Source organism: Ranitomeya imitator, chromosome 1, assembly GCF_032444005.1.
Source record: "Ranitomeya imitator isolate aRanImi1 chromosome 1, aRanImi1.pri, whole genome shotgun sequence".
Classification (NCBI taxonomy): Eukaryota; Metazoa; Chordata; class Amphibia; order Anura; family Dendrobatidae; genus Ranitomeya; species Ranitomeya imitator.
In genome coordinates, this window is record NC_091282.1 from 218,228,938 (window position 1) to 218,805,653 (window position 576,716).

General features: G+C 42.5%; 2 protein-coding genes and 1 non-coding gene across 3 annotated transcripts; 2 read left to right on the forward strand and 1 right to left on the reverse strand.

The window, feature by feature from the left end:
- Positions 1-27,417: 27,417 nt before the first annotated feature.
- On the reverse strand, positions 27,418-430,743 carry FBN2 (fibrillin 2). The gene is made up of 65 exons (XM_069753996.1): positions 430,181-430,743; positions 426,475-426,557; positions 404,209-404,307; positions 403,027-403,122; positions 395,473-395,568; positions 343,806-344,003; positions 335,315-335,440; positions 297,698-297,823; positions 288,707-288,859; positions 281,331-281,522; positions 272,005-272,142; positions 271,248-271,367; positions 264,941-265,066; positions 245,751-245,873; positions 245,535-245,657; positions 240,696-240,848; positions 236,455-236,508; positions 235,037-235,162; positions 221,808-221,933; positions 219,188-219,307; positions 196,372-196,509; positions 193,998-194,048; positions 191,660-191,785; positions 191,247-191,474; positions 188,813-188,938; positions 188,583-188,711; positions 187,651-187,776; positions 186,610-186,735; positions 184,964-185,086; positions 182,997-183,122; positions 175,621-175,746; positions 172,129-172,251; positions 170,364-170,486; positions 167,323-167,448; positions 166,554-166,676; positions 160,313-160,435; positions 158,756-158,917; positions 157,903-157,971; positions 150,833-150,958; positions 150,455-150,580; positions 146,441-146,593; positions 133,339-133,407; positions 133,117-133,242; positions 131,357-131,482; positions 122,536-122,661; positions 122,110-122,226; positions 121,630-121,758; positions 117,206-117,325; positions 85,386-85,511; positions 83,032-83,184; positions 82,571-82,636; positions 81,898-82,023; positions 80,822-80,941; positions 80,431-80,553; positions 80,209-80,340; positions 55,979-56,104; positions 54,143-54,349; positions 47,761-47,886; positions 44,624-44,746; positions 40,384-40,500; positions 38,547-38,675; positions 38,259-38,378; positions 37,561-37,789; positions 33,835-34,006; positions 27,418-30,034 (listed from the first exon to the last, which is right to left on the reverse strand). Exons 1-65 carry the CDS (start codon positions 430,390-430,392, stop codon positions 29,663-29,665), a joined length of 8,649 nt encoding a protein of 2,882 aa, XP_069610097.1. The 5' UTR covers positions 430,393-430,743; the 3' UTR covers positions 27,418-29,662.
- Positions 56,403-56,506, forward strand: LOC138660477 (U6 spliceosomal RNA). Its single transcript, XR_011317871.1, has one exon. It is a non-coding gene; the product is annotated as a U6 spliceosomal RNA (small nuclear RNA).
- Positions 430,744-562,802: 132,059 nt separating the features above from the next.
- LOC138661435 (octapeptide-repeat protein T2-like) lies at positions 562,803-563,249 on the forward strand. The gene has a single exon (XM_069746155.1). It carries the CDS (start codon positions 562,803-562,805, stop codon positions 563,247-563,249), a length of 447 nt encoding a protein of 148 aa, XP_069602256.1.
- The last annotated feature ends 13,467 nt before the right edge of the window (positions 563,250-576,716 follow it).

Below are 576,716 nucleotides of genomic sequence, written 5' to 3' on the forward strand. Positions count from 1 at the left end.
TACACTGACCAGGGCACTGCTGCCCGTGTACCCCTGGAACCAATTTAAAATTGCCTACAGCCATGTGTTATTATTTTAGGCCTTCGATGCCTGTCTGTGGTCACTCCTTCCACTAGGCCTCCACTGACCACACCACTGCTGCCCGTGTACCCCTGGAACCAATTTAAAATTGCCTACAGCCATGTGTTATTATTTTAGGCCTTCGATGCCTGTCTGCGGTCACTCCTTCCACTAGGCCTCCACTGACCACACCACTGCTGCCCGTGTACCCCTGGAACCAATTTAAAATTGCCTACAGCCATGTGTTATTATTTTAGGCCTTCGATGCCTGTCTGTGGTCACTCCTTCCACTAGGCCTCCACTGACCACACCACTGCTGCCCGTGTACCCCTGGAACCAATTTAAAATTGCCTACAGCCATGTGTTATTATTTTAGGCCTTCGATGCCTGTCTGCGGTCACTCCTTCCACTAGGCCTCCACTGACCACACCACTGCTGCCCGTGTACCCCTGGAACCAATTTAAAATTGCCTACAGCCATGTGTTATTATTTTAGGCCTTCGATGCCTGTCTGCGGTCCATTCTTTCAACTACTACTACACTGACCAGGGCACTGCTGCCCGTGTACCCCTGGAACCAATTTAAAATTGCCTACAGCCATGTGTTATTATTTTAGGCCTTCGATGCCTGTCTGTGGTCACTCCTTCCACTAGGCCTCCACTGACCACACCACTGCTGCCCGTGTACCCCTGTAACCAATTTAAAATTGCCTACAGCCATGTGTTATTATTTTAGGCCTTCGATGCCTGTCTGCGGTCACTCCTTCCACTAGGCCTCCACTGACCACACCACTGCTGCCCGTGTACCCCTGGAACCAATTTAAAATTGCCTACAGCCATGTGTTATTATTTTAGGCCTTCGATGCCTGTCTGCGGTCACTCCTTCCACTAGGCCTCCACTGACCACACCACTGCTGCCCGTGTACCCCTGGAACCAATTTAAAATTGCCTACAGCCATGTGTTATTATTTTAGGCCTTCGATGCCTGTCTGCGGTCCATTCTTTCAACTACTACTACACTGACCAGGGCACTGCTGCCCGTGTACCCCTGGAACCAATTTAAAATTGCCTACAGCCATGTGTTATTATTTTAGGCCTTCGATGCCTGTCTGCGGTCACTCCTTCCACTAGGCCTCCACTGACCACACCACTGCTGCCCGTGTACCCCTGGAACCAACATCAGAAAATATAAAAAAAAGTATTTTGCTTATAAAAAAGAAAATACTGGAGAGATATCAAATGCAGACATTTTAACATTAAAAACAAACACATACAACAAAAATCTGGTACAGTACTAAAAATGGCCACCAGCTACAATAACTTTCTCCTGCAAGTAGTTAACTGAAAGGTTTTTTCAATTTTAAACACAGATATGGCATCCACCGAGTGTTGTCCTGTCGCGTCTTCTTTATATTATTGCCAAGAAGATGCAAAACAATGAAAATAATAAAATCATTATTTACCAAAAAAATAGAGTAAGTCAAAACCACATTGCAAATAAACATTCATTACAAATAAAGAAGCAGGGCGCGTCCGAGGGTGAGTATATACCTAATACCCTGCTTCTTTCCGACAGCCTTCCTTCCTAAGAATCAGCCCTTCCGTGGTGTAGAGAGAGGGTTTGTTACACTCCAAGGTGTTCCCCTGGTTGCCTTTCCTGAGCTTCGATCTTCCGGCTCTCGTTTCGTAGTTGTTGGAAACTACACTGCATTAGGCCTACAAATTGGGTATGGGGTGTAGAGAGATGGTGTGTTCCACTCCAAGGTGTTCCCCAGGTTTCCTCGCCAGTCGCCAATGCTTCGATCTTCATGCTCTCGTTTAGTAGTTGTTGGAAACTACACTGCATTAGGCCTACAAATTGGGTATGGGGTGTAGAGAGATGGTGTGTTACACTCCAAGGTGTTCTCCAGGTTGCCTTTCCTGAACTTCTATCTTCAGGCTCTCATTAAATTGTGGTTAAACGGAACAACTGCATTTGGCGTACTAGTTGGTTTGGGGCCTACTATCGGTGTCTGCCACTCCTTGCTGTTCTCCTGGTTTCCTGTCCTGAAATTCCGTTTTCAGGCGCTCGTTAAGTAGTTGTTAATGTTAGACTGCATTTGGCCTACTAGTTGGGTTGGGGCCTACTATCGGTGTCTGCCACTCCTTGCTGTTCTCCTCCACTGAACAAAGCTGTGCCGCCTGTTTACTACGGTTGCCAATTTTGAACTGCATTTCGACTACTTACTGATTTGGGCCTACTCTCAGCCTCTCATTCCAGTTGTCCTCCACTGCAATGCCCCCTGGTTATTCCTGTGTTACCAATTTTGAACTGCATTTAGCCAACTTTATTCTTTGGGCCTATATCTGTGTTTCCTCCTCATCCTGCCCATTGCCCAGCCAGTGATAGATGAGTCTGCTGGTACATTGACCTATAACGCAACATTCCCCGTGCACGCTACACAACAACATTGTGATCCTGCTGAAAGTCAGGTTGCTCTTCCCGCATACCATACCACCTTACACGGAGACAAAGAGGAAGGTGCAGATGAAAGTGCAGGTTCCTTCATCAGGTGGGGGGAGGAATACTAGTTGGCGACGTCACTGGCACAGGGCCTCTCATAGTACGCAAAAGTGTTGCTGTCGGTGGGAGGCGCCCCCGCCGTGCAAACACACCGCTGTACTTTGAGGGGCCCTGTGCCAGTGCCAATGCCAACGAGTGGGCCCCCCCTGCTTGCTCAGGTTCACAGCACTTGCAAAGTTGAAATACTTACCTCTCCCTGCTCCACTGCCGTGACGTGGTCCAGATTTCCTGGGCCCACTAATTACTTGAACCAGCCCTACCCACCACAACTTTAGCCAAATGACCCCCAATTTCAAATGCCTTCCAATTATTATAAGGTAAATTACGCTTGACAAGCTTCATTAAGAAGAATGGATGGTTTTGACATTAAAATGGGCACTCTAGGTGTTTTCCTGGCCCCCACTCACTGCCGACTATGCTCCCCCATTGACTTGCATTGGGTTTCGTGTTTCGGTCGATCCCGACTTTACGTCATAATCGGCCGATTTCACTCGACCCAACTTTTGAGATAGTCGGGTTTCGCGAAACCCGGCTCGACTCTAAAAAGGTCAAGGTCGCTCAACTCTACTTATTAGTCCAAAGAAGCCCGTCCAGCTGCGACTTGGCAGTGTACTAGCAGATGATATGTGGTCCTACCAGCAAGTGAAGCCTAAAGAACTATTTATTCATAGTGTCCAGAATGGTTAGGTAAGTTTTCACTAAACTAGATGGTGGCCCGATTCTAACGCATCGGGTATTCTAGAATATGCATGTCCACGTAGTATATTGCACAGACACGTAGTATATTGCACAGCCCACGTAGTATATTGCCCAGCCACATAGTATCTTGCCCAGCCACATAGTATATTGCCCAGTTACGTAGTATATTGCCCAGTGAGGTAGTATTTTGCCCATCCACGTAGCATATTGCCCAGTTCAGGGGCGGACACACGGCCTGTGCAGCCGGTGCAACTGCACAGGGGCCCAGAGGGGGAGAGGGGCCCAGCGTTGGAAAGTTCATTATTATGTCTTCTGTTTCAGAGACATAATTACGTTGGTCAGAAGGTGTCAGCAATACAGAACTGCAGCACAACATTCTCCTCTGTGTTAGGGCCTCTCTATAGCACTGGAGGATGTCGGAACAGAAGGAGAGAGGGAGAGAGCAGATGACAGACCGATCGTCTGCAGAGCTGGACAAGAATAGATAGCTCCGGTTATGGTCCTCTCCATTCTGTGAAGTGTCCTCCTTTATCTATGCAAATTGCCTCTTTTGAGAAAAAGAGAACTTAAACTCTATAGCGCCACCTATTGGAAGTAGCGATCCTACAAGTCACAATCAACTCTTTAACGAGTCGTGCAATATGACTTAGGATTAAAGCCAAATCAGTATCTCAATTCGCAGACACGGTGTTTCGGGCTTTTGGCCCTCGTCAGTGCGAAGCATGAGAACTGATTTGGCTAGGTGAGAGGCTCTGGACTGGGGTCTAAGGGGACCCTTTATCTATACACTTGGTTATGGCTTCTGTGCAGGACGTGTTGTGATGCCCCCACTGCTTCTAGAGACTGTGTGAGATCAGCTTGGGTTAGTATATGTATTAGTGTATATGCTGTATGTGTACATATGTGGTTTTCTTTGTGTAAATGATTGTGCAAATGCATTCCTGTGTGTGTATGATTGTGGGTTTACAGGAAGATTTTATGTTGTCGTTTTTTGTACCTGGCAGCCAGAGTTTGATAAATATTAGGTCCTGTTCACATGATGTTTTTTTATCCATTTAGTATGTATGTTTGGAAAACACCCAATGTATAAATATGTAAATAGTCTTGTATTGCCAGGATAGTGTCCTTTTGTCCTCTGTCTGACCAATATGTGTAACGCACAAAATAGTTTAGAATAGTGCAGTAGATTAATTTATATCAGACAATATCGTCCTGTAAAAGTATCTAAGTGTTTTCCTGCACTAGCCTATGGATGAGGCCGTGTCTCGCATGTGAGATACAAGGTCCGGCGCCGGCACTCCAGAGCGGAGCGTGCGTCCGCATAGGAACACATGGAGGCGCCAGAGCTTGGATTTCACATGCAAGACACGGACGTGTTTCTCGCATGTGTGATACCAGCCTAAAGGACTTAGTGGTATCTCACATCATGCAGGAGGCGGCCAGCTGGCCCTGTACAGTTGATTGGGGAGCAACCAGGGGGGAATTTGTCCCTCTTGCCCAGCCCACCCCTGCCTGCCTGCCTCTGTGTCGGGAAGCTTCAGTGATATCAGAGCCCACATACGGACAGCCACATCACTGAGGCTATGTGCACACGTTCAGGTTTTTTTTGCGCTAAAAATGCTTTAAAAACTCATTAAAAGCGCATACATTATGCATTCTATCATTTAGAATGCGTTCTGCATGTTTTGTGCACATGGATGCGTTTTTTTCCGCGAAAAAAACGCATCGCAGTAAAAAAATGAGCATGTTCATTATTTTTGCGGATTTTCTGCATTTTTCCCGCAATTCTATGCATTTGTGAAAAACTCACCAAAAACACATCAAAAACGCGTCAAAATCGCGGTAAAAACGCATGTGGATTTCTTGCAGAAATGTCCGGTTTTTGTCAGGAAAGTTTCTGCAAGAAATCCTGACGTGTGCACATACCCTGAGGGTATATGCACACGTCAGGATTTCTTGCAGAAATTTCCTGAAGAAAACCGGAAATTTTCTGCAAGAAATCCGCATTTTTTTTTTTGCGTTTTTTCCCCGTTTTTTTTGCGGTTTTCTTAGCATTTTGCAAGCGTAATTAGCTTGCAGAATGCTAAAGTTTTCCAAGCGATCTGTAGCATCGCTTGGAAAACTGACTGACAGGTTGGTCACACTTGTCAAACATAGTGTTTGACAAGTGTGACCAACTTTTTACTATAGATGCTGCCTATGCCGCATCTATAGTAAAAGATAGAATGTTTAAAAATAATTAAAAAATGGTTATACTTACCCGCAGACAGCAGATCTCCTCAGCAGCGTTTGTTCCTTTAGATGGTGTGTGTGTGCAGGACCTTCGATGATGTCACGGTCACGTGAGCGGTCACATGACCAATCACAGGACCGTGGCGTTATCACAGGTCCTTCACACAGACCATCTATAGCAGTGTTCCCCAACTCCAGTCCTCAAGAGCCACCAACAGGTCATGTTTTTAGGATTTCCTTAGTATGGCCCAGGTGAAGGAATTGATGCCTGTCTAGATTATGGAGTTCTCACCTGGGCATTACTAAGGAAATCCTGAAAACATGACCCGTTGGTGGCTCTTGAGGACCAAACTTGGGGAACACTGATCTATAGGAACAGAAGCGGCAGCATGCAGCACAGAGAGGCGGGAAGACATCGAGGGTGAGTATATGACTATTTTTTTATTTTAATTCTTTTTTTTTTAACCAATTATATGGTGCCCAGTCCGTGGAGGAGAGTCTCCTCTCCTCCACCCTGGGTACCAACCGCACATAATCTGCTTACTTCCCGCATGGTGTGCACAGCCCCATGCGGAAAGTAAGCAGATCAATGCACTCCTAGGTGTGCGGAATCCCCGCAATTCCGCATATTTAATGAACATGTTGCTTTTTTTTCCACGATGCGATTTTTTCGTGGAAAAAAAAGCAACATTTGCACAAGAAATGCGGAATACATTGTAAATAGTAGGAGGCATATGGAAGCGTTTTTTTCGCGTTTTTATCACGTTTTTATGGCGAAAAAACGCGAGAAAAATGCAAAAAATACTGTACGTGTGCACATGGCCTGAGGCTCCCCATAGTAGCCGAGAAGATAAGACACCAATGCTTTTTTTCAATATTAAACATTATGTACAGTGAATTTATTTATTTACCGTATTTTAAATCCAAATAGTTCCCTTGTTAAGGGGAACCTGTCACATGGTTCATGCTGACCAAACCACGAGCAGCAGTAATCAGAGCCCGGTTCTATGAATGCAGTAGGGTATATTTTTTTCTGAAGCACCGCAGGATTTCAGGGAAACCATAACTTTAACCCCGTAACATCCAATGATGGACAGAGTCCGTCATTGGACGCCTCCCCCTCTTTGGTGCAGGCTCGGGCGAAGAGCCCGCATCTTTTCCGACACATGACATCTGTTCTGATCAGCTGACATGTGCCCGGAACAGCCGCAGGTGGAATCACTGCAGCCCTGCTCTATGTAGCAGAGTCGATTGGACAGGTGCAGCTTCTAGTCTCCCATGGAGACTATTGAAGCAAGTAAAAAGTGAAAAAAAAAAGTTTTAAAAATATAAAAAAAAATAACAGTTAAAATTGCCCCCCTTTCGCCCCATTCAAAATAAAACAATAAAAAATCTATCAGTAAAGATAAAACGATGAACCTGATCGCTAAACGACATAATGGGAAAAACAATCGAAAAGCCAAAATTATGTCTTTTTGGTCACTGCAACATTGCAATAAGTTGCAATAATGGGCGATCAAAAGATCGTATCTACTCCAAAATGGTATCAATAAAAACGTCAGATCGGAGATCAAAAAATATAAACCCTCACCCAGCCGCAGATCACAAAAAATGGAGACGCTACGGATTTCGGAAAATGTTTTTTTTTTACAAACTTTGGAATTTTTTGTCACAACTTAGATAAAAAAGAACCTCATGTTTGGTATTTGTGAACTCGTAATGACCTGGAGAATCATAGTGGCATGTTAGCTTTAGCACTTAGGGAAGCTAGTAAAAAAGCCAAGTAAAAAACAACTGAGGGATTGCACTTTTTTTGTAATTTCACTGCACTTTTTTTTCCATTTTCTATTACATGACATGGTAAAACCAATGGTGTCGTTCAAAAGTACAACTTGCCCTGCAAAAAGCAAGCCCTCAGATGGCCATATTAACCAAAAAATAAAAAAGTTATGGCTCTGGAAATAAGAGGAGCAAAAAATGAAAATGCAAAACCAAAAATACCCCTGGCCGTTAAGGGGTTAAGGCCGGCTTCTCGCCATATTGCATAGTTGTCAGATCTCTTCCTTGTGTTTATATGGGGAGACACCTGTCAATGAACTGACTTAATTCAGAGAGAAGCAAGCCAGATGTGACGGCAGATTAGTCTAATCAATTTTATGGTCACTGGTCAGTTCTGTAAAGCACCACTCCAGCATCTTTTCTATTTCACCTCCAGGGACGTATTACTAATGCATGTTCCCTGCCCCTTGTATTATACTTGTCAGCCGCCATCTTCAGCTCTTCCCGACGTCACTCCGAGCTTGTCCTTCTTGTGACTGCGGCTCCTGACTGACCAGAAGTCAGAGGTGACAGTCACAAGCTCTCAATGTAAGTCTATTGCGAGCCTCGTTCTTCTCTTATAGACTTACGGTACATTAAGAAGTGACCTCTGGCTCTCCCAGTAAACACTGCAGCGATCTGGCAGGTCACAACCTGCAGAAGACCAGGGTCAATGGCGGTCGGATGTGCTCAGTTGTGGACTACTGCTCTGTCAACTTTATAGTAGTCACGGCCGGGTACTGCAGATCCACCCCTTTCAATTTGAATAGAGGCAGATCTGCAGCATCCAGTCGTGGACACTACAGATGAGTGAGCTGTACTGATCTGCTCTGCAACTACACACATCCGGCTGTGGGAACAGTTGCTGATTGGAAAGAGTCGCACCCGCACTAATCTGGTATTGATAACTAGTGTTGAGCATTCCGATACCGCAAGTATCGGGTATCGGTCGATATTTGCGGTATCGGAATTCCGATACCGAGTTCCGATATTTTTGTGATATCGGGAATCGGTATCGGGATTTTGATTAATGTGGAAAAAAAAGAATAAAAATAAAAAATATTGATATACTTACCCTCGGACGGGCCCTGGTTGTCACCGCTGCAATCGCCATGTTTTCCTTCCTATAAATGAGCTTGTTAAGTACCTTCGATGACGTCGCGGCTTGTGATTGGTCGCTGAGCGGTCATGTGACCGCTCACGCGACCAATCACAAGCCGCGACGTCATCGAAGGTTATTAACGCGCTCATTCCTAAGAATGAGCACGTTAAGGACCTTCGATGACGTCGCGGCTTGTGATTGGTCGCGTGAGCGGTCACATGACCGCTCAGCGACCAATCACAAGCCGCGATGTCATCGAAGGTCATTAAAGCGCTCATTCTTAGGAAGAAAAGCATGGCGATTGCAGCGGTGACAACCAGGGCCCGTCCGAGGGTAAGTATATCAATATTTTTTATTTTTATTCTTTATTTTACACATTAATATGGATCCCAGGGACTGAAGGAGAGTTTCCTCTCCTTCAGACCCTGGGAACCATTACGGATACCTTCCGATATTTGTGTCCCATTGACTTGTATTGGTATCGGATATCGGTATCGGCGATATCCGATATCTTTTGGATATCGGCCGATACCATCCGATACCGATACTTTCAAATATCGGACGGTATCGCTCAACACTATTGATAACCTAACCTAAGAATAGGGCATCAATATTAAAGTACTAGACAGTCCATTTAAATTTCCCTGCTCTAGTGACATTTCACATATTGAGGTGTATTTTGTACAGGAAATAACATATGCCACATGCAGAGTATCACCATTGAATAGGGTTACTTCACATAGAGATCCGCAGTATATCAAACTGCATGCCTGAGAATGCATCAAGTTGACAATTGCTCAATCTGTAAATGTGTATTTATGTTATGTCTTTTGTAGGTTTGGTATGAAAAGGAGGGGGCCCAAGGAAATTTTCTTGCACAGGAGCCCTCTATTGTCAGTGTCCGCCTCTGGTCCAGTTACGTAGTATATTGCACAGCGACGTAGTATACAGCACAGAGCCATGTAGTATATTGCCCAGCTACATAGTATATTGCCCAGCCACGTATGTCACAGGTTAAAAAATAAACATATACTCACCTTCCGATCCGAGGGCCCCTTGTAGTTCTGTCGCCTGTGCGCGGTGCATGCGGCAGCTTCCGGCCCCAGGGTGTGATGACATTGCGGTCACATGACCGTGATGTCATGGCAAGTCCTTGTCGCATACCATCCTTAGCACCGGAACCTGCCGCTTGCATGGAGCGGTCACCAGAGCGTCGCGAAAGGTGAGTATATAATGATTTTTTTTTTTTATCATTTTTAACATTAGATCTTTTTACAATTGATGCTGCATAGACAGCATCAATAGTAAAAACTTGGTCACACAGGGTTAATAGCGGCGGTAACAGAGTAAGTTACCCACGGCATAACGCGGTCCGTTACCGCTGGCATTAACCCTGTGTGAGCGGTAATTGCGGGTAGTATGGAGCAGGCGCCGGGCACTGACTGCAGGGGAGCAGGGAGGGACTAATCGGACTGTGGCCATCGCTGATTGGTCGCGGCAGCCATGACAGGCAGCTGGCGAGACCAATCAGCGACTTGGATTCCATGACAGACAGAGGCTGCGACCAATGAATATCTGTGACAGACAGAAGGACAGAAAGACGGAAGTGACCCTTAGACAATTATATAGTAGATAATTCAGTGTATACTAACGCAATTAAAGTCACGCCTCATAAAAAGGCTTCCATACAACTATTTAATATTTGAAAATCTCATGCAGGTTTGAATAATGACTTACAGACAGTACAGACAAAAAATTTGGACACCCCTTCTCATTTAAAGATTTTTCTATATTTTTATGACTATGAAATTTGTACATTCACACTGAAGGCATCAAAATTATGAATTAACACATGTGGAATTATATACTTAACAAAAAAGTGTGAAACAACTGAAATTATGTCTTATATTCTAGGTTTTTCAAAGTAGCCCCCTTTTGCTTTGATGACTGCTTTGCACACTCTTTGCATTCTCTTGATGAGCTTCAAGAGGTAGTCACCGGGAATGGTCTTCCAACAATCTTGAAGGATTTCCCAGAGATGCTTAGCACTTGTTGGCCCTTTTGCCTTCACTCTGCGGTCTAGCTCACCCCAAACCATCTCAATTGGGTTCAGGTCTGGTGACTGTGGTGACCAGGTCCTCTGGCATAGCACCCCATCACTCTCCTTCTTGGCAAAATAGCCCTTACACAGCCTGGAGGTGTGTTTGGGGTCATTGTCCTGTTGAAAAATAAATGATGGTCCCACTAAACGCAAACCGGATAGAATAGCATGCCGCTGCAAGATGCTATGGTAGCCATGCCGGTTCAGTATGCCTTCAATTTTGAATAAATCCCCAACAGTGTCACCAGCAAAGCACCGTCGCACCAACACACTTCCTCCTCCATGCTTCACGGTGGGAACCAGGCATGTAGAGTCCATCCGTTCACCTTTTCTGCGTTGCACAAAAACACGGTGGTTGGAACTAAAGATCTCAAATTTGGACTCATCAGACCAAAGCACAGATTTCCACTGGTTTAATGTCCATTCCTTGTGTTCTTTAGCCCAAACAAGTCTCTTCTGCTTGTTGCCTGTCCTTAGCAGTGTTTTCCTAGCAGCTATTTTACCATGAAGGCCTGCTGCACAAAGTCTCCTCTTAACAGTTGTTGTAGAGATGTGTCTGCTGCTAGAACTCTGCGTGGCATTGACCTGGTCTCTAATCTGAGCTGCTATTAACCTGCGATTTCAGTGGCTGGTGACTCGGATAAACTTATCCTCAGAAGCAGAGGTGACTCTTGGTCTTCCTTTCCTGGGGAGGTCCTCATGTGACCCAGTTTCTTTGTAGCGCTTGATGGTTTTTGCCACTGCACTTGGGGACACTTTCAAAGTTTTCCCAATTTTTCGGACCTACTGACCTTCATTTCTTAAAGTAATGATGGCCACTCGTTTGTTTGGTGTCGAGTTCCCGCCGTGGCACAGGGGGAATCTCAAACCACCTCCGCTGCAGTCTCCCAGTCTCCTCCAGCCGCAGTGGAGCCTGCTTAGCAGAGACGTCAGTCCCAGTGTCTGGCTCAGGCAGATACTGTGCGATTGGTTACTGCTGATCTTCAAGGTTCAGCCATTGTAACCAGCACTGATCAGCGGTGAGCAGGCGCTTTTCCTCTACTGAGCATGCCCAAGGGATGACATCTCATTGGAGGTCAGGGGTCACATGCTCAGGTCCTGTAGCAGCTCCTATTGGACCACTGGTAAGGTCCTGGAGAGCTTCCTCCATAAAGGGTTTGCATGGCCGCATGGCAATGCGCTAGTATAAATCAGTAATTGTGTGTGTGTGGATGTATGCCTGTTCTGGTGAAAGCTCCGAACATTCCCATCCCTAGAGTTGATGAATGTTTGCGAATGTTGGAGCTGTCTAGCGCCAGATAGTGCTATCCAGCACCAGGCACAATCTATACTGCGTCTAACAGCAGTAAACGCCAGTGCGGTGCTGTACGCACTCTGTGCTAGAAGCAAAGGATATCCTCTCTGAACTGAAAAGCATAAGGAAGGCAACCAGCACTGGGGAGAAGGAGAAGCAGGACCTGATGCAGAGCCTCGCAAAGTCTCCAGCTTCTCCTGACACTCCGTCAGTGTAGGGTGGGAAATCCCATTTGATCCCAGCATCTGACTCAGGGCATCCTCAGGCATGGGCTCAAAAGTCACCGAGGGTCAGAGCGGGATCAATTTACCAACATAGTAGTGGTGAATTGCAGGGATCCCACTAGTATCCATTTGCTGCACCCTGTGACTGCTAACAGGGCACAGCGTTACCTTTATTCCCTGCAACTCTGTGAAGCAACAGAGTTCGCTCCTATACAGACTGGGTGACGGAACCCGTGTCTATTCTGGTGTAGTACTGCCATATAGTGCCACCATTAACTAACAGCAGGTTCCACTGCACGGTGAACCCCGGGCTGTGAACACACCTTTACTATCATTATATTTACTCAGTGAGTTCCGCCAGCCCTAACATCGTTTTTATTTACTTAGCTGCTTTTTTTCTTGCCATAATAAAAATTCTAACAGTCAGTAAGACTATCAGCTGTGTATCCACCAGATTTCTGCACAACACAACTGATGGTCCAAACCCTATTTATAAGGCAAGAAATCCCACTTATTAAACCTGACAGGGCACACCTGTGAAGTGAAAACCATTTCCGGTGACTACCTCTTGAAGCGCATCAAGAGAATGCCAAGAGTGTGCAAAGCAGTCATCAAAGCAAAAGGTGGCTACTTTGAAGAACCTAGAATATAAGACATAATTTCAGTTGTTTCACACTTTTTGTTAAGTATATTATTCCACATGTGTTAATTCATAGTTTTGATGCCTTCAATGTGAATGTACAATTTTCATAGTCATGAAAATACAGAAAAATCTTTAAATGAGAAGGTGTGTCCAAACTTTTCGTCTGTACTGTATATATATATATATATATATACTAGATTGTGGCCCGATTCTAACGCATCGGGTATTCTAGAATATGCATGTCACCGTAGTATATGGACAATGATGATTCCAGAATTCGCGGCAGACTGTGCCCGTCGCTGATTGGTCGAGGCAACCTTTATGACATCATCATCGCCATGGCAACCATTACGACATCTACGTCAATACTGTGCCCGTCGCTGAATCAGAGACGCGGGATGTCTACGTCCTTTATGACATCATCGTAGCTGTGCCCGTCGCTGATTGGTCGAGGCCTGGCGGCCTCGACCAATCAGAGACGCGGGATTTCTACGTCGATGCCGTGCCCGTCGCTGATTGGTTGAGGCCAATCAGAGATGCGGGATTTCCAGGACAGACAGACAGACAGACAGACAGACAGATGGAAAAACCCTTAGGCAATTATATATATAGATATATATACTAGATTGTGGCCCGATTCAAACGCATCGGGTATTCTAGAATATGCATGTCCCCGTAGTATATGGACAATGATGATTCCAGAATTCGCGGCAGACTGTGCCCGTCGCTGATTGGTCGAGGCAACCTTTATGACATCATCGTCGCCATGGCAACCATTATGACATCTACGTCAATAATGTGCCCGTCGCTGATTGGTCGAGGCGAATTCGCGGCAGACTGTGCCCGCCGCTGATTGGTCGAGGCAACCTTTATGACATCATCGTCGCCATGCTGTGCCTGTCACTGATTGGTCGAGGCCTGGTGGCCTCGACCAATCAGAGACGCGGGATTTCCTGGACGGACAGACAGACAGACAGACAGACAGACGGAAAAACCCTTAGACAATTATATATATAGATACACTACCATTCAAAAGTTTAGGTCACTGTCCAGTTGTAGGATGAAATTGGCTCCAATCAAGTGCTGTCCACAGGGTATGGCATGGCGTAGCAAAATGAAGTGATAGCCTTCCTTATTCAAAATCCCTTTTACCTTGTACAAATCTCCCGCTTTACCAGCACCAAATCAACCCCAGACCATCTTGTTACCTCCACCATGCTTGACAGATGATGTCAGGCACTCTTCAAGCATCTTTTCAGTTCTGCGTCTCACAAATGTTCTTCTGTGTGATCCAAACACATCAAACTTGGATTCTTCTGTCCATAACGCTTTTTGCCAATCTTCCTCTGTCCAATGTCTGTGTTATTTTGCCCATATTAATCTTTTCCTTTTATTAGCCAGTCTCAGATATGGCTTTTCTTTGCCACTCTGCCCTGAAGGTCAGCATCTTGGAGTCACCTCTTCACTGTAGACGTTGACACTGGCGTTTTGCGTGTACTATTTAATGAAGCTGCCTGTTGAGGACCTGTGAGGCGTTGATTTCTCAAACTACAGACTATAATGTACTTGTATTGTTGCTCAGTCGTGCAGCGGGACCTCCCACTTCTCTTTCTACTCTGTTTAGAGACTGTTTGTGCTCTCCTCTGAAGGGAGTAGTGCACACTGTTGTAGGAAATCTTCAATTTCTTGGCAATTTCTCGCATGGAATAGCCTTCATTTCTACGAACAAGGATAGCCTGTTGAGTTTCACATGAAAGTTCTTTTTTTCTGGCCATTTTGAGAGTTTAATGGAACAAACAAATGTAATGAATCTCAACTAGCTCCAAGGTAGGTCAGGTTTATAGGTTCTCTAATCAGCCAAACTGTTTTCAGCTGTGCTAACATACTTGCACCAGGGTTTTCAAGGGTATTCTAACCATCAATTAGCCTTCTTACACAGTTAGCAAACACAAAGTACCATAAGAACACTAAAGTGATGGTTTTTGGAAATGGGCCTCTATACACCTATGAAGATATTCCATTACAAACCAGACATTTGCAGCTAGAATAGTCATTTACTACATTAACAATGTGTAGAGTGTATTTCTGAATCATTTAATGTTAGCTTTATTGGAAAAAACTGTGCTTTTCTTTCAAAAATAAGGACATTTCTGTGACCCTAAACTTTTGAACGGTAGTGTATATATGTATACAATGCTCAAAAAATAAAGGGAACACTTAAACAACAGAATATAACTCCAAGTAAATCAAACTTCTGTGAAATCAAACTGTCCACTTAGGAAGCAACACTATTTGACAATCAATTTCACATGCTGTTGTGCAAATGGAATAGACAACAGATATAAATTATTGGCAATTATCAAGACACATTCAATAAAGGAGTGGTTCTGCATGTGGGGACCACAGACCACATCTCAGTATCAATGCTTTCGGTCTGATGTTTTGGTCACTTTTAATGTTGGTTATGCTTTTACACTCGAGGTAGCATGAGACGGACTCTACAATCCACACAAGTGTCTCAGGTAGTGCAGCTCATCCAGGATGGCACATGAATGCGAGCTGTGGGAAGGTTTGCTGTGTCTGTCAGCGTAGTGTCCAGAGGCTGGAGGTGCTACCAGGAGACAGGCCTGTAAACCAGGAGATGTGGAAGGGGCCGTAGGAGGGCAACAATCCAGCAGCAGGACCGCTACTTCAGCCTTTGTGCAAGGAGGAACAGGAGGAGCACTGCCAGAGCCCTGCAAAATGACCTCCAACAGGCCACAAATGTGCATGTGTCTGAACAAATGGTTAGAAACCGACTCCATGAGAATGGTCTGAGTGCCCAACGTCCACAGATGGGGGTTGTGCTCACAGCCCAATACCGTGCAGGACGATTGGCATTTGCCAAAAAAAATTCACCACTGATGCACTGTGCTCTTCACAGATGAAAGCAGATTCACACTGAACACATGTGACAGACATGACAGAGTCTGGAGATGCCATAGAGAGCAATCTGCTGCCTGCAACATCCTTCAGCATGACCGCTTTGGCAGTGGGTCAGTAATGGTGTGGGGTGGCATTTCTTTGGAGGGCCACTCAGCCCTCCATGTGCTCACCAGAGGTAATCTGACTGCCATTAGGTACTGAGATGAGATCCTCAGACCCCTTGTGAGACCACATGCTGGTGCGGTTGGCCCTGGGTCCCTCCTAATGCTGGACAATGCCAGACCTCATGTGGCTGGAGTGTATTAGCAGTTCTTGCAAGATGAATGCATTGAAGCTATGGACTGGCCAGCCCATTCCACAGACCTGAATCCGATTGAACACATCTGGGACATCATGTCTTGCACCATCCACCAACGTCACGTTGCACCACAGACTGTCCAGGAGTTGGCGGATGCTTTAGTCCAGGTCTGGGAGGAGATCCCTCCGAAGACCATTCGCCGCCTCATCAGGAGCATGCCCAGGCATTGTAGTGAGGTCATACAGGCACGTGGAGGCCAAACACAGTACTGAGCATTATTTCCTTGTCTTGAGACATTTCCACTGAAGTCGGATAAACCTGTAACTTCATTTTCCACTTTGATTTTGAGCATCATTCCAACTCCAGACCTCCGTGGTATATTAGTTGTGATTTACGTTGATAATTTTTTGTTTTATTGTTCTCAACACATTCCACTATGTAATGAATAAATATTTACAACTGGAATACTTCATTCAGTGATATCTAGGAAGTGGGATTTTAGTGTTCCCTATATTTTTTTGAGCAGTGTATAAACGTATATACAGCTCTGGCAAAAATTAAGAGACCACTGCAAAATGTTCAGTTTGACTGATTTTTCTCTTGTAATGTAATGTAAATTGTTCTTTTATTCTATAAACTTCTGACAACATGTTTCCGAATTTCAAAGAAATACATTTTGTATTTTTTTTCTGACAAAGAAAAATGGTCAAAATGAAAAAAACCCCCAGTGCTTTCAGACCTCAAATAATGCTAAGAAAACAAGTTCATAATCATTTAGAAACACCAATACTAATGTTTTAACTCCAGAAGAGTTCAGAAATCAATATTTTGTGGAATAACCATGATTTTCAATCACAGCTTTCATGCATCTTGGCATGCTTTCCACCAGTCTTTCACACTGCTTCTGGCGCAAAAATGTAAGCAGTTGTGAGATGCTAGCAGGATCGTGGGATGCAGTGACGGACGGGAGGCAGAGCAAGGGTTAACAGGTTTATTTACAGGGGAATACTCCACACAGGACGGAAAAGAGTTAAGCAGTATGAATGGCAAAGTGAAGTACAACGGTACAAATAACACTTTGGTTGCAAGCGTATCAGAAAAGTCTTAACACTGCAGCTCCTGCTGCGAACTCAATAATGCTGGCAACGGTGGGCGCGGTGTGTTTATTAATAGGGTTCAGCAAACAACAATACCCTGTCTTCTGATGACAGTGGTCGGTCTCCGGTTCCTTCCACTGCCCCTAGTCCATATACTGTAGATGCCTCCAAGGTTACGGGCCATGGTACTCTCTAAGCCTGACGTGTCTCCTGTACTACTCTCCTGACAGTCTCGGTCAAACGGGCCCAAGGTGGCTGATGGTAATGTGGATCACGGTCTTGTATGAGCCCAGCGTGGCTCAGTAGGTGTTTAATGGCCCAGTCAGGATGAGCAGGTCTGTAGTGTCCCCGGTCACTCTTATAGGGCACATGTGTAGTACTCACGGACATGGAGACTGGACTCACAATGCACATCTTTCACTCCCTGATCCCCGCTGTTGGCTGTGGGCAACGACAGGCACTGGCTTGCATGCTGCTTTGCTCTGCTCTGCATGCGATGGGTGCTTCTTCTATATGGCCTGTCACCACACCGGTACACTCGGATGGGGGAAGCAGAGCATGCTGCTCACTGCTCTATGTGCCGCTCTGCACACCGCTCTCTGCTCCCCACACTCCTCTCTTCCGGTGCCAGACTACCCTGTTTCGCGCACTTTTTACTTTTATGCCGCTGCTGCTGTGCACTCTTTTCAGGCTCTCTCAGCCCTTCTCCATCCCTATTTAGGTCCTCCTTGGTCAGGCTTCCCCCAGACTGCCGGGGAAGGTTCGCACCACTCAGGCTTCCCCTCGGAACACAGGATGCAGCCTTTCTAGTTCTGGACCCAGCATGCAGGTACGCACAGTCTGGGCTACCTCCTTACACAGCTCTTCTTTGTTTGATGGCTTGTGACTATCCATCATCCTCTTGATTACATTCCAGAGGTTTTCAATGGGGTTTAGGTCTGGAGATTGGGCTGCTCATAACAGGGTTTTGATGTGGTGGTCCCCTAATTTTTGCCAGAGCTGTATATATATATATATACATATATATATATATATGCTATATATTATATGGGGCTTTCTGTGTGGAGTGTGTGTGGCTATGTGGAGTGGATGGGGCTATGTGGAGTGGGTGTCACTTGATACATACGCACACATACATACACTCAACTTTATATATATAGATTTGCTTAATTCGAAAAATTCACCAATGAAACATCACCAAACACTGATAAAAACTTGATCCAAAACACTGGTGAAAAACAGTCTGTGTTTTTATGCATGAAAAATGTCACTTACATCTGAATGAGACCTAAATCTCCTAGAATTATTAAAGGGGTTATCCGGGAACTTTTTGCAGGTAGTTGATACCTGGTTGTTCTGCTCTGCAATGATCTCTTCCAGCTCAGAATGGTTACTAACCGCTCCTGGTGATTATTCTCCTACTTCCTGTAGACAGAACACTTTCTTCTCTTTTGCTCTGCACTGCATTGCTAACATCACATTGGTTGACAGCCGTCTCCCCTCTGTTTTTGGCTGATCCACCTGTCAATCAACATGAATTTGACAGAGCAGAGTGGAAGAGAAGTAATTACTCTATCAAACTGTAATCACAGGAAAATCGTCCTCACAACATGAGATTGTCGTACAACAGAGCAGGCAGGTAATTGGAAGCTATCTGCTGATAAATGCCTACCCCATAAAAGATGAAGTCCTGGATAACACCATAATAATAGATATTAGATATTATTAGGTATTAGTTCCTAAACCAATGTATACCAACAGAAATGTTACCAGAAATAAAATTACTTATCGTTAAATCCACAAGTGAAAAGGAATTATTTAGTAATAGTAGGGAGGAGAGCTTTATAAACAGACATTTTACTGTATATACCAATACATTGAAACCTGCATCCCCTTTTAAAACACTATGCATGTCTTCGATAATACGTATTAATGATACATTGATTTCACTATTTTAGGGGAGTAAATTATTACATAATGTCTGTAAAACACCCTGATTACTTCCTAAAAGAAAATATTTGGCAGACCTTACAGAAAAAACAGAGCAGATCAAATTATGTCTCAGTGGATTCATTAGTAATCATGGAAGCTGGTCTGATAATTCCTTGTCACAAGTGATTACATAGCAGAAGTTTACATTATATTACACTGTATAGTAACGGAAGAAAAAACTTGTGCAACAGACTCCATTCATTTGAAAGTGTATTCATCTATAGATGACTTTATGGAAGATTATATTTACCGTATATACTCGAGTATAAGCCGAGATTTTCAGCCTAAATTTTTGGGCTGGCTGAAAGTGCCCCTCTCGACTTATACTCGAGTCACGGTCGGCGGTGGGGTCGGCGGGTGAGGGGGAGAGAGGGCTGAGGCATACTCACCTAGTCCCGGCGATCCTGGCGCTGTCCCTGCAGTCCCACGGTCTTCAGGTGCCGCAGCTGTTCCCCTGTTCAGCGGTCACGTGGGACCGCTCATTAGAGAAATGAATATGGACTCCATTCCCATAGGGGTGGAGCCGCATATTCATTTTTCTAATGAGCGGTAACGGTGACCGCTGATAGAGGAAGAGGCTGCGGCACCGAAGACCGTGTGACAGGCAGAGGGAGCGGGACGCCGGGAGCAGGTAAGTATTGCATATTCACCTGTCCCCGTTCCACACGCCGGGTGCCGCTGTCTTCCCGGCGTCTCTCCGCTCTGACTGTGCAGGTCAGAGGGCGCGATGACGCATATAGTGTGCGCGCCGCCCTCTGCCTGAACAGTCAGAGGGGAGAGACGTCGGGAGGAGACGCCGGGAGCTGCAAGCAAGAGAGGTGAGTATGGCTTTTTTTTTTTGTTGTTGCAGCATTATATATACCGGTAGCACAGCTTTATAAGGAGCATCTATGGGGCACAAATGAACAGTACAGAGCACTATATGGCAGAGTTTTATAAGGAGCATCTATGGGGCACAAATGAACGGTGCAGAGCACTATTTGGCAGAGCTTTATAAGGAGCATCTATGGGGCACAAATGAATGGTGCAGAGCACTATATGGCAGAGCTTTATAAGGAGCATCTATGGGGCACAAATGAACGGTGCAGAGCACTATATGGCAGAGCTTTATAAGGAGCATCTATGGGGCACAAATGAACGGTGCAGAGCACTATATGGCAGAGCTTTATAAGGAGCATCTATGGGGCACAAATGAACGGTGCAGAGCACTATATGGCAGAGCTTTATAAGGAGCATCTATGGGGCACAAATAAACGGTGCAGATCACTATATGGCAGAGATTTATAAGGAGCATCTATGGGGCACAAATGAACAGTGCAGAGCACTATATGGCAGAGCTTTATAAGGAGCATCTATGGGGCAATAATGAACGGTGCAGAGCACTATATGGCAGAGCTTTATAAGGAGCATCTATGGGGCAATAATGAACGGTGCAGAGCACTATATGGCACAGTTTTATATGGCACATCTATGGGGCAATGATGAACGGTGCAGAGCACTATATGGCACAGCTTTATATGGCACATCTATGGGGCAATAATGAATGGTGCAGGGCATATATGTGGCACAGCTTTATATGGAGCTTCTATGGGGCAATAATGAACGGTGCAGAGCATATATGTGGCACAGCTTTATATGGAGCTTCTATGGGGCAATAATGAACGGTGCAGAGCATATATGGGGCACAGCTTTATATGGAGCTTCTATGGGGCAATAATGAACAATATGGAGCATTATATGTGGCACAGCTTTATACAGAGCATCTATGGGGCAATAATGAACGGTATGCAGCATTATATGTGGCATAGCTTTATATGGAGCATCTTATGGGGCAATAATGAACGGTATGGAGCATCTATTTTTATTTTTGAAATTCACCGGTAGCTACTGCATTTCCTACCCTAGGCTTATACTCGAGTCAATAAGTTTTCCCAGTTTTTTGTGGCAAAAGTAGGGGGGTCGGCTTATACTCTCGTCGGCTTATACTTGAGTATATACGGTACACAGAAATTGTTTTTATCACAAAAGTCTGTGGATGACAGATACCTATGGTTATCGGGTAGTGGAACTTCAGTCAGATTGCTTGGTAATTTTAAATTTAATCAAGTTTATATGAGGTGTTTATATAAGGTGTTTGCCTGTTAGTACGTTTTTTGTGCCTCTCTTGGTGCTGTCATGGTGAAATAAAGCAATGGATCTCTCGAGAATAACGTTTTCTGACCCTTTCTGTACATGTCATGGTTAAACTCTGATTCTTGACAATTTCTCTCACTCTCTGCAGTGTGGCAAAAGGAAAGGTGGCAAGTATAAAGGTTTGTGCACACAACGTCTTTTTCAGACAGATTCTGCCTCGAAAATACTTGAGAAAGTGTTATAAAGAATGTAAGAAAATAATGTTAAAAAAACTTACAGTGCATATGTCTTTTGTTACTTCTTTTACCAGCTTCACGCTTCAAAAGCCATTACGGAGCTGAAAGAAGTGAGTAACCCATTATTCTGGTGGTTTCCACTTGGAATCCAACACTATTTTCCATGTAGAAGTTTTAAAAAAGGTGCTGCAAAAGATGTCAATTCATGTAGCCCTGGTTCTAAGTCCAGTCTAGTCTTCTTCACTTCTGTGCCCAGCATGCTTGGCTCAGCGTCCTTGCCATCTGTGGCACTTATTAAGCCCTGCAAAGCCATGCCTAGTGACTAGGCTTTACATGACATTGCATATGCTGCCCAGAAAAAGGTGGCGCAAAAGTGAAGATTGGCTGCTATTGCTGAACAGACTGAACACCAGAGCGGGCACATGACACGGCTCTGTTGTTTGGTGTCTTGGGAACAAGGGTCCCCTTCCATGTCCCTTATGCTAGGGGGCTCTAGCTTATCCTGTTCTCTGGATTATTTCTGATGGTGAAGACACTGGGACCACGTACCTTTCCTTAGCTCCTGAATCCACTCTCAGTCTGTACTCTTTGGTCACTCAGGGAAGAGGGGAGTAGTATCTCCATCCATGTCCCTAATGCTAGGGGCACCCTAGCTTGGCCTGTTCCCCAGATTAATTCTGATGGTGAATGTGCCAGGACCACATTACTTGCCTTAGCTCCTGAATCCACCTTCAGTGTGTACCCTTCCTCCACCCAAGGAAGAGGGGAGTAGTAGTGCACCATAATACACCGACCAGACTAACAAGGTAATACAAACAGGGATAAAGGAAAATACCAATCATACAAATATACACACATAAACAGCAGAGGTAAACACCGGGGATTGGAGGATGGCTTTAAACCAAAATGGGAGAAGAATGGGAATTATCACACAATCAAAACCTAGGAACAGTCACAGACAAATCTACTAAATGCTTTCTCCAATAACAACCATCAACAACCACCAGCCATGCAGTATAAGCTAGCTTTCACAATGAGTGCTTGCCAGGACCCAGTTTATATAGGAGATGGGAGTGGCTAACAGTTCACAACTGAGAGCCTTAATGCAGGAAAGCTTCCAGGAGCTCTCAGCTGAGCAGATTAACTCGATCACTGCTAAAAGAAATTTACACCATTTAATATGAGGGTGAAGTCCTTCTAATCCGTATAGGAGTATGAGAAATCAGGCACTGCGGTCTTCTGGCTCCTCTCTATTGCAGTAAACCCTTGACAGCAGAGCAAATAAAGTTGTTAATTTCTAGCAGTCAATTATAGTCAACAATGGATGTCATAAGTTTCTTATCTACCTTTTATCACCACGCTGTTTTTGAGACTAATATTCTGTTTTGATTAATTTAATAATTTAATGGTTATTATGAACTCAACTTTTTCTATGTTGCTAATATTTCTTTACTGTTGCACAACAAACAAAATAAATTATTTGGTTGTTGTTCAAAAATAAATGTATGAAAATACTAATATAATTTAAGTATAAAATCTTTAGCAGATCAGACCCACTCACAATGCTAGTTCTTCCTCTTGTTGTGTCATTCTGACACAGGCACAGAGCTTCTTCGCCCTTTCTGTGTTGTGATATGCTTGCAGGGAGCTGACTGCCTGGCTAAGTTCATTAGCTAATCCAGCCCCCTTCTATGTCCTGTATCAGACATATCTATGAATACAGTTAGTTTAGTTAATGAACTGTGCCTGACATGAAGTAACGCCCTTCAATACACCACCAATATAGAGGGGTGAAGGAGCTGTCTGGATTTGTTGGAATAACATTGGAGGTGGAACTAAAAGGTCTAAAATTGAGACGTCAAAAAGTACAATAGCGAATTGTATTAATTTACATTTGAGCAACAGTCAATCACTTATGTTGACAAACAACTATTTCAAATATAAAAGAAAAACAAATGCTTTGAAGGGGTTATCTACTACTCAGAAGTCAGAGAGCAGCAGCTCTCACTTAATTCAGATGGATGTCAGTTTAGTGTGAAGGAAAATGAGAGTGAAGTGGCCCATTAGCGGCTGCTGACTGGCTTCAGGGTTCACATGACATAATATCATGCAAGACCTTAGATATCCAGCACCGACATCACTGGAGCAGCACTAGAGGTGGGGACTGGCTATTTTTATTTTACATGGGGAATATAGTAAGAAGTTGTTATCCGAGTAGTGGACAGCCTGTTTAACATTTACCAAGCAATGGGGGGTTGCGTGTTTAAATGTTCATAGAAAGAGGTAATAAACAGAAACATTTGCCACATTATTTCAAAGATGGTGTCGATGATGTACAATAACAAATTGTATTGTGGTACCGCGTTAGCCAGAAAAATCGATGTGAATATTTTTCTGCCCAATGATGCCAGAAGTATTCTAGGAGTGATACCTTTATTGGCTAACCAGGAAATAATATGTTTGCAAGCTTTCAGAGCACAGTAGCTCCTTCTTCAGGCAGGATTCTTCCGCAGATTGCGACTCAAAGAATTCTTTCATAACCATGCAGATATCACATCATAAGACAATGTGACCGACACAGCAAAAAAGAAAAAGAGGATAAACTGGACCCCTCAACCTGGGCGCAACCAAACGCTGGATCACTACATTGACTGTTTCTGTAAAAAGTTAAATCTGACATTTTGGACAGACACCATAAAGTGCCACAAAATATCACTATGGAGGAAAGAAAAGCCATACAATTCTTAAGAAACAATAACAATATCATCATCAAACCAGCTGACAAAGGAGGAGCTGAAGTCATCATGAACACGACAGATTACATCCAGGAAGCAAACAGACAACTCTTAGATATAAAATACTACACTCCACTTCAGGGAGATCCGACCAAAAAATACACAGAGGAACTAACACATATCATCAATGGATTTGATTCCACTTCATCCTCACTGCTGGAACTAATACCAAACAATCCCCAAACAGGTACCTTCTACATGTTGCCTAAAATACATAAAGAAGTAATCCTGGGAGGCCTATCATCTCTGGTATTGGGACTTTAACTGAGAATATCTCAGGTTGGGTGGAGAACATTCTGAAACCCTTGGTGAGGCATACACCCTGCTATATCCAGGACACCACGGATATTCTTTGCAAATTGTCAGCGCTGGGCCCACTTCCAGAGAACACGCTACTAGCCACCATGGATGTAGAGTCTCTCTATTCCAACATTCCTCATGAGGATGGAATTGCAACATGTAAATATTTCCTTCAAAAGAACAATCTAGCCACACAACCAACACTGCAATTTATCAGGTTTGTGCTCCATCACAATTATTTTTCTTTTGGGAACAATTTATACCAACAGTGTGTGGGCAGCGCCATAGGAAGCAAAATGTCCCCACAATATGCTAATTTATTTATGGCGAAACTAGAGAAAGAACTTTTGTCATCTTGTTCTGTTAAACCTTTTGCATACTTCCGCTACATTGATGATCTGCTAATAATATGGACATGCTCAAAAGATGACACAGGGGAACAATTTGAAAAAAAATTTCTGTTGAGTTAGGTTTTTGAGCTGATTTATACTAAAATTGGCATGCTGATTCCAAAAATTTAGTCAGTTTTTTTTCTAGCACGTCAAGTTTTTCCTACACAACTTACCTGCCAGAGAAGCACAATTGCACTGATATCTGTAATAAGACTTGTTATCTGATTACAATTCGACCTATATAGAGCTACGTGGCAACTTGTAAGAGTAGTCACAACTTTATCATGCCTATTTCTTATATATTTCATTTTTTCTTCATATTTGTACTATTTAAAAAAAACCCACTTTTTAGGTACAGTAGTTTACATAGTTTTGAGAAGACAAAAATCCTATAGTTCAAAAACTTGACGTGATAGAGAAAAACTGAGATCATTTCTGGATTCAGCATCCAAAAATTAATTAAGAACAGTTGTCTGACCTAACTCTTAAAAAATTGTGTTCCCCAGTGATCTACTCACCTTCCACGATAACTTCAACAAGTTCCACCCAACCATCAAGCTCACCCTCAACGTTTCAAAGACCCAAATACCTTTTCTGGACATGACCATACAAATCAAGGACAATGCCATACAGACATCCATTTACCACAAGCCCACCGGACGTCCAACTTATCCTAGATGGAACATCTTTCATCCAAGACACACAAAAAAATCCATCATCTACAGTCAAGCTCTAAGATATATTCGGATCTGTTCAGACAGCAAAGACAGGGAATTACAGCTGCAATCACTGAGGAACACATTCCTACAACAAGGATATCATCCACTGGTAATAGATGAGCAGATCCACAGGGCTACAAGGATCCCAAGAAACAGCCTCCTGGATTACAAACTGCGAGAGGATAACAACAGGGTACCTCTTGTGGTCACACACAACCCCCACATGAGCATCCTAAGGAAAATTGGGGCTGATCTCCAACCCATATTCCATAGAGATCACAAATTGAAAGACATATTCCCAGAACTACCACTTCTCTCCTACAAACAGCCCCCTAACTTAAGGAATCTGCTTGTCAGAAGTGTCCTCTCATTACCATCAGTGACTGGCACATTCCCCTGTAACAATAAAAAATGCAAAACGTGTACCCACATATTACCAACAGATATATACTGTGTACCAAACACAAATCAGGACTATAAGGTCATGGGTTCCTTTTCTTGTACATCCTCCAACGTGGTGTACATGATACAATGTACGAGGTGAAAAAATACCAAAAACAGGCAAAGATGCTTACCTGTCTAAACAGGCCTCAATACAAATGCACAAGCAGGGTGCAGCGGACCCAAACAAAATAGCAAATGCACAGGTGCAATACCCAATGAAACAGCCAGCCTTCAATAAGGGTTTGGCCGTGTGGTACACCAATGCACTAAGATGAAATACTCTGTACAATGTACGAGGTGCCCTGGAAGTATCTATATTGGGGAAACTATGCAAAGACTACAAACTAGGATGAATCTACACAGACACACAATCATGAATGAAGTGGACACACCTTTGGGAAAACATTTCTCTGGACCTGGACACAGTATGACAGACTTAAAAGTCTTAATACTAAAAGATAATTTTAAGGACCACAGGGAAAGAAAAATTTGGGAATACAAACTAATGAATATGTTTAATTTGTTGACACTAGGACTCATTTTAACACCCGGATTTATGAGTCACTACATGAATACAATTCACATCTCCACCAGATGGACTCCAGATAACTAAGAACATTATTCCCACTGCCTCTCCATTTGTAAGAAAATGCCTAATTTGATTACCTTGGCTTATCTATGGACTCATCACACTTCCCACCCCCTAACAAATCTCCTCCTGTAGTATTCTTTAAATGTGCTTGTTTCTTATTAATCTATTTGTAATCTTGCCCTGAAGAAGGAGCCACTGTGCTCTGAAAGCTTGCAAACATATTTTCTGGTTAGCCAATAAAGGTATCACTCCTAGAATACTTCTGTCATCATTGGGCAGAAAAATATTCACAAAGATGGTATCAAAAGACTAAATTGCATCATGTCTGTTGGCTCAAGGCAAGGATTGGAATTGCACTCTAGAAAGATCTCAGTCTAGTTGCACTCTAGAGAGATCTCAGTCTAGTTGCACTCTAGAGAGATCTCAGTCTAGTTGCACTCTAGAGAGATCTCAGTCTAGTTGCACTCTAGAGAGATCTGTTTAGTTGCACTCTAGAGAGATCTCAGTCTAGTTGCACTCTAGAGAGATCTCAGTCTAGTTGCACTCTAGAGAGATCTCAGTTTAGTTGCACTCTAGAGAGATCTGTTTAGTTGCACTCTAGAGAGATCTCAGTCTAGTTGCACTCTAGAGAGATCTCAGTCTAGTTGCACTCCACAGAGATTGTAGTTTAGTTGAACTCTAGAGAGATCTCAGTTTTGTAACTATGATTTTGTATTGTGTTCCAACACAAACAAACTTTTAGATAAAAAAAAGCAGGACATAACCCAAAATATGTTTATTGTAAGAAAACAGTTGTCAACCAGATACACACTGAATGGACAATAAAAGGTATCAAATGCTTTACATATCCGAGCTTGTCAAACACTGATTTAGTTGTCAGTAAAATACTGCTTCGATAATTTTTTTTCTATACAGATGTAGGGTATAATGTATCTATTTGAGAAATAATTAATTTTAATTGGCAATATTATTTTGTGTTTTACCATTTCTCGGCTCAGTTGTCTAAGGAAAACAATATTTGTACACTCTTTAAAGTAAAGTTCTTTACAACGTCTGAAATGCAATGATAATTGTTTAATGACCTATTCCCATGATATATTGGAAAAATCAATCATATAGAGTTTAACTAGATTCTGACTTAATTTCTTGTCTGCTGGTAATTTTGGCCAATGTCATCTGGTTATAAACTACAATCATCATACAGCTGCAATGCCTACAGTAAATAGATAATAGAGCACCATGTTGTACAGAACATTGTGAGGCATCTGGAGAATTACAGTACATATGTGAATGAAATGTCAGAAAAAGTTATGATGAAGCTTTCATTTTACTATAGCAGATGAAGGATACACTATAAATGTAACACATGTTCAGTGCTGGCCCAAGGATGGTGGAAGCCCCATGAGAAAGAATTTTGTGGAGGCCCCTTGCATCTTGGTGCCATTTCACAATGACCTCTAATTTAAATTAACTCAAGTCGTATCCCCATAAGAGATCCTCTAAATATGGACAGCCTTAAGTATGACATTCTGCCTTCCTGGAGTCATTGATAAAATGTCAGCAGTTCATAAGATAATGTCCATGATGTTGAAACTGCTTAAAGCATCGGAGAAGTAATGTGTGTAGAAGGAGAAGACTGAGTGGTCGAGGCAACTATGTTGTATTGGCTCTTGTTCATTGCCTTTGTTGCAATGTGATCCTGCATATGTTAGAAAGCTAGTGTGGAAAAGATCCAGTGCTTGATGGTTTTCACTAGACTTCAAACATCTATTAAGTATTCAAAATGGCTGAAAACAGCCTAATTGCTGTTATGCAGCATCACAAGTAAAAATGAAGCAGAGTAGTTCATAACTGTGTGGAAAATGGCTCAACTATGACAAAGTAGATGAAAAAAACAACAAAGGCTCCAAACTTGTTTAAATTAATTTTCACTACGTATCCCATATATTACTGCAGCAAATAAATATACATTAACATTCCACTATGGACAATAGCAAAATATCCCAAAAAGTTGCAGACGATTACCAGAATATTGAACACATGCTACTGAAGTCTTTCTTTGTTTCAATAGGTTGGTTAAGACTCTGTTCACACTACAGTCCTTCATCATTCTGTTAATTTCTCATTTTTTAATATCAAAAATCACATATTCTACAATCAATGACATCTATTTAAGATTTATTGGGATCTATTAGAAAACAGATCGGTTATAGATGTCAGTCTTCTCATAAAAACAGATTATAGTGTGAAGAGAGCCTAAAATGTATCCGAAAAACCAGAGGATCCAATGCCCTGGTATTTCTTTGTATCCAGGAAGCATTTTTATCCATAATGCATATTTGTAAGATTCTTTTCCAGATCCCTGAGTTAAGTTTTACTGCATCACTCAGAGAGTTGGTTATAGTTACTAAAATTAGGATGTACCCTTTGTTTAACAAAAAATAAAAAATAAAATGTCGGCATATACTGCTTGATCCAAGTTTTAGTGCCCCCAAAATGATGCCCTGGTTTACAACGTTCAATGCAACCAATGTGTCCACTCTTTTTTTCCCACAATAATATTTGTTGAAGATAATTTAAAAATGTTGAATTGAAACCAACTTAGCTTTTAAGAAAAATACGTTTTTTGGAAAAATTTTACTTTATACATTTTTAATTAGATTTTAACCCAAATTCTAATTAATATGAAAGATATTTGTAGATCTTTGTGTTCAAGCTGTACTGATGGGTCAAAGATTTTTGAATTTGAGCCAATGTAAAATTTTGAGGCTATATTCCCATTAATATAACCGTAGGTGACATGTCTTATAATAATGAAAAGTAAAACATTGTCATTTCTATATGGATACGTCCTGAAAAAATCATTGTGCAAGTGCAGTACAAAATGTGGTCCATTAAGAATGATCACTGACTCCTTAAAGTTTTCAAAAAGAGAACATGCTCAGATAGATAAATAAAGAGGTGGACGAAATAAAACTGGCTGGAATTTGCATTGGTGTCTAAGGTTAAGAGATATCAATTTGTAGTCTCATCTTGAGAGTCTCCCCAAGTTCTCCTAAGAGGTAGTTTTCATCATGTTTTTCTTCCAGTTTGGTAAAGTCACTTTTCTTGTATAGGGGAATGCTGGTTATGTCCAGTGTGTAAATTCCTGGTAATATGTTCTTCTGGGCTGTGTGGAGGTAACTGAGTCCATCTTTCTGGTTAATGCGGAAAACTGAGTCATTGCCGTTCGAGATAACATAGCGCACATGATTATTGAGAGGCTGAATTGCTGGCACAATTTCCAGTATGTGTTTCTTCTTGTTCAGTTCTGAGATATTTAACGATATCTTAAGTAGCTCTTCCATATCTAGACTCCTCAGACTAATATCTTCATTCTGTTTAAAGCAAAACCCAAAAATAAAACTCAGGTTAGAAAGGCTCATACATGCATGAATAATCTGTATCTATTGATTTACATGATTGTATTTGCAATAATATATGATATTGTTACTACGCTAACCTTTTGTAGCCCTAATCTTTTGAAATGTGTAAAACTCTATTTGGAGCAGAATCACTATATAAATATGATAAAAGCAGAGATGTGAATAATTTGTACACCCAATGCTCATTACATGGGTAATGGGAATGTACAATATAGTCTCTAGGAGACATCTATGTATTTACTATGCAAGATACCAAGGGTTTGTGAGTCAAGCTCTGTTACAATTCCTTGTCAGAGCTAGGATTTGCTGCATGGCTAACAGTGGGAGAGGAGTTCATATGAGAAGGAGAGTTGGAGGTGTTATCTGTGATTGTTGTTTAGTTTGCATTCCCTGTCCTTCTCTATTTTGGTTTATTTCCCTACCTTCACATCCAGATGCATTCCTCTGTTATATGTGAATGAATATTTTGTATGCCTGGAGCTTTCTGTTAACCCTTGTTTGTGTTGCCTTGTTTCTTGGGTTGGTGTACAACGGTGCACAGTAGCACCCCTCTTCCCTGGGTGGGGGAAGAGAAGAGATGCAGGGCTATCTCAGAGAGATAAGGCAAGGGTGGAGGTCCCAGCATCTTCACCTTCAGAGGTATCCCAGGGAGTAGAGTGACCTAGGGCACCCCCTGGTTTTAGAGACAGGGAAACAATCCCTGGTCCCCGGTCACCCGACAGCTGTGTCATGACAACCAAATTTTGAAACTTCAAAAGTAGTTGTTCAACAAATGGAATGCATTGCCATAGTAAAATTGTATGCATCGGAAAGGAAATCAATTACCTATTCTTAAGATAGGTCATCAATATCAGATCAGCAGGGCAGGGTCAGTTTTAGACAAAGTGGGGCCCTAGGCAGAGGTTTAAAGAAGGGACCTAAATACTACCATATTGCACTATCACACTCGAACATTTAGGTAACATTTACATGCACTGAGCTCAGATAGCAAACAAGTGTGATTAACAAAAATTGAAATTATTTGGCACTTGTTTCTTGGCCTCTTTATACAGGTTGACAAACAACAAAAAACAATGTCGGGCACAGAATGATCACTAATAGATCAATCTGTCGCCCTACAGTATCATGTCATCAGCATCATATCTACAGTTTACACCAGGTGATGTACTGGTGAGAATAGCGATTTTTGTTACACTGTAATCAATCCAATCATCTGTTGAAAAAACAGCATTTTTTGCTCAGTTTATAGGCCATTGCCAACATGATTACACCTATGATCTCTTGTCTGTGCATCCAGGATTTATAAATGGAAGCTACATACTCAGTATGTGACATAAACACTGTATTATACACACATGTTTATACACATAGAGCACACACTTGTATACACTGAGCACATACACACATACATATTTATACACAAAGCACATACATATAAACACACACATGCACAGAGCACATGCATATAGACATATGTGTATACACAGAGCACATTCATACAGACACATGTATACACAGAGCACATTCATACAGACACATGCATACAAAGAGCACATACATAGACACATATATACCTACCAGTAGACCATACATTCTAATGTCTTCACTAATTTATTCCACCAGGAGCCGGTACATATTGATGTCACTAATATGTACCACTAGGAGTCCTGAAGCAGTTTCCACATCAGAAGCTATACTGATAACTATTCCATTGGGACTCAAAATTCAAGTTCCCTTTCAGTATATCTTTGGGATGTGGGAGGAAAGTGGAGTATCTAATCAAACAAAAATGTAGCAGATATTATCCGCAGGGCACACATATATTGGGCTAAAGCAAAGGAAATGGATCCGGCACACCGACAAGGAAAAAAAATATCAAAAACTTTATTCCAGCATGCCATGTTAAAAACACAGGAAACACCCTGCCGAAATAGATTTTTTGATATTTTTTATATGGGTTGGTGTGCCGGATCCATTTCCTTTGCTTCTTTCCACGCCTGTGCGCACCAGCGGGTAGAGCACCCACCTGTTTGTCTAATTGGACTCAGCCTCATTTGGTTTTCAGTCTGGACTATGTTGACAGCTCCCTAACCTCCCTCTCCTACATATATTGGGCTGCTACCTTTATCCATATTGCGCCATTCATGCACAGACCCTTTTTTATAGTAATCTGTCTGATGAAGTTCTCAGTGACGGACCGAAACGTTACGAATACTGGATTGTAATAAAAACTACATTTCTTTTCTACATTTTATGAGTACCGGATTCTATTTCCTGCAGATATTTTCCGAGGGGGTATTTAAAACCAGGACCCAAGTGGTGAAATGTAACGGTATGTTCACATGTTTTCTTTCATGTGGATTTGGAGTGGGAACACTTAAAAAAGCCCCAAAAAGTGCTCAGAAAACACTCAAATGAATCTTCCTATTAATTCCTATATGAGACTTGTTCATATTTTCAGTCTTTTTAGTATTTTACGTAACAATATTCAGGTTTCCAAAAACTCCAGGTGGTTAAACGTGGTGAGTGGGTACTTTTTCAGGATATTTTCCACTTTACAAAAGAATTAAAGGCGAAGCAAAAGAAAAAAATGCCTGAACCACACCTAAGCAGCATCTTTTGTAACATATTGTGAATATTTTCACCTAAAAAGACCTATTGCATTTTAGTCATCTCTAAATGCAACAATAAAATGCTCAAAATTATGCCCTACAAAAACCGTTATTTTGATTGACCCTTTTGTGAAACATTGACACATATGAACAATATATATCAGATAAATCTGATTCTTTCTCCTTTTGAACTGTTCAATCATTCTCAAAATTCTCAATTCACTGGTAATATACGCCTTCAGTCAATACAAACTTTTCTAATACTGAGAGGGAAGATGGCAGATAGTGCTCATAAAGTTCTATGGAGAACTGTAATATTTCATATCAGGAGAACTTGCAGCAGAAGGTCTATTTCTGCTTCCAGCTTCTCCCCTGCCCTCTCCATAGACTTTTAAAAGCAGCAAATGTCATCTCCTATCTCTACATTGGGAAAATCTATCTTCACTCAAGATTTTTTTTCAGATTTTATCTATGAATTGAAAGATCAATCCACGGGAGAAAGAAGCAGATTTATCTGACAAAATATGTTGCAAAGTTGCTTAGTTTCAAGTGTACTATTAATTTCCGAAATAAAAATTTATGCTGCAGTTACTGTTTCAGACACCCCCAGAAAAGGAGCAAAAGCATGCTCTAGGAAAGGAAAATTGCTGACATTTCGTAAAGCATTTTCCATGTGAAAGCCTTGTCGATTTCATTTGCCTGAAAACATTGCTGTGTGGACATACCCTAATAGTGCTAACCACTGAGCCACCCTTCTATATCTAAGCTCATGCCAAAGCCAACCTAAACCACCACCACAGCTGCCATTTTCACATATTGTGTGTCACAATGACACCTTATTTGAATGTAAATTTGCATAGTAAAAGAAAACTTATTTATTAAACTTTTTGTGCACAGTGTTCCTGATAAAATTAGAAAAGAAAAAACAAACATTTATATAAAAAGTATTTTTTGTTATAAAAAAAATGCTGCAAAAATGATTTAGATAGCAAAATCATTTTGTATAGTATGTAATAAAAAGTTAAGGACTGTTTAATAGGACTTTTAGGACTTAAACTCGTTTTTTGCAGAGTGAAATTGACTAATGTATAAAACGCACCATAACAAATGACATATGTGATAATAATCATTTGCTCTTACAATTACAGAATCTGTGTCATTCGAACTTCTTTTTGCCCTTCCATTTTTCTTTGGATAACCGTTTACTTTACATTCATAGCATGTTTCTGGAGACAGAGCATTTTCCTCAGTTTCCTCTCTGGCAGCAGGTAAATACTGTCCTCTGTTAAACGCCAAGCCAGATACACAGTGGCTACAACAAAACAAATCATGATTACTTTGCCATAAGTCAGAACGTGAGTCATCACCCTCTTCCATTCATATGTCCACAGAAATTCTGTATGTCAGTTTTTGAACGTTCTCTCCTATTTTGTACTGTTAATAGCAATTACGACTAATTATTGTAAGCTGGGTGTTTATGGGTAAAGTTCCGCCTATAACTTGCTATGTCATCAATCAGCGCTTACTTGAAGGCCCTTCAACATGAGCCAATGGAAACTGTTTGGCACGGATGATTGTAGATATCACTGCTCACTCCTGATACAGTCTGCATATTATGATGTGACGATTTTAGCGCCTGCATAAATAGACCCATCAGCTGAAAAACAAATGTTTTGAATCCTGACAGTGCGCAAACTGCGCTCTGTAAGGATTGTCCATTACCGTCTCCGGAAGCAGACGATCATAGAAGTATGCGATTTGCATACATGTGGTCACATGCTGACTAGACATGCAGAACCTCGCTCAATACACGTGAATTGAGTGAAGCTTGGCCCATGTAGTTGGAATGTGGCCAGAAGTATACAAATATACAAATCACATACTTGCGGTCGCACAACCTCTCGGTGCCGGAGAATCCTGCACAGTGCACATTGAGCTCGCTGTTAGGACTCATAGGTCAGCAGTCACATATCCACAAGCCTTGACAACCCCTTTAAAGGGACTCTGTCACCTGAATTTGGCGGGACTGGTTTTGGGTCATATGGGCGGAGTTTTCGGGTGTTTGATTCACCCTTTCCTTACCCGCTGGCTGCATGCTGGCTGCAATATTGGATTGAAGTTAATTCTCTGTCCTCCATAGTACACGCCTGCGCAAGGCAATCTTGCCTTGTGCAGTCGTGTACTATGGAGGACAGAGAATGAACTTCAATCCAATATTGCAGCCAGCATGCAGCCAGCGGGTAAGGAAAGGGTGAATCAAACACCCAAAAACTCCGCCCATATGACCCAAAACCAGTCCCGCCAAATTCAGGTGACAGGTTCCCTTTAAGGTTATTGGGATGGAAAATGACCATTATTCTACAATGAATATTAATAATAATAATAATAATTATAATAATTATTATTATTATAATAATTACATACATAAAAAAATCATTGTAAGGCATTTGACTTTTTCCTTCATTGGGACTACATTTTTGTAGATCATTTGATATATAGGTATAACTGCTGTATAAGAAACTAAAGCACTGAGTACAGAGCACTGGATAGAATTTTATCTTTAGTTATTATACCTGGGATTCATTGATGGGAATTACAAAATGTAAGTAGTAATGGGTAGGGTTGAGCGACTTTTCTTTTTATAGGATCGGGTCGGATTTCACGAAACCCAACTTTTTCAAAAGTCGGGTCAAGTGAAATCGGCCGATCCTATAGAAAAGTCGGGGTCGGGGTCGGCCGAAACACGAAACCCAATGCAGTGCATTGGGTTTCTAATGGTTCCCAGGGTCTGAAGGAGAGGAAACTCTCCTTCAGGCCCTGGGATCCATATTTAAGTGTAAAATAAAGAATCAAAATAAAAAATATTGATATACTTACCCTCGGACGCGCCCTGGTTCTCACCGGCAGCCTTCCTTCCTAAAAATGAGCGCCTGAAGGACCTTCGATGACGTCGCGGCTTGTGATTGGTCGCGTGAGCGGTCACATGGGCGTCACGCGACCAATCACAAGCCGCGACGTCATGTAAGGTCCTTCAAGCGCTGATTCTTAGGAAGGAAGGCTGCGGGTTAGAACCAGGGCGCGTCCGAGGGTGAGTATATACCTATTAGGAATATACTCACCCTCGGACGTGCCCTCGGATGCTTCCTTCCTAAGAATTAGCGCCTGAAGGACCTTAGATGACGTCACGGCTTGTGATTGGTCGCGTGACCACCCATGTGACCGCTCACGTGACCAATCACAAGCCGCGATGTCATCGAAGGCCCTTCAGGCGCTCAATCTTAGGAAGGAAGGCTGCCGCTGAGAACCAGGGCGCGTCCGAGGGTGAGTATATCAATATTTTTTTTTTTATTCTTTATTTTACACTTAAATATGAATTCCGATACCGATTCCCGATATCTTAAACATATCGGAACTCAGTATCGGAATTCCGATTCCAGATCAGAAGATCGCCGACCTCATGGCCGACCCCACACAGGGGTCGGGTCGGGTTTCATGAAACCCGACTTTGCCAAAAGTCGGCGACTTTTGAATCTGGCCGACCCATTTTGCTCAACCCTAGTAATGGGCGAACCCCTGGATGTTCGGGTCTGGCCGAACAGTTAAAAAATGATTGTATTGGGTACCAGAACAGTATGCCAACCCAACCCCAAACTTGGTCCCATTCAGATGTTTGTCACATGTTCATCTGCTTGATAGCGTGGCAAACAGTGCCTCTGATTGGCCTGCTGCTGTTAATAACAGCGAGAGCTTGCACGACTGATGGGAGTATTCATCAGCCGATACCTACGCTATAATTTTGATAACCAGCATGGCACAACTGACAGCTATAGACAACTTTTTTAAAATTATTTAAATAAATAATAAAAAAAAAACGGAGTGGGGTCCTCCCACTTTTGACAGCCAGCCAAGCTAAAGCAGACAGCTAGGGGATGGTATTGTCAGGCTGGTAAGCAGCCAGGAAAATTGCCCCCTGCCTAAAAATTGCAGCCTGCTGCCTCCCCAGAAAAGGCACATTTATTAGAGGGTTTGTCCAGCTCTTCCCACTTGCCCTGTGGCGGGGACAAGTGGGGATCATATTTGAGGGGTTGATGTCACCTTTGTATTTTCAGGTGACAACAAGCCCTGCAGTTAGTCATGGGGAGGCGTCTATAAGATGCCTTTCCATTACTAACCCCATAGTCATATGGTCAGTAAAAAACACCCATAATAAAGTCTTTTATTTGAAATAAAAATACACACCATTTTAGGTATTTACTTAAAAATAACAAACACAGCTATACTCACTTTACGCCAATGCCTCTATGACCGGAGTTAAACATTCTTACCCACGGTCACAGCTGCTGGCGCTCTTCCCTGCTGTAATGATTTTACCGCTGATCAGAGCTGCCAGTTTTTCCCAAGCTGTCATGCAGATGACAGTGTGGGAAACACCCAATGTTCGTGGTGCCGAATCCGAACAGTACCACAGACTTCCTGGAGAAGTCAGTGTTCGGGGTCCGTGTCTAAACAGGAGGTGCTCAGTATGGACCCCAAACTTTACTGTTCTGGTTCTCCCAACACTAAATGCAAGCAAATATTGTACACAATTCATTAATCTTTCTTTACAAGATACCAGGGAACTCTTCTAAGGTTTCTGTTAGTCCCACAGAATATGAATAGGGAAGCAGTGCATAAACTCAGTCTTCATTCTATTCAATTTCCTTCACATTGTGGTTATGGGGTGATGAAAAAACAAGGCTTGAAAAGCCCATTCTAGTGACTAGTAGGCATCCAGCAGTGGCTCCCCTAACGACCATACATCACATACCCTATTTACATTCATATCATCAATTATAAAGCATTATAAAAATTATGAGCAGCGTTTACCCTTGACCAACTCTGTAGTATCCAGGGGGACATCCACAGACATAGCCTCCATCTGTGTTGGAACAGCCATAGTTACAGGGATTGGTTGATGAACACTCATTCACATCATTGCAAGAAGTTGAAAACTGGTCAAATGAGAATCCTGGTGGACAAGCGCATTTGTAGCTGCCTAATGTATTGTAACATGAAGCGGAGCCGCATGTGTTTGGTGCGGAGCATTCATTCTCATCTAGGGGAGAAAATATATGACACATTCATTAACATTAAAAATGATATGACTAGCCAAATGTAAATTACATTTTTCTGTCCATTTTTCATTATAGTCATGATTTTACTGTTAGGGTGCTTTCACATTGTGTTTTGTCACACGCTAGTTGGGCCCGTTGAGGCTTATATCTGAATCCCCTAGCAATATGGAATTTGGGCATATGCGCCAATAGTGCCATAGACTATAATGGTGCAGCCAGAGCGAACATGCTCTCTGATGTGCATCATTTTTGGGCGTATGCGCCTACTGGAGATGGACATTCAGACGTAGCAGAAAGCTGCTTATAGGATGTCCTGAGCAGTTATTCTCTTGATTACTCAGTTTCTTTAACTGAATAGAAAAAAAAAAGGATACGAGCCTTAAAAGAGTAAAATACAATGACACCCCCCGTTTACCCTATTAAAAAGATTTGAGTTAGTAAGATTCTTACCAACACACTGGTTCCATTGGTGATGCTGAACGAAGCCTTGTGGACAGCTACATCGGTACCCACCAGCTATATTCTGACAACCATGTTGGCATCTGTGATTTCCATCACACTCATCAACATCTGCAGAAATGCAGGAAATTATAAGGTTACTGTTTGTAAGTTTCTCACTCCCTTCCTTATATCTGCTTGTATAGTACAATACATATACTGTAAATGGGATTTTTATAGATGAGATAGTAACTATAAACATATATAAGTAAAGAATATAACCATCCAAGCAATTCCTACCATCACAATTGAAACCGGTTGAATCCAAGCTAAATCCTCTTTGGCATTCACATGTGAAGCTTCCTGGGGTATTCTGGCAAACTCCTTTAGAACCACATAAGTTAGATTGTGAACCACATTCATTGTTATCTGTAAAATAAATTGTGAAATGAATGATTGCTGGAATATATGGCTGATGGGATAATGGCACTGTTGTATGTTATTGGGTAGACCAGTACAGTAGAGTGCAGTGCTCTGCCCGATAAAAATCATGTTGGGCAGATACAATGGTGGCGTGTTAAGAACCAAAAAGCATTGGGTGACATCATGGTTTAGACAACGTAAATTTTTCAGGATGTCGGAACTCTAGAAAGTTGTCAACTCTTATGCAGTCCCTGGCTAGAGGCTCATTACTGCATGCCATATATAACACCTGAGATGAGATGTTAACAGGACCATGAGGCTAGTGTGAGTAGATATTAATGAGGTAACCCGCAGTAGACTTGTCCATTCCATAAGCTTATTAATGTATACAGATGAAAAAAAAAAGTCTGGTAACGACATGGAAATTGTGGCATAGATATGTCAACTCATTGAAAGGCATGGCTAATGTGTGCATTACATGAATACCTCATTCTGTGCAATGCTTCATTTTTTCATAACAGATGTCCTCCCTCTCCTCTTTCAACTGTGTAGCCAGAGGTGAACATACGATTTGTGGGACCTGTGCGATTGCATTACTCAACTTCATGATGTCCAGAGTCTTAAACTTTCCCCATTTCTAAAAAATATTATGCAAATAGCAGTTTCAGAAGAAAGAGGACTTTATCTCTGGCACCAACTACTGGATGTAGAAATTCTAAAAGTCAATATCGACCATTTAACGAGCCTTGCTACATGACTTAGAATAAGAAGCCAAACTTAAAACTCCATTTGCAGATGTGTTTTGGGGGTTTTGCTCCTCCTCAGTGCAAAGCAGGAAATCTAATTTGGCACTGAGGAGGGGCAACACCCTGAAACACATGTCTGCAAATAGAGCTTTTGGTTTGGCTTCTTAAGTCATGTGGCAACGGTCGTTAAAGAGTCAATATTGACTTTTCAGAGGGCTACATCTAATAGGTCTCACCATAGATAAATTCCTCTTAGTTTTGAAGAGGCTATTTACATTTTTAAGATCCAGAGGAACATTGCATGGCCTTTAGTCTCCTTATGGTGGCTTGGCAGTCTCCACAAGGAGAAATATTTTCTCTTAGACCCCCCATAAAAATATTACCGATGACAGAATGAACTCAAAATTATCCATTTTCTGGCCAGTTTAACTTCACTGGCAATTTTTATTTATGACCCTCAGAATATTTTAAAATAGACTGCTGCAGAGCGGGCGATGGATCGAGATGAATCTTATGTTAAAAAGTTTTAGTATATCTGTCTTAAATAAACATTTTTGGACTAGTCTGGGAGAATCCCTTTAAAGGATTTTGTTTAAGGAAAGAAGATGAATTTATAGTGACAAGGAGTGAGAAAGCTTTTAAAATACCTTGTCCTGTATGTAGACGTTCTGACCTGACTGACTAATATGAATATTAATCAAGTAGTGACTTCACTGGTTCCAAAACAATCAATTGGCAACTTACAAGGTCAGACAAGAAAATGGAAACAGATTTTTGTATATTTTAGGGCCAAACTGATTTTACAGTGCAAAAAGAAATAAACTCATGAAATTAAACACGCCAGAGGACAATGGCGGCATATGACATAATGACAAGTTAAAATAAAGATCTCTCTTTAATGTTGATAGAGAACATGGCTGTTTTGTGTGTGCAGATGTTCAGTGTTGTACTCCTCAGTAAGTTCTCACCGATGCACGCTGTGTGATGTTGGGTAAAGCCCGGAGGACATTTACAACTGAAACTTCCAATGTTGTTGACACAAAGGAACTGGCAATTGTGCTGCTTGGTTAGACATTCGTCAAGATCTAAAATAAATTAAAAAAAAGTCTTGATTAAACAGTTTCCTTCATTAGGCAGGTGCACTTCTGTTCAAGTCCTGAAATATAGCAGATGTTTTACTTTTACACATCTGAACTTTCTTAGTATTTCCTTTAGGTTTTTTTTTACAATGTATCTAGACACGTTTGTGGAGTGCAATAATAGATTGAATAGTAGTCAAGAAATTATTGATGTTATTTCCATTCTCTATGTCTATGCTGGTAGGAAATTCAACTCCTTGATTTACCATTGACATTAACCATTGTAGAAATCCACTGGGGTCATGTACTCTCTGATATTCCCATGCACATGAGAGAAGCTTCAGTACTACGGTGTGCCACTGTATGGCACCATGTAACAGAATTATAATTCCATAGATACAATACTAACAGGTGAGAGAATCTACATAGAATGGCATATCACGGAATATGGCACAACATGACATAAGGAAAAACTTCTGTATGAAATTAAAGGCATAAGGAAAAACAGTATGTGCCTAGAGACTTCTGTTGGTAGTATGTTATATGTGGCCATGTGCTCCATTCAGAGGCATAGAGAGGGGATCAGCACAGGGGGCAAAACATCTCAGTTGTCCTCTAACAAGGTAACCCTGATTGTAACTACGGTGGCAGACCCTAATAGTGGGTATAGGGTAACCTCACAGATGCCCACACCGTCCATGAACCATGATACTAAAGTCATGAGGTGCCACCATATCAGTGAACATGGACACCAGTGCAAATCAACCAAGCTTACCCATAAATCAGGATGACTCCCTCAGGTTCCACAAGCGGCCCCCTCCCTCCCAGGGGGCCGCTTGTGGAACCTGAGGGAGTCATCCTGATTTATGGGTAAGCTTGGTTGATTTGCACTGGTGTCCATGTTCACTGATATGGTGGCACCTCATGACTTTAGTATCATTGACACTTGTACTGAGGTCTTTGAAATTATGAAATGACTCTATGAGTCGGCAATGTGATATGGTGACCTGTTTTGCTGGACCCTGGATGTAACATATTTTACTCCCTCCTATTCCCCAAGCATATCACTAGTTTCCTCCACACCTCATCTTTTGGCTATGTGCCTGCTCTGTATTTGTATATTATGATATAATGTGTTATTTATTGGTTTAAATAAAATTTGTATGATTTTATGATCATGTTTTTGGGGATTTTGTTGCTCCGTTCTCTTGTGTTGTGGTGTGTGTTTTGGAGTTTCCTGAATTGTCCTGAGGATTTGGACCTTAATACTGGGGGAGTTATACGAGTGTACTCCCGGCCACAATTATATTATCAGTTTTTTGAATTTTATGTCAAAACAAAAACCAACATGAATATTACTGCCATATGGTGGCTGTTTATTGATAGATTCGAGCCCTGTCAACGATATAAGAGATTACAGTATAGTTATAGGTTCACGGGTATGTAAGAAGTTGCAGACTGTCACACTGCATCTAGCTTAAACAATCTTAAACCTTTCGACTCTTTGACCCAGTGGCAACCTTTCTCCAGCTCTAATTTACACACCTGGACTCGGCTGTTTATAGACTCCCAGCCTGCTGCTTGGAATCGCCGGTGATACTTCCATTTCCCCCTGAGGAGGCTTAGAGCTATAGCAGTTGGATAGCTTCTTCTTTGGTGTTTGGAGGACATCTGTTTTACCTCTCTGAGTCTGCTCAAGATAAGCGTTCCCCTTGTTTGTCTATCCCAGCTGTCTTTAGTGGTAGTGGGGTTTGACTAGTATATATCCCGTCCTCTAAGCAGGACTTATTGCCAGGGTGAGGCAGGGATTAGATTCCTGCTCAGCGATAGGTGCAGAACCTATATAGGGATGTTTAGGGCAGGCAGGGTGATGTTTGATCGGCCCAGGGTTGGGTTCCCTACCTCTTGTCCTTTCATGTTGCACTTAGTCTTTCCTATACTGAGTGTGACATTATCAAATTAGAGCTGGAGAAAGGTTACCAAACACAGAGACCTTCTGCAGCTAGATGTAGTGCGACTGCCTGCAGCTTCTGACACACCCATGACATATAGATAGCGTCTTACAGCTGATGTCCTTTTTTAAGGAGTTCTTCATTTTTCCCATCTTTTTCAGTGGGCCGAGGACATCAAAGTCCCAGGACAAAAGAATTATGTCACCATGCCAGTGCTCTGATGTCCTGTGCGTGTGCCAACACTTAACCAGTATGGTCTCCGTCTAGCTCAGGAAAACCATGACTTCCTGCATTATCACACAGCTGTATATGCCAATACAGTTATAAGTGGTGGTAGCCCAATGTGGGCCCTACTGATTGAGGGGCTGGGTCAACGGCACTCTCTGCCCCCCCCCCACCGGTAGCAATGCTACTAGCTCACTTTTCCAGTCTTTTCCTTCTGGCCCAGGATGTCAGAGTCCCGGTGCAATGCAATGATATCATAGTGCCGGTACTCTGATGTTCTGTGTGTGTGCCAATGCATTGACCAGTGTGATCTACAAGTCTAGTTCAGGAAATTCATGTCTTCCTGCACTACCACACAGCTGTGTATACCAATACAGTTATATGTGGCAGTAGCTCAAGGTGGGCCCTTCTGAGTGAGGGGCCCAGGTCAATCACACTCTCTGCCCCCCAGTAGCTAAGCTACTGCCTCCATTCAATAATGAGGAGAAATGGGGGCTAGGGAGAACCTTTCCAGGGATCGTTGAGGATCAGTGATAAATGTCTTTTAAATTATAAAAACATTTATGTAGACTTATAAAATTACATAGAATTAATTTTATTAAAAAGGTAGGTCCACAATGGTTAATAAAACAAAGCATGGAAAGTCCAGAGCAGAAAACAGTAGCAGACCAAAGGATAATACCTTTATAAATCTTATTCACATTCTGCTGATTTTTTCCTCACTGAACATGTCCAGTGGTGTGAAAATAAATGTTAGTGAACAATTTTATTTTGGCTCTTTCCTGCCAGCCTGCACTTATTGGCCACAGCAATAGCTTTTACCCAGAGTTTTCAAATACATAATCATGAAAATGGCATTGTATAAATTATATAAATTTATTTGCATTTTGAAGGAGAAAGAAGTATTTGATCCCCTACCAAACATTAAGAGTTTTGTCTTCTACAGACCAGTTTGACGCTCCTTACATGTGCGCAAACCTCATCATCAACTACAAAAAAAAATCTGACTGCTGTGCTTGCCAACAAGGGTTTTGCGACCAAGTATTAAGTCTTGTTTGCCATAGGGATCAAATAGTTATATCTCACTGCAAAATGCAAATAAGTTTACATAATTTATACACCGTGATTTTCTGGATTTTATTTTTGATATTCTATCTCTTAATGTTAAAATTAAACCTACCCTTAAAATTATAGACTGTTCACGTCTTTGTCATTGGGCAAACTTACAAAATCAGCAAGGGATCAAATACTTATTTCCCCCACTGTATGTGCAAAGTGCATTAAAAAAGCAACATGATAAGCCTGATGTTTCTTTCTTAGGTACCAGTCAGGGGACCAACTCCAAGCATCCACCTGCACTAGATGGCATGTAGTTGTTTTGGGTTAGGCTTAAAGAGTAACCGTCAATTTTAAATTTAATTGCATCAATTAATAGTACACATGTAATATATCTTAACAGAGAAATCTGTTTTTTACTCCTCCAGGACTGATCAAAAATTCTCATGCTCAGATTTTTAAATTACTGAGATAGATGACCAGAGATGGGGAAGGAGGAGCTACTATGAATCTAGGGCCTCTGTCTTCCTCTTCTCTCCCCTCTAAATAGAATCTCATTAGCAGTCATTTATCTCCTATCTCAGTAATGTAAAAAAAGTCTTCACTGAACACAGATTTTACCCCTGAACTGAGAATTTTGAAAATGAATGATCAGTCCTGGTGGAGACAGAAGCAGATTTTTCTGATAAGATATATTACAAACTTTCTATTTTTCAAATGTATTATTAGTTTATGAAATAAACATTAAAATGACAGATACTCTTAAACTGTGTTAGAATGTATAGTGGCATGTCACCCAACGATTATGTCACCCTCAATGTCATCATAACTTAACAAGCCATCAGAAGCCCTATTGATTTGACAGCCCTGGTAACTGTTGTACCATGTCTACTAACCTTTACATGTTTTTCCATCTTCTTGAAGAGAATACCCTCGAGGGCAGGAACACTGATAGTTGCCTTCTGTGTTCTTACAAATAAAATTACATGGCTTAGGGGACTGTGAGCACTCGTCCAGATCTATAGAGCAGGAAGAAGGACAGGACAGTAAAGAAATACATATAACTGTATATTTTAGCATTTTGAGTACACTAAAATATGTATTATTCAGATTGACACCATATACTATTAGTTACAGGCATCTATTAGGCTATCATAGGGGTTTACTAATATTTTAAAACCCTGCTGTTCTGTTCAGTCAAAAATGACCATTTTCGAACTTTGATATTTTTCTGAAACTTGTGGTTACTTCTATTTTCCTAATTTGAGGGGTTCTTTCTAAGGGTACTTTTTTTTTGGTTTAGTTTTTGCACCACATTTTTTTTACACTTGTACTGTTCCCGGTCAAAAATGACCGAATAGCATTTTATGCTAATTTCAGCCATTTTTTGAGTAAAACAAATGAGTTATAATTTCTTTTGAGACTACTTATTACATCTACTATTGTTTATGAAGTAAACAGTTGCTTTAGGTGCAGATTTACACATGCTTTCAGTACAAACCATACGCATTGGCTTTCAGTATAGTTCTGTGCAATTTTTTTCTCTGTATGTTATTTACCCTGCTTTTCCTCTAACAATAGATAAATTCAGTTGTCAAGATTGCATATTGTAAAAGAAAATAGTTTTTTTTAATTTTCCTTGTGTTGGTTCTCTGACTGTGCAAAACAGACCTGAAAAGCTAATGAGTCCTGTCTGCCAAATGTTTGTTTTCTTCTCTGCTATCTTAGCATTCCAGGGGGTGGTGTCTGGTGTCTCTTTTCTTATTTTATCAGTAAGTAAGCAGTTCAGCCAGCCATTTCAGTCTCAGTTTCAGGTATGAAACAGATCCCAACTGGAACAGAAAGAAACTACATAAAAGAATACTGTTTCTGGAAGAATTAGGATAATCCCTAATTAGGCCTTATATTGAAGAGAGACATGGGGATCCCAGAAGTGAAGGAGCACTTGCCATTGTTCAAAGCATCAAGCAGCATGCTCAAACCACAGCCTCCACCAGCACTGCAACTAAATCAACTGAATCAACATCCTCCACCAGCACAGCTGCCAGCCTAAAAAGAAAGAGATGCTGCTTTTGCCCTCCTTCGAGGGCAAGCATGACTTGTTTTCGTTGCGAAAAATATATGTACAAGAGACATGTGTATTATTGTTGTCCTGAATGTAAACAATAGATTTATGTGAAGATTTTCTAAAAAAAATGATTTTTTTAATTATTATTATTTTTACTATTTTTTTTTAAATGTTTGCACGCAGTTAAATTTTGTACTATTTAATTTTAGTTATAGTTAGTTCTAGTTGTTCTAGTTGTAGTAGTAGTTGTTGTTTTAGTTACTTAGTTAAGCTCAAATTTGTAAGTTCTGTGCCGAATTCAATAAGCCCTTATAACCTTTATAAACACAAAATAAATTAAAAAATTGAGTTTTTTACGTATTTTTTTTTATAATGACCAACCATGTTCACATACAGTATAATAATGCAACAGATATTCAAAAAAATTTTTTAAAGGGAACCTGTCACCTGAATTTGGCGGGACCAGTTTTTGGTCATATGGGCGGAGTTTTCGGGGTTTGATTCACCCTTTCCTTATCTGCTGGCTGCATGCTGGCCGCAATATTGGATTGAAGTTCATTCTATGATTGCCTTGCGCAGGCGTGTACTACGGAGGACATAGAATGAACTTCAGTCTAATACTGCGGCCAGCATGAAGCCAGCGGGTAAGGAAGAGGTGAATCAAACACCCGAAAACTCCGCATATATGACCAAAATCTGGTCCCGCCAAATTCAGGTGACAGGTTACCTTTAAAGTAGCTAAAACAACATTTTAATAGGTCCGGTCAAAAATGGCCGGAGCAGTACAAGTGTATAGTGGAAACGAACAGAATGGCAGGGTTTTAAATCCAATAGCTAAATGACAAAAATCCAATTTTAACCAGAATAAAACATAACTTTCACTTGTTAATTTAAAAATATTAGTAACTAGTGCAAATCATATGTTAAGGTACACATTAAGGCTGCCGTCACACTAGCAGTATTTGGTCAGTATTTTACATCAGTATTTGTAAGCCAAAACCAGAAGTGGGTGATAAATGCAGAACTTGTGCATATGTTTCTGTTATACTTTTCCTCTAATTGTTCCACTCCTGGTTTTGGCTTACAAATACTGATGTAAAATACTGACCAAATACTGCTAGTGTGAAGGCAGTCTTAATTTACATTCTGCTCCTCATTGGCCCTACCTATGCTGAAATATATCCCAAGTGGTCAGATTGCCACGTTAGTAAAAACAAAAGGACTGTTGTCCATCATCTACCATCAGGGATTGTATCCTATTTTGTACTTTCTAATTATCAGAGGAACAAGACACTATTAAAATAGAGAAAGAGCCTTCCCAATATGCTTCATTAGGGTAATGAGGCAAATGCATTTTCTTTTGAATTGGTTAAAGTAGGATTTTTTGGTCTTTGGCTCTAGGATATCAAGTTGCTAGATCGCAGTACAATACAAGTGAATGGAGAAACATTATGAGCCAGAGGTGACTGTACAGGGTACAAGCAAGTCGCAAGAAGTCCAACATTTTTGTGACTTATTTGCAGTGGTCCCAGTACCCTCATACATTGATCATTTCTAATCAAAACCTCTCCTAGCACCTGCATATTTATCTAGGACTAGGGTAAATGGGATCATGATTGTCTTAGGTTCAGGTCACATCTACAGTCCTGAAGCCAGTCACTGACCTCGGCGGGTAGCCCTCCCTACATCGGCAGAGCCATTGAGTTTGGTGATAAGCTGCAGCACTATAGATATGACAATACCATTGCAGACTATATATAATCCCCGGAGCAGTGGCAGAAACACTGCTCTAGACCTGGGGAAGGTGAGTAACAGGTGATTATGTTATTTTTAACACAGCAAACATCAATTTTTATCAAAAACTTTAAAGGGTAAACCCCATATATTATATGTGCGTGGAGATGTTTTATTGCATTGTAATGATCCAATTACACTTTTTTCTGCAATTTCCCTTTATTGTCTTACCAACACATGAAGTGCCCCCGATGTCAGTTGTATAGCCAAAATTACAAAAGCATCTGAAAGAGCCAATGTTGTTGACACACTGACCATTGCGACAGAGGTTTGGCATCACTTTACACTCATCAATATCTGTTAAAATAGATTAAATTATGTTAGTGAATACATTATGTCAATAGATTACTTTTCAAGTGCTTTTTAACTTCTATGATCTAATCAATACATGGCAACACATGTAACACAAATACAAAACAGAAAATTATCATTTTAGCATTGCATTAGTAGTTATTTTTAACTAGATGGAGGCCCGATGCTATGGCATTGGGCCAGCGGTAATGTCACAATGGGGGCAGGTATGAGGCACTGTTGTTGCCTAATGGCATCCTGTGATAATCTAATGACTTTTGCATTAGGGGACTCATATGCTTGACGCCTACGCTTATATACATTATTTTTGTCCCAGCGCTGCTGTTGCTCTTCAAGAGTCTCATTTGCCCTTTGTTGTCTTCGATGTTGTGCCTTTGCTGCTTTCCTTTCATTGTCATTGACGTACTTTTTATGAGCAGCCATGTCGGCATTGATACTTGCTTTTTAAAGGGGTTTTCCCAAGAACAAAATTTAATTTTAAAAATTGCCTGTGTCTGACAGTGTACCGAATATACCACAGCTCCTGGGCAGGGGAGGAAGCAAAAGACAATACTGACATTACAGCAGAAGATTGCAGAGGATACATTTAGTGAGGTAAAATATTTTTTAAAAACAGTCAGTGAAATATTTTGCCTCACAAAATGAATCCACTGTGATCCCCTGCTGTAATGTCAGTATTGTCTTTTGCTTCCTCCCCTGCTCAGGAAATGTGGTATACTCCGTACAAGGTCAGACACAGTCAATTTTTAAAACAAACTTTTGTTTGTGGGAAAACCCCTTTAATGTGACCGGCTTCCTCTGCCTGTAGACACATCACACATCTGCCGCCGGGATAAGCCGAATGATTCACTGCACCTGCGCGTAATTTGTACAGGCACAGTAAATTAGACCACCACCATGTTTGTGCAGACATATAGCAGTGGTCACATTAAAACTGTGCTTGCGCTCCTCCTGTACAAAGATGGCGGAATCATTCGGCTGATCCTGGCGGCGGCGTGTTCGTGACAGTGTTCCGCTGGTGGTACCGTGCAAGAGGCTGTGTGAGTGTGTGTGTGATTGTGAGTGTGAGGTTCGACGGTGTTCTGCTGGAGGTACCGTGCAATAGGTTGGTACCAGCAGCAATTTCCATATTGAGGCACCCATCACTTGGGTTTATTCATACAGAAAATGCGCTGGCTCAGGTAAAGAATTGAGCCAGACAGCCAGCACTCTCACTTCTTGACACAACACAGAGGATGGCAGGAAGATCTCTGCCTATATTGGAACCTCAACAGAGGTTACCCTTCTGGGGCAATGATAAGGGGTCTGAAAGTACAACCCACAATTCCAAATAATTTGAGACTCTGTGTAAATTGTAAAGAAATTGAGAAAGCAATTATTTGGAAATCTCTTATAGCAATATTTTATTCACAATTGGACATAAAAAACAGATCAGAAGGTGAATATTAGACATTTTTCTATTAAACTTGAATAAATTACTGTAATTTGGAAATTGATGGTTACAACGAATCTCTAAAAAGTTGTGATATGGCTAACAAAACGTTGGAAAAGTAAGTCGTACAAATGTAAAATGGCTCCAGGATCAATTTTTCAATTAAGTCGCATGATTCAATATGTATAAAAAGAGCATATTGGAGAGGCAGAGTCTTTCAGAAACAAAGAAGGTCAGAGGTTCACCAATTTGTGGACAACTGTGTCTAAAAAAATTGTTGCACGATTTCAGAAAAATGTTTCTCAAGATAAAATCGGAAACAACTTTGAATATTCCACCATCTTCAAAACATCAGTATCAGAAATTATTATCATTAAAAGATTCAAAAATTGTGGAAAAATCCAGGTGCACAAGGAACAAGGCAGCTGATGGTCAATATTTTATGCTCTTCATTTACAGGCCCTCAGGAGCACAGCATTAAAAAGCATGATTCAGTCATGCAAATAGGTGCATGAGTTCAGGAAGGTTTCCAGAAATTATTGTGTGGGAACACAGTTCTCCATTCGATCCACACATGCAAGTTAAAGCTTTATCATGTAAAGAAGAAGCCATGCATCAACACAATCTAGAAACCATGTCATATTTTATGGGCCAAAACTAATTAAAAGTAGAATAAGGCAAAGTTGGTCAGATGAATAAAAATGTTAAATTCTTTATGGAAACCATAGAGGCTTTGTCTTGTGGACTCAAGAAGAGAGAGACCATCCAGGTTGTTATTAACATACAGTTTAAAAGTCGGCTTTTCTGATGTTATTAGTTCAACATGGGTATTTCACATAGGCAGCTTACACATCTTGAAGGGCACTATCCATGTTGAGTATCATACAGAAGTTTCAGGACAACATATGCTCCCACCGAGACTTTGTACATTTCAAGAAAGGCTTTGCATCTTTCAGCAAAAGAATGCTAAAACACATACTGCATCTGTCACAACAGCATGTCTTCACAGAAGGAGAGTTAGGATGGTGAACTGGCCGCCTACAGTCCAGAACTTTCACCAATAGAAAACATTTGGTACATTATAAAGCAAAAGACAAGGTAAAGAAGACTCCTGCCTGTAGAGCAGCTAGAATTATATATCAGACAGGAAAGGGATAACGTTCTTCTCCCAAAACTCCAGCAATTGGTCTCCTCACTTCCCAAACGTTTACACGCTATTCTAAAAAGAAGGATGCTACACGACGGTGGACATGATCCCTTCACAACTTTTCTGAGATGTATTGCTGCCATGACTTTCTAAATTTTTTTTTTCAAATGAAATAGAAAATGTCTGAATTTCCCTTTCTGGCCTGTATTCTATATTCTGTTCTAAAATGTGTTATATAACACATTTAGAATATATATTCTGATTAAAATATGTCTGTAAGAATTTTTCAAATCATTGCATTCTTTTTTTACTTTTCATGTTCCCCAGAGTCGCTACTTTTTTGGAATTGAGTTTTTAAGAAATACATTATTTTAATATGCTTTATTAACCTTCGTCAGGCTGCATAATTTTACAATGTTAACAGGCTGCAGAGGTACAATTGTACCTTCATATATATTTTATTGAAATTTGGCTAATATATTCTGGACCAAAACTGCAGAGATGTCACGAAATTTCAGCCCTCTACGGCTTTTCGAAAAAAAAAGTTATTGCAATTTTAAAATGGAATAGTTACAATTGTACCTACTCAGCTGGACGAGGGCTAAATAAAGAGACACAATCATCAGAAAATTAGGTTTTGATTTCATTATTTTTCTTGAAATGTGCATATTTATTAACATTTTTGGCAAAATTATGAATCTTGTAATTTTTACACTGGCCACTGGAACTGTTTTAAATTTATACTTCCTGTCCTTTGAGGAAGGGTTTTCAGCAGGCAAATTATCATTAGAGGCAGGATCACATTGACAGTTAACATCTCCATATACTGCTGATAACACAGGATCTACCATTCAAAATGGTTGGTATCACAGCCGACCATCTCTGCCTTCTTCACAATGACCTTTGCATACGATCAATACATTTTTCAGTACAAAAGATAGATTCTGAGTCTGTTCATTGTGGCTAATGTATACAATGGTGTCTAAAAAAGGCCCACTGGCCTGTGTATAAAAATACAGATGTACATGCCCTTAGAGAAAACACCCACTTTGACTTAACTAAAGTTATCTCATTAGATGCCAAATACATTGATTGCCAATATCTCTGGCAAAAGAAGCATCCAGCAAAGACCTAGTGTTTGCGGTAGGGGTGCGTAACAAAGAGGGCTTTGCAGCAATTTACAAAAACCAATGGTGCAAAGGCAGCTGGCCGGAACTATGGTAAGGCTTGGGAGGAGTGGTGTTCTTTTTTTCAGAGTAGGCCTGTTGATAAGTGCGATTGAGCAAGAGGCAAAGTGACAACGGAATTTTTTATTCTGCTCAAGGAAAGAGGGATGTCGGGTACAACGGCACAATGGCAATTATTGGGAAAAGTCTTTTTCTTTCAACTAATGGGGTGGGCAGACGTTACTAAGTTCTTTTTCATCAAACAAGCCATTAAATGCTGGGAAAGGCTTCAACCGAGTCAGGAATGTCGTCACCCCATTTCAATTAGATTACTGCATGGCATTATTTCAATATCCCCATCGGTATGCAAGTCATAAAATGAGGCGCTCCTCAAATCGGCATCCTTCGCTATCACCTTTTTTGGTGCGCTGCGCATTAGTGAATTGTTGCCGCGGTCAAAAATAGCAACAGAAGGCGGCTTATTTAAAGAGGACATAGTCATTTGCAGTGATGCTCTGCGTATTGGCGTATGAAAATCCAAGTGCAATCCCGCCAGTAGGGGCATGTGGGTCCTTGTTAACTCATCTGATGGCCCAGTCTGCTTACTAAAAATAGTCAAATGCTACGCGGCAATAAGACACACAAGCAGGTTTTTTCTCTCACGTACAGAGGTGTCCCCTCTTACAAAATATCAATTTCAGGAAATTTTCAAGCTGTGCTTAGAAAAAACCCGCGCTAATCCAAAGGAATACGGGACACATTGTATCCGAATTGGGTCAGCCACCAAAGCAGCTAGGGCAGGAGTATCGGAGGTCAAAGTTCAAAGAATAGATCATTGGAAATCCACATGCTTTGCCAGATATATAAGACCTGATTTGCTGAAATAATACATTTTGTCTCTTACAGGCGTCCATAAGCCCAAAGTTTGGGTATTGGGACATTCATATGTCTACTGGTCATCAAAACGGGCTGAGCTTAGGCCCGAATGAAAAAATCTAGGCTCCCTGGGATTAAATGTTAACTGGAGAGGTATCAGAGGACTCCAATGGCAACAAGTGTTCTCAGAGACAGTTGACATCTCCAGGAAGGCTAAACAGCTGGTAATATTGGTGAAACACGCTGGTGGCAATGATCTTGGCAAACACAAAATCACCGAACTTTACACAATAATGAAAATGGACACTGAACGTCTTACATGTTTATTCACAGATATGGTATTGGTGTGGCCAGAGACAATACCACGAGCTCTCTGGTGCGGCACAAGGGACAAAAAAGCCATAGAATGCGCAAGAAGAAAGATCAACGTGCGGATGGTGAAATTTCTGAGGGGTAAATGTGGTAATGTGGTTGGTCTCCACCAGCTGGAAGGTAATAACTTGGCTCTATTGAGACCGGATGGAGTTCACCTTACGGATATTGGCTTAAACATATTTTTATCCAGCTTGCAGGATGGAGCCAATAACGCCCTAATGCTGATGGGTGGGGGTCGGAGTCCTGTGTATGTCATACACATGATCATCTGGCAGAAGATGTGGAGGAGGGCAAAGGTTCATAACAGCTCATCGGCCCGCTCACCTGTGGATTGGACCTTCCGCGATGAGATCGTTGCGGAATGTAATTACCTTTCTCTACTTATGTAATTAAGTAACTGTGACCAACCTGTTTCAACCCATCTAGGCCTGTATGTGTTTTATCATGGGATTGCTGGGAGTGGGGAAGGCACTGTTTAAGACACTTGGGTCTCTGCAATCTGGTATGCATGGTACTAATTAAGAAACATGCCTCTGACTGCGGAGCCAATATGGGTAAAAGCTAGCAAAAATACAGTTCAGTGCCCAATTCCCCCCTTTGATCACTCCCCAGGTGATGCACAAATTTTGGATGCCCAGGTGTCCAATAGGATGAAAAGGGAAGGGTCCTACAGCCACACCTACAGGGGTTAAATCCAGGTGCCCGGGTCAGTAACTTTCTTTTCCTCCAACTGACCCCTGGAAGTTTTAGTCCCACCCTCCCACCCTTACATATTTTAACGGTGCTTAAATTGCCATACTATTTGTGCATGTATATATAAAGTATATATGTGTAAAAAATATATATATACATATATATAACCCTTGTTAATGATATTTAGTCACAGCGGAAAATGTGGAGGAGGGCAAAGCTTCGTAACAGCTCATCGGCCTGCTCGCCTGTCGATCGCGAATTGGACCATCGGCGATAAGCCTGTTGCAAAATGTAATTGCCTTTCTCTGCTTATGTAATTAATAAACTGTGACCAACCTGTTTCAACCCATCTAGGCCTGTCTGTGTTTCATTATGGGATTGGTGGGAGGTGGGAAGGCACTGTTTAAGACACACAGGTCTCCGCAGTCTGCAGACATCTTTCAGTTATAAACATTGTCTTTCTCCTTAGACTCATACAACCATTAGTTCTGGCTTAATTATTTCCCTAATTTCGTAATGGTCAGTAGAAGAAAATATAATATCAAAATGTACCTTTCCCGTCAGTTGTGTACCCAGGACCGTGTGGACAAAGCTTCTTATACTGAGTGGTGCCTGGTAGAGGGCAGAGCTCACACTGATTTCCCCAGCCTCTACCTCCATTGCAGCAGCATTCAGATTTAGTGACATGATTGCGACTGCTGGATGACATCTGACACATGGTTTGTAGAACTTCAGAAAAGCAGAAGCCCTGGCGTGTGTCTGAAAGTAATGACAAATATCATGTTAAGTTTGCAATGATCATATACTAAGAAGTGTACAAAATGTGCAAACCATAAAAAAAACATTTGTGATGACATTAAAATATAAAAATTATCTATAAAAATAATACTAATAAAGACCCAACTACTCAAGGAATTAAAACTGATTTACAGTGGGGAAAAAGTATTTAATCAGCCACTAATTAAGCAAGTTTCTCCCACCATAATTTGCAAAATAAATCTTGCCAAATCAGACAAGGTGATTTTCTGGATTTGTTTTCTCATTTTGACTCTCATAGTTGTGGTCTACCTATGATGTCAATTACAGGCCTCTCATCTTTTTAAGTGGGAGAATTTGCACAATTGGTGGCTGACTAAATACTTTTTCCCCACTGTATCACTAGATTTCACAATACAAACTGCACACATTATTACATAAAACTCTTAGACCTAATAAAGCTGAAGTACTTTCTTTGAAATCCATGTCAGAATTGCTGCAGAGTCCCTTTAGAAAGTTTAACTCAATCTTCACCCACCTAGCCTGATTGACAGCTCCTCAGTGTCCCCACAGCTGCTGGGTTCTCACAATGCTCACTAGAAGCTATAGCTCATCTTAATATCAGGATTATTCAGTCATTCTGATATGGATTTTCTATGGATATTTGATGCTGACATTTGGGATTATCACTTGCCTGTAGTGTCTGTTTACCATGGGTTGATTGAAAAAACTTATTAGTTCTGGATATATATGTGGATTGATAGTACAGATATTACTATGCCAAAATAAGAATGTTACTATGTAAAAACAAGCAACTATGCAAATCATTTTTTAAATTAAAAATCCTCTCCATTCTCAATAACCAAAGGATTTTTAATTTTGTTCATCTCAGGCTGCCCAGGTTACCAGCCATCTTTGTAGTCTGTTAGTAATGGCTGGCCTACTAGACAAGCAGAAGATTGTATCCATGAGCTTAGGAACGCTGCTCTGAAGCTTGCCGTTTGCTTCATCCGGCTAACTTCAGTGCCATCTTGATTCTCCGATGCTCTGCTTGCAGCATCAAAGAGAACACATTTTGGGCCAGCGGCACAACATTTTCTGACAGTGACTTTCAATTAATCGGGAGTATACCGCCCCCTTCCCCAGAGCAGGGCACTCCTGAAGACTGATGATCACAGCAATCCTTTTAAAAGTAGACTTGTACATGCTTCTATGGATGGAGGTAAGTCTTCTGGCAAAACCAAAATATTAAAATCGACATGTAAGAATATAGATATGGATTTTACAGTTTATACCACAGTCAGATCTTATGTTATTAACTAGTCTAAGAAATGAAACTGAAATCCCTATTATGTCATCTTATGTCTGATTTGCTTCCAAGTAACACTTTGCTGTAGATGTTAAATACTGAGATTACAGCTGCAACTGTGGAGTCCTATTTCTATTCATTCTAAAAAAAAATCTGTAATTTGCCTATTGCATAATCAGTTACACAATGGGAAAGCCAAAGTCAGGGTGCAAAATATATTTACTTTGACTATTTGTAGTTCCATAAAATTATTATTATTATTATTATTATAAGTGGAATGAGTTGCGTTCAGCATTTTTTTATTTTCTTTTATTTTTTTTTACCAAGGCATTCAGTTCCTGTAAGAGATGGCTGAAATCCTTCACTGCAGTCACATCGATAGCTTCCAATGGAGTTGACACAACGGCCATTTTCACAGATGCTTGGTTTTGTGCGACATTCGTTCTCATCTATCAGGATAGATAAAAAAAAACTATATAAATCAAGTAACATATCAAACAGTATATAGAAGAATATTGCTCTAGATTACCGATACTAAAATACTACTTTTAAATAGGTAGATCAACTTCTCATACAGTTGTTTACATTGATATATAGTCTGTCCATGTGATGACTAATCTTGATTATCAATTTGTTCCTTGTTACTATGATTTTCTATAGAATACAGTATATATATTAGTTTACAGCTGAGATTTCCTTTGATAAGAATCATCATAGCCAGCGGCCATGAATTAGTTAATTCCAGGCTAAAGCCACAGCTGCATATAACTAAAATTAGAATGATACAGAGAAGATTAGCATGACCCCTGCACGAGGTTGACATGCAAATTAGTGAAGCGTTCCATATTTCGGCAGCTAAATAGGAAAAGGTTCTTTACAGTTAGAGCATTCAGAATGTGGAATGCCCTACCACAAGAGGTAGTAATGGCTGAAACAATAGCAGCCTTTAAAAAAGGGCTGGACAATTTTCTCAACACACATAACATTGGGGGTTTTGATTAGTTTAGTGAAAAAATGTACAATTGGTGGAGAAAGTTTGAACTTGATGGACCTAGGTCTTTTTTCAACCTATGGAACTATGTAACTAGGTAAAGCCATTGAAAATTGTTTCTATTTTAGTCACAGAAAGATTGAAACTTGTCCTAATACGTAAACAAATATTTATTTTTCTAAATTGTAGAACAAGTAGTACTAGACACTCATTCTAATGAAGCTGACCACCAGAAATGGAGTAGAAAAACATTAAGTAGAATAGTTTGTTCGGCCTTAAAGAATGAGTATCAACAGAAACGGACCTATTTCAAAAATAGGTGATGTCACAGCTGACCCTGCTCCCTCTTTATTCACAATGGCCTTTGCATAGACTCATTTGACACTTTGTTACAAAAGATAGGGCTGGGATCCAACCATTGACACTATGTACATTTGTTATTTCTTGAAAAAATAGGAAGTTAACCCCTCTACCCCCAAGGGTGGTTTGCAGGTTAATGACCGGGCCAATTTTTACAATTCTGACCACTGTCCCTTTATGAGGTTATAACTCTAGAACGCTTCAACAGATCCCGGTGATTCTGACACTGTTTTCTCGTGACATATTGTACTTCATGATAGTGGTAAAATTTCTTTGATATTACCTGCGTTTATTTGTGAAAAAAATGGAAATTTGGTGAAAATTTAGAAAATTTTGCAATTTTCCAACTTTGAATTTTTATGCAATTAAATCACAGAGATATGTCACACAAAATACTTAATAAGTAACATTTCCCACATGTCTACTTTACATCAGCACAATTTTGGAACCAAATTTTTTTTTTGTTAGGGAGTTATGAGGGTTAAAAAGTTGACCAGCAATTTCTCATTTTTACAACACCATTTTTTTAGGGACCACATCTCATTTGAAGTCATTTTGAGGAGTTTATATGATAGAAAATAACCAAGTGTGACACCATTCTAAAAACTACACCCCTCAAGGTTCTCAAAACCACATTCAAGAAGTTTATTAACCCTTCAGGTGTTTCACAGGAATTTTTGGAATGTTTAAATTAAAATGAACATTTAACTTTTTTTCACAAAAAATTTACTTCAGTTCCAATTTGTTTTATTTTACCAAGGTTAACAGGAGAAAATGGACCCTAAACGTTGTTGAACAATTTGTCCTGAGTATGCAGATACCCCATATGTGGGGGTAAACCACTGTTTGGGCGCATGGCAGAGCTCGGAAGCGAAGGAGCGCCATTTGACTTTTCAATGCAAAATTGACTGGAATTGAGATTGGACGCCATTTTGCGTTTGGAGCACCCCTGATGTGCCTAAACATTGAAACCCCCCACAAGTGACACTATTTTGGAAAGTAGACCCCCTAAGGAACTTATCTAGATGTGTGATGATCACTTTGACCCATTAATTGATTCACAGAAGTTTATAATGCAGAGCCGTAAAAATAAAAAAATCTGATTTTTTCAAAAAATTATCTTTTTGCCCTCAATTTTTTATTTTCCCAAGGGTAAGAGAAGAATTTGGACCTAAATCATTGTTGTACAATTTGTCCTGAGTGCACTGATACCTCACATATGGGGGTAAATCACTGTTTGGGCGCAAGGGAGAGCTCGGAAGGGAAGGAGCGCCGTTTGGCTTTAAATGCAAAATTGACTGGAATTGAGATGGGATGCCATGTTGCGTTTCGAGAGCCACTGGTGTGCCTAAACATTGAAATCCCCCACAAGTGACACCATTTTGCAAAGTAGAGCCCCTAAGGAACTTATATAGATGTGTGGTGAGCACTTTGACCCATTAAGTAATTCAAAGAAATTTATAATGCAGAGCTGTAAAAATAAAAAATCATATTTTTTCAAAAAAATGATCTTTTCGCCCCCAATTTTTTATTTCCCCAAGGGTAAGAGAAGTAATTGGACCACAAAAGTTGTTTTACAATTTGTCCTGAGTACGCTAGTACACCATATGTTGGGGTAAACTACTGTTTGGGCACTTGGCAGAGCTCGGAAGGGAAGGAGCGCCATTTGACATTTCAATGCAAAATTGACTGGAATTGAGATGGGACCCCATGTTGCATTTGGAGAGCCTCTGATGTGCTTAAACATTGAAACCCCCCACAAGTGACACCATTTTGGAAAGTAGATCCCCTACAGAACTCATCTAGATGTGTTGTGAGAGCTTTGAACCCCCAAGTGTTTCACTACAATTTATAACGCAGAGCCATGAAAATAAAAATAAAAATTTCCTACAAAAATTATTTTTTAGCCCCCAGTTTTGTATTTTCCCAAGAGTAACAGGAGAAATTGGACCCTAAAAGTTGTTGTCCAATTTGTCCCGAGCACGCTGATACCCCATATGTGGGGGGAACCACCGTTTGGGCGCATGGAAGAGCTCAGAAGGGAAGGAGCGCCATTTGGAATGCAGACTTTGATGGAATGGTCTTCAGGCATCACATTGCATTTGCAGAGCCCCTAATGTACCTAAACAGTAGAAACCCCCCACAAGTGACCTCATATTGGAAACTAGACCCCCCAAGGAACTTATCTAGATGTGTGGTGAGAACTTTGAATGCCCAAGTGCTTCACAGAAGTTTATAATGCAGAGTCATGAAAATAAAAAAAAAATTTTTTTCCACAAAAAAGATTTTTTAGCCCCCAATTTTTTATTTTCACAAGGTTAACAAGAGAAATTGGACCCAAAAACTTGTTGTCCAATTTGTCCTGGGTATGCTGGTACCCCATGTGTGGAGGGACCACTGTTTAGGCGCACGGCAGAGCTCGGAAGGTAAGGAGCGCCGTTTTGGAATGCAGACTTTGATAGAATGGTCTGTGGGCGTTATGTTGCGTTTGCAGAGCCCCTGATGTAGCTAAACAGTAGAAACCCCCACAAGTGACCCCATTTTGGAAACTAGACCCCCAAGGAACTTATCTAGATGTGTGGTGAGAACTTTGAATGCCCAAGTGCTTCACAGAAGTTTGTAATGCAGAGTCGTGAAAATAAAAAATATATTTTTTTCCACAAAAAGATTTTTTAGCCTCCAAGTTTTTATTTTCACAAGGGTAAAAGGAGAAATTGGACCGCAATTACAATAAACAGTGGAAGCCCCCCAATTCTAACTGAAACCCTAATCCAAATACACCCCTAACCCTAATCTCAACGGTAACCCTAACCACACCCCTAACCGTGACACACCCCTAACCCTAATCCCAACCCTATTCCCAACCGTAAATGTAATCCAAACCCTAACCCTAACTTTAGCCCCAACCCTAACCCTAACTTTAGCCCCAACCCTAACTGTAGCTGTAACCCTAGCCCCAACCCTATCCCTAGCCCTAACCCTAGCCCTAACCCTAGCCCTAACACTAACCCTAGCCCATACTAATGGGAAAATGGAAATAAATACATTTTTTAAATTTTTTATTTTTTCCCTAACTAAGGGGGTGATGAAGGGGGGTTTGATTTACTTTTAAAGCGGGTTTTCTAGCGGATTTTTTTGATTGGCAGCCGTCACACACTAAAAGACGCTTTTTATTGCAAAAAAATATTTTTTGCGTTACCACATTTTGAGAGCTGTAATTTTTCCATATTTTGGTCCACAGAGTCATTTGAGGTCTTGTTTTTTGCAGGATGAGTTGACGTTTTTATTAGTAACATTTTCAGGCACATAACATTTTTTGATCGCTTATCATAACGATTTTTTGTGAGGAAGAATGACCAAATCCCAGCTATTCATGAATTATTTTGGGCGGGGGAAGGGGGGGCGTTTATACCGTTCTGTGTTTGGTAAAATGGATAAATCAGTTTTATTCTTTGGGTCAGTACGATTACAGCGATACCTCATTTATATCATTTTTTTATGTTTTGGTGCTTTTATACGATAAAAACTATTTTATAGAAAAAATAATTATTTTTGCATCGCTTTATTCTGAGGACTATAACTTTTTTATTTTTTCGCTGATGATGCTGTATCATGGCTCTTTTTTTGTGGGACAAGATGACGTTTTCAAAGGTACCATGGTTATTTATATCCGTCTTTTTGATCGCGTGTTATTCCACTTTTTGTTCGGCGGTATGATAATAAAGCGTTGTTTTTTGCCTCACTTTTTTTATTTTTTATTCTGTATTCACTGAAGGGGTTAACTAGTGGGACAGTTTTATAGGTAGGGTTGTTACGGACACGGCGATACTAAACATGTGTACTTGTATTGTTTGTTTTTTTTATTTAAATAAAGGAATGTATATTTAGGAACAATATTTTTTTTTTTAATATTATTATTATTTATTTATTTAGTATTTTTTTTTTTTTTTTTACACATGTAAAAAATTTTTTTTAACTTTTTTACTTTGCCCCGGGGGGGTAGGGGGGGGGGGGGGTTATCACAGTAAAGTGACAGATCGCTGATCTGACACTTTGCTGTGCACTGTGTCAGATCAGCGATCTGACGTGCACATCAGGGAGGCTGTGAAGCCACCTCCCTGCAGGACACGGATGCAGCCCCGTGGCGATTTTGGATCCGGGCCTGCTGCAGGGAGGAGCGAAGAGACCCTAGGAGCAACGCGATCACATCGCATTGCTCCGAGGGTCTCAGGGAGCCCCCTCCCTGCATGATGCTTCCCTATACCGCCGGAACACTGCGATCATGTTTGATCGCAGTGTGCCGGCGGTTAATATGCCGAGGGCGGTCTGCGACCGCTTCTGGCACATAGTGCTGGATGTCACCTGCGATAGTCAGCGGCTGATCGCGCTGGACGTACTATTCCGTCCTTGGGAAGTAGGGCCCACCCCACATGGACGGAATAGTACGTCCAATGGTAGAAAGGGGTTAAAGGGGAATTTAAAGGGGTATTCTCAGCTTTAATATTCTACAGTATCCCAATATGTATCAGATGTAATAATAATAATAATATTAGCAAATACCTCCAATTAGAAATGTAGAATAGTTTTTCTGATTCACTAAGTTGCCTACCCCATGGGACGGCATTGCCGTAGCATAGGTGTCCATGGTTACAACCACTCGTATAGTGACAATTTAACTAACTGTCACTACATGAATGGTTGTGTTAGGTCTCGAGTTCCCACTTCTGCACAGGGGGAATCTCGGGCCGTCTCCGCTGCGGTCTCCCATTCCTATCCAGCCGCAGTGGAGTCTGCTCAGCAGGGACGTCGGTCCCAGCGTCTTGCTCGGTCTCGCTCGGTACAGAGAGTTACTGCTGCTTCTTCAGCTCCTGCCATTAAAGTCAGTGCTGGTCAGCAGCGAGCAGACTTCTCTGGGACTAAGTCCTTATTTGCGCACACTGAGCATGCCCAGGGCAAGATCTCCCGTTGAAGATCGAGGGTCATGTGCTCAGGCTCTGCAGCGCATTCCATTGGTCATCTTGGCAGGTCTTGGAAGGGCAAAGTTTCTGTGGCCACTTCCTATCCTGCAACTATATAAACTGCGCATGACCGCACGGCCATGCGCTAGTGTACAATTATTATGTGTGTGTGTAGATGGATGTATGTCGATGGATGAAAGCTCCTAAGTATCCCTCCCTAGAGTTGTTGATTGCTCGCGGATGATGGTAGCTCTCTAGCGCCCGACTATCCATCTGTATGTTACACACATCACAGCGTCCTATAGCTGTGCCTGCCAGTACGGCGCCGTGCGCTTGCCTCGCGCTTTCCATACCCAAGCCTGGGTGGTTAGTGGCGTCCGTCAGTGCGGCATCGCACGCACTCTTGTGCTCATATATTGCAGAAAAGGTTCTTTTCACACCCAGTTGCGGTGTTGTGCCAGCAAGGGTCTAATCGGACTTCAATCCCTTTTGGGGTTAAGTTCGCTGATTACTTGCTCGCGCTCTACGTGCGGTACCGTGGTCCTGTGACTTAACAGGATCGCTTTCTTCACGTTGGGTGAGGTTTAACCCACGTGTTTATACTGTTAAGTACCGCCATATAGTCTGTCATTTACTAGCAGTGGGTTTCGCCTGCACGGTGGACCCCGGACTGCGAACGCATCTATATCATCTTACTTGGTGCGTTCCGCCAGTCCTAACATTACACTAGCGCCAGGGTCTGGCTAGTGATGACAGACAAACAGCAATCCTTCCGGTATATCCAGCAGCTGGAGGGTAGGTTGGCAGCTCTCGAGAGCGCAACCTCAGCTGTGGATGTTACCACAGTTGCTGTACAGGCTGCCAGCGTGGCTGCAGCAACTTTGTCCATTGCCACCCCTGGTGTTAGGACTGGCGGAACGCACCAAGAAAGATGTTATAGATGCGTTCGCAGTCCGGGGTCCACCGTGCAGGAGAAACCCTGCTGCTAGTAAATAGCAGACTATATGGCGGTACACTAAAGTATATAAACGTGGGTTCAACCTCACCCAGCGTGAAGGGAGCAATCCTGCTGCGTCACAGGATCGCGGCACCGCACCTAAAGCGCGAGTGAGCAGTCAGCGTTAGTGTTGAGCATTCCGATACCGCAAGTATCGGGTATCGGCGTGGCGGTCACATGGGCGGCACGCGACCAATCAGAAGCCGGGACGTCATTCCACAGGTCCTAAAGGCGCGCATTTTGAAGAAAGAAGCCGTGCCGGACGCCGGATCCTCCCGCTGATGTCCAGGGGCCGCCGGAGAGGTGAATATAACAATATTTTTTATTTTAATTCTTTATTTTACACTTTAATATGGATCCCAGGGCCTGAAGGAGAGTTTCCTCTCCTTCAGACCCTGGGATCCATGAGGATACATTCCGATACTTGATGTCCCATTGACTTGTATTGGTATCGGATATCGGTATCGGCGATATCCGATATTTTTCGGGTATCGGCCGATACTATCCGATACCGATACTTTCAAGTATCGGACGGTATCGCTCAACACTGGTCAGCGTACTTAACCCCAACTGGGATTGAAGTCCGATTAGACCCTCGCTGGCACTACACCACAACTGGGTGTGTAAGGAAACTAAGAATAAATATATAAATGCACAGGAGTGCGAGCAATGCCGCACTGACGGACGCCACCAACCACACTGGCTTGGGTATGGAATGCGCAAGGCAAGCGCACGGCGCCGTACAGGCGGACACAGCAAGAGGACGCTGCAATGTGTGTTTCGTGCTGTTGGACAAGTCGGGCGCTAGATAGCAAACATACACCTTCCGCGAACAGACATTCATTAGGGAGGGTTATTTAAAGAGCGACTTTCACTCACAACACACACACATATTTACAAGACAATGCTAGCGCATGGCCGTGCGGTCATGCGCAGTTTATATAGTTGCAGCACAGGAAGTGGCCACAGAACTTTTGCCCTTCCAAGACCTGTCAAGAGGACCAATGGAATGTGCCGCAGAGCCTGAGCACATAACCCTCGATCTCCAACGGGAGATCTTACCCTGGGCATGCTCAGTATGCGCAGACAAGGACTTAGTCCCAGAGAAGTCCGCTCGCTGCTGACCAGTACTGGCTTTAATGGCAGAGACTGGAGAAACAGCAGTAACTCTCAGAACAGAGTGAGAATGAGCAAGACGCTGGGACCGACGTCTTTGCTGAGCAGACACCACTTCGGCTGGATAAGAATGGGAGACCGCAGCGGAGACGGCCCGAGATTCCCCCTGTGCAGAAGTGGGAACTCGACCCCTAACATTACCCCCCCTCCTAGGGCCCCCCCCTCCTTGGGCCTCGCTACGTTCGAAGGCAGCAATGAGCTGCGGAGCCCGGATGTGCTCAGCAGGCTCCCAGGATCTATCCTCAGGACCGTAACCCCTCCAGTCCACCAAATAAAATTTTTTGCCACGAACCACCTTGAACCCCAAGATAGCGTTCACCTCGTAATCGTCCGTAGACGAACCCGACGTCCCAGTAGAAGACTCAGAAAACCGGGACATGTAGACGGGCTTAAGGAGGGCACATGAAAGGTGTCGGTGATACCAAGGCGTGGAGGAAGGGCCAGACGGTAAACCACAGGATTAACCTGTTCGAGGACCTTAAAAGGACCTAAGTAGCGAGGTGCAAACTTGGTAGACTCAACTCGCAGCCTGATGTTACGGGCGGAGAGCCACACCAAATCGCCAGGAGCAAAGGTTGGAGCGGGGCGCCGATGTGCGTCGGCGGAGGACCTCATTCTCTCTTGGAAGCCCGAATGGCATCCTGAGTGCGATCCCAAATGTCCCGTGCCTCCACAGCCCAGTCTGCCACCCTGGAATCGGCGGAAGACACGGGCATGGGCACAGGTACCCGCGGATGCTGACCATAGTTAAGGAGGAATGGGGTCTGTCCAGTGGAGTCAGCTACAGCATTGTTAAGAGCAAACTCCGCCCACGGTAGCAAAGATGCCCAGTCATCTTGCTTAGCAGAGACAAAATGTCGCAGATATGTGACCAAGGTCTGGTTGGCTCTCTCCACCAACCCATTCGTCTCGGGATGATATGCCGAAGAGAGATTTAACTCAATAGTGAGAAGATGACAAAGCTCTCTCCAGAACCGAGATGCAAACTGGGGACCCCGATCACTGACAATTTTGTCTGGCATACCGTGAAGACGGAAGATGTGTTTAATAAACAACGCTGCCAAGGCCCGTGCAGAAGGTAGCCGAGGAAGCGGCACCAAATGCACCATTTTAGAAAAATGGTCGGTGATTACCCAAATAATGGTACAGCCACGAGACTTGGGCAGACCCACCACAAAGTCCATCCCGACCATTTCCCAGGGCCTGTCTGCCACCGGCAGAGGGTATAACAACCCAGCTGGCCGTTGATGGAGAGACTTATTCTTGGCACAAGAGACACATGCCCGAACGTTGTCTCCGATGTCACGAACCATATGTGGCCACCAGTACATTCTCGCCAGCAACTCTGATGTCCTCTTTGCCCCAAAGTGTCCACCCACTCTGGACGAATGAGCCCAGGAGAGAACCTCCGGTCGCAAATTGATGGGAACAAAAGTCTTGCCCGGAGGCACAGACTCAAGCGAAACCGGAGCTACGGTTCTCAGACTCTCCGAAGGGACAATGAGCCGAGGCTCGTCCTCCTCCTCCTCAGTTGACACAAGGGAGCGAGAGAGAGCGTCAGCACGAATGTTCTTCTCCCCGGCGAGATAATGTAGAGTAAAGTGGAACCGGGAGAAAAACAAGGACCATCTGGCCTGACGAGAATTCAGCCGCTGGGCTGTCTGCAAATAGACCAAATTCTTGTGATCCGTGAAGACTTGGAATGGGAACCGAGCACCCTCCAAGAGATGTCTCCACTCCGAAAAGGCCAACTTCATTGCCAGCAACTCCCTATCCCCGATGGAGTAATTTCTCTCCGCTGGTGTGAAGGTCTTTGAGAAGAAGAAGCAAGGGTGTTTCCGACCTTGAGCATCCTTTTGATAGAGGACTGCTCTAGCACCAACGGATGAGGCATCCACCTCCATAAGGAATGGCTTATCTACATCGGGACGATGTAAGATGGGAGCGCTAGCAAAATGGGACTTTATAGAAGCGAAGGCCTTGGAGACCCCTTCGGACCACAATTTGGGATTCGCTCCCTTCTTGGTGAGGGATACCAAGGGAGCTACCAAAGTTGAGAAGTGGGGGATGAACTGGCGATAGTAATTTATGAACCCCATAAAGCGCTGCACCGCTTTAAGAGAATGGGGTTCCTGCCAGTCCATCACTGCCTGTAGTTTGGCAGGATCCATAGCCAATCCCTGGGCCGAGATGATATAGCCCAGGAAAGGTAAGGACTCCTGCTCAAACACACACTTCTCCAACTTTGCATATAAGGAATTCACCCGTAGGAGTTCGAAGACTCTGGCAACATCTCTCCGGTGGGAGTCAATATCTGGAGAGAAGATGAGAATATCATCCAGATAGACTACAACCGAGGTGGAAAGCATATCCCGGAAGATATCGTTGACAAAGTCCTGAAAAACGGCTGGGGCATTACAGAGCCCGAAGGGCATCACCAGGTACTCATAGTGCCCATCCCTGGTATTGAAAGCCGTTTTCCATTCGTCCCCCTCACGGATACGAATCAGATTATAGGCACCCCGCAGATCTAATTTGGTGAATATCTTAGCTCCCCTTAGCCTGTCAAAAAGCTCCGATATCAGGGGCAACGGGTATTTATTTTTAATGGTGATAGCATTGAGACCCCTGTAATCGATGCAAGGACGTAACTCCCCGTTCTTCTTCTGTACGAAGAAGAATCCCGCCCCTGCCGGAGACACCGACTTCCTTATAAACCCTCTTGCCAAATTCTCCTGAATGTATTGAGACATAGCCTCCGTCTCTGGGAGAGAGAGGGGATATACTCTTCCCCGAGGAGGTTCAGCTCCAGGCAGGAGGTCTATAGGACAGTCGTAGGGGCGATGAGGCGGTAGGGTCTCAGCAGCCTTCTTAGAGAATACGTCTGCATAGCACCAATAGCACCTAGGAAGAGATGAAAGGTCTGCGGGTACCTCAGTAGTAGAAACCTGTAGACACTCACTCACACACCTGCCCATACAAGACTTACTCCAACCCAATATTCTCCCTGAGGACCACTCAATATGTGGAGAGTGGAAACGGAGCCAGGGTATTCCCAGCAAAATCTCATCCATTCCCTCGGGAAGAACAAGAAGGGAAATAATCTCCTGGTGGGAAGGGGACATGGACAGCGTGAACGGAACTGTCTGGTGTGTGATCTGCAGTGGAAGTGTCGCTCCATTCACAACTCTAACTGTAACTGGTTTGGCGAGCATGACTAGTGGTATAGCATGGCGTAGAGCAAAAGCAGAGGACATGAAGTTTCCCTCTGCTCCTGAATCCACACAAAGCTCGACTGTTAGAGTGGAGGAGCCTAACAGGATTGTCCCTTTAACCCCTTCATGACCCAGCCGTTTTTTGCAATTCTGACCAGTGTCCCTTTATGAGGTAATAACTCAGGAACGCTTCAACGGATCCTAGCGGTTCTGAGATTGTTTTTTTGTGACATATTGGGCTTCATGTTAGTGGTAAATTTAGGGCAATAAATTCTGCGTTTATTTGTGATAAAAACGGAAATTTGGCGAAAATTTTGAAAATTTCGCAATTTTCACATTTTGAATTTTTATTCTGTTAAACCAGAGAGATATGTGACACAAAATAGTTAATAAATAACATTTCCCACATGTTTACTTTACATCAGCACAATTTTGGAAACAAAATTTTTTTTTGTTAGGAAGTTATAAGGGTTAAAATTTGACCAGTGATTTGTCATTTTTACAACGAAATTTACAAAACCATTTTTTTTAGGGACCACCTCACATTTGAAGTCAGTTTGAGGGGTCTATATGGCTGAAAATACCCAAAAGTGACACCATTCTAAAAACTGCACCCCTCAAGGTACTCAAAACCACATTCAAGAAGTTTATTAACCCTTCAGGTGCTTCACAGCAGCAGAAGCAACATGGAAGGAAAAAATGAACATTTAACTTTTTAGTCACAAAAATTATCTTTTAGCAACAATTTTTTTATTTTTCCAATGGTAAAAGGAGAAACTGAACCACGAAAGTTGTTGTGCAATTTGTCCTGAGTACGCTGATACCTCATATGTGGGGGTAAACCACTGTTTGGACGCACGGCAGGGCTTGGAAGGGAAGGAGCACCATTTGACTTTTTGAATCAAAAATTGGCTCCACTCTTTAGCGGACACCATGTCACGTTTGGAGAGCCCCCGTGTGCCTAAAAATTGGAGCTCCCCCACAAGTGACCCCACTTTGGAAACTAGACGCCCCAAGGAACTTATCTAGATGCATAGTGAGCACTTTGAACCCCCAGGTGCTTCACAAATTGATCCGTAAAAATGAAAAAGTACTTTTTTTTCACAAAAAAATTCTTTTAGCCTCAATTTTTTCATTTTCACATGGGCAACAGGATAAAATGGATCCTAAAATGTGTTGGCCAATTTCTCCTGAGTACGCTGATACCTCATATGTGGGGGTAAACCACTGTTTGGGCACATGGTAAGGCTCGGAAGGGAAGGAGCGCCATTTGACTTTTTGAATGAAAAATTATTTCCATCGTTAGCGGACACCATGTCGCGTTTGGAGAGCTCCTGTGTGCCTAAACATTGGCGCTCCCCCACAAGTGACCCCATTTTGGAAACTAGACCCCCCAAGGAACTTATTTAGATGCTTAGTGAGCACTTTAAACCCTCAGGTGCTTCACAAATTGATCTGTAAAAATGAAAAAGTACTTTTTTTTTACAAAAAAATTATTTTCACCTCAATTTTTTCATTTTCACATGGGCAGTAGGATAAAATGGATCATAAAATTTGTTGGGCAATTTCTCCCGAGTACGCTGATACCTCATATGTGGGGGTAAACCACTGTTTGGGCACACGGCAGGGCTCGGAAGGGAAGGCTCGCCATTTGACTTTTTGAATGGAAAATTAGCTCCAATTGTTAGCGGACACCATGTCGCGTTTGGAGAGCCCCTGTGTGCCTATGCATTGGAGCTCCCCCACAAGTGACCCCATTTTGGAAACTAGACCCCCCAAGGAACTTATCTAGATGCATATTGAGCACTTTAAACCCCCAGGTGCTTCACAGAAGTTTATAACGCAGAGCCATGAAAATAAAAAATAATTTTTCTTTCCTCAAAAATGATTTTTTAGCCTGGAATTTCCTATTTTGCCAAGGATAATAGGAGAAGTTGGACCCCAAATATTGTTGTCCAGTTTGTCCTGAGTACGCTGATACCCCATATGTTAGGGTAAACCACTGTTTGGGCGCACGGCAGGGCTCGGAAGGGATGGCACGCCATTTGGCTTTTTAAATGGAAAATTAGCTCCAATCATTAGCGGACACCATGTCACGTTTCGAGAGCCCCTGTGTGCCTAAACATTGGAGATCCCCCAGAAATGACCCCATTTTGGAAACTAGACCCCCAAAGGAACTAATCTAGATGTGTGGTGAGGACTTTGAACCCCCAAGTGCTTCACAGAAGTTTATAACGCAGAGCCATGAAAATAAAAAAAAAATTATTTTCTCAAAAATCTTTTAGCCTGCAATTTTTTATTTTACAAAGGGTAACAGGAGAAATTTGACCCCAAAAGTTGTTGTCCAGTTTCTCCTGAGTACGCTGATACCCCATATGTGGGGGTAAATCACTGTTTGGGCACATGCCGGGGCTCGGAAGTGAAGTAGTGACGTTTTGAAATGCAGACTTTGATGGAATGCTCTGTGGGCGTCACGTTGCGTTTGCAGAGCCCCTGATGTGGCTTAACAGTAGAAACCCCCCACAATTGACCCCATTTTGGAAACTAGACCCCCAAAGGAACTTATCTAGATGTGTGGTGAGCACTTTGAACCCCCAAGTGCTTCATAGAAGTTTATAATGCAGAGCCGTGAAAATAATAAATACGTTTTCTTTCCTCAAAAATAATTATTTAGCCCAGAATTTTTTAATTTTCCCAAGGGTAACAGGAGAAATTTGACCCCAATATTTGTTGTCCAGTTTCTCCTGAGTACGGTGATACCCCATATGTGGGGGTAAACTACTGTTTGGGCACATGCCGGGGCTTGGAATTGAAGTAGTGACGTTTTGAAATGCAGACTTTGATGGAATGCTCTGCGGGCGTCACGTTGCGTTTGCAGAGCCCCTGATGTGCCTAAACAGTAGAAACCCCCCACAAGTGACCCCATTTTGGAAACTAGACCCTGAAAGGAACTTATCTAGATGTGTGGTGAGCACTTTGAACCCCCAAGTGCTTCACAGAAGTTTATAATGCAGAGCCGTGAAAATAATAAATACGTTTTCTTTCCTCAAAAATAATTATTTAGCCCAGAATTTTTTATTTTCCCAAGGGTTACAGGAGAAATTGGACCCCAAAAGTTGTCCAGTTTCTCCTGAGTACGCTGATACCCCATGTGTGGGGGTAAACCACTGTTTGGGCACACGTCGGGGCTCAGAAGGGAAGTAGTGACTTTTGAAATGCAGACTTTGATGGAATGGTCTGCGGGCGTCACATTGCGTTTGCAGAGCCCCTGGTGTGCCTAAACAGTAGAAACCCCCCACAAGTGACCCCATTTTAGAAACTAGACCCCCCAAGGAACTTATCTAGATATGTGGTGAGCACTTTGAACCCCCCAGTGCTTCACAGACGTTTACAACGCAGAGCCGTGAAAATAAAAAATCATTTTTCTTTCCTCAAAAATTATGTTTTAGCAAGCATTTCTTTATTTTCACAAGAGTAACAGGAGAAATTGGACCCCAGTAATTGTTGCGCAGTTTGTCCTGAGTATGCTGGTACCCCATATGTGGGGGTAAACCACTGTTTGGGTGCACGTCGGGGCTCGGAAGTGAGGGAGCACCATTTGACTTTTTGAATACAAGATTGGCTGGAATTAATGGTGGCGCCATGTTGCGTTTGGAGACCCCCTGATGTGCCTAAACAGTGGAAACCCCTCAATTCTAACTCCAACACACCCCTAAACCTTATCCCAACTGTAGCCATAACCCTAATCACAACCCTAACCCCAACACACCCGTAACCACAACACACCCCTAACCCTAACCACAACCCTAATTCCAACCCAACCCTAGCCCTAAGGCTATGTGCGAACGTTGCGGATTCGTATGAGATTTTTCAGCACCATTTTTGAAAAATCCACGGGTAAAAGGCACTGCGTTTTACCTGCGGATTTACCGCGGATTTCCAGTGTTTTTTGTCCGGATTTCACCTGCGGATTCCTATTGAGGAACAGGTGTAAAACGCTGCGGAATCCGCACAAAGAATTGACATGCTGCGGAAAATACAACGCAGCGTTTCCGCGTGGTATTTTCCGCACCATGGGCACAGCGGATTTGGCTTTCCATATGTTTACATGGTACTGTAAACCTGATGGAAAACTGCTGCGGATCCGCAGCCAAATCCGCACCGTGTGCACATAGCCTAATTCTAAAGGTATGTGCACACGCTGCGGAAAACGCTGCGGATCCGCAGCAGTTTCCCATGAGTTTACAGTTCAATGTAAACCTATGGGAAACAAAAATCGCTGTACTCATTTCTTTCTGCGGATTCCGCAGCGGTTTTACAACTGCTCAAATAGAAAATCGCTGTTGTAAAACCGCATTGAAATGCGCAGAAAAAACATGGTAAATCCGCCATAAATCCGCAGCGGTTTAGCACTGCGGATTTATCAAATCCGCAGCGGAAAAATCTGCAGAGGAACAGAATACGTGTGCACATACCGAAACCCTAACCCTACCCCTAACCCTACCCCTACCCCTAACCCTACCCCTAACCCTACCCCTTTTTTTTTTTATTTTGATCACTTAGATATAATCTATCTCAGTGATCAAAATTCACTCTGGAACGAATCTGCCGGCCGGCAGATTCGGCGGGCGCACTGCACATGCGCCCGCCATTTTGGAAGATGGCGGCGCCCAGGAAAGAAGACGGACGGTCCCCGGGAGGCCAGGTAAGTATAAGGGGGGGGAGATCAGGGCACGGGGGGGGCGTCGGAGCACGGGGGGGGTGGACCGGAACACGGGGGGGTGGATTGGAGCACGGAGTGGGGGATCGCTGTGCGGGCGGGTGGATCGGAGCACGGGGGGGGGAAATCGCTGTGCGGGGGGGATCGCTGTGCGGGGGGGATCGGAGTGCGGGGGGGTTTGATTGGAGCACGGGGGGTGTGATTGGAGCACGGGGGAGCGGGCAGGAGGACGGGGGAGCGGAGCACAGGACCGAGGGGAGCAGACCGCAGATCGGGGGGCCGGGGGGTCGATCGGAGGGGTGGGGTGGGTGCACATTAGTGTGTCCAGCCATGGCCGATGATATTGCAGCATCGGCCATGGCTGGATTGTAATATTTCACCATTTTTTTAGGTGAAATATTACAAATCGCTCTGATTGGCAGTTTCACTTTCAACAGCCAATCAGAGCGATCGTAGCCACGGGGGGGTGAAGCCACCCCCCCTGGGCTAAACTACCACTCCCCCTGTCCCTGCAGATCGGGTGAAATGGGAGTTAACCCTTTCACCCGATCTGCAGGGACGCGATCTTTCCATGACGCATATGCTGCGTCATGGGTCGGAATGGCACCGACTTTCATGACGCAGCGTATGCGTCAAAGGTCGGGAAGGGGTTAAAGGACAGTTTGGAGGAAAATGCTGCTGTGTCTAGTGAACCTCCCCCAATGGTTACTAGACGCGATCGTCTTCCCGACCGCCGCGGACAATTATTGGCGTAATGTCCAAGTTGATGACAGTTTTTACAAACCACGGGTACTCGAGCGGCCTGAGACTTAGGTCCCGCTCGAGAAACCTCCATGGCCTCATGGGAATCTGACACCAAGACAGGAGATTCAAGAGGTCTGGCGAAGGTAGGAGCCAGCCGAAACCTCTGCCTACACTGGGTCCGCTCGTGAAAACGGAGGTCGATGCGGGTAGATAATGAAATAAGTTCCTCCAGTGTGGCGGGTATCTCCCTGGTGGCCAAAGCGTCCTTCACATGGTCTGCCAGTCCCCTCCAGAACACCGGAATAAGAACTTTGTCTGGCCACTCTAACTCAGAAGCTAGAGTCCGGAACTGGATGGCAAACTGGCTGACCACGGACGTGCCCTGAGTAATAGTCAACAACTGGAGCGCAGTATCGTGGGTAACACGAGGTCCTAAAAAGACCTGCTTCAGAGTGTCCAAGAAGAGAGGAGCACTCTGTACCACACGATCATCTCGCTCCCAAAGTGGCGTTGCCCACTCCAACGCCCTGCCCGACAAGAGAGATAGAATAAATCCCACTCTCGCCCGTTCCGTAGGGAAACGTGACGCCAGGAGCTCAAGATGTATGGAGCACTGGCTCACGAATCCGCGACATTGTTTACTGTCGCCAGCAAACTTGTCAGGAAGCGGGAGACGGGATAAAGTCGGAGCAGGGGTGGCAGCGGACAAATTGGCTGCGGCTACACTAGCAGCCTGAACAGCTACAGCAGTGACATCCACAGATGAGGTTGTATGCTCAAGAGCTGCCAACCTTCCCTCCAGCTGCTGGATGTACCTCTGTAAACGCTGGTCGTCCGCCATTTACTAGCCAGACCCTGGCGCTAGTATTCTGTTAGGACTGGCGGAACGCACCAAGAAAGATGTTATAGATGCGTTCGCAGTCCGGGGTCCACCGTGCAGGAGAAACCCTGCTGCTAGTAAATAGCAGACTATATGGCGGTACACTAAAGTATATACACGTGGGTTCAACCTCACCCAGCGTGAAGGGAGCAATCCTGCTGCGTCACAGGATCGCGGCACCGCACCTAAAGCGCGAGCGAGCAGTCAGCGTACTTAACCCCAACTGGGATTGAAGTCCGATTAGACCCTCGCTGGCACTACACCACAACTGGGTGTGTAAGGAAACTAAGAATAAATATATAAATGCACAGGAGTGCGAGCAATGCCGCACTGACGGACGCCACCAACCACACTAGCTTGGGTATGGAAAGCGCAAGGCAAGCGCACGGCGCCGTACAGGCGGACACAGCAAGAGGACGCTGCAATGTGTGTTTCGTGCTGTTGGACAAGTCGGGCGCTAGATAGCAAACATACACCTTCCGCGAACAGACATTCAATAGGGAGGGTTATTTAAAGAGCGACTTCCACTCACAACACACACACATATTTACAAGACAATACTAGCGCATGGCTGTGCGGTCATGCGCAGTTTATATAGTTGCAGCACAGGAAGTGGCCACAGGACTTTTGCCCTTCCAAGACCTGTCAAGAGGACCAATGGAATGTGCCGCAGAGCCTGAGCACATGACCCTCGATCTCCAACGGGAGATCTTACCCTGGGCATGCTCAGTATGCGCAGACAAGGACTTAGTCCCAGAGAAGTCCGCTCGCTGCTGACCAGTACTGGCTTTAATGGCAGAGACTGGAGAAACAGCAGTAACTCTCAGAACAGAGTGAGAATGAGCAAGACGCTGGGACCGACGTCTTTGCTGAGCAGACTCCACTGCGGCTGGATAAGAATGGGAGACCGCAGCGGAGGTGGCTTGAGATTCCCCCTGTGCAGAAGCGGGAACTCGACCCCTAACACCTGGTCCGACATTTTCTCGCCTCCCGCTGCCAGAAAAATTTTCTGGTGATAGCAAATTTTGTAGGGGATTTGTGAGTCAGTGCTCTATTCATCCTGAGCTCCTGGCTGCACGCTTCCCCACAGAGCGGGCTAAGGGGGGATTTATTGTATCTCTATTGTCGGACAGGGCGTTGGAATGGGCTACGCCGCTGTGGGAGCATGGCGATCGTGTGGTGCAGAGTGCTCCGCTGTTTTTGAGCACTCTGAAACAGGTCTTTTTAGGACCTCAAGTCACCCATGATACTGCGCTTCAACTGCTGGCATTAACTCAGGGTGAGTCCTTGGTCAGTCATTTTGCCGTCCAATTCCGCACTTTAGCATCTGAGCTGGAATGGTCGGATAAAGCTCTTATCCCCATATTTTGGAGGGGCTTGGCTGACCACATAAAGGACGCTCTGGCCACTAGGGAGATTCCTGCCACACTGGAGGAGTTAATAACAGTCTCCACTCGAATAGATCTCCGTTTTAACGAGCGGAGGTTAGAGCGAGCCCAGTGTAGGCAGAGGTTTCGGCTGGCTCCTACTTTTGCCAAACCTCTGGAATCTCCGGTCCTAGTTCCTGAGTCACATGAGGCCAGAGAAGTGTCACAAGCGGGATCTAAGTCCCGAACCGCTTGTGCACTCAGGGTCTGTCATGTTTGCCAGCAGTCAGGACATCTAGCCACCAGATGTCCTCAGCGGTCGAGGAAACATCAGCGTCTAGTGGTCGTAGGTGGAGGTACACTAGACACGGCGACGTTTGCCTCTAAATTGTCCTTTAATGGGACAATTACTATAGGCTCATTTTCTCACTCGGTAGAGCTCTGCGTGGATTCTGGGGCAGAGGGCAATTTCATGTCTTCTGCCTTCGCCCAATGTCACGCAATACCCCTGGTTATGCTAGCTCAACCTGTAACGGTACGAGTGGTGAATGGGTCGACACTGCCCTCACAGATAACACACCAGACCATCCCTTTTACTCTGTCCATGTCGCCATCTCATCAGGAGATTATTTCTCTGCTCGTCATTCCAGAAGGAATTGATGAGGTCCTGTTGGGAATACCTTGGCTACGGTACCACTCTCCTCATATCGAGTGGTCCTCAGGCAGAATTCTGGGATGGGGTGAATCTTGTGGGGGTAGGTGTCAGAGGGAGTGCGTTCAGGTTGCTACAACAGAGGTACCTGCAGATCTATCCTCTCTCCCCAAGCAGTATTGGTCTTATGCAGACATGTTCTCCAAAAAGGCGGCGGAGACCCTTCCGCCCCATCGCCCCTATGATTGTCCTATTGACCTCTTGCCTGGTGCTGAGCCTCCCCGGGGTAGAGTATATCCGCTATCTCTCCCGGAGACGGAGGCAATGTCACAGTACATACAGGAAAATCTGGCAAGAGGGTTCATCAGGAAGTCAGTGTCACCTGCTGGGGCAGGATTCTTCTTCATGCAGAAGAAGAATGGGGAATTGCGTCCATGCATAGACTACAGGGGTCTTAACGCCATCACCGTTAAGAATAAGTACCCTTTGCCTTTGATATCTGAGCTATTCGATAGGCTTCGGGGAGCAAGGGTATTTACTAAATTAGATCTGCGGGGTGCTTACAACCTGATTCGCATCCGTGAGGGGGACGAATGGAAGACGGCGTTTAACACCAGGGATGGGCACTATGAATATCTGGTGATGCCCTTCGGGCTCTGTAATGCCCCAGCCGTTTTCCAAGACTTTGTGAACGATATCTTCCGGGATATGCTTTCCACCTCGGTCGTAGTCTATCTGGATGATATTCTCATCTACTCTCCAGATATTGACTCCCACCGGAGAGATGTTTGCAAAGTCTTGGACCTCCTACGGGCAAGCTCCCTCTATGCCAAGTTGGAGAAGTGTATGTTTGAGCAGGAGTCCTTGCCTTTCCTAGGCTACATCATCTCAGTCCAGGGATTGGCTATGGATCCTGCCAAACTACAGGCTGTAATGGACTGGCAGGAACCCCATTCTCTTAAAGCGGTGCAGCGCTTTATGGGATTCATCAATTATTATCGCCAGTTCATCCCGCACTTTTCAACTTTGGTAGCTCCCTTGGTTGCCCTCACCAAGAAGGGGGCGAATCCCAAATTGTGGTCTGAGGAGGTCTCCAAGGCCTTTATCTCTATAAAGTCACACTTCGCTAGCGCTCCCATTCTACATCGCCCCGATGTTGATAAGCCATTTATCATGGAGGTGGATGCCTCTTCTGTTGGTGCTGGAGCAGTCCTCTTCCAAAAGGATGCTCAAGGTCGGAAGCATCCTTGCTTCTTTTTCTCCAAGACATTCGCACCAGCAGAGAGGAATTATTCCATCGGGGACAGGGAGTTGCTAGCCATGAAGTTGGCTTTCTCGGAGTGGAGACATCTCTTGGAGGGAGCACGTTTTCCCTTCCAAGTCTTCACAGACCATAAAAATTTGGTGTACCTGCAGACAGCTCAGCCGTTGAATTCTCGCCAGGCCAGATGGTCCTTGTTCTTCTCCCGGTTTCATTTCACCCTCCATTTTCTTTCTGGGGAGAAGAACATTCGGGCCGACGCTCTCTCTCGCTCCGTTGTGTCATCTGCGGAGGAGGAGGAGGAGCCTCGGCTTATTGTCCCCACCGAGAGCTTGAGAACTGTGGCTCCGGTTTCGCTGGAGTCTGTGCCCCCGGGCAAGACTTTTGTTCCATCCAGTTTGCGACCGGAGGTTCTATCTTGGGCGCACTCGTCCAGGGTGGGTGGACATTTTGGTACTAAAAGGACATCTGAGTTACTGGCGAGGACATACTGGTGGCCGCATATGGCCCGTGATGTCACGGAGTATGTTCGGGCGTGTGTCTCTTGCGCCAGGAACAAGACTCCTCGGCAACGGCCAGCTGGTTTGCTTTATCCTCTGCCCGTGGCGGACAGGCCCTGGGAGATGGTCGGGATGGACTTTGTGGTGGGCTTGCCCAAGTCTCGTAACTGCACCATTATCTGGGTGATCACCGACCATTTTTCCAAAATGGTGCATTTGGTGCCTCTTCCATGGCTACCATCTGCACGGGCGTTGGCTGTCTTGTTTATCAAGCATATCTTTCGCCTACACGATATGCCAGACAAAATTGTTAGTGACCGGGGTCCCCAGTTTGCGTCTCGATTCTGGAGAGAGCTTTGTCGTCTACTCAGTATTGAGTTAAATCTCTCTTCGGCATATCATCCAGAGACGAATGGGTTGGTTGAAAGGGCCAACCAGACCTTGGTCACATATCTGCAACATTTTGTTTCTGCCAGGCAGGATGACTGGGCATCCTTGCTACCGTGGGCAGAGTTTGCACTTAACAATGCTGTAGCCGACTCCACCGGTCAGACTCCATTCCTCTTAAATTACGGCCAGCATCTGCGTGTTCCTGTGCCCATGCCTGTGTCTTCCGCTGATTCCAGGGTGGCAGACTGGGCTGTGGAGGCACGGGACATTTGGGATCGCACGCAGGATGCCATTCGGGCCTCCAAGGAGAGAATGAGGTCCTCCGCCGATGTTCATCGGTGCCCTGCTCCGACCTTTGCCCCTGGCGACTTGGTGTGGCTCTCCGCCCGTAACATCAGGCTGCGAGTTGAGTCCACTAAGTTTGCTCCTCGCTACTTGGGTCCCTTCAAGGTTCTCGAACAGGTTAATCCCGTGGTCTACCGTCTGGCTCTTCCTCCACGCTTGGGTATCACCGACACCTTTCACGTGTCCCTCTTGAAACCCGTATACATGTCCTGGTTTTCCGAGTCATCTGCCGGGACATCGGGTTCGTCTACGGACGATTATGAGGTGAACGCTATTTTGGGGTGCAAGGTGGTACGCGGCAAAAAGTTCTATTTGGTGGATTGGAAGGGTTATGGCCCAGAGGACAGGTCATGGGAACCTGCTGAAAACATTCGGGCCCCGCAGCTCATTGCTGCCTTCGAGCGTAGCGAGGCCCAAGGAGGGGGGGCCCTAGGAGGGGGGGTAATGTTAGGTCTCGAGTTCCCACTTCTGCACAGGGGGAATCTCAGGCCGTCTCCGCTGCGGTCTCCCATTCCTATCCAGCCGCAGTGGAGTCTGCTCAGCAGGGACGTCGGTCCCAGCATCTTGCTCGGTCTCGCTCGGTACAGAGAGTTACTGCTGCTTCTTCAGCTCCTGCCATTAAAGTCAGTGCTGGTCAGCAGCGAGCGGACTTCTCTGGGACTAAGTCCTTATTTGCGCACACTGAGCATGCCCAGGGCAAGATCTCCCGTTGGAGATCAAGGGTCATGTGCTCAGGCTCTGCAGCGCATTCCATTGGTCATCTTGGCAGGTCTTGGAAGGGCAAAGTTTCTGTGGCCACTTCCTGTCCTGCAACTATATAAACTGCGCATGACCGCACGGCCATGCGCTAGTGTACAATTATTATGTGTGTGTGTAGATGGATGTATGTCGATGGATGAAAGCTCCTAAGTATCCCTCCCTAGAGTTGTTGATTGCTCGCGGATGATGGTAGCTCTCTAGCGCCCGACTATCCATCTGTATGTTACACACATCACAGCGTCCTATAGCTGTGCCTGCCAGTACGGCGCCGTGCGCTTGCCTCGCGCTTTCCATACCCAAGCCTGGGTGGTTAGTGGCGTCCGTCAGTGCGGAATCGCACGCACTCTTGTGCTCATATATTGCAGAAAAGGTTTTCACACCCAGTTGCAGTGTTGTGCCAGCAAGTGTCTAATCGGACTTCAATCCCTTTTGGGGTTAAGTTCGCTGACTACTTGCTCGCGCTCTACGTGCGGTACCGCGGTCCTGTGACTTAACAGGATCGCTTTCTTCACGTTGGGTGAGGTTTAACCCACGTGTTTATACTGTTAAGTACCGCCACATAGTCTATCATTTACTAGCAGCGGGTTTCGCCTGCACGGTGGACCCCGGACTGCGAACGCATCTATAACATCTTACTTGGTGCGTTCCGCCAGTCCTAACAGGTTGTAACCATGGATACCCAAGCTATTGTAATGCCCTGCACATGGGGTAAGTGACATAGTGAATCAATAGAACTATACTACATTTCTAATTGGAGATATTTGCTAATATTATTAAATATTGGGATAGGATCTAGGAGACAGGAATACCCCTTTAAGGCCGGGGTCACATTTGCGAGTGTGATGCGAGAAACTTGTGCGAGTCCCTCGCATCAATACCTGGCACTGCCGCCAGCAAGAGACTCGCACAAGTTTCTCGCATCATACTCGTAAGTGTGACCCTGGCCTAAAGTCTAAAAATCACCAGTGGCCAATGTGAAAAATGCAAGAATTCTTTTCCTATCTGTAATACAAATTATGATATGTAAAAAAAGACATTGCCAAATATGTTTAAAACATACATTTTTCACAATAACCTGATTTAAACAATATGCCATTTTTCTGATGATTTCAGTCATTCCAAAGGAGAAATGCAGTTTCCAGTGAGGTTTTTACAAGGCATGCTTCTAGGTTATGTAGTTAAGTCTTTCAAAGAACTTGTTAAAATATGATGCCAAGTATAAAGTAGTCAATCCTTACCTATGCAGCCTTCTCCATCTGGTCTTCGAGTCATCCCAGGAGGACAAATACACATAAATGTCCCAATGAGGTTCTTACACATCATGCCCCTTGACTCGCAGTCATGGAACCCTTCCAAACACTCATCGAGATCTGTAAAGTAGTACAAGACAGTTACAATAATATTTGCACATGTGCCCTCCTTCTCATTTTCTTTCAACCTCATGTGAATTTCTAACTGACCTTTACACATCTTCTGATCTTCTCTTAGAACATATCCAACAGGACACGTACATTCATAAGAACCATATGTGTTAATACATCTGAATGCACAAATCAGAGGGTTCAATGCACATTCATTGACATCTGGAATAAAGAAGAACATTCAAATACAAAATCACTCATTTATAGTCTGTCATCATAACCGGTACAGTGGACACTTATTGGAAATGCTTTTCCTAGATGTAAGCATACTTACCATATGCTATGTAATACCTACAGCTCAACATTATCAATAGATTCTCAGTGTCTGTTCCAATCCAGGAATTAAGTCATGATGAGATTAATACGTTAATATAGTTTTAGTTTTTTATTGTTTTAGGAACTACTGTCACCAGCTGAAGAAATGACTTACCTTCGCAGTTCATCATAGGTCCAGGTTCAAATCCTTCATCACAGGTGCACTCAAAACTACCAATAGCATTACTACATGTCCCATTTCCACAGGGATTGCCAATAGAACATTCATCAGTATCTAAAATGTGAGATATAATACACATTAAAATGCTAAAACTAAATAAAAAAATAATATTTTTGAGTATTTTAAGTATGACAAGAAATATCATGGCCATATAAATCCAACAAGGAAAGTCTTTATTCAATAGTAGACACATGTGGTACAATATTGTGGTTCATAAGTAAAGCATCTGATGTTCACAGGTATCCAACTTTAATTCAGTTGATGCCTAAATTGATATTACTAAAAATTCATCTTCATTGTGTGTGGTCAATATGGACACTGACCTGATTTACACAACTGCAATAAAAGCGAGATGTTAGGTCAGTACTTAGCACTGTTTTTTTGTAGCATTGGGGGTCCTAATTTTGATTTCAGCCCAGCGTAAAGCTAAATTCATACTAATCTGAAGTTGGGAAGTTCAATTTTTTTTGCTCCAATGTAGAAACAGAAAAAATGGAATTCTTGCAAGGAAATAATGATGGTCACAAACAGCTATAGATGAACCATATTGACTAAAATGGAGGTCATTTTCTTTTTGACAGGTTGGATATCATTTGAAAGGAAAAATAGTGTAACATGCTATACATTTTCTTATGGTAAAGATTACGGAATTTGCACCAGAGCCACCAAATGAAGGCTCAGACACACGTCTTAACCTAGCCTAATTGCTCCTCAGAGATTGTATGTTCTTCCTGTGTTTGGTTTCTTAGATATTTCCTACCTCTTCTTGTTTTATTTGCTACCTACTGCAAAAACTTACTGTATATACATTAGTCTAAGATATGAAAGGTAGTCTGTGAGTCCTTTGTGGATAGAGGCTGGTGTAAATGGTTATAATCTCTGTACAGTGGTGGGGACTTTGTTGGTGCAACATAGGCAAAAGTAAATAATAAATATGTGTGGTCACATACGTCATCTGATCTGTATTTTACTCAATGACAATGTTTTAGGTGTTATTAGACGACACATACCTACACAATTGATTCCTGAATAATCTAGGTTATAACCCATTGGACACTCGCATCGGAAAGATCCATCCGTATTAATACAAAGACCATTTGCACAAATTCCTGGGTTTTCTAGGCATTCATTGACATCTACAACAAATACAAAATGTATATTCAAAATTAATGGCAGACATCTCAATGTTGGTTCCAACCGGGTGTGGTAATATCAAATATTAAGCCATGGTACAGCAACGTTTCGACCAAAAATGTGGTCTTTTTCAAGCATGCTTGAAAAAGACCACATTTTTGGTCGAAACGTTGCTGTACCATGGCTTAATAAAATTTTTCACTTTGATATTACCACACCCGGTTGAAAGCGCTGTTCATCTATTTGAAGTTTGCTTGGATATCCGGGATGGGGTAGAGTGCTGTCAGTCTCTCTTTCTCATTTATCTCAATGTTGGTGTCATATAGTAAATATAACAACAAATATCTATATAGTAAATATAAAATACGTTTGTGTACACTGGCCCCTCAATGTGATACCTTAAGGGGTATATTTGCCCTTGCCATCCCCAATCTGCTTGTGTTCTTTTGCTGTCTATTGATATAATTTTCTGTTGGCTTTTATCTCAGTTTAGCTTGATCAATCGTGTTACCTTCTGTATTTTTCCAATGAGTGATGTTTATTATTTACCTTCTCTGTCCCCTTCAGGACCTGTGGTGGTGCCATGTCCAAATGGACATAATTCTCGAAAAGCCCCTGAAAATAGAAAACACATACATATTCAAAAGCTACTAAATATAAATACAGACTTGGCAGACAAAAAACAAAAATAAAACCTAATCTTGTAAACGGATAAAAAAGAGGTTTGGCAAAATAAAGGCAGAAAAACCGAAATTAACATTATCATTATCATCTTTCTTTTCATTGAGGTTTTCACAAAATTTAATGAACTGTCTGGGGAAAAGTCATGGCTGTTCTCCAATAACAAGATTGTCATCTATGGTTAGAAATCATGAGTGTTTCTAGTAGATATCTACAATTCCGGTCTTTTATAGAACAAGTTCAGGTGAAATCACGAGGTATTTGTCTATGATCTTAGGAAGGAGATAAAGGAAGAATGCTATCATTACGGTAGGATAAGTGTCACATACCATCTCCTTCTTTTGGACACAGTTCACAGGGGTCGCCCCAGCCCTCGCCTGGCATTTTGCTGCAGCAACAGATTGCTTTAGTGCTGTTATATGCTTTTGGCACCGAACATTTCCCATTTTCAAATTTGGTAAAACAAAAGCTTTGCCGAGTATCTGGAATCAACAAGTTGCATTTATTTTTATTGTCAAACAGACTTTGATATGAACTAAAAGATCCTAAAAAACAGCATCTGGACATTTTTAGCGTGCGTTTAAAATGTACAAGGCTCAATTCAAATCATTTTAAAACGGATTTAAATTTCTTTTTTTGTGCGTAATCCCTATGTATAGCAGACAACAAAGATTCTAAAAACATTTATTTGGGGATGTTTTCCTCTTTCTTGTTGTTTTAGCCTGTAATATAAATTTATCTCACTGTTAATTCTTCTCAGATCCTACTGACTATTATTGTCCTCATATATTTATGAAATGGATAAAGGATTATTCACATCATGATAAATGTAAAACTATGCAACTTTGCATTTTACTTGTAAATGAAAATCTTCATTCTTCTTATTTTTATATGTTCTGAAAGGAAACTGTTCAGCAGGATTTCACCCCCAAAACTTTTCATATACCCCTGTAGCACTTTCAAAGACACATCCAGCAATAACTTTACAATGCCAATCCATTCCTCAGAAATCAGCATTAGAATGGATATGCAAATTAAGTTGAAGTGCTTTTGGCCTGTGGAAGCTCTTCTCAAGCTTCTGCTCTTCCCAGTTTGATTTCCCAAAGAATACTGCCTCCTCCTGCTTGACTGACAATGTCTATGCTGTGTGGGGAAGAAAAATGGAGCTACAAAGGCTTGGGAAGTCCTTTCGCTTCATTTGCATATGTATTCAAATGCAGATTTCTTTGTAACAGAGGAGTGGACTGTGTAAGTAAAGTTATTGCTGGACTAGTCTTTGAAAGACATAAATGTGCATATAAATAGTTTGGGGGCTGAAATCCTGCTGATAGATTCCCTTTAAGAAAACAGAGAATTTTAATTTTAATGGTTAATGCTCATTGTATAGAGTGCTTGCCTCCTATGAAAGTAATATCATGTTTACAAGCTCTTTCCAGTGGAGCTTAAAATCGCTGTTCTGAAGATGGCTGGATTGTTAGATCTGACCAGCTCCAGTGTTCCTGCGCTCCTCCAATGTTGCACTTTTAGCATCGTAGAGTGTACAGTTTGGGCCAAAACTGCAACAATGTCACTGGTCCAAACTCTTAAGCAAACTGATCAGCCCCCCGAGGAAGCCCACGGAAAACGTACATTGGGGCTGCTCCTGTACTTGTTCCACGTGGGTGACATATGGGTAAGAGTGATAGACTTGTTTAGATGGGTCTTTGGTTGTTTAGTCGTCATCAGCCTAATGTATATTAATATAGTGATGATGCATTACTTTACTGTCAGGCTTATACTGTATAATGTTCATAGATATAAGGAGAAATCGGTGATAGTGGATACATACAGACTCCTTTACTATTGCAGCACTTGAACCTTATAATATTATTAACTCTTCCCAACCCTTACATATATGAATGGCATGTACTTTGTCTGACATCTGTATGCTGACTGTGATTTTGTCTGGACTTAAGAACAATTTATTGCATGCCAATTTGTATATATATCTGTAATAAACATTGTTATATTTTATTGATAAACTATGTACTCCTTATTTGTTTTGTACAAACTGTTAATAAAGCAGTAGAGCTCCAGAAGATTCATGCTCATCCATGATGTTTAACATCATGGCTTCGATTGATAACATAGCCCTGATCATTATGCCTATCTCCTTCTCAATCAGTTTCCAACCAATCTTGATGGATTCTTTTGAGTTATGATGTTGTCCATCAAATATCTTTAGGTGCTCTAGTACATTAGACAACAAGTATAGCATAATCTTCATGACTTTTTATGCCCTAGATAATACCAGACATAAATCCTGTTACGCAAGCAGATAATGAGCCAAAAGAGTTTATAGCACAACTAAAACAGAAGCCTGCCTACATAATGGGTTGGTCTAAACGAACTGAGGATACAGGCATGGGGCTGATGTTGTTCACACTATCAACCTCAGTGTAAGTGTCACTATTTCAGCAGGAAAGGAACCACATGAAAAAATAATGGCTGGATTTGAGAGTCTGAGGGGCAATAAGAGAAGAAGGTGGCAGGCAAATAGTTTAAATTGAGGGTGAAATATGAAAGTTAGGGAACAAATGTACACAGAGATAGGAGTATACTGCATTCTCCATTTAACAGTATATACTGTTCCACTGTAAGCTTTATGTGCTCTAGAAGGATTTCTAGTAGATAAAATACATACCAAAACATCTTCTCCCATTGTCTGATAAAACAAATCCAGGTGGGCAAATGCATTGAAAGCTTCCAGGGGAGTTTACACAGGTTCCAAAAAGGCATATATTTGGCTCTTCAATACATTCATCAATGTCTGAAAATGGAAACATAATACTCTTAAGAGAAAAATAGTACAGGCATTGTATACACTGAGATGAGGATGTTAAAGAATATACATGTAATTTATACATATCTACAGTACATCCTATTGTGAGTCACTTTACACAAAGAATATAAGCTTTTGTTAACAATGTTGTGATAAATATTTCTGTAAGCTATAACCCTGTCCCTTACACTTTATTCATTCACAAAGATAAATATCTCAGCCTCGTTTAACCTACAATATGTTTCGTTCAAGGACAATCTTGTACGCATCAAAGTTTTTCTACAAAATCAGTGCTGATTGTAGCGCCTGCCACTTTGCATCATTCATGAAAGTTCTTCCCCAATAGTTTTACATTGATCTCCACATTACCTAACCATACAGTATGCTGTTAAATAGAATCTTCATGAGCAATAAGGAGGATAGAGGCAAAGACATAATTAGTACAAAAACAGTTTTAAAAAACATTGGTGACACATTATTATATTTTATCTTAACCCTCTCAGAGAAAAGATTTCAAATCTTGCACTCGTACAACTAATATCCTGCTGACATTCTAAAAGTGCCATGCTATTGTAATATTAACATCACCAATCAATTCTATTTGTCTTGAAGGAAAATATTATTACAAATATTATACCAGTGGTCCATAAAAAAGCATAATGAAAGATGGTTAAGAGTGGTCTTAAAAAAAAGCATAATGAAAGTTGGAGATCCGTGGTCTATAAAAAAGCATAATGGAAGATGGAGATCAATGGTCTATAAAAAAGCGTAATGGAAGATGGAGATCAATGGTCTATAAAAAAGCGTAATGGAAGATGGAGATCAGTGGACTATAAAAAAGTGTAATGGAAGATGAAGATCAGTGGACTATAAAAAAGTGTAATGGATGATGGAGATTAGTGGTCTATAAAAAGCGTAATGGAAGTTGGAGATCAGTGGTCTATAAAAAAGCGTAATGGAAGTTGGAGATCAGTGGTCTATAAAAAAGAGTAATGGAAGATGGAGATCAGTGATCTATAAAAAGCGTAATGGAAGTTGGAGATCAGTGGTCTATAAAAAAGTGTAATGGAAGATTGAGATTAGTGGTCTATAAAAAGCGTAATGGAAGTTGGAGATCAGTGGACTATAAAAAAGAGTAATGGAAGATGGAGATCAGTGATCTATAAAAAAGTGTAATGGATGATGGAGATTAGTGGTCTATAAAAAAGTGTAATGGAAGTTGGAGATCAGTGGTCTATAAAAAAGCATAATAGAAGATGGAGATCAGTGGTCTATAAGAAAAGCGTACTATAAGATGGAAATCAGTGGTCTATAAAAAAAGCATAATTTAAGATGGAGATCAATGGTCTGTGAAAAAGTGTATTGGAAGTTGGAGATGGGTTTCCCATAAAAAAGTGCAATGTAAGATGCAGATCAGTTCAACGAGCAAAACAAAGGAATAACTTTTCTATGTGATTTGAATTCAAATTAGATCTCCTCCGACAGGAAGAAAGCTCGCTATCTAGTTCCACCTTTTAAAAGTAATTATCACATATGTTAATGTCAAATCCTTTAATAAGCCTTGTCATGTGACTTTGGATATTTAGCCAAACCAGAGTGCTCACAGATACGAAAAGATACCCATCTACAAACAGGTGTATCAGGTTTTTTTCACTAAACAGCATACCTTTTTTTCAGGGGCAATGTTAGCATTCATCCGGCAACTTAGTGGTTTCTGCGAGGAGAACCAGTAACCCCTAGACCTATGTTACTGGAACTCTTACATCTGTATTCAAAAGTAGGCTAGTTCCCAATAGAAATAAGGCCTCATTTAGACATTCTATTTTTTTTGCATACAAGAAAATATGGACCATTTTTTATCTGTGTGCCAGCTGCAAATTACATTTTTTGCTAATGTGTCCTCTTTTACCTTTAGTGTGGCATTTATTTTTCTGATGTGCAAGAAATAATGGGTCGCACTTGGATGACACTGGCATCCATCTTTGTGATAGTCCCATTCACTCTAATGGACAAATCAAATCCACAAGTTATATCCAGATGGACATGTCCTGCAGTGCGCAGGCACTGGGCCTCTCTGACCTTTCCTGGGACCTGCGCACTGCAGTACTTTGCTCTGCCCTCAATAGGGCAGTAAAGTACACCTGCACAGGAGCATGATTCCGCAGGGACACGTCATCCACACGAAGCAAGCAGGAGGACGGGGATCGGAAGGAGATGGGAGGCGCCAGACCAAGACCAGCAACGCCCATCGGATCGGACTGCCCCACAAGTGAGTATAATAAAAATTATTTTTCTTCTCTTACAGGACAGATCGGGAGCTTATATACAGCATTATGGAATGCTGTATATAAGCGCTGAAAGGGGGTGGCCGTAACTCGTATCGGCCAAACCTGGTGACAGGTTCACTTTAAGCATAATCTCACTATAAATAGAGGAGTTGTCTGGAACTGGAAAAACTATCAGTTTTAGTTCATAGACATTATTGAATTAGATCTACAGCACCAGCAATGAAGGTTGTTTATTAGTGATGAGCGAGTATGCTCGTTACGTGAGTTTCTCCGAGCATGCTCACGTGGTCTCCGAGCATTTCAGCGTGCTCGGAGATTTTGTTTATGTCGATGCAGCTGCATGATTTGTGGCTAGGGTTGAGCGAAACGGGTCGAACATTTTCAAAAGTCGCCGACTTTTGGCGAAGTCGAGTTTCATGAAACCCGATCCGACCCCTGTGCGTTGTCGGCCATGCGGTACGCGACTTTCGCGCCAAAGTCGCGTTTCAATGACGCGAAAAGCGCCATTTCTCAGCCAATGAAGGTGACCGCAGAGTGTGGGCAGCGTGATGACATAGGTCCTGGTCCCCACCATCTTAGAGAAGGGCATTTCAGTGATTGGCTTGCTGTCTGCGGCGTCACAGGGGCTATAAAGGGGCGTTCCCGCCGACCGCCATCTTACTGCTGCTGATCTGAGCATAGGGAGAGGTTGCTGCCGCTTCGTCAGAAGCAGGGATAGCGTTAGGCAGGGTCCATTAACCACCAAACCGCTTGTGCTGTAGCGATTTCCACTGCCCAACACCACCTTCGGTGTGCAGGGACAGTGGAAGCTACATTTTTTTTTTCCTCAGCGCTGTAGCTCATTGGGCTGCCCTAGAAGGCTCCCTGATAGCTGCATTGCTGTGTGTACGCCGCTGTGCAAACCAACTGCTTTTTTCAAAGCACAAATCCTCTTGTTCCTTCCTTTCTGCACAGCTATCTTTTTTGTTTGTCCACACTTTTTATTTAATTTGTGCATCAGTCCACTCCTTATTGCTGCCTGCCATACCTGGCTGAGATTACTGCAGGGAGATAGTAATTGTAGGACAGTCCATGTTTTTTTTTTTTTTTTTTTGTGGGAGATTAAGATTGGCATTTCTGCTAGAGTGCCATCCCTGTGTGTGCCATCTCTCACTCAGTGGGCCATAGAAAGCCTATTTATTTTTTTGCTTGATTTGGGTTATAAAATCTACCTGAAAAAATCACTACATCAATCAGTGGGAGAAAAATATTGGCCTCAGGGCTTGTGTGCCACTCCTGACTCCTGTGTGAGCCATCTCTCACTCAGTGGGCCATAGAAAGCCTATTTATTTTTTTGCTTGATTTGGGTTCTAAAATCTACCTGAAAAAATCACTACATCAATCAGAGGGAAAAAAATATTGGCCTCAGGGCTTGTGTGCCACTCCTGACTCCTGTGTGTGCCATCTCTCACTCAGTGGGCCATAGAAAGCCTATTTATTTTTTTGCTTGATTTGGGTTATAAAATCTACCTGAAAAAATCACTACATCAATCAGTGGGAGAAAAATATTGGCCTCAGGGCTTGTGTGCCACTCCTGACTCCTGTGTGTGCCATCTCTCACTCAGTGGGCCATAGAAAGCCTATTTATTTTTTTGCTTGATTTGGGTTATAAAATCTACCTAAAAAAATCACTACATCAACCAGTGGGAGAAAAATATTGGCCTCAGGGCTTGTGTGCCACTCCTGACTCCTGTGTGTGCCATCTCTCACTCAGTGGGCCATAGAAAGCCTATTTTTTTTTTTTGCTTGATTTGGGTTCTAAAATCTACCTGAAAAAATCACTACATCAATCAGTGGGAGAAAAATATTGGCCTCAGGGCTTGTGTGCCACTCCTGACTCCTGTGTGTGCCATCTCTCACTCAGTGGGCCATAGAAAGCCTATTAATTTTTTTGCTTGATTTGGGTTCTAAAATCTACCTGGAAAAATCACTACATCAATCAGTGGGAGAAAAATATTGGCCTCAGGGCTTGTGTGCCACTCCTGACTCCTGTGTGTGCCATCTCTCACTCAGTGGGCCATAGAAAGCCTATTTATTTTTTTGCTTGATTTGGGTTCTAAAATCTACCTGAAAAAATCACTACATCAATCAGTGGGAGATAAATATTGGCCTCTGGGCTTGTGTGCCACTCCTGACTCCTGTGTGTGCCATCTCTCACTCAGTGGGGCATAGAAAGCCTTTTTTTTTTTATTTGGTTTCTAAATTGTCATTGAAAAAATCATTTTATTTTATTTGGTTTCTAAATTATTCCTGAAAATTTTTTATTTTATTTTGTTTATAAAGTCTCCCTGAAAAAAAAAAATAGGTGGGAGATTAATATTGCCCTTTCTGCTTGTGTGCCAGTCTTGACTCCTGGGTGTGCCATCTCTCTCTCTCTCTCTCTCTCTCTCTCAAATTGTGGGCCATAGAAAGCCTATTAATTTTTTTGCTTGATTTGGGTTCTAAAATCTACCTGAAAAAATCACTACATCAATCAGTGGGAGAAAAATATTGGCCTCTGGGCTTGTGGGCCACTCCTGACTCCTGTGTCTGCCATCTGTCACTCAGTGGGGCATAGAAAGCCTTTTTTTTTTTATTTGGTTTCTAAATTGTCATTGAAAAAATCATTTTATTTTATTTGGTTTCTAAATTATTCCTGAAAAAATCATTTTATTTTATTTTGTTTATAAAGTCTCCCTGAAAAAAAAAAAATAGGTGGGAGATTAATATTGCCCTTTCTGCTTGTGTGCCAGTCTTGACTCCTGGGTGTGCCATCTCTCTCTCTCTCAAATTGTGGGCCATAGAAAGCCTATTAATTTTTTTGCTTGATTTGGGTTCTAAAATCTACCTGAAAAAATCACTACATCAATCAGTGGGAGAAAAATATTGGCCTCTGGGCTTGTGGGCCACTCCTGACTCCTGTGTGTGCCATCTGTCACTCAGTGGGGCATAGAAAGCCTTTTATTTTTTTTTATTTGGTTTCTAAATTGTCATTGAAAAAATCATTTTATTTTATTTGGTTTCTAAATTATTCCTGAAAAAATCATTTTATTTTATTTTGTTTATAAAGTCTCCCTGAAAAAAAAAAAATTGGTGGGAGATTAATATTGCCCTTTCTGCTTGTGTGCCAGTCTTCACTCCTGGGTGTGCCATCTCTCTCTCTCTCTCTCAAATTGTGGGCCATAGTAAGCCTATTAATTTTTTTGCTTGATTTAGGTTCTAAAATCTACCTGAAAAAATCACTACATCAATCAGTGGGAGAAAAATATTGGCCTCTGGGCTTGTGGGCCACTCCTGACTCCTGTGTGTGCCATCTGTCACTCAGTGGGGCATAGAAAGCCTTTTTTTTATTTTTTTATTTGGTTTCTAAATTGTCATTGAAAAAATCATTTTATTTTATTTGGTTTCTAAATTATTCCTGAAAAAATCATTTTATTTTATTTTGTTTATAAAGTCTCCCTGAAAAAAAAAAAATTGGTGGGAGATTAATATTGCCCTTTCTGCTTGTGTGCCAGTCTTGACTCCTGGGTGTGCCATCTCTCTCTCTCTCTCTCAAATTGTGGGCCATAGAAAACCTATTAATTTTTTTGCTTGATTTGGGTTCTAAAATCTACCTGAAAAAATCACTACATCAATCAGTGGGAGAAAAATATTGGCCTCTGGGCTTGTGGGCCACTCCTGACTCCTGTGTGTGCCATCTGTCACTCAGTGGGGCATAGAAAGCCTTTTTTAATTTTTTTTATTTGGTTTCTAAATTGTCATTGAAAAAATCATTTTATTTTATTTGGTTTCTAAATTATTCCTGAAAAAATCATTTTATTTTATTTTGTTTATAAAGTCTCCCTGAAAAAAAAAAAAAATAGGTGGGAGATTAATATTGCCCTTTCTGCTTGTGTGCCAGTCTTGACTCCTGGGTGTGCCATCTCTCTCTCTCTCTCTCAAATTGTGGGCCATAGAAAGCCTATTAATTTTTTTGCTTGATTTGGGTTCTAAAATCTACCTGAAAAAATTACTACATCAATCAGTGGGAGAAAAATATTGGCCCCTGGGCTTGTGGGCCACTCCTGACTCCTGTGTGTGCCATCTGTCACTCAGTGGGGCATAGAAAGCCTTTTTTTTATTATTTGGTTTCTAAATTGTCATTGAAAAAATCATTTTATTTTATTTGGTTTCTAAATTATTCCTGAAAAAATCATTTTATTTTATTTTGTTTATAAAGTCTCCCTGAAAAAAAAAAAAAAAAAAAAAAATGGGAGATTTATATTGACATTTGTGCTTGAGTGACAGTCCTGCGTGTGTGGCATCTCTGTGATTTGGTGCCACAGAAAACAGAGTGTGTAACATTGTGCCTGACTTTCCTTGTGGTATCACCAACCTGTAAAGGGATATTGAAATCAAGCAGAAGTTATAGCTCACCGTGTAAGTTGTTTGACAGCAACAAATAAAGTTACTTTGGTTAAGTTTATAAAACAATGAGGAAGTCTGGTGCAAGAGGTCGTGGCCGTGGGTGTTCATTGTCAGCTGGTAATGATGGTAGTGGTAGTGGAGCATCAGGTGGTCGTGGGAAAAAAAATATTCCACCTAAGTCTGGAGTTGTGGAGCCAGGTTTATCGTCTGGCTTCACAAGGCCTCGAACGCTCTCTTTTCTGGGAGTAGGAAAACCGCTTTTAAAGCCGGAGCAGCAACAGCAAGTTTTGGCTTACCTTGCAGACTCAGCCTCTAGCTCTTTTGCCTCCTCTTCTGAAACTGGTAAATGTAAAAGCAGCGCGTCGTTTGTGGATGTTCACGGTCAGGGACAAGTCGATTCCTTGTCCTCGTCAGCAAAAACAACAACAAGAGAGAAGGATGCAGCAGGCGACACAACGGGTTACTCCATGGAGCTCTTTACACATACCGTCCCTGGCTTAGAAAGTGAAACAGTTAACAGGCCATGCCCATTACAAGTAGATTCTGACATGTAGTGCACTGATGCACAGCCACAGCCAGACTACTATGCTGGTCCTTTGACTCAGACCACAACATTGCCCTCTCAGGGTACTGATCCACAATCAGACCCTGATGAGACTATGTTGCCTCATCACGAACGCTATACCACCGACCGACACGGTGACACAGACGAAGTTGCACACGAGGTAGAAGAGGAGGTAATAGATGACCCTGTTGTTGACCCCGATTGGCAGCCATTGGGGGAACAGGGTGCAGGCGGCAGTAGTTCTAAAGCGGAGGAGGAGGGGCCGCAGCAGGCATCAACATCGCAACAGGTTCCATCTGCCGGGCCCGTATCTGGCCCAAAACGCGTGGCAAAGCAAAAAACTGTTGGAGGACAGCGTGTCCATCCGGTTAAAGCTCAGTCTGCAATTCCTGAAAAGGGATCCGATGCTAGGAAGAGTGCAGTCTGGCATTTTTTTAAACAACATCCAATTGATCAGCGCAAAGTCATCTGTCAAAAATGTTCAACTAGCTTAAGCAGAGGTCAGAATCTGAAAAGTCTCAATACAAGTTGCATGCATAGACATTTAACCACCATGCATTTGCAAGCCTGGACTAACTACCAAACATCCCTTAAGGTTGTAGCACCCTCGGCCAATGAAGCTAGTCAGCAACGCAACATCCCTTCCGTCACTGTAAGGCCACCATTTTCCGCACCACCGGCAGTATCTGTGCAGGTTTCTTTGCCAGCCCAAAGCAGTCAGGGTCAGGGAATCACCAGTTTTGTAGGAGGAAATACTGCATCTAGGGCACCGGCGGAAACAATACCGTCTCCAACAGTCTCTCAGTCTGCCATGGCCACCGGCACACCCGCTAGTTCCACGATCTCCAGCTCTCCAGTCCAGCTCACCCTACATGAGACTCTAATTAGAAAAAGGAAGTACTTATCCTCGCATCCGCGTACACAGGGTTTGAACGCCCACATAGCTAGACTAATCTCGTTAGAGATGATGCCCTACCGGTTAGTTGAAAGCGAAGCTTTCAAAGCCCTGATGGAGTACGCTGAACCACGCTACGAGCTACCCAGTCGACACTTTTTTTCCAGAAAAGCCATCCCAGCCCTGCACCAGCATGTTAAACAGCGCATCGTCCATGCACTCAGGCAATCTGTGAGTACAAAGGTGCACCTGACTACAGATGCATGGACCAGTAGGCATGGCCAGGGACGTTACGTGTCCATCACGGCACACTGGGTGAATGTGGTGGATGCAGGGTCCACAGGGGACAGCAATTTCGGGATAGTTGTGCCTAGCCCACGGTCTAGGAAACAGTTGGCTGTAGGCGTTCGCACCCCCTCCTCCTCCTCCTCGTCCTCCTGCAGAAGCGAGAGCTCTTCCACAGACCGCGGTCGCCAAACCACTCCATCGTCAGCTGTCACTGTTGCAAACCAGTTGTCCCATTATGGGGCAGCTACTGGCAAGCGTCAGCAGGCTGTATTGGCTATGAAGTGTTTGGGCGACAACAGACACACCGCGGAAGTTCTGTCCGAGTTCTTGCAGGAAGAAACGCAGTCGTGGCTGGGCACAGTAGATCTTGAGGCAGGCAAGGTAGTGAGTGATAATGGAAGGAATTTCATGGCTGCCATCTCCCTTTCCCAACTGAAACACATTCCTTGCCTGGCTCACACCTTAAACCTGGTGGTGCAGTGCTTATTGAAAACTTATCCTGGTTTCTCCGACCTGCTCCTCAAAGTGCGTGGACTTTGCTCACATATCCGCCGTTCGCCTGTACACTCCAGCCGTATGCAGATCTATCAGCGGTCTTTGAACCTTCCCCAGCATCGCCTAATCATAGACGTGGCAACAAGGTGGAACTCAACACTGCACATGCTTCAGAGACTGTGCGAACAGAGGCGGGCTGTTATGTTTTTGTGGGAGGATACACATACACGGGCAGGCAGTAGGATGGCAGACATGGAGTTGTCGGGTGTGCAGTGGTCGAAGATACAAGCCGTGTCAAGTCCTTCAGTGTTTTGAGGAATGCACACGGCTGGTTAGTGCAGACAACGCCATAATAAGCATGAGCATCCCCCTAATGCGTCTGCTGATGCAAAGTTTGACGCACATAAAGGATCAGGCGTCTGCACCAGAGGAAGAGGAAAGCCTTGATGACAGTCAGCCATTGTCTGGTCAGGGCAGTGTACAGGACGAGGTAGCGGGCGAAGAGGAGGTGGAGGACGAGGAGGATGATGGGGATGAGTATATTTTTAATGAGGAAGCTTTCCCGGGGGCACTGGAAATTGGTGGCGTGGCAAGGCCGGGTTCTGGTTTTTTGAGGGATACAAGTGACGTAGATTTGCCTGCAACTGCACCTCAACCAAGCACAACCGCAGATTTGACAACTGGAACTTTGGCCCACATGGCGGATTATGCCTTGCGTATCCTCAAAAGGGACACACACATTACTAAAATGATGAACGATGACGATTACTGGTTGGCCTGCCTCACACGAGCTCCAGGGGGCAGCAGACCAGGAGTGTTAGGGGTGCACACATCAGAAGTGGCGTTGGACAGAGGGGTTTTCTGACCAGGTTGTGGAGTGATTTTGCTATGACCGCAGACAGGACAGGTACTGCTGCATCAATTGAAAGTGACAGGAGACAACATTTGTCCAGTATGTTAACAAACTATTTTTCATCCCTTATCGATGTTCTCCCTCAACCGTCATTCCCATTTGATTACTGGGCATCAAAATTAGACACCTGGCCAGAATTGGCGGAATATGCATTGCAGGAGCTTGCTTGCCCGGCGGCTAGTGTCCTATCAGAAAGAGTATTCAGTGCTGCAGGTTCAATATTTACCGAAAAAAGGACTCATCTGGCTACACAAAATGTTGATGGTCTAACATTCATTAAAATGAACCACAACTGGATTTGTAATTCTTTTGCCACACCCTGCCCGGGCGACACCTAGCTATCCTTAGAAAAGCTCTTGCCTGTGGACTACTGTGAATGACTTTTCAAATGTCTTAATTTGCAGCAGCTGATTGTCCAGCATACGACATGTTTACACCTCCCTAAATGGCCAAACTCCCCACACGGGGCCGTGGTATCGCGACTTGGCGCAAGCACCCGTGAGAGTGCTGTTTGTCTGAAGAGGTGAGTGTGCCCGCTTTTGGTCGACAGCACTGCCACTGGGTCCCTCATAGTACACTAAACTGTCTCTGGCGGTGGTGGTGCGCACCCAACGTCAGACACACTGTTGTAACATGAGGGGCCCTGGGCCTCTACCGCCGTCCACAAGAGAGTTCATCCACCCCCAGGTCAAACATTGCTCTGCCACTTCCACAATTATCTCTCACACTTCCACCAATGTTTACACTATGCGCTGACATCCTTCCATTCCTGCCACTGACAATACCATTGTGTTGACATGTATAATGGTACTTAACATAGTCAGGGGCAGTGTCCATTATTTACCAAAGTAAAAACTTTGCGCCAAATTAGTAGGTCAGAAACAACGCAGAGGATCCCACCCCTGTACCTAAAGATTGCACCCTTTAGTGTTTTTGCTGGATTTTAATGTGAGACATTCACATTTATGTATTGTTTTGGACTACTAACTGGCAGACACTCATTACAATCATCCTCCGCTGACCAGGCCACTGCTGGCCGTGTTCAACTGGAACCAATTTAAAATTGCCTACAGCCATCTGTTATTATGTTAGGCCTTCGATGCCTGTCTGCGGTCACTCCTTCCACTAGGCCTCCACTGACCACACCACTGCTGCCCGTGTACCCCTGGAACCAATTTAAAATTGCCTACAGCCATCTGTTATTATGTTAGGCCTTCGATGCCTGTTTGCGATCCGTTCTTTCTACTACTACTACACTGACCAGGCCACTGCTGCCCGTGTTCCCCTGGAACCAATTTAAAATTGCCTACAGCCATCTGTTATTATGTTAGGCCTTCGATGCCTGTCTGCGGTCACTCCTTCCACTAGGCCTCCACTGACCACACCACTGCTGCCCGTGTACCCCTGGAACCAATTTAAAATTGCCTACAGCCATCTGTTATTATGTTAGGCCTTCGATGCCTGTTTGCGGTCACTCCTTCCACTAGGTCTCCACTGACCACACCACTGCTGCCCTTGTACCCCTGGAACCAATTTAACATTGCCAACAGCCAGCCCAATTTTTTTATGTTAGGCCTTCGAAGCCTGTCTGCGGTCCGTTCTTTCTACTACTACTACACTGACCAGGCCACTGCTGCCCGTGTTCCCCTGGAACCAATTTAAAATTGCCTACAGCCATCTGTTATTATGTTAGGCCTTCGATGCCTGTCTGCGGTCACTCCTTCCACTAGGCCTCCACTGACCACACCACTGCTGCCCGTGTACCCCTGGAACCAATTTAAAATTGCCTACAGCCATCTGTTATTATGTTAGGCCTTCGATGCCTGTTTGCGGTCACTCCTTCCACTAGGCCTCCACTGACCACACCACTGCTGTCCGTGTACCCCTGGAACCAATTTAACATTGCCAACAGCCAGCCCAATTTTTTTATGTTAGGCCTTCGAAGCCTGTCTGCGGTCAGTTCTTTCTACTACTACTACACTGACCAGGCCACTGCTGCCCGTGTTCCCCTGGAACCAATTTAAAATTGCCTACAGCCATCTGTTATTATGTTAGGCCTTCGATGCCTGTCTGCGGTCACTCCTTCCACTAGTCCTCCACTGACCACACCACTGCTGCCAGTGTACCCCTGGAACCAATTTAAAATTGCCTACAGCCATCTGTTGTTATGTTAGGCCTTCGATGCCTGTTTGCGGTCACTCCTTCCACTAGGACTCCACTGACCACACCACTGCTGCCCGTGTACCCCTGGAACCAATTTAACATTGCCAACAGCCAGCCCAATTTTTTTATGTTAGGTCTTCGAAGCCTGTCTGCGATCCGTTCTTTCTACTACTACTACACTGACCAGGCCACTGCTGCCTGTGTTCCCCTGGAACCAATTTAAAATTGCCTACAGCCATCTGTTATTATGTTAGGCCTTCGATGCCTGTCTGCGGTCACTCCTTCCACTAGGCCTCCACTGAGCACACCACTGCTGCCCGTGTACCCCTGGAACCAATTTAAAATTGCCTACAGCCATCTGTTATTATGTTAGGCCTTCGATGCCTGTTTGCGGTCACTCCTTCCACTAGGACTCCACTGACCACACCACTGCTGCCCGTGTACCCCTGGAACCAATTTAACATTGCCAACAGCCAGCCCAATTTTTTTATGTTAGGCCTTCGAAGCCTGTCTGCGATCCGTTCTTTCTACTACTACTACACTGACTAGGCCACTGCTGCCCGTGTTCCCCTGGAACCAATTTAAAATTGCCTACAGCCATCTGTTATTATGTTAGGCCTTCGATGCCTGTCTGCGGTCACTCCTTCCACTAGGCCTCCACTGACCACACCACTGCTGCCCGTGTACCCCTGGAACCAATTTAAAATTGCCTACAGCCATCTGTTATTATGTTAGGCCTTCGATGCCTGTTTGCGGTCACTCCTTCCACTAGGACTCCACTGACCACACCACTGCTGCCCGTGTACCCCTGGAACCAATTTAACATTGCCAACAGCCAGCCCAATTTTTTTATGTTAGGCCTTCGAAGCCTGTCTGATATCCGTTCTTTCTACTACTACTACACTGACCAGGCCATTGCTGCCCGTGTTCCCCTGGAACCAATTTAAAATTGCCTACAGCCATCTGTTATTATGTTAGGCCTTCGATGCCTTTCTGCGGTCACTCCTTCCACTAGGCCTCCACTGACCACACCACTGCTGCCCGTGTACCCCTGGAACCAATTTAAAATTGCCTACAGCCATCTGTTATTATGTTAGGCCTTCGATGCCTGTTTGCGGTCACTCCTTCCACTAAGACTCCACTGACCACACCACTGCTGCCCGTGTACCCCTGGAACCAATTTAACATTGCCAACAGCCAGCCCAATTTTTTTATGTTAGGCCTTCGAAGCCTGTCTGCGATCCGTTCTTTCTACTACTACTACACTGACCAGGCCACTGCTGCCCGTGTTCCCCTGGAACCAATTTAAAATTGCCTACAGCAATCTGTTATTATGTTAGGCCTTCGATGCCTGTCTGCGGTCACTCCTTCCACTAGGCCTCCACTGACCACACCACTGCTGCCCGTGTACCCCTGGAACCAATTTAACATTGCCTACAGCCATCTGTTATTATGTTAGGCCTTCGATGCCTGTCTGCGGTCACTCCTTCCACTAGGCCTCCACTGACCACACCACTGCTGCCCGTGTACCCCTGGAACCAATTTAAAATTGCCTACAGCCATCTGTTATTATGTTAGGCCTTCGATGCCTGTTTGCGATCCGTTCTTTCTACTACTACTACACTGACCAGGCCACTGCTGCCCGTGTTCCCCTGGAACCAATTTAAAATTGCCTACAGCGATCTGTTATTATGTTAGGCCTTCGATGCCTGTTTGCGGTCACTCCTTCCACTAGGCCTCCACTGACCACACCACTGCTGCCCGTGTACCCCTGGAACCAATTTAACATTGCCAACAGCCAGCCCAATTTTTTTATGTTAGGCCTTCGAAGCCTGTCTGCGGTCCGTTCTTTCTACTACTACTACACTGACCAGGCCACTGCTGCCCATGTTCCCCTGGAACCAATTTAAAATTGCCTACAGCCATCTGTTATTATGTTAGGCCTTCGATGCCTGTCTGCGGTCACTCCTTCCACTAGGCCTCCACTGACCACACCACTGCTGCCCGTGTACCCCTGGAACCAATTTAAAATTGCCTACAGCCATCTGTTATTATGTTAGGCCTTCGAAGCCTGTCTGCGGTCCTTAATTCCAATAGTTCTCAACTGACCAGAACAATGCTGGCCGTGTACCCCTGGAACCCAGCTGAAAGTGCATGTAGCCTCCTTTTTTTCTTTGTTTTATATTTAGAAAGCCCAGATGAACTACGCTGTACCACGGTTCAAGCTACCCAGTCGACATTTCTTTTGCGAGAAAAGCCATCCCAGCCCTCCAGCGGCATGAAAAAGTCTGCATTGTCATAGCACTCAGGCAATCAAACAGTAGAAAGGTGCACCTGACAAGAGACGCATGGACCAGTAGGCATGTCCACAAAAAGTTACGTGTCCATTACGGCGCACTGGGTTAATGTGTTGGATGCATGGTCCACAGGGGACAGCCTACAAAGTCTGTCCCTAATTCCAATTTTCCTCCGCTGACCACACCATTGCTGCCCGTGTACCCCTGGAACCAATTTTACAGTGTCTACAGCCTAATTTTGTTATGTTAGGCCTACTACGCCTGTCTGCGGTCCCTCCTTCCAATACTCGTCCACTGACCACACCACTGCTGCCCGTGGACCTCTGGAACCTATTTTTAATTGCATAGAGCATCCTTTTTTAATAGTAGGCGTACAAAGTCTGTCTGCGATCCACTATTGAAATTGTACTCCACTGCCTAGAGCAATGCTGCCTGTGTACCCCTGTAACTTTTTTAAGCTGCAGTGAGCCACATTTTTGGTTTAAGTCCTACTACCTGTGTCTGTCTGCGCCACTCAATTCAGCTGTGTTCCTTTGAAAAAAGCTGAGCGTCAATAGTCTTGTTTTCAGCCTCTAGGAATTTTAAAACTGCATTGGGGGTACAACTTTGGTAGGGCCTACTAACGGTGTCTGCCTCCCCAAGGTGTGCCCCAGGTTTCCTCTCCATTGCTTCGATCTTCATGCTCTCGTTTAGTAGTTGTTGGAAATTACACTGCATTAGGCCTACAAATTGGGTATGGGGTGTAGAGAGATGGTGTGTTACACTCCAAGGTGTTCCCTAGGTTTCCTCTCCATTGCTTCGATCTTCATGCTCTCGCTTAGTAGTTGTTGGAAACTACACTGCATTAGGCCTACAAAATGGGTATGGGGTGTAGAGAGATGGTGTGTTCCACTCCAAGGTGTTCCCCAGGTTTCCTCTCCACTGCTTCGATCTTCCGACTCTCGTTTAGTAGTTGTTGGAAACTACACTGCATTAGGCCTACAAATTGGGTATGGGGTGTAGAGAGATGGTGTGTTCCACTCCAAGGTGTTCCCCAGGTTTCCTCTCCATTGCTTCGATCTTCATGCTCTCGTTTAGTAGTTGTTGGAAACTACACTGCATTAGGCCTACAAAATGGGTATGGGGTGTAGAGAGATGGTGTGTTCCACTCCAAGGTGTTCCCCAGGTTTCGTCCACATTGCTTCGGTCTTCCGACTCTCGTTTAGTAGTTGTAGAAAACTACACTGCATTAGGCCTACAAATTGGGTATGGGGTGTAGAGAGATGATGTGTTACACTCCAAGGTGTTCCCCAGGTTTCGTCCACATTGCTTCGGTCTTCCGACTCTCGTTTAGTAGTTGTAGAAAACTACACTGCATTAGGCCTACAAATTGGGTATGGGGTGTAGAGAGATGGTGTGTTCCACTCCAAGGTGTTCCCCAGGTTTCCTCTCCATTGCTTCGATCTTCATGCTCTCGTTTAGTAGTTATTGGAAACTACGCTGCATTAGGCCTACAAATTGGGTATGGGGTGTAGAGAGATGGTGTGTTCCACTCCAAGGTGTTCCCCAGGTTTCCTCTCCATTGCTTCGATCTTCATGCTCTCGTTTAGCAGTTGTTGGAAACTACACTGCATTAGGCCTACAAATTGGGTATGGGGTGTAGAGACGGTGTGTTCCACTCCAAGGTGTTCTCCAGGTTGCCTTTCCTGAGCTTCTATCTTCAGGCTCTCGTTTAGTAGTTGTTGGAAACTACGCTGCATTAGGCCTACAAATTGGGTATGGGGTGTAGAGAGATGGGTGTGTTCCACTCCAAGGTGTTCCCCAGGTTTCCTCTCCATTGCTTCGATCTTCATGCTCTCTTTTAGTAGTTGTTGGAAACTACACTGCATTAGGCCTACAAATTGGGTATGGGGTGTAGAGAGATGGTGTGTTCCACTCCAAGGTGTTCCCCAGGTTTCCTCTCCATTGCTTCGATCTTCCGACTCTCGTTTAGTAGTTGTTGGAAACTACACTGCATTAGGCCTACAAATTGGGTATGGGGTGTAGAGAGATGGTGTGTTCCACTCCAAGGTGTTCCCCAGGTTTCCTCTCCATTGCTTCAATCTTCATGCTCTCGTTTAGTAGTTGTTGGAAACTACACTGCATTAGGCCTACAAAATGGGTATGGGGTGTAGAGAGATGGTGTGTTCCACTCCAAGGTGTTCCCCAGGTTTCGTCCACATTGCTTCGGTTTTCCGACTCTCGTTTAGTAGTTGTAGAAAACTACACTGCATTAGGCCTACAAATTGGGTATGGGGTGTAGAGAGATGGTGTGTTACACTCCAAGGTGTTCCCCAGGTTTCGTCCACATTGCTTCGGTCTTCTGACTCTCGTTTAGTAGTTGTAGAAAACTACACTGCATTAGGCCTACAAATTGGGTATGGGGTGTAGAGAGATGGTGTGTTCCACTCCAAGGTGTTCCCCAGGTTTCCTCTCCATTGCTTCGATCTTCATGCTCTCGTTTAGTAGTTGTTGGAAACTACACTGCATTAGGCCTACAAAATGGTTATGGGGTGTAGAGAGATGGTGTGTTCCACTCCAAGGTGTTCCCCAGGTTTCTTCCACATTGCTTCGGTCTTCCGACTCTCGTTTAGTAGTTGTAGAAAACTACACTGCATTAGGCCTACAAATTGGGTATGGGGTGTAGAGAGATGGTGTGTTACACTCCAAGGTGTTCCCCAGGTTTCGTCCACATTGCTTCGGTCTTCCGACTCTCGTTTAGTAGTTGTAGAAAACTACACTGTATTAGGCCTACAAATTGGGTATGGGGTGTAGAGAGATGGTGTGTTCCACTCCAAGGTGTTCCCCAGGTTTCCTCGCCAATGCTTCGATCTTCATGCTCTCGTTTAGTAGTTGTTGGAAACTACACTGCATTAGGCCTACGAATTGGGTATGGGGTGTAGAGAGACGGTGTGTTCCACTCCAAGGTGTTCTCCAGGTTGCCTTTTCTGAGCTTCGATCTTCTGGCTCTCGTTTAGTAGTTGTTGGAAACTACACTGCATTAGGCCTACAAATTGGGTATGGGGTGTAGAGAGATGGTGTGTTCCACTCCAAGGTGTTCCCCAGGTTTCCTCTCCATTGCTTCGATCTTCATGCTCTCGTTTAGTAGTTGTTGGAAACTACACTGCATTAGGCCTACAAAATGAATATGGGGTGTGTTCCACTCCAAGGTGTTCCCCAGGTTTCCTCTCCATTGCTTCGATCTTCATGCTCTCGTTTAGTAGTTGTTGGAAACTACACTGCATTAGGCCTACAAAATGGGTATGGGGTGTAGAGAGATGGTGTGTTCCACTCCAAGGTGTTCCCCAGGTTTCCTCTCCATTGCTTCGATCTTCATGCTCTCGTTTAGTAGTTGTTGGAAACTACACTGCATTAGGCCTACAAAATGGGTATGGGGTGTAGAGAGATGGTGTGTTCCACTCCAAGGTGTTCCCCAGGTTTCCTCTCCATTGCTTCGATCTTCCGACTCTCGTTTAGTAGTTGTTGGAAACTACACTGCATTAGGCCTACAAATTGGGTATGGGGTGTAGAGAGATGGTGTGTTCCACTCCAAGGTGTTCCCCAGGTTTCCTCTCCATTGCTTCGATCTTCATGCTCTCGTTTAGTAGTTGTTGGAAACTACACTGCATTAGGCCTACAAAATGGGTATGGGGTGTAGAGAGATGGTGTGTTCCACTCCAAGGTGTTCCCCAGGTTTCATCCACATTGCTTCGGTCTTCCGACTCTCGTTTAGTAGTTGTAGAAAACTACACTGCATTAGGCCTACAAATTGGGTATGGGGTGTATAGAGATGGTGTGTTCCACTCCAAGGTGTTCCCCAGGTTTCCTCTCCATTGCTTCGATCTTCCGACTCTCGTTTAGTAGTTGTTGGAAATTACACTGCATTAGGCCTACAAATTGGGTATGGGGTGTAGAGAGATGGTGTGTTCCACTCCAAGGTGTTCCCCAGGTTTCCTCTCCATTGCTTCGATCTTCCGACTCTCGTTTAGTAGTTGTTGGAAACTACACTGCATTAGGCCTACAAATTGGGTATGGGGTGTAGAGAGATGGTGTGTTCCACTCCAAGGTGTTCCCCAGGTTTCCTCTCCATTGCTTCGATCTTCATGCTCTCGTTTAGTAGTTGTTGGAAACTACACTGCATTAGGCCTACAAAATGGGTATGGGGTGTAGAGAGATGGTGTGTTCCACTCCAAGGTGTTCCCCAGGTTTCATCCACATTGCTTCGGTCTTCCGACTCTCGTTTAGTAGTTGTAGAAAACTACACTGCATTAGGCCTACAAATTGGGTATGGGGTGTAGAGAGATGGTGTGTTCCACTCCAAGGTGTTCCCCAGGTTTCCTCGCCAATGCTTCGATCTTCATGCTCTCGTTTAGTAGTTGTTGGAAACTACACTGCATTAGGCCTACAAAATGGGTATGCGGTGTAGAGAGATGGTGTGTTCCACTCCAAGGTGTTCCCCAGGTTTCCTCTCCATTGCTTCGATCTTCATGCTCTCGTTTAGTAGTTGTTGGAAACTACACTGCATTAGGCCTACAAATTGGGTATGGGGTGTAGAGAGATGGTGTGTTCCACTCCAAGGTGTTCCCCAGGTTTCCTCTCCATTGCTTCGATCTTCATGCTCTCGTTTAGTAGTTGTTGGAAACTACGCTGCATTAGGCCTACAAATTGGGTATGGGGTGTAGAGAGATGGTGTGTTCCACTCCAAGGTGTTCCCCAGGTTTCCTCTCCATTGCTTCGATCTTCATGCTCTCGTTTAGTAGTTGTTGGAAACTACACTGCATTAGGCCTACAAAATGGGTATGGGGTGTAGAGAGATGGTGTGTTCCACTCCAAGGTGTTCCCCAGGTTTCCTCTCCATTGCTTCGATCTTCATGCTCTCGTTTAGTAGTTGTTGGAAACTACACTGCATTAAGCCTACAAATTGGGTATGGGGTGTAGAGAGATGGTGTGTTCCACTCCAAGGTGTTCCCCAGGTTTCCTCTCCATTGCATCGATCTTCATGCTCTCGTTTAGTAGTTGTTGGAAACTACACTGCATTAGGCCTACAAATTGGGTATGGGGTGTAGAGAGATGGTGTGTTCCACTCCAAGGTGTTCCCCAGGTTTCCTCTCCATTGCTTCGATCTTCATGCTCTCGTTTAGTAGTTGTTGGAAACTACGCTGCATTAGGCCTACAAATTGGGTATGGGGTGTAGAGAGATGGTGTGTTCCACTCCAAGGTGTTCCCCAGGTTTCCTCTCCATTGCTTCGATCTTCCGACTCTCGTTTAGTAGTTGTTGGAAACTACACTGCATTAGGCCTACAAATTGGGTATGGGGTGTAGAGAGATGGTGTGTTCCACTCCAAGGTGTTCCCCAGGTTTCCTCTCCATTGCTTCAATCTTCATGCTCTCGTTTAGTAGTTGTTGGAAACTACACTGCATTAGGCCTACAAAATGGGTATGGGGTGTAGAGAGATGGTGTGTTCCACTCCAAGGTGTTCCCCAGGTTTCGTCCACATTGCTTCGGTTTTCCGACTCTCGTTTAGTAGTTGTAGAAAACTACACTGCATTAGGCCTACAAATTGGGTATGGGGTGTAGAGAGATGGTGTGTTACACTCCAAGGTGTTCCCCAGGTTTCGTCCACATTGCTTCGGTCTTCTGACTCTCGTTTAGTAGTTGTAGAAAACTACACTGCATTAGGCCTACAAATTGGGTATGGGGTGTAGAGAGATGGTGTGTTCCACTCCAAGGTGTTCCCCAGGTTTCCTCTCCATTGCTTCGATCTTCATGCTCTCGTTTAGTAGTTGTTGGAAACTACACTGCATTAAGCCTACAAATTGGGTATGGGGTGTAGAGAGATGGTGTGTTCCACTCCAAGGTGTTCCCCAGGTTTCCTCTCCATTGCATCGATCTTCATGCTCTCGTTTAGTAGTTGTTGGAAACTACACTGCATTAGGCCTACAAATTGGGTATGGGGTGTAGAGAGATGGTGTGTTCCACTCCAAGGTGTTCCCCAGGTTTCCTCTCCATTGCTTCGATCTTCATGCTCTCGTTTAGTAGTTGTTGGAAACTACGCTGCATTAGGCCTACAAATTGGGTATGGGGTGTAGAGAGATGGTGTGTTCCACTCCAAGGTGTTCCCCAGGTTTCCTCTCCATTGCTTCGATCTTCCGACTCTCGTTTAGTAGTTGTTGGAAACTACACTGCATTAGGCCTACAAATTGGGTATGGGGTGTAGAGAGATGGTGTGTTCCACTCCAAGGTGTTCCCCAGGTTTCCTCTCCATTGCTTCAATCTTCATGCTCTCGTTTAGTAGTTGTTGGAAACTACACTGCATTAGGCCTACAAAATGGGTATGGGGTGTAGAGAGATGGTGTGTTCCACTCCAAGGTGTTCCCCAGGTTTCGTCCACATTGCTTCGGTTTTCCGACTCTCGTTTAGTAGTTGTAGAAAACTACACTGCATTAGGCCTACAAATTGGGTATGGGGTGTAGAGAGATGGTGTGTTACACTCCAAGGTGTTCCCCAGGTTTCGTCCACATTGCTTCGGTCTTCTGACTCTCGTTTAGTAGTTGTAGAAAACTACACTGCATTAGGCCTACAAATTGGGTATGGGGTGTAGAGAGATGGTGTGTTCCACTCCAAGGTGTTCCCCAGGTTTCCTCTCCATTGCTTCGATCTTCATGCTCTCGTTTAGTAGTTGTTGGAAACTACACTGCATTAGGCCTACAAAATGGTTATGGGGTGTAGAGAGATGGTGTGTTCCACTCCAAGGTGTTCCCCAGGTTTCTTCCACATTGCTTCGGTCTTCCGACTCTCGTTTAGTAGTTGTAGAAAACTACACTGCATTAGGCCTACAAATTGGGTATGGGGTGTAGAGAGATGGTGTGTTACACTCCAAGGTGTTCCCCAGGTTTCGTCCACATTGCTTCGGTCTTCCGACTCTCGTTTAGTAGTTGTAGAAAACTACACTGTATTAGGCCTACAAATTGGGTATGGGGTGTAGAGAGATGGTGTGTTCCACTCCAAGGTGTTCCCCAGGTTTCCTCGCCAATGCTTCGATCTTCATGCTCTCGTTTAGTAGTTGTTGGAAACTACACTGCATTAGGCCTACGAATTGGGTATGGGGTGTAGAGAGACGGTGTGTTCCACTCCAAGGTGTTCTCCAGGTTGCCTTTTCTGAGCTTCGATCTTCTGGCTCTCGTTTAGTAGTTGTTGGAAACTACACTGCATTAGGCCTACAAATTGGGTATGGGGTGTAGAGAGATGGTGTGTTCCACTCCAAGGTGTTCCCCAGGTTTCCTCTCCATTGCTTCGATCTTCATGCTCTCGTTTAGTAGTTGTTGGAAACTACACTGCATTAGGCCTACAAAATGAATATGGGGTGTGTTCCACTCCAAGGTGTTCCCCAGGTTTCCTCTCCATTGCTTCGATCTTCATGCTCTCGTTTAGTAGTTGTTGGAAACTACACTGCATTAGGCCTACAAAATGGGTATGGGGTGTAGAGAGATGGTGTGTTCCACTCCAAGGTGTTCCCCAGGTTTCCTCTCCATTGCTTCGATCTTCATGCTCTCGTTTAGTAGTTGTTGGAAACTACACTGCATTAGGCCTACAAAATGGGTATGGGGTGTAGAGAGATGGTGTGTTCCACTCCAAGGTGTTCCCCAGGTTTCCTCTCCATTGCTTCGATCTTCCGACTCTCGTTTAGTAGTTGTTGGAAACTACACTGCATTAGGCCTACAAATTGGGTATGGGGTGTAGAGAGATGGTGTGTTCCACTCCAAGGTGTTCCCCAGGTTTCCTCTCCATTGCTTCGATCTTCATGCTCTCGTTTAGTAGTTGTTGGAAACTACACTGCATTAGGCCTACAAAATGGGTATGGGGTGTAGAGAGATGGTGTGTTCCACTCCAAGGTGTTCCCCAGGTTTCATCCACATTGCTTCGGTCTTCCGACTCTCGTTTAGTAGTTGTAGAAAACTACACTGCATTAGGCCTACAAATTGGGTATGGGGTGTATAGAGATGGTGTGTTCCACTCCAAGGTGTTCCCCAGGTTTCCTCTCCATTGCTTCGATCTTCCGACTCTCGTTTAGTAGTTGTTGGAAATTACACTGCATTAGGCCTACAAATTGGGTATGGGGTGTAGAGAGATGGTGTGTTCCACTCCAAGGTGTTCCCCAGGTTTCCTCTCCATTGCTTCGATCTTCCGACTCTCGTTTAGTAGTTGTTGGAAACTACACTGCATTAGGCCTACAAATTGGGTATGGGGTGTAGAGAGATGGTGTGTTCCACTCCAAGGTGTTCCCCAGGTTTCCTCTCCATTGCTTCGATCTTCATGCTCTCGTTTAGTAGTTGTTGGAAACTACACTGCATTAGGCCTACAAAATGGGTATGGGGTGTAGAGAGATGGTGTGTTCCACTCCAAGGTGTTCCCCAGGTTTCATCCACATTGCTTCGGTCTTCCGACTCTCGTTTAGTAGTTGTAGAAAACTACACTGCATTAGGCCTACAAATTGGGTATGGGGTGTAGAGAGATGGTGTGTTCCACTCCAAGGTGTTCCCCAGGTTTCCTCGCCAATGCTTCGATCTTCATGCTCTCGTTTAGTAGTTGTTGGAAACTACACTGCATTAGGCCTACAAAATGGGTATGCGGTGTAGAGAGATGGTGTGTTCCACTCCAAGGTGTTCCCCAGGTTTCCTCTCCATTGCTTCGATCTTCATGCTCTCGTTTAGTAGTTGTTGGAAACTACACTGCATTAGGCCTACAAATTGGGTATGGGGTGTAGAGAGATGGTGTGTTCCACTCCAAGGTGTTCCCCAGGTTTCCTCTCCATTGCTTCGATCTTCATGCTCTCGTTTAGTAGTTGTTGGAAACTACGCTGCATTAGGCCTACAAATTGGGTATGGGGTGTAGAGAGATGGTGTGTTCCACTCCAAGGTGTTCCCCAGGTTTCCTCTCCATTGCTTCGATCTTCATGCTCTCGTTTAGTAGTTGTTGGAAACTACACTGCATTAGGCCTACAAAATGGGTATGGGGTGTAGAGAGATGGTGTGTTCCACTCCAAGGTGTTCCCCAGGTTTCCTCTCCATTGCTTCGATCTTCATGCTCTCGTTTAGTAGTTGTTGGAAACTACACTGCATTAAGCCTACAAATTGGGTATGGGGTGTAGAGAGATGGTGTGTTCCACTCCAAGGTGTTCCCCAGGTTTCCTCTCCATTGCATCGATCTTCATGCTCTCGTTTAGTAGTTGTTGGAAACTACACTGCATTAGGCCTACAAATTGGGTATGGGGTGTAGAGAGATGGTGTGTTCCACTCCAAGGTGTTCCCCAGGTTTCCTCTCCATTGCTTCGATCTTCATGCTCTCGTTTAGTAGTTGTTGGAAACTACGCTGCATTAGGCCTACAAATTGGGTATGGGGTGTAGAGAGATGGTGTGTTCCACTCCAAGGTGTTCCCCAGGTTTCCTCTCCATTGCTTCGATCTTCATGCTCTCGTTTAGTAGTTGTTGGAAACTACACTGCATTAGGCCTACAAAATGGGTATGGGGTGTAGAGAGATGGTGTGTTCCACTCCAAGGTGTTCCCCAGGTTTCCTCTCCATTGCTTCGATCTTCATGCTCTCGTTTAGTAGTTGTTGGAAACTACACTGCATTAAGCCTACAAATTGGGTATGGGGTGTAGAGAGATGGTGTGTTCCACTCCAAGGTGTTCCCCAGGTTTCCTCTCCATTGCATCGATCTTCATGCTCTCGTTTAGTAGTTGTTGGAAACTACAATGCATTAGGCCTACAAATTGGGTATGGGGTGTAGAGAGATGGTGTGTTCCACTCCAAGGTGTTCCCCAGGTTTCCTCTCCATTGCTTCGATCTTCATGCTCTCGTTTAGTAGTTGTTGGAAACTACACTGCATTAGGCCTACAAATTGGGTATGGGGTGTAGAGAGATGGTGTGTTCCACTCCAAGGTGTTCCCCAGGTTTCCTCTCCATTGCTTCGATCTTCATGCTCTCGTTTAGTAGTTGTTGGAAACTACACTGCATTAGGCCTACAAAATGGGTATGGGGTGTAGAGAGATGGTGTGTTCCACTCCAAGGGGTTCCCCAGGTTTCGTCCACATTGCTTCGGTCTTCCGACTCTCGTTTAGTAGTTGTAGGAAACTACACTGCATTAGGCCTACAAATTGGGTATGGGGTGTAGAGAGATGGTGTGTTCCACTCCAAGGTGTTCCCCAGGTTTCCTCGCCAATGCTTCGATCTTCATGCTCTCGTTTAGTAGTTGTTGGAAACTACACTGCATTAGGCCTACAAATTGGGTATGGGGTGTAGAGAGACGGTGTGTTCCACTCCAAGGTGTTCTCCAGGTTGCCTTTCCTGAGCTTCGATCTTCTGGCTCTCGTTTAGTAGTTGTTGGAAACTACACTGCATTAGGCCTACAAATTGGGTATGGGGTGTAGAGAGATGGTGTGTTCCACTCCAAGGTGTTCCCCAGGTTTCCTCTCCATTGCTTCGATCTTCATGCTCTCGTTTAGTAGTTGTTGGAAACTACACTGCATTAGGCCTACAAAATGGGTATGGGGTGTAGAGAGATGGTGTGTTCCACTCCAAGGTGTTCCCCAGGTTTCCTCTCCATTGCTTCGATCTTCATGCTCTCGTTTAGTAGTTGTTGGAAACTACACTGCATTAGGCCTACAAAATGGGTATGGGGTGTAGAGAGATGGTGTGTTCCACTCCAAGGTGTTCCCCAGGTTTTCTCGCCATTGCTTTGATCTTAATGCTCTCGTTTAGTAGTTGTTGGAAACTATACTGAATTAGGCCTACAAATTGGGTATGGGGTGTATAGAGATGGTGTGTTACACTCCAAGGTGTTCCCTAGGTTTCCTCTCCATTGCTTGGGTCTTCCGACTCTCGTTTAGTAGTTGTAGAAAACTACACTGCATTAGGCCTTCAAATTGGGTATGGGGTGTAGAGAGATGGTGTGTTCCACTCCAAGGTGTTCCCCAGGTTTCCTCGCCATTGCTTCGATCTTAATGCTCTCGTTTAGTAGTTGTTGGAAACTACACTGCATTAGGCCTACAAATTGGGTATGGGGTGTAGAGAGATGGTGTGTTCCACTCCAAGGTGTTCCCCAGGTTTCCTCTCCATTGCTTCGATCTTCATGCTCTCGTTTAGTAGTTGTTGGAAACTACACTGCATTAGGCCTACAAAATGGGTATGGGGTGTAGAGAGATGGTGTGTTCCACTCCAAGGTGTTCCCCAGGTTTCCTCTCCATTGCTTCGATCTTCATGCTCTCGTTTAGTAGTTGTTGGAAACTACACTGCATTAGGCCTACAAAATGGGTATGGGGTGTAGAGAGATGGTGTGTTCCACTCCAAGGTGTTCCCCAGGTTTTCTCGCCATTGCTTTGATCTTAATGCTCTCGTTTAGTAGTTGTTGGAAACTATACTGAATTAGGCCTACAAATTGGGTATGGGGTGTATAGAGATGGTGTGTTACACTCCAAGGTGTTCCCTAGGTTTCCTCTCCATTGCTTGGGTCTTCCGACTCTCGTTTAGTAGTTGTAGAAAACTACACTGCATTAGGCCTACAAATTGGGTATGGGGTGTAGAGAGATGGTGTGTTCCACTCCAAGGTGTTCCCCAGGTTTCCTCGCCATTGCTTCGATCTTAATGCTCTCGTTTAGTAGTTGTTGGAAACTACACTGCATTAGGCCTACAAATTGGGTATGGGGTGTAGAGAGATGGTGTGTTCCACTCCAAGGTGTTCCCCAGGTTTCCTCTCCATTGCTTCGATCTTCATGCTCTCGTTTAGTAGTTGTTGGAAACTACACTGCATTAGGCCTACAAAATGGGTATGGGGTGTAGAGAGATGGTGTGTTCCACTCCAAGGTGTTCCCCAGGTTTCCTCTCCATTGCTTCGATCTTCATGCTCTCGTTTAGTAGTTGTTGGAAACTACACTGCATTAGGCCTACAAAATGGGTATGGGGTGTAGACAGATGGTGTGTTCCACTCCAAGGTGTTCCCCAGGTTTTCTCGCCATTGCTTTGATCTTAATGCTCTCGTTTAGTAGTTGTTGGAAACTACACTGCATTAGGCCTACAAATTGGGTATGGGGTGTAGAGAGATGGTGTGTTACACTCCAAGGTGTTCCCTAGGTTTCCTCTCCATTGCTTGGGTCTTCCGACTCTCGTTTAGTAGTTGTAGAAAACTACACTGCATTAGGCCTACAAATTGGGTATGGGGTGTAGAGAGATGGTGTGTTCCACTCCAAGGTGTTCCCCAGGTTTCCTCGCCATTGCTTCGATCTTAATGCTCTCGTTTAGTAGTTGTTGGAAACTACACTGCATTAGGCCTTCAAATTGGGTATGGGGTGTAGAGAGATGGTTTGTTCCACTCCAAGGTGTTCTCCAGGTTGCCTTTCCTGAGCTTCTATCTTCAGGCTCTTGTTAAATAGTGGTTAAATGGAACAACTGCATTTGGCGTACTAGTTGGTTTGGGGCCTACTAACAGTGTCTGCCGCTCCTTGCTGTTCTCCTCCACTGAACAAAGCTGTGCCGCCTGTTTACTACGGTTGCCAATTTTGAACTGCATTTCGACTACTTACTGATTTGGGCCTACTCTCTGTCAGCCTCTCATTCCAGTTGTCCTCCACTGCAATGCCCCCTGGTTAGTCCTGTGTTAGCAATTTTGAACTGCATTTAGCCCACTTTATTCTTTGGGCCTATATCTGTGTTTCCTCCTCATCCTGCCCATTGCCCAGCCAGTGATAGATGAGTCTGCTGGTACATTGACCCATAACGCAAAATTCCCTGTGCACGCTACACAGCAAGATTGTGACCCTGCTGAAAGTCAGGTTCCTCTTCCCGCATACCATACCACCTTACACGGGGACAAAGAGGAAGGTGCAGATGAAAGTGCAGGTTCCTTCATCAGGTGGGGGGAGGAATACTAGTTGGCGACGTCACTGGCACAGGGCCTCTCATAGTATGCAAAAGTGTTGCTGCCGGTGGGAGGCGCCCCCGCCGTGCAAACACACCGCTGTACTTTGAGGGGCCCTGTGCCAGTGCCAATGCCAACTAGTGGGCCCCCCCTGCTTGCTCAGGATCACAGCACTTGCAAAGTTGAAATACTTACCTCTCCCTGCTCCACTGCCGTGACGTGTTCCAGATTTCCTGGGCCCACTAATTACTTGAACCAGCCCTACCCCCCACAACTTTAGCCAAATGACCCCCAATTTCAAATGCCTTCAAATTATTATAAACTAAATTACGATTGACAAGCTTCAGTAACAAGAATCGATGTTTTTGCCATTAAAATGGGCAGTGTAGATGTTTTCCTGGCCTCCACTCACTGCCGACTATGCTCCCCCATTGACTTGCATTGGGTTTCGTGTTTCGGGCGATACCCGACTTTTCGCGATAATCGGCCGATTCCACTCGACTCGACTTCTAAGATAGTCGGGTTTCGCGAAACACGGCTCGACTCCAAAAAGGTCAAGGTCGCTCAACCCTATTTGCGGCTGCTAAACAGCTTGAATACATGTGGGAATTGCATAACAAGCAGGCAATCCCCACATCTATTCAAGCTGTCTAGCAGCCGCAAATCATGCAGCTGCATCGACATAAACAAAATCTCCGAGCACGCTGAAATACTCGGAGACCACTTGAGCATACTCGGAGAAACTAGAGTAATGAGCATACTTGCTCATCACTATTGTTTATAGAATCAATCTCCCCCCCAAAAAGAAAAATGAGAAGGGGTCTTTGATGTAAACTTGGAGAATTGCGCATGTGTTTTATGTGTAATGATTCCAATGATTCATAACCAATGCATAAAATTGCTATAATCCAGTTACAGTAGTTGTATATTTGTATAAAATATAGTGTGAAGATACTTGTGGAGAAGGACTTGGGGATCCTAGTTAATGATAAACTTACCTGGAGCAGCCAGTGCCAGGCAGCAGCTGCCAAGGCAAACAGGATCATGGGGTGCATTAAAAGAGGTCTGGATACACATGATGAGAGCATTATACTGCCTCTGTACAAATCCCTAGTTAGACCGCACATGGAGTACTGTGTCCAGTTTTGGGCACCGGTGCTCAGGAAGGATATAATGGAACTAGAGAGAGTACAAAGGAGGGCAACAAAATTAATAAAGGGGATGGGAGAACTACAATACCCAGATAGATTAGCGAAATTAGGATTATTTAGTCTAGAAAAAAGACGACTGAGGGGCGATCTAATAACCATGTATAAGTATATAAGGGGACAATACAAATATCTCACTGAGGATCTGTTTATACCAAGGAAGGTGACGGGCACAAGGGGGCATTCTTTGCGTCTGGAGGAGAGAAGGTTTTTCCACCAACATAGAAGAGGATTCTTTACTGTTAGGGCAGTGAGAATCTGGAATTGCTTGCCTGAGGAGGTGGTGATGGCGAACTCAGTCGAGGGGTTCAAGAGAGGCCTGGATGTCTTCCTGGAGCAGAACAATATTGTATCATACAATTAGGTTCTGTAGAAGGACGTAGATCTGGGGATTTATTATGATGGAATATAGGCTGAACTGGATGGACAAATGTCTTTTTTCGGCCTTACTATGTTACTATGTTACTATGTTACTAAGATAAAGTAAAATCTGTGAACAGCTTCTGAATATGTACTATGCAGACAATACATGTCTTTCTTCCAAGACAAAAATCATTTAGAAAGATCTGAGAGTTTTCGCAATCCTGAATAACATGCAGACACAGCTCATAACGGTCTAACATGGTGTTTGCCAAGCATTACAGTTCTGTAGACGCTGACAATAAGTAGACTGTCTGCCTTCTGACATGTGCAGAAACAATTATCTCAGAAAAAGCTAAAGTGTCTATTTCTATTTGCAAGAGGTTTTAATTGCTGGGGCTTTTGTATTTGATGTTAGTCCCAATGTGTAATGTTATATCTTGTTTTATGTAATTTGTCAATGGACAGTTCGCAGACAGTGATGTGAAGAAAGAAATGTTTATTGTCCTCTGCACAGAATGTGAAGAATAAAACAGATACGGTCATTGCTTGCCAGCTGCTGTTCATAGCCCAAAAGGCTCTACTGCCTACTGCAACCAAAGATTGGGAATACAGCACACAATCACCCCAGAATGGAGCGCGTAAAGGCGTGTATAATAACAGGGTTATACACTAAAATGAGAACACCGCACACTGTCAGCATTCAGAAGTCTTTCAACCCTTTTAATCAGTATGCTGTTCAGTTTTTGATTAGTATTTGTAATCCAAACCCAGGATCGACTTCAGAAGACAGAATAGGTATGAATATTACTATAGTCTTTTTTTTTGGTTTCACTCCAGATTTTTAGTTACAAATACGGATGCAAATTACTATTAAATATTAACAAATGAATAAGGCCTCATAGTTTAAATCCCATTAAAAAGGGCAATACTAACACCTAATTGTCAATTTATGATTACATTTTCCAAAGAAATAACAGAGTAGCACTTGCTGATAACTAGGTGCTTGATTTCTAGGACCTCCAGTGATCCTGATACAAGGACTTTGCAGAACAGTGTTTTGATTGGAGAGTAGGTGCGCATCCTTGGTGTCCTCTCCATTCATTGTCTATGGGTCTTATAGAGAAAGCTGATAATGGCGCTTGGCTATTCCTATTTTAAACAGAAAATGAATGCAGCAGAGGTAGAGTATGCACACCTTCGCTCCAAATGAGGCTCTGCTCAGTGCTGTTTTCAGGATTGTTGGGAGTCCCAGTAGTCAGATTCACAGAAATGAATGAAGCATCCCTAGTCTACAGGAGATAAATTACTCTTTTGAGAATAACTTTAATTAGTGATTTAAAAATGTACTGAAAACATATCAGATAACAGATGTTCTTTAAAAAATCTTTTTTTTTAAATCTGAAAACTATTTTACATAATTGTCTTATTCCATTGCAAATATAATGCAAATGCCTAAATAAAGTTGTGGGAATATGATTGTTCAATTGTTCTTTGTGGTCATGTTAACTTCATTACCATGTTTGGAGACTATACTACATGACAGGACAAATACAGTGTGGGCCATTTATATGGATACACCTAAATAAAATGGGAATAGTTGGTGATATCAACTTCCTGTTTGTTGCATATTAGTATATGAGAGGGGGGAAACTTTTCAAGATGGGTGGTGACCATGGTCGCCATTTTGAAGTCATTTTGGATCCAACTTTATTTTTTCCATTGGGAAGAGGGTCATGTGACACATCAAATTTATTGAGAATTTCACAAGAAAAACAATGGTTTGCTTGACTTTAAAGTAACTTTATTCTTTCATGACTTATTTACAAGTTTATGACCACTTTTAAAATGTGTTCAAAGTGCTACCCATTGTGTTGGATTGCCAATGCAACCCTCTTCTCCCATTCTTGACACACTGATAGCATCACCATAGAAGAAATGCTAGTCTAAGGGGGTCAGATTCCTTGTAGGAATGCTCGGACCTGACACCCATAATGTAGTGGTGCACAATCTTGCTGATAAAGCTCAGGGAATGTGCCATCTTCAGTGCATAAAGAGGGCAACACATCATCATGCAGCAATTTCAGATATACAGTGGCATTGAGGTTTTTATTGATGAAGAATAGCCCCAATATCATTGTACCCCATATACCACACCATATCATCAATTATGGGTGTCAGGTCCGAGCATTCCTACATGAACAGTTTCCTGGAACATGGATTGGTCATCGTGGGCCAGTTGAATGGCCAAAAAGGTCTCCCGATCTGACCCCCTTAGACTTTTATCTTTGGGGTCATTTGAAGGCAATTGTCTATGCTGTCAAGATACGAGATGTGTAGCATCTGAAACAAGGGATACTGGAAGCCTGTGCTATCATTTCTTCTGCAGTGTTGCTATCAGTGTGTCAAGAGTGGGAGATGAGGGTTGCATTGACAATCCAACACAATGGGCAGCACATTGAACACATTTTATAAGTGGTCATACACTTGTAAATGACTCATGAAAGAATAAATGTATGTTAAAACCAAGCACACCATTCTTTTTCTTATGAAACTCTCAATAAGTTTGATGTGCCACATGACCCTCTTCCCATTGGAAAAAATAAAGTTGGATCCAAAATGGCTGACTTCAAAATGGCCACCATGGTCACAACCCATCTTGAAAAGTTTCCCCCTCCCATGTACTAATGTGCCACAAACAGGAAGTTGATATCACCAACCATTCCCATTTTATTTATTTATCCATATACATGGCCCACCCTGTTTTAAGCAGACAATATAAAGATGCTCCCAAATACACAGAAAGCAGATCCAGAAAGCACTCCCTAAAATAAGATTGTATTATACAGACTTACCTATGCAGGTATCACCTTGGACTGCATATCCTGCAGGACAAATACACCTGAATGAGCCTTCCAAGTTATGACAGGTTCCAGGAGCACATGATCCAGGATAAGCAATGCACTCATTGATGTCTATAAAACAGTGAACACATCATTGCTTATAATGTAATGTAGAATCTATTACTTGTGAATAGTATAAAAAAAGAAGCAAATATATAATCTTCCACACTATTGTAATTATGCAAAAATGACCAAATGATAAACTGTTTATTATTATTAGTTAATACATAATGTCTTAGAGAAAAATTAAAATCTATACTGACATTTGCAGGGATTACAGTATATGTCCCCCTCACACTGAGTAAATGGGGAAGAGAGAAAACTAATTATAGCTAAGGTACAGAAAACTAATTAAATCAGAGAAAGGAAGAGAGAGAGATCTTAGACATAATCTCAATTGAAGTAGTGACCTCCTTCTGTGATCGAGTAATTAAGATAGAAAGATCTACTTTGGGAACCAGATACCAAAATATGGAGTCATTTACAGTCATAAACTTCCTTTCTTCAAAAAAGCTTCCTAGACATTTTGTATCCAGTTTCCAGATATGAATATTGGGGTTTTGGATTGATATGATATCTATCGAAGATATATTTTTGGCATCGTAGCAAAGAGATGGACATAATGCATTAACTCACATCACCGTAATGCCGGCTGAACCCCTCCAGCTTAACAGACAGATAGATGACACTAAACATGTCATATCTCATCTCTATTTAAAGGAAACATGAGGACAATATCTAACACCTGGAACCTCCAGGAGAGAAGATATCTCATAAGTTGGGGATGTCATAAAATTTTGAAGGACCACGCACATTCCAGAAACAGCCCCCACATGGGATCATCAAGGGGATATATGTGGGCGTAACTTTAATCTGGTAAAAAGCAAAAGTTGGGTCTGGTCTTTTGTCAGTTGTTGGAAGGAACAGCGTTTTGTGAGTTCTGTCCATTTTCTTTAGGGGTATCTCCCTCCACTAAGCTCTGAACTATTTCCACAACATCAGGTTTAGTAATTTTCTTTCGTTAAACCTTTTTATTTTATGCAATTGCATATGATGTATTATTTGGTTCTCATTTTGCATCATGTTTGTATGTTTTAAAATCTCTGTCTAACTATGGATTAAAGATATAATATTGAATAGCTCTGTTCCTCTTGCTATATAAACTGCACCACTGAAGCCATACGCTATCTATAATGGGTGTCCAATTGACCTTTATAAAAGACCGGTGGTGGCAGCTAGTAGTGGTTCCTATTTTGTTAATGTGGAGCTGGCAGTGACTGTACTGGGGTATGTACACATATTCCATGCACTAGAATTGGAGATGTATATACCATACAGCCATGTTTCAACAGATACTGTTGGATAAATAGCGGAAAATAGAGTCTTATCCGAGATTCAGATGGTTAGACACAATAGGATTGTACTCACCAGATACTGTATAGCCAGTTTATGGCTTATGATAATATTCGCTGCAGCAGATCCACAGGTCCAATGATGACCAACCGAAGTAAAAAAGTGGGTAGACGCAGATTTACTCTGCGCTGCTGAATAAGTGAAAGTCCAGACGTATGTCATATAGGTTGTGGCTTTATTCAACGCGTTTCAGAGTTAACAGACTCCTTCATCAGGAGAGTATCACAGATATACCTTCATCAGGAATATACCACGATATACTGTACCTAGGTATATCTGTGGTATTTTCCTGATGAAGGAGTCTGTGAACTCTGAAACGCGTTGAATAAAGCCACAACCTATATGACATACGTCTGGACTTTCACTTATTCAGCAGCGCAGGGTAAATCCACATCTACCCACTTTTTATACAGCCCTATTTGTCAATCGTCACTCAATTTTATAATTGCCTGATGATTGGAGGCAGCGGAGTTGCATATTCCTTACAAACTGATGACAGCAGTGGGATCTGTGGGATCTTTCCGGTATCACCTGTGACAAAGTGGTAACAGTGGTGGGATCTGCGTGATCCCCGGCTGTTATCCATGACACATAAGATTAGGTTTGGTAATTTATATTTATAATTTAGGGCTAGCAAATTTGTGAGGATGAAAACGATATATCTCATACATCTATACAATCTTTCATTTAATTTGCATTATTTGAAAGAGTTACATGCGCAATAGTTTTGGGGGTGGAATCCTGCTTCCCTTCAACGCACACCAGTGGACATAGAATGTTGTGGTCTGCATAAACACATCTTAGTGTTTGTTCAGAGTTCATTATCATTTGCATAAGGGATTTTCTTCAGTAAATGTTTTAATCACAAAGTTGATTTTTTTGCACAAGTTTTGCTTATAACCAATGATACATACTGTAATTGCATGAATTATGCATGGTATGCTGTGAGTTATAGTAGCGGTTTGGAGTTTGCATAATATTTTTATCATATACTTGGCTCCTTGTGGTTTTTTAGAGCACATCCTCTATTTTTTATGGAAACTTATGGCATATATTAAGTTTGCACTCCTTGATTTATTACTTTGCCATTGCTATGTACTATACGGCACTGTACGTCTGCTTGTGAATCTTGGGTATCAATGTAAGCTTTAACAGATTTTCTTTTAATACCTGTTTCCGGAATTTTTACAGTTACGTGAACATGTTTGGACATAGCTTTCAACAGAGCATCAAGACAACTGAAAATATCAAAGGTAATAACTATCAGAAGGGGCAGTTTGCCTCTTCTGATAGGTGTTCTATCTGAATCTCATTTTTCCATAGACTAATTTCTTGTGGCCATCTATAAAGACGGAAACTGTGGGAAAGAAACACAAACTGAATCTATTTCTTTTTAACCAGAAATGCTAATTTTCATATATTGATAATTTTCCCATATTTTCTATTAAACTTTACACTTACAAAATTGGATAAATGAGGATTCAGGGATTACAACAATGGAATCTGAAAAAGAAACACTGGAACAAAGTACTGTGGTTCATTATAGAGTCTGACAGCATGCATCTATTTTTTTCAGATATGGAAGTCAAGATGGCGATGGGAGATTTGGCTGCCACAAAAGTGTCATTAATATGGATTTCTTAGGCCAAAGCTTTTTCAAAGCAATTCTACAGTTACCTGGAATGTAACCAACTGCATAAAATTGGATATAGGAAATCGAGTTGAAATTTCTTCTATTTTGGGGTCTGATTTTTGGATCTAACTTTACTTGAAAGGAATCCTGTCATCTGATTCTTGTTGCCCAAATCGTGTACAGCTTACATCAGAGTTTGGCTGCACAATTACATAAAGGTAATACCATGGTGTTTCAGAAAAAAAAAGTACTTTAATGATCTGACCGGGAACCATAGTCGGAGATGGGAAGTCAACGTCGCCACCTCACTGTTCTACGTGATTGACAGATCTCTCTCTATCGGACAGACCATTCAATCACCTGCAGCAGCACTGGGAGAAGCTGGCCAGGGTGGGACACTGACACTGAACTCAGAAACATAGGCTCAGTGGACGGGTGGACAAATGCTGTAAATGCTTTATGTCAGCTAACATACAGACACAGAATATCACTTGTGCAATATTATTACTATTAATTATTAATATTATTATTATTATCATCATCATTGTTATTTTCTTTCAGGTATGCAAGTTTATTACCAAGGAAATTCAAATCAAGTTAAAATGCTGTAAAATGCTTTCAACATTTTCTGAGCTGTCTTAATAACTGAATAAATAAATCAGTGTTTAATGATCTGACAAAAGATTGATTGTTCTCAGTGAGGAAAACAAAATAATAATCTTGTAGTTAGGATACATTTTAATGGCTAACAAAAATAAAATAATTGATGTTAAAAGCAAGCTTTCGGGACTTCTTAGGCCTCTTCCTCAGGCATGGTATAACAAAGTATCTGAAGGAACGTAAATAGCGTGTATACACAAGAAGAGCAAAGTGCATATTATGCATATATTTGTGTTTCTTTGTTATATCATACACTATTAATTCAAACCATCAGTATAAAGATCCATGTTAAATTTCTATTTTATTGGTCCACATATAGTTAAAAGAAGTGCCATTTGTCCAAGAAGTGCCATTAGTAATATCAACGGACACTAATGTTTAATTAACTTTGTTATACCATGGCTGAGAGACCTACGTAGTCTCGATAGCTTACTTTGCAACATCCCTTATTTTATTTTTGCTCCACTAAAATGTATAACTACAAGATTATTATTTTGTTTCTCCCAATGAGAACAATCAATCTTTTTTCAACTGGCTAACAAGGTAACCAAACTCTTTTTTTTCTTTTAATAGAGGGACAATCACTTACCGGGTAAACTGGAAGTACTACATATGTACATATCTACAGTATGTCATTTGAACAATTATTTTTACACTTTTTTAGACTTACCAATGCAGTTCTTTCCATCAACTGTGAGTTCATAACCTTCATTACACAAACAGATGAAGGAACCGATATTATTAAGGCACCCTCCATTTCTGCAAACCTGACCAGGGAAGGAGCTACATTCATCAATATCTGTGAGGAAAATGGAAGGTTATAGACAAATGAAGATGAGTACTGGTTAGGTTACAAACCTATAAATTTCTCATTGCAAGTTCTTATTGGATCACAAGGATGTTATTGTTAAACTAGAAGCAGCTTACCGATATCTCTCCATTGGATGCATGCTTGACCGAGCAGACAATATTTTTTTCTCCAAAGATCTCAGCAATGTTTGGAGTGTACAGTTAAAATAAGACACATTCTTTCATTTACAGTTTCTCCTAGAAGCATGTAAATTGCTATGGCTAACATTATCCCCCCTATAAAATCCATCAGGGCGCCAATATATCTACTCAGACTCATCAATGTAAAAAAACAACTTACCCATACAGTCATTATTATGAGTAAGCTCGAATCCAGGGTAGCAGAGACAGTTATATGATCCCACGGTGTTTTTACAAGTTCCATTTCCACATGGTTGACGCTCACATTCATCAATATCTGCCAAAGAGATACATGTGAAACAGGAGGAAACATTCTTCCTGCTTCCTGCTTTTGTTAAAGTTATTTTGTTGTCAGCTGGATTTTTTTGGATTTTTTTTCATAAATACTGGTCGGATAACATGAAAGCAGTTGTAGCCCAATAATAACTCAGTCTATGCAAAATGTCTACTGCTACTAGACTGCCGCAGGGTGCACTTAAAATGTCAATAGCCACAAATTCACTTACTTATAAGGCATGGATGAAAGTATAATTTTTTCTCCTGTATGGGCCCAGCAATATAATATAAGAAGAATATAGAAAATTACCCATGCACATTGTCCGATCCTGAGAAGCTTTGAAGCCATTTTTGCATATGCAGCGATAACTGCCAAGGGTGTCCTCACATGTGCCATGACTGCAAACATTGGGAATTTCCAGACATTCATTGCGATCTGTAAAATGAATATACATGAAAAACACATGCTAAAAAAAAATGGGAAATTGGTACAACCCTCAGGGTTACGTAAGCTAATGGAAACAAAAATTCCCTTTACAAATAAATCGAATGCTGAATTTACCTTGAATCCCTCCCACAAAGACATGAGCCGTGTGAGGAGCTAAAACCTGGCATTTATTCTATCAGCATGACAATTCTCTCATAATTGTGAATAATTGATTTACATTTATAAATCTATATTTGAGTATATATACATGATATATATACTGTATATATATTTGTGCCAATACACATGTATAGAGTGTCTTGTAAAAGTATTCACCCCCCACCTTGGAAGTTTTCGTGTTTTGCTGCCTCACAACCTGAATTTTTTTATGGTTTGCATTAGTTTATGTAAAGAACATGCATACAACTGTGAACATTTGGTTTTCTTTTTTTTGTGAAGCGAACAATAAATACCCCCTCTAAACAAAGTTCTCCGTAGAGCCTCATTTTATGAAAATGACAGCTGCAAGTCACTTTGGATAAGTCTCTGACCTTTCCACATCTTACCACTTGGATTTTTGCCCATTCATCAAGGCAAAACTGCTTCAGCTCATTCATGTAAGATGGTCTCCTCTGGTGAATAGGAATCAAGTCTGACCAAAGATTCTCAATTGGATTAAAGTATGAGCTTTGACTAGGCCACTCCAAAACACTTACATGTTTCCTCTTAAACTACTTGAGTGTTGCTTTGACAGTATGCTTTTGGGCCATTGTCATCTTGAAAGGTAAACCTTCATCGCAGTCTCAAATCACTGACAGACTGAATCAAGTTTTGTTCAAGAATATCCCTCTATTTCGCACCATCCATCTTCCCCTCGACTCGGCCCATTTTCCCTGTCCCTGCTGCCAAAAAATCCCTGCAGCATGATGCTGCCACCCCCATGTTTCACTGTGGGGGTGGTGTTTTTGGGGTGATGAGCTGTGTTGGTTTGGCGCCAGATATAGCATTTACCTTGGTGACTAAAAAGTTCAATTAAAGTGTCCTGAATGCTGAAATATATATATATATATATATATATATATTGCAAAAATAATGGAACAGCACAATACCAATAAGCAGGTGCTCAGGCTGCTGAAAGATTTAGCTAGATACTTATCTGTCATGCAATACCATAAGGGAGGTGCCTGATTGGTATCAAAATTGTTCTGCAGCCTGACAATGATCCTCAACATACAGCGAATTTCATACAGCAAAGAACTGTATGCAGCTTAAAACAGAACTGGGAGTCCTGGAAGTGATGATATGGCCCCCACAGTGCCCTCATCTCAACATCACCGAGTCTGTCTGGGATTACATGAATAGACAGAAGGATTTTCACCAGTGAACATCCACAGAAGATATGTGGTTCGTTCTCCTATATGTCTGGAATAACTTCCCTGCTGAATTCCTTCAAAAACATTGTGCAAATGTACATAGAAAAATTGATTCTGTTTTGAAATCAAAGAGTGGTCACACCAAATATTGGTTTCATTTAGATTTCTCTCTTGTTCATTCAATTTGCATTTTGTTAGTTGATTAAAAAAACTACTAATACTTTAGTTTTAATAAAACACTCTTTCTTTGCAGCATTCTTCTACACTTGACTATGCATGAAACTCATTAATTGGCTTCAGAGGCAGGGCCGCCATCAGGGCATTACTGCTCGGACTGGCGTATGGGGCCCGGCGGGCAGAATGCTGGACACACTGGGAAGCAGAATGCTGGACACATTGGGGCAGAATTCTGGAGACACTGGAGCAGAATGCTGGAGCACTGGGGCAGAATGCTGGACACACTTGGGGCAGAATGCTGGAGACACTGGGGGCAGAATGCTGGACACACTGGGGGCAGAATGCTGGAGACACTGGGGGCAGAATGCTGGAGACACTGGGGCAGAATGCTGGAGACACTGAGGCAGAATGCTGGACACACTGGCGGCAGGACTGGAGACACTGGGGGCAGAATGCTGGACACACTGGGGGCAGGACTGGAGACACTGGGGGCAGAATGCTGGACACACTGGGGGCAGAATGCTGGAGCACTAGGGACATAATGCTGGAGACACTGGAGGTAGGATGCTGGAGACACTGAGGCAGAATGCTGGACACACTGGGGGCAGGACTGGAGACACTGGGGGCAGAATGCTGGAGACACTGGGGGCAGAATGCTGGAGCACTGGGGACAGAATGCTGGAGACACTGGAGGTAGGATGATGGAGACACTGAGGCAGAATGCTGGACACACTGGGGGTAGAATGCTGAAGACACTGGGGCAGAATGCTGGAGCACAGGGGCAGAATGCTGGACACACTGAGACAGAATGCTGGAGCACTGGTGGCAGAATGCTGGAGACACTGGGGGTAGATTGCTGGAGACACTGGGGGCAGAATGCTGGACACACTGGGGGCAGAATGCTGGAGCACTGGGGCAGAATGCTGGACACACTGAGGCAGAATGCTGGACACACTGGGGGCAGAATGCTGGATATACTAAGGCAGAATGCTGGACACACTGGGGGCAGAATGCTGGACACACTGAGGCAGAATGCTGGATACACTGGGGGCAGGTCTGGAGACAATGGGGGCAGAATGCTGGACACACTGGGGGCAGGACTTGAGACAGGTGGGGCAAGAATGGAGATATGTGGCATGATTGGAGACACGGGGCAGAATGAAAGACATGGGGGCAGGATTGGATCATGGGGCAGGATGGATACGATGGAGACAGATGGGTCAGGATGGGGAGATCATTTAGGGCCGAATGGATACTCATTAGGGCAGGATGGGAGAACATATGCCTGACGCCAGGAATGAGACACACGGGGGCCAGGATGGGGAATATTACTACCATAGGGGCTAATTAAGGGATATTACTGCAGTCATGTATTTATTTTATCTTTCAAGGATACTGTTTTAAATGGGGGAGCGGTCCTGTTACTGTGTAGAGTAACACTATGTCGCCTTTTTTTCTTCATGTGGTGTAATGTAGAAGTTGGGAAAAATTAAGTAATGTGTTCTGCAAGCGGAGCTCGAGATAACTGTGTTATTTCCTGCAGAGACAAGTCCAGACTGGAAGAAGTGATGGCGGTCTGTGCTGGATGAAAGATGAAGGACTTCACCTAGAGACGTCACTGGTGAGTCAGTGTGTTACCTATACACTGAATACTATATACAGAGCTCCTGTGTATAATTTCGCCAGTGATCACTGTATTACCTATACATTATATACAGAGCTCCTGTGTATAATACCACCGGTGATCACTGTATTACCTGTACACACACACTGCATAATAAGTACAGATCTCCTGTGTATAATGGCACTTATGGTGATAGTATTGTATTTTTTTATTACTGATCAGTAATGTTTTATTCAGTCACTATGTGGTGGTAATTTGTTGCCTGGATATGGTGTTGCGGTATTTGTCTCTTGTATGTGCTATTTGGTCACTTTGTGGTGGTAATATGTGGTCTGGCCATGGTGCGGTGGTATTTGTTCCTTGTATATGACATTATTCGATCACTGTGGTGGTAATATGTGGTCTAGTCATGGTGCGGTGCTATTTGTCCCTTGTATGTGCTATTTGGTCAGTATGTGGTAATAAAATGGAGTCTGATCATTATGTAGCGGTATTTGTTCCTTGTATGTGATATTATTCGATCACTGTGGTGATAATATGTGGTCTAGTCATGGTGCAGTGGTATTTGTTCCTTGTATGTGCTATTTGGTCACTATGTGGTGGTATTATGGTGTCTGGTCATGGTGTGGTGGTATTTCTTCCTTGTATGTGATATTATTCGGTCATTGGTGGTATTATGTGGTCTGGTCATCGTGTTGTGGTATTTGTTCCTTGTATTTGATATTATTAGATCACTGTGGTGGTAATATATGGTCTGGACATGGTGTAGCGGTATTTGTTCGTTGTATGTGATATTATTGGTCATTTTAAAAATTGAAAAATAAATAAAAATATACCTAAATTGTATGGCATATTTTAACAAATATTTAGTAGGTTACAGTAGAGTAGGGCCCGGCCAAAAGTGTCTACTGTGTTATGGTGGTAGCTTAAAAAATCTTTTGGCCAAATCAAAAACTACCGACTATATGTGTGATCTGGTGATGGGAACTGTTAATGTGTGATAGGTGAGAAGTGGAGTTTTTCCAAGAGAGAGCGGTGGGGCTGTGGACAGTTCGAGGGGTGGAGGCGGGGCTGGGGTGGAGCCTGGGCGGTGTCTCAAAGGGGCCCAAAAAATTTTGCCAGTATGGGGCCCCAAAATTTCTAGTGGCAGCCTTGTTCGGTGGTGATGTGAGGTGTCAACATTATGTCACCACTGCAGCCAAAACACAGAGTCCAGAGCAAAGGTAGAGAGACAGTACTAAATCAAGGGAAGATGATCTGTTTGTTATATTATGTGTATAAAAGCATTTGGAGCCCATCCATTTAAATTATTTAGGGAATAATATGGATCCTGATATATTTTATTCTAACTAAAATCTAATTAAATGAACAGTCAATTTAAGTAGCCACATCCACCAAATACACAATGCAGAAAACCTTGAGTGGTCAGAATTACCTAAATCGTAGGTAGTCCATTTCCGTTTCATAACTAGATTACAGCTATAGAAGGAATTTATATTAGAGAAGAAATTTAGTAACTTGGTAAGATGCTTTGAACAACTCCTGCACTGTTGTCTTACCCCTTATCCTTAGCTTGCAAAAGTGTTTTCTGAAAAGGAAATATTTTGCACTCAACAGAGCACCCCAACTTTTTCAGCACAATATAAGATTTCCATGACAGACTTGTTCATTTTTTAAAATTAGAAGGATGCTGAAGTCAGAGATGCTTATATTGTGCTTTTCTAATACATCAAATAAATACATCATCAGGTCATTTTTTGGTTGGATTTCTACCCTGCCATTAGCAATTTTTAGGCAAAGATAGTTACTGTTGTCCTGGGCTGGAGAGTGTGAGGCATAGAAACATTTTTATCAGAACTACAGCTCTGGCAAAAATTAAGAGACCACCACATCAAAACCCTGTCATGGGCAGCCCAATCTCCAGACCTGAACCACATTGAAAACCTCTGGAATGTAATCAAGAGGATGATGGATAGTCACAAACAATCAAAGAACAACTGCTTACATTTTTGTGCCAGAAGCAGTGTGAAAGACTGGTGGAAAGCATGCCAAGATGCAGGAAAGCTGTGATTTAACCCCTTAATGACCGCCAATACGTCTTTTAACTGACCTGAGATATAAGAGAATAGTATCCCCATACAGATGACAATCCAGCATCTGTCGGTTGTACACTATAGCTGACAACTTGCTGCATTAGCCACGATCAGTATTTGCACCATCTAAATCTGTTTAACCCCTTAGATGCTGCTGTCAATAGTGACTACATCATTATAAATGGTTAACAGTGTGTGGGGGCTTCTTCTTTGTCACAATTGGTGCCCTCAGATCATGATTTTGTTGTCCTGATGTTTGCCATGGCAATTCATGACCAAATAGTGGCCTTAGAGTCTGACGGCTGTAGTAACCTGTTTAGAAGTTAGCAACATTTAGGTGGTAAAAATACACATTGTCATTTCTGTCATACCACTTTGCATTAATTCCTGTAAAGCACCTGAAGGGTTAATAAACTACCTGACAGCAGTTTTCAATATGTTTAGGGGTGCTGTTTTTAAAATGGTATCACGTTTGTGGGTTTCCCAATATATGGGACCCCTAAAGTCACTTCAAACATGGATAAGTCCCTAAAAAAATAAATTTTGTAAATTTCTTTGAAAAAATGAAAAATTGTTGCTACATTTTTAAACCTCCTAAAATGCTAACAAAATAAAATAACATTTTACAAATGGTGCTGATGTAAAGCCGACATGTGGGAAATGTTATTTATTAATGGTTTGCTGTTGTATGACTATCTGGATTAAAGGGATAATCATTCAAATTTAGAAAATTGCTAATTTTTTAACATTTTTCTAAAATTTTTGATATTTTTTATAAATAAACACAAAAAATGTTGAACAAAATTTACCATTATCATAAAGTATAATGTGTCACGAAAAAACAATCTCAAAATCACTGGGATTTGTTGAAGCGTTGCAGGGTTATTACCACATAAAGTGACACTGGTCAGATTTCAAAAATTTGGCTCGGTCACTAAAGGGTTAAAATCATGGTTATTCAACAAAATATTGATTTCTGAACTCTTCCTGAGTTAAAAGGTTAGTATTGTTGTTTCTAAATGATTATGAACTTGTTTTCTTTGCATTATTTCAGATCTGAAAGCACTGTTTTTTTTTGGAATTTTGACCATTTCTACTTTTCAGAGAATTTATTGCTTGGAAATTTGGAGACATGTCAGTAGTTTATAGAATAAATTAAAAATGTACATTTTACTCAAAAATATACCTATAAAGAGAAAAATCAGACAAACTGAACATTTTGGAATGGTCTCTTAATTTTTGCCAGAGCTGTATTTAAACTGTATTCACTAAGGGTTTCATTTAGGTTTCAGTTTGCCTTTCTGGTAGTTTTGATGTAAAAGGAAAATGCAGTTAGCAGGACTGGCATTACCTATCAATGCTATCTATCAGAATTTGACAAGTATATGCTTGAAATATATCCAGAAGGGCAGTATTGGATTCCATATAACCGGAAACCATTGTACTGATGTGGATATGGTTTCAAGGGGTTTCTCGATGAATGTGATCAAATGGTTCTTGTTACATAATTTAACCCCTATCTGACTTTGGACGGGATAGTACGTCCGAGGTCAGATCCCTGCTTTGATGCAGGGCTCCGCGGTGAGCCTGCATCAAAGCCGGGACATGTCAGCTGTTTTGAACAGCTGACATGTGCCCGTAATAGGCACGGGCAGAATCGCGATCTGCCCGCAATTATTAACTAGTTAAATGCCGCTGTCAAACGCAGACAGCGGCATTTAACTACCGCTTCCGGCTGGGCGGCCGGAAATGACGTCATCGCCGACCCCTGTCACATGATTGGGGGTCGGCGATGCGTCTCCATTGTAACCATAGAGGTCCTTGAGACTTCTATGGTTACTGATCGCCGGTGGCTGTGAGCGCCACCCTGTGGTCGGTGCTCACAGCACACCTGCATTTCTGCTACACAGCAGCGATCAGCAGATCGCTGCTATGTAGCAGAGGCGATCACGTTGTGCATGCTTCTAGCCTCCCATGGAGGCTATTGAAGCATGGCAAAAGTAAAAAAAAAAAGTTGAAAAAAATGTTAAAAAAATAAAAAAAATATAAAAGTTTAAATCACCCCCCTTTCGCCGCAATCAAAATAAATCAATTAAAAAAATATCAAATCTACACATATTTGGTATCGCCGCGCTCAGAATCGCCCGATCTATCAATTAAAAAAAAGCATTAACCTGATCGCTAAACAGCGTAGCGGGAAAAAAATTCGAAACACCAGAATTACGTTTTTTTGGTCGCCGTGACACTGCATTAAAATGCAATAACGGGCGATCAAAAGAACGTATCTGCACCAAAGTGCTATCATTAAAAACATCATCTCAGCATGCAAAAAATAAGCCCTCAACCGACCCCAGATCACGAAAAATGGAGACGCTACAAGTATCGGAAAATGGCGCAATTTTTTTTTTTTTTTTTAGCAAAGTTTGGAATTTTTTTTCACCACTTAGATAAAAAATAACCTAGTCATGTTAGGTGTCTGCGAACTTGTACTGACCTGGAGAATCATAATGACAGGTCAGTTTTAGCATTTAGTGAACCTAGCAAAAAATCCAAACAAAAAACAAGTGTGGGACTGCACTTTTTTGCAATTTCACCGCACTTGGAATTTTTTTCCTGTTCTCTAGTACACGACATGCTAAAACCAATGATGTCGTTCAAAAGTACAACTCGTCCCGCAAAAAATAAGCCCTTACATGGCCAAACTGATGGAAAAATAAAAATGTTATGGCTCTGGGAAGGAGGGGAGTGAAAAACGAACACGGAAAAACGAAAAATCCCATGGTCATGAAGGGGTTAAACTGCAACCTATTCTAGTCACTTGTAAGAATGGGCTGTAGTCTGAAGAATCCAAGATGTGTGTCCCCACTAACAGAAGAGTGGTAGCGTAAACACCTCATTAAGCTACCATTATAGGCCTGATGGATCATAAGAATAAATCTTTTTCTTCTTCAGCCTCAGACCTCTGTGCACACTCAATAGAAAAGGAAAATAATTATTTCTTTGAAAGTCACAGCCCTAACCCTGCTCTGTTAGCTCACCGAGATATGTATGTTTCAATACTGCTCTTCTGTCAGTTGAGAACATTTTGAACTGTGTTTCTTCAGGCTACAACCTACACTGGCCCGTGACTAGGATGGGCTGTAGTCTGAATTATCTGATGGGGCTTATTTATCACAGTCTTGGATAACCCTTTTAAAATGGGCATATTTGAGACCTGTATGAATATTTTTTTCTCTACGTACGACATTAGACAAAGTTGCATTGTAAAATAATTGGAATGTGTTCACTTTTCCCTTTCTACTTCATGTACTCTTAGTTAAAATATTCAACAAAGGATAGGAATAAAATGGTTCTGAAAATATAATATATAATGTGTCCTTGTGAAATCTGTATTTGTACATAAACTGCATACAAAGTAACCAATAAAATAGCCTTACCAATGCAAGCACCGTTGGGCAGAAGCTTAAACCCAACTGAACATTCACAGCGGTAACTCCCAGGACTGTTTAAGCAATCAGCATTTCTCTGGCAGAAATAATCACCACTGGAACATTCATCAATGTCTAAAATTTCAAATAATACCACATTTAGTACTGACACATATACAGAGATAAATGGCTCAAGCACCATTGGTAGCCTTGTTATGGCTATACATGAAAATGAAGCCTAGATGCAAATTACACGTTTGGCATTTTCAACATTTTGATTTTTTGCCGTGTCAAATATCTGTAAAAACAGAATTATCTACTCACATATTAACATTTGTCCTTCCTACACCCATGGTCAAAATTGTTGGTGCCCCTTGTTTAATGACAGAAAACCCCACAATGGTCACAGAAATAACTTGAATCTGAAAAAATTAGTAATAAATAAAAGATCTATGAAAATTAACAAATGAAAGTCAGACATTGCTCTTCAACCATGCTTCCACAGAATTTTTCAAAAAGAAAACTCATAAAATAGGCCTATAGAGAAATGATGGTACCCTGAAAATAATGTGACAAAAGGGACATGTTAAATCGCGGTGTGTTCAATAACTAGCATCACAGGTGTCTACAATCTTGGAATCAGTGCACATATTATTCAGAAATTTAAGATCTAAGGGACTGTAGCAAACCTTCCTGGACGTGGCTGCAGGAGGAAAATTGATGACAAATCAAAGAGACGGCTAATACGAATGGTAACAAAAAAGCCCAGAAAAACTTCTAAACAGATTAAAGGTGAACTTCAAGCTCAGGGAACATCAGTGTCAGATCGCATCATCCCTCGTTGTATGAGCCAAAGTGGACTTCATGGGAGACGACAAATGAGGGTACCATTGTTGATAAAAAAAAATCATAAAAAAGACAGACTGGAATCTGCCAAACTACATGCTTACAAGCCACAAAGCTTCTGGGAGAATGTCCTATGGACAGATGAAAGAAAAATTGAACTTTTCGGCAAGGCACATAAGTTCCATGTTCACAGATGGAAAAATGAAGCATATCAAGAAAAGAACACTGTCCCTACTGTGAAACATGGGGAGGCTCTGTTATATTCTGGGGCTGTTTTACTGCATCTGGCACAGGGTGCCTAGAATCTGTGCAGGATACAATGAAATCTCAAGACTATCAAGAGATTCTAGAGAGAAATGTTCTGCCCAGTGTCAGAAAGCTTGGTCTCAGTCACAGGTCATGGGTCTTGCAACAGGATGATGACCCAAAACACACAGCTAAAAACACCCAGGAATGGCTAAGAGGAAAACACTGAACTATTCTGAAGTGGCCTTCTATGAGCCCTGACCTAAATCCTATTGAGCATCTTTGGAAAGGGCTGAAACATAGAAAAGGCAACCTTCAAACACGAGACAACTGGAGCAGTTTGCTATTGAGGAGTGGGCCAAAATACCTGTCAAGAGGTGCAGAAGTCTTATTGACAGTTACAGGAATCGTTTGATTGCAGTGATTGCCTCAAAAGGTTGTACCATCATTTCTGTCCAGGCCTATTTCATGAGTTTTTTTTTAAATTCTGTGGAAGCATGGTTGAAAAGCAATGTCTGACTTTCATTTCTTCATTTTCATAGATTTTTTTTTTATTATTACTTTTGTCAGATTCAAGTTATATCTGTGACCATTGTGGGTTTTTTTGTCACTAAACGAGTGGTACCAACAATTTTGACCATGTGTGCATATAATGAAACTTCCACTACTGAACTCACCTTCGCAAACTAAAAGTAAATCATTGTAGCTAAATCCTGTTGGGCATTCACAGCGGAAGCTGCCTATCTGGTTGATGCATACTCCATTGGCACAAATTCCAGGGATCTCTTTACATTCATCGATGTCTAGAAAATAATTGGAGAAATAAATAAGAAAACAGAAACTGGATTATGATAATTTGCTTAAAACTAGTTTCTATATAATCCATTTTGATGTCTTACCTACAGCTTTACCAGTATGTATATCAAAGGTGAATCCAGGGATTGTTCCACAAAGGTTTCTAAAATTAACTAGTTACATCAAAGGAAAGAGAAAAATTAAATACATTATTATATTTTATAAGTTTTTATACAATAATTTAACTAAAAGTGTAGAAAACAACATTTTAGCAGTTTCCTTATTAGTAATTTTCTAAACTATGAATATGGCCATGATTGTGCCTTCATTTTTGTCTCTAAGCTTTCTTCAGAGATCTATGCACTTGGTACTGTTAGCAAAATGCTTATTTGGCTCACTAAATATTTTTATGCATCAACCACAAACGCATACTGTTGGCTTTCCCGGTGTGAAGAGAGAAAAAAAAGATTGGTCATGATGAAATCCAACATGATCAATTCCTCTCTCCCCAACAATAATTGTCTTAAGACAATTTTAAAATCAAGTATATGATCCACTTTAAAGAGTTTGTTCAGGATTGAAATATTGATGACCTTTCAGTCGGATAGGTTGCAATATTAGATCGGTAGGGGTCCAACCCCCAGTGCCCATACTGATCAGATAAAAACTGCTCCTTCAACAGGTAAAGCATAGAAACACCCATGTATTGCTAATTGGCTGCTGCCAGAGTTGTTTTCAGTTGATCTTGGGGGCACCGGGTATTGGACCCCACCAATATCATATTCATGATCTATCCCACAGATATACCATCAATATGTCAATCCTGGACAACACTTTTAAATTAAATGAAGTTGTCCAGGACTAACATATTTATTAAGTCACTTATAAAATGAAACATCAATTTAACAAGCATATTTTATATCCCCTTCACCCCGAAGCCTGTTTTTAACTTCCTGACCAGGCAATTTATTTCAATTCTGACCACTGTCATTTTATGAGGTCATAACTTTGAAATGCTTCAGCGGATCCTGGTGATTCTGAAACGGTTTTCTCGTGACATATTGTACTTTATGATAGTGGTAAAATTTCTTCAATATGACTTGCGTTTATTTGTGAAAAAAACGGAAATTTGGGGAAAATTTGGAAAACATCACAATTTTCAAGCGTTTAGTTTTTATGCCCTTAAATTAGAGAGTCATATCACACAAAACAGTTAATAAATAACATTTCCACATGTCTGCTTTACACCAGCACAATTTTGGAAACATATTTTTTTTGTTAGGAAGTTATAAGGGTTAAAAGTTGACCAGCGATTTCTAATTTTTACAACAAAATTTGCAAAACCATTTTTTGAGGGACCACCTCACACTTGAAGTGACTTTGAGGGGTCTACATCAGAGAAAATGCCCAAAAGTGACACCATTCTAAAAACTGCACCCCTCAAGGTACTCAAAACCACATTCAAGAAGTTTATCAACCCTTCAGGTGCTTCCCAGGAATTTTTGGAATGTTTAAAAAAAACGAACATTTAATTTTTTTTCACAAAAAATTTACTTCAAATCCAATTTGTTTTATTTTACCAAGGGTAACAGGAGAAATTGGACCCCAAAAGTTGTTTGTCCTGAGTATGCCAATATCCCATTTGATGGTATGGTCTGCGGGCGTCATGTTGCGTTTGCAGAGCTAATGATGTACCTAAACAGTGGAAACCCCCCACAAGTGATCCCATTTTGGATACTAGACCACCCAGGGAACTTATCTAGATATGTGGTGTGCACTTTGAAACCCCAATTGTTTCACTAAAGTTTATAATGTAGAGCCGAGAAAATTTTTCCACAAAAATGATTTTTAGCCCGCAATTTTTTATTTTCCCCAGGGTAACAGGAAAAATTGGACCCCAAACATTGTTGTGCAATTTGTCCTGAGTATGCCGATACCCGATATGTGAGAGTAAACCACTGTTTGGGTGCATGGCAGAGCTTGGAAGGGAAGGAGCACCGTTTTACTTTTTCAATGCAGAATTGGCTGGAATTGATATCAGATGCCATATCGTGTTTGGAGAGCCCCTGATGTGCCTAAACAGTGGCAACTTCCCACAAGACCACCCCAGGAACTTATCTAGATGTGTGGTGAGCACTTTGAACCCCCAATTGTTTAACTAAAGTTTCTAATGTAGAGCTGTGAAAATTAAAAAATCATTTTTTTTCAACAAAAAATCTTTTAACCCACATGTGGGGTGGAACCACCGATTAGGTGCATGGCAGAGCTCGGAAGGGAAGGAGCGCTGTTTTGGAATCTAGACTTTGATGGAATGATCTGCGGGCGTCACATTGCCTTTGCAGAGCTCCTGATATACATAAACAGTGGAAACCCCCCACAATTGACCCCATTTTGGAAACTAGACCATACAGGGAACTAATCTAGATGTGTTGTGAGAACTTTGAACCCCCATGTGTTTCACTAAAATTTATAACACAGAGCCGTAAAAATAAAAAAAATCATTCTTTTTCCACAAAAATGATTTTTAACCCCCAAATTTTTATTTTCACAAGGGTAACAGGAGAAATTGGACTGCAAAGTTGTTGTCCAATTAGTCCTGAGTACATTGATACCCCATATGTGGGGGTAAACCACTGTTTGGGTGCACGGCAGAGCTCGAAAGGGAAGGAGCACCGTTTTACCTTTTCAACACAGAATTGGCTGGAATTGAGATGCCATTTCGCGTTTGCAGAGCCCCTGATGTGCCAAGACAGTGGTAACTCCCCAATTCTAACTCCAACCGTAACCCCAACACACCTCTAAGCATAATTCCAACCTTAACCATAACCATACCCCTAACCTGAACACACCCCTAACCCTAATCCCAACCCTAACCACACCCCTAACACCAACACACCCCTAACCCCAAAACATCCCTATCCCAAACACACCCCAACCCCAATACACCCCTAATCCAAATCCCAACCCTAACCATAACCACACCCCTAACCCTGACACACCCCTAACCCTAATCCCAACCCTAATTCCAACCCTAACCCCAACCGTAAACATAATCCAAACCCTAACTCCAACTTTAGCCCCAACCCTAACCCTAACTTTAGCCCCAACCCTAACCCTAAATTTAGCCCCAACCCTAACCCTAGCTTTATCCCCAACCCTAACTTTAGCCCCAACCTTAACCCTAACCCTAATGGGAAATTTGGAAATAAAAACACTTTTTAAATTTTATTATTTTTTCCTAACTAAGGGGGTGATAAAGAGGGGTTTGATTTACTATTTATAGCGGGTTTTTATAGCAGATTTTTATGCTTGGCTGTTGTTACACATTAAAAGATGCTTTTTATTGCAAAAAATAGTTTTTGCATCACTACATTTTGAAAGCTATAATTTATCCATATTTTGGCTCACAGAGTCATGTGAGGTCTTGTTTTTTTCTGGACAAGTTGACGTTTTTATTTGTACCATTTTGGGGCACATGACTTTTTTGATTGCTTTTTATTCTGATTTTTGGGAGGTAGAATGAACAAAAACCACCAATTCCTGCATTTCTTTTTTTGGGTGGGGGCGTTTATACCATTCCGTGTGTGGTAAAATTGATAAGGCAGTTTTATTCTTCTGGTCAGTATGATTACAGCGATACCTCATTTATATCTTTTTTATGTTTTGCCGCTTTTACACAATAAAAACTATTTTATATAAAACATAGTTATTTTTGCATCACTTTATTCTAGGAGCTATAGCCTATAACTTTTTCATTTTTCTGCTGATGGAGCTGTATGACAGATGGTTTTTGTGGGACAAGATGACGTTTTCAGCTGTACCATTTTTATTTATATCCATCTTATTTATTGTGTTTTATTGCACTGTTTGTTCGGCGGTATGATGATAAAGCATTGTTTTTTGCCTCACTTTTTTTACAGTGTTCACTGAAGAGGTTAACTAGTGGGTCTACAGCAGGTCGTTACGGATGCGTCAATACCAAATATAACATAGTAACATAGTAACATAGTTAGTAAGGCCGAAAAAAGACATTTGTCCATCCAGTTCAGCCTATATTCCATCATAATAAATCCCCAGATTTACGTCCTTCTACAGAACCTAATAATTGTATGATACAATATTGTTCTGCTCCAGGAAGACATCCAGGCCTCTCTTGAACCCCTCGACTGAGTTCGCCATCACCACCTCCTCAGGTAAGCAATTCCATGTGTACTTTTATTGTTTTTTTCTTTACATAAAAAAATGGATTAATTCGAAAAATATATATATATTTTTTCTTTATTTGGGGATTTAAAAAAAAATACATTGTACATTTTATTTTTTTTTTTACTTTATAACATTGTCCCAGGTTGGGACATCGCTATATAAAGTCAGGTTGCTGATCTGACACTTTGCATAGCACAAGCAACCTCACTGCAGGATTCGGAAGGACCAAGCGGGCATTTTGGATCCGGGGGCTCCATGGAGACCACCGGAACAATGCGATCACATAGCGTTGTTCCGGTGGAAGAGCGCAGGGAGCTCCCTCCCTGCGCGATTGTCCTCTATGCCGCTGTCACTACTGACAGGGGCATCAGAGGGGTTAAATGCCCAAGATCAGTGCTAGAACCGATCGTGGGCATTGCTCTGGGGTGCCAGCTGTCATATACAGCTGACACCCGCACGCGATCGCTGTGGCGCTCAACGTGAGACCGCACTATCGTGCCACAAAACTAGCACTGCGGTTTGCGGTGAATGCAGTTCCCGCAGAACAGTACTAGTACGGCGCAAGTCGGGAAGGGGATATTTAGTGTTAGAACCCCTGCAGAAGCTGTATTACTAACCATTTTGATAGCCATACAATTTTCACAAAATTATGCAATAAAACATACGGTAAGTAAAATAAATCTCTTTGGTACAGTAGACGTTTGACCTCTTCTTGTATCAACAGGTGGAATTTTGTAGTTAATTTCACTGTTTCATCATGGCTATTCCCATGTTGTGTAATAGAGAGGTTCAGGCCATGCTATAGGATTCTTGTGCTTATATTAAGGGACACTTTAAAAAATGAAAAATATATTTGAAACTTGGTCTCCTTTATGAAATGAATCCTTTTTGCATCTTAAATCATCTTCGTAGACTAAAATGTGCACATGTTCAGGATTTCTTGCAGAAAATTCCTGAGAAAAACCTGAAGTTTTCTGCAAGAAATCTGCATGCGTTTTTTGCGCGTTTTTGCTGTGTTTATGATGCGTTTTTGGTGCGTTTTTGATGCGTTTTTTTCTGAACATTTCCCAATGCATTTTATAGTGGGAAATCCGCAAAAAAAAAACACGCAAAATTAATGAACATGCTGCGTTTTTTACCGTGATGCATTTTTTTGCGGAAAAAAACGCACCATGTGCACAAAACATGCAGAATTCATTCAAAATGATGGGATGCTTATTGTATGCTTTTTTTTTGCGGTTTTATAGCGCTTTTATCGCGAAAAAAGCAACAAAAAAAAACACGAAAAATCAGCAATGTGTGCACACAGCCTAATAGACAGGTCTCTTGAAGTTGTATGACAGAATGAAGTAGTGTCTGCACTACGGGGATTTTTAAGACTTCAACAGAAAAACGTTTCCATCCTGCCATTGGTTTGAACTTCTAGTAATCTGATTTTTTTTTCTTGGCAGACTTGTCATGTAGTTTGACTCTGAACATTCCAACTTCCAAAACAATCAATTTTTCCGTACTGATAATTAATTTGAAAAATCCATTACTGTATTTGCAGAATTATGTCTTAATCTGAATTGCATGAAGAATGCGCATCCTATAAAGAAGTATTTTTCCAATTTGTAAGGATGCCTGCAACAGCATCCTGCAGCTCGTAGTTTACTGCCAGCCACACAGTCATTGCTGTGGAATGTTAATAGATTCAATGTTCAGTGTACAGTATGTGTACATGCATGGAAACGATGACTATAAATGCATTCATTTGGACTACAATTAGACTAAATAAAAATTAACTGAACTGCTATTAGCAATAAAAGAATCAGATGCTTTTGAAAGCTGAAAGCAATGGAAATTATATTCTCATCTACTATATATTACATATTCCCAGCATATTTTGTTTGTCATTAAATTTCATTATTCATAACATATATGTCTAAATACAATATTGAGGCATATGGTTATCATCAAAAATCGTCTGCTGTTTGGAACCCCCTCTCTAAGTCTGAATGGACAGACACTCTAGCAGGCTTGCATAACATCAAGAGCTATTATTTTAAAATAATGAAATATATAGTAAGAATTGGATTATCCTGGCTATTTTAACTAATTATGGGTATTTTACTTACAGTGGCATGTAAAAGTTTGGGCACCCCTGGTCAAAATTACTGTTAAAGTGAACAGTTAAGCAAGTTGAAGATGAAATGATCTCTAAGAGGCCTAAAGTTAAAGATGACACATTTCTTTGTATTTTAGTCCCAAAAAAAATTGTCATTTTTTACATTTTAAAAATTCCTAAAAGGAAAATGGGCCTATGCAAAAGTTTGGGCACCCTTGGAGATTTGTTTGTTCAGATAACTTTGACCAAGGTTTCAGAATGTAATAAAGGGTTATGGCGTATTCACTATCATCATTAGGAAAGACCAGTTGAGGCAAAGTTCCCAGCTTTATAAACACCCATCCTCCTCTACCCTTGTGCCAAAAAAATATTAGCCATGGGTTCTTTTAGGCAGCTGCCTAGCACTCTGAAAATGGTGGAGGTCCACAAAGCAGGAGACAGCTATAAGAAGATAGCAAGCATTTTCAAGTTGCCCTTTCATAAGTTCGAAATGTAATTATGAAATGGCAGTTAACAGGAACAGTGGAGGTCAAGATAAGGTCTGGAATACCAAATAAAATCTAAATGAGAGCTGCTTGTAGGATTTTTAGAAAGGCAAATCAAATGCCTGATTAACTGCAAAAGACATTCAGAAAGATTTAACATACAATTTACCACAGTTGTGGTAAATTGTTCTATTGTTTAGAGACACCTCGCAAATATGGTCTCCATGGAAGAGTCATCAGAAGAAAACCTCTCTGGCATCCTCACCATAAATCTCAGTGTCAGGAGTATGTAAAAAAGCAGCTAAACAAACCTGATGCTTTTTGGAAACAAGTCCTGTAGACCAATGAGGTTAAAATAGAACTCTTTGGCCACAATGATCTAAGGTATATGTGGAGAAAAAATTTCAGGAAATTTCAGGAAAAAAACATCTTGCCGATCATTAGCTATGGGGGTGGATCAATCATGCTTTGGGTTTGTGCTGCAGTCAATGACATTGCGAACATTTCATGGGTATAGGGAAGAATGGATTCAATGAAATTTCAACAAAATTCTTGATGCAAACATAACATTATCTGTAAAAAAGCTGAAGTTAAAAAAAGGATGGCGTCTACAAATGGATAATGATCCTAAACACATGTCAAAATCCACAATGAATTACCTCAAAAGGTGAAGGTTTTACAATGGTCCTTACAGTCCCCTGATCTGAACATCATTGAAAATCTATGGCTATACCTCAAAATAGCAGTGCATTCAAGATAACCCAGGAATCTTGCAATTTTCCAAGGAAGAATGGATGAAAATCCCTTAAAACATTTTGAGACTATTGGTAAGCTACAAAAAGCGTTTTTCAAGCTGTCATACTTTCAAAAGGGACTGGTACTAGATACTAACCAAGCAGAGTTCCCACACTTTTGCATCAGCCCATTTTCCTTTTTGTAATTTTTAAAATGTAAAAGATGAAAATATTTTTTTTTGCCTAAAATACAAAGGAAGTGTGGCATCTTGAACTTTGGCTTTTTAGAGATTATTTCATATTTAACTTGCTTAACTGTTCACAATAACAGTAATTTTGATCAGAGGTGCCCTAATGTTTACATGCCATGATGTAGGTATAACAGTAGAGGGCAGAAGGTTCTACGTATCTATTTTCTACTGAGTTTATAAAGTCTTTCTAGGAATTGCATACTGTCATAATGACCTAAACATATAATGTCAAAATGTAAAACCATTAAAACAGAGATTACCATGTAATCTGTACCTGTATTTTAATAGAAAAAATGTAATTTAGCCATCTGGGTAAAACATGCTAATAAACTAAGCTTATAATCCACAGCATAATCCGCATGTATTACCTGTGGATTTTCCTGCATAATTCTCTGAGTATTTAGAAAAATCTATGACAAATGAGACAATTTATAAATTTCAAAGTCTTCCACATGTATAGAATTTGATGCATTCATAATAAACCCCATTTACTTTCATTACACTGTATTTTTCTGCAGAAGTATGGTGCAAAGTCCAGAAAAAAAACACTCCAAACAAAAACACAAACAAACCTTATTTTCCTTTAAGAATTAACATTTTCTATGAGACACCATACTACAAAAGTTAACACAAATGTCGGTCATTGATTGCAAAAAATATTTTTTTATTTTACACACAAAAAAAGTAATTTTCCTAACAAATTGATTCAAGACCATGTGGCAAAAATTAGTACAACCCAATGAAAGTCCTAGTATCAAAGCTATAGTTTAGAATACAAAAGTTTAACAAGAATTTAATCACAGATAAGATAACCACAAAAAAAATGTAAATGTCACAAAACCCAAGAAAAAAATATTTTTTTACATAAGAAAGGTGAAGGCTATAAGAAGATCAGCAATGCTTTACTTATCTATCAGAATACTGTAGCAAAAATTATACAAAAACAAGGTGGAACTACAATTATCTCACAGAGAAGTCGCGGTTTATCACAGAAATTAACACATAAACAGGAGCAACTTCTCATGAAAAGGGTTGAAGAAAATAGGCATGCAAGTGTTAGGGGTCGAGTTCCTGCCTCTGCACAGGGGGAATCTTGGGCCATCTCCGCTGCGGTCTCCCATTCTTCCCCTGCCGCAGTGGAGCCTGCTAAGCGGAGACGTCGATCCCAGCATCTCGCTCAGTCTGGCTCTGTGCTAAGAGTTACTGCTGCATTTCCTGCTTCTGCCATTGAAGTCAGTGCTGGGCAGCGGCGAGCAGACGCTTCTGGGACTAAGTCCTGCTTTTCACGTTCTGAGCATGCCCAGAGTAAGATCTCTCAATGGAGATCGAGGGTCACATGATCAGATACTGCAGCTAGGTCATTGGTCCTTCTTGGAAGGTCCTTGTAGGTGCTAGGACTAAGTCCTGCTTTGCACTCTGAGCATGCCCAGGGCAAAATCTCTCAGTGGAGATCTGGGGTCACATGCTCAGGTACTGCAGCACTCCATTGGTCCTTCTTTGAAGGTCCTAAACGTGCTGCAACTATTTAAGGCTTGCATGGCCGCACGGCCATGCGCTAGTATTGACTTGATCATGTGTGTGTGTAGATGGATGAAAGCTCCTAAATCATTCCCATTCCTAGTGTTGTTGACTGTTCACGAATGATGGAGGCTATCTAGTGCCCGTCCAAGCCATCAGCATGTTACACACATTACAGCGTCTAATTGCTGTGACCGCCAGTGTGGTGCCGTGCGCTTTCTCTGGGCTTTCCTGACCCAAGCCTGGGTGGTTAGTGGCATCCGCCAGTGCGGCACCGCACGCACTCTCGTGCTTCTTAAATATTATTATTTCTGTCTCTCTGACACCCCAGTTGCGGTGTTGAGCGCATGAGGTCTTTATGAACTCAAATCCTGAGTCTTGGGATTGAGTTCTCAGACTCCTTGCTTGCGCTCTTGGTGCAGTACCGCAGCCCTGTGATGCAACAGGGTTTGCTTCCTTCACACAGGGTGAAGTTAACCCATGTGTGTATTCACATTGTACCACCATATCGTCTATATCTACTAGCAGCAGGGTTTTCACCTGCACGGTGGACCTCGGACTGCGAACGCACCTATACTATTTCATCTTAAACTTGGTGCGTTCCGCCAGTCCTAACAGCAAGTTAACTGCAGCTTAAGAAATGGAAAGCCAAAACAGAGTTAGTGTTTACTGTGACACAATATGGCATACACTGCAGAGTAATGGTATCTGTGGGTGTTGTCCATGAAGGTGGCCTCTCCCAAAGCTCATGCACGAAAAAGTCTGCCTACCATTTTCCAGGGCCCATTCTGAAAACTATGAAGCCTATCGGGATTCTATACTTGTGAGAGATGACACCAAGATAAATGTTTTTAGAACTTCTGGCTTCAAAACTGGCATCGCAAAGGTTGGGAGAGCAAAGAAAAATGCTTCATTCCTACAGTAAATTATTGTGATGGCAATGTCCTAATGTGGGGCTGCATGAATGCTGATGGTCTCAGGGAGCTACATTTTATTGAGGGTATCAGGAATTCACAGATGTACTGCTCTATATTTGAAGAGAAGATGCAACCATCACTCTGTGCCCTTGATAGATGTGTACTTATCTAACACGACTATAAACCAAAACACACATCTAAGGCGACTTTTGCATTTCTGAAGAACAGGATGAAGGTAATTTAGAGGCCAAGGATGTCTCCTGATTTGAACCCAATCAAACACCTGTGGGAAATTCTGAAAAGACAAGTTGACCATCTCTCTCCACCCACATGCAGGCTCTAAAAGAGGTTGTTGTTGAACAATGGAAAAAGATAACGTTGCAATATGTCTCAAACTTGTTCATGCTATGCCTTAGAAGTCTTGGTGCTGATTATAAAAATCATGAAGCTCATATGAGATACTAGAAGCAATATTTTTTCGTGTGGGGCGTATTAATTTTTGCATCAACTAATTTGAGTAAAATTTAAAATTTTATAATGAACGTTTTATTATTAACCTTAGTTTCATGCTATGGGTTAAAAATGTTCTATGAAACTCAGTCTTGCCAAAATGTTGTAACTTGTTCTTGTATTCTGTGAGATATTGATCAAAATCTTACTTTTCAAAGGAGGTGGGTGTACTCATTTATGCTGAGTGTTGTAAATAAATAAAATAACAGAAGCAAACAAAAATGAAAGGATGGATCAGATCATTTTTATCCTGAAATATTTGGAAGTACCCAACATCTGTTTGACAACATTAAAAAAGTGTCATAAAAAACGACCCATTGTTTAAATCAGATTTTTATGTTAAGCATATTTTTTTTAACTTTTTTGATAAATGTATTTTTCAATTATCCATATTATAACCAATATAATTAAATAAAAAATGAAAGCTGTAATTATTGTGGCAAATCCATCAGATTCTCACGTTAACGACCTATTGTTCATGAAAATTGTCAATGTGAATGGGTTAAGCGACAGAACGATGTGTCCAAATATGTTGATTTATCATTAGTGTTGAGCATTCCGATACCGCAAGTATCGGGTATCGGCCGATACTTGCGGTATCGGAATTCCGATACCGAGATCCGATATTTTTGTGATATCGGGTATCGGTATCGGAAGTGTAAAATAAAGAATTAAAATAAAAAATATTGTTATATTCACCTCTCCGGCGGCCCCTGGACATCAGCGGGAGGATCCGGCGTCCGGCACGGCTTCTTTCTTCAAAATGCGCGCCTTCAGGACCTGTGGTATGACGTCCCGGCTTCTGATTGGTCGCGTGCCGCCCATGTGACCGCCACGCGACCAATCAGAAGCCGCGACGTCATTCCTCAGCTAAAGTCCTAGAATGAGCGCCTTTTAGGACCTGAGGAATGACGTCGCGGCTTCTGATTGGTCGCGTGGCGGTCACATGGGCGGCACGCGACCAATCAGAAGCTGGGACGTCATTCCACAGGTCCTGAAGGCGCGCATTTTGAAGAAAGAAGCCGTGCCGGACGCCGGATCCTCCCGCTGATGTCCAGGGGCCGCCGGAGAGGTGAATATAACAATATTTTTTATTTTAATTCTTTATTTTACACTTTAATATGGATCCCAGGGCCTGAAGGAGAGTTTCCTCTCCTTCAGACCCTGGGATCCATGAGGATACATTCCGATACTTGATGTCCCATTGACTTGTATTGGTATCGGATATCGGTATCGGCGATATCCGATATTTTTCGGGTATCGGCCGATACTATCCGATACCGATACTTTCAAGTATCGGATGGTATCGCTCAACACTATTTATCATATGTGAAATCATTTAGGCCAATAAAATTCTCTTTCAACTTTTAAAAATTGTGTCATATAAATGGAGATTGTCTAATCATTCAACAATGTGAAAAAAAAGTAATGGAAAGTCACGTCCTAAATAAGTATGGATTTTAGTGATTGTTTCATTTGTTGGTTGATTGTGTTCCAAGGCAATAAACAGTTCAGTAGCAGTTGGAGTATTGGAACAAGCAAATATTCATGAATGTTCAAATTGTTTTCACTTTAGAAGTGATATGCAAATGGCTCTGGAAGTGTTCTGGTCAGGATATAGGGCTTCCTGGATCGCGCCGGCCACGGCAACACTGCCACGACACATACAGCTGTGGCGCCAATCATCTGATCGGCCGGCACGCTCCAGGAAGCCGGGTTCCCTCTGCAGCTTATTCAGCAAACGCTATATCTTGCCGAATAAGAGGGAACCCAAGCAAATTCGCTCATCTCAACTTACAACTTCATTTACAGATCACTTACTAAATGGCTTGTTCTGCAACAGAGCAGCATTTTGTTTAATAAGGTTATGTATTGACTTGCGTTCTTATAACCTACACTCACATGCACACCCACAACCTACACCCACATTCGGTTTGGGGGGTTAGGATGAACTGACTTAAATTTAGAAGATGTTTTGTCAAATTACATTTTCAGAATTTTTCTCCTTAAAATGTCTTTAAACACAGCTATAATGACTATATAGGCCTGCTGAAAAGGTCAATGAGACATCTACTGTACCCCGTATGCTTTCCATTTCACAATGAGGGTTTTCTGTACAAACGTGAATTAAGCTTTCTTTGCCCTAGACACAGTCGGCAGCACTGCGCGGAGGCCATGTGGTAACTGTACCGAAGATTCAGATAGTCTCCATGCAATGGTCTTTGTCGTGTACATGAGCCCAGTGATAACTTATTTTCAACAATTCTGCATTCAACACCAACAGCGTCATAATTAATATAGATCTTGGCAGAGTGTCTCCCGTACATAAAGATAGTTTTTTATTCTACTTTCAGACCATATAACACGAATAACAGACATCTTACAGGGAGCGGAGATTTCACAAGGGTCAGAACAGCGAAGATGAAGAGTGGAAATGTTAGCGACAGGCAGAGAGCGCAATGACATCATATTCTGTACCTGTTCCAGGGGTTGGACATGCTTCACACGGCTTACTCCAGGCTTTGCCGATATTATATGTGCAGCAGCACATCTTTTTAGTGACATTAAAGGGCAGTTCATTCTCACACATGGTTCCATTGTAAGTCCTGTAACAATAACTCTTCCTCATATCTGTAATAAAAGGCAATTCACATATGTCATAGAAATAAATATTGAAGTTAAGAACAGTTCATAAACTTGTCCTGCAACAAATCAAAATAACTATATTTTAGCTACACTTTTCACTCCTGTAATTATTTTGGTATGTTTTAAGAATTTACATTCTTCTTATGGGTGCATATATGCTTTTAAGGTAGAAATACTATGTATTATGCAAATTTACACAAATATATATATATATCTCAATGATCAAGTTCAAATTGAATAAATAGAACAATTTAGTTAATGGGAATCTGTCAGCGGGTTTTGCTATGTAATCTGCAGAATAATATGGGGCAAGGGAGCCTGAATACAATGATGTGCCACTTGCTGGGCAGCTTTGTACAGTTTTGATACAATCACTGTTTTCTCTGCTGTAGATGTAGCAGTACTCAAATGCTGAACTCTGTATAACTCCACCCAGACACTGATTGGCAACTTCTTGTGTCAGCAGATGCTAATCAGTGGTGGAGCAGGAGTTTCACAGACTAGCCTTATTGCCATGCTTGTGAGACCTAGTAAAGTAGTGATAATCTCCTGCTGATAAAAAAAAGTGATTGGATTGAAACTGCAACACACAGCTCAGTAAGTGACAGTTAACTGGAATCGGGCTCACTTGCCCTATATTTTGCTGCTCTCAGATTAAATAACTGATACACTTCTGATACATTTCCTTAAAAGCCTTGGAATTATTTAAATTCTGATTACGTAGTTGAAGAAATTTATCATTAATGTCCAAGGATACATAAAGGTACAAAGTCATGCAAATATTACCAGTAATAATAATAATAATCTTTATTTTTATATAGCGCTAACATATTCCGCAGCGCTTTACAGTTTTGCACACATTATCATCACTGTCCCCAATTGGGCTCACAATCTAGAATTCCTATCAGTATGTCTTTTGAAATTACCAGTAGCATCTTGTCAAACATGGTTTATGACATGGTCTTCCTGAAGTTTATTTCACACATCCATGTTTTACAGTCTGAACAATGTTATATGGGCTGACTGCGGGTCTTCAAATCTAAACTCACCAACCTCCTATATATCTACAGTACAGACCAAAAGTTTGGACACACCTTCTCATTTAAAGATTTTTCTGTATTTTCATGACTATGAAAATTGTACATTCACACTGAAGGCATCAAAACTATGAATTAACACATGTGGAATTATATACTTAACAAAAAAGTGTGAAACAACTGAAATTATGTCTTATATTCTAGGTTCTTCAACGTAGCCACCTTTTGCTTTGATGACTGCTTTGCACACTCTTGGCATTCTCTTGATGAGCTTCAAGAGGTAGTCGCCGGGAATGGTTTTCACTTCATAGGTGTGCCCTGTCTGGTTTAATAAGTGGGATTTCTTGCCTTATAAATGGTGTTTGGACCATCAGTTGTGTTGTGCAGAAGTTTGGTGGATACACAGCTGATAGTCCTACTGAATAGACTGTTAGAATTTGTTTTATGGCAAGAAAAATGCAGCTAAGTAAAGAAAAACTGAGTGGCCATCATTACTTTAAGAAATGAAGGTCAGTCAGTCTGAAAAATTGGGAAAAGTTTGAAAGTGTCCGCAAGTGCAGTGGCAAAAACCATCAAGCACTACAAAGAAACTGGCTCACATGAGGATCGCCCCAGGAAAGGAAGACCAAGAGTCACCTCTGCTTCTGAGGATAAGTTTATCTGAGTCACCAGCCTCAGAAATCGCAGCTTAACAGTGGCTCAGATAACAGACCAGGTCAATGCCACACAGAGCTTTAGCAGCAGACACATCTCTACAACAACTGTTAAGAGGAGACTTTGTGCAGCAGGCCTTCATGGTAAAATAGCTGCTAGGAAACCACTGCTAAGGACAGGCAACAAGCAGAAGAGACTTGTTTAGGCTAAAGAACACAAGGAATGGACATTAGACCAGTGGAAATCTGTGCTTTGGTCTGATGAGTCCAAATTTCCGATCTTTGGTTCCAAACACCGTGTCTTTGTGCGACGCAGAAAAGCTGAAGAGGTTGACTCTACATGCCTGGTTCCCACCGTGAAGTATGGTGCTTTGCTGGTGGCACTGTTGGGGATTTATTCAAAATTGAAGGCATACTGAACCAGCATGGCTACCACAGCATTTTGCAGTGGCATGCTATTCCATCCGATTTGCATTAAGTTGGACAATACTTTATTTTTCAACAGGACAATGACCCCAAACACACCTCCAGGCTGTATAAGGGCTATTTGACCAAGAAAGAGAGTGATGGGGTGCTACGCCAGATGACCTGGCCTCCACAGTCACAGACCTGAACCCAATCAAGATGGTTTGGGGTGAGCTGGACCAGAGTGAAGGCAAAAGGGCCAACAAGTGCTAAGCATCTCTGGGAACTCCTTCAAGATTGTTGGAAGACCATTCCCGGTGACTACCTCTTGAAGCTCATCAAGAGAATGCCAAGAGTGTGCAAAGCAGTAATCAAAGCAAAAGGTGGCTACTTTGAAGAACCTAGAATATAAGACATATTTTCAGTTGTTTCACACTTTTTTGTTAAGTATATAATTACACATGTGTTAATTCACAGTTTTGATGCCTTCGGTGTGAATGTACAATTTTCATAGTCATGAAAATACAGAAAAATCTTTAAATGAGAAGGTGTGTCCAAACTCTTGGTCTGTACTGTATATATGTTATACCGTGATCCGTACTCAGACTGTGAAACTTGGATTTGTGAAACTGACTCTCGACCACCTCACAGCTTGGGTACAATGGTGCAAAAAACTTAACAATGATACACTGTTTAGGCTAGCGGAATGCACTGAGTATCTACATAGCTACATCTACGTATCTAGGTAGCTACAAGGTACGTTCGCATCCCTGAGTCCACCGTGCAGAGATATCTGCTGCAAAGCAACGGCGGATAAACTCTGAGCTCACACGTGGGTTAAGCTTTACCCCATGTGAACTGGAAGCAATCTCTGATGCCCCACAGAGTCGTGCTGTACACAAAACTATTACCCTAACTAGAGTTGTGCTTGCTCTGGAACTCTTCTGTGCTAACCGCACACATGAAGGAACCAGATGCTAAGCCAAGGCTTATTGCCCCCAATGACACTAGCTGCCTGCCTTAGTGTACAGTCCCAAAGCTACAGCCTCACACCACATAAGTACAGAGTTGTATGGTATCCACTGGCATTAGCCAAACACATTTGATACTAGCGCATGGCCGGGCGGCCATGCAAACCTTTTATAGTTACATCTCTTCAGGACCTCCCTGGTGGACCAATAGGAGCTGCTACAGGGCCTGAGTGTGTGACCCCCGACCTCCAATGTGAGGTCCTCCCGTGGGCATGCTCAGTGCATGAAAAGCTGGACTTAGTCCCAGAAAAGCCTGCTCGCCACTCACCAGTGCTGGCTAGAAAGGCAGAGCCTGGAAAGGCAACAGTAACCATTCCCACAGTATCAGGCTGAGGCAGACTGTGGGACTGACGTCTCCGCTGAGAAGGTTCCACTGCGGCTGGAGGAGAATGGTAGACCGCAGCAGACATGGTTCGAGATTCCCCCTGTGCAGTGGCGGGAACTCGACACCTAACATACATATTTCTCATTTGTTTGGAACATTTTACTACTCATTCTACCAATACTACCTTTTCTTTGCTCAAAAATTGTTAGATCCCCACCATTCCCCCTACTACTTTTTATTCTTTCTTCATTGTCTATCTTCAGCTGTTCTTGGAGAAAGTTTCTGGATATTACTTCTAATTAGATACAGGTAAAACACTTAGATCTCTAAACTTCAATTTCTTCTTTATTTACATTTTAGTAAATTTGGACCAAGACTGATTCTCAGCCACTTACCCATACATGTGTGACCACCATTAATCTGCATGTATTCTGGAGGGCATATGCATGTAAAGTTCCCCAAAGTATTGTAACATACTCCTGGACCACAGACTCCGGGACTGGTGACACATTCATCAATATCTAAAAGTTAATACAAGAGACATTTAATGTAAAGAAAAAATATGAGACATGAAATAAAAATGACAAGTTGTACACATTAACAAGCTTAATGGAAATAAACTATTATTGATGTGGATTTGCAAATAATTCTATGCAAAAATATATTACAAACTGGGTGTAATAAAATGAGATGTAAATGTTCCTAAAAGATGCCAAAAGGACTAAAAGAAAGATTTCCAGGTTTGACTTCATCAATCATTTCCAATAATTTACCTTCACATATTCGAGTTTCCTCACTGAGGTAATAGCCTTGTGGACATTCACACTGGAAGCTTCCAAATGTATTTATGCAATTACCACCTTGGCAGAGTCCTGGCAATTCTTGGCACTCATCAATATCTAAAGTAATAGAATATGTTTGGATACAATAGTTAAGCCCTGTTAAGATTAATGTGCATAAAAGTTATTTAAATGCTAAACAGGTTATTATAAATTTTTAGAAAATGTGTTTTTTCCCCTTTTCCAGGAAGCACCGCTCTTGTCCAACAGTTATACCTGGCATTGCAGCTGATCCTCTATTTAATTGAATGGATTTGAGCTGCAATACCAGACCGGTACCTTGGATAAAAAAGTGAAGTTTTCTTTCTCCAGAACAGAAATCCCCCTTTTTGTCATTACAAGCAATACTTTTGTAAGCCTTACAATGTTTGCCCCACAATCAAAACCTTTCAGCTATCCACCAGTGTACCATTTAAACGGGGGCACATAGGATCCTATTCATGGATTAGTGGGAGAACTTACAGATAGGTAATAGGTTTTGCTGTGTGAAAAAAAACTTTACTTTTCTATTTAATAATCTAGTACTAAGAGTCTTATTCAATAATTATCTGATTTTTGTAAAGATAGATTTTTTCTCATTTATCTACTTTTTAAAATATTTCCACATAGTCACTTATTAAATGAAAATGTTTGTAAGCGAAGCAAACTGTTTAATAAGACAATTTATTTTCTCTTGTTTTCATATTCTTGTGCTTTCCCAGTATGTAGTAGAAGATTCTAAGGAATGAGGATAGCCTTAAATTATTTTTAGTTTCCTTTTGTGTTTTTTGTAATAAAAAATTAAAGATATGCCATTTACAGATATCCTGACATTTTATGAACTCTTCTGAGCAATGATCAAACACGTGAAATATACGGCGATGGACTGAATGTTGTCAACTTGCTGCACAGATGAAAGTCCTACATCCAGTACATCAAATATGTAAGTCTATCAGCTATGGGTAATAGATATATTATTCTGCTAAAATGCAAACATGCATCTCTGAGAACATGGCTGTACTGTGCAGCTTTTTTTGGATCATCTTTTCTTTTCACACTTCTGACAATTACAATCCAGTAAGCAGGGGCGGACTGGGCCGGGTGGCAAAGATGCAAATGCCCCCCTGGCTGGCAACTGCTCAGGGCCGGCCACCTGGTGGTGGCTGAACAGCCGCACATCAAATTGTGCGCGGCCGTGTGCGCTGCACTGTGATGCGGCCGGCAGCAGTCACAGTCGGTGCACACGTTCACGCCGGGTCCGGGAGCTGTACGCGGCTGTCACCTTGATGATGGCTGCACAGCTCCTGCTCCCTCCATGATCTCTCTATGCTTCCGGGTCAGATGTCGGGCGTGCGCAATGACGTCATCGCGCACGCGCCGACATGTCCCGACCAGGATGCTAGAAGCAGAGAGGCGCTGCAGGGGAGCGAGTGGTGAGGTGATGTAAGTATAAAAAGAACTCTTTTTTCTAAATTAAATGGTGGGTAACTGCAAATGAAGAAGTGTGGAGGGGTGAAAGGAGACTGCACATGATGGAACTTGGGGGGTTAAAGGAGGCTGCACCTGATGGAATTTGGGGATTAAAGGAGGCTGCACATGATGGAATTTGGGGGGTTAAAGGAGGCTGCACATGATGGAATTTGGGGGGTAAAGGAGGCTGCACATGATGGAATTTGGGGGGTTAAAGGAGGCTGCACATGATGGAATTTGGGGGGTTAAAGGAGGCTGCACATGATGGAATTTGGGGGTTATGGAGACTGCACATGATGAAGGGGAGTGGGGCCACACATGATAGAATTTGGGGGTTAAGGAGACTGCACTTGATGAGGGGGAGTGGGGCCGCAAATGATGGAATTTGGGGGTTAAAGGAAGCTGCACATGATGAGGGGAAGACACAAAAGAGAATAGTAAAACCAAAAACACTCAGTTTGAAAAAATGTTGCAGTAATCCGCAAGTGCTAGTAAAAGATGTAAAAAACAGGGTATTTGGTTGATACGTTTTTTGCAAAAAACGTATCAACCAAATACCCTGTTTTTTACATCTTTTACTAGCACTTGCGGATTACTGCAACATTTTTTCAAACTGAGTGTTTTTGGTTTTACTATTCTCTTTTGTGTCTTCAGGTTTCTTGGTGGTGTGTGAACATGATCATACAGACTTGTTCACTGTGCAAGTAGCCCATGTGTTCCTGTTTACATGATGAGGGGAGTGGGACCGCACATGATGGAATTTGGGGGTTAAGGAGACTGCACATAATGAAGGGGAGTGGGGCCAAACATGATGGAATTTGGGGGTTAAGGAGAATGCACATGATGAAGGGGAGTGGGGCCGCACATGATGGAATTTGGGGGTTAAAGGAGGCTGCACATGATGAAGGAGGAGTGGGGCCGCACATGATGGAGTTTGGGGGTTAAGGAGGACTGAACATGAAGAAAGAGGAGTTGGGCTGCACATGATGAAGTGGAGGAGTTGGGCTGCACATGATGAAGTGGGGGTAAGGGGGACTGCACATGACGGGGGACTCGTAACCTTGCAATCTATGAGGTTGCATAATAACCAATTATATATTGATTGTGGGTGGACCTCTGTATTCAGATGTGTAGTGTAGAAAAAAGGGAAAAAGTGGGGAATGTGCTCTGGAAGTGGTGCTCTAGGTAACTGTGTTATTTTATGCAGAGGTGAGTCCTGGCTGGAAGAAGCGACGGCGGTTTGTGCTGCATGATTGAGAAAAGCAAAAATAAAGGACTTCAGCTACAGACGTCACTGGTGAGTCAGTGTTTTACTTGTACACTGACACTTTACACTGTATACTATATACAGAGCTCCTGTGTATAATGTCACTGGCAGTGGTGATCACTGTATTACCTGTACACTGGCACTTTTTACAGAGCTCCTGTGTATAATGTCACTGGTGATCCCTGTATTACCTGAACACTGACAGTAAATACAGAGTTCCTGTATACAATAGCACTTAGTATTGTGTTTTTTTTAAATTAATGATCAGTATTGTAGTATTTATTCCTTGTATGTGGTATTATTGGTCATCAGGTGGTGGTAATATGTGGTCTGGACATGGTGTGTTGGTATTTGTTTAGTGATGAGCGAGCATACTCTTTACTCGAGATTTCCCGAGCACGCTCGTGTGTCCTCCGAGTACTTTTTAGTGCTCAGAGATTTAGTTTTCAGCACCGCAGCTGAATGATTTACATCAGTAGTATACTCGCTCATCACTATATTTGTTCCTTGTAAGTGGTATTATTCAGTCACTATGTGGTGGTAATATGTGGTCTAGTCATGGTGTGGCGGTATTTGTTCCTTGTATGTGATATTATTCAGTCACTGTGGTGGTAATGTGTGGTCTGGTCATAGTGTGACGATATTTGTCCCTTGTACTGTATGTGGTATTTACGGTTGTTTAAAACAAAATGTAAATGTATGTCACTCATTCCCTTAAAAAAAAATCCATAAAAATATATTTATTTTTAATAGTTTAGAGTAGAATAGGGCCCGGCCGAAAGAGTCTACCGTGTCGTGGTGTCAACTTAAAAATTCTTTTGGCCAGAACAAAAGCTGCTGGTTATTAATGTGATCTGGTGTTTGATGGGAACTGTTTGATCGGTGAGGATGTGGTGGAGAAGTTGAGTTTTTTCAAGAATGAGCAGTGGAACAGTGGAGGTGGAGCTGGGGTGGAGCCTGGGCGGAGTCTCAAGGGAACCCGAAAATGTTGCCAGTATGGGGCACCCAAAATTCTTAGTGGAAACCCTGGTCTGTCTCATAAGCTGCAGACCGCAGCTTCTTGAGACTTCAGTGTGCTCACTCAGGCGGCGCAATGACATTATTGCCTCATGCCACTCTGCGGACTGGAAGAGAAAAATATGGGGGAGAACTGGGGCCATCCTACTATATATATGGGAAGAATTGGGGTCATCATTCTAGATATATGGGGAGAACTGGGGCCATCATATTATATATATATATATATATATATATATACATATTATATATATATATATATATATATATATACATATATATATATATATATATATACATATATATATATATATATATAGATATATGTAGACATATATAGATATATATATATGTATGCAACTTGTGCCATCGTCCTATATTTATTGTGGGAACTGGGGTCATCGCATTACTATATATATCATCATACATCATATGGGGCTGTGGGGCCACCATATTCCATATAGGGGGCTGTAGGGACATGATACTATATATAGAGGGGATACGGGATCATCATACTATATATAGGAAGCTGTGGGGTGCATAATATCGCAATTAGAGAGCTGTAGGGGACCATCATACTATATATAGTGGTTTTGGAGACATTCTATTTTCGGGGAGTTATAGTATATATAGGAAACTTTAAAGTCTCATACTATATATAGGAGGCAGTTGGGACATCATATTGTATATAAGGGGCAATGTAGCCATTTTACTATATATAGGGAGTTTTGGGGTCCTCAATGTATAATAAAGGGGTATTGGGGGCTGTAGGACCATTATTCTGTATATACAGAGCTGTGTGGGTGCTCAGAGGACATTATTTGTTATGAATGGGCACATTATTAGTTTTGATAGGGGCACTCAGGATCCTTTTTTGGGGGGACAGTGTTACTTTAAGTGAGCACTCAAGGGTATTTGTTGCTGGAAGGGGGCACTTGGGATATACATGTCGTTGCACAGTAGGGGCATTACTACTTTCTGTGGGATACTTTAATTTTGGGGGGGTGGGAGTAATCCTAGTAATTACACAATTGATTAAATATTGGGGTCAGTGGTCCACACTGCAGGTGCACACAGAGTGGGGAGTTTTTGTAGGTTGGGAATAGATGGGGACGGCGCTAGAAATGTGAGAAGTCAAATGTACCTTTGTTGTAATCTATGCAGATGAGCCCTGGCTGGAGAAGTTGTCATGTCGGTCTGGCCAAATAGAAATGTGAACGATCCGAATCAGAAAGAACGTCATGTGTAAGTTATTATATATAACTGCACTGTAATCACTTGTTCTGCAGAACTGGTATCTACCAATATACGGTTACTGTTAGGTTGTAATATTGCTCTTTTTAGGTAACTTTTTTTTAAATTTAGTAGCAGCTCAATGTAATTCAGTCATAGTAACGGGGTGCATGGTGGTATCATTGGTCTTTGTATAGAATGTAGTTTCATATAGAGGTAATGGTGATATTATAATATTATGTATTTGCTGTGTAGTGGTGAGAGTAGTAGGCACTGTGTAGCCGTATTGTATGCATGTTTGTAAGTAAGCTTTGGTATGGCACCATATCTAAGCAGTAAACTTGGTTCTAGTACTGTATCAATGTAGTAATCTAGATTATGGTACCGTATGTATGCCGTAATCTTGGTTCTGCTCCAGTTTCTATGTAGCAGGCTTGGTTCCATGTAGTGGACTTATTAAGTTCGGTTCTGTTCCCTTATCTCTGTAGTAAGCTCTTGTCTGCTCCCATATCTCTGTAGTAAGCTCCGTTCTGCTCCCATATCTCTGTAGTAAGCTCTGTTTTGCTACCATATCTCTGTAGTAAGCTCGGTCCTGCACCCATATCTCTGTAGTAAGCTCGGTTCTGCTCCCTTATCTCTGTAGTAAGCTCCGTTCTGCTCCCATATCTCTGTAGTAAGCTGCGTTCTGCTCCCACATCTCTGTAGTAAGCTCAGTTCTGCTCCCATATTTCTGTAGTAAGTTCGGTTCTGCTCCCTTATCTCTGCAGTAAGCTCCGCTCTGCTCCCATATGTCTGTAGTAAGCTTGGTTTTGCTCCCATATCTCTGTAGTAAGCTCCGTTCTGCTCCCATATTTCTGTAGTAAGCTCTGTTCTGCTCCCATATCTCTGGAGTAAGCTCAGTTATGCTACAATATCTCTGTAGCAATCTCCATTCTGCTCCCATATCTCTAGAGTAAGCTCTGTTCTGCTCCCATACCTCTGTAGTAAGCTCGGTTCTGCTCCCATATCTCTGGAGTAAGCTCGGTTCTGCTACTATATCTCTGTAGCAAGCTCCATTCTGCTCCCATATCTCCAGAGTAAGCTCAGTTCTGCTCCCATATCTCTGTAGTAAGCTCGGTTCTGCTCCCATATCTCAGTAGTAAGCTCGGTTCTGCTCCCATATCTCCTGAGTAAGCTCGGTTCTGATCCCATATCTCTGTAGTAAGCTCGGTTCTGCTCCCATATCTCAATAGGAAGCTCGGTTCTGCTCCCATATCTCCGGAGTAAGCTTGGTTCTGCTCCCATATCTCAGTGGTAAGCTCGGTTCTGCTCCCATATCTCCGGAGTAAGCTTGGTTCTGCTACCATATCTATGCAGCAAGCTCCGTTCTGTTCCCATATCTATGAACCAGCCTGTTTTTAAAGCCTGTTATCTCTGCTACTTTTATGCAGTGGCCAGAGATTATTAGGGAAAAGGAGGGCCACCGCAACTGAAGGGCCACTGCCTTTTGATTGCCCCCCAGGGTGAAAAATGCCAGCCAGCCCCTGCCAGTAAGTCTAGTTAAATTTTAGGCTATTAATCATGCTGCATAGCACTTAACTCTAGTTTACATGGTCATAAAAGGTTGACAAGGTCCTTAGTCACTGCCTGGTGCGATGTGGAGTATGGTACAGGACAATGTTTGGCAGCGCTGTCATGTATAATATGTGGAATAACATAACTATCAAATGCTGATCTATCAATAATTCTATCATCTTCTCGGCAACCATACCAGGTGCTGTGCCTTCAGCACTGTCAGACATGGCCATTACACAGTACACAGCAGGGGCACATTTATGAGATTATCTCAGCACAGGAACATTTTATTTAACATCCAATTGTGGAACTTATTTTGATTATAAGATCTATTAACTAAAATGTACTTGTAAAACCCTTTAATTTGATATTACAGTTTTATAAACATGCCCACCCGCTAGTGATAATTTCATTAGAAGTCAATCATTCATCAATTTCTTAAAAACCATTGTTTTTTTTTTAATTATTTTTTTTATATCCGTACCTTCCAACAAAATAGTGATAGGGTTTGGTCTAAAACCTTCTCCGCCAGGGCACAGTGTATTATATTCAGCTGGAAGCAAAAAAACTGAGCTTTAGTAAACAGATTAGTGTTTCAAGGTAACATAAATGTATCTTATATATTACATCAATGCTACAATGAAATCTTTACTTTTGACTATGGCAAACTTATATACTAAATTTATTACTTAATCAACAGACCTAAGAGGTTAAATAAATTCTATATACATTAGCAATCTTTCAGTGAAAAACATAGAATTGAAGATTTATAGCTACATAGTTAGATAGGTTGAGAACAGACCATCAAGTTCAACTTTTTTTCCACCAATTATATATTCTTCATCGCTAGATTATTTATAACCCACTATGCCATTTGTGTGAGAAAATCAGCCAGCCCCTTTGACCATGATTGTACTATATAAACTGGTCATTTTCATGTATGTGTTTACTGTTCAATAAGTAAAGAATCATTAAAAAGATGATGCTTACTATCTGCCATTACTACCTCATGTGGTCGGCATTCCACAGTCTGACTGCTCTAACTGTAAAGAACCCTTTCCTATTTGGTTGCTGAATTTAATTTTTTGCTCATACTAATGAATGCCCCACCGCTGTTCTGAAAACGATCTAAAAGAAAATCTGTCTTTGTTGCCCATTGGGACTAATATCAGTACAACTTTAATTTTTCAAGAATATTACAAGAAATGTGAGTTTGTTATGGGCAATAAAGAGAGTTTCATACATTTCACCCATTTCATATGATAGTAAATATAATAAGTTTAAACATATTTATAACACATAATACATTAACAAATAAGCATGAGATCAGTTCTTACAGGTGTTAACTGGTGGACATATCTCACAAGGGTTTCCCCAAGCCCTTCCAAGTGAGCAACAGCATGAAGACCTGCTCACGCCTACACCAATCTCTGTGCTACAGGAGATGGTCCCATCACCACGAGGTCCATGGTTCCGATAGCAATTACCCACTCTTGTATCTTGGAGGAAACACAAAGGATGTAAGTGTACAATGTAGCAATAATTACAGAGCTTATGGTGTATGAATGCTCCACCATGTTTATAAATGACTACATCCTTCTTGCAGCTATTATTTGGCACCTACACCTCTTCAGGATCACAAGAACATTTTATTATTTATTTAGACACTATACTGAATGAATAGATGCGATTGTCTACAAGCTCTACTTACTGTATGACTTGCTGGCTAACCATAATACTTGAAAGTACAAGTACAAATAATATTACTGTACTAGAGCATTTGTCATAGTTTGGTTTCACTCCAGGTCAACTTCTGAACAATGTTCTCATTAAATTTTAGGCCTTCAAAGGATGCCAAATGCGTCTGCTTCCATGCAGATTGAAACCAGTCAGTATAAAAATTTTGACATCTGGACTGGTCAAGAGATCAGTCATTAAGAGAAAACACTTCCAAATACAGAACTGGCAAAAGAGAGAGAGACTGAGTTTAAGAAGACAAACAAATTGGCTACAATGTGATTCCTCAAGAGTTGGAACGTTTTTGCATGTCGTGGCATTGCAGAATGCCTGGTTAAACAAAAGCAGGTGTGCATACTTTCTTTTAATAGAAGCAGCAATTTAATATCATTTTTTTCTATCAGTTTCACTAGATATATGACTAATACAAATCTTATACTGTATTATATTAGGAATTAGACTTGGAGTGACGTTTCATTCAAACTTCCATATTACGGAACGCTGAGATTACTCTTCTAATTAAAGTTGATATACGGTAACTTCTGACAATCACAACTATTCCTAAATGATCTATAATGCATTAGAAAATATTTATGATTCAGTTTGTGACTAATTTTGATGGAAACTACACAGTTTAAAAATATAACACATCAAAGCAAACAGAAGAGGACCCCTGTGCAAGAACAGATTATGGGCCCTTTGCAGTCCAAAATCTCATAATAGTGCACAATTACATATTTGGAGCTGGAAGTGGGCTCCATTTCCTATACCTCTGTATCCAAGATGAAGCCAAAAATTGCAACATTTGATTTCTTGTAATATACAAGTAAATAAGCAAGAAACAAGGCCAGAGCAAGCTTTAAGCTTACCTTTATATATCAACAGTCAAGCATTTTCATCTGCCGTGTATGAAGTGCTGTCCTTGACCTGAGTGCTAAATATGTCACCTAATGGGCCTAGAGTTTATTTCACATTATGCGTTAAAGCTTTCATGCAGAGATACTAGAGTATACTATGTCCTCATGCACACAGACTGTTCTAAGAAAAAAGGTCAATATTGTCAGTCTTTCCTATTCTCTAAAAAATGAATTAAAACCCTTCAAGTAAGCGTGCCAGCTAAACTGATAACTGTAGCTTTCTTCATGGCTTCTTCTTACCTACACAGCCCACACCAGTGGGGTTAAGCTGAAAGTCGGGTGGACAGTTACATTCATATCTCCCAGGAACGTTAACACAGAAGCCATTGACACAGTTGATTGGATCTGCACATTCATCCACATCTGTAGAAAGCAATGATAGTTAAAGGTATATTATATACATATTATATTATTATATTATATTATATTATTATATATATATATTATATTATTTAGTATTGGAAATGCACAAGATTTGTAGCTTTTGCCAAGTTTCTAGAGTTTAATCATTTGAAAGTCTGAAAACCTTTTGATCCATTTACTCTTTTTTTTGCTACGCTATCTGCCTGTAGGGAAAAGTAACTCAGAGCATAACTAAGATAATTTGTGTGTCCAACCAAGCTATGGCTTCATGATACTGGAGCTGGATCTCCGAGCTGTAAGTTCCTAAGATCCAGGAGTCTGTGTATCAGCCGTTTGTGTGCAGGTCAAGGTCTGTATTCTGTGGCTTTGTGTTCGTCAAGCTCTATATTTACATAGCTATGTGCATAATGCATCACATTCTGTTTTGTTCTGGTATTTTTTGGGGGGCGCTTCTTTGTAAAGGTAGCTCTGTTACTTGTGTTTCATGTATTTCTGTTGTATGCTGGGTAGCATGGTGGCGCAGTGGTTAGCATTGCAGCGCTGGGGTCCTGGGTTCTAATCCCACCTTGGACAACATCTGCAAAGAGTTTGTATGTTCTCTCTGTGTTTGTGTGGGTGTTCTCCGGTTTCCTCCCACATTCCAAAGACATACTGATAGGGATTCTAGATTGTGAGCCCGATCAGGGACGGTGATGATAATGTGTGCAAACTGCAAAGCGCTGGGGAATATGTTAGCACTATATAAAAATAAAGATTATTATTTATTATGCTGAATATCTTTGGTATCTGATGAAACATCCTTGACATTTAGTGTCTACTGCTGTACTATGAATAATCATATGTCAACATTCTGATCAAGAATTCCTTTTGTACACCAAACCATTAGGTTAGCTAAAACTATAAACTACATATAAAAGTACAAGACACATAAAACATTGCTGTATTCTGTAAATATGCCATAGATGTATAGTACATGTGGGTCCTATTAATGGGACCGTTATCTACCACAATAATGGGGCCCTGATCCGCACTGCTGTAAGTGGAAAGGAGGTTGGGGTATGAATTTGCATCTGAATCGTGACTGTGTCACCAGCGAGAGACGTATGTGATTAAACTCCATTGTGAAGATATACACATTGCTTGGACCTACAGTTACTATGTATTAAATGTATATACAGTGTATATATATGAATATAATATAATAATAATAATGTATAATATAATATATAATAAGTTATGCAGTGGCATGTAAAAGTTTGGTCACCCTGATCAAAATTAAATTACTGTTATTGTGAGCTGTTATGTAAGTTGAAGATGAAATGATCTCTAAATAGGCTAAAATTAAAGATGACACATTTCCTTTGTGTTTTAGGCAAAAAAACATATACAGTGAGGAAAATAAGTATTTGATACACTGCTGATGTTGCAATTTTTCTCTCCTACAAAGAATGGAGAGGTCTGTAATTTTTATGGTAGGTACTCTTCAAGTGTGAGATACAGAGTCTAAAAATAAAATCCAGAAAATCACATTGTACGATTTTTAAAATATCATATTTTACCAATTATAAGACATGCCAGTTCATTAGATGCACCACAAATTTTGGGGAGGAAATAGTCAGCAGTGGTGGAGTGGGGTCCCAGGAGGCATGGTCGCTGCTGGCAGAAGAGATGCTGCGGACTCCAGGCTGGTAGGACGGGGTGTTCACTGATGCAGGGGCTTTGTTTACATGTTGTAAAAGCCCAAAACCCCACACCTTCCATAATTTCTAATGCGGTGTACTATGGGAAAATGGCAGCCGGAGGAGGCACATACGCAATAGACATCTCGGGAGCTGAGATTTCAGGAGATGAGATCTCAGTGCCGAGATTTCAATTTGCGAATGTGCTGCCTCTGGTGGCCATTTTCCAGGAGTCCACCGCATAGAAGGGGTTTCAGGCTTTCACAAAATATTGGCGGAGCCCCCGCACCACCGAGCACTTGTTGTACTAGCGTGAGGCCCACAGCCATCACCCAACTCCTGCCTTCACCATCGCCAGAAGATTCTGGCAGCAGCGACCCTGGAACCTCGCTCCTCCGCTGCCGGTAAGCACCATCGAAGCTATAATTTGGATTATAATCCATAAAATACAGTAATCAAATTGCATTTTATTGCATGAAATAAGTATTTGATCACCTACCAACAAGAAATAATTCTCTTACACACCTGTTAGTTTTCTTTAAGAAGCCTTCCTACTCTGCACTCATTACCTGCATTAATTGCATCTGTTTGAACTTGTTACCTGTATAAAAGACACCTGTACACACAGACAATCAATCATACTCCAACCTCTTCACCATGGCCAAGAGCAAAGAGCTGTGTAAGGACACCAGGGATAAAATTGTAGACCTGCGCAAGGTTGGGATTGGCTACAGGACAATAGGCAAGCAGCTTGGTGAGAAGGCAAAAACTGCTGGCACACTTAACAGAAAATGGAAGAAACAAAATGACTGTCAATCTTCCTCTGGGACTTCATGCAAGATCTCGCCTTGTAGGATAAGGATGATTCTGAGATAGGACAGGAAATCAGTCCAGAATTACACATGAGGACCTGGTCAATGACTTGAGGAGAGCTGGGACCGCAGTCTGAAATATTACTGTTAGTAACAAATTACGCCATCATGGAGTAAAATCCTGCAGCGCACGCAAGGTCCCCCTCCTCACATCAGTACATATACAGGCCAATTTGAAGTTCACCGATGTGCATCTGGATGATCCAGAGGAGTCATAGGAGAAGGTCATGTGGTCAGATGAGACCAAAATAGAACTTTTTGGTATCAACTCCTCTCGCCGCGTTTGGAGGAAAGAAAAAGTATGAGTACAACCCAAAGAGCACCATCCTGACTGTGAAGCAGGGTGGGGGAAACATCATACTTTGGGGATGCTTTTCTGTAATGGGGAAAGGACGACTGAACCTTATTGAATGGATGATGGATGGGGTCATGTATCGCAAGATTTTGTCCAACTACCTCCATCCCTCTGTAAGAGGATTGAAGATAGGTCATGACTGGGACTCCAACATGACAATGAATCGAAACACACAGCCGGGCAACTAAGGAGTGGCTCTGTAAAAGAATTTCAAGGTCCTGGACATGCCTAACCAGTTTCCAAACCTGAACCCAATAGAATATCTTTTTTCTAGAAACCTAAAAAGATCTGTGTGGAGGAGTGGGCCAAAATCCGTACTGCAGTGAGTTCAAACCTGGTCAAGAACTACAGGAAAGGTCTGACCTTTATCATTGCAAACAAAGGGTTCTGTACCAAATATTAAGTTCCGTTTTTCACAAGTAAAGGAAAGAATAGATTCAAATAAATTTCAACTTATTCTTGATGCAAACATAACACCATCTGTAAAAAGCTGAAGTTGAAAAGATGAAAAGAAGACGCTTCTTCAAATGGATAATGCCCCTAAACACAAGTCAAAAAATCACAATAGAAAACCTCAAAAGGCACAAGCTGAAGGTTTTACAATGGCCCTCACAATCTGTTGATCTGACCATCATTCATAATCTGTGGCTACACCTCAAAATAGCAGTGCATGCAAGACAATCCTGGAATCTCACACAACTGGAAGAAGTTTTCAAGTTAGAATGGATCAAAATCCCTCAAACAAGAATTGAAAAACTATTTGATGAGTACAAAAAGCATTTACAAGCTGTGATACTTGCAAAAGGGGGTGTTACTAGAAACTAACCATGCAGGATACCCACACTTTTTCCTTTTTGTAATTTTTTAAATGTAAAAAGTGTCATTTTTTTTTTTACCTAAAATACAAAGAAAAAGTGTTGTCTTCTTTAACTTTAGGCCTTTCAAAATGCTTAACTGTACACAATTACAGTAATTTTGACCAGGCGCTCTCAGACTTTTAACTGCCACTGCACATACAGTATATATATATACATATATAAATATATATATATATATATATATATATATATATATATATATATATAGATAATATATATAATTTTCACCTTGTATGGGAAAATTATAGGTCACTATTTGCACTTTTGCACTTTGCGGTATTTATAGATACATATACATTCCGCTTTATATGCACTAAGCATTTTTTTCTATTCTCTGCCAGAACCATCTGGAGTTATTATATGCATAGCATTTTATCAATTATTTTTTCATTGTGACTTTCTCCCTTTTTTACTAAAGATTATGTTTGGAATATATGTGGTGCCCTGCCCTCCTTGGTCTTAATTGTCTGTTATATGTGTGTTGTCATGTTTTGTGTAGATTTTGATTGGTGTCCTTAATAAAAATCATGTTTATTATTAAATTGATTTTTTGTGTTATGTTGTTATGATGGTTTCTGTTGTTCAGGCAGTTTTTGGTATTAGAATGGTCACAGAGTTGTTCTGAAGCCACTCCTTTGCTATTTTAGCTGTGTGCTTAGGGTCATTGTCTTGTTGGAAGCTGAACCTTTGGCCAAGTCTGAAGTCCATAGCACTCTGGAAGAGATTTTCATCCATGATATCTCTGTACTTGGCCGCATTCATGTTTCCTTCAATGGCAACCAGTCGTCCTGTCCCTGCAGTTGAAAAACACCCCCATAGCATAATGCTGCCACCACCGTGATTCACTTTTGGGATTGTATTGGGCAGGTGATGAGCAGTGCCTGGTTTTCTCCACACATACCGCTTAGAATTATCACCAAAAATGTCTATCTTCATCTCAACAGACCAGAGAATCTTATTTCTCATAGTCTGGGAGTCCTTCATGTGTTTTTTAGAAAACTGTATGATGGCTTTCATATGTCTTGCACTGAAGAGAGGCTTCCGTCGGGCCACTCTGCCATAAAGACCTGACTGGTGGAGGGCTGCAGTGATTGTTAACTTTGTGGAACTTTCTCCCATCTCCCTACTGCATCCCTGGCGCTCAGCCACAGTGATCTTGGGGTTCTTCTTTACCTCTCCCACCAAGGCTCTTCTCCCACGATTGCTCAGTTTGGCTGGATGGCCAGATCTAGCAAGACTTCTAGTGGTCCCAAACTTCTTCCATTTAAGGATTATGGAGGCCACTGTGCTCTTAGGAACCTTGAGTACTGCAGAAATTCTGTTGTAGCCTTGGCCAGATCTGTGGCTTGCCATAGTTTTGTCTCTGAGTTCCTTGGCCAGTTCCTTTGACCTCGTGATTCTCATTTGGTCTGATATGCACTTCGAGCTGTGAGGTCTTATATAGACAGGTGTGCGCCTTTTCAAATTAAGTCCTATCAGTTTAATTAAACACAGCTGGACTCCAATGAAGGCGTAGAACCATCTTAAGGAAAATCACAAGGAAATGGACAGCATGTGACTTAAATATGAGTGTCTGAGCAAAGGGTCTGAATACTTATGACCACGTGACATTTCAGTTTTTCTTTTTTAATAAATTTGCAAACATTTCTACATTTCTGTTTTTTTCAGTCAAAATGGGGTGCAGAATGTACATTAATGAGAAAAAAATGAACTTTTTTTGAAATTACCAAATGGCTGCAATGAAATAAAGAGTAAAAACTTTAAATGGGTCTGAATACTTTCTGTATCCATTATATATATATATATATATATTTATATATATATATATATATATATATATATATATATATATATATATATATATATTGCATAGCATGTAGACATGCTGTAAATGTATGAGATGAGGATAATATATAAATTTTAAAATGAACAATGGTTGGGTATGCAGTGGTTCTACAATTCTTCTTGCCCCAACATTAGCTTTAGGAATTTTAGTGTAGACTCTCAAATGGCCATTAGACTAAAAAGGCCTGTGACTTTCTAGAGTTGTGTGTCCCTTAGCTACTACCTTACTGCCGGATAATGCTGTCTGATGCCATTTGAATTTCATGTTTTTTAATTATATAATTAAGCTAAATGGGAATACTGAAGTAGAATAATTAGGAAGTCTAATCGGCATTTAAACATATCATAGGTGTTAAAAATATAATAGCTACAAAATCAGCAACAAAACAATGAAAAACATTTGCAATGCGTTGGCCATAGTCTACACAAAACTAGCAGACTAAGCTTTTTCTTAGCTTATAAAGTTGAACCATTTCGTATGATACAAACCTGTGCAATTTCCTCCTGAACGGTCCAACTCATAACCATCATCACAAACACACTGAAACATCCCTGGAAGATTCCGACAGGTTCCAAATACACAAATATTTTCAAAATAACACTCGTTAATGTCTAAAAGAAGAAATATGAAATTATTACTTTTGTGTCACTATGTGCATACCTGTAGAATTGCTCTTGCAATTTAGCTTTTAAATCCATGTATAGACGTACTGATGTACTGTAGATATAATTTATGCTGCAAAATTTATTAAAAAACTCTGTTTAATCTCTAAGCAACAGAAATATTATTGACTAGTTTATAAAACCATGTTGTGCCTAGCCAGTAATACAAATATGTGTATGGTATTTCAATCCAATTCAGGTCACCACCAGTTCAAGAGAACAAATAAATATAATTTCTATAGGAAGATTCTACTAAGCACTCTGATCTCCCAGTTATGTAATGGAATCCAAGCTGTTTCCTAGAAGAATGGCCGTGTTGACATACAAATCTAATCTAGTGGAAACGATGTGAATACTAGGTGTATCACTTTAAAAAATTACCAAATTTGGAAAATTATGTTAGTGATCAGATGTTATTTGTTCTCCATTTGTACATATCTTAATGAATACAGTCAATCGGAAAGATCAGATATTGTATTACTCTACTGACTGCCGCCCAGGTAAATGTTCTACCATGCTTTTCATACAATTTCTATTTAACAAAGTCAATCCAAATGTTAAGTAGCTGAAATAAAACAAAACATTGTGGCCTTACCTTGGCAGGATTTACTGTCTGGAGCTGGAGAGAAGCCCATCTCACATTCACATCGGAACGAGCTGGGGATATTCAAACATTGTCCGTTCTCACACAGATTAACATTTTCCGCACACTCATCAACATCTGTACGTGACAAGAAGAAATGGTGACAAGTTACATTCCACCCTCAAACACTGTTTCATAATAAAGGACATATTTCAGTGGTCGGACACCATAACCTGAAACACAACACTTCGCACTGTTTTGCTAAATTGTACAGCTTTTCATATGTACGGTATAGTAAATCTGATCTTCAACAATAATTCTTCTTTGGAAACCTGTTTGGCTCTGGTTTTTACATAATGAAAGTTAGTGTAACAGCTTATCCTTTTATTTAAAGTTGTTGGATGTTTAATGATATCAGGTAAAGTTCTCTATTATACTATAAAATATAAGTGACATTTCTCTAGTAATTACATTGACTATGTTGTCAATTAAAGGCCTATCTTATACCTTCATTACTATGGGAATGTTTTTTACTTTAAATCTATAGTGTGGAAAAATAAATCGCTTATTGTTATCTGGTAACCATAACCAGGTAGCATGGTCAATATTGACTGACAATATTTGTGTAATTATGATGTTTTGGTAGTGTTGTATTTAGATTAAATTGAATGAATAATGATACACTGGTAGTAAAGGCTTATGATTCACAAATGACTACTAACTGTCCAAAGAGTTATTTGGGCACTATACTATGGCGCTTTTAATAAGGCACTGCATGATAAAGCTATTTATACATTACGTCTCAAGACATCTAAATTGGTAGGTGCCAACACTTTGTAAAGCATAGAGCAGTAGCCAATGTAAGAATATCAGTCTAAATATAAACCTAAATACCTTTAATTAACAAACTGCACTTATTTTTCAAGGTCAGTAATCACTATAATACATTGAAATTGCCACTGTCTTGTTAACGAGAACCTGTCACCAGGTTTGGCTGATATAAGATATATAAGATGTGGCCACCGCCTTTCAGGGCTTATCTACAGCATTCTATAATGCTATAGAAAAGCCCCTGATCTGACCTGAAGGATAAGAAAAATATGTTTTATTATACTCACCTGGGTGGCGGTCCGGTCCGATGGGTGTCGCAGGTCCAGGTCCGGTGCATCCCATCTTCTTGCGATGCCGCCCTCCTGCTTGCTTCACAGGCTCCCCGGCATCACACTCCTGTGCAAGTGTACTTATCTGCCCTGTTATTGAGGGCAGAGCTAAGCACTGCAGTGCGCAGGCTCTGGGCCTCTCTGATTTCAACAACAGGGCAGATAAGTACACCAGCATCTGCTCATTGCAGTACTTTGATTTGCCCTCAACAGGGCAGATAAGTACACCAGCGCCTGCTCATTGCAGTACTTTGATTTGCCCTCAACAGGGCAGATAAGTATGCCTGCGCAAGAGCGCGATGTCGGGGAGCCATGAAGCAAGAAGGAGGGCGGTGATCATAAGAAAATGGGATGCGCCGGGCAAAATGCTGTAGATAAGCCCTGAAAGGCAGTGGCCTTATCTTATATCAGCCAAACCTGGTGACTTTAAATTGACAGAAACTAGGTATAGAATGCTAATACAGAAAAGTATAAACATGTGCAATAATAAGCTTCACTGTTTCATCCTGGAGATAGCTTGAAAGTTTGCAAAATAGGTTATCTTCATGACATAACAGCCACTGAGCTGTCAGGAAGACAATGAGACATCAATGTGTGCAGCTTCTTCTTATCTCAGCACTTGTGGTATCTTCAGTATTAGATTGGGAAGACAGGCTGGAGAGCAGTGTGAGTAACCTATTATTACCTCAGTACCCCTGGTATATCCAGTATTAGATCAGAAAAACAGGGTAGCCGTGTGAGTGGCCTCTTCTGTGTGAGTGGCCTCTGGTATCTTCAGTATTCGTTCAGATAGACATGGTGGACAGCCGTGTGAGCAACCGCTTCTTATTTCAGCTTCCCTGTGACCTCCAGTATTGTACGAGAAAGACATAATGCACAGCAGTGTGAGGGTATGTGCACACGTCAGGATTTCTTGCAGAAATTTTCCTGACAAAAACCGGACATTTCTGCCTGAAATCCGCATGCGTTTTTACCGCGATTTTCACGCGTTTTTGATGCGTTTTTGGTGCGTTTTTTAAGCGTTTTTCCCAAATGCATAGCATAGCGAGAAATACGCAGAAAATCCGCAAAATTAATGAACATGCTGCTTTTTTTTTACCGTGATGCGTTTTTTTTGCGGAAAAAAAACGCATCATGTGCACAAAACATGTAGAATGCATTCTAAATCATAGGATGCATAATGTGTGCGTTTTTAATAGTTTTTATAGCATTTTTACCGCGAAAAAAACACGAAAAAACCTGAACGTGTGCACATAGCCTGATCAGAATCTTTTTTTACCTCAGCTTCCCTATTATCTCTAATATTAGATCATTAGATCAGATAGACATGGTGGACAGCAGTATGAGCAACCTCTTCTTACCTCAGTCAGCACCTCTGGTATCTCCAGCATTAAATCAGAATATCCACTGTTAGCATATCTTCCTTTATATGAAGGGAAGCAGTCGAACTTCCTATTGTACATGCTCACTGTCTCCTGTGCTTTTAACATCTTAGGACACGGTTTCTGTCAATCTAACAAGATGGTGGCCATTTTAATTTACTATAGCTATTACCTGCCTAGACAAGATGAATATGACTTGATAATTAAAGGTACTTAAGATTTTATTCATAGTGACAATTTATTTCTTTATTTTTTATTTAGGAAAACCCTTTTTTAACTAAATTTTGCTTTTGAATGATTGTCCATTGCTCCACAAACACTACTTAAATGAGTGGAATGGTGGTCTACTTTTGGGAGGAAAAGAAATAAAAAAACTTCTTTACCATTCTTTGTAAAATTACATATTTCAGTTTTCTACAATTTTCTTTTAGTTTCATGAATCATAATAATTATTGTGTCGTCTGTTAAGAAAAACCTACAGTATATTACAAAAAAGTTGATATAGTTTTACCTGAACATGTAAATCCATCCCCAGAATACCCTTCAATGCATGAGCATCTGTATGAGCCAGGGGTATTTAGACAATGGGCAGAGATGCTGCAGCTATGAGTTCCATTAAGGCATTCATCAAGGTCTGTACATAGAAATTATTAGTTAGACAGTTACATACTAAGATTGACATCAATATATTACTATAACATTATATCTCAATCTTTAGGCCTCCATATTACTTCTATGCATATTAGATCAATGCTTTTAATGATGTTTGATTATTATATTGATGCTCTTCAAGTTAGCTTCCAAATTTGTGACACCAGTTATGATGAATAAGGGGCATGAGTGACTTAGGAGGTCTACAATAACATCTCTCCTGATAAATCGAGATGAAGCTGCATGTCTAGTGGTAGTGGCGATACCAATGGGGTTACTTACATGGGACCCTTTTGACTCCAATATTAGAGCCCTTTTTTATTCTACTTCTAGCTAGCACTTTCAGTGGATATCACATTATTTGTCATACTTTTATATTGTAGAACTATTGCACTTGCAGTTTTCACAATTCATTATTTATGTATGATTAACTTACTTTGTAGTTTGTTCTCTACCTTCTGCTATAGAGATTTTAATAATAACTATAGAGTTTGGATTCTTAGTGTATCTTAGTTAGTCATTCTTTGAGCCTCATTTGCCGAGCAAATATATGTGGCTGGCTGGACTTTTATGTGTGGTTTTAGTTGGTTTGGAAAGTATAGGGTGCATGTCTTCTTTTAATTCATTTTGGGTTCAAACAGCCTTTTATAGATCACTTTTTCATGCCTTTGTCTCAGCATCTCTTATAGCTATGGTACTGAGTAACATTTCTACAGTATGCTTAAAGGGACTCTGTCACCTGAATTTGGCAGGCTCTGTTAATGGTCAGATGGGCGGTGTTTTCTGTTCTTTCATGCACCCCTTCCTTTCCTGCTGGCCGCAATATTGTCTTGAATTTGATTAGGTTTCCTCCATAGTACACGCGTGCGCAGTGCAATCTCGCCTTGCGCACGCGCAGTATGCTTTGCCCAACTGCGGGCAAAGCTGAAAAGCATTAATGCGCATGTGCCGGCGCACTATGTCCCAGAACACAGCGAAATACTTCCGGGACATAGTGCGCTGGCACATGTGCACTAATGCTTTTTGGCTTTGCCCGCAGTTGGGCAAAGCACCCTGCACGTGTGCAAGGCGAGATTGCACTGCGCATGCATGTACTATGGAGGAAACCTAATCAAATTCAAGACAATATTGCGGCCACCGGGAAAGGAAGGGGTGCATGAAAGAACAGAAAACACCGCCCATCTGACCATTAACAGAGCCCGCCAAATTCAGGTGACAGAGTCCCTTTAAGATTCTTTGAGTCTATATAATCTATAGATATGTATAAATCAAGATGAGGAGGAAAATTAAAAGTGTAGAGTGTAGGTATGGGTAAGGCTAAGACTCCATGTTGCTTACTTGTCATGGTACGATCCTGATATTGTCATAAAATAGAGTAATCTCAATGTTCCTTTACAAAGTTACAGTAGAATAAAAGAGTTCCCACCTTTAAAGTTCCTATTAAAAGTTAATATAAAGAAACACTGCGGATTTGCACAATCTGTGATTATACCATGACCTGTCGGCAACCAGACATCAACATGGAGCTACAGTCACCTTGGAGATAGCAATAAACATTTGAAAAACTTCTGCATTGCTTAACATAAACTTATTATCTATTTTAGAAACTTAATAATTATGCCTACCATGACACATGATGCCGCTGCCAACCCAGCCTTCCTTGCAAAAACATTTAAAGCTTCCTGGTACATTGAGACATGTAGCATGTCGATCACAATTGTGAGCACCAATCTCACACTCATCCACATCTGAACGGAATATAGAAATATGAACAAATTTGAAATTCTGAAATTAGCGTTTCACTGTATTATGGATAAATTTATGTCACAAAGACTATGGGTCAAGCACCCAAATGGATGTAACCATATATTCTTAGAGATTCTTTACATTTTTGAGATTATAAAGTCAAGCATATATGATATGGTGACTTGTGATACAATATTACCAGTACTTTTATGTTAAAGGGAAACATCATCTTGTTAGGAAGGTGGATAGAAAGTGAGTATAATGTTTCCTATTTCTCTGCAGAGTACATGTAGAGGATGACATTATTGTGTAAAAAAATTCTTGGAAAAAATGAAAAAAATGTCCATGTGTGAGCCATAAGTGGACTGGAGGATCATTTTCCGTACATTCATTTCTGATGTTTTTTCCAAATGCACTGTTTGGATCGATTTAATTTAATCACTAGACTACTCTTTGTACTAACTTGATGGTTTTTGTCAGGCAATGGCAAAATGCATTTTAGATTCAGAAAGAATAGTGGCAGGTGTGACAGCATACTCTTACTCTATAAATACAATGAAAGTCATATGGTGAATATAACATACTGCACACTGAAAGGGATTTTACTACTTTTATCTACATAACTATTATGTATTACAGAGTTAAAGTGTTACATATGTTCCATTATAGTTTAGAAATTCAGCAAAATATATGTAGCCCCTTTGACCCCTTTCCGACATCAGGCATACATTTATGCTGATGTCCGTCTCCCTCCTTTTAATGTGGGCGCCGGCAGTGACCCCACATCTTTCCCTGTTTTGAACAGCTGACATGTGACCGGAATAGCCGCAGGTGGAATCATGATCCTCCTGCAGCTATTAACCCATTAAATGCCACTGTCATTTAGCAATCACACCGGAAATCCGCATACCGGTGACCGGCGTCACATGATCTATTGATGTATTGGCATGACAACCGGAGGTCTCCTGGAGACCTCTATGGTTGTCAGTGCCAGCTTGCTGTGAGCACCACCCAGTGGTCGGGGCTCATAGCAAGTGAGTAATTCTGCAATATAGAGGCATTCTGATCATCCCCTCTAAGTAGCAGAGTTGGGTTATGGCAGCTTCTAGTCTCCCATGGAGACTATTAAAACATGGCAAAAGTAAAAAAAAGTTTTAACAATATAAAATTTTTTTAAAAATATAAAGGTTCAAATCACCCCCCTTTTGCCCTATTCAAAATAAAATAATAAAAAAATCAAACATATTCATATTTGATATTGCCGCATTCAGAATTGCCCAATCTATCAATAAAAAAAGGAGTAACTTGATCGCTAAATGGCGTAGCGAGAAAAAAAGTCAAAATGTCATAATTAAGTTTTTTTGGTCACCGCGACATTGCATTAAAACAATAACGGGCGATGAAAAGATCATATCTGAACCAAAATGGTATAATTGAAAATGTCAGCTTGGCACACAAAAAATAAGCCCTCACCCAACCCGAGATCACGAAAAATGGCAATGCTATGGGTATCGGAAAATGGTGCAATTTTTTTTTTGCAAAGTTTATAGCAGGTCAGTTTTAGCATTTAGTGAACCTAGTAAAAAAGCGAAACAAAAAACATGTGTACGATGTCACTTTTTTTGCAATTTCACCGCATTTGAATTTTTTTTTCCCATTTTCTGGTACATGACATGGAAAAACCAATGGTGTCCTTCAAAAGAACAACTCATCCCACAAAAAACAAGCCCTCCTATGGCCATATTGATGGAAAAACAAAAAAGTTATGGCTCTGAGAAGAAGGGAAGCAAAAAACAAAAACGCAAAACCGTTAAGGGGTTAAGGTTACCAATTTAATATGCTAATATCTGTAAAAGGATAGTCTAGGTTTTGGATTAGAAAAGAAAAAATAAAGCCACTATTATCCATGACAACACAGCTTATCCCCATTCAGGCTGTGCAGTCTGAGATCAGTCATACAGCTGCATCTTTCACCACACAAAAGTGACGATTGGGAGTTTCCACTCATCACCTTTATTAACCATAAGGATAAACAGGATCCAAAGACAAATTGGCTTCTACAGTTCTTCAGGTCAATTTGCCTGTAATTGTCCCCAATCCTAGCTCCAATATTTCTAAAAATGTATGAAGCACAGCAACATAGTGCAGAAAGTAATGGAAATGTATTTGCATATACACAAAAATACTGTTAACAATATGAGTTGTATAAATATTTAGATAGCTATACAGTGAAGAGCAAAAGGGTAACAACCAATGTTTTGAACGTTTGACTTTCAGGCTCCATATCTCACCATCCACTGCTGCATTGAACGTGAGACTACCATCATTTTATATACAATCATCTTGGATATCTCATGCATAAATTTGACTTGCAACTATTCAGCATATGATTAGATATGCAGATTCTTGTCATATCACTGCATTGTTACTGTTTTGCTCCTGGTGGTGGAAAAATATTTTTCTTCCTGAATACTACAAAATACAACCTGTTCTCACATTCCCTACTAGCTCAGTGTGTTATTCCAAAGCGAATGGTCACTGGTTCAGGGGACTCTTGCTGTGAAGGACAAAACACATTGTTTGGCTGAAGCCCATCATGACCCAAAAAGCTAGAAAGGGTGAAACACGGGGTTGCTCTGAAAACTAGTGTGCCACAAATATATTTTATGCAATGCTCATTTTTAACAGTCTTTGTGGCTATATACTGTACAAATGCATTTCTTCTATATCATTGAAGCTGGGGGATTGCTGCCCTATGTTATTGTGCTTTATAGACCTTTATAAATATCAGAGCTGGGATTAGGAAAGAAGAAATGCTCAGTGAACTAAAGGACTACATGTTTCAGCAAAGTATCGACAAAGAAAGACCAGCTTGGATTGGAAACCTTTTTTATCCCTACATGTTAATATACTGTATGTGGTGAGAAGAAGCCACTGATCAAAGTATCACTATTGTATGCTGACTGATGGAGGAGTATAATGTGCTAGTCATTGCAGGTGTCATAATCCCATATGTTCAGCTGTTCTGAGCATGAAGAAAGCATATGCAGCCATATGTAGCCCTAGTGTTTGTCTTTCAAGTTGCATTTGAAACTTACCTAGTGAATTTGCCCATAGCCATGCAAACCAGTAAGTAGTTAATCCCACCACCATGCACATGCAAGCCACAAATATTACTGAGCACCTTCTTCCCCTCCTTACGTGGCCATTTCATGCAACCACATGCTTGGAAGAAAAAAATGAGCAAAACACAAAAGTCATGTTAGAAAGACTTTATTAACTGAAGAAAAACAGAATATGGCAAAGAGAATGCTTGTGTCCACAGGCGTGAAGTAATTGGAGCTAGAGAAAGCTGTAGATTCATGGTGTACCTGTACATCCAGTTGTCCCCTTTTTCACTGCATACCCCACCTGACAATGACATACAAATGATCCTTTGGTGTTCTCACATTCACCAAACATGCAGATGTTCGAGTTGATGTCACATTCATTAACATCTGTAGAGAGAAGAAAAATGACATTGGCAAAGATAGTAATCATTCGAATAAATCATCATAATATAGAATGGGAATGGAAAATAGGTTTGGGTCACGGCGTGAACTAGACAGTAATAGTGCGCGCACCTCATTTACATATAGGAAGTCTCCAATCATATGTCAATAAATGTGCAATAAATCCTGATGATACAGTAATGTAAATGAGGATGACCTTACTGACAGATGCCTTTCAAATAATAACAGAAATATTAAAATGGCATTTTTCTTTGATTTGCATCTCATCTTGAGAAACACAATTAAGGATATGGCTCTGCTCAAGTCTATGTAACATCTCATCAACCTTATATTATATGAATCATTTAAAACTTTAAAATATATGGTCACATTCAGCACTTTCAGAGGTAGATTTTTGTATTTACTGAAATGCATATATTTAGGGCTAGCAATAATTTTTACAATTAGTTTTTTTCCGTAAATTGCTGTCTATAATCTGTGTTGTACTCTCTATTGCTGACTACAGAATGAATTAACTAAAACTCGGTCAATCAGATGTTAAGACAGAAATTTTATGACTGTTTTATCTGTCTTTTAGGGACTTTCTCACAGCTGCTTTATGATGGCATAAAAGTTCAGCTATCCTTTCATGTGGTTTTTAGTCATACAGTAAATCAGTGAAGGGAAAAGTTACAAATCCGGCAGCCAGCAATGATCAGGGAAACAAACAGCCTTAAAAGCCAAATGATGCAAAAATTAACCCCTTCAAGACATTTTACATAAGTTTACATCATGGTGGGGAAGTGGTTTCTGCAAAATGATGTACATTTATGTCATGGCGATCATGCAGGCAGAGAAGCAATGCACGCACAATTGCCGCCAGAAGCCTGGCTTAAGTAAAAGCCAAGCCTTGACTGTCACTGAAAGGAGTGGTGACTGCATCGCCCCAGGCCATTTAACACGGGGTGGGCCATTTAGCTGTCTAATCACTTATACCGCATGAGAAGTGGCATAAAATACAAATAAAACCAATTTTTCACGGGCTGTTGATTAGTCATTCTGCCTCCCAAAGATGCTGAGTGCTTACATTGAGGTTTCCATGTAAATTTCTAAAATACATGATTTAGACATAACTCTCAATGGAAGATTCTCATTAATGAAGCAGATGGAGGCACTGTGGATGGCATCTGGCCTATGATATGGTGGTCTCTGTCTTTTTAAGCATGCACAAAAGCGTGATCGGCCACAGTTTTGTGAACCTATGAAAAGAAGGAAACCACTGAACAGAGGCCAAATGGAGTCCAGAGTAACTCTGCTGCTTCATTATAGTGAATGGATTCCTCAGGGACTTCATCTGAATCAAGTCATTCTGAGATTTAGATGGAAACCCTGATGTAAGGGCTCGGCATAGGATATATGTGATCCAAAATGTTATGTACTGTAGAATGTTCCCAATAAAAGCTTCATCTAAATCCAGAAAAATAAGCAAGTCCCCATTCAGAGTCATCATCTATCAATGGAATTATTACTCGCTCACTCTAGATAAGCAAAATTGCTCCTCGACCTCCAAAAGAAATCTAGCGAATTCTGTACTCAAAAACCAAATGCCCCTCTCCCTTTTAAGCCTCGGTATCAAGGAATCACCTGCTATATTACAAAGCTATAGAAGAAAATAACCAGGTGCCTCTAGTAGTCACCTACAATCCAAATCTGAAGGTGCTAAGGGGAGCTGCACGGAAATTACAACCTTTACAACAAAAAGATGCCCGATTACAATTGATTTTTCCAGACTCCCCACTACTGTATTTTACACAGCCCCCAAATCTAAGAAGCATCATTGTCAAGAGCTCCCTGTCCTCTCCAACAGTTGCAGGAACCTCTCCTTGCAACCAGAAAAAATGTAAAACCTGTCCATTTAAAATGACCACGGACAAGATAAAGATCCCCAATTCACATCAGGACTACAAGTTCCTAGGTACTTTCAGCTCAGCTGCATCACATCTAATGTGGTATATTTAAATATTTGTACTAAATGTCCAAATGGGGGTCTGTATGTGGGGGAGATAGGGCAAAAGTTTGAATAAGGATGAATTCGCAGCACCACACAATAAGATAAAAAAGAATGGATTTACCTGTGGCCAAACATATTTGCATCCCTGATCACAGCACTATGGACATACAATTACTTGTATTAAAAGGTAACTTCAAATCTCAGAGAGACAGGAGAATCTGGGAGTATAAACTTATGACAACCTTTGACACTCTCAGTGCAGGAATGCATGTGCTGCATGGATTTATGTCGTTTTACATCAAATAAGGAATTTGTTCCTCAAAATTGTGGGGGCATCACAACACAGAACCAGACCCCAATCAGAGGACAAGAGAACATTCACACTCCTTATCTATTCACTGTTCCAATATTGTTGGCCACAACTGTTTATCACCCATAATGATAGTTCTGCTTCACATCACTTGTCTTATCTATTGCATTATTTTTTTCTATGCTGTGTTGTGTATAAATATGTGATTCTTCAGATTTTGTATTAGTCTATGCCTGATGAAGAGACCTGAGTAGTCATCTTTTTAGTTAGTCATTAAAAGGTATCAACCACTGAGGTCTCTCAATTCTAAATATTTTTCTATCTACTGGCTAACACGGTACAAAGATATATATCTTTCCTGTGTTGGTAATTTTATAAACACAACAAATTTCAAACTAAATTCACCAATAACATAACGTACAATGTGTCAAGAAAAAAACAATCTCAGAATCACAGGGTGTTAGGTGTTGAGTTCCCGCCGCTGCACAGAGGGAATCGCGAACCACCTCCGCTGCAGTCTCTCATTCTCCTCCAGCCATAGTGGAGCCTGCTCAGCAGAGACATTGGTCCCAGCACCTGGCTCAGACAGATACTGTGCGTTTGGTTACTGGCCTTCCAGGTTCAGCCATTATAACTATTACTGTTCAGTGGTGAGCAGGCGCTCCTTGGACTATGTCCTGCTTTTCTCCTTCTGAGCATGCCCAAGGGAAGAACTCTCATTGGAGGTCGGTGGTCACACACTCAGATCCTGTAGCAGCTCCTATTGGTCCACTAGGAAGGTCCTGGAGAGCTACAGCTATAAAAGGTTTCCAAGGCTGCACGGCCATGCACTAGTATAATCCTGTTATCGTGTGTGTGTGGTTGTATGCCTGTTCTGGTGATTGCTCCTTAATAATTCCCATTCCTATTGATGTTGATTGCTCGTGAATGTTGGAGTTAACTAGTGCCTGATAGGGCTAATCTTTACACAAGAGCACGATCTGTATTGTGTCTAACCAGCAGTGACCGCCAGTGTGGTGCGGTACGCACTCTGTGTGGCTATCTTCTATTACTCCTGACAATCAGTCAGTGTAGGGTGGGAACTCCCACTCGATCTCTGCATCTGACTCAGGTCCTCAGGCGCGGGCTCAAAAGCCACCGAGGGTCAGAGCGGGGTCAAGAACCAGCATAGTGGGGGTGAATTGCAGGGATCCTGCTAGTATCGATTTGCTGCTCCCTGTGTCAGTTAACAGGGCACAGCGTTTCCTTGATACCCTGCGAATCTGTGAAGCAACAGAGTTCACTTCTGTACAGTCCGGGTGACGGAACCCGTGTTTATTCTGGTGTAGTATCGCCATATAGTGCCGCCGTTACGTAGCAGCAGGCTCCACTCCTGCACGGTGATCCCCGGGCTGCGAACGCACCTTTACTATTGTTATATTTACTCGTGTGCGTTTCGCCAGCCCTAACACTGGGATTCATTTAAGAGTTCCATTTTATTATTATTAATATTATTATTATTATTGATAATTTATGTTACCACATAAATTGACACTCGTCAGAATTGTAAAATTTGTCCTGGTCAAGAAGGTGAAAACAGATTTGGGGTTGAAGGGGTTAATAAAACCCAATTGTAAAATTCATTTTCAGCCCAAAGTATATGCACTTCTGTAAAAAAATGCAACTGAAGAGTCCATATTCTTTAAGGAATCTATGCTAATTAAGTTGAATGTGGAGAAATATCTCCTGGTGTGCCAAGTTAGGGATCTGTCTTGCTAAATTTTGAACGGCTCTGAAAAAGTTCTCAGCAATAGTTAAAGCTGCCTGGTTATCCTGTGTACTGATTTTTTTTTAAGGGGTTAAGTACATTCAGTGCTTCTCATAAATCCATGACATCAGCAGCATCTGGATTACTGTAAGTCAAAGGAAGAACAGAATAAACACTGGGCCACTGAGGTGACAAGACTTTTTCCAATAAAATTACTCAAAGGAATAGATTCAATGTCCAGCCGCCAGGGGATTTCTATACCTGTACAATTTCCAGTACATCATGCATTTCACATGGGATAATTTATACCATCCTTTACTTAAAACAAAACTATTGCAATTAAAATCTGTCTAAGGATTTGGGTATACATCAACGAGACCACTCAAAAGGGCAGCAAGTCAACCCTCCCGTAATTAGTGGTAAACTCAAGTGACGACAGTCATAATACACTAATAGTATATGACTAATAACTCCTCAGAACAACATTCGTTTTCAATTGCAGTTCAACTTTGCTCCAGTAATATCTGCAAGTAATGTAATGTAGCATTTGGTTCTTTTTCGCAGTGACAGACTTTCATACTCTGTTTCACAAATTTTTTTTAAATTGATTTTATAATAATAGGTGTAATGGGATGTATTCTTGAAATAAATAGATGAAAGTAAAGACTTAAATTTTGTACAGTATGCACATGATGTTTCTTTATTAAAATATTCTTAGCAATATTAACTTGCATCATTATTTGCCTTCATAGCGGAATTGACGATGATGGGGGCTTTTCACCCCATCTTTGGGACCTGAATCCCTAATGTAGACTCATGTAGAAAAAGTGGTGATGCTTAAAGGAAACCTTGTCCTCTCAAATCCATAGGAGTTATAAATACAGTCAACCCAATAACTCTTATCACACGATTTGGGAATTATAAAGTATTGTATTATATTGAGCTGCTACTGATTTACTGCTGTACAATCTATTTTGCTTTCTGAGTTTGTCCTGTAGTCAAGCTCCGATGCAGGTAATACCTCCTTTTCCTTTATCTAGTTAAGTATTGAGTCAGCTATCATTGTCATTGTTATCTTCTGCACAACCCTGAAGAATAAATTACCATCTTTTTACTTCTTGCTGTTGTGTATAACCACAAGAATTTCTCCCTGAGAATACATCTCTCCTGGAATATCCATACATGCCTCTGCCGCTAAGGTGACACTGTCTGACAAAGTTCTCGGTGTGCGTACTGATTCAATACCAACATACACAGAGGGATTGTTTCAGAAGCCTCACACATACTGCATAGTTATGGAGTCATAATACATTTAGACTTTAATGAAGAGATCAAAAGTAAGCAAAATCACTTTCCCACAGTTTTGTTATTAGCTAGAGTTGCTGAATGGTCATTAGGAGATCCACATTTTCTTGAAATGTATTGGCCCTATATCAGGGCCAGCATTAGGGGCAGGCAAACTAGACATTCACTTAGCGTCCGCACTCCCCCAGGGGCCACCAGCCAGTGGCGTGCCGCTAATAGTTTCACTCCATACTGTCACTATAAGACCGTGAGTCATGGGTGCCTGGTGCCAGCATTGGCTCTGGCCCCGCCACATAGCGCATTCAACTGTTTCGGCATCATAGATGCCGATACAGTTGAAATCAATGATGAAGGAGAGTGTGACAGGTGACACTCCCTCTCAATCATTCCTTCTCTTTTTCTGATGCAGTGGGCTCAATGACTTCACTTCATAGTGTCCAATGCTGTGCCAAGCAGTGAAGCTGCTGAGAAGCCTCACTGCAGAGACCGGCACAGTGGCGGAGTGGGAAGAGATGAGTATTGTATTTATTTATTTTAAAATCAATGAGTATGTGGTGGCCATAATACTGGAGTAATATGGGGGCTACATTATTCTCTATAGTGGCTGTGTTATACTATATGGGACTGCATCATATTCCATGGGGCTGCATTATACTATATGAGGCTGCATTATACTATATGGGGCTACATGACACTACGTGGGGGATAGATTATACTATATGAGGCTGCATTATACCATATGGGACTGCATTATACTATGTGAACTATGTGGGGGCTGCATTGTACTCTATCAAGGACTATGAGGAATGATTATACTATGTGTACCATATGAGGACAGCATTATACTCTATCAAGGACTATTGGGAGTGCATTATACTATAAGGGGTCTGTGTTCTACTTTATGGAAGACTATGGGGAATGTATTATACTGTATGGATGACAATGGCATGCATTATACTATGGGGAGTGCTTTGTACTATATGGAGGACCATGAGTATGCATTATACTATAGGAAGGACTATGGGATGCATAATACTATATTGAGTATTATGGGGAGTGTATTATACTATATGGAGGACTATAGATAGTGCATTATAGCATAGGTAGGTCTATGGGGTGTGCATTATACTATGTGGAGGTCTATGGAGAGTGTATTATGATATTGTGCAGGACTATGGAGCACATTATACTATATGGAGGACTATGCATGATATTATGTGGAGGACTATGGGGTGCATTATACTATGTGCAGAACTATGGGGAACATTATACTAAATGAGCTATATGCTACCTATTCATCGAGTGTTTCAATTTGTTATGCCAGAACAGAAATCATTCTTCTCAGCAGCACATCACTGGAGAAAACTGCAGATATGCTGCTGATAACATGATACTGTATGGGGACAGATTGATCTACTAGTGATCATTCTGTGCCCAACATTCTTCCTCAGCCGGTGTAAAGAGGCCAGGAAACAAGTATTGAACAAATTAAATATTGTTGATCACACTTGTTTAACGACCTTAACTCAGCGCATGTAAATACAACAAAAATGTTTCTGTGTGATGGTTCAATATGTTAAAATTTGAGGCCCCACTTTAAACTTTTGCCGAGGGCCCAACTTTGTCTAAAACCGACCCTTCTCTAGACATGAGCAGTTTAGATAAATAACTTGAAAATGCTGGGATCCATGTGAAACTCATATAAGGGCCTCCAAAGATCACACAGTTATTCTCTGTTTTAATCTTCCTACAGATGTGGGTTAGAAAATAAGAGCATATTGATAGTACCAGAATTGTTAGACTTTTACAGAGTAATTGTTATTACTATTCCAGACTACTGCTCCATCTTAAGAGAGAAAACAGAAGAATTTTGATTCACTTACCTATGCATGTTTTCATGTCAATGCTCGCCATAAATCCATCAAAGCATAGACAGCGATATTCTCCTGGAATGTTGGTGCACTGTCCTCCATCACAGATTTCAGGGTTGTCTTCACATTCATCAATATCTGGAAACCATAGAATTATATAGTTACTGTCAATTTTTTGGACTGATAGTCTGATTTATGTACTGTCTAATTGACAATGAGAATGACGTTTATTGCAGAAAGCACTAGATTTAACAAGGTTTAACTTGGACAGGTTTATGGCAATATATTTTATCTAATGAAATAAACACTAAACTTACAATTAGATTTCTTTTCTATTATTTCATAGTTTTGGTCAAATTAGTTGGCAAGATCGCAGTTATCATTGATTAAATACTTTGGTGCAGTTGGGTTCTTCTGCATATGGCTTAATTGTACATATTGGACTTAACAATGATCAATTAACTAGTAGAGATGAGAATCAGTTTGGAAAAATCTTCGTGGACAGAATATGTATAATTTACTTCTAATATTAAATTGGAGTTTCAGCTTTACACTACTTTACAATTTACACCTTGAAGCCTCTTAACCCATTACTTGCCAAATTAGCAATTTTAATTTTTTTTTTAATGACAGATTTTTAATGATTTGGGTCCAAGTGAATCAGAAACATAATTTGCAAAATTTTTACAAGTACGGATGTTTCAGAAAAGGGCGTCCCAATATTCAATTAAAAATGACAATGACACGATTTCCTATTTTGAAAACATTCATTTTACAAACACAATACAAAAAATTGGACCTATTTACAAAAATTAAAAAATCTTAGTTGCTAGAAGTTAAAGATTAGGCGTCCCAAAAAAATGGGTTAAGTGCTGCTGTCACACTTGTTATCTGTGTTTATGTCATTATTTGTTAAACTACTCTACTTTCACTTGAAATGTCAAAGGATCAGCTCTATGTTAATTATTGAGCAGCAGATATCAGTATGTTTTTGGAATGTGGGAGGAAACCGGAGTACCCAGAGGAAACTCACAAACCCATACAAACTCTTTGCAGATGTTGTCCTTGTTGGGATTTGAACCCAGGACCCCAGCGCTGCAAGGCTGCAGTGCTATCCACTGAGCCACCGTGCTGCCCAATATGCATTCATTGACCACTTATGATAGAAATTACATTCCGGTGTTGCATCACAGCAAACCATTTTACTGTATTTTACTTGGCTTAGCACTTTGGATTAGAGGACTTCTCCCATAGACTTGCTGTAGCTCTATGTGGTGATGCGGCACCATATCTATGTTTTTCTGTACAAATAGAGTTTAGTTCAATATGTCTGAAAACATGGGATAAAATATACCGTAGGTGCATAGATATAATTGTTTATAACATAGGAAATATCTCTTATTCATGGCCCTTGGAAAAAAATGTTCTGATTAAAACAAAAGGGAAATATAGGTGGATTCATGTCAGATTAAAGGTAAATCATGAGTTATAAATCTGATCGCAATGAAAAAACATACGGACAAAAGTGTGGACAAATGTAAGTTTTTGGAATAAATATGTCAGTTAAAAGCTAGTAATTACTTTCTAGAAAGACTAACAATATGATTCATTCTATATCCTCTTAGTGTTGCAACCTTTTCCCCAGAAACATAACCTAAAATGATTGTGGTGGATTTGGCTTAGCAATTGCTATTAGGAAATGAGGATGATGAAGTCACTTCTCATATATCTCACTTAGCCTGCCTTGTGCAAGGGAAATAATCTTGCCAGAAGAAAACACAATGATTTTTTTAAACTGTATTGCTAAATATACCATTCTTATTCTGATGAGTCAGAATTCAACTCTATGACTCACATTTGTATTGACAAGTGGGGATAGCCACATATCTCAGCAATTTTTTCTTCCTGCTTTATATGCCTAATCCATGTAAGCGTATTTGTGTGCATACAGTATGTGAATCAAAGGTTATCCCAATTACCTGCACATGTTCTTGAATCCGGCAGTAAAGCATAGCCATCAAGGCAGCTACATAGATAACTTCCTTCGGAGTTTTCACAATGTGTGTCACATCCACCATTCATTATCCTACACTCATCAATATCTGAAACAGAAAATTATAAGTGTGTAACATCATCCACTATATATTCTACCAATATAAAAAAGTTATCTCCAGTACAAAATACAGTCATTGCCCATCATTGAAATACGTTCTTATAAATTTGGGTTCCTTTCGGGAACCAACACCTATCTTGAAAATGGTGACCCTTGATTTCTGTCTCATGGCTGTTGTGATAAAAATGTGTCCACACTTGCAAGGCGGCTATCTCCAGTCGCTTTTATGAGGATTCCTAAAATAGCTGAACAATTGGAAAGCAAGTGCTTTACCAGCTTCCAATTCCCAGTAGCCATGAGATGTGGTTGAGGAACCTATGATGTTTAGATAGGTGAGGGTCCCAGAGGTGAAACTAACAACTTTCAGATATTTATGGCATATCCTGTGCCTGTTCTGTCATTTTTGGGTAGGGCGAGTATAATGGGAGCGGTTTTTTTTTACCATTGTAGCAATGTTGCTGTCATACTTCTGCCATGGGTCTTTGTAGCTTGTAGTTTGTGTTTTCTCTGTGTTTTTGGATGCTGCTGTTGGAGGTAGATACTGGGGTAAAGTGTAAAGTATTACTATAGTGTGAGAAAGTGTTTTAGGAAGTAGGTGGACGTGTTTAAGAAAAAAGCTGAAATGTTTGAAGAGATAACTTCAACTCATATTGGAGAAAATCTGTGCATATAACTAGGAAGAAGTCAATACTGCCCATGATAAGCAGAATATATTGATTCTATGTCAACTGCAATCTATATATATAGTTGTCTAAGGGTTTTTCCGTCTGTCTGTCTGTCTGTCTGTCCTGGAAATCCCGCGTCTCTGATTGGTCGAGGCCGCCAGGCCTCGACCAATCAGCGACAGGCACAGCATGGCGACGATGATGTCATAAAGGTTGCCTCGACCAATCAGCGACGGGCACAGTCTGCCGCGAATTCTGGAATCATCATTGTCCATATACTATGGACATACAGTATACTATGTCATAATGGTTGCAATGGCGACAATGATGTCATAAAGGTTGCCTCGACCAATCAGCGACGGGCACAGTCTGCCGCGAATTCTGGAATCATCATTGTCCATATACTATGGGGACATGCATATTCTAGAATACCCGATGCGTTAGAATCGGGCCACAGTCTAGTAATATAATAAGCCATAATCTGTATACAGCTTGTATATGTGTGACTATATTGTATTGTAGGATACTTCTATAGGATGCCATGCTAGGGTATGATTTATTCATAGGTTACAAACTCATTCCATGACTAAGGGCTTCAGCCAGAAATGGGCACAATTTTTTTATCTGTCTGAACAACCTTTTTAATCATGTGAAATAAAGTTTTGTACATTTTTATTCACACGCAGTCAGGTGGATCTTTTTTCTTTTTCTTTTGAATTTTTCCTGTGGTCAATAGACTTGTATCCAAGCTGTATTATTTAGGAGGAATCATCTACACATTACAAGATAAGACTTGTTTCCACCTTTTGTGTTTTTTTCATCCCACGCATATGTTATTGGAACTCACCAGTGCAGCCCAGTCGGTCTGGAGTGGCTAGGTACCCCGGGTTACAGGAACATTGATATGTGCCAATTATATTCACACATTTTCCATTTCTACAGAGATTTTCACTGAGTGAGCACTCATTGACATCTAAATGAGATAGAAATGGTCAGAAAAAAATACATACATATATGAGGTGCAGAATATCTCTACACATTATTTATAGGCTTGGTATTTTTAGGACAAATTTATTAATTTTTATGACAATTATAATATTTTTGCATTTGCAGCCTGCAAAAAAATGAAGACATCAAAAGATATTATTAAAGGGAACCAACCACATAATTCCTGCTGCCCATAATACAAGCAGCATGAATCAGCGACCTGTTCCCTATTTATGTTTTATTCTAAAACACGTTGAAAACAGGTTTGGGAGCAAAGTGGCCGATCACAGAGTTATGATCTTGCAGGTTTCTTCCTTCCCCGATCAGACTGATAGACAGGACATTCCCTATACACATGTAGGTGAGAAACATGTCAATCAAGCAGAACATGGCAGGGGAAAGCCAAAGGTTATCCCGCCTCCATGACTAGTCAACTCATCCCCATCCCTGTTGGCAACTATGTTCTTTTCAGAAATGCTGCAGTGATTCCGAGATAAATATTTATTTGTAATGATGGATCCGGTCTCTCATTCATGTTGTCCATGGGCAGCATGAATTGTGACAGGTTCCCTTTAAACCACACTAATGTCAAAAAGAGAACATGTGGGGTATAAGGAATCCCAGCATTTGTGTCAAACTGTTACCTTAACATTAACTCTGAGGGCTGATTTGGGCAAAATTGTAACTAAGTTGAAAAGGTAAAACTGTAGCACTGTGATATGCTCCATGACCAGATGCTACACAATGCCTAATGACAGTGACTGAAAGGTTTAATTGTTGCAGGGCTGAATAATCTATAAATTTACATAATCTATATCAATTTATAACTTGATCTCTTCTTTTTGAATTTATCGATATAAAGTAACAAGTCAGATGGAATAGACTAAGCATTTGAACGTACCTACACAGGCATCCCCTGTTGGCGTAAGCTCAAGTCCAGGGGGGCAGTTGCACAGAAAGCTGCCCTCTGTGTTAACACATTCTCCACCTCTGCACAGCAGAGGGTTTCGTTCACACTCATCAACGTCTGAAATGAAATATACGAGAGAGATTTGACTTTAAACCAGATTACAATTATTTCCAGCTATTCTGGCATAATGAGGTGAGACAGCAAATCAAATACTTAGGAAGCAACTAATGTCAGGGCCGTGTCCGTGTTAACAAGATGTGAGTTACAACAGTGCAAGATATATGCTAATGATTCAATACGATTCCATAAAATATAAAAATAAGGATTATGGCAATTAAAGAGTTATTGTGCAAACAGATAAGGCGTTTTCACATATCTGTTTTTTTATTATACAAAAACACAATCTGCATTTTTTTAAAAAAAGTAAAAAAATCAGAGTTGTACCCATTTTTTGTTAGTTTTTATGATCCTTGTTGCATTTGTCTTCCACGTATGAAGACAAAAATATCTTAACCTCTCCTATACAATAATCAGTAAAATATGGACCGTACATGGACGACATCCTTGTGCTATCCACTTTTCTTCCCTGGGCTATTGACTTGCAATGGTAAGTGTGATCTACAATATGGATCAAAATAAGATACAGCTTCGTTTTATGCAAACAATCAGTCTGTAAAAAAGAAATTGGTCCATGATCTTTCCATAAAACGAAAAAAATGGAAGCGTGAAAAAAAGTCCTTATTTGAAGACGTAGGCCTCCAACACTTTTTCTAAAGGACCAGCTCGTAAATATTCTAGCATTCGAGGGCAAAGTAGATGTCTGCTGTAAACATTTCTGCTGTATATTGGTAAAACGATTATGTTCTTTCCAGGAAAATTATGTGAATGGAAGAAAATGTAATAAAATCTAAGCGATATCTTACCCATGCAATTCTTCATCATCATGAAGCCACTTTCAAAGCCTTCGAAGCAGTCACACTCAAAACTGCCAGGGGTGTTCACACAAGTGCCACTACCACATAGATCAGGGGAAATTCGGCATTCGTCAATATCTGAGCACAGAGATTATATGAATATAGGGATTAACCATTGATCCGTGCAGTGACATTTACACTTTTAATGTATAAACAGTGTATAAGTAATTGAATGTTACCTGTGCAGTTCCTTTCTTCCATATCCAAAGCAAAGCCATTGTTACATTTACACTTGAAGCTTCCAATTGTATTTCTACATTTTCCATTTGTACAAATCCCGGGGAAAGCCTTACATTCATTTATATCTGGTAAAAGGAAAATATGTCATGTTACTATCAACTCCAAATACAGCACAGCCATATGAAATCTCTTCCCGCACTAATCCAATGTGTCAGATATAAAAATCATCTCGGACTCTTTGCAGGATAGAGTAGACAAATAACATGTATATGGACAACAGAGAAGATATAGGTGTGTGTGTGCTTGGGGGTCTTTGTGGGTGTATGTGTGGTTGGTGGGGTGGGTAAAGTAAGATGCACCAAACTGCTTAAGAAGTGAACATATCTAAATAAATTTGGGGCATTTTTGAGCTGTCTAAGATAATGGGGGAAAAGAAGCGAAAATATGGGGTAAATGTGCCAAATTGTAAGATCGAATGACACTAGGAAACTGGCACAATGGAAATGATAAATTACGATGGAGGTCCACTATCGCTGCCTTTAAAGTATCTAAATTACATTTTATGCGAAAAAATAGCTCCAGAGCCAGCAGGCCAAAAGTAAATAATAATAATTTACTTATATATTTATTTATATAATATATAATTATTAGAGGATGAATAATGTGTGAGTTTGCATTTCATCAAAGGGAGTGGGGTCTCTCAATATTTTGGCTGAGAACATTGCCATAAATAAAGCATAGTATCTAAACATCCTCCAAGAAAAACATCTTGCAATGGTCTAAGAGCATTTTGATTGTGAACAATGCTTTTTTTTCAGAGTGATGAAGCATCGTGTCATAAGGAAAAAGTGAAAAGTGAAGGTACCTTCACACTGAACAATTTAACGATAACAATAGCGATCGGTGACGTTGCAGCGTCCTGGATAGCGATATTGTTGTGTTTGACATGCAGCAGCGATCTGGATCCCGCTGTGCCATCGCTGGTTGGAGCTAGAAGGCCAGCACCTTCACTGGTAACCAGGGTAAACATCGCGTTACTAAGCGCAGGGCCGCGCTTAGTAACACGATATTTACCCTGGTCACCGCTGTGCTTTACGGCCAGCCCTCACAGTCAGTGCGGGAAGCTGACGGCGAGTGACGCAACAGACAAGTATGTAGTGTTTTTTTTTTTAGGTAACCAGGGTTCAATTGAAAGAATGAGTTGCCATCAGGCAGGATTTTGCCCAGAAGCTGATATCCAGCATGGTATAATTGATGAAGTCTTGAAAAATAAGGCTCAAAACTGTAAAAATTGAGTCTCTGCCTAAATTTGTTATATTTCTCAATCAAAGTTATCAAAAGTTATGCAATGCTCATAACTGTACATTAGGAACGACAGAAATATCTGACTAAGGTTCCTAAAAACATTGAAGCAGCAAACTTTGTGAAAATCAGATTTACTGTCAGTCTTAAAACTTTTGGCCACAACTGTAATTCTTTATGTATTTGACAAAATGATTACATTGAACTTTGATATGATGATAGTCTAATATATAATTGCCTAGAATACTACTTCCTGCAATTTGTGCCAACTTCCGTGGCTTTGTCCGGAGCTAATGTCCGGAGCTAATGTCCGGAGCTAATGTCCGGAGCTAATGTCCGGAGATTAATTGCCTAGAATACTACTTCCTGCAATTTCTGCCAACTTCCGTGGCTTTGTCCGGAGCTAATGTCCGGAGCTAATATCCGGAGCTAATGTGCGGAGATAATGTCCGGAGCTAATGTCCGGAGCTAATGTCCGGAGCTAATGTCCGGAGATAAGTGACGTCAACAGTGTCCAGTGTCTGATTGGTTGCCGCCTGCTGCGAGCGACCAATCAGAAACGTGCCGTACTGTGACACACTCCGCCCGCCATTTTGGTGTGATTTTTGAATTTTTACCTCACAGCAAGTTTCTACTGCGTGGAGGCGGACCCAGTGACGTTGCTCTTCAAGCTCCTGCCGAATTTCGTCAAAAAAATGATAATACCATTTACCAAAACTATATATATTTAGTTGTGAAGTGGTTCAGTGACATTTTCACACCAATTTTGAACTTTTGTTTGGTGTTTTCTCCATATACTGCCTATTATTTTTGTTCTTTCTTACTATTATTTATACTATAAGTATATATGGATTCTAGACTCCCGATTCTTTAGAATCGGGCTGCCATCTAGTTTTATATATTAAAATAGAATCAACGCTTTGATAAACAATGTATGGATTAAGATTTTTGCTTTCGTAGAAGTGATTTTTCCCATGCAGAGTTTATTTTTTTTGCCAAATTAATGTTTACTGGGTGCAAGATCCTGACAGTTGTTATCTGCAGAAAAAATAACCCTACATATCATAATAATAGGAATATCAGCTATATAAATGTATGTGGAATGGTTGTCTATCGAAAACCAGATGTTACCTTTATAGAAAGGCCTCCCCGATAAAACATCTCCCCTATTTGTAAAGCCAGGACCTCTTGGACACAGGATGTCGTATTCTGCAGTACCAGATTTTGGACACTCTTCGCATTCACTGCCCCATGCTTGTCCTATAGTACAACAGCAGGCATCTAGCCGAAACCTGCCAGGAACTTGCTGAACACATTCATCTTCATCCCATTTTAGGAAACACTGTTCCATACGCAGATCTGCAAAAGAGTAAGACACTGTCAATTATACACTTTGCTACCAAAATGGAATAAAAAATTCTGGGTTGAAAAGTAAGATAAGGTATAGGATCATCAGTCAAATGACCATTAAGGTGTTGCCTATAATTTCTCCGCAAGGTTTTCCAGACTATTACTTACTCTATAATCACTAAATCAATTCTTACCTAGACAAATTCTGCCTGTTCCATCCAAAGTTAGCCCATCGTGACATTTACAGGAAAAGGATCCCATAGAATTGACACAAACACCATTGGGACACACGCCAGGAAAGACTTCACACTCATTGACATCTAAATAACAACACAACATTAATAATACTTAATGAAATATTACTTAATACTTATTAAAATATTTCGTATGAAAAAACCTTTACTGTCATTTCATAAAGATTTCAGTAGACAGACAAAATTGCTATCATTTGATTGATAAAAGCTTGCATTTAACAGGAATCTGTCACCAGGTTTTGTTACCCCATCTAAAAGCAGCATAATTCAGGTGCAGAGACTCTGATTCCAGTGATGTGCCACTTACTGGGCTGCATTTTGTATTTTTTAATAAAATCCCTGCTTTATCTGCTGCAGATCTGTCAGGTATCTCAATGCTGAGCTCTATATATCCCTATGTCCCTGTCTACACCACTGATTAGTAGATTTCTGTGTGCACTGTGCATAGGCAGAAAGCTGTCAATCAGTGGTGAGGATGAGGTCAATACAGAGCTCATGAATAAGGAGCCCTACGTGGCAGCAGGTTTACTAGTCCTCCAGCGATCATCTCCTGTTGCTAAAAAAGTGATTTTATCAAAAGTACAGCAAGCAGCTCTGAAAGTGCCACATTGTAGACACATCAGCCTTACCAATCAATGCAGGAGAGTGCAGGGACAGAGGAGGCGCCGACCAGCGATGCCCATCTGACTGGACCACACTGATTAGCAAACAGCGCTGGCAACTTATAAAAGGTTGGGGTCTTATAAAAAGGATGCAGGACTGAAGCAACAAGAGGACGTTGATAGAACAAGTTGATGGATTTAGTTTATATAGGGAAAAACCTGGTGATAGGTTCCCTTCAATATGACTCTGTTGGTTGGGAAGCCTTTCAGTCTGAGGTAACATGCGGCAGTAATTTTATGCTGGTCAAGTTCTACATTGCTTGCTGTAGTCGGGAGGTTGTTACATGGCTTCAGTACAATATTCAAGTGCTAGCTATGTGGCATTTAGCATGGTAAGATCAGCCAATAATAAAGCTTTTATCCAGGTACCGACAGTCAGTAATGCTATGACATCTCTGATCTCATTAATATTAATTAATGATGCTTCCTGAAGAAGCAGAAGGGCGAAACGCGCTTCACGCGCAGGGGGCCACCACCAAACCACGAGCACTATTATTACTCACTTGAATGTACGTAACAGCACTTATATTTGTGATGTATGTTGTTACTGTACAATAGGCTATGCCGCCTGTATAACCTGACGTATATCAGTAACAAGAGGTCACACTTAACTTGATATATAGATATACTTAGGTGTACCAGTTGGATTGTTATTGATGCATTGCGCACATATAGTATATTGGGTTTACTGGTACTTCTTCTTGAGAGTCAAATTGTATAATTATACCATACTATATATGTGACCTTTATAGGGTAGACATTGGATTTTTTGAATTTGCGCCAACATTATTTTGCAAATTGTGGTTTGTTGTTGCTCCTCTTGGGGTATGTTAAACAAAAATTTTGGACAAGTAGCCTTTTATACATTTGTTTGAATTTTTCTAATAAATACTAATTTTTAAATTTATTCAGGATCCCTTCTTATAGCTGGCAGTTTATTTACTGCCCCTATTGAGTTGAATAATTCATTAATACCCAATAGTATTTTTTTGCAACCATGAAAAAATATAGAAAGGCAGCACTCACAGTTTCCTGTGGTGAAAAGAAGTCCTTTATTTCAATTCATACGGATGTCCAAAGCGGTATAGCGGCGTGTGAGGGGAGATATGCGAGGAGATGGAAGAACGATGGCCGTTTCGCATGGTGGTGTTTCTAAGGTTCCGCGATTGGACCCATAGAAGTGCCAACTGTGTGAGAAACTGCCGTTGTCCTTCCATCTCCTCACATATCTCCCCTCACACGCTGCTATACTGCTTTGGACATCCGTATGAATTGAAATAAAGGACTTCTTTTCACCACAGGAATCGGTGAGTGCCGCTTTTCTATATTTTTTCTTGTTTGCATACTACTTGTCGGCTACTGCACCACAAGCATTAAACGTTTCCTGTACAGCTGTTATTGGTTTCTACAACGGTTCCTCCACTGGTGCCTAAATATGCCTCACCTGGTCTGACCCAATAGTATTTTTACCTGTCAAAAGAGGTAGCCATGTGCACAGTTCCTGAGGGATTTGTTTTCAATAAAAGCTACTACTGGGGCAGAGGGCTGATAAGCATCAAATTAGGTACGTTATAATGCACATAAAAACAAAAAATGACACATAGAAATGCTGCCACCTTCACATGTAACTCCCATCACTCTTGCATATCCACGTGGACAGGTTGGATCTAGAATGAAATAAAGTAAATTTAAACATTTTTATATTTTTAATAAGTAAAATTTAATTGTTAAAATACTTAAAAAATGAACAAAATCAGGACCATAAAGTTTGCTTCATGTCCATGAACACTATTTCATGATATACTAATTCTTAATGTTATCACTTTAGTCTTGCATTAGTATAGAATAACTTCGTTATACCAATACGTTATAGGATCTGGATAAGTTGGAAACTGGATCTGGATAAGTTGGAAACTTGGGCTGAAAGGTGGCAGATGAGGTTTAACAATGATAAATGTAAGGTTATACACATGGGAAGAAGGAATCAATGTCACCATTACACACTGAATGGGAAACCACTGGGTAAATCTGACAGGGAGAAGGACTTGGGGATCCTAGTTAATGATAAACTTACCTGGAGCAGCCAGTGCCAGGCAGCAGCTGCCAAGGCAAACAGGATCATGGGGTGCATTAAAAGAGGTCTGGATACACATGATGAGAGCATTATACTGCCTCTGTACAAATCCCTAGTTAGACCGCACATGGAGTACTGTGTCCAGTTTTGGGCACCGGTGCTCAGGAAGGATATAATGGAACTAGAGAGAGTACAAAGGAGGGCAACAAAATTAATAAAGGGGATGGGAGAACTACAATACCCAGATAGATTAGCGAAATTAGGATTATTTAGTCTAGAAAAAAGACGACTGAGGGGCGATCTAATAACCATGTATAAGTATATAAGGGGACAATACAAATATCTCACTGAGGATCTGTTTATACCAAGGAAGGTGACGGGCACAAGGGGGCATTCTTTGCGTCTGGAGGAGAGAAGGTTTTTCCACCAACATAGAAGAGGATTCTTTACTGTTAGGGCAGTGAGAATCTGGAATTGCTTGCCTGAGGAGGTGGTGATGGCGAACTCAGTCGAGGGGTTCAAGAGAGGCCTGGATGTCTTCCTGGAGCAGAACAATATTGTATCATACAATTAGGTTCTGTAGAAGGACGTAGATCTGGGGATTTATTATGATGGAATATAGGCTGAACTGGATGGACAAATGTCTTTTTTCGGCCTTACTAACTATGTTACTATGTTACCAAGAAACAGAAAGATGATCGGCACAGAGCTTCACTATAGCGCAATTGGAGATTCGCTTAAACGATCTGTTTCAGAAGGACAGATGAGGTCTCCCTTACTGTGAGCTGCGGGTGGTGCTATGCAATCGTCAGAGTTTTGTACAAGACCATATAATGAGAAGAAAAATGATGCAGCACTCACCCTTGCGCTTCTTCCAAGTGTGCTCTTTATTCAGCAAAACATACTATACATAGTATGAACCGGCATACGCAGTGATCTGTGAGGGAGCGGGAGTGAGGAGAGACCGGACGACGGCCGTTTCGCGCTATGGCGCTTCTACGGGTCCATGCTGCATTGACCCGTAGAAACGCCGTAGTGCGAAACGGCCGTCGTCCGGTCTCTCCTCACTCCCGCTCCCTCACAGATCACTGCGTATGCCGGTTCATACTATGTATAGTATGTTTTGCTGAATAAAGAGCACACTTGGAAGAAGCGCAAGGGTGAGTGCTGCATCATTTTTCTTCTCATTATATGGTCATTAGCATAGAATAACCCATATACCACTAGTATCTCACTTCATGAAAGTGGGATGGCTTTTCCACCCAGGTAGACCTGTAAAACTGTTAGAGCAAAGATATATTTTCAGTGGAAAATAAAATGAGTTTTATAGGATTACTACTTTTGTCCATAGCCTGTCTTGCATCTCCATTTAATGAAGATGAATTGCCAAAACAGTCCATGGTCAAGACTGAATGAATACATTTTTTACAGCATTATATAATCCTTTAACAAAAATCAAGAATGCGATATACATACAAATACCAAATTACCCAAAGGGTAAATAAGCCTTAAGTTAGGGATACATTAAAACATGATTTTTATTATTACTTTTTTTAAAAAGCGGTGAATAAATTAAAAACACACCAGTTTGCCTGTGTTATTTCTGTAACAATTGTAATCTCTAGGATCTATATGTTTTGTAGAAACATCTGATTTCTATTCAAAGCTATGCTATATCCACCATGACTGCAGTTCATGTGTTGGAATTGCCTCAAACAAAATTTGTATTTACTAAAATTTACACTGGCTTCGCTAGTGCTAACTAAAATATTCACAAAGTCATCTCAACAAGTTTCGCCTCACAGGCTTTCTCAGGGGGTTGGGGCTATATATCATTATTCATTATTTATTATTTTTCATCCCTATAGGGGTGTGTACACTCATTGGTTGAATATATCCAAATACCCACAACATACCTATTTCACATTTTTCACAAGGACTTCCCCATGCGGCTCCCAGAGTAGCACAGCATTCGGACTTAAGAGTTGCTCCATTTATGTTGACCTCACAACGATTGTCTTGAACATTGAGCCAGCACGTTCCTTTTAGACTGTCTGAAATAAATAAGATTTTCTTGTCTTAATCAGGGACGTTGTCAGACTTTGAAGAAATTTGGGACACTATGGGGCACTGGGGGTGGGGAAAGGCATAGATACAGTTGAATATGGTCACTATAGTCACAATAAAGAAGATTTAAAAACATCATTGTCATTGGGCTAAAGAAGTCAGTAATTAAATAGGGTTTTTGAAAAGGAGGTTTTTGGTTTTGCATGTAAAGTATAATCAATCAATTTGCCTCTTGATTAATGCACTGGAAGTCCAACTGATATCTTAACAGATTTTTGTAGATTACAAGTCGTAAGAACTTTAAACTAGTAAGACATGCTGGGAATTGTAGTTGCCCAAAAGTGAACGAGTTAATGCGTGAAGACATGAAAAGCTACAATTTAGCTTATATTCATGTAGACTGTGTATTACCTTGACTTTAACATCTTTAAAAAAAAATTGTCTGTTTTTTAAATGATATTACCAGAGCAAGTTCTGGAGCTGTTGGAAAGAATGGTCTTAAAAAGGGAAAATCAGCTTTGCCGATGTGATCATTGGCAACACAGGCTTGGTTAGAAAACATAAAACAGAAACGTTTGGATGTAAAAACAGACAATGTGGGAGTTAAAAGGCAGAAATTAGTAAATACTTTTGGAAGAGAAAATACAGGCAGGATCATTTACAAAGAATATACAGAACGGCTGCACAAAACCACTGATTTAGGCATCTGCCAACCATAACTCAAAATCAGAGCCAAATCTTCACTTGTGTGGTAAAATACAAGTCATTTGGTTTTCCCTAATCCTTAAAGGAGTATTCCCATGTTATGAAATTAGGATAGTAAAATGGAATCTATCAGCAGGATTTTGCTGTTTAATCTAAGAGCAGTATAATGTAGGGGCAGAAAGCCTGATTCTAGGGATGCCTCACTTAGGGTACCGTCACACAGTGGCACTTTGATCGCTAGGACGGCACGATCCGTGACGTTCCAGCGATATCCTTACGATCTCGCTGTGTCTGACACGCTACTGCGATCAGTGACCCCGCTGAGAATCGTACGTCGTAGCAGATTGTTTGAAACTTTATTTCGTCGCTGGATCTCCCGCTGACATCGCTGAGTCGGCGTGTGTGACGCCGATTCAGCGATGTCTTCACTGGTAACCAGGGTAAACATCGGGTTACTAAGCGCAGGGCCGCGCTTAGTAACCCGATATTTACCCTGGTTACCAGTGTAAATGTAAAAAAAAAAAAACACTACATACTTACATTCCCGGTGTCTGGTCATGTCCCTTGCCTTCAGCTTCCCGCACTGACTTGTGAGCGCCGGCCAGCCGTAAAGCACAGTGGTGACGTCACCGCTGTGCTGTGCTTTACGGCTGTCCGGCGCTCACTGTCAGTGCAGAGAAGCACAGCGCCGAGGGACGCGACAGGAATGTAAGTGTGTAGTGTTTTTTTTTTACGTTTACGCTGGTAACCAGGGTAAACATCGGATTACTAAGCGCGGCCCTGCGCTTAGTAACCCGATGTTTACCCTGGTTACCGGGGACTTCGGGATCGTTGGTCGCTGGAGAGCTGTCTGTGTGACAGCTCTCCAGCGACCAAACAGTGACGCTGCAGCGATCAACATCGTTGTCGTATCGCTGCAGCGTCGTTTTAGTGTGACGGTACCCTTAGATAACAGTTTTCTGTAGTTTTCACACAATCAGTGTTTTCTCAGCAGATTATCACTGCAGGACTAGGTGTCCCTTGACAAAAATTCAGGCTGATTAGTGTAACCCCATCCACACCACTGGCACTTTGGTCGCTACGACGGCACGATCCGTGACGTTCCAGTGATATCCTTATGATCTCGCTGACATGCTACTGCGATCAGGGACCCCGCTGAGAATCGTACGTCGTAGCAGATCGTTTGAAACTTTCTTTCGTCGTCAAGTGTCCCGCTGTGGCGGCATGATCGCATCGTGTAACAAAGGTGTGCACGATATTGTATACGATGTGCGCATAGTAACCAACAGCTTCTACATCGCAAACACGTCATGAAATTATCACTCCAGCATCGTGCATTGCGAAGTGTGACCGCAGTCTATGACGCTGGAGCGATAATGGTGCGATGCTCGAGCGTCACGGATCGTGCCGTCGTAGCGACCAAAGTGCCACTGTGAGACGGTACCTTAAGTGTACACAGGAAGCTGCCAATCAGTGGAGCTATACACAGCTCAGCATTCTAACCACTGCTATTACAGCAGATAGAACAGGGATTTTATCAATACTGCACAAAGCAGTCTAGTCATACATCAATGGTATCAGGTTCTCTGCGCCACAACATCATATTAACTTCAACCTGTTGATAGATTCACATTAATTAGACTGCATGAAAAAAAGCAAGTGTGAAATTGACTTGCTTTTTATATTTGCTCTCAATCTCCTGAAATCTTTCAAAGTGTACAACTGGTTTCCAAGGAGATTGACCACCAAAGCTTCCCTGAGAATACACTGTAAATACATTCTAGACTGGGGTGTTAACTGCTGAGATACGACTCATCTCTTCAGTCTATAAATAGCAATTAGTTGCTCAACTCCCTCCCCACCGCGTTAGCTCTTGAACTTTTATCAGTACTGCAAAATCACAACCTACTGGTCCCCATCATCACAAGTTTTCACTTGACCTGTGCAGTTGTTCAATGGCGCTGTTATCTCTACAGTCATGCCTAATAGTGTTGGTACTCTTTAAATTATTCCAGAAAATGAAATATTTCTTCCAAAAAATTATTGCAATTACACGTTTTGTTATACCCACATTTGTTTCCTTTGTGTGTATTGGAACAAAAGAAAAAAAACAGGGAAAAAAGGAAAACTGGACATAATTTCACACTAAACTCCAAAACTAAGCTAGATAAAAATGTTGGCAACTTTCCAAAATTGTTCTTTGTTTCAAGCTTGTGATGCTCATTCATACTCACCTGTGGCAAGAACAAGGGTTTGGGCAATATAAAAATCACACCTTATACAGATAAAAAAAACAGCAGAAATTGACTCAATCTTTGCATTGTATGACTGTGTGTACCACACAGTGCAACAGAAAGAGTAGAAGACTGAGAACTTGAGATCCAAAATTGTTGAAAAATATCAACAAGCTCAAGGTTATAAGTCCATCTCCAGAGATCTTGATGTTTCTTTATCTATGGTGAGCAACATAATCAAGAAGTTCATAACCCATGACATTGTAGCTAATCCCACTGGATGTGGACAACAGAGAAAAATTAATGAAAGATTGCAACGCAGGATATTCCAGATGGTAGATAAGCAGCCCCAATCAAGTTCCAAAGAAATTCAAGCTGTTCAGCAAGCTCAGGGTGCATCAGTATCATCATGAACTATCTGTCAACATTTGAATGAAATGATACGCTATAGCTGGAGACCCAGCAGAACCCCACTTCTGACACAGAGACAGAAAAAAGCTAGACTGCATTTTGCCAAAATATACGTGAGTAGGCTAAAGTTTTTATGGGAAAGCGTCATGTGGGACCAAGATAGAGCTTTTTAGTAAAGCATATCATTCTACTGTTTACTAAAAACAGTATGAGGCATTCAAAGAAAAGAACACAGTACCTACAGTCAAATATGGTGGAGGTTCAAAGATGTTTTGGAGGTGTTTTGCTGCCTCTGGCACTGGGTGCCTTAACTGTGTGCAAGACATCATGAAATGTGAAGATTACCAAATTATTTTGGGTCGCAATGGAGTGCCCAGTGTCAGAAAGCTGGGTTTGCGTCCCAGGTCATGGGTCTTCCAGCAGGACAATGACCCCAAACATACTTCAAGAAGCCCCCAGAAATGGATGGAAATAAAGGACTGGAGAGTTCTGAAGTAGACAGCAAAGCGTCCAGCTCTAAATCCCACTGAACACCTGTGGAGAAATCTTAAAATTGCTGTTAGGAGAAATCAATTTCAAATATGAGAGACCTGGAGCAGTGTGCAAAAGAAGAGTGGTCCAGAATTCCAGTTCAGAAATGTGCAACCAAATATTACGTTGAGGGTGCCAACAATTTTGTCTGGCCCATTTTTGGAGTTTTTTGTGAAATTATGTCCCATTTGCCTTTTTTTCTCTGCTTATTTATGTCTTGTTCCAATACACACTAAGGAAATAAACGTGCATAAAAAAACATGAGTACGGTAATTGCAATAATTTTCTGGAAGAAATACTTCATTTTCTGGAACAATTTCAAGACTGCCAACACTTTCATCCATGACTGTATATGCAACTATTAGACTTCAGAACAAGCACTGATGTTAATTGTGTCTCACGAGCTTAGGTTCAGCAGTAAGTGAAAGTACTGAACACTGCTACTGTTTCTCAAGGCCCTTTCCCACAGCAATAAGATAGTAAAGTGATGGGAAAGCTGAGTGTTGCTCAATACACAACTTGAGAATAATCCTTTAAATAATGTGTTCTGAATCTGATGCTACATTGTGTGGCTTAAAAGATTCAACTATTTCTCATAGCAGAAAACATCTACTGGTGGATGACTGATCAGGAGAAAAGAGCCAGACGTCCGGCTAGAGGTGTTTTGTTGATCTCACATTATTCAAAGGCTATCATGGTTCAGAGCAGGATGGAAATGGAGGCTGGTATAGAGGTCTTTCCCGTTGAGCATTTAGTCCTGATTTTGTATTTGATGCAGTGATAGCTGGAGATTGGTCTGGAGTCACATGGGCAACAACATAAAGTGTCTTCATAAGGGAATATGGCAGTGTCCCAGGAGCTGTTTTTCAAAATAACAATGCTACCATGACCAGCAGCATCTCTGGGACGTCATTTGTTGGCAATTGCAAAGGAAGCTCTCATCAACGGACCTTGATGATTTAGTGCATTCAGCATGGCAGAGCATGCCTCAGACAACCATCAATAATTGCATTGATAGTATGCCGAGGTGTGTAATGCACATGGTACTTGTACTTTATACCTAAAAGGTTGAGATGTTTTGAAAAATTAGCTTCTATTTTATCATCAATCGCATTTCACTAACATGTCAAGAGATCCCGTGAGTTTCAAATTTCCACAACTTTTTCTCTTTGGTTTTGCAATTTTTATGTTGATGATTATATGTATAGCATTGTGATATAAGCAATGCGGCAAGAAAACTGTTTTTCATCTTTTCTGATTTTCAGCAGCTTGTAACTTTGGGGGGAAATCATCGTTCAAAAAATACCAGAAAAAAGGCAGAGATGCTTACCTGCCCAGGACTCCAAGCAAATACACTATCAGGGTGCAGCGGACCGGATGCTCGGCATTACCTCTATGTGAGCAGCGCTGCATACAGATTATTTTTTGTGCACTAATATACTAAACAGCCACCCTCTCCATGGATTGGTAGGTTGAGAGTGGTTATTTCATTGGTATTGCTGAACTTGTGCCGCCATCTTTAATTGGGTCCGCTGCACCCTGCCTCTGCCTTTTTTCTGGTGTTTTTTAATAATTTTGGAGGATTTCTAAGACCTCTTTTTGTGGTTTTAATGGTAAATCATCATTCGATTGCACTAAAAAAATGGCATGAAAAAGTTTCAAAATTTGTTGCAAGTTGTATTCTGAGACTTTTATGGGTAAATCAAGTTCACTAGTGTGTTTATCTAACTTTGCTAGCTCTACTTTACAAGTATCTTTATCTTTCTTGTTTCGAGCCACAGAGAAAGCAGTATTAAATAAGCAATTATTATTGCCTAGAGGTGCTTTTACATTAGCCGACTTTGCAACATTAAACGAATGCCAGTTGCTAAATATTTACTGATCAGTGTTCATATAATAGCCTATTTGTGCAAGGAGACCACGCTAACGATGTGCACTGAACATATCTGTAATAGATCGTTCAGTGTGCATAGGCAGCAATTGTTCTCAGCAGAACAGGTCATGTTTACACAGGACAATGTGTTACCAAGAACATTGATCCTTGGCGCAACACAAGATTATTTCACCAGACGAACAAGAGTTTTACTTGTTCATTTAGTGATTAGCAGCCTATTTACGGTATGTACCTGTGTGCCTTGTTTTTTGCTCAGGTTTAATTGTATTTGTCTATATTTGCCCCCTTTTCACATGTAAGGCGCCATGGAATAAATGGCGCTATAAAAATGTATAATAAATAATAATAATATTTAGACTGCACAATTATAGTGAAACAAGAGTTCCTGGGACTGCTCATACAAGATAATTGTGCAGTTGTCACATCTCCTCCGGGACCTAGTCCTATCATCAATGCCTCCGCATTCATTCTGCAGGCAGCACTGGTGATGGAGAAGAAGTCAGAAGCAAACATTATTGGGGTGTGTGTTGTCCAGCTTCTAGCTGAAGTAATAAGTTCCCTGCTTTGGCCAATCGGATAGCTGAACAGCACCCAATGGGATGGCTTTTATGCCATTTTTGATCAAAAACAGTATTACTAGGACCCTGTGTTATTTAAATGCACTTTTGCTTTGTACTTATTTAGTTACGGCAGTGTTTTTGCTCATTTTGCTTCTTGTAGGCTTTGTATGCTTTATGGGCAAAGTGAACATGCGTTTATGTGCTGCATGTATACCAACTGAAACCAAGCTCAATTTTTGTATTTTTTTTCTTTGTATTTTTGCATTCTGTGCAAGCCAAGGTGTGGCCTCCCTCTCCTGAACTGTAAATTACATTTAAAGGCTTCCACAGACTCGTGTCCATAGGTCGGAAGCCGGTCATTTTGTCTGCCCTTATTCACATACTGACGTCACCTCTGACACAGGGTAAAGTTGTTAATGTTAGACAGCGTAGGACCCTCCCGGTCAGGGTCACCTTGTCAATGGTGGGATGGCTTTTATACTGTTTTTTTTATCAAAAGCAGTAATACTGAGAACCCTGTGTTAAGTAAATGCACTTTTGCTTTTTACTTATTTAGTTACAGCAGTGTTTTTGCTCATTTTGTTTCTTGTAGGTTTTGTAAACCTGGAGAGGAGTTTAGAGCTCACTGAGCTTGCGCTGGTTCGGGCCAGTGATGTGGAGGACAGAGAAGTACGAAGCTAGGTAAATGTTACAAGAAAGGGTAAGGGGAAAAGTACCAGGGAGCCAAGTCATTATTTGGCACAACCTAGTAAATATGCCTGTTTGGCTAATATTAGGAATTCAAGCTCAGGGCTGGGATCACTGCAGCAGGACATTGCTCCTAGCAGACAGGAAAACGACTGCTGTAGGAAGGAGGGAAATAGGAGTACAGCAGAGGCCAAACAGATGTTGGTGGTAGGGGACTGTATTATTATGCAGACAGACAGGGTCATCTGCCACCGAGACTGTGAATGCCAAACAGTGTGTTGCCTGCCGGGTGCATCTTATTGTGGATCGCTGGGTGGGTCTGGGGAAAACCCAGCGGTCATGGTACACATTGGTAGCAATGACAAAGTTAAAGGGAAGGTCCATAAGAATGATTACGGGGAACAAGGAAAGAAGCTTTGAAGGTCAGAACCTTCAAGGTGATGTTTTCAGAAATACTGCCAGTGCCACAAATATCACTAGATAGACAATGGGAGCACAGGGAGATAAATAAGTGGCTTAGAAATATGTGCAGGAAAGAAGGGTTTAGGTTCCTTTGGAACTCAGCCAACTTCTCTGTCGGCTACAGGCTCTACGGTAGGGACGGGCTGCACCTCAATGGAGAGGGTGAAGCTGTGCTTGGGGAAAATTTGGTAGGATGGATGAAGGAGCTTTTAAATGATTATATGGGAGGAGGGAGGTTAGTTGTGCTAATAAGGGGATAGATAGAGTCAGAGGTGTATCTAGGGTTTCTGGCACCCGGGGCAAGAATTCATTTTGGCGCCCCCCCCAAGGACATATGCCCCCATCAGCCCCATCATTGCCCTCTCCTCCACCATCCCCATCATTGCTCTCTCCCCATCAGCCCCATCATTGCCCTCTCCTCCTCCACCATCCCCATCATTGCTCTCTCCCCGTCAGCCCCATCATTGCCCTCTCCTCCTCCACCATCCCCATCATTGCTCTCTCCCCGTCAGCCCCATCATTGCCCTCTCCTCCCCCCCACACACATACACACACCATTCACTTCTCTGCACATTCCCCTGCAGCGCGATACACACACACACACCCAATACTGAGCCACACACACACACATACACACATTCACATACACACACACACATTCTCACACACACACACACACACATATTCATGGAGCGCCCCCAGACACAGGGCCACAGGTTCTCTCGGTACCGGTCCTCTCTCTCTCAGTCCTAGGATTGTCACGGTGGCTGGACCCGGTCCGTGACCCTGCTAAGGGGTGCCCAATGAAAGGGTGGTAGAAGTTGTTAGGTGTTTGTGACGCCACCTGTGGTTCTTGGTCAGAGTGACTGACGCTGCTTGGGGTCCGCTGGGGGTGATGTGATAGCAGCTAGATGTATACCTTCCTACAGGTGAAGTAGGTCACCAGGGCTTCCCAGTGGTGTAGGTGGCGATGGTGTGAGGTGCAGTTAATAACGAGGACACAGGGTTGCAGTCTCTTTACCTCTTTACTGGTGACTTCAGGATCTTCAATCCGGAGCACTGTTAACAGGGCTGGCTGAGACCAGCCGGTCCGAAGGCACATCCAGAATTCCCTTTGCAGGTGGAAATCAGTGCTTACCAACTAGCGCCTGTGTGTTGCAGTCCTTCCCTGCTGAGCATTCGGGATAGTCCTCACAACTGTCGTTTCTATTCTGATGTTCTGCTTTGTCCCTCTGTTTGTTATGGCTAGGACGCACCCGTTTGACGGGAAGGCTCGGAGCTATTCTGGGACCCTAGAGACGCCCCTCTCCACGCTTGCCCCCTATGTCTTCTTAGGTGATGTATGTTAGACAGCCAACCTGTAATCAACTGTCCTGCCTCTGTTTGAAGTAATGCTTGGAGTCAGTTACTTCCTCGGCGTTCTGGCCACCGGCTACGCGCCTCAGTAGGATGTTGCCAATCTCGGGGCACGACTCCTACTGGTTCTCCTTTGTGCTTTGATCTCGTTTCTCACTTCTCCACAATATACTTTGCTTCGTGTCCTTTCTTTAGATGCCGCTACAAGGTAGTGCAGGCGCGGCTCTGTAACGATCTGCCCTTGTCGCTAAGTCACTGCCAGGTTCCCACGCCTGACAGGGACCCCTCTGAATCTTCCCCGCAACACCCCCTGCCACGGGATGTTGCCTGGACAAAACCCAGCCAGCTTCTGACTCACTTCCTATCCAACCCCCAATTTTACCAAAGTGTGAAAAGTGGCCTAATAAATAGAACGTTTTGCTCCCCCTAGTGGCCGGAGTGTGAAGTGTAGTGTGTGACTGTGATACCTGGTCAGGTGAACTCCTTTAGTGCCATCAGACGTACCATCACTCCCCTTAGTGCCAGAGCGACATTACTGCAACGACCAGGTCTCTGGGGCGCTGCATTCACATACACACACATTCACATACACACACATTCACACACACACATACACACACATTCACACATACACACATTCACATACACACATTCACACACACACATTCACACATTCACATACACACATTCACACACACATACACACATTCACACACACACACATTCACATACACACACATTCACACACATTCACATACACACACATTCACATACACACATTCACACAACCCTCTCACCTCTCCTCGCGCTCTGCTGCAGCATCTCATCGCCTTCCTCTGACACAGCCGGCCACTGAATGATGACGTCATCCAGTGGCGCGTCTGTGTAGAAGGAATCAAGAGGAAGCAGGAAGACCGATCGCTGGGCTGCAGGGATTTCTCTCTGCCCGCCGCAGCCACTCTGCAGGGACTCCCCTCCAGGTACCTCTGCACACGTTGGGAGCCGGCGCTTTGCAGCTTCTCTGTGCTGGCTGTCAGCTTGACAGTCGGCGCAGAGAACAGCTGACTCCCAGACCGGGGGCGGCAGAATGCAGCTGCCGGGGGAGACACTGCGGACCGCCGAATCAGGCGGCCCCACTGTGCCCCCCTGCCAGCTGCGCCCAGGGCACATGCCCTGGCGGCCCCCCTAGATACGCCACTGGATAGAGTAGACAGAGAGAGGGAGGCAGAATGGATAAATGATGACTTAGGGGGCTGGGATATGCAAGGAAAGCATGGAGCTGAGTAGGAGTTACAAATGTGTTAATAATGTTAAATGTCTGCTGGCAAATTCAAGAAGTCTAGCAAACAAAATAAATGACCTGGAGACTCTTATGATGGTCACAAAATACGATTTGGTGGGCATTATGAAAACCTGGCTTGACGAGAGCCATGACTAGATAACAAATTACACTACATTTAGAAAGGACAGGTGTTACGGAACTGCAACACAGAATTAGAATAGAAGGGGGAAAACTGACCCTGCACTGAGAGTAGGCTGATACCCTACGATGGAGTGGGTGACCCATTCCGTGCGAATAGACCAACCACCTTTTCAGGAGGTGTCTGAAAGATCTAAGGATTGGGTATAAAAACAGGTTAACTGCACAATATCAAACACAGAAAGCTATCAAAAGCACCTAGCCAGAACTCTAGCGGATTAACACTGTTATCCAGCAAGGAATGGGAGGCAGGTGCTGGGTAATAAAGGGTAATACAATCACCTGACCTAAGACAACCCAGCACCAGGGGAAAAAGACTAGCAGCCAGAAAACCACAACAAGATGGCAGAAGGTCAAAAAACAAAACAGATTCTAACAGTACCTCCCTTTTACGAGGATCCTCCGGATCCTCTTGGCCGAGCCTTATTCGGAAATTTCCTGTTAAAAGCCTTAATCAGCCTTGAGGCCAAGACGTCCTCAGCTTTCACCCAGGAATTATCCTCGGGACCGAAACCCATCCAGGACACGAGATACTGCAACCTTCCTCTGTGCCACCTGGAATCTAAAATGTGTGAAATCTCAAACTCGCCATCCTCATCAACTGGAGGAATAGTCAGCAACGCCTCCTTATCTGATGTGTCAACTTTCTTCAGGAAAGATACCTGAAAAACTGAATTAATTCTCCAGGACGAGGGGATGTCTAATCTCACCATTGCCAAGTTGACAATCTGAACCCCTTTGAAGGGTCCTACAAACTTATGCCCCAGTTTTTTAGAAGGGATATTCAAACACAGATTCCTAGAGGACAACCAGACCATGTCCCCAACTGCAAACAACGCCTCCCTTCTTTTCTTGTCAAAATATTTCTTTGACCTCCTATTTGACTCTTTCAGATTATGGCGTACATTGGTCTAAACCCTGTCCAAATTTCCAGAAAAACTCTCCTCCTCAGGCACCGCTGCCCCAATCTTTAAAAATGGACCGAAAGATGGATGCCTCCCTGTAAAGCAAAAAAAAGCAGAACACCCAGCTGAGGAAGATGTATGATTATTAAGAGCAAACTCAGCTAGTGGCAGATATTCCGACCACATCTCCTGATTGTCTGCTACATAACATCTCAAAAACTGCTCGATGTCCTGGTTCTTCCTTTCGGTCTGTCCATTGGAGTGTGGATGATAACCTCACGAAAATGACAAAGGAACCTTTAATCTGTCACAAAAAGCACGGCAAAAGCGAGCCACAAACTGTGGTCCTCTATCGGAGACAATGTCCGTGGGAACCTCATGGAGCCTGACAATCTCTTTCACAATTGCCTTAGCTAGAGTCTTTGGGCAAGGTAATTTATTGAATGGGACCAGATGACACATATTACTAAACCGGTCCACAACAACCCAGATGACAGAAAAACCCTCAGAGACCGGCAGATCGATGATAAAATCCATAGCAAGATGTGACCATGGCGAACTAGGACAGGGCACAGCAACCCTGCAGTCGGGGCATGTGAGGCCTTCGACCTAGTGCACACAGTACACTGATGCACCCACTTGATGATTTCTCTTTGCCATCCTGGCTACCAGAAACTTCGACTGATCGACTTTCTAGTTTACGAATTCCCTGGATGACCAGCAAACCGAGACTCGTGACATTCAGCAAACAAAGCTCTCCACATGGCTCTAGGCACAAATAATTTACCATACGGAGTGTTAGTTGGTGCAGCATTCTGGGCCTCTAAGATGCTACTATCCAACTCAGAACCCAATGCTGCCACCACCACCCCTCTCCGCAAAATACATTCCTCCTTCTCAGTATTAACTGCTGGAGAGAAACTACGAGACTAAGCATCCGCTTTAACATTCTTTGTCCCAGGGATATAAAAAACAGTGCCCACCTAGCTTAACGGCATTCAAACGTTTAGCAGCATACAGATATATCATATTCTTATGATCAGTAAAAACCTGTATCGTATGTCTAGCCCCCTCCAAAAAATGTCGCCAATGCTCAAACACAAGTTTAATAGCCTGCAACTCTCTGTTTCCAACATCATAGTTGAGCTCAGTCTCCAAAAATGTTTTAGAAAAGAAAGCACAGGGATGCATCCCATCCTCTCCCTCTTGGGACAGAACTTCTCCCACCCCTACTGAAGAGGCATCAACCTCTACCAGAAATGGCTTGGTCTCATCTGTCTGGATCAAAACAGGAGCAGAGCTAAACCTCTCCTTGAGATGCTCAAAAGCCTTAACAGCCTCAGAGGACCATTGGACTGTATTGGAACCCTTATTGGTGAGATGAGTTATAGGTTTAGCGATCACAGAAAAATTCTTTATGAATTTTCTGTAATAATTAGCAAACCCTAAAAATCTCTGAACCGACTTCAAACATTCAGGCCTAGGCCACTCCAGCACTGCCTGAACCTTCACCAGGTCCATCTCAAACCCATCACTGTAGACAAGGTGTTAAGACTGGCGGAACGCACCAAGACAGATGATAAAGGTGCGTTCGCAGTCCGGGGTCCACCGTGCAGGTGAGAACCTGCTGCTAGCAATTAGCAGACAATATGGCGGTATACACGCGTGGGTTAAACCTCACCCAGCGTGAAGAAAGCGATCCTGTTAATTCACAGGACCGCAGTACCGCACTAGTGCGCGAGCAAGTGGTCAGCGGACTTAACCCCAGAAGGGATTGAAGCCCGATTAGACCCTTGCTGGCGTAACACCGCAACTGGGTGTGTAGAGAACCTTAAGCAATCTAAGTGCACAAGCGTGCGAGCGATGCCGCACTAACGGACGCCACTAACCACCCAGACTCGGGTATGGAAAGCGCAAGGCAGGCGCACGGCGCCGTACTGGCAGGCACAGCTACAGGACGCTGTGATGTGTGTTTAGTGCTGTAGGCTAAGTCGGGCGCTAGGTAGCAGCCATACACCTTCCGCGAACAGACATTCAATAGGGTAGGGGTTTCCAAGGACGACTTGCACTCACAACATACACACATAAGCAATTGTAAGAAAATACTAGCGCATGGCCGTGCGGTCATGCGCAGTTTATATAGCAGCAGCACAGGAAGTGGCCACAGCACTTTTGCCCTTCTAGGACCTGCCAAGAGGACCAATGGAATGTGCTGCAGAGACTGAGCACATGACCCTCGATCTCCAACGGGAGACCTTACGCTGGGCATGCTCAGTACATGCAGACAAGGACTTAGTCCCAGAGAAGTCCGCTCGCTGCTGACCAGCACTGACTTTAAAGGCAGAGACTGGAGAAGCAGCACTAACTCTCAGAACAGAGTGAGAATGAGCAAGACGCTGGGACCGACGTCCTTGCTGAGCAGGCTCCACTGCGGCTGGACAAGAATGGGAGACCGCAGCGGAAGTGGCTCGAGATTCCCCCTGTGCAGAAGCGGGAACTCGACCCCTAACATTACCCCCCCCCCTAGGGCCCCCCCCTCCTTGGGCCTCGCTACGTTCGAAGGCAGCAATGAGCTGCGGAGCCCGAATGTGCTCAACAGGCTCCCAGGACCTGTCCTCGGGGCCATAACCCTTCCAGTCCACCAAATAAAATTTTTTACCACGCACCACCTTGCACCCCAAAATAGCGTTCACCTCATAATCGTCCGTAGACGAACCCGATGTCCCAGCAGATGACTCGGAAAAGCGGGACATATACACGGGTTTCAAGAGGGACACATGAAAGGTGTCGGTGATACCCAGGCGTGGCGGAAGGGCCAAACGATAGACCACAGGATTAACCTGCTCGAGGACCTTGAATGGACCCAAGTAGCGAGGAGCAAATTTAGTGGACTCAACTCGCAGCCTGATGTTACGGGCGGAGAGCCACACCAAGTCGCCAGGAGCAAAGGTCGGGGCGGGGCGCCGATGAGCATCGGCGGAGGACCTCATTCTCTCCTTAGAGGCCCGAATGGCATCCTGAGTGCGGTCCCAAATATCCCGTGCCTCCACAGCCCAGTCTGCCACCCTGGAGTCGGCGGAAGACACGGGCATAGGCACAGGTACCCGTGGATGCTGACCATAGTTGAGGAGGAATGGGGTTTGTCCAGTGGAGTCGGCAACGGCGTTGTTCAGTGCAAACTCTGCCCATGATAGCAAGGATGCCCAGTCATCCTGCCTGGCTGAAACAAAATGTCGCAGGTATGTGACCAAGGTCTGGTTGGCCCTCTCTACCAACCCATTCGTCTCGGGATGATAAGCGGAAGAGAGATTCAACTCAATACTGAGAAGACGACAGAGCTCTCTCCAGAACCGAGACGCAAACTGGGGACCCCGGTCACTGACAATTTTGTCTGGCATACCATGTAGGCGGAAGATATGTCTGATGAACAACGCTGCCAAGGCCCGTGCAGAAGGTAACCGCGGCAGCGGCACCAAATGCACCATTTTTGAGAAATGATCGGTGATGACCCAAATGATGGTACAGCCGCGAGACTTGGGCAAACCCACAACAAAGTCCATCCCGACCATCTCCCAGGGCCTATCTGCCACCGGCAAGGGATAGAGCAAACCAGCTGGCCTTTGACGCGGAGATTTATTTTTGGCGCAGGAGACACACGCCAGAACATAATCCCTGACATCCCGGACCATATGCGGCCACCAGTACGTCCTCGCCAGTAGCTCAGATGTCCTCTTTGTCCCAAAGTGTCCACCCACCCTGGACGAATGAGCCCAAGAGAGAACCTCCGGTCGCAAATTAATGGGCACAAAAGTCTTGCCCGGAGGCACAGACTCTAGCGAAACCGGCGCCACGGTTCTCAGGCTCTCGGAAGGGACAATAAGCCGAGGCTCCTCTTCCTCCTCCTCAGTTGACATAAGGGAACGAGAGAGAGCGTCAGCATGGATATTCTTCTCCCCGGCGAGATAATGAAGGGAAAAGTGGAACCGGGAGAAGAACAGGGACCATCTGGCCTGGCGAGAATTTAGCCGCTGGGCTGTCTGCAAATAGACCAAATTTTTGTGGTCCGTGTAAACTTGGAAGGGAAACCGCGCACCTTCCAGAAGATGTCTCCACTCCGAAAAGGCCAACTTCATTGCTAGCAACTCCCTGTCCCCGATGGAGTAGTTCCTCTCCGCTGGCGTGAAGGTCTTGGAGAAGAAGAAGCATGGATGCTTCCGACCTTGAGCATCCTTTTGGTAGAGGACTGCTCCAGCACCAACGGACGAGGCATCCACCTCCAGTAGGAATGGCTTATCCACATCGGGACGATGTAAGATGGGAGCGCTAGCAAAATGGGACTTAATAGAAGTGAAGGCCTTGGAGACCTCTTCCGACCACAATTTGGGATTCGCTCCCTTCTTGGTGAGGGCTACCAAGGGAGCTACCAGAGTTGAGAAGTGGGGAATGAACTGGCGGTAATAGTTTATGAACCCCATAAAGCGCTGCACCGCTTTAAGAGAATGGGGCTCTTGCCAGTCCATCACAGCCTGTAGTTTGGCAGGATCCATAGCCAATCCCTGGGCGGAGATGATATAGCCCAGGAAAGGTAAGGACTCCTGCTCAAACACACACTTCTCCAACTTTGCGTAAAGAGAGTTTGCCCGTAGGAGGTCGAAGACTCTGCCAACATCTCTCCGGTGGGAGTCAATATCTGGAGAAAAGATGAGAATATCATCCAGATAGACTACAACCGAGGTGGAAAGCATATCCCGGAAGATGTCATTGACAAAGTCTTGAAAAACGGCAGGTGCATTACAGAGCCCGAAGGGCATCACCAGATACTCATAGTGCCCATCTCTGGTATTAAATGCCGTTTTCCACTCGTCCCCCTCACGGATGCGAATCAGGTTGTAAGCACCCCGCAGATCTAGTTTCGTAAACACTCTAGCTCCCCGAAGCCTATCGAAAAGCTCAGAAATCAACGGCAAAGGGTACTTGTTCTTAACTGTGATAGCATTAAGACCCCTGTAGTCTATGCATGGACGTAGTTCTCCATTCTTCTTCTGCACGAAGAAGAACCCTGCCCCAGCAGGTGACACTGACTTCCTAATGAACCCTCTTGCCAGATTCTCTTGTATGTACTGAGACATTGCCTCCGTTTCCGGGAGAGATAATGGATAGACTCGACCCCGGGGAGGCTCAGCACCAGGCAAGAGATCGATAGGACAGTCATAGGGGCGATGGGGCGGAAGGGTCTCCGCCGCCTTCTTGGAGAATACGTCTGCATAAGACCAATATTGCTTGGGGAGAGAGGATAGATCTGCGGGTACCTCAGTAGTAGCAACCTGAACGCACTCTCGGTGACACCTACCCCCACATGATCCACCCCATCCCAGAATTCTGCCTGAGGACCACTCGATGTGAGGAGAGTGGTACCGTAGCCAAGGTATCCCCAACAGGACCTCATCAATACCTTCAGGAATGACGAGCAGAGAAATAATCTCCTGATGGGATGGCGACAGGGACAGAGTAATAGGGATGGTCTGATGTGTTATCTGTGCGGGGAGTGTCGACCCATTCACCACTCGTACCGTTACTGGTTGGGATAGCATAACCAGGGGTATTGCGTGACGTTGGGCGAAGGCAGAAGACATAAAATTGCCCTCCGCCCCAGAATCCACGCAGAGGTCTACCGAGTGGGAGGATGAGCCAAAGGTAATTGTCCCCTTAAAGGACAATTTGGAGGCAAACGTCGCAGTGTCTAGTGCACCTCCACCTACTACCACTAGACGCTGTCGTTTCCTCGACCGCTGATGACATCTGGTGGCAAGATGTCCTGACTGTTGGCAAACCTGGCAACCCTGGAGTGCACGAGCAGTCTGGGACTTAGATCCCGCTCGTGACACCACCTTAGGTTCCTGGAACTCAGGAGCCTGAACTGGAGATTCCAAAGGTTTGGCGAAGGTGGGAGCCAGCCGAAACCTCTGCCTACACTGGGCTCGCTCTAACCTCCGCTCGTGAAAACGGAGGTCAATGCGAGTAGATACTGCTATTAACTCCTCCAGTGTGGCGGGAATCTCCCTAGTGGCCAGAGCGTCCTTAACGTGGTCAGCCAGCCCCCTCCAAAATATAGGGATAAGGGCTTTATCCGTCCACTCCAGCTCAGATGCCAGAGTGCGGAAATGGACGGCAAAAAGGCTGACCAAGGACGAGCCCTGAGTCAGTGCCAACAGTTGGAGCGCCGTGTTATGGGTGACACGAGGTCCTAGAAAGACCTGTTTCAGAGTGCTCAGGAATAACGGAGCACTCTGCACCACATGATCGCTACGCTCCCACAGCGGCGTAGCCCACTGCAACGCCCTGTCCGACAATAAGGAAATTATAAAGCCCACCTTAGCCCGCTCTGTAGGGAAACGAGAGGCCAGAAGCTCGAGATGTATTGAGCACTGACTCACGAAACCCCTACAGGACTTACTGTCACCAGAAAATTTCTCTGGTAGCGGGAGGCGAGATAGCGTCGGTACAGGAGCGGCAGTGGACAAGGTAGCTGCAGCCACACTTGCAGCCTGAACAGCGACAGCAGTAACATCCACAGCTGAGGTTGAACGCTCAAAAGCCGCCAACCTTCCCTCCAGCTGCTGGATGTACCGCTGTAAACGCTGATCGTCCGCCATTTTACTAGCCAGACCCTGGCGCTAGTATTATGTTAAGACTGGCGGAACGCACCAAGACAGATGATAAAGGTGCGTTCGCAGTCCGGGGTCCACCGTGCAGGTGAGAACCTGCTGCTAGCAATTAGCAGACAATATGGCGGTATACACGCGTGGGTTAAACCTCACCCAGCGTGAAGAAAGCGATCCTGTTAATTCACAGGACCGCAGTACCGCACTAGTGCGCGAGCAAGTGGTCAGCGGACTTAACCCCAGAAGGGATTGAAGCCCGATTAGACCCTTGCTGGCGTAACACCGCAACTGGGTGTGTAGAGAACCTTAAGCAATCTAAGTGCACAAGCGTGCGAGCGATGCCGCACTAACGGACGCCACTAACCACCCAGACTCGGGTATGGAAAGCGCAAGGCAGGCGCACGGCGCCGTACTGGCAGGCACAGCTACAGGACGCTGTGATGTGTGTTTAGTGCTGTAGGCTAAGTCGGGCGCTAGGTAGCAGCCATACACCTTCCGCGAACAGACATTCAATAGGGTAGGGGTTTCCAAGGACGACTTGCACTCACAACATACACACATAAGCAATTGTAAGAAAATACTAGCGCATGGCCGTGCGGTCATGCGCAGTTTATATAGCAGCAGCACAGGAAGTGGCCACAGCACTTTTGCCCTTCTAGGACCTGCCAAGAGGACCAATGGAATGTGCTGCAGAGACTGAGCACATGACCCTCGATCTCCAACGGGAGACCTTACGCTGGGCATGCTCAGTACATGCAGACAAGGACTTAGTCCCAGAGAAGTCCGCTCGCTGCTGACCAGCACTGACTTTAAAGGCAGAGACTGGAGAAGCAGCACTAACTCTCAGAACAGAGTGAGAATGAGCAAGACGCTGGGACCGACGTCCTTGCTGAGCAGGCTCCACTGCGGCTGGACAAGAATGGGAGACCGCAGCGGAAGTGGCTCGAGATTCCCCCTGTGCAGAAGCGGGAACTCGACCCCTAACACAAGGTACCCCAAAAAACTCATTTTCTGTACTGCAAATTTACACTTCTCCAATTTAGCAAAGAGTGTGTTTTTGCTCAAAATCTGTAGAACTTCGCGGACTCTCTGCCAATGCAACTGCAGATCAGGTGAATAGATCAAAATATCATCCAAATAAACAATAAAACTCCTACTAATCAACGACCTCAGAATGTCATTAATGAAATTTTGGAAAAAACACAGGCGCATTAGTAAGGCCAAAAGGCATCACCAGACACTCAAAATGACCTTCCGGGGTATTAAAGGCTGTCTTCCATTCATCGCCCTCCTTCACCCGCAGCAAATTATATGCCCCACGAAGGTCAATCTTAAAGAACCACTTCGCTCCAGTTAGTTGGTTAAACAAATCTGGATTCAGCGGCAATGGGTAAGGATTGCGCACAGTGATCTTATTAATCTCCCAAAAATCCAGACACGGCCTAAGGCCCCATCCTTCTTTTAGACAAAAAAGAATCCTACAGCCACACGGGACTTAAGGCCCCTTCACATTAAGCGACGCTGCAGCGATACCGACAACGATCCGGATCACTGCAGTGTCGCTGTTTGGTCGCTGGAGAGCTGTCACACAGACCGCTCTCCAGCGACCAACGATGCCGGTAACCAGGGTAAACATCGGGTAACTAAGCGCAGGGCCGCGCTTAGTAACCCGATGTTTACCCTGGTTACCATGCTAAAAGTAAAAAAAAACAAACACTAGATACTTACCTACCACTGTCTGTCCTCCAGCGCTGCGCTCTGCTTCTCTGCTCTCCTCCTGTACTGTCTGTGAGCCGGAAAGCAGAGCGGTGACCGCTCTGCTTTCCGGCTCACAGCCAGTGCAGGAGGAGAGCAGAGCACAGCGCTGGAGGACAGACGGCTGTAGGTAAGTATCTAGTGTTTGTTTTTTTTTACTTTTAGCATGGTAACCAGGGTAAACATCGGGTTACTAAGCGCGGCCCTGCGCTTAGTTACCCGATGTTTACCCTGGTTACCAATGAAGACATCGCTGGATCGGTGTCACACACGCCGATCCAGCGATGTCTCCAGGGAGTCCAGCGACGAAATAAAGTTCTGGACTTTGTTCAGCGACCAACGATCTCCCAGCAGGGGCCTGATCGTTGGTCGCTGTCACACATAACGATTTCATTAACGATATCGTTGCTACGTCACAAATAGCAACGATATCGTTAACAATATCGTTATGTGTGAAGGTACCTTTAGAGGGTCTGTTATGACCTGCAGCTAAACTAGTCTGTAGGGATTCTTTAAGGCCTCCCTCTCAGGAATGGTCAGATTAAATAAACGACTCTTAGGAAGTGTGGCACCTGGGACGAACTCAATAGCGCAGTCTCTATGGGGTGGTAGAGCTTGTGGCTCAACCTCCGAAAATACCCTCCAGAAATCCTGAATGGCTTCAGGTAGCTCCTTCTTCACAACAGCAGCAATGTGAACATTACAACAATTTCCATAACACCCCTGACCCCAGGACCTTATAGTACTAGATGACAAGTCCAGCAAAGGATTGTGCATTTTTAATCAGGGTAAACACAGGATTACTGGGCAAGGTAATTTAGCAAGGACAAACAAGTCTATACACTCCTGATGTTCCATATTCACAATTAGTGGGAATGCGGTAACCTTTTGAGAAATAAACTCATGTTCCAGAGGAGTGTTATCAATAGCCACAACAGGAATAGGAGATGACAATGGTTCAGAATCAAACTTATATTTGTCTAGGAATTGTTGATCAATCAAATTAAGTGCAGAACCACAATCCATCATTACCTAAAAATCAATCGAATGACCATGATATGTGGTATTACCAGAAAAAAACTCCTGCAGACTGTAAAAACACAATACAAACTGGAGTGTTACTCCTACTGACCCTGCACTGAGTTTTCTCATGTAGCAAAGATGTTCACAACACAGGTGCAAAATACCAAATAGACAGCCACTTTCAGCCTACCAATTAATGGAGGGTGTGACTGCTTAGTATATGTTTGCACAATAAAGGCCTGTATAGGGCTCTGTTTACATGCAGATAATAGATAGTGGCTGGATCTGGTTCTGTCAAATAGACCAGACATAATTTCAGATCTACAGGTCATGAAGCATTTGGGATGCAGAAACCATGAAATGTTGAGTTTCAATGTAATTTTCAATCAAATATTTAAAAGAGGAAATGCCAAAACCTGGAACTTTAGGAAAGCTGATTTCAACAAATTAAGGGAAGAGACTAATTGTGTAGACTGGGACCATCTCATACTACCTGGGAATACCGAACATAAATGTAGTACAAAGTTTAATAATAAGACAAAAACAAAGGGCATTCAAAATCTTGAAAGCCAAGAATACTGAAATACCGTTTCAGGAGTATAAAGATGTAAATTAGAAATGTAAAAAAGAAATCAAGCTAGCAAAGTTATCTACAGAGAAACAAATTGCTAGTGACATTAAAATAATTTCCAAACCTTTTTATAAATGCATCAATGCCAAAAAGAAACCAGCAGATGGTATCAGCCCCTCACAATAGCAAGATAATTACAGAGGACAAAGAAAAGGCTGAGAAATTAAACAGGCACTTTTCATCCATGTTCACCAATGAACTGTCATTCAACAAGGTAAAAATCAAATTCGCAACCTGATATAAGTAGTTTAACACAAAAAGAAGTACATCTATGAGCAATTTAAATATTGACAAATCCCTCTGCTCAGATGGCATTCATCCACGGATTTTGAGGGAATTGAGCTTAATAATTGACATATCACTGTATCTCATATTCTTAGAATGTCTTGTAACAAGGGTGGTGCCACAGGATTGGAGGACGGCTCATGGGCACTGGTAACAATATTTAAGAAAGGTAAGAAGGTGGATGCGGCCAGTAAGCCTGACGTCAGGACTTCAAAATTTTTGAGATCATTATAAGAGATGACCCGCAGAAATACTGTATATTGTAAATAATAATATAATAACTGACAACCAGCATGGATTCGTGAAGAATAAGTCGTGTCTGACTAACAAGTTGGGCTTCTGTTAGGAGCTTAGTGAAAATCTGGATGTAGGTAATGCGGCTGATGTGATTTATCTGGACTTTACAAAGGCATTTGCTAATGTTCCACATAACAGACTTACACTAAAGCTACAGAAGCAAGGACTGAGAGAAACTATACGCAAATGGGTAAGGAAATGGATAAATGACAGGAAACAGAGCTGTCATGAATGGTACGTTTTCTAAATGGTATATAGTCAGCAGTGGGGTACCACAGGAATCTGTGCTAGGACCGATTGTTTTTAGCCTCTTTATTAATGACCTAGTGGATGAGATTGAGAGTAAGTGTCAGACTTTGCTGATGAAACCATACTATGTAGGATATTAAAATCTGACCTTATATAGTTAAATTAGTGACAGGATGTACAGTTTGTGGAGAAGGGTTGAACTTGAGGGACCTAGGTCTTTTTTCAACCTATGTAGCTATGCAACTATGTAATTGCAGTGCCCAATCCATTGCACTTGCAACTCATAGGCAAATTATTTCAACTAACTATGGATTTCTCTCAACAAAACAGATTTTACAAGAAAGTTAAGCATTACAGTGACTTTAAATATATGCCCATGCCCGTAAAATCCTGATGACTGGTTGTTTTTAAGTACACTTATAAAATGGTTCAGAGATGTATAACCACTACTATAATTTTCATATTTATGTTGTACATTATCTTAGGAATTGTCATAGCATAGAAAATCCAAAAATATCCATGTAATATAGATACCTACCAATACATATAAGACCAGTGGAATCCAGCTTACTTCCAGGAGAACACTCACAGTGAAATGAACCAAGAATATTTCTACATGCCCCATTAACACATGGATTGTTTTCACATTCATTTATGTCTGAAAAGCACACAAAATACTTTTGGTTAGACCAAGATTATGTAAGAAACAAAAGACTAGAAAAAAGAATAAAAATAAATGTCAATACTGGTCTGCTTGGTGTTATATTTCATAAAAGTCCTACAATAGAGTAAAATAATGGTTTGTTAAGAGCTAACTCTGAAATGACGTTCACTGACATATCATAAAGTCTTTAGGCAGGAATGTATAGGTTTCCATAAACTTAACTAATTGACCAAGAGAACGTTTCCTGTTCTGACCTCACATTCAATAGAGCAATGAATTGTACATTCAAAGAGATGCCAGTTGTTTTTTCCATTGGGTCTCCAGTTGCATTGTCTTGTAAGAAAACTCTGTCCAGTGACATACATAGAACAAACAGATAAAACTGGGCCTCTCCTTTAGGATACCATTTTTCAGCATGGCCAGAAAGACTTGAGATTTGTTTCAATGTAAATTTCTACCTAGGACTATTTATGAGTTTCAATATGCAATTCTCCACGCTCTTGTTTCTTAGAAAGGCCTTATCCTAATAGACTGGATTATTGTATAGGTTCTTGTTACCCAAGAAAAAAAGAATGGGACTAAATAATAACTGGCATCATCTATCTCAAATGCCCATAGTAACCCCACTGGCCTTTTTGCACAAAATAGAAAGGCATTCTCATTTTATTGGGGGTATCTGCAAGTAACGTGAAACCCAATTTATGGTATTGTATCTGTAGCCATGCCCTCTTCCCATCAAGTCACATTCATTTCCCAATAAGTCATGTTCCTTTGATTGAATTGGAAAAACTATCAAAACCAGATAATTAATCTGGTGCAAACCATGTAAGCCTTTTTTTCTTGGCCTAATTAAACTAAAGGTACCTTCACACTGATCAACTTTCCAACGATCACGACCAGCGATACAACCTGGCCGTGATCGTTGGAAAGTCCTTTTGTGGTCGCTGGAGAGCTGTCACACAGACAGCTCTCCAGCGGCCAACCAACAATGCCGAAGTCCCGGGGTAACCAGGGTAAACATCGGGTTACTAAGCGCAGGGCCGCGCTTAGTAACCCAATGTTTACCTTGGTTACCATTGTAAATGTAAAAAAAAAAACACTACATACTCACATTCTGGTGTCTGTCACGTCCCCCGGCGTCAGCTTCCCACACTCACTGTGTCAGCGCCGGCCGGCCGTAAAGTAGAGCACAGCTGTGACGTCACCGCTGTGCTTTACGGCCGGCGCTCACAGTCAGTGCGGGAAGCTGAAGGTGGGGGACGTGACAGACACTGGAATGTGAGTATGTACTGTTTTTTTTTTTAACTTTTACAATGGTAACCAGGGTAAATATCGGGTTACTAAGCGCAGCCCTGCGCTTAGTAACCCGATATTTACCCTGGTTACCAGTGAACACATCGCTGGATCGGCGTCACACACGCCGATTCAGCGATGACAGCGGGTGATCAGCGACCAAAAAAAAAAGGTCCTGATCACTCTCAGCGACCAACGATCTCTCAGCAGGGGCCTGATCATTGGTCGCTGTCACACATAACGATTTCATTAACGATATCGTTGCTACGTCACAAAAAGCAACGATATCGTTAAAGAAATCGTTATGTGTGACAGTACCTTTAGTTACAGTTTTTGTCCACTCCTAAACTACAATTCTTCAGTCACTCAATGTGACTACAGACTTGTGAATCTTACCCATTTTGGCATGCTCTGAGTATTCTCAGATGCCTGCAGCAGGAACAGTGGTCACTTGACTGGACAACTCCTTTAATTTATTTCCACATTGTTTAAGTCATTACTGAAGTGTTCTTTTAAATTTTGACTTACGGTAGATAGATTAGTAAAACCAATCCGTGATCGCATTGCTTGTTGCATACAGTTTTCTTAAACACGCTAATGTAAGTCAGAGGTAAACAATTATTTTCTATTTCTAAGTATCAGCGTAATATAAGATTAATGAACTCCTCATCTGTTTTTCCCCAGTGTTTATGTAATGTAATATTCCCCACTGACTGTGACTTATTTGTAAACCTTTTAAATTAAAGGAATATTCCAGGAATAGAAAAAATATTTCTGAAACAGCACGATTCTGGTCCATGGACTTGCAAGTCACCCTCATCGAGACTCAAGTAAACTGGGCAAGACTGCAATACCATGCACAGTCTATGAGGCAAGGGTGGTACTGTTGCAGAAATAAAAGTAACTTATTTATTATATTCCTGGACAATGTATAAGGAATGTACTTGAAACAATGACAATAGTGAACATTAAGTACATGTGCATATTTACAATAAATGCCAGTTGGGGAAATGCATAGTAACAGCACATTTTATAAAATGTACAGGTTTAAAATTTGCTTAGGTGCATGATATGGATATAAGGAGAAGATCTGATATATAATATTTATAAATGTTATGAAAATTCTTCTGTACCTACAGATCATAAAAATAATCTACAGAGCTTACTTTTTCATTAATATGTACCCTAAACATATATTTACCTTCACAGGTATCAGTATCAGTCCTGAATAAGTATCCCTTAGGACATGAGCAGGTGAAACTTCCTGGAGTGTTTCGGCAAAGACCATTGTCACACAACAGTCTATTCACCAGGCATTCATCTATATCTGGAATGAAATTATCAAAAGTAAAGATAATTAGAAAAAGAAGAAGTACTAGACTATCCCTTGTGTTCCTTAATATCCCAGGCATTGCAAAAAAAATTGATTTTTGTTCCGCTCTATAGAGGACATCTTGGGGAGGAGATCACTTACTAAGCCATCCCTGAGCCCCAATAGATGAAGGTTGTGTCATGAGTCTGGTCCTTAATTTGCACATAGATGACAATATATATATATATTTATACATATTAGTAAATATATAATATATGATGATCATACTTGTTTATAGCCTCTGTGTTTGACAAACTACTTAATTGAAAGCTATAGAGTTATAAAAAGGAAAGTTAAAGAAAGAATACTCAAGAACATTGTCAATGTTCATGGATTCAGTGGTTTTGTATGATGCCAATGTTCATTATGGAATTAGAGTGTGTGCAAAATGATTCATGTGTCTGTAAGGAAGTGGAGGAGTTACCCACAATTCCTCTTGAACATATGTGATGTGATGTAAAACATTATGATGTTTGTTTGTTTAATCATTTGTACTGTTAGTGAAAGGGTAGCGTTCTGCCCAGCCATAGGTAGTTGACAGGAGTAGTTAGAGTTTAATAGCTGGGACTGGCACAGAGGGGAGGAATTAAGTGAGCTTCCTGTTGGAATGTCAGATAGGGATGAGCCTGCAGTAGCAGACCTCAGATCTAAGAAGTAGCAGAACCACATGCAGTGGCAATAGGGAGATGATCAAGGCAGATGATAAGCGCCTATGGGAGAAGCAACAAACGAGAAACAAGTGATTAGTGTTCGGAGTCATTCCAGAGCAAAAGGGAGAAGAGGAAGAAAAGGAAGACGTATCAGAGCTTGAGGCAGGAACAAAATGGGATGAAAGAAGAAAGATAAGAGAGATGAACAATAAATGCCCAATGAGGTGGTCCAGGGGCGTCAATAAAGCGGGCTAAGTAGCAGCAGCTTTGGCAAAGAAATCTTCCCTAAGGGGAGAAGGATGCGGAAACGCAGGTGAAACTATAGGGCTCTTGCTTGCTGGACAGTAGTGCTGTTATTGGGAATGAGGAGGCTCCAAGAATAGTGTGCTTGGCTGTGGTAAGGCAGAAAAGCTAAGCAAAGTAGAAAGCGAGAGCGTGACTCTAGAAAAGGGAAAGTGTGTGATGATGTGTCATGTCAAAACAGAAATGTCCATTAAGATAAATGCCTACTGGCTGATGTACATAGTTCCTCATAAGTTATTCTTTAGTAAAAATACATTTGTTTATTAACTATAGTCTTGTTCACTGAACTCTGTAACATTTGGTGCTGGCCGGTTGAATACATTGGCATCATGTGGTCTGCAAGGGTGTATCACCAGCACAGCTGTTCTTCCTTGTGACTCATGCCATATTCTGTAGTATTCTGTGGTAAGATTTTAGAGCAGCAACTTTCTTACAAAACACATGGACTTCAGAAGGCAACAGAGATCCGAAGGAATCATTGTTTCTGCTTATGTTGACCACAATTGTTTTATGGACAGATGTCAAAATGTGAATTCAGTGGCCGAAGAAAGGTGGAAGGCACAAATTGATCATATCAGTCTCTTAGAGGATGAGACTCAATTGATTATGCACATAAAACATAATATAATAGTCTCCTGCTATATACTATATCCTACAAATTGTACACTATACTTGTGCTAACTTTCTTTTCTCAATTAATATGTCTCTGAAGGGTACTCATTTTTATTGAGAAAATCAAGCTGATATATGAAGCCTTTTGTGGGAAAAATGTATGCCTCTCCGTTAAAAAAAGAAAAACATCTTTCCAGCTTTTTCATCTCTGGAGGCTTTGCCTAATTTTTTCCTCTGAAGTCTTGCTTGTAAGCTGGAACTCCTCAATGGAAGGCAGCGGCCAATGTGCTGTGTGCTTTTTTTGTGAACTATAGATAGATTTTACACATTTTATTAGATTTAGTTTGATCCTTTTCCTACTCATCAGCACTGACTACTATCTAAATCAGTACCCAAGTCTCAGATAAACATTATGGCTTAATAGTTTAATTTTCTCAGATGACTTTGATATCACTCTTTGTGAATCCTTTAAGACTGCAGCATATGTCTGCTACAAGGGAGTCCACACCAGAAGCCTTATCATAGCTACCAATGAGAGATGAGTGTATTGATTCACAGGACCCTGGTCTAATGACTAGGTCAATATTTAATTGAAGCTGGATGGGAGCCCTGTCTCCTACTTGTCAGCATCAGCAGCTGCTCTTTTAATTAGATGCAACGCTGTGAGTGTGTCTTGCTGGAACAATAATGATATGCCAGGCCAGCTCATCAAAAGATGAGATAGGTAGGAGGTGGTTTCCCTGGACCAAAGTTTGCGAATCAATTAAATCATCTCTAGTACTGACCCATAAACAGACACAAAGGTTCCAAATGATCAAAATGAGGAGGAGGCGAAGTTTCATCAGACACTTATGATTCATGAAAAAGCACACACATCTTAATGACTCTTGAGCATCTGACAAGTGGCGTGTGCCTACTTGCACTAAGCCAGAAATCTTACTCCAGTCACTGACTGGACTGACTTAAGTAAGATCACTGACACAGAGAATGCCACAGCTTGTCATGAATTAGACAAACTGTAATGTCATAGCCCCATCATGTGCCCCGTTCTGCCGTAGCTCTATCCATCTCGGCAGAGCTGTAAGATATTCTGAGCTGCACCAAAATCATGTGACTTTTCAAATTTACAGTCATGGTCGAAAGTGTTAACACCCTTGGAATTGTTCCAGAAAATGAAGTATTTTGTTCCTAGAAAATTATGACAATTACACATTTTGTTACACACATGTTGAGTTCGTTTTGTGTGTATTGATACAACACAAAAAAAACAAAGAAAAAAGGGCATATTGGACATAGCTTCACACAAAACCCCCAAAATGGCACTTTTCCAAAATTGTGAGTGAAAAAACTTTGTTTCAAGTGGGGAGAACGTGACTCAATCTTTGCATTTTTTTGTCTCCTTGTGCCACACTAAGCTTGGAAAACAAAAAAGGGAGAATAGAACTGTCTGAGGACTTGAGAACCAAAATTGTTGAACAACCTCAACAATCTCAAGGTTCATTTACAGAGATCTGGTCGTTTTTTGTTCATAGTGCACAACATAAATCAAGAAGTTTACAACCTATGGCACTGTAGCTAATCTCCCTGGACATGAATGACAGAGAAAAATTGATGAAAGGTTGTAATGCAGGATGATCTGAATGGTCCGAATGGTGGATAAGCAGTCCCAATCAAGTTTCAAAGAATTTAAGCTGTGCTGCAGGCTCAGGGTGCATCAGTGTCAACACCAACTGTCAGTCAACATCTGATTGGAATTAAACTCTATTGTAGGAGACCCAGGAGGACCCCACACGAAGATATAAAAAATCTAGACTACAGATTGCCAAAATGTATGTGAGTAAGCCAAAATCCTTCTGGGAATGCGTCTTGTGGACAAATGAGACCAAGATAGAGTTTTTTGTCAAAGCACAACATTCTATCGTTTACCGAAAACGGAACGAGAAAAGAACACATTACCTACAGTCAAATATGATGGAGGTTTAAAGATGTGTTGGGGTTGTTTTGCTGCCACTGGTGCTTGGTGCCTTTAGTGTGTGCAAGGTATAATGAAATATGAAGATTGCCAAAGGATTTTGTGTCTCAATGTGGTGCCCAGTGTCAGAATACTGGATTTGTGTCCTAGGTCATGGGTCTTCCAGCAGGACAATGACCCCAAACATACTTCAAAAAGCACCCAGAAATAGTTGGGAACAAAGAGCTGGAAGTTCTAAAGAGCAATGAGTCTGGATCTAAATCTCATTGAACACCTGTGGAGAGATCTTAAAATTGCTATTGGGAGAAGGCAACCTTCAAATATGAGAGACCTGAAGCAATTTGCAAAAGAAAAATGTTACATAATTCCAGTAGAGAGGTGTAAGAAGCTAGTTGTTGGCTATAGGAAATGATTGATTGCAGTTATTTATTCCACAGGGTGTACAACTAAATATTAAGTAGAGGGTGCCAACAATTTTGTCCGGACCATTTTTGGTGGCTTGTGTGAAATTAAGTACAATTAGCCTTTTTTTCTGTTTTCTATATTGTTCAATAGACACAAAAGAAATAGACATGTATAACAAAACGTGTAATTGGAATAATTTTCTGGAAAAACACTTTGTTTTTTGGAATAATTTCAAGGGTGCCAATACTTTTGGCCTTAACTGTAAGCCAGAAATCTAGCGAAATTGCTTTCATAAATTGGGCCATAGTGAATAAGAAAAGAGCTGGAGAATGAATTCTAATTCAGTTATATTTGTTTTAATGCTAAGATTGTATGAAAAAACTAGAATAATACCCAATATTGGTAATAACGGTAACAATAATAATACAGTCTTAATAATAGTACACAATTGTGTAAGACATAATTTCACTCTAGCTGTATCAGAATCATATTAACATCAAGGGCAAAATTTATTTCTGTCTTTCATTCTGTGAGCGGTATATTTAACCCCTTAGCGACCGCCGATATGCCTTTTAACGGCGGCCGCTAAGGGTACTTAAACCACAGCGCCGTTAATTAACGGCGCTGTGGAAAAAGTCCATAGCGCCCCCCAGAGGCCGATTTTCTCCGGGGTCTCGGCTGCCGAGGGTAGCCGAGACCCCAGAGAACATGATTCGGGGGGTTTTTAACCCACCCCGCATTTGCGATCGCCGGTAATTAACTGTTTACCGGCGATCGCAAAAAAAAAACGCGATCTCTTTTTAATTTCTCTGTCCTCCGATGTGATCGCACATCGGAGGACAGAGAAAAGGGGTCCCAGGTGGCCCCCCAATACTCACCTAGCTCCCCCGATGCTCCTCGTGTCTCCCGGTGGGCGCCGCCATCTTCAAAATGGCGGGCGCATGCGCAGTGTGCCCGCCGGCCGGCACCGGGAGAATCTTTGGGGTCTCGGCTGCCGGGGGTAGCCGAGACCCCAAAGAGCATGATCGGGGTCAGTATTACCGACCCCAGTTTTGCGATCGCCGGTAATTAACTGTTTACCGGCGACCGCAAAAAAAAAAAAAAGTAAAGTGTAATTCTCTGTCCTCTGATGTGATCGCACATCAGAGGACAGAGAAATAGGGGGATTCGGGGACCCTAGCATACTCACCTAGGTCCCTGGATCCTCTTGCTGCTCCTCCTGGCCGCCGGCAGAAGAACATGGCGGACGCATGCCCAGTGCGCCCGCCATCTGTCGGCCGGCAGGAGAACAGCAGTTGGGGCTAAAATTAGGGTTAGGGTTAGGGGTAGGGTTAGGGGTAGGGTTAGGGGTAGGGGTAGGGTTAGGGTTAGGGGTAGGGTTAGGGGTAGGGTTAGGGGTAGAGTTAGGGTTAGGGGTAGGGTTAGGGGTAGGGTTAGGGGTAGGGTTAGGGTTAGGGGTAGGGTTAGGGTTAGGGGTAGGGTTAGGGGTAGGGTTAGGGGTAGGGGTAGGGTTAGGGGTAGGGTTAGGGTTAGGGTTAGGGGTAGGGTTAGGGGTAGGGCTAGGGTTAGGGCTAGGGGTAGGGTTAGGGCTAGGGTTAGGGCTAGGGTTGGGGCTAAATTTAGGGTTAGGGTTGGGGCTAAATTTAGGGTTAGGGTTGGGGCTAAATTTAGGGTTAGGCTTCTTTCACATTTACGTCGGTACGGGGCCGTCGCAATGCGTCGGCCCGACATACCGACGCACGTTGTGAAAATTGTGCACAACGTGGGCAGCAGCTGTAGTTTTTCAACGCATCCGCTGCCCAATCTATGTCCTGGGGAGGAGGGGGCGGTCAGAAATGGCGGATGCGACGTACAAAAAAACGTTTCATTGAACGTTTTTTTGTGCCGACACTCCACCAAAACACAACTGATCCAGTGCACGACGGACGCGACGTGTGGCCATCCATCACGATCCGTCGGCAATACAAGTCTATGGGCAAAAAACGCATCCTGCGGGCACATTTGCAGGATCCGTTTCTTGTCCAAAACGACGGATTGCGATGGAATGCCAAACGACGCAAGTGTGAAAGTAGCCTTAGGGCTAGGGTTAGGGTTGGGGCTAAAGTTAGGGCTAGGGTTGGGGCTAAAGTTAGGGTTAGAGCTGGGATTAGGGTTAGGGTTTGGATTAGGGTTGGTATTAGGGTTAGGGTTGGCATTAGGGTTACGCTTGGGATTAGGGTTAGGTTTGGGATTAGGGTTAAGGTTAGGGTTGTGATTAGGGGTGTATTGGGATTAGGGTTAGGTTTGAGGTTAGGGTTTAGATTAGGATTAGGGGTGTGCTGGATTTAGGGTTTTGATTAGGGTTATGGTTAGGGTTGACATTAGGGTTGTTTTGGGGTAAGGGTTGTGATTATGGTTAGGGTTAGTGATTAGGATTATGGATCAGGTTGGGATTAGGGTTAGGGGTGTGTTGGGGTTAGGGTTGGAGCTAGAATTGGGGGGTTTCCACTGTTTAGGTACATCAGGGGGTCTCCAAACACGACTGCCAATTTTGCGCTCAAAAAGTCAAATGGTGCTCCCTCCCTTCTGAGCTCTGCCGTGCGCCCAAACAGTGGGTTACCCCCACATATGGGGCATCAGCGTACTCGGGATAAGTTGGACAACAACTACTGGGGTCCAATTTCTCTTGTTACCCTTGTGAAAATAAAAACTTGGGGGCTACAAAATCTTTTTTGTGAAAAAAAAAATATTTTTTATTTTCACGACTCTGCATTCTAAACTTCTATGAAGCACTTGGGCATTCAAAGTTCTCACCACACATCTAGATAAGTTCCTTGGGGGGTCTAGTTTCCAAAATGGGGTCACTTGTGGAGGGTTTCTACTGGTTAGGTACATCAGGGGCTCTGCAAACGCAACATAATACCCGCAGACCATTCTATCAAAGTCTGCATTCCAAAACGGCGCTCCTTCCTTCCGAGCTCTGCCGTGCGCCCAAACAGTGGTTTACCCCCACATATGGGGTACCAGCATACTCAGGACAAATTGGACAACAACTTTTGGGGTCCAATTTCTCTTGTTACCCTTGTGAAAATAAAAACTTGGGGGCTAAAAAATCTTTTTTGTGGAAAAAAAAATATTTTTTATTTTCACGGCTCTGCATTATAAACTTCTGTGAAGCACTTGGGCATTCAAGGTTCTCACCACACATCTAGATAAGTTCCATGGGGGGCCTAGTTTCCAAAATGGGGTCACTTGTGGGGGATTTCTACTGTTTAGGCACATCAGGGGCTCTCCAAACGCGACATGGCGTCCGATCTCAATTCCAGCCAATTCTACATTGAAAAAGTAAAACGGCACTCTTTCTCTTCCAAGCTCTGCGGTGCGCCCAAACAGTGGTTTACCCCCACATATTGGGTATCGACGTACTCAGGAGAAATTGCACAACAACTTTTGTGGTCTAATTTCTCCTGTTACCCTTGTGAAAATAAAAATTTGTGGGCAAAAAGATCATTTTTGTAGAAAAAATGCAATTTTTTTTTTCACGGCTCTACGTTATAAACTTCTGTGAAGCACATGGGGGTTCAAAGTGCTCGCCACACATCTAGATAAGTTCCTTAAGGGGTCTAGTTTCCAAATTGGTGTCACTTGTGGGGGGTTTCCACTGTTTAGGCACATCAGGGGCTCTCCAAACGCGACATGGCGTCCAATCTCAATTCCAGCCAATTCTACATTGAAAAAGTAAAACGGCACTCCTTCTCTTCCAAGCTCTGCGGTGCGCCCTAACAGTTGTTTACCCCCACATATTGGGTATCAGCGTACTCAGGAGAAATTGCACAACAACTTTTGTGGTCTAATTTCTCCTGTTACCCTTGTGAAAATAAAAATTTGTGGGCAAAAATATCATTTTTGTAGAAAAAATGCGATTTTTTTTTTCACGGCTCTACGTTATAAACTTCTGTGAAGCACATGGGGGTTCAAAGTGCTCGCCACACATCTAGATAAGTTCCTTAAGGGGTCTAGTTTCCAAAATGGTGTCACTTGTGGGGGGTTTCCACTGTTTAGGCACATCAGGGGCTCTCCAAACACGACATGGCGTCCAATCTCAATTCCAGCCAATTCAACATTGAAAAAGTAAAACGGCGCTCCTTCACTTCCAAGCTCTGCGGTGCGCCCAAACAGTGGTTTACCCTCACATATGGGGTATCGACGTATTCAGGAGAAATCGCACAACAACTTTTGTGGTCTAATTTCTCCTGTTACCCTTGTGAAAATAAGAATTTGTGGGCGAAAAGATCATTTTTGTGTAAACAAAAGCGATTTTTTTTTTCACGGCTCTACGTTATAAACTTCTGTGAAGCACTTGGGGGTTCAAAGTGCTCACCACACATCTAGATAAGTTCCTTAAGGGGTCTAGTTTCCAAAATGGGGTCACTTGTGGGGAGTTTCCACTGTTTAGGCACATTAGGGGCTCTCTAAACGTGACATGGCGTCCGATCTCAATTCCAGCCAATTCTGCATTGAAAAAGTCAAACGGCGCTCCTTCACTTCTAAGTTCTGCGGTGCGCCCTAACAGTGGTTTACCCCCACATATGGGGTATTGGCGTATTCAGGAGAAATTGCATAACAAAATTTATGGTTACATTTCTGTTTTTACACTTGTGAAAATAAAAAAAATGGTTCTGAATTAAGATGTTTGCAAAAAAAAGTTAAATGTTCATTTTTTCCTTCCACATTGTTTCAGTTCCTGTGAAGCACGTAAAGGGTTAATAAACTTCTTGAATGTGGTTTTGAGAACCTTGAGGGGTGTAGTTTTTAGAATGGTGTCACACTTCATTATTTTCTATCATATAGACCCCTCAAAATGACTTCAAATGTGATGTGGTCCCTAAAAAAAAATGGTGTTGTAAAAATGAGAAATTGCTGGTCAACTTTTAACCCTTATAACTCCCTAACAAAAAAAAATTTTGTTTCCAAAATTGTGCGATGTAAAGTAGACATGTGGGAAATGTTATTTATTAACTATTTTTCGTGACATATCTCTCTGATTTAAGGGCATAAAAATACAAAGTTTGAAAATTGCAAAATTTTAAAAATTTTCGCCATATTTCCGTTTTTTTCATAAATAATCGCAAGTAATATCGAAGAAATGTTACCACTAACATGAAGTACAATATGTCACGAAAAAACAATCTCAGAATCAGCGGGATCTGTTGAAGTGTTCCAGAGTTATAACCTCATAAAGTGACAGTGGTCAGAATTGCAAAAATTGGCCTGGTCATTAAGTACCAAATTGGCTCTGTCACTAAGGGGTTAAAACAACACATATTGGCTTGTAAATCATTATATCATTTTACAATCATGTACTGATTTTTACATTAAATAGGTTTTTTTTTTAATTCTGGAGAGTTGATTCAATGGATTTTTTTCCATAACTAGAAAATATTTTTCTATAATTATCAATTTTTAGGGATTTTTACTGCTGTTCAATGAGCCTCTAAAGCACACACTGTTTTTTGTTTAACTAAATCTATGTCTGAAATCTTTGTCTTTAAAAACAGTCATTACTAAATGTTTTACCTGAGAAAGAACAAAAGGACAGAATCATGTTAAAATGTAATATTTCTAAAGTTACAGTAGGAAGAGAGTAAGGTAAGAAATAACCACAAATTTCTCATTTTAATGCTAAAAGAATGATTAATGAACAACGCCCCGGTTTCTGCTAAGGTTAACATATTTAGTTTATGTGAAAAGTTAAGTCTGCTCATTTCATGAGAAAGTGTAACTAATGATTATTATACACAACAATTTCCTGTGGAGTCTGAGCCAAACTACCCACTTTGGATTAAATCCAGGGTAAACAGATGTTCCATACACTAGTTGTTTGATTAGAGAATAAAGCCCAACTACCCGCATATGAAACCACATTCACTTATTGACACATTTATTTTATTTGCAAGTGGTTTAGTCATAACCATGAATCACCTTTCCCCACTAGAATTCCCTATTTCACATATCCACAGATTTACTTATTTAAAATTATTTGTGTATTTTTTACATATCCCTGTACAAGTTTACAATCTGGTGGGCTGCCAGAAGATTCAGCATGGGTTATCCCACAAAAAAACATTCATTGACAGGTAATAGTTTTATCATTTGTGGGGTGGGGGGTTGACTCTTGGGACCTCCGATGATCATATATGTGTGGTCTCCCACAAAAGTCAATGGAATAATGGCCACTCATGCACTCTCTCTACTACTGTATTTTCATGGTGGTTGGAGGTACCCCATTCTGGTATTTAGTGGGGACCCAACAATTGGACCTTTACTGTGATAGGTGAGAATGTGTTTGGTTGGATAATCAATTGCACCGTTTCAAAAATATGCCACTGAACTATGTGATAGTGTGGCCAAATACTATAATAATATTTAGTGACATGAACTGTCCATCAAAAGATACCTGGATATGAAGTTTCAGAACTCTTCCTCTATTTTAAGGCAGCGTGAATCAAAGCCTAGCTGCACAATTGCATCTACTGTAGGTATATATTTCTCTAAAATGCCAGAGCATTTAAAGGTCTGGCCAGGAATATTGCCAGAGACAGTACTAGTCTAGTTCCACACATGACCGGGAGACCATAGTCAAAGACAAGACTATTTCAACTCCTCCCCAACCTGCTCTTTATAGCGACCCGTTGCACGTGATTGACAGGTCTCTTGCGAGGTGAGTGCTGGAAAGTGCCCGCTAAGAATCGTTTCAGAGAAAAATATCCATGAATTCAAGTGTGCAGCCAGTCTCTTATTCATGCTACACACGAAAAGAGCAGCATGAATCAGTTGAAAGGGGACTGTATGTTGTAGTATTTCATAGGAACCACATCTACTCTGCAAACATGTCCTGACCTTGTGCCATTTCATCTGCAATTATTATACAGTATATGATGTAGACATTTTTACAGAAAGTCTACTAAAAAGGGAACATCTAAAATGAATGGTAAGTTTAAAAAAAATAGATTTTCCTTCAAATTTTTCAATTCTTTCAACTTATTCACTTTTTCAATATTCAAAGGTGAACAAAAGAAATTAGTTTGTAGAAAAAATATTATTTTACTATAACTACTTTCAACTCCAAGTTCTAGCCCTTGTTGAGCAGTCAGGCTGTAGATGGAAATCATTAAGCTCCAAAAATACTTGCGTTCTAAATAGGTTGATTCACCTTACATAAGTATAACTATCCCTCCCGACTCACCTATACATATGCACACTTGGATTCTGGGAACATAAAAGAAAAGGACTTTGAAATTCAACAAGAGAGATGCTTCACCCTGACATTATCTGTAGTGTAAAAGATTTGAAGGTCCCATACACATTACATAGTCAGCTAATTCTGCCTTAATCCTGGTTTTAGCTGACTTTGATATGTATGTGTCTTGAGTCGCTTGACTTGCAGCTGTTTTATCGGTAAATACTGATGTGATTAGTGATCCTGATTCATATACGTAATCGGGGAGTTGAATCAACACTGGTGCAAAGAAGAAATTACACATAACAACCAATTAGATTCCACTTCTCAGTTTTTGGAGAGTTTTGATACTAATAGCAACAACCTGACTCTTCGCCATGGGCATACAGCTCCCCAAATGTCCATATGATTACACCTCCACTATACATGGGGACAGGACGCTTTGTCACAGAGTTACAAGAGCAGAAAAGCAATTAATACATAAAATACATCTAATTTTAGACACTGATAATACTGATAAGAAAAAACATCTTAAAACATTTACAAGAATGTTCATTAAAGGATCCTTTCCATTATAATATTGCTCCATACCTAAATCAATGCAAATTTTAGATAGCACTGTATTATGACAAAAATAGCCTGCAACATCTTTAGAGTTAAGCATTTATTGATTGTCTAAGGTTAGGGTGAGAAAGAATAACCTAGACTGAATTTTCTTATCCTTTTTGCTTTTATTATCCAGATTCCTCTCCTTTACAATCATATATATAAACTAGATGGTAGCCCGATTCTAACGCATCAGTTATTCTAGAATATGTATGTAGTTTATTTATGAAGATTTTTGAATAATACATTGAATACACAGGATTCCGCTGGCCGGGCGCGACCAATTAGTGAAGCGTGGTTCAAATTCCGCGCCAATTTGCGGCCCAACTGCGCCTGTCGCTGATTGTTCACAGCCGGCCACGTAGTATATAGCACAGCCACGTAGTATATAACAGCCCATGTAGTATATTGCACAGCCACGTAGTATATAGCACAGCCATGTAGTATATAGCACAGCCACGTAGTATATAGCACAGCCCAAGGAGTGTATAACATCCCACATAGCATATAACACAGCCACGTAGTATATAGCACAGCCACGTAGTATATAGCACAGCCCACGGAGTGTATCACAGCCCACATAGCATATAACACAGCCACATAGTTTATAACAGCCCACGTACCATATAACACAGCTCACATAGTATATAACAGCCCACGCATGCAGTATATAACACAGCCCACATAGTGTATAACACAGCCCACATAGTGTATAACACAGCCCACGTAGTGTTTAACACAGCCACATAGTATATAGCACAGCCATGTAGTATATAGCACAGCCACGCAGAATATTGCACAGCCGACGTAGTATATAGCACAGCCCACGTAGTATATAGCAATGTGGGCATCATATTCCTGTTAAAAAATAGAATTAAAATAAAAAATAGTTATATACTCACCTTCCGTCGGCCCCCCGGATCCAGGCGAGGCGTTTACCGATGCTCCTCGCGACGCTCCGGTGACCGCTCAATGCATTGCGGCCTAGGCAGCATCAATAGTAATCATCAAGGCAGCATCAATAGAAAAATGTTGGTCACACAGGGTTAATAGCAGCATTAACGGACTGCGTTACACCGCGGCATAACGCGGTCCACTAACGCTGCCATTAACCCTGTGTGAGCGCTGACTGGAGGGGAGTATGGAGCGGGCACTGATGGCTGGGGAGTAGGGAGGGACTAATTATTGGCCGGACTGTGCTCGTCGTGTGTTACGTAGGTTTTAATTTTGAACATGTACAAGAAGGTGAACCTGGCAAACAGATAAAAAAGAAGAATTTGCAATAACATACCAATACAATTCCTTCCTGAAGTATCAGATTCATAGCCATTATTGCAAATACAACGGAAGCCGCCTCGTAGATTTTCACAAACCCCATTGGAACAGATGTCAGGATCAAGAGCACATTCATTGATATCTATAAGTTATAAAGCAATAGTTAAAAAGTTTTTCAAGTGATGTTAAAAAGATACAAAAACTAGAAAATAGTCTTTTGTAGTAAATTATTGTATTTCGCAAACAATAACATCCCGGGGCATCTTTTCTTGTAATTCTGATCAGCCATTCCTCTGTTATTGCTCATAGAAATTTTCAATAAAATGATAACTAGGTGTTACCAGTTGAAGGTGTGTCATTGCACACTCTGACAGTGTCCAATCAGTGCTGATAATTTGAGATGAGCAGATCATCTGAAATTTCAACTTGCATAGTTCGATGAATTTTCCCCAAAAATAAATTTGTGGCAATTAGAAAGGCCTTTAATTGACCACAACATGTTTCTAAAGGTACCATTGCACTAAATGATTTACCAACAATCACGACCAGTGATATGACCTGGCCATGATCGTTGGTAAGTCATTGTGTGGTCGCTGGAGAGCTGTCAGACAGACAGCTCTCCAGCGACCAACGATGCTGAAGTCCCTGGGTAACCAGGGTAAACATCGGGTTACTAAGAGCAGTGCCGCGCTTAGTAACCCGATGTTTACCCTGCTACCATTGTAAAAGTTAAAAAAACAAACAGTACATACTCACATTCCGGTGTCTGTCACGTCCCCCGGTGTCAGCTTCCCTGCACTGTGTCAGCGCCGGCCGGCCGTAAAGCAGAGCACAGCGGTGACATCACCGCTGTGCTCTGCTTTACGGCCGGCCGGCGCTGACAGTCAGCTCTCGTTTGACTGCATTGAACATGTTTTGAAGTCTTTAATGCAAACACTACCTTATTAAAGTCCAAGCAAACTCAAGCTATTTGTTTAGCAGTAATCAGGTGGTACCAAACAGCAATGTTTGGATGGTGTGTACAGGTTTAATATTGGACTACTACACCAAAGAACTGTGCAGAAAAAAGCTAATTTTTTTTTACAACACGCACATTGTTTGAGATAGAAAGTTGTATTTACATTTCTGGATCATGGAGATTTTTCTGTTACCTTTTAAAAAATATATATTGTAAGTTGCTAATCTCACAATCCAGAAATCACCCTTTCTGTGACACACAAGTCTTGGTTACAGGAGCTTTGCTTAGTAACACAATTAGCACTGAAAGGTTTAATATTGCCCAAGTTGTTTGCGGTGTTTGAAGAATAAAAATATCTGTTATTAAGAATTAGAAATACATCTGCATTAAGATTCAGTGATAACTGATTAATTCATTGCATTAGATTTAGATTCCTAAAAACAAACTGTATTGATTTTCAGCCTCTTTCAAATTACCTCTTCCATCTATAGTAATTCCTATTCCTCCACTGCAGAGTCCTTGAAATTCAGCTGCATTTTACAAGAAAAGGAAGATTTCATGAAGTATTGAATTTGAATTAAACATATACATGTATTGCTGTTGTCTTTCACTTCTTATGTTTTAATTATTTATACAAATGTATTAGTTCATGCCATAGACCATAGAAAACCGATGAATAAAACTGATGAATAAATTATACAGGGTGGGCCATGTGTATGGATACACCTAAATAAAATGGGAATGGTTGGTGATATCAACTTCCTGTTTGTGGCACATTAACCCCTTTCTGACATCTGACGTACTATCCCGTCAAGGTGGGGTGGGCCCGTATGGCCACCAACGGGATAGTACGTCATATGCGATCGGCCACGCTCACGGGGAAGCGCGGCCGATCGCGGCTGGGTCTCGCAGCTGACATCCTGCACTATGTGCCAGGAGTGGTCACGGACCGCCCCCGGCACATTAACCCCAGCACACCGCGATCAAACATGATCGCGGTGTGCCAGCGGTAGAGGGAAGCATCGCGCAGGGAGGGGGCTCCCTGCGGGCTTCCCTGAGACCCCCGGAGCAACGCGATGTGATCGTGCTGCTCTGAGGGTCTCCTACCTCCCTCCCTGCAGCAGGCCCGGATCCAATATGGCCGCAGCATCCGGGTCCTGCAGGGAGGGAGGTGGCTTACCAAGTGCCAGCTCAGAGCAGGCGCTTGGTAAGCCTGCAGTACTGTAAGGCAGATCGCTGATCTGACAGAGTGCTGTGCAATCTGTCAGATCAACGATCTGTGATGTCCCCCCCTGGGACAAAGTAAAAAAGTTAAAAAAAAATGTCCAAATGTGTAAAAAAAAAAAAAAAAAATTCCTAAATAATAAAAAAAATATATGAATCCCATAAATACATTTCTTTATCTAAATAAAAAAAAAACAATAAAAGTACACATATTTAGTATTGCAGCGTCCGTAACGATCCGACTGGCCCACTAGTTAACCCCTTCAGTATACACCGTAAAAAAAAAAACGCTTTATTCTCATACCGCCAAACAAAAAGTGGAATAACACACGATCAAAAAGACAGATATAAATAACCATGGTACCGCTGAAAACGTCATCTTGTTCCACACAAAACGAGCCACCATACAGCATCAGCAAATTTGCCCATTCTGCAAATTCAACGCTCCGATCTGACATCAGTCAAACATCCCTTCGGCGGATATTAGCTACTCTCAAATGGCACCCTTACAAAATACAGCTGCTAGAAAAAAAACGCAGAACAACCGCAGAAGAAATCGATCAAAAAGTCAAATAAGTTATAGTATAAAACCACAATAGTTTATTAAATAAATCAGGTATAACAATGGAAAATTTATAAACAATATGTTACAAATAATTAAAAACAACAAGGACGCACCCAGGGAAAAAACTGAAAAAATTGCTGCAAAATGTGTGCATAAAAAATATGCAAAAAATATGAAAAATGAAAATATATATAATATAGCAAAAGTGCAACAGCAAAAGGAGATCTAGATCATAAAATATATTTATGTATAAGTGCATAATATATGTATAAATAATTTCATAACGTGCCCATTATGTATGTAAGAGACAATCATGTGCAAAGTGGGGCACAGTGTGCAATGTACATAGCTGCACATCAGTATAGTGATACAATAAATAATCCAAAAGACAATACAATTATAAAGTAACTTACACAAGTAGTAAGACTCCCAGGTACCTGGATGGCATCCTCCCCAACGTCCTACCCAAGTTACTTTATAATTGTATGCACTTTTATCTTTTGCATTATTTATTGTATCACTATACGGATGTGCAGCTATGTACATTGCACACTGTGCTGCACTTTGCACATAATGGTCTCTTACATAATGGGCACGTTATGTAATTATTTATACATATATTATGCACATATATACATATATTTTATTATCTAGATCTCCCTTTGCTGTTGCACTTCTTCTATATTATATATATTTTCATTTTTCATATTTTTTTGCATATTTTTTATGCACACATTTTTGCAGCAATTTTTTCAGTATTTTCCCTGGGTGCGTCCTTGTTGTTTTTAATTATTGGTCACATATTGTTTATTAATTTTCCATTGTTATACCTAATTTATTTAATAAACTATTGTGGTTTTATACTATAACTTATTGGACTTTTTGATCGGTTTCTTCTGCGGTTGTTCTGCGCTTTTTTTTCTTGCTCCTTTATTCCGATTGTCCTTTTGTCATTACTTTTGTCCGGCTTCTCAGTTGAAGGGATATTATTTTCATCCATAATTATTAATTTTACATCACATTCATCTCCCTGCTATTTTGCAGCTTTTCCTTTATCATTATTTTAAAATCCAGCTGCTACAGCATCTTAACGAGAATGACCCAGATCGGCGCGCTGAATTTACAGAATGGGCAAAACAAAAATTTTAACAGGACTCTCAGTTTAAACAGAACATTATGTTCAGTGATGAGGCAAACTTTTTTGGGTGGGCCATTTAAATAGATACACCTAATTAACATGGTGACAGTTTTCTTGCTTAGGTGTCTTGCATTGAAATCTGCTGCAATGACCAGGGTACCGCGTTCACCAGACATCAACACAATTTCTATCCTCACGTGTTAACCTCTGCGACATGTCAATGGCTGTAAGCAAAGAGAAACTTGTAAATAACTCATGAAAGAATAAAGTTTTGTGAAAACCAAGCACACCTTTGTTTTTCTTGTGAAATTCTCAATAGCTTTGATGTGTCACATGACCCTCTTCCCATTGGAAAAAATAAAGTTGGATCCAAAATGGCCAACTTCAAAATGGTCACCATGGTCACCACCCATCTTGAAAAGTTTTCCCCCTCCTATATACTAATGTGCCAAAAACAGGAAGTTGATATCACCAACCATTCCCATTTTATTTAGATGAATCCCACCCTGTATAATAAACCAATATGTCTAACGAGAAGATAAAAAGCAATAATCTAAAAATACATACAGAGCATACCGTATATACTAGAGTATAAGTCGACCCAAGTATAAGCTGAGGCACCTAATTTTGACACGAAAAACTGGGAAAAAGTATTGACTCGAGTATAAGCCGGGTATGCATAGTCCTCTAATCTCTATCCTTGTATGTATGGCTACTTGTCCCTATCCTTGTACTGTATGTATGGCTCTTCATCCCTATCCTTGTATGCATGGCTCCTCATCCCAGTCCTGGTATGAATGGCTCCTTATCCCTGTCCATGTTTGCAAGTCTCCTCATCCTTACCCTTGTCTGCATGGCTCCTTATTCTCATTCTTGTCTGCATGGCTTCTCATCCCTGTCCTGGTATGCATGACTCCTTATCCCCATCCTTGTATGCATAGCTCCTCATCCCTGTCCTGGTATGCATGGCTCCAGATCCCCTTCCTTGTCTGCATGGCTAATCATCCCTGTCATGGTATGCATGGCTCCTTATCCGCTTCCTTGTCTGCATGGCTCATCATCCCTATCCTTGTATCAATAATTCCTCATTCATATCCTTGAATGCATGGCCCCCATGAGAAAATACTTAAAAAAAACCTACTTACCTTCCCTGCGTGCCCTAGCAACATCCTGTACCGGCTTCCAGCATCTTCTGCGGCCGAGCGATCACGTGACCCCGCTAATTAAGGTAATGAATATCCACCTCTCTCCACTCACCGGGGACATGTGATCGCCCAGCCGCAGGAGTGGCTGGAAGCCAGAACAAGATGTGGCGAGGTTGCGCAGGGAAAGTAAGTAGGAGTGTTTTTCTTTTTACAGCTGCTGGAATCCGTCAGCTGTGGCTGTAACTGTGCATGCTATAAGAGAAATTAATTTTCATTGCTTATGCAGTGAATATTCATTTCTCTTTAGCAGCGGGCAGAGTTAGAGCAGCAGCTGCCGGCTCCTGCCTACTGTGACCCGCTGCTCCGCCGCTCCTCCGCCCCCACCTTAAACTGGGACTATGATTCATGCATAATATGGGGAGGGCGTTTTCAGCACAAAAAAAGTGCTGAAAAACTTGACTTATACACGAGTATATTCGGTAAATTGCTATTACTTTAAATTGCTACATTATCGTATTTGTTTCTTTTTGTTTGTAATTTAATAAGCAATTAATTAAAAAATACATGCATTAATGTCAATTGTTATCTTTAATTTATTTTCTGCAGTGAAACTTCAGCAGGGTACCAGAAATAAACTATTTTTACCTGAGCTGCGTGGCGGACAGGGCTTGCATGGTTCTCCGAACCCATAATCTGGGTTGGCACAGCAGCATTCAGACTTGGTCACAGATCTGGGAAATTGATGGACACAGACCCCCTTTTTGATGGCTCCATAGCAAGTGCTATGCATGTGGGTATCTAAAGAGACAAGTGAAAACTAAACTATCCTATAAATGGAGAGGGCAACATTTAAAACAATACTATAAGACACTGAAAGTCAATATTATTTGTATATAATGTACTCAAATTATGAATTTCCTATGAGTCTATTCTTACACCCTTAAAAAGCCATTTTCCATTTTTGTTTTTTTTGCTCCTCTTCACAGAACTATAACGTGTTTATTTTTCAGTCAATATGGCCATTTGAGGGCTAGTTTAGGTGGTACAAAGGTCTTGCCAGGAGGCACAGACTCTAGCGAAATCGGGGCCACAGTTCTCAGGCTTTATGAAGGGACAATTAACTGAGGCTCCTCCTCAGATGACACTACGAAGTGGGATAGAGCGTTGGCACAAATGTTCTTCTGCCCGGAGAGAAAATGGAGGGTGAAATGGAACCGGGAGAAGAACAGGGACCATCTAGCCTGGCGAGAATTTAGCCGCTGGGCTGTCTGTAGATACAGAAAATTCATGTGGTCGGTGAAAACCTGAAAGGGAAAACGAGCCCCCTCCCGGAGGTGTTTCCACTCCGAGAAAGCCAACTTCATAGCTAGCAATCCCAGATGGAATAATTCCTCTCCACCAGTGTGAAGGTCTTGGAGAAAAAGCAGCAAGGACGCTTCCAACCTTGAGCATCCTTTTGGAATAGGACTGCTCCAGCACCGACGGATGAGGCATCCACCTCCATTATAAAAGGTTTAACTACATAGGGGCAATGTAGAATGGGAGCGCTAGCGAAGTGGGACTTGATAAAGAGGAAGGCTTGGAGACATCCTCTGGCCTCAATTTGGGATTTACTCCCTTCTGCATGAAGGCTACCAAGGGAGCTAACAAAGTTGAGAAGTGGGGAATGAACTGGTGATAACAGTTAATGAACCCCATAAAGCGCTGCACCGCTTTGAGAGAAATGTTTTTTTTGCCAGTCCATCACAGCCTGTAGCTTGGCAGGATCCATGGCCAATCCCTGGGCGGAGATGATATAGCCCAGGAAAGGCAAGGACTCCTGCTCAAGCACACACTTCTCCAAATTGGCATAGATGGAGCTTGCCCGTAGGAGGTCGAAGACTTTGCAAACATTTCTCCTGTGGGAGTCTATATCTGGAGACTGAGTAGATGAGAATTTCATCCAGATAGACTGTGACCGAGGTGGAGAGCATATCCTGGAAGATATCATTCAGAAAGTCTTGGAAAATGGCACGAGCATTACAGAGCCCAAAGGGCATCACCAGGTATTCATAGTGCCCGTCCCTGGTATTAAATGCCATCTTCCATTCGTCCCCCTTACGGATGCAAATCAGGTTTTAAGCACCCCGCAGATCAAGCTTAGTAAATACCCTCGCTCCCCGCAATCAATCAAAGAGCTCAGATATTAGGGGCAGAGGGTACTTCTTCTTAACGGTGATGGCATTAAGACCCTTGTAATATATGCATGACATAGTTCTCTGTTCTTCTTCTGCATGAAGAATAATCCCAATCTTGCAGGTGACACTGACTTCCTAATGAATCCTTTTGTCAGATTCTCCTGGATGTATTGGGTCATCGCCTCCATCTCTGGGAGAGATAGAGCATAAACTCAACCCCGGGGAGGCTCTGCACCAGGCAAGAAGTCAATAGGACAGTCATAGGGGAAGTAAGGAGGAAGGGTCTCAACAGTCCTCTTGGAGAACATGTCCGCATAGGGCCAATAGTGCTTGGGGAGAGAGGAAAGATCTGGGGGCACCTTTGTAGTAGCAACCTGAATGCACTCCCTCAGATTTCTACCCACACAAGATCCACTCCATCCCAAAATTCTCCCTGAAGACCACTATATATGTGGGGAGTGGTGACATAACCAGGGTGTCCCTAACAGGATCTTTTCAATTCCCTCAGGATTGACAAGTAATGAGATAATTTCCTGATGGGATGGTGACATAGACAGAGTCAAAGGGATGGTTTGATGAGTTATCTGTGAGGGCAGAGTCGACCCATTTACCACTCGCACGATCACTGGCTTGACGAGCATCACCAGGGGTATTGCCATTGGGCAAAGGAAGAAGACATAAAATTGCCCTTCACCCTGGAATCTATGCATCTACGCAAATCTCGACCATATGAGTGGATGGGCCTAAGGTAATTGTCCCCTTGAAGGACAGTTTGGAGGAAAACGCCGCTGTGTCTAGTGAACCTTCTCCAATAGTTACTAGATGCAATCATTTCCCAACCACTGAGTACATTGCCTGGCATAATGTCCTGACTGCTGGCAGACAGTACAGACCAAGGGTACTCGAGCGACCCGGGACGTAGATCCCGCTCGAGAAACCTCTATGGCCTCATGTGGCTCAGACACCTGAACCAGAGATTCCAGAGGTCTGGTGAAGGTGGGAGCCAGCCGAAACCTCTGTCTACACTGGGCTCGCTCCAACCTTAGCTCTTTAAAATGAAGGTTGATGCGGGTAGAAATTTCTATGACCACCTCCAGTGTGACGGGAATCTTCATAGTGGCCAAGGCATCCTCCACATGGTCAGCTTGTCCCCTCCAGAATACAGGGATAAGGACTTTATCCGGCCACTCCAGCTCAGATGCCAAAGTCTAGAAGTGGATGGCAAAATGGCTGACCATGGACGAACCTTGTGTCAATGCCCACAGTTGGGGCGCCATATCATGGGTGACACGAGGTCCCAAAAAGACTTGTTTCAGAGTGCTCAAGAACCACAGAGCACTCTGCACCACATAATCATCGCACTCCCACAGCGGCGTAGCCCACTCCAATGCCCTATCCGACAGGAGGGATATAATAAATCCCACCTTAGCCCGCTCAGTGGGAAAATGTGTAGCCAGGAGCTCAAAATGTATAGCACACTGGCTCACAAATCCCCAACACAGCTTCCAGTCACCAGTACACTTGTCAGGCAACGGGAGATGGGATAACATCAGTGCAGGGGTGGCAGTGGACAAACTAGCTGCAGCCATGCTAGCAGCCTGAGCAGCAACAGTGGTAACATCCATGGCTGAGGTTGTGCGCTTGAGAGCCGCCAACCTGCCCTCCAGCAGCTGGATGTACCTCTGCAGTTGCTGTTCATCCACCATTACTAGCCAGACCCTGGCGCTAGTATAATGTTAGTGCTGGCAGAATGTACCAAATATTAAAGAACATATAAGGTGCTTTCGCAGCCTGGGGTCCACCGTGCAGTGATGGAGCCTGCTGCGAAGTAACGGCGGCATTCTATGTCGGCATTACCGCCTAGTACACACAGGTTAACGTCACCCAGTGTGAACAAACGCAAACTCTGTTGCTCCACAGATTCGCAGATCACAATAGGAATGCTGAACCCTGTTAGCTGTCACAGGGCACAGCAGAGTAGGAGCTAGAGGGATCACTAGCACTCACCCCCACTAAGCTGGTGGTTGAACCCACTCTGTCACTCAGTGGCGTTTGAGCCCGCGCCTGAGGACACCAGAGACAGATGCTGGGTTCAAATGGGAATTCCCACCCTACTTTGAAAAGGAACTGTGCTTAGACTGTAAATGCGAACACAACTGCGAAACTGATAACTGTAAGCTATAGCGCATGGAATGTGCACAGCGTCGTGCTTGTGTACACTGATAAAGATGCTGACCAAGTGTGTGGCGGTGGCTAACCCACTAACTGACTTGGTATCTTAGCTCCACTTACCCTAATGCGCATGCAACAACCAGAGGGAAGGGGAACATTAAGGAGCTTTCACCAGATGCAGTCATACAAGCACACACACAATTTTGGTTTATACTAGCGCATGGCTGAGCGGCCATGCAAGCCTTTTTATAGCTGTAGCTTTCCAGGACCTTCTAAGTGGTCCAATCGGAGCCGCTACAGTACCTGAACATATGACCTTGACCTCCAATGAGAGGTCGTCCCACGGGCAAGCTTAGTAGAGGAAAAGCAGGACTCATTCCTTGGAACGTCTGCTCACCGCTGATCAATGCTGGTTGCAAAAGCTGAACCTGGTACAGTAGCTGTAACCAGACGCACAGTAACAGCTTGAGCCAGACACTGAGACCGACATCTCTGCTAAGCAGACTCCACTGGGGCTGGGAAAAATGGGAAACTGCAGAGAACATGGTTTGAGATTCTCCCTGTGCAGTGGCAGGAACTCGACATCTAACAGATATGAGATTAATATAAGGTTAGTCTGCAGGTAAATAGTATCACAATGCTTCTCCACTGTCTTACAGATGTGCTGTAGAGCTTAGCGCCAATCAAAGTGCCAGGGCATGCTTACAGAACCTGCTCACAGTTTACTGAGCTGGTGGCTCCCTGGAGGAACTAAGGTAATTTTCTCCTATTTATCTGCAGATTACATTTGTACCTGCAAGTAAATAGAATTTTGTCAAGTAATAGGTTCCCTGTAAATGAAAATCAGCTGATAAGTTTGAGGGAAATTACAGGCAATTAAGTCTTTATATAGGTAACAGACCTCACATTTTTCAAATCATGTTGATTATATCTGCTGATATAAGCAGTAGTAAAATCATTAAAAATCCCCTATAATATTTTGACATAATCAAGTAGTACATTTTTTCTTTTGATAGTCCATAAATTATATGAACAACTGTTTACAAAATGTTACCACTGTGTTTTACTGTATTTACTGAAATTAGTAATAGAAACAGTGGGTAATGTGGCACAATCAGGTAGGTCAGGAACTTACCAACGCAAACACGTCCATCAACCCCAACAACTAAACCAGGTGGGCATTCACAGCGAAAAGAACCTTCTGTATTAATGCAGTGTCCGTTCATACACATGCCTGGTGTTTGACATTCGTCAACATCTAGAAAAGCAATTATTACAGTAAAATGTAAGTGTAACTGAAATAAAAATGACTGAATTAAAAATATTGAAATATGAGAATTACAGGACATACCTGTACAGTAGCGACCATTGGCAGCCAGGACAAATCCTGGTTTACAGATGCACTTGAAGCTGCCATCCTCATTTATACACATTCCATTTAAACACATATTTGTAGTGGTGCATTCATCATGATCTGGTGATATAAATGAGAACATCACTTCAGGTATTTACATATACTTAATACATAGACAGAAACTAAAGGAAGATCATCACGCTTTTGACATATAAAACCGAGATCCTGATATAGTGACAGATACCACTGGTAGAGCACAACAAACATATAAGCGATTAAAGAGAACCTGTCAGCAGGATTTTACTAAGTAAACTACAGACAGTGTCAGGTTGGCAGTGTAAAACAGATTAAAATGATAGCTGTGATGAAGAAATCTGTTTTGTGGTTATTATATAATCAGTGTTAGAAATTTTCAGTTAATGATATGCTCGTGTTCCGAGGCGAGACTGTAGACAGAGTCTTATCTTCCTGCTCTATCCTGCTCTAAGCCAGAGAAATGAAGAAAAGACCTGTCCACAGGTTGCCCCAAAGCACAAACAATCTGTCTCTATTGTTAAAAACTGGGATCCATGCAAAACAATTTAAATTGACGCGTTTCTGGCAACACAATGCCCCTAGTCATAGTATGGCTAAGGGTATTGTGTTGCTAGTGATGTGTCAGTTTTAATTGTTTTCCTCAATGACTAAGGGCATTGTGTTGGCAAAAATGCATAAGTTTTAATTTTCATGGATAAACCTCAAGATTTTTTCTACAGGATAGCAGTGCTGAATGTTTCTTAATAACTTACGTATCTTGCTGTACTTAGTATATAGAGTACATAACCCATTTGAAAATCACACTAAATATTTTATTTAATGATACTAATGATAAATAAATAGTTATTAGTGCAAACAATAGACACCTTAGTCGAAGCCAACATGCCCCATCATAAGTCATTGGGGACCAATGGGAATTGCTGGTGTCTGTCATGTGATGCATCCAACACTGTCATGCATACATTTATAAAGGAAACCATGAAATTGATGTGAACAGTTTTACTGGAAGAGTTGCCTTCAGAAAAATTCCATGTTAAGTATAAAATATACCACCTAACATCATTTCAAAATCCCCAAACTGGCTTCTGTTGACACTGAAAAGAACAAAGATGCACTGTAACTAAAATGTGGAAACGATATGAAGAAATTCCACTTTGATCTTAAGTAAGCTGGATTTTTTAGTTGAAGACATTTGTCTACATATTCTTTAGCCAAATTATTTCACTGAAATTAGCTCTAAATCTGCTATTGTGGGAGAGTTGATGTCATCTGCTTCTTTTTTCACTGACTTTGATCTGCTCTGTATGTCCAATTGAATGAGAAGTTCATCATGGATGAACATCAACAAGTATTTAGTTTAAAAAGACATTGGGAATTGAGTATGTGAGAAGAGAGGGCATTATACGTGCAGTGTCTCTTATATTTACAGTAATTTCAAGTTAGAATAATTACAACTTGAAACCACATTCCACATACAATGCCACAAAGGTTGATAATTTGAAGCTCATGTGGTTGGCTGGAGCATAAAGCCAATCAGCATGAACATTTCATTATTAAATATTCTAAATTGCAGAACGGGTTGTCTGTCTTTTATGGCATCTCTACAGTGTGGTACAGTTCTTTATCTATGCCAAGATGTGCTGCCATTGGACAAGGGAAATTCCATTTCATTGTTCTCCTACAGTGAGGCGGATTTACTAAAGCTGTCTAATTTTTAGACAGTGCAAATTTAGACTATACAGACAGTCTTAAAATGCTGTAAAATTATCACAATGACTCATGCTTTTTGAAAAATAAGGCACGTCTCCTTAGACTCTTTAGTCTGTGTTTCCACCATATAGATTTGGTTACTTTGTGGCATAAAACTTTGCACCAGTTTGTTGCATATTAACCCATTGCTTCCACAGACAATTTTTATTTTTTTGTTTTAATTTTTTCCTGCCTCTTCTTCCAAGAGTCATAACTTTTTTATTTTTCCATTGACATAGCATGAGGTGTTTTTTACAGGCCAAGTTCGTTTTGAAATAAACCATCCATATTATCAGTATACTTAAAAATGAGAAAAAAATTCCAAGTTGAATAAAATGTTGAAAAAAATGCAATTCTGCCATAGTTTGGGGTTTTGTTTTTACAACGTTCACTGTATGGTAAAATTACAAGGAAACATGATACAGATTAGTATGATCATGGCGATACCAAACTTGAATAGATTTGTTCTTCAATTCAGTGGAAAAAATAAATTCAGAAATTTGTAAATAAAAATGTTGGCTTGCATTGCAGTTTTCCAAAACTTTTAATGTTCTTATTTCTCCTTTAATGGAGCTATGCAAGGGTTGTTATTTTTTTAACATGTGCTTTTGAGCCCTTTCCACAAATTGTCACCCGAGCGCTGATGTACATGTTTGGGAATTTGTACTAAATGGTTAAGTTAAGACTCTCATTTGCACTAAACAATATACCCATACAAAACTAGGCCTTCTGTCAACGGAGGCAGAAATAGTCCAAAACAATTAATAAATGTGGTGCAAGGCAGGCAAGACAGTTATTTGGCGCAGATGATTTCAGAAATCTGTAGCGTTTAGTGGTGTAACTGCCCCCCGACCTCTGAATGTACTTTATAAAACCCTGAAAAAGCTCCTGCTCATAATGCAGAAAGTAATTTACAGATTTGAGCACCTTTTTCAGATATTTGTTTATATGGATTTGCTTTAGCTATATTAGTTATCACATATTTTTTCCAATAATCTCAATTTTTTTTCTAATTTTGATTTAACCTTTTTGGAGATCACGGAACCAACTGCTAGTTTTAGATACAATTATAGCCCCAAGTTTCAAGACATTCAACTCACAATAGCAATCTGAGAATGAATTAGCAATGTAACTTTAGGAACCATTGTACAGTATATACAGGATGCACTTAGTTAGTGAGCGTTTTCAGACAGTTAAGATGATGTATTTCATAGTAACATAGTAACATAGTAAGGCCGAAAAAAGACATTTGTCCATCCAGTTCAGCCTATATTCCATCATAATAAATCCCCAGATTTACGTCCTTCTACAGAACCTAATAATTGTATGATACAATATTGTTCTGCTCCAGGAAGACATCCAGGCCTTAACACAAAATGTCTTTTAGTTTTCAAACAATCTACAATACCATATCCAATATCCAAAATTAGGGTTGAGCGAAACGGGTCGTTCATTTTCAAAAGTCGCCGACTTTTGGCAAAGTCGGGTTTCAAGAAACCCGATCCGACCCCTGTGCGGGGTCGGCCATGCGGTACGCGACTTTCGCGCCAAAGTCGCGTTTCAATGACGCGAAAAGCGCCATTTCTCAGCCAATGAAGGTGAACGCAGAGTGTGGGCAGCGTGATGACATAGGTCCTGGTCCCCACCATCTTAGAGAAGGGGCGGCACGGTGGCGCAGTGGTTAGCACTGCAGCCTTGCAGCGCTGGAGTCCTGGGTTCAAACCCCGCAAAGGACAACATCTGCAAAGAGTTTGTATGTTCTCTCCGTGTTTGCGTGGGTTTCCTCCGGGCACTCCGGTTTCCTCCCACATTCCAAAGACATACTGATAGGGAAATTAGATTGTGAGCCCCATCGGGGACAGTGATGATAATGTGTGCAAAAATGTAAAGCGCTGTGGAATATGTTAGCGCTATATAAAAATAAAGATTATTATAAAAAAATAAAGATTATTATAAAAATAAAGATTATTATTAGAAGGGCATTGCAGTGATTGGCTTGCTGTCTGCGGCGTCACAGGGGCTATAAAGGGGCGTTCCCGCCGACCGCCATCTTACTGCTGCTGATCTGAGCTTAGGGAGAGGTTGCTGCCGCTTCGTCAGAAGCAGGGATAGCGTTAGGCAGGGTCCATTAACCACCAAACCAATTGTGCTGTAGCGATTTCCACTGCCCAACACCACCTTCGGTGTGCAGGGACAGTGGAAGCTACATTTTTTTTTTTCCCCCCCTCAGCGCTGTAGCTCATTGGGCTGCCCTAGAAGGCTCCCTGATAGCTGCATTGCTGTGTGTACGCCGCTGTGCAAACCAACTGCTTTTTTCAAAGCACAAATCCTCTTGTTCCTTCCTTTCTTAACAGCTATCTTTTTTGTTTGTACACACTTTTTATTTAATTTGTGCATCAGTCCACTCCTTATTGCTGCCTGCCATACCTGGCTGAGATTACTGCAGGGAGATAGTAATTGTTGGACACTCCCTGTTTTTTTTTTTTTTTTGTTTGTTTTTTTTTTGTTGGAGATTAAGATTGACATTTCTGCTAGAGTGCCATCCCTGTGTGTGCCATCTCTCACTCAGTGGGCCATAGAAAGCCTATTTATTTTTTTGCTTGATTTGGGTTATAAAATCTACCTGAAAATAATCACTACATCAATCAGTGGGAGAAAAATATTGGCCTCAGGGCTTGTGTGCCACTCTTGACTCCTGTGTGTGCCATCTCTCAGTCAGTGGGCCATAGAAAGCCTATTTATTTTTTTGCTTGATTTGGGTTATAAAATCTACCTGAAAAAAATCACTACATCAATCAGTGGGAGAAAAATATTGGCCTCAGGGCTTGTGTGCCACTCTTGACTCCTGTGTGTGCCATCTCTCACTCAGTGGGCCATAGAAAGCCTATTTATTTTTTTGCTTGATTTGGGTTATAAAATCTACCTGAAAAAATCACTACATCAATCAGTGGGAGAAAAATATTGGCCTCAGGGCTTGTGTGCCACTCCTGACTCCTGTGTGCATCATCACTCACTCAGTGGGCCATAGAAAGCCTATTTTTTTTTTTTTTTGCTTTATTTGGGTTCTAAATTCTACCTGAAAAAATCAATAAATCAATCAGTGGGAGATTAATATTGGCCTTTGGGCTTGTGTGCCAGTCCTAAGCGTGCCATCTCTCTCTCTCAGATAGTGGGCCATAGAAAGCCTATTTATTATTTTTTTTATTGGGTTTATAAATTTTCCCTGGAACAAAAAAAAAAAAGTGGGAGATTAATATTGGCCTCTGGGCTTGTGTGCCAGTCCTGAGCGTGCCATCTCTCTCACAAATAGTGGGCCATAGAAAGCCTATTTATTTTTATTTTTTTTGTTTTATAAATTCTCCCTGAAAAAAAAAAGGGAGATTAATATTGGCCTTTGGGCTTGTGTGCCAGTCCTAAGCGTGCCATCTCTCTCTCTCAGATAGTGGGCCATAGAAAGCCTATTTATTATTTTTTTTATTGGGTTTATAAATTTTCCCTGAAAAAAAAAAAAAAGTGGGAGATTAATATTGGCCTCTGGGCTTGTGTGCCAGTCCTGAGCGTGCCATCTCTCTCACAAATAGTGGGCCATAGAAAGCCTATTTATTTTTTTGGTTGATTTGTGTTCTAAATTCTACCTGAAAAAATCAATAAATCAATCAGTGGGAGATAAATATTGGCCTCTGAGCTTGTGTGCCACTCCTGACTCCTGTGTGCGTCATCTCTCACTCAGTGGGCCATAGAAAGCCTATTTTTTGTTTTATTTGTTTTATAAATTCTCCCTGAAAAAATCATTTTTATTTTATTTGGTTTCTAAATTCTTCCTGAAAAAATCATTTTTTTCTTTTTTTCTAAAGTCTCCCTGGAAAAAAAAAAATCAAATCAGTGGGAGATTAATATTGCCCTTTCTGCTTGTGTGCCGGTCTTGACTCCTGGGTGTGCCATCTCTCTCTCTCTCTCCAATTGTGGGCCATAGAAAGCCTATTATTTTTTTAGCTTGATTTGGGTTCCAAAATCTACCTGAAAAAATCACTACATCAATCATTGGGAGAACAATATTGGCCTCTGGGCTTGTGTGCCACTCCTGACTCCTGTGTGCGTCATCTCTCACTCCGTGGGCCATAGAAAGCCTATTTTTTCTTTTATTTGTTTTCTAAATTCTCCCTGAAAAAATCATTTTATTTTATTTGGTTTCTAAATTCTTCCTGAAAAAATCATTTTATTCTATTATTTTTTTTTCCTAAAGTCTCCCTGAAAAAAAAAAAAAAATCAAATCAGTGGGAGATTAATATTGCCCTTTCTGCTTGTGTGCCAGTCTTGACTCCTGGGTGTGCCATCTCTCTCTCTCTCTCCAATTGTGGGCCATAGAAAGCCTATTATTTTTTTAGCTTGATTTGGGTTCCAAAATTTACCTGAAAAAATCACTACATCAATCAGTGGGAGATAAATATTGGCCTCTGGGCTTGTGTGCCACTCCTGACTCCTGTGTGCGTCATCTCTCACTCAGTGGGCCATAGAAAGCCTTTTTTTGTTTTATTTGTTTTCTAAATTCTCCCTGAAAAAATCATTTTATTTTATTTGGTTTCTAAATTCTTCCTGAAAAAATCATTTTATTTTATTATTTTTTTTTCCTAAAGTCTCCCTGAAAAAAAAAAAAATCAAATCAGTGGGAGATTAATATTGCCCTTTTTGCTTGTGTGCCAGTCTTGACTCCTGGGTGTGCCATCTCTCTCTCTCTCTCCAATTGTGGGCCATAGAAAGCCTATTTATTTTTATTTTTTTTGTTTTATAAATTCTCCCTGAAAAAAAAAAGGGAGATTAATATTGGCCTTTGGGCTTGTGTGCCAGTCCTAAGCGTGCCATCTCTCTCTCTCAGATAGTGGGCCATAGAAAGCCTATTTATTATTTTTTTTATTGGGTTTATAAATTTTCCCTGAAAAAAAAAAAAAAGTGGGAGATTAATATTGGCCTCTGGGCTTGTGTGCCAGTCCTGAGCGTGCCATCTCTCTCACAAATAGTGGGCCATAGAAAGCCTATTTATTTTTTTGGTTGATTTGTGTTCTAAATTCTACCTGAAAAAATCAATAAATCAATCAGTGGGAGATAAATATTGGCCTCTGAGCTTGTGTGCCACTCCTGACTCCTGTGTGCGTCATCTCTCACTCAGTGGGCCATAGAAAGCCTATTTTTTGTTTTATTTGTTTTATAAATTCTCCCTGAAAAAATCATTTTTATTTTATTTGGTTTCTAAATTCTTCCTGAAAAAATCATTTTTTTCTTTTTTTCTAAAGTCTCCCTGGAAAAAAAAAAATCAAATCAGTGGGAGATTAATATTGCCCTTTCTGCTTGTGTGCCGGTCTTGACTCCTGGGTGTGCCATCTCTCTCTCTCTCTCCAATTGTGGGCCATAGAAAGCCTATTATTTTTTTAGCTTGATTTGGGTTCCAAAATCTACCTGAAAAAATCACTACATCAATCATTGGGAGAACAATATTGGCCTCTGGGCTTGTGTGCCACTCCTGACTCCTGTGTGCGTCATCTCTCACTCCGTGGGCCATAGAAAGCCTATTTTTTCTTTTATTTGTTTTCTAAATTCTCCCTGAAAAAATCATTTTATTTTATTTGGTTTCTAAATTCTTCCTGAAAAAATCATTTTATTCTATTATTTTTTTTTCCTAAAGTCTCCCTGAAAAAAAAAAAAAAATCAAATCAGTGGGAGATTAATATTGCCCTTTCTGCTTGTGTGCCAGTCTTGACTCCTGGGTGTGCCATCTCTCTCTCTCTCTCCAATTGTGGGCCATAGAAAGCCTATTATTTTTTTAGCTTGATTTGGGTTCCAAAATTTACCTGAAAAAATCACTACATCAATCAGTGGGAGATAAATATTGGCCTCTGGGCTTGTGTGCCACTCCTGACTCCTGTGTGCGTCATCTCTCACTCAGTGGGCCATAGAAAGCCTTTTTTTGTTTTATTTGTTTTCTAAATTCTCCCTGAAAAAATCATTTTATTTTATTTGGTTTCTAAATTCTTCCTGAAAAAATCATTTTATTTTATTATTTTTTTTTCCTAAAGTCTCCCTGAAAAAAAAAAAAATCAAATCAGTGGGAGATTAATATTGCCCTTTTTGCTTGTGTGCCAGTCTTGACTCCTGGGTGTGCCATCTCTCTCTCTCTCTCCAATTGTGGGCCATAGAAAGCCTATTAATTTTTTAGCTTGATTTGGGTTCCAAAATCTACCTGAAAAAATCACTACATCAATCAGTGGGAGATAAATATTGGCCTCTGGGCTTGTGTGCCACTCCTGACTCCTGTGTGCGTCATCTCTCACTCAGTGGGCCATAGAAAGCCTTTTTTGTTTTATTTGTTTTCTAAATTCTCCCTGAAAAAATCATTTTATTTTATTTGGTTTCTAAATTCTTCCTGAAAAAATCATTTTATTCTATTATTTTTTTTTCCTAAAGTCTCCCTGAAAAAAAAAAAAATCAAATCAGTGGGAGATTAATATTGCCCTTTCTGCTTGTGTGCCAGTCTTGACTCCTGGGTGTGCCATCTCTCTCTCTCTCTCCAATTGTGGGCCATAGAAAGCCTATTATTTTTTTAGCTTGATTTGGGTTCCAAAATCTACCTGAAAAAATCACTACATCAATCAGTGGGAGATAAATATTGGCCTCTGGGCTTGTGTGCCACTCCTGACTCCTGTGTGCGTCATCTCTCACTCAGTGGGCCATAGAAAGCCTTTTTTTGTTTTATTTGTTTTCTAAATTCTCCCTGAAAAAATCATTTTATTTTATTTGGTTTCTAAATTCTTCCTGAAAAAATCATTTTATTCTATTTTTTTTTTCCTAAAGTCTCCCTGAAAAAAAAAAAAAATCAAATCAGTGGGAGATTAATATTTACATTTGTGCTTCAGTGACAGTCCTGCGTGTGTGGCATCTCTCTCATTTGTTGCCACCAACAACAGAGTGTGTAACATTGTGCCTGATTTTCGTTGTGGTCTCACTCACCTGTAAAGGGGTAGCTAAATCATACTGAAGTTATAGCTCACCGTGTAAGTTGTGTGACAGCAACAAATACCGTTAGTTTGGTTACGTTTTTAAAACAATGAGGAAGTCTGGTGGAAGAGGTCGTGGCCGGGGGCGTTCATTGTCAGCTGGTAATGAGGGTAGTGGTAGTGGTGGAGCATCAGCTGGTCGTGGGAAAAAAAATATTGCACCTAAGTCTGGAGCTGTGGAGCCAGGTTCGTCGTCTGGCTACACAAGGCCTCGAACGCTCCCTTTTCTGGGAGTAGGAAAACCGCTTTTAAAGCCGGAGCAGCAAGAGCAAGTTTTGGCTTATCTTGCTGACTCAGCCTCTAGCTCTTTTGTCTCCTCTCGTGAAACTGGTAAATGTCAAAGCAGCGCGTCGTTAGTGGATGTTCACGGTCAGGGACAAGTCGCTTCCTTGTCCTCTTCAGCAAAAATAACAACAGAGAAGAATGCAGCAGGCGACACAACGGGTTACTCCATGGAGCTCTTTACACATACCGTCCCTGGCTTAGAAAGTGAAGCAGTTAACAGTCCATGCCCATTACAAGTTGAATCTGACATGGAGTGCACTGATGCACAGCCACAGCCAGACTACTATGCTGGTCCTTTGACTCAGACCACAACATTGCCCTCGCAGGGTAATGATCAAGAATCAGACCCTGATGAGACTATGTTGCCCCATCACGAACGCTATACCACCAACCGACACGGTGACACAGACGAAGTTGCACACGAGCTACAAGAAGAGGTAATAGATGACCCAGTTCTTGACCCCGATTGGCAGCCATTGGGGGAACAGGGTGCAGGCGGCAGCAGTTCTGAAGTGGAGGAGGAGGGGCCGCAGCAGGCATCAACATCGCAACAGGTTCCATCTGCCGGGCCCGTATCTTGCCCAAAACGCGTGGCAAAGCCAAAACCTGTTGGAGGACAGCGTGGCCATCCGGTTGAAGCTCAGTCTGCAATGCCTGAAAAGGTATCCGATGCTAGAAAGAGTGCAGTCTGGCATTTTTTTAAACAACATCCAATTGATCAGCGCAAAGTCATCTGTCAAAAATGTTCAACTACCTTAAGCAGAGGACAGAATCTGAAAAGTCTCAATACAAGTTGCATGCATAGACATTTAACCACCATGCATTTGCAAGCCTGGACTAACTACCAAACGTCCCTTAAGGTTGTAGCACCCTTGGCCAATGAAGCTAGTCAGCAACGCAACATCCCTTCCGGCAGTGTAGGGCCACCATTTTCCGCACCACCTGCAGTATCTGTGCAGGTTTCTTTGCCAGGCCAAAGCAGTCAGGGTCAGGGAATCACCAGTTTCGTAGTAGGAAACACTGCATCTAGGGCACCGGCGGCAACAATACCATCTCCCACCGTCTCTCAGTCTGCCATGTCCACCGGCACCCCCACTAGTTCCACGATCTCCAGCTCTCCAGTCCAGCTCACCCTACATGAGATTATGGTTAGAAAAAGGAAGTACTTAGCCTCGCATCCGCGTACACAGGGTTTGAACGCCCACATAGCTAGACTAATCTCGTTAGAGATGATGGCCTACCGGTTAGTTGAAAGCGAAGCTTTCAAAGCCCTGATGGACTACGCTGTACCACGCTACGAGCTACCTAGTCGACACTTTTTTTCCAGAAAAGCCATCCCAGCCCTCCACCAGCATGTTAAAGAGCGCATCGTCCATGCACTCAGGCAATCTGTGAGCACAAAGGTGCACCTGACAACAGATGCATGGACCAGTAGGCATGGCCAGGGACGTTACGTGTCCATCACGGCACACTGGGTGAATGTTGTGGATGCAGGGTCCACAGGGGACAGCAAGTTTGGGACAGTTCTGCCTAGCCCACGGTCTAGGAAACAGTTGGCTGTAGCTGTTCGCACCCCCTCCTCCTCCTCTTCGTCCTCCTGCAGAAGCGAGAGCTCGTCCACAGACCGCAGTCGCACAACCACTCCATCCGCAGCTGCCACTGTTGCACACCAGGTCTCCCATTATGGGGCAGCTACTGGCAAACGTCAGCAGGCTGTATTGGCTATGAAGTGTTTGGGCGACAACAGACACACCGCGGAAGTTCTGTCCGAGTTCTTGCAGAAAGAAACGCAGTCGTGGCTGGGCACTGTAGATCTTGAGGCAGGCAAGGTAGTGAGTGATAACGGAAGGAATTTCATGGCTGCCATCTCCCTTTCCCAACTGAAACACATTCCTTGCCTGGCTCACACCTTAAACCTGGTGGTGCAGTGCTTCCTGAAAAGTTATCCAGGGTTATCTGACCTGCTCCTCAAAGTGCGTGGACTTTGCTCACATATCCGCCGTTCGCCCGTACACTCCAGCCGTATGCAGACCTATCAGCGTTCTTTGAACCTTCCCCAGCATCGCCTAATCATAGACGTTGCAACAAGGTGGAACTCAACACTGCACATGCTTCAGAGACTGTGCGAACAGAGGCGGGCTGTTATGTTTTTGTGGGAGGATACACATACACGGGCAGGCAGTAGGATGGCACACATGGAGTTGTCAGGTGTGCAGTGGTCGAAGATTCAAGACATGTGTCAAGTCCTTCAGTGTTTTGAGGAATGCACACGGCTGGTTAGTACAGACAACGCCATAATAAGCATGAGCATCCCCCTAATGCGTCTGCTGATGCAAAGTTTGACGCACATAAAGGATCAGGCGTCTGCAGCTGAGGAAGAGGAAAGCCTTGATGACAGTCAGCCATTGTCTGGCCAGGGCAGTGTACAGGACGAGTTAGTGGGCGAAGAGGAGGAGGAGGACGAGGAGGATGATGGGGATGATTATATTTTTAATGAGGAAGCTTTTCCGGGGCCACTGGAAATTGGTGGCGCGGCAAGGCCGGGTTCTGGTTTTTGGAGGGACACAAGTGACGTGGATTTGCCTGAAACTGCCCCTCAACCAAGCACAACCGCAGATTTGAGAACTGGAACTTTGGCCCACATGGCGGATAATGCCTTACGTATCCTCAAAAGGGACACACCCATAACTAAAATGATGAACGATGACGATTACTGGTTGGCCTGCCTCCTTGATCCTCGCTATAAAGGCAAATTGCAAAATATAATGCCACATGAGAACTTGGAACTAATATTAGCAACCAAACAATCAACTCTTGTTGACCATTTGCTTCTGGCATTCCCTGCACACAGCGCCCGTGATCGTTCTCACACGAGCTGCAGGGGCCAGCAGACCAGAGGAGTTAGAGGGGCAGAAATCAGAAGTGGCGTTGGCCAGAGGGGTTTTCTGACCAGGTTGTGGAGTGATTTTGCTATGACCGCAGACAGGACAGGTACTGCAGCATCAATTCAAAGTGACAGGAGACAACATTTGTCCAGTATGGTTACAAACTATTTTTCATCCCTTATCGATGTTCTCCCTCAACCGTCATTCCCATTTGATTACTGGGCATCAAAATTAGACACCTGGCCAGAATTGGCAGAATATGCATTGCAGGAGCTTGCTTGCCCGGCAGCTAGTGTCCTATCAGAAAGAGTATTCAGTGCTGCAGGTTCAATACTAACAGAAAAAAGGACTCATCTGGCTACCCAAAATGTAGATGATCTAACCTTCATTAAAATGAACCACAACTGGATTTCGAAATCTTTTGCCCCACCTTGCCCGGCTGACACCTAGCTTTCCTATGAAAAGGTCTTGCCTGTGGACTATTCTGAATGCCTTTTCCAATCTCGTAATTTTCTGCACCTGATTGTCCAGCATACGACATGTTTACACCTCACTAAATGGCCAAACTCCCCACACGGGGCCGTGGTATCGACACTTGGCGACAGCACCCGTGAGAGTGCTGTTTGTCTGAAGAGGTGGGTGTGCCCGCTTTTGGTCGACGGCACTGCCACTGGGTCCCTCCTAGTACAATAAAGTGTCTCTGGCAGTGGTGGTGCGCACCCAACGTCAGACACACTGTTGTAATATGAGGGGCCCTGGGCCTGTACCGCCGGCCACAAGACAGTTCCCCCCCCCCAGCTCAAACAGTGCTCTACCACTTGCAAAATTATCTCACAGCTCCACCAATGTTTAGTCTATGCGCTGACATCCTTCAATGCCTGCCACTGACAATACCATTGTATTGACATTTTTGTTATGTTAGGCCTTCGAAGCCTGTCTGCGGTCACTCCTTCCACTATGCCTCCACTGACCACACCACTGCTGCCCGTGTACCCCTGGAACCAATTTAAAATTGCCTACAGCCATGTGTTATTATTTTAGGCCTTCGATGCCTGTCTGCGGTCACTCCTTCCACTAGGCCTCCACTGACCACACCACTGCTGCCCGTGTACCCCTGGAACCAATATAAAATTGCCTACAGCCAGCCCAATTTTTTTATTTTAGGCCTTCGATGCCTGTCTGCGGTCACTCCTTCCACTAGGCCTCCACTGACCACACCACTGCTGCCCGTGTACCCCTGGAACCAATTTAAAATTGCCTACAGCCATGTGTTATTATTTTAGGCCTTCGATGCCTGTCTGCGGTCACTCCTTACAATATGCCTCCACTGACCACACCACTGCTGCGCGTGTACCCCTGGAACCAATTTAAAATTGCCTACAGCCAGCCCAATTTTTTTATTTTAGGCCTTCGATGCCTGTCTGCGGTCCGTTCTTTCTACTACTACTACACTGACCAGGCCACTGCTGCCCGTGTACCCCTGGAACCAATTTAAAATTGCCTACAGCCATGTGTTATTATTTTAGGCCTTCGATGCCTGTCTGCGGTCACTCCTTCCACTAGGCCTCCACTGACCACACCACTGCTGCCCGTGTACCCCTGGAACCAATTTAAAATTGCATACAGCCAGCCCAATTTTTTTATTTTAGGCCTTCGATGCCTGTCTGCGGTCACTCCTTCCACTAGGCCTCCACTGACCACACCACTGCTGCCCGTGTACCCCTGGAACCAATTTAAAATTGCCTACAGCCATGTGTTATTATTTTAGGCCTTCGATGCCTGTCTGCGGTCACTCCTTCCACTAGGCCTCCACTGACCACACCACTGCTGCCCGTGTACCCCTGGAACCTATTTATAATTGCATAGAGCATCCTTTTTTTAATAGTAGGCGTACAAAGTCTGTCTGCGGTTCACTATTGAAATTGTCCTCCACTGCCCACACCACTGCTGCCCGTGTACCCCTGGAACCAATTTAAAATTGCCTACAGCCAGCCCAATTTTTTTATTTTAGGCCTTCGATACCTGTCTGCGGTCACTCCTTCCACTAGGCCTCCACTGACCACACCACTGCTGCCCGTGTACCCCTGGAACCAATTTAAAATTGCCTACAGCCATGTGTTATTATTTTAGGCCTTCGATGCCTGTCTGCGGTCACTCCTTACAATATGCCTCCACTGACCACACCACTGCTGCGCGTGTACCCCTGGAACCAATTTAAAATTGCCTACAGCCAGCCCAATTTTTTTATTTTAGGCCTTCGATGCCTGTCTGCGGTCCGTTCTTTCTACTACTACTACACTGACCAGGCCACTGCTGCCCGTGTACCCCTGGAACCAATTTAAAATTGCCTACAGCCATGTGTTATTATTTTAGGCCTTCGATGCCTGTCTGCGGTCACTCCTTCCACTAGGCCTCCACTGACCACACCACTGCTGCCCGTGTACCCCTGGAACCAATTTAAAATTGCCTACAGCCAGCCCAATTTTTTTATTTTAGGCCTTCGATGCCTGTCTGCGGTCACTCCTTCCACTAGGCCTCCACTGACCACACCACTGCTGCCCGTGTACCCCTGGAACCAATTTAAAATTGCCTACAGCCATGTGTTATTATTTTAGGCCTTCGATGCCTGTCTGCGGTCACTCCTTCCACTAGGCCTCCACTGACCACACCACTGCTGCCCGTGTACCCCTGGAACCTATTTATAATTGCATAGAGCATCCTTTTTTTAATAGTAGGCGTACAAAGTCTGTCTGCGGTTCACTATTGAAATTGTCCTCCACTGCCCAGAGCACTGCAGCTTGTGTACCCTTGTAACTTTTTTCTGCTGCAGTGAGCCACATTTTTGGTTTGGGTCCTACTACCTGTGTCTGTCTGCGCCACTCAATTCAGCTGTGTTCCTTTGAAAAAAGCTGAGCGTCAATAGTCTTGTTTTCAGCCTCTAGGAATTTTAAAACTGCATTGGGTGTACAACTTTGGTAGGGCCTACTAACGGTGTCTGCCTCCCCAAGGTGTTCCCCAGGTTTCCTCTCCATTGCTTCAATCTTCATGCTCTCGTTTATTAGTTGTTGGAAACTACGCTGCATTAGGCCTACAAATTGGGTATGGGGTGTAGAGAGATGGTGTGTTCCACTCCAAGGTGTTCTCCAGGTTGCCTTTCCTGAGCTTCAATCTTCATGCTCTCGTTTAGTAGTTGTTGGAAACTACGCTGCATTAGGCCTACAAATTGGGTATGGGGTGTAGAGAGATGGTGTGTTCCACTCCAAGGTGTTCCCCAGGTTTCATCGCCATTGCTTCGATCTTCATGCTCTCGTTTAGTAGTTGTTGGAAACTACGCTGCATTAGGCCTACAAATTGGGTATGGGGTGTAGAGAGATGGTGTGTTCCACTCCAAGGTGTTCCCCAGGTTTCCTCTCCATTGCTTCGATCTTCATGCTCTCGTTTAGTAGTTGTTGGAAACTACGCTGCATTAGGCCTACAAATTGGGTATGGGGTGTAGAGAGATGGTGTGTTCCACTCCAAGGTGTTCTCCAGGTTGCCTTTCCTGAGCTTCGATCTTCATGCTCTCGTTTAGTAGTTGTTGGACACTACGCTGCATTAGGCCTACAAATTGGGTATGGGGTGTAGAGAGATGGTGTGTTCCACTCCAAGGTGTTCTCCAGGTTGCCTTTCCTGAGCTTCAATCTTCATGCTCTCGTTTAGTAGTTGTTGGAAACTACGCTGCATTAGGCCTACAAATTGGGTATGGGGTGTAGAGAGATGGTGTGTTCCACTCCAAGGTGTTCCCCAGGTTTCATCGCCATTGCTTCGATCTTCATGCTCTCGTTTAGTAGTTGTTGGAAACTACGCTGCATTAGGCCTACAAATTCGGTATGGGTTGTAGAGAGATGGTGTGTTCCACTCCAAGGTGTTCCCCAGGTTTCCTCTCCATTGCTTCGATCTTCATGCTCTCGTTTAGTAGTTGTTGGAAACTACGCTGCATTAGGCCTACAAATTGGGTATGGGGTGTAGAGAGATGGTGTGTTCCACTCCAAGGTGTTCCCCAGGTTTCCTCTCCATTGCTTCGATCTTCATGCTCTCGTTTAGTAGTTGTTGGAAACTACGCTGCATTAGGCCTACAAATTGGGTATGGGGTGTAGAGAGATGGTGTGTTCCACTCCAAGGTGTTCTCCAGGTTGCCTTTCCTGAGCTTCGATCTTCATGCTCTCGTTTAGTAGTTGTTGGACACTACGCTGCATTAGGCCTACAAATTGGGTATGGGGTGTAGAGAGATGGTGTGTTCCACTCCAAGGTGTTCTCCAGGTTGCCTTTCCTGAGCTTCAATCTTCATGCTCTCGTTTAGTAGTTGTTGGAAACTACGCTGCATTAGGCCTACAAATTGGGTATGGGGTGTAGAGAGATGGTGTGTTCCACTCCAAGGTGTTCCCCAGGTTTCATCGCCATTGCTTCGATCTTCATGCTCTCGTTTAGTAGTTGTTGGAAACTACGCTGCATTAGGCCTACAAATTCGGTATGGGTTGTAGAGAGATGGTGTGTTCCACTCCAAGGTGTTCCCCAGGTTTCCTCTCCATTGCTTCGATCTTCATGCTCTCGTTTAGTAGTTGTTGGAAACTACGCTGCATTAGGCCTACAAATTGGGTATGGGGTGTAGAGAGATGGTGCGTTCCACTCCAAGGTGTTCTCCAGGTTGCCTTTCCTGAGCTTCGATCTTCATGCTCTTGTTTAGTAGTTGTTGGAAACTACGCTGCATTAGGCCTACAAATTGGGTATGGGGTGTAGAGAGATGGTGTGTTCCACTCCAAGGTGTTCCCCAGGTTTCCTCGCCATTGCTGCGATCTTAATGCTCTCGTTTAGTTGTTGGAAACTACAGTGCATTAGGCCTACAAATTGGGTATGGGGTGTAGAGAGATGGTGTGTTCCACTCCAAGGTGTTCCCCAGGTTTCCTCGCCATTGCTTCGATCTTCCTGCTCTCGTTTAGTAGTTGTTGGAAACTACACTGCATTAGGCCTACAAATTGGGTATGGGGTGTAGAGAGATGGTGTGTTACACTACAAGGTGTTCTCCAGGTTGCCTTTCCTGAGCTTCTATGTTCAGGCTCTCATTAAATTGTGGTTAAATAGAACAACTGCATTTGGCGTACTAGTTGGGTTGGGGCCTACTATCGGTGTCTGCCACTCCTTGCTGTTCTCCTGGTTTCCTGTCCTGAAATTCCATTTTCAGGCTCTCGTTAAGTAGTTGTTAATGTTAGACTGCATTTGGCCTACTAGTTGGGTTGGGGCCTACTATCGGTGTCTGCCACTCCTTGCTGTTCTCCTCCACTGAACAAAGCTGTGCCGCCTGTTTACTACGGTTGCCAATTTTGAACTGCATTTCGACTACTTACTGATTTGGGCCTACTCTCTGTGTCAGCCTCTCATTCCAGTTGTCCTCCACTGCAATGCCCCCTGGTTAGTCCTGTGTTACCAATTTTGAACTGCATTTAGCCTACTTTATTCTTTGGGCCTATATCTGTGTTTCCTCCTCATCCTGCCCATTGCCCAGCCAGTGATAGATGAGTCTGCTGGTACATTGACCCATAACGCTAAATTCCCCGTGCACGCTACACAGCAAGATTGTGACCCTGCTGAAAGTCAGGTTCCTCTTCCCGCATACCATACCACCTTACACGGGGACAAAGAGGAAGGTGCAGATGAAAGTGCAGGTTCCTTCATCAGGTGGGGGGAGGAATACTAGTTGGCGACGTCACTGGCACAGGGCCTCTCATAGTACGCAAAAGTGTTGCTGCCGGTGGGAGGCGCCCCCGCCGTGCAAACACACCGCTGTACTTTGAGGGGCCCTGTGCCAGTGCCAGTGCCAACGAGTGGGCCCCCCCTGCTTGCTCAGGATCACAGCACTTGCAAAGTTGAAATACTTTCCTCTCCCTGCTCCACTGCCGTGACGCGTTCCAGATTTCCTGGGCCAACTAATTACTTGAACCAGCCCTACCCCCCACAACTTTAGCCAAATGACCCCCAATTTCAAATGCCTTCCAATTATTATAAGCTAAATTACGATTGACAAGCTTCAGTAAAAAGAATGGATGTTTTTGCCATTAAAATGGGCAGTGTAGGTGTTTTCCTGGCCTCCACTCACTGCCGACTATGCTCCCCCATTGACTTGCATTGGGTTTCGTGTTTCGGGCGATACCCGACTTTTCGCGATAATCGGCCGATTCCACTCGACTCGACTTCTAAGATAGTCGGGTTTTGCGAAACACGGCTCGACTCTAAAAAGGTCAAGGTCGCTCAACCCTATCCAAAATCATCAACAGCAACCTAACAATGAAATTGGAAAAACTGGACAAAAGGTAAATGTAATCCCAACGGTGTGTAAACCCCTATGCCAGTTGGAGCTATGCACAATCATAGTTTCCTTTCTGTATTGCATACAGCAGTTTCTATCTTCATGGATATACCTTTTACCCTCTCATGTCATTTAGCTAAGCTTCCTATCTCGATCACCTCTACTGGTTTACTTGCACGTTAGCTTTTTAATCAATGAAATAAAAAAATCTTATGTTTAGTGTGATATAGAAAAGCAATAAAGTTTTCAATTTCGGAACAAACCCTCTAATACTGTAAAGATACTTAATGTGGTTTTATTTAAGTAAAATCATTTCTTAAATTACAGGTAGAAAACTTAAGTACACAATCATAGTTATCATAAATCACACACAATGCATTTAATCTATTAGCATATGCCGGCGACCACGTTGGTAATCCAAGGCCAATGGACAAAAGCCCTTCAAACCTTGTCCTGTCTGTCAGAATTCCTGATGTAGCGTGACACACCCATGTCATGGCATCTTACTGATCAGAAGAAGCGTTGGGGATGCTGGCAAGTAGGAACAGGAATGCAGAATTCTGGTCCAGCAGGCCAGGACTATCAACAAGGCCAAAAGACCAGGGTCTTGCAAAAAATCTTTACTAAACTGTAATATTTACCATGAGAAAATTGGTGACAACTATATTCAACCATTTAGGCACTGTTGATTGAATAGTATAGACTATTTTGTAAATGACTGTTACTAAAATATTTATGAAGGACGGTTAACCAGCAATGAATAAGAAATGCATATTTTCTTTCTATTTTATTAAGTGCTTGCATAATTATTACTGTATTTTTTTTCCACACGTGAATACTTTTTACCTGCACAGTTCTTTCCATCAGCCGTTAGCTCAAATCCAGCATTGCAAATACATTGGAAGCTTCCTTCAGTGTTTACACATCGTCCATGTTTGCAGAGGATGCCATTTTGAATGCATTCATCAATATCTGTGTGATATGAGAATATTTGTTTCACATTTTAACTAACTAGAACAAAAATAAATCCAAACAAGCATCGAGTCTCACAGTATCATGTGCAGGTGGACTATTTTCAAATTAAAATTGAGCTACAATCTCTAAAAGAAGCAAATAATAATCTAATCAAATTACTAAAGTAGTAAATTATTATTATTATATCAATTAGACTTTTAAGATTAATTGTTTTTTGAAGGTGTAGAGATATAAGTCGTAGAAATGAGGAATTAATTGGCTGGAAACATAGAAGGCTACATGAATTGTATTTGAGCAGTAAGATGTAAAAGGAAAATATATTGTGTGGTTGGTGTAACCTTTGCTTGACTTATGGGATGATTGTGGTTTGTAATTGCATTATGTTTATTCCTTTACTACAGGGACCTCATCTTTCGGATGCTATTTTTGTGAGTCATTATAGTGCTAGGGAGTCTCTGTTTTTAAACTTGCTCCATCTAAAAAAGTAAAAACTTTTACTAATAAATAAAATATTGTAGATAATTAGGAATATTAAAAAATGTTTGCACTGTAATTATAGATTAAAATATGTGAATAAAGTAATAAAATAAAAACTAAAATGGGTAAAAAAAAATCAGTGCTTTAATTCTCCATCGTACTAAATGAGCATAAATAGAAGATTATGAAGCCTAGGTGGTTTCAAAAGGCTAAACAATCTTCCTCTCCAGATGAAGCCCTTGTATACACGTAATTTTGCGTTATATTTCCAATTCCCCAAACCAGAGAAAAAAAAGAAAAGAACCTCGGGCATCTAATACAGCAGTCTGCATTTTAATTGGTCATCTTAATATTCCCTTAATGAAATAGGGGAGGGTTTGTTGATGGTCTAAGTAGTAATTGTGACCATAGCCCACAGGAAAACAAGAGTCAGTGACCTGTATAAGTAGATGAAAGGCTTCATTTCACAATGCTTGAATAATAGGAAGTTCCAAATCAACTGTCAATAGTCAGCTGTAGAGATGAGCAAATCTTTTAAAATTCGAATATGCTGGCTTGAACGAATTTTTTACAAAAATTCAATTTGCATCAAATAAATTCATCTGAATATCAACACTGGAAAGCTTGTAATTAGTCAGAAAAAAAACTCAGGTATGGGAGAGAGAAAGAGAGAAAAAGAGGAAGAAGTTCTTGCTGACCATAAGAGCTCACACTCTACAGGAGAGAGAGACTTACCCAGGGACTTTGGAGATGGATTAAGCTATGCAAGACAAATTGCTACATTTGGAAGAGCGGCTGATCTGTGATGGCCCAGGTACTAATCACAATTGAGCAAGGTATGATAATTAGTGAAGGACAAAACCGTGGATGTTCAGGTACTGCGGGTTTGACCAAACAACTAAAAAAAGTTTGGTTCGGGTACCAGAACTTACCCAAACCTGATCCTGGACCCCATTCAGAAGAATTGAGGCCCCAACATCGGTTGTTTGCCATGCTGTCAAATTCTTGACAGTGTGGCAAACACGGCTCCGATCGGCGGTAGTACTAGAGAGCTAAAGTTCCCATGCTGTCAAATGACAGTGTGAGCCAGCAACTGTGACCAATGGTAAAAAGGTTATCTCTGGTCACACGCATCGGCTGATGAGAGAGTACTACTCCCATCAGCCGAAGCCTGCTGTCACTGAAAACAGAAAGAGCAGGCACCGCTGATGGGAGTATTCAACAGCCAGTGCCTGCGCTATAAATAAAGAAATGACTTAAAACCTATTCTATTTTTGATAACTAGTGCGGGTAAAACTTACAGCTGTAGGCTGCAACCTTCAGCTGCCTGCTTTATCATGGCTAGTAATCAAGAAGAGAGGAGTCCCCTTGCCATTTAAAAAAATAAATAAATAATTTAAAAAATGTCGTGAGGTCCCACCATTTTTGACAACCAGCCAAACTAAAGTAGACAGATGAGGGCTGGTATTCTCAGGTTGGTAAGCGGCAATGGATATTGCCCTGCAGCCTAAAAATAGTAGCCCGTAGCCGGCCCTGAAAAGGTGCATCTAATATATGTGCCAATTCTGGTGCTTTGCCCGGCTCTTCCTACTTGTCCTGGTGTGATAGCAAGTGAAGTAATGGTTGTGGGGTTGATGTCAGCTGTTTTATGGCCGCTCACATCAAGCACACAGGTTAGTAATGGAGTGGCATTTATAAGATATGGAGTGGCATTTATACCCTGTGAAAAAGCAAAAATAATAAACAACCATATTCCTCACCTCTCCAATGTGAAGATAATCCATACTGTCCCTCGATGATTTAGATGATTTGGATGATTTGGAGAGCAGTCACTAATGTGACTGCGGTCCCCGCCACCCGGCACATGCTGACAGGAGCGTGATCACTCCTCCAGTGCCTAACGCTGAGCTCCCATGAGAAAGTTCACTGGTGTTCATAACTGAACCATGGTGACCTCACTTACGGCATTGCTTGATATGCTTTCTCACACAGAGAGCAGTACTGTAAGTAAGGTCACCGGGGTTCATCAGGTTTGAACTCCGATAAACTTTCTCACAGTAGATCAGCGATAGATACTGGAGGAGAGATTACACTTCTGTCAGTGTGTGCTGGAGGGGATTGTGGTTGCATCACTGATGTGACGGCTATCCAAATCATCCTGATCATCACGGGACATTATGGATTATTTTCACATCGGACAGGTGAGAATTATCGTTGTCTATTATTTTGTCTTTTTTTTTACAGGGAACAAGGCCTTTAATGGATTATGTTTAAGATGAGTATAATAGTTGCTTATTATTTTCTGTCTTTTTCAAGGGACAATGGCTTCAATGGAATAGGCGTATGGTAAGTATAAGTGTGTAAAACATGGTCTTAATTTGTATTTCAAATAAAATATTTTGTTCATGTTGCATGCTTATTTCTAAACTTATTATAGTGTTACTAATGGGGGTGTTTTATAGATGTCTCTCTATTACTATCCCCTTGGCTTGATGTCACCTGACAATACAAATACAATACAATATATAAACCCAACAAATATTACCCCACCACCACAGGGTAAGTGGAAAGAGCAAGGTTAAGAGGCAGATTTGGCAAATCTTATGATGCGCCATTTCTGGGGCGGCTGAGGGCAGATGTTCTTCGCCAGGGAGGAGTTCCAATTTCCCTGGCCTCTTCCATGGCTATTAATGTCAATCCACAGCTATTAGCTGATACTAATTGACTGGGAACCTTTAGGAATATTGTCCTCTTTCACAGAATAGTAACATCCACCCCCAGCAATCAGCTTTCCCTCTGCTGCTTATAAAAATTACGGGGGACCCCCATGCTTTAAAAAAAAAAAATTATATTTATTAATGTAATGGAGAATCGGGGTCAGTGGGTGCTCTCGTCCGCTGGCCCGGCTGTCTTTAGCAAGACTGCATGGACCACGGCTCATACCACTGAACGCCCCCGCTCTATCTCCCAGTGGGCAATACACTACACAGACAACACAGGGTTAAGGTAAAACAGTGTGGCAATACTTTATTGAACCCCAGCACACAATAGCAAACAGAACAATCCCAACATGGCTGCAATTGCTTGATTACATGGGCGCATATAAAATATCACTGCGTCTCCACGTATTTCCAGTATGACATGATGTCAGAGCTCCCAGGGTCGCTACTCCATCTGTGGATGAACGCACAGAGAAAAGGTAACAACAAGCATAGGGAGATGACCAAGAACTGTCCATAGAGTCCATACAAGGTCCAAAGCCAGTTGACACGAGAGTCACCACCTGGCTTATCTGACCATCTCCATGGAACCAGGCGACCAGCGGGTCCCAAACCTGGCTTTCTCCAAACATATCCATGGTTCAGAGATGGTCACTGGATCAGATCTGTGTCCTTCCAACCGGAGCCGAAAACCCCTAGGTTGTTTCCTATAGAATCAAAGATCAGTGTCCCTCGTGATGGTGCCATGATGAATTGGCTGCAGTCCTTTCTCTTGTCTGTTGGGTGATTTGCAGAATGTCTGGCTGGTAGCTCTGTGTACTTCAGTCTCCCCCAGGATGTGATCTCTGAGTCTTTTTATACCCAAGGCATGTAAGTTATTTTTAGAATTACCCAGTGTCCTTTAGTTCAACATCAAGATATGGCAAACAATGGTGATGAGATTACGTAGTACTACTTGACCATTCAATCTATTTGCACAGTCTTTCCTTCTCTGCTTTAGAAGTCACCAAGCTAGTTCAGGAATTCAATGCACAATTAGCATATCAGCACACATCAATAAACAAAGTCACTATTACAGACTTACACTGTATGTTAAATGGTATCAGTTTGCAAGTCTGTCTTCTTGAACCACCAGACATAAACACTTAAATGCACAAGCCAATATACAAATGAAAAGTCAGTTCTTATTGGTTTGCAAAAACGTAGCTGTCTGGGTAATTAAGATACAATCTGGTTTCTTCACAATTAACATGAACAGTAATGTCACATCATAGCAACTGTTTCTCTTGCCTTGCAAGTGCCAGTGTTGGAATGATGAACACCCACGATTCTGGCACTCAGGCATTCAACAGTCTGGCGCTGGAGCTATCGTGAAACTTGATGGCTTGAACTCAAGTAACCTTTCAGGTTACCACAGTTAACAGCAACAAGGTCTCCAGGCAACTGCGAGAACCTGAAACCACATGGAAACTTTAAGGGAAAGTTTAAGGTTACTGCAGTTTGCAGCTGCTGGAACACTTGGAGGCTGTGAACCTTGGGTGTGTATTTTACTGTACTTGTTAATAAATAAAAAACTAAATGAAAAAAATGGATTAGGTCTCCCTTATTTTCATAAATAGCAGCTGGAAAGCCGATAGTGCCGTAGCGATCGGTGCCATAAGTTAGGTCACCGCGGTTCATCAGGTTTAAACTCCAGTGATCTTTCTCAAAGCAGCTCAACACTAGGCACTGGAGGAGCAATTGTCAGTGTGTTCTGCATCACTGATGTGACCGCTTCACATTGGACAGGTGACGCATATAGTTGTTTATTATTTTTGTTTTTTTACAGGGGAAATGGGCTTTGGTAGATTAGGCATAAAGGTGAGTTTCACTTTTTTGTGTTATTTTTTGTGTTTTAAAGGTGACATGAGCTTCAATAGAATAGGCTTAAGGTGAACTGCACTAAATGTTTATTATATGTAGTGGACTTTAAATATCTACAAAACATCTATCCTATATATCTATCTATTCTATCTATATATTCTGATGGCTCAACCTATGAATTTACTGTACTTGGCCGATGAAATTTCGGGTTTTCTTTGAGACGAGTGAGTAAAAATTGGGCAGCAGACGCATCCAGATGATGCATTAGATTGATTCAAGTGTGGCTAGACAGTCTGCTTGTAAATTAATATGTTATATTATTATGTTATGTCCTGAATTTTTCCTTAGCTTTCATATTAAACATTTGAAAAGCAACAATGACACTAAATATTTTAGTACTGGTAATGCAATGCATTCACATTAGCTCATGTACTCTGAACTTCTGAGTAAAGGGGAAATTTACTGAAATGAAGCTTTGCTCAAGGTAGCATGACAGCTCTTAATAGGACTTCTTAATAGGACTTCCACTGACAGGCTTTGAACAAGCCACTCCATTCATCAATACCTCCAGTGGGGAACTCTGATCTTCACCACTTAATCCCCATATAGTGGTCTGGATTCAAGCAGGGCCCCTTGGGTTAGGTCTATGAAGTGGCTGCTGGCTGGTGAAGCGAGCAGGCAAAGAGAAGGGTCATCAAGGCGTCAAAGTCAGAAATAGAATTTTGTGCCAGTCAAATAGACAGAAAAATGAACTAATGTAAGGAACTAAATACCAGAAGATATGAATATTTAGGTTACTAGGCACAGAGAAAGTAAGAAACCAGGGTAGTAGCAAACAATAACTGGCAGATAGAAACAGCTGTGAGATTAAATAGAGTATAGTTCCACCCAAATCTCACAACAATGAGATAATTAGATGAACAAAATACAAATTAACCCACAAGCTTCATGCCTGGATAGAATAACAAGTCCCAGAAATCAACCAACAGGATAGCTATTTTATCGTCCTGTGTCATACGCAAAGAAGGTGCAGCACCACCTAGCGACAGATGCAGAGGTAATAGGGACAAGTTCAGTTATGAATGTTACAGTCACTATAGTGAAATAATTATACTTACCAATACATGCTTTATTGGTAGGAGTTCTTTGGAACCCAGAATGGCACTTACAATAATACGATCCAGGTGTATTAACACAGTCGCCATTTGTACATGGATTTGATGTGCATTCATCAACATCTGTTTGCAGTAATGAAAAGAATATACTGTGGTTCAAACTATATCATTAAGGTTATGTTATTACTTAGGCCAGAGATTTTAAGTAAAATGTCCAATAACTTTTACTAAACAGTAAATATCCAAACAGTACAATTATTCAAATAGCACAAAGTCAAATTTAAATTATTTGCTTGAATGTGTTTATTTCCATGTGGAGCATTTCCTCAGACTCTATGTTATCAGATAATTTCAACAATAATCTATTCATTTCCAAAATAAACTCTGTCCATTTACCAATTATGTATAAGTTATTGTAGTTCACTCATTTAATTTAGGTGGTTAGAAATGCTTATAATAAGCATTCCATGTATCATGCTTTAAATTGCTAGTAATGACACCCTGGGGTGCTGAGTACGCATTAGGGCAGCGTTACTTTGTATTACAAATCACTCTTTTTCTTGCATGTTTATCCTTGTCCTTCAGAAAGTAAATTTTAGAAAGTTGTAATCCAAACAAATGCATTTGGCACCATCTTCTATGAGATCTTAAAACACCCAGCTCCAAAATCATATATAGCATATATAATAGGTATGTAAAATTGAAAATATAATAATAGGTAAAAATATCAAGATCAAACTGCTATGTAAATGTTACTTACCATTGCATTCTGTCTGTGTCTCCTGCTTATATCCCATGTTGCAATCACAACGGTAACTATTAAGGTTAGGAATACACCGTCCATTTAGACAAAGATTTGGGTATAGTTTGCATATGTCTATTGTTTGATTTAGTGTTGCTGAAATAAAAAATAAATAAAAACTTATATTGCACATAATTATTTCATAACTATGCATTACATTAAAGGGTCATACTGGCTGGCATGGAGGTTACACAGTAGAATTGCTTCCACTGAGAGACCGTCTATGTATGTAAAGTCCAATGGATAATGGCATGATTTGGGTTTTGTCAGATACATGAGCAATCTGACAGACAAAACTTAAATGCACCACCATATGAAGTAGGTATCTTATTGAGGCACAGTATGGGGCTCATGCACCCTTAAGGCAGAGACATTGTGAGATCAGTACAAAATGAAGCCTCAAAGAGGTTGTCCACTACTTTTACATTGATGACTTATCCTTAGGTTAGGTCATTAATGTCTGATCATCAGGGGTCCGACACCTAAAGCTGTGTTTGTACTGTAGTAAAGAACTTGAAAGGGATAATATGAACTCCTTAGACACCTCAGTGTATCATACACATATTTCAGGGCTGAAAGCTTTGCAGTACTTTCCAACCCAATTTTTGGGAAAATTTCAGCAAAACTGTCAAATTTGAATTTTAATAGATTGGTTCATGTCTAGTTTCTATTTTTAAGATTTACATCTCATTCACCCTACATTATTAAAAAACAACCTATTAATGTACAGTATTAGAGCTCATACTCATTTGCGAGAAAAACAGACGAGTGCAATCCGATACAAAAATAGGAATGCACTCAGACCAATATTCAATAGTCCCTGCTCATCTGCCATTTTTTTCTAAACGTCGAGATTTTATCTCCGAAATTCTTGGAGCCAAGATCTCCAACTGCGCATGCTCCGCCCTCCTGCAGCCATTTTCTCAGAGTCCACCGCACAGGAAACCATGGAACTGCAAGGGGCCCTGGCCTTTCACAAAATGTCGGTAGAGCCCCCCGCATCATCGGAGACATCAGCAGCAGCACCGGACACCCCTGCAGCACCGCTGGGCACCCCTGCAACACCACTGGGCAACTCACAGTGCCAACAGGCACCCCGCAGCACCAGGCACTCACAGCAGCACCGCCGGGCACCCGTAGCACCTCCCAACACCCTGTCATCCCAGCCTGCGGCCTGCAGCAATGGTATTGGTAAGGTATATCCGCATTATAAGGTGCACCCCCATTTTCTCCAAAATTTTGGAGAAAAAGTGCGTCTTTTAATCCGAAAAATGCGGTATATATATATCACCGTATTTTGTGGACTATAAGATACACCGGACCACGGACCATAAGACGCACCCCAATTTTGGGAAGGAAAAAAGTCAAACTTTTTTTATAAAATGTTAGTACATCCTACAGTCTGATTTTATGGTAGTGTACTGAGAAAGGGGGTGGCTGCAGTGCAGCAGGGTTAAATGAGGCATGGACAGTGCTGCATGTCAAAGGAGGCATGGTCATTGAAATGTCAATATGCGCATGCATTGCTTCGGCCATTTTCCACAAGCCCACCACAGGGAAATCGATGAGACGTATGGGCACGTTACTCACTGCCAACATTTTCTGAAAGTCCAGGGCCTGCAGCCTCGCACTGCTGGGGCATCCTTTCCTCCCTGCCTGGGACCAGCACCATAGCCCAACTCCTGCTGCAGCCAGCCTCTTGCCTTGTGTGACCTTGCTCCACCAAAGCTGATAAGCTATATTTGGATTATAAGACGTACTCTTATTTTCCACCCAAATTTTGGGGAAAACAAGTGTGTCTTATAATCCTAAAAATTTGGTAGTTAGGTTCCAGAAATATTTGGACACTGACACATGTTTTGTCATTGTAACTGTTTACCTAAACATATTCAAGATACGGTTATATAATCAATATGGACTTAAAGTATAGACCCTCAGATTAAATTTGCAGGTATTCTCATAGTAATTGGAGTAAGAGTGTCACATCTCCACCAGAACCTGCCCTTGCGACTTCTGCTTCTGTCACCAGGACTCTGCCATATTCACTCTGCGGGCGGTGCTGGTGATAGAGAAGATGTCAGAACCAGAAGCTCTGGACGGCAGACTCTGTCCTGTCACTAAGGTTAGAGTGGATGGGATCTGCAATTCTGAGAAGTCTGTCAGTGTGGCTGTGTGCTGCCAAGCTAAGGTTATCAGCTCCCTGCTCCAGCCAATTGGAAAACACCACACCGTACTAAAGCTTCCGGCTTGCTGGTGGAAGCTGCCAGATATAGGTGGCTAGGTGTGTGTGTACTCTGCTCCTGTTTGGCTGTAGTGCATTCCTGCTCTGGTCCCGGCTTATGTTTCTGACTATTCTTATGGATTTTGATTTTGTCCTTTATGTGACCTCTCGACTCTGACTCTGCTTGGCGACCTTTCTTGCCTCTGGAAAGCAGTCCTGCTGTGCTAACATTCCACTGGGTCTTATTGTAAAACCAGATCTCTGTACAGTGGCTAGAGAGAGAGTATTGGTATTTCTCTGGAGTCTGCAACACGGAATGGGCTGTACCAAATCTGTTTGATGCAGCCTTTTGAGCCAGTGATCTTAAACAGACGTTACATGGGTTTATGAATTACAGCTCTTTAATATGTAGCTGCCTCCTTTTCAAGGGACCAAAAGTAATTGGACAAAAGCTCTTTAATGGTCTCCATGGGCTTTTCCCATATTAATAAATCATCAATTAAGCAGGTAAGAAGTCTGGAGCTGATTCCAAGTGAGGCATTTCTATTTGGGAGCTGTTGCTGTGAACCTACAACCTGCAGTTAGAGGAACTCTCAATGGAAGATAAACAGACCATCATTAGGCTGAAAAAAAGAACTCTATCAGAGTGATAGCTGAAATGTTAGGAGTAGCCAAATCTACAGTTTGGTACATTCAACAAAAAAAAGAGTGCTCTGGTGAGCTTGGGAACTAAAAAAAGGTTTGGACATCCACAGAAGACAACAATGGTGGATAAAGGCAGAATACTTTCCATGTTGAAGAAAAACCCCTTCACAACATCCACCCAACTGAAGAACACCCTCCAGGAAGTATGTGTTTCAGTATCTAAGTCTCCCATAAATAGAAGACTTCATGAAAACCAAACCATTTTAATCAGCCTTAAAAATAGAAAGGCCAGATTAGATTTTGTAAAAAAAAAAATACTACTAAAGCATTCTTTGGACAGATAAAATGAAGAAGAAAGTATTTAGAAAGCTTGAAATGGATCATGATCCAAAGCCCACCACATCGTCTTTAAAACATGGTGGAGGCAGTGTGATGGTATGGACAAGCATGACTTGCAATGGCACTAGTCATTAGTGTTTTTTTGATGATGTGACTGAAAACAGAAGCAGCCAGATGAATTGTGAAGAGTACAGGGCTATACTTTCTGCTCAGATTCAAACAAATGGAGCAAGATTGATTGGACAATGCTTCACAGTACTGATCGACAATGCAAAAAAACAGTGGAGAAGCATTCCGGGAGTTTTTTAGGCAAGGAATTGCAATATTCTGCAATGGCCAAGTCAATCATCAGATCTCAACCCCATCGGGCATACATTTCTCATGCTTAAAACACAACTTAAAGCAGAAAGACCCACAAACAAGCAACAACCGAAGTCAGCTGCAGTAAAGACCAGGCAAAGCATCACAAAGGAGCAAAACCAGAGTTTTATATTTGATTACGTCCATGTCTTCCAGATTTCAGGAACTCAATGTCTATAAAAAATTCTCTACAAAGTTTTAAAAATGAAGCTTTATCTAATATATAAAGCTGAATGTGTGTGTGTATGTGTGTATGTATGTGTGTATGTATGTATGTCCGGGATTGGCATCTGCACCGTCGCAGCTACAGCCACAAAATTTTGCACAGTCACACGTCTGGACACCGAGAGCATCATAGGCTATGTTGTGAGGTGAAATTTTAACCCCATGCGTTCCAATTCACTAAACAATTTTGCACCTATCTACATAATGGGGAAAAAGTGAAAGGAAAAGTGTTGGAGGCGTCGCAGCTACAGCAACAAAATTTTGCACAGTCACACGTCTGGACGCTGAGAGCGTCATAGGCTATATTGTGAGGTGAAATTTTAACCCAGCGCTTTCCAATTCACCAAACAATTTTGCCCCTATCTACATAATGGGGAAAAAGTGAAAGGAAAAGTGTTGGAGGCAAATTGACAGCTGCCACATGTGAACAAGGGGGATTTAAAGAGTGAGAGCGATGGCGCCAAAGAGTATATACCGTACAGTTGCTAAGGTGGGGCCCCGACATGGGATACTCACCACACAAGGGGATATGAACACACACACAAAAGGCGCCACAAACTACCACGTGCTTGAACACATATACCACCCTCAGCACACATTTCACCACACATACACCAACCTCGCCACATAAAAGTCAAAACACAAAAGTCGCCGCTCAAAACTAGCCACGCGCAAAACTCGCCACATGCAAAAACTAGGCTCACGCAAAACTCGCCACACGTGCAAAACTCACCTCATGGAAAACTCGCCACAAGCAAAACTTGCACACGCGTAAAAATTGCCACATGCACAAAAGTTGCAACACATGCAAAAGTTGCCTCACACAAAACTTGCACATACTCAAAATGCACCACACATAAAAGTCGCCACGCGCAAAACTCGTCATCCGCAAAACTTGATGCACACAACTTGCTACACTAACCTGTCACATGCAACTTGACACACAAAAAGTTGCTACAAGCATGTCGCCACACAAAACTCATCTCACAAAAGTCGCTACATGCATGTCGCCACATGCAAATCAACACACACAACTTGACACATGAAACTCGCCCTAAAACACACACAAGTCTGGTATTATCCTTCAAAAATAAAAATCTGATTAATAAGCAGACAAACTACAAGAGCAACAAATGTACCATATAGGAAATACGGCAGCTGTCAGTCACATGACCTGTCTATTATGTGTATGTGTGAGCTAATATATACTGCCAGGGGGGAGGGCTTCCTGTTGGCTGGGGATTTATCAGACTGCCAATTTAGCTTACAAATACTGAGGTAAAAATACTGACCAAATAATGTGTGAATGCGGTCTAATACAGGAGGAGATGACACACAGATATATACTATATACAGGAGGAGATGACACAAAGGTATATACTATATACAGGAGCAGATGACACACAGGTATATACTATATACAGGAGCAGATGACACACGTATATACTATATACAGGAGGAGATGACATACAGGTATATACTATATACAGGAGGATATGACACACAGGTATATACTATATACAGGAGGAGATGACAACCTGGTATATACTATATACAGGGGAGATGACATACAGGTACATACTATATACAGGGGAGATGACACACAGGTATATACTATATACAGTGGAGATGACATACAGGTATATACTATATACAGGAGGAGATGACATACAGGTACATACTATATACTGGAAGAGATGACACACAGGTATATACTATATACAGGAGCAGATGATACACAGGTATATACTATATACAGCAGGAGATGACTTACAGGTACATACTATATACAGGAGGAGATGACACACGTATATACTATATACAGGAGGAGATGACATACAGGTATATACTATATAAAAGAGGAGATGACATAGGTATATAGAGGAGATGACATACAGCAGGTATATAATATATACAGGGGAGATGACATACAGGTATATACTGTATACAGGAGATGACATACAGGTATATACTATATATAGGAGGAGATGACATACAGGTATATAGTATATACAGAAGAGATGACATACAGGTATATAATAGAGGAGATGACACATGGGTATATACAATATACAGGAGGAGATGACATACAGCAGGTATATACTATTTACAGTGGAGATGACATACAGGTATATACTATATACAAGAGAAGACATACAGGTGTATACTATATATAAGGGAGATGACAAACATGTATATACTGAGGTGAAAATGAAAAGGTGTGAGTGCAAAATGAGAGGAGTGAGGGAAAATAGTGGAGTGATCGGAAAATGACAGATGTGAGGTCGAAATGACAAGTGTTAGGGGGGAATGAGAGGAGTGAGGGGAAAAATAAGAGGAGTGAGGGGGAAAATGAGAGGTGTAAGGGAGAAAATGAGAGGTGTAAGGGAGAAAATGAGAGGCTTGATGGGAAAATAAGAGACATGAGGTGCTATAACTAACCACAGATATTTACTATGCCCAGGCAACGCCGGGCTCTTCAGCTAGTTTATGATAAAATTAATTTGCCCAATTATATTTCAGCCCCTGAAATGAGGAAGCTTTGTAGTAACATTGTTGCAATTCTTAAATGTTTCACAGGATATTTTTGTTCAACCCCTTTATTTAAACCTGAAAGTCTATGCTTTAGTTGCAACTCAGATGTTTCATTCTAAATCCAAAATAATGGCATACAGAGCCCAAATCATGACTGTCCAAATATTTCTGGACCTAACTGTATACATATATATATATATATATATATATATATAGTGTCTTGAAAATAAATTCATACACGTGATGTTTTTCACATTTTTTCACCTTTCACAACCACAAACATAAATGTATTTTCTTGGTATTTTATGTGCTATCCCAACACAAAGTAGCATAGCAAGTATTTGTGAAGTGTAAAGGAAATTATACATGGTTCTCTAAATACTTTAAAAATCAGAAAATTGTGATATGCATATATATATGCATATGTATGCAGCCCTCTGTAGTCTGATACCCCCTAAATAAAATCCAGAGTATCCAATTGCCTCGAGAAGTCACATAATTAGTAAATGAGTCCACATGTGTGTAATTTATTCATAGTATAGCTACAGCTGTTCTTTGTAGCCACAGTGATTTGTTTGCAAACATCAGGCATCTCACAGCATCATTAATATCAAGGAAAACACCAAACACTTCAGGGATAAATTTGCAAGAAAATAATAAAGCAGGGTTAGGTTTTAAAAAATAGCCCAACCTCTATACCTTTCATTGAGCACTGTTCAATCCATCATCCAAATATGGAAGGAGAATGGCACAACCGCAAACTTACCAAGACGTGGCCATCCACCTAAACTGAAATCACAATCAAGGAGAGCACTAATTAGAGAAGCATACACGAAGCTAATGGTCACTTTGGAGGAGCTGTAGAGATCCACATTTAATGGCTGTGAAACTGTCCTTAGGACAACTATTAGTCGTATTCCCCTCAAATCTAGCCTTTACGGAAGAGTAGGAAGAAAAAAGCCATTTTTGAAAGCAAGCCATAAGAAGTCCGATTTTTAGTTTGCAAAAAGCAATTTAACGGAATGAGATACCACAAGGAAGAAGAATCTCTGGTCAGATAAGACCAAAGTAGAACTTTTTGGTCAAATCACTATGTGTGGCAGAAAACTAGCACTTCACATCACCCTAAAAACAACATCCACACTGTCAATGGCAGCATTATGCTGTGGAGATGATTTACTTCAGCAGTGACAAGGAAGTTAATAAGAGTTGATTAAAGAAACTGCAAAAGACTTGAGACTGGGGTGTAGGCTTATCTTCAGCAGGATAACAACCTTAAACATAGTGACAGAGCTAAAGTAGAATGGCTTAAATCAAAGCATAGTCATGTGTTTGAATGGCCCAGTCACAGTCCAGACCAAAATCCCATTGAGAATCTGTGGCAAAACTTTAAAATTGCTGTTCGCAGATGCTCTTCATTAGGGTTGAGCGACTTTTACTTTTATAGGATCGGGTTGGGTTTCACAAAACCCGACTTTCTCAAAAGTCAGGTCGAGTAAAATCGGCCGATTCTATAGAAAAGTCGGGGCGTCGGGGTCGGCCGAAACCCGAAACCCAATGCAGTGCAATGGGGTACTATGGTTCCCAGGGTCTGAAGGAGAGGAAACTCTCCTTCAGGCCCTGGGATCCATATTTAAGTGTAAAATAAAGAATTAAAATAAAAAATATTGCTATACTTACCCTCTGACGCGCCCTGGTACTAACCGGCAGCCTTCCTTCCTTAGAATCAGCGCGTGAAGGACCTTAGATGACGTCACGGCTTGTGATTAGTCGCACGACCGCCCATGTGACCGCTCACGCGACCAATCACAAGCCGCGACGTCACCGAAGGTCCTTCAAGCGCTGATTCTTAGGAAGGAAGGCTGCCGGAAAGAAGCAGGGCGCGTCCGAGGGTGAGTATATTCCTATTAGGTATATACTCACCCTCGGACGCGCCCTGCTTTTTTCCGACAGCCTTCCTTCCCAAGAACCAAGAATCAGCGCTTGAAGGACCTTCGGTGACGTCGCGGCTTGTGATTGGTTGTGTGAGCGGTCACAAGGGTGGTCGCACGACCAATCACAAGCTGCGACGTCATCTAAGGTCCTTCACGTGCTGATTCTAAGGAAGGAAGGCTGCCGGTTGGTACCAGGGCGCGTCAGAGGGTAAGTATAGCAATATTTTTTATTTTAATTCTTTATTTTACACTTAAATATGGATTCCGATACTGATTTCCGATATTGCAAACATATCGGAACTCGGTATCGGAATTCCGATACCAGATTCAGAAGATCGCCGACCTCATGGCCGACCCCACACAGGGGTCGGGTCGGGTTTCATGAAACCCGACTTTGCCAAAAGTCGGCGACTTCTGAAAATGGCCGACCCGTTTCGCTCAACCCTACTCTTCATCCAATCGCACTGATCTTGTGGTAGTTTTCCAGTAAGAAAGAGCAAAAGTGTCAGCCTTTAGATGTGCTAAGCTCTCAGAAATATACCCCAACAGCAGTAATTGCAGCGAAAGGTGGCCCTACAAAGTATTGACTCAGGGAGGTTGAATACACATGCACGTCACAATTTTGAGATTTATAATTTAAACATTTTTAGAAAACCATGTGTCATTTCTCTTACACTTCCCAAATATGTGCTACTTTGTACTGGTATATCATATACAATCCCTATAAAATATATTAAAGTTTGTGGGTGTAATATAAAATAATGTGGTAAAGTTTACAGGGTTTAAATACTTTTTCAAGACACTGTATATATAAAATATGGACACATATATAATAATATACACATGGCATTACACATTTTATAGATACAACCATATAGTGCAGTGACACTGACGTTAAGTATTCTTATTTTTTTCAAGTTACTCACTGGCAACTAAATATGGCTTCAGTAATTTTCCAGGTCACAAAGAAACAAAATCTCATCTCTCTTTTTCATCTGGTTTTCACACTTATTTTTCCAACTTACCAACCCCTCCATTGGTTCCAGTGCCTGCTCCATCTAATCCTGTTCCTCCTCCAATTGGAGGAAATCCATTACCCCCAGGTATAGGAATATATCCATTTCCAGGACCAAACCCATTGGGACCAATTACTACTGGACCACCAGGTCTTGGGCCCCCAAATGGAACACCTTCAATGCAAAGCCTTCGGTAGTCATCTAGGATGAAAAGCAAAGTTAGTTTTGGAGCACAGCAGTAAATAAACATGGATAGTTACAATTACAATCAAGTAGACTGAAAAGACAGGTAAGGCTAACAGTTAAATTGTTTTAGTGCGTCATGTTTTAATTATTTTCTAGCAATTGAACATATTTATTATCAGGGCAGTCAATAAAAGAAACTAAAGAGAAATCTGGTTTATATCATATAAAGGCAAATGCATGTGATAACAAAAGCAGAGGACAATAGGAAAGTTCAAGCCAGAGTAAAAAAAAAAGAAAGAAAAGCATGAATGAAACAGAAGTCCTATTTAACAAAACTCTGGAATGTGTGGTACGCTCTGAGAATAAGGGGAGGACTTCTGGAAGTGTTAACAAATTCTTCTGGTACCACCAAAAACCTCCCCGAAAACAGAGATTTCTAAAGTTTTTTTCATTTAGGTGGGAAACTGGGTGTAGAGAAGCCAAGAACAGGGTGTAGAAAGGTAGGAATGGGGCATGAAAAATTGGGAATATGTGAAAGGGCAATGTCTTAAAATAGGCGTGGACACTGCAAAAATGTTCTAACACCTCCCATATGACGAATTCTGAAAATATGATATAAATACTATTTATCACACATAGCTGATTTTGACTACAATAAATTTCAGGACTAATGGTAAAATATTATTAATGTATTCATTAAAGCAGATTAATCCTGAACATGCCGCCCAGATGTATAATTTTCTGTAGGTATCATAAAGGTAGATCATGTGGCTGCTATAAGGCTCTCAGAAGGAGAATACCAAATTCTAGTTGTTCTATCCTTTTGCTTTTGTCTGTCTTTGTAGGACTTTCTGGTCCAGTTCAATAAAGTAATTATACACCAAGGGATCTCATATATCAATATAACTCCAAAATTCACTATAGCACATCAACCTCTATTGTGTATAACTCAATGAGGTAAGGAGAATTTCTTTCAAATATAAATATTTTTATTGTACAAACACAAATAAATTACATACGGTAAGAGTACCACAAACCAAGCAGGTTTAGATGGGAATGTAGCCAGGTAAGTTAACAATAACAATTTATTATGTAGGCAAAAAAATGTCCAAAAAGAGGGCTATCAAAACAAGTGCTATATACCTCCACACATTTTTAACCCCTTAGTGACAGAGCCAATTTGGTACTTAATGACCAGGCCAATTTTTGCAATTCTGACCACTGTCACTTTATGAGGTTATAACTCTGGAACGCTTCAATGGATCCCACTGATTCTGAGATTGTTTTTTCGTGACATATTGTACTTCATGTTAGTGGTAACATTTCTTCGATATTACTTGCGATTATTTATGAAAAAAATGGAAATATGGCGAAAATTTTTAAAATTTTGCAATTTTCAAACTTTGTATTTTTATGCCCTTAAATCAGAGAGATATGTCACGAAAAATAGTTAATAAATAACATTTCCCACATGTCTACTTTACATCAGCACAATTTTGGAAACAAAATTTTTTTTGTTAGGGAGTTATAAGGGTTAAAAGTTGACCAGCAATTTCTCATTTTTACAACACCATTTTTTTTTAGGGACCACATCACATTTGAAGTCATTTTGAGGGGTCTATATGATAGAAACTAACCAAGTGTGACACCATTCTAAAAACTACACCCCTCAAGGTTCTCAAAACCACATTCAAGAAGTTTATTAACCCTTTACGTGCTTCACAGGAACTGAAACAATGTGGAAGGAAAAAATGAACATTTAACTTTTATTTGCAAACATCTTAATTCAGAACCATTTTTTTATTTTCACAAGTGTAAAAACAGAAATGTAACCATAAATTGTGTTATGCAATTTCTCCTGAATACGCCAATACCCCATATGTGGGGGTAAACCACTTTTTGGGCGCACCGCAGAACTTAGAAGTGAAGGAGCGCCGTTTGACTTTTTCAATGCAGAATTGGCTGGAATTGAGATCGGACGCCATGTCACGTTTAGAGAGCCCCTGATGTGCCTAAACAGTGGAAACCCCTCAAGTGACACCATTTTGGAAACTAGACCCCTTAAGGAACTTATCTAGATGTGTGGTGAGCACTCTGAACCCCCAAGTGCTTCACAGAAGTTTATAACGTAGAGCCGTGAAAATAAAAAATCGCTTTTGTTTACACAAAAATAAATTTTTGCCCACAAATTCTTATTTTCACAAGGGTAACAGGAGAAATTAGACCACAAAAGTTGTTGTGTGATTTCTCCTGAATACGTCGATACCCCATATGTGAGGGTAAACCACTGTTTGGGCGCACCGCAGAGCTTGGAAGTGAAGGAGCGCCGTTTTACTTTTTCAATGTAGAATTGGCTGGAATTGAGATTGGACGCCATGTCGCGTTTGGAGAGCCTCTGATGTGCCTAAACAGTGGAAACCCCCCACAAGTGACCCCATTTTGGAAACTAGACCCCATAAGGAACATATGTAGATGTGTGGTGAGCACTTTGAACCCCCATGTGCTTCACAGAAGTTTATAATGTAGAGCCGTGAAAAAAAAATCACATTTTTTCTACAAAAATGATCTTTTTGCCCACAAATTTTTATTTTCACAAGGGTAACAGGAGAAATTAGACCACAGAAGTTGTTGTGCAATTTCTCCTGAGTACGCTGATACCCAATATGTGGGGGTAAACCACTGTTAGGGCGCACCGCAGAGCTTGGAAGAGAAGGAGTGCCGTTTTACTTTTTCAATGTAGAATTGGCTGGAATTGAGATTGGACGCCATGTCGCGTTTGGAGAGCCCCTGATGTGCCTAAACAGTGGAAACCCCCCACAAGTGACACCATTTTGGAAACTAGACCCCTTAAGGAACTTATCTAGATGTGTGGCGAGCACTTTGAACACCCATGTGCTTCACAGAAGTTTATAACGTAGAGCCGTGAAAAAAAAAATTGAATTTTTTCTACAAAAATGATCTTTTTGCCCACAAATTTTTATTTTCACAAGGGTAACAGGAGAAATTAGACCACAAAAGTTGTTGTGCAATTTCTCCTGAATACGTCGATACCCAATATGTGGGGGTAAACCACTGTTTGGGCGCACCGCAGAGCTTGGAAGAGAAAGAGTGCCGTTTTACTTTTTCAATGTAGAATTGGCTGGAATTGAGATCGGACGCCATGTCGCGTTTGGAGAGCCCCTGATGTGCCTAAAAAGTAGAAATCCCCCACAAGTGACCCCATTTTGGAAACTAGACCCCCCAAGGAACTTATCTAGATGTGTGGTGAGAACTTTGAATGCCCAAGTGCTTCACAGAAGTTTAGAATGCAGAGTCGTGAAAATAAAAAATATTTTTTTTTTCCACCAAAAAGATATTGTAGCCCCCAAGTTTTTATTTTCACAAGGGTAACAGGAGAAATTGGACTGCAGTAGTTGTTGTCCAATTTATCCCGAGTACGCTGATGCGCCATATGTGGGGGTAAACCACTGTTTGGGCGCACAGCAGAGCTCGAAAGGGAAGGAGCGCCTTTTTGGAATGCAGACTTAGATAGAATGGTCTGTGGGCGTTATGTTGCGTTTGCAGAGCCCCTGATGTACCTAAACTGTAGTAACCCCCCACAAGTGACCCCATTTTGGAAACTAGACCCCCCAAGGAACTTATCTAGATGTGTGGTGAGAACTTTGAATGCCCAAGTGCTTCACAGATGTTTAGAATGCAGAGTCGTGAAAATAAAAAATTTTTTTTTTCACAAAAAAGATATTGCAGCCCCCAAGTTTTTATTTTCACAAGGGTAACAGGAGAAATTGGACCACTAAAGTTGTTGTCCAATTTATCCTGAGTATGCTGATGCCCCATATGTGGGGGTAAACCACTGTTTGGGCGCACGGCAGAGCTCGGAAGGGAAGGAGCGCCATTTTGGAATGCAGACTTAGATAGAATGGTCTGTGGGCGTTATGTTGCGTTTGCAGAGCCCCTGATGTACCTAAACAGTAGTAACCCCCCACAAGTGACCCCGTTTTGGAAACTAGACCCCCCAAGGAACTTATATAGATGTGTGGTGAGAACTTTGAATGCCCAAGTGCTTCACAGAAGTTTATAATGCAGAGTCATAAAAAAATATATATATATATTTTTCCACAAAAAAGATTTTGTAGCCCCCAAGTTTTTATTTTCACAAGGGTAACAAGAGAAATTGGACCCCAGAAGTTGTTGTCCAATTTATCCCGAGTACGCTGATGCCCCATATGTGGGGGTAACCCACTGTTTGGGCGCACGGCAGAGCTCAGAAGGGAGGGAGCACCATTTGACTTTTTGAGCGCAAAATTGGCTGTCGTGTTTGGAGACCCCCTGATGTACCTAAACAGTGGAAACCCCCCAATTCTAGCTCCAACCCTAACCCCAACACACCCCTAACCCTAATCCCAACCTGATCCATAATCCTAATCACTAACCATAAGCATAATCACAACCCTTACCCCAAAACAACCCTAATGTCAACCCTAACCATAACCCTAATCAAAACCCTAAATCCAACACACCCCTAATCCTAATCTCAACCCTAATCCCAAACCTAACTCTAATCCCAAGCGTAACCCTAATGCCAACCCTAACCCTAATACGAACCCTAATCCAAACCCTAACCCTAATCCCAACTCTAACCCTAACTTTAGCCCCAACCCTAGCCCTAACTTTAGCCCCAACCCTAACCCTAGCCCTAAGGCTACTTTCACACTTGCGTCATTTGGCATTCCGTCGCAATCCATCGTTTTGGGCAAGAAACGGATCCTGCAAATGTGCCCGCAGGATGAGTTTTTTGCCCATAGACTTGTATTGCGACGGATCGTGATGGATGGCCACACGTCGCGTCCGTCGTGCACTGGATCAGTTGTGTTTTGGCGGACCGTCGGCACAAAAAAACGTTCAATGAAACGTTTTTTTGTACGTCGCATCCGCCATTTCTGACCGCGCATGCGTGGCCGTAACTCTGCCCCTCCTCCCCAGGACATAGATTGGGCAGCGGATGCATTGAAAACCTACAGCTGCTGCCCACGTTGTGCACAATTTTCACAACGTGCGTCGGTATGTCGGGCCGACGCATTGCGACGGCCCCGTACCGACGTAAGTGTGAAAGAAGCCTAACCCTAAATTTAGCCCCAACCCTAACCCTAAATTTAGCCCCAACCCTAACCCTAAATTTAGCCCCAACCCTAGCCCTAACCCTAGCCCTAACCCTAGCCCTAACCCTACCCCTAACCCTACCCCTACCCCTAGCCCTAACCCTACCCCTAACCCTACCCCTACCCCTACCCCTAACCCTACCCCTAACCCTAACCCTAGCCCTAACCCTACCCCTACCCCTTACCCTACACCTAGCCCTAACCCTAACCCTAACCCTAACCCTAGCCCTAACCCTACCCCTAACCCTACCCCTACCCCTAACCCTACCCCTAGCCCTAACCCTAACCCTAACCCTACCCCTAACCCTACCCCTAACCCTACCCCTAACCCTAACCCTACCCCTACCCCTAACCCTAACCCTACTTTTAGCCCCAACTGCTGTTCTCCTGCCGGCCGGCAGATGGAGACAGATGGCGGGCGCACTGCGCATGCGCCCACCATTTTCTTTTGCTGGCGGCCAGGAGGAGCAGCAAGAGGATCCAGGGACACAGGTGAGTATTGTAGGGTCCCCGAATCCCCCTATTTCTCTGTCCTCTGATGTGCGATCACATCAGAGGACAGAGAATTACACTTTACTTTTTTTTTTTTTTTGCGGTCGCCGGTAAACAGTTAATTACCGGCGATCGCAAAACAGGAGTCGGTAAAACCGACCCCGATCATGCTCTTTGGGGTCTTGGCTACCCCCGGCAGCCGAGCCCCAAAGATTCTCGCGGAGCCGGCCGGCGGGCGCACTGCGCATGCGCCCGCCATTTTGAAGATGGCAGCGCCCACCGGGAGACACGAGGAGCACCGGGGGAGCTAGGTAAGTATTTGGGGGGCCACCTGGGACCCCTTTTCTCTGTCCTCCGATGTGCGATCACATCGGAGGACAGAGAAATTAAAAAGAGAGCGCGGTTTGTTTTTTTTGCGATCGCCGGTAAACGGTTAATTAACGGCGATCGCAAATGCGGGGTGGGTTAAAAACCCCCCGAATCATGTTCTCTGGGGTCTCGGCTACCCTCGGCAGCCGAGACCCCGGAGAACATCCGACTCTGGGGGGCGCTATTCACTTTTTCCACAGCGCCGTTAATTAACGGCGCTGTGGTTTAAGTACCCTTAGCGGCCGCCGTTAGAAGCCGTATCGGCGGTCGCTAAGGGGTTAAAGATATATCTTGTGCAATGTTGCCAAATAAAAGAGGAAACGGTTTTGGCCCTTTAAGAACTGAAGAGAGTGAAGAAGGAAAACAGCGAAACACGTGTCGAGGCGGCAGGTTGGGGCTCCAGGTCTTCAGTATTTTGATGTAAGTTTACCGCTTATATTCTGGTCTATTCTGGTCTATTATACAGTTAGGCAGCTATTCTTGTGGTAGGGATACAATATATGGCACATGCCGTTGTATATATAAAGGAAAAAAGAGAAAAAAACTAGTTTCCCAGCTCTATATATATAGTGATCTAGGCTAGGTCTCACTCTCTTCAGTTCTTAAAGGGCCAAAACCGTTTCCTCTTTTATTTGGCAACATTTCACAAGATATATCTTTAAAAATGTGTGGAGGTATATGGCACTTGTTTTGATAGCCCTCTTTTTGGACATTTTTTTGCCTACATAATAAATTGTTATTGTTAACTTACCTGGCTACATTCCCATCTAAACCTGCTTGGTTTGTGGTACTCTTACTGTATGTAATTTATTTGTGTTTGTACAATAAAAATATTTATATTTGAAAGAAATTCTCCTTACTTCATTGAGTTATACACAATAGAGGTTGATGTGCTACAGTTCAATAAAGGACAGCCTTTGCAGTATGAACTTGCATCAAAACAATACAATCTGCTTAGTTTCAACTACTCTACAACTTGCTGCTTAGAGATAGGGCAGAATGTGGACGGAATGTTCGATGTGGCAAATTTATGCCCTACACTGAGAACAACAGTGAGGCACAAATACTCACAAGATCACAATATATCATATTAAGTACGGTCTTATGTATAAGTAGTGATAGTTATTTACATTTGTAATTGTAAAATCTAATGAATTAATTTAATAGTTTCCTACTTACCAGAACCTCTGACTGGACACAACTCAGGTAAGGAGCCCAGTGCCCAGCAGCGACCAGATTCACAACAACACTGCATTTTCGTAAATCTGCCTGTCAATTCCCGTGCACAATGTCCATTCACAAGGCTGGAGAAGCATATTCCAGATCTCTTATCTATGCAAAAATAATCATATACAAACGTTTTTATTTGTCTTAAAAGCCATTAAAAAGTATTTCAATAACTTAGTAAATAAAGTCAAGGTATTTTTACTAGATAGGTCTTTTCTGAGTGCATAACTCTTTTTTCACTTAGAAAGGCACCTGAACAGACAAGCCAGTGTACTTGGAACATGAAATTAGTTGAAAATATGTAACAATGGCACATTTATTAAATCATAATTTTTTGTATCATAAGGAAAAGTTTTGTATTTTAAGTTTGAGTGCAAACTGTGAAAAAGCAGATAGCACACGGACCAATGTTATTCCACTGGGCAGTTCAGATTACTAATTTTTTTTGCATCGATAGAATTCCCCTTGTAAAAAAAAAAATCACAACATACAGTAGTCTCTTCCGAATTTTGGATGAGACTTGCTAATACAAGTCTATGGGCTCATGCAGACAACCATTTTATCAGTCCTAGTGCGATCTGATAAAACATCAGATTGCACTAGGAGGACCAATGTTTTTCTATGGGGCTTTGCACATGTCCAATTTTTTCCTCTGACAGAGCCGGTCCAGTGAAAAAATGAATCACAGCATGCTACAGTTTGATCCAATATTTGGATTGCACTTGGCCATGCAAGTCAATGGGTCATGGAAATATCGGAATGCACTCGGACAATAGCTGCGCGTGGGCTGATTTCCACGGACTGACAGAATGGAGAAGATGGATACATTTTTTAACTATCTTCTCCTCGTCCAGGAGAATCGGATCATACTATGATCACAATCTGACCAGAGTTTGATCAGAGCGTGATTTGCATAATCGACCAGATTTTCTCAGATTAGAGAATATACGCATATAATGCATTCCAATATTTTCCACAACTGATTGACTTGCCTATGTGGATCAACGGTCTAGCATCCAGTTTTTGTGGATTGAGTCTTGTAAATTGTATCCATTGTTGAGGTATAAAAATGCATGCAATACAGATGACAATGCAGATGAAAAACTATCCATTTTATTTCTGGATGAAAGCAGGATGATATTTTAATTGGTTGTTGAAGTTAGCCTATGGGTAAGAACACACTACATGGCAGCTACAGTACATCCATCTGCAGTTGGCCAAAGTCTTCAAATAATGTGGTAGTTGGACAAAACATTTTGTCAAAAATACTACAGTTTTTGACGCAAAACAGCAGGTCAATAACAAGCAATTCAAAACTCCATCCACTACATGTGGGAAGTGGTCTTGTTCGTCAGCAGCTGATTGTGCTCCAATCCTAAATAAAACAAAACAGCCTATTCTGAATATGTGTAACTATTTTCCCTTTGTATTTTATCCTGTTTGTCTGTTGTTTGATTGTGCCTTGGCTTCCCCATCTGTTCAGCTGCTGTTACCTTTTTACTTCTGCCCCTTTCCTCCCAGGGGGGATAGAGTGGGAGCTGCATAGGATTTTGTAGGAGCAAAAAGAGGTATGTGACCCATGCATCTCCACCTTCAGGGGTAACCCTGGGGTTAGGCATGGACCAAGGCCTCCATAGATAAAGAGACAGTATAGGGTCCCTCCTCCCAGACTTTCCTACAGTCACAGTTTTACACTATTGCTAGCTCCATATTTTTTATCCTAACCTGGATCCAATTGCTGTTCTAGCAAAACAAATGCAGACTCTGGAGCAGTTTGGTCTTTAGTTGTACACCAGCAAACTGCGAGTCTGAGTGTCTCAACCACTATCCAGACCCACCTTGAACCCAAGGTGGCCCTCCTGGACTGGATCTCGGTGGGGGGGCAAGATAAATTTATGGTTTTCAGGGAAGCCTGTAAACTGCATTTCAGGCTATGTCCTAGTTCTTCTGGAAGTGAGGAACAATGGGGGGGGAATTGTTGTCTTCCTAAACTTAATCCTGGGTTTTTTCTCTTCTGGCTGACTCCCAGCCTCTCCGATCAATAGATTAATTTTTTGCAGCCTCGGGCCTCATCTATTATAACCCTGACCAGGTTTCCCTTCCTGAGTCTAAGGTACACAAGCTGTAGCAGGAATATCTGCCAGCAGGGGAGTTTTGACCTGAGTTCCGGAGATGGGCCACTGACACCAGGAGGAACTATCTGGCCCTCAGAAGCCAGTTTTATCAAGGCCTGTCAGAAAGGCTAAAGGATGCGTTGGTCCTGTATGAAACTCCTGAGTCTTTGCAGGCTGCTTTGTCCTTAGTCATCTGGATTGACAGATAACTCTGATATAGATTTGTGATAATCCCTCCCCTAACTGTACTCTCTAGGGGGAAGAGCTCCCTTGTGGGTCCTGATGAAGCTATGCAGTTGGAGAGTTCAGTTCTAACCTGATGCGGTCCACCGCTGAACTGTGGTTTGTTTCCGTGGATATGACACAGTTTGTCTTACCTAAAGAGGTTGTTGTTGGTAGGTAGGGTTGAGCGAAATGGGTCGGCCATTTTCAGAAGTCGCCAACTTTTGGCAAAATCGGGTTTCATGAAACCCGACCCGACCCCTGTGTGGGGTCGGCCATGAGGTCGGCGATCTTCTGAATCTGGTATCGGAATTCCGATATCGAGTTCCGATATGTTTGCAATATCGGAAATCGGTATCGGAATCCATATTTCGGAATTGGTATCGGAATCACAAGCTGCGACGTCATCTAAGGTCCTTCACGCGCTGATTCTAAGGAAGGAAGGCTGCCGGTTAGCACCAGGGCGCGTCAGAGGGTAAGTATAGCAATATTTTTTATTTTAATTCTTTATTTTACACTTAAATATGGATCCCAGGGCCTGAAGGAGAGTTTCATCTCCTTCAGACCCTGGGAACCATAGTATCCCATTGCACTGCATTGGGTTTCGTGTTTCGGCCGACCCCGACTTTTCTATAGGATCGGCCGATTTCACTCGACCCGACTTTTGAGAAAGTCGGGTTTCGTGAAACCCGACCCGATCTTATAAAAGTAAAAGTCGCTCAACCCTATTGGTAGGAAAACTGAAAGAATGTTCATTCTTTTGGATAGTGGGATGGGGCAAATATGGTGGATGCGTGGTTTACCTGGACTTATAGCTTAACTTGTAGTGTTCTGGCAATATCCTCATAGTTTCTATTTATTCTGCACCTCTAAGCCATGGGTACTTCACACAGGTGGTGCATAGTTTGGGCCTTCATATTGGGGTCCTTCACAAAGAACACATTTCTTGCTATGTGCTTGAATGCCTCCCTACTCCTATTGTACTGTGTTATGCATAACCCTGTTGCAGACTGGCAATCTAGTCAAATGGAGTGTTTTCTGTAACAGCAACTGTCTTAATACCCATCTCATTAAAGTTTCCTTCAAAACTCTACACTCTTTTCTGTCCAGTTTTGAGGATGTACTTTCCGAAGAGGGGTGCCAGGAATCATTTCCTTATGGGGATTATAACTGTCCCATTAGCTTGCTCTGTGGAGCAAAACTATCAAAATCCTGGTTATGCAATCTTTCGGGTCCCGAAAGACAGGGCATGAAGGTATATATCACGAGAAGTCTTGCCAAAGGACATATGAAACACTCTTCCTCCATTGCTGCAGGTTTCTTTTTTGTCAAGAAAAAAGATGGAGGTCTGCATCGTTGTCTGTATTTTTGGGAGTTAAATCGGATTACCATACGAGACCCTGATCCCCTTCCGCTCATTCCAGATTTGTTTAGTTAGATTGTTGGAGCAAAATGGTTATCCAAGTTAGACCTTAGGGGGGCTATAATCTGATTATAATCCGAGAAGGGGATGAGTGGAGAACCGCATTTTACACTCCTGAAGGCGCATTTCAAAAACCTTGCCATGCCATTTGGTCTGACTAATGCTCCTTTCATGTTTCAACATTTTATCAAGTATATCGTTTCTCATCTGATGGGCAAATTTGTGGTGATATACCTCAGCAACATTTTAATTTACTCATCTGATTTTGGGACACATCATGGACATGTCAGATAGGTACTACAGATATTGCGAGATAAAAAACTGAATGCTAAGCATTAGAAATGTGTATTCTCCATTCCGGAGGTGCAATTGGTGGGTTAGTTGGTGTCAGCTTCAGGTTTCTGGATGGACCCTGAAAAGGACCACGCAGTATTAGAATGAAACCTTCCAGAAAATCTTTAAGCCCTGCAAGGTTTTCTGGAGTTTGTGAATTATTATCAGAACTTTATCCAGAACTTCTCATCCATTGTCAAACCACTCATGGCCAAGACCAAAAAGGTACAGATTTCTCCGATTGGTCTCACCCTGCCCGTCAGGCATTTAATTCTCTAAAAAAAAGTTTTTCCTCAGCTCCAGTACTCAATCAGTCTTATGTTTCAGAGCAGTTCTCTTGGGAAATTGCACCCGTGCACATTCTTCTCAAAGAAACTGTCACCGTCTGAAAGAAATTATGATATCGGTAATACAGAACTTTTGGCTATTAAGTTGGCCTTTGAGGAGCAGCATCATTTTCGGGAAGGGGCACTTCACCCTGTCATGGTAATTAATGAACATAAAAATTTGTTGTGTTTAGAATCCACGAAATGTCTCACTCCGAGACAAGCTAGCTGATCTTTATTTTTTACCAGGTTTAATTTCTATGTCACTTATCGTCCTGGGCTTAAAACAATCAAGGCTGATGCCTTTCCCCAAGTTTCCATGGGGGAGGCAGTAGTAAGGACTATTTCTATTCTGCAAGAGGGAATGGTTATTTCTGCCATATGTTCAGATCTTGAAGGTGAGGTATTGAAGGCTCAGGGTGACAGTCCTGCTTCCTGTCCTTCAGGGAAAGTTTGTGCCATTATATTTACATTTAAAAATTTTAGGAGTACATCACCACTCAGTTCTTGCGTGTCACCCAAGTAACAAGGCCACTGTGACTCTTGTTTCTCATTGTTTTTGGTAGCCTAGGCTGGGTCAGAATGTTGTTGGTTTTGGGTTTACCTGCAATACTTGTGCACGCTCTAAGACCCGCATAATCATCTTTCCGGTCTCTCCTACCTTTAGTTATACCGAATAGACTATATACTCATCTAACTATGGATTTTATGACCAACATTCCACCATCCGCAGGTAAAAAGGTGATTTTAATGGTTTTGGATAGGTTTAGAAAAATAACACATTTTGTTCATTTACCAGTAGTGTTGAGCGATACCGTCCGATACTTGAAAGTATCGGTATCGGATAGTATCGGCCGATACCCGAAAAATATCGGATATCGCCGATACCGATATCCGATACCAATACAAGTCAATGGGACATCAAGTATCGGAATGTATCCTCATGGATCCCAGGGTCTGAAGGAGAGGAAACTCTCCTTCAGGCCCTGGGATCCATATTAAAGTGTAAAATAAAGAATTAAAATAAAAAATATTGTTATATTCACCTCTCCGGCGGCCCCTGGACATCAGCGGGAGGATCCGGCGTCCGGCACGGCTTCTTTCTTCAAAATGCGCGCCTTTAGGACCTGTGGAATGACGTCCCGGCTTCTGATTGGTCGCGTGCCGCCCATGTGACCGCCACGCGACCAATCAGAAGCCGCGACGTCATTCCTCAGGTCCTAAAAGGCGCTCATTCTAGGACTTTAGCTGAGGAATGACGTCGCGGCTTCTGATTGGTCGCGTGGCGGTCACATGGGCGGCACGCGACCAATCAGAAGCCGGGACGTCATACCACAGGTCCTAAAGGCGCGCATTTTGAAGAAAGAAGCCGTGCCGGACGCCGGTTCCTCGCGCAGATGTCCAGGGGCCGCCGGAGAGGTGAGTATAACAATATTTTTTATTTTAATTCTTTATTTTACACTTCCGATACCGATACCCGATATCACAAAAATATCGGATCTCGGTATCGGAATTCCGATACCACAAGTATCGGCCGATACCCGATACTTGCGGTATCGGAATGCTCAACACTATTTACCAGTTCTGCCAAATGCTAAAATGTTGGCTTAGGTGTTTATCAGTGAGATTGTGAAGCTTCATGGTGTTCCCCCTAATGTGGTCTCAGATCGAGGGACCCAGTTTGTCTTAATTTTGAGAGATTTTTGCATTTTTCTTGGTTATTTATCCTCAATGTATGAACCAAAGCCTAGAGATATACCTTAAGTGTTTTGATACTGAGAATCAAAAGGATTAGTCATCAATCATATCTACACTTGGCTGAGATTGTGCTTAACAATCGTTGCCACGAATCCACTGGCAAGTCACCATTCCTTGGTTTCACCTGCAGTTCTGTACTTTCAGTATGGAGGAGGCTTCAGGGGTCCTTGGTGAAGAACATTTCTCTTCATCGCTCTCTTCCATCTGGTAACATGAACAGAACAACTTGAATTTGATGGTATATATGCAAATGCATGGCTGATAAAAATCGTATACCAGGTCTGGACCTTTGTGTGAGTATGTGTTAGGAGTCGAGTTTCCTCTGCTGCACAGGGGGAATCTCGATCCGTGTCTGCTGCGGTCTCCCATTCGGCATCGGCCGCAGTGGGGCCTGCTCAGCGGAGGCGTCGCTCCCAGCGTCTCGCTGGGACTGATTATGTGCAAAGGGTTACTGCTGCCTTTTCTGGCTCTCCTGTTGTACCCTGCACTGATCTGCGGCGAGCGGGCTTCTCTGGGACTAAGTCCTTATTTGCACACACTGAGCATGCCCAGGGCAAGATCTCCCGTTGGAGATGGAGGGTCACATGCTCAGGTACTGCAGCACGTCCCATTGGTCCTCCAGGAAGGTCCTGAAAGGGCAAAACTTCGGTAGCAGCTTGCTGTGCTGCAACTATATAAGCTGCGCATGACCGCACGGCCATGTGCTAGTATTGTCTTGAAAATATGTGTGTGTGTAGATGTATGTATGTCGAAGGATGAAAGCTCCTAAATATCCCTCCCTAGTGTTGTTGTCTGTTTGCGGATGATGGTAGCTATCTAGCGCCCGACTAGCCATCAGCACAAAACACACATAACAGCGTCTAGCTGCTGTGACTGCCTGTACGGCGCCGTGCGCTTTCCTTACCCAAGCCTGGGTGGTTAGCGGCGTCCGTTTGTGCGGCACCGCACGCTCACTCGTGCCTCTATATATTATTATTTCTGTCTCTCTGACACCCCAGTGGTGGTGTCGAGCGCATGAGGTCTTTAAACTCAAATCCTTTGTCTTGGGATTGTGTTCTGAGACTTCTTGCTTGCGCTCTATGTGCGGTACCGCGGCCCTGTGACACAACAGGGTTCGCTTCCTTCACACAGGGTGAAGTTAACCCATGTGTGTATACTTATTGTACCGCCATATCGTCTGTCTCTACTAGCAGCAGGGTTTTCACCTGCACGGTGGACCTCGGACTGCGAACGCACCTAATACCATAACATCTGATTCTTGGTGCGTTCCGCCAGTCCTTAACAGTATGAGTGAACATTAACTCGAAAATTCTTTCCTGAAAACTTCATCCCAGGTTCATTGGTCCATATAAGATAACTGCCGTCATTAATCCGATGACTTTTCATTTTGAGTTGCCACCAGCAGTTAAAATCCATAATTGTTTTGATAGGCCGTTGCTCAAAAAATACACAGCGTCATCTGAAAAAGTACCTTACCTCCACCTCCAGTTATGGTAAATGGCAATTTAGAATTTCAGGTTGCTAAAATTGTCAACTCTCATCTTGTCCATTGCTCTCTACAGTACCTGGTGAACTGGAAAGGTTATGGTCTGGAGGAGAGAACATAGATGTCTGCGTCTGAAGTTAATGCCAGTAGATTAATTTGTGCTTTTCATATAGCACATGGAAAGACCCCTCAGAGAAGGGGTGTACTGTCATGACTGTTCAGTATTCTGCTGAGCCCTGTGGTACATTTGAGATTAGAAAATCGCATTGATTAGCGGAGCACAGGCCCTCTTTAAATCTACAAGGCCATTCATGAGGTAACATGTTTCTTGTGCCATGAAAAGGGTTTAGAGTTCATCATAGTGTATTGACTGGACTGCTTAGTGGAACCACACTCTTCCATTGTATAAACCTGTGTCCGGCTTCCCTCCATGCGAGCAATAGAGTTTTCATTCAGTTCCTTGCTTCATTGGAGAAAATGTTCTGCAGTCACTCTGGTCATCTTGATATTGTTGCATACGATTTGTTGTGAATACCTCCACCTTTATAATGTCTGGCGCACAATTTTTATGATAACTGAGCTAAAAAAATTGACAAATTTATTTGCGCACTTGTAATAAATCTCTACGTCAGCACGTGTTATCATGTCCTGGTGTTTAAGGTCTTCATTTGTTATCACCAGGGCTGAACGCTTACAGAAGTGCTTATTTTAATCTTTAGGATCTGAATCTGTGCATATTATAAATTATTTCTGGTTGGCTTCCAAACCAACCCTATTACAGAGGACAGATCTTAAAAGGTAGTGTGTAATAGCAGACTTATCCAAACAGATACAACCACAGCTGAAAACTAATGTGCCTTGTTCTTGTTTTTAGATCTTCTCTGCTTAGTTAGTTATAAAAATATCAAGGTTCTTTCACAATGTTCCTTTAAGTTGTTTATATTCAGTCAATGCATTTGTATATTGGATAAATCATAGTGACTAAAAGTGACTAATAACCTCAATTGACCTGAAAAGTGATGAAGTCCAGAGGAACAATGTGAAGTTTATCTAAGGACAAACTAGATACATCCATTTATGTATATATTAACATATATTTTATATTTTTACTGTACTGTATACGTAGTCAAGAATGCATAGACATTTTTGACAAAAAAATAGAATAGAGGTATGTGGGGCAGCACCAAAACCATTTTTCCCCTTAGTCCCTTTAAAAACATTCACAATATTTATTTTTACAACCATTCTTATGTTTCTCAAGCAAATCCATATTTTTCTTACCGATACATTGTAAGCCATCTGCAGATGTGAGATATCCACGTGGACAAATGCAATAATAACTACCAATTGTATTGGAACATTCTCCTCCATTACAAATACCGGGGATCGTGCTGCATTCATCAATGTCTGTTGGTTTAAATAAAACATATGGAAAAAGTAGATTAAAACATTTTTGTTGATCGAAGCATTTAACAAAGAAGCACCTTTTTACATCTAAAACTTTAAGGAGAAGCAATTTTAGAAAGAAAAATATATGATTAATCTTTAACTAGAAACATTTACATTTTTGTTCTTTGACAGCTTATATCTATTTTACTAAGGTTACAAAATACATTGGAGGAAAGTCTTTTTATCTTTATCTATAGTTAGTGTTCATAAAATAACGTTGCGCATTTGTTCGGTGGATTGTACAATTTTCTTGCAGCAGTGGGGAAATTCATATCTCACCATTAACAATGTCAATATGGAGTTTTCATGTTTTCCCTGTGTTTGCCTGGGTTTTATCCTTAAACTTTGGTTTACTTCCAAACCACAAAACTATTCTGGTATGTTTATTGGTTTTCCATGAATTTACCCATAGTGTCATATTTTTTACTCAATTCACTAGGCCGTATTATGCATCTGTGTTTAGTATAGACCAATAATATATTACTTAATTGTCCTGGCTCAGGTGTCAGGTTTTGCTTTCTTCCACTATGCCCAGTCATCTATGTGAAAATCAACACCAGGTTACTGTGGTTACCTGGCAAACACATCTGACATCAACTCCTAAGGACTTTTAAGGTTGACTCGGCCACCACGTACTTTCTGAGTATTGAGAAAGCATTGCCCTCAATTACCATGTGTATGTCAAGAGTTACTTCACTTTCTACATAGTACATATTCAGTGAGGCATCTTTAAATATCTCCAGCTACTGTCATTGGTTAGCTAAAACTTTTGTTCCTCTTTAAATTTCACCATAATAATGGTTGTTTCCATTGACTAACCAGTTTAGATAGCTTTAGCCAAAAGCTTCATTCACATGCCGGTTTTTCTCTACCGCAAAAGAGGAACATATTTTCTACTGAATGCTGGATCCAATTTTTATCTAGTTTGGTTAATGTGTTCATTTTTACCATCAGTTTGATTTCCATTTTTAAATAGTCCCATACTTCTTCTAGCATTGAGTGATATCCAGACTTCACAAAGATGGAACTAGAATGGCATCAGGGTGCTGTCCATTATTTTTTCGCTGAACCATTCTTTTTAGTGGGTCAGTTTGACCAAAGTAAGTTTTGTCTCAGTTTTTCCTAGAACATTAGGCCATATTCGCACGCTCAGTATTCGATCAGTATTTGTAAGCCAAAACCTGGAGTGAGTGATAAATACAGAAGTAGTGATGTTTTTCTAATATACTTTTCCTCTGACTGTCCCACTCCTGTTTTTTTCTTACAAATACTGATGTAAAATACTGACCAAACAGTGAATGTCTGAATGTGACCTTATTACTCAGCCAAAAAACCAAAACTGACGTGAATAACCTCATAGAGGATAATGTGTCAGTGCACTGTTAGTGAAAAACACTGACAGAACATGTATATCGAAAATGGATGTGCGAATAGGATATTATGTTCATGATTTTACTGTAAGTAAGACATACAGCAGCTTGAGGATAAATCATTTGTTCCATCTCAAAAACATCTCTAGAGTTGAACCTTTTTTTTACTTTTGACTCTGCAAAAACTTAGTGTTGCTCTTATTCATTCTCATCTGGACTATTACACTCTGTACTAATCTGTCTCCCTCTCACTAAACTCTCTCCTCTCCAATCTGTCCTGAAAGGATCATATTCTTGTCCAAACACTGCAACGATACCTCTACCCTGTCTAATATAAATGTATCACTCTCACCCACAAAGTACTCCACGGTTACGCACCACCCTATATCTCCTTTCTCATGTCTGTCTATAACCCTACCCGTGCCCTCCATTTTGCTAATGACCTAAGACAAACATCCTCAATAATCCGAACCTCCCACTGTCGTCTACAAGACGTCTTGTGTGCTGCGCCAATTCTTTGGAATGCACTACCCTGGACAATCTGATTAACTCCCAATGCTGACAGTTGTATGTGTGGCTTAAAAAGGCATTTCTTTAGACTGGACTATCACCTCATCTCACTTGTCTAACTATCCCTGTTTTGCCCATGCAATTGTTTTTTTTCTAAATCAGGACCCTCGTAGCATCTGTTCACACCTTCCATGCACTTAATATCCCTCTGTGTCTGTACTGTACACATACTGGCTGGTTACCAGTTCATGCAGCATTATATGAATACCCTATTTATTATATTGATTGGTGAACTATACAATACATGCACTTTGTACCATCTACCTTTCATTTTCTCACAGATTGTAAGGTTGGTATTTGAGTTATGTGATATTCTGCAATGTCCTTGTTGTCTGTACAAGTTCCCTTTATAATGTAAAGTGTGGCAGAATATGTTGGCGATATTGAAATAAAAGTTATCATTATTATTACTGGTTGATAAAGTGTCCACAGTGTCCTTAATAGCACCCTCTGGAAATGTGTCAAGAAACTAAAATGAGAGTTTGAAGTACTATTAACCCTAGAAGTATTTGTCCAAAGAATAATGGAGAAAAAAATCCTTATTCCTAATATTTTGGTACAGTAAAGGATGAATTGTGATGGATAGATATAAAAACACACAGCAAAAAAGAAAGATAAATCTGAGTTTAACATACTATAAAAATAAAACCCGGTGTTGGGCACTAGATAAGTCCCCGGTCTGACCTGCAAGTGAAGAAAAATAAGTTTTATTATACTCACCCAGGGGGGCAGTCCTGTGCAGTCTGGTCCAATGGGTGTCGCAGGTCCAGGTCCAGCACCTCCCATCTTCATGCAACGCCGCCATCCTACTTCTTCATCGCTCTCCAGCATCAGCGCTCCTGTGCAGGTGTACTTCTCTGCCCTATTGAGGGCAGAGAAAAGTAATGCAGTGCGCAGAAGTGCCAATGCCGGGGAGTGATGAAGAAGCAGGATGGCAGCGTCACATGAAGATGGGAGGTGCCGGACCTGGACCTGCGACACCCATCCGACCGGACTGCACGGGACTGCACCCTGGGTGAGTATAATTAAATTACAGGTCAGACCAGGGGCTTATCTACAGCATTATAGAATGCTGTAGATAAGCTCTGAAAGGCAGTGGCCGCATCTTATAGCGGCAAAGTCTGCTGACAGGTTCCCTTTAATTGGAGGGAACCTTTCCTTGGTTTTAATTAAACCCCTTAATGACCTTGGGTGTATCCATAAGTTCAGGATTGTCGCCTTTTACTTAATGACCTTGGATGTATGGATACATCATGGCGATAGCCTGCTCACAGGGGCTATGTGTGATCCATCGCCACCAGGTGTCAACTGATTCTGACAACTGACACCCAGCACTTAACACCAGAAGTGGTGCTGCACTGCTCCCGGCACTTGAACCCCCTAAATGCTGAGATTGAAATTGATAGCATCATTTAGAGAGCAGGCAAAGGGAGGAAGCCCCCTTTGCCCTTGGATCTGCATCCCCACAACATCATCGCGGTGGCCCCATCATTGCTATGGTGACCCGATTTCTATTCAGAATTTTTCACCCTCCTAATTTTGGCTTACAAATACAGAGGTAAAAACCTCATCAAATAACCAGCATCTGCACATGGCATAAGGCTACATTCCCATAATTAATATGAGTATTTGATGATGCTACATTTCACCATCTCCTAGGTAAATTAAGTTACTTACATTTTTTTCATGACTTTTTTTGTGTGTTTTGTTAACTGCGCTTTTACCCCATTTTTAACTGAGGGTTTTGTCTATTTTCGGTATGTCATGTTTTAAATAAAGCTGCTTTGTTTTTAATTTGTTTTTCCTGCCGACTTCAACTCAAAAATATTTCACGGATCCGTACATTCCTCAACCAAGAATCTGCAAAAACCTTTGTCCATGCCCTCATCATCTCTCGCCTTGACTACTGCAACCTCCTGCTCTGTGGCCTCCCCTCTAACACTCTCGCACCCCTCCAATCTATTCTAAACTCTGCTGCCCGACTAATCCACCTGTCCCCACTATTCCCCGGCCTCTCCCCATCTGTCAATCCCTTCACTGGCTCCCTATTGCCCAGAGACTCCACTACAAAACCCTAACCATGACGTACAAAGCCATCCACAACCTGTCTCCTTCATACATCTGTGACCTCGTCTCACGGTACTTACCTACACGCAACCTCCAATCCTCACAAGATCTCCATCTCTACTCCCCTCTTATCTCCTCTTCCCACAATCGTATACAAGATTTCTCTCGCGTATCACCCCTACTCTGGAACCCTCTACCACAACACATCAGACTCTCGCCTAACATCGAAACCTTCAAAAAGAACCTGAAGACCCACCTCTTCCGACAAGCCTACAACCTGCAGTAACCACCGATCGACCAAACCGCTGCATGACGAGCTCTACCCTCGCCTACTGTATCCTCACCCATCCCTTGTAGATTGTGAGCCTTCGCGGGCAGGGTCCTCTCTCCTCCTGTACCAGTTATGACTTGTATTGTTCAAGATTATTGTACTTGTTTTTATTATGTATACCCCTCCTCACATGTAAAGTGCCATGGAATAAATGGCGCTATAACAATAAATAATAATAATAATAAGTCCTGGTATTTGGCTTTGACAAAACATCTTTTGATATAGTCAAGTGGGATTGTTTGATTTTTTAGAGTGATTTCGCAGTAAATGCGTTTTCTATCTGTGGATTTTCTGCATCTAATTCAATTATAGGGGCAAAATCTCTACATAAAACTCCTTGGAAAAATTGATCTGATTTCTTCTGTGAGATAAAACATTTCCCAAACAGGAAAGGAAATGTTTTACCTCACAGAAAGAATCAGCTGCGATCCCATTCATGTATATCAACAATAAGTTGATATATATCAGTGTTTCCTAAACTCAATGGCTCATATTTTCAGCTTTTCCCATAAATATTACATAGGAGGTAGGTTAATGATTTTATAATGCAGTACAACCCCTTCAGGCTAGGTTCGCTTGTTTTGTATATGGTGCAGATTTAACACAGAGATCTCTAAACTAGATTCATTCCTTGATCTAAGATCTCTATATACTGTCCAGACTTATTCATACATTTTAACAAAACAGTGCTAGGCTAGCGGTTTAACCAGTGGTTTTGGGTTCCTATTGAAATGAATGCATAAAATCCTTACCCAAAAGGGGATTTTCACATATTGCCGATTTAAAAATGTAACTAAAGTCAATTTCTATGCAGATTTCATGCCCCAACCAATGCATCATGTGGATGAGGATAAAGGGCCACTGTCACCCCCCTCCAGCCGTTATAAACTAAAAGAGCCACCTTGTGCAGCAGTAGTGCTGCATTCTAGCAAGGTGGCTCTTTTAGTTTTTGTTTCTGTTATTCCCACAATAAATGTATTTATAATTCTGCTGAAATACCTATCTTTGTCCATGGAGGCGGGTCTGAAGCCTCCTCTAAGAAGCGCCCAACTGCCGTCACTCATCTCTTGTGCAGATTTTCGCCGCCCCCTCAGCGCTGTTATTGTGTGAATTCCGGCGCCTGCGCTCTGCTCTTCTGCCTTGCACAGGCACATAGAGCATTATCCGTCCGAGCGCTGGTGCCGGGTTCCTTTCTGCGCCTGTGCGGTCAGTGCGGCCAGTCTGTTACTTCCAGCGTTGTTCTGTGCGGCTGTTCCAAACGCCGGCAAGGATACCTGTATATTCCGGCAACGCTGAAAGGCGGGGGACCTGGGGAGCGTCTGAGAAGCGCAGTGCGCATGCCCAGGAATCCCAGCCCCGCACTGTGCATAATGCATAACACAGTGCGGGGCGGGGATTCAGTAACAGGGTGGCCGCACTGCCCGCACAGGCGCAGAACGGAACCCGGCACCAGCGCTAGGACGGCAAATGCTCTATGTCATTGCGCAAGGAAGAAGAGCAGAGCGCAGGCGCCGGAATTCACACAATAACAGTGCTGAGGGGGCGGCGAAAATCTACACAAGAGATGACTGACGGCAGTTGGGCGCTTCTAAGAGGAGGCTTCAGACCCGCCTCCATGGACAAAGATAGGTATTTCAGCAGAATTATAAATACATTTATTGTGGGAATAACAGAAACAAAAACTGAAAGAGCCACCTTGTTAGAATGCAGCACTACTGCTGCACAAGGTGGCTCTTTTAGTTTATAACGGCTGGAGGGGGATGACAGTGGCCCTTTAAGTTAAAACTCATCCACCTTTCTGGTACTGTAAAATGCTGCTGAATATACAAGAGGAAAATTGGTGCATAAATTCAACATCAAATACACAATGTGTGAGCCTACCCTTAACGTTTTGGTTGATGGAGTTGTTCTCATCAGCACCATATCATTTGGACATATATGTACACCCAGTTACTGCTTTTCTCATTAAAATATTATTCTTTGAATTTAAAGAACAACCTCCCTTTCCGTACTCATGAAATATATAACTCCTTGTTAATAGCCCTAATCTAATTAGGTATAAGAAGTACAGGGCTGTGATGTTCGTAACATTTGCTGACCAGTTGAGTTCCATAGGATTAACTAAAATGGCGTTTCCTTCAACAGATTATATTTCTACGCTTAATGTGGTCAGTTCATGGAAAGGTTTAGAAATTCCTGGACATTGCAAGGGTTGGGAATTTACAACTATTAACTTTATTTCAAGTGTTTAACTTTGCATCCCACAATCCAGATTGTATTTCAAAGAATGTTTTTATTTGGAAGCCTGGATAGCCTTTTACTAGAAGATTCAAAACTGTAGTTTTCAAACTACAAATAATATATCCACAATATTTTAGTACATTGAGAATTTTTGGAAAATACAAAGAAATATCATACAATTATGTTGGAGATTTTTCAAAGTTAAATGATAACCTATTAACCCTTTTATCCTCCAAAGGCTGTTTACACCTTGATGACTAGGCAAAATTTTACAATTCTGACTAGAAATCGGGTCACTATAGCAATGATGGGGCCACTGCGATGATGTCGTGGGGGTGCAGATCCAAGGGCAGAGGGGGCTTCCTCCCTTTGCCTGCTCTTTAAATGCTGCTATCGATTTCAATCTCAGCATTTAGGGGGTTCAAGTGCCAGGAGTAGTGCAGCACCACTTCTGGTGCTAAATGCAGGGTGTCAGCCAAAATTAGGAGGGTGAAAAATGCAGAAGTGGTGCACGTTTTTCAATTTTACTTTTTGTTTGATTGTTCCACTCATGGTTTTGGCTTACAAATACTGAGGAAAAAACTCACCAAAAACTCAACATGTGCACATTTGCACATAGCCTTAGGCTAGGTTCCCATAATGAACATTTAGTAAGGTTTTGATGCTCCAGATTTTCTGCACCATTTATACACCCATTAACTAAAATAGATTACCTGCATTTTTTTTAAATATGCAGCATAAAAAACTCGCTAAAACTCATCTTGGGAATGTACCCTAAGGCAATCAATGTGTACACGTTAAGTGTTTGGTGCGTTTTAACCTCAATATTTATAAGCCAAAACAAGGAAAGGGTAAAAACTTCATAAGTGATGACATGTTTCCATTATACTTTTCCTCTGATTGTTCCTTTGATTGTTCCACTTCTGGTTTTGACTTACAAATATTAATTTAAAAACTCACCAAATGTTCAATGTGTGCATTTAGCCGTGGAGTGTGGGCAAATGCTGTGGCTGGCTGGGAGATCAAAACTATGCCTACCCACAGTCGATCAAAGAAGACTTGTAAGGCGATGTGCAAACGCTGAGCATTTGGTGAGTATTTCACCACAGTATTTGTTAGCCAAATCCAGGAGTGTAACAATCAGAGGAAAAATCAAATAGAAACACATCACCACTCCTGCATTTTTCACCCACTCCTGGTTTTGGCTTACAAATACTGAGGTAGAAAACTCACCAGATACTCAACAGGCGCACGTGGCCTTAGTAGTTTTATGTGTCTTCCTGCTTTTGTTCTTTTCTAGCTTCTTCACCTCTCCATAGAGTTTTATATAGTAGGCAACAGGCATAATTAGAGCCCTCACTGTTGACAAATTTGAGCAATTTTTGAGATTGAGTGATCAGTGCAAGATGTATAATATGACTAGTAAGTGGGGAAATATTAATTTCTCTCTCAAAATTTAATACAAAATGTGTTATCTTTACTTGTCCTGTTGACTAATGATAAAATCCTTCACTATCACCTTATTCCTGAAAGCTGAACCAAATGCCCTGCTACTTATCAGACTCTCATAACAAAGTGCAATTATACAAAAATTACTAATTTCATGTCAACAATGGTTTTCTTGGAATGTGAGCAAAAACCAAAGTGCATGAGAGCAGCTGTCTGAAAAACAAGAACACCACGCAACCTCTATGCATATTGTTTCAAGGCCACAATTATTCCTATAGCCTCTAACACAGTAAAAAGCCATAAAAAAACATGAATCTCTTCCTGATTACATGGAAAAATAAAAATAGCTTGAAAAGGAAATGATTTATTTTTCCATAGCAACTTTTTTTTACCACACTGATGACTTAGTTGTCAATTAGAAGAAAAATGGGAGCACTGTGTACACCAATTAGATGAGGTTAAGCTACTTGGATGATCCTTGACAACATGTGTCATTGACATTCTCTGATAGTGATGACAAATTCTCAAAAGTCCAGAAAGACAATAACACATCTCTATTGTTCATATCCATGTTTCAAATTGTTTATTTGCGTCATGCCAAGAATGATCTGAACAGCTGAGTGTCTTTGATATTAATTGGAGGCTACAGTAGAACAGAGAAATACTCGTTTTTGGCAACTGCCGTCAGTTAGTACGTCATGTCTGGGAAGACAAGTTACAGTTGTCAATGCTTTTTCAAGCTCTGTTTATATATCTAGGAAGAAAAACAGCAACTTAATCCTATACATTCATACCATGTATTCTTATGCTTTACATTACACAGCTTTGCAAATTTTGCAAAAGCTTTATTTATAAAAAAAATACACAGACACATATGTATGTATATGTACGTTATATCTGTCCTCAACAGTGATAGTAAACTCAGATAAATTACAAAGGTCACTGATAGTTTAAGGGATTATCTCATGGCACCCACTTGTTTCATTGTATGATGTATAATTTTCTCATCTGGTAACATTACTGAATAGGACATTAGCACTTATGCATCAATAGTGTCCTTGATATTGTCTAGAATGATAAATTATTGTACTTGGGTTCAGTTTTACATTTTTAAGCTGCCCCCCTTGGACGGACCTTTATTGTGCTGATAAATTAAAGGCGTTCAGTTAAAACAAGCTATCACCTATTTACAGAATGGGTGAAAATTTAAGGATCAGTGGGTGTCTCAACTCGGGGACCCATAAAAGTCAGGGAATTTTCATACCGAACAAGGAAAGTTTATATCTGTTTCAAAATTGTTCAGCAGTTCAGACCCCCGAACAGGTAATTTCCTATGAGACTACTGGAACAAAAACAGTACAGCACTCAACTGTCACTATATGGAATACATGGAATGAATGAAACAGCAGTATGTGTATGGCTAAAAGTTCTCCATTCTGCTGAAAGGTGCAAGTTTCAATGGTTGGACCCCCCAAAATTAACGAATTATCATTCAACTAACATTATTTTTTTAAACCAGTCAACAGTAAAAATATAACATCACATGATGGCCATTTAAATGAGCAAATGACCATGTAGTATATGAATGGTTAGAGTCTACGAGCACAGAAATGCTCGCTAATTAGAAATGGAGAACTTTGCACAAGTTTCCTCAATGTACTGTATAAAAAAATTGGAGTCCAAAGACCACTATGTAAAAAAGACAATTGTTTATTGAATAAAAAATGTGGCAAAAAACATAATTAAAAAAAGAATGTAAAGACTCAAGTAATATGTGGGCAAGATAGGTACACATTTATATATAGAGAAAGTCAGTTTAAATACCTAAAAGCACATACAACAATTCTGAAAAGTAACACCCAGCAGAGATTAAAAAGTGTATCATGTAAGGTATGTGATCACAAGTGATAATCAAAAACCTGATCACAATGTAACAAAGAATATATGTGAATAAAAAAAATATCCATTTCTCCCTGTGTAGTACCTCATACCACCAGCCCCAAGTTTCCTCTGTGTATCATAGGACACAGCACCATTAAATCTAAACTATAAAATAAACACTACTGTCTTACAAATATTCTACTACAGTACACATAAAGGTCATACAGCCATGTTAAAATGTCAGATTTTTGTCATGTAAAAAAATCATACCATGATGAATCATTTCAGAACGTTTTAACTTTTTCAACCTTTTAATGTCACACATATTCTGTGCAAATTATTTGAGAAACAACCTGAATTCGTTTAAAGGAAAAAAACTAAAAAAACAAAAAAATAAATAATGTGGTTGAATAAGTGTGAATACTCTCTTATAATTGGGGATGTGGTTGTGTTAACAATTAGCCAATCACATTTAAACTCATGTTAAATAGTAGTAGCACAGAGCTGCCATAATTTACACTGATTCTGATTAACCTCTTTTAAAGTTTAGCTGTGCAAACCAGTCTTGATGAATCGGCCCCATGGTCCATAAACAACTCACAATGTAGCAAAGGTATCTCATTGTTGAAAGTTTTCAGGCAGGGGAAAGATATAAAAAAAATTCCAAGATATCAGAGATACCATGGAACCCATATTAAGATGGTTATTGATACGTGGCTTAAATTTGGCACAACAATGGCATTACATAGAACTGCACATCCCTTAAAGATTAATGAAAAGGCAACAAAAAAAATTAGTCTATGAGGCTTACAAGAAGCTTACAGCAGCATTAAAGTTTTATTGTTCTCTGATTGGGGTCTGGTTCTGTGTTGTGACAACAAAAAATCAGACAACAATTAAACTTTCACACTCCTTATCTATGAACTGTTCCAATATTTATGGCCACAACTGTTTATCCCTCTCCCATAATGATAGTTCCGCTTCACATCATTTGCCTTATCTATTGCATTATTTCTGAGATGTGTTGTGTATAAATATGTGATTCTTCAGATTTTGTATTAGTCTATGCCTGATGAAGAGGCCTGAGTAGTCTCGAAAGCTTGCAATTTGTTACCATCTTTTCATCTACTGGCTGATACAGCACAAAGATATATATTTTTCCTGTATCTTTATTATTTCATCATCATTATTGCATTCTTAGTAGCTAGCCTATTACATTACCTATTTAGGTAAATCTAAAAACGTCAACTCAGCTCCGATGCCGTAATAGTAATTACAGATGCATCACTTACTATTATAGATGCTCTCTGTGTAAGGTACACTGTTTTAGGCTTTCTTAGCTCCCCTTCTTAGCATATTGACATGCTGCAATAGATGTGCATCACACCTTACCCAGTTATTGCATTGGAAGAGGCAATCTGTCTTTTGTAGTCCCAATGATCTGGAGAGAGCCAACCAATCACACTGCCAATTTCTATTTCTGCATGGTGTCCCCAATTAGGAAAGGAGTTTCAAGAAGAGAATTGCATTTTACGATATGCAAATCACATACAGAAAAACTGCTGGTTCCAAAAGCATCAGACACATTTCCAGTTGAGTCAAGTGAGAAAGAAGGGAGTGCTTGGTGTCATGAAAATTCTCTCATGACCTAGACTTTCTGTCAGCAACCTCAACTCAACCACACCTTATAACACAAAGTGAACTGAATGATCTTTTTAGAAATTTGTATCTGCCCAAGCTCTCATCAGGTGCTCTCAGTTCCCATGATTGCTCAGCTATATAACTGAGCTGGCATTCCCAGATAGCTGTCAGCCGTAGTGTCAGCTAAGTGTGGTTAGTTTACTCTGTGTATACTCTAAAATAGATACACCAAAAAAGAGCTGATATGAAACATTAATCTGACCTTGGACCTCGTTTTGACCATCCATCTGTTTAACCTCTTTGCTCTGATCTGCTATCCTGGTAATTTGACCTTGGACCCTTACCTGACTATGACTTTGCCTCTTGCCTCTTTTTATAACGTACCCTTCTGGCTATTGACCTTGGACTCTTCGACTATTCTGACTTATGGCTTGTCCGTGAGAAGTGACTCAGTGTGGATCTGTTTTTATTTTCTACAGTATGTAGCCTGTTCACATGCTCTGCGACCAAGTGGCGAATTTGATGCTGATTATGTAGAATCTGGCTAAGGAATGTCAGAGTCTGAAATCATCACAATATCAGCTGCAGGGTCAGATAATTAGTCTAAGACTTCTGATAGCCCTCCACTGCTGGCAGTGGCTGTGATGTCTGTACCCTCTGACGTACAGTTGGTTTCTCCTTAACCTGTATTTGCCCTCCCTGATAAATTTTCAGGAGAGAAAAAACAGTTTAGGGTTTTCAGGGAAAGCTGTAGGTTATCTTTTACCCTGCATACCTGGTCATCACGGGATGAATTCCTGTGGGTGGGAAAAATCATGTCCTTACTGTGAGGGAGTCCTCAGACCTGTGCATTTTCCTTGCCCCCACAAGCCCCATAACAGTCTTCTGTGGATGCATTTTTTTGATGCTTTATAGGCCTGATCTATGACAAACCTGACAGGATCCAGGTCGCTGAGGCAAAGATCATGAACCTGGCACAGGGGAGCCACACTGCTGAGGAATACTGCACTGAGTTTCGGCAGTGGTCCACCCTTAATCTCCTGCAGAGGCCATGACCCAGGCCATTTGAATGGACTGCAATATCCATGAGAGTTGTGGTAAACAAGGGGCTGCCCAATATAATTCACCAGAGCAGGTTTATTTACTAGAGGTAAAGTAATTGGAAGTTAGAGTTACCAGTCTTTGTGTTGTAGAGAGAAAATGTAGACAAGATCTTGGACTCTATCTGTACTGTGGTCTCACTGAACATTTTGTCAAGAATTGCACAGCTCGTACTCAAGTAAGCAAACTGTCAGGAGACTGTCTGAATCTGGGTGACAGCCAATGATGTCATCAAGACTCTCAGGCATCTTTTTCTTCTTCTAATAAAGTTCAGATGCATACAATATTATCCATCAAGGACCGGGTGTTATCAGCATTGGTACTAACACCCAGACAGGCCAGATGGTTCTTGCATTTCTTTAGGTTTAATTTGTCAATCACATTCAGGCCATGTTCTAACAATATGAAGGCTGACACGTGATCATGCAGTTTTGAATCAGTTTCTCCTCCAGAACCACCATGCTCCATTCTTCCACAGGGTATCGTAGTTTCCATTGTAACCTCAGAGTTGGAAGAGAAGACTCATGAAGTCCAGTCATTGGCCCCTTCCACTACTCCAGGATACAAATTATTTGTGCATATGTACCTAAAATTGCATCTGTTACAGGAGTTTTATGATTCTGTCTTGAGAAGAGATGAGCGAATTTGATCAGGTCAGGGCTTATTCGGCAAGCTATAGTGCTTACCGAATAAGCTGTAGAGGGAACCCGGCTTCCTGGATCGCTCTGGCTGATCAGCTGTTCGGCACCGCAGCTGCATATGTCACGGCTGTGTGGCAGTCACAAACCATGCATGGAGAGCTTGTTTTTGGCATATGTAGCAGTAAAAGTAAAACTCGTTGATATTGTAGAAACAATAGCTAACTAAAAATGTTAATGATCAGATTTGAATTCAGGAAGTTAAAATCATCTAACCAGGGATTCAAGCTTCAGGAGGCTAATTTGCATATTCCAGGTGCCTTCTGGGAGAAGCGAAGTCTCCCTAAGCTAGAAGATCGTTGGGTACAGCCGGGACCAGCTGCTTCGAAAGCATCACCAAACCAGGGATTCAAGCTTCAGGAGGCTAATTTGCATATTCCAGGTGCCTTCTGGGAGAAGCGAAGTCTCCCTAAGCTAGAAGATCGTTGGGTACAGCCGGGACCAGCTGCTTCGAAAGCATCACCAAACCAGGGATTCAAGCTTCAGGAGGCTAATTTGCATATTCCAGGTGCCTTCTGGGAGAAGCGAAGTCTCCCTAAGCTAGAAGATCGTTGGGTACAGCCGGGACCAGCTGCTTCGAAAGAATCACCAATTTTTGCCTGTAGGACATTAATGCAAGAGAGCTTGGCTGAGTAGATTACACAAGAAGGAAAACACACAGCAAGTCAGCAGGATCTAGGAGCAACATGGCAGATGTGACAACCTACATGGTGAGCTGCAGCATGTGCTACATGTTCACAGATCGACCAGAAGAAGAATTAAATTTCACCTGTCAGAAGTGTAGACTAGTGGCCCTTTTAGAAGAAAAGGTGCGGGGTCTGGAAGAAAGAATAGCAACTTTGAAACTCATCAAAGAGAATGAAGACTTTCAAGACAGAACAGAAGCATCTCTACTGGTCACAGAAGGTGCAAAAAGTGTCAGAGAACCTCCAAAAGCAGATGAGTGGAAGCATGTGACCAAAAGAAGCAAGAAGACCATGGAGAAATCACCAACCACACAACTGAAGAACCGATATCAAATCTTTGTAGAGGATGAAGATGGCACACCTAAGAATGAAGCAATACCAGCAAGCAAAAAAGAAAAGGGCACACAGCAACAAGTGACAGCAAAAAGTACAGCCAAGAAGCAACGAAGAGTGGTGGTGGTGGGAGACTCACTACTGAGAGGCACCGAAGCAGCCATCTGCAGACCGGACATAACTGCAAGAGAAGTATGCTGCCTTCCAGGTGCGATGATCAAGGATGTGACCGATAGGATACCAAAGCTCTTCAGCTCCAAGGACGTCCACCCATTTCTTCTGATACATGTTGGCACCAATGACACGGCAAGGAAGGACCTACCGACAATCTGCAAGGACTTTGAAGAGTTGGGGAAGAAAGTAAAGGAACTGGATGCACAGGTAGTTTTTTCTTCTATCCTTCCAGTAGACGGGCATGGCACCAGGAGATGGAACAGGATCCTTGATGCAAACAACTGGCTAAGACGATGGTGCAGACAACAAGGATTTGGATTCCTGGACCACGGTGTGAATTACTGGTATGATGGACTCCTCGCCAGAGACGGACTACACCTCAACAAACCTGGGAAACACACATTCGCCAGAAGACTCGCTACACTCATCAGGAGGGCGTTAAACTAGAAGAAGAGGGGACGGGAAGAAAAACATTAGACTCGAACAAAGACGACCCAGGAAAACATACTCAGAAGGGAGGTAAGAACATTTCTAAAACAATCCACAGTGAGGAGATTGGAACAAAACAAAAGCCTCTAAACTGCATGCTCGCAAACGCCAGAAGCCTGACAAACAAGATGGAAGAACTAGAAGCAGAAATATCTACAGGTAACTTTGACATAGTGGGAATAACCGAGACATGGTTAGATGAAAGCTATGACTGGGCAGTTAACTTACAGGGTTACAGTCTGTTTAGAAAGGATCGTAAAAATCGGAGAGGAGGAGGGGTTTGTCTCTATGTAAAGTCTTGTCTAAAGTCCACTTTAAGGGAGGATATTAGCGAAGGGAATGAGGATGTCGAGTCCATATGGGTCGAAATTCATGGAGGGAAAAATGGTAACAAAATTCTCATTGGGGTCTGTTACAAACCCCCAAATATAACAGAAACCATGGAAAGTCTACTTCTAAAGCAGATAGATGAAGCTGCAACCCATAATGAGGTCCTGGTTATGGGGGACTTTAACTACCCGGATATTAACTGGGAAACAGAAACCTGTGAAACCCATAAAGGCAACAGGTTTCTGCTAATAACCAAGAAAAATTATCTTTCACAATTGGTGCAGAATCCAACCAGAGGAGCAGCACTTTTAGACCTAATACTATCTAATAGACCTGACAGAATAACAAATCTGCAGGTGGTTGGGCATTTAGGAAATAGCGACCACAATATTGTGCAGTTTCACCTGTCTTTCACTAGGGGGACTTGTCAGGGAGTCACAAAAACATTGAACTTTAGGAAGGCAAAGTTTGAACAGCTTAGAGATGCCCTTAATCTGGTAGACTGGGACAATATCCTCAGAAATGAGAATACAGATAATAAATGGGAAATGTTTAAGAACATCCTAAATAGGCAGTGTAAGCGGTTTATACCTTGTGGGAATAAAAGGACTAGAAATAGGAAAAACCCAATGTGGCTAAACAAAGAAGTAAGACAGGCAATTAACAGTAAAAAGAAAGCATTTGCACTACTAAAGCAGGATGGCACCATTGAAGCTCTAAAAAACTATAGGGAGAAAAATACTTTATCTAAAAAACTAATTAAAGCTGCCAAAAAGGAAACAGAGAAGCACATTGCTAAGGAGAGTAAAACTAATCCCAAACTGTTCTTCAACTATATCAATAGTAAAAGAATAAAAACTGAAAATGTAGGCCCCTTAAAAAATAGTGAGGAAAGAATGGTTGTAGATGACGAGGAAAAAGCTAACATATTAAACACCTTCTTCTCCACGGTATTCACGGTGGAAAATGAAATGCTAGGTGAAATCCCAAGAAACAATGAAAACCCTATATTAAGGGTCACCAATCTAACCCAAGAAGAGGTGCGAAACCGGCTAAATAAGATTAAAATAGATAAATCTCCGGGTCCGGATGGCATACACCCACGAGTACTAAGAGAACTAAGTAATGTAATAGATAAACCATTATTTCTTATTTTTAGTGACTCTATAGCGACAAGGTCTGTTCCGCAGGACTGGCGCATAGCAAATGTGGTGCCAATATTCAAAAAGGGCTCTAAAAGTGAACCTGGAAATTATAGGCCAGTAAGTCTAACCTCTATTGTTGGTAAAATATTTGAAGGGTTTCTGAGGGATGTTATTCTGGATTATCTCAATGAGAATAACTGTTTAACTCCATATCAGCATGGGTTTATGAGAAATCGCTCCTGTCAAACCAATCTAATCAGTTTTTATGAAGAGGTAAGCTATAGGCTGGACCACGGTGAGTCATTGGACGTGGTATATCTCGATTTTTCCAAAGCGTTTGATACCGTGCCGCACAAGAGGTTGGTACACAAAATGAGAATGCTTGGTCTGGGGGAAAATGTGTGTAAATGGGTTAGTAACTGGCTTAGTGATAGAAAGCAGAGGGTGGTTATAAATGGTATAGTCTCTAACTGGGTCGCTGTGACCAGTGGGGTACCGCAGGGGTCAGTATTGGGACCTGTTCTCTTCAACATATTCATTAATGATCTGGTAGAAGGTTTACACAGTAAAATATCGATATTTGCAGATGATACAAAACTATGTAAAGCAGTTAATACAAGAGAAGATAGTATTCTGCTACAGATGGATCTGGATAAGTTGGAAACTTGGGCTGAAAGGTGGCAGATGAGGTTTAACAATGATAAATGTAAGGTTATACACATGGGAAGAGGGAATCAATATCACCATTACACACTGAACGGGAAACCACTGGGTAAATCTGACAGGGAGAAGGACTTGGGGATCCTAGTTAATGATAAACTTACCTGGAGCAGCCAGTGCCAGGCAGCAGCTGCCAAGGCAAACAGGATCATGGGGTGCATTAAAAGAGGTCTGGATACACATGATGAGAGCATTATACTGCCTCTGTACAAATCCCTAGTTAGACCGCACATGGAGTACTGTGTCCAGTTTTGGGCACCGGTGCTCAGGAAGGATATAATGGAACTAGAGAGAGTACAAAGGAGGGCAACAAAATTAATAAAGGGGATGGGAGAACTACAATACCCAGATAGATTAGCGAAATTAGGATTATTTAGTCTAGAAAAAAGACGACTGAGGGGCGATCTAATAACCATGTATAAGTATATAAGGGGACAATACAAATATCTCGCTGAGGATCTGTTTATACCAAGGAAGGTGACGGGCACAAGGGGGCATTCTTTGCGTCTGGAGGAGAGAAGGTTTTTCCACCAACATAGAAGAGGATTCTTTACTGTTAGGGCAGTGAGAATCTGGAATTGCTTGCCTGAGGAGGTGATGATGGCGAACTCAGTCGAGGGGTTCAAGAGAGGCCTGGATGTCTTCCTGGAGCAGAACAATATTGTATCATACAATTATTAGGTTCTGTAGAAGGACGTAGATCTGGGTATTTATTATGATGGAATATAGGCTGAACTGGATGGACAAATGTCTTTTTTCGGCCTTACTAACTATGTTACTATGTTACTATGTATATTATGGAATTGCTCATTTAATAACTGAAGCTGACAACTTTTGAAAATTTGTAGAACAGTGTTATCAGTGCAAAGTTTGACACTGTTTGGATGGGTGAGAGGCCGTCAATGTAAATCTATAGGTAATGTTTTTGCTTCAGAAGAGTGTAAAGTTAGTATAGGAAGATTTATATGCAATATATGCAATACTGCCTGTGAAAAAGCTATGGAAATAGCTTCTTCCTAAAGAAAGACAACTGGCTCTCTTGTACCAATAATAGCAGGTAGCCATCCTATGTGTCAATATTGACTCTCTAATGAGCCTTGCCACATACAGTACAGACCAAAAGTTTGGACACACCTTCTCATTTAAAGATTTTTCAGAATTTTCATGACTATGAAAATTGTACATTCACGCTGAAGGCATCAAAACTATGAATTAACACATGTGGAATTATATACTTAACAAAAAAGTGTAAAACAACTGAAATTATGTCTTATATTCTAGGTTCTTCAAAGTAGCCACCTTTTGCTTTGATGACTGCTTTGCACACTCTTGGCATTCTCTTCATGAGCTTCAAGTGGTAGTCACCGGGAATGGTCTTCCAACAATCTTGAAGGAGTTCCCAGAGATGCTTAGCACTTGTTGGCTCTTTTGCCTTCGCTCGGCAGTCCAGCTCACCCCAAACCATCTTGATTGGGTTCAGTTCTGGTGACTGTGGAGGCCAGATCATCTGGCGTAGCACCACATCACTCTACTTCTTGATCAAATAGCACTTACACAGCCTGGAGGTGTGTTTGGGGTCATTGTCCTGTTGAAAAGAATAGCATGCCACTGTGTAGGGTTTGTGGGACTCCTAGGTTGAACCCGGTTGAACCCGGTGGACCACGGCAACGAATCTCCTTAACGTGAGCTAGCCTGGTAAACCCCCCCCCTATACAGGGAGCGTCAGGGACAGACCCAAAGGAGACTATCACCACGGACGCTGATACCCGGAGACAGGACGTAGGAGAAACACAAGAGGAAAGCGGGGAAAATATGTAGCGGAGGCAGGAGATACCAGGAGGGATAGAAGTGGCACAGGACGAGGAAGATGGATGATATACATGAGACACGACAAACGGAAAACAAACAAGATGAGGGCACGGATGGACGAAAGGTACAAAGGGGAAACATAGAGAGGTAACAAAGCAGGAGAGAGCTGGATAGAAAGCGCACAGAATGTATAACAGACTGGCCGAGAACAAGAGGAGCCAGGAAGCGAGGGACCTGAATCTTGTGCGGAGAACAATAGACAAACAGGCAAAGGACAGAGGGAGAGGCTACCTGATAAAGGAAGCGTCAGTAGAACTTCCGGGTCAAGAAACCAGCAGCATCATGGAAAGGAGGAGCAGAACGAATGAAGGTCAGCCAGAGGAAGTGTGCGTGCGCCGCTGGAGCCAGAGGGAGGAGTGTGCACGCGCCACCGCCGGGAACCAGAAGCCAGCGAGGAGACCGGAAGTCAGGAGGCCAGGTGGTGCGCGAACACACCGGGGACGTGCAGCGCCGGACAAGTGCATCGGGAGCCGGAAGAAGACCCAATTGGAGCGTCAGCAGCGGGAGAAGCACGCCGGGAGAGGTAAGTATGCTGCGAACCAGGTGCGGCAGGTGTCACAGTTCCCCCCTCCTTATACCCCCTCTTCTTAAGATTAGAAAGAAACCTAGTTAAAATTCTACAAGCTTGGATGTTCTCCCGGGGCTCCCTAGACATCTCCTCAGGACCAAAACCTTTCCAATCAATTAAAAAGAGAGTTTTACTACAAGATTTCTTCATAGCTAGAATGTCCTTAACTTCAAAGACATCCTGATCGGAAATGGGCAGAGGCGATTGACCAGAGGTGTTGTGAAATTGATTGAGTATGACTGGCTTAAGTAAAGAAACGTGGAATGAGTTGGGGATGCGGAGCGAGACGGGTAACTTTAACTTGTAGGCAACCTCATTAATACGAGTTAACACCTCAAATGGACCGATATACCGTGGACCAAGTTTATACGAGGGAATCTTAAGGTGGATGAACTTGGAAGATAACCATACTTTATCACCCGGTTGGAAAGATGGAGAATCCAATCATCTATTGTCGGCATGTCTCTTAATTCTGTCTCCAGCTTGTTCGAGTGCTGTTTTGGTCTCCTGCCAGACCCTGGAAAAATCCTCTGTCCGAAGATTGGCCGCCGGCACACCCGAGGCTGGGAGTACTGGCTGAGGAACACCAGGATGTTGCCCATAAACAAAGAAAGGCGACTTGGAAGAGGATTCGCTAATGTGGTTGTAAGCAAACTCGGCCCAAGGGAGTAAACTGGACCAGTCGCTTTGATGGACGTTAGAGAAATGATGAAGATTGGTGACCAGGATTTGATTCCTTTGCTCTGCCTGACCATTAGTTTAATGATGGTAGGCAGAGGAGAAATCCAGAGTTACATCCATTAATTTGCATAATGCACGCCAGAAGTGCGAGGTGAACTGAACTCATCTGTCCGAAACTATGTGTCGAGGAAAGCTGATGAAAACTCTTGCCAATTTGGGGGCAGATGGTAATCCAGAAAGAGGAACAAAATGAGCCATCTTGGAAAATCGATCCACGACTACAAAGATAACTGTATGACCGGAAGACAGAGGTAGATCGGTGATAAAGTCCATTGCAATGTGTTGCCAAGGAACCAAGGAAACCGGAGCAGATGCAGAAGACCCAAGGGCAAATGCATAGGAATCTTATTCTTGGCGCAAGATGGAAAGGAAGCAACAAAACTTCGGATGTCCCGAGGAAGAGATGGCCACCAGTAGTATTGTGACACCAAACAGAGGGTTTTCTTGAAACCAACATGACCCACCAGCTTGGAGGCATGTCCCCAACGTAGAACTTGCGTCCTGTTGCATTCTTGAACAAAAGTCTTGCCCGGGGGTACAGAGGTTACCGTGACGGGAGCAACCGAGATGGCCTTGCTTAGATCCACAATATGTGAGGGTTTCTCTTCGACTTCGGTTATCAGGAAGGATCTGGATAAAGCATCTGCTTTGAAATTCTTATCACCAGAACAAAAATGTAACTCAAAATCAAACCGGGCAAAGAATAGCGACCACCTAGCTTGCCGAGAATTAAGACTCTGTGCAGAGCGGATATATGCCAGATTCTTGTGGTCAGTGTAGATCTTAAAAAGATGTACGGCTCCCTCCAACAAATACCGCCATTCCTCCAATGCCAATTTGATAGCCAGCAATTCTCTGTCACTGATGGTATAGTTTTTCTCAGCCGCCAAGAAGGTCTTAGAGAAGAAGCTGCAAGTGACAAGTCTACCAGAGGAAGACCTCTGGGAAAGCACCGCACCAGCTCCGATGGCCAAAGCATCAACCTCCAGAACAAAGGGATTGCTAACCTCAGGACAATGGAAAACAGGAGCCGTAGCAAAGGCTTGCTTCAAGTACCGGAACGCATCTTCGGCGTCTGGAGGCCAGGAGTGAGGATTGGCTCCCTTGTGGATCAGAGCGGAGATAGCACTAGACAGGGTAGAAAAGTGTGGTATGAACTGCCGATAGTAGTTAGCGAAACCAAGGAACCGTTGGATTGCCTTGGCCCCCTGGGGACACAGCCAGCACGGCAGACAATTTCTCCGGATCCATGTCAAGGCCAGAGTCTGATATGATATACCCTAAAAACGGCAATGAAGATTGTTCGAAGGCGCACTTTTCAAGCTTGGCATAAAGATGATTTGCTCTAAGACGTAAAAGAACTTGACGGACGTCTCTTCTGTGGGTAGAGAGATCTGGAGAGAAAATAAGAATATCGTCTAAGTACACCACCACACAAGAATAGAGTAGATCCCGGAATACATCGTTCACAAACTCCTGAAACACAGCGGGAGCATTGCACAAACCAAAAGGCATAACTAGATACTCGTAATGGCCATCTCGGGTGTTGAATGCAGTCTTCCACTCATCACCAGGGCGGATTCGGATGAGGTTGTAAGCCTCACGAAGATCCAATTTAGTGAAGATTCGCACTCCTCAGAGTCGGTCAAACAGTTCTGGAATAAGGGGAAGTGGGTACTTGTTTTTAACTGTGACTTTGTTGAGACCTCGGTAGTCGATGCAAGGACGAAGGGAAGCATCTTTTTTCTTTACCAAAAAGAAACCAGCACCAGCGGGAGATTTTCAAATAAAGCCTTTGGTTAAATTTTCCTGGATATATTCGGTCATAGCTTGAGTCTCAGTAGTAGATAGGGGGTAAATCCAACCCCTGTGTGGAGTAGAACCTGGAACAAGGTCGATCGGGCAATTGTATGGGCGATGCGGAGGAAGGATCTCCGCCTCCTTTTTGTTGAAAACATCTGCAAAAGCCACATAAGCAGATGGTAAATCCGAGACATTGAGTTTGACAGAGAGAAGTCTTTAAACTGGACAGGAAGCAAGCACTTGTTCTGGCAGCACTGCCCCCAACGTAGAATGTCCCCAGACCACCAATCGAGGGTAGGCTCGTGCGTCCTCAACCAAGTAATACCGAGAAAAATAGCATGAGACAAGGAGAGTAGCACATAAAAGACAATTCTCTCCCATGCTGGACTCCGATCTGTAGTTCCAAATCTTCGATGACCAGAGTAACAGACTCCCGCAGGGGTTGACCGTTGACCAAAGCTATCTGTCGAGGTGTCTACAGGGATCTGACAGGAATCCGAAGTCTTCTAACAGCCTCGAGCTGGATGACATTCCCGGCCGCACCCGAATCAATATAAGCCAGTTCAACGGTGGAGAGGAATCCGAAACACCTATGAAGACCTCTCTTACCTGTCCTAGGCAGAGGCGTTTCCCGGCCTCAGAGGACAGGAACGCAGAAAATGAGAAGCACTGCCGCAGTAGAAGAAGAGGCCCTGAGTGAGTCTCTCTTTACGGCACTGCTCCACAGGCTTGAGTCGGTCCACCTGCATAGGTTCCGGAGCAGGAACAGCTGGGGTTGTTACAGAGCAAGAACGGGAGGAACTACTGGCAGACGGAGGAGCACGAGGAAGCCTCTCTCTGGCGGACTCACGGGAACGCTCCTGGAAGCATAAATCTATACGGGTTGCCAGGGAGATCAGGTCCTCTAGAGATGTCGGAGTATCCCATCCTGCCAACTCGTCCTTGATGCCATGAGAAGCCATGCCAAAAAGCTCCCACCAACGCATCATTGTTCCAACCTAACTCGGAAGACAGGGTGCGGAACCGAATGGTGTATTGACCCACAGAGAAAGTACCCTGGTGCAGGTTAAAGAGCGACTCTGTAACAGAAGCCAAGCAACCAGGCTTGTTGAATACCTTATGGAAGGTATCGAGAAAGGTAGAGAGTAGAGAGACTAGAGGGTCATCCCGCTCCTAGAGAGGGTTCACCCAGGCTAAAGCCTCCCCCTCTAAATGAGGCCACCTTTGCTCGATCTGTGGGGTATTGCTGTGGTAGCAGCTCAAAATGTAGTTGGCACTGATTAAGAAACCCCCTACATAATTTGGGATCTCCACTGTACCGTGGCGGTTTCACCAGGTAGGGTGACAGGTGGGGAATTGAGGCTTGGATCGAGGCGGAGGCAGCATACTGAAGAGCAAGAAGGCGGTCATCCACAGACGCCATATAGCTAAGGACGTGGGCCTGGGTATCACGCTGCTGAGCAAGCTCCTGCTGGAGACTGGCCAGCTGGGCAGCACTCCCTGGATCGGATGTTTGAAAGGCCAATAAGCGGGACTCCATGGTTTTGAGGAAAGACATGATCCTAGACTGATCTCCCGTATAAATAAAAGTTACTTTTGAGTTGGGGATGGGGAACCAGCGGGGTCCATGGCCTGTTTGTACTGTAGGGTTTGTGGGACTCCTAGGGTGAACGTGGTGGAACACAGCAACGAACCTCCTTAAGGTGAGCTGGCCTGATAAACCACCCCCTATACAGGGAGCATCAGGAGCAGACCCAAAGGAGACTATTACCACGGACTCTGATACCCATGGACAGGACGTAGGGGAAACACAAAAGGAAAGCGAGGAAAACAGGTAGGAGAGGCATGAGATACCAGGAGGGATAGAAGTGGCACAGGACGAGGAAGATGGACAAAGGATATACAGGAGACACAAAAAAAGGAAAACAAACAAGGTGAGGGCACAGATGGACGAAAGGTACAAAGGGGAAACGAAAAGAGATAACAAAGCAGGAGAGAGCTGGATAGGAAATGCACAGAATGCAGAACAGACTGGCCAAGAAAAAGAGGAGCCAGGAAGCGAGGGACCTGAATCTAGTGCGGAGAACAATAGACAAACAGGCAAAGGACAGAGGGAGAGGCTACCTGATAAAGGAAGCATCATAGAACTTCCGGGTCAGGAAACCAGCAAAGAAAGGAGGAGCAGAACGAACGAAGGTCAGCCAGAGGGAGTGCACGTGCGCTACTGGAGTCAGAGGGAGGTGTGCGCACGCGTCACCGCCGGGAACTACGAGCCAGCAAGGAGACCGGAAGTCGGGAGGCCAGGGGGCGTGCGGACACACCGGGGACGCGCAGAGCCAGACAAGTGCGCAGGGAGCCGGAAGAAGACCCAGCTGGAGTGGCAGCAGTGGGAGAAGCATGCCGGGAGAGGTAAGTATGCTGCGAACCAGGTGCGGCAGGCGTCACATGCTGCAAGAAGTTGTGGTAGCCATGGTGGTTCAGTATGCCTTCAATTTTGAATAAGTCCCAAACAGTGTCACCAGCAAGGCACCCCAACACCATCACACCTCCTCCTCCATGCTTCACGGTGTGAACCAGGCATGTAGAGTCCATCCGTTCACCTCTTCTGCATCGCACAAAGACACGATGGTTGGAATCAAAGATTTCAAATTTGAACTCATCAGACCAAAACACAGATTTCCACTGGTCTAATGTCCATTCCTTGTGTTCTTTAGCCCAAACAAGTCTCTTCTGCTTGTTGCCTGTCCTTAACAGTGGTTTCCTAGCAGCTATTTTACCATGAAGGCCTGCTGCACAAAGTCTCCTCTTAACAGTTGTTGTAGAGATGTGTCTGCTGCTAGAACTCTGTGTGGCATTGACCTGGTCTCTAATCTGAGCTGTTGATAACCTGCAATTTCTGAGGCTGGTGACTCGGATAAACTTATCCTCAGAAGCAGAGGTGACTCTTAGTCTTCCTTTCCTGGGGTGGACCTCATGTGAGCTAGTTTCTTTGCAGTGCTTGATGGTTTTTGCTACTGCACTTGGGGACACTTTCCAAGTTTTCCCAATTTTTCGGACTGACTGACCTTCATTTCTTAAAGTAATGATGGCCACTCATGTTTCTTTACTTAGCCGCTTTTTTCTTGCCATAATACAAATTCTAACAGTCTATTCAGTACGACTATCAGCTGTGTATCCACCAGACTTCTGCACAACACAATTGATGGTCCCAACCCCATTTATAAGGCAAGAAATCCCACTTATTAAACCTGACAGGGTACATCTGTGAAGTGAAAACCATTCCTGGTGACTACCTCTTGAAGCTCATCAAGAGAACGCCCAGGGTGTGCAAAGCAGTCATCAAAGCAAAATGTGGCTACTTTGAAGAACCTAGAATATAAGACATAATTTCAGTTGTTTCACACTTTTTTGTTAAGTATATAGTTCCACATGTGTTAATTCATAGTTTTGATGCCTTCAGTGTGAATGTACAATTTTCATAGTCATGAAAATATAGAAAAATCTTTAAATGAGAAGCTGTGTCCAAACTTTTGGTCTGTACTCTAGGTATTTTTTCCATTTGGAGAAAATTCTGATTTGGCTGAAAACCCTATGTCTTGTGTAGTGTATGATATATAATATAATTATAATAATGTTAACTCGCTTTGAGGTAGCTATCTCTAAAGATGTCGTTAACATTCCCTCTTTTTCCCCTTGGAAGAGATCTTCTCCTTGGAAGAGACAACCTGCATACCTTTAATGATTAAACAGATAACCAGTCTAACAGGATACCATTACTGATATTATCCTTTTACAACTCCATACAAAGAAGACCCTCAAGTTGCAATACCAAATGGTCCCAAACTACAATAAAGACACTCCCAAACTACAACACCAGATATTTCCAAACTACAATGCAAGACACTTGCAGGCTATACCACTAGATATTCCCAGTCTACAAGATTCTTCCAAGCTACAATACCAAATATTTCTAAACTACAAGACATTCCCATGCTCTAAAACTAAATGTACCCAAGCTAAAATAGAAGACACTCCAAAGCTACAAAACCAGATATTCCCAAACAACAAGACACCTCCAAGCCACAACACCAAATATTCCCAAACTACAATAAAAGACACTCCCAAGCTACAACACAACATTTTTCCAAACTACAAGATTCTCCCAAGTTTAAATACCAGATATTCCAGAACTACAAGATTCTCCCAAGCTACAATACTAGATATTACCAAACTACAAGATTCTCCCAAGCTACAATACCAGATATTCCAGATCTACAAGATTCTCCAAAGCTACAATACTAGATATTACCAAACTACAAGATTCTCCCGAGATACAATACCAGATATTTTAGAACTACAAAAAATTTTTTCCAAGCCACAACACCAAATATTCCCAAACTACAAAACAAGACACTCCCAAGCTACAACACAAGATTTTCCCAAACTACAAGATTCTCCCAAGCTACAATACCAGATATTCCAGAACTACAAGATTCTCCCAAGCTACAATACCAGATATTTTAGAACTACAAGTTTCTTCCAAGCTACAATACTAGATATTCCTAAACTACAATACAAGACACTCCCATGCTATAAAACTAAATACACCCAAACTAAAATAGAAGACATTCCCAGCCACAACACAAATATTCCCAAACTACAATACAAGACACTCCCAAGCTACAACACTAGATTTTCCCAAACTACAAGATTTTTCCAAGCTACAATATCAGATATTCCAGAACTGCAAGATTCTCCCAAGCTACAATACCAGATATTACCAAACTACAAGATTATCCCAAGCTTCAACACTAGATATTACCAAACTACAAGATTTTCTCAAGCTACTACACCAGAAATTCTTGAACTACATGACTCTCCCAAGATACAACACCAGATATTCCCAAACTACCAGATTCTTCCAAGCTACAACACCAGATATTTCCAAACTCTAAAGCTACATCTGGAACTGGATTGTTTGCAGGAGACATCATAGAAAGAGTTGAATATAGATATATTTATAGCCATAGAATAGCACATTTCTCAGCATTAAAGGTGTACCCTAACACTTGGATATCCTCTCTTTGCAGGTGTATGTGTATTATTAGCCATGTGTACCATATACTGTAGATACTGTAGATGAAACATACACTGTGAAAAGATACTGTTAGACGCCGGGATTTTCCCTCTGCACAGAATGGATCCCAAGCCTTATCTTCCTCTGTGGTCTCCCATTCAGTTCCGACCACAGTGGATGCTGCTCGGCGTCTTGCTCGGGCTCAGTCTGTGAGCATGGTTACCGCTGCCTTCCCAGGTTCTGCTTTAGTAACCAATAATAGATTACAGCCAGCGATCACTCCTGAGTCTAAGTCCTGGTTTCGCACTAATGAGAATGCTTGTGGGACGGCTTCTCGTTGGTGCTTGCCCGTCACATGCTCAGGTCCAGATCCAGCTGTGGATTGGCCAGTGAGCAAGGTCCTGTGTTATGAATAGGTAATTCAGAACCACAATGGACCTTGAAGTTCAGAGCACACAAAGTGACCTGACAATAACAAAAAAACATAGGACGAGCTCTGAGACGTGGGAACTCTGCTGACCGCAATCCTTAATCCTATCACATCACACTAGAGGTAGCCGTGGATTGCTCCTAACGCTCCCTATGCAACTCGGCACAGCCTGAGAAACTAGCTAGACCTGAAGATAGAAAAATAAGCCTACCTTGCCTCAGAGAAATTCCCCAAAGGAAAAGGCAGCCCCCCACATAAAATGACTGTGAGTTAAGATGAAAATACAAACACAGAGATGAAATAGATTTAGCAAAGTGAGGTCCGACTTACTGAATAGACCGAGGATAGGAAAGATAGCTTTGCGGTCAACACAAAAACCTACAAACAACCACGCAGAGGGGCAAAAAGACCCTCCGCACCGACTAACGGTACGGAGGTGCTCCCTCTGCGTCTCAGAGCTTCCAGCAAGCAAGAAAAACAAATATAGCAAGCTGGACAGAAAATATAGCAAACAAAAGTAACACAAGCAGAACTTAGCTTATGCTGGGAGACAGGCCACAGGAACGATCCAGGAGGAAGCAAGACCAATACTAGAACATTGACTGGAGGCCAGGATCAAAGCACTAGGTGGAGTTAAATAGAGCAGCACCTAACGACTTAACCTCATCACCTGAGGAAGGAAACTCAGAAGCCGCAGTACCACTCACATCCACCAACGGAAGCCCATAGACAGAATCAGCCGAAGTAACACTTGTGACCACAGGAAGGAGCTCGACCACAGAATTCACAACAGTACCCCCCCTTGAGGAGGGGTCACCGAACCCTCACCAGAGCCCCCAGGCCGACCAGGATGAGCCATATGAAAGGCACGAACAAGATCGGCAGCATGGACATCAGAGGCAAAGACCCAGGAATTATCTTCCTGACCCTAACCCTTCCACTTAACCAGATACTGGAGTTTCCGTCTCGAAACACGAGAATCCAAAATCTTCTCCACTATATACTCCAACTCCCCCTCCACCAAAACCGGGGCAGGAGGATCAACAGATGGAACCATAGGTGCCACGTATCTCCGCAACAATGACCTATGGAATATGTTATGGATGGAAAAAGAATCTGGAAGGGTCAAACGAAAAGACACAGGATTAAGAACCTCAGAAATCCTATACGGACCAATGAAACGAGGCTTAAACTTAGGAGAGGAAACCTTCATAGGAATATAACGAGATGACAACCAAACCAAATCCCCAACACGAAGTCGGGGACCCACACAGCGTCTGCGATTAGCGAAACGTTGAGCCTTCTCCTGGGACAAGGTCAAATTGTCCACTACATGAGTCCAAATCTGCTGCAACCTGTCCACCACAGTATCCACACCAGGACAGTCCGAAGACTCAACCTGCCCTGAAGAGAAACGAGGATGGAACCCAGAATTGCAAAAAAACGGCGAAACCAAGGTAGCCGAGCTGGCCCGATTATAAAGGGCAAACTCAGTCAACGGCAAAAAGGACACCCAATCATCCTGATCAGCAGAAACAAAACATCTCAGATATGTTTCCAAGGTCTGATTGGTTCCTTCAGTCTGGCAATTAGTCTGAGGATGGAAAGCCGAGGAAAAAGACAAATCAATGCCCATCCTAGCACAAAAGGCTCGCCAAAACCTCGAAACAAACTGGGAACCTCTGTCAGAAACGATGTTCTCTGGAATGCCATGCAAACGAACCACATGCTGGAAGAACAATGGCACCAAATCAGAGGAGGAAGGTAATTTATACAAGGGTACCAAATGGACCATCTTAGAGAAGCGATCACAAACTACCTAAATGACCGACATTTTTTGAGAGACGGGGAGATCCGAAATAAAATCCATAGAGATATGTGTCCAAGGCCTCTTCGGGACCGGCAAGGGCAAAAGCAACCCACTGGCACGAGAACAGCAGGGCTTAGCCCGAGCACAAATCCCACAGGACTGCACAAAAGAACGCACATCCCGCGACAGAGACGGCCACCAAAAGGATCTAGCCACTAAATCTCTGGTAACAAAGATTCCAGGATGACCAGCCAACACCGAACAATGAACCTCAGAGATAACTTTATTCGTCCACCTATCAGGGACAAACAGTTTCTCCGCTGGGCAACGATCAGGTTTATTAGCCTGAAATTTTTGCAGCACCCGCCGCAAATCAGGGGAGATGGCAGACACAATTACTCCCTCTTTGAGAATACCCGCCGGCTCAGGCAAACCCGGAGAGTCGGGCACAAAACTCCTAGGCAGGGCATCCGCCTTCACATTTTTAGAGCCCGGAAGGTATGAAACCACAAAGTAAAAACGGGAGAAAAACAGCAACCAACGAGCCTGTCTAGGATTCAACCGTTTGGCAGACTCGAGATAAGTCAAGTTCTTGTGATCAGTCAAGACCACCACGCGATGCTTAGCTCCTTCAAGCCAATGATGCCACTCCTCAAATGCCCACTTTATGGCCAGCAACTCTCGATTGCCAACATCATAATTTTGCTCAGCAGGCGAAAACTTCCTGGAAAAGAAGGCGCATGGCTTCATCACCGAGCAATCAGAACCTCTTTGCGACAAAACAGCCCCCGCTCCAATTTCAGAAGCATCAACCTCGACCTGGAACGGAAGCGAAACATCTGGTTGACACAACACAGGGGCAGAAGAAAAACGACGCTTTAACTCTTGAAAAGCTTCCACAGCAGCAGAAGACCAATTGACCACATCAGCACCCTTCTTGGTCAAATCGGTCAATGGTTTAGCAATACTAGAAAAATTACAGATGAAGCGACGATAAAAATTAGCAAAGCCAAGGAACTTTTGCAGACTCTTCAGAGATGTCGGCTGAGTCCAATCATAAATGGCCTGGACCTTAACAAGGTCCATCTCGATAGTAGAAGGGGAAAAAATGAACCCCAAAAATGAAACCTTCTGAACACCAAAGAGACACTTTGATCCCTTCACAAACAAAGAATTAGCACGCAGGACCTGGAACACCATTCTGACCTGCTTCACATGAGACTCCCAATCATCCGAGAAGACCAAAATATCATCCAAGTATACAATCAGGAATTTATCCAAGTACTCTCGGAAGATGTCATGCATAAAGGACTGAAATACTGATGGATCATTGGCAAGTCCGAATGGCATAACTAGGTCCTCAAAATGGCCCTCGGGCGTATTAAATGCAGTTTTCCATTCATCGCCCCGTTTAATACGCACAAGATTATATGCACCACGAAGATCTATCTTGGTGAACCAACTAGCCCCCTTAATCTGAGCAAACAAATCAGATAGCAGCGGCAAGGGGTACTGAAATTTGACCGTGATTTTATTTAGAAGGCGGTAATCAATACAAGGTCTCAGCGAACCATCCTTCTTGGCCACAAAAAAGAACCCTGCTCCCAATGGCGATGACGACGGGCGAATATGACCCTTCTCCAAGGATTCTTTTACATAACTCCGCATAGCGGCGTGCTCAGGTACAGATAAATTAAACAGTCGACCATTAGGAAACTTACTACCATCAACTCGATAGCACAATCACAATCCCTATGCGGAGGTAGGGCACTGGACTTGGGCTCATCGAATATATCCCGGTAATCAGACAAGAACTCTGGGACCTCAGAAGGGGTGGATGATGAGATAGACAGAAATGGAACATCACCATGTACCCCCTGACAACCCCAGCTGGACACAGACATTGATTTCCAATCTAATACTGGGTTATGGACTTGCAGCCATGGCAACCCCAACACGACCACGTCATGCAGATTATGCAACACCAGAAAGCGAATATCCTCCCGGTGTGCAGGAGCCATGCACATGGTCAGCTGGGTCCAATACTGAGGCTTATTCTTGGCCAAGGGCGTAGCATCAATTCCTCTCAATGGAATAAGACACTGCAAGGGCTCCAAGTCAAACCCACAGCGCCTAGCAAACTCCAAGTCCATCAAGTTCAGGGCAGCGCCTGAATCCACAAATGCCATGACAGAATAGGAAGACAAAGAGCAGATCAAAGTAACGGACAAAAGAAATTTCGACTGTACCGTACCAATGGTGGCAGACTTAGCGAACCGCTTAGTGCGCTTAGGACAATCGGAGATAGCATGAGTGGAATCACCACAGTAGAAACACAGCCCATTCTGACGTCTGTGTTCCTGCCTTTCAGCTCTGGTCAAAGTCCTATCGCACTGCATAGGCTCAGGTAGGCTCAGATAATACCGCCAAATGGTGCACAGATTTACGCTCACGCAAGCGTCGACCGATCTGAATGCCCAAAGACATAGACTCATTCAGACCAGCAGGCATAGGAAATCCCACCATGACATCCTTAAGGGCTTCAGAGAGACCCTTTCTGAAAATAGCTGCCAGCGCACATTCATTCCATTGAGTGAGCACAGACCACTTTCTAAACTTCTGACAATAAATCTCTATCTCATCCTGACCCTGACACAGAGCCAGCAAATTTTTCTCTGCCTGATCCACTGAATTAGGTTCATCGTACAGTAATCCAAGCGCCAGAAAAAACGCATCAATATTACATAATGCAGGATCTCCTGGCGCAAGGGAAAATGCCCAGTCTTGAGGGTCGCCACGTAATAAAGAAATAATGATCTTAACTTGTTGAACTGGGTCACCAGAGGAGCGAGGTTTCAACACCAGAAACAGTTTGCAATTATTTTTGAAACTCGGAAATTTAGCTCTATCTCCAGAAAACAAATCAGGAATAGGAATTCTTGGTTCTAACATAGAATTCTGAGCCACAAAGTCTTGAATATTTTGTACTCTTGCAGTGAGATGATCCACACATGAAGACAGACCTTTAATGTCCATCACTACACCTGTGTCCTGAACCACCCAAATGTCTAGGGGAAAAAAAAGGCAAAACACAGTGCAAAGAAAAAAAAATGGTCTCAGAACTTCTTTTTTCCCTCGATTGAGAAGCATAGTACTTTAGTCCTCCAGTACTGTTATGAATAGGTAATTCAGAACCACAATGGACCTTGAAGTTCAGAGCACACAAAGTGACCTGACAATAACCAAAAAACATAGGACGAGCTCTGAGACGTGGGAACTCTGCTGACCGCAATCCTTAATTCTATCACACCACACTAGAGGTAGCCGTGGTTTGCGCCTAACGCTCCCTATGCAACTCGGCACAGCCTGAGAAACTAGCTAGACCTGAAGATAGAAAAATAAGCCTACCTTGCCTCAGAGAAATTCCCCAAAGGAAAAGGCAGCCCCCCACATAAAATGACTGTGAGTTAAGATGAAAATACAAACACAGAGATGAAATAGATTTAGCAAAGTGAGGCCCGACTTACTGAATAGACCGAGGATAGGAAAGTTAGCTTTGCGGTCAACACAAAAACCTACAAACAACCACGCAGAGGGGCAAAAAGACCCTCCGCACCGACTAACGGTACGGAGGTGCTCCCTCTGCGTCTCAGAGCTTCCAGCAAGCAAGAAAAACAAATATAGCAAGCTGGACAGAAAATATAGCAAACAAAAGTAACACAAGCAGAACTTAGCTTATGCAGGATAGAGAGGCCACAGGAACGATCCAGGAGGAAGCAAGACCAATACTAGAACATTGACTGGAGGCCAGGATCAAAGCACTAAGTGGAGTTAAATAGAGCAGCACCTAACGACTTAACCTCATCACCTGATGAAGGAAACTCAGAAGCCGCAGTACCACTCACATCCACCAACGGAAGCCCATAGACAGAATCAGCCGAAGTACCACTTGTGACCACAGGAGGGAGCTCGACCACAGAATTCACAACAGTCCTGTCAGATTGACAGAAACTATAAAAGGATTTTTGGTGCGCCCGTCGGTGCGCTAAGATCTGTTATGTTTGGCGTGTGTGAGGAACCTAACTGTAGTGTGGACTCTGCTGTATGTGACTTTAGAATTCTGACTTCTCCAGAGAGGAGATTGTGTGGTTGAATTCAGGGCAGGCGCTAGTGCCTTTAGAATTCCAACCCCTCCGGAGAGGAGTTCTGTGAGTGATTGGATTCCGCTACCGGATCCCTTGCCCCAGTGGGGCTTGCATGCTCCTGTGGAGTTAAGAGGGTGCACATTTAGCACCATATTTCTCTGTAGCTGTGTGCTTATAAACACAGTGCTAAAGCAGAGTTCCTTTTCCGTTGCTGTGTGTGATTGGCACAGCCAGGTGCTTCTCCACTGAGTGACGTTAACTCAGTGCGAGTCACTTTCGCTCGCTGCTTGTATTCGCCTTTGTTTCCTAGCTGCAGTTTGCCATCTCTGCATGGTGGACTCCCGGTGGCGAACACACTTTATTTTCATATTTATTTAGTGCGTTCCGCCAACCCTAACAGATACAATTCAATTTTATTGACCCAAAAATAGAAACTGTAACAAATGAACTTCTTATAATCTCCATACCCTGAACACTTAATAGATTTCAGCTGTGTTCATGCAGAATTTCTGGCATTGGAAAAGTGACATGTTTACTGTGTACACCAGCTCTGTTTGCAGAAAACTAGCCTGGACCACACTTGCTGAATTCATACACCAGATCTGACTCCGTAATAGTCAGAATCACACTCCAGTTCATTTAAGGGAATATGAATATAAAACACACACTGTTCCACCATGAAAAAATGTTAATAATATCACTAACACGAGAAAACATGAAAAAAACAATGACAATCCGAATGGTTCATGTTAAGGAAATGGAAGAAGTTCAGGGATTTTATGTCCTTAAAGGGAATGTATCGCCAGTAGTGTTGAGCATTCCGATACCGCAAGTATCGGGTATCGGACGATACTTGTGGTATCGGAATTCCGATACCGAGATCCGATACTTTTGTGGTATCGGGTATCGGTATCGGTTCCATAGGGATGTGTAAAATAAAGAATTAAAATAAAAAATATTGATATATTCACCTCTCCGGCGGCCCCTGGACATCACGCTGGTAACCGGCAGGCTTCTTTGTTTAAAATGAGCGCCTTTAGGACCTGCGAATGACGTCACGGCTTCTGATTGGTCACGTGCTGCTCATGTGACCGCCACGCGACCAATCAGAACCCGCGACGTCATTCTCATTCACTAAACTCCTAATTCTAGGAATTAAGGACCTGCGAATGACGTTGCGGCTTCTGATTGGTCGCGTGGCGGTCACATGAGCGGCACACGACCAATCAGAAGCCGCGACCTCATTCGCAGGTCCTAAAGGCGCTCATTTTAAACAAAGAAGCCTGCCGGTTACCAGCGTGATGTCCAGGGGCCGCCGGAGAGGTGAATATATCAATATTTTTTATTTTAATTCTTTATTTTACACATCCCTATGGATCCCAGGGCCTGAAGGAGAGTTTCCTCTCCTTCAGACCCTGGGAACCATCAGAATACCTTCCGATACTTGGTGTCCCATTGACTTGTATTGGTATCGGATATCGGTATCGGCGATATCCGATATTTTTCGGGTATCGGCCGATACTATCCAATACCGATACTTTCAAGTATCGGACGGTATCGCTCAACACTAATCGCCAGAAATTAATGTAACCTTCATTTGATTGTTATTTTCATAAACAAATACATGAGAAGATAAGAAACTTTGTAATATATTTCATCAGCGAAATCTCCTTCTTTGTAATCCTGAGATGATCATTCACACTCAGTCCATAAATTCAAAGGTAAAATCTGCTTTCAGTGAAGACAGATTGTCAGCTCACAGAGCTGCTCATAAAACTCTATGGAGATGGGAGCTGGAAAAGGAAGAGGAAGGAGCTAGAAAGGGACAGACAGAAGCAGAGTTCACCTTAAACTACAGTTACAATTTTTTTTACGTTAATCTTGTTACAGACTATTGTTATGTGATGCTTTTGCTGATTTTCAAGTCTCAGCTATTTAAAAACAATTATAACATCATGTGGTTTTGTAAGAAGGACTGACTGATTCTATTTTTTTAAAGACCATATTGACCTCTATGAAGGTCACAGAATATGACAAGAAAACTCTCCTGAAAAAGTCAGTGAATCATCTCCATACCACAGGGTTACATGTCTATGTTTAGAAAATCACTGATCTGCAATCAACAGAGCAGCGGCTCAGGCAAGAATGGCTATCTCACTGTCATATACAAACATAAATTTATAATGATATAAAATTAAAACAGAATAGAAAAATGGAAAATCTTGTTTTAATTAGAAAAAAAGGATTCAAGGTTACATATTCCCTTAAATGTCATCTTTATTGTAAATAAAAGACAGCAATAAGTGATCAGTGCAAGTCAGGCTTCCCTAATGTCCGTAATCAATGTTAATGTGAAGAGAGATGCGCCATACATTTCACCACAGCAGCCACTGCCGGTTAACTACAGCGCCAGTCAGTTCAATAATAGTCGGTATCACATGCAGTATACAGCATTCACTGTCCAAGTACAGACCACATTTAAAAAAATAAAAAAATGAAAAAGTTCAAATCACCCCCCTTTCGCCCCATTCAAAATAAAACAATAAAAAAATCAAATATACACATATTTGGTATCGCTGCATTCAGAATTGCCTGAGCTATCAATATGCTAAACAGCGTAACGAGAAAAAAATTCAAAACTACTTTTTTTGGTCTCCACTACATTGCAATAAAATACAATAATGGGCGATCAAAAGAACGTATCTGTACCAAAATGGTGTCAGCTCAGCACTCAAAAAATAATCCCTCACTCAGCCCCAGATCACAAAAAATGGAGACACTACAGGTCTCAGAAAATGGCACTTTTTTTAAAACAAATTTTTGAATTTTTCTTCACCACTTAAATAAAAAAGAACCTATATATTTTTAGTGCCTTTGAACTTGTAATGACTTGGAGAATCATAATGGCAGCTCAGTTTTAGCATTTAGTGAGCATGGTAAAAAACAAACCAAAAAACAACTGTGAAATGGCGCTTTTTTGCAATTGCACTACATTTGGAATTTGTTTTCCCGTTTTCCAGAGCATGACATGTTAAAACCAATGCTGTCTTTCAAGAGTACAACTTTTCCTGCAATAATTAAGCCCTCACACGGCCATATTGACTGAAAAACAAAAAAGTTATCGCTCTGGGAAGAAGGGGAGCAAAAAACAGAAAAGAAGAAACTGAAATGCCAATGGTCGTTAAGGGGTTAAAATGAGTAGTAGAAAAAATTATCTTGCTGATTTTTGTATACAAAGCTCTAATGTAATGTGAAATGTATAATCTTCATACTTTATCAATGAAACTACAATAGGAGTTATGGAAGTTATTATTGCAATGGATAGACAATGCTCCATATCTGTAAACTATGGTCTACTTACTGGTTTTTAAAACACAAGACTTAAAGTGTGAATCCATTTGTGAACTTATTTTTCTGCATGATAATAATAAAAAAATAAATATTGTGCTATTTTCTCAGTCCCATCCTCTTTCACTTTGTATATTGGTGGCCATATACTTGTACATTATTTTATGAACACATACAGGCTGTGGTCGCTGCTAGCTATTCTGTACAGTGGACCCACTCACAATATAGCATAGGAAATGGCAACTTGACACTGTACATTGTATATGCAGGTGGTATCATAGGGACAATGCATTTGCACTAGGCTTTACAAGTGATATTAGCTGCTTTAAAAATCACATTTACAAAGAAAACAAACAATATATTTTACACTAATATTTATAAAGTCAGTAAACTGAAAGGAGATCTGTCTATGGAGGTATTTGTGGGGCTTACCTTCACATTTCTGTGTGGATTCACTCTGCTTATGACCAATAGGACACCTGCATTCATATGATCCATCTGTATTCAGGCAGTTACCTCCTTGACAGAGTCCTGGGATAGCTTGGCATTCATCAATATCTGGAAATTTTAAGAAACACTTTACAAAGAGAAGGTAATATAAAAACAAATAAAAAAAAAACACAAAAAAAATACAAATATAGCTGATCTTTGATTTTTGCTACTTGGCATGAATACTACTACTACTACTACTACTACTACTATTATTATTATTATTATTAATAAATAACAATTATTATTATGAGTAATGCAATTATTATTAATATGAAAACCAATGGTCACCCAAGGGGGTAACTACCATGAAGAGATCCAGAGTAACGTTAATTAAGGCTTTTATTGGAGAACTTTTGTAAAATGCATAAAATGCCCAAGCACCCTAACATAAGGTGGAGGCTAAGTGCAGTACATCATTAGGTTATATCAATTGCAAGGTAGTGATATCATAATAACATATTCATTTCAGTACATCTTAGCTGCCTAAGCATGCCCATAACACACAAACGGTGCCAATGTACATAATCAATTCCTATAATAATATCTACCTGCAGACAGCACAGCGTTCCACCTCACCCCAATGCATGTTTCGAACCAGGCTTCTTCCGGGTAGGTTCAGTCCTAGGGTCCCTGCTCTTCTCCATTTACACCTTTGGCCTGGGACAGCTCATAGAATCTCACGGTTTTCAGTATCATCTCTTTGCTGATGACACACAGATCTACATCTCTAGACCAGATATCACCACCCTACTAACCAGAATCCCTCAATGTCTATCCGCTATTTCATCCTTTCTCTCCGATAGATTTCTAAAACTTGACATGGACAAAACAGAATTCATTGTCTTTCCCCCATCTCACGCGACCCCCCAACGAACATATCCATTACAGTAAATGGCTGCCCACTCTCCCCAGTCCCACAAGCTCGCTGCCTCGGGGTAATCCTTGACACTGATCTCTCCTTCAAACCGCATATCCAAGCCCTTTCCATTTCCTGCTGCCTTCAACTCAAAAATATTTCACGGATCCGTACATTCCTAAACCAAGAATCTACAAAAACTCTAGTCCATGCCCTCATGCCTCACGCCTCAGGACTCGACTACTGTAACCTCCTGCTCTGTGGCCTCCCCTCGAACAGTCTCGCACCCCTCCAATCTATTCTAAATTCAGCTGCCCTACTAATCCACCTGTCCCCCCGCTATTCCCCAGCCTCTCCCCTCTGTCAATCCCTTCACTGGCTCCCCATTACCCAGAGACTCCAGTACAAAAGCCTAATCATGACATACAAGGCCATCCACAACCTGTCTCCTCCATACATCTGTGACCTCGTCTCCCGGTATTTTCCTGCACGCAACCTCCTATCCTCACAAGATCTCTTTCTCTACTCCCCTCTTATCTCCTCTTCCCACAATCGCATACAAGATTTCTTTCGCGTATCACCCCTACTCTGGAACTCTCTACCACAACATATCAGACTTTCACCTACCATCGAAACCTTCAAAAAGAACCTGAAGACCTTCCTCTTCCGGCAAACCTACAACCTGCAGTAACCACCGATCGACCAAACCACTGCATGACCAGCTCTATCCTCACCTACTCTATCCTCACCCAACCCTTGTAGATTGTGAGCCCTCGCGTGCAGGGTCCTCTCTCCTCCTGTACCAGCTGTGACTTGTATTGTTCAAGATTATTGTACTTTTTTATGTATACCCCTCCTCACATGTAAAGCGCCATGGAATAAATGGTGATAAAATGATAAATAAATAATGATAATAATATTATTACAACCTCCAGACATACAGGCCCCGTGAGACAAAAGAGGTCTCAATTTTTTTCCTCGTGAACCAGCGGTTGAGATATTGTGAGTAGCAGTCTCTCCCAACTCATCACCTGCTCAGTGCTCACAATCAATCTGTCATGGCCGATCAACCTCTCTCAGCACTCAGTGTGCTGGAGCATTTTCCTATATGTACTTAAGCATTACATTAAGATTATCCCCCAACCAGTAGGTGTCTGACTGCCACCTTACATAATATAAATGTTAAGCTGCATTCATACATTAGTATTTTGCATCACTAGTTTTACACAATTAGGAGTGAAAACAGAGAGATAAACTATAATTGAGAGACTTGTACAGTACAGGGTGGGCCATGTACATGGATACACCTAAATAAAATGGAAATGGTAAGTGATATCAACTTTCTGTTTGTGGCACATTAGTATATGGGAGGGGGAAACTTTTCAAGATGCGTAGTGACCATGGTGGCCATTTTGAAGTTGGCCATTTTGGATTCAACTTTATTTTCTCCAATGGGAAGAGGGTCATGTGACACATCAAACTTAGTTGAGAATTTCACAAGAAAAACAACGGTGTGCTTGGTTTTAACGTAGCTTTATTCTTTCCTGAGCTATTTACAAGTTTCTCTTAGTTTACAGCCATTGACATGTCGCTGAGGTTAACACATGAGGAGCGGATAGAAATTGTGTTGATGTCTGGTGAGCACAGTACCCAGGTCATTGCAGTAGATTTCAATGCATGACACCCTACGCAAGAAAACTGTAACCATTCCCATGTTATTTAGGTGTATCCATATAAATTGCCCACTCAAAAAAGTTTGCCTTATCACTGAACATAATGTTCTGTGTAAACTGAGGGTCCTCTTCCAATTTTTGTTTTGCCCATTCTGTAAATTCAGCTTGCCGATCTGGCATCAGTCGAACATCCCTTCGGCGGATATTAGCTACTCACAAATGGCACCCTTACAAAATACAGCTGCTGCAGCATCTCAATGAGGATGACCCAGATCGGCAAGCTGAAAAGTTTTCCCCCTCCCATATACTAATGTGCCACAAACAGGAAGTTGATATCACCAACCGTTCCCATTTTATTTAGATGTAACCATATAGGTGTATCCATATATATGGCCCACCCTGTACTTCTCTGTTTTGGAGCCAATCTTGGTTTTGACTGATGGACCAACAATACTGATGCGTATGCACACATGGGAGATTTCTGCTGGGGATCACAGAAGATCAATAGAGAATATCACAGTAGGTGTGATAGGTGGGAAAATCAGGTTTTTAAGAGTAATCTGACAAATTATCGCCATATTTGTGTGTATAAATACCGTTAAATCCCTTCTAGAGAAAAAAACATGTGCAAAACTTGGCTTCCCTACATGAAAGAATGCTTTTGGATTCTTTTGTGCACGTTTTCATCTAACACTAAGTGAAAACATCAACTGACTGTTACAAAATGCTGAAAAAGCAATAACTACTGTATGAAGAAATTCTTTTGGAAGAAAGCGTTACTTACATTCCCAACTTTGGACGATAAATCTTATTATTGCTCCATACAGCTATTCAAATTTTATTATGCCAGTAAGAACACCATGACATTATGACAAAATCCCATGTTATATTGAAAGATCTTACTAAACCTATATCTGTAAGACGTACACGGGATAAAGAAAAGATTGTAATTATAAAAGAGACTAAAGGCTCTTGCAGAATGTAATGTCACCGGGGAATAGATCTTTGTGTCTTATAACCTTTGACCAGTTCGCCCGCTGCTTGTTACTTTATCACTTAGCTATGCCTTTGTTCTCTGTTGTAATATACTGGTTATGTTCAAAATAAACAGGGAAAGTGCAGAAATCTCAGCAGTTCCCATTGTAGCACTGTCTAAAAGCAGAAGATTAAATAATTACTCAATCAAATTTTGCAGTTCGGCACACGGGTATTATGTTTCAAAGTTGATCATTAAAATCTATGTAACATGAAAACATTAATATAATAATGTCCGATTGTCTAAGGCAGCCCAACTCCTCCATACAAACAGAGGTGTGCACATTTATTTCAGGGGACTCAAAACATAAGATTGGGCATGTTGAAATTCAAGATCCCAATCTCTTAATACCACAACATCTGCCATAAAGAAGAGCTGAGAAATTCCGACATGTATTAAAGGGTCTGCTGCTCCATCCGAAATCAGGAGGTTTGGACAGCGAATGTGTGAGGGCAGCTTTCAACTCTTAAGATACCTCTATAAGGTTCTAACATTTTCATTTATTTTCTTAATTTTATCTATTTTATAGAACTGATATACCAGCAGATTGTCATTACTTGCTTCAATACCTTCCTTACGGTTCCCCATACTAGTTCTCAGGACAGAATTATACACAGTTTCCAGTTTCAAAAGAAATCAATGAAACTGTTAGTATATAATACTGAAGTATTTGAGGAAATTCCCTTTTTTCTGAATTATACCAGAACCCAGGGTCTACAATATACAGTTAAGTCCATATATATTTGGACAGAGACAACATTTTTCTTATTTTGGTTATAGACATTACCACAATTAATTTTAAACAAAACAATTCAGATGCAGTTGATGTTCAGACTTTCAGCTTTCATTTGAGGGTATCCACATTAAAATTGGATGAAGGGTTTAGGAGTTTCAGCTCCTTAACATGTGCCACCATGTTTTTAAAGGGACCAAAAGTAATTGGACAGATTAAATCATTTTAAATAAAATATTCATTTCTAGTACTTGGTTGAAAACCCTTTGTTGGCAATGACTGCCTGAAGTCTTGAACTTATGGACATCACCAGACGCTGTGTTTCCTCCTTTTTAATGCTCTGCCAGGTCTTTACTATGGTGGTTTTCAGTTGCTGTTTGTTTGTGGGCTTTTCTGTCTGAAGTTTAGTCTTTAACAAGTGAAATGCATGCTCAATTGGGTTGAGATCAGGTGACTGACTTGGCCATTCAAGAAAATTCCACTTATTTGCTTTAATAAACTCATGGGTTGCTTTGGCTTTATGTTTTGGGTCATTGTCCTTCTGTAGTATGAAACGGCGACCAATCAGTTTGGCTGCATTTGGCTGGATCTGAGCACACAGTATGTCTCTGAATACCTCAGAATTCATTCGGCTGCTTCTGTCCTGTGTCACATCATCCATAAACACTAGTGACCCAGTGCCACTGGCAGCCATGCATGCCCAAGCCATCACACTGCCTCCGCCGTGTTTTACAGTTGATGTGGTATGCTTTGGATCATGAGCTGTACCACACCTTCGCCATACTTTTCTCTTTCCATCATTCTGGTAGAGGTTGATCTTGGTTTCATCGGTCCAAAGAATTTTCTTCCAGAACTGTGCTGGCTTTTTTAGATGTTTTTTATCAAAGTCCAGTCTAGCCTTTTTATTCTTGATGCTTATGAGTGGCTTGCACCGTGCAGTGAACCCTCTGTATTTACTTACATGCAGTCTTCTCTTTATGGTAGATTTGGATATTGATACGCCTACCTCCTGGAGATTGTTGTTCACTTGGTTGGCTGTTGTGAAGGGGTTTCTCTTCACCATGGAGATTATTCTGCGATTATCCACCACTGTTGTCTTCCGTGGGCACCCAGGTCTTTTTGCATTGATGAGTTCACCAGAGCTTTCTTTCTTTCTCAGGATGTACCAAACTGTAGATTTTGCCACTCCTAATATTGTAGGTATTTCTCGGATGGTTTTTTTCTGTTTTTGCAGCTTAAGGATGGCTTGTTTCACCTGCATGGAGAGCTCCTTTGACCGCATGTTTACTGCACAGCAAAACCTTCCAAATGCAAGCACCACACCTCAAATCAACTCCAGACCTTTTATCTGCTTAATTGAGGATGATATAATGAAGGAATTGCCTACACCTGTCCATGAAATAGCCCTGGAGTCAATTGTCCAATTACTTTTGGTCCCTTTAAAAACAGGGTGGCACATGTTAAGGAGCTGAGACTCCTAATCCCTTCATCCAATTTTAATGTGGATACCTTCAAATGAAAGCTGAAAGTCTGAACTTCAACTGCATCTGAATTGTTTTGTTTAAAATTCATTGTGGTAATGTCTATAACCAAAATTAGAAAAATGTTGTCTCTGTCCAAATATAACATAGTAACATAGTTAGTAAGGCCGAAAAAAGACATTTGTCCATCCAGTTCAGCCTATATTCCATCATAATAAATCCCCAGATCTACGTCCTTCTACAGAACCTAATAATTGTATGATACAATATTGTTCTGCTCCAGGAAGACATCCAGGCCTCTCTTGAACCCCTCGACTGAGTTCGCCATCACCACCTCCTCAGGCAAGCAATTCCAGATTCTCACTGCCCTAACAGTAAAGAATCCTCTTCTATGTTGGTGGAAAAACCTTCTCTCCTCCAGACGCAAAGAATGCCCCCTTGTGCCCGTCACCTTCCTTGGTATAAACAGATCCTCAGCGAGATATTTGTATTGTCCCCTTATATACTTATACATGGTTATTAGATCGCCCCTCAGTCGTCTTTTTTCTAGACTAAATAATCCTAATTTCGCTAATCTATCTGGGTATTGTAGTTCTCCCATCCCCTTTATTAATTTTGTTGCCCTCCTTTGTACTCTCTCTAGTTCCATTATATACTTCCTGAGCACCGGTGCCCAAAACTGGACACAGTACTCCATGTGCGGTCTAACTAGGGATTTGTACAGAGGCAGTATAATGCTCTCATCATGTGTATCCAGACCTCTTTTAATGCACCCCATGATCCTGTTTGCCTTGGCAGCTGCTGCCTGGCACTGGCTGCTCCAGGTAAGTTTATCATTAACTAGGATCCCCAAGTCCTTCTCCCTGTCAGATTTACCCAGTGGTTTCCCGTTCAGTGTGTAATGGTGATATTGATTCCCTCTTCCCATGTGTATAACCTTACATTTATCATTGTTAAACCTCATCTGCCACCTTTCAGCCCAAGTTTCCAACTTATCCAGATCCATCTGTAGCAGAATACTATCTTCTCTTGTATTAACTGCTTTACATAGTTTTGTATCATCTGCAAATATCGATATTTTACTGTGTAAACCTTCTACCAGATCATTAATGAATATGTTGAAGAGAACAGGTCCCAATACTGACCCCTGCGGTACCCCACTGGTCACAGCGACCCAGTTAGAGACTATACCATTTATAACCACCCTCTGCTTTCTATCACTAAGCCAGTTACTAACCCATTTACACACATTTTCCCCCAGACCAAGCATTCTCATTTTGTGTACCAACCTCTTGTGCGGCACGGTATCAAACGCTTTGGAAAAATCGAGATATACCACGTCCAATGACTCACCGTGGTCCAGTCTATAGCTTACCTCTTCATAAAAACTGATTAGATTGGTTTGACAGGAGCGATTTCTCATAAACCCATGCTGATATGGAGTTAAACAGTTATTCTCATTGAGATAATCCAGAATAACATCCCTCAGAAACCCTTCAAATATTTTACCAACAATAGAGGTTAGACTTACTGGCCTATAATTTCCAGGTTCACTTTTAGAGCCCTTTTTGAATATTGGCACCACATTTGCTATATGGACTTAACTGTATAGTGCTAACTACTGAGCCCCCGTTATGCCCAGAAATTGTCCTGGTTCAGATTATTTTTGATAGTCTCAATGATTTGTCACCTGGTACCCAACAATTGTATGAATTTACGAAGAAAGCTGATGAAGAAGGCTCATGTGGCCATAATAGAGTACACTGCAAGGAGCCATTTTTCTTTAACCCATAGGTACAGTGAATCACTGATCGACATAGGGTCATATGGCTAGCCCTTCCAGTATTATAAGAGTTCTTTGGTAAGTTCTTCTGTAATGCGTCTCTTACTGGGCTCCTTACTGTAGTTTGGATTAAATACTGTTTTATGAGCAGAATATTATCACTAGAGGATTAGTAAAGCTGTTGCAATGTAGTCCCGTAATCCTACATCTTTAAGAGATTTGTACAACCCAGCCCCCACCACTGATTGGCTGCTTTCTGCCTATGCATAGTGTACACAGAAATATGTCAATCATTGGTGTGGGCGGAGTTATACAGGGATCAACATTCATAAGAACAGGTGGATACGCAGCAGATAAAACAGTAATTTTATCAAAATTTCAGCAAGTACTACATCACTGGAATAAGGGGTTCGGCCCCTACATCAGGCTGCTTTCAGATGGGGTAGCAAAAAACTTATGACAGATTGCCTTTAAGAATCACGAACCTTTATGAATTCCTAATGTGCTAATATTACACAAAAACACACATACGGGGTTTGTAGAATCTATTTTTCTATACTCAACGGATGGTTCTGGCTCTTTATGTTTTTCTAATGTGAATTTCAAACATACATTAGCTTTTCTCGCCTGATAACATATCATAACCTATTATAGATGAATAGGCCCAGTGTGTGCGCACTAGAGGTTTAAAAAAATATAGGCTTGCAGCTAATATAATATAAAAGCATGCAATTCCTCAGTGTTTTAAGGGTTGATTGGCACGGCGGTTTAAGTAGTGTAACCATTGAGTTCTCAGTTAAATATATTGATTTATGCTATGTCCAGGAAATGAATTTATTACACATATACATTAGTACGGAGCAGTTTACCTTGGCAGGCTCCACTGCGTATATTGGGAATGTAGCCACGGCGGCAGGGTTGTGGTTGAGCGGGGCACATCTCACATGGGTGTCCCCAGGCGCGTCCAATAGTTGCACAGCACAGAGTTTTTGTGCACACGATACCAGTCACCTGACCCTGACACATCTGATTGCTGACTTGCGTGAAGCAGGGCCCTGTTCTGTAGTCTGCAAGTAAAAACAGCAAAAGAAAATATTCAAATCCGGTCGGCACCATCTGATGATCTCGAAAGCTCAAATTCAGCAAAACTACCAGGAAAACAGAAATATGAGAAATTTGAAAGCCCACATGACACATTTATATTGTTAGCATACACTCACGTTTTAGCTTTCATTTTATTACATTTAGAGAACATTTGTCTAATTAGACTTGAAAAACACACAACTAACTGTAATATAAATTTGAATGACATGTAGATATGATATGAATGAACAGCTATAATATCGGCTCAATGAAACGTTAACAGATTACAATCTACTTGCAGTGGATGAGTTCGAATTTCTTAAAAAATTCTCACCCAAAGTGCCATAAAACAAAATGATGTAAACGGCATGACGATCATTTTCATTTTTTATTTTATTCGGTATGTCGTGTGGATTTTAATGGATTTAAGTGGGAACAAGACGTTCTTTAATAAAAATGAAGTTTCCACAATAATGAATATCTTTTGTTTCTACAAATAAAGACTTCCATTTTTTTTTAAAAACCAGATGTTTGACACTCCTCAAGAAAGGATTGTGGCGAGCAGAATTAACCACAGAGACATAGCTGCTAAAGATAGTATGGAAAAGATAATGTTTGTGATTAGCTAACAACGTACCAAACTTCAAAGCGATAATCGAACGTCACTCTAAAATGTAAAGTATACGTCCAGTTAGTAGATGACACTATATATGCTGAAATATAAGGAGACCACAGCTGCTTCTTATTTCTGCACTTTGCAAGTGGCACACATCACGGACATTTTAGCATTATGTTTGAGACACAGAAAGGACTGTCAAAGATTTCTCTATTAGGCTAGGGTCACACTGCGTTATGGTGGTACGTTTAACGGACTACGTTACACCGCGGCATAACGCGGTGTAACGTAGTCCGTTAACACCTGCATTGATTGTAATGGCGAACGCATTGCTAGCGCACGTCCACATTGGGCATGCACTAGCGATGTGCCGTCATTTGAGTGACAGACCGCGAACGCTGCTTGCAGCCTTCGTGGTCCGTTCCTCGCTAGCGCAGATCGGGGATCTCCGCTAGTGGGATCGGCTAACGCGATCCCTTTTGGGACATTGCGTTAGCACAGTCCGTAGTGCTGTGCGCTAAACGGACTGCCCTAACGCAATGTGACCCTAGCCTTACACATGAAGCTTGCACTCAGTACTCTTTGGCACTAAAAAAAACCCCGCTCCTTCAAGACAACCACTTTTCCTTTACACCATTCAAATACGCCCTATGGCCTAATTGTAGGGTACATTGTTAAACACGGTCACCCATTTATTTCCATTGGTTCCATTTTATAGCACTGTGTAAATATTTTAGATAGCTGTGCAAAAATAGCTGTAATGTAAGAATGCTTTCAAAAACAGGAGTGTTTAAAGATTATATTTATCCATTAACAAAATGCAAAGTGAATAAACAGAATCAGATTCAGCATTTGGTGTTACTATTCATTGCCTTCAAAATAGCCTCAAAACATAAATTCTCGTAGGTACACTTGCACACAGCTTTTGAAGGAACTAGGCAGTAGATTCTTGGAGAACCAATATGACAGATCTTCCGTGGAACTAGGCATCTGAAAGTCCCTTACCATCTCCATGTAATTCCACACAGACTCAATGTTGAGATCAGGGCTATTTGAGGGACACATTATCACTTCCAGGATGATATCTATCTATCTCAACAGAAAACAAAATATGAGCGGCACACTCCCTCATCCAACGATATTAACAAAACTGTGTACAGGGTATGCCACTAGATGCCACTCATCCATATACCGCTGACTTCAGGCTTCGGGTGCTCCTTCAGAAAAAAAGACTTCTATCCACATAATCCTTGTGAGAAAAGCAGTGAGGGCACTCACCAGTCTTCAAAAGTCACTTCTTTATTAATCACAACTCCAGATAAAATTCATGGCCGGGGGAGAGGGAGCCAAAGCTCGTGTGAGCAGGGGAGGACGACAGCCATTTCGCGCTGTGCCTGTGCTTCTACGGGACTCCCCTGCTCACACGAGCTTCGGCTCCCTCTCCCCCGGCCATGAATTTTATCTGGAGTTGTGATTAATAAAGAAGTGACTTTTGAAGACTGGTGAGTGCCCTCATTGCTTTTCTCACAAGGATTATATCTATCTATCTCTCTATCTATCTATCTAGAAAAAAAGCAGCACCAGTGAGAATAGGGTGCATAGGTACATATCAGTCCTTCAATACAGTCCAAAGTATTAAGGCAGCAAACCAAATAAAGATATAATCTAAGTGCTATTTATTAGCCCATGTGGCAACATTTCGTCCAAAAGTGTGGACCTTTCTCAAGCCTAGAAAAAGTCTACACTTTTGGACCAAAACGTCACCACACTAAGATCTAAGAACACTTAGATTATATCTTTATATGGTGTGCTGCCTCAGTTCTATCTATCTATCTATCTATCTATCTATCTATCTATCTATCTATCTAAAAATCAAAATTGGAACGGCATCCAATATTACCACAGTTGCCGTGCAACGCTTTCCAAACCAGTGATCCAATGGCTTCCAATAATAAGAATAAAAAAGGAAAACAGCACAAAGTAATGAAAAAAAAGGGCTTTAATGCCTGAACGACGTGGCAACGTTTCGGATATGGTATCCTTTTTTTGGCTTGAAAAAGGATACCATATCCGAAACGTAGCCACGCCATTCAGGCATTAAAGCCCATTTTTTTTCATTTCTTTGTGCTGTTTTCCTTTTTTATTCTTATCTATCTATCTATCTATCTATCTATCTATCTATCTATCTATCTATCTATCTATCTATCTATCTAACTATCTGCCTTGTAGATTGTAAGCTTATGAGCAGGGCTCCCATTCCTAATGTATCTGTTTAAACTGTCTTACCTTGTATTGAATTTATTGTCTGTATATGTACCCATATATTTGTAATGGGCTGCGGAATATGTTGGTGCTATATAAAATAAAATTATTATTATTATCTATCTAATATCCATCTGGGAGTCCAATAGATGATGCTACTTAGTGAGTGACAGTCTTTCCTGTATGGGTGTGCAGATAGAAATATCTGTTAAGCACTAAGGTGGTACAATAGAAATACTGCACTGTACTGTATTATTTCCACCAATACAATATAACATGATGCTTTAAAATTTAAAGAGCAGCATAGCGGTTCACTGGTTAGCATTGAGGCCTTGATTTTAAGTCCAAAAAGATGGTTTGGAGGCAGAGCCAGACTTGATTGCATACGATAATGTCGGTTAAGCGCTGTGGAATTAATGGCGCTATATAAGTGAGTAAAATAAATAAATACTTTAACAGTACATTACATGAAATGATGTTTACATAGAAATCACTCATGGTCAGCACTAGTCTTTGATACCAGCTGCAATCAAACTGCAGTCAAAGTTCTAGAGGTCTATTTACCATGTCTCTTTGGTACCGTGGTGCTCGGTAATATACAAACAAGTTCAAATCAAATTAAGAACATCGCTCAGCACTCCCTAAAACCTGATAGATATCCTTCATTTCATCTCTCGATGTAAAAAGTCAAAATATCCCAAGAAGACAAGCAGAATTTGGCCTATGGTTGTTTTGCATTCTCCGATGCATTATAAAGGCCCTCAGTTTAGTGAGCATCTCTAAGCTTGAATCCTCTAGTGTAACATGACTCTCAATACAATATCAATGTAACAATTACAAAACATTAAAGATAGTATTTACAAATATTAATATCTATATGGGCAAATCAAACACTACCAGGCAGAGTTCACCCATGATACTAATTAGATAGTTACATATTTACATATAGTTACATAGTTAGCAAGGCCGAAAAAAGACATTTGTCCATCCAGTTCAGCATATATTCCATCAGAATAAATCTCCAGATCTAAATCCTTCTAAAGAACCTTATAACTGTAAGATACAATATTGTTATGCTCCAGGAAGACATCCAGGCCTCTCATGAACCCCTGGACTGAGTTCACCATCACCACCTGCTCAGGCAAGCAATTCCAGATTCTCACTGCCCTAACAGTAAAGAATCCTCTTCTATGTTGGTGGAAAAACCTACTCTCCTCCAGACGCAGAGAATGCCCCCTTGTGCCCGTCACTTTCTTTGGTATAAACAGATCCTCGGAGAGATATTTGTATTGTCCCCTTATATACTTATATAAGGTTATTAAATATTTGGTGGGGGATTGGTGAAAGTTATTGTGACGCTGACTCACGTCTCACAGACACTACATGAGACAAGGAAATCAAGGCGTCTGAGGTCAAATACCAGGAGAGCACATCAAAGGCAAAGGGGCAATACAAACGAATGGTCAAAAGGCAGAGTCTGAGGTCATGCAACAAAGATCTGAGTAGCTGAACACAGAGCACAAGACACACACACATCATTGAGCAAAACTACAACTGGCAATTGTCTGACCATTGTCAGTCAGCTAAATAGCCAGGTAATCACACAGAACTGGACAGACACCTGGGGCAAACTCAGCGAGACCAGCAGATTTGGCAACTGGGTATTTGCTCACCATATCGACAGCACGGTAAATCCTTAACTCTGACTTGACTCCAATTTATATAATTTATACAGTTATTTTCTGTATTTTATTTTTGATATTCTATCTCTCAATGTTAAACATAACCTACACTTAAAATTATAGACTGTTCATGTCTTTGTCAATAGGCAAACTTAAAAAATCATCAAGTGTTCAAATAATTATTTCCTTCACTGTATATCAAACAAATGTTCAGATAATACTATAAATATTGTAGCACTAGATGGTGGCCCGATTCTAACACATCGGGTATTCTAGAATATGTATGTAGTTTATTTATGAAGTTTTCAGAAAAATTCAATTCATACAAAGGATTCGACCGGTCGTGACCAATAAATGAAGCGTGATTCAATTTCCGCGCCAATTCGCGGGCGGGCAGCGACTGTCACTGGTTGTTCGTGGCTGAGCGTGACCAATCAGTGAAGCCAGGGCCGGCTCCGGGTTTTTGAGGGCCCCGGGTGAAAGATTCTCAGTGGGCCCCCCTCTTTAACACATACCACGATTCATGATGCACAGATACAGCAGAGAAATATAGCACAGCCCACGTAGCGTATAACACAGCCCACATAGTGTATAACACAGCCCATGTAGTATATAACATAGCCCATGAAGTACATAACACAGCCAAAGTATTATATAACACAGCCACGTAGTATATAGCACAGCCATGTAGTATATAGCACAGACACGTAGTATTTTGCCCAGCCACGTAGAATATTGCCCAGCCACGTAGTATATTGCCCAGCCACATAGTATATAGCACAGACATGTAGTATATAGCACAAACACATAGTATATTGCCCAGCCACGTAATATATTGCACAGCCACATAGTATATTGCACAGCCACATAATATATTGCACAGCCACATAGTATATAGCACAGCCACGTAGTATATAGCACAGAGACATAGTATGTAACACTGCCCATGCAGTATATAACCCAGGCCACATAGTATAGAGCACAGCAATGTAGTATATTGCCCAGCTACGTAATATATATCACAGCCACATAGTATATACACAGCCCACATAGTATATAGCACAGAGATGTAATTTATAACACAGCCCACGCAGTATCTAACACAGCCCACATAGTATATAGCAATGTGGGCACCATATCCCTGTTAAAAAAAGAATTAAAATAAAAAATAGTTATATACTCACCTTCCGTCTTCCCCCGGATCCAGCCCAGGCATTTAACGATGCTCCTCCCGACGCTCCGGTCCCAAGAGTGCATTGCGGTCTCGTGAGATGATGACATAGCAGTCTTGCGAGACCGCTATGTTATTATCTCTCGAGAACGCAATGCATGGACCGGACCGTCGCGAGGAGCGGGAAAGGCCTGGGCTGGATCCGGGGGCCAACAGAAGGTGAGTATATAATGATTTTTTAATTTTTTTATTATTTTTAACATTAGATCTTTTTACTATTGATGCTGCGTAGGCAGCATCAATAGTAAAAAGTTGGTCACACAGGGTTAATAGCAGAGCTAATGGAGTGTGTTACACCGCGGCATAATACGGTCCGTTAACGCTGCCATTAACCCTGTGTGAGCGCTGACTGGAGGGGAGTATGGAGCGGGCACTGACGGCAGGGGAGTAGGGAGCGGCCATTTTGCGGCCGCACTGTGCCCATTGCTGATTGGCTGTGGCCATTTGACCGCGACCAATCAGCGACTTGGGATTTCCGTGACAGACAGAAAGACAGACAGAAAGACGGAAGTGACCCATAGACAATTATATAGTAGATAGCTTGTAAGGACATGGGTAAATCTCAGCTCTGCAACATCTTGATTAGATGCATCATCAGGATTTCTCTTGAAGCAGGAAGTAGCTTCATGGAGTGGCAGTCTACTGAAGGAGGTACCATGGTCTTTCTCTGAATGGAGACAGCGCTAAGCTGTGAGAGCTGCAGAGCAGCATGTGGAAGTTCTAGCCTGTTTAGTGTGAACAGTGACTGCAGTTGAACACTTCTGTTTGGCACTGGAAGCTGCTGGATCTCAGGTTGATGGAGATACCACTACAGGTGGGATCATGCCTTTTCTGTGTATGAAGTCTGCTCCTGGAGAAAGCACTGTAATCTGTTTGGGTGAGTCCAGTGCCAGAGCTGTATATATAGAAAAAAGTTAAAGATAAGCACAATTACCGATGCAGAGCCTCACAGGTACATACCAGCATATTAGTCAAAAAAAGTTGAAGCTGCTTGAGAAAGGTCCACACCTGGGACCGAAACGTCGCCATATGGGCTAATAAATAGCACCTTATAACTACATTATGGTGTGCTGCTTCAATATATTCATATATTCATAAAACAGTTAAAACATATAATATTAGGATTACGTCAAAAAAGGATCCACAATAATTCAGCAACAGGAAAAGATGAGTAGAGGTCAATGAGAAGACTCTACTTGAGCTTACTCCATTTTAATTATGTTGATCCGGATGTAAGCAAACAGGACAGGATGTAAGCCAATGTATACATACTAATCCTTAGCCTAAGCTTGAACCTTTGGAGAAATAAAATAAAGATTTTGGAAACTATTAATGATTAATAATGGACAGATTATATTATATGGAAGTAAACCTGCTTACTAGGCACAACAGAAGACAAATAGATTTTTGTCCCCAAGTTTCTTGTTACTCTGCTCAAATGTCTGCTGGAAGTTCTGCTAGGAGGCTATGGCACAAATTCTGTCACTTTGGAGGAACAAAATACTATTTGAGAAAAATGCCTGCAACTATGATGGGGATCAAACATTGGGGTCTGTCTAGTGCCGCTCTTACTCTGATATTCAGCATACATTCTATTTCTATAACACAGACGTGAACAAGGCATTGTTTACTTGATCATACATTAACATTTCCTGACATAATCTATTCTAATGATAATTTTGTATATAGACCAACTTTGTTACTAATAGCTGTTTAGCATGATATTATTATCAAGGAGATTTTATCTACTCAAGGAGATTTTAATTACAATTTTTTACAATAATGTAATAAAGTGTACAGCATCTTCCACTGATTCCAATAGAATGATTAGTTGCATAAAACCTTTGCATAAAATGTTATCTGCAATCATAATAGAAGCAGCATAAGCAGGAGAAAAGTTACACAGATTTATGATGCACTGTGCAAATAAAACATTCTATTGTGGTACCGTATTAGCCCCAAAAAATCGATGTATACCATTTATATCTAAAAAAAGACAACAGTATTCTAGGAATTATAAGAATGGTAAAGTCTTTGACAATAGAACTCAGTCTAACACCTGGATTTATTACTTATTACATGGTCACACTTCACATCACCTTCAGAATGACTCCATCTAACTAGGCCAACATTCCCACCACCTCTCCATTTGTAACATAAACCTTAATTTTATAACCTTGACTTATCTCTAGGAGGCATCACCTCATCCACCCCAATTAGAAATGTCTTGCTGTAACATCCCTTAAGTGTTGTGCTCTTGTCTCAGTAATTTATTTGTAAACCCAGCCTGATGAAGGAGCCTCTGTGCTCTGAAAGCTTGCAAATATAATTTTTCTGGTTAGCCAATAAACGTATCCCTCTTAGAATACTTTTGTCTTTTTTTGGTCATAAAGGTATTTATATTAACATAGATCAAGTAATTTCTAAGAACTTTTACTTTTTAGGCTTCAGTAAAGCATTGCTTGTTCGCATACTCTTTATTGAGTGTTCAATTGATTAAGTGGTCCAAACAAAGACCAGTAAATATATTTTCCCTCCATACAAATCAACACTCTTTTGGTTGCTGAAATCTACACTCAGGGATTAAGCATCAAACACATACTAGATGCCAGATATTCCCTTCCAATAGATATGCTTGGCATTTGTATCTATCTTTGCTTAAATCCCAAGAACTACTTTAATCTTTTAATGACTGCCGATACGCCTTTTAATAGCGGCTGTTAAGGGTACTTATTCCTCAGCGCCATTTTTTTAACGGCACTGAGAAATAAGTGTATACTGCCATCCAGTGTCAGAAATTCTCTGGGTTCTCAGCTACCGGGGGAAGCCAAGACCCCAGAGAACATGATTCGGGTCAGTTTTTACCAACTCCAGTTTTGCGATCACTGTTGTTCACGGAATAACAGCGACCACAAAAAAGTCTGATTTCCTATTTAATTTCTCTCTCCTCTGATGTGATCTAGCACAACAGAGGAAAGAGAAATAGGGTTGCCCGAGCCCCCCAGGTACCTCTGGTGTCCCTGGACCATCTTGCATCCCCCCCGGCCTTGTCCCCGGTCACCGGCATCTTCTTCCTAGAAGAAAAAGGCGGGTGCATGTGCAGTATGCCCATCAAGATCTGCTGTCCGGCACCCAGCAAGAATAGGACATTTTTCCTATTGGTTCATTTTGATCACTGTGATAGACTATGTCACAGAGATCAAAATAAAAAAATAGTAAATCAAACCCCTATTTATCACCCCCTTAGTTAGGTAAAAATAATAAAATAAAAAAATATATATTTCCATTTTTCCATTAGGGTTAGGGTTGGGGCTAGGGTTAGGGTTGGGGCTAGAGCTAGGGTTAGGGATGGGCTAGGGTTAGGGTTGGGCTAGGATTACGGTTGGGGCTAGAGCTAGGGTTAGGGATGGGCTAGGGTTGGGGCTAGAGTTAGGGTTGTGGTTATGGTTGGGATTACGGCTACGGTTGAGATTAGGATTATGGGTGTGTAAGGGTTAGGGTTGTGGTTAGGGTTGGGATTATGGTTAGGGTGGGTTGGGGTTAGGTTTGCAGTTAGGATTGAGGGGTTTCCACTGTTTTAGTAATCAGGGGGTTTCCAAATGCGACATGGTGCCCACCATTGATTCCAGACAATTTTGCATTTAAAAAGTCAAACAGTGGCTTTCCCCCACAAATGGGGTATCCGCGTACTCAGGCGAAATTGCTCAATAATTTTTATGGAAAATTCTCTTCTGATACCCTTGTGAATATAAAAAAATTTGGTTCCAATATAATTTTTTTGTGAAAAAAGTAAAATGTTCATTTTTTCCTTCTACATTGCTTTAGTTCTCGTGAATCACCTGAAGGGTTAATAAACTTTTTGAATGTGATTTTGTACACATTGTGGGGTGCAGTTTTTAGAATGGTGTCACTTTTGGGTATTTTCTGTTATATTAACCCCCAAACTCACTTCAAATGTGAGATGGTCCCTAAAAAAATGGTTTTGTAAATTTTGTTGGAAAAATCGCTGGTCAAATTTTAACCGTTATAACGTCCTAGCAAAAAAAAAAATGATGCCTCCAAAATTGTGCTGATCTAAAGTTCACATGTGGGAAATGTTATTAAATGTTATTTATTAACTATTTTGTGTGACACCACTCTCTGATTTAAGAGTACAAAAATTAAAAGTTTGAAAATTGCCAAATTTTCAACATTTTTGCAAAATTTCAGTTTTTTTCATAAATAAATGCAAGTTATATCTAAGAAATTTTTACCAATAACATGACGAACAATATGTCATGAAAAACTAATCTCAGAATCAGTGTGATCTGTTGAAGCCTTCCAGAGCTATAACTTCATATAGTGACAGTGGTCAGAATTGCAAAAATTGGCTTGGTCATTAAGTACCAAATTGGCTCAGCCACTAAGGTTAAATGAGTAACTTCTAAATTTTTCAATTTTGGCATATACAACCATCTAGTACAAAGGGTTCAAAAAACATTTTGTAGAATTTCAGATAAAAAGCACAAGATAAAACAATTTACTTGTTTTAATAAACCATCCAGCAAACTTACTCAGAGTTGTGGAATTACAATTATTATTATTTATTTTTTTAAGCACCATTGATTCCATGATGATGAACAAGTGAAAAGGAGTTTACATACAAAGTAGAAATATAGATTACAATTAATAAATTCACAATGACAAACTGGTAGATAAGAGAGAGGACATTGTCCTTGCAGTCTTAAAGTCTCCAGGGTACTGGGGAAGAAGACAGTAAGTTAGGTGGTTGCCGCCAATTCCGCTGCAGTTGAGGTGGCAGCGGGGTCATTGCAGGCTGTACGCTTTTATGAAAAAATGGGATTTCAAGTTCCATCTGAAGTAGTTGAAGGTGATGGATAATCAGACATATTGGATCAAGGAATTCCAGAGGAAGGGGGAAATTCGGAAAAAGTCTTAGAGGTGATTGGGTAAGGAATATAGGAACGAGTGTGGAGGAGAGAAATTGGTTTTGGGTACGTGGTCACATGTAAAAAATATGATATTAGCATGTGGAACATTTACATGTCTCACATGCACATAGCACATTTTTAGTATAAGACTTTTGACATGAAGTCATTGTGAGAAAAAATCCACAAGAATGCATGAACTAGTTTATGCTTAAATTTCATAAAAATGTTGCAGTCTCTAAAGACCACAGTGTTGAGTGAGGCTGTATGGGAATGGGAATTTCTAAATTCCCATTTACTCACATATAAGATTTGTGGTGAAAACTTTCAATGAAAGAAAACACAGTAAACTGTTACATCTAAAGTAGATCTAAAACTGACCGTCAAATTGTCTATTGCGCAGACATATTCATGTGCCAAGAGCTTCTAAAACTGTAGAGCTGGCATTTTACTTTATCTACGTTTAAGTATAAATTTACTATTAAAATAAATGGTAGCATATTCTATTAAGAATATGTTTTAAATTTATACTTGTTAGGTGTTGAGTTCCCACCTCTGCACAGGGGGAATCTCAAACCACCTCCGCTGTAGTCTCCCATTCTTCTCCAGCCGCAGTGGAGTCTGTTCAGCAGAGACGTCGGTCCCAGTGTCTAGCTCAGGCTGAAACTGGATGACTGGTTATTACTACCCTTCCAGGCTCTGTTGTCCTTGTAGCCAGCAATGTTCAGCAGCGAGCAGGTCTTTCTGGGACTAAGTCCAGCTTTTCCCTTTCTGAGCATGCCCACGGGACGACCTCCCATTGGAGGCCGGGGGTCACATGCTTAGATACTGCAGCAAATCACATTGGTCCTCTAGGAAGGTCCTGAAGGTGTTTGTCTTCTGTGGCAGACTCAGATTGGTCCTTCTGGGAAGGTCCTGTACTTGCTGCAGCTGCAGCTATAAAAGGTTCGCATGGCCGCACAGCCATGCGCTAGTATACATTTGAAAACGTGTGTGTGTTGATGAGTGCAAGTCGTTCTTTAAACATCCCCTCCCTTGTGTATGACTGCTCATGAAAGGTGGATGTCTACTATCTAGCTATCAGCACAAAGCCACACGTAAACAGCGTCTAACTGTTGTGACCTTACCCAAGTCTGGGTGGTTAGTGGCGTCCGCTAGTGTGGCACAGCACGCACTTCTGTGCATATTAGTTACCTCTGATAACCCAATTGTGGTGTTGATCGCAAGAGGTCTACACTAATTCTAATCCTGTGTCCTGGGACTGGGATAGAGTTCTGTGATTCCTTGCTTGCGCTCTCTGTGTGGTGCCGCGACCCTGTGACGTAACAGGGTTTGCTTTCTTCATACAGGGTGAAGTAAACCCATGTATGTATCCTCATTTTACCGCCATATAGTCCGTCATTACTTAGCAGCAGGTTCCATCTCTGCACGGTGGACCCCGGGCTGCGAACGCACCTTATTCTATCTATTTAATTATTTGGTGCGTTCCGCTAGCCCTAACAATACTTGAACTTTCATCAGTTATATTTTGTATATTGTTTTTAGAAACCCTTATAGCAAAATTATATCATAAAGCTAATATATAATATCCAACTAATTATTAGTATTTCAACTACCATTAAAATATTTTTTTTTATATTCTGAATTTATTTACAAAGCATTTCACCAAGTGGCAAAGTTAATGTTCACTAGATAAAGACATACATATTGGCTACTAGCATGAGTTACAATTACCACTAATGCGATTAATATAAGCGTGACATGTAATGAACCTCAATTACACATCATGTAAACACTGGAGAATTTCTTTCAAAAGGATCCTTAAATGAAATGATTGCAGCCTTTAGAAAAGGCAGGATTTCCATTTGCAGTGTATTTCATTCCAAATGTAAATATAATATTCTTTGCAGATGGTTTGAATCGAGAATTTTCCAAGCATAAATATTCTACAATGTGAACATCTATTTCTTTTATGTGTTCATGCCAACTTCTACCAGACAGGCCATATTAAAACAATTCTCCAATGTCTAGATTTCAATTAATGCTATACCAGTAACAGAACTTACTAGGTATAGGTATGATAAGGGTCAGAAGTAGCTGGCAATGAAAAAGGCAGTAAAATTATCAGAAAATAACAGTCGCTTTCTCCACTAATGCCAGTACATTTAAAACAGCAAAACAGTTGTGAACAAAGTATTGAAATACTCTCTGTAGATTTTTCTAGAAGTGTAGCACATGATCAAATACATTTCAGCTCTCCTTCCTCTATGGCTCTACGCAACATGAAAGCAGTAACCTGAGAAATATTCATTGATGCGCTGTTCCAGCCACCTGACTCATCATCTCGTCCTACGATATCTGGAAAGCCTAGTTGTCAATTCAGCACCTGGCGCCAATCATCATCAGCCTGCTCTGGATCCAAGGGTGTCACAGCAGTTTATTTTCAGACTATTCCCTAGTACCCTCCCTTATGTTTGCCTCTTTTGAGTTCTACACTGTTAGGCTATTTCAACTTTTTTCTCTGCAAGTTGTGGTTGTGTATCCAGTCACTACACAGATCCCTCAACCCTGAGCCAGTCATTTTAATAGTTTCTTATCCTCTACAAAAGACAACATAAACTTATCACACTCACCCATAAAGCTATACACAGTGTTACACCATCTTATATCTCCCCCATCATCTCTGTCTACTACTCTAGTAGTGTAAAGAATGTCCTAAAATATATCTCTTTAGACAGGCCTTACACATCACCTCATCAATCTAAAGGTTCTCTGTTCTCCCTCCCTAAATTTTCCTCAGAATTTGGTCATTTCTAGCTGATGTTTGCACACCCTCCATGCGCTCAATAAAACTTTGTATCTGGACATATACAGATACTGGTGGACAACTGGTTCATGCAGCTTTGTATGAATACTTTAATTTATTATAATGTTGGGCGGACCATACATGACCTGCTCTTCTTAACTTCTGTGTCTTACGTATCTCCTTATAGTTTGTAAGCAAGGTACTCACTCTTTTAACTTCTAATTGAGGAGTTATATACTAATCTGTAATGTCAGATTGTTACACATCTGTTCTAGATATAAAGGACTTTGCTTCTTTCTCCCTAGTCCGCTGCCCTCAGTTGAGCTTGAAGTCGGGTTTTGCAGGTTGCCTGGTGTGGCTCAATAACTTCATCTTCCTGATACTATTTAAGACCCATCAGGACACACCTGTGTCTTAGGATTTAGACTGCAGAGTCCTATTTCAGTGTGCTCCACCATCTGTGTTTATTGTGTTTTAACTTCCATGCATCTCTATTGGATTCCACTTGATCAGTCCTACTACTTCTGTGATTAATTTCTGTCCACATCCTCACGATTCTATGTGTCCAAGAGCAAGCTGCACCAATGCCCGGGGTCCGTGTGTCCACCAGGACCAGATGGTCAGTTGAATCACCTCACCAGGTGAGCCTTACAGAATCTAAAGCCCATGGATCCCAAAAGTGAAACTTGCTGCCAGACAATGTGAATTTGTTCAGGCTGTGCAAAACCTTTCAACCCACATGGATGCAATGCCTTAGACGGCTGTAGTTTTACCACCAGCCCCTCAACACCTGCCACAGCCTAAAATATTCTTGAAACATTCAGCTTGGGAGACATGTCCACATTTGCCCATTCCTACATGTTTTCATGGCAATCGTAAGGCTAGCCGGGTTTTTGTGAACCAATCAACCATATACTTTGAGTTGTGTCCTCAGCAGTTTTTTTATGACCTATCCAAAGTGGCATATGTTTTTTCTTTAGTGTCTGGAGTTGCCCTGATGTGGGCTGAGCCATTGTGGGAGCGTGACGTTCCTATGATGCATTCTCCGTCATGATCCCTGACTGCACTATGTCAAGTGTTTGATGAACCAGGTCGCTTTAACACTGCAGCTGATTCCATCTTGCTAAGGCAAGGGATTAACTCAGTGGAACATAATGCCATCCAGTTCAATACTTTGGATTGATTTGGCTTGAAACAATGATGCTCTCCTGGCTATTTTCTATGCCCACCTGTCCAGTCATGTCAAATATGAACTTATGGGTAGAGATATGCCTTCTTCACTTGCTGATTTAAGTTACCTTAACTACTCGTGCAGACATATGATCAAAGGAAAATACTTTGGATTCTCATGTCTCACTTTCAAGAGCATCTTTAAAATATCCCCCCAGACTGGCCACATGGAAACCTATGCAAATCAGTCAGAAGAGATTTCACTGGCTGAAACCCCCGTCGACTTTGACAAGGAGACTGTTTATATTGTAGTGAATGTGATTACTCTCACATAAATTGCTCCAAATTGAAGGTCAAACAGGGAAACTTCAGAAGCTAAGCAGGGAAGGGAGGTATTGCCATGGGTGTAACTTTATCTACCAATAAACATAAATTACTTTTGCCTATGTCTGTTTCACTTGGGTTCCACTGTGTTCACAAGACAAGCATTCATTGATTCTGGAGCAGCAGAAAATTTTATGGACTTCTCTTTGGTAAAAAGGCTGAAAATTCCTTTTGTTTCCTTGCAGATGTATCTAAAACTAATCTCTGAAAATGGCTTTGCAATTCCTGGTGCATTACATGTTAAGGACATTTTCTTTTATTTATTTTGCCTTTCTGATGCACCGGTGCTTTTGGGACTTCCCTAACTATGGCTTCATGATCTGGTCATTGACTGCTCGACTGATCAGATTAGCTAGTGAAAGTTCATTCATCTGCTTTCATAATTTTCTCTACCATAGCCTTCTCCTCTGAAAGTCTATTCTGCATCCAATGCCTTCAATTTACCTGCTGCTTATCTGGACTTCGCAGATATCTAGTCCAAGCAGAAGACTACCTCCTAATTGGCTGTTTGCTTAAAGGTATGGAACCACACAGAGGAAGAGTTTATCCTCCATATCACCCAGAGACCAAGGCAATGTCTGCCCATATTTAAGAGAACCAAGAGAAGGAATTAGTTGCAACATCTTCATCTCCAACTGGTGTAGGTTTCTTCTTTGTGAAAAAATGTTGGCTCTTTGAGACCATCCATAGACTATCGGAGATGGAATAAAATCACTCTGAAAAGACGATATCCATTGGCCCTCATCCCTGAGTAATTAGATAAGATTAAAGGTGCTACTGTTTTCACTAAGTTAGACCTGCATGGTGCCTATAATCTAACCAACATCAAAAAGGGTGATGAATGGAAAACATCGTTCAACACTCGTGATGGTCACTATGAATTATGAGTTATGCCTTTCAGATTGTGTACTACACCTGCTGTGTTCCAGCATTTTGTGAATGAGATCTTTCATGATGTCCTGTATCAACATGTCTTAGCCTACCTGAACAAAATTCTAATCTTCTCTAGAGACTTTGACTCTCACTGTCATCATGTCCGTTCCATTCTGATGAGACTGCGAGAAAAAACACCTCTTCGCCAAGTTGAAGAAATGTCTGTTTGCGCAACTAGCTATTCCTTGAATACATCATCTGTTCTGGGAGTCTAAAGGTACCTTCACACATAACGATATTGTTAACGATATCGTTGCTATTTGTGACGTAGCAACGATATCGTTTATGAAATCGTTATGTGTGACAGCGACCAACGATCAGGCCCCTGCTGGGAGATCGTTGGTCGCTGAATAAAGTCCAGAACTTTATTTGGTCGCTGGACTCCTGCTGACATCGCTGGATCGGCGTGTGTGACACCGATCCAGCGATGTCTTCACTGGTAACCAGGGTAAACATCGGGTAACTAAGCGCAGGGCCGCGCTTAGTAACCCGATGTTTACCCTGGTTACCATGCTAAAAGTAAAAAAAAACAAACACTAGATACTTACCTAACGCTGTCTGTCCTCCAGCGCTGTGCTCTGCACTCCTCCTGTACTGGCTGTGAGCCGGAAAGCAGAGCGGTGACGTCACCGCTCTGCTTTCCGGCTCACAGCCAGTACAGGAGGAGAGCAGAGAAGCAGAGCGCAGTGCTGGAGGACAGACAGCGTTAGGTAAGTATCTAGTGTTTGTTTCTTTTTACTTTTAGCATGGTAACCAGGGTAAACATCGGGTTACTAAGCGCGGCCCTGCGCTTAGTTACCCGATATTTACCCTGGTTACCGGCATCGTTGGTCGCTGGAGATCGGTCTGTGTGACAGCTCTCCAGCGACCAAACAGCGACGCTGCAGCGATCCGGATCGTTGTCGGTATCGCTGCAGCGTCGCTTAATGTGAAGGGGCCTTTAGTATGCATCTGGAGAATGTTTCTGCCATGTTGGATTGCCAATAGCCAGTTGGTCTTAAGGCTGTCTAAAGATTCCTCAGGTTTGCTAATTATTACAGCTGGTTTATCGGAAAACTACTCTCAAGTGATGGCCCTAGCTCAGAAGGATGCTAATTCCCAGAACTGGTCAGAATCTGCTGTTCAAAACTTTCACAAACTCATGTCTCATTTTCTATTGCTCAAGTCCTGCACTATCCTGATGTTGATATACCATTCTTTTTTAAAGTGGATGCTTCTGCTATTGCTGCAAGAGCAGTTCTCTCTCACAATTCTTCTAGATCAAGAAATCATCCTGTGGATTCTTCTCCATTAAATTTTCTCCAGAAGAGCAGAATTATTCCATTGATGATTGTGAACTCTTAGCAATAAAATTGAGCCATGAAGAATGGTGACATCTTCTTGAAGGAGCTAAGTTCCCTGTGACTATCTATGCTGACCACAAAAACCTGGAATACCTTCAATCTGCTCACAGGCCGAATCCCCTCCAAACATGAAGGTCAATCTTTTCCTTACAATTTCATTTCATTCTCTGCTATCACCCCTGCTGAAAAAAATTGTCCAGATCTTTTGATCCATCCGATGTTCCTGATGATCACATGTTATGGAACCTGAACATATTATTGCTGCCATCTCTTCTTCCTCCAATTCAATACCAAAGGGACTTTCTCTGGTTTCAAAGGCACTCTGCTGGAAAGCCTTATCCTGGGTTTATTCATCTATCCTCTCCAGTCATTCAGGAGTTAAATGTACTGCTGAACTTCTCTCCAGTTTCTACTGGTTGCCCAAATGGAGACAAGACACCAAAGAGTTTGTAGCATTCTTCCCTCAGTATACACAGTTCAAACCCTCTCTTCAAACACCTCTCAGTCCTATTCAGTCTTATTTCACAAGAACCTTGGGCTGAGATCTATATGGACTTTGTTAATGATCCTAAAGCACAGGGTTCACTACTATTCTCTAAAATGTGTTGTTTTGTGCAATTATCAGGTGTTACATTCACCCCACAGTTGGCTCAAGTGTTTTTAAAGAATGTTTCTGGCTCCATAGTCATAGCAGCTCATATAGTCTCTGACTGTCATGTGCAATTTGTTTCCAGATTCTGGAGGGCACTCTGCAAAAATGTAAACACTTCCCAGGACTTCTCACTCCCAAAGTAATGGGCAGACTGAAAGAATTAATCTGTCCATGGAGAAGTATTTTAGAATATTCTCTCCATCTCCCATAAACGTACCTGGCTAAACCTGCTTTCTTGGGCCAAGTGAGTTCACAACAATTGTGCTTCAGAGTTTTCTAAAAATCTCCATTTGTTGCAGTGTTTGTCCGAGAACCTCATCTCCCTCTGCTCATCCATCTAAACGCCTACTTCCTGCTGTAAACAAGGTCTATTTATGACATCTGGACTGAGGTATAAGCTAATTTATTTGCAGCAACAGCAAGAGCTAAGAAGAGTTCTGATAGACATCATCAAACTGTTCCCAATTTCAGGAATGTAAAAAGGTTAATGGAAATCTCTTCTACTTGATCGACTGGAATGGATATGGTACTGAGGAGAGATGCTAGGTGCCAAAAAAGGACATAAATGCTTCAATCCTGCTCAAAATATTTCATGCTAAGCATCCTCTTTCTGTTGTCATAGACTCATCTGGGAGAGGGCTTAAGAGGGAGGTATTGTTTAACACCTGTCTCGTTGATCCCCAGCACTACTTCCTCCACTTCAGTCCGCTGCCTGCTGTTGTGCTCCATTTTGGGTTTTGCAAGTTGTCCAGCATGGCTCAGTGTTGTCATAACGCTAATCCTATTTATTATTATTTATTATTATAGCGCCATTTATTCCATGGCGCTTTACATGTGAGGAGGGGTATACATAATAAAAACAAGTACAGTAATCTTGAACAATACAAGTACAAGTCACAACTTGTACAGGAGGAGAGAGGACCCTGCCTGTGATGGCTCACAATCTACAAAGGATGGGTGAGGATACAGTAGGTGAGGGTAGAGCTGGTCGTACAGCGGTTTGGTCGATCGGTGGTTACTGCAGGTTTTAAGCTTGTCGGAAGAGGTGGGTCTTCAGGTTCTTTTTGAAGGTTTCGATGATAGGCAAGAGTCTGATGTGTTGTGGTGGAGAGTTCCAGAGTATGGGTGATGCGCCAGAGAAATCTTGTATGCGATTGTGGGAAGAGGAGATAAGAGGGGAGTAGAGAAGGAGATCTTGTGAGGATCGGAGGTTGCGTGCAGGAAAGTACTAGGAGACGAGGTCACAGATGTATGGAGGAGACAGTTTGTGGATGACTTTGTATGTCATGGTTAGGCTTTTGTACTGGAGTCTCTGGGTAATGGGGAGCCAGTGAAGGAATTGACAGAGGGGATAGGCCGGGAATAGTGGGGGGACAGGTGGATCAGTCGGGCAGCAGAGCTTAGAATAGATTGTAGGGGTGCGAGAGTGTTAGAGGGGAGGCCACAGAGCAGGAGGTTACAGTAGTCGAGGCGGGAGATGATGAGGGCATGGACTAGGGTTTTTGCAGATTCTTGGTTTAGTAATGTGCGGATCCATGAAAAATGTTTGAGTTGAAGGCGGCAGGAAGTGGAAAGGGCTTGAATATGTGGTTTGAAGGAGAGATCAGTGTCAAGACAAGACCCCAAGACAGCAAGCTTGTGGGACTGGGGAGAGTGGGCTGCCGTTTACTGTAATGGATTGGTTCGCTGGGGGGGTCGCGTGAGATGGGGGAAAGACGATGAATTCTGTTTTGTCCATGTTAAGTTTTAGAAATCATTGAAGAAGGATGAAATAGCGGACAGACATTGAGGGATTCTGGTTAGTAGGGTGGTGATATCTGGTCCTGAGATGTAAATCTGTGTGTCGTCAGCATAGAGATGATACTGAAAGCCGTGAGATTCTATGAGCTGCCCCAGGCCAAAAGTGTAGATGGAGAAGACCAGGGGCCCTAGAACTGATCCTTGCGGGACTCTGACAGATAGGAGGCGAGGTGAGGAGGTGGTCTGGAAGTGGGAGACGCTGAATATCCGGTCAGTTAGGTATGATGAGATCCAGGATAGGGCCAAGTCTGTGATGCCAAGGGATGAGAGGGTCTGCAGCAACAGAGAATGGTCCACTGTGTCAAAGGCAGAGTTCAGGTCCAGGAGAAGGAGGATAGAGTAGTGTCGCTTGCTCTTGGCGGTTAATAGGTCATTGGTGACCTTAGTTAAGGCAGTTTCATTGGAGTGGTGTGACTGGAAGCCTGATTGTAAGCGGTCGAAGAGGGAGCAGGAAGATAGATGGGAGGACAATTCAAGATGGACGTGTTGTTCCAGTAGTTTTGAGGCATAGGGGAGAAGTGATATAGGATGATAGCTAGTTACAGAGGATGGGTAAAGAGAGGGCTTTTTGAAGATAGGTGTGATTGAGGCATGTTTAAAGCTTGAGGGGAAAACACCAGTTGTTAGTGATAGGCTGAAGAGATGGATTAGGCTTGGGATGAAGACTGTGGCGAGGTTTGGGATTAAGTGGGATGGAATTGGGTCAAGTGCACATGTGGTGAGATGCGATCTTGAGAGTAGAGTAGAGAGTCGATCTTCTGTAATGGTGGAGAAGTTGGTTTTGGAGGTGGAGGGCTGGGTAGTTGGGAGGAAGGGCTCTGGGGGTTGTCCACTAAAACTGTCTCTAATGTTCTCAGACTTCTGCTTGAAAAATGAGGCAAAGTCTTCCGCTGAGATGAGTGGGGAGGGAGCAGGTGCTGGGGATGGAGGAGAGAATTGAAGGTATTGAATAACTGTTTAGGGTTATGAGTCAGGGAGGATATGAGAGATGAGAAGTAGGCTTGTTTTGCTGTGGCAAGTGTGGTCTTGAAAGTAGCGAGGGACTGTTTGAATGTGATGAAGTGCTCGTTGGAGTGGGATCTTTTCCATCTGCGCTCAGCAGCCCTGGAAGCTTGCCTCAGTTCTTTGGTGTGCCAGGGCTGTCTGTTGATTTTGAGAGCTTTGGTATGTGTAAGAGGGGCAAGAGATTCCAAAACTACAGCTATTGTGGTGTTATATAGAACGGCAGCGTCATCCGCATTGAGTAGGGAACTTATGTCTGTGAGAGGGAGGAGGGATTCAGAGAGTGAGTGAAGATTGAGGTGTTTAAGATTTCTGGGAGGGTGTGCAAGTTTGTGGGGTGGGGATTGTAGACAAGGAGTGGAGAGGGAAGAGAATGTGAGTAGATTGTGGTCAGAAAGAGGAAGAGGTGAGTTAGAGAGGCCCATTGGGAAACATCCCTGTGTCTTAGGATTTACACTTCAGAGTCTTATGTTTGATGTGCTCCACCATAGGTACTTATTTTTGTTTAAATTCCATTCATCTCTGCTGCATTCCATTTAATTTGTCCTACTGTTTCTGTGATTGCTGACTGTCCAAGTACTCGTGGTTCCACGTGCCCTTGAGGAAGCTGCACCAACACCTGAGGTTCATGTGTCCATCGGAACCAGAGGCTTAGTGGATCCACCTCACCAGGTGAGTCTTAAACTGATATTGTTTGTACATGTCTTCTATGAAATGTAAAGTGCTGCAGAATATGTAATTAGTTATTAGCAGCCTTTTACAGCAATTTGTGTCACACTAAGTTGCACTAGTTAGAGCAATTATCAAATTTTTCCAGCTGAACCAGAAACTGCACTCTAACATTAGAATGCATATTCATGTTAATTTCTAGATGTTACCATTTAGGATATTTTGGGTGTTTGCTTTTACCACAATGCTTGGCTGTTGCTTAGATAGTTGTGTGACACCTAAATCATCCTTAAGTATACAGAAACATCCCGTTGACAGATGTCTATTGTTTATTACCCAGTCTCCTGTTTCCCGCTAGCCACTATAATGATCTGATAGTATGACACTGTCTAGTCTTATAAACCCTTAACCGCACAATCATAAAAAAGAGGAGCAACAACCGCTTCTAATACAATGTGGGCTTTGTCAGGTTCTGTAAAGATTCAATTTGTAATCCTATAACTATTTAAACTGATTACTGTGCTTGCTTCCATCCCTACCCACACAGACCTCAACGCAACGTGAAAGTATGCTAGACTGCTAATGTGACATGCATCCAATCTGAGGCTTAGAAACTGCTTTTTCAAAAATTAGTGGCTCATTGCTGTTGATACATTTAAAATGTTTTTTATATTTCTGTAAAATAACTAACATTGCTATCATTATTTAGGATAATTTTACATGCAGTTAAAGGCTGGTAATCTTGCTACAAACTACAATTGTGGCACGGTGGAATTTCAGTGGCAAAAGTATTCAATTGCTGGATTATACAGTGGTTTCAGTAGGGGCAGGAAATCCATTTCCTGCCTGTAGTGACCACGGACAAAACGTGATTAAAGTGAGAGCAAAATGCCCAGTAGCTTTGGCCAGCTACATCAATAACACATTTTATGTATGATAGTGCTACTGAGAAAGCCCCAACCATTTTTTCCTTAAAGGGGTATTCAAATCTCCAAGATCCTATCCCAATATGTAGTAGGTGTAATACTAATATTTGCCCATGCCCTCAATTAGAAATGTAGTATAGCTCTTCTGACTTGTAACCATGGTTACGACTACTCATATAGTGACAGTTAGTTAGTTGCTAGTGGTCGTAACCATGGATACCTAAACTACTGCACTGTCTTGCACATGGATTGAGCGACACAGCGAATCAAGCGCGCAGTGCTACATTTTGAATTGGAGGTATTTGCTATTATTATTATTATTACATCTACTACATATTGGGACAAGATCTTGGAGATGGAATACAGTTAGGTCCATATTTATTTGGACAGAGAGAACATTTTTCTAATTTTGGTTATAGACATTACCACAATGAATTTTAAACAAAACAATTCAGATGCAGTTGAAGATCAGACTTTCAGCTTTCATTTAAATTTATCCACATTAACATTGGATGAAGGGTTTAGGAGTTTCAGCTCCCTAACATGTGCCACCCTGTTTTTTAAAGGGACCAAAAGTAATTGGACAGATTCAATAATTTTAAATAAAATGTTCATTTTTAGTACTTGGTTGAAAACCCTTTGTTGGTAATGACTGCCTGAAGTCTTGAACTCATGGACATCACCAGACACTGTGTTTCCTCCTTTGTGAAGCTCTGCCAGGCCTTCACTGCGGTGGTTTTCAGTTGCTGTTTGTTTGTGGGCCTTTCTGTCTGAAGTTTAGTCTTTAACAAGTGAAATGCATGCTCAATTGGGTTGAGATCAGGTGACTGACTTGGCCATTCAAGAATATTCCACTTCTTTGCTTTAATAAACTCCTGGGTTGCTTTGGCTTTATGTTTTGGGTCATTGTCCATCTGTAGTATGAAAAGACGACCAATCAGTTTGGCTGCATTTAGCTGGATCTGAGCACACAGTATGGCTCTGAATACCTCAGAATTCATTCGGCTTCTTTTGTCCTGTGTCACATCATCAATAAACACTAGTGACCCAGTGCCACTGGCAGCCATGCATGCCCAAGCCATCACACTGCCTCTGCCGAGTTTTACAGATGATGTGGTATGCTTTGGATCATGAGCTGTACCACGCCTTTGCCAAACTTTTCTCTTTCCATCATTCTGGTAGAGGTTGATCTTGGTTTCATCTGTCCAAAGAATGTTCTTCCAGAACTGTGCTGGATTTTTTAGATGTTTTTTAGCAAAGTCCCGTCTAGCCTTTTTATTCTTGATGCTTATGAGTGGCTTGCACCGTGCAATGAACCCTCTGTATTTACTTTCATGCAGTCTTCTCTTTATGGTAGATTTGAATATTGATACGCCGACCTCATGGAGAGTGTTGTTCACTTGGTTGGCTGTTGTGAAGTGGTTTCTCTTCACCATGGAGATTATTCTGCGATCATCCACCACTGTTGTCTCCCGTGGGCGCCCAGGTCTTTTTGCATTGATGAGTTCACCAGTGCTTTCTTTCTTTCTCAGGATGTACCAAATTGTAGATTTTGCCACTCCTAATATTGTAGCAATTTCTCGGATGGGTTTTTTTCTGTTTTCGCAGCTTAAGGATGGCTTGTTTCACCTGCATGGAGAGCTCCTTTGACCGCATGTTTACTTCACGGCAAAACCTTCCAAATGCAAGCACCACACCTCAAATCAACTCCAGGCCTTTTATCTGCTTAATTGAGAATGACATAACGAAGGGATTGCCCACACCTGCCCATGAAATAGCCTTGGAGTCAATTGTCCAATTAATTTTGGTCCCTTTAAAAACAGGGTGACACATGTTAAGAAGCTGAAGCTCCTAAACCCTTCATCCAATTTTAATGTGGATACCCTCAAATGAAAGCTGAAAGTCTGAACTTCGACTGTATCTGAATTGTTTTGTTTAAAATTCCTTGTGGTAATGTCTATAACCAAAATTAGAAAAACGTTGTCTCTGTCCAAATATATATGGACCTAACTGTACCTCTTTAACCCTGCTGTTCTGTTGGTCAAAAATGACCGACTTTGAACTTCAATATTCTTTAAAATATTCAAGATGCGGCTCTGAAACCCGTGGCCGACCGACCCATCCTCATTTAAGTCAATCAACCACAAGTTTCAGAACCGCATCTTGAACACCCCAAAAAATACCAAAGTTCAAAATAGGTCTCCCCAGACCGAACAGAACAGCAGGGTTAATGTGTTTTGCCTTCAGCCTTCAAGTGACTGCTTTTGACCCAGTGGTTAAGTCGTTCTCTAGTGATGCAGTTATTCCATGGTGTCTCCAAAGGTCCATTTTTATTGATTTTTAGAGAAGACTACATCACAGTTCTAGAATTGGAAATAGTTAGCGGTATACATTCAAGAGATATATAATAAGGTAAAGATTGTTTTCAAATATATTTTATTTGGTTGGGTAGTTTGCGAAAAAATAAAGACTAACAGCTGTTGCATATCACCGTATGTACCAATGTGACAGAAACTACTTCTTTTGTATGCCATATGCCTTAAAAACACAACACATGTACAATATGGAAAACCTTTGCATTTTTAAGCTAGGAATGAAGCCAGTCTTTGTCATAAATATGCTTGAAAAGGATCCACGCTGGAGGGAATTTCTTGATTTCCGTTTCTTTTCAGAAAGCTCATCTCTTAAATTTCTTCTGGCATTCATGTTATTTTATCTTTGATAAAAACGCATTGTCAAGTTATGATATTGCAATCTATCAATATCTCACAATATTTACTACTGATTATTGTTAATTTGCCAGGTGAAAACCACACTCTGTTCCATAGCTTTTTCTACAAATTTAAAGAAGTTATCTGGAACTTTAGTTATTTTTCCCTATGGGGCTAACTACCTAAATGTTCTACCTGGTGAGGAACTCTGCCTGCTCAAGCAGTGACTCTTCATTTCACGTTACAGCAGCAAAGCAGTACTTTCTCTTCCAGTCTGTTCTATAGATGGGATGTTACCACCAACATCAGGCTGATTGACAGCCAGCTCCCTATAGTTAGGCACTGGGGAAATGGCTATCAATCAGCAAGACATCGGCATTGACAACCCATTGACAGAGGAGGGTGGAAGAGATGCTGCTGCTCTTAAAGCAACTACCTGTTTTAAGTTCTTACCTCCAAATAAAAAAAAAGTGCCAGATAGCTCCTTTAATGCTTTTCAATCTAGTTCATTAAAATAGTTTAAATCAGGGAGGTACAGAAAAATGTGCATAAAGCAGTCTATGCTCTGTTTTGCTGCCGAACAGAACTTCAAGTCATGCAAAAGGATACATATATATATATATATATACATACATACATTATATCAATCTTTAAACTTTTCAAATCAAGTTTCGACAGGCCCGTTCTACATTAGATGTCACTTGAAGACATGCTGGTCTTGGTGATTCTACTTTATGGCTGGCATCTGCCAACAGGTACCAATGCCATCAATATTTTTGGACCAGTCCACAGTGTTTGGCATTGGTAGCTTGTATTTGCCAAACATCCTAATAAAGGAATAGGAATATATAGTATAGGAATATCCTAAAACCATAAGTAATTGAGATGCTGAGTAAATTCTCACAGACAAGCTGTGAAGCAGGGAAGTCTAGGAGTCTGAGGTCAAATGCCAGGAGGGACAAGACAAACAGATAGTCAGAGGCAAAGTCTGGGGTCAGGTAACTAAGGTCAGAGTGCATGAAAGGCAAAAGGGGTAATAGAAACCAGTAGTCCAAAGGAAAATCTAAGGTCCAGCAACAAAGATCAGAGCATCATAACACAGAGTCCAGAGCTAACACACCACTGAGCAAGGATACAACTAGCAATGATCTATCCATCGCTAGCCAGATAAACAGCCAGGTAATCACCCTGAACAGGGGACACCTGAAGGAAACCCCACAGGCCCGACCAGAATGGACAGCTGAGCTGTCATTTACAACACTGACAGCCCAAAAAGCCCCTGCTTCAGATTGGATGACTGAGCTATCACTCAAAATATTTGACCGCACAGCATGCCCTTTATCTCATAGGGCAGATGAGCTGTCACACAACATCCTTAGGATACCATAAGTGTTAGAATCATGGCAGTAATATTCTAGAGATTCTGATATATGGATTGCTTTTATTGGCTTAAATAATCTTATTTTATTGGATGGTATCTCAAGCCTACAGATAAAATTATAATGGAAATGTCTTTAATAGACCACTTCTTTGAGAACAAAATATCATTTTTTAAGAACACTACCCCCTAACCTGACCATGTTTCTAGCCACTTTTTAAAGGGGCCACCTCCTAGAAGGCCATTTTCAATTCAAATTTGGAAGGTCTAAAGATAGTTTAAATTTATTTTGATGGTCTATCCTACAGTTATCATGCTGTATGCATGTTTTCTTGTTTTAAATATAATATGGCTCATCTCCTAAATGGAATACCCTATGATCATATCAGATACATTGCACATATCATAAAAAATAAACAATGTTTGGCATTTAGGCCGTAATCACATTGCAACAATGCCCTCCATTTAAAAGGCATTACAGTATATTGTTAAACTTGAGAAGTGGCATCCTGGAGAAAGAAAAAAAATGCATGCATACCCCATCCTGGAATTCGCTCCACACTGCAGCTCTGCTGGAACAGAAATTATGATTTCACAACCATCATTGATCTAATTGCTGAGGCCACAGATTGGGTGCAGTGTTATGTAACTGCTGGATTTCTGGACTGATGGAGACAGTCAGGACAGCAGGGAGCAGATTCCAATGGCACAATATGTCTTTTTTTCTTCCTCCAGTCTGGCTTTACCCAGTCACATTTAAAAATATAGTGGAAAACATCCTTAACATATATGACATAAAAAGCTCCCACAATACACATTAAACAGGGATTGTGATGTATTTGTCAATTGAGGACTATTATGTTGGGAATGTGGACTAACTCAATAAAGTGATCTTTTTCAAAGTCAAATTGGGTTGCATAATCAACGTCTTAGGTCATTTTGTAGTAAGATTCCACAATCATGCTAAACCAGGGGATTATTGGCTGCCATTAGCTGTGTCCAAACAAGAATGTTATTTAGTACTTTTCTTAGTAATTCACAAAACTTGCAATGTGCAATCTAAATAATTTGCTAAAAGTATGGATCCTATTGGAATCCTTTTTGCCTCCAGTGCCCCTATTTTGAAAAATTGCGGCCTTTCTGCAGTCTTCTGAAGAAAAGAACATGAGGTAGACATTTCAAGTATCAGTCAGGCAAACTGAAGCATTGAGCCAAGGAAAACCTTAAATTGCTCTGCCCGCCAAAGAAGAATGTTTCACATTACCGCATAATCCACCTGTATAGCGTTTATTTTCTTCAGAGGCTTTTTTCTCAAACTAAATATGTACATGATTACATCAGTATTTTCTTGGGCATCCCAATCTCCTCTACTCTCTCCCCATGTCAATGCCTCTTACAGCCACTATCCGTGTGCTTTTTCTGCAAGATTGTTAACACCATGAAGATGAGTGTACTTCTCAATAGACTTAAGTACTCAAAACTTAGGTAGTAGGTTGAGATGAGCAAATAAATTACCAGGGCCCTGGTCCAGCGATCAGGTCAATATTCAATGCCAGGCCAACTAATCAAATAGGAGTTGCAGATGCCGTCATTTAAGAAGCAATTTACAGGGCTTTCATCCAGCGGCCATGGAATAATTGACCTAGCCATTGGATCAGAGTACTGTAAATTGATTCATTCTTCTTTAGGGAAATGTTGCATGGGCATGTTCTACCTAATCTCCTACCATGTTCAGCATCATAATTCTATGCATTTTATGATCTTGGCTGGTTCAAAATGGTAATACCAACTCCTTGAAGTCACCTGAAGCAAAAGAGGTGATATTAGAAAAGCTCCCTTGAGTACTTTTACCTCTTCCTGACACTCTGCCAGCTGCATACACAGCATACACTAGCTTTGCTATATATATAGCAACCACCTCTATCTGCAGCAATTTCATGTTGTAAAACATGAAAATTGTATTCATTTGTTATTGAGATAATCATCAACCTGAACAACCGTGGAATTGTGTTTTGGTCACTGGTCCACCCTACAAAGATTAACTTGGACGTAACACAATGCTCCTGGGTTCATGAACCTTGGCATCGTTTACAGACTCTACATCGATTGGTCTATGTAGAATACACGGCACTCTGTAGAGGGGGAATGCAGGTGCTCAAGTAGGGTCTCCAACCCGTATCAACCAATATGTGAAAATAAACTTGGCACTCAATTTTTTCTTGAAGAAGGATAAGGCTGTTTATTTTATATCCTGACAAACAAATTAATTGCTGAATGTTTTTGGTCCAACATTGACCTTCCTCAGAGAAATTTAGTTTATCTTGAATGCATATGGTTAGCCACTTTGCCCTTCAAATAGCCTATGTTGTAGCCAACGCTTTGCTGTGGTACAACTGGATGGCTGTAGTGGTGGTAAAGGTTTATGCCGCTACAGCCATCCATGCTTGTTTGTCATTAGACCCAGACCACTTGGAGAGAGCGTAAAATGTTCCTGAAACATTCCCTTCTACAGCTTTCGACTGTGAAGAAGAATTTTCCAGCCTGCCACTTATTGACCCAGAAGAGGCACAGGATACTGAAACTCCCGAGATGCCTGCTCCATTGAACCTGGGCGTGTTCCCGCCCTCGCCCACTCAACCTGACTCCACTACTCAACTTGACTCGGCTACTCAACCTGACTTGCGCCGCACAGAAAGAATAACAGCTGGAATACCACCCAACCATTACGACCAAGACTAATTTATTTGGCAGAGAATCATCCAAGAAATGGAGGAGTGTCAACGTTAACTGCAAGAACTCTCAACCGTGGAATGGTGAGCTAAAGGAGAGAGGGCATGTAAGGAGGAGAACTGGGCTTTGGGTACCTGTTCTGTGCCGAGTCAGGAACTGTCAGGGCTGTCTCCAATGTTGTCCAGGGGAAAGAGAAAGAGACCGGACAGACCTTTGCACTCGGAAGCTGGGGGTGTGGCTAAGTGGCAGCATCCACAGCACTCGCAGAAGCAGTCAGTCTTGGCAGGAACAGGCAGCGCGCAGCACAGGGAGAGAAGTGCTCTGTCCCTGAAGCACCGAGACTGTGCCGGCCCATGTCCGTGTACTCCTACCATCACCCACGGGGATTCTAGAGAGAGAAGTGTTCCCCTGTAGCTGGCAGAGTGTGAGGTGGCATGTGCTTCGTGACCGTGAGTACAGCACACGTGCCGCATAGAGAAAACCAGGTACTGGACAGACATTTGCAGCCCACCTTGCCAGTATATACCTGTTCGCTCACATTGAAAACTGATAGTGAGGCGGCCTTGTTTGTTCTGGCCACATATACTAGGGGCTCAGCGGAAGGTGTCGGAGACCGACTGCTGCCGCCATAGGATGGACCACCGTTACTAACAGAACCTGTTTGGACCAGCACCGCACCAGTCGTTGTTGGCACTAATAAGTAGTATCTGCAGTCTGAGGAACTTCTGGCATGATAACTGTAAAAAAGAACTGCCGTTACCTTGCTCATGAACTCTGGATATCCTTAGCAATTTGATTGTAACATAGTAACATAGTTAGTAAGGCCGAAAAAAGACATTTGTCCATCCAGTTCAGCCTATATTCCATCATAATAAATCCCCAGATCTACGTCCTTCTACAGAACCTAATAATTGTATGATACAATATTGTTCTGCTCTAGGAAGACATCCAGGCCTCTCTTGAACCCCTCGACTGAGTTCGCCATCACCACCTTCTCAGGCAAGCAATTCCAGATTCTCACTGCCCTAACAGTAAAGAATCCTCTTATATGTTGGTGGAAAAACCTTCTCTCCTCCAGACGCAAAGAATGCCCCCTTGTGCCCGTCACCTTCCTTGGTATAAACAGATCCTCAGCGAGATATTTGTATTGTCCCCTTATATACTTATACATGGTTATTAGATCGCCCCTCAGTCGTCTTTTTTCTAGACTAAATAATCCTAATTTCGCTAATCTATCTGGGTATTGTAGTTCTCCCATCCCCTTTATTAATTTTGCTGCCCTCCTTTGTACTCTCTCTAGTTCCATTATATCCTTCCTGAGCACCGGTGCCCAAAACTGGACACAGTACTCCATGTGCGGTCTAACTAGGGATTTGTACAGAGGCAGTATAATGCTCTCATCATGTGTATCCAGACCTCTTTTAATGCACCCCATGATCCTGTTTGCCTTGGCAGCTGCTGCCTGGCACTGGCTGCTCCAGGTAAGTTTATCATTAACTAGGATCCCCAAGTCCTTCTCCCTGTCAGATTTACCCAGTGGTTTCCCGTTCAGTGTGTAATGGTGATATTGATTCTTTCTTCCCATGTGTATAACCTTACATTTATCATTGTCAAACCTCATCTGCCACCTTTCAGCCCAAGTTTCCAACTTATCCAGATCCATCTGTAGCAGAATACTATCTTCTCTTGTATTAACTGCTTTACATAGTTTTGTATCATCTGCAAATATCGATATTTTACTGTGTAAACCTTCTACCAGATCATTAATGAATATGTTGAAGAGAACAGGTCCCAATACTGACCCCTGTGGTACCCCACTGGTCACAGCGACCCAGTTAGAGACTATACCATTTATAACCACCCTCTGCTTTCTATCACTAAGCCAGTTACTAACCCATTTACACACATTTTCCCCCAGACCAAGCATTCTCATTTTGTGTACCAACCTCTTGTGCGGCACGGTATCAAACGCTTTGGAAAAATCGAGATATACCACGTCCAATGACTCACCGTGGTCCAGCCTATAGCTTACCTCTTCATAAAAACTGATTAGATTGGTTTGACAGGAGCGATTTCTCATAAACCCATGCTGATATGGAGTTAAACAGTTATTCTCATTGAGATAATCCAGAATAACATCCCTCAGAAACCTTTCAAATATTTTACCAACAATAGAGGTTAGACTTACTGGCCTATAATTTCCAGGTTCACTTTTAGAGCCCTTTTTGAATATTGGCACCACATTTGCTATGCGCCAGTCCTGCGGAACAGACCCTGTCGCTATAGAGTCCCTAAAAATAAGAAATAATGGTTTATCTATTACATTACTTAGTTCTCTTAGTACTCGTGGGTGTATGCCATCCGGACCCGGAGATTGTTTATCCCCTTGTTTACCCCTTCATCTCCCTGCGAGGAGTTAACCCCCTCTTCACTTAAAACAGCAACAAAAATTGTTAACCCTTGCTCTGCCTCCTGTCTGTCACTGCATCCCGACCCTGCTTACACTCGGACTGGCTGTAGGCTCTCTTGACCCAATCATGAAAGCAGTTGTCTCTATGCAGCTCTCATGCTCTCGGCGGGAGAGCCGACGGTAAGTCCGAACATTGCCTTGCGATCCTCATTCGAGTTCTACAGCCATTTAATTCTTCCCTAAGGATAGGTTATAAGTATCATAGTTAAAACTGGCTAAATAAATTGTATGAATGGATGTCTCATAAAACTCAACGAAAATAATTGTGGCCATATTGGCAACTGAATTTTTTAAGGGTTAATCTGTTTGCTAATTGTTTATATTGTCTATATTGTTTATATTTTCCTTTCTATTTAATTTTACTTTTCTTTTTCAGACAGGGCTATTTCATCAAGTCAAGATCTTTCTATACGTTCATAGGAATTCATGAACGTGGGTCAGCCACATTACTAGCTATAGATGACAGATGTCTGTTGAATGAATGTCTGTTGGCTCTTGGGTTAGTCGACCCAGTTTATCTATAAATTAGACATATGGCCAGGTAAAGCTTTTGCTGGAAAAAAGACCTGATTTATTGGGGTTTCTCATGCTATACCTATGCCGATCAGCAGATTATAGACTGCTTCTATATAAAAAAAATTCTGATATGCTATAAAAAAAAATAGTCTAATATTACTAAAAATAGTGATCAGTCCAGTTTGAAACTTTTCTGGAAAAAGATATTGCAATTGTAGATCAACTATGGGACGCTCACAGTGATTCACTTTGTTAACTCCATTCACACATACAGTACATAAAATAAACTGGAGCAGCAAATGATCATCATGTTTCATTACAGATATTTCCTTTTTTATTAGAGTTGCTTTTAGGGACTTCATCTCTTGGCAGAATAGAAATCATAAAGATACAATAAAAAATTATAGAATTACAACACAAGACACATTCATTTTGAAAGAATATAGATTTTTTTGCAATGCAGATCTCACTTTTGAAACGTGTCTCTTTTCAACCTACAAACACCAAGATAATAAAGAGACCTTTAACTGTTCCGGCAGTGCAATGACTGTCTACCGTCTACATCACAGAAATATTTCTACATGTATCTTATCGAAAATATTTCTATATGGAAAATTGACAAATGGAAAAGCGAAGCAATAACATCTAACAAAGTCACAAAAGGTCTAACATGCAATTTGGCTTTGACGTGTTTTACAATAGATGAACCATTACTAAATAGGAAAAATTAATTCAGAAAAAAAAGATTGCTGGACTGAACTACACATAATCACTCCGTCTGTTAAATGCAACCAAACCACTGAGCATTATGGCTTTCTAATGTATTCGCATTAAGTTGTCTTAAATATGACAAAGTACTAAAATATAAAAACTATTTCACATCTAGGCTAAAATAAAGGAAGCTTTATTACATTTCCATAAAAAAATATTAGTTCAATATTAGGATATTGTGATGTTCTGAATGGTAAGTTTAAGTAGAAATTAAATTTTGACCTTCGCAAGCCCCTTACGATTCGACACAAATAGTGATTACGTGGGTCATCGAAAAATATTAATATAAAGCATGCACTGTTTTCCTGCATAAAACGGTAAGTCTGGAGCTTCTGTAATGTTGCCAGTCATTAGTTACTGCTCAGCCCTCTGTCTCCAGCCCGGAAATTAGTCTGCAAGGACTTCAGATAGCTGAGAAACCAGTCAGGATTTATCATACAGCTAAGGAGAAGAGGCCTTCTGCAGGGAAATTACATATGTTCAAAATTAAGAAAAAAATCCTCTGTTAAAAAGAGAGTAGATTACAACATTTCACAATCCGGAGATAGAGATAAACAGGGCTCTGCTAAGTAGACATTGATGGCAAAAACAAAGGACATTCAATCAACAGATGATTATCAAGCATATACAATGAGCTATCACAAACAATCCAAACTAAGGTAGTCTGAGGACAGCATACACAATGTCAGTGTGAAGCACGGTCACACCAGTAATGCTGATCATTTCACTGTTAAACTGGAACGAATTCCCAATATATACACTTTATTCAACATTCAAGGTATGTGCACATGTCAGGAGTTCTTGCAGAAATTTTCCTGACAAAAACCGGACATTTCTGCCAGAAATCCCCATGCGTTTTTTTTGCGTTTTTTTCATGCGTTTTTGATGCATTTTTGACACGTTTTTGGTGCTTTTTTTGTGCGTTTTTTCCAAATGCATAGAATAGCGGGAAAAACGCAGAAAATCCGCAAACTTAATGAATATGCTGCTTTTTTTACCGCGATGCGTTTTTTTCGCGGAAAAAACGCATCGTGTGCACAAAACATGCAGAATGCATTCTAAATGATAGGATGCATAACGTATGCGTTTTTAATGAGTTTTTATAGCATTTTTATCGCAAAAAAATGCAAAAAAAACCTGAACGTGTGCACATAGTCTTACAGTCCAAGTTTGTAAAATTTTCTAAATATTATATAAAAAAGAGAAATTGAGCAACAAACAAAGTCTTAAAGATTATGGCAAAGTCGGTCAGGCATTAAGGAAATCTACTATATAATTGTCTAAGGGTCACTTTCGTCTTTCTGTCTGTCACGGAAATCCCAAGTCGCTGATTGGTCGCGGTCAAATGCCCACAACCAATCAGCGACGGGAACAGTGTGGCCGCGAAATGGCCACTCCCTACTCCCCTTCCATCAGTGCCCGCTCCATACTCCCCTCCAGTCAGTGCTCACACAGGGTTAATGCATGTAGAAAAGCCGCGGAGACACCATCACGTGTTTCTCGACGCAAGCAATAAATAGCCAGGTCTTTCACCGGGAAGGAACAACCACGGGAAGGGCAGCATCCAAAAAGGAAAACCACCTATGCCAAAACATGGTATCCACAGATAGCTGTTTCGGGGTATTTGCCCCTCATCAGTGTGGAGTAGGAAACTGTCTATTAGGAGCAGTGCCTAGTAAAAGAACTATAAACATAAGGATGAATGACCTCGGGGAGATCAAAACATCCAACACCGCGGAGACACCATCACGTGTTTCTCAACGCAGTGATCCAGAACACTGCTCCCATCCCTTATGGAAAATATGCAAATGCATGTAGAAAAGCCGCGGAGACACCATCACGTGTTTCTCAACGCAAGCAATAAATAGTCAGGTCTTTCACCGGGAAAGAACATCCACTGGAAGGGCAGCATAGGTGGTTTTCCTTTTTGGATGCTGCCCTTCCCGTGGTTGTTCCTTCCTGGTGAAAGACCTGGCTATTTATTGCTAGCAACATCATGCATTGGGGATGTTTCTCTGCAAAGGGACAAGGACTAGGGTTGAGCGACTTTTCTTTTTATAGGATCGGGTCGGGTTTCACGAAAACCGACTTTTTCAAAAGTTGGGTCGAGTGAAATCGGCCGATCCTATAGAAAAGTCGGGGTCGGCCGAAACACGAAACCCAATGCAGTGCATGGGCATGACACGCGACCAATCACAAGCCGCGACGTCATCTAAGGTCCTTCAGGCACTGATTCTTAGGAAGGAAGCGTCCGAGGGCGCGTCCGAGGGTGAGTATAGGAAGGCTGCCGGTGAGAACCAGGGCGCGTCCGAGGGTGAGTATATCAATATTTTTTTATTTTTATTCTTTATTTTACACTTAAATATGAATTCCGATACCGATTCCCGATATCTTAAACATATCGGAACTCGGTATCGGAATTCCGATTCCAGATCAGAAGATCGCCGACCTCATGGCCGACCCCACACAGGGGTCGGGTCGGGTTTCATGAAACCCGACTTTGCCAAAAGTCGGTGACTTCTGAATCTGGCCGACCCGTTTTGCTCAACCCTAACCAGGACGACTGATCCGTGTACATGAAAGATGAATGGGGCCATGTATCCTGAGATTTTGAGTGCAAACCTCCTTCCATCAGCAAGGGCATTGAAGATGAAATGTGGATGGTTCTTTCAGCATGATCACACCACCAGGGATATGAAGGATTGGATTTGCAAGAAGCATAAGAAGGTTCTGGAGTGGCCTAGCGAGTCTCCAGTTCTCAACCCCATAGAAAACGTTTGGAGGGAGTTGAAAGTCTGTGTTGCCCAGCGACAGGTCCAAAACATCAATGCTTTAGAGGAGATCTGCATGGAGGAATCTGCCAACATACCACCAGCAGTTTGTGCCAACCTTGTGAAGACTTACAGAAAACGTTTCACTTCTGTCATTGCCAACATAGGATATGTAACAAAATATTGAGATGAACTTTTGTTAATGACCAAATACTTATTTTCCGCCATAATTTGAAAAATAAATCTTGCCAAATCAGACAAGGTGATTTTCTGGATTTGTTCTCTCATTTTGACTCTCATAGTTGTGGTATACCTATGATGTCAATTACAAGCCTCATCTTTTTAAGTGGGAGAACTTGCACAATTGGTGGCTGACTAAATACTTTTTTCCCCACTATATACAGTCTGGTGTAGTTATCTACCTCGGTATCACACAACCAGGTGCACTACAGTGTTCTGAACACTATTTGATTTATTTCGTATATACTTCAGTCCTTAAAGGGAATTTGTCAGCAGGTTTTTGTTATATAATCTGAGGACAGCACAAGGTAGTTTTTTAAACCTGTACTGTAATTCCATGATGTGTCACATGTCAGGCTTTGTGCTGTTGTTTGCGTACAGTGAAGGTTTTATCACCTGGTGATTATCATTGCTATGACTAGCTAGTGCTCCTTTTCAAATCTGAGTCTGCCTTTTTATGTAAAAATCAGGTCACTTCCTATAGACTGTGTAGACATAGAGCCTGGTGTGGGCAGGGTCAACATTCTTAGATCTGCTGCATTTCTAAATCTAAAATCTCTGATTGTGTTAGGCTGGCTGCACCCAGTAAACTAAATGATGCATCGTTGGATTTATTGTCTCTTTGCCTACATCATGCTGATCTCAGAAGAGGTAGCAAAAATCTGCTGACAGATTTCCTTTAACCTTTTCTTCACCCAAGCCTGTTTCCACTTTCATGACCAGGCCAAATTTTACAATTCTGACCAGTGTCATTTTATGTTATAATGCTTCAACGGATACCACTGATTCATTGATTCTTCATGACATATTGTACTTCATGATAGTTGTAAAATTTGTCCAATAAGACCATGAGAAAAATATTGGAAATTTGGCCAAAAATTTGGAAAATTTACCAATTTTCAAACTTTTAATTTTTATGCCCTTAAACCATAGAATTATGACACATAAAATAGTTCAGAAATAACATTTTCCACATGTCTACTTTACACCAGCACAATTTTTGAAAGATGATTTTTTTCTTGTTAGGAAGTTAGAAGAGTTAACAGTTGACCAGCAATTTTTCATTTTTCCAACAAAATTTACAAAACCATCTTTTTAGGAAACACATCACATCAGAAGTTAATTTGACGAGCCTATATGACAAAAAAATGTCCAATATTTACAACATTTTAAAAAATGCACCCATCAAGGTGCACAAAGCCATGTTCAAGAATTTTATTAACCTTTCAGGTGTTTCACAGGAATTAATGGAATGTGGAAGGAAAAAAAATGAAATGTAACTTTTTTTCACAAAATGTTAACCCATTCCCGACCTATGACGCAGCATATACGTGATGAAAGTCGGTGTCAATCCATCCTGTGACGCAGCGTATGAGTCATGGTGGGATCGCATTCTTTAGTTACATAGTTATTAAGGTTGAAGGAAGATTTTAAGTCCATCTAGTTCAACCCATAGCCTAACCTAACATGCCCTAACATGTCGGGTGAAATGGTTAACTAAAATTTCACCTGACCTGCAGGAACAGGGGGACTTGTACTTGAGCCCAGGGAAGTGGTTTTGCCCCCCCTGGCTATGATCGCTCTGGTGACCACTTTGTCACCACCCCCCAGATCAGATTGGAGCTAGCATCCATGTGACGCTATCTCTCCATTCAGATATGGAGGGGCGGGGAAAACCATGGCTGTCTCGCTGTCCAGCTTGATGCCGTCCGTGGAATCTGAACAGCGAGGTGCCTGCTTGCTGCTCTGCCACATACCACAATCGCCGCCGCTATCACCGCCACGTATTTCCCACTGTTGCCCTCCGCTCTCCCCGCTATCCGATTCCATGCTCCCGACCTCTGCTCCCTCCCCCCTGCCCCGGTGATCACCCCTTGATCACACCCTCCTGTGGCTGCTGCCGGTTCCATCTCCTCCATCTGCTGCTGCATCTCCTGAGCCTCCTAAGCCTGACAGCCCCCTCCTGCCCCCGGTGATCACCCCGTCCCAGTGATCACCCCTCTATTGCCCCCTGCCCCACTGATCTCCCCCTGCCTTGCTGGCTCCCCCTGCCCCGCTGATCTCCCCTCTGCCCTGCTGATCTCCCCCTGCCCCGCTGATCTCCCCTCTGCCCCACTGATCTCCCCCAGCCCAGCGGATCTCCCCCAGCCCAGCGGATCTCCCCCTGCCCAGCGGATCTCCCTTCACCCCGCTGATCTGCCCCTTCCCCAGTTTTCCCATTAGGGTTAGAGTTGGGCAAAAGTGAGTTGGGCTAAAGCTAGGGTTAGGGTTGGGGCTAAAGTTAGGGTTGGGATTAGGGTTAAGGTTGGGATTAGGGGTAGGGCTAGGATTAGGGTTGGGATTAGGGGTAGGGTTAGGGTTAAAGTTGGGATTAGGGGATGGGTTAGGATTAGGATTAGGGTTGGGATAAGGTTTAGGGGTGTGATAGGTTTAGGGTTGAAGTTAGAATTGGGGGGTTTCCACTGTTTAGGCACATCAGGGGCTCTGCAAACAGGACATGATGCCCGCAGACCATTCCATCAAAGTCTGCAATCCAAAACGTCACTACTTCTCTTCTGAGCCCCGACGTGTGCCCAAACAGTGGTTTATCCCCAGAAATGGGGTATCAGCATGCTCATGACAAACTGGACAACAACTTTTGGGATCCAATTTCTCCTATTACCCTTGTGAAAATAAAAAATTGGGGGCTAAAAAATAATTTTTGAGGAAAAAAATGACTTTTTATTTTCACGGCTCTGCGTTATAAACTTCTTTAGTTCCTTGGGAGGTCTAGATTCCAAAATGGGATCACTTGTGTGGGAGCTCCAATGTTAGACACACAAGGGCTCTCCAAACACGTTATTGTGTCCACTAGCGATTGGAGCTAATTTTCCATTCAAAAAGTCAAATGGCGCTCCTTCCCTTCCGAGTTCTGCCGTGCTCCCAAACAGTGGTTTACTGCCACATATAAGGTATGGGTGTACTCAGGAGAAATTTCCCAGCACATTTTAGGATCCATTTTATCCTGTTGCCTATGTGAAAATGAAAAAATTGAGGCTAAAAGAAAATGTTTGTGAAAAAAAAAGTACTTTTTCATTTTTATGGATCAATTTGTGAAGCACCTAGGGGTTCAAAGTGCTCACTATGCATCTAGATAAGTTCCTTGGGGGTCTAGTTTCCAAAATTGGGTCACTTGTGGGGGAGCTCCAATGTTTAGGCACACAGGGGCTCTCCAATCGCGACATGGTGTCCGCTAATGATTGGAGTTAATTTTCCATTCAAAAAATCAAATGGCGCTCCTTCCCTTCTGAGCCCTGCCGTGCATCCAAACAGTGGTTTATGCCAACATATGAGGTTTCACCGTACTCAGGACAAATTGGACAACCACTTTTTGGGTCCAGTTTCTCCTTTTACCCTTGGGAAAATAATAAAAATTGTTGTTAAAATATCATTTTTGTGACTAAAAAGTTAAATGTTATTTTTTTCCTTCCATGTTGCTTCTGCTTCAGTGAAACACCTGAAGGGTTAATAAACTTCTTGAATGTGGTTTTGAGCACCTTCAGGGGTGCAGTTTTTAGAATGGTGTCACTTTTGGGTATTTTCAGCCATATAGACCCCTCAAACTGACTTCACATGTGAGGTGGTCAATAACACAAATGGGTTTGAAAATTTTGTTGTAAAAATGAGAAATCGCTGGTCAACTTTTAACCCTTATAACTTCCTAACAAAAGAAATTTTGTTTAAAAATGTGTGCTGATGTAAGGTAGACATGTAGGAAATGATGTTCAGGACCCGTAGAAGCGCAGTTGTGCGAAACGGCCGTCGTTCTTCTGTTCCACGTTCTCCCTTTAGTTACCTGCACATGTTCTGATTAAAGGATTGTCAACTACAGGACCGGTGAGTGCACTTCTATTTTTTCTTCGTTTGGAAATTATTATTTATTAACTAGTTTGTGTTACATAACTCTCTGGTTCAGCAGAATAAAAATTAAAATTTGAAAATTGCAAAATTTTAAAAATTTCCGCCAAATTTCCAATTTTTTCACCAATAAACGCAAAAATTATCTACCTAAATTTTTGACTACCATGAAGCCCAATATGTCATGAAAAAAAAATCCCAGAATCGTTAGGATCTGTTGAAGCCTTCCTGAGTTATTACCTCATAAAGGGACATTGGTCAGAAATGCAAAAAAATGGCCAGGTCAAAATAGGCTGGGTCATGAAGGGGTTAATTGAGACCCCAACACTTTTATTTTCACAAGGGTAACAAAAGTGGACCCCAAACTTTTTTGTGCAATTTCTCCTAAGCATGCCGATACCCTATTTGTGGGTGAAAACTACTGTTTAGGAGCATGACACGGCACGGAAGGGAAAGAGCCCCACTTGACTTTTTTTAATGCAAAATTGGCTGAAATCAAGAGCATATGCTGTGTTTCATTTGGACAGCCCCTGATGTGCTCAAACAGTAGAAACCTCCCACAAGTGACCACATTTTGGAAACTAGACCCCTCAAGGAACTTATCTAGATGCATGGTGAGCACTTTGAACCCCCAAGGGCTTAAAAAATGTATAATGTTGAGACATGAAAATAGAAAATCTAATTTTTTCCACAAGAATATTCTTTCAGCACCAAATGTTTTATGTCACAAGGGTAACAGCAGATAATGGACCTCAAAAATTGTGCAATTTCTCCTCAGTACGTCGGTACCCCATATCCGGGGTTAAACTACTGTTTTGGTACATGGCATGGCTTGGAAGGGAAGAAGCACTATTTGACTTTTTGAACACAAAATTGGCTGGAAACATTAGCGTTTGGAAAGCCCCTGATGTGCCTAAACAGTGGAAACCCCCCACAAAAGATGCCATTTTTTAAACTAGATCACTCAATGAATGTATGTAGAGGTGTGGCGAGCACCTCGAACATCGGGTGATTAACAGAAGTTTATAATGTGAAGCTGTGAAAATAAATAAAATCAAATTTTTCCCATAAAAATGTTCTATTAGCATTAAATTTTTCATTTTCACAAGAGTAACAGGAGAAATGCGCCTTATAATTTGTTGGGCAATTTCTCCTAAGTACGCTGATACCCCTTATGTGAAGGAAAACTTCTGTTTGGGTGAATGGCAGGGCTCGGAAGGAAAGAAGCACCGTTTGAATTTTTGAACACAAAATATTCTGGAATCATTAGCGAACACCATTTGGAGACACCTTGATGTGCCCAAACAGTGGAAAGTCCTCATAAGTGATATTTTGAACCCCGAAGTGCTTCACAGATTTTTTTAAATTCGTTTATTAACCATAATGTTGAAAGAACAACAACATAATACACAAATTTATACTCCTTAGTATTACATACAATATTGAGTACGTACAATGTATACATAACTGAATATCATAGTGTGTGTCCAACATATCTTTTACTCCACTGAAACCGTACATATCTGACGTGGAGTCATGAAAAATTTACAGTTATTAAATCTTAACTATAACTGTATCTTACTAACTACTTTCTGCCGCCTAACAATAAACCTACGTCCCTTTCTGCATGATACCTAGAAAGAATTGACACTTTACACTAGTAAAAATAACCATGAGTTATAAAGTGAGGTGAGAGGAGTTCCAGCCGCTCCAGATCTTCTCAAATTTACCCGGGCATCCTCTATTTTGATACAGTGTACGTTCGTATGGGATAATCGAATTTACTAACTCAATCCAGGCTCTGAGTGAGGGACACGAACCCCCCATCCACCGCATTGCCACCACCTTCCTTGCCATGAAAAGTGACTCTCGTAAGAAAATTGCAACGTGATGACCCCAAGTCTCCTCGTCCCACACCCCAAACAAACAATTTAGTGGCTCAAGAGGAACAGGGGCCAATACTATAGAGGAGAGTAATGAGGTCACCTCCTTCCAATATTGAAGAATGACCGGGCAGCTCCACATCATGTGAACAAAGTCCGCATCTGACAAGTGACAGCGCAGACATTCCGCAGAGTGAAGTCGACCCATTTTAAAAAGCCGCACGGGAGTTAGATATGATTGGTATATTATGTATAATTGTGTCATTCTGTTATTAACCGATGGGGATACCTTCATCGGGGACTCTAAAATTTCCTCCCATTCTTCTTCCTGTGTGTCAGGGATGAGTCTCTCCCATTTCTCCTTAATGAGTCTTATAACTGATTCCGCACCTACTGATAGCATGTAAGTATATAAAGAGGAAATGAGGCCCTGGGGTCCCTGGGATTTGAGGATTCCTATTAGAGGCAGAGACGAGATTGTGCGGCCCGTAACCACCCCCCTCATATATGACTGGAAAGCTGATCTTAATTGTAAAAAACGAAAAAATTGGGATCTCGGAGTATCATGTTTAGTCTGCAGCTGTTCAAAGGACACAAAGGTCCCCCGGTCATGTAGATCCCCCACCGAGGTAACACCATGCATCACCCAGAAGGCGGTGGACGGGTGATTCAACAGCGTTGGAAAATAGCTATTTTCCCAAAGGGGCATTTCAGCTATAATATCTGTATATCCAACAATTTTTTTAATTTGTCTCCAAATTAATCTTGCCAGTCGAAGCATGGGCAGCGGATGAGGGGTGATCATTCTCTCCGATTCTAGAAAACCCAATGGACACTCCACCCGAGCAGAATGAAGCAAATTATGTTCAGAGTTAGGGAGATAACCACCAGGCATCCACGTGACCAATGCCTTAGCCTGCCCCGCCAGATAATATAGAAAGAAGTCCGGTAACGCCGCTCCACCCCCCTGCTTAGGTCTCTATAAAACAGAAAGTTTAAGTTTGGGCCTAGATTTTCCCCATATAAAGGAAGTTATTAGGGAGTTTAAATTAGTAAAGAGGAACTTAGGTACTGGTACTGCGCTATGTTGCAAACAATAATTAAATTTAGGGAGCAGAATCATTTTGATTAGGTTGATACGGCCCGCAACAGACAGTGGGAGTTTGCTCCATGATGCAAATTTGGATTTGACTAGTTCTAGTAAAGGATAAATATTAAGTTGTAAATCGGAATTGCTACTTTGGGACATATAAATACCCAGATACTTAAAATTTGATACGACCGGTAGTGAGGACAGAGTTTCAAGATTTAACATGGGAGTATGAGAGAGAGGTAGTAGAGCAGATTTGTCCCAATTTATATACAGGCCAGAATATTTACTAAAGACGTCTATGATAGCAATTACTTTGGGCAGTGTTTCCTTTGCCTTATCCATGAATATTACCATATCATCGGCATATAGGCCGATGGTATCCACCAGACCCGCTATATCTATGCCTCTGATATCCGGGGAGGATCTCATACGTATTGCCAATGCCTCTATTGCGAGAGCAAAGAGAGCCGGTGAGAGGGGGCATCCCTGACGAGTTCCCCTAAACAATGAGAGGGACTTAGAGATGGAATTATTTATGACTATGCGCGCCTTAGGTTTCATATATAATGCCCTGATCCACCCTAGAAATTTATCTCCAAAGCCATATCTCTGTAGGCATGCTGATAGGAAGGGCCATTCAAGAGAATCGAAGGCCTTGGCCGCATCCAAGGATGCTATTGCCCAATTGTTATCTGACATCAAAGAACTATATTGGATTATGGATTTGCTTCACAGATTTTTAGTACGTTAAGCTGTGAAAATAAAAAAATCACATTTTATTTACAAAAATGTTTCTTTAGCCCCAATTTTTTTTATTTTCACAAGGATAATAGGAGAATTTGCACCATACAACGATCAATATCGATCTCAGCATTTACATGGTTAAACTGCCAGGATTCAGCTGCCATTTCATCTGAACACTCAACTGCGAATGTGCGCAAAAAATCACCTTGATGTACCCATATGTCCAAGGTCAGTAAGTACCTACCAACCTGGAAATTTGGTCGTTAAGAGGTTAATGATCTAAAATTGCATTATTAACATGCATTTTTTTTTTTCATTTTTGTCTCTCAGCTTTCTAGCAGCCATACTATGGCTGTGTGAGGCTTTGTTTTGTGACAAATTTTTGTTTATGATAATTGTTTTATGATAATATTTTTATTATCTTTAACAATGCTTTAGACATACAATTGTGCTCAAAAGTTTACATACCCTAATAGAATTTTTGCTTTCTTGGCCTTTTTTTCAGAGAATATTTATGATAACACCAAAACTTTTTCTCCACTCATGGTTAGTGGTTGAGTGAAGCCACTTATTATCAAACTACTGTGTTTTCTCTTTTTAAATCATAGTGCTAACCCAGAGCATCCAAATGACCCTGATGAAAAGTTCACATGCCCCATTTCTTAATACCATTTATTGCCTCCTCTAACATAAATGACAGCTTGAAGTCTTTTGTGGTAGTTGTGGATGAGTTTCTTTATTTTCTCAGATGGTAAAGCTGCCCACTCTTCTTGGCAAAAAGCATCCAGTTCCTGTAAATTCCTGGGCTGTCTAGCATGAACTACGCGCTTGAGATCTCCACAGAGTGGCTCAGCGATATTGAGGTCAGGAGATTAAGATGGGCACTCCAGAACCTTCACTTTGTTCTGCTGTATCCAATGACAGGTCAACTTGGCCTTGTGTTTTTGATCGTTGTCTTGTTGGAACGTCCAAGTACGTCCCATGCGCAGCTTCCATGCTGATGATTGCAAATTTGCCTCTAGTATTTGCTGATAACATGCTGCATTCATCTTTCCTTCAACTTTGACCAATTTTACTGTGCCTTTGTAGCTCACACATCCCCAAAACATCGGCGATCCACCTCCGTGCTTTATAGTAGGAATGGTGTTCCTTTCACCATAGGCCTTGTTGTCCTCTCTCCAAATGTAATGTTTATGGTGGTGTCCAAAAAGTTAAATTTTGGTCTCATCACTCCAAACTACCTTGTTCCAGAAGTTTTGAGGCTTGTCTCTATGCTGTTTTGCGTATTGTAGGCGAGATACTTTGTGACATTTGCACAGTAATGGCTTTCTTCTGGTGACTCAACCATGCAGCCCATTTTTCTTCAAGTGCCTCCTTATTGTGCATCGTGAAACAGCTACACCGCTAGTTTTCACAGAATCCAGTATTTCAGCTGTTGTCATTTGTGGGTTTTTCTTTGCATCCCGAACAATTTTCCTGGCAACTATGGACAAAATTTTGTTGGTCTATCTGACCGTGGTTTTGTTTTTACAGAGCCCCTGATTTTCCATTTGTTAATCCCAGTTTGAACACTGCTGACTGGCATTATAAATTCCTTGGATATCTTTTTGTATCCCATTCCTGTTGTATACAGTTAAACTACCTTTTCCCTTAGATCCATTGAAAATTATTTTGCTTTCCCCATGACTCACAATCCAGAAATGTCAGTGGCTGGATGAAAGATGCAAGAGTCTGTCTGGATCCCAGAAACTCATTCAGCTTTTATGCACACACACTTATTACAAGCAAACAGGTCACAGGTGAGGATGTTACCTTTTGTAGCCATTCAAACCCATTGTGTCAAATTTTGTGCATGTTCTCAGGCCAAAATCATCAGGGTATGTGAACTTTTGATCGGGGTCATTTGGATGTTTTGGGTTGTCATTGTGATTTAAAAAGAGAAAACACACTAGTTTGACAAAAAATGGCTTCACCCAACCACTAGCCATGAGTGGAGAAAAAGTTTTGGTGTTATCATTTATATTCTCTGAGAAAAGTCCAAGAAAGGAAAAATTGTGCCAGGGTATGTAAACTTTTGAGCACAACTGTACATTACTGTGTAAATTAACTATTTTTTGGCAATGCAAGTGAAACAAATTTTGTTTTTTTCTTATATCATTTACTATTCATGTTTCACACCAAATTAATTCTCTAAGTTTTCATGGTCAAATAAACACATAATATGCGCAGGTTTTTTTTTAGATGTATGTAATAAAAAAATTATATGAAAAGATCAGATTTTTTCATATTTTTTCAAAGTGTGGATTATTTAATTTCTATTACTTTTTTTTGTTTTTGAACTTTTTTTTAATGTATTTTTAAGTTAGTTATTCCCTAAGAGATGAAGAATTTCTGGATCACAGTTCTTTTTACTTCATTGATTATTTTTTTCCACAGTGAGCCCTAGTTACATCCACATGATCCCTAGTTACAGGGGTAATGAACCTCTGCAATGATATAAGTCAGAGCTGATCTGGGCCTGTTTGGACCCAGGAGCTCTACTATTTTGTCGTTCCAGTCTGTTGGCAATGATGATGCTTATGTACACTACATAGCACTCATTGAGCTCTGTGTAGTCAGTAGGTAATGAACTGCTTCTGTATTCTCCTTATGTGCCTGGCAGCTGGAGATCCTATCTGCTTTTGCTAGGTTGCATAAGCAGAAGCTGCAGTATAATCTTGTGCTGTAAATTTACAATGGGTTAAAGCCCAGTACCCAGTGTTATAAATTTAGGACACTTAGTCCTTATGAGGTTAATACACATCAGCTAGGGTTCAAAACAGCAGTGCAATGTATAGTACCTGGTAAGCCGGGATCACACATGCGAGAAACACGTCCGTGTCTCGCATGTGAAATCCAAGCTGTGGTGCCGGCACCCCAGAGCGGAGCGTGCGGCTCCATGTGTTGCTATGCGGCCGCACGCTCCGCTCCACAGTGCCGGCGCCAGACCTTGAATTTCACATGCAAGACACGGACGTTTTTCTCGCATGTGTGATCCCGGCCATACTGTGAGGCCCTAATAAGAAACTACAGCTGACCACAAATTTCACCTATTGTTTCACTTTTTACAATGACTTTGTTTAGGTCTTGATACTTCAATTCTCCAGATAATGTAGATGAGAGTCAGTTTCGAGATGGTATGGAAAGGAAGGTGGTTTCTGGTAGCCATCAGAGGTTTTGTAACCCCTTAAGGCCCCGTCACACATAGCGACGCTTGAGCGATTCCGACAACGATACGACCTGTCAGGGATCGCTCAAGCGTCGCTATGTGGTCGCTGGTGAGATGTCACACAGTGCGATCTCCCCAACGACGCAGCAGCGATGCGGTGAACTGTAGCGACCTGTAGCGACCTGTAGAACGATGCTATTTCATGATGATTCAATGGGACGTCCTGTGAGCGAGGTCGTTGGTAAGGTGTCAAACACAGAGATGTGTGCTACCCAGCGGGACCTCAACGATCAAAAAATGGTCCAGGCCATTCCGACACGACCAGCGATCTTACAGCAGGGGCCTGGTCGCTGCTACGTGTCACACATAACGAGATCGCTACTGAGATCGCTGTTGCGTCACAAAACTTGTGACTCAGCAGAGTCAGCAGCGATCTCGCTAGCGATCTCGCTGTGTGTGACGGGGGCTTTAGTGACGTACGGTAATCTGTTTTTGCACATATACTTATGGTAATGCTTTCTCTATCTTTATAATAGCATATATCTGATAAAACCATTAGCACAGTTCATGATACTATCTTGCTCTTCACTAGCACTTTTTATATTCAGATCTCATATATACTGCTTATTATTGACTTAAGCACTGTATTTTAAGCACTAGCCCTTTGCACATTGTCTTTTTTCTTACATATTTATACAGTTATGCATTATCCATATATGCAACATTAAGGCTATGTGCACACGTTCAGGAATTCATGCAGAAAAATCCTGTGGAAATCCGGACATTTCTGCCAGATTTCCGCATGAAATCCGCATGTGTTTTTTTGCGCGTTTTTTGCGCGTTTTTTGCGCAGTTTTGACGCGGTTTTGATGCTTTTTTTGCGCGTTTTTTGTGCGTTTTTTTCCCAGATATTTCCCAATGCATTAGACAGTGGGAAATCCGTGAAAAAAACGCAAAATTAATGAACAGGTTCATTATTTTTCCGCAATGCGTTTTTCATGTGGAAAAACGCACATCATGTGCACAGAAATTGCGGATTCCATTATAAATGATGGGATGCTTAATGTATGTAGATTATTTGCAGTTTTATAGTGTTTTTATAGCACAAAAACGCTAAAAAACCGCAAATAATCTGCAACGTGTGCACATAGCCTAACTGCTATCTGCCATTAGCTTTTTACATACCAGACTACTCTAGTACTGCCCTCTGGACATTGTTCAATAAGCTCTCCTGGGTGTGATACATTGTTTTTATACATTTTTTAATTTATATTTTATGAAATTGTTTTGTTGTCTATTTGCTGTCACCTGATTCTAATAACTATCATTATTTTTCACTAACTTTGTTGTACTGAGATCTGCAGCGTTTCTGCGTTGGCCTGCTGAGACTGAATCCACCTATCCACCCTTTTTGTATTCAATAAAATAATTCTTTTATCTTTTAACATTTTTTCAGTTACTTTGTACCATTGGTTTGGTTGAATATGTGTTACACAACACAGTACGAAACAATATTATTGTTAATTTCACATCAGGAACCAATTTTTCCCTTATTTTCATATCTTATGGTTGGTAAATAGTGTAGCTAACTATGTCGAGGTGTGGCGTTTATTACGGTGACGATCCTAGGCTCTGTAGGTACTATTGCAGTGAAATATGTATGCTATGTGTTCGTCATTTACGAGGTGATGGATGTGCATTTTGTATGTAATGTATGACTGACATACAGTATACAGCATGTAATGTGTGAGTTACACAATAATAATGGTTCCGAGCATCCAAAGCAGCTGAAACACCTTTTTAAAAATTCACTGACTGATGTGGACTGAAAATATTTTAAAAAGTAACCTTTATTAATATGCTTAAAATAATATTGTCATATCCACTGTGCTTTTTACAGTCTGTCCACTATGGCCTTTCAAACGACATCCAGGTCATTTTGTGGATGATAATAATAATAATAATCTTTATTTTTATATAGCGCTAACATATTCCGCAGCGCTGTACAGTTTGCACACATTATCATCACTGTCCCCGTTGGGGCTCACAATCTAAATTCCCTATCAGTATGTCTTTGGAATACTAATATAATAAAATCAACAACTGCTGTATGTCTCTTTCTGTTTTATTGATCGGACTATGACGTATTTATTATATTTCCATATACAGGTCTAAAAGAGTATATAGATTCCCCTTGTGACGCTTAAATCAATATTATTAGTGTGTCTGTTAACAAATACACTGGCACAGTACTATTCCTCCTAGATTTCCTCAAAATCACTTTATTAGCTGTTACTTTATCGCGACTGTTTTAATGAGGGCCCTTAGTTGTGTCCCATTTCATAAATTGATCACACAGTTCCTTGATATTACTGCTCAATGAAGCATGTGTCGCCATTTCATCATGCAGAAACTATCATGTAGGCCCTTTATCATATCAATAGATTGTCGCTTAGACATGAGTTGTTATACACACCATCCTAATTAGATATATGTAAACCCATTAATCCACTGGTTTTTAGAGATTCTCCGTTATTCCCTCTCTTGTGGCAGTAATTCCTTCAGCATCTAAGATACAACCCTATGCTATCTATAAAACACCTTAAAACGTTTTACCCATCCCTCTCCATGTGATGACACATCAGGAGGCCCTGAGTACATCCTTAGCAGTGCGATAATCATTTTTGCGCTATTCATTCATTTTTAAACACAAGTGCTCATACTCTCGGCCACTATTCGAGCCTATGAAATGAAACACCATTTTAACCCTCAATGGGCATTTCTGTAACACATCTCTATTCAACAATCCAAAATTAGTAATCTTGATGTGATGATAGGATTCCATAAGTGTAAAGGTATACTTCCAGTTTCAGGGTGGAGTTTTCAACACCTTATCCACATGTAACGAAAAATATCCCTCACCCCCCTAAACAAAAATAAATAGAACAGCCTGTGAACTTACAAACCTGCAGCATTCTCATTTGTGTGCCACTATTCATCCTTTGCAATATTTGACTTGGACCTGCTTACACCTTTGATAGAACATCGCCAGCTCCCTAAATGCTCCCGTTAGCAGCAGATATTGGCGAGTTTGGCTGACAGTTCAATGTGTAAGTGGTCCTGACTCATCTGTCGGGGACTACAAGGATCCAGCATGTGCAGTTTCAGACTATTGATCTTTTCATTCTCTAAGAGACAGGCTGCTGACAGAGATGTCTGACAGGGGCTCATCAGAACGAGTGCTCTTGTGCATGGGAATGAATGTCTGGCCGAACCAACGTGCAGCCAACAGTTATCTCGTATGTGTGCAGGCACTTCAGATGGAACATTAGCAAAAACAGAAACCTCATTTTGTGAACATCACAAAAAAGGGGGCTTAGAAAAAGCCCATTAACAAGCAAAGAAGCCCACTCCACAACATACATAGATCAAAAGGAGAACAATAGGAGCGATCAGGTCTGACAAAACCAATAAATTTATTAATACATCAAAAAATCAAGTGAAAAAATCATCAAATGTATACAAAATACTATTGCAGGAAACAAAGACACAGAAAGAATGGGACCCACCCAATTGCACCTGCCCGATTTGTGAAGTAGGTTACAGCATGTAAAGTGCGAGTGCCAAAGTATATCACATTCAGAAGGCAAGCTAAATCATTCAGAGGTAAAGTGTCATATCATTCCCAAAAGTTTAAGAACGAGCACTGCTTACCAACAGGTAGAAATTGGAGGGTCCAGAAACCGAGTGTGGATGCCCCGAATGCCCCGACGCGCGTTTCGCGTGTTTAACGTCGCTTTCTCAAGGGGAAAAAACGCTTGAGAAAGTGGCATTAAACATGCAAAACGCGCATCGGGGCATTTGGGGCATCCACACCCGGTTTCTGGACCCTCCAATTTCTATCTGTTGGTAAGCAGTGCTCGTTCTTAAACTTTTGGGAATGATGTGACACTTTACCTCTGGATGATTTAGCTTGCCTTCTGAATGTGATATACTTTGGCACTCGCACTTTACATGCTGTAACCTACTTCACATATCGGGCAGGTGCAATTGGGTGGGTCCCATTCTTTCTGTGTCTTTGCTTCCTGCAATAGTATTTTGTATACATTTGATGATTTTTTTACTTGATTTTTTGATGTATTAATAAATTTATTGGTTTTATCAGACCTGATCGCTCAGATGCAACATTGTAGACTGAAGACAAATACACAACATAGAGGTACCAAAATGAAGGAATTAAGGCAAAGTCACACTCAGCATAGTCAATCCAGGTCAAACACAAGTATATAGCAATGGCAGGTATAACAAAATAACAAGGTAACGAGAGATAGCCACAGAACTTGTAACTAAAAACTCCTTGGAAGCCATCTTATCTTGCTGTGGAAATCATGGGCGTAATATAGGAAAATGTAAGGTAATTACAATTGTATGAAATTAATTTGCAAAAACAATGGCATTAATGAAAACTTGACAATTAATACAGTTGTGCCATTATGAAAACCCTTTTAGAGAGTAGATGGGGGGTGGCCCTCCACTGGAGCACCACCATGTATTTAACAGGGACAATTATTTTATAATAAATAATTTTATCTATTCAAAATGTATAATAAATAAGCAAAATATAAATATTCACTTACCCCTTTCACACTGAGGACCTGTAAATCCATATACACAGGCGCATCGATTGGGTCCTATGCAACGGCCTCCATTCTGGCAATTATTTTCACAGACAGCTATGTAAATACATTTATATAACAATCAGCATATATCCAAATACTCATCAGACTCATTACGTGCATTGCACTTATGTTTATTTACCAGAATTGAGCAAAAAGATTTGCAGGACGTTGGTTCAGCAGTCAAGCTAGTGGCCCATGAGCCTTCAGATGACCCCAAAGATAAAAGTGTAAGGGGGTCAGATCGGGAGACCTTGGTGGCCATTCAACTGGCCCATGAAGAGCATTCCACTTTCCAGGAAACTGTTTATGTAGGAATGCTCACACCTGACACCCAAGATGGTGCACCAACACATTATGGGTGTCAGGTCCATGCATTCCTACATGAACAGTTTCCTGGAAAGTGGATTGGTCATCGTGGCCACCAAGGTCTCCCGATCTGAACCCCTAAGACTTTTATCTTTGATGTCATCTGAAGGCAATTGTCTATGCTTTGAAGATATGAGATGTGCAGCATCTGAAATAACGGATACTGGAAGCCTGTGCTAGCATTTCTTCTGCAGTGTTTCTATCAGTGTCTCAAGAGTTGGAGAAGAAGGTTGCATTGACAATCCAACACAATGGGCAGCACTTTGAACACATTTAATAAGTGGTAATAAACTTGTAAATAACTCATGAAAGAATAAAGTTATGTTAGTTATGTTGGTGAAATTGTATAGTTATAGTTAAGGTGGGTTCTTTGTAGTGGTGGGGTACTGTGTGGCTGACATATGGGGCAATATTCTATTTTCTACCATCTAAAGGGAAGCGGTCACATTTAATGTGCTGTCCAATCTGCAGGCAGCATGATGGAGAGCAGGAGAATCGATTGACAGTTTGGTGGAAAAAGATTCATTTTAAGGCCCCTTCACATTTAGCGACGCTGCAGCGATACCGACAACGATCCGGATCGCTGCAGCATCGCTGTTTGGTCGCTGGAGAGCTGTCACACAGACCGCTCTCCAGCGACCAACGATGCCGGTAACCAGGGTAAACATCGGGTAACTAAGCGCAGGGCCGCGCTTAGTAACCCGATGTTTACCCTGGTTACCATGCTAAAAGTAAAAAAAAACAAACACTAGATACTTACCTACCGCTGTCTGTCCTCCAGCGCTGCGCTCTGCTTCTCTGCTCTCCTCCTGTACTGTCTGGGAGCCGGAAAGCAGAGCGGTGACGTCACCGCTGTGCTTTCCGGCTCACAGCCAGTACAGGAGGAGTGCAGAGCACAGCGCTGGAGGACAGACAGCGTTAGGTAAGTATCTAGTGTTTGTTTTTTTTTACTTTTAGCATGGTAACCAGGGTAAACATCGGGTTACTAAGCGCGGCCCTGCGCTTAGTTACCCGATGTTTACCCTGGTTACCAGTGAAGACATCGCTGGATCGGTGTCACACACGCCGATCCAGCGATGTCTCCAGGGAGTCCAGCGACGAAATAAAGTTCTGGACTTTATTCAGCGACCAACGATCTCCCAGCAGGGGCCTGATCGTTGGTCGCTGTCACACATAACGATTTCATTAACGATATCGTTGCTACGTCACAAAAAGCAACGATATCGTTAACAATATCGTTATGTGTGAAGGTACCTTTAATCTATGTTTTATCTACTGAACCCCTTGGAGAGCCAGTGTCAGTAAGGACTGAGGGTGTGATTACAGCTACTGCTCTGTATTCTCAGAGTGGTGACTGAACCCGTGCCTGCGCCGCCGCCTTGACAGAAACCTGAATGCTGCCGGACCGAATAAGCCTGCCACGGCTTCTCACAGCAGCCAGCATCCTGATGTCTCCTTGTCTGCAATCTGAGGTGAGGGAGCAAGGCCTGCTCCTTGTTTGTAACCCTGCAGTGAAGGAGACATTATCGGTGGGCTGGCTGCCACATCCTTCCCCTCGGACTGCAGACAAGGACACATTATTAAGGGGCTGGCATGAGAGGAGCTGTTCTTCGCTGCTTACCCCTCTCGTTTGGGACATTGCAGAAGAGTACAGCTCCATGCTGTTACTGTTATCCAGTCATCTGATAATAGCTGTTTCTCTGCATAGAACAGGAGGCATGACCTTGTCCTCTGTTCTTGGGCTGGCTGTTACTCACAGCGGGGAGCTTCATACTGCTGTGTGATGTAACATCACAGACAAGAGGGGGGAGCAGTGAAAAGCAGTTCATAGTTATAGTATATGAGTGCAGGGCAATACAAGAAATTTTTATCTCCCCGTAGTACCCCTTTTGCAGCAGGGAACAGTGCTGCGCTCCAATTACTGCTGACAGAGGCAGTTGATGGTTGTGTAACATAGCCAGTGTCTGTCAACAATGACGCTAGCTCAACTCCTGAGTTTTCATCAAAGTAAGAGACCTTAAATATGATGTAATAGTGCACCATGTATCAGAAAAGGGTTAATATTCTTTTTGAAAACATAATTTCATTTTGTGCCACCATATTCTAAGAGCATTAAAGGGTTTCTTTCATGACTGTTAAAATCAACTACAGGAGCTCTGTGCATCATGGCGGACCAATCATTTATATACACCTTCTAACCTACTTGTTTCCATCTATCTCTTCCTTTCCGTGATTTTATAAAGTCAGAGCTGTTAATCAAACATGGGGGTTAATAGAGTAAAAATAAAAAAATGGGAAGTTGTATTTAAATGATTGGCCTCGCCATGATGCACCGAGCACCTGTATTTGGTTTGATCAGTCAATCGTGCTTACCCAGTCTCTTTAAGCTTCAGAATTTTCTTTCGATTGAGCTGTATGAGGCTTTTTTTTTTGCCAAACTGTATGTTTCATTGGTGCCATTTTTCTGAAAATGCGGCTGCTTGATCACTTTTTATTATGCTCTGTAAGAGGTCAAATCAACTAAAAGCAGATATTCTATGTTTTGTTTATTTATTTTTGAAACACCATTCACCGTTTGGTATATTTGTCATGTTATCTTTATTCTGCGGGTTTGCTACCTTTGGCATGGAAAAAATCGATAGCACTGTGAGGGTGAAGCTCTGCCAAATACCTCACATGCCGCTGTCACTATTGATAGCAGCATGTGAGAGTTTAAAGTACTGAGATTGGCTGTAGCTCTGGTTCCAGCACATGTAACAGGAGATCAGCTGTGTAGTTCAGCCGGAGTCGGAGGGCACTGACAACTCCTGGAACAATGCCATACCTGAAATGTAACTGTATGTCCAATTGTGGGAAAGCAATTGCAACCAGGTAGTACAGTAACATACATTTGTGGGAAATGGGCAGTTCTATTCAGTGATTTACTGCTATATTTGCATGCACACTTATACAAAGAAGAATCACTAAGTAGGACCACCCACTTGCTGAAAACCTACAATAAACAGGGATTTAAAAAGGCTTATCCTCTTATTACAATAATGTTCTTGTAGGTTTCACAATTCTCATGAAAAGCTTTCTATAGGAATATACTGGGCACTGGCAGCATGGTGGCTTAGTGGTTAGCACTGTAATCTGGGGGCATGGGTTCAAATCCCACAAGTTGAACCAAGGACAACATCTGCAGGAGTTTGTATGTTTGTGTCTGGTTACTTTTGGTTTCCTCCCACATTCCAAAGGCATACAGCTATGGAGTTTATGTTGTGAGCCCCTTTGGGAAAGGAGTGATGATGTCTCTAAAGTGCTGTGATATTAATGGTGCTATATAAGTGAGTAAAATAAATAAATTATATTTTTCCCTTTGCTGTGGACAGGGGGACTGTTTTGTTTGCACATGCTCAGTTATGCTCAGTTATAATGATGACAATATTTAGTGCACATGTTTCATGATCTTTGAGGGTGGTGCTCTGTGAATTGTGAAATTGTACAACCTTTACAATTCTTCCAGCACTTTAGCCTGCAGTGTACCTGCCATTTTCCAATGGCTATCGGGTCTCAAACAAAAAGTCCCCCTCTGTGTTTTACCTTTATGTAATTTGACAGGGGAGCAGGAGCAGAGGAACAAAGAAGCTCTACAACTTCCTGAAATCTATTTTAGGGTCTCTCCTGTTATTCTGGATTGGGCTTGACAACAGCCAGTTGAACAGAAGTCAGCCCGATAGTGTTAGTTGTGTAAGGCAACATTATTTTTGAGTAAAGAGGTTAGCAAATTGCCTTTGTAGCACAATATTTATGAAATGTGATAATGCTGACTGAATGTACAATGACCATTTAAAAATATGATAAAGCCATCTATATAATAGTACCTTATGTAAGAGCTTTAGTCACAGTAGGGACTTATCATAATTGGGAATACTTGACAGTTAGGCTGGGGATATATGGTGACTTTAGCTGTGACACACGTGCCGCTATAGCATCAGAGCATAATGTAAGTTGTCACATTAGGGATAATGTATCCCTAGAGAATTTTGTCAATCACAGGCAAAGCACGAAAAACCCAGTTAGATCAAACTTCTTACAACTTACTTGTTGCAGTCTAGTCGAGGTTGAATTGTTACCCAATTTACTTGTAGTATGGCCTGTGTTACAGTCAAAGTCTCCATGTAGCCCCAGTCCTGTTATTACATATTATTACAGTTTTTTAAGAATCAATGAACTACAAAACATGAAAGTATAAATTTTGAAGCTATTTTATTGCCTTTAAACCATGTTCATTGCCTATCTCTCAGACATCTAAGCGGATTCCCTCACTCTTACGTGTGTAGTTCATGGCCAAACGTTTGATGTCTTGTAATCCAAGTGTGGGGGTTTTATATCAAAAGTTTCAAACATACAGTTCCAGGAGAGGTCACAGCCTTTCTTATATCTTCACATTTCCATTACTGTACACTGCGTATGTGTGAGACTGGGCTCAAAACTGAGACTCTTAGTGAAGGATTTAAAGTAATCAGCATGAGCAAAGCTAAGAATGAATGTCACTAAAGACTGTAAAGCTTCAAAAAATAAATCTGACATACAATGTATATGGAGATATTGTATGTGTGAGTATTTCACAAGAACGAAACACAATCCTAGTAAGTAGTGATTGATGAATTTCTGGATGTTCCGGTCCCGAACCCAGACCCCTATCACTTGAATGGGGCGCACGAACATCCAGTGTTTGCCAAACTGTCATGTGCATGACTGAGCGACAAACATTGCCTCTGATCAGTGGTAAAATCATTATCGCTGGTCAGAGAGCTGTGGTTCCCACGATGTGAAATGACAGCGTAAGCCCGCAGCTATGAGAGGAGATAAAAAGATTACCTCTGGTTACTGGCATCCGCTGATGGGACTACTACTCCCCATCAGCCTATGCCTGCTACTGCTAATAACAGCAAGAGCAATCCTCTGGTGGGTATATGATTGATAACCAGTCAGGCAAAACTGACAGCTGCTGGCTGCAGCCCTCAGCTGTCAGCTTTAGCAAGGTTGGTTATCAAGAACAGCAGGTGCCGTTATTTTAATAATTTAAATAAAAAATGTTAGAAAACGGCATGGAGTTCCCCTCTGCTTTTGACAACCAGCCAAGCTAGAGCAGACAGCCGGGGGTATGATACAGTGAGGAAAAAAGTATTTAGTCAGCCACCAATTGTGCTAGTTTTCCCACTTAAAAATATGAGAGAGGCCTGTAATTGACATCATAGGTAGACCACAACTATGAGAATCAAAATGAGAAAACAAATCCAGAATATCACCTTGTCTGATTTGGCAAGATTTATTTTGCAAATTATAGTGGAAAAATAATGCCACTAATAACAGCCAAAGCAGGTGGTGGCTGATGAGCAGTCCCATCAGCCAACACCAGTGACCGGAGGTTGTCATCTGACAGCGTGGGAGCCGCGTTTCTCTGACCAGTGGTATTGATCTTAACGCCGATCAGAGCTACAAGTGTTTATTTGTGTCATCTGCAGAACAGTATAAGAAATACCCGGTGTTCAGGGTACTGTACCCGAACAGTAAAATGGACTTCCTGGTGAAGTCCATGCCCGAACAGTAGGTGTTTGGTATAGTACCCGAGCTTTACTGTTCGGGGTCACCCATCTCTATTAGAAAGGAGACATTATAAAACATGCAATATTATTTCATTATATTTTGATACTTAACCACTTGCAGACCTGCCATTGTAGGGCCTTATGAAAAAAGCTATTTCTTTTTTCATGTTTTCATTTTATATTAGAAGAGCAATAAAAACTATATTGTACTTTTGCATAACAAGTGCCTATTTTGTGTAGGCTTGTTGTTTGAAGAAGAGGTTATTTTTATAATGTTCCCATCAACATTTTCGGATGATATAATTTATTAATTTGTTTGGGGGGTAAAATAAAAACAACAATTCAGCATTTTGTTGTTTTCTTTCTGTTTAACCGATACGACATAAAAATAGATTAACTTTAAGTAAAAAAAGTATTTTCAATTAAAATAGATTCACTATTTAAGTACAGACAATTTCAAATTAAACTTGAAATAAACTTCAAACTTAATTTTCGCATTTTGCATCTATGGCTTCCTCAGGAGTCATCTTCCTGTATTCCGGCGGTTAGCCCACATCAAAGTCGCGACATGTCAGCTGTTTTGTACAGCTGACAAGTGCGCACAATAGCGGCGGGTGAAAAGCAAAAAAAAAAATGTTTTTAAAAATATGAAAAAAAAGATATATAAAAGTTTAAATCACCCCCCTTTCGCCCCATCCAAAATAAAACAAACAAACAAAAAATCAAACCTACATATTTGGTATTGTCGCGTTCAGAATCACCCGATCTATCAATAAAAAAAAGCATTAACCTGATCGCTAAACAGCGTAGCGAGAAAAAAATTTGAAACGCCAGAATTACGTTTTGTTGGTTTTTTTGTATTGAGGAACTGAAATAAATTAACTTTTTGATGATATTCTAATTTTGTGAGAAGCACCTATACTTTTTGTACTTACAGTTTATGTGGTTGAAAAGATTTATTTTGCGGGATACATACTTCCTGCTTAAATTTCATTTGTCACTGTATCCTGTAAATTGTATATTTAAATAATTTGCTTTGCAATTAATAAAATTGTTTTTCTTGTTAAATTAATAAAAATGATACATTTTAAATAATATTTAGTCTCGTGGATCACCTGTTTTTGAGTGATGTGCATTAGCGTTGCTAAAGTTTCATATAGTGCCAGTGTATACAAGTGAATGTCTTTAGATTTTCAAGTAGATATGTGTTGCAGGAGTTATTTTGGTGTATTATTAATTTTTCAATGTATAGTAACTATCCAGTGTATGACCATTACCCTGCTCATAGACATAAAGGGGGGGGGGGATTCAGATCATTGATATATATCGGGGAGTTGACTTGATGGAAGCAGTCATTTTGCCTGAGTTGCTGTTCTAAGCTTTGAAAAACAGTTCCAATTCTTTACAGCATGCACATGGACATAAAAACGTTAATTTGGAAAATGAGGATCAGTGGGTGAGTATATAATATTTTCTATATTTAGACAATGTTGGACTGTATTATTTTTAAACTACAAAAATTAGTGGAAACTCCTTTAAGTTGTAGTATACTTACGTTGTCCACAATGTGCTCCAACATAACCCTTTTGACAACGACATTGATCATCAACACATGTTCCTCCATTCATGCATCGAATGCTGCACTGAGAGACTGTAAAACAAAATCATAAATTACACTTTTTATACTTTACCTCATACAATATATTATCATAGTCTCATTTCATACGTTATATATGTATTAAGTATTCATTATTAATACATTCTAAACACTTGTATCTAGGTGTATTCTTTGACATGTAGAGAGCAGAGAAAATGTTTGTACTCCATCATCATTCCAGAATTTCATAATTTTTAAGGTTGAGCGTAGACTTAAGTCCATCGAGTTCAAGCTATAGCCTAAGGGTACGTGCCCATGATCAGGAGGAGCAGCGGTAGGACACAGCTTACCTGTGCTGCGTCCAGAACACTGCGTTCTACATTAGAAGTACAGTGGATGAGATTTATAGAAATCCCATGCCCACTGTGCATCTATTTAATGCTACATAAACTCACCCGTGGTGCGGGTTTACAAGCTGCAGCATATTATAGCCATTCATTTAATGCGGTAAATCCACATGGTTCAATGAACACATGTGGATTTAACTGCGTGAGCGAAAACACGCTGAGTCCAAAAAGTGATTTCCTGATCATGGGCACTTAGCCTAACATGTTCATCCAGATGAAGGCAAAAGCCCCATAGGGCAGACACTAATGGTTCCATATTAGGGGGAAAATTCCTTTGTGAGTTCACATACAGAAAACAGATTTGTTCTCTGGATTAATGTGCCATGAGAGAATCTAGTACCAATAACTTGTAATATTATATTTCTCAAGAATGGCATCCAGGCCTCCCTTGAATTTTTGTAGTAAATCAGCCATTACATCAACATGGTGCAGAGAGGTCCAACTGCTCTTACGGTAAAGAATCTGCATCTGTGAATATGATTAAACCTTCTTTCCTATAGACATAGAGAATGCCCCCTTGTCCCCTTCGCAGGTCTATGTGTAAAAAGATCATTAGAAATATCTCTATACTGTCAACTGAAGTAAATCCCAAAAGAGGTTGTATTTGGTGGATTAGATGAATTAGGCTGTCACATTTTGGTGCTTTGCTACTTCACCATGCTACCTGATCCCATGTGAAAATTTTTGAACATAGAAGCATAATGGTCACCAAAATCATGGTCATCAAACTAACCAGTTTTTGAAACACAGGCCGGAGAAACTTGTCCATTGGAGCACGTGCACATGTTTGGACGGGAGCAGAATCCTTCACCACAGCTATTTCTACAAATTGCTATAGAAAGAGAAAAAAATAGAAATATACAGTAATTTTCTCCACAGTCATTTCTTTTCATATTGCAAAAAAAAACATTTAGCATTTTACCATTTTATTGATGAATCTATACAGTATTTTCAGATGTGTTTATTTGTTGGGATAATAATCTGTTAAAAAATGGTATAAAAGTAGACTTCTTGTCCATTTAATTTAAATTTTTTTAAGCAGATTTTGAATGTAAGCCCTGCAAAAAAGTCTCTTGAGGGGACATATGTGACTGACTGCTTATCAAATTAGCTTACTATTTTTCTTATTTTTCTTTTGAAGTCCAAAATGAACATTAGTGGGAATTTGGTATGAGAAAATGCAAGTAGAAGCTTAAAGGAGTTGTACTGTCAAAAATGAAAATGCTACAGTCACTCTGTGTGAATGCAGATTCGGGAATCCTCCCAGGGCACGCACAGCAATATGCATACACCCGGTCAGATCACGTCTAGTGGGTGTGGCCTCGCTCAATACACTTGTATTGGCGAGGCCACACCAGTTAGACAAATGTGCCCACTGGACGCCCGCCCCCACAGAGCATGGCCTTGTTCCAAACACTAGATGGATTCTGTCCGGGATTATGCATATCAAATACTTAACCTCTGTTCCTGGAACAGAGAATGGCGAATCCTCGCAGCACATAGTGCAAGTTCTGGGAGGCTTTACAAGGCTGCAGTCATGCAGAGTGACTGAAGACTTTTTATTTTAGACCAGACAACATCTTTAACTGCATTAGGATGTACAATTCTGTAAGCTAAATATGTCTGCCTTGAATTTCCTTTTAGTTGGCGTGTCATACAGCAGAATATTCTATAAAAGTCAAAGAATAACAACAAAAACGAATCAGGTATAGAACGCAGTGAATTTCGCAACTCCGGCTTGTAGCTATAAAAGGTGCAAAGTGGCAATCTCACCCAAGCCCTGACATCTGAAAGGTATCAATTACCTCTCTGTTGAATAGCATTGTGCCATAATCAAAGTAGCACATGAAAGTACACAGTTTGTACTGAGTCACAAAACTTTCAAGCAATACCTCTGGTTTATCTGTATTCTTTTTCTATTTTGATTCTGTAGGTGGTACTAACTTTTCTCCACCCATGCTTTCACCACCAACTATGCCCTTGCACCCCTTGCTGATACATACTGGTGATGACCTCATCAAGGCCTCTATGTACTTTGTCTAGGTCCATTCTCCATTGTTTGAATTTCACTTTGTTTTTGCTGCTAAGGTTCTTGGGACTTGTAGTCGTATGGTAGGTATGACCTATGTTGATTTAACGCTTTTACGTTTGGTTTGTCTCTGGCTTAGTTCCTGACTTTGACTGATACTCTGGTATTATTCCTGGTTGCTCTACCACTTGATTCAATCTGACAACAACTCTAATCTGCTCAAAACTCTGCTCCCAATTGAGTTTCTACATCATTGCCATGATAGGAGCATGCTTCAGGGACCACATCCCAGAGACCCCTCTGATGCAAGGACCAAATCCGCACCCCGATTTAGTCTGCGTCAGTCTGAACAATCAGCTCATCTGGAACGTGTCAGTTGATGGCCATGTTGGAGACTAAGTGGCCACCACAGCAGCCACAAAATATATATTAAAAGGATTACAAATTGAAGGAGGATAGGCTTTGCTGTCAGTAGCACACAGCATTGCATACAGGCATTTGCATTAAGCCTCAATGGTCCTTTGGCAAAATTAAAACTATAATAAAGAAGTATGCTATTAGTCACGTCAGTCTGGAATATATCAAACCATGATGAACCTATAAATATTGTCAAAATTGACCTTGGAAAGCCATTTTTATTCCTGATGGGGAATGTTCCATTTTAACCTTAGATAAACAAAGTCTCTCTACACTACAGATTCATATCTCTGTATAGTTTTCACTATGGAGATTCATTAGTCACTGTCATTTTACAAAACCTGTGTGTAAATGATAGCTGATGTAATTGAATCACTTCACGATGCCAACTTTGGGACTTCCAGTGAGAATGGGCAAGTTACGAGGAAGTTAGATGTCGAGGGGACAGAATTTTGGAGCTATTTTAAGCAGAACAGTATAATTTTAAGTAAATGAATTGATTTTTATTTGATAAAATGATTTGCACTTTTGATAGTCATCACATTTGCAACCATAAAAGCACGTATTCTTTTTGTTCCAAAATAATCTGAATAATCTGTACATTACATCTTTGTACTTAAGATCAAGAAATTATGCTAACATGACATAAAGCACAAGCCAGCGGATATTGGTCTAAAGCCAGAGATACAAGGAAGTGACTTTTGTGCCATGTCCCATACAAGCAGGTCACAAGCAAAATGTGGATATGATTGTCTGTGTACAGTTCTGTGTGCTCATATGAATTCTGGATGGATTTGAGCTGCCTCTGTTGCATACACTACACTGCTCTGTAAAAGTTTTAGTTTTAGAAGTGATTGGAGCTAACTTCAATTCTTGACGTTCGAGATAGGTATCAGGTGTATAAAGCAGGAGGCACCAACCAGATATGGTGCCAGCTCAACTCCTGATCCTGCTCTAACATGTGCACATGGAGCTTGCTCTAACACGTGCGTACATGTATGGCAGATGTTGGGACGAGTTAATTTCAGTATTGCATCAGTCTGTTGATACAGTGGATGATCAGCTGGAATAGCCTGAATGATCAGTACAACACTTGAATGTGTTATCTAATAAGCACTTTTTATTTTTACTTTTACCTAAAATAGATTTTTTTATTTCCATAATGTTTAAGGGTGGTGAGTAGTGGTGAGCGAGTGTGCTCGTTACTCGAGTATTCCGAGCATGCTCCGGTGTTTTCTGAGTATCTTGCGTGTGCTCGTAAATTATGTTTGAGTCCCCGCAGCTGCATGATTTGCGGCTGCCTAACAGCCTGAACATATGTGGGGATTCCCTAACAAACAGCCAATCCCTGCATGTGTTCAAGTTGTTTAACAGCTGCAAATCATGCAGCTGCAGGGACACAAACATAATCTAAGAGCACGCCCAAGATACTCTGGTAACACCTGAGCATGCTCAGAAAACTCGGGTAACGAGCACACTCACTCATCAGTAGTGGTGAGTTATCTGCATATCTGTAAAGGTAATCTAACATTAAAAGGAAACATTTATTATCTAAGGTAGTAGCTGTATGAACCCCTTTTTCTTTTGATTTGGTAGATTATGGATTTAAAGTGTAGCTCCAGGGACAAACTAAGAAATTTAGCTTCATAGCGCATGGCATGTCCAATATGTGTCAATTAGATAAATTATGCTAGTATACAGATGCCCTGCAGTGCTTTATTAGGCTGAAGTCCTATGCTACACCAAAAGTCTGCAATTCTATATACAGTAGTTTAGGCCAAAAAAACATATGAGAAACCAACACTAAAAGAGATAAAGCTTTTTTTTAGAGAAAGGCTAAAAACATCGTTATTATAATATCTTAAAAATACAACATATAATCATTGGTATGTATATACAGCTCTGGCAAAAATTAAGAGACCACTGCAAAATGTTCAGTTTGTCAAATTTTTTCTTTATAGGTATATTTTTGAGTAAAATGTAAGTAGTTCATTTATTCTATAAACTTCTGACAACAACTTTGTATTTTTTTCTGAAAAGGAGAAATGGTCAAAAGTTGAAAAAAAAACAGTGCTTTCAGACCTCAACTAATGCAAAGAAAACAAGTTCATAATCATTTAGAAACAACAATAGTAAGGTTTTACCTCAGGAAGAGTTCAGAAATCAATATTTTGTGGAATACTCTTTTAGCTGAGGTGAGAAAAACTAAATCTCTGAGCACTAAAAAATACTCGGAGGTCACCCGAGCGTGCTCGAGAAATCTCGAGTAAAGAGTATATTCGCTCATCACTAGTAGGTACACTTCAACTGTGAGAGACAGAATCCAAAAATAAAAAGCAGGAAATCCCATTGTATGATTTTTATATAATTAAATTGCTTTCCATTGCATGAAATAAGTATTTGATCACCTACCAACCAGCAACAATTCTTGTGCTCACAGACCTGTAATAAATGCAGCTCTTTGAACTCGTTACCTGTATAAAAAACACCTGTCCACTCACTCAATCACACTCCAACCTCTACACCATGACCAATAGCAAAGAGCTAACTAAAGACACAAAGCAAAAAATTGTAGACCTGTATAAGACTGGGATGGGCTACAGGACAATAGGCAAGCAGCTTGGTGAGTAAGCAACAACTATTGGCACAATTATTTGAAAATGGAAGAAACACAAGATTACTGTTATGATCTGGTGGCCTAGGAGCAGCATGAGACGTATTCTGGAGAAGGTGGTACCTGTACTGACCACAAACCCTGAACTAGCAGCGCAACTAGAAGTAGCTGTGGGGGGTACCTAACTCTCCCTAGACCCCTCGACACAGCCTAAGAACTAACTACCCCTAAAGACAGAAACGGGAAAACTATCTTGCCTCAGAGAAAATCCCCAAAGGATAGATAGCCCCCCACAAATATTGACTGTGAAAGGAGAGGAAAATAACATACGCAGAAATGAAATCAGGATTTAGCATAGGAGGCCATACTAGCTAAAAAGGAAGAATAGGACAGAGTACTATGCGGTCAGTATTAAAACACTAGAAAATATCCACCACAGAAAATACAAAACACCACATCTTACTAAAGACATGGAGGGTATATCTGCATCTCCAGAGACACAGCTAGGCTGCAAAAGATCCTTCACAGACAAAGCTGGACAAAACAAAACATGAAAATTCACAGAACTATAACGTCCACAGCAGGTGGACAGAAAAAACAAGGCCAGAACTTATCTTTGAAGAAATGAACAGCAGACCAGGAAAGACCAGGAATGGATGTGAATCCTCCCAAAACAATGGACAACTGGCACTGACTAAAGGATAAAGCAGGACTTAAATAGCCCAGCCCAAATTACAAAAAATGGATACACCTGATAAATGCTGCGATCCAACTACCGCAGCACTACCACTCATAACCACCGGAGGGAGCCCAAGAGCAGAATTCACAACAGTACCCCCCCCCCTTGAGGAGGGGTCACCGAACCCTCACCAGAGCCCCCAGGCTGATCAGGACGAGCCAAATGAAAGGCACGAACCAAATCATCAGCATGAACATCGGAGGCAACAACAGAAGAATTATCCTCCTGGCCATAACCCTTCCATTTGACCAGATACTGAAGCTTCCGCCTCGAAAAACGAGATTCCAAAATCTTCTCAACCACATTCTCCAACTCCCCATCAATCAACACCGGGGCCGGAGGATCAACAGAGGGAACAACGGGCACCACATACTTCCGCAACAAAGATCTATGGAACACATTATGGATGGAAAAAGAGGCTGGAAGGGCTAAACGAAAAGACACCGGATTGATAATCTCAGAAATCCTATAAGGACCAATAAACCGAGGCTTGAACTTAGGGGAAGAAACCTTCATAGGAACATGACGGGAAGACAACCAGACCAAATCCCCAACCTGAAGCCGGGAACCAACACACCGACGATGGTTAGCAAAACACTGAGCCTCCTCCTGAGACAACACCAAATTGTCCACCACATGAGCCCAAATTCGCTGCAGCCTGTCAGCCACAGAATCCACACCAGGACAATCAGAAGGCTCAACCTGTCCTGAAGAAAAACGAGGATGAAGACCAAAATTACAAAAAAAAAGGCGAAACCAAGGTAGCAGAACTAGCCCGATTATTAAAGGCAAAATCGGCCAATGGCAAGAACGCCACCCAATCATCCTGATCAGCGGACACAAAGCATCTCAAATAAGTTTCCAAAGTCTGATTAGTTCGCTCGGTCTGGCCATTTGTCTGAGGATGAAATGCGGAAGAAAAAGACAAATCAATGCCCAGCCTAGCACAAAAGGCCCGCCAAAACCTAGAAACAAACTGGGAACCTCTATCGGACACAATATTCTCCGGGATGCCATGCAAACGAACCACATGCTGAAAAAACAACGAAACCAAATCAGAGGAGGAAGGCAATTTAGGCAAAGGTACCAAATGAACCATCTTAGAAAACCGGTCACAAACCACCCAGATAACCGACATCCTCTGGGAAACCGGGAGATCTGAAATAAAATCCATAGAAATATGCGTCCAAGGCCTCTCAGGGACCGGCAAAGGCAGAAGCAACCCACTAGCGCGGGAACAGCAAGGCTTAGCTCGCGCACAAATCCCACAGGACTGCACAAAAGAACGCACATCCCGCGACAAAGAAGGCCACCAAAAGGACCTAGCAACCAAATCTCTAGTACCAAAAATCCCAGGATGGCCAGCCAACACAGAACAATGAACCTCAGAAATCACTTTACTAGTCCATCTATCAGGAACAAACAGTTTCCCCACTGGACAACGGTCAGGTTTATCAGCCTGAAATTTCTGAAGAACCCGTCGTAAATCAGGTGAGATGGCAGAAAGAATCACCCCTTACTTCAGAATGCCGACAGGCTCAAGGACCTTAGGAGAATCAGGCAAAAAACTCCTAGAGAGGGCATCCACCTTAACATTCTTAGTACCAGGAAGGTACGAGACCACAAAATCAAAATGGGAGAAAAACAGGGACCATCGAGCCTGTCTAAGATTCAGTCGTTTGGCAGACTCGAGGTAAATCAGATTCTTATGATCGGTCAAGACCACAATACGGTGCTTGGCCCCCTCAAGCCAATGAAGCCACTCCTCAAACGCCCACTTCATAGCCAACAACTCCCGATTGCCGACATCATAATTGCGTTCCACAGGCGAAAACTTCCGAGAAAAGAAGGCACACGGTTTCATCAAGGAACCATCAGAATTCCTCTGAGACAAAACGGCCCCTGCCCCAATCTCAGACGTGTCAACCTCAACCTAAAATGGAAGAGAAACATCCGGCTGACGCAACTCAGGGGCAGAAGTAAATTGGCGTTTAAGCTCCTGAAAGGCAGAAACAGCCGCAGAGGACCAATTTGTCCCATCAGTGCCTTTCTTCGTCAAATCGGTCAGAGGTTTAACCACACTGGAGAAGTTGGCAATGAAACGACAATAAAAATTAGCAAAGCCCAAGAATTTCTGAAGGCTCTTCACAGATGTGGGCTGAATCCAATCATGAATGGCCTGAACCTTAACCGGATCCATTTCTATAGATGAGGGAGAAAAATGAAGCCCAAAAAAGAAACCTTCTGCTCTCCAAAGAGGCACTTCGACCCCTTCACAAATAAAGAATTATCACGGAGGATCTGAAATACCATCCTGACCTGTTTCACATGAGACTCCCAATCATCGGAAAAAATCAAAATATCATCCAAATATACAACCATGAATTTATCAAGATAACTCCGAAAGATATCATGCATGAAGGACTGGAACACAGATGGGGCATTAGAGAGTCCGAATGGCATCACTAGGTATTCAAAATGGCCTTCGGGCGTATTAAATGCAGTTATCCATTCGTCACCCTGTTTAATACGAATAAGATTATATGCCCCTCGAAGGTCAATCTTAGTAAACCAGCTAGCCCCTTAATCCTAGCAAACAAATCAGTAAGCAAGGGTATTGAAATTTGACCGTGATCTTATTCAAGAGGAGATAATCAATACACGGTCTCAAGGAGCCATCCTTCTTGGCAACAAAAAAAAAACCTGCTCCCAATGGTGAAGAAGATGGTTGAATAAGCCCCTTCTCCAAAGACTCCTTAATATAGCTCCGCATAGCGGCATGTTCTGGCACACACAGGTTGAAAAGTCGACCCTTAGGGAACTTACAACCTGGAATCAAGTCAATAGCACAATCATAGTCCCTATGTGGTGGAAGGGAACTAGATTTAGGCTCATCGACTACATCCTGGAAATCTGACAAAAACTCAGGAATTTCAGAAGAGGGGGAAGAGGAAATTGACATCAAAGGAACGTGATCATGAACCCCCTGACAACCCCAACTAGTCACAGACATGGATTTCCAATCTAACACCGGATTATGTAGCTGTAACCATGGAAAACCCAGCACAATATCATCATGCAAATTATGCAACACCAGAAAACGACAATCTTCCTGATGGGCTGGCCCCATGCGCATGGTCAGCTGTGTCCAAAACTGAGGTTTATTTTTAGCCAACGGTGTAGCATCAATCCCCCTTAAAGGAATAGGGTTCTGCAAAGGCTGCAAGGGGAAACCACAACGTCTGGCAAATTCTAAGTCCATTAAATTCAGAGCGGCGCCTGAATCCACAAATGCCATGACAGAAAATGACGATAATGAGCAGATCAAGGTCACAGATAACAGAAATTTTGGTTGTACAGTGCTGATGGTAACAGAACTAGCGATTCTCTTTGTACGATTAGGGCAATCAGAAATAACATGAGCAGAATCACCGCAGTAAAAACACAACCTATTCTGACGCCTAAATCCTTGTCGTTCAGCTCTAGACAAAATCCTATCACACTGCATAGGCTCAGGGCTCCTCTCGGTGGACAACGCCACAGTGTACACAACTCTGCGCTCGCGCAAGCGCCGATCAATCTGAATGGCCAGAGACATAGAATCACTCAGACCAGCAGGCGTGGGGAACCACACCATAACATCTTTAACGGATTCAGAAAGACCCTTTCTGAAAATTGCCGCCAAGGCATCCTCATTCCATTTAGTCAGTACAGACCATTTTCTAAATTTCTGGCAATACAATTCTGCCACTTCTTGACCCTGACACAGGGCCAACAAGATTTTCTCAGCTTGATCCACAGAATTAGGCTCATCATACAATAACCCCAATGCTTGAAAGAAAGAATCAACATTAAGCAAAACAGGATTGCCAGATTCCAGGTTAAATGCCCAATCCTGTGGGTCACCACGCAGCAAGGATATGATGATTTTAACCTGCTGAATGGGATCACCAGAAGAACGGGGTCTCAATGCGAAAAACAGTTTACAATTATTTTTGAAACTCAAAAATTTGGATCTGTCACCAAAAAATAAATCAGGAGTGGGAATCTTAGGTTCTAAGGCAGGAGTAACATAGTAACATAGTAACATAGTTAGTAAGGCCGAAAAAAGACATTTGTCCATCCAGTTCAGCCTATATTCCATCATAATAAATACCCAGATCTACGTCCTTCTACAGAACCTAATAATTGTATGATACAATATTGTTCTGCTCCAGGAAGACATCCAGGCCTCTCTTGAACCCCTCGACTGAGTTCGCCATCACCACCTCCTCAGGCAAGCAATTCCAGATTCTCACTGCCCTAACAGTAAAGAATCCTCTTCTATGTTGGTGGAAAAACCTTCTCTCCTCCAGACGCAAAGAATGCCCCCTTGTGCCCGTCACCTTCCTTGGTATAAACAGATCCTCAGCGAGATATTTGTATTGTCCCCTTATATACTTATACATGGTTATTAGATCGCCCCTCAGTCGTCTTTTTTCTAGACTAAATAATCCTAATTTCGCTAATCTATCTGGGTATTGTAGTTCTCCCATCCCCTTTATTAATTTTGTTGCCCTCCTTTGTACTCTCTCTAGTTCCATTATATCCTTCCTGAGCACCGGTGCCCAAAACTGGACACAGTACTCCATGTGCGGTCTAACTAGGGTTTTGTACAGAGGCAGTATAATGCTCTCATCATGTGTATCCAGACCTCTTTTAATGCACCCCATGATCCTGTTTGCCTTGGCAGCTGCTGCCTGGCACTGGCTGCTCCAGGTAAGTTTATCATTAACTAGGATCCCCAAGTCCTTCTCCCTGTCAGATTTACCCAGTGGTTTCCCGTTCAGTGTGTAATGGTGATATTGATTCCCTCTTCCCATGTGTATAACCTTACATTTATCATTGTTAAACCTCATCTGCCACCTTTCAGCCCAAGTTTCCAACTTATCCAGATCCATCTGTAGCAGAATACTATCTTCTCTTGTATTAACTGCTTTACATAGTTTTGTATCATCTGCAAATATCGATATTTTACTGTGTAAACCTTCTACCAGATCATTAATGAATATGTTGAAGAGAACAGGTCCCAATACTGACCCCTGCGGTACCCCACTGGTCACAGCGACCCAGTTAGAGACTATACCATTTATAACCACCCTCTGCTTTCTATCACTAAGCCAGTTACTAACCCATTTACACACATTTTCCCCCAGACCAAGCATTCTCATTTTGTGTACCAACCTCTTGTGCGGCACGGTATCAAACGCTTTGGAAAAATCGAGATATACCACGTCCAATGACTCACTGTGGTCCAGCCTATAGCTTACCTCTTCATAAAAACTGATTAGATTGGTTTGACAGGAGCGATTTCTCATAAACCCATGCTGATATGGAGTTAAACAGTTATTCTCATTGAGATAATCCAGAATAACATCCCTCAGAAACCCTTCAAATATTTTACCAACAATAGAGGTTAGACTTACTGGCCTATAATTTCCAGGTTCACTTTTAGAGCCCTTTTTGAATATTGGCACCACATTTGCTATGCGCCAGTCCTGCGGAACAGACCCTGTCGCTATAGAGTCACTAAAAATAAGAAATAATGGTTTATCTATTACATTACTTAGTTCTCTTAGTACTCGTGGGTGTATGCCATCCGGACCCGGAGATTTATCTATTTTAATCTTATTTAGCCGGTTTCGCACCTCTTCTTGGGTTAGATTGGTGACCCTTAATATAGGGTTTTCATTGTTTCTTGGGATTTCACCTAGCATTTCATTTTCCACCGTGAATACCGTGGAGAAGAAGGTGTTTAATATGTTAGCTTTTTCCTCGTCATCTACAACCATTCTTTCCTCACTATTTTTTAAGGGGCCTACATTTTCAGTTTTTATTCTTTTACTATTGATATAGTTGAAGAACAGTTTGGGATTAGTTTTACTCTCCTTAGCAATGTGCTTCTCTGTTTCCTTTTTGGCAGCTTTAATTAGTTTTTTAGATAAAGTATTTTTCTCCCTATAGCTTTTTAGAGCTTCAATGGTGCCATCCTGCTTTAGTAGTGCAAATGCTTTCTTTTTACTGTTAATTGCCTGTCTTACTTCTTTGTTTAGCCACATTGGGTTTTTCCTATTTCTAGTCCTTTTATTCCCACAAGGTATAAACCGCTTACACTGCCTATTTAGGATGTTCTTAAACATTTCCCATTTTTTATCTGTATTCTCATTTCTGAGGATATTGTCCCAGTCTACCAGATTAAGGGCATCTCTAAGCTGTTCAAACTTTGCCTTCCTAAAGTTCAATGTTTTTGTGACTCCCTGACAAGTCCCCCTAGTGAAAGACAGGTGAAACTGCACAATATTGTGGTCGCTATTTCCTAAATGCCCAACCACCTGCAGATTTGTTATTCTGTCAGGTCTATTAGATAGTATTAGGTCTAAAAGTGCTGCTCCTCTGGTTGGATTCTGCACCAATTGTGAAAGATAATTTTTCTTGGTTATTAGCAGAAACCTGTTGCCTTTATGGGTTTCACAGGTTTCTGTTTCCCAGTTAATATCCGGGTAGTTAAAGTCCCCCATAACCAGGACCTCATTATGGGTTGCAGCTTCATCTATCTGCTTTATAAGTAGACTTTCCATGCTTTCTGTTATATTTGGGGGTTTGTAACAGACCCCAATGAGAATTTTGTTACCATTTTTCCCTCCATGAATTTCAACCCATATGGACTCGACATCCTCATTCCCTTCGCTAATATCCTCCCTTAAAGTGGACTTTAGACAAGACTTTACATAGAGACAAACCCCTCCTCCTCTCCGATTTTTACGATCCTTTCTAAACAGACTGTAACCCTGTAAGTTAACTGCCCAGTCATAGCTTTCATCTAACCATGTCTCGGTTATTCCCACTATGTCAAAGTTACCTGTAGATATTTCTGCTTCTAGTTCTTCCATCTTGTTTGTCAGGCTTCTGGCGTTTGCGAGCATGCAGTTCAGAGGATTTTGTTTTGTTCCAATCTCCTCATTGTGGATTGTTTTAGAAATGTTCTTACCTCCCTTCTGAGTATGTTTTCCTGGGTCGTCTTTGTTCGAGTCTAATGTTTTTCTTCCCGTCCCCTCTTCTTCTAGTTTAACGCCCTCCTGATGAGTGTAGCGAGTCTTCTGGCGAATGTGTGTTTCCCAGGTTTGTTAAGGTGTAGTCCGTCTCTGGCGAGGAGTCCATCATACCAGTAATTCACACCGTGGTCCAGGAATCCAAATCCTTGTTGTCTGCACCATCGTCTTAGCCAGTTGTTTGCATCAAGGATCCTGTTCCATCTCCTGGTGCCATGCCCGTCTACTGGAAGGATAGAAGAAAAAACTACCTGTGCATCCAGTTCCTTTACTTTCTTCCCCAACTCTTCAAAGTCCTTGCAGATTGTCGGTAGGTCCTTCCTTGCCGTGTCATTGGTGCCAACATGTATCAGAAGAAATGGGTGGACGTCCTTGGAGCTGAAGAGCTTTGGTATCCTATCGGTCACATCCTTGATCATCGCACCTGGAAGGCAGCATACTTCTCTTGCAGTTATGTCCGGTCTGCAGATGGCTGCTTCTGTGCCTCTCAGTAGTGAGTCTCCCACCACCACCACTCTTCGTTGCTTCTTGGCTGTACTATTTGCTGTCACTTGTTGCTGTGTGCCCTTTTCTTTTTTGCTTGCTGGTATTGCTTCATTCTTAGGTGTGCCATCTTCATCCTCTACAAAGATTTGATATCGGTTCTTCAGTTGTGTGGTTGGTGATTTGTCCATGGTCTTCTTGCTTCTTTTGGTCACATGCTTCCACTCATCTGCTTTTGGAGGTTCTCTGACACTTTTTGCACCTTCTGTGACCAGTAGAGATGCTTCTGTTCTGTCTAGAAAGTCTTCATTCTCTTTGATGAGTTTCAAAGTTGCTATTCTTTCTTCCAGACCCCGCACCTTTTCTTCTAAAAGGGCCACTAGTCTACACTTCTGACAGGTGAAATTGGATTCTTCTTCTGGTCGATCTGTGAACATGTAGCACATGCTGCAGCTCACCATGTAGGTTGTCACATCTGCCATGTTGCTCCTAGATCCTGCTGACTTGCTGTGTGTTTTCCTTCTTGTGTAATCTACTCAGCCAAGCTCTCTTGCAATAATGTCCTACAGGCAAAAATTTGGTTTGGTTTGGTGATGCTTTCGAAGCAGCTGGTCCCGGCTGTACCCAACGATCTTCTAGCTTAGGGAGACTTCGCTTCTCCCAGAAGGCACCTGGAATATGCAAATTAGCCTCCTGAAGCTTGAATCCCTGGTTTGGTGATGCTTTCGAAGCAGCTGGTCCCGGCTGTACCCAACGATCTTCTAGCTTAGGGAGACTTCGCTTCTCCCAGAAGGCACCTGGAATATGCAAATTAGCCTCCTGAAGCTTGAATCCCTGGTTTGGTGATGCTTTCGAAGCAGCTGGTCCCGGCTGTACCCAACGATCTTCTAGCTTAGGGAGACTTCGCTTCTCCCAGAAGGCACCTGGAATATGCAAATTAGCCTCCTGAAGCTTGAATCCCTGGTTTGGTGATGCTTTCGAAGCAGCTGGTCCCGGCTGTACCCAACGATCTTCTAGCTTAGGGAGACTTCGCTTCTCCCAGAAGGCACCTGGAATATGCAAATTAGCCTCCTGAAGCTTGAATCCCTGGTTTGGTGATGCTTTCGAAGCAGCTGGTCCCGGCTGTACCCAACGATCTTCTAGCTTAGGGAGACTTCGCTTCTCCCAGAAGGCACCTGGAATATGCAAATTAGCCTCCTGAAGCTTGAATCCCTGGTTCAATCCCTGGAGTCTGAATAATAAAATCTGAAATACCCTGTACCCTAGCAGCTAGCTGATCCACCCGAGAAACTAACTCCTGAACATTCATGTTATTACTAGATTCTGTAGCCACCCAGAGATAAAGAGGGAAGAGAACACAAAATAGACTGGAGAATAAAAAATGGCTCAAGAGCTTCCTTCCCTTCTTCTGAGATGCATTTAACTCATTGTTGGCCGGCCAGTTGTACTGTTATCATCTGGTGGCCTAGGAGCAGCATGAGACGTACTCTGGAGAAGGTGGTACCTATACTGACCACAAACCCTGAACTAGCAGCGCAACTAGAAGTAGCCGCGGGGGGTACCTAACACTCCCTAGACCCCTCAACACAGCCTAAGAACTAACTACCCCTAAAGACAGAAACGGGAAAACTATCTTGCCTCAGAGAAAATCCCCAAAGGATAGATAGCCCCCCACAAATATTGACTGGGAAAGGAGAGGAAAATAACATACGCAGAAATGAAATCAGGATTTAGCATAGGAGGCCATACTAGCTAAAAAGGAAGAATAGGACAGAGTACTATGCTGTCAGTATTAAAACACTAGAAAATATCCACCACAGAAAATACAAAACACCACATCTGACTAAAGACATGGAGGGTATATCTGCATCTCCAGAGACACAGCTAGGCTGCAAAAAATCCTTCACAGACAAAGCTGGACAAAACAAAACATGAAAATTCACAGAACTATAACGTCCACAGCAGGTGGACAGAAAAAACAAGGCCAGAACTTATCTTTGAAGAAATGAACAGCAGACCAGGAGAGACCAGGAATGGATGTGAATCCTCCAAAAACAATGGACAACTGGCACTGACTAAAGGATAAAGCAGGACTTAAATAGCCCAGCCCAAATTGCAAAAAATGGATACACCTGATAAATGCTGCGATCCAACTACTGCAGCACTACCACTCATAACCACCGGAGGGAGCCCAAGAGCAGAATTCACAACAGATTACTGCCAATCTTCCTTGGTCTAGTGCTCCATGCAATATCTCACCTCGTGGGGAAAGGATGATTCTGAGAAAGATCAGGAATCAGCCCAGAACTACAGGGGAGGACCTGGTCAATGACCTGAAGAGAGCTGGGGTCACAATCTGAAACATTACCATTAGTAACACACTACGCCGTCATGGATTAAAATCCTGCAGGGCACGCAAGTTTCCCCTGCTCACACCAGCACATGTCCAGGCCCTTTTGAAGTTCATTGATGACCATCTGGATGATCCAGAGGAAATATGGAAGAAGGTCATGTGGTCAGATGAGACCAAAACAGAACTTTTTGATATTAACCCCACTTGATGTGCTTGGAGTAAGAAGAAGGATGAGTACAACCCCAAGAACACCGTCCCAATTATGAAGCATGATGGGGAAACATCATACTTTGGGGGTGATATTCTGCAAAAAGTACAGGACGACGGCACCGTATTGAAGGGAGGATGGATGGGGTCATGTAACACAAGATTTTGTCCAACAACCTCTTTACCTCAGTTGGAGCATTTAACCCCTTACCGGCATCGGACGTACTATACCGTCCGATGCCGGCTCCCCTGCTTTGATGCAGGGCTCCGCGGTGAGCCCGCACCAAAGCCGGGACATGTCAGCTGTTTTGAACAGCTGACATGTGCCCGTAATAGGCGCGGGCAGAATTGCGATCTGCCCGCACCTATTAACTAGTTAAATGCCGCTGTCAAACGCAGACAGCGGCATTTAACTACCGCTTCCGGCCGGGCGGCCGGAAATGACGTCATCGCCGACCCCCGTCACATGATCGGGGGTCGGTGATGCTTGTGAATGGTAACCATAGAGGTCCTTGAGACCTCTATGGTTACTTATTGCCCGTCGCTGTGAGCGCCACCCTGTGGTCGGCGCTCACAGCACACTTGCAATTCTGCTACATAGCAGCGATCAGCAGATCGCTGCTATGTAGCAGAGCCGATCGTGCTATGCCTGCTTCTAGCCTCTCATGGAGGCTATTGAAGCATGGCAAAAGTTTAAAAAAAAGTTTAAAAAAATGTGAAAAAAATAAAAAAAACATAAAAGTTTAAATCACCCCCCTTTCGCCCCAATCAAAATAAATCAATAAAAACAATATCAAATCTACGCATATTTAGTATCGCCGCGCTCAGAATCGCCCGATCTATCAATTAAAAAAAAGTATTAACCTGATCGCTAAACAGCGTAGCGGGAAAAAAACTCGAAACGCCAGAATTACATTTTTTTGGTCGCCGCGACATTGCATTAAAATGCAATAACGGGCGATCAAAAGAACGTATCTGCACCGGAATGCTATCATTAAAAACGTCATCTCGGCACGCAAAAAATAAGCCCTCAACCGACCCCAGATGATGAAAAATGGAGACGCTACGAGTATCGGAAAATGGCGCAATTTTTTTTTTGTTTTTTTTAGCAAAGTTTGGAAGTTTTTTTCACCACTTAGATAAAAAATAACCTAGTCATGTTTGGTGTCTATGAACTCGTAATGACCTGGAGAATCATAATGGCAGGTCATTTTTAGCATTTAGTTAACCTAGCAAAAAAGCCAAAGAAAAAACCAATGTGGGATTGCACTTTTTTTTGCAATTTCACCGCACTTGGAATTTTTTTCCCGTTTTCTAGTACACGACATGCTAAAACCAATGATGTCGTTCAAAAGTACAACACGTCCCGCAAAAAATAAGCCCTCACATGGCCAAATTGACGGAAAAATAAAAAAGTTATGGCTCTGGGAAGGAGGGGAGCGAAAAACGAACACGGAAAAACGAAAATCCCCCGGTCATGAAGGGGTTAAGATGGATCGTGGCTTGGTCTTCCAGCATAACAATGACCATAAGCACACAGACAGGACAACTAAGGAGTGCCTCTATAAGAGGCATTTCAAGGTCCTGGAGTGGCCTATCCAGTCTCCAGACCTGAACCCAATGGAAAATATTTGGAGGGAGCTGAAACTCAATATTGCCCAGCGATAAACCCAAAACCTGAAAGATCTGGAGAAGAAAGATTTGTATGGAAGAGTGAGAAAAAAAATCCCGGCTGCAGTGCGTGCAAACTTGGTCAACAACTACAGAAATGTCTGACCTCTGTAAATGCAAACCAAGGTTTATGCACCAAATATAAAGTTATGTTTTTCTACTGTATCAAATATTTATTTCATGCAATGAAATGCCAATTAATTATGTAAAAATTCATACAGTGTGATTTTCTGGATTTTTTAAGGATTCTGTCAGTTGAAGTGTATCTACGATTAAAATTACAGACCTCTCCATTCTTTGTAGGCGGAAAAACTTGCAAAATCGTCAGTGTATCAAATACTTATTTTCCCAATGTATAGATAATGTCTCTGAAATAAATTCTAAAGGAAGTTATATAATTAAGACAGGTTAATTTGGGCTTTGATATGATTCAAATATGTTATAGAACATACTTGTAGTATTTAAAGTTCCCTATAATGAGTGACAGATAGGCTGCATATCAAAGAGACTTGAGACTTCAATGCTGTAGGGCTCAGGTCGAGTTACAAAATAGTACGTTTGAAAAATGCACTTATACGGTTTCTATTGTATAAGTGATATGTCGTCACATATAATTGTCATCATCCACTGACAAAGCTTTCTTACCTGCGATAGTGTATAAGTGGACAATTACTGTGTCCAGCTGCCAAGTGCCAACAGAACCTATCTGCCATCAAGACTGTATTATCTATCTTGTTCCATAGCTGTTGGGATCTACAGCTAGTATAATCTAATAATGGCCAGGACTGTTTGCGGAGACAGTAATATTGGTATCTACAAACATGTGCTAGCCAGTTACAATGGCATAAGAATCAGTAAGGTAATTAAGTTCTTCTAAGAAAACCAGTAACACTTTACTGAATGAAAAATGACTGTGACATTTGATTTGCTGAGACGAGACAGGAAAGTAGATTCCCCAAACTACTGCCACAAAGTGTTAAGCCTAATGCTCTCTAGAGAGTATCATTCCATTCTGAACTATTAAGATCCATTCAAATAGTGAAGAACCAAAGATATTTGATTCCTTGCCATTATCCCGCTTCCACAAAACTTAACATTTGGTACTGCAGATTTGGGCAGGGAACATTTTCCTGGCATCCATTAAACCCACATTCATCCAACAGACTGCCAGATGGTAAATTATGATCCAACAGAGGTGAGCTTTATAATGCTCCAGCCAAGAGCATTGCTCAAGGAATCCTAAGACTTGTGCGTAGCTGCTCAGCCATAGAAACTAAGATCATGTCAATACTCATGACAAATTATTGTGCTAGAAGCCGTTTTTAAAACGTCACAGCCAATAATGATTTTTATAGACTTCAGCACTTGGTGGTCTCACACTATACGGTAACATTGGGGTTCATCAATATGTATTGTATGTTTTTCTTCTTTTAATGAGTCAAAGGCAGATGTTAGCAACTGTGTAGGCTTTGTTGTCAAAGATCAGCTATCTGCGCTGCAGTTTAATTTTCTTCCAGGAAACTGCTATCATTGTCTGCCATGTTACAGATAGAATGGAGCTCACTCTATCCTGAAATCAGCAGGGAGAAAGTAAAGGTACCTTCACACTCAGCGACGCTGCAGCGATACCGACAACGATGTGGATCGCTGCAGCGTCGCTGTTTGGTCGCTGGAGAGCTGTCACACAGACAGCTCTCCAGCGACCAACGATGCCGGTAACCAGGGTAAACATCGGGTTACTAAGCGCAGGGCCGCGCTTAGTAACCCAATGTTTACCCTGGTTACCATCGTAAAAGTAAAAACAACAAACACTACATACTTACATTCCGCTGTCTGTCCCCCGGCGCTCTGCTTTCCTGCACTGACTGTGAGCGAAGCGGCCGGAAAGCAGAGCTGTGACGTCACCGCTCTGCTTTCCGGCTGACCGGCGCTCACAGCCAGTGCAGGAAGCAGAGCGCCGAGGGACAGACAGCGGAATGTAAGTATGTAGTGTTTTTTTTTTTTTACTTTTACGCTGGTAACCAGGGTAAACATCGGGTTACTAAGCGCGGCCCTGCGCTTAGTAACCCGATGTTTACCTTGGTTACCAGTGAAGACATCGCAGAATCGGCGTCACACTCGCCGATTCAGCGATGTCTGCAGGAGGTCCAGCGACAAAATAAAGTTCTGGACTTTCTGCAGCGACCAACGATCTCCCAGCAGGATCCAGATCGCTGCTGTGTGTCAAACTGAACGATATCGCTAGCCAGGACACTGCAACGTCACGGATCGCTAGCGATATCGTTCAGTGTGAAGGTACCTTAAGGGGCTGCAGTAATATAAGGCTCTTCATTCTACACCCATACTGACCTGAATGCAATGTGCGGTTTGTAAGTAAATGACATTTCCAAAAAGCACATAGCACTCATTTTGTGACCTAGAATTAGAAACTTTAATTTGCACACCAATGTTCATATGCTCATTGTTAAACTGTTAAAAGAAATATTAACTACATGGTAAATATTTTAAGATTTAGATTTAAAGGGAATCTGTCAACGGATTTTGATGCAGGAAAAGAGATGCTGAATCCAATGAAGTATTTCTTAGATTACTGTGGGCAGCAGTTGTAACAAAGAGTTCTTAGATATAGCATAAAGTAGAGCTCAGAACGCTAACCCCACACAAACCAGGCTCTGTATATACACTGTCTATTAACAGCGAGCTGCTCATCAAAGGAGGGGGCGGAGTCAGACTAACAAGCGCACACTAGCTAGTCACAACAATGACAATATCCTAGTAATAAAACCTTCACTGTAAATAAACCACAGCACACAGCTTGATAAGTGACACATAGCTGAATTCTGTTATTAACCCCTACCACATGCTGTTCCCAAACTACATAGCAAAAACCTGCTGACAGATTCCTTTTAAGAATTCATCTATTGAACTGTTACTAAATAATTGATGACTAAGGCTGCTCCACCTTAAATCGTGTGATCCCTTTAAAGCCAAAGCAGAAAACAGCCGAAACAGAGAGAAGAGAGCCGAAGAGTCAGAATGGGCATAGGGTTGCCATGATGCCATGCCTCCGGATGAAGTCACGTCCACCAAAACGCGCGTCGGGGATGTGGCTCTATCGCTGGGCTCAGTCGGATCCTTCAGACGGAACCTGAAAACTTATCTCTTCAGGAAAGCCTACAGCCTGCACTGACACCGCTGCTGCCTCATCACCAACGAAGCTACCGCCTCACCAACACCGGAGCTACCGCCTCACCAACACCGGAGCTACCGCCTCACCAACACCGGAGCTCCTGCAACCCTCAACCTACTGTCTCCTTCCCCATAATCCTGTAGAATGTAAGCCCGCAAGGGCAGGGTCCTCGCCCCTCTGTATCAGTCCGTCATTGTTAGTTTGTTTACTGTATGTGATATTTGTAACTTGTATGTAACCCCTTCTCATGTACAGCACCATGGAATCAATGGTGCTATATAAATAAATAATAATAATAATAATAATAAAGGGAATCTGTCAGCGGGTTTTTCCTATGTAATGTGAGAGCAGTATGATGTAGGGGCTCTGAGATGCCTGATTCCTGTGATGTTTCACTTAATAAACTATGTGTTGTTGTTTAATAAAACAGTCTTTCATCATCAGGTGATCATCACTACAGGCCTAGGTGTCTCATGCTTCCTAGTCAACTGCTCTGTGTAATCCCACTCTGACTACTGATTAGCAGCTTTCGGTCAATGTACACAGAAAGCTGCCAATCAGTGGTGTGGGTGGGACTATACAGAGCTCAGAATTCTGAGCACTACTAGATCTGCAGCAATGAAAACTATGATTGTATCAAAATGACAGCAAGCAGATCAGTAAATGACACATCACTTGAATCAGGATCTGAAACCCTACATCATGCTGCTCTTAGATTACATAGCATTTAAATAAACCTGGTGATTGATTCCTTTTCACAATAGCCAGCATTTAGACTTTTGATTCCAGCAAAAAAAAAATAACAATGTGGGCTAAATAAATCCATGTTGTAAAAGTATTACATTATCATTAGAAGCATGTTTAGAGCATTGAGATTATCCAGCCATTTTTGGGGGAACTTGGCCAATATAATATAGCCCACTAATGATCTCAGCATATCTATCTATATAATTGTCTAAGGGGTACTTCCATCTGTTTGTCTGTCTGTCTGTCACGGAAATCCCGTGTCGCTGATTGGTCAGCAACAGGCTTAGTCCGGCCGTGAATTGGCCCCTCCTTACTCTCCTCAAGTCAGTGCCCCCTCCCTACTCCCCTCCAGTCAGTGCCAGTGTGTCGCCCCATCCCGGACCAACTTTTTACTAGTGATGCTGCCTATGCAGCATCACTAGTAAAAAGATATAATGTTAAAAATAATAAAAAAATTAAAAATTGTGCTATTCTCACCTTCCGCCATCCACCGATGCGCGCGATGCTGCCGCCAGCTTCCGTTTCCAGTGATGCATTGCAAAATTACCTAGATGACTTAGCGGTATAATTTTATTTTTTTTATTTTAACAGGGATATGGTGCTCACACTGCTATATACTATGTGGGCTGTGTTATTTACTGCATGGGCTGTGTTATATACTGCGCGGCCTGTGTTATATACTATGTGGGCTGTGTTATATACTGCCTGGCTGCGATATACTACATGGGCAGTGTTATATACTGCATGGGCTGTGTTATATACTACGTGGCCTGTTATATACTGTGTGGGCTGTGCTATATATTACGTGGCTCTGCTATATATTGCGTGGGCTGTGTTATATACTACGTGGCTATGCTATATACTACGTGGCTGTGCTATATACTACATGGCTGTCTGTGTTATATATTATGTGGCTGTGTTATATACTACGTGGCTGTGCTATATACTATGCAGCTGTGCTAAGCGTGACGTACATACATACATACATATTCTAGAATACCTGATACGTTAGAATCGGGCCACCATCAAGTAGAATATAAAATCCTTCTATACCTGACTACAAATCAGAATGAAGGCACTCTAGGTGTAATTAAGGCAGGGTCTATATAGTGACTTTGGCTGCAACAGAGGATGCGCGACTAAAGAAAGCTCTATGCAGCTGCTACAGATAGTAATGCAATTGAATGGAGTTGCATAGGGATCTGCAAGGTACTGCACTCATAACAAGCAAGTGAGAACCATTTTTTATCACTTGCTTCACCAGATTGAAGTAACTTGCTGGTCGCATTGCTACTACCTGCAATATGCTGTGATACAGCAGCTTCATTGAGCAATCTTTGGCTTCGCAACCTAAACAGCATACAAAGTTGTAGTGTAGCTCCAACCTATGAAAAAACAACAGACAGATAATCAAGTAAATACTAATATTTGCTAACAAAAATAAAAAAATAAAACACTTACGGACAATACACTGGTTTCCTCCAGGAAGTGTTTTCCATCCAGGGCAACAGTAAGAGTGAAATCTAGATCCACATACATTTGGCCTTTTAAAAATAGTAAGAAGAACATTAGTATTAGAACACACTTTGAGTCACAGGAAATATAAAAAAATAATCCCAATAACAGGAATTTGATGGTTGCTTTCTAAATGGAAATGTAAAAAAATCTGAAAATAAACCTTTGTCTTGGCAATTGAGGAATTGTAACTTTTCTATGGTTGACCCATTAAAGGGAATCTGTCACCACATTTGACTTATCTAAATGATTAATATGGGCATACAGATTATAGAATGCTTTATGATTATAGAATACATCCTTGTATGTCTCATATCAGCTGCTTAAGGACATGCAACAAAGCACGCGTCGGGGTGGAGGGGTATTGGACCTTCTCTGCACCTTGCCCTAGTCTATGTATCCAATGTAAAAGGTATTGATTATACTTACCACTTGGTTTTATTATACACGTTAAAGCACTATGCACATTAAATTGGACATAGGTTTATTTTCTATCAGATTAACTCATTATCACTGCTAGACACTATGTGCAATTGCTGTGTAAATCTTTATTGATTTAAATGAATCACCATAGAATTCTGTAATGTGTTGATATATAAATGTTGCTAGGCAGTGTGACCAGCATTACAGTCTATATATTTGGAGATCTAGTTGTGGTTATGTGTCTAGGTTGAGATAAGTTTAGAGCTTGTATATAGGGGGGCTCTATGCAGTTAGCAGAGAGTCAATTTTAATGTTCCTCACAGTGTGAGGCACCTTTTCAAGAAATGTGCTTGTATGGAGACAACTTTCAGTTCTCCTTTTCTGGGTTAGTTACATGTCTCACACTGGTAACTGCCCCTTCGTGTAAAATAAGCTCTGAGACCACAGTTATCTTCCAAACAACATCCTCCCCAGAGCCTGGAAGAGGTCATTTATTTAAAGTGATAAAAGATGATTTCTCAACAACAAAGCATCTGATATGAGGCTTAAAGGTAGGACTTTTTTTCAGCAGTCTTTCACCTGTATGCCCATGTTAATAGATTAGATAGGTCAAATGTGGAGATAGATTCCCTTTAAGTAGGCAACAATGTTATTTCAAAGGCTTTAAGGAAACCTGTACCTGTCATGTGCTAATATTAAGTAGTTTTGGAAAACATAATTTCAAATCTTTGAGATGTTCTGCCATTAAAGAAGCTAATTCAGAAGCTGCTGAAGCTACTCCCTGCTGATTGGCAGTTATCTGGCTAGAGGGACACTTTAATATTAACTTTATAGTTTCCACAGTCTTCATTATGCTAGCTATGCAGATCATGCTGAAAGGAAAAGAGAGATCACCCTATACCATACATAGGAAAATACAAGGCCAACATGGTCAACAATCTCTACAAGATCGTAAGTCCCCTAATTGCCTATATTTCCCAAGGCATTATATTCCTAATGTGTTATGGATTTATCGTACTAACAGTAAAGAGGATTGTGGAGCTCCTAATAAAAAGAAGCTTGGCTGAGACAAAGCCACACATGTTGTCCACAGCCCTAACAGAAACTATTACTGCATAAAGCCAATGCTTGGATGCAATACAGTGCATCAAGTCTACCACTGAATGATAAATTAAATTAATAGCATCATCATATTTTGGTTTTATTCCTAGACTTCCAACGGAACGTTTGAAATTATTTGGTATGGTAACAATAAAACACTTGGTATCCTATTGTACTTCACCATATACAAAGAACTTAAAAATATAATTGGGATCTACATGGACAAGCAACATTGCTCAAATAATTAACAAAACGTAATAAACCCTAAACCAACCAATTGAATTTGGTAAAATATGAATGACAACCAATCTGTGCAAAATTTGAAAGTCAAATTTGCTTCGTTATATATCAACATTAAAGCGCAGGCCACTGCTATATGTATATAATCTATTGATTTACTTATGTGCATCCATGTAGCACAGTCTTGTTGCATAGATTCTGCTGTACATGTGGCTAAACATGCCATGACCATAGAGCGGAAGTTCTCAAGATCTCGACATGGTAACCACGTTGGGTCATGGTAGGTCATAGTGTAAATTACTGTACCAGATCTTTTTGAGCTTACGTCTGTGGCCAATAACATGAAAGTCAGAATTGGAAACTCAATTTTTTAATTATTTTTTTTCAGAAGTCAAATAACAGATAAACTAAAGGTATAAAAATGTAAGTAGATAAACAGGGTTCATATGCATTAATTTCTGTGTGTCAATATGTTAAGATATTCACAGAATAGTATATTAGTTGAACAAATATATTGATTGAGGAAAAATAAATACTGGAAAAATAACATATCTAAAGCTTTTCAAGAAATAAAAGAATGAAGAAAGCAAGTAAAGTCTTTGCTACTTATTTAGATCATGCTGCCTAGATTTCTGTTTGCTTTGCCAGAAGAAATCCTGCAAGATTTCCAAAATAAGCAAAGTCCTAGTCAAGTTCATTCATAAAACACAAATAGCTCTTGCAGATTTAGGGCACTGAAAGCAGAAGGAATAACTGAAAGTTCTAACAACATAGTAATTAGAGGGCTCGAGAATCCCCTAGTATTCAGATAATGAATGTAATGAATGCTTTAGAGGTTCAAACAAACCCTTAAAAGTTTACTACCCATAACTTACAGTAATTTAGCTTCCCTTATGGAATGTATACATTATCTTCAATAGCACATACTGAAACGAACGTTATACAACACCAGTGCATTAGGGCCAATTGATGAAAGCGTAGATAGGAAAAAGCCACTTAGGCAGCATTTGAAATGGAAAGATAATATATACACAGGTCATTTACATAGGTGATGATTCCTTTTCACTACTTTGTATATCTAGATCATACTAGTGGCTGTGAGTTCAATTGACTCTTTATGTCACTAAAACCTATAAAGAAAGCAAAAGACATTTTCCAGTGATCAAACTGTAACGAGTTAAACTCTTCCCAGAGCGAGGGCCATTTCTACCAACCACAGTTGGCTTGCACACATCGTACGTGCCGGTCTGGCCTCCAGATCTCACAACGTTTTCGGATTTGCAGCTCACTGTGGCAATAAGTTAAGAATCTAAAAGTTAAAATGTGGGTACACTAATAGGGTTTGCATGCATTTACCTAATGGTGGTTCCGCAGGACAGTTTTATTTGAAATATTTGCCAGATAGATATATTAATACCCTGCAATAGTAGGTGCAAAGACGTACTGCCTAATTTTAATCCACCACTGTATCAAATTCGCTTGCAGATTACAAGCATGTGTTTCTACTATATAAACCTCAGTAGGCAAAGCGCCACACAACTTCAACTTATACTCTTGGGGATGGCAAGCACTGGACGGAAAAACAATGGGAAAAGAATATTGCCTGGCCTTGCTGGATGCCACATTACTGTTTCTGTGTTGATTGGAATATTTTAACAAAAAGGTATTCGGATCACAAAATACAACTAACTTTAGGTTAGTAGCAAAAAAATATTATATAAGGAATTTCCATTTTGGAATTTTAAGCAAAGCATTATTAGATGGTATTAAGACTTTGATTAACATATTAAGTATATAATGTTAATATTATTGATTTCATTTTACCTGGTGACTATTATGCAAATAATGGTGCCCATAACACATAGGGCTATTAATGGTCACTACCTACCCATGCAGAGAATACTGTGATCCCCTCCTTCGGGTTCTACTAAGAACAGTAGACCCGTCCTTGGTATCCTGTGTTCCAGTTCTGGACTCTGCATTGAAAGATTGTTGACCAGCAGAGCATCCTAAAAGCACGAGAAAGTAGCCCAGGAGGAACACAGCCCTCCTCCTTGACCTTGGCATAATATATTGATGCTGAGTATCAAACATTGTCATTCAGGACAGAAGGAATCCACTTCTAAGCTGAAAGATGAAAGGTTTCTTAATGTTCACATCCAGAATGCAACTATTCCTTGTGTCGGAGAAACAAAGCAGAAAATAAACTAAAGGAATGCCCCAGGTGGCATAAGTTATGGTATACTATTGAGAAGTTGGTAGGTTCATAAATAATAGGTACTCAATCCTGAGTCAATCACTGCTTCAAAAAAAGTGATTCTCGTACTGTGGTTGAAGCCAGGAAAAAAAAAAAGAGCATCAAAAGTGAAAAGCTGAAGAAGAAAGCAATCTCTGTGCTGGAGAGTTCAGACTTGTCCCCATACTCAGTCTGTGTAAGAAGCAGGATTAGGATGAGAGTGCTGAGGGCCAGGGGTTTATGAGGCGGCTGCCTGTCAGTGGGGAGGAAACCACAGAACCAGTCACACACGTGAAGGGTAAGGGGAGGAGGAGGGAGAAAATGGGATGGAGAAAAAGAAAGAGGAGAAAGAAACAGAGGAGTAGGCTTTCTTATATTAAGCTTTCAGTGATCACTAGTTTTTCTCTTTCTGTGTTGTTGCACTTTCTAATACCTATGCAAAGTGTGTATTTTCTCATTATAGATGAACATGTTCATCTTAGTAGATGGATAAACAGTAAAACCATTTTTTCCACATAGCATAAACACAACATGTTTTTTTCCACTGGGTTTTTGATTTGCGGAGACTATGTTCTCAACAGTTCAAGCAAAGTGGATTTGATTTCATGAAACCTTATGTCCACTGTGCGTTTTAGGCCGTGGTCACACTTGCGTGTGCAATGCGAGAGACTCGCTCATCAATACCCGGCACTGCCGCCGGCACTCGGGACCGAAGTGTTCATCTGCATAGAAATACATGCAGCTGCACACTCCGGTCCCGAGTGCCGGCGGCAGTGCTGAGAATTGATGCGAGAGACTCGTGCGAGTTTTTCGCATTGCACACGCAAGTGTGACCCTGGCCCATTAGTGCTACTTGAACTGACCATTTAATTGGTGCAGTTTGCCCCCAATGGACTTCTATAGAGAACCTGTTAAAATGCAATTGTGTTTATAAATGCTGAATCCCAACTTTCCTACACTAAAAATTCCTTTTAAAAAAAGCTTTTTCAAATCTGTACCAAAACCGCAATAATCAGAACAGATTGCTTTTGTTTATTTTGGTCCAGAAACCTGCAGAAAAAAGCAGCAGGAAAATAGTAGCATTTTTGTGCATGGCCTTACTTTCCATATAAGTTCACATCGGTTTCCCACCTGAGAAAATCTCCCCAAACCCCACATTGTTGCATCAAAATTTGAAAATTATTATAATCATAATTATCAAATAGTGAAAATGTGGAACAGTATAAGTATTAAATAGTGAAATCTGATGCAAAAACAAGTTTCATGATGTAAAATAGAGAGTCATTGGTGGCTCAGTGGTTAGCACTGTTGCTTTGCAGCACTAGGTTTCTGGGTAAAATGCCACCAAGAATAACGTCTGAAAGAAGTTTTCTCCCATATTCTAAAGATGTACTGATAGGGAATTTAGATTGTGAGCCCCAATGGGAACAGTGAAGATGGTGTCTGTAAAGTGCGGCAGAATATCATGGGCTATTTAAACATAATAAATAGTTGAGGTCTTCAGGGTGTTAGGGTGCTTCCTGATGTGGCCATGACCAGTCACATTCGACTGTGCATTTTTCCACAATAACTTGAATAATCATTTTCATCTTCCTCCTTTTACAGCGTAGTGTCTTGTTGCTTGCTAATCACCCTGTAGTACCTGAGCTGATAAATTTGGTTAAAAGTTTGCGTTATTCATGGTAAAATTTCATGGCAATGGTGATGCCATTAGATTACACCAGTTGCAAGACTAGACTTACCTTGGAATTGATTAGCGGAGGGATCTTCTGGAGACCAGCAGCATTTAATTGAAGCAATGGATCAGAATGCAAGTGTCAGTGGTTATCTGGAATGTGGCACAGAAACAGGTGGAGCATGAAAAAGTAGTGATACCAGAAATGGTCTTTCCAGCTCTTCCCACTAGGAGCCCTACATTTGATAACTAGGCCATGTTCAAAAATAATTTAGCCCAGATTCGATTTTGCTAGAAACAGCACTAATTAAGCTGTTAAAGCTAACAATTCCACAATGGTTCTCTTCCTTCCTCACAATGGTCAAGCATGATATTTCACTGGGAGGTCAGTGCATGCTGCAAGTGTTGTTGGCTGGTCAACAATTGATCTTTCTGAATTAGAGGCAGAATTTTTTACTATTCTGTTTTCCTTGCTAAAGTCCAAAGCTGACAACTGAGACACATATAGCATTGGCTAACTACTCCTTTGTTGTGCTTTGTTGGTTTACATCTTACCTACTGTTGGTTGCTTCGATGATAAAGTTAAGTTCTCTCACTTATTACGTGAGTGGTAGGGTAGCTACTTCTGCTTCCTTTCCAATTAATGTGCTCTCTACACGTTGAAGCCATATGGTACTTGTAGTACTACTCCCAGGCCCAGCCTATTCTTTGTATGCACTTAGCTTCTTCCTGTTTCCATAGCTGAACATATTACTGTGCTATATTCCGCATCTTTGTCCTGATTCCATGTCTGATTTTATACCTTTATTATTATGGATGCTGTAACAGATGACTATTTTGGGGATGGCTACCTGGGCATTCCCCTGCAGTCTCCCTTAGTCTTCTTTGTAGCGGGAAAGGGTAAAGAACAGACAATGCCTAATTGATTGTAGCTACAATAATTCATTATCCAAGTCGCAAGTTCAGTAACACAATTATATGAAATTAATTATAAGTAGTGATGAGCAAACATGCTCGGTGATACTCGGATATCACTCGAGCATCTGGGTGCTCAGCACTCGTAGAGCATTGGCTGGTGCTCAGACTGAATGCTGGAATCCCCACCCCACATGTATGGCACATATTACACAGCCAATTAACAAGCAGGGATTGTCTGCAAGTCACTGTAATGCCATTGTCATTTTGGTAGTGGCATTACTGTGATTGGCTAGCCTCATTACCACATCAGAGGTTATAAAAGGACTGGCGCCGTCACACTCGGCTCACTAACAAAATTGCACACTTCAGGGACAGATGTGCTTGGAGGGAGAGAGTAGTTGTCGAAGCCTGTGTGTGCACATTAATCAGACTCCTTTAGTGGTGGTACTGGTGCTGATGCTGAATCATCATACTAAAAGTCCTTCTAAGGGATAATCTTGCTCTTTTTCTGTGTGGTACATTGTGCATTTAGCCTAGGGACAAAAAGCAGGGCTTGGGCTTCGCAGTCCATGGCTTAATAATATAGCTGATGCAGGTGAGCATATTTTTTGGGGGTGCAAAAATGTACTATATTTTCATACATACAGTTTAACCTGCTTTGCATAAAATTATGGTGGTTTAAAATATGTAAAAACAGCTTGTCCTGCTACAGTTCCCAAAATGTTTTGGTAAAAAAAAATGACAATTGTAAACCATACAGTTTAACCCCTTCACGACATGCGCCGTACTAGTACTGCGCATGCCGTGTCACCCCCTTTGATGTGGGCTCCGGCGGTGAGCCCACATCAAAGTCGTGACATGTCAGCTGTTTTGTACAGCTGACATGTGCGCGCAATAGCGGCGGGTGAAATCGTTATTCACCCGCCGCTATTAACCTGTTAAATGCCGCTGTCAAACGCAGACAGCGGCATTTAACCGGCGCTTCCGGCCGGGCGGCCGGAAATGATGTCATTGCCGACCCCGTCACATGATCGGGGGTCGGCGATGCATCAGGAAGGTAACCATAGAGGTCCTTGAGACCTCTATGGTTACTGATGCCGGCCTGCTGTGAGCGCCCCCCTGTGGTCGGCGTTCACAGCACACCTGCATTTCAGCTACATAGCAGCGATCTGATGATCGCTGCTATGTAGCAGAGCGGATCAGACTATGCCAGCTTCTAGCCTCTCATGGAGGCTATTGAAGCATGGCACAAGTAAAAACAAAATGTTTTTAAAAATATGAAAAAATATAAAAGTTTAAATCACCCCCTTTCGCCCCATCCTAAATAAAACAATTTAAAAAAAAAAAACCTATACGTATTTGATATCGCCGCGTTCAGAATCACCCGATCTATCAATAAAAGAAAAGCATTAACCTGATCGCTAAACAGCGTAGCGAGAAAAAAATCCAAAACGCCAGAATTAAGTTTTTTTGGTCGCCATGACATTGCATTAAAATGCAATAAAGGGCGATCAAAAGAACGTATCTGCACCAAAATGGTATCATTAAAAACATCAGCTCAGCACACAAAAAATAAGCCCTTACCCGACCTCAGATCACGATAAATGGAGACGCTTCGGGTATCGGAAAATGGCACTTTTTTTTTTTTAAAGCAAAGTTTTGAATTTTTTTTCACCACTTGGATAAAAAATAACGTAGACATATTAGATGTCTATGAACTCATAATGACATAGAGAATCACAATGGCAGGTTAGTTTTAGCATTTAATGAACCTAGCAAAAAAGCCAAACAAAAAACAAGTGTGGGATTGCACTTTTTTTGCAATTTCACCGCACTTTTTTCCCTGTTTTCTAGTAAAAGACATGGTAAAACCAATGGTGTCGTTCAAAAGTACAACTCGTCCTGCAAAAAATAAGCCCTCACATGGCCATATTGACGGAAAAATAAAAAAGTTATGGCTCTGGGAAGGAGGGAAGTGAAAAATGAAAACGCAAAAACGAAAAAGGGCCGCGAAGTGAAGGGGTTAATGTGCTTTGTGTAAATTTACGGTTGTTTAAACTATTTAAAAACCACTTGGCCTGCTACAGTTCACAAACATTTCTTGTTCCTAAAATTGACTATTGTCATCCATACATTTTAATGTGTTTTGTTTAAATTTACGGTGGTTTGAAATTTTTTAAAACCACTTGGTCTGCTACAGGTGTTTTTTAATTACATTTTTTTAGCTTCAATTAGTCAAGGAAACTTGATTTCCAGAGATCCAGGAATTATAAAATGCCTAAGTCATGCGGTAAGGGATGGGGAAGTGGAAGATGATGGTGCATACAGAAGGCGAGGACGTGGGGCACGTACGACTGCGCATGTTGCTGGAACACAAGTGGCACACCCATCAACGACACATAGCTCCTGTCCCACTGTGCAGGGAGGCAGAGGACACTACTTCTGAAGTCAGGTGATCAGTTGGATAGCAGATAATGATTCCAGCATGCTTGCCAGCAACAATCAGTCTTTCACATGGTCCAGTCTCACCTCCCAAGAGTCTGGATCACTTAATCTTTACCCTGATTCTCCTTCCTCCCACCATGTTGAGTCGCAGAAGACCAGTGAACCCACACTAGGACACTCTGTGGAGCTCTGTGCATCATCATTTTTTGATTGTGGCCTCTCACCATGAATTTTCCAAGAGGGACATGGAGGACATGCTGTTTAGTGTTGCACAAAACTTAGAGCAGCCACGGTCACAAGAAGATGACTTTTTTCAGGGTTTCCCCTACCTCCTACACCAGTTTATGTACTCCCTCCTGCTCCACCCCTTATCTCCAATATGTTATCTCAGAACACATTGTCCACATCAGTCAGAAGCTGGAAGCTCTGCAGCACTGCCTCAGAGAAGCAACAACAGGCTCTGCTGAAAATATTTTGTCCAGGAGACAAACTGCACACCAAGGCAGAGTTATTGAAAGGTATAACAGACCAGAAAGATCTGCGGCTCTCGTACACTGAACCTGCAACCAGACATGGTCGTTTGTGATAATGGGCTTAACCTAGTGGTGGCTATGAAGCTTGGCTAGCTCACACATGTACCATGCTTGGCCCGTGTGCTTGGTAGTCCAGAGGATTCTGAAAACCTACCCAGATTTGCCAGAGCTTCTAGTCAAGGTACATCTCGCTAGTTAGTTCCCATTTCTGCAAGTCAGCTACAGCTGCCGCCGCTCTCGCAGTGCTACAGTGGCGCATGCTAGTGGCAACCTATTGACTGGTGTGCAATGTCACCACGTGTTCATATTGGGCAAAAAAAGAGTACTGTTTGGTCAACTTGCTAGACCCATGCTACAAGGAGAACCTTGCAAGTCTCATTCCTGAGAGGTCTGATTAAAAGGTGCTATACCAGAAGACCATATGGAAAATATACTGAAAAGATTCCCATCCAACAATGCTAGCAATAGGGGGGCAAGCTAACTTGCCCAACCAAGAAGGAGAGGCCGGGGAGACACACTATCAAAGGCCTGGGCCAATTTCATGACACCCTTCCATCATCCAGGCCCTGATGGCCGTGTATTTTTGACAAGGAAGGAAAAGTTTTTGAAGATAGTCAGCAATACCTGGCAGACAAAACCACCATATTCCCTAATTCTTCTGTCATCAATTATGGGGTCTCAAAGCTGGACACTTGGCAGGAGCTGTCCCTGTATGCCTTCGAGGTGTTGTGCTGCCCTGTTGCTAGCATCTTATATGAGCAGGTTTTTAGTACCACCTGGGTGGTACTGACACACACTGATAAAAATGAACAAAGCCTGGCTTAGACCTAACTTTTGCACACCAACAGATGACAGAATCACATAAAGTGTCTTTAATCTTCAGTATTTGAATGAGGCCCTCCAGTTGTTGACTTTAAGGATGCATGGATGATCCCCCTTAGAATTTTTTTCTGGCTTTACACTGTGTGCACTTTCTTAATATTTGAATGAGACACTACAGTTGGTGACTTCAAGAGTGTATGTATGGCCCTGTTTGAAATTTGTGGCAGGCTTTGCACTGTGTGTAGAGCTTTTATGAGTGTAGGAACAGCACAACTTTACTTAGTTCACAATATTTGAATGAGGCACTACATTTGGTGCCTTCAATGGTGTGTGGATGACCCTGTTTGTAATTTTTGGCAGGCTTTGCACTTAGTGCATAGCCTTTATGAGTCTAGGAGTACCACTACATGACAATTTGAATGCCCACGTCAGACTCCCTCCCTTTGATGTAGGCTCCGGAGCTAATTTGAACAGCTGACATGTGCGTCTAACAGCTGCGGGTGGATTTGCGATCCACTCACTGCTGTCAACCTGTTAAATGCCGCTGTTAATCTCTGACAGCAGCATTTAACTTGTGCTTCCTGCAAGTGGGCCAGAAATCCCGCCCATCGGGACCCCGTCTCATGACCGCAGGTCACCGATGGGACAACTGCAGCTTCTAGTCTCCCATGGAGACTATTGAATCAGGCAAAAAGTTAAAAAAATGTTTTTAAAAATATAAAAAAAAAATAAAAGAAATATAAAAGTTGAAACCACCCCCCTTTTGCCCCATACAAAATAAAACAATAAAAAAATCAACATATTTGGTATCGACACACTCAGAATCGGCCGATCGATCAAGATAAAAAAAAGAATTAATCTGATCGCCAAATGGCATAGCGAGAAAAAAGTCAAAACACCAGAATTAAGTTTTTTGTTCGCCACTGCATTGTAATAAGATGCAATACGATCAAAAGATGGTATCTACACCAAAATTGTATCAATAAAAACGTCAGCTTAGCAAGCAAAAAATAAGCCCTCACCCAGCTAAAATCATGAAAAATGGAGACACTACAGGTCTCGGAAAATTGTACCATTTTTTTTAACAAAGTTTAGATTTTATTCACCACTTAAATAAAAATTAACCTAGACATGTTTGGTGTCTATGAACTCGTAATGACTTGGAGTATCATAATGGCTGTCAGTTTTAGCATTTAGTGAACATGGTAAAAAAGCAAAAACAACTGTGGAATTGCACTTTTTTTGCAATTTCACCACACTTGGAATTTTTTCTTGTTTTACAGTACACAATATGTTAAAACCAATGGTGTTTTTTAAAAGTACAACTTGTTTAGCAAAAAAACAAGCCCTCACATGGCCATTCTGAAAAAAATGTTATGGCTCTGGGAAAAATGGGAGCAAAAAACTAAAACACAAAAATGGAAAATGGTTCGGGGGTTAAGGGCTTAAATTTTGGTTTTCTTAAATTCTAAATTATTATTTTTAAAAACCTTTTTTTTATTTTGCCTTATACACATGTCGTTATACAGGAAATAATGTTTCTTAACATTTTGTTACCCTGCAAACTCCAATTTCACTTCAATATTTGAATGTTTTGTTGTCAGTCTTTAAAGTGGAATAAAAGTGACACCATTGTTTTCAGCAGTGATATTGTAGACACAGATGCTTCCTGGGGTCTTCTCCATACTATTCTCCTTCCATTCTGCACTTTCCCCATCCATTTCAACATTTTCACTACCCTCCCAGACCTCCTTGTAGGTCTGCTGGAAATATGCTCAGATTTCCCGTTGACTCCCATTACACTCGTTACTCGAAGCAAGCATATGGGAGCATTAGGAATTGCTTTGTTTTAGTAATAAGCATTCGAGCATTTTAGTGTTCACTCATCCTTAATTTGTAACCCATAAATGAGTCTCATAGATCCGAACACAATGCAATGTTTCCATCCGACTGAAGACTGTTGTAAACAATATACCATAGATCACAAAGTATCTTCTATGTACTCAAAACCACTTATGTTAATGTAAATTTTCTGCTTCATATTCCAAGTCCAAAATATTACAGTACAGCTTCTGTAAAACACCTGCTATAAGACAATCATGTTCCTCTCCCTAGTCTATAGATTTACATTACTGCTCCAAAGATTTAGACTCTTTGCCTTTGAGCAGTTGACCTTTCTACTATAACTGTTTGGAGCTAGTGTTTTCTACAGTTTGTGTCTGGAAACCTCTTCAGTTTCCCCACTTCCTGTGTACTTACCACATGCTGTCTGATGAGCACATGCTCAGTCTGGATGATGAGCTTTGTGTGGGCTCTGCGATGAGCTTTCTAAGGGTTTTTGAGATGAGCTCAGTAGTGTAGCTACCGGGGGGGCAGAGGGGGCCATCGCCCTGGGCCCCGTGCTCTGAGGGGGCCCACCGGGAGCTACGCTACTGTAACTACATCGTCGTGCGCAGCAGCTACATTCTGCGGAAGAGCAGGGAGAATCGATCTCCCTGCTCTGCCGCTATGGGGCCCCTGAGCATTCGAGGGGGGGGCCCAGTGCCAGCAGTGGGCCCCCCGCCCTTCATCGGATGGTGAGCTGTATCAGCATCTAGCCGATACAGCTCACCGCAGTGATGAGGGAAGGAGCGCTGCGCTCCTCCCATCATCCCCCACACCGTCTGACAGCTGGCACGATGACGTCACCACCCAGTGCCCACTGTCAGATGAGTGGGAGCAAGAGCAGGAAGCACCGCTGGAACAAGGAGCTAGAGAGGTGAGTATTTATTTGCTGTGTTTTTATGGGGGCTGCCTTATTCTACAGTATCTGCCTATAGGGGAGGGATTGTTGCCTTATTCTACAGTATCTGCCTATAGGGGGGGAGTGCTGCCTTAGATACAGGATCTGCCTATAGGAGAGGGAGTGCTGCCTTATATACAGGATCTGCCTATGGGGGGAGTGCTGCCTTATATACAGAATCTGCCTATAAGGGGAGTGCTGCCTTATTCTACAGGATCTGCCTATGGGGGGAGTGCTGCCTTATTCTTCAGGATCTGCCTATAGGGGGAGTGCTGCCTTATTCTACAGGATCTGTCTATGGGGGGAGTGCTGCCTTATTCTACACGATCTGCCTATGGGGGAGTGTTGCCTTATATACAGGATCTACCTATAGGGGGAGTGCTGCCTTATTCTACAGGATCTGCCTATGGGGGGTGCTGCCTTATTCTACAGGATCTGCCTATGGGGGGTGCTGCCTTATACTACAGGGTCTGCCTATGGGGGGTGCTTTAAACTACAGGGTCTGCCTATAGGGGTGCTGCCTTGTGCTATATTGAGGACTATCTGGCACATTATACTATATGGCGGTTATCTATGGGGCCATCATACAGTGTGGGGATTACAGTGTTGGAGCCATCAAACAGTTTGAAGGCTACTAAAGGGTCAGTATACTGTGTGGGTGGTACTATACAGTTAGGGGGCATTATACTGTGTATAGGGGAGCTGTACGGGGGGAGACTCGGGACATTATGAAATTTAAAGTGGGCACATATTGTAATGGGGAACTCAGGTTACTGTGACTATCAAAGGGGCACACAGAGGGCATTATTACTTTCTAGGGGGCAAAATGTGGGCTCTTTTTTCTAGGGCACTTGCACCCGGCATTACTATATTATAGAGGGGTGCTTTAGAATTTAGAGGGTACAGAGAACCACAGAGTAGGTGCAGTAATAGGGTCACATACGGCAGCAGAGGCTCAGTAACGGGGTATCAGGTGGAGTAATAGGGACACATACGGCAACAGCGGCTCAGTATCGGGGTATCAGGTGCAGTAATAGGGACACACATGGCAGCAGCGGCTCTGTATTGGGGTATCAGGTGCAGTAATAGGGACATACAGCAGCAGTGGCTCAGTATTGGGGTATCAGGGGCAGTAATAGGGACACATACAGGAGCAGCGGCTCAGTATTGGGGTATCAGGTGTAGTAATAGGGACACATACGGCAACAGCGGCTCAGTATCGGGGTATCAGGTGCAGTAATAGGGAGTAGGGACACATATGGCAGCAGCGGCTCTGTATTGGGGTATCAGGTGCAGTAATAGGGACATACAGCAGCAGTGGCTCAGTATTGGGGTATGAGGTGAAGTAATAGGGACACATTCATCAGCAGCGGCTCAGTATTGGGGTATCAGGTGCTGTAGGTCACATTACGGCAGCAGCGGCTCAGTATTGGGGTATCAGGGGCAGTAATAGGTTCACATATGGCAGCAGCGGCTCAGTATTGGGGTATCAGGTGCACTTATAGGGACATACAGCAGCAGCGGATCAGTATCGGGGTATCAGGTGCAGTAATAGGGACACATACGGCAGCAGCGGCTAAGTATTGAGGTATCAGGTGCACTAATAGGGACATACAGCAGCAGCAGCTCAGTATCGGGGTATCAGGGGCAGTAATTGGGACACGTACAGCAGCAGCGGCTCAGTATTGGGGTATAAGGTGCAGTAATAGGGACATACAGCAGCAGCGGCTCAGTATTGGGGTATCAGGTGCAGTAATAGGGACACATACAACAGCAGCGGCTCAGTATTGGGGTATCAGGTGCAGTAGTAGGGACACATACAGCATCAGCGGCTCAGTATTGGGGTATCAGGTGCAGTAATAGGGACATACAGCAGCAGCGGCTCAGTATTGGGATATCAGGTGCAGTAATAGGGACACATATGGCAGCAGCGGCTCAGTATTGGGGTATCAGGTGCAGTAATAGGGACACATATGCCAGCAGCGGCTCAGTATTGGGATATCAGGTGCAGTAATAGGGACACATATGCCAGCAGCGGCTCAGTATTGGGGTATCAGGTGTAGTAATAGGGACACATAGGGCAGCAGCGGCTCAGTATTGGGGTATCAGGTGCAGTAATAGGGATACATACGGCAGCAGTGGCTTAGTATTGGGATATCATGTGTAATAATAGGAACACATATGGCAGGAGTAGCTCAGTATTGAGGTATCAGGGGCAGTAATAGGGACATACAGCAGCAGCGGCTCAGTATTGGGGTATCAGGTGCAGTAGTAGGGACACATACAGCAGCAGCGGCTCAGTATTGGGGTATCAGGTGCAGTAATAGAGACACATACGGCAGCCGTGGCTCAGTATTGGGGTATAAGGTGCAGTAATAGGGACACATACGGCAGCAGCGGCTCAGTATTGGGTATCAGGTGCAGTAATAGAGACACATACGGCAGCCGTGGCTCAGTATTGGGGTGTCAGGGGCAGTAATAGGGACACATACGGCAGCAGCGGCTCAGTATTGGGGTATCAGGTGCAGTAATAGGGACACATACGGCAGCAGCGGCTCAGTATTGGGATATCAGGTGCAGTAATAGGGACACATACGTCAGCAGTGGCTCAGTATTGGGATATCAGGTGTAGTAATAGGGACACATATGGCAGCAGTAGCTCAGTATTGGGGTATCAGGTGCAGTAATAGGGACACATACGCCAGCAGTGGCTCAGTATTGGGGTATCAGGTGTAGTAATAGGGACACATAGGGCAGCAGCGGCTCAGTATTGGGGAATCAGGAGCAGTAATAGGGATACATACGGCAGCAGTGGCTCAGTATTGGGATACCATGTGTAATAATAGGGACACATATGGCAGGAGTAGCTCAGTATTGGGGTATCAGGTGCAATAATAGGGACACATACAGCAGCAGCGGCTCAGTATTGGGGTATCAGGTGCAGTAATAGGGACACATACAGCAGCAGCGGCTCAGTATTGGGATATCAGGTGCAGTAATAGGGACACATACACCAGCAGCGGCTCAGTATTGGGGTATCAGGTGTAGTAATAGGGACACATAGGGCAGCAATGGCTCAGTATTGGGGTATCAGGTGTAGTAATAGGGACACATAGGGTAGCAGCGGCTCAGTATTGGGGTATAAGGTGCAGTAATAGGGACACATACGGCAGCAGTGGCTCAGTATTGGGATATCAGGTGTAGTAATAGGGACACATATGGCAGCAGTAGCTCAGTATTGGGGTATCAGGTGCAGTAATAGGGACACACATGGCAGCAGCGGCTCAGTATTGGGGTATCAGGTGCAGTAATAGGGACACATACAGCAGCAGCGGCTCAGTATTGGGGTATCAGGTGCAGTAATAGGGACACATACGGCGGCAGCAGCGGCTCAGTATTGGGTATCAGGTGCAATAATAGGGACACATACGGCAGCAGCGGCTCAGTATCGGGGTATCAGGTGCAGTAATAGGGACACATACGGCAGCAGCGGCTCAGTATTGGGGTATCAGGTGCAGTAATAGGGACACATAAGGCAGCAGTGGCTCAGTATTGGGGTATCAGGTGCAGTAATAGGGACACATACACCAGCAGCGGCTCAGTATTGGGTATCAGGTGCAATAATAGGGACACATACGGCAGCAGCGGCTCAGTATCGGGGTATCAGGTGCAGTAATAGGGACACATACGGCAGCAGCGGCTCAGTATTGGGGTATCAGGTGCAGTAATAGGGACACATAAGGCAGCAGTGGCTCAGTATCGGGGTATCAGGTGCAGTAATAGGGACACATACGGCAGCAGCGGCTCAGTATTGGGGTATCAGGTGCAGTAATAGGGACACATACGGCAGCAGCGGCTCAGTATTGGGGTATCAGGTGCAGTAATAGGGACACATACGGCGGCAGCAGCGGCTCAGTATTGGGTATCAGGTGCAATAATAGGGACACATACGGCAGCAGCGGCTCAGTATTGGGTATCAGGTGCAATAATAGGGACACATACGGCAGCAGCGGCTCATTATTGGGTATCAGGTGCAGTAATAGGGACACATACGGCAGCAGCGGCTCAGTATTGGGGTATCAGGTGCAGTAATAGGGACACATAAGGCAGCAGTGGCTCAGTATTGGGGTATCAGCAGGATGAGGGGTTTGTGCAGGTTGGGAATATATGGTGATGGCTGGAATGTGAGAAGTGAAACGTGTCTTTGTTGTTTTCTCTGCAGACAAGTTGTGGCTGGAAGAAGTTGTCATGTCGGTCTGGGCCAGATGGAAAAGACGGGAAAAGTGACGATTCCATCAGAAAGGACGTCAGCGGTAAGTCATTATCTGTAACTGTGCTGTGGTCTCTTATATGCTTTGTAGGGCTGGTATCTACCACTGACCATATGGTGGTAATATCCATGTTGGTCGTTATATAGAGATTATCTTCAGTAACAGCGCGGTCATCTGCTGAGGTTCTCCACCACTATTAGGGGGCGTCATCGAGTTGTAATCAAGGATACCTGGTTAGGGGCCCACTCAGAAGCTTCGCCCCCCCTGGACCAAAACCCTAGCTACGCCTCTGGATGAGCTATTAATGAGTTCCCTCATTTCTGAACTCTCCAAGATTTCTTCTATTTGTCTTACTGTTTTTCTTGACAAAATGACAATGAGATCTGAGTTTCACTATTGATAGAGAAAACATAGCTGCATTATTTCACCAAAGTCATATTATCCTGTTCATATCAGTACCCTCACTCTCACATTCTGACTCTTATAGATTCGACCACAAATAGCTCTGCATTGCATTACTGCAAATGGTAATGTTGCATTTGTGGAATGCCTTGTGCAACTTCTGAATTTGATGTGTTTAGCGAAGATTTTGGTTTAACCCTCTCTTAAAATATTTTTTCCCCATTTTATATGGTATTGGTAATCATTTATTTCAGACCTCTTGGAACATTCTTCTTGAGAAAATGGCCACATCGCTGATAGATGTCATACATGGATGTTTACAGAATTTGTAGATGCATTTTGGAAAGAAGTCCTGTGGACCGATGAGTATGCATGTGCACTTTAGATATAGAGATATAGATAGATGACAGATAGATAAAGTGCTAGTGCATAACCTGATGTCCTTGTATAGCAAATAGCAGTCTAATAATATCTCATAGCAATTTCCTCTTTGTTTCACTTCATCTGTATATATTAGCGCCTATAATACAATTGTGTCAGGTAATGTTTATCAAGTATCAGCATGAAAAATCATCATTAGATATAATATTAATGACCTGGATGCATGGGAGATAGTGCTAGGTGTGGAGCTGCTGCAGCATGGTGTGATCTGAACTTCCAAGCCCCGATCTGGCTGCTTTCAGGGGCTTCTTCTTGAGGTTCCCCTGTTTGCAAAATTATTTTATTTGCTAAATATTTTAATATATTTAAATAAAAACAGAATAACAGAATATTTTATATTATCATAGCTCTTTTCTTTTTCTGCGACTGTCTGATCATAGATTTATGTATTTTCATGGTTAGTAACTGGCAACCATGTGAGAATCGGTGTGTGTGGTATGAATATGTACATTTCATTAGTAGAAATTAGCAAATCGATCTGTGGAGGATTGAATTAGAGTCAAATTTTAGGAATTACCCAGTTCCACATGAATTCAAACAATTTGCAACTTCATTTGCGAGTATCTGCAAAAAAAAAAAAATGGCTGGCGCCATTTCACACATGTTCACACATGATGTACACTCAGTGAGTGTGGTAATGCCATCAGGCGCAGCAGTACAAGCTTCCCCATAATGCCCTACAGCAATTGATATAGCACAACCAATCAGCATAAAACATAGGGGCTGACCAAGCAAACACCATTATATGCATGTGTGGGACTATGAGCGCTCAGAGCACACAACATAGGGATAGAAAAAGGCCAGATGTGATCGTTGTGCGCTACCTCAGTGCTGATGTACCAGTTTGAAAATGGGAGTGATAGTCTCAGTCAGTGGATAAAAATCCAAGATGCATGTGATATACAATGAACCCTTGTTGCAGCCTCATTATCACCTCTCAGTGTACGACTTTGAATTAATACATATGAGATATACTGCAGCAACAGAACCTTAATAGGTACTTTTTACACAATGCCAGCAATTAAGAATAGCATTAAACCACTGTTTGCAGATTTTGCAACTGAATCCAAATTCTGAATTCAACGCTTGTTTCTGATTGTAAATGATCCCTGTGCTCTCAACATTTAAAAAAAAGTATAAATCTATCTTATTCGGAAACAAACACAAGTGTGGACATTGTTTAAAATAATTTTTTACGCCTGCTTCACTGCCACAGGTGATTACTATTAGAGATGAACGCACTTATTCTGAAAACGTTCCCCAATATCAAATTTGGCATGAACAAAGCTCATTAGTTAATTCTATTCTTGTTCAGATTCCAGAGCATTTTCCCTCAAAGTTGGTAAAATTCGGGCACAGTTCGGTAAATTATCGCGTTTCCGTTAATACTTTTGTTAGGACTTTGGCTAGGATAGTGATTCTTTTTGATGAGCGGGTGGGGGACGTGTTTGATGTGGGGAGGCGGTGGGGAGATGTCAGAGGAGTGGCAGCCTTTTTTAAATTAAATTAATGTATGGAGATTCCGGCCGCCAATCAGGGCACAGAAAGCATCTACAATGTCCAGACACAAAGGCTTCTGTCATTGGCTGCCAAAGTCATTGGCTGCCAAAGCAGACATGTTGTTCTGGTGCCATTTTGTCAATGTAACAGCGGAGAGAGGCTTCTCCTGCTGCTGCTGCAAGTAGTCAGGTAGTTAGATAGACCATATATTGTCAGCTAGTTTAGCTAGATAGGATCCTGTGTGAAATCGACCTTCCAGGATCTAATTCATTTTGCCTTTATTGTGATGCAGGCAGGAGGCCACATTTCCTAAACTAAATTGTCAGTGCTAATACTGCGGTGCAGGCAGGAGGACACATTTCCTAAATTAAATTGTTTTAGTTAATATTGTGGTGCAGGCAGCCACATTTCCCAATCTAAATTGTTTGTGGTAATATTGTGATGCAGGCCAGAGGCCACGGTTCCTGATGTAAATCGTTTGTGCTAATATTGTGGTGCAGACACCAGGTTACATTTCATAATCTAAATCATTTGTGCTAATACTGTGGTGCAGGCACAAGGCCACATTTAATAATCTAAATCCGTTGTGCTAATACTGTGGTACAGTCCACATTTCAAAATCTAAGTCATTTTTGCTAATACTGTGGTACAGGCACAAGGCCACGTACACGACCATTCAAAACTTTAGGGTCTCCCAGACAATTTTGTGTTTTCTATGAAAACTCATACTTTTATTAATCAAATGAGTTGCCAAATGAATTTAAATAACATGAAAAGAGAACCAATTCGAGAGCTTACATCCCCATTAGTTAAACAAGTGTGAAAATATAACAAAGTCCCGTCAATATATACATAAATAACAGGTCTTTATTAATAAGTAAATGACCAGGACATAGATATAAAATTTAAATAACACACTTAACAAAAAGAATTCAAACTTTATCAAATCAGGCGGGCAGTGACAGATCCGTGTAGCAGCAACGTGGGCAAAAAAAAGTATATATGCAAATAGTGGGTAGGGAAGCATCATATGAGGCACTAAATGTGTAAATAATCCATACTAAGAGGACTAAAAGGATGCACCCAAAATGTAAAGGTAAACAGGTGCAAATATTATCTAGCAAAACAAAGAAAGACAATTCTTATAAACCACGATGGGCATAGATCACTAGAACATATACCACCCCATATGTGCACCTTAGGGTATACTAACCCCAGCTGAGATCAAAACCAGCTAAAATCCAAATGACAAGGAAACTCCTTTCCCATATCTAGAGTGCCCATATGCCACACTGGAGCCCCGACGCGTGTTTTGCTCCTCGCTTCCTCGGGGGCACTGTATTCCATAGCGTCAGCGTTGTTTAAATACCCCTAAACCAAATAGTGCCGCCAGTCGTGGCACACTGTGCATGTAGCGCAGGGAGGCGGGACATCCGGCGCCAAAATATCACATCTGGCCTGTGCGCCATCCTACGCCAACCTCTTTCTTGGGCACTGGGAGAGGGAGTTGTTTGGGGGTGGCGCCCTGGCCATTGCCCACGTGCAGTGCTGGTATCGTTACATCGATGACCTGCTGATGATTTGGCAGGGCACTGAACGTGATCTTGATACCTTTATGAAACAACTCAATTTAAACGAGTATAATATCAAACTCACTTATGAATCTAATAAACAAAGAATGGTGTTTCTGGACATCCAGATTGCCGTGTCAGATGATAATGGAATTCAGACTGATGTATACAGGAAAGAAACATCAGTCAATCTATTACTGCACGCCTCGTCCGCTCATCCTGTATCTACCATTCAGGCTGTTCCGCTTGGTCAGTTCCTGAGAATCAGACGCTTATGTTCCACCTACGAGCGTTTTGAGAAACAGGCAGATTTGATGCACATGGATATAGCCAACTGTGTATTAAGCATGGCTACCAGCATGCTAAGACATCCGATCGTTGCCATCTACTTTCTGGTACCAGGGAGAGGTCTGAAAACACACATAATATCAGGTTTATCTCTACTCACAACAATCACTGGGGAACCATTAGAAATATCCTTAATAAACATTGGTCCGTTTTGAAGACAGATTCGGTATTGGGAAGGGTTTTACCGGATAGACCTCTTCTTACAGCTCGGAGGAGTAACAATCTCAAGGATTTACTTGTAAAGAGTCATTATGTCTCACAGCCATCTCTTCCCTTTTACATCGGGAAGCCACTTCAGGGTTGTTTTCCCTGTTGCTCTTGTATGGCTTGCCGTAATATTGAAAGGGCCTTTACATCCCAATCATCTGATGGTGGGAAGATTTTCAAGATCCGCGAATATATTTCATGTGCATATATACCTTTTTACATGTATACTTTTTTTGCCCACGTTGTTGCTACACGGATCTGTCACTGCCCGCCTGATTTTATAAAGATTGAATTCTTTTTGTTAAGTGTGTTATTTAAATTTTCTATCTATGTCCTGGTCATTTACTTATAAAAAAGAACTGTTATTTATGTATTTATTGACGGGACTTCATTATATTTTCACACTTGTTTAACTAATGGGGATGTAAGCTCTCAAATTGGTTCTGTTTTCATGTTATTGCTATTAATCTTAAGCTTAATGGTTTATAAAAATTGTTTTTTTTGCAACAGCTATTTCAGTTTCATATATCTAATAACTGTTGGACACAGTAATGTTTCTGCCTTGAAATGAGGTTTATTGTATTAACAGAAAATGTGCAATCTGCATTCAAACAAAATTTGACAGGTGCATAAGTATGGGCACCCTTATCATTTTCTTGTTTTAAATACTCCTACCTAGAGTTGAGCGACTTTTACTATTTTAGGATCGAGTCGGGTTTCGCAAAACCCGACTTTCTCAAAAGTCGGGTCGGGTGAAATCGGCCGATTATTGCGAAAAGTCGGGGGCCGACCGAAACACGAAACCCAATGCAAGTCAATGGGGAATCAAAGTTGGCAGTGAGTGGAGGACAGGAAAACACCTACAGAGCCCATTTTAATGCCAAAAACATCAATTCGTATTACTCAGGGGTGGGCAATTAATTTTGCAATGGTGCTGCTTGAGAAAGTGGGATGGTTTTAGAGGGCCGAACTAATATAATTACCGCATTTTTCGGACTATAAGATGCACCGGACCATACGGCGCACCCCAAATTTGGGGTAAAAATTGCAGAAAAAAAGATTTTTTATAGACGGGGGTCCGTCTTATTGTCCGAATTTACAGTATCTTACAGTAAGATTTTTACCTGAGGGCAGGCGGTGGCAGAGCAGGGTCACAGGAGGCATGGTGTCGGCAGAGGTTGGGTGATGCGGTGTGGCGTGCACCTGAGCAGGGTCCCTTCCTGCAAAGTTTGACCAGCTTAGAGATGCCCTTAATCTGGTAGACTGGGACAATATCCTCAGAAATAAGAATACAGATAATAAATGGAAAATGTTTAAGAACATCCTAAATAGGCACTGTAAGCGGTTTATACCTTGTGGGAATAAAAGGACTAGAAATAGGAAAAACCCAATGTGGCTAAACAAAGAAGTAAGACAGGCAATCTATATATATAATTGTCTAAGGGTTTTTCCGTCTGTCTGTCTTTCTGTCTGTCTGTCTTTCTGTCTGTCTGTCTGTCCTGGAAATCCCGCCTCTCTGATTGGTCGAGGCCGCCAGGCCTCGACCAATCAGCGACGGGCACAGTATCGACGTAGAAATCCCGCGTCTCTGATCAGCAACGGGCACAGCAACGATGATGTCATAATGGTTGCCATGGCGACGATGATGTCATAAAGGTTGCCTCGACCCATCAGCAACGGGCACAGTCTGCCGCGAATTCTGGAATCATCATTGTCCATATACTACGGGGACATGCATATTCTAGAATACCCGATGCGTTAGAATCGGGCGACAATCTAGTTAACAGTAAAAAGAAAGCATTTGCACTGCTAAAGCAGGATGGCACCATTGAAGCTCTAAAAAACTAGGGAGAAAAATACTTTATCTAAAAAACTAATTAAAGCTGCCAAAAAGGAAACAGAGAAGCACATTGCTAAGGAGAGTAAAACGAATCCCAAACTGTTCTTCAACTATATCAATAGTAAAAGAATAAAAACTGAAAATGTAGGCCCCTTAAAAAATAGTGAGGAAAGAATGGTTGTAGATGACGAGGAAAAAGCTAACATATTAAACACCTTCTTCTCCACGGTATTCACGGTGGAAAATGAAATGCTAGGTGAAATCCCAAGAAACGATGAAAACCCTATATTAAGGGTCACCAATCTAACCCAAGAAGAGGTGCGAAACCGGCTAAATAAGATTAAAATAGATAAATCTCCGGGTCCGGATGGCATACACCCACGAGTACTAAGAGAACTAAGTAATGTAATAGATAAACCATTAATTCTTATTTTTAGGGACTCTATAGTGACGGGGTCTGTTCTGCAGGACTGGCGCATAGCAAATATGGTGCCAATATTCAAAAAGGGCTCTAAAAGTGAACCTGGAAATTATAGGCCAGTAAGTCTAACCTCTATTCTTGGTAAAATATTTGAAGGGTTTCTGAGCGATGTTATTCTGGATTATCTCAATGAGAATAACTGTTTAACTCCATATCAGCATGGGTTTATGAGAAATCGCTCCTGTCAAACCAATCTAATCAGTTTTTATGAAGAGGTAAGCTATAGGCTGGACCACGGTGAGTCATTAGACGTGGTATATCTCGATTTTTCCAAAGCGTTTGATACCGTGCCTCACAAGAGGTTGGTACACAAAATGAGAATGCTTGGTCTGGGGGAAAATGTGTGTAAATGGGTTAGTAACTGGATTAATGATAGAAAGCAGAGGGTGGTTATAAATGGTATAGTCTCTAACTGGGTCGCTGTGACCAGTGGGGTACTGCAGGGGTCGGTATTGGGACCTGTTCTCTTCAACATATTCATTAATGATCTGGTAGAAGGATTACACAGTAACATATCGATATTTGCAGATGATACAAAACTATGTAAAGCAGTTAATACAAGAGAAGATAGTATTCTGCTACAGATGGATCTGGATAAGTTGGAAACTTGGGCTGAAAGGTGGCAGATGAGGTTTAACAATGATAAATGTAAGGTTATACACATGGGAAGAAGGAATCAATATCACCATTACACACTGAACGGGAAACCACTGGGTAAATCTGACAGGGAGAAGGACTTGGGGATCCTAGTTAATTATAAACTTTCCTGGAGCAGCCAGTGCCAGGCAGCAGCTGCCAAGGCAAACAGGATCATGGGGTGCATTAAAAGAGATCTGGATACACATGATGAGAGCATTATACTGCCTCTGTACAAATCCCTAGTTAGACCGCACATGGAGTACTGTGTCCAGTTTTGGGCATCGGTGCTCAGGAAGGATATAATGGAACTAGAGAGAGTACAAAGGAGGGCAACAAAATTAATAAAGGGGATGGGAGAACTACAGTACCCAGATAGATTAGCGAAATTAGGATTATTTAGTCTAGAAAAAAGACGACTGAGGGGCGATCTAATAACCATGTATAAGTATATAAGGGGACAATACAAATATCTCGCTGAGGATCTGTTTATACCAAGGAAGGTGATGGGCACAAGGGGGCATTCTTTGCGTCTGGAGGAGAGAAGGTTTTTCCACCAACATAGAAGAGGATTCTTTACTGTTAGGGCAGTGAGAATCTGGAATTGCTTGCCTGAGGAGGTGGTGAGGGCGAACTCAGTCGAGGGGTTCAAGAAAGGCCTGGATGTCTTCCTGGAGCAGAACAATATTGTATCATACAATTATTAGGTTCTGTAGAAGGACGTAGATCTGGGGATTTATTATGATGGAATATAGGCTTAACTGGATGGACAAATGTCTTTTTTCGGCCTTACTAACTATGTTACTATGTTACTATGTATTTCAACTTTGCAAGTGCTGCGATCCTGAGCAAGCTGGGGGGCCCACTCGTTGGCACTGGCACAGGGCCCCTCATAGTATGGCAGTGTGTTTGATGGCGGGTGGCGCCTTCACTGCCAGAGACACTTTGGCGTACTATGAGGTGCCCTGTGCCAGTGGCGTCGCCAATGAGTATGCCCCCCTCCTGATGAAGGAACCTGCACTTTCATCTGCACCTTCCTCTTTGTCCCCGTGTAAGGTGGTATAGTATGCGAGAAGGGGAACCTGCCTTTCAGCAGGGTCAGATTCTGGCTGTGTAGAGTGCAAGGGGAATGTAGTGGTCTGGGTCAATGTACCAGCAGAGTCATCTAGCAGTGGCTGGCCAATGGGCAGGATGAGGAGGAAACACAGATACAGTTAGGTCCATATATATTTGGACAGAGACAACATTTTTATAATTTTGGTTATAGACATTACCACAATGAATTTTAAACAAAACTATTCAGATGCAGTTGAAGTTAAGACTTTCAGCTTTCATTTAAAGGTATCCACATTAAAATTGGATGAAGGGTTTAGGAGTTTCAGCTCCTTAACATGTGCCATCCTGTTTTTAAAGGGACCAAAAGTAATTGGACAATTGACTCCAAGGCTATTTCATGGACAGATGTGGGCAATCCCTTCGATATGTCATTCTCATTTAAGCAGATAAAGGCCTGGAGTTGATTTGAGGTGTAGTGCTTGCATTTCAAAGGTTTTGCTGTGAAATAAACATGCGGTCAAAGGAGCTCTCCATGCAGGTGAAACAAGCCATCCTTAAGCTGCAAAAACATAAAAAACCCATCCGATAAATTGCTATAATATTAGTAGTGGCAAAATCTACAGTTTGGTACATACTGAGAAAGAAAGCAGTGGTGAACTCATCAATGCAAAAAGACCTGGGCGCCCACGGAAGACAACAGTGGTGGATGATCACAGAATAAGCTCCATGGTGAAGAGAAACCCCTTCACAACAGCCAACCAAGTGAACAACACTCTCCAGCAGAGAAGACCGCATGAAAGTAAATACAGAGGGTTCACTGCACGGTGCAAGCCACTCATAAGCATCAAGAATAAAAAGGCTAGACTGGACTTTGCTAAAAAAATATCTAAAAAAGCCAGCACAGTTCTGGAAGAACATTCTTTGGACAGATGAAATCAAGATCAACCTCTACCAGAATGATGGAAAGAGAAAAGTAAGGTGAAGGCGTGGTACAGCTTATGATCCAAAGTATACCACATCATCTGTAAAACATGGCGGAGGCAGTGTGATGGCTTGGGCATGCATGGCTGCCAGTGGCACTGGGTCACTAGTGTTTATTGATGATGTGACACAGGACAGAAGCAGCCAAATGAATTCTGAGGTATTCAGAGACATACTGTGTGCTCAGATCCAGCCAAAAGAAGCCAAACTGATTAGTCGTCGTTTCTTACTACAGATGGACAATGACCCAAAACATAAAGCCAAAGCAACCCAGGAGTTTATTAAAGCAAAGAAGTGGAATATTCTTGAATGGCCAAGTCAGTCACCTGATCTCAACCCAATTGAGCATGCATTTCACTTGTTAAAGACTAAACTTCAGACAGAAAGGTCCACAACCAAACAGCTACTGAAAACCACCGCAGTGAAGGCCTGGCAGAGCATCAAAAAGGAGGTAACACAGTGTCCATGTGATGTGCATGAGTTCAAGACTCCAGGCAGTCATTGCCAACAAAGGGTTTTCAACCAAGTACTAAAAATTAACATTTATTTCAAATTATTGAATCTGTCCAATTTCTTTTGGTCCCTTTAAAAACAGGATGGCACATATTAAGGAGCTGAAACTCCTAAACCCTTCATCCAATTTTAATGTGGATACCCTCAAATGAAAGCTGAAAGTCTGAACTTCAACTGCATCTGAATTGTTTTGCTTAAAATTCATTGTGGTAATGTCTATAACCAAAATTAGAAAAATGTTGTCTCTGTCCAAATATATATGGACCTAACTGTATAGGCCCAAATAAGAAAGTAGGCTAAATCCAGTTCAAAATTGGTAACAGGACTAAACAGGCGGCATTGCTTTGTTCAGGGGAGGACAACTCTAATGAGAGGCTGACACAGTTAGTAGACCCCAAAAAGTAGGCTAAATGCAGTTCAGAATTGCTAACAGGACTAAACTGGCGGCATTGCTTTGTTCAGTGGAGGACAACTGTAATGAGGGGCAGACACAGTTAGTAGGCCCAAATAAGAAAGAAGGCTAAATGCAGTTCAAAATTGGTAACAGGACTGAAGTGGCGGCATTGCTTTGTTCAGCGGAGGACAACTGTAAGGAGTGGCTGACACAGTTACTAGGTCCAAATAAGTAAGTAGGCTAAATGCAGTTCAAATTTGCTAACAGGACTAAACTGGCAGCATTGCTTTGTTCAGCGGAGGACAACTGTAAGAAGTGGCTGACACAGTTACTAGGCCTAAAATAAAAAAGTAGGCTAAATGCAGTTCAAAATTGGTAACAGGAGTACACAGGCGGCATAGCTTTTTTTCAGCGGAAGAGGACAACAGTTATGAGAGGCTCACACAGTTACTAGGCCCAAGTAAGTAATTAGGCTAAATGCAGTTCAAAATTGGTAACAGGAGTACACATGCGGCATTGCTTTTTTCAGTGGAGGACAACTGTAATGAGTGGCAGACACAGTTAGTAGGCCAAAATAATAAAGTGGGCTAAATGTCAGCCCAAAAAATGTTCATAAATAAACTGGTGGCATAGCTAGGTACAGGGGTGGGCTCCTCTGTTGAGTAGTAGACAGTGGTAGTTGGCGCAAAGTATTAACTGGTCTAAATGGAGGCCCAGGCCCCTGTATATTTTTACTATCATCTAGCATTTCAACAAATTTGTATTGGCAGTGCCATTGAAGGATTAAGCAGCACAGACTACGCAGTGATGGAGAAGGGAGAGGTAAGTTTTGCAAGTGGTAGAGCACTGTTCGAGCTCGGGGGGAATACTTTCTCGTGGGCGGCGATACTGGCACAGGGCCCCTCATAATACGATGGTGTGTCTGACGTTGGTTGTGTACCACCACCATCAGCGACACTTCATTGTACTATGAGGGACCCTGTGCCAGTGCCGTCACCCAAGAGTGGGCACACCCACCTTTCCAGGCAAATGGCACTCGCACGGGTGCTTGCGCCAAGTGGCGTCCACGGCCCTGTGGGGGGAGTCAGTCCATTTAGGGAGGTATGAAAATGGCCCATGGTGGACATTCAGCAGCTGCAAATGGAGGAATTGGAGCAGTCAGTAAGAGGAGGTCAAAAGCAAGACATTTTTAAGGCAAGCTACGTGTCAGCAGAAGAAGGTGGGGCAAAATTATTTGAAATCCATGATTGGTTCATTTTAATGAAGGTTAGATCATCAACATTTCGGGTAGCCAGACATGCACTTTTTTCGGTCAGTATTGAACCAGCACACTAGCAGCTGGGCAAGCGAGCTCCTGTAATGCATATTCTGCCAATTCAGGCCAGGTGTCTATTTTAGATGCCCAGTAATCAAAGGGGAATGACCTGTGAGGGAGAACATCAATAAGGGAGGAAAAATAGTTGGTAACCATACTGGACAAATGCTGTCTCTTGTCACTTTGAATTGATGCAGCAGTACCTGTCGTGTCTGTGGTCATTGCGAAATCACTCCACAACCTGGTCATAATACCCCTCTGTCCAACGCCACTTCGGATTTGTGCACCTCTAACACCTCTGCCATGTTGCCCCCTACAGTTCGTGTGAGAACCATCACCGCCTCTGTGTGCTGGGAGTGCCTGAACCAAACGGTCTACAAGAGTTGCTTGTTTGGTAGCCAATATTTGCTCAAGGTTCTCATGATATTTTGTAATTTTCCTTCGTATCGTGGATGCAGGAGGCAGGCCAACCAGTAATGTTCATCGGTCATCATTTTTATAATGCAGGGGTCCCTTTTTAGGATACGTAAGGCATACTCTGCCATGTGGGCCAATGTTCCAGGTGTCAATTCACTGCTTGTGCTGGGTTGAGGAGCACTTTCTTGCAAATCAACATCACTTGTGGCCCGCAAAAACCCTGTACCTAACCTTGCAACGCCACCAGTTTCTATTGCCCCCTGAGAAGCATCCTCCTCCCATAAATATTCATGCCCATCATCCTCCTCCTCCTCTTAATCTGTCACCTCATCCAGGAGACTTCTCTGACCAGACAATGGCTGACTGTCATCATGGCTTCCCTCCTCCTCGGCTGCAGAAGCCTGCTCCTTGATGTGCATCAAACTTTGCATCAGCAGACACATTAGTGGGATGCTCATGCTTATGATGGCGTTGTCTGCACTTACCAGCCGTGTGCATTCCTCAAAACACTGAAGGACTTGACAGAGGTCTTGGAGCTTCGACCACTGCACACCAGATAACTCCATGTCTGCCATCCAACTGCCTGCCTGTGTATGTGTATCCTCCCACAAATAAATGACAGCATGCATCTGTTCGCACAGCCTCTGAAGCATGTGCAGTGTGGAGTTCCACCTTGTTGCAACATCGATTATTAGGTGGTGCTGGGGAGGATTCAGCGATCGCTGATGGTTCTGCATATGGCTGGAGTGTACGGGCGACCGGCGGATGTGCGAGCAAAGTCTTCGCACCTTCAGGAACAGGGCTGGTAACTCTGGATAATTTTTCAGGAAGCACTGCACCACCAGGTTTAAGGTGTGAGCCAGGCAAGGAATGTGTTTCAGTTGTGAAAGGGCTATGGCAGCCATAAAATTCCTTCCGTTATCACTGACCACCTTGCCTGCCTCAAGATGTACACTGCCCAGCCATGACTGTGTTTCGTGCTGCAAGTACTCGGCCAGTACTTCTGCGGTGTGTCTGTTGTCACCCAAACACTTCATTTGTAGCACAGCCTGCTGACGCTTACCACTAGCTGTTCCATAATTGGACACCTCGAGTGCAACACTGGCAGCTGCGGATGGAGTGGTTGTGCGACTGCGCTCTGTGGACGATCTTTCACTTATGGAAGAGAAGGAGGAGGGGTGGCGAACGCCTACAGCAAACTGTTCCCTAGACCATGGGCTAGGCAGAACTGTCCCACTATGGCTGTCCCCTGTGGACCCTGCATCCACCACATTAACCCAGTGCTTCCCTCCTCCTCGGCTGCAGAAGCCTGCTCCTTGATGTGCATCAAACTTTGCATCAGCAGACACATTAGTGGGATGCTCATGCTTATGATGGCGTTGTCTGCACTTACCAGCCGTGTGCATTCCTCAAAACACTGAAGGACTTGACAGAGGTCTTGGAGCTTCGACCACTGCACACCAGATAACTCCATGTCTGCCATCCAACTGCCTGCCTGTGTATGTGTATCCTCCCACAAATAAATGACAGCATGCATCTGTTCGCACAGCCTCTGAAGCATGTGCAGTGTGGAGTTCCACCTTGTTGCAACATCGATTATTAGGTGGTGCTGGGGAGGATTCAGCGATCGCTGATGGTTCTGCATATGGCTGGAGTGTACGGGCGACCGGCGGATGTGCGAGCAAAGTCTTCGCACCTTCAGGAACAGGGCTGGTAACTCTGGATAATTTTTCAGGAAGCACTGCACCACCAGGTTTAAGGTGTGAGCCAGGCAAGGAATGTGTTTCAGTTGTGAAAGGGCTATGGCAGCCATAAAATTCCTTCCGTTATCACTGACCACCTTGCCTGCCTCAAGATGTACACTGCCCAGCCATGACTGTGTTTCGTGCTGCAAGTACTCGGCCAGTACTTCTGCGGTGTGTCTGTTGTCACCCAAACACTTCATTTGTAGCACAGCCTGCTGACGCTTACCACTAGCTGTTCCATAATTGGACACCTCGAGTGCAACACTGGCAGCTGCGGATGGAGTGGTTGTGCGACTGCGCTCTGTGGACGATCTTTCACTTATGGAAGAGAAGGAGGAGGGGTGGCGAACGCCTACAGCAAACTGTTCCCTAGACCATGGGCTAGGCAGAACTGTCCCACTATGGCTGTCCCCTGTGGACCCTGCATCCACCACATTAACCCAGTGCGCCGTGATGGACACATAATGTCCCTGGCCATGCCTACTGGCCCTTGCATCTGTTGTGAGGTGCACCTTTCTACTGACTGATTGCCTCAGTGCATGGACAATGCGGTCTTTGACATGTTGGTGGAGGGCTGGGATGGCTTTTCTCGCAAAGAAGTGTCAACTGGCTAGGTCAAAGCGTGGTACTGCGTAGGCCATCAGGGCTTTGTAAGCATCGCTTTCAACCAACCGGTAGGGCATCATCTCTAACGAGATTGGTCTAGCAATGTGGGCGTTCAAACCCTGTGTACGCGGATGAGAGGATGAGTACTTTCTTTTCCTAACGAGAATCTCTTGTAGGGTGAGCTGGACTAGAGAGGTGCATATGGTGGAACTAGCAGTGGTGGACATGGCGGATTGAGAGAGGGTTGGTGATGGTATTCTCGATGTTGGCCTACATACAGTGTTTCCTACCAATAACCTTGTGATTCCCTGACTGCTTTGGCCTTGCGACGATACCTCCACATTTGCTGCTGGTGGTGTCCTAACCGGTGGGCTTACAGTGAGGGAAGCAATGGCGTGTTGCTGAATACCTTCATTCTGAGCAGGTGTACCAACGGTACGGGACGTTTGGTAGTTAGTCCAGGCTTGCAAGTGCATGCTGGTTAAATGTCTAAGCATGCACATTGAATTTAAATTTCTGCTAAAGGTCTTTGAGCATTTCTTACAGATAACTTTTGACTGATCATTTTGATCTTGGTTACAAAATTGCCACACTGCACTGTTCCTACTATGGAATACCTTTTCAGGCATTGCATGCTGTGCTACTTTCACTGGATGGCCACATTGTCCTAAAACTGTTTTTGTTTTTGACAAATGTTTTTGGCCTGATACGGGCCTGCCAGATGACAGCTGTTGTGATGTAGATGGCTGCTGTGGATCATACTCCTCCGCTTCTGAGCTACTGGCAGCGGCACCCTCTTCCCCCAAGGGCTGCCAATCTGGGTCAACAACTGGGTCATCTATCACCTCCTCTTCAATGTCATGTGCACCTTCCTCTGTGTCACCATGTAAGGTGCTATAGCGTTCGGGACGGGGCACCATAGTCTCATCAGGGTCAGATTCTGGCTCAGTACACTGCTGAGTACATCCTGGAGCAAGGTAAAAAGTCAATAAAAAGTTTGTAAAGAATTGTAAAAATATTAAAAATATTTAAAAAATCACAAAGTTAAAAACAAAAGTAAAGAAAAATATGAGCCCAATAAATTCATATGTTTATGTAAAAAAAAACAACAAGGTATACATGTTTTGTATCGCCGCTTAAAGAATGACCTGACCTATAATACTGTCCCACTAGTTAACACTTTTCATGATACCACTGAACAAAAAGTATAATGAAAGCCGAGACCCTGGATAACACGATCAGGGTCGTTTTATTTTATTCAGCTAATAACAACGATCACGGAAAAAGAAAGCGTGATCTGGTTTAAGTCATTTCTCTCTCTTCTGATATAATATAACACATCAGAGGAGAAAGAATGTCCCTAGGCCCCCACGGTACCTAATACTGAAACAATGATCACCCTGCCCTTCTCCTCCATCTCCTGATGCAAAATAGTTGGCCATGCACCCAGCAACCGCTGGGATTTCATTTATTGGTTGCTGACTTTTGATCACTGTCATAGACCTTATCACAATGATCAAAAGCTCAATAATTAATAATTAGGACAACACTTCGGCTATGTCTTTTTGTGCACCCCTTTGATCATCCACCCCTGTGTCATCGCCTTAGGCTGGAGTCACACTAGCGAGGAATATGGACAAGTGCTATGCGAGAAAAAAATAGCATAGCACTCAGACCAGTATGGGGCAGCTCACATCACCAATGCAAGTCTATGGGTGCGAGAAAAACTTGCACACCACATGGACCATCAGTGTGACTTTGCGAGAAATACGCACTGGAGTCCTTTGAAAGGTCAGCAATTCATGTGTGGTGTATAGTAAAATCACACTGACAAGTTAAAATATTCTATTCTATTCTATACTGTACGTGGCAGATCATTTGCCGGCTTTTAATCTAACATATATACAGCTGTGGCAAAAATTAAGAGATCACTGCAACATTTTCAGTTTGTCTGATTTTTCTCTTTATACGTATATTTTTGAGTAAATTGTTCTTTTATTCTATAAACTACTGACAACATGTCTCCAAATTTCCAAGCAATAAATTCTCTGAAAAGGAGAAATGATCAAAATTCCAAAAAACAGTGCTTTCAGACCTCAAATAATGCAAAGAAAGCAAGTTTATAATCATTTAGAAACAACAATACTAATGTTTTAACTCGGGAAGAGTTCAGAAATCAATATTTTGTGGAATAACCATGATTTTTAATCACAGCTTTCATGTGTCTTGCCATGCTTTCCACCAGTCTTTCACACTGCTTTTGGGTGACCTTATGCCACTCCTGGTACAAAAATGTAAGCAGTTCTTCTGTGTTTGATGGCTTGTGACTATCCATCATCCTCTTGATTACATTCCAGAGGTTTTCAATGGGGTTCAGGTCTGGAGATTATGTTTTGAAGAATATTTGGTTTTAAAAGGATGTGTATTACAATGCGAGAGAACTGCTGTATGTAAAAGCTCATGCTAAAATCACATTGCATACAGATGCCATACGGATGTCACACAGTTACTTGATGCGAGGAAATCGCATCATCGCATAGCAAACAGATTACACATGGATCACTGTTCAGGCGATTCTCGTCCATCAAAATCGGACCGATTTTTTATACGTTAAGTGTGACTCCAGCCTTAGTCAGATAAAAAAAAATACATTTGCATTTGATATTTTTTATTTTTTTCATGTTATGTAAAATGTTACCAATAAAAGCTTCAACTCAATCCACAAAGAAAGTAAGTTCCCACTCAGATCCATCATCGGTCAATGGAAATATAGGGGTCTTCCACGTTAATTGTACAAAGGCTCTGGACAAACACTATAACTCTTCACCCCAGTGAAATCTGCTCTCCCAAATCCAAATGCCCCCATCCCTTATGAGTACCAGTGTGCCTAAACCACAGTTAGCATCCACGTCTGGCATTTCTGTAGCAATTAGAGCCCACTTAATGTGTAGGTGCATGTCTTCAGAATCAAGAGCTGGGCACAATGTATGGGCACTACAACGTCACTGCACTAGCAGACTTTCAATTTTCACTCAGCAACATTCACTGCTGCTTGTTTCTGGCAAACACCCATGGAGTCAAACTCTTCATTTGCACCTGTAGATACATTTCCAGAGGGGTGTAATTTCCAAAATGGTGTCACTTGAGGGTGGAATCTGCTCTTCTGGCATTTAAAGGCTCTGTATATTAAGTCCACAACTATTTAACTATAATTTGTTCTCCAAGAGTCAAATAGCGCTCCTTCCGTCCCAAGTCTTGCCGTTTTGCTAAGCCGTACTGTACAGCCATGTATGGGGTATTTCCACATTCAGAGGAGTTTGTGTAACAAATTTTGGTGTAATTTTTTCCACATTTCACCATGTGACAATGTAAAATCTGGAGCTAAAACTGAATCTTTGTGGTAAAAATATAATTATTTTTTCAGCACCGTTCAATGGTATAAGGTTCTGTGACACAACCATGATGTTAATATGATCACTGCATCCCTAGATCAATTCATTAAGAGGTGTATTTTTTAAGATTAGGTCACTTATTGTGGGAGTGGTGGTTTGGCTGTTCTGGAACCTCAGGAACTCTCCGAATGACACATGACACCCTCAAACCATTGCAGCAAAATGTGAATTTCAATATGGAAGTCACTCCCTTCTGAGCTTTGCACTGTGCCACAAAAGTAGTTTTCGACCACATGTGTGGTATTGGCCTACATTTTCTCATATTTTCCCTTTTTGAAAATTGAAAACTTGAGGCCAAAGTAATATTTTGGTGGACAAAATGTTAATTTTTCTATTGACTCAGCCTAATGTTAAACAATTTTGTGAATCACTTGAGGGTTAAAAATGCTCACTACACTGCTATATGTGTAGTTCCAAAATGCGATCACTTGTACGGGTTTCTGCTGCTGTTTCAGCCAAAATTGCCATTCAGAATTTAATTGAAGCTCGTTTCCTTCTGAGGCCTGCCATGCTCCCAAACAGTAGTTTTTTTTTCCAAATATGGGGTATCAGTGTACAAATTGTATTGTCAGTTTTCACCTGTTACCCTTGTGAAAATGAAAAATGTGGGGCTAAAGCAGCATTTTTGCAGTAAAAATTTATTTTTTCATTTTCAGAGCTCAATGTTATAAAATTCTTTACAGAACCTGTATGTTAAGGTGCTCACTATACCTCTAGATAAGTTCCGGGAAGGGTGTAGTATCCAAAATTGGTTCACTCGTGGGGGATTTCCACTGTTAGGCACATCAGGCGCTCTGCAAATGTGACATGGTATCCACTATCTATCCCAGCAAATTTTGCACTCCAAAAGTAAAATGGCACTGAATCTGTTTCAAGTCCTGCCGTGCACCTAAACAGTTTTCCACCACAAATGTAGCATCAGCATACTAAGGAGAAATTGCACAACAAATTGTATTGTCCATTTTCTCCTGTTACCCTTGTAAAAATGAAAAATTTGGGGGAAAACATGTTTATAGGAAAAATGTATTTTTTTTATTTTCCCTGCTTATTGTCATAAAATCCTGTGAAGTACCTGTGGGTTCAAAGTGCTCACTACACCTGTAGATAAGTTATTTGAGTGGTGTAGTTTCCAAAATGAGGTTAGTTGTGGGGGTTTCCACTCTTTAGGCACATCAGGCACTTTTCATCTGTTATCTATTTGAGACAATTTTGCATTCCAAAACTGAATTGCTGTTCCTTCCTTTCTGTGCACTACCATTTTCCCAAACAGTAGTTTTCCGTCACATGTAGCATACTCAAGAGAAATTCCACAACAAATTGTATGTTTACATTTTCTCCTGTTACTCTCGTAGAAATGCAAAATCTGAGGCTAAATGAACATTTTTGTTGGAAAAATAAAATGTTCATTTTTTCCTTCCAAATTCCTTTACTTCCTGCGAAGTGGTTTTGAGCACTTTGAGGAGTGCAGTTTTTAAAATGGTATCACTCTTGGGTATTTTCTTTCATATACGCCCTTCAAAATCACTTCAAACGGGACCCTAAAAAAATGGCTTGGTCAATTTTGTTCAAAAAAGGACAAATTCCTTATCAACTTTCAACTTTTCTAACTTCCTAACAAAAAAAATGTTTAAAAAATGATGCAAATGTAAAGTAGACATGTAGGAAATGTTGTTTATATATTTTTTGACTAACTAAATTTAATACTAACATAAAGTACAATGTGTAATGATAAAATAATCTCAGAATCACTGAGATTTGTTAAAGTATTCCAGAATTAGTATCACATAAACTGACACTGGTCAGAATTGAAAAAAATGGCCATTTCAGGAAGGCAAAAGCAGTCTTTGGGTTGGAGGTCTTGCATGCTTTCTAAAATTTGGAATTTATTATGGGTCTTTTTGTCCAGATTTGGCAACTATATGTGTTTTCACCATTGGGCAGAACTAGAACAGTAATTCACATTGGCAGTGTCATTGTTTTAACTTTGTTTCACTTTTTTTTTTCCTACTTTTATTTACGTGCTTATTTTTATCATTTATTTCACAACTTGTGAATTTTATTTTATTTTATTGTGAATGAAAGGGATTATTTCACATTTTGAATACATTTTTATATTGTTCATTTTCCTTGTTACTTAGTCCTGCATATGTGCTCCAGTTACAAGTAAACTGTAGCTTTGTGCTTGAATTGTTGAACTCATCTGACCTTGTTCAGTGTTTCATACAGGGCCCACTTCCACCTCCAAAGCAGCTTCTGTCATAGACTAGTGCAGTGCCCCAGGGTCCTGGTCGTTGCAATAATATCATTCTCCCCTAGGGGGGAGTGGTATTACGTTTGGAGGCAAAGAAAGACAACTGAATCAAGGTATCACAAACATGCAACACATTTCATACTCCAGGCCGCCAGGGGGAACTCTGCTCCTATTTATTAGGGGGACTCCTCACATTTAGGTAAAACTGGTTGCCTGGGGAGGAAGTTAGAGGACGGGACAGAAGGACACGGAGCTGCGCCTGCCCTGAGTGCGGCAGCCTCCCAGAAAGAGACTCGGAAAGAGAACTGTATTGTAGAGAGGGTGAAGAAGTTGTAGCAAAGGAGTGGATATCAGAGGAGTTCTGCCCTGCACAGGCTGCCTCCTTCTGAGGCGCAAGATCCCGGTAGCCGGAACACCGAGGGAGCAACAGTCCTTTATGCCTTGCTCCAGAGACCGGCAGGACAGCTAATTTCACGTTACCTGCCCGCCCTATACCCAAGAGGCAAGGTGGCACCCACGAGAGGCTGGGGCATGATAGAGTCCCTGTAAAAAGCCTCAAGCCACCGGTCATATGGGTTTGTCCTATCCTATCTGGGGGACAGAGAGAGAGAGACATTACATCTGTAACATCTTCAACAGTTGTGAGGACCTTATGAGAAGCTTAGCAGTAAGGTACTACAACACACGGCGCTAGAGGAAGGCTACTGATTTCTACCTGGATAAGCGGACTCTCGATTTGCCTCCAAACCGGCCAAACTCTGCCTGCCCTGTGGTCTGTGCTCTGGACCGTGGATGCTGAAGCCATCAGTAAAAGTTAAAGAGACTGCAACATTGCGTCCTCGTTCTTCACTGCGCCTCTCACCATCCACCATCTACACACTGGGAAGCCCTGGGGACACACTTCACCTGTGGGCAGGTATACCATCTAGCTGCCATAACATCACCCCAGCGGACCCCTTAAAGCAGTGTCGGTCATCCTGACCGAATACCACAGGTGGCGTCATGAAAATTCCCTTTAAAGATCTTCCCCTTTTGCACGGACGTCCCGAGGGCCATGGACCGGGTCAGCCACCATGACATCCCCCTTGAGAACCGAAGGACCTGGTACCGAGTACCCCTAGCCCTTGGGGGCGATCCAATATTATACTGCAAAAGGCCCATATACTCTTCTTGCACAAGGGCCCTTTTCTTTCTAGGTCCACTGCTTGCAATGTACATAGTGAGCAGGAATACAGAGGACTTCTTCTCTATGGGGAGTACAACTGTGTCGGACAGCCTACGCAAATACTTTTGCAGCTGCACTCTGCAATGATATTGTAAAACATCATTGCACTGTTTTATGTTTAAAGTATATGGGTGGACATGAAGCAATTAAAAAATAATAAAAGGCAGGTAGGAATTACCCGTAGGTAGTAAGTCACTTGAATAGATTTTTAGAATCACGAAGGAAATCTGTTTCAACAGTGAGTAAGGTATAAGAACAAAACACCTGAGATTTTTATATTCTTCCTAAGTGTTTTCCCTCATTTTCAGCATGTACATTAGGATGACAAATGTGTAGAGAAACATCTGCTCCAAGCATGCTATTGCACATTCCATTGATCCTCTGTTTTACTTTAATTTCTACTTCACAGCCAAAACGTAGAAGTACAGCTATTTTTATGTTCCCTCCTGGCTATAATGATATTATCCTGGAATTTATGCTCACATTTTATAATTATATCTTATAAATTATAGCACTACATGAAAATGCAAATACTATTCATATATTGATGTACAGTTGTGCTCAAAAGTTTACATACCCCAAGAGAATATTTGCTTTTTTGGCTTTTTTTCAGAGAATATGGATCCAAGAAGTATCATTTCTCCTTGTGGAGAGTGACATGATAAGCATGTCGAGGTGAGGAGACTTAAAGTCGCAATGCTCCTCTGGGAAATATGCAAATTGTCTCTTCAGAGAGGAAGAGGACTAGAACTCTAGTGCCACATAGGGTTGAGCGACTTTTACTTTTTTAAGGTCGAGTCGGGTTTCGCGAAACCCGAATTTCTCAAAAGTCGAGTCGAGTGAAATCGGCCGATTATCACGAAAAGTCAGGGTTGGGGATCGACCGAAACACGAAACCCAATGCAAGTCAATGGGAAATATGTAATCTGTATGGCATCCGTACTGCGAGATTTTCTCACAGGCTTGCAAAACCGACATACGGACATACAATGGATCCATGTGCTCAAAAAAATCATGAAAACATATGTACTGTCTATATATATATATATATATATATATATATATATATATGTCATTGAGACACCTATATATATATTTACTTCTGCGCGATATAGCAGAAAAGCCGGTAATTTAATTGCCGGCTTTTCATTTCTCCTTCCTAAACCCGACATGATATGAGACATGGTTTACATACAGTAAACCATATTCCCATTTTTTTTGCATATTACACACTATTAATGTTAGTAGTGTGTATGTGCAAAAATTGGGTGCTGTAGCTATTAAATTTAAGAGTTAAATCGCGGAAAAAATTGGCGTGGGCTCCCGCGCAATTTTCTCCGCCAGAGTGGTAAAGCCAGTGACTGAGGGCAGATATTAATAGCCTAGAGAGGGTCCACTATTATTGCCCCCCCCCCGGCTAAAAACATCTGCCCCCAGCCACCCCAGAAAAGACACATCTGGAAGATGCGCCTATTCTGGCACTTGGCCACTCTCTTCCCACTCCCGTGTAGCGGTGGGATATGGGGTAATGAAGGGTTAATGTCACCTTGCTATTGTAAGGTGACATTAAGCCAGATTAATAATGGAGAGGCGTCAGTTATGACACCTATCCATTATTAATCCAATAGTATGAAATGGTTAAAAAAAACACACACAATATTGCAAAGTATTTTAATGAAATAAACACACAGGTTGTTGTACTATTTTATTCCACTCTCAATCCACCTGAAGACCCTTGACCTGTAACAAGTTAAAAATAATAAACCAACAATATCCCATACCTTCTGATGATCTGTCACGTCCCACGATGTAAATCCATCTGAAGGGGTTAAATTATTTTACAGGCAGGAGCTCTGCTAATGCAGCTGTGCTCATGCCAGTAAAACCCCAGCGAATGAATGGAAAGTAGGTCACTGACCTGTAGTTTCCTTCATTCGCAGTGATGCGCCCTCTGCTGGATGTCCTCATATGACCTCGAGGCTGGGAAAATATTCAGAAAAGTTCCCACCCTCGAGGTCATATGAGGACATCCAGCAGAGGGCGCATCACCGCGACTGAAGGTAACTACAGGTCATTGACCTACATTACCTTAATTCCCCGGGGTTTTACAGGCATGAGCACAGCTGCATTATAGCAGAGCTCCTGCCTGTAAAATATTTTAATCGGGTTTAGGAAGGAGAAATGAAAAGCTGGCAATTGAATTACCGGCTTTTCTGCTATATCGCACTGAAGTAAATATAAATATATATATATACTGTATGTGTCTCAATGACATATATATATATATATATATAAATGGCGCTGAACGCGTCATACGAAACCTGACTTTGGTGTGAAGATCGCCGACCGCATGGCCGATCCCTCACTAGGATTGGGTCGGGTTTCATGAAACCCAACTTTGCCAAAAGTCGGCGACTATTGAAATTGTCCGATCCGTTTCGCTCAACCATAGTGCCACCTATTGGAAGTAGCAGTCCTAACAGTCAATGTCGACCCTTTAACGAGCCTTGTCACATGACTTAGGATAATAGCCAAACCAGAATCTCAATTTTCAGACACTGTGTTTCGGGGTACTGCCCCTCGTCAGTGCAAAGTGGAGATCTGGTTTGGCTGATTGAGAGGCGTCTGACCGGGATCCAAGAAGTATCATTTCTCCTTGTGGAGAGTGACATGATTAGCATGTCGAGGTGAGGAGACATTGTGGCTTTAAGTCTCCTCACCTTGACATGCTTATCATGTCACTCTCCACAAGGAGAAATGATACTTCTTGGATCCCGGTCAGATGCCTCTCAATCAGCCAAACCAGATCTCCACTTTGCACTGACGAGAGGCAGTACCCCGAAACCCAGTGTCTGCAAATTGAGATTCTGGTTTGGCTATTATCTCCTAAGTCATGTGACACGGCTCATTAAAGGGTCGACATTGACTGTTAGGATTGCTACTTCCAATAGTTGGCACTAGAGTTCTAGTCCTCTTCCTCTTTGAAGAGACAATTTTCAGAGAATATGAATGATAACACCAAAACTTTTTCTCCACTCTTGGTTAGTGGTTGGGTGAAGTCATTTATTGTCAAACTACTGTGTTTTCTCTTTTCAAATCATAATGACAACCCAAAATAACCAAATGACCCTGATCAAAAGTTAACATACCCCATACCTTAATACCATGTATTGCCCCCTCCAACATCAATGACAGCTTGAAGTCTTTTGTGGTAGTTGTGGATGAGGTTCTATATTTTCTCAGATAGTAAAGCTGCCCACTCTTCTTGGCAAAAAGCCTCCCGTTAATGTAAATTCCTGGGCTGTCTAGCATGAACTGCGCACTTGAGATCTCCCCAGAGTGGCTCAATGATATTGAGGTCAAGAGACTGAGATGAGACTTCAGAACCTTCACTTTGTTCTGCTGTAGCCAATGACAGGTCAACTTGGCCTTTGTGTTTTGGATCGTTGTCATGTTGGAAGGTCCAAGTACGTCCCATGCGCAGCTTCCATGCTGATGAGTGCAAATTTGCCTCCAGTATTTGCTGATAACATGCCGCATTAATCTTACCTTCAACTTTGACCAAATTTCCTGTGCCTTTGTAGCTCACACATCCCCAAAACATCAGCGATCCACCCGAGTGCTTTACAGTAGGAATGGTGTTCCTTTCATCATAGGCCTTGTTGACCTCTCTCCAAATGTAACATTTATGGTTGTGTTCAAAATGTTCAATTTTGGTCCAATCACTCCAAATTACGTTGTTCCAGAAGTTTTGAGACTTGTCTCTATACTGTTTTACATATTGTAGACAAATTACTTTGTAGCATTTGTGCAGTAATGGCTTTCTTATGGCTACTCGACCCTGCAGCCCATTTTTCTTCAAGTGCCTCCTTATTGTGCATCTTGAAACAGCCACACTGATAGTTGTCAGAGAGTCCTGTATTTCAAATGATTTCATTTGTGGGTTTTTCTTGGCATCCTGAACCATTTTCCTGGCAGTTTTGGATGACATTTTTGTTGGTCTACCTGACTGTGTTTTTGTTTTTACAGAGCTCCTGATTATCTATTTGTTAATCCCAATCCAGAAACGTCAGTGGCTGGATGAAAGATGGAAGAGTCTGTCTGGATCCCAGACTCACTCAGCTTTTCTGCACACACACTTATTACAAGCAAACAGGTCACAGATCAGGATGTTACCTTTAGTAGCCATTTAAACCCATATGTGTCAACTTCAGTGTATGTTATCAGGCCAAAATCACCAGGGTATGTAAACTTTTGATCAGGGTCATTTGAATGTTTTGGGTTGTCATTATGATTTAAAAAGAGAAAACACAGTAGTTTGACAATAAATGGCTTCACCCAACCTCTAGCCATGAGTGGAGAAAAAGTTTTGGTGTTATCCTTCATATTCTCTGAAAAAAGGCCAAGAAAGAAAAAATTCTGCCAGGGTATGTAAACTTTTGAGCTCAACTGTATATAATTCTGAGCAACTGAAATGCTACTATTGTTGGACTTAGGCCGGTGTAACACTACCATAAAATATGGGCAAGTGCTATGCGAGAAAACACTGCATAGCACTCGGCCCAGTGTTAATCTATGGGGCAGCTCACCTCACTGTTTATCTTTTTGGGCGTATTCAGCATGCATGCAAAATCACAGCATGCTACGATTGGCACCGAGACTCGGCCGAGACTCGCCTATGCAAACCTATGAGTTCGAGAACAATACTGCACGGCAATCGGACCATGCGAGTGCTGTCAGATTTTTATGCACCGCGTCCTTTGAAAAGCCGGCAATTCATGTGCCACGTACAGTAAAATCACACTGACAGGTTACAATACAATAGATAGAATAGATATACTGTATACACATAGAATACATGCTGTAGATATATAGATGTCAGTGACACACACATATATATACAGTATGTATATATATCACATAGATAGATAGATAGATAGATAGATAGATAGAAGAAAAGCTGGCAATTCATCTGCTGTGTACTGTAAAATCACTGCAGGAGCAGACAGGATTGAAGAGATGGACTACATACAGTAAATACAAATAGAATAGGTAGATATACAGATGTCTGTGACAAATACAATTAGTACACTGTGCGTGTGCAGCTTACTGTACATGTATTTAATTAATAAAAGATTATTTTTCTGAAAAAAATGGAGTGGGCTCCCACGCAATTTTTGTAACCAGCAGAGGGAAAGCCGATGGCTGGGGGCCGATGTTTATAGGCTATAGCCTGGAAAGGGATAATACCCATGGAGCTTTGCAGGCTATTAATATCAACTCTCAATTGTATACTTAGCCTTTACTGGCTATTAAAATGGGGGACCCTAAAAAAATGAAAAAATGACGTAGGGTCGCCCTATAATTAATAACCAGCAAAGGCTATTCAGACAGCTGTGGGCTGATATTAATAGCCTACAAAGCGGCCATGGATACTGGCTCTCCTCAGGCTAAAAACATCAGCTCTCAGCTGCCCCAGAAAATGTGCATCTCTAAGATGCGCCAATTCTGGCACTTAGCCTTGCTCTTCCCACTTTCCCTGTAGTGGTGACAAGTTGGGTGATAGTTTGGGGGGGTTGATGTCACTTTTGTATTGTCAGGTGACATCAAGCCCCGAGGTTAGTAATGGAGAGGCACCAATAAGATGCCCCCATTAATAACCCCATAGTCACATTGTATGAAAACACAGCCACTCAGAAAAAAGTTCTTTAATTGAAAGAATGACACAGACTCCTTCAATAATCTTAATTAAACCATACTTACGACATCGCCCATTCCACCGATGCCCTCATCATCTGCAAAAGATTTAAAAAAACAAACAACAAGATTCCTCACCTTTCCGCAGAGATACTAATCCATTTGTCCCACGACGGGTCCAGCTACATCTAGATGACAGGCTGCATGGTTGCGTAATGCAACCATACAGCCTGTCATCCAAGAGACACTGAGCACCATGTGGTAAAGTAGGGAACCAATGGCCTGGGGACACTGAAACATTTGAAAGCGTCCCTAGCAAGATAAATAGACATGCTGCGGTCTAGAGAGACGCACCGAATGTTCGTCACCGTGGGTGAGCAGCGGGCATCTCTGGACGCATAGTGGGCATGGGATTTCTTGAAATACCATCCATTATGCTGCAACATCTGGACATTGCAGATTGGACCCTACAGAAGTATGTAGCATCCAAGCCGCAGCATTTACTGATCGTGTGCACCTACCCTTAGGCTGATGTATTGCTGGCATTAACAAATTATAATTAAGCACATTAGATAAAAAATTATATAATCACCGGCCTTGGAGGATATTCATTCCGTTGTTTAATTTTGTATAAAAAAAGCAGATCACAGACATGGCACAAAACTAAAGTCATTTCAAATGGCAACTTTCTGGCTTTTGCGTTTTCGTTTTTTGCTCCCCTCCTTCCCAGAGCCATAACTTTTTTATTTTTCTGTCAATATGGCCATGTGATGGCTTATTTTTTCCGGGACGAGTTGTCCTTACACCATTGGTTTTACCATATTGTGTACTAGAAAACAGGAAAAAAATTCCAAGTGTGGTGAAATTGCAAAAAAAGTGCAATCCCACACTTTGTTTTTTGTTTGGCTTTTTTGCTAGGTTCACTAAATGCTAAAACTGACCTGCAATCGTGATTCTCCACGTCATTATGAGTTCATAGACATGAAACATGTCTAGGTTATTTTTTATCTAAGCAGTGAAAAAAAATTCCAAACTTTGCTTTAAAAAAATTGCGCAATTTTCTGATACTTGTAGCATTTCTATTTTTTGGGATCTCGGGTCGGGTGAGGGCTTATTTTTTGTGTGCCGAGCTGACATTTTTAATGATAGCACGTTTGTGCAGATATGTTTTTTTGATCACCCGTTATTGCGCTTTAATGCAATGTCACGACGACCAAAAAATACGCAATTCTGTCGTTTTGATTTTTTTTCCCGCTACACCATTTAGTGATCACGTTAATCCTTTTTTTATTGATAGATCGGGCGATACCAAATATGTGAATGTTTGATTTTTAAAACATTTATTTTTACTTTTGCCATGCTTCAATAGCCACCATGGGAGGCTAGAAGCTGGCATAGCCTGATCAGCTCAGCTACATAGAAGCGATGCTCAGATCGCTCCTTTGTAGCTGAATCCCTGCATTGCTATGAGGGCCTCTTACAGCAAACCGGCATCAACAATCATAGAGGTCTCAAGGCTGACGCATCGCTGACCCCGATCACATGATGGGGGGTTGGCGATGTGCGCATTTCCGGCCCGATGGCTGGAAGCGGTAGTTAAATGCCACTGTCAGCGTTTGACAGCGGCATTTAACTAGTTAATAGCGGTGGGTGGATCGCGATTCCACCTGCCGCTATTGCGCGCACATGTGCAAAGCAGCTGACATGTCGCGACTATGATGCGGGCTCAGCGCCGGAGCCCACATCAAAAGGGGAGGCACGACATGCGCAGTACTAGTACGGCGTATGTCGTGAAGTGGTTAAGAAACGCTAAAAGAAATCAAGAACAAAAAATGTGGTAGTCAGTAATGGTTGCTTTTTTTAACCAAGCATAGGGTAAAAATTATGCAGTCGCTCAATTATGAGGGAGAAAATTATGGAATCATGAAAAACAAACAAACAAAAAAACACTCCAACACATCACTAGTATTTTGTTGCACCACCTCTGGCTTTTATAACAGCTTGCAGTCTCTGAGGCATGGACTTATGAGTGTTAAACAGTACTCTTCATTAGTCTAGCTCCAACTTTCTCTGATTGCTGTTGCCTGATCAGCTTTGAAGGTTGGAGCCTTGTCATGGACCATTTTCTTCAACTTCCACTAAAGATTTTTAATTGGATTGAGATCCGGACTATTTGCAGGCCATGAGATTGACCTTATGTGTCTTTTTTCAAGGAATGTTTTCACAGCTTTTGCTCTATGGCAGGATGCATTATCATCTTGAAAAATTATTTCATCATCCCCAAACATCCTTTCAATTGATGGGATAAGAAAAGTGGCCAAAATATCAACATAAACTTGTGCATTTATTGAAGATGTAATGACAGCCATCTCCCCAGTGCCTTTACCTGACATGCAGCCCCATATCATCAATGACTATGGACATTTGCATGTTCTCTTCAGGCAGTCATCTTTATAAATCTCATTGGAACAGCACCAAACAAAAGTTCCAGCATCATCACTTTGCCCAATGCAGATTCGTGATTCATCACTGAATATGACTTTTATCCAGTCATCCACAGTAGTGATGAGCGGTGTTCGAGTCGAACTGTTCGCCAAATTCAAATTCAAGCTGTTTTGGGCGGTGTTCGAGTCGTTCGTCGAACTTGAACAATTTGCACAAAATTTGGCTGTTCAAGTTTCTGTTCGATAAGTGTTCGTTCACCAAAGCCTAACTTGATTTGCACATTAAAACTGTTTAACATTGTTAATAGACTGTTTCAGTGTATAGTGGGTGGGGGGGCTGTGGATAGATCTATGCTGAAATAATGCCGATCTCCATTTTTTTTCTTTCCCGCATTTACAGTGGGGCGGTGTAGTCTCTCAGCCTATCAGCAGTGCACACAAGCAAGGGCATGTGTCATTGGCTGTGTATGTCACATGTCCTTGCCCTATAAGAACCAGCCATTTTCCCCGTCGCCACCATTTCCTCACTGCTGCAGCTTAGAGTAAGACGGCACCGCTGCTGCTGTGGGCGCTATACGGTCAAAGAGTCTTTTTTTGCGAGGGAATTTTCTGAGAGATAGGTTTAGGGAGTCGGGAGTCGAGACTAGTTGTAACATCAGCCCTTTTCAGGGTAGGTTACAGCAGTTCATAGCACTTTTTGCCAGGTAGGTCGGTGCCAGTGCTGTGTAAGTGTTTTTCATAGCATTTGGTGTAATCTAGCTCAGCCAATCCTTTTGGGCTAGTAGATTGTCTGGTAGTCATCTGAGTAGCCCGCCTGTGAAGCTAGCTACATGGCATGAGTATCTACATTTTTACTGCATCTAACCCAGGAAATCGTTTTGGGCTTAGTAGCAGTGTCTGAACTTCAGCGGAGTAGCCCGCCTGTCAAGCTAGCTACACCGCCTGTGTATCTAAATTTTACTGCATCTAACCCAGTAAATTGTTTTGAGCCTAGGAGCAGTGTCTGCACGTCAGCGGAGTAGCCCGCCTGTGAAGCTAACTACACCGCCTGTGTATCTAAATTTTTACTGTATCTAACCCAGTAAAATTGTTTTGGGCCTAGGAGCAGTGTCTGCACGTCAGCAGAGTAGTCTACCTGTGAAGCTAACTACACCGCCTGTGTATCTAAATTTTCACTGCATCTAACCCAGTAAATCCTTTTGGGCCTAGTACCACAGTTTGGCCACTCAGCTCTGCTCGGTTTTCATCCATCGTTTTTTGTGCCAACAACTACAGATACAGAGTTGCCAATTAGTTAAGCACCAAAATGAATAAACATATACCATGCAGGACAACATAAGTAAAGGGGTGCCACAGAGACCAAAACCCATGTGGGTATCTCAAAGGTACACCTAAAGGACACTCCTAAACATAATATGAAGCATAAGAAAAATTGGAGTAAAAAGTCCAAAAAGTAATCAAAATATCAATTTATTGAAAGTAATTCATAATACATAAACAGACTAGGATAAGGTAATAACAAAAGGACAGTGGTATCCTGACAAAAGATATTTAATATTTGGCATGGGTAAAAGTGCTCAAGTGCAGCAGGAGAGAGACCAGAAGGTCCAAGGTAAATAGTACTGATAAAAGTATCCAAATGGCTAAACTAATCTGCGAGCTATGCCATTATATATGGCCAGGTCCCAAGCTTGAATCATTGCTTACCCATGATATTAGTATGTCAGGATCAGTGTCCACGCCACCACCGACGCGCGTTTCACCTCTTTCTCAAGGTGCAGTCAAGGTGCTGGTGGAAAGGGGAATAGGCGTGTTGAAAAGAGAAAAAAAGGTTGTGTCCGTGGGGTAGGTGATAAAGCAACAATAACATCTGCAGAAGAAAGACCATCTTCCAGCCAAAATAAGATGTCAACTTCTTTTCGTGGACAATATGATATGATCCCTTTCTTACGACCATCGCTACGAGCATCACTACAAATTCCAGATGAGGCACAAATACAGCAGGTGCTTGAACGGATATCAAGTGCTCGTTCAAGTGGGCTCTCCTCCATGTCACCTTCAACATCACAACTGCTCCAGTCCTCAGAGGTGTCACCCCAATCGCACTTGCTTCCTCACAGCTCCCAAGTCTCCAGCCGCCCGTCTGAGTATGTTGAGTCTGCAGAGCTGTTTACTCATACTATAGCCTGGGAATCATAGGTCTGCTCCAGAGCTTCTGTGAATCCAGACGATGAAATGATCTGCACTGAATGCGGAGAAGCTTTGTGAGTAAGATCCAGGCCCAGATGAAGAAGGTTCTGAGCATGATGTAGACCCTTGTTCCCAAACTGTAACTCCTGTTAGTGGAGACAATGAGGAAGATGATGATGAGACTGAGATACCTGATTGATATGAAAACTTGACTTTTCGGTCAAGGCAGGAAGAGGTTGGCTCTGAGGACGACAGGTGTGAGAACACACAGGATGATGATGACGAGGTTGGAGATCCCACTTACTGTCAACTCACAGTCCGCCAGTCCATGAGGTCAGCAGAGGAGGTGGAGGAGGATGCTAGTGACGAGTCTGATAGCGAGGTTAGGTTGCACCTTCCTGGACAGAAACAGAGTACTGGAAGCATGTCAACAACTGCATCCTCAACCCCAAATGTGCCTCTGAGCAGAAGTCATGGTGGCTCCTCAGGTCGTACGGGCTCCAAGTCTTGCATAGCCTGGTAATTTTTTTGAGATCGCAAAGGATGACCCAACTCATGTTATCTGTAAGATTTGTCACCAAAATCTCAGTAGAGGCCAAAAAATGACTAGTTTGAGTACTTCATGCATGAACCGTCACATGGATTTGAGGCATAAGTTGCAGTGGGAAGCTCACTGTGCTACAATGCTGCCTAGTGAGCCGGGTCAATCACCGTCTGCCCCATCAAGTGCATCCATGTCCTCTTTATCCTCTGTGACTGTGGAAACAGCAGTCACACATGGTTTTGGACGCAGACCTTCCACCTCTTTACGCGCAACATCCAGTGTGATTGGCAGGTCGTCAGGACATTTGCAAGTGGAAACACCTGCTGGTGTTGAGCGTTCTCTGACATCGAGACCACATTTTGATCAAGGCAACATAACATCTCTGGCTGCACCTTCCTCACAGATCAGCAGCTTGCTGGGGACACCCTACTCAACCCCGTCTAAGCACGGCAGCCAGCCCTCAGTCCCTCAGATGTGGACAAGTAAAAGACCATTTCCTCCTAGCCATGACAAATCTAAGAGGTTGAATTTCACCATCTGCAAGCTGTTGGCTACAGAAATGCTGCCTTTCCGCCTGGTGGACACAGAGGATTTTCACTACCTTATGTCCGTCGCAGTGCCCCAGTACCAGATGCCCTGTCGCCACTACTTCTCAAAGAAAGCTGTGCCTGCACTACACCAGCATGTCACACTCAACATCACCGCTTCCTTGAGAAACTCTGTGTGTGACAGGGTGCATTTCACCACAGACACTTGGACGAGTAGACATGGAAAAGGGCGTTACATGTCGGTGACTGGGCACTGGGTAACTATGGTGACATCAGGAGAAGGGGCTGCTGTCCAAGTCTTGCCGTCCCCACGAGTTGCTCGTCAATCCTCTGTATCTAGAAGTTCCTCCACTGCTTCTGCCTCCTCAACCTCCTCTCAGTCCTCCACCTGCACCCAAAGCCTGTCTGGTAATGCCACCTGCGTTCTAACTGCGCAGAAGGAATCCTGCACACCTCTTTACTATGCTGTCATCAGGGCTCAACGGCATCAGGCGGTGTTTACATTGAAATGTCTGGGAAATGTGAGTCACACAGCTGAGGAGTTGTGGTCAGCTCTGAAGACCGAGTTCCATCAATGGTTGTCTCCACTCAAACTGCAGCCAGGGAAGACCGTGTGCGACAATGCTGCAAACCTGGGTGCGGCCCTTCGCCAGGGCAATGTCACACACGTGCCTTGTATGGCTCACGTTTTGAACCTGGTTGTCCAGCAATTTTTATCCAATTATCCCGGACTAGATGGGCTTCTGCAGAGGTCACGGTTGCTGTGTGCTCACTTCCACCATTCGCATCCCGCAGCTCAACGACTTGCATCTCTACAGAAGTCGTTGGGCCTGCCAGTTCACCGGCTGAAATGCCATGTGCCCACATGGTGGAATTCAACTCTGCACCTGTTGCAGCAACTGTGGCAGCACCGACGAGCCCTGGTGCAATACGTTATGATGACATATAGACTGGGCCAACGAGATCCGGAGGTGGGGCATATTACGCTGCATGAGTGGTCTCAGATCAGTGCCTTCTGCACAGTTTTGAAATAGCGACGAAGATGTTTAGTGCTGACGATGCCTTTATCAGCATTACTATTCTGGTGATTTACATGCAGGAGCACACCTTAAACAGTATTCGGAGTCAAGTTGTGGAACAAGAGGAGGAGGAGGAAAAGGAGGAGTCATATTTATTATTATTATACATTTTTATAGCGCCATTTATTCCATGGCGCTTTACATGTGAATAAGGGGCAAATATAGACAAATACATTAAACATGAGCAGATAACAAGGCACACGAGTACATAAGGAGGGAGGACCCTGCCCGCGAGGGCTCACAGTCTGCAGGGGGTGGGTGAGGATACACTAGGAGAGGGAAGAGCTGGCTGTGCGGCTGTTCAGTAGGTTGAGGATCACTGCAGGCTGTAGGCTTGTGGAAGGGAAAATATCTCCAAGGTCCGGATGGTCGGCAGCACCAAGGCGGCTGGCATTGGTGGCTGGGGGAGAGAGATTACCGAGGGCGCATGGCAGCAGCTAAACCATTGAGGAAGGTGCAGGAGGCAAGGATGAAGTGGAGGACGAACTGGCACTGGGCATGGAAGACTCATCAGATGAGCGCCACAATGGATGGTGAAAAAATAGAGACTCACATGAAAGACTCATCAGATGAGGGAGACCTTGATCAAATTTCTATTGTGTGAGGTTGGGGGTAGAGGGCAGAGGAAGGAAACATGATTCTCACCTCACTGCCACCAAGACAACAAGGACTTGGTCCTCCTGGATGCGCAAGACACATGAGTGCCATCTTACTGCACTACCTGCAACATGACCCTCGGATTGTCAGAATTCGAAGTAATGCCGACTACTGGGTTGCCACACTCTTAGATCCCCGGTATAAAAGTAAATTTGCCAAAATAATTCCTGCCATAGAAAGGGATTCACGCATGCAGGAGTATCAGCAGAGACTGTTCCAGAATCTTACATCTGCTTTTCCACAAAACACCAGTGGTGCACGTAGTGAATCTCTGAGTTCTCACTTGCCAACCGTGGGACTATCGAGTCATCTCAAACCATAACAGTATAATTGGATCTGGTGGTAACAGCAATTTTTTCCAATCGTTTCAAGATTTTTTTAGACCATCCTTTGCAAGGCCACAGGAGACAAGAAGTCAGATGCATAGCCAACGCCTAGAGAGGATGGTATATTAGGTTCTGTAGAAGGACGTAGATCTGGGGATTTATTATGATGGAATATAGGCTGAACTGGATGGACAAATGTCTTTTTTCGGCCTTACTAACTATGTTACTATGTTACTATGTATCTCCAAGTTAACATCGATGCCATGACTGTGGAACTGGACCCTTGCTCATTTTGGGCTTCCAATCTTGAAAAATGGCCTGAGCTCGCCACTCACGCCTTGGAGATCTTGTCGTACCCTGCAGCCAGCATTCTCTCTGAATGTATGTTCACCGCTGCTGGTGGTGTGCTGACAGATAAGCGCAGTGACAATGTAGACAGACTAACGTTCATCAAGATGATCAAATCCTGGATCTGCAAAGACATTTCTACCCCCGTACTTCAGAGAAAAAAGACAGCGCCACAATGGATGGTGCTTGATAAAAGTCTGTTGACCGAAACGTCGCTACAGAAGGCAGAATAAATGTGAGTCTCTATTTTTTCACGATCCATTGTGGTGCTGTCTTTTTTCTCTGAAGTCTTGGTACGTTGTCCAGGATGGGCTCCCTGGCTCTGGACGTGTGCCCCTGTGTCCGCTGAGACCTTAAGAAAAAAAAGGGTGCGGTTTTGACTTTTTTCTGTCTTTTTTCTACCCCCGTGTCATCATGGGAAGACTAAAAGCTTGATTATTTTTTAAAATCACCTCACCGACCGTTTTAAAAAACTCTGGCGAAATTGATGTCACTTAAGTGGTGTCTGTGGCCGAATTTTTGGAAAAAATGGAGACTCTTTTTGGAGTCCCCTTGCTGTGTTTTACATGACATTGTTATCGTCAATTCCAGATGGGTGGGGTCGTCTGCAGAGTTGTTTACTCATACTATGTCCTGGGATTCAGAGGTCTGCTCCAAAGCTTCAGTGTCTGCTAGTCAGCAGAGTAGCCCACCCATGAAGCAAGCTACACCGCTTGTTTATCTAAGTACTAATTTTTAACTGCATCTAGCCCAGGAAATCCTTTTGGGCCTAGTAGCATTCTGTGCTACTCAGCAGAGCATCCCACCCATGAAGCAAGCTACACCGCCTGTTTACCTAAGTACTATTTTTTAACGGCATCTAGCCCAGGAAATCCTTTTGGGCCTAGTAGAATTTTGTGCTGCTCAGCAGAGTACCCCACCCATCAAGCAAGCAAAATCGCCTGTTTACCTAAGAACTATTTTTTAACGGCATCTAGCCCAGGAAATCCTTTTGGGCCTAGTAGAATTCCGTGCTACTCAGCAGAGTAGCCCACCCATGAAGCAAGCTACACCACCTGTTTATCTAAGTAATAATTTTTAACTGCATCTAGCCCAGGAAATCCTTTTGGGCCTAGTAACATTTTGTGCTACTTAGCAGAGAACCCCACCCATGAAGTAAGCTACACCGCCTGTTTATCTAAGTACTAATTTTTAATGCCATCTAGCCCAGGAAATCCTTTTGGGCCTAGTAGAATTCTGTGCTACTCAGCAGAGTACCCCACCCATGAAGCAAGCTACACTGCCTGTTTATCTAATGACTAATTTTTAACTGCATTTAGCCCAGGCAATACTTTGGGCCTAGTAGCAATTTCTGCTACTCAGCAGAGTACCCACCCATGAAGCAAGCTACACCGCCTTCTTCCTATCTCAATCTAACCCCTCGGCTCTGGGGTGTCCGCTCTCCCTCCAGCCCTCTCCTTCTCACAGGGGGACTACCGCATGTATTCACACTGTGGCGAATCTTTTGGGCCCAAGCATAAGAAGTCGTTGAGGTAATGGATAATATGTGCCCCCTTAGAAATGACCATGACGACCCATTCAAGGAAGCAACTTAACACCTCAAATAATGAACAGGATATGGAGCACCCCATGGGCAAACAGCGATCTATGTGGTATGCTCCTTCACAGAAGCAGCCCAATGGGATGACACTATTCGGAGGCACAGGTAGTAACCGGAACGTCCCCTCAATGTCTGTTTTGGCTATTAGGGTGCCCCTTCACAACTTCTTGACCCGCATGATTGCCTCGTCAAAGGAAGTACAGTACATAGTACTGTACTTTGTTCCGCATCGAGGGTTAACGCTTTTATCAATCCCCTTCAACATAGATTGGGGTGGACGATGCTATTCTTTCTCTGTTACATAGTGTACATTCATTTCTGGAGAGTGACGGAACCACGGTGCGAGCGATGTTCTTTGATTTCTCGAGTGCATTTAATTCCCTGCAGCCACCTTAACTACACAAAAAGATGACTGATATGAAGGTGGAGGTGGGGATGAGAAATTGGATAACTGACTACCTATCAGATCGGCCACAGTTTGTACAGATGGGAGCAGTTGTGTCAAGCAGATTACTGAGCAGTGTTGGTGCCCCCCAGGGAACGGTGCTTGCACCCTTTCTATTCACACTGTATACATCAGACTTTCAGTATAAATCTGATCTTTGCCACCTTCAAAAATTTTTCGATGACTCCGTGGTTGTGGGTTGTATTAGGGGAGATCGGGGGGATGAGGAATATAGAAGGGTGGTGTCGAATTTCATGGATTGGTGCAATGGTAACTATCTACAACTAAATGTTAAGAAAACCAAGGAGTTGGTGGCCAACTATAGCAGGATTAAGTTGGAATGCTTACCGATCACTATTGCTGGTCAGGAGGTAGAGCAGGTGGATAGAGTTGAGCGACCTTGACCTTTTAAGAGTCGAGCCGGGTTTCGCGAAACCCGACCATCTCAAAAGTCGGGTCGAGTGAAATCGGCCGATTATGACGTAAAGTCGGGATCGACCGAAACACGAAACCCAATGCAAGTCAATGGGGCAGCATAGTCGGCAGTGAGTGGGGGCCAGAAAAACACCTAGAGTGCCCATTTTAATGTCAAAACCATCCATTCTTCTTAATGAAGCTTGTCAAGCGTAATTTACCTTATAATAATTGGAAGGCATTTGAAATTGGGGGTCATTTGGCTAAAGTTGTGGTGGGTAGGGCTGGTTCAAGTAATTAGTGGGCCCAGGAAATCTGGACCACGTCACGGCAGTGGAGCAGGGAGAGGTAAGTATTTCAACTTTGCAAGTGCTGTGAACCTGAGCAAGCAGGGGGGGCCCACTCGTTGGCATTGGCACTGGCACAGGGCCCCTCAAAGTACAGCGGTGTGTTTGCACGGCGGGGGCGCCTCCCACCGGCAGCAACACTTTTGCATACCATGAGAGGCCCTGTGCCAGTGACGTCGCCAACTAGTATTCCTCCCCCCACCTGATGAAGGAACCTGCACTTTCATCTGCACCTTCCTGTTTGTCCCCGTGTAAGGTGGTATGGTATGCGGGAAGGGGGACCTGACTTTCAGCAGGGTCACAATCTTGCAGTGTAGCGTGCACGGGAAATGTTGCGTTATGGGTCAATGTACCAGCAGACTCATCTATCACTGGCTGGGCAATGGGCAGGATGAGGAGGAAACACAGATATAGGCTCAAAGAATAAAGTGGGCTAAATGCAGTTCAAAATTGGTAACACAGGACTAATCAGGGGGCATTGCAGTGGAGGACAACTGGAATGAGAGGCTGACACAGAGAGTAGGCCCAAATCAGTAAGTAGTCGAAATGCAGTTCAAAATTGGCAACAGTAGTAAACAGGCGGCACAGCTTTGTTCAGTGGAGGAGAACAGCAAGGAGTGGCAGACACCGATAGTAGGCCCCAACCCAACTAGTAGGCCAAATGCAGTCTAACATTAACAACTACTTAACGAGCGCCTGAAAACGGAATTTCAGGACAGGAAACCAGGAGAACAGCAAGGAGCGGCAGACACCGATAGTAGGCCCCAAACCAACTAGTACGCCAAATGCAGTTGTTCCGTTTAACCACAATTTAATGAGAGCCTGAAGATAGAAGTTCAGGAAAGGCAACCTGGAGAACACCTTGGAGTGGAACACACCATCTCTCTACACCCCATACCCAATTTGTAGGCCTAATGCAGCGTAGTTTCCAACAACTACTAAACGAGAGCATGATGATCGAAGCATTGGCGAGGAAACCTGGGGAACACCTTGGAGTGGAACACATCATCTCTCTACAGTGGAACACACCATCTCTCTACACCCCATACCCAATTTGTAGGCCTAATGCAGCGTAGTTTCCAACAACTACTAAACGAGAGCCGGAAGATCGAAGCAATGGAGAGGAAACCTGGGGAACACCTTGGAGTGTAACACACCATCTCTCTACACCCCATACCCAATTTGTAGGCCTAATGCAGCGTAGTTTCCAACAACTACTAAACGAGAGCCGGAAGATCGAAGCTCAGGAAAGGCAACCTGGAGAACACCTTGGAGTGGAACACACCATCTCTCTACACCCCATACCCAATTTGTAGGCCCAATGCAGCGTAGTTTCCAACAACTACTAAACGAGAGCCGGAAGATCGAAGCAATGGAGAGGAAACCTGGGGAACACCTTGGAGTGTAACACACCATCTCTCTACACCCCATACCCAATTTGTAGGCCTAATGCAGCGTAGTTTCCAACAACTACTAAACGAGAGCCGGAAGATCGAAGCAATGGAGAGGAAACCTGGGGAACACCTTGGAGTGTAACACACCATCTCTCTACACCCCATACCCAATTTGTAGGCCTAATGCAGCGTAGTTTCCAACAACTACTAAACGAGAGCCAGAAGATCGAAGCAATGGAGAGGAAACCTGGGGAACACCTTGGAGTGGAACACACCATCTCTCTACAGTGGAACACACCATCTCTCTACACCCCATACCCAATTTGTAGGCCTAATGCAGCGTAGTTTCCAACAACTACTAAACGAGAGCCGGAAGATCGAAGCTCAGGAAAGGCAACCTGGGGAACACCTTGGAGTGGAACACACCATCTCTCTACACCCCATACCCAATTTGTAGGCCCAATGCAGCGTAGTTTCCAACAACTACTAAACGAGAGCCGGAAGATCGAAGCTCAGGAAAGGCAACCTGGGGAACACCTTGGAGTGTAACAAACCCTCTCTCTACACCACGGAAGGGCTGATTCTTAGGAAGGAAGGCTGTCGGAAAGAAGCAGGGCGCGTCCGAGGGTGATTATATTCTTATTAGGTATATACTCACCCTCGGACGCGCCCTGCTTCTTTATTTGTAATGAATGTTTATTTGCAATGTGGTTTTGACTTACTCTATTTTTTTGGTAAATAATGATTTTATTATTTTCATTGTTTTGCATCTTCTTGGCAATAATATAAAGAAGACGCGACAGGACAACACTCGGTGGATGCCATATCTGTGTTTAAAATTGAAAAAATTTTTCAGTTAACTACTTGCAGGAGAAAGTTATTGTAGCTGGTGGCCATTTTTAGTACTGTACCAGATTTTTGTTGTATGTGTTTGTTTTTAATGTTAAAATGTCTGCATTTGATATCTCTCCAGTATTTTCTTTTTTATAAGCAAAATACTTATTTTTATATTTTCTGATGTTGGTTCCAGGGGTACACGGGCAGCAGTGGTGTGGTCAGTGGAGGCCTAGTGGAAGGAGTGACCGCAGACAGGCATCGAAGGCCTAAAATAATAACACATGGCTGTAGGCAATTTTAAATTGGTTACAGGGTTACACGGGCAGCAGTGGTGTGGTCAGTGGAGGCCTAGTGGAAGGAGTGACCGCAGACAGGCATCGAAGGCCTAAAATAATAACACATGGCTGTAGGCAATTTTAAATTGGTTACAGGGGTACACGGGCAGCAGTGGTGTGGTCAGTGGAGGCCTAGTGGAAGGAGTGACCGCAGACAGGCATCGAAGGCCTAAAATAATAACACATGGCTGTAGGCAATTTTAAATTGGTTACAGGGGTACACGGGCAGCAGTGGTGTGGTCAGTGGAGGCCTAGTGGAAGGAGTGACCGCAGACAGGCATCGAAGGCCTAAAATAATAACACATGGCTGTAGGCAATTTTAAATTGGTTCCAGGGGTACACGGGCAGCAGTGGTGTGGTCAGTGGAGGCCTAGTGGAAGGAGTCACCGCAGACAGGCATCGAAGGCCTAAAATAATAACACATGACAGTAGGCAATTTTAAATTGGTTACAGGGGTACACGGGCAGCAGTGGTGTGGTCAGTGGAGGCCTAGTGGAAGGAGTGACCGCAGACAGGCATCGAAGGCCTAAAATAATAACACATGGCTGTAGGCAATTTTAAATTGGTTACAGGGGTACACGGGCAGCAGTGGTGTGGTCAGTGGAGGCCTAGTGGAAGGAGTGACCGCAGACAGGCATCGAAGGCCTAAAATAATAACACATGGCTGTAGGCAATTTTAAATTGGTTCCAGGGGTACACGGGCAGCAGTGGTGTGGTCAGTGGAGGCCTAGTGGAAGGAGTGACCGCAGACAGGCATCGAAGGCCTAAAATAATAACACATGGCTGTAGGCAATTTTAAATTGGTTACAGGGGTACACGGGCAGCAGTGATGTGGTCAGTGGAGGCCTAGTGGAAGGAGTGACCGCAGACAGGCATCGAAGGCCTAAAATAATAACACATGGCTGTAGGCAATTTTAAATTGGTTACAGGGGTACACGGGCAGCAGTGGTGTGGTCAGTGGAGGCCTAGTGGAAGGAGTGACCGCAGACAGGCATCGAAGGCCTAAAATAATAACACATGGCTGTAGGCAATTTTAAATTGGTTCCAGGGGTACACGGGCAGCAGTGGTGTGGTCAGTGGAGGCCTAGTGGAAGGAGTCACCGCAGACAGGCATCGAAGGCCTAAAATAATAACACATGGCTGTAGGCAATTTTAAATTGGTTACAGGGGTACACGGGCAGCAGTGGTGTGGTCAGTGGAGGCCTAGTGGAAGGAGTGACCGCAGACAGGCATCGAAGGCCTAAAATATTAACACATGGCTGTAGGCAATTTTAAATTGGTTACAGGGGTACACGGGCAGCAGTGGTGTGGTCAGTGGAGGCCTAGTGGAAGGAGTCACCGCAGACAGGCATCGAAGGCCTAAAATAATAACACATGGCTGTAGGCAATTTTAAATTGGTTACAGGGGTACACGGGCAGCAGTGGTGTGGTCAGTGGAGGCCTAGTGGAAGGAGTGACCGCAGACAGGCATCGAAGGCCTAAAATATTAACACATGGCTGTAGGCAATTTTAAATTGGTTACAGGGGTACATGGGCAGCAGTGGTGTGGTCAGTGGAGGCCTAGTGGAAGGAGTGACCGCAGACAGGCATCGAAGGCCTAAAATAATAACACATGGCTGTAGGCAATTTTAAATTGGTTACAGGGTTACACGGGCAGCAGTGGTGTGGTCAGTGGAGGCCTAGTGGAAGGAGTGACCGCAGACAGGCATCGAAGGCCTAAAATAATAACACATGGCTGTAGGCAATTTTAAATTGGTTACAGGGGTACACGGGCAGCAGTGGTGTGGTCAGTGGAGGCCTAGTGGAAGGAGTGACCGCAGACAGGCATCGAAGGCCTAAAATAATAACACATGGCTGTAGGCAATTTTAAATTGGTTCCAGGGGTACACGGGCAGCAGTGGTGTGGTCAGTGGAGGCCTAGTGGAAGGAGTGACCGCAGACAGGCATCGAAGGCCTAAAATATTAACACATGGCTGTAGGCAATTTTAAATTGGTTCCAGGGGTACACGGGCAGCAGTGGTGTGGTCAGTGGAGGCCTAGTGGAAGGAGTCACCGCAGACAGGCATCGAAGGCCTAAAATAATAACACATGACAGTAGGCAATTTTAAATTGGTTACAGGGGTACACGGGCAGCAGTGGTGTGGTCAGTGGAGGCCTAGTGGAAGGAGTGACCGCAGACAGGCATCGAAGGCCTAAAATAATAACACATGGCTGTAGGCAATTTTAAATTGGTTACAGGGGTACACGGGCAGCAGTGGTGTGGTCAGTGGAGGCCTAGTGGAAGGAGTGACCGCAGACAGGCATCGAAGGCCTAAAATAATAACACATGGCTGTAGGCAATTTTAAATTGGTTACAGGGGTACACGGGCAGCAGTGGTGTGGTCAGTGGAGGCCTAGTGGAAGGAGTGACCGCAGACAGGCATCGAAGGCCTAAAATAATAACACATGGCTGTAGGCAATTTTAAATTGGTTACAGGGGTACACGGGCAGCAGTGGTGTGGTCAGTGGAGGCCTAGTGGAAGGAGTGACCGCAGACAGGCATCGAAGGCCTAAAATAATAACACATGGCTGTAGGCAATTTTAAATTGGTTCCAGGGGTACACGGGCAGCAGTGGTGTGGTCAGTGGAGGCCTAGTGGAAGGAGTCACCGCAGACAGGCATCGAAGGCCTAAAATATTAACACATGGCTGTAGGCAATTTTAAATTGGTTACAGGGGTACACGGGCAGCAGTGGTGTGGTCAGTGGAGGCCTAGTGGAAGGAGTGACCGCAGACAGGCATCGAAGGCCTAAAATATTAACACATGGCTGTAGGCAATTTTAAATTGGTTACAGGGGTACATGGGCAGCAGTGGTGTGGTCAGTGGAGGCCTAGTGGAAGGAGTGACCGCAGACAGGCATCGAAGGCCTAAAATAATAACACATGGCTGTAGGCAATTTTAAATTGGTTACAGGGGTACACGGGCAGCAGTGGTGTGGTCAGTGGAGGCCTAGTGGAAGGAGTGACCGCAGACAGGCATCGAAGGCCTAAAATATTAACACATGGCTGTAGGCAATTTTAAATTGGTTACAGGGGTACATGGGCAGCAGTGGTGTGGTCAGTGGAGGCCTAGTGGAAGGAGTGACCGCAGACAGGCATCGAAGGCCTAAAATAATAACACATGGCTGTAGGCAATTTTAAATTGGTTACAGGGGTACACGGGCAGCAGTGGTGTGGTCAGTGGAGGCCTAGTGGAAGGAGTGACCGCAGACAGGCATCGAAGGCCTAAAATAATAACACATGGCTGTAGGCAATTTTAAATTGGTTACAGGGGTACACGGGCAGCAGTGGTGTGGTCAGTGGAGGCCTAGTGGAAGGAGTGACCGCAGACAGGCATCGAAGGCCTAAAATAATAACACATGGCTGTAGGCAATTTTAAATTGGTTACAGGGGTACACGGGCAGCAGTGGTGTGGTCAGTGGAGGCCTAGTGGAAGGAGTGACCGCAGACAGGCATCGAAGGCCTAAAATAATAACACATGGCTGTAGGCAATTTTAAATTGGTTACAGGGGTACACGGGCAGCAGTGGTGTGGTCAGTGGAGGCCTAGTGGAAGGAGTGACCGCAGACAGGCATCGAAGGCCTAAAATAATAACACATGGCTGTAGGCAATTTTAAATTGGTTACAGGGGTACACGGGCAGCAGTGGTGTGGTCAGTGGAGGCCTAGTGGAAGGAGTGACCACAGACAGGCATCGAAGGCCTAACATAACAAAAATGTCAATACAATGGTATTGTCAGTGGCAGGCATTGAAGGATGTCAGCGCATAGACTAAACATTGGTGGAGCTGTGAGATAATTTTGCAAGTGGTAGAGCACTGTTTGAGCTGGGGTGGGGGGAAACTGTCTTGTGGCCGGCGGTACAGGCCCAGGGCCCCTCATATTACAACGGTGTGTCTGATGTTGGGTGCGCACCACCACCGCCAGAGACACTTTATTGTACTAGGAGGGACCCAGTGGCAGTGCCGTCGACCAAAAGCGGGCTCACCCACCTCTTCAGACAAACTGCACTCTCACGGGTGCTGTCGCCAAGTGTCGATACCACGGCCCCGTGTGGGGAGTTTGGCCATTTAGTGAGGTGTAAACATGTCGTATGCTGGACAATCAGGTGCAGAAAATTACGAGATTGGAAAAGGCATTCAGAATAGTCCACAGGCAAGACCTTTTCATAGGAAAGCTAGGTGTCAGCCGGGCAAGGTGGGGCAAAAGATTTCGAAATCCAGTTGTGGTTCATTTTAATGAAGGTTAGATCATCTACATTTTGGGTAGCCAGACGAGTCCTTTTTTCTGTTAGTATTGAACCTGCAGCACTGAATACTCTTTCTGATAGGACACTAGCTGCCGGGCAAGCAAGCTCCTGCAATGCATATTCTGCCAATTCTGGCCAGGTGTCTAATTTTGATGCCCAGTAATCAAATGGGAATGACGGTTGAGGGAGAACATCGATAAGGGATGAAAAATAGTTTGTAACCATACTGGACAAATGTTGTCTCCTGTCACTTTGAATTGATGCTGCAGTACCTGTCCTGTCTGCGGTCATAGCAAAATCACTCCACAACCTGGTCAGAAAACCCCTCTGGCCAACGCCACTTCTGATTTCTGCCCCTCTAACTCCTCTGGTCTGCTGGCCCCTGCAGCTCGTGTGAGAACGATCACGGGCGCTGTGTGCAGGGAATGCCAGAAGCAAACGGTCAACAAGAGTTGATTGTTTGGTTGCTAATATTAGTTCCAAGTTCTCATGTGGCATTATATTTTGCAATTTGCCTTTATAGCGAGGATCAAGGAGGCAGGCCAACCAGTAATCGTCATCGTTCATCATTTTAGTTATGCGTGTGTCCCTTTTGAGGATACGTAAGGCATAATCCGCCATGTGGGCCAAAGTTCCAGTTCTCAAATCTGCGGTTGTGCTTGGTTGAGGGGCAGTTTCAGGCAAATCCACGTCACTTGAGTCCCTCCAAAAACCAGAACCCGGCCTTGCCGCGCCACCAATTTCCAGTGGCCCCGGAAAAGCTTCCTCATTAAAAATATAATCATCCCCATCATCCTCCTCGTCCTCCTCCTCCTCTTCGCCCGCTACCTCGTCCTGTACACTGCCCTGGCCAGACAATGGCTGACTGTCATCAAGGCTTTCCTCTTCCTCAGCTGCAGACGCCTGATCCTTTATGTGCGTCAAACTTTGCATCAGCAGACGCATTAGGGGGATGCTCATGCTTATTATGGCGTTGTCTGCACTAACCAGCCGTGTGCATTCCTCAAAACACTGAAGGACTTGACACATGTCTTGAATCTTCGACCACTGCACACCTGACAACTCCATGTCTGCCATCCTACTGCCTGCCCGTGTATGTGTATCCTCCCACAAAAACATAACAGCCCGCCTCTGTTCACACAGTCTCTGAAGCATGTGCAGTGTTGAGTTCCACCTTGTTGCAACGTCTATGATTAGGCGATGCTGGGGAAGGTTCAAAGAACGCTGATAGGTCTGCATACGGCTGGAGTGTACGGGCGAACGGCGGATATGTGAGCAAAGTCCACGCACTTTGAGGAGCAGGTCGGATAACCCCGGATAACTTTTCAGGAAGCACTGCACCACCAGGTTTAAGGTGTGAGCCAGGCAAGGAATGTGTTTCAGTTGGGAAAGGGAGATGGCAGCCATGAAATTCCTTCCGTTATCACTCACTACCTTGCCTGCCTCAAGATCTACAGTGCCCAGCCACGACTGCGTTTCTTTCTGCAAGAACTCGGACAGAACTTCCTCGGTGTGTCTGTTGTCGCCCAAACACTTCATAGCCAATACAGCCTGCTGACGTTTGCCAGTAGCTGCCCCATAATGGGAGACCTGGTGTGCAACAGTGGCAGCTGCGGATGGAGTGGTTGTGCGACTGCGGTCTGTGGACGAGCTCTCGCTTCTGCAGGAGGACGAAGAGGAGGAGGAGGGGGTGCGAACGGCTACAGCCAATTGTTTCCTAGACCGTGGGCTAGGCAGAACTGTCCCAAACTTGCTGTCCCCTGTGGACCCTGCATCCACCACATTTACCCAGTGTGCCGTGATGGACACGTAACATCCCTGGCCATGCCTACTGGTCCATGCATCTGTTGTCAGGTGCACCGTTGTGCTCACAGATTGCCTGAGTGCATGGACGATGCGCTCTTTAACATGCTGGTGGAGGGCTGGGATGGCTTTTCTGGAAAAAAAGTGTCGACTGGGTAGCTCGTAGCGTGGTACAGCGTAGTCCATCAGGGCTTTGAAAGCTTCGCTTTCAACTAACCGGTAGGGCATCATCTCTAACGAGATTAGTCTAGCTATGTGTGCGTTCAAACCCTGTGTACGCGGATGCGAGGCTAAGTACTTCCTTTTTCTAACCATAGTCTCATGTAGGGTGAGCTGGACTGGAGAGCTGGAGATCGTGGAACTAGCGGGGGTGCCGGTGGACATGGCAGACTGAGAGACGGTGGGAGATGGTATTGTTGCCACCGGTGCCCTAGATGCAGTGTTTCCTACTACGAAACTGGTGATTCCCTGACCCTGACTGCTTTGGCCTGGCAAAGAAACCTGCACAGATACTGCAGGTGGTGCGGAAAATGGTGGCCCTACACTGCCGGAAGGGATGTTGCGTTGCTGACTAGCTTCATTGGCCGAGGGTGCTACAACCTTAAGGGACGTTTGGTAGTTAGTCCAGGCTTGCAAATGCATGGTGGTTAAATGTCTATGCATGCAACTTGTATTGAGACTTTTCAGATTCTGTCCTCTGCTTAAGGTAGTTGAACATTTTTGACAGATGACTTTGCGCTGATCAATTGGATGTTGTTTAAAAAAATGCCAGACTGCACTCTTTCTAGCATCGGATACCTTTTCAGGCATTGCAGACTGAGCTTTAACCGGATGGCCACGCTGTCCTCCAACAGGTTTTGGCTTTGCCACGCGTTTTGGGCAAGATACGGGCCCGGCAGATGGAACCTGTTGCGATGTTGATGCCTGCTGCGGCCCCTCCTCCTCCGCTTCAGAACTGCTGCCGCCTGCACCCTGTTCCCCCAATGGCTGCCAATCGGGGTCAAGAACTGGGTCATCTATTACCTCTTCTTGTAGCTCGTGTGCAACTTCGTCTGTGTCACCGTCTCGGTCGGTGGTATAGCGTTCGTGATGGGGCAACATAGTCTCATCAGGGTCTGATTCTTGATCAGCACCCTGCGAGGGCAATGTTGTGGTCTGAGTCAAAGGACCAGCATAGTAGTCTGGCTGTGGCTGTGCATCAGTGCACTCCATGTCAGATTCAACTTGTAATGGGCATGGACTGTTAACTGCTTCACTTTCTAAGCCAGGGACGGTATGTGTAAAGAGCTCCATGGAGTAACCCGTTGTGTCGCCTGCTGCATTCTTCTCTGTTGCTGTTTTTGCTGAAGAGGACAAGGAAGCGACTTGTCCCTGACCGTGAACATCCACTAACAACGCGCTGCTTTGACATTTACCAGTTTCACGAGAGGAGGCAAAAGAGCTAGAGGCTGAGTCAGCAAGATAAGCCAAAACTTGCTCTTGCTGCTCCGGCTTTAAAAGCGGTTTTCCTACTCCCAGAAAAGGGAGCGTTCGAGGCCTTGTGTAGTCAGACGACGAACCTGGCTCCACAGCTCCAGACTTAGGTGCAATATTTTTTTTCCCACGACCAGCTGATGCTCCACCACTACCACTACCCTCATTACCAGCTGACAATGAACGCCCCCGGCCACGACCTCTTCCACCATACTTCCTCATTGTTTTAAAAACGTAAACAAACTAACGGTATTTGTTGCTGTCACACAAATTACACGGTGAGCTATAACTTCAGTATGATTTAGCTACCCCTTTACAGGTGAGTGAGACCACAACAAAAATCAGGCACAATGTTACACACTTTGTTGTTGGTGGCAACAAATGAGAGAGATGCCACACACGCAGGACTGTCACTGAAGCACAAATGTAAATATTAATCTCCCACTGATTTGATTTTTTTTTTTTTTTAAGGGAGACTTTAGGAAAAAAAATAATAGAATAAAATGATTTTTTCAGGAAGAATTTAGAAACCAAATAAAATAAAATGATTTTTTCAGGGAGAATTTAGAAAACAAATAATACAAAAAAAGGCTTTCTATGGCCCACTGAGTGAGAGATGACGCACACAGGAGTCAGGAGTGGCACACAAGCCCAGAGGCCAATATTTATCTCCCACTGATTGATGTAGTGATTTTTTCAGGTAGATTTTGGAACCCAAATCAAGCTAAAAAAAATAATAGGCTTTCTATGGCCCACAATTGGAGAGAGAGAGAGAGATGGCACACCCAGGAGTCAAGACTGGCACACAAGCAGAAAGGGCAATATTAATCTCCCACTGATTTGATTTTTTTTTGTTTTTTTTTCAGGGAGACTTTAGGAAAAGAAAAATAGAATAAAATGATTTTTTCAGGAAGAATTTAGAAACCAAATAAAATAAAATGATTTTTTCAGGGAGAATTTAGAAAACAAATAAAACAAAAAAAGGCTTTCTATGGCCCACTGAGTGAGAGATGACGCACACAGGGGTCAGGAGTGGCACACAAGCCCAGAGGCCAATATTTATCTCCCACTGATTGATGTAGTGATTTTTTCAGGTAGATTTTGGAACCCAAATCAAGCTAAAAAAATAATAGGCTTTCTATGGCCCACAATTGGAGAGAGAGAGAGAGAGATGGCACACCCAGGAGTCAAGACTGGCACACAAGCAGAAAGGGCAATATTAATCTCCCACTGATTTGTTTTTTTTTTTTTTTTCAGGGAGACTTTAGGAAAAAAAAAATTGAATAAAATGATTTTTTCAGGAAGAATTTAGAAACCAAAGAAAATAAAATGATTTTTTCAGGGAGAATTTAGAAAACAAATAAAACAAAAAAAGGCTTTCTATGGCCCACTGAGTGAGAGATGACGCACACAGGAGTCAGGAGTGGCACACAAGCCCAGAGGCCAATATTTATCTCCCACTTCTTTTTTTTGTTCCAGGGAAAATTTATAAACCCAATAAAAAAAATAATAAATAGGCTTTCTATGGCCCACTATCTGAGAGACAGAGAGAGATGGCACGCTTAGGACTGGCACACAAGCCCAAAGGCCAATATTAATCTCCCTTTTTTTTTTAAGGGAGAATTTATAAAACCAAAAAAAAATAAATAAATAGGCTTTCTATGGCCCACTATTTGTGAGAGAGAAGCCACGCTCAGGACTGGCACACAAGCCCAGAGGCCAATATTAATCTCCCACTTTTTTTTTTTTCCAGGGAAAATTTATAAACCCAATTAAAAAAATAAAAAATAAATAGGCTTTCTATGGCCCACTATCTGAGAGAGAGAGAGATGGCACGCTTAGGACTGGCACACAAGCCCAAAGGCCAATATTAATCTCCCACTGATTGATTTATTGATTATTTCAGGTAGAATTTAGAACCCAAATAAAGCAAAAAAAAAAAAAAAATGGGCTTTCTATGGCCCACTGAGTGAGTGATGATGCACACAGGAGTCAGGAGTGGCACACAAGCCCTGAGGCCAATATTTTTCTCCCACTGATTGATGTAGTGATTTTTTCAGGTAGATTTTAGAACCAAAATCAAGCAAAAAAATAAATAGGCTTTCTATGGCCCACTGAGTGAGTGATGATGCACACAGGAGTCAAGAGTGGCACACAAGCCCTGAGGCCAATATTTTTCTCCCACTGATTGATGTAGTGATTTTTTCAGGTAGATTTTATAACCCAAATCAAGCAAAAAAATAAATAGGCTTTCTATGGCCCACTGAGTGAGAGATGACACAGACAGGGATGGCACTCTAGCAGAAATGTCAATCTTAATCTCCCACAAAAAAAAAAAAAAAAAAAAAAAACAGGGAGTGTCCTTCAATTACTATCTCCCTGCAGTAATCTCAGCCAGGTATGGCAGGCAGCAATAAGGAGTGGACTGATGCACAAATTAAATAAAAAGTGTGTACAAACCAAAAAGATAGCTGTGCAGAAAGGAAGGAACAAGAGGATTTGTGCTTTGAAAAAAGCAGTTGGTTTGCACAGCGGCGTACACACAGCAATGCAGCTATCAGGGAGCCTTCTAGGGCAGCCCAATGAGCTACAGCGCTGAGGGGGAAAAAAAAAAAAAATGTAGCTTCCACTGTCCCTGCACACCGAAGGTGGTGTTGGGCAGTGGAAATCGCTACAGCACAAGCGGTTTGGTGGTTAATGGACCCTGCCTAACGCTATCCCTGCTTCTGACGAAGCGGCAGCAACCTCTCCCTAAGCTCAGATCAGCAGCAGTAACATGGCGGTCGGCGGGAACTCCCCTTTATAGCCCCTGTGACGCCGCAAACAGCAAGCCAATCACTGCAATGCCCTTCTCTAAGATGGTGGGGACCAGGACCTATGTCATCACGCTGCCCACACTCTGCGTTTACCTTCATTGGCTGAGAAATGGCGCTTTTCGCGTCATTGAAACGCGACTTTGGCGCGAAAGTCGCGTACCGCATGGCCGACCCCGCACAGGGGTCGGATCGGGTTTCATGAAACCCGACTTTGCCAAAAGTCGGCGACTTTTGAAAATGAACGACCCGTTTCGCTCAACCCTACAGGTGGAGAGTTACAAATATTTGGGGGTCCATTTGGATAGCAAACTGGACTGGAGATGCCACTCAGAGACTGTCTACAAGAAGGGGATGAGCAGATTGTATTTCCTAAGGAAACTGAGGTCTTTTAATGTGTGTAGCAAAATGTTAGAAATGTTCTACCAGTCTGTGGTGGCAAGTGCCATCTTTTTTGCAATCATATGCTGGGGTAATAGTGTGCGGGCCTCTGATGCTAATAAGCTGAATAAGCTTATCAAAAAGGCAAGCTCTGCTGTCGGCTGCAATCTGGACTCTCTTGAGGAGGTAGTGGAGAGAAGAACTCTGAGAAAGTGTATGGCAATTATGAACAATAATGCACATCCACTATATGAGCTATTCATGAGACAGAAGAGCACCTTCAGTAACCGGCTAATACTTCTGAGGTGTAAGAAGGAAAAATTTAGGAAATCGTTTGTGCCAACTGCTATGGGGATGTACAACAATAACATTAGGGTTAAATCATAAAGGTGATTGTCTACTTTATTTCTTCTACTTTTCAGTTCGCCCGCTGTGTATGTCCTATTCTAATGTATAATGTTCTTCTGTCAACAAACTGACATGTCAATTAAGTAATTCATTTTAGGATTTTTATGATGTAAGGGTGGTTTCACACTTGCGTTTTTTTTCTTATATTTAACATTAAAACCGCATGAGTTTTTGTTTGTACGCGTTTGGTCGCGTTTTGCAACGCATGCGTTTTTTTACTGCATGCGTTCATTTTCAGAAATGCAACTTGTAGTATTTTTGAGAGGCGTTTTTTGGACCAAAAAAAAGGCATGCGTTTTCATGCATTTTTTGGGGGTCAAAAAATACATTGGAGTCAATGGGGACGCATGCGTTTTTTTGTGCATGCGTCTTTTTGCGTTAAAAACGCATGCGTTTTTATATTAAAAAACCAGAAAACACACTGATATGCCACCCCCCAACATAAAGGTGATAAAGGGATCCTAACCCTAACCCTACCCCTAACCCTAACCCTAAGGGATCCTAACCCTACCCCTAACCCTACACCTAACCCTAACCCTAACCCTACCCCTAAGGGATCCTAACCATAACCCTAACCCTAACACTACCCCTAACCCTACCCCTAACCCTAATCCTAACCCTACCCCTAAGGGATCCTAACCATAACCCTACCCCTACCCCTAACCCTACCCCTAACCCTACCCCTAACCCTAACCCTAAGGGATCCTAACCCTAACCCTACCCCTAACCCTAACCCTACCCCTAACCCTAACCCTACCCCTAACCCTAACCCTACCCCTACCCCTACCCCTTTAGGGTTAGGGTTAGGGATAGGGGTAGGGTTAGGGGTAGGATCCATTTAGGGTTAGGGTTAGCGGTAGGATTAGGGTTAGGATCCCTTTAGGGTTAGGGTTATGATCCCTACCCCTAACCCTACCCCTAACCCTAACTCTAACCCTAACTATTTCTGTTTATAGTGGGTTTTTTACTTTATTTTGATGATTGGCAGCTGTCACACATTTCTCAGCATGCATTTAAAAACGCAAACGCATGAAAAAACGCATGTAAACGCGTCAAAACGCCGCGTTTTTTTCACCACATGCAAAAACGCATGCGTCAAAAAAACGCAGCGTTTGCACGCGTTTACATGCGTTTTTTCACCATGTGTTTTTTTGCGTTTTTTACCGCAAAAACGCATAAAAAAAACGCAAATGTGAAACCAGCCTAAGTTGTGCTGCTGTGATACCATAATTTCCCACGGGATCAATAAAGTGTATCGTATCGTATCGTATCGTATCGTTTACTGACCTGCCCCTTGGATATGACAAATGGTGGATTAGTCTGAATGTATTGGGTTCCTTTTTTGGCACGACTCCCAATGGGGATACCACTGCGTCTTCTAAGGAAAGTGCCAGTGTTTTGAATGGACCCGCCGCCATTCTACCTAAAGATATTTATTTTTTAAATTTTTTTGTCACGACGTCTGGGTGTTGGTAGGGTGATTTTAGATTTTTATTCCAGCCTTTCTTGATTTTAGAAGGGCATGACATGCCTATATCTGTGTCTCCTCCTCCTTTTACTCCTCCACCTCTTGTCTTTACGCATGACTATATGTAGTTGTAACTTTTCCATGTGTTTGTTATGTCTTCTGAGCAGTTTGTCAGCTTTTGGACACCTTTTAAGTTGTTTTCTATGTGTTTTATATGTGTTTGTGTTTGCCTGCCATTGGTATCAATGGGGTTCGACGGTGTTCGTCGAACGTTCGACGAACATTTGTCGAACACGCCCCAATTCGACGAACCGAACCGAACTCGAACAATAGGGGGGTGGCTCAACACTAATCCACAGTCCAGGATTGCGTTTCCTTAGCCCATTGTAACCTTGGGTTTTTTCTGTTTAGGTGTTAATGATGGTTTTCATTTAGCTTTTCTGTATGTAAATCCCATTTCCTTTAGGCGGTTTCTTACAGTTCAGTAACTGATGTTGACTCCAGTTTCCACCCATTCGTTTCTCATTTGTTTTGTTGTGCATTTCTTGTTTTGGAGACATATTGCTTTAAGTGTCTGGTCTTGACGCTTTGATGTCTTCCTTGGTCTACCAGTATGCTTGCCTTTAACAACATTTCCCATGTTGTTTGTATTTGGTCCAGATTTTAGACACAGCTGACTGTGAACAACCAACATCTTTTGCAACATTGCGTGGTGATTTACCCTCTTTTAAGAGTTTGATAATCCTCTCCTTTGTTTCAATTGACATCTCTCGTGTTGGAGCCATGATTCATGTCAGTCCACTTGGTGCAACAGCTCTCCAAGGTGTGATCACTCCTTTTTAGATGCAGACTAATGAGCAGATCTAATTTGATGCAGGTGTTAGTTTTGGGATTGAAAATTTACAGGGTGACTCCATAATTTTTACCCTATGCTTGGTTAAAAAAGTAACCATTACTGACTACCACATTTTTTGTTCTTGATTTCTTTTAGTATTTATAAAAGCCAGATAGTTGCCATTTGAAGTGACTTTAGTTTTGTGCCATGTCTGTGATCTGCTGAATGAACATCCTCCAATGCCGGTGATTACATAATTTTTGCCAGGGGTTGTAGATGGCTTAGGAGGAATGATCCTACTGACAAATGCCCTTTAACATATAGTATCTTTATTTAAACTACATGTACTGCATTCTGTATTTGGCATATTAGGGATATTTGTAGTTGCCACCACCTCCAGAATGGCACATGCACGATAGCTATCCCCTCTATATAACATTGTGGATTGTCTGCATTATTTTTTCAGTGATATACTATACCCAAATCTATGAGCCATGAAATAATAGTGGTTATATATGGTGAATCTAATGTAATAATAAAAGTTGTCTAATATTAGGGCATCATAGATTTAAGGTGCATTTACACTGAAACAGTATCGTAAATTTTGCTGACACCTTACAACTTGCATGTTCAGGGATGTCTCAGGACCAGTTTTACTGTCCCAGCCTAGAGGTTGCAACTAGGCCCGGGACATCTCTATACACTTGTGCTGCAAGGTCGCAGAAACAATATGATGTCATAACAAGCATCATGCCCTTTTGATGCGTACTCTAGGTTGAGACCCCAGAGTTTTGGGAATATGCAGCATGAGGCGGCGGTAGGAAGATGCACTGAGAACCGTACAGGGAGAGCGAGCAGCATAGGTAGTCAAAGAGGAGAATTTTTTTTGCCGTTACTTTACAGTTTTGCAAAATTGAAGACAGGCATTTTCCTGAATTTGCTCAGATCGAATTTTAAAAAATTGGCATTCTGGATTTCTATAAAATTTTAGTAGAATTCAATTCCACTCAAATAAATTGTCACAACTCTACTTTTTGCTTTAGACCTTTATTAGTATCTAAAACTAGCATCCTCCATTTACTAATTTGACATAGCATAGTATTACTTTCCTTAAGCACACCCACGTTCAGACCAAAAAAAAAAACAAGAGTGTAACACACACATCATTTTTTTTTTGGATTAAGAAGCATTAATAAATCTGAGTAACTTCTTGCCATAATTTTGGGACAGGATGCAACATGCAATTTGAAATCATCCGCAACTCCCTTAGTAAATGTGGCCCATCTAGGTTATCTCTCTGTAACATGTAAAAGTACATTGGGTGTCTAATAGATTATACAGTATCTTGAACACTTTTTAGTAACTTAATGCATTCTTTTTTTTACTCACTAGGGGCCTCTAGCGGCTTCTACGGAGTTTCATAGGATTTCTGTACACTTGAAGAATATTATATTGATGTAATGGTGATTTGGTTGGAAAGTTAATTTTTTCCATAGTTGCTGAAATTGCCTTTGGGCCGTCCATATGCTATTTCATTTACTTTTTTCTTTAATTTGTTATTTTGGAATAACATATAGCATTTGAGTCTAAGTATGGAGACTTCAAAGTCAAAAGACGTGACTTCAGTTTTCAGCGTTTTTTTCTACTTGTTGTTCCAGTTCTTCTGAATAATATTTACTTGCTACTTTAACCCATTAAGGACAGAGCCACTTTGTAGGTTAGCTACCGGGCCTCATTCTTTAAATCTGACCATTGTCACTTTATGAGGCAATAACTCTGGAATGCTTCAACGGATCCCACTTATTCTGAGAATGTTTTTTTTTTTGTGACGTGTTGCTCTTCATGATTGTAAAATTTATACAAAATAACTTGCATTTACGATTGAAAAAGTTTGTTCAAAATTTGGAAAATTTCGCAATTTTCAAACTTTGGACTTTTATGCCCTTAAATCAGAGAGAAATGTCACACAAAATAGTTGATAAATAAATTTTTCCACTTATCTGCTTTACATCAGCACAATTTTTGAAGCATAATATTTTTTGGTGGAAAGTTATAAGGGTTAAAATTTGAACAATGATTTCTTATTTTTTTCCAATTTCCGACATCATTTTTTTAGGGACCACCTCGCATTTGAAGAGATTTTGAGAGGGTCTACATGACAGAAAATATCCAAAAATGACCCCGTTGTAAAAATTGCACCCTGCAAGGTGTTCAAAACCACATTCAAGAAGTTTATTAACCCTTGAGGTGCTTCACGGAAACTAAAGCAATGTGGAAGGAAAAAATAAACATTTTACTTTTATTTACAAAAATTTTACTTAAGATCCTATTTTTTTATTTTCACAAGGGTATTACAAGAGAATAGACCCAAGTATTTGCTGTGCAATTTCTTCTGATACACCATATGTGGAAGAAAACCACTGTTGTGGCGCACGGCAGGGCTCGGAAGGGAAGGAGCACCGTTTGACTTTTTAAGCGCAAAAATTGGCTGGAATCGAGAGCGGATGCCATGTTCGCTTTAGAGAGCACCTGATGTGCCAAAACAGTGAAAACCCCCCTCAAATGACCCCATTTTGGAAACTAGACCCCTTAAGGAACATATCTAGATGTGTGTTGAGCACCTTGAACCCCCAGATGCTTCACAGTAGTTTAAAATGAGTCAAGAAAATAAAAAATTAAAAAATCCCACAAAAATGTCCTTTTAGACCCCAATTTTTTATTTTCATAAGGATAACAGGAGCAACTGGACTCCAAAATTTGTTGTGCAATTTCTCTTGACTTTGCCAATATCCCATATGTGGTCAAAAACAACTTTTGAGGCACAGCTCAAAAGGGAAGAAGCACATATTGAAGTTCAGATTTTGTCACATTTGAAGAGCCTAAAACAGCAGCAGAAACCAGTACAAGTGATCGCATTTTGGGACTACACCTCTTGAGATATTCATCTAGCAGTGTAGTGAGCATTTTTAACCCTCAAGTGATTCACAGAATTGTATAACATTAGGCTGAGTCAGTAGAAAATGACCATTTTGTTCACTAAAATATTACTTTGGCATCAAGTTTTCAATTTTGTAAAAGGGAAAATAGGAGAAAATGGATCACAAAATATGTTACAAAATTTATCCTAAGTAAGGCAATACCTCGTATGTGGTCAAAAACTACTTCTGAGACACAGTGCAAAGCTCAGAAGGGAAGGAGCTCCATATTGGAGTTTGCATTGTGCTGGAATGGTTTGAAGGTGTCATGTCACATTGGCACAGCCCCTGAGGTGCAAAAACAGCAGAAACCCCTCATAAGTGACGTCATTGTTCACTACACCTCTCTATGAAATCTTCTGGGTGTGCAGGGAGCATGGTGACACTGCATGTGCCTCACAGATTTCTATACTATTGGTTGAAGAATAATTACATTTCTTCCATTAACCAGTTTACCCCCAAGGGTGGTTTGCACATTAATGACCAGGCCAATTTTTACTATTCTGACCACTGTCCCTTTATGAGGTTATAACTCTGGAACGCTTCAACAGATCCCGGAGACTCTGATATTTTTTTCTCGTGACATATTGTACTTCATGATAGTGGTAAAATGTCTTTGATATTACCTGCGTTTATTTGTGAAAAAAATGGAAATTTGGCAAAAATTTTGAAAATTTCCCAATTTTCCATCTTTAAATATTTATGCAATTAAATCACAGTTATATGTCACACAAAATACTTAATAAGTAACATTTCCCACATGTCTACTTTACATCAGCACAATTTTGGAACCAAATTTTTTTTTTGTTAGGGAGTTATAAGGGTTAAAAGTTGAACATTTTTACAACACCATTTTTTTTAGGGATCACATCTAATTCCAAGTCATTTTGAGGGGTCTATATGATAGCAAATAACCAAGTGTGACACCACTCTAAAAACTGCACCCCTCAGAGTGTTCAAAACCTCATTCAAGAAGTTTATTAACCCTTCAGGTGTTTTACAGGAATTTTTGGAATGTTTAAATAAAAATGAACATTTAACTTTTTTTTTTTCACAAAAAATTTACTTCAGCTCCAATTTGTTTTATTTTACCAAGGGTAACAGGAGAAAATGGACACCAAACGTTGTTGTACAATTTGTTCTGAGTACGCTGATACCCCATAGGTGGGGGTAAACCACTATTTGGGCGCATGGGACAGCTCGGAAGGGAAGGAGCGCCGTTTGACTTTTCAATGCAAAATTTACAGGAATTGAGATGGGACGCCATGTTGCGTTTGGAGAGCCACTGATGTGCCTAAACATTGAAACTCCCCACAAGTGACACCATTTTGGAAAGTAGACCCCCTAAGGAACATATCTAGATGTGTGATGAGCACTTTGACCCACCAAGTGCTTCACAGAAGTTTATAATGCAGAGCCGTAAAAATAAAAAATCATATTTTTTCACAAAAATTATCTTTTCACCCCCAATCTTTTATTTTCCCAAGGGTAAGAGAAGAAATTGGACCCCAAAAGTTGTCCTGAGTATGCTGATACCCGATATGTAGGGGGGAACCACCGTTTGGGCGCATGGGAGGGCTCAGAAGGGAAGGAGCGCCATTTGGAATGCATATGTCTAAAAATGAACCATACGGCGCTGCTTAGTTGCTCTAGGTGAATAAGCAGCAAATATATGGACGAAATCTCTCCCAATTGTCCCAGAAGTGGATAATCAAAGAAAACTATATGTGATATTTGCGCTAAGTTCACCTATATGAAGCCATAAATAGTTAAAATACTGGGAAATGTCATAAACAAGGTTCCCCATACAGGACTGTGATTAACAAGATGTGTTTGCCTTAATATCAAAGAAAAGGAAATCTGTGTCCAGTGCTGACATGCGGGAAGGTCCTTCACTCATGTGCTGTAAGGTTGATATCTGAAGCCTTCTCTGAATCTCTGTTCCGGAAATAGCCAATATGTTGCAGAGCAAATAGTAGTATAGGAGACGCTGTCCCGGCCGGTGACTAACGTACTCCCCCAGAGCTTGGTAACTGCCGTGCACAGGCAGTGGCGGCCGCGTGTATAGAGCTGAAGCCGACAAGGTGCAGGACCTTGTGTGATGTCACAGTCACGTGATGTGTACACGTGACCAGCTGCAAAGCTGCAGAGCTGCAGAGCTGCGGAGCTACTGAGCTACGAATAGCACACAGGACCAACTAATCCTATGCGTTTCAGAGTCACTGACTCCTTCATCAGGGATGGTGCTGTGTGCAACATGTGTGCCGCCTTTTTTTATTTTTATTTTTTTATTTATTTATTTGCTCATTGGATAAAAGCAAACAGTTCTATCTCAGTATTAAGACCGTGGGGTGCCAGAGTATTCAGTTAAAATATGTACCTCATTTCTTCTCTTGACATTTGGTGAATAAAGTTGCCACCTCTCCAGTCTTTTTTCACTATTTTCAGTCCAGTGACTAAGATGTCCTCAAGTGAACCCCGTGATACTTGGCAAAATGTTGAGATAAAGGGTGTTCCGAGAATTTTTTACTAATGTTGCACAAATGTTCTCTAATCCTTACATTCATAGGGCGAATAGTGCGACCTATGTATAATTTCTTGCAAGGGCACATAATACTGTAGATAACTCCTTTAGTGGAGCAGGTGATGAAATCTTTAATACTAATTACTGTTGACTGGTTGGAGATGGAGATTTGTTTTTTGTGCCTAATTTCTTACATGATAATTATGGCGCCATTTGGAATGCAGACTTAGATGGAATGGTCTGCAGGCGTCACATTGCGTTTGCAGAGCCCCTAATGTACCTAAACAGTAGAAACCCCCCACAAGTGACACCATTTTGGAAAGTAGACCCCTAAGGAACTCATCTAGATGTGTTGTGAGAGCTTTGAACCCCAAAGTGTTTCACTACAGTTTATAACGCATCGTGCAAATAAAAAAAAGTTTTTTTCCACAAAAAATATTTTTTAGCCCCCAGTTTTGTACTTTTCCATGGGTAACAGGTTGAAATTGGACCCTAAAAGTTGTTGTCCAATTTGTCCTGAGCATGCTGATACCCCATAAGTGGGGGTAAACCACTGTTTGGGCGCATGGGAGAGCTCGGAAGGGAAGGAGCGCCGTTTGACTTTTCAATGCAAAATTGACAGGAATTGAGATGGGACGCCATGTTGCGTTTGGAGAGCCACTGATGTGCCTAAACATTGAAACCCCCCACAAGTGACACCATTTAGGAACGTAGACCACCAAAGAAACTTATCTAGATGTGCGGTGAGCACTTTGACCCACCAAGGGCTTCACAGAAGTTTATAATGCAGAGCCGTAAAAATAAAAATTGTTTTTTTCCCACAAAAATTATTTTTTAGCCCCCAGTTTTGTATTTTCCCAAGGGTAACAGGAGAAATTGAACCCTAAAAGTTGTTGTCCAATTTGTCCTGAGTACGCTGATACCTGATATGTTGGGGGAACCACCGTTTGAGCGCATGGCAGAGCTCGGAAGGGAAGTAGCATCATTTGGATGCAAACTTAGATGGATTGGTCTGCAGGTGTCACATTGCGTTTGCAGAGCCCCTAATGTACCTAAACAGTAGAAACCCCCCACAAGTGACGCCATATTGGAAAATAGACCCCCAAGGAACTTATCTAGTTGTGTTGTAAGAACTTTGAACCCCCAAGTGTTTCACTACAGTTTATAACGCAGTCATGAAAATAAAATAAAAAAATTTTCCCACAAAAATTATTTTTTAGCCCCCAGTTTTGTATTTTCCCAAGGGTAACAGGAGAAATTGTACCCCAAAAGTTGTTGTCCAATTTGTCCTGAGCATGCTGATACCCCATATGTGGGGGGAACCACCGTTTGGGCGCATGGTAGGGCTCAGAGAAGGGAAGGAGCGCCATTTGGAATGCAGACTTAGATGGAATGGTCTGCAGGCGTCACATTGCATTTGCAGAGCCTCTAATGTACCTAAACAGTAGAAACCCCCCACAAGTGACCCCATATTGGAAACTAGACCCCCCAAGGAACTTATCTAGATGTGTTGTGAGAACTTTGAACCCCCAAGTGCTTCACTACAGTTTATAACGCAGAGCCGTGAAAATAAAAAAATCCTTTTTTTCCCACAAAATTATTTTTTAACCCCCAGTTTTGTATTTTCCCAAGGGTAACAGGAGAAATTGGACCCAAAAAGTTGTTGTCCAATTTGTCCTGAGTACGCTGATACCCCATATGTTGGGGTAAACCCCTGTTTGGGCACATGGGAGAGCTCTGAAGGGAAGGAGCACTGTTTTACTTTTTCAACGCAGAATTGGCTGGAATTGAGATCGGACGCCATGTCGCGTTTGGACTGCCCTTGATGTGCCTAAACAGTGGAACCCCCCCAATTATAACTGAAACCCTAATCCAAACACACCCCTAACCCTAATTCCAACAGTAACCCTAACCACACCTCTAACCCTGACACACCCCTAACCCTAATCCAAACCCTATTCCCAACCGTAAATGTAATCCAAACTCTAACCCTAACTTTAGCCCCCCAACCCTAACCCTAACTTTAGCCCCAACTCTAACTGTAGCCTTAACCCTAGCACCAACCCTAACCCTAGCCCTAACCCTAGCCCTAACCCTAACCCTAGCCCTAACCCTAGCACTAACCCTAACCCTAGCCCTAACCCTAGCCCTAACCCTAGCCCTAACCCTAGCCCTAACCCTAGCCCTAATGGGAAAATGGAAATAAATACATTTTCAAAATTTTTTATTTTTTCCCTAACTAAGCGGGTGATGAAGGGGGTTTTGATTTACTTTTATAGCGGGGTTTTTAGCGGATTTTTATGATTGGCAGCCGTCACACACTGATAGACGCTTTTTATTGCAAAAAATATTTTTAGCATTACCACATTTTGAGAGCTATTATTTTTCCATATTTGGGTCCACAGAGTCATGTGGGGTCTTGTTTTGTGTGGGACAAGTTGACGCTTTTATTGGTAACATTTTCGGGCATGTGACATTTTTTGATCGGTTTTTATTCCGATTTTTGTGAGTCAGAAGGACCAAAAACCAGCTATTCATGAAATTCTTTTGGGGGAGGCGTTTATACCGTTCCGTGTTTGGTAAAATGGATAAAGCAGTTTTATTCTTCGGGTCAGTACGATTACAGCGATATCTCATTTATATCATTTTTTATGTTTTGGCGCTTTTATACGATAAAAACTTTTTTTTTTTAACTTTATTCTGAGGACTATAACTTTTTATTTTTTTTTGCTGATGATGCTGTATGGCAGCTCGGTTTTTGCGGGACAAGATGATGTTTTCAGCGGTACCATGGTTATTTATATCAGTCTTTTTGATCGCGTGTTATTCCACTTTTTGTTTGGCGGTATGAGAATAAAGCGTTGTTTTTTGCCTCTTTTTTTTTTTACGGTGTTCACTGAAGGGGTTAACTAGTGATATAGTTTTATAGGTGGGGTCGTTACGGACGCAGCGATACTAAAATGTGTACTTTTATTGTTTTTTTTAATTTAGATAAAGAAATGTATTTATAGGAACAATATTTATTTTTTTTATTTTTTATTTTGGAATTTTTTTTAAATTTTTTTTACACTTGTGAATATTTTTTTTTTACACCATAACTTTGCCCCAGGGGTGGGCATCATGTTATAGTGTAAGATCGCTGATCTGACACTTTGCTGTGCACTGTGTCAGATCAGCGATCTGACGTGCACTTCTCCAAGCTTCCCGGCGCCTGCTCTGAGCAGGCGCAGTGAAGCCACCTCCCTGCAGGACCCGGATGCCGTGGCCATTTTGGATACGAGCCTGCTGCAGAGAGGAAGGAGGTAGGAGACCCTCGGAGCAATGCGATCACATCTCGTTGCTCCGGGGGTCTCAGGGAAGCCCGCAGGGAGCTCCCTCCCTGCAAGATGCTTCCCTATACCGCTGGAACACTGCAATCATGTTTGATCGCAGTGTGCCGGGGGTTAATGTGCCGGGGGCGGTCAGCTGACACCCGGCCGCGATCGGCCACGCTCCCCCCGTGAGCGTGGCTGATCGCGCTGGACATACTATTCCGCCCTTGGGAATTAGGGCCCACCCCACATGGATGGAATAGTACGTCCAATGACAGAAAGGGGTTAAAAGGGGTTAAAATGTTGTTTTAGCCCCAAAGTTTTTTATTTTTGCAAGGGCTAATAGGAAAAAATGGACCTTACTTTTTTCTGCAATTTCTTCTGAGTGCGCCAATACCCTGTGTGTAATCGAGAACTACTTTTGAGGTACAGTGCAAGGCTAAGAAGGGAAGGCCCGCCATATTATTGTGCAGATTTTACTGTTATGCTTTTAGGGTACCATGATCCACTGGGAAAACCCCTTAGGTGCCAAAACAGCAGAATCCCCCATAAGTGACACATTTTACAAACTACACTTCTCAATGAATTCATCTAGGGGACCAATGATCACATTGACACCACAGGTGTGTCACAGAACCTTATACCAATGGGCAGTAAAGAAAAAATATTAACATTTTTACCACAAAGAAAAATTGTTTTAGCCCCTGATATTTTATTTTCACATGGGGAAATGGATAATAAAAAACACTAGAATTTGTTCCACAATTTCAGCTGAATGTAGAAATACTGAATATTACTGAATTTATTTTGTGGGGCAAGAAACCATTTCTCTTTTCCAGAGCCTTTGGAATGGAATATATTTCCATTAACCAATGACGTACCTGAGTGGGGACTTTTTTTGTGGATTGAGTTGAAGCCTTTATTGGGAGCATTTTACATAACATTTTGGATCATATTTATCTGGCGCTTCTCGCTGAACCCTTATATCAGGGTTTCTATCTAAATCTCTGAGTAACGTGATTCAAATGATACCCCTGACAAATCTATTCACTATAATGAGGCAGCAGAGTTACTCTGGACTCTGTCTGGCCTCTGTTAAGCGGAGGCCTTCTTTTCAAAAGTGCACAAAACTGTGACAGACCACTCTTTTAAGCACACCTAAAAAACTGGACATCGCCAGATCATAGGCCATGGCGCCTCATCTGCCTCATTACTGGTACATGATCTCTGATATGTAGTAAATAGGTCATACACCATAGTAAGAGAAACATGCCCATATAATGATGCTTGCACCGCCATGCTTCACTGTCTTCAAAGTGTACTCTGGCTTGAATGCAGAGTTTGGGGGTCGTCTGACGAACCATCTGCGGCCCTTGGACCCAAAAAGAACAATTTTACTTTCATCAGTCCACAAAATGTTTCTCCACTTCTCTTTAGGCCAGTAGATGTGTTCTTTGGCAAATTGTATCCGCTTTAGTGAATGTTTTTTTTTTAACAGTGGGACTTTGTGGTGACTTCTTGCTAAGAGATTAGCATCACACAGGCCTCTTCTAACTGTCACAGTACTCCCAGGTAACCCAAGGAGACTGTCTTTGATCATCTTGGAGCTGATCATTGGCTGAGCCTTTGCCATTCTGGCTATTCTTCCGTTCATTCGAATGGTAGTCTTCTATTTTCTTCCACGTCTCTCTGGTTTGGCTTTACATTTTAAAGCATTGGAGATCATTTTAGCTGAACAGCCTATCATTGTCTGCACTTCTTTATAAGTTTTACCCTCTCCAATCAACTTTTTTAATCAAGGTTCGCTGTTCTTCTGAGCAATGTCTCAAATGACCCATATTTCTCAGGTTTTCAAAGAGAAATGTATGTACAACATGTCCTGGCTTCACCCTTACATAAGGGCCACCTGATTAACACCTGCTTCTTCACAGTATGATTGACCTCACTAATTGAACGCCACACTGCTATTATTTTAAACACTCCCCTTTTAAATTAATTATTCTGATACACAGACTCAGAAACGTGCAGATCATGAATGCGGAGTCTGTTGGATTTATAAGAATCTACTGCACCAACTGGTAAATTATTTGACATGTGGTAATATAATTTATACCAAAAATAGTGATTAATCTGGATAGTCATATTAGACTGCTATTATTTTGAGCACTACTGTATATGACATAAGTTATATACATCTGCGCAGCATGTGTGCCAGCAGACACGATAATGTCAATTCATCACACTGCTGCTGAGACTCAGTGCACAAGAGACAGGTACAGAGTGCTGAGGTCATAGGAGAGACATGAGTATTTTTCCCACATGTGTATGACATGTTTGCATGTATATATGAGGCTATGTGGGCTCATACTGTATTTAGCAGGCTATGTGGTGGCTCATACTGTATTTTTAAAGCTATATGGGGGCTCAAAATGTATATCGGATGCTATGCGGGGCTCATACTGTATATAGGTTGCTATGTGGGGCTCATACTGTGTATAGGAGGTTATGTGTGGCTCATGCTGTATAAATGGAAACTTTGTGAGTGCTCATGCTGTATATATCTCAGGAACACCTATTATAAAGGATTAATTGACCATTGGTGGGCTTGTTTGGTCAATGCTCTGTTCAGATGGTGTTCTACAGTCAACCATGTTTTGGTGCTCACCTCAAATAGGCAGATACAGATTAAAATGATGTCTGATAGAGAACACAGTGACTCCATTTTCATAATTGGAATCTATGGTCCTCTCAGTGAATATGTCCAATTCCTGGCCTCCAGGGCTCAAGGCGTAAGCTCCACAGAGCCACGGATGTAAGGATTGAGCGTAATGTGAACCTTGCCTAAAATTCCAGTCTTAATAAATTTCTGACTATGTTTCTAAATAGACTAAACTAAAGTAACTGATGATCTCTCCTGTTAAATGTGAGCTGTTTATGATGTTGTGTAAAGTCCTCTGCCTAAAGGAGAGGGAAACAAAATAAAGAACGTGATAGAGCTGTGGTGTATTATCTAACTATAATAAGTTGCAATGCGGTTATAATTTTGAAAACAAGAATGAGGCACATTGCCAGGATTGTGTGGGAAAATGTCCACATTTTAATTAGGATTCTGTTGAGCTACCAACCAGGCCAATGTACTGTGAAAAGAGGATAATTACATGTAAATGTCAAACACTAGTATAAAATTCCTCTTAATTTATCTAGTGCTTACTTGTTTTATAGTGCTTGCCTTACAATGAAAAAATCTATGCGTATATTAAAATATTTGCTATTCTCACAGGAATTAAATTTTAGAATAACTGCCATGCTTCTGGGTTCGAACCCTTGACCCTGTGTCTTTTAGTCAACCTGCCTGTCTACCGAGCCACAGCAGATAAACCTTTTCTCTGGGTGTTCAGTTTCTGTTATCCTTAGTTCAGTCTTTTTAGGGTAAGAAGTATTTTAATTTACTCATTTGTCTGCACCTATCACCTTTCAGATGCAGCATTATACACTTTCCCACTGCTGGTGTTTTCTGCTGGTGATAGTCTCATTTGCATGACCAGCCATACTGCTGTAGATTAAGCCAGTCAGTGAAAGACCAGCTAGGGTTTCTCTCTTTGCTGTTTATGTCCTTTATCCTGCACATATCTTCTGTTTCTTTTTAGGATGTGGGCTGCATATTTTCTAACAGTACATACTTAATCCTTTATTTTGTATTTTGTGGTTTGTTTTACTGACTCTGGGATCTCTTTCTATTTCAACACACTTTCCCTTCTGTAGATAATTTTTAATCTGCTATGCTCTCTGGTTGTTTAGGAGAAACATGAACCTCTCACCGGCATTTCAAGCAGCATAGATCCAAGTTGCCATTGTCTACGGTTGTGGTTAGAGCTTTCTCAGCTCACACATGAACCACTAGGCACTGTGGGGTCAGGATCTCTAGTCTGTACTGGAACTTGCAGGGTCAGTTGCAGTTTTTAGTGTGTTACCTATTTTGCCGAGTCACAACAATAACCATTTAGCACAACCCTCTACCATGTGGCTGAAAAGTAAGTATGCATTTCATACAGAGGTGTACAACTAATAGTGAATGACTACTCAGCTGCTATGAGGCCTGTGAGTCAGGAGCTGGGGGGTCTGGTACTGGCACTGGGCCCCTCCCCTACCCGTCATCATATTTTCAACTGTATTCACATCCTGATGTGCTGATGTCTCAGCACAATAGGCGCGATGACGTCACTACATTTTGCCTACTGGGCCAAGCCCTGTAGAGGATCAGACCACACGCTGCAGAGACTGGGACAGCGGGGGAATGTATTTTTTTTTATTTGTGTAACTATAGTAATAAAAATGCCTTAAAGCATTCTCTCTCTCTCATTATTCCGGCATTTGTCAAATATTAATAATTACGGTAATCCTAATTGATCTAAAATGGGAAAGGTTTATTGTGATTTCATGTCAGATATTGAGAAAAACATGCATACATGTATGAGTCTTTTTATATAGTGTATATAAACTTCTAGTTTCAACTGTTCATGTTTCCGCTTAATTGTAAAGTTCTGAAGAATATGTTGGCGTTATATAAATAAATTCTTATTATCAAATTATTATTATACTATGTGGAAGGTTATGTGGAGGCCATTATAGTATTTTCAGGGTTATGTGAGGGGCCGCTATACTATTTGGACTGCTAGTTAATGGGGCCATTATAATGTATGTGGGCAATTATACAATGTGGAGGATAGTGGAGGCCAACATAATGTATGGAGAGCTGCCTTACTGTATCTTATTGAATGGAAGGCTGTGGGGGCAATCATTGTGTGGAGGGCTGTGTCATCTGGACTATCATACTATGTGTGGGGATTATAGGCACCATCATGCTGTGTTGGGTTCACTATGGGGGGTACCATACTTTGCATTGGGATTGGTATTGTGATTGTGGAGGGTACTGTGAAGAGTTCACTGTGGGGGTATCTAAAGGTACTGTCACACTAGACGATATCGCTAGCGATCCGTGACGTTGCAGCGTCCTCGCTAGCGATATCGTCCAGTGTGACAGGCAGCAGCGATCAGGCCCCTGCTGGGAGATCGCTGGTCGGGGAAGAAAGTCCAGAACTTTATTTCGTCGCTGGACTCCCCGTAGACATCGCTGAATCGGTGTGTGTGACACCGATTCAGCGATGTCTTCACTGGTAACCAGGGTAAACATCGGGTAACTAAGCGCAGGGCCGCGCTTAGTAACCCGCTGTTTACCCTGGTTACCAGCGTAAAAAAACAAACAGTACATACTTACATTCAGCTGTCTGTCCCTTGCCGTCTGGTTCCTGCACTGACTGCTGGCCGTAAAGTGAAAGCAGAGCACAGCCACAGCGGTGAGTCACCGCTCTGTGACTCACCGCTGTGCTGTGCTTTCACTTTCACTTTACGGCCAGCAGTCAGTGCAGGAACCAGACGGCAAGGGACAGACAGCTGAATGTAAGTATGTACTGTTTGTTTCTTTACGCTGGTAACCAGGGTAAACATCGGGTTACTAAGCGCGGCCCTGCGCTTAGTTACCCGATGTTTACCCTGGTTACCGGGGACCTCGGGATCGTTGGTCGCTGGAGAGCTGTCTGTGTGACAGCTCTCCAGCGACCAAACAGCGATGCTGCAGCGATCCAGATCGTTGTCGGTATCGCTGCAGCGTCGCTAAGTGTGACGGTACCTTTACTGTGTTTGGGGGGCTGTTATGTTTGCTAATGACAGGTGTTATGAAGGCAATCCAGAAACACAGTGTGCTTAGCGATCAGAGCGCACACAGTGATCTGACAAATACCCAAAAATACAAGAACGAGCTCTGAGACGTGGAAACTCTGTAGACTGCACACCTGATCCTATCCTAAACACAACTAAAAGCGGCTGTGGATTGCGCCTAACAACTACCTAGGCAACTCGGCACAGCCTAAGAAACTAGCTAGCCTGAAGATAGAAAAATAGGCCTGACTTGCCCCCAGAGAAATTCCCCAAAGGAAAAGGCAGCCCCCACATATAATGACTGTGAGTAAGATGAAAAGACAAAACGTAGGGATGAAATAGATTCAGCAAAGTGGGGCCCGATATTCTAGGACAGAGCGAGGACAGTAAAGCGAACTTTGCAGTCTACAAAAAACCCTAAAGCAAAACCACGCAAAGGGGCAAAAAAAACCCACCGTGCCGAACTAACGGCACGGCGGTACACCCTTTGCGTCTCAGAGCTTCCAGCAAAACAAAAGACAAGCTGGACAGAAAAAAAGCAACAAAAAGCAAAAAGCACTTAGCTATACAGAGCAGCAGGTCACAGGAACAATCAGGAGAAGCTCAGATCCAACACTGAAACATTGACAAGGAGCAAGGATAGCAGCATCAGGCGGAGTTAAGTAATGAAGCAGTTAACGAGCTCACCAGAACACCTGAGGGAGGAAGCTCAGAAGCTGCAGTACCACTTGTGACCACAGGAGTGAATTCAGCCACAGAATTCACAACAGGGGGCACATTTGTTGACATTTGACTATGAAAGGATTTCATAGTGCTTAGAAGTAACACTTAAGGGCTTCAATAGAGGTAAAATTACTTTGTAAAGGCTGCAAAGTTGTGAGATATGCTGTTCTATGACCCTGCTGAATATTATTATACTTTTTCTGGAGGGAGGGAGCAATTAGGACTTTTTCTATAGGGCCCCAAGATTTCTATGTGCACCCTTGATGAGTGTAGAGCAACCCTGGATGGTCCAGATGGATGGGGTAGTGGATGGTTGGTGGATGGCCACCATGTACCAACAAGGCTGTGACGTCAGCAAGGAGGTGAAGGAGTCATGGTTTGGGCCGAAATCATGGGGAAACAGTTGGTAGGGCCCTTTAAGGTTTCTGAAGGTGTGAAAATGACCTCTGCAAAGTATATAGAGTTTTTGACTGACAATTTTATTTCATGGTATAAAAAGCAGAAACGTGCCTTCAGGAGAAAAATTATCTTTATGCATGACAATGCACCATCTCATTCTGCAAAGAATACCTCTGAGTCATTGGCTGCTATGGGCATAAAAGGAGATAAACTTATGGTATGGCCACCATCTTCCCCTGACCTCAACCCTATAGAGAACCTTTGAAGTATCATCAAGCAAAAGATCTATGAGGGTGGGAGGCAGTTCACATCAAAAGAGCAGCTCTGGGAGGCGATTCTGACTTCATGCAAAGAAATGCAATCAGAAACTCTCCAAAAACTCACAACTTCAATGGATGCAAGAATTGAGAAGGTGATATCAAAGAAGGGGTCCTATGTTAACATGTAACTTGGCCTGTTACGATGTTTTGGAGTTAAATAGTTTTTTTTGTTTAGTGAATGTGACCTCCTAATGCTGCAAATTCAACAAATGAGCATTTTCAGTTCTTTAAAACATATCGAATGTTTAGAAATTCTACTGTGCCTAATAATTTGGAACAGTGCATTTGAGTTTTTATTCATTTTGGAGATTATACTGTTATCATTGGGAGCTTTCTTCAATAAAATTCGATGTATACTCTAACGGGTGATGACTTTTATTAGACTGACTGTCATTTGCACCGACCATTTAAGAAAATCCGAGAAAAATATAATTTGCATAATAATTTGGAACATGGTTTAAAGTGATACCTTATTCCTGTGGTTCAGTACGAAGATGGCGAACCAAATTTATATAGTTTTATTTATTTTGCATTACGTTTATGCAAAAAATAAACTGTCTTCAAAAATGATGTTGATATATTTTGGGAGCCATAAGCTTCAGAATGTTCCATCAGCAAAGCTGTATGAGGGCTTAATTTTACAGGATAAGGCTGGTTTCACACTTGTGTATGGCGGAGCTGCGGGGGGCTGCGTAGTTCCTCCATTAAGCCCCGCCCACTGCCACACCTCTTCCATTCAGCTCCACCTACGTCGGCATGCGTCCTGCGTACCTATCTTTAACATTGGGTACGCAGGCCATGCAAATGTATGCGGATGCCTCCATATGCATAGTTTTGACGCTGCACCGAACGCAACATGTTGCATTTTGTTGCAGTCGGCGCAGCATCAAAACGGCGCATGCGGAGGCATCCACATACATTTGCGTGGCTTGCATACCCAATGTTAGAGATAGGGACGCAGGGAAATGGAGGATGCAGGTGGCAGTAGGCAAAGTCTGGGCGGAGCTTCACGGAGGAATCAAGGAGGAAGTAAGCTGCCATCTGCAGCTCTGCCATGCGCTAGCGTGAAACCAGCCTAAGTTGTAGCTTTCATTGCTGCCACTTCTTATTAACTTTTTGGAGGCAAAAATAACAAAAAAGCAATTCTACTTTTTTGCCATAATCTGTTTTTATCTGCTGTTCAAAATGATTGCAACAATACCAAATTTATATAGGTTTTTCATGTTTTGCTACCTTTACACAAATTCTTACTATTTTTTTAATTATTTTTTTGGGTTACCATATTCTGACACCCATAACTTTTAGATTTTTCCATAAATAAAGATGTATGAGGACTTGTGTTTTGCAGGAAAAGCTGTAGTTTTTACTGGTACCATAGTTTGTTACGCACTACTTTTGATCACTGCTTTTTTTTGCAATAGGGATTACAGCAGTTCAATTTGCATGTTATTGTTATTCTGAAGGTAAATACCAGGGACAGATATGCAGCTGGTGCTGCTGCATCGAGGCTCAGAGGTGGACAGGGGCCCCTGCAGGGTGGCTAATAGTGAGGGCAATCTGGACTGTTTCTCTGGTCTCGAGGCTCTGGGGCCCCCATGTCAGATTGCCCTGATGTGCGGCAAGCAGGGAGTGATCCCTGCAGCTCTGCTGCCTACAGGAGAAAATGGCAGCAGAGCGGAACCATCCTCTGATTCCTGCGAGGTGCTTCCTGTTTGACACATTTGTGCGGCTGGATGACGTCAGCATTCAGCTCGTGCCTGTGTCAGAGAGAAAGCTGCTTGCAATGATGATGCTGCGTGCAGGGGGCGTGCAGAGAGGTAAGTGGTGTTGTGTGTTATTTTTTTTACCAATACATTGGGGGATGTGGGGGAGAACAATGCTTGAGCGGTGGAAAGGGCAATGATGGAGGTAGTTGAGAGGGCAATTATGGTGGTGGTGGAGAGGACAATGATGGAGGTGGTGGAGAGTGCAATGCTGGAGGTGGTGAAGAGGGCAATGATGGGGGTGGTGGAGAGGGCAATGATGGATGTGGGGAGAGGGAAATGATGGGGTGGTGAAGAGAAAAAATATGGAGGTGGGGAAAAAATAATTATGGAGGTGGGGAGAAGGCAATGATGGAGGTGGTGGTGAGCGCTATGATGGAAGTGGTGGAGAGGACAATGATGGAGGTGGGGAGAAGCCAATAAGGGAGAGAAAATAATGATGGAGGTGGTGGAGAGGGCAAGGATGGGGTGGTGGAGAGACCATTGATGGAGGTGGAGAAGGCAATGATAGAGGTGAGGGAGAAGGCAATAATTGAGGTGGGGATGTGTGGGATTGATAGTGAGGGATGTGGGGGATTGGGATGGGAATAAGAGGGACTTATAATCTACTATATAATTGTCTAAGGGTCACTTTCGTCTTTTTGTCTGTCCTTCTGTCTGTCCTTCTTGCTGTCACGGATATTTATTGGTCACAGCCTCTGTCTGTCATGGAATCCAAGTCGCTGATTGGTCTCGCCAGCTATCTGTCATGGCTGCCGCGACCTATCAGCGATGGCCGCCACAGTCCGATTAGTCCCTCCCTACTCCCCTGCAGTCAATGCCCGGCGACCGTTCCATACTCCCCGCAGTCACTGCTCACACAGGGTTAATGCCAGTGGTAATGGACCATGTTATGCCGTGGGCAACTCACTCTGTTACCGTCGCTATTAACCCTGTGTGACCAAGTTTTTACTATTGATGCTGCCTATGCAGCGTCAATAGTAAAAGGATCTAATGTTAAAATAATTAAAAAATAAAAAATCATTATATACTCACCTTCCTCCGCCTCTCCCGCTCCTTTATAAAAGTAAACAAACTTTATTAGGAAAATATACAAAGCAACAAGTGAAAAAGTGGATGCAACCACAGTGCATATATACAACCAAGAAAACAGGATGAAGCTGTGGGTGAAACGCGCGTAGGGGTGTGTACTGGCATCAATGGAGAAGGGTAAGACTTTACCATGGGACTGATAGTCCCTACTGCTTTGTGATACTCTGGGTCACTGGGCCATGTGCATTATCCCTATCATATTTGGGCGGTATTGGGTCCCTGTAGCAGTCGAGATAGCTATTTGTGCATTGGCACTTTATGTTGGTACCATGAATGACTACTGGGATTCATTTTTGTTAGAACCCATGCCCTTTTCTCCTTGATGCGGCTTTTTTCTGGTGCACTTTTTTCTAATATTCAAACAACTCTGTATGATAGTATTATAATATTATTGGATCATATTTTGTTTTTGTATTGTTTAATAAATATATTTTATAGTGTCTTTGTGAGTGGCTACACTTCATTTTTTTGTGTTGGGTATTGTTAATGTGGTAAATGACTATTTTAGCTGCAAACGTCTGGTTTGTAATGCAGTTTCTTCACAGCTGTATAGAGGCCCATTCCCAATAACCATCACTCCAGTGTTCTTATGGTACTTTGTGTTTGCTAACTGTGTAAGAAGGCTAATGCATGGTTAGAATACCCTTGAAAACCCCTGTGCAAGTGCAGCGCCCCAGAGACCTGGTCGTTGCAGTATAGCGCTCTGCCACTAAGGGGAGCAGCGGTACGTCTGATGGCACTAAGGAGTTCTCCTGACCAGGTATCAATAGAACACATTACACTTCACACTCCGGCCACTAGGGGGAGAAAAAGGCTTTATTTATTGGGCCACTCCTAACACTGGTAAAACTAGGGGCTGGGGAGGAAGTTAGTCAGAAGCTGACTGGGTTGGAACCAGGCAACATCCCGTGGCAGGGGGTGTTGCAGGGAGAAGGCACAGGGGGGTCCCTGTCAGGCGTGGGAACCTGGCAGGTGCCAAGCGAACAGAACAGAACGTAACGGAGCCGCGCCTGCACACCTTGCGGCGGTATCCTAAGAGAGAGACAAGAAGGGAAGAATATTGTGGAACAGTGTAAACGAGATCAGCACAAAGGAGAGCCAGTAAGAGTCGTGCCGAGAGAGGAAGGCAACATCTTACTGAGGCGCGTAGTCGGTGGCCGGATCACCGTAGGAGTAACTGACTTCAGGCCTTACTTCAAATTCCGCTGGACAGTTAATCATAGGTTGGCTGTCTACCTTCTACACCTACGAAGACATAGGGGCAACATTGGGAGAGGGGCGTCTCTAGGGTCCTGGAAGACCTCCAAGCCTTCCCGTCAAACGGGTGGCGTCCTAGCCAAAATATACCTGGGGGACGTTAGAAACTAGCAACATCTGGAACCAAAGAACGAGAGAGAGAGAGAAAGCTGTAGAGAACGAACGAAGGAGCACAGCAGTTGTGAGGACTATTCCGAATGCTCAGCAGGGTAGGACTACAACACACAGGCGCTATTGGTAGGCAACGATTTCCATCTGCGAGGGAAACTCTGGATGTGCCCATCGGACCGGCCGGTCTCTGATAGCCCGGTTGAACGTGCTCTGGACTGAGTATATTGAAGCCTTTAGTAAAAAGGTAAAGAGACTGCAACCTTGTGTCCTCATTATTGCCTGCACCTCACACCATCACCATCCACCTTACTGGGAAGCCCTGGGGAAATACTTCACCTGTGGGAAGGTACACCATCCAGCTGCCATTCCATCACCCCAGCGGACCCCACAGCAGCATCGGTCACCCTGACCGAGCACCACAGGTGGCGTCACGAACCCCTGACAGACTGTACTACCACCTTCATTAGACGCCCCCTAGCAGGGTCACGACCGGGTCCAGCCACCGTGACAACCGCATAACTGAGCAGAAAGGACCGGTACCGAGTGACTTGTGGCCCTGTGTCTGGGGGCGCTCCAACTTGGCGTCACGAACAGGATCGTACTTAAACCTGAAGAATTGGGTCATGTGTGCCTTGGAACTGTGATTGAGACGTGTTGAAATTGTGATTTACTGCAAGGACTGTGCATTGCTATTGACGCAAGATTCCCGCCAAAACTGCCGCCATTGTCGCGCCACGAGGAGCGCAGGAAAAGACGAAGGGCGTGGAAGTGGGTGTAGAAGAACCGAAGAGCGCGAACGATAATGGCTGCCCAGTCTAAGCATTGCTGTATCTTGAGGGCGGGCCCGTCAGCCGCCGAGGTCCGCCTTCTCTTCCTCTACGGAGGGTGGGGACAGTGGGGATGGAGCCGCCCTCGAAAGAGAGCCCGAGAAGAAGATCTGGAGAAGGGGACAAAGATGGTGACTCCCAGGCCACCGCATGGAGATGACCTGGCCAGGCACAGGCCTGTATCACCCGCGGCGATCCCAGAGTCACCGCCGCTGCAGGACTTGACTGCTGTAAAACTGCCTGAGGGAAAACCTGGAGGGCGGATGACTGATGCCTGGGTGGCCGCCGCCGAGGCTCGGCGGCTGGCACGTTACCTGGAGGCCCGTGCCCGAGTGAGTTCCCGGTTGTGCCATCCGACGGAGATCCGTCTGTCCCCTGTGTCCCCTTCTCTGCCCTCTCCGGCTGCGTCAGGACTTTGCACACGGCCAGGGAGTTGTGCCCCCCAGGAGCGCGACTTAAGAATCCTGCCGGTGATGGAGCACCAGCGACGTCTAGTGGTGGCTTGGAGGAAACAGCCACGACCTGTAGAAATGATAGACCTCACCGGAGAGGAGAAGGTCCCGCCATCGCACTGGGGAGTGGTAGTCTTCTACAACCCCAGGCATGAGCGGGGGGTTATCCAGGAGATCGGAGAACCCCTGCAGGTCCGTGTCGACCGGAGTGAAGTGGAGCCCCACTATGGGACGGGGGAGGAGAACCGTGAACTGAGGCCAGGCGACGCGGTGACATATACCCGGTGGCGGAGAGAGGCCGGCTGGGTGGCCAGAGGTGTCCAGTTATGCGCAGCCCTACAGGTGGAAGCTGGAGCTCCAGAGGAAGAGGTCCCTGTGGTGGACCAACAAAATAGCCCGGCCCCGCGAGCAACTGCGGATTCCACCCGTACTCAACGGAAAGGTGTGGTCTGTGAGGTAAGACCACAACCTCCTCAGAAATAAACCTCGAAAACCCGATTTGTACATAGTTCGTTGTTTCCTGCTGCTACCTTCAACCTGTCCAGGGTTAACTCCTAGGGATCCCTTTGTTTAGCCGGGTTCCCTATTGTTTTCTATTGTTTTCTTTTCTACTGTTAACCAACGTTCCTCATTGTTTTAAAGACTGTCGGATCATGGACGGTGAATGATTCAGAACTGCCTTGTAAATAGTTTGCACCTTCTTAAAGGTGCTCCCTACTGGTTTTATAAGTCGAAGAAGACTTTGCGAAGACTTGATGCAGAAGGACTTGCTGATTGCGAACTTGCTGCTGAAAGAGAGTCTGCACCAGAGACTTGGGTCCCTCTTAAGGGGAATGTTTGAAGATTACTTTCATAGAGGTTGAAACGTTAATAATGTTGGAGAATTTAGATAGTTAATAATGTTGGCAAAGATTGAAGCCAGGAAAGCCTGGAAGTGAACCCGTAGGGGTTAGAGAGAGGGTCCTCTTGAGAAACGTAGAAAGATGGTTGGTACAATGACAGTAGGCCCTGCCAAGGAGCTAGGCGGTCCTGCATTGGGGAAGTTAGAATGGAAAGAAACGAGTTATGTAGCATTTTATAGTAGGCCTTTAGTGGGTTTAGCGAACACGCCCTTAAAGGAAGAGTTAGTTATTTGTTCCAAAAATTTGCACTTAAGTAGAATACCCGGCTGGGTACTAAAGGTTATTTATAATCTAAATGTTATTTAAAACTATTTAATCTTGTTATTGTTTGCAACGTTTAAGCGTCCTTACCTCCCATAAAGGGAAGCACCTTTTCTAATTACTTGTTCTTAGCATTCAAAATTTTTTGTATGTCTTGCACTGTATTGTATTGTTGTTCTTCTTTCCCAGTCCAGGAGTACTGTATTTAACCGGGGGGGAGTGCAGCGCCCCAGAGACCTGGTCGTTGCAGTATAGCGCTCTGTGTTGTGAATTCCGTTCTTGGGCTCCCTCCGGTGGTTGTAAATGGCACTTTTGTGAATTCTGCCCTTGGGCTCCCTCTGGTGGTTTTGAGTGGAACTGCTGCTCCTTGGGTTTAGCTTTAGCAGCTGCTTTCACTAATCGTCTCTCCTGGCTCTGCTATTTAACCTGGCTCTAGTCTTCAGCCTATGCCACTTGTCAATGTTTTCTGGCTGGTTTCACATCTCTACTTGGATTCTCCTGGTTTCCTAACCAGTTCTGCTAAGATAAGTTCTGGCTTTGCTCATTTCAGTCCACGTGTTGTGGACTTATTGTTCTGTGCATTCTATTTTTGTCCAGCTTGTCATTATGGATTTTTTCTGTTAGCTGGAAGCTCTGGGAAGCAGATTTACCCTCCACACCTTTAGTCAGGTGTGGAGATTTTGTAAACTCTGTGTGGATTGTTTTGTAGTTTTTATACTGACCGCACAGTATCCTTTCCTGTCCTATCTATCAAGCTAGACTGGCCTCCTATGCTAAAATCTGATTTCATCTCTGCGTATGTTATTTTCCCCTCCTCTCACCGTCAATATTTGTGGGGGACTATCTTTCCTTTGGGAATTTTCTCTGAGGCAAGATAGGTTTCCTGTTCCCATCTTTAGGGGAAGTTAGATCTTAGGCTGTGCCGAGGGGTCTAGGGAGCGTCAGGTACCACCCACGACTATTTCTAGTTGCACTGCTAGGTTCAGGTTCTGCGGTCAGTACAGATACCACCTCCTTCAGAGCTTGTCTCATGTTGTTCCTAAACCACCAGATCATAACAGTACAAGTGGCCCAAAAATGAATTAAATGTATCTCAAAAGAAGGAAAAGAAAGTTCTGAACCATTTTTTTTTCTGTGCTCTGGTTTGCCTCTTTTTTCCTCTTGATATCTGGGTGGTGCAGGATATATGCTCTGGCATGGATGCTCAGGGTTTGTTTTCTCGTGTGGATCAACTGGCTGCAAGAGTACAGAGTATCCAGGACTATGTTGTCCAGACTCCGGCTTTAGAGCCCAGAATTCCTACTCCGGATTTGTTCTTTGGGGACAGATCCAAGTTTTTGAACTTAAAAATAACTGCAAATTGTTTTTTGCTTTGAAACCCCGTTCTTCAGGTGATCCCATTCAGCAGGTGAAAATCATCATATCCTTGCTGCGTGGTGATCCGCAAGACTGGGCTTTTTCTCTTGAAACAGGGGATCCGGCATTATTCAATGTAGACGCATTTTTTCAAGCGCTCGGATTATTATATGACGAACCTAACTCTGTAGAGCATGCTGAGAAAACACTGTTGGCACTGTGTCAAGGTCAGGAAGCGGCAGAGTTATACTGCCAGAAATTTAGAAAATGGTCTGTGCTCACTAAACGGAATGAAGAGGCTCTGGCTGCTATTTTCAGAAAAGGTCTTTCTAAAACCCTTAAAGATGTTATGGTGGGCTTTCCTACGCCTGCCGGTTTGAACAAATCTATGTCTCTAGCCATTCAGATTGATCGGCGTCTGCACGAGCGCAAAGCTGTGCACCATATGGCAGTATCCTCTGAGCATAGTCCTGAACCTATGCAATGTGATAGGATTTTGACTAGAATAGAACGGCAGGAATTCAGACGTCAGAATAGGCTGTGTTTTTACTGTGGTGATTCGGCTCATGTTATCTCTGATTGCCCTAAGCGTACTAAGAGAGTCGCTAGGTCTGTTACCATTAGTACTATACAGCCTAAATTTCTCTTATCTGTGACCCTGATTTGCTCATTGTTGTCCTTTTCTGTCATGGCATTTGTGGATTCAGGCGTTGCCCTGAACTTAATGGACTTAGAATTCGCCAGGCGCTGTGGTTTTTCCTTGCAGCCTTTGCAGAGCCCTATTCCTTTGAGGGGCATTGATGCTACACCCTTGGCCAAGCATTAACCTCAGTACTGGACACAGATGACTATGTACATGGCTCCTGCACATCAGGAAGATTGCCGTTTTCTGGTGTTGCATAACCTGCATGATGTTGTTGTGCTGGGATTTCCATGGTTACAGGAACATAATCCGGTGCTGGATTGGAAAACTATGTCTGTGACTAGTTGGGGTTGTCAAGGGGTACATAGTGACATTCCTTTGATGTCAATTTCCTCTTCCCCCTCTTCTGAGGTCCCTGAGTTTTTGTCGGATTTCCAGGATGTATATGATGAGCCCAAGTCCAGTTCCCTTCCTCCACATAGGGACTGTGATTGTGCTATTAACTTGATTCCTGGTTGTAAGTTCCCTAAGGGCCGACTTTTCAATCTGTCTGTGCCAGAGCATGCCGCCATGCAGAGCTATGTTAAGGAATCTTTGGAGAAAGGGCATATTCGGCCCTCTTCGTCACCATTGGGAGCGTGTTTCTTTTTTGTTGCTAAGAAGGATGGCTCCTTGAGACCCTGTATTGATTATCGTCTTCTTAATAAGATCACGGTCAAATTCCAATACCCCTTGCCTTTGCTTACTGATTTGTTTGCTCAGATTAAGGGGGCTAGTTGGTTTACTAAGATTGACCTCCGAGGGGCATATAATCTTGTTCGTATTAAACAGGGTGACGAATGGAAAACTGCATTTAATATGCCCGAAGGCCATTTTGAATACCTTGTGATGCCATTTGGGCTCTCTAATGCTCCATCTGTGTTTAAGTCTTTCATGCATGATATTTTCCGCAATTATCTTGATAAATTCATGGTCGTATATTTGGATGATATTTTGATTTTTTCCAATGATTGGGAGTCTCATGTGAAGCAGGTCAGGATGGTGTTCCAGATCCTTCTTGATAATGCTTTATTTGTGAAGGGGTCTAAGTGCCTATTCGGAGTTCAGAAGGTCTCTTTTTTGGGTTTTGTTTTTTCTCCCTCGTCTATAGAAATGGATCCTGTTAAGGTCCAAGCTATTCATGACTGGATCCAACCCACATCTGTGAAGGGTCTTCAAAAATTTTTGGGCTTTGCTAATTTCTATCGCCGTTTCATTGCCAACTTTTCCAGTGTGGTTAAGCCCCTTACTGATTTGACGAAGAAAGGCGCTGATGTGACGAATTGGTCCTCTAAGGCTGTTGAGGCCTTTCAGGAGCTTAAACGCCGATTTACTTTTGCCCCTGTGTTGCGTCAACCGGATGTTTCTCTTCCTTTTCAGGTTGATGTCGACGCTTCTGAGATTGGGGCAGGGGCCGTCTTGTCTCAGAGGGAGTCTGGTGGTTCTTTGATGAAACCGTGTGTTTTTTTTCCAGAAAGTTTTTGCCTGCGGAACGCAATTATGGTGTCGGCAATCGGAAGTTGTTGGCTATGAAGTGGGCGTTTGAGGAGTGGCGACATTGGCTTGAGGGAGCTAAACACCGTGTTGTGGTCCTGACCGATCATAAGAATCTGATTTACCTCGAGTCGGCCAAGCGGCTAAATCCTAGACAGGCTCGATGGTCCTTGTTTTTCTCCCGTTTTGATTTTGTGGTCTCGTATCTTCCGGGATCTAAGAATGTTAAGGCTGATGCCCTCTCTAGGAGTTTTTCGCCTGATTCTCCTGGAGTCCTTGAGCCGGTTGGCATTCTTAAGGAGGGGGTGATTCTTTCTGCTATCTCCCCTGATTTGCGCCGGGTGCTTCAGGAATTTCAGGCTGATAGGCCTGACCGCTGTCCAGTGGGGAAGCTGTTTGTTCCTGATAGATGGACAAGTAAGGTAATTTCTGAGGTTCATTGTTCAGTGTTGGCTGGTCATCCTGGGATTTTTGGTACCAGAGATTTGGTTGCTAGGTCCTTTTGGAGGCCTTCCTTGTCTCGCGATGTGCGTGCTTTTGTGCAGTCCTGTGGGACTTGTGCCCGGACCAAGCCTTGCTGTTCCCGCGCTAGTGGGTTGCTTTTGCCTTTGCCGGTCCCTGAGAGGCCCTGGACGCATATTTCCATGGATTTTATTTCGGATCTTCCAGTTTCCCAGAAGATGTCTGTTATCTGGGTTGTTTGTGACCGGTTCTCTAAAATGGTCCATTTGGTACCTTTGCCTAAGTTGCCTTCCTCCTCAGATCTGGTTCCATTGTTTTTTCAGCATGTGGTTCATTTGCATGGCATTCCGGAGAATATTGTGTCTGACAGAGGTTCTCAGTTTGTCTCTAGGCTTTGGCGGGCCTTTTGTGCTAGGATGGGCATTGATTTGTCTTTTTCTTCGGCGTTTCATCCTCAGACTAATGGCCAAACTGAGCGAACTAATCAAACCTTGGAGACCTATTTGAGATGCTTTGTGTCTGCTGATCAGGATGATTGGGTGTCTTTCGTGCCGTTGGCCGAGTTTGCCCTTAATAATCGAGCTAGCTCGGCTACTTTGGTTTCACCTTTCTTTTGTAATTTTGGTTTTCATCCTCGTTTTTCTTCTGGGCAGGTTGAGCCTTCTGATTGTCCTGGTGATGATTCTGTGGTGGACAGGCTGCAGCAGATTTGGACTCATGTGGTGGACAATTTGACGTTGTCTCAGGAGAGGGCTCAATGTTTTGCTAACCGCCGTCGGCGTGTTGGTCCCCGGCTTCGTGTGGGGGATTTGGTTTGGTTGTCTTCTCGTCATGTTCCTATGAAGGTTTCTTCTCCTAAGTTTAAGCCTCGGTTTCTTGGTCCTTATAAAATTTCTGAAATTATTAATCTGGTCTCTTTTCGTTTGGCTCTTCCAGCCTCTTTTGCCATTCATAATGTTTTCCATAGATCTTTGTTGCGGAGATATGTGGTCCCCGTTGTTCCCTCGGTTGACCCTCCTGCCCCGGTGTTGGTTGAGAGAGAGTTGGAATATGAGGTTGAGAAGATTTTGGATTCTCGTTTTTCGAGGCGGAGGCTCCAGTATCTTGTCAAGTGGAAGGGTTATGGCCAGGAGGATAATTCTTGGGTTGTTGCCTCCGATGTCCATGCTACCGATTTGGTTCGTGCTTTTCACTTGGCTCGTCCTGATCGGCCTGGGGGCTCTGGTGAGGGTTCGGTGACCCCTCCTCAAGGGGGGTTACTGTTGTGAATTCCGTTCTTGGGCTCCCTCCGGTGGTTGTAAATGCCACTTTTGTGAATTCTGCCCTTGGGCTCCCTCTGGTGGTTTTGAGTGGAACTGCTGCTCCTTGGGTTTAGCTTTAGCAGCTGCTTTCACTAATCGTCTCTCCTGGCTCTGCTATTTAACCTGGCTCTAGTCTTCAGCCTATGCCACTTGTCAATGTTTTCAGGCTGGATTCACATCTCTGCTTGGATTCTCCTGGTTTCCTGACCAGTTCTGCTAAGATAAGTTCTGGCTTTGCTCATTTCAGTCCACATGTTGTGGACTTATTGTTCTGTGCATTCTCTTTTTGTCCAGCTTGTCATTATGGATTTTTTCTGTTAGCTGGAAGCTCTGGAAAGCAGATTTACCCTCCACACCTTTAGTCAGGTGTGGAGATTTTGTAAACTCTGCGTGGATTGTTTTGTAGTTTTTATACTGACCGCACAGTATCCTTTCCTGTCCTATCTATCAAGCTAGACTGGCCTCCTATGCTAAAATCTGATTTCATCTCTGCGTATGTTATTTTCCCCTCCTCTCACCGTCAATATTTGTGGGGGGCTATCTTTCCTTTGGGGATTTTCTCTGAGGCAAGATAGGTTTCCTGTTTCCATCTTTAGGGAAGTTAGATCTTAGGCTGTGCCGAGGGGTCTAGGGAGCGTCAGGTACCCCCCACGGCTATTTCTAGTTGCGCTGCTAGGTTCAGGTTCTGCGGTCAGTACAGATACCACCTCCTTCAGAGCTTGTCTCATGTTGTTCCTAAACCACCAGATCATAACAGCTCTGCCACTAAGGGGAGCAGCGGTACGTCTGATGGCACTAAGGAGTTCTCCTGACCAGGTATCAATAGAACACATTACACTTCACACTCCGGCCACTAGGGGGAGAAAAAGGCTTTATTTATTGGGCCACTCCTCACACTGGTAAAACTAGGGGCTGGGGAGGAAGTTAGTCAGAAGCTGACTGGGTTGGTACCAGGCAACATCCCGTGGCAGGGGGTGTTGCAGGGAGAAGGCACAGGGGGGTCCCTGTCAGGCGTGGGAACCTGGCAGGTGCCTAGCGAACAGAACAGAACGTAATGGAGCCGCGACTGCACACCTTGCGGCGGTTTCCTAAGAGAGAGACAAGAAGGGAAGAATATTGTGGAACAGTGTAAACGAGATCAGCACAAAGGAGAGCCAGTAAGAGTCATGCCGAGAGAGGAAGGCAACATCTTACTGAGGCACGTAGTCGGTGGCCGGATCACCGTAGGAGTAACTGACTTCAGGCCTTACTTCAAATTCCGCTGGACAGTTAATCATAGGTTGGCGGTCTACCTTCTACATCTATGAAGACATAGGGGGCAACATTGGGAGAGAGGTGTCTCTAGGGTCCCGGAAAACCTCCAAGCCTTCCCGTCAAACGGGTGGCATCCTAGCCAAAATATACCTGGGGACGTTAGAAACTAGCAACATCTGGAACCAAAGAACGAGAGAGAGAGAGAAAGCTGTAGAGAACGAACGAAGGAGAACAGCAGTTGTGAGGACTATTCCGAATGCTCAGCAGGGTAGGACTACAACACACAGGCGCTATTGGTAGGCAACGATTTCCATCTGCGAGGGAAACTCTGGATGTGCCCATCGGACCGGCCGGTCTCTGATAGCCCGGTTGAACGTGCTCTGGACTGAGTATATTGAAGCCTTCAGTAAAAAGGTAAAGAGACTGCAACCTTGTGTCCTCGTTATTGCCTGCACCTCACACCATCACCATCCACCTTACTGGGAAGCCCTGGGGATATACTTCACCTGTGGGAAGGTACACCATCCAGCTGCCATTCCATCACCCCAGCGGACCCCACAGCAGTGTCGGTCACCCTGACTGAGCACCACAGGTGGCGTCACGAACCCCTGAAAGACTGTACTACCACCTTCATTGGACGCCCCTTAGCAGGGTCACGACCGGGTCCAGCCACCGTGACAACCGCATAACTGAGCAGAAAGGACCGGTACCGAGTGACTTGTGGCCCTGTGTCTGGGGGCGCTCCACAAGTATCTTAGCACTGCTGAAAACAATTTGGCTGATTAGAGAACCTATAAACCTGACCTTCCTTTGAGCTAGTTGAGAATCTGGAGCATTACATTTGTTGGTTCCGTTAAACTCTCAAAATGGCCAGAAAAAAAAGAACTTTCATGTGAAACTCCAGAGTCTATTCTTGTTCTTAGAAATGAAGCACAAACAGGCTCTAACCAGATTAGAAAGAGAAGTGGGAGAAATGGACGCCTCACAGGTCCTCAACTGGCAGCTTCATTAAATAGTACAAGCAAAACACCAGTGTCAACGTCTACAGTGAAGAGGCGACTCCGGGATTCTAGCCTTCAGAGCAAAGTGGCAAAGAAAAGCCATATCTGAGACTGGCTAATAAAAGAAAAAGATAAAATGGGCAAAAGAACACAGAGACTGGACAGAGGAAGATTGGAAAAAAGTGTTATGGACAGACGAATCCAAGTTTGAGGTGTTTGGATCACACAGAAAAACATTTATGAGACTCAGAACAACTGAAAAGATGCTGGAAAAGTGCCTGGTGCAATCTGTCAAGCATGGTGGAGGTAATGTGATGGTCTGGGGGTTGCTTTGGTGCTGGTAAAGTGGGAGATTTGTACAAGGTAAAAGGGATTTTGAATGAGGAAGGCTATCACTCTATTTTGCAAGGCCATGCCATACCCTGTGGGCAGTACTTGATTGGAGTCAATTTCATCCTACAACAGGACAATGACCCAAAGCACATCTCCAAATTATGGAAGAACTATTTAGGGAAGAAGCAGGCAGCTGGTATTCTATCTATAATGGAGTGGCCTGCGCTGTCACCAGATCTCAACCCCATTGAGATGTTATGGGAGCAACTTGACCGTATGGTACGCAAAAAGTGCCCATCAAGCCAATCCAACTTGTGAGAGGGGTTTCTGGATGCATGGGGTGACATTTCTCCAGATTACCTCAGCAAATTAACTGCTAGAATGCCAAAGGTCTGCAATGCTGTAATTGCTACAAAGGGAGTATTCTTTGACGAAAGCAAAATTTGAAGGAGAAAATTATTATTTCTTTTTTTCGAACCTTGTCAATGTCTGGACTAGATTTTCAATTCATTTGACAACTCATTTGATTAATAAAAGTATGAGTGTTCATGGAAAACGCAAAATTGTCTGGGTGACCCTAAACTTTTTTATAGTAGAGTATATGTTGCTGTCCCTTGTTATACAGCTTCCCCTGCTCTTATGTACAGCACTGTCCCTTACATAGTGTATTTTCTTATTTTGGTTATTCCCATAGCCCTCTTTTATTACATAGTCCTCTCTTGTTAGACATAAAATGACTGCTGTTGGAGCGGTCGGTGACCAGATGACCAGTCCATCAGCTCCTCCATTACAAAAGAAGCTTTCCCATGCTCCATCAGCAGTCATTGCATGATATATCTAACAAGATAGAATGGTATGTATTAAAAAACAGGGCTCTATTTAATCCGATATGTAAGGGACGGAGCTGTACATAAGAGATGGCACTGTGTAATAAGGGACGGCAATATACATAATAAAGGAGACTATGTAAAATATACAGTATATATACACTGTATGTAGGTGTATGTATGTGTCTGTGTGGCTGTATATATATATATATATATATATATCAGTAGCTTTGTCGCCATAAACGGAGAAGACAAAGACACATTTTTTGCACAGGGGACCCAAGCTGTCAGCTTCCGCCCCAGGTCGATATGATTACTTTCATACCCAATGTATAACTTTTTTTATGTTTTACGTTTTTTACGAGATACTTGGCTGACATCATACAGCCAATGCTTGATATATGCTGACCATGGATTGTGCATCATGTATCATTTGTCAGCGCTCTTCAACTGCCACTAGAGGAGGACTATTATCTTAGTGTGTTAATTTACATCTATTATATAACGATCAATGCGTCCTTCTGTCCGAAACCTGTATTAACTGCACCTGCGTAGTGTGGCTGGAGTCAGAAGGACACATCAAGTGTTAATAGAAAGGGAGGATGACAAGGCTGGAGGAGTTTGGTGCTGGAGATTGCGGTATATGTAGGTGCTGACCGCATATCGCGATGTCTGGTGAGGTTGGAGGAGGAGAGTGGTTCCAGAGCCAGGGCCTGCGCATAGCCATTTTACTAAAGACAAATTTGCACACAACGTCTTAAAAAAATGACACCAGAAAGCACAATATGTGCATGTGCTGACTCCAGCGCCATTTTATTTATTTAGGTTGTGTGCACACGTTGCTGATTTTTTGCGTTTTTTTGCGTTTTTTCATGATAAAAACGCTATAAAACTGCAAAAAAACAGCATACATTAAGCATCCCATCATTTAGAATGAATTCCGCAATTTTTGTGCATATGATGCGTTTTTTTCTTCGAAAAAACGAATTGCAGTAAAAAGCGCAGCATGTTCATTAATTTTGCGGATATTACGCGGATTTCCCTCTATACAATGCATTGGGAAATGTCCGGAAAAATCATCAATAAAAAGGCACCAAAAACGCGCAAAAAATGCACAAAAAACGTGCAAAAAACGCATGCGGTTTTCTTGCAGATTTATTGCAGAAAATTTCAGCATTTTCTCAGGAAATTTCTGCAAGAAATCCTGAACGTGTGCACATAGCCTTATCGTTGACAAAGTGCTGCAGTGGAATAGGGGAAAGTTGAATAGGAGTGTTTTTTTGTTTGCTTGTTAGTATGTATGGAAGAACAGCAGTGCAGGCAGGATGGTGGGACCAGGATGAGGAAGTATATAATTGGCTGGGGGACCAGGATGGGAGAGCATATACCAGAAGGGGGAGCATATGCCATGATAGGAGAGCAAATACCAGGATGGGAGAGCAAATATCCGGATGGGGAACCAGGATGGGGAGCATATACCAGGAAGGGAGAGCAAATATCAAGATGGGGAACCAGGATGGGGAGCATATACCAGGATGGGAGAGCAAATATCAAGATGGGGAACCAGGATGGGGAGCATATACCAGGAAGAGAGAGCATATAAGAGGCTGAGGGACCAGGATGGGGGAGCATATACCAGGATGGGGGAGCATATAATAGGATGGGAGACAAGGATGGGGAGCAAATACCACGCTAGTGGAGCATATACCATGATGGGGGAGCATATATAACAGGCTGGTGGAACACATAAGTGGCTGAAGGGCATATACTAGGACTAACAATTAAACCCGTTCTACACCCGGTCGGCGAGCATTTTTATTGGTACATTTTTGTGCTATGTTAAAAGGAACCTGTCACCAGAAATAATGTTAACCTGCAGATATGCAGTTAATCTGGCCAGCGCATGTACACTGCTATGTTGACATTGTAGTACATTACTTCAATAAAAATAGCGCTGAAGTCAGCGCGAGAGCATACCACGATCTCTGGCGCCATTTTATTGAAGACTCTATATATGCAAATTTACAGACATAGTGTCTTAAAAAAAAGATGACGCTGGAAATGTACCAATAAAAATTCTGACCACCTAGGTATAGAACTGGTTCAATAGCTGGTAGATATACTGTATAACAGTATTTATTCCTTTCCTAAGCTCCATCTAGTGGTGGTTACGGGCAATATGGTATTTTCAAATAAATGTGTTTATACAGAGTATCTCAAGTTTAATAAAAAAAAAATGTAGTTAAGACAGAAATAAGAATATATATGGAAATGAATCTGAGTATTATTTTCAACATATGAACCACTTTGCACGCCCTCCATATGTTTATACATTGTTATTTGCCAAGTACCATTCATGTATGTGTGGGAATGGAGCCGCACAGGGACTGTGTCTGCGCCATTCCCAGCAGGAGCTGGCATTTCCATACATCTGGGCTTCCACAGCAACAGACAGCATCTTGGCTATGTGCAATACATTGCCCCTCCAGGCTGCTCCAGCACTGTTATTACAAGGTGCTGGTGGGTTCTTATGGCTGCCTGAAGCTTAGCAATGGCATCTGTATCTGCTATTTACAGCAGCCTATCAGAATCCCCCAGTTATGGCTTATACTGTATTTAATCCATAATTGACGAGTTCCTGGTCATTCCACCAACTAAAATTGTTATAAAAAATCAAACATACCACCCAATGTTACCAATAAACACTACATCTTGCCGTGAAACAGACCCTCACACAGCTCTGTTAATGGAAAAAATGTTACACTTATGGCTATCAGCTTACATTTTTTAAACCATATATTTGTTATGCAATAATAATAATAAAACACAAATAAAACAATACCAGCTTTGTATCACCATAATCGTACTTTCCCATAAAGCAAAGATAAGGTTTCATTTGTGCACCACATAATAAATGGTGTAAAATTTAACGTAAAAAACGACGTCAATAACAATTTAGTCCTCTTTTTCTCAGAAGAGGCAATTTGCATGTTATATTTCCCAGAGGAGCATTGCACGGCGAATAAGCCTCCTTACCTTGACAGGCCAGAGATGGTATGTCACTCTCCATAAGGAGAAACATTACCCCTTAGACCCCAGTCCAGAGCCTCTCACCTAGCCAAATCAGTTCTCATGCTTCGCACTGACCAGGGCCAACAGCCCAAAACACCGTGTCTGCGTATTGAGATATTGATTTGGCTTTTATCCTAAGTCATATTGCAAGACTCGTTAAAGGGTTGATTGTGACTTGTAGGATCGCTACTTCCAACAGGTGGCGCTATAGAGTTTAAGTCCTCTTTTTCTCAGAAGAGGCAATTTGCATTTATATTTCTCAGAGGAGCATTGCACGGCGAATAAGCCTCCTTACCTTGACAAGCCAGAGATGGTATGTCACTCTCCATAAGGAGAAACGATACCCTTTATGTTGTGAATTCTGTGGCTGAATTCACTCCTGTGGTCACAAGTGGTACTGCAGCCTCTGAGCTTCCTCCCTCAGGTGTTCTGGTGAGCTCGTTAACTGCTTCATTACTTAACTCCGCCTGATGCTGCTATCCTTGCTCCTTGTCAATGTTTCAGTGTTGGATCTGAGCTTCTCCTGATTGTTCCTGTGACCTGCTGCTCTGTATAGCTAAGTGCTTTTTGCTTTTTTGTTGCTTTTTTTCTGTCCAGCTTGTCTTTTGTTTTGCTGGAAGCTCTGAGACGCAAAGGGTGTACCGCCGTGCCGTTAGTTCGGCACGGTGGTTTTTTTTTGCCCCCTTTGCATGGTTTTGCTTTAGGGTTTTTTGTAGACTGCAAAGTTCGCTTTACTGTCCTCACTCTGTCCTAGAATATCGGGCCCCACTTTGCTGAATCTATTTCATCCCTACGTTTTGTCTTTTCATCTTACTCACAGTCATTATATGTGGGGGGCTGCCTTTTCCTTTGGGGAATTTCTCTGGGGCAAGTCAGGCCTATTTTTCTATCTTCAGGCTAGCTAGTTTCTTAGGCTGTGCCGAGTTGCCTAGGTAGTTGTTAGGCGCAATCCACAGCCGCTTTTAGTTGTGTTTAGGATAGGATCAGGTGTGCAGTCTACAGAGTTTCCACGTCTCAGAGCTCGTTCTTGTATTTTTGGGTATTTGTCAGATCACTGTGTGCGCTCTGATCGCTAAGCACACTGTGTTTCTGGATTGCCTTCATAACACCTGTCATTAGCAAACATAACAGTACAAGGAGCGACACTAATGATTCTCAATAGAGGGAAAGAAAAAGTTCTGACATCATTTTTTTTTTTTTTTTCCTGCTCTGTGTTCACTTTTTTTTTTTCCCCTAGACATTTGGGTGATTCTGGACACAGGTGTGGACATGGATATTCAGGGTCTGTGCTCTTCAATAGATAATCTCGTTATAAATGTACAAAAAATTCAAGATACTATTGATCAGAAATCTATGTTAGAACCAAGAATTCCTATTCCTGATTTGTTTTTTGGAGATAGAACTAAGTTTCTAAGTTTCAAAAATAATTGTAAGCTATTTCTGGCCTTGAAACCTCATTCTTCTGGTAATCCTATTCAACAGGTTTTGATTATTATTTCTTTTTTGCGCGGCGACCCTCAAGACTGGGCATTTTCTCTTGCGCCAGGAGACCCTGCATTGAGTAGTGTCGATGCGTTTTTCCTGGCGCTCGGATTGCTGTACGATGAGCCTAATTCAGTGGATCAGGCTGAGAAAAATTTGCTGGCTTTGTGCCAGGGTCAGGATGATATAGAAGTATATTGTCAGAAATTTAGGAAATGGTCAGTACTCACTCAGTGGAATGAATCTGCGCTGGCAGCTTTGTTCAGAAAGGGTCTCTCTGAGGCTCTTAAGGATGTCATGGTGGGATTTCCTATGCCTGCTGGTTTGAATGAGTCTTTGTCTTTGGCCATTCAGATCGGTCGACGCTTGCGCGAGCGTAAATCTGTGCACCATTTGGCGGTACTGCCTGAGGTTAAACCTGAGCCTATGCAGTGCGATAGGACTATGACTAGAGTTGAACGGCAGGAATACAGACGTCTGAATGGTCTGTGTTTCTACTGTGGTGATTCCACTCATGCTATTTCTGATTGTCCTAAGCGCACTAAGCGGTCCGCTAGGTCTGCCGTCATTGGTACTGTACAGTCCAAATTCCTTCTGTCCATTACCTTGATATGCTCTTTGTCGTCGTTTTCTGTCATGGCGTTTGTGGATTCGGGCGCTGCCCTGAATCTGATGGATTTGGATTATGCTAAACGTTGTGGGTTTTTCTTGGAGCCTTTGCGGTGTCCTATTCCATTGAGAGGAATTGATGCTACACCTTTGGCCAAGAATAAACCTCAATACTGGGCCCAGCTGACCATGTGCATGGCTCCTGCACATCAGGAAGTTATTCGCTTTCTGGTGTTGCATAATCTGCATGATGTGGTCGTGTTGGGGTTGCCATGGCTACAAACCCATAATCCAGTATTGGATTGGAATTCCATGTCGGTATCCAGCTGGGGTTGTCAGGGGGTACATGGTGATGTTCCATTTTTGTCGATTTCGTCATCCACCCCTTCTGAGGTCCCAGAGTTCTTGTCTGATTATCAGGATGTATTTGAAGAGCCCAAGTCCGATGCTCTACCTCCGCATAGGGATTGTGATTGTGCTATCAATTTGATTCCTGGTAGTAAATTCCCTAAAGGTCGATTATTTAATTTATCCGTGCCCGAACACGCTGCTATGCGCAGTTATGTGAAGGAATCCCTGGAGGGGGACATATTCGCCCATCGTCATCACCACTGGGAGCAGGGTTCTTCTTTGTAGCCAAGAAGGATGGTTCGCTGAGACCGTGTATTGATTACCGCCTTCTTAATAAGATCACTGTTAAATTTCAGTATCCCTTGCCATTGTTATCTGACTTGTTTGCTCGGATTAAGGGGGCTAGTTGGTTCACTAAGATAGATCTTCGTGGTGCGTATAATCTGGTGAGAATCAGGCAAGGAGATGAATGGAAAACTGCATTCAATACGCCCGAGGGTCATTTTGAGTGTCTAGTGATGCCGTTCGGACTTGCCAATGCTCCATCTGTGTTTCAGTCTTTTATGCATGACATCTTCCGTGAGTATCTGGATAAATTCCTGATTGTGTACTTGGATGACATTTTGATCTTCTCAGATGATTGGGAGTCTCATGTGAAGCAGGTCAGAATGGTTTTTCAGGTCCTGCGTGCTAACTCTTTGTTTGTGAAGGGATCAAAGTGTCTCTTCGGTGTGCAGAAAGTTTCATTTTTGGGGTTCATCTTTACCCCTTCTACTATCGAGATGGATCCAGTTAAGGTCCAAGCCATCCAGGATTGGATTCAGCCGACATCTCTGAAAAGTCTGCAAAAGTTCCTGGGCTTTGCTAATTTTTATCGTCGCTTCATCTGTAATTTTTCTAGCATTGCCAAACCATTGACCGATTTGACCAAGAAGGGTGCTGATTTGGTTAATTGGTCTTCTGCTGCTGTGGAAGCTTTTCAGGAGTTGAAGCGTCGTTTTTGTTCTGCCCCTGTGTTGTGTCAGCCAGATGTTTCTCTTTCGTTCCAGGTCGAGGTTGATGCTTCTGAGATTGGAGCAGGGGCGGTTTTGTCACAGAGAGGTTCTGATTGCTCAGTGATGAAACCATGTGCTTTCTTTTCCAGGAAGTTTTCGCCCGCTGAGCGTAATTATGATGTGGGCAATCGAGAGTTGCTGGCCATGAAGTGGGCATTCGAGGAGTGGCGTCATTGGCTTGAAGGAGCTAAACATCGCGTGGTGGTATTGACTGATCATAAGAACTTGACTTATCTCGAGTCTGCCAAGCGCTTGAATCCTAGACAGGCCCGTTGGTCGTTATTTTTTGCCCGCTTCGACTTTGTGATTTCGTACCTTCCGGGCTCTAAAAATGTGAAGGCGGATGCTCTGTCTAGGAGTTTTGTGCCCGACTCTCCGGGTTTATCTGAGCCAGCGGGTATCCTCAAGGAAGGAGTCATTGTGTCTGCCATCTCCCCTGATTTGCGGCGGGTGCTGCAAAAATTTCAGGCGAATAAACCTGATCGTTGTCCAGCAGAGAAACTGTTCGTCCCTGATAGGTGGACTAATAAACTTATCTCTGAACTTCATTGTTCGGTGTTGGCTGGTCATCCTGGAATCTTTGGTACCAGAGAGTTAGTGGCTAGATCCTTCTGGTGGCCATCTCTGTCACGGGATGTACGTACTTTTGTGCAGTGCTGTGGGATTTGTGCTAGGGCTAAGCCCTGCTGTTCTCGTGCCAGTGGGTTCCTTTTGCCCTTGCCGGTCCCAAAGAGGCCTTGGACACATATTTCGATGGATTTCATTTCTGACCTTCCCGTTTCTCAAAAGATGTCAGTCATTTGGGTGGTCTGTGATCGCTTTTCTAAAATGGTCCATCTGGTGCCCTTGGCTAAATTGCCTTCCTCCTCTGATTTGGTACCTTTGTTCTTTCAGCATGTGGTTCGGTTGCATGGCATTCCTGAGAATATTGTTTCTGACAGAGGTTCCCAGTTTGTTTCAAGGTTTTGGCGAGCCTTTTGTGGTAGGATGGGCATTGACCTATCCTTTTCCTCGGCTTTCCATCCTCAGACTAATGGCCAGACCGAACGAACCAATCAGACCTTGGAAACATATCTGAGATGTTTTGTTTCTGCAGACCAGGATGATTGGGTGTCCTTTTTGCCGTTGGCTGAGTTCGCCCTTAATAATCGGGCCAGCTCGGCTACCTTGGTTTCTCCATTTTTTTGCAATTCTGGGTTCCATCCTCGTTTCTCTTCAGGACAGGTTGAGTCTTCGGACTGTCCTGGTGTGGATTCTGTGGTGGATAGGTTGCAGCAGATCTGGACTCAGGTAGTGGACAATTTGATCTTGTCCCAGGAGAAAGCTCAACTTTTCGCTAATCGCAGACGCCGTGTGGGTCCCCGACTTCGTGTTGGGGATCTGGTTTGGTTATCTTCTCGTCATATTCCTATGAAGGTTTCCTCTCCTAAATTTAAACCTCGTTTTATTGGTCCGTATAGGATTTCTGAGGTTCTCAATCCTGTGTCTTTTCGTTTGACCCTCCCAGACTCCTTTTCCATACATAATGTATTCCATAGGTCGTTGTTGCGGAGATACGTGGCACCTATGGTTCCATCTGTTGAGCCTCCTGCCCCGGTTTTGGTGGAGGGGGATTTGGAGTATATTGTGGAGAAGATTTTGGATTCTCGTGTTTCTAGACGGAAACTCCAGTATCTGGTTAAATGGAAGGGTTATGCTCAGGAAGATAATTCCTGGGTTTTTGCCTCTGATGTTCATGCTTCCGATCTTGTTCGTGCCTTTCATGCGGCTCATCCTGGTCGGCCTGGGGGCTCTGGTGAGGGTTCGGTGACCCCTCCTCAAGGGGGGGGTACTGTTGTGAATTCTGTGGCTGAATTCACTCCTGTGGTCACAAGTGGTACTGCAGCCTCTGAGCTTCCTCCCTCAGGTGTTCTGGTGAGCTCGTTAACTGCTTCATTACTTAACTCCGCCTGATGCTGCTATCCTTGCTCCTTGTCAATGTTTCAGTGTTGGATCTGAGCTTCTCCTGATTGTTCCTGTGACCTGCTGCTCTGTATAGCTAAGTGCTTTTTGCTTTTTTGTTGCTTTTTTTCTGTCCAGCTTGTCTTTTGTTTTGCTGGAAGCTCTGAGACGCAAAGGGTGTACCGCCGTGCCGTTAGTTCGGCACGGTGGGTTTTTTTTGCCCCCTTTGCGTGGTTTTGCTTTAGGGTTTTTTGTAGACTGCAAAGTTCGCTTTACTGTCCTCACTCTGTCCTAGAATATCGGGCCCCACTTTGCTGAATCTATTTCATCCCTACGTTTTGTCTTTTCATCTTACTCACAGTCATTATATGTGGGGGGCTGCCTTTTCCTTTGGGGAATTTCTCTGGGGCAAGTCAGGCCTATTTTTCTATCTTCAGGCTAGCTAGTTTCTTAGGCTGTGCCGAGTTGCCTAGGTAGTTGTTAGGCGCAATCCACAGCCGCTTTTAGTTGTGTTTAGGATAGGATCAGGTGTGCAGTCTACAGAGTTTCCACGTCTCAGAGCTCGTTCTTGTATTTTTGGGTATTTGTCAGATCACTGTGTGCGCTCTGATCGCTAAGCACACTGTGTTTCTGGATTGCCTTCATAACACCTGTCATTAGCAAACATAACACCTTTAGACCCCAATAACAATTTAAGAATTGATCTTTTTCAATTCCTTTCCATAAAGAGTTAGTAAAATGCTATTAGTTATCTATACCCCTAAATTGTGCCACTAATAAGTACAATTCATCCTGCACAAACCAAGCCCTCATTTGGTTACATCAAAGGAAAATTAAGTAGGTCAGTCCAATCATAATACAACAAATCATATTCAATGGTGGATCGTCATTTCTAATGAATATCCAGTAATCAGCATAAACATTTGTGGACGTCTGTTTTCTGGCTTGTTTACTGCCCTTAGAGTAAGAATTGCTGGTTCTCATGCTGCTCGCATATGTGTAATGCACAAACCGGATTGTAAGGTTCCCATGTGCTAATGATCGGCACAGCCACATGCTGGACTAAGATCCCAGATAGAAATATGCATGGTTTAAAAATTAAAAACATTTCTTCAAAGCACTCACTTCCTATGGAGACATTGCACTAATTTTCACGTTTACATTTTTTGTTCCTTCAAATTGCTCTCTTAAGCCTCATTTGCATCACAATCCAGACATACAAGACATATAAACAGCTCATTTTAGCCACAGTGCCAATCATTTTTGCCCGCAAAATGTTAACTTTTTATCTGCCTCTTTTACCTTTTTCTAACACATATCTTTTGTGTTATCTATACAGAGAATCTGGGGATGAAATGTCCCCATTTTCAGTTTGCCCTTGAGACATCATTATTTAATCTGTTTTATCTAAAGCATCATTTTTTTCCAAGAACTATAAACATGAGCCTAAAGGAGTGTTCTAATCTTTTGTCTTCTGGAGCGCACCGATTCTCTGCCTCTCAGCTTCCAGGCGGTGTGCTGCTGAAGATTGACAGTTTGGATGAGTGGCATGGTCACAGTGCTTGCCTGGACTGTGTGCTCTTCCATGCTAACAGTAGAGGAAGCTTTGCCTCTGAAGCATTGGAGAAGCGCAGGGTGGTTAGATGCAATGATCCAGCGATCTTCAGAGTCCAATTAGCAGACTCCGAAGCATCTGGCCTGCATGTAGTGATGAGCGAGCATGCTCGCCACTATTCGGTGCTCCCCCGAGCATCACAGTGCTCGCGATGCTCGGAGCTCGCTGAGTATTATAGGGGTTGCTCGGCTGGACATTGGGTCCCCGTCCTGCATATTTGGCACTCTTCAGAGAGCCAATGAACATGCAGCGATTGTCTGCCACACTCTGTAATGCTGCAGCCATGTTGGTTGTGGCATTACAGTGATTGGCTTACTGCACAGTGCCATCAGGTCTATTTCAGACCTGGTGCCGCCATGCTCGTCATATGCTGAGTATGTGTGTATGGCTATATGCAGGTGTCTGCGTGGGTGTGTGGGTGTCTGTGTGTGTGTCTGTCTGCAGGTGTGTGTGGGTTTCTGTGTGTGGGATAAAGCTACTGCCGGTACTGTTGGTCACAGCGCTGCGGGATCATGCTGGCAGATGTCAGCGTGATTCCGCAGCTGACTGTGACCCACAGTGGTGAAGCAGGTTTGGCCCGATGAGACCACTGCTCCCATCCGGCTATGTCTGGCGTCACTGATAACAGCAACAGCAGGTGCCACTGATGGGAGAGTAGTATCATCTGCCAGTGTCTTGGCCAATGAGACTACTGCTCCGATCCGGCTAAGTCTGGTGTCACTGATAACAGTGACAGCAGGTGCCGCTGATAGGAGAGTACTATCATCTGCCGGTGCCTGGGCCGATGAGACTACTGCTCCCATTGGGCTATCTCTGGTGTCACTGATAACAGTGACAGCAGGTGCCACTGATGAGAGAGCAGTATCATCTGCTGGCGCCTGGGCTGATGAGACTACTGCTCCCATTGGACTATCTATGGAGTCACTGATAACAGTGACAACAGGTGCCGCTGATAGGAGAGAAGTATCATCTGCCAGTGCCTGGGCCGATGAGACTACTGTTCCCATCGGGCTATCTCTGGTGTCACTGATAACAGTGACAACAGGTGCCACTGATTGGAGAGTAGTATCATCTGACGGCACCTGTGCTCACTGTTAAAAAAAAATTAAAATTACATACATATTCAGTATTCACATAATTCTTACATATTCATATAGAAATAAAAACACATTATATTCACCCCAATCCCAGATTCCGTCGTCTCCTAGAAATAACGTAAAATAATAAACCAAAATACACTCCCTGTCTTCTGTAGTCCAAGGAAGTCCAGATTGTCCCATGGTAATCTCACATGTAGAACAGCAGCATCGGGAGATGTGACCACTCTACCCGACCGGCGATACACTTACAGGAGCTAATCATCCCCGCAGTGTATCAGCTGATTGGCTTCGGTGCTGTCACTTACGGCACCGCTGCATGGGAAAGTTATCACACAGCGGTACTGCCGTAAAGTAAGAGCAACGGAGTGATGAACTCCGGTGAACTCTCACTGCAGCTCTGTGATACACTGCGTGAGATATTAGCTCCTGTCAGTGAATCACAAGAGCCAGGGTAGAGCAGTGACATCTCCCGATATAACTGTTCTACATGTGAGATCATCGTAGGACAGTCGGTAAAAGGTGGAGAGATTAAGATTAATAAAGGACTTTATTCTGGCTGTGTCTTTATTGACCATTTAACTATAGGATTAGTAATGGATAGGTGTCTTATTGACGCTTCTCCATTACTTTGCCATGGGCTTGATGTCACTGGACAATACAAAAGTGACATCAACCCCACAAATACAGCTCTGGCAAAATTTAAGAGACCATTGCAAAATGTTCAGTTTGTCTTTACAGGTATATTTTTGATTAAAATGTAAATTGTTATTTTAGTCTATAAACTTCTGACATGTCTCTGAATTTCCAAGCAATAAATTTTGTATTTTTTTTTCTGAAAATGAGAAGTTGTCAAAATTAAAAAAAAAAAGCCCAGTGCTTTCAGACCTCAAATAATGCAAAGAAAACAGTTCATAATCATTTAGAAACAACAATACTAATGTTTTAACTCAGGAAGAGTTCAGAAATCAATATTTTGCGGAATGACCATGATTTTTAATCACAGCTTTCATGTGTCTTGGCATGCTTTCCATCAGTTTTTCACACTGCTCTTGGCGATGGCTTGTGACTATCCATTATCCTCTTGATTACATTCCAGAGGTTTTCAATTGGGTTCCGGTGAGGAGATTGGGCTGCCCATGACAGGGTTTTGATTTGGTGGTCTCAAGAGAGGCAGCAACTGCGCAGAAATTTCCACAAACAAATCCGCAACGTGTGCACATAGCCTTAGCGAAGTTATTGACACCAGTTTGTTGTTAAGGGTCACACTGGGCAATTTTGCTGCGTTTTTTTCTGCAGCAAAACCTGATTTCTTGGAAGGAAAGAAGCTGTGAAAAAGCAAGTTTAGGTGCAGTTTTGGTACGTTTTTCATTGCGGTTTTAGTGCTTTTTTGGTGCGTTTTTTTCGGCTAACTTGTGTCTCTTTGTGCATATGCTAATAAAGTTTAGTTGCTGTCCAAAATACTTCTTCAGCAAAATGTTGCAAATAATGATACCTACATTTTTGCCGCGTTTTTTTATTGCTAATTTTCAAGTGCGTTATAGGATATGTTCACACTTGGTGTTTTTGCTGCATTTTTTTCTGCAGCAAAACCTGATTTCTTAGCAGGAAAGAAGCAGCAGTAAAAATGCAGGTTTAGGTGCATTTTTGTTGCATTTTTCGTTGTGGTTTTGGTGCGTTTATTGGGCTAACTTGTGTTTCTTTGTGTATGCTAATAAAGTTGAGTTGCTGTCCATGACTTTTCTTCAGCAAAATGCTGCAAATAATGATACCTGCGTTTTTGCTGCTTTTTTATTGCCAATTTTCTAGTGCGTTATAGGGTATGTTCACACTTGGTGTTTTTGCTGCATTTTTTTCTGCATTTCTGCAGCAAAACCTGATTTCTTGGCAGGAAAGAAGCAGCGGCAAAAATGCAGGTTTAGGTGCATTTTTGGCGCGTTTTTCGTTGTGGTTTTGGTGCATTTTGCGGGCTAACTTGTGTTTCTTTGTGCATGCTAATAAAATCGAGTTGCTGTCCATGACGTTTCAGCACCAAAAGGCTGCAAATAATGATACCTGCATTTTTGCAGAGTTTTTTCAACACCCATTCAAACCAATGGGTGAAAAACGCTTAAAAAACGCTGAAAGAAGTGACATGTCCAAAAAAAAAAAGCAGCAAAACACAAAATCCTGAGGACAAAAAAAATGTGTGTGCATGAGATTTCTCAAATCTCATAGGCTTTGCTGGTACTGTAAAAAGCATCTGAAAATGAGCATAAAAAAGCACCAAAAACGCACCTAAACCTGCTGTTTTGCCACAGCTTTTTTCAAGTTTTGCTGCAGAAACAAAAAAAAGCAGCAAAAATGCCCAGTGTGAGCATACCCTTAACAGCAAACTGGTGTCAATAACTTCGCTTCGCTAAGGCTATGTGCGCATCTTTGAGCCTGTTTCAGAAGAAGAAGTTTCCAAGCTCCTCACTTTTGCTCGGCCTACAACCTGCAACAGTGACCCCATTCCTTTACGTATCCTGCAGTCTCTCTCACCAGTGGTCACCATTCACCTGACTAAAATATTTAGCCTCTCTCTTTCTTCTGGTATCTTTCTCTCCTCATTTAAACATGCCATCATAACCCCTTTACTTAAAAGCCATCCCTGGACCAGAACTTCTCTGATAACTACAGACCTGTCTCTATCCTTTCCTTCATCTCTAAACTCCTGAAACGCTTGGTCCACTCCTGTCTAATCTGCTATCTCTCGGATAACTCTCTTCTTGACCCCTTACAATCTGGTTTCTGCTCTTTACACTCCACTGAAACTGCCCTCACTAAAGACTCTAATGATCTAATAACAGCTAAAGCCAAAGGTCATTGCTCTCTGCTGATTCTCCTGGATCTCTCTGCCGCATTTGACACTGTGGATCACCAGCTCCTCCTCACTATGCTCCGCTCTATAGGCCTCAAGGACACAGCCCTCTCCTGGTTCTCCTTCTACCTCTCTGACTGCTCCTTCACTGTATCTTTTGCCGGCTCCTCTTCCTCTCCTCGTCCCCTTACTATCGGGGTTCCGCAAGACTCAGTCCTAGGGCCCCTCCTCTTCTCTCTTTACATGGCCCCTATTGGACAAACAATCAGCAGATTTGGGTTCCAGCATCATCTCTATGCTGATGACACCAAATTATACACTTCTTCCCCCGACATCACCTTTACCCTAATTCAAAATACCAAGGATTGTCTGTCTGCTGTCTCTAACATCATGTCCTCCCTCTACCTGAAACTAAATCTCTCCAAAACGGAACTTCTTGTGTTTCTCCCTTCTACTAACCTCACTCTAGACAACATTGAAATTACCCTGGAGGGTTCAACCATAACTCCCAAGCAGCATGCCCGCTGTCTTGGGGTCATATTCAACACTGAACTTTCCTTTACTCCCTATATCCGATCATTCACTCGCTCTTGTCACCTGCATCTTAAAAACATCTCCAGAATCCGACCTTTTCTCACCGTTGAAACTGCTAAGACTCTTACTGTCGCTCTTATTCATTCCCGTCTGGACTACTGCAACTCTCTTCTGATCGGTCTCCCTCTTACCAAACTTTCTCCTTTCCAATCCGTCTTGAATGCTGCAGCCAGAGTCATATTTCTGTCCAGCCGCTTCACCGATGCCTCCATCTTGTGCCAGTCAATACACTGGTTACCCATTCGCTACAGGGTCCAGTATAAACTCATCTCTCTCACCCACAAAGCTCTCCACAGTTCTGCATCACCTTATATCTCCTCTCTCATCTCTGTCTATTGCCCTACACGTGCCCTCCGTTCTACAAATGACTTAAGACTAACATCCCCTGTAATCCGAACCTCACACCTCCGTCTCCAAGACTTCTCTCGTGCTGCGCCAGCTCTCTGGAATGCACTTCCCCAGACAATCAGACTGATACCTAGCCCTGTTATGATCTGGTGGCCTAGGAGCAGCATGAGATGGACTCTGGAGAAGGTGGTCCCTGTACTGACCGCAAACCCTGAACCTAGCAGCGCAACTAGAAGTAGCCGTGGGGGGTACCTAACACTCCCTAGACCCCTCGGCACAGCCTAAGATCTAACTACCCCTAAAGACAGAAACAGGAAACCTATCTTGCCTCAGAGAAAATCCCCAAAGGATAGATAGCCCCCCACAAATATTGACTGTGAGAGGAGAGGGAAATAACATACGCAGATATGAAATCAGATTTTAGCATAGGAGGCCATACTAGCTAAAAAGAAAGAATAGAACAGAGTACTATGCGGTCAGTAAAAAAACACTAGAAAATATCCACCGCAGAAAATACGGATCACCACATCTGACTAAAGACATGGGGGTATATCTGCATCTCCAGAGAAATAGCTAGGCTGCAAAAAATCCTTCACAGACTAAGCTGGACAAGACAAAAACATGAATATGCACAGAACTATAGGTCCACAGCAGGTGGACAGCAAAAACAAAGCCAGGACTTATCTTTGTAGAAAAGCACAGCAAACTGGAGAGACCAGCAGGGAAGTGAATCCTTCCAGAACAATGGACAACTGGCACTGACTAAACGATCCAGCAAAGCTATATACCCCAGTCAGTTTTGCAATTAGTAGATACACCTGTCCACTCCTGCAGTCCAGGCACAACTGCATTACCCTCTACAACCACCGGAGGGAGCCCAAAAGCTGAATTCACAACATAGCCCCAACCTATTCAAGCGCGCTTTGAAAACCCATCTCTTCAAACAAGCATACCACATCAACTACTCAGTAAACTAACTTTGCCCTGTTTCCTCCTTCCAAATATTACTCTGAATCTGCACCCTACTATTCACCTGTCTCCACACCCTCCATACACATGATAACTGCACTTGATACTTGACTATTGCACTTAAACACACGGGCTGATGACCGGATCATGCAGCTTTGTATGAAAATCTCTATTTATTACAATTGCCAGACCTGAAATAACAATCACTTTTCACCTATTGTGTCCCCCCATTTCCTTGTAGATTGTAAGCTTGCGAGCAGGGACCTCACCCCTAATGTCACTGTTTAAAGTGTCTTAACTCGTACTGAATTTATTGTTTTTACATGTCCCCGCTTAATTATAAAGTGCTGCGGAATATGTTGGCATTATATAAATAAAAATTATTATTATTATTAATGTTGGTTGTGCTTTCACACTCGTGGTAGCATGAGATGGATTCTACAACCCACACAAGTGGCTCATTTAGTGCAGCTCATCCCGGATGGAACATGAATGCAAGCTGTGACAAAAAGGTTTGCTGTGTTTGTCAGCTTAGTGTCCAGAGGCTGGAGGCACTACCAGGAGACCGGCCTGTACACCAGGAGACGTGGAGGGGGCCGTAGGAGGGCAACAACCCTGCAGCAGAACCTTTCCTGCACGTAACCACCGATCCTCACAAGATCTCCTTCTCTACTCCCCTCTTATCTCCTCTTCCCACAATCACATACAAGATTTTTCTCGCGCATCACCCCTACTCTGGAACTCTCTACCACAACATATCAGACTCTCACCTACCATCAAAACCTTCAAAAAGAACCAGAAAACCCACCTCTTCCGACAAGCCTACAACCTGCAGTAACCACCGATCGACCAAACCACTGCACGACCAGCTCTATTTTCACCTACTGTATCCTCACCCATCCTTTGTAGATTGTGAGCACTCACGGGCAGGGTCCTCTCTCCTCCTGTACCAGTTGTGACTTGTATTGTTCAAGATTATTGTACTTGTTTTTATTATGTTTACCCCTCCTCAAATGTAAAGCGTCATGGAATAAATGGCGCTATAATAATAAATAATAAATAATAATAATATATATGCCCCAAAATGTTCTATGAAATGATTTTCATAACAGAAAATGTTCCTTTTGAAGTGAACTGTGCCGTTTTGTGAAAATTGCCTAGTCCATTATATTAGTGTTTTATACAATATGCCAAATGAAAAAGAAAATTGTATTGATATTTGTATCACTTAAAAATAGCAAAAATAACAAGAAGAAAAGTTGTTAGCCTATAAGTCCATTTTACTTTCTAGGAAGCTTAATTGAGTTTTCTCAACATCACTCTTTAGGAGCGTATTTAAGCATTCCGATACTGCAAATATCGGGTATCGACTGATATTCGCTGTATCGGAATTCTGATACATAGTTCCGATACTTTTGCAATATCGGATACCGGAATAGGAAGTTCCTATAGTGCAATGATGCACTATAATGGAGTGTGGGCGGTGCATGGGTGGTGCGTGGGCGGAGACTGCATGTGTGTGTGTGCGGGCGGGGTCTGTGCGTGTCCGTGGGGGGGTCTGTGCGTGCCTGCCAGGGCTCTGTGAGCGCTGCTGGGGCTCTGTGCGGCGTTCCGGGGCTCTGTGCGGCGTGTCGGGCTCTGTGCATGCTACCGGGGCTCTGTGTGGCGTGCCGGGGCTCTGTGCGTGTGTGCAGGCATCGTCCGATGGGACTACAAGTCCCATCGGACGATGCTTGCTACAGTGACAGTGATTGACACATTAGCCAATGATGGGACAGTAGTAGTCCCATCATCCGGCTAATGTGTTGAATGTGAAAACAAAATACTACATACATACTACATACATAGTACATACTACATACATACTACATACATACTACAAACATACATACATACTACATACATACCACATACATACTAAATACATACTACATACATACATACTACATACATACTACATACATACTACATACTACATACATGCTACATGCATACTACATATATACTACATAATTTGTACATACTACATACATACTACATACTACATACATACATACATATTACATACATACATACATACTACATAAATACTACATACATACTACATACTACATACATACTACATACATACATACTGTACATACATACTACATACATACATGCTACATACATACTACATACATACTACATACAGCAGGGGTCCCCAACTCCAGTCCTCAAGGCCCACCAACATGTCATGTTTTCAGGATTTCCTTAGTCTTGCCCAGGTAATAATTGCATCACCTGTGCAATGCAAAGGAAATCCTGAAAACATGACCTGTTGGTGGGCCTTGAGGACTGAAGTTGGGGACCCCTGACATGCAGTACATTCATACATTACATACAATACATACATACAGTACATTAAACATAGAATTCATGCTCACCATTATTTGTCACTTTGTTCCCCGAAGCCAGTGTCATCTGTAAAAAAGATTAAAATAACAAACAACCAATATACTCTCTGTTCGCAGAAATCCACGAGTGTCCCACGACGATCTCCTGCGGAGAACGGCAGCATCAGCTGATGCGACCACTCTCCGGGGCTTCAGGAACACAATGACAAGAGGAAGGTATCCTTCCGCACTGTATTCCTCTGCCGCGGTAAAAAAATAGTCCCTAGTCTCACTTTTGACATTGCTGTGTGAGAAAGTTTCCCACGTAGTAATCACCATAAAGTGAGACTTTGAACTCTAGTAACCTCTCAGTTATGCACTGCAGGAGCCATTGTCTCCTGTCAGTGTGTCACTGAGGGTCCTATAGAGCAATGACATCACCCGATACACTGTTCTGTAGGGGAGATCGTCGTGGGACACTCGTTATTAATTGGACTACGGCAGACAGGTAGTATACGGTTTATTACTTTACATTTTTTTGCAGGTGCTGAAGTATGGTGAGTATGGTTAAATGAAGAATATTAAAATACTTTTTTCCTAATGTGTGCATGTTTTATTAACCCTTTATTACTATTGGATTAATAAAGGATAGGCGTCTTATTGACGCCTCTCCGTTATTAACCCGGCTTAATGTCACCTTACAATAGCAAGGTGACATTAACCCCTTATTACCCCATATCTTACCGCTACACGGGAGTGGGAAGAGAGCGGCTAAGTGCCGGAATTGACACATTTTACAGATATGCCATTTCTGGGGTGGCTGCGTACTGGTATTTGTAGCCGGGGGGGCCAATATCCATGGGCCCTCTCTAGGCTATGAATATCAGCCCGCAGCTGTCTGCGTAGCCTTTCTGGCTATAAAATATAGGGGTACCCCACGTCATTTTTTGGGGGGTCCCCCTATTTTAATAGCCAGTAAAGGCTACGCAGATAGCTGCAGGCTGATATTCATAGGAGGCTACAAATATTGGCCCCCGGTCATCGGCTTTCCCCCTCTGGCGCAGAAAATTGCGCAGGAGCCCATGCCGTCATTTTCCATGTTTTTTTTTTCAAATTCAGTACTGTTGAGAGAAAGAAATCCACCTAACAAAATATGCCACACTTGCCACATTATTACTGTTGATAATAATGTGATACAGGCAACAAAACCCTTGGTCCCATCCCCAGGCGGAGGAAAATGGCTCTGCAGGACAAATGGAAGATTGGTGTCAGAGACTATACATGGACACTGATTCTACACCTTCACATCAGAAACAAGGGGCTTACAGGGTGGTCCATGAGTATGAGAGAGTATTCAGCAAACACCCACTAGCTTTTGGGCAGGTAAAAGGGATTCAACATCATATCCCCACGGGAGATCATCCGCCCATTAAAGAGAGATACCGTCCTGTACCTCCAGCTCATTATCAGTGTGCTAAAGACATGTTACAAGAGATGAAGGAGGCTGGGGTAATCAGAGATAGTTGTAGCCCCTGGGCAGCTCCCTTAGTCCTCGTCAGGAAAAAGAATGGCACCATGAGAATGTGTGTAGATTAGGGTTGAGCGACTTTTCTTTTTATAGGATCGGGTCGGGTTTCACGAAACCCGACTTTTTCAAAAGTCGGGTCGAGTGAAATCGGCCGATCCTATAGAAAAGTCAGGGTCGGGGTCGGCCGAAACACGAAACCCAATGCAGTGCATTTACCCTCGGACGCGCCCTGGTTCTCACCGGCAGCCTTCCTTCCTAAGAATGAGCGCCTGAAAGACCTTCGATGATGTCGCGGCTTGTGATTGGTCGCGTGAGCGGTCACATGGGCGTCACGCGACCAATCACAAGCCGTGACGTCATCTAAGGTCCTTCAGGCACTGATTCTTAGGAAGGAGGGCTGCGGGTTAGAACCAGGGCGCGTCCGAGGGTGAGTATATACCTATTAGGAATATACTCACCCTCGGACGCGCCCTCGGACGCGCCCTCGGACGCTTCCTTCCTAAGAATTAGCGCCTGAAGGACCTTAGATGACGTCGCGGCTTGTGATTGGTCGCGTGACCGCCCATGTGACCGCTCGCACGACCAATCACAAGCCGCGACATCATCGAAGGCCCTTCAGGTGCTCATTCTTAGGAAGGAAGGCTGCCAGTGAGAACCAGGGCGCGTCCGAGGGTGAGTATATCAATATTTTTTTATTTTTATTCTTTATTTTACACTTAAATATGAATTCCGATACCGATTCCCGATATCTTAAACATATCGGAACTCGGTATCGGAATTCCGATTCCAGATCAGAAGATCGCCGACCTCGTGGCCGACCCCACACAGGGGTCGGGTCGGGTTTCATGAAACCCGACTTTGCCAAAAGTCGGCGACTTCTGAATCTGGCCGACCCATTTTGCTCAACCCTAGTGTAGATTATAGGCAGATAAACCGCATTACACACAAAGATGCATACCTACTGCCCAGAATCGAAGAGTCATTAGCTGCTTTAAAATCTGCTAACTACTTCTCTACCTTGGATCTCACCAGTGGGTGCTGGCAGGTTCCCGTAGAAGAGGCGGATAAGGAAAAGACGGCCTTCACCACACCAATGGGTCTCTGTGAATTCAACTACATGCCATTCCGACTGTGCAACGCCCCAGGAACGTTTCAAAGGATAATGGAGTGCTGTCTTGGACACAAGAATTTTTGAAACCATCTTGCTGTATCTGGATGATGTCATACAACTTATGAGGACCATCTGGAGCACCTGGCCGGGGTGTTCGAAGCTCTGTCTAGCTTTGGTCTAAGGTAAAGCCATCCAAACGCCATCTGTTAATGCCCAAAGTGCAGTACCTGGGCCATGTGGTGAGCGCTGAAGGAGTGGCCCCAGACCCTGACAAGGTCACTGTGATCAGAGACTGGCCGAAGCCCAGCAACCTCCATGAAGTCCGGCAGTTCCTCGGGTTGGTAGGCTACTACAGAAGATTTATTAAAGACTTCACCAAGAAAGCCACGCCACTACAAGACCTGTTAGTGGGTCAATCCAAGAAAACCAAGAGTAAGAATACCCCATTTGACAGGGAAGACGGACTGGAGAGATCTTTCACTGGTTTGAAGTTGGCTCTGACGGGAGATGAGGTACTGGCTTACAATGAATATGGCCAACTGTTTGTGCTGTACACGGATGCCAGCAACATGGGACTAGGAGCCGTGTTGTCCCAGGTCCAGAAAGGCAAAGAAAGTGCAGGAAACTTTGTCCCACTGAAAGGAACCCTGAAAACTACAGTTCCTTTAAGCTAGAGTTCCTCGCCATCGTCAGGGCAGTGACGGAGAGATTCAAGCACTACCTGGCTTCGGCAAGATTCACGATTTTCATGGATAACAATCCACTGACACACTTGGACACAGCAAAACTTGGTGCCTTGGAGCAACGGTGGATGGCCCGGATGTCCAATTATGATTTCACCATCAAGTACCGCGCAGGGCACAAGAATGCGAATGCCGATGCATTGTCCAGAATGCCCAACTTGCCAGAGATGGGAGAAGATTCAGAAACACTCTAAGAAATAGAGTTGCCAGCTTTCCATCACCCGAAGGCAACTCAGTATTTTCATCATGTGAGGAACCGGCACAGAAACAAGCCAGAAGCCACACTGAATCCTCTGCCCCACCAAGGATGGGCAGAGTCCCAGGACAGTGACCTCGCGGTCCGTCTGGTGACAGAACTCCTGACGCAGGCATGTTCACACCCTGGTCCAGATGATCCACAAGAGACGCAACAACTGTGCAAGGAGAAAGGCAAATTATTTATCTACGATGGTAAGCTGTGCCGGAGAAACATTGATCCACGCACTCATGAGTTAGTTTGGCAGATAGTGGTTCTGAGACAAGATGCACCAATGGTTCTGGAAGCATACCACGATGGAGGACACTTCGGATGGAAGAAGTTGGAGAGTCTACTTCATGGAAGGTACTACTGGGTTGGCAAGAGAAAAGCCATCGAAAAGTGGTGCCGAGAGTGTTGCCCATGTAGCCTGCGCAGAAAGGACCATGACAGTCAGAGGGCTCCACTACAGCCCATAGTCACAAAACAGCCACTTGAACTGGTGGCCTTAGACCACGTGAAGCTACCACCAAGCCGGTCAGGCTATGTCTACGCTCTGACCATCGTGGATCACTATTCCAGATTCCTGGTAGTTGCACCTGTCAAGGATCTGACAGCAAGAACAGCAGCCAAGGCCTTCCAACGGTACTTCTGTAGACCACATGGATATCCTGAGAAGGTACTTACTGACCAAGGACCAGCCTTTGAAGCGGAAGTGTTTCAAGAATTCTGCAACCTGTACAGATGCAAAAAGATCAGAACAACTCTGTATCACCCACAGACCAATGGAATGTATGAGAAGATGAACCAAGTAGTGATTGACCGACTGAAAACCTTACCTATACAGGAAAGGAACTTATGGCCAGAAAAGTTGTCAGACTTGGTTGACTTGTACAACCACATTCCAGTGAATTCCACCAACTGTACTCCAGCATACCTGAGAGGAAGATCCAGCAAACTACCTGTTGATCTAGACATGGGAGTCCTAACCCCAGAAAATACCTCATCTGATGCAGATTGGGATACTGAGAGGCAGCAAAAGTACCTTCAAGTACAAGTGTGCGTTGAAAGAAGTCCATCCCAAGCCAGACAAAAACAAGAGAAAGACTACAACCAACGTGCTCCTTCAATTCCCTTGTCAACAGGTGAACAAGTGTTAAAGCATAAAAGGAGAATGCACAAACTTGATGATCAGTGGGAAGCAGAAGCATATACCATCTTACCGTCCAACTTTGACAATACTAAAGTCTGTCTTATCAGTAAAGATGGAGGAGAAACTTCGACTGCAGTATCCAGAGACCATCTCAAGAAATGCCCTGATAAACTGAGGAACAAAGAAACAGATCCAGGAACATCTCCACCCGTGGAAACAGAAGAAAAGAAGATTCACACTGTTCTTGGAGATTTTCCCCAGTCTTGGACTCAAGTACATCAGGCCATCGTGATACCTGTCTTAACTTTTCCCCAGCTGGAAAAACCAGAACAAAATGTGATTCCAGACCATCCTGAACCAGAAGAGACTCTGCACCAATAGGTTCAAGAAGCGAATGTCACCCCAACAGTGGAAACTTTCTGTGGGCGACAAAACGCTTGTCTTACCAAAATCTGACCATTCTGTGTCCATTAACTGATCAATATTTCTGCATTGATGCCAATTTATTTTCTTAACCTAAACCACATTTCAGGGGGTTTCATCTTTCAAAAGAATAATTTATACAACCAATGGATGAATTTAACGTCAAGTTATAAGCTTTTATTTACATAACAAGGATAAACGACATAACTTCTGTCAGGGAGTGTATTATTAAAATAAATAGAGAGGCATTTGGATGAAAATCAATATTTGTTTCAGACCACCCCTTTAATGACTGTCTATTCCAAGTTGAAAAAATAAAAAAGTGATTGACTATAATAAAAAAGGCATAATCTGTCTGTCATACGATTTTACTGTACTGCATTACAGCATTACTCCACTAGAGCTGTAGAGATGGTGTCCACCACTATAACCCCACTGTATAGTTAGAATTTGCATATTGGCTTTTATTTAGCAACCATATGCTGATATTATCAATTACTATGTAGTGTGATATTTTTGCTAATATTTGCCTTTGTTCAGACAGTTACTCATGCCATACAACAAAATATGTTTGTTTTGTTTTTTATCTTTTATACTTTTTATTATTAGTCTTGAACCTATGAGCCCTTGATTGCTTATTTAATACACTAATACTGCAGTGTTTTTTTTTTCAAAAAAATGCCAATCTTCCATAAAACACAGACCCAGGCTGGGCTTCATAGGTGTACAAATATGGCAAAAACAGGGACATTCACTAGGCCTTTGTTGGACAAGAAAGTGCCATCGGCACACCCCACTGCACTCCTTATTCCACGCCATAAATGCAGAGCGCACATCAATCGACATGTAAGTTGAAAATAAAAATCTGGGCAGTAGTGAGCTCCAGCACTTGCCTGGGATCACCAGTTGCTGACGCTGACCATGCTATCAGCTCCATTATTGTTCTGAATTTTAATAAATGAACATTAGTATATTGTGAGGTCTACTGGAAATGCTGGAAAAAAACAGGAGGCAAAGAAAATAAGTACAAATCTTTTTTCAATCCTCCCACGTATGGTGGGATTGTTAGACTTCACTTACTTTGACTTTAAAAGGCAAGCTAATCTCTATGTTATTGGGAATAAAAGACTTTATAGATTGAAAAAGTTGTAGTCTTATACACAACTGCATAATAATAATGGCTAAGCTGCAATGTGTTTATCCTATGACGTGTGGGAATAAATACAGAAACGTATTGTACAGCCATGTGTTTTCCAAAAGGTAATGAGAAACATACTGTCAAAAATCTATTACTGTTCAGTGGGGATCTCTAAAAACTATCTCAGTGTGTGCAATTTGCCGCACATGGGCCGCCACATTCCCATGAGGTATTTGAGTCGAACCCACTACAGAATAATGACAAGTTTTCTGTACAGAAGTGTAAATCTCCAAAAATGAAGGGTAACTATTATCCCATTCCTGCCTTGTAAAGGAAAGGTCACACTGTAAAATTATGTCACTCAATAGTTGACCATCAATTTTACGTAGTTTACGCTGCAGTTAGAAGAAGGCGCTACTGTAATGTAGATTTAGAAATCCATAAACATTTTCACTCCATTCATATAGCATTATTCCTAAAGATAGAATTTTTTTAAGAAAGGTGTATTTTTCAGTGCATCTTTTGGAATGGTTGTTATGAATAAGTCCGTTACCCATAATGAAAATTCCTACTGGTAAAGTGATTGCATGAGATTAGACAAAAGGATCTCCTGTTTTTTTTCCAGAAGCAGCATCACCACCGTTCATAGGCTGTGTCTGGTATTCCAGTTAGGCAATATTCTCAGGACTCCAGATATAGCCGACAGGAAAGGCAGAACTGCTTTTGGAAAAGGAAAACAGACCTTCCTTGAAAGTTTTGGTTCCCCTATAAAATATACTTGTATTTTAGACTTATAAGCTCCATATTTGGAAGGGGAAATGTTACTATGTGGATAGGTCATCAATAACCTGCAAATATACAATAATACCTGTATACATGAGACAACTACTATGACAAAACTTTATTAAATAGAGGTTAAAATCAGAACAAAATTACTACACAGAGGTCTGGGTCACACTCGCATCAATACCCCGTACTGCCGCCGGCACTCGGGACCGGGTTGTTGAGCTGAAAAGAAACACATGCAGCCACACGCTCCGGGCACAACACTGAAAATAGCTTGACAAGATTCCACAAAAGCTGCTGCACCGATTGCCCGTTCCAATGCTTCAGCACGGAACCATGAACTGAGCCAAGAAGCTGCAATGAAGGATAAGAGGCCAGTTCTAGGTAAAAAAAAAAAAGGTTTATTAGACCACTTGTTTTACGTAGAATATGTAGAATAAATATCAATTGCATGCTCCTTTTTGAATGCAAAGAAGATTTCCTTTATTAAAGTTCAAGACATGAGAGCAACCTTTGAGTGTCAATGCGTTTCGGCCTTTTTCAACAGTTGCATTCAGTAGGTATTCTCTTCTAGTTAGGGATTTTCTCTTCCCTGGTGGTGCAATTTGTTAAGTCTAGAGTGTATAGTTCAAGAGATATCTATGAGTAGGTTGATGAATGTGAAAAGCCTGTATTTCACATGTCCCGAACCGGGTGGTTGCTTTAGTTGCTTGTTTTACAGACAGTCCATCCCCTTTATCAGATATAACAAACAAGTTGTCATTCCCAACCCATATGACAGTCGGCGATTACATAGAAATTACAATAGAATTATACCCCTCTATAGTGACCAGCTATCACATATCTCACCAATACGTGTCTTTGTATATGTAATAGCTGCTTCCTGTAGTGGTGTATAATTCTGTTAGATATCATATTGGATGGTCTATCCCTGCAAGTAAGAGGTTATTGCCCTTAATGTAATTACTACATGACCTCCTACCAGCATATGGGTCATGAATGATATCCTGTTTGTTATACCTGATGAAAGGGACGGACCAACACTAAAACGCGTAGTTTAATAAACCTTTTTTTTTTTACCTGGAACCAGTCTCTCCTCCTCCACGGTAGAGCCCAAGTGATACATTATTATATTATACACAATTACTACTTAGAGTAATCATTTGAATCATGCTGGTGAGAAACGGAAAGTACGTAGAGATAAATTAGGTTCAGGATTATTGATGAGCGAATATACTCGTTACTCGAGATTTCCCGAGCACGCTCGGGTGTCCTCCGAGTATTTTTTAGTGATCGGAGATTTCGTTTTTCTTGCCGCAGCTGAATGATTTACATCTGTTAGCCAGCATAAGTACATGTGGGGGTTGCCTGGTTGCTAGGGAATCCCCACATGTACTCATGCTGGCTAACAGATGTAAATCATTCAGCTGCGGCAAGAAAAACTAAATCTCCGAGCACTAAAAAATACTCGGAGGACCCCCGAGCGTGCTCGAGAAATCTTTTTTTACTAAATTCTTGGATGGACAACCCCTTTAATAATCAAGTAGACTTCTGATAGAGCACTGTACCCTGTCATAGAGCACAAAGTCGTCTCCTGCACTCATCTGTATTACCAGGGTTGGGAAAGAACAGATACAATTAGTTCAACATCCTAATATGAATCATGAATTTAGCGTAAAAAAAGCCTAGTGGTATGAGAAAGGCACTGGACGCTGCCCTAGATCCCAAACTGTTATCATAAACCTAATAACTGCCCTAGATAATTATGGAAAAATATTTGATGCAGGAATACGTATTTGTTGTTATTTAGAATTTCTTCATTTAGTAGGAATATAGCCCAGAACCCTAATTCCCATCCTCACTAGCTGAAAAGGCTTAGATGGAACATTTTTTCTGCAGGGTTTGGATGAGTAAAGATTCAGATTTACAGTATTAATCTAAGCTGCTCATGCAATAGTTTTCCTTGTTCTTTTTAGAATTTGCATGTTCTAGATTCAGACTGAAGGCAATAAAACCATGAAGGAACACATATAGAAATAAGTAGGAGAAATACATGTGAAACAAAACTGAATAAGTACCCCTTTTTCCCTCTGATGACAGTTTCACACCACTTTGGCATTCGCTCAAGCAGCATCATTAAGTAGGCACCTAGAATGGCTGCGAATGAACAGGTATGCATCATAAAGAGTCTATTTGTAGAATCACAAGCCTTCAGAAAGTGTGTGCGACCATCAGGTATGTTTTACAAAGGCAATGTTGGTACAAAGGTCCATACAGTGCTGAGCCCTATTCCACAACTGTTCTAAGCCAGAATATGACAAGAACCACTAAACTAAGTAAAGAGAAATTACAGTCCATCAATACTTGAAGAAATGAAGGTCAGTCAATCCAGGAAATTGAATGACCTTTGCTACAGAAGTTAAGTTTATAAGGGTTAACAGACTAAGAAAATGCCAAGTAACAGCAGCTAGATAACAGCCATCAAAATGAAGGACAGACATCAAGTAGCAGACACATATCAATTTCAGAGGAGATTGGGGGAAGCAGACATTTATGATTAAATTGCTGCAAAGCCAATACTGAGGAACACCAACAAGAAGAGACTTGTTTTGGACTGGCAACACCATGTCTGGACATTAGATTAATGGAAATCTTCACCGTGGTTTGATGATTCAAAATTTGAGATGCTTGGTACCAACCATCAGGTCTTTGTGAGTTGCAGAAAAGATGAGCAGATGATTTCTACATGTGTGGCTCCCGCAGTCAGACATGGAGGGGAAGGTGTGATTGTGAGGAGGTGCTTTGCTGATGAAACTATTAGTGATTTATTCCAACTTCAAGCCACACTTACCCAGTATGGCTTCCAAATCATTCTGCAATGACATTCCATCCCATCTGGTTTGTGCTTAATGGGACCATCATTAGTGTTGGAACAGGACAATGGCCAAAAACACAATCCCAAGCTATGCAAATTGCCTCTTCTGAGAAAAAGAGGACTTAAACTCTATAGCGCCACCTGTTGGAAGTAGCGATTCTACAAGTCACAATCAACCCTTTAACGAGTTGTGCAATATGACTTAGGATAAAAGCCAAATCAGTATCTCAATTTGCAGACACTGTGTTTCGGGCTGTTGGCCCTCGTCAGTGCGAAGCATGAGAACTAATTTGGCTAGGTGAGTTCCCAAGCTATGTAAAAGATGGAGTAATGTATCACATAAAAGGGACTCCACAATTACCAGACCTTAACCCAATTCAGATCATTTAGGATGAGTTGAAATCTCTGCTTTCTGTCCAACTGGACATTTCTTCAGTCTATTATGAGGGGCATACAATTTCACGCCTCCCTCCCAGACACTTCCAATCAGAGCCCAACAGCATCTAAGCCAGACAGACTTCTAGATCACTTGCTGAGTTTTGATTGCCTGCTTCTGGGAGGGGTGAAAGCACATGCCCCAAAGAAAATTCTAGTTGGACTGTAACTAGCAGTATCACATACTGCACTCCATTCACAAATGTGACTATCTATGAACTAGTTGAATAGAGCAATGCAGCATGAAACAGAAAAAAGTTGGAGAATCTAGATAGCTCAAGAAATTTTAGAAATCATTTTTTTGAGCAAGTGTCAGGTCCTCTTGAAATTTACTGTTCACCAATGCAAATTAATAGTTTTTTCAGTGTGAGAAGTTATTCATGGGCAAAACTCCACAAGTAATGATGATTGTGATAAATATGATCCTCATTTAGGGTATGTGCCCGCGATCAGGAATGGCCTTTTGGACACATCACCATTGCACTGAATTCAAAAGGCTGTGTGTAACACTCGCGCCCAAACTGGTTGACGCGGGCGTCTGGGAGTGTGGCCCCACTGGACCACTGACCAGACTACCCTGGAAGGGGCATAACTAAGTAGCTTTCTAGGTGTTCACTGGAGCATCTGATGGTGAGGTAAGACTTGTGCGGCAGGTAGCTACCAGGTACCAATCCAGGGTGGTGTCTGGCTGTGGGTGCTGATCCCACCGGGGGATAGGACACAGGCAGGCATGGCTGTAACACTGGCTGGCACATGGGTACGGCAGAGGACCTGATGGGCAGACGGGCTTAACGGAGACACGTCCAGACAGGCGGGCACGGCTGGCACTCTGGCAGGTCAGACGCACAGGGCTGATACTCTGGTAGGAACTGGTATATAGGCGGGTGTATGGAAACAGGTAAGAACCTGTTCAGACTGGAGGGTATATGGGAGGGTATATGGAGGATATATGGTAACAGAAAGGGACCTGTTTGGACTGTTGAATATATAGAAAGAGGTAGAGACCTGTGCAGCAAGTTGCAGAACCGTGATAGAGCAAGACTGCAAGAGCGGATGCAAAGCAGAACCACAGAAGGCAGAGTTAAGAGCAGGAGGTGGAGCCAAGAACAGAAACACAGGAGGCGGAGCCAAGAGCAGGAGGCAGAGCCAAGAACAAAAATGCAGAGAAGAAGACAGAGCTAAGAGCAGAGAAGAGGAAGGTAGAGCTAAGAGCAGAGAAGGAGAAGGCAGAGGAGAAGACAGAGCTAAGGACAGAGCCGCTGGAGGCAGAGCCAAGAGTGGAAATGCTGGAGGTGGAGCCAAGAGCGAAGATGCTGGAAGCAGAGCCAAGAGCAAGAGCCACAGGAGGCAAAGCCAAGAGCCTGAAGGCAAGGAGGCACAGGTTGTGGCGAGCAAAGCATAGAAGCACAGAGCCACGGGTAGCGGCGAACAGAGCAGAGAGTTGCAGAGCCACTGATTGTGGCAAGCTGAGCAAAGAGTTGCAGAGCCACTGGTTGTGGTGAGCAAAGCCACTGGTAGTGGCGAGAAGAGCAGAGAGGTGCAGAGCCACAGGTAGTGGTGAGCAGGAGAGTGAACACAGAGGTACGCCTCAGACTGGCAATGGCAAACAAACAAAGAAACAACAGGAACGGGCATAGAACAGATAGGAACAGACACAGATACTAGAACCAGACACAGATAGGCCTGCGAATTGCAGCCCTCAGAGACAGGAAACAGAACACGACCAGGCAGCTCAGTAGCAAATACTAACTGAGGGAAATAGTTTGCTCAGGCGTCTCCCAATGGGTGAGGACGACTTAATTATCAGAGTACTATAGGCAATTGACCAGGGACACCTTAGGGAGGTGCACACAATCTCAATAAAAATCTGGATTTGCCAGCACCACCCCCTATGCACACAGCCAGGAAGTGTACACAGAGCAAGCAGCCATAAAGCACACGGCATGGAGCTGACAGCAGATAGATCTCACGGCATGGCACTGGGTGAGTGAGTTGATGTATCAGGCAGGTGGGGGAAGGAAGGCCATGCAATGATGCCGGCAGGGTTGTTACAGTACCCCCTCCTTTATGCCCCCTCTTCTTCGAACCCGCCAGAATGATTGGTAGAAGAAGAAAGGGTCCTCTCACAGTCCAAGTCATCATGACATCTTTATCGAAGAACCAAGCAGACGGGTCACCAGGAATCTCAGATAGCAAAGTCTCTTTGTGCCCAGCAGGGTTAACTTCCCCAATGGGCTGGACCACTTCCACCAGGTAGATAGGAAGCAGGGACTTGGATGCTATTGTCTTGACATCTGCATCTAACGGACACTTGGAAACTGGAAGACCTCTTACAGGGTTCAAGTTCAGCCCGTAATCCCGAGAAAACTGGACCTCCTCTTCCAGTTCAGGGGAATTTATTGACAAGAAAGCTTCTGACTTGGTATCTTCACCAGCCGGCCACACGGAAGCTGAGGGAACTCTCACAAGATACATCTTCTGCCTGATATCCAGAGACAAACTTTTAGGTAGCAGAGATGTTCTAGAATACTGAACACAGAAAAAAAATCATTGGAACTGAGAGTGGAGAACAACAGCTCCACCGGATCAGAAAAAACCTGAGAGGAGGAAACTTCTGTTTCAGAATTTTCACCAAACGGCCACATGGACGATGAAGGTACCCACATAGGAACCATCTTCTGCCTGTTAACCAGAAGAAAATGTCCAAGAGGCGGGGATGTTTCCATGAACAGGTTACAGGTATAGTCATTAGAGTTGTGTGGAGAGATTGTCACAGCTTTCCCATCTTTGGTGACATCAGCACACCTTGACTCGATGACTTACAGGTTACTGGTATAGTCACTGGAGACATGTGGAGAGACAGTCACCACTTCCCCATCTTTGGTGACATCAGCACACCTTGACTCAGTGACTAGAAGACCAGCTGAAAAAGAAGACGACACTGTTGACTGTCTTTGACGCATGGGAACCAGACACTTCTCACGACTGGGTAAATTCAAACAGAGCATTTTGCTGGAACTCTTGACCAGAGCGGATGGTAGAGACCTTGACTCAGAATGACCCATGGGCATAACAGACAGCATAAGGAAGACAAACTTCTTCGAGTATAAGGCTCCTACCTGGAGCTGTAGTTGTCCTTGAAGGACTAAACTGTTCTTGAATAGGGCTTGACCATCTTCAGACATCACCCTTACCAGGTTATGGAGCTGTATGACGTAGACCACACACTGACTCCGAAAGGCTGGCAACTTTACCACGCCAAAGCTCCTGGAAAACAAAGAAACAGTCTTTGATTTTGATGGAGAGGAAGTACTCTCGCCAAGGGCAGCTTCTCCTGCTGGCCCAGGGTTTTGAAGTTTAAAATTCACAGAGCAGAGACCATCTGTATGTTCCTTACAACCGCAGCGTTAACGCGCTCCCTTTTTGCGGCTGGATTCGAGCTGCTGCTTTGCCAGCCCACTTTTATCAGCCTTCTTGGGATTTGCTTGGGTAGCTGCTTGGACAGGTAAAGGAACAGGTGAGTCTTGAATGGTCATGGACGGAAGTGATGGTTTACCCACAGGTTTCTTTCATCTGGACCGTCTCTGTGAGCTTGGAGGACTTTTAAGGAGACGCAGTACTAGGCTTATCGAAGGATTTACTGAAGGCAACCAGAAAGGGCAGCAGATTCGAGGTGATGGGATCCCCTGCTTCTCAGAGGGGGTTGAGCCACGTCAAAGCATCTACTTCTAGGTAGGTCATTAAGAGTCCTATTTTAACCCAATCTGTGGCAAAATAGGAAGCATGCCACTGGAAATAATGCAAGCACTTTTCCAAGAACACACAACACTGATTTGGATCCCCATCGTAGTATGGAGGATCTGCTAGGACGGATTCTACATTAGGAGCGCAAGCTTCAAGTTGATCAAACAGCTCATTAGAGATGATGAATGTGGGTGGAGCAGTGAAAGACTGGATTTCAGACTGGGTAAAAACTTTTTCCATTCGGCTATGCTGGCAAGAAGAAAGTTCATCTTGCTCCGAGAGTGACGACTCATGGGACTCAGCGGAGACTATGACCAGAGCAATCTGTAACGCTCGCACCCAGACTGGTTGGCGCGGGGTCCGGGGGTGTGGCCCCACTGAACCACTGACCAGACTACCCTGAAAGGGCCGTAACTAAGTAGCTTCCAAGGTGTTCGCTGGAGCATCTGATGGTGAGGTCAGACTTGTGCGGCAGGTAGCTACCAGGTACCACTCCAGGGTGGTGTCTGGCTGTGAATGCTGATCTCACCGAGGAATAGGACAGGCAGGCAGGCACGGCTGTGACACTGGCTGGCAGATGGGTATGGCAGAGGCCCTGATGGGCAGACAGGCTTGACGGAGACGCAGGCAGGTAGGCAGGCATGGCTGGCATTCTGGCAAGTCTGATGGATAGGGCTGATACTCTGGTAGAAACTGATATACAGGCGGGTGTATGGAAACAGGTAAGAACCTGTTCAGACTGGAGGGTATATGAAAACAGGTAGGGACCTGTTCAAACTGGTGAATATAAAGAAACAGGTAGAGACCTGTGCGGCAAGTTCCAGAACGGAGATAGAGCAATATCGCAAGTGCGGATGCAAAGCATAACCACAGGAGGCAGAGTTAAGAGCAGGAGGTGGAGCCAAGAACAGAAATGCAGGAGGTGGAGCCAAGAGCCAGAGGCAGAGCCAAGAACAGAAACGCAGCTAAGAGCAGAGAAGAGGAAGGCAGAGCTAAAAGCAGAGAAGCAGAAGGCAGAGGAGAAGGCAGAGCTAAGGATGGAACCGCTGGAGGCGGAGCCAAGAGCAGAACCACTGAAGGCGGAGCCAAGAGTGGAAACTCCAGAGACGGAGCCAAGAGCGGAGACGCTGGAGGCGGAGCCAAGAGCAGAACCACAAGAGACAATGCCAAGAACCAGAACCGCAGGAGGCAAAGCCAAGAGTCGGAAGGCAGAGAGTCAGAAGGCGGAGCCAAGAGCCAGAACCGCAGGAGGCAAAGCCAAGAGCCTGAAGGCGGAGAGCCACAGGTTGTGGCGAGCAAAGCAGAGAAGCACAGAGCCACGGGTAGTGGCAAACAGAGCAGAGAGGTGCAGAGCCACTGATTGTGACACGCAGGGCTAAGAGGTGCAGAGCCACTGGAAGTGGCGAGCAGAGCTGAGTGGTGCAGAGCCACTGGTAGTGGTAAGCAGAAAAGAGGTGCAGAGCCACTGGTAGTGGCGAGAAGAGCAGAGAGGTGCAGAGCCACAGGTAGTGGCGAGCAGGAGAGTGAACACAGAGGTACGCACAAACAATCAAAGAAACAACAGGAACCGACATAGACCAGAGTACACACTGGAACAGACACAGATACTAGAACCAGACACAGATAGGCCTGCGAATTGCAGCCCTCAGAGACAGGAAACAAAACACAACCTGGCAGCTCAGTAGCAAATACTAACTGAGGGCAATAGTTTGCTCAGGCGTCCCCCAATGGGTGAGGACAGCTTAAGTATCCGAGTCCTCTAGGCAATTGACCAGGGACACCTTAGGGAGGTGCACACAATCTAAAAAAATCCGGATTTGCCAGCGCTGCACCCCTATGCACACAGCCAGGAAGTGTACATAGAGCAAGAGGCCATGAAGCACATGGCATCGAGTCGGCAGCAGACAGATCTCACAACATGGCACAGGGTGAGTGAGTTGAGGAATCAGGCAGGTGGGGCATGGAAGGCCATGCAGTAATTCCGGCAGGGTTGTTACGCTGTGTTGTACAGTGCAAGCACAGTGGATGGGATTTATAGTGTGTATGTATTTCTATTTGATGCGACGTAAAGTTACCCATGGCATGTATTTACAAGCCGCAGCATGTCAATTTCTGTTGCAGAGATGCTAGTCTCCGCAACAGAAATTTCCATAATAGAAATGTATTGGATGAGGTAAATCTGCACTGTTCAGTGAACACATGCGGATTTACCTGCATGATTAGAATGCAACGCATTGGACGCAGCCAAAATACGCTGCTTCTAAAGCACTGCTACCTCCTGTTTGTGAGAACATAGAGGTTTGCAACCAATTTGTCAATTTATTCAGTTAATCATCAATCAAGTAGATTTTTGTTTGTGAGAATCATTTGTATGTAGTATGTACCTATTCTAGACTTACACACATTTCAAGATTAACTACTTGTAATATGGAGATCATTTGCCTTTTGATGCTTTTATCATCATACTGTGTTGATGCTACACAGTTTATGCTAATGAACATTTGTGTCAGTTATGAGGAGCGCTTGCATTCACATGTTGTGCTAATATAAGAATTCTGGTTAGTAAATTGTTTACATTGGAAAATCCTGGCATGCGTTCACAGAAATTAGTATTCATTTCATGTATAATTAGAAGAATAAGGGTTACAAGCCAAAGCCTAGTACAGCTATCTGGCTATGTAAATATATTTGTACATAATATCTGAAAGAGATATGAATTATCTCAGCTGCCTTCATATAAAAGAACATAGTTTTTTGTATTTTATTCATTGCTTAGTGGTATTAGAATCAAAATCTAAAGCAAATGCTGGCGTGGCCTGACCACTGATGGCGCTGGCTGTGCGAGTGAATACCTTCTTGAACAAGGACTTGTACAATGATTAGAAGCTGCATTTATACCACCCAAGCATCATATAAACCCTATATGATGAAGATGACCAGAGGAAGATCCAAGAAAAGGAGTTCCCCTGCCAAATTTGCAGAGGTTTTTCCTCAGAACTCCAGCCGGACATCTCCATCACATGAAGCGCCATCTTCACCTACTCGCTCACAGGCCTCTTCTCCAGGCAAATCCTCCACAAGGTGTGGTGATTGCTCTGCTGATGCCGAGGTCAAGGAAGAAATAATGCAGAACATGCTCAATTCCCTCCTCTACTCTCCTAAATCTGATTTTAAAGTGGTGATGGGTGAGTTGAAGCGGGAGATTATTATTCTTGAGGAATGTTTGGGACATATAGAAACTAAAATGGTGGAGTATGCAGCATCTCATAATGATCTCATAGATCCACAACATAATCAGCTAACATAGAAAAAACTCAGAAAAAATACATACCATAAGATACGGCCTTCCCAAAACCCTGTCTGATGACAAATGCACACTTAGCAGGATGCAGCAGGCCTCCACTGATAAAGGCTAGGGGCAGCACAGGTTCAAACTACTTGATAAAAACAGCCATAGGAACCATAGTCCTCCATAGGACCCAAATTTGGGGCCACAAGCAATCTAAAAATACTACAGAAATAGTCACTGTGTGCACGTGGCCTTAAATAGGTTTCTGACTTAACTGAATTTGAAAGCTTCAGCACTGATTTTTCACAATATTTTTAACATTTCCCAGCAAAACTAATTGGAAACCTTATTCGAAGAGTATTTGAAGCATCTTTATGCGGATTTGCAGTAGAATCCTTCTCTTCTAAACTTTTGTAAAAAAAAAATCCTGTGTGAATAGGCCCTAAAAAGGAAAAGGTGATGCATGCATATGGCTCTTTTCAATAGATCATGGTTTTTTGCTTACTGCCTAATGTTTCAGAACTCCAATAAATTACAGTGTTGCGGGCACAGACACATATGGCCACCTGTACAATTTACATACTCCTTTCTGGAGTGCCAAGTGAGTTAAGGGACCACATTCTTCTGACCTATGAGGTTATCCAGAGATGTCTACACAGGGCCCCATTAGTAAATGCCAGTCTTTTCTCTTCAGCTAACACTATTCTTCTGTGTGTCACATATAGTTTGCCTGCCAGACAAGCATGTTTCTGTCCATGCGGTTGGCGGACACACAGAAAGGCATCATGGGTGGCATGTGGCCCCTAGGATGTAGGTTTATTCTGTTATTTAATGTTTTTAATTGAGCAGCAAGCAAGCAGCTTGATGATAATCCAAGAATATTGGAGGACAAGATGGTATAACATTCTGAAGTCAATTTACTCAACATAATTGATGGTGCAAAAGAGAAATAAAAATTCATTCACTTTCAGATGAAACATAACATTTTACTTGGCTGCATAAGCAGATGTGAGATGCTATACATCCAGCCCTGTCTGCATCAAATTATCACCACTAGTATTTGTTGTGTATGATGTCTAGATGTTTCTCTGCACTTAAAGGGTTATTCTCAAAATGTTAAAGTGCTCGTAAAATCAGGCAACTTTGGCATTTCCTTGTTGTCAAAAATCCTCTCAATTCTCTAGAACACAGGGATTTTTAATTCTATTGTGTAGGCACTGGGCAGTCTTTTAGGCAAAGAGCATATCGCTTACCAGCTCTTGCTATAGAGCCTGTAAGTGCTGTTGACGTTGGCCTGATCTCTGAATGCAGAAATCTTCAGTGTCCCTTCTCTCCATCTATGCTGCAGAGGCAATGCTGCGTCTGATTGTGGCATCGGAGGGAACAAAGTTCAGGCCAATACTGGTCCAAACTGTCAGTCATGCAGGAGCACACCGGCATCATTAAGCAAGAAATTGGAAAACTGGTGACTAGTGTTGAGCGATACCTTCCGATTTACGGAAGTATCGGTATCGGATTGAATTGGCCAATATCCAAAAAATATTGGATATCGCCTATACCGATACCTGATACCAATGCAAGTCAATGGGACACAAATATCAGAATGTAAATAAGCTCTTTCTGTCCTTCTACATCCTGTTTCGGGGGAAGAGTGTGGGCGGTGCGTGGGCGGACACTGGCGGGGTCTGTGTGGCCCTGCCGGGGGTCTGTACAGGCCTCTCTGGGGTCTGTACGGGCCTGCTGGGGCTCACTGTGGGCTGCAGGGCTCTGTGCAATCTGCCGGGGCTCTCTGTGGGCCTGCCGGGGCTCTGTGCGGCGTGCCGGGGCTCTGTGCGGTGTGCCGGGGCTCTGTGCGGCCTGCCGGGGCTCTGTGCGTGTGTGCAGGCATTGTCCGATGGGACTACAAGTCCCATCGGACAATGCCTACTACAGTGACATTGATTGACACATTACCCATCATCCAGCTAATGTGTTGAATGAAAAAAAAACATACATATTACATACATACTACATACATACTACATACAATACATTCATACATTACACATAATACATACATATAGACATACAGTACATTAAACACAGAGTTCATACTCACCATTACTTGTCACTTTGTTCCCGAAGTCAGTGTCATCTGTAAAAAAATATTAAAATAACAAACAACCAATATACTCCCTGTCCGCAGAAATCCAGTAGTGTCCCATGATGATCTCCCATGGGGAACGGCAGCATCAGCTGATGCGACCGCTCTCCAGGGTATTGATGTGTCGTTCGTGAATGAGCCGATACAAAGAGCCGGCTCCCTGCTGTGAATGTTCAGGGGCTCCAGGAACACAATGACGGGAGGAAAGTATCCTTCCGCACTGTATTTCTCCGCCGCTTTAAAAAAAATAGTCCCTAGTATCACTTTTGGCATTGCTGTGTGAGAAATTTTCTCACGCAGCAATTGCCATAAAGTGAGACTTTTTCCTAAGGTAACCTCGTCCCCAGCACCTGCAAATTAAGATTCTTTTTTCGGACGTGCGCAGTTGCGCTGCCCTTTGTACTTACAGTGCAGGCGCCGGGAACAATGCAACAAGAGGCCAAGAGTGATGGCTGTGCTGCGTCTGATTAGGAAGGAACGACCCGCCTCCGTGGCGATTTCAGGGTATGAGGGGGCACATGTTATAACCGTTTATTTCAGCATGTGCAGGCATCATAACTAAAAGAGCCACCTTGTCAGAATGCAGCATTTGTGCTGCAAAAGGTGGCTCTTTTAGTTACAAACGCCTGAGGGGTGTGACAGGTTCCCTTTAAGAGGAGACTTTGTGCAGCAGGCCTTCATGGTAAAATAGCTGCTAGGAAACCACTGCTAAGGACAGGCAAGAAGCAGAAAAGACTTGTTTGGGCTAAAGAGCACAAGGAATGAACATTAGACCAGTGGAAATCTGTGCTTTGGTCTGATGAGTCCAAATTTGAGATCTTTGGTTCCAACCACCGTGTCTTTGTGCGATGCAGAAAAAGTGAACGGATGGACTCTACATGCCTGGTTCCCACCGTGAAGCATAGAGGTGGAGGTGTGATGGTGTGGGGGTGCTTTGCTGGTCACACTGTTGGGGATTTATTCAACATTGAAGGCATACTGAACCAGCATGGCTGCCATGGCATCTTGCAGCGGCATGCTATTCCATCCGGTTTGTGTTTAGTTGGACCATCATTTATTTTTCAACAGGAAAATGACCTCAAACACACTTCCAGGCTGTGTAAGGGCTATTTGACCAAGAAGGAGAGTGATGGGGTGCTACACCAGATGACCTGGCCTCCACAGTCACCAGACCTGAACCCAATCGAGATGGTTTGGGGTGAGCCGGACCGCAGAGTGAAGGCAAAAGGGCCAACAAATGCTAAGCATCTCTGGGAACTCCTTCAAGATTGTTGGAAGACCATTTCTGGTGACTACCTCTTGAAGCTCAACAAGAGAATGTCAAGAGTGTGCAAAGCAGTCATCAAAGCAAAAGTTGGCTACTTTGAAGAACCTAGAATGTAAGACATATTTTCAGTTGTTTCACACTTCTCTGTTAAGTATATAATTCACATGTGTTAATTCATAGTTTTGATGCCTTCAGTGTTAATTTACAATTTTCATAGTCATGAAAAAACAGAAAAATCTTTAAATGAGGTGTGTCCAAACTTTTGGTCTGTACTGTACCTATTCTCCTACACTGTCCAAATTTCCATAGATTTAGTAGTTCCATTAACCAGGGGTTACGCAAAATGAATGTGTATTTCGTGCATTCCCCTATTCCCCTCCATTGCTTAATTTTTTCCACAGTTTCTCAACGCCAATGTTGGAAACCTCTTAGGACTCAACCGAAATCTACCTGCCTCTAAGGCAGCCAACAGCGGGCCCCTCCCCACCACATGAGAGATAACTTTCCCCACTGAGCTAGTGAAATCGTGATCCCTTCATCCCATCATATGCTGGCATTGAGACCCAATGTAATACAACATTGGGTTAGGAACAGCCAGACCCCCATCATCCTTTGGACACAGCAACAGTTCTAACTTAATACGCGCTCGGCCCCCTTTCCATATCAAGTCGCGAAAGATGGCATTAATTTTGTAAAATCTATTCTGAGGTAGCCAAACCGCTGCATTGTGTAGCACGTACAAGAGCTGGGGCATAAGTATCATCATTATTAAATTAGCACACACAACCATTGTTAAGTTTAGCTTCCTTCATGCTGTAATCTTTTGTTTAAATTTGCCTAGTAGTGGGTTCAGATTAAGTCTTTCATAATCTTCAATATTATTTGACGCACAGGTAGGTGATCTACTTAACCACTTGAATTTGAGTTGGCTTATCTCCCACAACAAGAGTCCCGCGATCCAGCAGCAGCAATACAGATTTATCCCAATTAATACAGATCCCAGATATACCGACATACTCGTCTAGGACAGTCATTACTGCCCTCAGGGAGCCCCCCGCATTTCCCAAAAACAACAACATGTCGTCATCATAAAGTGCTACCTTTTCCTCATGTGTCCCATATTTAAATCCTACAATAGTTTGTTCCCGTTATATCACCGCCGCCAGTGGTTCAATTGCTATAGCAAACAAAGGGGATAAGGGACACCCCTTGTGTGCCTCTAAACAAGAATAACTCCTCAGAAAGCCGTCCATTAACACATACTCTGGCTCTGGGAGCAATGTACCACAACTGAACCCATTTGATAAACACTTCCCCAAAGCCCATATGACGCAACGTGGCCCACAAGTATTTCCACTCTACGCTATCGAATGCTTTGGCCACATGCAGTGACAGGATCGCTCTATGCCCTTGATTGTCCGCCTTCACTTGCATGTTAATGAAGTTAATGAAGAGTCAAATTCATCGCTGTGGATTTGTTAGGCATGAAACCCACCTAATTTTGATGTATAATTATAGATGTTATAACTTTATTGAGACAGTTAGCCATCATTTTAGCTAAAAGTTTTACATCTGTCATTAGCAATGAGATTGAACGGTACAAGGCCAGTACAGTGGGATCCTTGCCTTGTTTACGAAGCACAACAATTGCTTCCGCATGGACCATGGGAGTTCACCTCTGTCTACCCCTGATCTATGCACTTCCAGCAAAATGGGCAGCAGAAGTTTCCTATATTTTTGATACATTTCTCTGGGCAAACCATCCACCCCTGGAGCCCTGTCATTAGCCACAGAGGCCAGCGCCACCTTCAACTCCTCTAGGATAAACGTTTCATCTAGCAATTTTTGGGACTCCGCAACTCTGACCAAGAAATCATCAATCTCTGCATCTGTCGGCTGTGATCTATATAAATTAGTATAAAAGTTCGCCATCACCTCTAGTATGCCCCTGGTATCTCTGACCTCCTGCCCAACCTCACCCTTCAAGGCAAGTATGCAATCATTGTCTCTTTGTGCAGCAGCCACCAGGGCCAGGAGATGACCGGCTCTCTCTCCTTCCTCAAAATATTGCATAGTTCTTGGGCGAACTGATTTTAGGTATGCTTTATTTTATTCACGGTAAGGAAAGTCCTCGCCCGTTGCGGGGGCAAGGAGTTATTGCTTATATGTTAAAGATACCGTAGTCATTCTAGAGGGTTTACTCCCTCTAATTTTTTTTTTTATTCTTTCTCTCTTTTATGTAAGATTTATGCAAGGTTTGTGAACAAGTGTTTTTTGTGTTACTCTTCTCGAATTGTATATTATAAGAAAAAGTACTTTGATCATTGACGTAGTTTTCAACTACTGTTTTTCTTGTAAAATTCTCTTCTCTTTAATAAAAATATATTTAACCCAAAAAAAATATTGCATAGTTCGGAACATCTTTTTTCATTCTGCCATCCGTAAAGACAGCGCACTAACTCCGGCCTGAGCCTTTTTAAGCCTCTCCTCCCATGTGGATGGTTTCAGGGTCAATGTCTCCTTCTCCTCCCTCAACTCCCTGAATACCAACTGGTCTTTTTGTTTAGTGCTCATCTGAACCCTAGATAGCTCTTTAACCCTGCTGTTCTGTTCGGTCTGGGGAGACCTATTTTGAACTTTGGTATTTTTTGGGGTGTTCAAGATGCGGTTCTGAAACTTGTGGTTGATTGACTTAAATGAGGATGGGTTGGTCGGCCACGGGTTTCAGAGCCGCATCTTGAATATTTTAAAGAATATTGAAGTTCAAAGTCGGTCATTTTTGACCAACAGAACAGCAGGGTTAATACAAAGCCCTCTGAAGAAAGACTTCATGGCCTCCCAGACAATCCCTTCATGTGCCATACCACTGTTAACCCCAAAGAACTCTTGGAGCTCCTTCTCTAAATCACCTCCCTTTTCAATTAGCCGCAGCTGGAAGGGGTTAAATCACCAAAAAGGTTTAGTATTCGTTAGCTGACCCTGGGGAACACACATTGGGGAATTGTCAGATACTGTTCTAGTCAAATCCCACATCTGTCACAAGTCTTAGCATTTGGTCATCCCCCAGCACCAAATCAATCCTTGACAAAGAAGAAAAAGTCATTGAGAAACATGAGAATTTACGCACCCCGGGGATACGAACCATCCAGAGATCAATACTAGACATTTCTCTTAACAAAGCCCCAAATGGAGTACAATTACCCCCTGGCTTTATGTCCTCTCCCCTACCTCTGTCCCAATGGGAATCAGGTACACCCATCACCAAGTACGGGAAACCTGCGACAATTTCTAATATCCTCAGGAGCAACTTATTATTATATGTCGGCGGAACATACACAGACATGAGTAGTATATGCCTATTATTAAGTTTGCACAATATACACACATATCGCCCCTCCGAGTCAATGATTGAGGTGAGATTTTCAAACTGCGTTCCCCTACATATCAAAATACTGACTCCCCTTGAGTACGCAGAGTACGTAGCATGATAACTCTCTTGTATCCAACGCCCATTCAGGGTGTGAGTCCTTTCTGGGACCATATGAGTCTCCTGCAGGCAGATTATAGCTGGTTTCGCTGCATGTAAAAACTGAAAAACTGCTTGTTCTTTAACATCAGCTGCCAGACCTCTAACATTTCAACTTAAAATTTTCAGATCACCCATCATTAGGGTTCAGACTTGTATATAATACAGAATGCATACCAACATGTATATAACCTGAATAGGAAGCATTACATAAACAATCCCCATTACCCTCCTCCTCCTTCCCCCAAAAACAAACCCTGAAACAAAAAAAAATTATAACAGAAAAAAAACTAAATATCTTTTAACGTATTGGAAAAACAGGCATATATTATTCTTATCCGTCCTTTAACTCTCCATTTCCAGTCCTGCATCAGATCCCCAAGAGGCCACCAGAGGCACCAAGTAAGTAAACAGACGCTCAACTCATGGGGCCTTCAATCTGCAGAGACTCTGTCCTTCTCCAGCCACAGTTGTTTTTCATTACAGTCCAGCCACCTAAGTGCAAGAACAAAAAAGGTAGGGAGCACTACTATAGGGCATGTCTAAATAAGGACTAATATGAATGGGGCTGCTGCCTCGTGCACGTAGAGGCTAAATATGTGGAGAGGAGGAGAAAAAGATCCGTGCATACAAGGCGCACACCCCAAATCACAAGACAATGTTGAAATTATGTGCAATATTTATTAGTAGACATAATAAAATCATTAAAAGACAGAACACATAGCCAAAAGTCCCATATGACTATGACATATCAATACAATGTCAAGGCAAAGTGCAGCATATATATGTGTGCACATATGGATAATTAGCCATGGAAAACAATATCAATGCCAGAAGAAAAAGGAACTTAATGCAAGATCACAATAAATCCTTGATATAGAACTATAAACCCTTCTTAGCAAGTAGAAAAGTGAGCAGTTCCCTGGTTGTGTAAGAAATGGAGGAATGCTGAAAACAATTGCAAAAAGAGACAAAAACAAAAAAGGACGTCCAGGATGAGAAAGCCATCCGATTTACCAGATGAATCAGTGAAATGGGTGTCAGGGCATGAAGTCCAAGGGTCAATAGCCAAGGGACCGAGGCGATGTGGGGAGCCCCGTGCGTATCGCTGCAACCAGTAGCTTCGTTCAGCCACCTAAGTGCATCTTCTTTGGCTTCAGTAAAAAAAAAAAACTTTATTTGCAGCTACGATCCGTAGCTTGGCAGGAAATAATATGGAATATGTCACACCAATCTCCTGTAACCTTTTCTTCATTTTGATAAACCTAGCTCTCTGTTTCTGCACTTCGATAGAATAATCTGGAAAGATGGAGATTGTGGAACCATTAATCATGAGGTCTGGGTGGTCCCTAGCAAGCCTCAGAACGGTATCTCTATCCTGATAATGGAGCACTTTAGTCCATGATGAACATCCAGGGGGGAGGGGACGTGTGGGAACCATGTGGGCTCATTGAATGATATAGAACCGAGACAGCTTATCTGCACCCAGCTTATCCATTAGTCACTTCTCAAAAAATTCCATAGGGGTATTACCCTCAACTTTTTCCAGCACGCCGACCAGTTTCAAATTATTACGCCAGTACCTGTTTTCTAAGTCATCCGCTTTGGCCTGGACAGCAGTAAGGGCTAATGCCATTTGCTTATATTCCTTCTTGGCTTCTACTATATAGTCCTCTGTAGAACTGACTCCTTTCTCAACTTCTCCTACCGTCTCCTTCACCACATGCATAGTGTGCTGCATATTTGTTATATTAACTTGGATGCTGCGAAGCAGTGCCTCCATGCTAATAATGGAAGAATCACAATGTATAATAGCACAAAAAATATCCGTTGGCTTCTCTGGCAATAGCATCTCTCCCATCTTCCCCTGCAGCAACTCTGCAGTCACCTTGCCATGTCCTGCGTAACCTCCCAGTGAGCCGCTCCGACTCCCATCTTCGCTCTCATCATCATCTTCTTCCCCCCGCTCTGGCTCCTCCTCTCCCCCTCATAACTTCGCAATGTGCATATGTCTCCTCCATCTTCGGCCTGAATCTGAAACCCCCCGTGCTCCTGGCAAGTGCTGCAGTTTGCTCACAGTGTCCATCCGCTTGCTCTTTCCCTGGGTCAGCGCCTCCTCCGCGTCCATCTCGCTGGCAGCATGGGTGCCATCTTGAGTAGTGATGAGCAAATATACTTGTTACTCACGCTCGGGTGTCCTCTGAGTATTTTTTAGTGCTCGGAAATTTAGTTTTTATTGCCGCAGCTGAATGATTTACATCTGTTAGCCAGCATAAGTACATGTGGGGATTCCCTAGCAGCCAGGCAACCCCCACATGTACTTATGCTGGCTAACAGCTGTAAATCATTCAGCTGTGGCAATAAAAACTAAATCTCCGAGCCCTAAAAAATACTCGGAGGACACCCAAGCGTGCTTGAGAATTCTCGAGTAACGAGTATATTCGCTCATCACTAATCTTGAGTAGTGATGAGCGAATATACTCATTACTCAAGATTTCCCGAGCACGCTCGGGTCTACGAGTATTTTTTAGTGCTTGGAAATTTAGTTTTTATTGCCGCAACTGAATGATTTACATCTTTTAACCAGCATAAGTACATGTGGGGATTCCCTAGCAACCAGGCAACCCCCACATGTACTTATGTGTCATGATCTGGTAATTCAGTACCACAATGGACATAGGAGTCAGAGCACATACAGTGACCTGACAATAACCCAAAAACATAGAACGAGCTCTGAGACGTGGAAACTCTGCTGACCGCAATCCCTAATCCTCTCCAACCACACTAGAGGCAGCCGTCGATTGCGCCTAACGCTCCCTATGCAACTCGGCACAGCCTGAGAAACTAGCTAGCCTGAAGATAGAAAATAAGCCTACCTTGCCTCAGAGAAATACCCCAAAGGAAAAGGCAGCCCCCACATATAATGACTGTGAGTTAAGATGAAAAGACAAACGTAGAGATGAAATAGATTTAGCAAAGTGAGGCCCGACTTTCTGAACAGAGCGAGGATAGGAAAGGTAACTTTGCGGTCAACACAAAACCCTACAAACAACCACGCAAAGGGGGCAAAAAGACCCTCCGTACCGAACTAACGGCACGGAGGTACACCCTCTGCGTCCCAGAGCTTCCAGCAAGCACGAGAAAACAAATAAGCAAGCTGGACAGAAAAAAACAGCAAACAAAAAGCAAAAGCGGAACTTAGCTATGCAGAGCAGCAGGCCACAGGAACGATCCAGGAGGAAACAGGTCCAATAGTAGAACATTGACTGGAGGCCAGGATCAAAGCACTAGGTGGAGTTAAATAGAGCAGCACCTAACGACTTCACCACATCACCTGAGGAAGGAAACTCAGAAGCCGCAGTACCACTTTCCTCCACCAACGGAAGCTCACAGAGAGAAACAGCCGAAGTACCACTTGTGACCACAGGAGGGAGCTCTGCCACAGAATTCACAACAGTACCCCCCCTTGAGGAGGGGTCACCGAACCCTCACCAGAGCCCCCAGGACGACCAGGATGAGCCATATGAAAGGCACGAACAAGATCGGGAGCATGGACATCAGAGGCAAAGACCCAGGAATTATCTTCCTGAGCATAACCCTTCCACTTAACCAGATACTGGAGTTTCCGTCTTGAAACACGAGAATCCAAAATCTTCTCCACAATATACTCCAACTCCCCCTCCACCAAAACCGGGGCAGGAGGATCAACAGATGGAACCATAGGTGCCACGTATCTCCGCAACAATGACCTATGGAATACGTTATGTATGGAAAAAGAATCTGGAAGGGTCAGACGAAAAGACACAGGATTAACAACCTCAGAAATCCTATACGGACCAATGAAACGAGGTTTAAACTTAGGAGAGGAAACCTTCATAGGAATATGACGAGAAGATAACCAAACCAAATCCCCAACACGAAGTCGGGGACCCACACAGCGTCTGCGATTAGCGAAACGTTGAGCCTTCTCCTGGGACAAGGTCAAATTGTCCACTACATGAGTCCAAATCTGCTGCAACCTGTCCACCACAGTATCCACACCAGGACAGTCCGAAGACTGAACCTGCCCTGAAGAGAAACGAGGATGGAACCCAGAGTTGCAGAAAAACGGCGAAACCAAGGTAGCCGAGCTGGCCCGATTATTAAGGGCGAACTCAGCCAAAGGCAAAAAGGACACCCAGTCATCCTGATCAGCAGAAACAAAGCATCTCAGATATGTTTCCAAGGTCTGATTGGTTCGTTCGGTCTGGCCATTAGTCTGAGGATGGAAAGCCGAGGAAAAAGACAAGTCAATGCCCATCCTACCACAAAAGGCTCGCCAAAACCTCGAAACAAACTGGGAACCTCTGTCAGAAACGATATTCTCTGGAATGCCATGTAAACGAACCACATGCTGTTAGAACAATGGCACCAAATCAGAGGAGGAAGGTAATTTAGACAAGGGTACCAAATGGACCATCTTAGAGAAGCGATCACAGACCACCCAAATGACTGACATCTTTTGAGAGACGGGAAGATCTGAAATAAAATCCATAGAGATATGTGTCCAAGGCCTCTTCGGGACCGGCAAGGGCAAAAGCAACCCACTAGCACGAGAACAGC

Excerpts from the sequence above, each read along its gene's own strand:
- LOC138661435 (XM_069746155.1), top strand. The coding sequence starts at position 562,803 with ATGCAGGAGGTGGAGCCAAGAGCCAGAGGCAGAGCCAAGAACAGAAAC.
- FBN2 (XM_069753996.1), bottom strand. The coding sequence starts at position 430,392 with ATGACAATGTTTGATACTCAGCATCAATATATTATGCCAAGGTCAAGG. Across the intron at positions 235,163-236,454 it reads AATTACTATAGATGGAAGAG|ATATCAATGAATGTGCTCTT; the intron begins GTAATTTGAAAG and ends TATAACTTATAG. Across the intron at positions 166,677-167,322 it reads AGACAGTAAATCCTGCCAAG|ACATTAACGAGTGTTATTTT; the intron begins GTAAGGCCACAA and ends TTCTTCTTTTAG.